Here is a 576,716-nt window from a genome sequence, read left to right as displayed (position 1 = left end):
GTCCATTAAGATTATGGCCAATACTATTTGTGTGAAGTGTATATGATGCTAAAGGAAATCATCACCAGTTAAAAAGGCTTTCTCTGGCTATCTTATTATTGCATTGAAGGTTTAAAAGACATTCACCTGCCCTTTATAAGGATTATACTTACAATGCCACTGTGCCATCCTTTTGCATTCAAGAAGGAGGGTATGTCGGATTTTGTTTTAATGTGATTATAGCATGCCATCACTATTGATGGCTTCAGACATCAGTGTTAGGTAGACCAACAGAATGAGAAACAATTTCCGTTGGCTGTCACCGAACACATTTTCCTTTCCATCCAGCAGTAAATGGAGATGTTTTCAGTGAAGATTTATTACACCTGCAGCTGTTTTACAGAGTACAAAGAATTATTTTAAGAAATTCACAAATATAATTGCAGAGTATAAGTGCTACTGCCTCTAAATGACATTACTTTGCATTGAGCAATTTCACTGTAATGCGTGTGCTTTGTTGCAACTGTTTTCTATTTCACTTAGTAAATAGTCAGTGTGATGCACTACAGTAATCCACCCGTGACCCTTTCGATGAGTGAGTAGGTGAAGGAGAAGCCTCCCTGCTACCATGCACCATGAAGATTTCGATGTGGCATTCCTCACAGAGAGGAGATCACTTGCCTGTCTGACCCCGCGCCCCATAGCCATCCCTCTCACACCTTCCATGCAGGGCTGGGAAATCTAGAGAGATGTGTGTTTGTGACATTCTTCGGTTCAGTTGGTACAGCTATTAAGTGAGGCCTTCGTACTGAGTAGCTAAATATATAAAAACAATACTTTACTTTCAGTCAGTTTGAGACATATCATGTTTACTGAGCTAGTATAGCGTTAATATGAACTGCTGCTGTGCAGAACAAAACATAAACATCAAAAGGTGACTGGGGCCCTAGAAAAAAAGGCAATTCATTCATCAAGGTAAATACTTTGCAAAGATCTTTCACTGTGAAGAATGCGGCTTGATAGCAGCAGCAATTACCAACAAACAGGATGAAAACCCTGCCTAAGTAATTATTATTTGAACTTTGCAGCTGGCTTTTCGCTATATTTGGACTAATGCAGTGGTTCCCAGACTGTGTGTGGTGCCCGTGGCTAGTTTAGATGGCGCACCAGGGAGCTGTGGCACACAGATTCGGAACCACTGATGTATAGTAATGAAAATTACTTTACGTTAAAAAATACATAGAAATTCACTGAAAGCAACAAAGTTTACAGGGATGTTGTAGTTAGGCAAAAGTATGAAAAAGTCTTTGAAATGCACTTAAAAACCAAAGGTTACATGGACAGTACAGTTAAGTTCTGAATTTATTTGCACAAATCATACCAAAATATATATATATATATATATATATATATATATATATATATATATATATATATATATATATATATATATATAATAATATCTCCTCTCCTGCAACATGGCTTTCTGAAAAACAATTGTGTGACTAGCGCCCAGGCAGGTCTTTAACAACAAGGAAACCCACTGTTAGGGTAAGTGTAAGATTTGAATGAGAGTACACACACATGGATGAACACAAATTTGTTATGTTGTGCACAATCGTTATTAGTCTCACCACACACCTTGATTACAGACATTATGGTTGTCTGGACCATACATTGTCCGTCTGGTATATGGTTGTGGTTCAAAATATGAAAACTAAATATTTTTTAAATTTATCCTGTCGACAATTGTATTATGAAACACACTTGGTTTTCGTTATGTGTCTGTAGGTTCCATAATGTATCCTAACAGGTCAGAAAAAATGTTTTGTCATTTGCATTTCTTACAGTATCACACAGAATGAGTAGATTTTAGGCAGGAAACCATCTCCATTATAGCTCTGAAGAAGGCTGGTGACTTGTATGGGCATGCGAAATGGCTTAAAGATGTAGGCAATATGTGTGGCTAGATGTTTCATTAGATCCCATCAGCAATCCATGTGACAACCTTTTTAATCAGATCTGGGGTACTACGCCAATAAAGGGAAATCCCTTTTGGGATATACTCAAATATATTTTTATATGGATCCCTGCAATTATCCAGTTAATTTTATCTGAATGCTTGGATACCAGTCATGTCCACCCGGTTGTTACCTACCTATCTCGGTGTGGATTGGTCACCTCTGATAAAGAATGCCACAAGAAGTAGGTGAGGTGACCTACCCACATCGATTGGATACCAGCAGTTGATGTAGGACTCCACTACGTGTTCCCTTCAATCACCCTTCCATACTTTGCATGATTCATTTTTATTTTTAATTTCTGCCAAATAGGGCTGTGATCCAATCCCAGGTGATAATTCTGAAGATGTAATATAGGATACTTTATTACTAATTGTTTAAATTAAATCCTGCTCTCCTGCGACAGGGACTTAGGGGCTTCAAAATAATACGGTCTTCCAACTTCATAACCTAAGTTCTTGATAGCCTTAACCCACAGGATATCACTTCCCTGGGCAAGAGAGATGCAGTCCTCCATTACTAATCTATTCAGTTGTGCTTCTGGTTTAGTCCACATCCTATGCCATAGGAGCAGGGACTGTACTCTAATCAGGTCTTCTATAAAAGGCGGCTCAAATTCGCTATGCCATATGGATGGCAGTCATACAACCTGAGCGGACCCACAGAAGTCTTTTCTGAATGGCATTTTCAAATAGACTAAGCTTTGCCACATTAGCATATCCCCCTAACCGAGCCCTATAAGACACTAAGCTACACTTGGAACCATAAATCATGCAGAGTTCAAACAAGGGCTTCATACCCAACTTGGGTGAAAAAAGGAGAAAAAGTCAGTAGAAGCCTTGACATATTGATAATTTCTCATAGTAAGCTGCTTTTCCTAGGTACCAGCCAATTTAATAAGCATTTGCAATGCAATGGGTGTCGCAATTGCTCGACTTAGAGCTATTAGCGTTGAAAAGTCCTAACCGGACTTTACTTGCCACATAAATTGAAAATAAAAAGTAAAACAGTTTCACATAAGCGAGCCAATTTAAAGCGCCATGGCATGAGCGTGAATCGCGAAGGAGAGGCATAAAAGGAAACAGAAGTTCGCTTGCATTCAAACCTATTGGCAGTTATACAATTATCCATGTAACAGGATCGATGTCGTGCAAAGCGCTCAACTACTGCCCAGCGAGATCGCGCTGCATAGGAAATGAAAAGAAAACGTAGTTCAGAAGCCATGCAGAAAACATGGAGCCTCGTATGTTTTCACTAGTTGGTCAGTGTGCTCAAGGACGTTAAACTCCGGAAAAGGCAAGAAGTATGCATGCCTTTCACTAATGAAATCAAGTGAATTTCAAAAAGCAAGCCAATGACCCAACGAAACTGATGGACATGCAGTGGGTGTGGTTAAAAGCCCACATAGAGATGACAGCAGACTAGAGCGCTTGCGCGCTCAACTCTAAAAATGTATGTGTATGTTTCAAATCAACACTTTGGCCCTCATTACAACCCTGGCGGTCGGTGTTAAAGCCGCAGTAATACCGCCAACAGGCCGGTGGAAAAAGAAAATGGGATTACGACCGTGGCGGAAACCGCCAACACAGACAGCCACTTTAACACTCCGACCGCCACGGCGGTACAAACAAACAGCGCAGCAGACACCGCCAACAGATAGGTGGGAGACAACACGGCTATCCGCCACCTTTTCCGTGGCGGAACCAATGCGAATAAAAGCACAGCGGAAACAGTACACAGAGGGGAAAACACTCACCTCACCTCTCCATACCCCACGAGGAACCAGGACGGCATGGAGCCCAAATTGCAGATACTGCTGGCGATGGTATTCCTGTTCCTCTATCAGGAGGTCCAACGACGGTGGGGACGACCAGAGTACTGCAAGTCAAAAATCAAAATCCAGAATATACAATTATGTACACCAACTACACAAGTCCGGATAGTGCACCAATCATTGTCCGTGGACCACTGGGCCCAAAATGCATGGGCGAGGCCCACACATGATACCTTACTCCAAACGGAGAGAGCACTGGAGGGGCATCACATAGAAAATATACAGGCACCTCAGGGGGAGGGGGGCACCTCAGCCTGATGAACGCACAACGCCACTGCTCCACGAGGGGGCTCCATGCCCATTGATGTATCCTGGGGAGTGCAAAGCCACAGTCTCTCAAGTCCTTTCAGTGGGTGGTTTGCCCACTGCTTTATCCTGGGGAGTGCAAAGCCACAGTCTCTCAAGTCTTTTCAGTGGGTGGTTTGCCCACTGCTTTTTCCTGGGGAGTGCAAATCCACAGTCTCTCAAGTATTTTCAGTGGGTGGTTTGCCCACTGCTTTATCCTGGGGAGTGCAAAGCTACAGTCTCGCAAGTGGATAACAGTCTCCACTGGCTCTGGAGGGGGCTTTGTGCCCAGAGTGCTTCATCCTGCCAAGGACTGAGGTAGTGGATGAGATACTCCACTGGTTCTGGAGGGGGCTTTGTGCCCAAAGTGCTAAATCCTGCCAAGGACTGAGGTAGTGGATGAGATACTCTATTGGTTCTGGAGGGGGCTTTGTGCCCAGGGTGCTTCATCCTGCCAAGGACTGTGTTAGTGGATGCCTTTCTCCACTGGTTCTGGAGGGTGGTTTGTGCCCCGAGTGCATCATCCTGCCAAGGACTGAGGTAGTGGGTGCCTTTCTCCACTGGTTCTGGAGGGGGCTTTGTGCCCAGAGTGCTCCACGTGCATTGTGGCTGGAACAATACACTCGCCTGGGTGTGTGTGCCACGAGATTGCTGAGGTACAGGTTGGATGATACGCCATGGAGGCAGAGACATACCCCACACTGCTGCGGCTTTGCATTCCATATGCAGGTGACAACTGTGATGACAGTGATGCTTCATGGAAGCTGCCCAGGGTCCTGGAACTCACCACCAGCCTCGGACGACTGACCACTGGGGTTGGTAGCCATGTCTGCGGTGGTGCCACTGTCTGAGGATGTCGCGGGCCGCTGGCGGTGCTTGCTGCGGTGTCCGTTATGGCGGTGCTGGCTGCGGGTCGTGGCGACGGTGCTGGCTGCGGGGTCTGTGGTGGCGGTGCTGGCGGCAGGGTCTGTGGCGGCGGCGGTGCTGGCTGCGGGGTCTGTGGCAGCGGTGCTGGCGGCGGGGTCTGTGGCGGCGGTGCTGGCGGCGGGGTCTGTGGCAGTGCAGGTGGCGGTGTTCTCCGCCGTACAGGTTGGCGTCGACGTGGACAGAAGGTGTGACACTGGTCCCTCAGTCGGTGCCACCATGCCCTCTCCTGACCTGCCCTTCAGTTTTTGGCCCTTCCCCACCTTTGATGGTGGCGCAGCTGTCTTGCCACTATCCCCTTTCGTTTTCTCTGACCCCTTGGTGGCAGGTGTTTTCGGCTTCTCCCTCTGGGATGTGGGCACCTTTTTCACTTTGGCAGGTGGCGGAATGTCCTTGCTCTCGCTCCGTGGCACACTGGCAGCCCTGATGGTTGGCGCACTCCATGACCCCGCAGTTGCTGGCACCACTGTGCCTGGGGATGTGGTGGCTGAGGTGCTGGGCTGGGACCTGGAAAGCCTGGCCCTAGGGGATGGACGTGGGGGGAGGTGTAGGGAAGAGGTCAATATTAGCCAGGAAAAGTTTTTTTGACACACTGGGACAGGTAGATGGAGGGGGTTTGGGAGTGGGGGAAGAGGTAGTGGTTGTAGGAGGTGTATGTCTGCTGAATTTGGGTGACGGTGCATGGCCAGGAGGGTGTTGTGAGGTGGATGGCTGTTGGGTGGGTGTGTGCCTGCGTTTGCATACTTTGGGAGGAGGGCTCACAGACACACTGGGAGAGGACACAGGGGATGTGTGAATGGTAGTGGCAGTGGTGAGTGCACGTGAGCGGTGTGTGGTGATGGGGATGCTGGTGATGGAGGTAGTAGCTGAGGATGTAGTGCATGCAGGTGTGAGTGGAGACGAGACTGGGAGGGAGGAGGGAGACGTGGAGGAGGGGGACACAGTGGAGGCAGTGGATGTTGGTATGTGTGCATGGGTATGATGCTTGTGTGAGTGCCTGTGGGATGTGTGGTGCTTATGTTTGCCTGAGCCACCCTTGTGTGTTGATGTGTGTGCATGCTGGTCTGATGGTGTGCTTGGGATAGGCAGAGGTACAGGGGATTGGTTCTCAGTGGAGGAAGTTGGAGGGGGGAGGCTGGACACAGGGACAATGACTGCCATCAGTGCTGAGGCCACAGCCTGAAATGCTCTCTGTTGGGCTGCCTGGCCAGAATGAATGCCCTCCAGGTATGCATTTGTTTGTTGCAAATGCCTCTCAACACCCTGGATGGCATTCAGAATGGTAGACTGCCCAACAGTGAGGGATCTCAGGAGGTCAATAGGCTCCTCACTGAGGGCATCAGGGCTGACTGGGGCAGGGCCTGAGTTGCCTGGGGCGAAGGAGATGCCCACCCACCTGGGTGAGCGGGCACGGGACACACGCTGAGGGGCTGCTGGGAGGGCGGTGGTGATAGGGGGGATGGCGGCTGTACCTGTTGATGCGGGGGGGCACAGTGGGACCCGCCACCGCAAGGGAGCTCCCATCAGAGGAGGAGTCGCTGTCACTGCTGTCAACTCCTGTCCCTGCCGTGGAGCTCCCCTCGCCCTCCGTCCCACTGGTGGCTTCAGAGTCCGTTGTTTCACCCTCCAGGGCCAAGTGGGATGCAGCTGCCTCCTGCTCCGGTGCCAATGCTCCTCTGCCTGATGATGCTATTGCACACAAGAACAGGGAGACCACAAAAAGGGGGGGGAGACAGAAGACAGACATGTTCAGTGCGTGCTACACCACTACCGTTGGCGAACGCTACAGACACAGCAGCCCTCTGCACTACGCCATGCACTTATAGTTCCTAGATTAATCACATGCCCATGGGGTACAAGGCCTAAGCCCGATTGCTGCACACATGGAAGTCACAGGAGCCTAACTAGATGTAGATAGCACTAACCACTAGTGGGGTTGGGGTGCCACAGAGTCTGCCTCACAAGGGACCTTGCCTACCGAGCTCACCCTGGCCTAGGGGAACCCACTGCCTACCTCCCCCACCCAGACACCTCGTAATGCGCCCAGAGTCAGCTGAATGAGAGTGTACTCACCCCCTTGTGGCTGCTGTGATGCCCTCAAGCGCCCATCCAACTCCGGATACACCACCGCCAGGATCCGGAACATCACAGGGGTCATGGTGCGACGGGCACCCCTCCCACGTTGAGAGGCCATCCCCAAAGCTCCAGCGGCGAAGGTCCTCCCATCTTTTACGGCAGTGCGTGCTCCATCTGTGGTGGACCCCCAGGGTCGAGACGTCCTTGGCGATGGCACGCCAAATAGCCTTCTTCTGGCGGGCGCTGACCTAGAGGAATAGTACGGAGTAATAGGAAAATCTTTACCCTTCCGGACCGTCATACTCATTGGAACCACGTTCCCACCCTTGCCCTGATGCACATACACTCACCGTCCGCACATGCAGGCCTCAGTCCCCCCCGCCATTTATCTTCCATCCACACCACTCCAAACAGGCATTGCCCAAGCAGCATGCTCACAGTGTACTCACCTGTTTGTCTGGAGGACCGTACAGTTGTGTGTACTGGGGGAGGACCCCATCCACTAGTTTCTCCAACTCCTCCGAAGTGAAGGTAGGGGCCCTTTCCCCAGACACATGAGCCATCGTCGCTTCCAGATTGAGGTCACAGCAGCACTTGCAGTGTAGGTCCTCTCCTGTTGAAGGTCAGGTATCAAGTGAGTGAACAGACAGAAAATGGCGGTAACGTCCGCGGTGGTGCGTATCGTCACTACCGGCGTACATTGTCATTGGCTCCTCGGACCCATAGGGTCCAATGTTAACCAATGCAGGATTGCACTGCAGTCTTTGACCGCCTACCGCAACGGTGTACAACGCCAGCGCAGTTACCTCATATCCCCTTGTCCCACCTTACAGGTCAGGCAGCCGCCATTTCAGGGGGCCACATGGCATTAATATTAATTGCGTCACACCAATGTAGGCCTTGAATACACACAGTAACAGGCACATTGCAGATTAATAAATGTGTGCAAATTAAATTTTTTGATACCTCAGTGTTGGCTGACTCTCTGCTCTCTGTTCTCGTTCATAGGGCACGTCTGCTGGGGCAGGTGATTCGATGGCGGCATCCTCCGGTGTACAGACCGCTGGTGGACCTGTCGACAATGGAAGAGAGACACGTAATAGTCGCCTACAGACTTGATCGTGCAACAATCCATGAACTGTGTGCCCAGTTGAAGCCAGACCTGATGTCAGCTATCTGCCATCCCACAGAAATCCCCCCTCTAGTGCAGGTCCTGTCAGTACTCCATTTCCTGGCAAGTGGTTCCTTTCAAACAACAGTGGCCATTGCATCAGGGATGTCCCAGCCAATGTTCTCTAACGTGTTGTCCAGAGTGTTGTCTGCCCTGCTGAAACACATGCACAGCTACATCGTGTTCCCTCAGGTGGAGGATTTCCCCACAGTGAAAGGTGACTTCTATGCCCTGGGACATACCCCCAATATCATAGGTGCCATTGATGGGACACATGTGCCCTTGGTACCCCCCCACAGGAGTGAACAGGTGTACAGAAACCGGAAGAGCTACCATTCTATGAATGTGCAGATGGTGTGTTTGGCCGACCAGTACATCACCCATGTGAATGCCAAATGTTCTGGCTCAGTGCATGACGCTTACATTCTGAGGAATAGCAGCATCCCTTATGTGATGGGGCAACTCCAGAGGCACCGTTTGTGGCTAATAGGTGAGGACAAGGAACCTATGCAGTGTGAATAGTTGTCTGGGTATGGGGTTGTCCCTACTGGGTGTGTGTCTAACAGTTGTCCCTCGACATTTGCCGGTGACTCTGGTTACCCCAACTTGTCATGGCTACTGACCCCAGTGAGAAATCCCAGGACAAGGGCAGAGGTATGCTACAATGAGGCACATGTGCGAACTAGGAGAGTGATTGAACGCACCTTCGGCCTCCTGAAGGCCAGGTTCCGGTGCCTCCATATGACAGGTGGTTCTCTCTACTACTCACCAAAGAAGGTGTGCCAGATCATCATGGCCTGATGTTTGCTGCACAACCTGGCTTTGCGACAGCAGGTGCCTTTTCTGCAAGAGGATGGTCCAGCTGGAGGTGTTTTGGCAGCTGTGGAGCCTGTGGACAGTGAAGAAGAGGAGGCAGAAGAAGAGGATATCGACAACAGAAACATCATAATCATGCAATACTTCCAGTGAGACACAGGTAAGAAGATGTCACTGCCTCCCATATCTCATACTATTGTTGGAGCTAGCATAAGTCTGTCATTTTCACTCAGTGTATGGACCCTGACTTGTCACTTTGCCTTTCCATTTCATAGATGTGGGTTCCACTTTGTGCCCTCTGCTATATTTCCTCCAGCCCTACAGCTGTGTTACATCGGTATGTGAACAAATAAATTGACATTGCTATATTCCATGGTCATTGCAATTACACGTTTGTGAAAGCACAGACTGACTCCAGATTGTTTTGTGATTGAAGTGTGTTTATTTCTGTGCAAATAAGTGGAGGGGGTTGTAAAATGGGCATGGGTGATGGTGGAGGAATGTCCATGGCAGAGTCCAGTCTATTTGTTTCACAGGTGCATTGTCCAAAGGGGCATAGGAAGTGGAGCAATGGCAGTTGAAGGATGGACAGGGTGACAAAGTGGGACAGAAGGGTGACATTCAGGGGGGTCTCATTTCCTGGCAGGGGTCTTGACAATGTTCTCTGTCTTGTTCCTGGATCTCAGGGACCGTTTGCGGGATGGTTCTCCACCTGCAGGGGGTGGGGTGCTGGTGTTGTGTTCCTGTGGCGGTGCCTCCTGTCCACTAGCGCCGGCGGAGGTGGAGGGCTGTTCATTGTCCAGGCTAGTGTTAGGGGCCCCTTGTTGTGCCACAGTGTCCCTCCTGGTGTTGACAAGGTCTTGCAGCACCCCTGCAATGGTGACCAGGGTGTTGTTTATGGACTTCAGCCGCTGGGTCTCCTGAAATTTGGCCAGTACCGTTGCATTCGTCTCCTGGGAATGACGGTAAGCTCCCATGATGTTGGAGAGGGCCTCCTGGAGAGTGGGTTCCCTGGGCCTGTCCTCCCCCTGTTGCACAGCAGTCCTCCCAGTTTCCCTGTTTTCCTGAGCCTGTCCCTGAACCGTGTGCCCACTGTCACTGCCCCCAGGTCCCTGATTTTCTTGGGTTGGTAGGTTTGCCTGGGTTCCCTGTAGTGGTGGACACACTGCTGCTTGACGTGTCCTGGAGACAGAGGGATGGGCCCGCTGGCTGGGTGCTGTGCTGGTGTTTCCAGAGGGCGGAGGGTCTGTGGTGGCTTGTGCCAGTGTCAGGGGAACCGACTGTCCAGAGGTCCCTGATGGGCTGGGCTGGTCATCTTGATCAAGTTGTGCAGAGCTGCTGTCATCACTGTGGGTCTCTTCTGTGGGGGGACTGGATGTGTCTGGTACCTCCTGTCCGGTGACGTTGGGTTGGGGTCCTGCAGGGGTGTAAAGGCATGATTATTGCATCTGTGTGTGCCACCATCATGTGCAATGGGTGAGTGACCCTGTACTCCAGTGCTTGCATCCTTGTCTTGGTCCTTGTGTGATATTTGGTTTGGGGTCTGTGTGGGTATCTGTATTGGATATGCTTTGGTGATGGGTGTCCATGCTTTGGTGTTACATGCAGGGCTTGGTGTTGGGATGGGTGGGTTGTGATAGTGGGGCATATGTGAGGTGTTGGAATAATGGGGGTGAGGGTGGGAGTATGTGATGGCATGCAGGTAGGGTGGGGGATATAATAGTGAAGCTTTGCCTTATCAGAGTCCAGCCTCCTACTACTCCTTCAAGGCCCTCAGGATGCAGTATTGCCAAGACCTGCTCCTCCCATGTTGTTAGTTGTGGGGGAGGAGGTGGGGGTCCACCGCCAGTCCTCTGTACAGCAATCTGGTGTCTGGAGACCACGGAACGCACCTTCCCCGTAGGTCGTTCCACCTCTTCCTGATGTCATCCCATGTTCTGAGGTGCTGTCCCACTGCGTTGACCCTGTCGATGATTCTGCGCCAGAGCTCCATCTTCCTTGCAATGGAGGTGTGCTGCACCTGTGATCCAAATAGCTGTGGTTCTACCCGGACGATTTCCTCCACCATGACCCTGAGCTCCTCTGCAGAGAACCTGGGGTGTCGTTGAGGTGCCATGATGTGGTGTGGGTGATGTGTGAGGTGGTGTGTGTTGTGATGTGTGAGGGGATGTGTTGTGTGTTGTTTGAGGTGCGTGGATGTTGTGTAAGTGATGGTGTTGTTTGTCTGTGGATGCTGGTGTTGTTTATGGTGGTGTCTCTCTCTGGCGTGGTATCAGAATTCTGGTAGTAAGGGTTTGTGGGTGATGTGGGTGTGTGTTTTATATTGGATTGGGTATGTGGGTGTGGTCTGTATATGTGTGTCAGGTGTGTGTATTTCGATTTGTCCAATGTGGTTGTGTTTTGTAAATGTGTGTACTGCCAATGGAATACCGCGGTTGAAAGACCACCGCGTGGATTCGTGGGTCGTGATAGTGTGGGTGTATTCCTGTTGGCGTGACGGTGTTGTGTTTGTTATCGCCAGTTTATCACTAACCTTTGGTGTGGCGGACTTGTGTGGGTGTCTGTATTATGGTGGATTCCGAGTTGTGGGTCGTAATAGCTGTAGCGGAATTCCCCGGGCGCAGCGGTATGTTGGCGGTCTTCTGCACAGCGGTAAGCGGCATTTACCGCCAGGGTTGTAATGAGGGCCTTTGTATACGTTGCGTCGATTTCTGACTTGGTAACAGAAAGAACTAATCAATAGTTCTCTATCCTCTGAAGGGACGAGAGTGCCTCATGCCTTTCTGCATTCTTCAGCAACAGGTAAGTATCTTCACATACTTCTCTCTCTGTTGTTTTACCTAAAAATGTATGTCCTCCAGGAGGAGAAGGTGGTATTTACTCCATATGACCACACTGCTGAGGCGGTAGATGCCTCAGCATAAAGAGCCCTATCGTCAGCCTTGGAGCCTCTGGAGAGGAAATTACTGCAACTGACAGCTAGCCAACCAGGACCTATCTCTTGGAGGGAAGAACAGCCTGGTCCTTCTGGGTCTACACACCCTTTGAGGCATCTTCCCCCCTCCCACCTCCACAGGGAAATCAAAGTATTCCAGGGCCACTAACCCCACTCAAGGTGTGTATGACCTCCTGAAAAATACTTTTTTGGTTAAAGACCATACTCTTCTGGACTCTTCGTGGGAACCTCTGCAACTGGGGACCCTTGTTCTAACCACAGGTGAACATACAGTACCATGGCCCAGACAACACTTCAGCAGATCCTAACCTGGCAGAAATGCTGGATACACATGATACTTACCACCCTCCCAGCGGACAAAGTTGCAGCTTATGTGGTGGCTCTCCTCCACAAACCTCTGGACAAGGAGGTGCGCAACAGCCTGCATGCAGAGTGCTCTCGACCCTCTCTGGAATGGAAAGGGTGGGAATGCTAATTGCAACATCTCTATGAAAAGAAGCAAATCCCTTCAAATCAAAGTTGATTCGAAATTGGAGACCTGGCTTTCATGGAATCTGTTGCTGTTACCATTAGGGACCTTTTTGGGAACCCCTGCATATAGGAACTTGGGACGTTTTATTTCTATATTCACCTCCCTAGATAAGGCCCAAGTGTCCATTAAGATAGAGTCTGCACCTAAGGTTTTCAGGGGCGCAGGAGAGGAAGGCGGTGCTTGGCCGGCTGCCCTATCAACACGCTCAACAAGGTCAGTACCCCAGGAGGGGATACTGGCAGAAGCCAGAGAAATTCGGATGGGGGTTCTTCTCTTCACCAGGTGCGGTAGATCTAGCTACACCAGCAGCATTTTTTTAGGCAATTCCACACCCAATCCATATGCCAGTAAGGCCACCCAACTCCCTTCAGACACTTGCGTGGGCAGACTGGCCCAATTTCTCCATTAATGGAAATGCATACCCTCCGATACATGGGTGCTACAGATGGTCACAGGGTTCTACATAGAATTCTCCGGTTCCACTTTCAGCTACAACTCCCTCATCCACTAGTGTTTTCAGAGGCATAGCCATTCTTTTACATCAGGACGTGGCAAACTTATAAGCAAAGCAGGCCATTGCAAGGCCCTACTTACATCTCAGGATTTCGCAGCGATCTCTTCCTGGTAGAAAAGAAGTACAAGGGTTTCAGATCAGTGATAAATCTGTGAGATTTCAACAAATGAGTTGCATAATCGCCACTTCAAAATGGAGGGCATCCATCTAATTTGCGATAGTCTTCGTCCAGGGGACTGGCTAGTTCGCTAAGACCGAAAGGACTCTTATGTCATTATCCCCATTTTCAAACCTCACTGTGGGTTCATTCCCTTCATTTGGAGGGAACAAGTCTGCAAATTTTAAACTCCACCCTTCGTCTTTTGTCTGCACTTTGGAGCTTTATGAAGGTCCTCAAACAGGCAATGAAACACCTCAGGATGCAGGGGATCCTTCTGATCATCTCTCTGGATGACGAACAAGTTACTTACCTTCGGTAACGCCTTTTCTGGTGGATTCAATAGCTACCTGTGAATTCCTCACATCATGAATTTTTCCCCCATGCGCCAGCATCCGACGGAAATTTTATTCTAGCTCTGCACGTCGACGAGGACGTCACAATTGCCCGACTTCCACACAACGCAGTCTGACGTCATCCAGGCAATAAGAGGTCCTTGCCGGAGTGCTGACGTCAGTTTTCAATTTTTTTTACGTGCCTTTGAGGTGAACCGGTGAATACCAACAATACATAATTGAAAAGAACTCCATAATACCATACACATAAGTACAAAACCATATTTATATATATACATTCATATATCACATATATATACAATGGCAACAGTATATACATATCAATAATATACAGATACACAACCAAGGAAAACTTGCTAAGACCATCCAGGCAACGGGGAGGTGGGTGGGACCGTGAGGAATCCACAGGTAGCTAGTGTATCCACCAGAAAAGGCATTACGGAAGGTAAGTAACTTGTTCTTCTGATGGATACAACTACCTGTGGATTCCTCACATCATGAATAGAGTCTCAAAGTAGTACCGCACTCGGAGGTGGGTGCCTGAATGGTCAAACCAAGAAATCCTGCAGCACGGACCGTGCAAATGGCCATCCCTCCTGACTTCAGAATCCGAACAATAATGCTTAGCAAATGTGTGGAGGGATGCCCAAGTTACGGCCTTACAGATGTCAACCACAGGAACACCTATAGCAAAGGCTGAAGAAGCCGACTTAGCCCTGGTGGAATGGGCTCTTATCCCAACAGGAGGTTCCTTCTTCACCAGAGAATAACACAATTTGATGCAAAGAATGACCCACCTGGATATTTTTCTCTTGTGGACCGCCTTGCCTTTCCTCTTCCCCACATAACCGACAAAGAGTTGATCTTCCAGTCTGAACTCTCTTGTCCTGTCGACGAAGAAGCTCAATGCTCTTCCCGGATCTAGTCGGTGTAGTCTCTCCTCCTCCTTTGACGGATGAGGCAGAGGATAGAAGGAGGAAAGTGTAATGGACTGTCCTACATGAAAGGGTGTAACAACCTTCGGTAAGAAAGCCGCCTTGGTCCTCAACACCACCTTGCCCTCATAAAATGTAGTGTACGGGGGCTTCACGCTAAGTGCCTGGAGCTCACTCACCCTCCTAGCAGATGTAATGGCAACTAGAAAAACAGTTTTTTAAACTAATAACCTCAAGGGACATGAATGCATTGGTTCGAACGGTGAACTAATCAGAAATGTCAGTAATAAGTTTAAGTCCCACTGAGGCATAATAAATGGAGTGGGAGGGAACCTGATAGTTAGACCCTTAATAAATCTCAAAACTAATGGGGACTTAAACAAGGAAGGTTGGTCAGGTAGACAAAGAAAGGCTGACAGTGCCGACAAGTATCCCTTAACAGTCGCGACTGCACAACCCCTCTGCGCCAAGGATAGCGCAAATGACAAAATGTCCAATAAGTGGGCACGTAAGGGATCAATTTGCTTCTCTCCACACCAAGTCACAAATTTAGCCCACCTGCTAGCATAGATACATTTGGTGGAGTGTCGCCTGGCCGATAAAATAACATCCACCACTTCTGGCAGGAGAGAAAAGGAACTCAGATTGCCCCGTTCAATCTCCAGGCATGAAGGTGCAGGCTCTGGAGGTGGGGGTGTAGAACCTGCCCCTGCGACTGCGAGAGGAGGTCTGCCCTGTAAGGGAGACGGAGCGGAGGGCACAGAGAGAGTTGGAGGAGAACTGAGTAGCACACCCTTCTTGGCCAATCCGGAGCTATCAAGATACGTTGGGCCCGGTCTTGGCGAATCTTCCTCAGTATCCGAAGGATCAAGGGTATGGGGGGAAATACGTAAAGCAACTGGCGGGACCAGGACCTCTGAAATGCATCTCCCAGCGTTCCTTGCACCGGATACTGCAGAACGACGGGCAGTGAGTGTTCTCTCGAGTGGCAAACAGGTCTATCTGTGGATACACCCACACCCGGAAGATGTAAAGGACCAGGTCTGGATGAAGACGCCATTTGTGATCGGTTGAGATGAGCCGACTGAAACTGTCCGCACGTACGTTCAAAACCCCGGCCAAATGGTTTGCCACTAAGCAGATCCGATGGTCTTGTGTCCAGGACCAGAGCCGAAGAGCTTCTCTGCAGAGAAGGTATAACCCCACTCCTCCCTGTTTGTTTATATACCATATTGTGGTAGTGTTGTCCATCAGGACATGGACAGACCGAACGAAGGGAAGGGAGGAAGGCACTGAGAGCCAGACATATCGCCCGCAATTCCAACATCTGTTCCACTGGAGACCAATGACCCTTGATCTCCAGGTCCCCGAGATGAGCTCCCCACCCTAGAGTGGAGGCATCCGTTATAACCGCGGCCACTGAAGGAGGTAGCAAAAACAGCCGACCTTGGGAAAGGTTGCTGCTCGCAGCCCACCATCGTAGATCCGCTGCAGCGTCCCTGGAGATCTTTATCGACTCCTCGAGATGCCTTCTGTGTAGAAACCACTGCCTGCGGAGGCACCACTGAAGAGCCCTCATGTGCCAGCCTGCATGAGTGACCAACAGAACACAAGAAGCGAACAGACCAAGCAGACAAAGGACCTTGAGGACTGGAACGACCGCTCCATTCTGAAACATTGGAATCAACGCCTGAATGTCCTGAATCCGCTGAGGCGGAGGAAAGGCCCGACTCAATGTTGTGTCCAGTACTGCCCCTATGAACAGGAGGCGTTGAGAGGGCTCTAGGTGAGATTTGGGCACGTTCACAGAAAAGCCCAGATCGAACAACATCTGGATTGTGATCTGCAGATGGTGCAGCACGATCTCCAGGGACTTGGCTTTGAGCAACCAATCGTCCAGGTAAGGGAATACTGCTATCCCCCTCCTCCTGAGCTCTGCTGCAACCACTGCCATCACCTTTGTGAAGACTCAAGGTGCTGAAGTAAGACCAAACGTAAGGACTGCAAACTGATAGTGTTGCGAACCCACCATAAACCAGAGATACTTCCCGTGTGACTTGAGTAAAGGGATATGAAAGTAAGCATCCTGCAAGTCGACAGACACCATCCAATCTCCTTCGTTCAACGCCAAAAGTACCTGCGCCAGGGTCGGCATTTTGAATTTCTCCTGTTTGAGGAACCAATTCAAAATCCTCAGGTCCAGAATTGGTCTCAAACGACCATCCTTCTTGGGGATCAAGAAATATCTGGAATAATAACCCTGACCCCTCTCCTGCTCTGGGACCAACTCCACTGCACCTTTTGACAAAAGGACTAGAACCTCCTGTTGTAGCAACAGGAGATGGTCTTCTGTATAGAAGGATGGGCGGGGAGGGATATGAGGAGGAAACTCCCGAAAGGGAAGGGCATAGCCTTTCCCCACAACATCGATGACCCAGGAGTCCGATGTTATTGACTCCCACGTATGGAGAAAACGCAATAACCACCCCCCTACAGGAGATGTATGTGAAGGGATTGATGGAGGACTAAGGCTGCTTTCCCTGCTGCACCCCCCCCCCGGAGGAAGAGGAAGAGGCAGTGTGCTGCTGGGTGGACCCTCTTGTACAAACCCTACCCTGTCCCCTTTATAATCTACAGGGGTTAGCAGCATTAGGTTGCTGTCCTGCTGACTGGAATCTCCCCCGAAAGGAAGAGCCACGTCCAAACTCCCTGAACCTCCTAAATGATCTTAAAGGGTTAGAGGTGGAAGCTTGCAAGCCCAAGGAACTTGCGGTAGCCCTACTCTCCTTGAACTGTTCCAAGGCAGAGTCAGCTTTTGTTCCGAAGAGTTTGTCCCCATCAAAAGGTAAGTCTAGGAGGGTAGATTGTACATCGGAAGAGAATCCCGACGACCTTAACCAGGCCTGTCTTCTGGTCGCTATGGGTGTGCCCCTCACCCTGGCCACTGAATCAGATATGTCTAGCCCTGACTGGATAACCTGAGTTTCCGCCGCCTGTGCATCAGCCAAAAGGCTCAGAACCTCCTGTGAAAACCCAGTCTGAGCTGTCTTGGCCTCCTCCATCAGGGCATAGATGTCGACTTTAGGGCCATACTACATGAAGAGAAAGTTTTCTTCGCTGACTGTTCCATTTTCTTGGATTCTCTGTCTGACGGGGCCCCAGGAAAGGACCCAGGAGCTGTACGCGAAGAACATGAGGCTTGCACCATCAAACTCTCCGGAGTCGGGTGTTTTGAAATAAATCCTGGGTCCCCAGGAGCCACTCGGTATCTTCTCGCTACAGATCTATTCACTGCTGCAGAAGACACAGGCTTTATCCACACCTCCAAGATTGGATCCATGAGCACCTCATTAAAGGGGAGAAGCGGTTCTGCCACAGCTGAAGCAGGGTGTAATACCTCAGAAAGGAGGATAGTCTTAACTTCAGCAGCAGGAAGGGGAAGGTCAAGAAAATCCGACGCCTTCCTCACCACTGAGTGAAACGATGCTGCCTCTTCTGTGTACTCCCCCGGAGAAGCCAAGTCCCATTCCGGGGAAGTGTCCAGACCACTGGCGGATTCCAAGCCCTGTAAGTCCCCTAGGGGCTCTCCGATCTCACCATCTTCCAGAAGCTGTCTCCTATAATTCTGCTCTACCAAGCAGTCGAAGAGCTTTTCTCCTGGAGCGCAGTCTGGCCTCAATTCTTGGAGTCGACAAGGCGTTTATTGACACCGAAGACCTTGGTTGGCGTCGATCATCGGATCCACCTGACGCTGGATCCATCAGCTTCGTGGGTTGATGGACCACCCTCTCAGGCATCGATTGAAGCTGAGGCGAAAACATCGGCGCTGGGGCAGCAGAAGTCGTCGCGTCACAGGCCTTATAAGTGATGCCACCGGTACTGGCGCCGAACCAGCACCTCCCACAGGCCAGAAAGGCATGAAGGGCGTCGGTCTGCACGGAGCCGGAACACCCAAGTCAAATGCCATAGGACCGGAAGGTCCAGCAGATCCACCGCTTGGGGCCACGTGGGCGAAGATATTAAACATCGCGTTTAAAAATGCGGCCGGATCCGTACCTGGCGCCGGGAATGCCGGGTACTCCTGTGGCGCCGGTGCTTGAGGCGGAACAGGCGCCGGCTCGGGTACCTCCAAATGCGCCGGTGAGACATCCGGACTCTGATGAGGTTCGACCTCATAAACAGATGGCACCGGAGAAGCAGGAGGTGTCGACGGCTGAGGTGTCAAAGTCGGGCTAACTTCCCAACCCGTACGGCGCCGAGCCGGCGGCGACTTCGAGCGGGACCAGTCCTTACTTGACCGATGTCGTGAACCATGCCGGCACCGGGAATCATGACGACGCCTCTTATGAGACTTCGAAGACTTAGAAGAAGATCTTTGATGATGATGTTTCTCCTTCTTCTTCCTCGACGTCGCCAAAAATAACTTCGCTTCCCGCTCTTTGAGTGCTTTTGGGTTCATCGGCTGATATGAACTGCACTCCTCGACATCATGATCGGAACTGAGACACCACAAGCAATCGTTATGTGGATCCATAACCGACATATGGCCACCACACTCCCTGCAGGGTTTAAACCCAGATTTTCATGGCTGAAACATTATTAACTAAGTATCACTACAAAGAGATACAGGTTCTCCCTGGAGCCTCGAAGAAATAACCGTCACTCGAAGGCACGGAAAAAAGGGAACTGACAGCATGCCTGCGAGGACCTCTTATTGCCTGGATGACGTCAGACAGCGTCACGTGGGATTCGGGCAATTGTGACGTCCTCCATATCAACTGACTGGAGCTTCTCACCGGATCCTTGACCAAATGCTGGACCAGAGAGAGGGCCCTATGCTGCACACTCATTGTGTCACCAGTGATTTAAACCATGTAGGAGACACTCGATCCCAAATGCTCATTGACATACAGAGAACTTCTGCCACTACTGCCTCACCAACCAGGTCTCAGTAGTGGAGGAATATCTTCCTGTGAACACCTACAAAATGGTAGATTGACACTCAAGATTCCTTCAAAATTTAAGCCGGTGGCGACTGGACCCACAATCCATAATCTAAACAAAATCTAGGGGCCCCTTCTAGGTTGATCTCTTTAAATTGCGTCTAAATCATCAGATGCACAGGTAATCAAGTCGGAGACCAGATCCTGAGGCGACAGATGCCTTCCTTCAGGGCTGGCAAACAGAGAAAGGTTATACTATCTCCCATTTATGATGATTATGAGAGCACCAGCACAAAGCAGGCAACAGCAAGCGGATATCATTCTCATCACACCAATTTACAGATCTCAAGTTTGGTTTCCAGTTCTTCTGGAACTTTCCTGGGTTTCTCCAATCCGACTACCTCATATTCTGAGAAATCCAGAAGGATTGCCATATCACCGGATCCTGATGGCCTGGAGGATTACTGGGGACAATGGAAAATCCAAGGCCTTTTGGAACATGCTCAGGAACTCATTTTTAAGGCGTGGGCAAACAACACTATCAAAAGGCATAGGTTAGGCTGGAAAAGATGGTTGGGTTGGTGTATGCAATAAACACCGATAACATGGGAGCAAACATTGTTTGTGTGCTGAATTTCGGCTCTGGCATTAGAAGGACTGGCTTACAGGTCATTAAATACCATATCAAAGGGACACCTTCCAATTGATGGGGTGAAACTAGGGAAGCATCTGCTGCTACAGAACCTTTTCAGAGGTATCAAGACTGTCTCTTCCCCCAAGAACCACAATATTCTCAATTCTGGGACACCAATAATGTCTTAAACCTGTTTCTATCTTAGCCACAAAACGAATATATGAACAGGAAGGAAATGTTTAGTAAACAAGCTATGTTGCTGTATTTGGTGTCTTGCTGGAAAGTATCAAGTGTAAGAGCACTGGATATATCTGGCAGAATGTACAACTCTGCTGGGGTTACCTTTACTATGTGCAGAAGTACAAAAACCCACACTAGAGTTATACCGTGCCCAGCTTTCAATGAATGTCTGAAAGTATGTGTTGTGCAATGTTTGAAGGTGTACAACTGTATGACTGATGGACTCAGGCCAATGTAAGAACATCAGTTGATGTCAATTCATAAACTATTAAAAGCAGTCTCTCTCCTAGTATTGCCAGAAGGGTGAGATGGGTCATGCAAAAGGCAGGAATACATATCAAACTCTTTGGAGCGCATTCCACACAAGGCTCTATGGCTTCTAAAGCTATCAGTGGCATGTCAAGCTACAAAAATTTGCAGGTTTGGAAATGCTGGAGAAGCAGCTCTTTAACAATGTATGTTGTTGGGCGCAATCATGGTGGTTCGTCTGAGCGCGCAATACATAATTTAAAGTAGTACACCAGTGAGAAATTATTTGTACTGGCTGAAAACTGCACGTCCCATGATGTCTTGTGTGTTTCAGGAGCACATCAGACAGGCGACCATGTTTGGATGAGCAGCGGTATAAAGCCGGCCCCAACCTGCTGCTCTCTGCTTGTTATAGCTCATGGGCAGGAGAGCAGCTGTTCGGATGGAGTCCTGAAGCCTTTGGAGCCGTTTGAAAGCAGTAAGGGTGGACTTCCACTGCGACAAACTAACAGCTGTTTCCAGCTCTGTGGTGGCGATTGTAGAAGATTTGCAACATTCATTGTTTTGGGCCCGAGAGATGCTTGAGAGAGGTAAGTCATCAGAAATAACTTCTGATAATTCTTCTGAGCCTCAGTGCAAGCTTGTTAAAGGAAGAAAGAGAGCAGCAATGCAAAAATGAGCTCTGCTCATATTGTGGGCGCAAAAGATGTAAAGGATAGTACTGTCAAATCTAAGGGGGAAATCCTTTCACTGAAAGTAGTGGTGGTAATGACAGAAAATGAAGTATATCCAGAAAATGAAACAGCTCAAGGGCAAAAGAAGAGAAACCCTTAAACACATACAATGTCCCTTCCTTGAGTGCCAATAATGACTCAAAATGGAACATTTGAAATTACTGATAAGGTTGCATATCCATGACAAGTGTATCACTTTAGAAGCCACAGTAGACTTTGGGGCCACTGGGAATATTGTAGATACAAAGCTATCAAAGAAGCTCCAGCTGTGTCTGGTAAGGTCAACTCTGAAATTGTGTTGGCAGTGGATGGAAAGCACTGTCATCAGGACCCATATGATATAATACCTATGAACTAGAACTCAAACAAGGGGAAAAACATCAGGAAATATTACCATTTAATGTTACTGATGCTCCTCAATATAGTGTGAAATTAGGGCTGCCCTGGGTGAAGAAACACAATACCACCATAGATTGGGTCATGAAAACCACTGAATCCACATCTGATTATTGTAACAAGACCTGTTTGCCTTCCACAGTAACTGCTGTCAAAGCTTTGGCAGTGTGTCAGCAAATCCCAACAGCAGCTGAGAATGACATTGAGCTTCTGTCACAATATGCAGAATACCAAGTCGTTTTAGTGATAAAAAAGCTGAACTACATCCCCCGCACCGGCCTTATGATTGTCAGATTGACCTAGTTCCAGGAGTGGTGGTAGCAATTTACGCTCGCTCTGAAAGTGAGAACGAACACGTGTCAGTCTTTGGACAAATACTTAGTGAATGGTTTTATTAGACCATCTAGATCCCCTGCTGCTTTACCTTTGTTCTTCATCTCAAAGGCCAATGGGAAACTCAGGCCTTGTATAGTTAACCGTGCTTCAAATAAGGCATCAGTGAAAAACAATTATCCCCTACTGTGATACCAGGCTACTGGATCAATCAAAGAAGACTGTAATATATACTAAATTGGACTTAAAGGGAGCATACAATTTGGAGTGAATGCGACAAGGGGATGATTGGAAGACGGCCTTACGTAACGCTATGGGTTGAGTACAGGGTAATGACCTTTGGACTGTGCAAAGCGCCTGCTGCCTTTTAGTCTTCCTTGATGATGTGTTGCGAGAATTCTTCGATTTGTTTGTAATACTTTACACAGATAATATTTTGATGTATTCATATACAACCTCTGAACATTACCATCATGTTTGTGCAGTTCTACAGGCACGGTGATCAGTAAATGTGAATTTAATGTGATCAAGGTTGAGTTTCTAGGAGTCATACTCTCCCCATCAAACAAGAAATGTCTGAACCCAAAGTTCAGGCTGTGAAGGATTGGCCGGTACCTCAAAATATACGCAAGGTGCAATGCTTATTAGGCTTTGCAAATTTATATCATCGATTTATCGGCCAGTTCTCAGAGGTAGTTACCATTTATTAAATTGCTGCAAAAGAATGTGCCATTTTCGTGGTCTTCTGAAGCTGAAGAGGCATTCCAACACTTGAAGGTCACTTTTATCACAGTGCCAATTTTGGCAGATTCCAATAAACCACTTGTAGTGGAAGCAGATGCGTTGAGTAATGCGATAGAGGCAGTATTGTCACAACAAAATGAACAGACTTATTGCATCCAAACATGTACATATCCTAAAAACTGAATGAAGCATTGACACATTATACAATAGCAGAGAAAGAATTGTTGGCAAGTCAAGATGCTTTTCGAGAATAGAGACACTATGGTGGTCATTACAACCCTGGTGGACGGTGTTAAAGCTGCGCTAATACCGCAAACAGGCCGGCGGACAAAAAAAAGGGAATTATGATGCTGGCGGAAACCGCCAAAGACAGCCACTTTAACACACCGCCCACCACGGCGGTACAGACAAGCAGCGTGTCGGTCACCACCAACAGACAGGCGGAAGTCAATGTACCGCCCATAGTATTACAACCCGCCAATCCGCCACCTTTTCCGGGGTGGATACACCGTGGATAAAAACACGGCGGAAACTGCTTTTGCAATGGGAAAACGCTCACCTGAACACATCCCACGAGGAAGGAGGACTCCATGGAGCCCGAACTCCAAATACTCCCAGTGCTTGTCTTTCTGCTCCTCTACGACCACCATCTACGTAGGCGCCGAAGACAATGGTGAGTACTGCACCTACGACATGGGGGAGGAGGGAGGCAAAAGTTAGGGGGACACCCACGAAACACTCCCACCCCCACCCCCACCCTCGCATATTACAACATACACACCAATGCATTTCCAAACCTCACAGTAACAACCCACAATCCCCCCGGAAGAATGCAAAGACAAAGCGAGATCCGTTCAAACACTGTAATGTTGCAATAAACAAGTTTAGCAAAAATATACAGATATATACGAAAATCTTTCAGAAATATATACAGTACGAGAAGTAGTGCAGATATGTACATATCAATGTCCGTGCACCACTAGTCCAAAAATGCATGGGTGAGGCCCACAAAAGATACCAGACGACAATCGGAGAGAACACTGCCGGGGCATCAGATAGAAATACTACAGGCACCTCAGGGGGAAGGGAAGGGGGGGCACCTCAGCCGGATGACTGCAAAGCCAGATCCACGACGGGGCTCCATGCCCACTGTGCCATCCTGGGGAGTGCAAAGCCACAGTCTCTCAAGTCTCTACAGTGGGTGGTCTGCCCACTGTGCCATCCTGGGGAGTGCAAAGCCACAGTCTCTCAAGTCGATAACAGTGGGTGGGTTGCCCACTGTGCCATCCTGGGGAGTGCAAAGCCACAGTCTCTCAAGTCTCTACAGTGGGTGGGTTGCACACTGTGCCATCCTGGGGAGTGCAAAGCCACAGTCTCTCAAGTCTCTACAGTGGGTGGCTTGCCCACTGTACCATCCTGGGGAGTGCAAAGGCTCAATTACGCAAGTAGATAACATCCGCCAGTGGCTCGTGAGGGGGACTGGTGCCCAGACTGGATTAGTCTCCCCGTGAAAGTGCCTGTCCCGTCACTGTCCCAGCTGCACATGGGATAAGGATGCTTGATGTGGCGGTCTATGCATTCTTACCCGGTGCATGCCCTGTTCAGCGGTCTTCACCATGGCAGTGCTTGCCCTGTTCAGCGGTCTTCACCATGGCGGTTCGGGACTGTTCAGCGGTGCTTTGCCATGGCAGTTCTGGACTGTTCAGCGGTCTTCACCATGGCGGTGCTTGCCCTGTTCAGCGGTCTTCACCATGGCGGTTCGGGACTGTTCAGCGGTGCTTTGCCATGGCAGTTCTGGACTGTTCAGCGGTCTTCACCATGGCGGTGCTTGCCCTGTTCAGCGGTCTTCACCATGGCGGTTCGGGACTGTTCAGCGGTGCTTTGCCATGGCAGTTCTGGACTGTTCAGCGGTCTTCACCATGGCGGTGCTTGCCCTGTTCAGCGGTCTTTACCATGGCGGTTCGGGACTGTTCAGCGGTGCTTTGCCATGGTAGTTCTGGACTGTTTAGCGGTCTTCACCATGGCGGTGCTTGCCCTGTTCAGCGGTCTTCACCATGGCGGTTCGGGACTGTTCAGCGGTGCTTTGCCATGGCAGTTCTGGATTGTTCAGCGGTCTTCACCATGGCGGTGCTTGCCCTGTTCAGCGGTCTTCACCATGGCGGTGCTTGCCCTGTTCAGCGGTGCTTTGCCATGGCGGTTCTGGTCCGGACATTGGTGTGTGGCATGACGTTCCCTAGACTGGGCATTGGTGTGTGGCATGATGTTCCCTAGACTGGGCATTGGTGTGTGGCATGACGTTCCCTCATAGCCCACCTGGGCTGTGGCAGCTGGGGCCCTCCTGGGTACTGACACCGGCGGTGGTCTCCTGACCAGTGACGATACTTGGGCCCTCCTGGGTACTGACTCCGGCGGTGGTCTCCTGACCAGTGACGATACTTGGGCCCTCCTGGGCTATGACTCTGGCGGTGGTCTCCTGACCAGTGACGATACTTGGGCCCTCCTGGGCTATGACTCCGGCGGTGGTCTCCTGACCAGTGACGAGCTATGACTTCGGCGGTGGTCTCCTGACCAGTGACGATACTGGCCCTCCTGGGCTATGACTCAGGCGGTGGTCTCCTGACCAGTGACGATACTTGGGCCCTCCTGGGCTATGACTCTGGCGGTGGTCTCCTGACCAGTGACGACAGTGCTGGCGGTTGGGTCTCGACCGCCGGGAATGATGGCGCCCTTCTCCGCCGTGATACTCACAACATGCTGGCCAGACTTCCTCTGGGCCTTCCCCACCTTTGGTGGAGTCACAGCTGACTCTCCAATCCCCTTGGAACCCATGTGAGTTGGTTTCCCACCAGGAGGCTTCACACGGTCCCGTCGTCCACTCTCCAATTTCAGAGCCTTTACAGGGGGTGGGCTGCCAGTGCCTTGGCTCCGGGTCACACTGCCTGCCCTGGTGGCCGGTGCACTCCACATACCTTGAACAGGCACCACTGGTATTGGAGGCTTTTTGGCTGAGGCGCTACGACGGGACTGATGAATTGGAGGGGGGGGTGGGGGCAAAAAGGTCAACTTTACAGAGGGACAGTTTCTGACGGACACTTGGGATGGGTAGTTGGAGGGGGTCTGGGAGTGGAGGAAGAGGAGGTGGTCGTAGGAGGTGTCACTTTAGGTGATTTGGGTGCAGGTACTGGAGGCTGTCGTGAGGTGGATGGATGTTGGGTGTGTGATTGCTGGCGTTTGTGTACTTTGGGAGGGGGCATCACAGACACACTGGGAGAGGACACAGGGGACGTGTAAATGGCAGTGGAGGTGGTGAGTGCACGTGAGCGGCTTGTGGTGCTCGGTGTCCTGGTGCGATTCCTGGTGCCTGTAGATGTGGTGCATGCAGGTGTGTGTGTAGACGAGACTGGGAGGGAGGAGGGAGAAGAGGAGGAGGGGGACACAGTGGAGGCAGTGGATGTTGCTGTGTCTGTATGTGTGTGATGCTTGCGTGAGTGCCTGTGGGTTGTGTGGTGCCTATGTTTGCTTGAGCTACTTGTGTGTGCTGACTTGTGTGCATGCTGATCTGTAGGTGTGCTTGGGATGGGCTGGGGTACAGGGGATTGGGTCTGGGTGGAGGAGGTTGGAGGGGGGAGGCTAGACACTGGGACAATGGCTGCCATCAGTGCTGCGGCCAGATATTGCAGGGTTCGCTGAAGGACAGCCTGACCAGAATGAATGCCCTCCAGGAATGCATTACCGTGTTGCAACTCTCGTTCTACACCCTGGATGGCATTCACAATGGTAGACTGTCCAACAGTGAGTGACCTGAGGAGGTCAATGGCCTCCTCACTGAGGGCAGCAGGGGTGACTGGGGCAGGGCCTGAGGTGCCTGGGGCGAAGGTGATGCCCACCCTCCTGGGTGAGCGGGCACGGGGCGAAGGCTAAGGGGCTGCTGGGAGGGCGGTGCTGGTAGGGGAGGTGGCGGCTGTAACTGTAGAAGTGGGTCACACAGATGGTGCAGCCACCATAAGGGAGCTCCCATCGTCGGACGAGTCTGTGTCGCTGGTTGGTGATCCGGTGGCCGACGTGAAGCTCCCCTCAACCTCCGTCCCACTGGTGCATTCTGAGTCCGTGGTGTGGCCCTCCATGGCCATGTGGGATGCAGCTCCCTCATGCTCCGGTGCCACTCTACCTCTGCCTGATGATGCTGATGAACAAAAGAACAGGGAGAGCAGAACAAGGGTGGGGGGAAGACAGAAGAAAGACAGGTTGAGTGCATGGCATACTGCGACCGTTGGCGGACAATACAGACACAGCAGCCCCCTACATTACGCCGTGCTCCTGCCCTCTGCATATGCAATTTCTGGGATATGGCCTACATGGCAATGGTGGACATCTGCACACGTGGATGCCACAGGGGCAACTATACCTCGACTTGGCACTCTACTGAGGTGGGGTAGAGTGCCACATGGGCTGCATTACAGAGGGGCCTAGGCTTCGTGTTTCTGCCTGGCCTAGGTACACCCACAGGCCTCCTCCCCCACCCAGACCCCTCTACTGCGCGCAAAGTCCGCAGAATGAGGTTGTACTCACCCCCTTGTGTCTGCTGTGATGCCCTCAAGCACCCATCCAACTCCGGGTAGGCCACTGCCAGGATCCGGAACATCAGGGGGGTCAGGGTGCGACGGGCACCCCTCCCACGTTGGGAGGCCATCCCCAGCTGAGCCTCCGCCGTCTTCTTGCTGCAGCGGCGAATGTCCTCCCATCTTTTCCGGCAGAGGGTGGCCCGTCTCTGGTGGGCCCCCAGGGTCCGGACCTCCTTGGCGATGGCACGCTAAATGTCCCTCTTCTGGTGGCCGCTGACCTGGGTCTGGGAGTGGAGGAAGAGGAGGTGGTCGTAGGAGGTGTCACTTTAGGTGATTTGGGTGCAGGTGCAGGTACTGGAGGCTGTCGTGAGGTGGATGGATGTTGGGTGTGTGATTGCCGGCGTTTGTGTACTTTGGGAGGGGGCATCACAGACACACTGGGAGAGGACACAGGGGACGTGTAAATGGCAGTGGAGGTGGTGAGTGCACGTGAGCGGCTTGTGGTGCTCGGTGTCCTGGTGCGATTCCTGGTGCCTGTAGATGTGGTGCATGCAGGTGTGTGTGTAGACGAGACTGGGAGGGAGGAGGGAGAAGAGGAGGAGGGGGACACAGTGGAGGCAGTGGATGTTGCTGTGTCTGTATGTGTGTGATGCTTGCGTGAGTGCCTGTGGGTTGTGTGGTGCCTATGTTTGCTTGAGCTACTTGTGTGTGCTGACTTGTGTGCATGCTGATCTGTAGGTGTGCTTGGGATGGGCTGGGGTACAGGTGATTGGGTCTGGGTGGAGGAGGTTGGAGGGGGGAGGCTAGACACAGGGACAATTGCTGCCATCAGTGCTGCGGCCAGATATTGCAGGGTTCGCTGAAGGACAGCCTGACCAGAATGAATGCCCTCCAGGAATGGATTACCATGTTGCAACTCTCGTTCTACACCCTGGATGGCATTCACAATGGTAGACTGTCCAACAGTGAGTGACCTGAGGAGGTCAATGGCCTCCTCACTGAGGGCAGCAGGGGTGACTGGGGCAGGGCCTGAGGCGAAGGTGATGCCCACCCTCCTGGGTGAGCGGGCACGGGGCGAAGGCTAAGGGGCTGCTGGGAGGGCGGTGCTGGTAGGGGAGGTGGCGGCTGTAACTGTAGAAGTGGGGCACACAGATGGTGCAGCCACCATAAGGGAGCTCCCATCGTCGGACGAATCCGTGTCGCTGGTTGGTGATCCGGTGGCCGACGTGAAGCTCCCCTCGACCTCCGTCCCACTGGTGCATTCTGAGTCCGTGGTGTGGCCCTCCATGGCCATGTGGGATGCAGCTCCCTCATGCTCCGGTGCCACTCTACCTCTGCCTGATGATGCTGATGAACAAAAGAACAGGGAGAGCAGAACAAGGGTGGGGGGAAGACAGAAGAAAGACAGGTTGAGTGCATGGCATACCGCGACCGTTGGCGGACAATACAGACACAGCAGCCCCCTGCATTACGCCGTGCTCCTGCCCTCTGCATATGCAATTTCTGGGATATGGCCTACATGGCAATGGTGAACATCTGCACACGTGGATGCCACGGGGGCAACTATACCTCGACTTGGCACTCTACTGAGGTGGGGTAGAGTGCCACATGGGCTGCATTACAGAGGGGCCTAGGCTTCGTGTTTCTGCCTGGCCTAGGTACACCCACAGGCCTCCTCCCCCACCCAGACCCCTCTACTGCGCGCCAAGTCCGCAGAATGAGGTTGTACTCACCCCCTTGTGTCTGCTGTGATGCCCTCAAGCGCCCATCCAACTCCGGGTAGGCCACCGCCAGGATCCGGAACATCAGGGGGGTCATGGTGCGACGGGCACCCCTCCCACGTTGGGAGGCCATCCCCAGCTGAGCCTCCGCCGTCTTCTTGCTGCAGCGGCGAATGTCCTCCCATCTTTTCCGGCAGAGGGTGGCCTGTCTCTGGTGGGCCCCCAGGGTCCGGACCTCCTTGGCAATGGCACGCCAAATGTCCCTCTTCTGGTGGGCGCTGTCCTACATGACATGCACAAGGGAAGCAGAGAAGTCATTACCAACTGCACCGTCGATATGAGTGGCCCCCCTCCCTACTCTAGCCATGTGGCCCATTCATTGACATGCATGATTGTTCCCTGAACTCTGCCCCCTTCCCTCTTCCATCCAGCCCTCTCCACCCAGGCCTAGCCCATACAACGTGCTCCTGTGTATTAACCTGTTGGTCTGGAGGACCGTAGAGTAGCGTGTACTGGGGGAGGACCCCGTCTACCAGTTTCTCCAACTCCTGAGCAGTGAAGGCAGGGGCCCTTTCCCCAGACGCAGCAGCCATTGTTGCTTCCAGACCGAGGTCACAGCAGCACTTGCAGTGTAGGTCCTTTCCTGTCGAAGGTCAGGTATCTAGTGATTGAACAGATAGAAAATGGCGGTGACATCCGCATCATCACCGCCGGCGCACCTGTTCATTGGCTCCTGGGACCCATAGGGTCCAGTGTTAACCAATGCTGCATTGCGCCACGGTCTACAACCGCCTACCGCCACGGTATGCAACGCCAGGGCTGTTACCCCACAATCCCATTGTCCCAGTTTAGAGGTCAGGCAGCCGCTATTTCAGGGGCCCACATGGCTTCATTTGATTCTGCGTCACACATAGCTTGGCCTACACTCAACACACATACAGGAAGGGTTTTTTGATTGGTGTAGTCTTGTGTGTAACTGTGGGTACATACCTGGATGAAAAATGACTGATTCGTCGCTGTTGTCCTTTGTAGGCACCGTCAGCTGGGACATGTGAGAAGATGGCGGAATCCTCCGGTGTACCGACCGCTGGTGGACCTGTTGACAATGGAAGAACGACATGTCATCATTACCTACAGGTTTGACCGTGACACAATCCAGGAATTATGTACCCAGTTAGAGCCAGACCTGATGTCACCAATCCGCCATCCCACTGGAATCCCCCCTGACGTGCAGGTGCTGTCAGTGCTCCATTTCCTTGCAAGTGGGTCATTTCAGACAACAGTGGCCATGGCATCAGGGATGTCCCAGCCTATGTTTTCCAACATTTTATCCAGAGTGTTGTCTGCCCTGCTGAAACACGTAAGGAGATACATCATTTTCACTGAGGTGGAAGATTTGCCTACAGTGAAAGGTGACTTCTATGCCCTTGGACATATCCCCAACGTCATCGGTGCCATTGACGGCACCCATGTAGCTCTGGTCCCTCCCCACAGGAGTGAACAGGTGTACAGGAACAGGAAGAGTTATCATTCCATGAATGTTCAGATGGTCTGTTTGGTAGACCAGTACATCTCGCAGGTAAATGCTATGTTCCCTGGCTCAGTGCATGACGCCTACATCCTGCAGAATAGCAGCATCCCTGATATGATAGGTAAACTCCAGAGGCACCATGTGTGGCTATTGGGGGACTCTGGTTACCCCAACCTGTCCTGGCTACTGACCCCAGGAGGAATCCCAGGACCAGGGCAGAGGAACGCTACAATGAGGCCCATGGGCGGACTAGGAGGGTGATCGAACGCACCTTCAGCCTCCTGAAGGCCAGGTTCAGGTGCCTCCATATGACAGGTGGTTCCCTATTCTACTCACCGAAGAAGGTGTGCGAGATCATCATCGCCTGCTCCATGTTTCATAATTTGGCTTTGCGACGCCGGATGCCTTTTCTGCAGGAGGATGGTCCAGATGACGGTGTTGTGGCAGCTGTGGAGCCTGTGGACAGTGATGAGGAGGAAGCTGAGGAAGAAGACAACGACAACAGGGAGTCAGTCATACAGCAATATTTCCAGTGACACACAGGTGAGAACATTTTCATTTTTTCCATTACATTAACTTTCACACGTCTACCTCTATCCTGTCTGTCGATATCAACCAGTATTTGGTAACTGAGTTGTTCCTTTCCATTACGTTTTCACAGGTGTGGTTACCAACGTGTGTTATCTGCTTGCATCCTTCAAGGACTTGTGATGTGTGACATAGGCATGTTGGCTTTACAATGGGGAACGCATTATGACTCTGTCATTGATAATACATATTTACAATCTCACAGACTGACTCAAGATTGTTTTTTGTTTCAAGGGTGTTTATTGAAGTGCTCAGATTTGGGAGGGGGTTGTAATATGAGGATGGGTGATGGTGGAGGAATGTCCATGGCAGAGTCCAGTCTATTAGTCTCACAGGTGCTTTGCCCATCTGGGCATAGGAAGTGGAGCAGGGGCAGTTCAAGTATGGACAGGGTAACAAAGTGGGTCAGTGGGGGGACAATCAGGGTGGTCTCATTTTCTGGCGGGGGTCTTGCCATCTTGCTCTGTCCTGTTCCTTGTTCTCAGGGACCGCTTGCGTGGTGGTTGTCCGTCTGCAGGGGTTGGGGTGCTGGTGTGGTGGTCCTGTGGCGGGGCGTCCTGTCCACTAGCGCCGGCGGAGGTGGTGGGCAGTTCATCGTCCTGGCTGGTGTCAGGGGCCCCTTGGAGTGCCACGGTGTCCCTCATGGTTTTTTGTATGTCCTTCAGCACCCCTATGATGGTGCCCAGGGCGGAGATGATGGTCCTAAGCTCCTCCCTGAACCCCAAATACTGGTCCTCCTGCAGGCGCTGGGTCTCTTGAAACTTGGCCAGGACCGTAGCCATCGTCTCCTGGGAGTGTTGGTATGCTCCCATGATGGAGGATAGGGCCTCGTGGAGAGTGGGTTCCCTTGGCCTGTCCGCCCCCTGTCACACAGCAGCCCTCCCAGTTCCCCTGTGTTCCTGTGCCTCCGTCCCCTGGACCGTGTGCCTACTACCACTGCCCCAGGTCCCTGTTGTTGTTGGGGTGGTGGGTTATCCTGGGTTCCCTGTAGTGGTGGACACACAGCTGATTGACCTGTCCTGGGTACGGAGGTTTGGGCCCGCTGGGTGGGTGCTGTGCTGGTGTTACCAGAGGGTGGAAGGTCTGTGGTGGGCTGTGCCTGTGCGAGGGGAACCGACTGTCCCAAGGCCCACGATGGTCCGGGCTGGTCATCAGGATCCAGTAGGGAAGAGCTGCTGTTGTCACTGTAGGCCTCTTCTGGGGGTGAAGTGGTGTTGCCTGGACCCTCTGGTGTGGTGACGGTCCTTCGGGTTCCTGCAGGGGCATAAGTGCATGATTATAGCATGTGTGTGTGTGATGTTGTGCAATGGGTGGGTGTCTGTGTACCCCAGTGGTAGCATTCCTGTGTGGGGGCTTGTGTGATGATGGTTAGGGGGTGTTCTGGGTATGTGCAGTGGGCATGCTTTAGTGAGGGGTGACCATGCTTAGTTGTGTCATGCAGGGCTTGGTGTTGGGATGGGCGGTTTGTGTTCTTAGTACATTAGTGAGGAGTTGGAGTGATAGGGGAGGGGGTGAGGGTGGGGGTGTGTGATAGCATGCAGGTAGGGTGGGGGATTAGATAGTTAAGATTTGACTTACCAGTGTCCCATCCTACACCGACTCTTCCGAGGCCCTCTGGATGCATGATGGTCAAGACTTGCTCCTCCCATGTTGTTAGTTGTGGTGGAGGAGGTAGGGGTCCGCCGCCAGTCCGCTGCACCGCGATGTTGTGCCTGGAGACCGTTGAACGCACCTTCCCCCATAGGTCGTTACACCTCTTCCTGATGTCCTCCCTGTTTCTTGGGTGTTGTCCACAGCGTTGACCCTGTCGACGATTCTGCGCCATAGCTCCATCTTCCTGGCTATGGAGGTGTGCTGTACCTGTGAGCCAAATAGCTGTGGCTCTACCCGGATGATTTCCTCCACCATGACCCCGAGCTCCTCCTCGGAGAAGCGGGGGTGTCTTTGGCGTGACATGGGGTGGTGTGTGTGATATGTGCGGCGGTGTGAGTGTTGTGTGTGGTGATGTGTAGTGGTGTGTGGTGTTTTGTGTGTGGATGTGGTGTGGGTGATGGTGTTGTGTGCCTCTGTATGGTGGTGTTGTCTTGGCTGTGCTGTCTCTCTGGCCTTCGTCCGTAAATTTTGGTCGTAGGGGTTTGTGGGTGATGTAGGTGTGTGTTTTATATTGTGTTGGGTGTGTGGGAGTGTTGTTTGTATGTGTGTCAGGTATGTGTATTTGTAATTGTCCAATGTGGCGGTGTTTTGGAGATGTGTGTGTATTTTGAGCGCGGCGGTGTGTACCGCCAATGGAATACCGCGGTTAAAAGACCGCCGCGTGGATTCGTGGGTCGTAATAGCATGGGCGTGTTTCTGTTGGCGTGGAGGTGGAGGTTTTGTTTTCGCCAGTTTAACACTGACCTTTGGTGTGGCGGATTTGTGTGGGTGTCTGTATTTCGGCAGATTCCGAGATGTGTGTCATAATAGCTGTGGCGGACTACCGCAGCAGCGGCGGTGTCTTGGCGGTCTTCTGCACGGCAGTAAGCGCCTTTTACCGCCAAGGTTGTAATGACCCTATGTTCAGAGAAAAACATATCATCACATTCTATTCTGATCATCGGATAATGTTCTTTGCAGAGTTTAATTTTATTCTTACCTACAGACCTGGAATTAAGAATAAAAAAACTGATGCCCTGACATATAAAGACACCAAATAGGTTTTAGCTGATGAGCATCCAAAATCCATCATTGAATCACAGTCATTTGTGCCATGCAAACCGAAGATTTCTTACAGACCATACAACAAGAGATACAAAGACCCAAATGGAAAAATTGACTTAGCAGTCATGTAGAAGATAAAAAAAAGATTGCCAATAAAAGCCTCTCGATTGTTAATACCCACAAGAGAATTACAAAAGAAGGTGCCACATTGGTGTCATTTGGCACTTTATACCGGACACAATGGAGTAAAAAATATGTTAAAGAAGACTGAAATACCATTCTGGTGGCCATCTGTGAAACAAGACATAGAACTCTTTGTTCGTAGGAGTTAAGTGTGTGCATGGGCTAAATCTGATCATATAAAACAACAAGGTTTATTGAAACCCTTGCAGACCCGTATCTTCCCTGGGAAATAATATCTCTTCACTTTGTGGTTGGTCTACCAAAGGATAAAAGTTGTTCGGTAATCCTCGTAGTAGTAGACACTTTAACAAAAAATGGGACACTTTATTGCTTGTGCACCATGTATTACTCAAAAACCTTGTTTGATTTCACAGATTACCTAAAATCATTGTGTAAGATCGTGGTTAGCAATCCAAAGCCTTATTTTGTAAAAGCTGGTGCTCGACTTTACAGATGTCCCCTGCTTTATCCACTAGTTTCCACCCATAGACAGATGGGCAAACTGAGCACCTACATCAAACTTTGAAACAATACTTGAAGTGTTATGTGGATATGGCAACTGAATCATGGGTGGAACTGTTGTGGTTAGAAAAAACTGCATTTAATAGTGCTTGGCATGAATCCATTAAGGTAATACCTTTTTATGGTAATAATGGTTTGCATCCACATTTTATCCCTTTGCAACACTCAGCAGCCGAAAACAAACTCCCAGCCGTACATGAACAAGTGACACATATCCAGAAAACCATGCAAAAAAGCAGTGTTCAATTACAGAATGCTAAACAAAAATATAACGCACAAGCAGACTAACATTGAAGAGTGATTCTGGTATATCACAGATGTGATAGAGTTTGGTTTTCTACCCACAACTCACACTTAAAAAAACATAGTATCTTTCACTAAAAGATTATTGTGCCTTATAAAGTTGTAAAACAAGTAAACCTAGTGACAAAGAAACTGGTGTTAACAAACAATTTAAGGATACATCCTGTTACCCACACATCTTTAGTGAAACCTGCTCTCATACCAGTGCCCAAGACCCCTATGCACATCTGGGTCAATGGAGAGAAAGAATACGAGGTAGCCACTATCCTATATTCAAAGTTCAGAGGAACTAACATATGGTATGTCATTGCTTGGAAAGGATACGGACTGGAAGAAAATTCTTGGGAGCAGGCTTCCCAGGTACATGCCCTGTGTTTATGTAGACAATTTCATGTGCAAAATCCTATGAAACCAGGACCCTGTCAGGGTCGTTCTTGAGTGGGCTGTACTGCCAACACACCTTCATCATATAGGAATGCTGCTAGTGTCCATATCAAACTACAAAGATTTGCAGAGTTAAATGAAAAATGCACTTTTTTGGGAGCGTCCATGGTGGTTTGCATATGAACGCAGTACATAATTTAAAGTAGTAAAACAGTTAGATATTTTTGTCCTGGCTAAAAACAGCATGTCCCATGATGCCTTGTGTCTTTCAGGAACTGCGTCAGACAGGCGGCCAGGTTAGGAAGGGCAGTGGTATAAAGCGGGCACCTCTCTTCTGCTCTCCGCTTGTTATTGCTCGTTGGTGGGACAGCAGCTGATTGGAGTCCTGAAGCCTTTATACCCATTTTCTGGCTGTAAAGGTTCCCTTGCACCACAAAAAACCAACAGTAGTGTCCAGCTCTGTGGAAGCGATTGTAGAAGAATGGTGGCATTCATGGTTTTGGTGTTGTGAGACACTTACCGAATCACAGTCAAAGCGCAATTCAAAGCGGGAAGCTCCGCTAGTAAAATTAAGTAATTGTTCAGACGTATGTATACGAAGTGCCTAAGTGGATAATCCAATCATTTTGGATTACAGTGGGAATCATTTGTGCAATAAATAAAGGTAAATTATTGAAGTATTATAGTTGCCGCTTAACAGGGGCTTCATTTCCCGCTTCTTAGAATTCCAGAACTGCCCTTGTGACGTATAAGCAACCCCTTGTTTTGGTAGGTAGAGTTCATCAATAGATGTAGAAGAAATCTACGACGAGCTATAACAATAAACCTATAGGAATAATGATCCTCAGGTACAAATCACTATAGATACGGATAACTATAACGTTGTATGTCGAAAACTATCAGTGACACATGGATGAACAGTATGGCTGAACATGGATTTAAAATAACAAATGAGAGTATTCTATCACCAAAATATAATTTTATTTAATGATTTTACAAAATGCTAAAATACATTGAGGTCAAAAACTAGATATAAGAAAACAAAGAACTAGGTACCTAACTCAGACAAGCCACACTCATACTAGACTAAAGACAAACGAAATGAAGAATACAAAGGTAAAAACTACACAAAATATACTGAGATTTACATGATAACAAAAGAGAGCTTAGAGAGGCAAAAATTACAAATCAATAAAAAAGAAGAATCTACTAATCTAAGGAAATACAAAAACAATTTATATTCTGATACAAACAGAATCTATGATTGGAAAAGAACGGTGATGAAGTTGTTCTGTCAGAGAGGTACAGTAGGGACAGAAGGCCTACGCACGTTTTGGTGTTCCTCAGTTGTAAAGGTCACCTTCATCAGGGCTGTTCCCAACGTTACAATCCAATGATAATCTAAATTTAGCAGCCGAGCATCCTGGTCATTTTTTATGATAAGTTCTGGATATACATGAATGGTGTAGTCATGATTTCTAATAAAGGAAAATATATATATATATATATATATATATATATATATATATATATATATATATATATATATATATATATATGAAGATATAATGCTAGTGTCCTGGAAATCACCAATTCTGATTTTTATAAAACAGAGAAAAAGTTTTTATTTGTTAAAAGTATTTATGGACCTTTAATGGGTCCTCACTTTATCATGTGATAGACCAATTGTAGATAAGTTATAGGCCAATCATACGGAAGAGAGACATGGTTCTCTATTAGGGAAAGTATAGTGACAATCAAAGTTGGCATTCAACTGTAGAGTTAGTAGAAAGATCAAAGATGAAAAATGAAGAGATTATTGAGATGATTAATTTGGTGTGAAAATAGAAAATCTAGTAATCAGTAAATTTATATATAGAAGTGCCTTATTCAGTGCTGCTTCTACTACCTTTCCCAAGTTTATAAACAGTGCACCCAGGTGTGTTGTGAAATTAGTTATAATAAATTAGTATTTTTATTATTTTTTATGGTACCTGTTGTATCCGTCTATACGATACGACTGACATAAAGCTGTTCCATTCTCACAATAAAACGTGAAGATGCCTTTTGTTGTCAATAGGGGTACACATACTGGTGGGAGGAAAACACTCTAGTCAATATTAAAAGACTTAGGTGCAGGGTGACAGTATAGCTATATAGTGTTATGACTGATGATAGATTAAGAGATTAGCCGATATATAAAGAGTTTTTTATATATAAAAACTAAAGATCACCTGAGAATCAGTTAGATGGAACAGACTTGCAGGTTCCGTTCTATGGTCTTTAAAGTATCCTCGAACTCGAGTTGGGCCCAATAGCAATTCCAAGGTATATGTTTTTAATAGGAAAGCTAGACAGGATAAAGGGAAATATCACTAATAGCTTTTAAAAAAGGAATCTCATTCTAATGTGGGAGGATCTATAAATATAAAGAATTATAAGGTGGTGTCTCAAGTCAAAAAGATATGCCTAGTATGCTTACCTGCGTGCAGGACTGCTTGGCATTCGATAATTACTGACGGCGGCCGCCGGTCGCGTTCAGTTTTATCCTCGCTCTAATGGATGGGCTCCAGGGAGCTCTAGACCGCACATAAAGAATGAGGCATGCCGATCCACGGCAGCCGCCATATTAGGTCAACTGGGGTAAACGGAGCCTTGCTGGAAGGAGAAAGCAGATGACAATTTAATTGTCGATAGAGCCTGACGCGGACCAACTAAATGGCATTAAGGTTGTAAATAATGTCCTGTAACTGGATAGACTGTGTTTAGCAGGGCATTTTAAATGACGTGATGGATTAGACAGCAAATACAGAGAAGTCCAATGGAGGTCAAATGGTCGCCATGTTGGAATGGACAGGATTACATATTACATACTAGATTAGGAAGTTTTTTTGCATGAAAAGAAGGCTTATAGGGCAGATGGTAATAACAGTAAGCCAAATTATATTTTATTCGATATTTCAGCACTTAAAAGTAAATATTAAGAAATATTGAGAATAATTTAAATATAGACTACCATTGATATCATCCAAGTGATTATTTTAGTGTCATCATGGTAAAATAGCTGAAAAAAGGAAGGTGTCTCATAAGGTGACTACAAAAGAATAATTAAATGAGGAAACACCATAACTCACTAAAAGTGAATAAAAAATATTTATTACATCGATTATATAATGGCGTTTTCTCAACGGATATATTAATTTAGCCCCTTTTCGCAACTATCCAAGGTAAAGATCCAAAAGACCTCCTGTTTCTTCCTGATTTTATTATCCTCAGTCTGTCCTGATTTCTTGATCTTTTCCAGAGTTCATCAATAGACCTTGGATGATAACATGAACAGAAGGTTATAAATAAGAAACTATTGTTCTAGTATTGCATTCTATGTTCTCCCTGTTGTAGACCATACCATTACAATACCAGAGAGAGTCATAAAGGATTAAAAGACCAGCATAAGCTTCCTTTTCAGGCATAACATACAGATATATAAAGGGAAGAGTGTTAGGACCGCTTAGACTAGTATTAAAGTTGTTCTTGTTTCTTCAAGGTCTCCCTCCTTGCTGTTCCCTTCCCAGATTCTCTCGCTTGCTCCTCTCAGCTGTCATTGCTGAAGTAGCATTCAGCAGTTGGGAGTATCGAAAGGTGGACCATTTGAGCATTGTGCCAATTCCGAGGAGTTTTGTCAGGGTGACAAAAGCCTTGTCAGTTGGTGCAAAGCTAGGACATCCTAACTGGTGCAGACTGGTCCTCAGATTCCAAATTTAAGAGAAATTACTTTAAACCCATTGTGGATATAGCTTCTCTAGTGGTAAGCTTTTAACATGCATAATTCTCGCCTCCAATCGTGACATAGAATAAAATACTTCCTAGCAAACTTAACAGAGAGTTTTAATTCTATTAAGGACATTGAGGCCAAGATTATCCCTCTGGTTAGAACTAAGGCATTCTAATTTCCCACCAGTATGCTTCAAACATTTGTCTACCAATGACTTGGAAAATAACTTTGCTAGTCAGTAAGTAAAAGGATATATCATCTATTATCACTGTAGTTCATTGTAACCTAATTAATTGGTGATGGAATATGTACCAGTGAACTCCTTGTTAAAACCATGATTTTATTTAACACAAACAGAACAGAAGACAGATTAATGCTGCACTTTTGAGATCCACAGGGGCTTTCATGGGAAGAAAGATGAGGGCAAGAAGCACACTTGTCAGAAGATAAAGGACTGTTGATTGGTTCTTCCTGTTAATTCTTTTTCCTTGTGTTTTGGGAAATGTAGTTTTGGTTACTTATTATCTAGCAAGAGCTAGAAAGCTTTTGGAGTGTGGGCCTTCAGGACCATATCATCCACATACAGGACAATGGGGATGGGTTGGTGACCAACCTGTGGCGTGTCCTTGCACCCCACCACCAAGATCCTCTTTAGGTTATTGGTATAGATAGCGAAGAGAAAAGGAGCAAGGACCTAGCCCTGCTCTACCGCCCCATCTATAGCGAATTCCTCTGTGCACTCCCCATCAATCCATATCTCACTCTGGCAACTGTACCAGAGAAGGTGTCCCTAACTATCTTAATTAGGTTTACATCTACCCCCTCCTCGTGTCCTTTAGCAGCCATAACCTACTATAGGAAACACAGTCAATTGCACTCATGTCCAAGAAGCCCTAGTAAATACTGGCCTTTTTTTATAGTTTTTGTATATTTCAGGGTCCACAGGACAAAGTTAAAACACTGTTCACAGTTACCCCCTCTGAAATTCAAAGTGGATGTTTGTCAAAATGTTCTTCGCCCCACTCTTCTAGTGTAACTAGGATAATCCTTTTCAACACCTGGACCAGTGGATCAAATAAGGATATCGGGTGGTAGAAACCTAGGTCACTACGACTGCCTTTCTTATAGATGAGTATAAATAAAGACTGAAACCAGGTATGTAGTTTCCCTGTTCTAGAAACTGCCTTCAGAACATTTGTTAATAGAGGCACCCGGAAATCAATATTAACCATAAAAATAACTGAAGGGATCCACTCCATTGGGTCCTGGAGCTTTGAGTTGGGGCCTTTACTAACTGTGGATATTACCTCTTGCAAAGTTGGCATAAACATTGCACCATCTTTGGTAGAAGAGGAGGGGATTATATGATACCCCCTCCTCAGAATTAGCCCTATTTCTAATTGCATATATACTGCTAAAATGATCAATCCCAACAAAGAGACACCAAGGCATACTCTGGGCTTTCTCTCTGTGCAACTACTACCCCACTCCCCACAGGGCAATACTAACTGTCCCTGCAGACTGCAGTAGGTGGCCTCCTGGGCACAAGGAGTCTCCATTCTTGTGCCCTGACAGCCAGCTCTTTTATTTGGGACTCCTTCCCTCTAGATCCCCACACTCTCTTTGCTGAAGTGGGATGTGTCTCTCTTCGCTGATCTACAGGTTATGGCCATCAGTTTTAGTTTTCTGGTGGGGGCCTGGCCCAGCTCTCTTGTGGTCCCTCTCCTTTGTCTTTTTAGACATACTGGTGCTGTCACACTTGTCAACTTCCCTTCAAAGCTCTCTAGGGTTAGTGACCTTACTGCCCTGCATATGCTGGTGCAACCCTGGCAAATAAGGCTTGAAAATATGCTACTTCATGATCAAGTTTAAAAGCATATGTTGTAACGCCACTGCATAATACCCAAAACTGAAGTGACTGTAATGAGGAAATCAAAAAAGTCTACCCAGGATGTCTTACAATCCTTTGTAGAGTCTCTAAATATTTGACGGTAGAGCTCTGGAATCAACCTAAACTTCCTCATCAGTTTCCCCTTCACATAAGTGTACTGACTGCATTCTGTCTCATCTAACTAAGAACTGCATTTGTACCCAAATTACGCAATCTTCCTATAAGCACCATAGACCCACTTTTTCTTTCTCTACATCAGCCACCTGAAGAGTCATCTACAAAAGTAAACCATGTTTATATTTAGGTGCTAAATATTTTTGAGACTGAGAATGCCTCACACAGTTCTTCATTGTTGCTGCAGCCACCATTGATCTTAGACCCTTGCTGAGCCTTTAAGTCCATCTGTCTAATTCCACCCTCATGCGCTAGGAGTGCCTGCTATTCTTCCAGTGGCCTTTTCTATTTCAAGGACTATCTGGGTGAACTGCAACTTTAACATCCACTCACCATCTCTTTCCTCTTTTTACAAATAGTGTCCCTTCAGTTCTACAGAAGTAAAATCATGAACTATCAGTTACTTACCTGGAACGGTGTTGGTGAGCAGGGTCTCTCTGCCAGGATTGTGAGTCCTGTCTCCTCTGTCTCTTGGACTCCTTTAGGCAACGGGTTCTGTTTTTCTACTTGCCCTAGATTGATGTTCGTTTGAGGGCCCCAAGTTGCTTTTATAGAACCTCCTGCTAATTCAAATGGACGATTCTGGACACCAAAATCGCATGTCCATTTTTATAAAACCACACAAGGTTGCCAGATATGCTTCCATCTCAGAATACAACAAGGTAAAAAACTATCAATCAAAAAAATAAAGAAAATGACTTCTTGGCAAATAAAATAAAAAAATAACATTTTGCAGAATTTTTTCTGAACCTAAGGCTGTAAGATACCACTAGAGCCAGGTCAGACCCTAGCGCGGACCACCAAAATGTAGAAGGCAGGGTTAATCCGAAGAGCAAATTTCCTTACCATATTGCAAAATGAGCTCTTGCTCATGCAGACAAGATGTCTAGGAGACTGCTTTTCCTACAACATAGTAGCACAGAATCAAGATGGAAGGCAACTTCAGAGTATGTCTGTGAAGCATTAACCTGTACAAACGCAGCACCTGGATCAAATATTCACTCAGTAAGGGTCATAGACCAATTTAGTCAAATCAAAAACTATTTGATGAGTAAAATAGGGCTATTATGACACAAAATGGATCAATCACTGCACAATTATAGCATTTGAAAGTACCAGTTTTATTCTACAAGGCTATTCCAATCTGCATGATCAACAGTCAACAAACGATCCTGTGCAGTGGCCAATGGAGGTTGCTTTCCACTCCAGCAGCACAGCACAACTCCCACCACATGGCCGTTTCATGACTTCAGTCAGGCCAGAGAAGCGAGAGTAAGTTGCCTTGTAGAAATATTCCTCTTGGGTCCTTTAAAGTCTGCCTAAACTAGTAGTTGGTACCCTCTCATCAGATGTCGATCAGTCATTGGTGTTGACACAAAAGTCCTTGCCTTCCTGTGGGGAATCCTCTCTCCAGACACCAGCTCTCAGTTAGTGTAAGCTGGCTTTGTCACTCACTTTCCAGGTGTTACAAAGAATCATCAAGTCCAGTACCAGACCTGTCAAAATTAGTCAACTGGTCTGCTTCAGAAGAAGTGTCTTTCAGATGCCCAGTTGTGTTCCTGAGGGCTAGCAGATCAGTCAATCCTAATCATCTTGCAGACAAAACACAGTTCTTTGTTGTGGTGGTCACACTGCCACCCACAGTTTAGCAGTCTCTCAGTTGCAAACCAAATCTTGCACCACATACCTTAGTAATATGGCTACCTTTCCATGTCTTTGTAGTTCCAGTTCTGTCCTGTTTCTTAGAAGTCTCACAGTGGTGGGTTCTAGCAGCTAACATGTCACACACACAACCTCCAACCACTTCCTTCTGATCAGGGGGTGTGTATTCCCATCTTTCAGGCGAGAGGCAGCACAAGGATGCCTGTGTGCAATTCAATGCTTAAGTCTGAAACACCATCAACTTTTACTCCACGATAAAAGAACTCTGGGAGAACACAACAAAAATAACATTGTAGGTACAAAAGGTAAACCCTCAATGTCTCTTCTTCCCTTTGCCACTAGTGGCCCTTTTGGTTGTAGGCCATGAAGCCTCTTCTTCTGTCTCTTCACCTCATCTCCTTGTGTGCTGTGCAACTTGTATGTTTGGCCTATTCAGTTTAATCATATTTCATGTCTCGTTACATATCTGTGCAGGAATTCTCTGCTCTATAGCATCTTCTTAAGGAATTTGAAGCACTCCTTGGATAGAAGTCACCTGGATCAAGCCCTTAGCCACATCAGGGTTGCAGAGTGCCATATCACTTTAGATGTGACAGTTTTGTGTGTTCGACCTCCTTGACATTTACATGTTTCTCCAGTGACCTCCAATGTGCTCTAATTCTAACCAGCATGTGGTGCTACCACCTTTTTTGTGTCATACTATCATCATGAAGCGAACCATATAATACAGTTACTCACCTCTCTCCAGGAGTCCATATTGTTTTGACACGGCTTGGAAAACTTGTTATATGTAAGATCCAAGACTGTCCACCTTTTTGGTCAATACCTGCATTACTTGTAATAGCTGGCGCTGTACATCTAACACAGACTCTTCAAGAGCAATAAACTCCCCTCTGTCATGGTTTGAGAAGCAAAGCAGTGAATCCTGTGAGTAGCCTCACCCATCTCATGTCCCTAGCCAGGCAGGAAGCTGAACTGTTACCGGAAGAAGCAAGCTAGGATAAATGAGGGATAGGGAAGAGAGAGAAAAAGAGAATTCTCTGGTAACAGTTAGGTCTTATGCGTCTCTCTCATGCAGTGCAATGCTTTAATTGAGTGGGACACGAACGAGTTACTTACCTTCGGTAACGACTTTTCTGGTGGATACATTAGCTACCTGTGGATTCCTCACCTAATGAATACTCCCATGGCGCCAGCATTCGACGGAAATCTTCTTCCTAGTCTCTGCACGTCGACGAGGACGTCACTCTAGCCCACGCAACGCCGTCTGAAGTCATACAGGCAATAAGAGGTCCTCAACGACGTGCCGACGTCAGTACCAAAATTTTTTACGTGCATGAGAACAACAACCCAATGCAATGAAAGAGCAAGGCAACATCCCATAACCTTGTAAAATACACAATATTGCAATGAATAGCTGTAAATTTAATATAACTCTTTTTTTTTTTTTTTTTAAGCGAACAAATATATGCAAATCATGTATATACACAAAGATATATACATATATATATATACAGATAAATATACACAAGTATCCATATATACATCTATTGCAACCTTGAAGACCAAGAGGAGCGCACTCAAGGATTACTTGGTAAGACCAGAAAGGCAACGGGGAGGCGGGTGGGACCGTGAGGAATCCACAGGTAGCTACTGTATCCACCAGAAAAGTCGTTACCGAAGGTAAGTAACTTGTTCTTCTGATGGATACAACTACCTGTGGATTCCTCACCTAATGAATAGAGTCCCAAAGCAGTACCACGCCCGGTGGCGGGTGCCTAAATGGTCAAACCAAGAAATCCTGCAGCACTGACCGTGCAAAATGGCCGTCCCTTCTGACCTCAGAGTCCAAACAGTAATGTTTCGCAAAAGTGTGAAGGGACGACCAAGTTGCGGCCTTGCAGATGTCGACCACAGGAACACCTCTGGCCAAGGCCGAAGTGGCCGACTTAGCTCTGGTGGAATGAGCTCTAATGCCCTCAGGAGGATCCTTCTTTGCCAAAGAGTAACAGATTTTAATGCAAAGAACAACCCACCTGGAGAGTGTTCTCTTGTGGACTGCCTTTCCTCTCCTCTTGCCCACGTACCCGATGAACAGCTGATCCTCCAGCCTGAAATCCTTTGTTCTATCAATAAAGAAGCTCAACGCCCTCTTTGGGTCCAGACGGTGCAGTCTTTCTTCCTCTTTAGAAGGATGAGGCGGAGGATAGAACGTGGACAAAGTAATTGTCTGAGCCAAATGGAACGGTGAAACAACCTTCAGGAGGAAAGCAGCCTTGGTCCTCAATACCACCTTATCCCCATAAAAAGTTGTATAAGGGGGCTTTACTGATAAGGCCTGCAACTCACTCACTCTCCTTGCAGATGTTATAGCTACCAGGAAAACTGTTTTTATAACCAAATACCTTAAGGGGCAAGAATGCATAAGCTCAAAAGGGGACCCCATAAGGAAAGTCAGGACCAAGGACAAATCCCATTGCGGCATAACGAATGGTTTTGGAGGATATTTATTTAGAAGACCTTTCAAGAATCTGATAACAATAGGGGATTTAAATAACGATGGTTGGTCTGGAAGACAAATGAAGGATGACAAGGCCGACAAATAACCCTTAATGGTAGCCACTGCACAACCTTTCTGCGCTAGAGACAGAGCAAAAGACAAAACGTCCGATAGATGAGCATGTAAGGGATCAATCTGCCTCTCTCCACACCACGCAACAAATTTAGACCACCTATTAGCGTAGATAGATTTAGTGGAGTGTCGCCTGGCCGCTAATATAACATCCACTACATCAGGCGGAAGAGAGAAGGAACTCAGGTTGCCCCGTTCAATCTCCAGGCATGTAGGTGCAGACTCTGGAGGTTGGGGTGTAAAACCTGCCCCTGCGACTGCGAGAGGAGGTCTGCCCTGAAAGGGAGACGGAGCGGAGGGCACATTGAGAGTTGGAGAAGGTCGGAGTACCACACCCTCCTTGGCCAATCCGGAGCTATTAAGATGACTAGCACCCGGTCTTGGCGAATCTTCCTCAATACTCGAGGAATCAAGGGTATGGGAGGAAACGCGCAAAGCAACTGGCCGCACCAGGTTATTTGAAACGCGTCCCCCGACGCTCCCTGCATCGGATACTGGAGGCTGCAGAATAACGGACAATGCGTGTTCTCCAGAGTGGCAAACAGATCTACCCGAGGAAACCCCCACATTTGGAAGATCAAACGGGCTTGATCTGGATGGAGACGCCACTCGTGGTCTGCCGAGAACTGGCGACTGAGACCGTCCGCACGTACATTCAAGACCCCGGCCAGATCATTTGCTACCAAGCAAATCTGATGGTCCTTTGCCCAGGACAATAGTCGAAGAGCTTCTCTGCAGAGAAGGTACGACCCTACTCCTCCCTGTTTGTTTATGTACCACATCGTGGTAGTATTGTCCGTCAGGACCTGTACCGACTGACCACGAAGGGAAGGGAGGAAGGCCTTGAGAGCCAGACGTACAGCCCGTAACTCTAACAGATTGATATGAAACATCTGTTCCTCTGGAGACCAAAGGCCTTTGATCTCCAGATCCCCCAGATGAGCTCCCCACCCTAGAGTGGAAGCATCCGTTATGACCGTGGCCACTGGTGGCGACTGCGCGAACTGCTTTCCTTGTAAAAGATTGTTGCTCGCAATCCACCACTTCAAGTCCACAGCAGCATCTCTGGAGATCTTGACAGCACCTTCTAGATCTCCTTTGTGTTGAGACCACTGCCTTCGGAGGCACCACTGAAGAGCCCTCATGTGCCAGCGAGCATGCGTGACCAACAGAATGCAGGAGGCAAACAGACCGAGCAGTCGAAGGACCTTGAGGACTGGAACTACCGCTACACTTCGAAACATTGGAACCAATTCCTGAATATCTTGAATCCGCTGAGGCGGAGGAAAGGCTCGACTCAATGTTGTATCCAGTACTGCCCCTATGAACAGGAGGCGTTGAGAGGGCTCCAGGTGAGATTTGGGCTTGTTCACCGAAAAGCCCAGGTAGAACAACAACTGAGTCGTTGACTGCAGATGATGCAACACAAGCTCCGGAGACTTGGCTTTGATCAACCAGTCGTCCAAGTAAGGGAATACTGCTATCCCCTTCCTTCTGAGCTCTGCCGCAACCACCGACATCACCTTCGTGAAGACTCGAGGTGCTGAAGTAAGACCAAACGGAAGGACCGCAAACTGATAGTGCTGCGATCCTACCACAAACCGGAGATACTTCCTGTGTGACTTGAGTATCGGGATATGAAAGTAAGCATCCTGCAAGTCGACAGACACCATCCAATCTTCCTTGTTCAACGCCAAAAGCACCTGAACTAGGGTCAGCATCTTGAACTTTTCCTGTTTGAGGAACCAATTCAAGATCCTCAGATCCAGGATTGGTCTCAACCGACCATCCTTCTTGGGAATCAGGAAATACCTTGAGTAACAACCTCGACCCCTTTCCTGCTCTGGGACCAACTCCACCGCGCCCTTTTAAAGGAGGACTTGTACCTCCTGTTCTAGCAACAAGAGGTGTTCTTCTGAACAATAAGATGGGCGAGGCGGGATGGGGGGCGGGAACTCCCAAAAGGGAAGGGTGTAGCCTTTTCCCACAATACTGAGAACCCAAGTGTCCTTTGTAATAGTCTTCCACTTGCAGAGAAAATGCTGTAATCTTCCCCCTACAGGAGAGGAGTGAGTGGGAAATGGTGGAAGCCTAAGGCTGCTTTCCCTGCTGCACCCCTCCAGAGGACGAGGAAGAGGCAGAGTGCTGCTGAGAGGCTCCTCTGGTGCGGGCCCTACCTCTCCCTCTAAAAGATCTATAGGGATGGGAAGAGGCAGGTTGCTGGAATCTCCCCCGAAAGGAAGAGGAGGAAGAGCCACGCCCAAATCCACGAAACCTCCTGAAAAATCTGGAAGAGGCAGAGGAAGAAGGAGCTTGGAGCCCTAACGATTTGGCTGTGGCCCTGCTCTCCTTAAATCGCTCCAAGGCCGAATCTGCCTTGGCCCCAAACAGTTTGTCCCCATCAAACGGGAGGTCCAATAGGGTTGACTGCACATCCGCAGAAAACCCCGAATTACGGAGCCAGGCCTGTCTCCTTGCCACCACAGCCGTGCCCATTGCCCTAGCCACCGAGTCGGTCGTGTCCAGCCCAGACTGAATAATCTGGGTCGCGGCAGCCTGGGCGTCCGAAACAACATCCAAAAGACCCTGGGGAAGCTCCGTAAATGATGACGAAATGTCATCCATAAGAGCATAGATGTATCTCCCCAGAATGCAAGTTGCGTTGGTGGCCTTCAACGCCAGACTGCAGGATGAAAAAAAAATCTTGGACTGCGCATCCAGCTTTTTCGAGTCCCTGTCTCCAGGCACCGTCGGGAAAGATCCAGGCGCTGATTTTGATGAACAGGAGGCTTGCACCACCAAGCTCTCCAGGGTAGGGTGTCTAGAAAGAAAGCCAGGGTCAGATGGCGCAGCTCGATACCTCCTGGCCACAGCCCTATGAACCGCTGAGGAAGATACTGGCCTCTTCCACACCTCTAGCACTGGATCAAGCAAAGCCTCATTAAACGGCAAGAGAGGCTCCGCTGCAGTAGAGGCCGGATGTAGCACCTCCGTTAGAAGATTCTGCTTCGCCTCTGCCACCGGCAAAGGCAGGTCCAGAAAGTTAGCTGCCTTCCATACTACAGCGTGAAAGGAAGCCGCCTCCTCCGTATATTCCCCTGGAGACGAAAGATCCCATTCAGGGGAAGTGTCCAGCCCACTGGCTGTATCCAGACCATGCAGCCCATCACCAGAGTCCTCCAGTTCTCCTTCCTCCAGGACTCGTTGGTACTCCTGCTCTTCCAATAGACGAAGAGCCTGTCTCCTCGAATGTAGCCTCTGCTCGATACGCGGAGTCGACATGGCCTCCGCCGAAGTCGAAGATCGGCGCCGATCCCCAGAAGCAACCGACGCCGCGTCCGGCGCCACAGGCAACTTCGACGCCAATGAAAGAGCAGGACGAAGAGAACTTGGAGCAGATGGACCCACCGGAGTTACAGGACGAAATCCCGACGTCGACAGGATGGAAATCTCCGGGGCCAATCCCTCTGAAGCCACCGGAGCGGCCACCGGCGCCGAGCCCACGTTCCCAAAAGGGAGAAAGGGCATAAAGGGTGCCGGCCGTAGAGGCGCAGGATCACCCAATGAAAAGGCCAAAGGACCAGCCGGAGCACCCCCTGGAGCCATCTGTTGGAAGATGGTATACATCGCATTTAGGAATGCGGTACTATCGGCTCCAGGGGTGGGAAAAGCCAGATACTGGGGTGCCTGTATCGAAGGCGACCCCGACGCTGGCCTCGACGTCTGCGACGCCGGAGACAACACAAGAGGCTGCATCACCTCAATCACCGACGCCTGCCCAGGTGAAGTCGGTGACGCCGGAGAGGGCAACGGCGTCGACGGATGCAGCGTGACCGTGGGACTGACCTCCCAAGTCCTCCGGCGCCGATCCGAAGGCGACCTGGAACGAGTCTCCTTGCTTGAATGGCGCCGTGAATCTCTACGGCGCCGGGAGTCTCGATGACGCCGATGCCTTGGCGAAGAAGGCTTCTTGTGATGCTTTTCTTTCTTCGACTTCGCCATAAACAACTTAGCCTCACGTTCCTTGAGGGCCTTCGGATTCATGTGCTGGCATGAATCGCAAGTTGAGACATCGTGGTCGGAGCTCAAACACCAAAGGCAGTCGGAGTGAGGATCTGTAACTGACATCTTGCCCCCACACTCTCGACAAGGCTTGAAACCCGACTTTCTCTGCAACATTATTACTGCGGAGAAGGACTACTCAGCAAAAAATACACTGTAACCACAAAAGTAACAGTTGCTCCCTCGAAGATAACCGTTTCGAATTCACGGAAAAAAGGGAACTGACGTCGGCATGTCGTCGAGGACCTCTTATTGCATGTATGACGTCAGACGGCGTCGCGTGGGCTAGAGTGACGTCCTCGTCGACGTGCAGAGACTAGGAAGAAGATTTCCGTCGAATGCTGGCGCCATGGGAGTATTCATTAGGTGAGGAATCCACAGGTAGTTGTATCCATCAGAAATATATATTTTTGTTCAAGAAAGTACAATATCGAACTAGAGTTTTTGGAAAAAAACATTGATAAGGCATTTGGAATACTGTTTACCAGTGTTTGAATGAAGCAGGCAGCTGAAGAACACCAGAAATACCAGAAACCTTTCCATTTTCTGCGGGAGACTAACAGCAACTGCAGGAGGAAGTACACAGAAAATGGTGCAAAGGCTCAAACTAGGTAAAGTAGGTAAATACCGAGGAAGAAAGGAGCTGATGGAACTGATGGGGAGAAACAGGACAAAGGTGCAGGAGTTCAATGTAACTGTTGTGAGAGAGGAACACCAATTAAACTATGCAACACGTTGCCAGGCATGGAACACATAGTGAGATGGCCTTTTGTGCTGCAGCTGCCCAAAGGACCCCAGAACTGCATAGCTTAACTCAGAAGTTAATTCTCACCATGCAGAAGGTAGCCGTCAAGTTTCTGTAATGGGACTTCTGAGTTTTTCCTCTCAATCACAAGGTTGTAAGGGAAAGTTTGTGAAAGTTAGAAGGCAAAGAGTGTGGACAAACAATTTGGTTCCCATGATCTCTTTGAGACATTGTACCCCTTCCAAACTATCAAGTACTAAAGATGTGACATGGATTCTGGAATAAAGAATTTTTTCTACCTCATACTCAGTGGAACCATCAATCACAGCAGGTGATAAAAGGGACTGTATCACAAAATATTCTGTGGTTTTAGCTCTAGAAATGTGAACTGTGTGGACATGCCAAGATTTAGGTAAGAGTAGATGTAGAGCTGAATTCTCTATACACTCTAATATCTTAACAGGACGAACAAATCTAGAAGCAAAAACTTTGTGCGAGAGGCTAAATTTATATTTTGTGGACAACCAAATCGAGTCACTTGTTGGTAAGAGGAGTCATTCCTATGTGTTTTGGAAAACTTCTTATGAACTGCTATGGCCCTGTAAAATTAACGTGCAGTCTAGTAATGTTGTAACAAATTTGCAACAGAGAGCATAATAGGTGGGGATACCCTGGAAGAAAACATGCAGAGATGAGTATCATATGATAAAACAGACTGGTGAGAACCCAAGTGAACTTTGCATAGAGCTACTGTAAGATAATTCTGCCAACACCAGTGATGAACTCCAATCCTCATGCCTATGTACATATACATGTATGTGTGTGTGGTAGCATGAACCTAGCCAAAAGGCAGCAGAGAGCTGTACATGGTCAAACACAAAGTCAACGAGTAGGATGAGAAAAAACTGGATTGAGGATGGTAAATGCATTGTAATGTAGTGTTCTTTAAAGGGGCGAGTCTTCAACTCTTTCCTAGATAGGAGCAGCATTGGGGCAGTCCTCATGGATACCGTGATGTTTCTCCATATCCTGGTTGCATAGGTGGGAAAAACCTGCTGTCTTATTTTTTCTTTTTTTACACTTAGTATTAAGCCTAATGATGTCCTGGTTGTGGGTGTGCCAAGATCCATGCGAGATCTGGAGCTTGTCTGCAGGATAAGCAGGGGTACTGGTCTTGAGAGCTTTGTAAATGATGAAGCTGGTTTTGAAGATAGTAAGGTCTATTCATTAGAACACATCTCACATACTGTTGATGCACAATATTTAGTATCTGTTCATCTGTTGCTTGTAAAGAACAGATGGATGGTTCCTACCTATTTTGTTAATTCCTTTCAGCAATGAGCTGTGAACTGGGCCCCATGGCCTATGACAATAGAGTTTTGCAAGCCATGTAATTTGAAGATCTAGTCTACAAATGCATGAGCTAGTTCCAATGCTGCAGGATGTTTTTTACTGCAATAATTTGGCTTACCTTTGTGAAGTAATCAATTACTACAATCATAGTAGTATAACCATGTGATCTAGGAAGTTGCCCAAAAAAATCCATGGAGATCTCTGTCCATGTCCGAGCAGTTGTGGACAAAGGTTGTTGTGCTCCATGGCATGGGGAGAGACTGCACATTGTTCTATATATCACTTAATGCAATGCTTCCCAGACTTTTTAGAGCCACAACCTACTTTTTAGCACCACAAACATTTGCAACCCACCTAGCTTTTATGGACATGAGGTGGACGATTTTTTCAATGTAACTAAACCATTGTGTGGTAATGCACTGACATTTACAGTCAGAACATTTTGCATTGAAAAGTTCACAACATTTTCACAGACATACTGTTTTGCTGATAAACCTATATTACACACAAATGATAATGTGTTGAAATCGGGTTTCAGTGAATATTTATTATTAGTGCATTACCAAGTAAAGTGTCTTGATTTGTTCTAATCCTATTAAAATATTTATTTCTATCACACTTCAGAAAACAACATGCTTCATTTTTGCTTTTCTAACTGCTGAATGTTTGTTGTATGTTATGAAATAATGACATCCCACAGCCTTTCCTTTCACACATCATGAACCCCAGCAAGACGGTCACATAATATTAACTTTACTTTTCTTTCCCGGGCTGCAAAGTGAGAGGATTTTGTAAATACCAGTCCTCATGTTAAACAAATAGGCAGCAGAAGACAGAGCCTGACTTCTGACCTCCGCATTTGAAGTGCAGCAAATGTACCACGATAAATATAGAATTTAAATGAATCTTTATCTATCACATGGACTTTTCACGACCAACCAAACATCTGCTTGCGACCCACAGTTTGTTAAACATTGCCTTAAAAGCATGTGACATTGGTGGCCTCTAAAAATGCCTCTATATTAATACCATCATCTTTCTAGTCCCATGCTTCCCTGGTCCTGGAGCGTCTTGGCACCAAAGTAGAGTGAGAATATATAAATGTTAATAGACTGATTTCAATTGTAGTATGTGCTGGTGATCTGTCTTTACAGTCAATGTATGTAGTGCTTCTTTGAGGTAGTGTATCCAGTGGTTGAATCCCTCTTTGATAGTAAGCAATACATGGGTGTATATTGTATAGTAATGGTTAGTTTGTGACAGGGTTTTTCAGACACCTTAGTCTCTGAATCTCTTCGCGACTTTACTGCACCAAAGGCAAAGGAGGTAGCAACTATACCAACAATTAAAGGAAGGTTACTGTTTAGCCGGCGGAGTACTGGCACTGTGGTAAAAGCTTTCTTTAGTGTCACAAATGTATCTTCTTGTGTCTTTCCCAATATAACTGGTCTGCTATTTTTAGTTAGCTTGGTAACGGACCTGATGATGATGGCAGAAACATTCTAGATAAAACGTTGGTAGAATCTGAAAATATTCTGTGAAATGTTGTCCTTTTCAGGAGATGGACAAGACCATTTTTGAACTGCATGCATGTGAACATATCCATACTAATACTTCTGTTAGTATTTGAAAACCCAAGATGGTGATCTGAGATACCTCAAAAAGGCATTTTTCAGCTTTTGAATATAATGCATCCTACTGCAGACAGATAAATACTTCTTGAACTTACTGTTGGTGTTATGTCTGTGGAATATTGTATTTGTAAACCGCACTTCACCAGCAAAGGTATCCTGGTGCTGGGCAGGTTGATTAACTGAAATGACAGGTCTTCAGTTTCTTGCAGACTTACCAGGATGTAATCCAAAATATACAATTAATAATATATGGGGGAGGTCACTGAAAATACCATTTACTAAGTGCCTAAATGTTGAAACAGGAAGCATTATGAAATACTCAAACTTTGCATCTTGTGCTGAAGCCCATCTTCCACTCATAACTCTCTCGGATTTGTACCCTGTTGTAGGCTCCTCCTAAAACCAATTTAGAAAATAAGTTGGATGTAATTATCTGATTAAACAACACATATGTGTAGGATAGAGAATGTTGACTGAATAATAATAGAGCTCAATTCTCTGTAATAATTACAAGGACTGAGCCTTATATTGCGGAGATTAGTGGTCTCATTTCTGATAGGTTATCTTCCGTCCCCCTGTTTTTCATAGCTTCCACTGTAATCCCACTCTCCCCTTAAGGAAGTGTTGATACCTGTGTGAGGCGCTGCATCAGAGAGTCTAGCTTTAGTAATAGGAACACTAACCCAAATCCTCACATTACCTCCCTCCATCTCAAATGCAAATCTTTGGCACCATTTTCAGTCTCTGCTGTGGTATTGTTCACAGTGGAGTGGCAGTGCTTGTCGTGATGCGATTGGTCCTACAGGTGTGACGCATAAGACAAAAGACTTGATTGATTACTTTGGGGGTCATTCTAACCCTGGCGGTCCGCGACCGACAGGGCTAAAATGACGGAAGCACCGCCAACAGGCTGGCGGTGCTTCCCTGCCCATTCCGACCGCGGCTGTAAAGCTGCGGTCGGAAAACCGGGTCCGGCGGTTTCCCGCCGGATTAGCCCCGGCTGGGCTAATCCTCCATGACGGATTCCGACCCCCTTCCCGCCAGCCTGTTTCTGGCGGTTTTCACCGCCAGAAACAGGATGGCGGGAACGGGTGTCCTGGGGCCCCTGTGGGCCCCTGCACTGCCCATGCCACTGGCATGGGCAGTGCAGGGGCCCCCTAACAGGGCCCCAGTATGCTTTTCACTGTCTGCTTAGCAGACAGTGAAAAGCGCGACGGGTGCAACTGCACCCGTCGCACACCTGCAACACCGCCGGCTCCATTCGGAGCCGGCTTCTGTGTTGCAGGCACTTTCCCGCTGGGCCGGCGGGTGCTCCCTTGGCGGGCGCCCGCCGGACCAGCGGGAAAGTCAGAATGGCCCCCGCGGTCTTTTGACCGTGAAGCGACCAATTGGCGGTTCCCGCCGCCAAACTCGGAATGAGCCCCTTTATGTCCTGTCAGCTTTGGTGGGTGGATTGGGGGGGTTGGGGAAGAGGATGGCAGTTGGTTTTTGTGACCTGGAATCAAAACTCTCTGTGCCTTGCTCGTTCACTTCCTCACCTCCTGCTTCATCTGTTCTGTGTGAGCACTATCAATACCCCACTCACCTGGAATCTGCAGGAGTGAAGATAGTCCTCCCAATACCTCCTAAGAGCAACCAAGTGTCCGTGGATTGTGCCCGAGAAAAAAAGGGGGTAAGATAGGAGAAATATGAAAGGGGAAGAGAAGACATAACACCTTGTCGAAACACCACATGAAGCACGTCCCTCAGTTTGTTGTTCCAGTCTCCCTGGGTCTGTTTTCTCCTATAAAATATAGAGGCACAATCAACGTTTTGGAAGACAATTAATAACAATACTTAGGTTTCTGGTTCTGACTTCCCCTCCAGCAACACTCACCAAAACCTAAGTGAAGTATCTCCATGAAGACAAATTCCCAATAACACGGGACTAATAGGTATTGATAGTATGGAGATCCAAAAGGAACAATGTCCAGAAGTTTGTGAAAAGAGTACAAAACAGAGTCAATAACTCCTCATAAGAGACTCACTCTCTGAGAATTGGGGAGAGCTTGTTAATTGAGTCCATTTGGTTGAGCCGCCGGCCAAGTGCACTAACCTGTCTCCAGGACGTAATACAAGTTCTGTTTGTTTGCGAATGTTAGAGAATCCAAAGAGATGCTTCAGGTGACCAGGAGAATCCAGGCCTGTGGCGCGAGAGGAGCTGCAGGAGGTACGGTTCCATATAGGCTGTAATTGCAAGTAACCAAGAGAATCCATGTGTGGGGACACAAGAGGAGCTGGCATGACAGAGAATGCATGGAGGTAAGGTTCCAGGTAGGTTGAATTTACCGGGACCAATGAGGGATGAAGGGCACCAGAAACAGGGAGGGGGGTCCCCTAAAGGATAGGACTGATGCAGTTTGCGTGAGACTTAACAGTTCTCCCTGCCACCCCCTTAAAGATCCACTCACCAGCTGAAGTTTGTCACAGTGGAAAGCATTGATTTTTCAAATCAGGGTAGGTGCATGTACTTGAACTGTTGGTTCCCTGGATCTGTCCTCAGGCAGGTAACCTACCCATTCCACAAATAAGAAAGTTTCACTTTTAACCTTTTAGAATTAAGGATTCAATGGACTTCATATTCTAAATTACATTTCACAACAATGGGTGGTGGAGGGGGTTCTGCACGAGAGACAGGGTAGAAAGGTTTCGATAGAGACATGTGGAAGACAGGATGTATGTGGATTTCTTGAGGCAGTCCCAATTTCATGGCTACAGAATCCATGATTTTCAAGATCTTGTACTGACCTATATAACGTGGTTGTAGTTTTCACAGCCCAGATAAGCGTAGGTTCTTTGTTGCTAACTAAACCTGATCACCAATTGCATATGATGGAGCAGGACACTGATGCCTGGCTTTTCATCTGTTTTTATATTATTCCAACTCAGAGTTTGCAATGGTCTAGATGTTTGCAAAGTTTTCATGATGGGCTTTTATAGCTGGAATTGATATTAGTTCTGCAGGCACTTCCAAAGGAAAAACCTTGGGATGGTAATCAAATGAAAAATAGAACAGAGAGACCTTTGTTGCTGAATGTGTATTATTGTTCTAGTCAAACTCTGCTAGAGGTAACGCCTGAACCAATCACTGGTACAAGAACTTAACAGACAGTGTAGATTTTGCTTCAGTTCCATTTGTCCATCAGTTTGTGGATGGTACACAGAAAACAACTGTGACCAATCTGTAAGGCAGAACAAATTTGTAGCCAGAACATGGAAACGAATTGTGCACCCCGGTCAGAAATAACAACTTTAGGTAAACTGTGCAACCCGATTAAGGAATAGTTCTGCCAATTTTTTTGCAGTAGGTACTTTTTTAAGGAGGAGGGGTAGGGGAGTGAGCCATTTTGTTTAACAAATCCACCACCACTAACATAGTGGTGAAACCATTTACCTGGGGAGGTCAGTGATAAAATCCATGTTGATAAGAGTGCCATGGGGAAGGTGGTAAGTCAAAAGCTTACAACAGTCCGGCTGGTGAGGAATGGGAGTTCAGCTAAAGGAGCAGAGTGACACCAATGTAATACCTTTTGTTGTAAGGCATGAGTTGGGATATACAACTTATCAGCATGGTACTAGAGATTCTCTTTTATGCTGTTGGAAAACTCCACCAGCCATTCCTGTTGCTCAAAAGCTTGGAAATGGGATGGTAGGTCAACAAGAGATGAATCTGATTAATCAGTTAAGTTATCACAGACCACAACTATCCATTCCTGAGGAATAATGAACCAGTGTTTCTGTGGTGGATGCATGGCCCCTTTATCTAGACAAGAGAGTGTATCTTCCTTCCCTTGTTTTCCCCCCAGGATGAACCATGAAATCATATTCACTAAACAAAAAGAACACATCTCATCTGATGTGGTGTGAGTGCACAAGCAGATCTAAAGAACTGTAAGATTTTGTGATCAGAGTAGATGGTCACAGTATGCCGGGATCCTAACAGCTAATGCCTCCATTCCAGAAAGGCCAACTTGATTGTCAATAGTTTTGGCTCTGCTATGGTATAGTTTTGTTCTGCTGGTAACTACCTTTTGGACTAGCAGGTAATTGGATGCATTCTACCTGTTGTCATGTCTCGCTGACACAAAACCCCACCTACAGTGACTGGGAAGCATCTGCCTCAACGAAATACAGTTGGGACGGGTCTCCATGTTTTAATGTGGGAGCTTTGGTAAACTGTGCTTTCAAGAAGAGGAATGTCTTTTTGGAATCTCTGAACCAGGCAAAGGCATGTTCTTTGCTTAGTAGTTTAGGTATTGGTATTACAATGTCTGAAAAAAGAGTAACGAATTGCCTATAAAACATGGCAAAACCGAGAAAAGATTGGACCTCCTTAATGGAAGAAGGACCTGGCCACTGCAGAATATCCTCATTTTTCTTAGCGTCTATGTGAATGCCAGATGGAGACAGAGTGAACCCAAGGAAATCCACTTGTGTCGTAAGAAAAACACTTTTATCCAGTTTAGCAAACAAGCTATTCTTACACAAGCACTGCAACAACTGTTTGACATGGATAACATGTTCTTCCTTGGTTTGTGAAAACATCAGGATATCATTGATGTAGAGGAAGATCAACAGACCACGAAAGTCCTTCAATACCTCATTAACACAAAACTGAAAGGCCGCCGGGCGTTACATTATCAGAATGCCATTATGCAATGTTCATACAGGCCATACCTTGTACAGAAGGCGGTTTTCAATTTGTCTCTTTCTCGAACCCTGAACAAGTGATAGGCCCCTCTGAGATCTAGTTTAGTATATATGGTAGAACTCTTTATCTGATCTTATTAGTATTGGAATGAGTGGTAACGGGGATCTATGTTTTACAGTGGCTTTGTTTAATATCCTATAATCGGTACATGCCCGTAATTCCCCATTCTTTCACTAGGCAAAACACAGAGGTGATGAGATAGCAGATGAGGAATGGCAGATAAACCCAGAGGCCAACAGTTTTCAATATAGTCCCTCTAGGGTCACAGTGCGGGAAAGCCAAGCAATTATGTTGCTGAAGCCAGGGGACCCCTAGGATAGCACTGAATATTGGTGTATCAATTAAATTAAAACAAATGTTTTCCGAATGCTCGTTGTCACAGGTCATGAAAATGTATTTAGAATAGTAAGTAATGTGGCCTGAGGACAACTCGGAACCATCTACTGTTCTAACAGGTTGAGGATGTTTTTTAGGAAGAAGGAAACACCCATTGCCCTAGACAGGGTTAGGTCAAGAAAAATTACCTGTTGCTCCAGAGTCCATTGAAATGGCATGCTTCTTCAAAGTTGATTAGAAATCACTAAGGTCACACTTATAGTGAAATGTTTAAGAATGTGCTCCACTGTATTGGCCGGACAGTGCGAGATCGTAGTATAACAAAAACTCGGGAGGGTCAATCCCCTTCGAGTATTTTATTTTTCCACTACAAAGCTGTGTGTGTCCTGAAGAGATGTGAGAGCCACAGCATTCCCAGGAACTTTACGTTTAATCAGACATTTCCTGGTAAAGTGCCCTCCTTTCCCACAATATAGACAGACACAGATTAAGCTCTTGTCTCCCCTCTTTTTCATCATTGGAGAGGGGTTCATGGATCCTCCAATCTGCATGGGCTTACAAGTATCTGAGGTCCCTTTGCAATATAGTAAGACAGAAAGCGTGTCTTTTCAGGGTTTTGCCCCCTTTCTTTTTCCCAATCTGTGGTCTAATTTAACTATTAGATCAATAAAAGTGGAACACTCATCTGAAGTGTTGGACCTGGCTTTTTGACAGGGTCATCCCCAAACTTTTTGCCTCCTTCCTCCTATTTTTTCTGACCTGTTGTTATTGGCTTTTGACCTCTGGGCACTTTACCACTGCTAACCATTGCTAAAGTGCATATGCTCTCTGTGTAAATTGTACTATTGATTGGTTTATCCATGATTGGCTATTTAATTTACCTGTAAGTCCTTAGTAGAGTGCACTATATGTGCCTAGGGCCTGTAGATTAAATGCTACTAGTGGGCCTGCAGCACTGGTTGTGCCACCCACTTCAGTAGCCCCTTAACCTTGTCTCAGACCTGCCATTGCAAGGCCTGTGTGTGCAGTTTCACTGCCACTTCGACTTGGCACTTAAAAGTACTTGCCAAGCCTAGAACTCCCCTTTTTCTACATATAAGTCACCCCTAATGTGTGCCCTAGGTAACCCCTAGAGCAGGGTGCTGTCTGGGTAAAAGGCACGACATGTACCTGTGTAGTTATATGTCCTGGTAGTGTAAAACTCCTCAATTCGTTTTTACACTACTGTGAGGCCTGCTCCCTTCATAGGCTAACATTGGTGCTGCCCTCATACATTGGTGAAGTGGCAGCTGCTGATCTGAAAGGAGTAGGAAGGTCATATTTAGTATGGCCAGAATGGTAATACAAAATCCTGCTGACTGGTGAAGTCGGATTTAATATTACTATTCTAGAAATGCCACTTTTAGAAAGTGAGCATTTCTTTGCACTTAAACCTTTCTGTGCCTTTCAATCCACGTCTGGCTAGGTTTAGTTGACAGCTCCTTGTGCATTCACTCAGACACACCCCAAACACAGGGTACTCAGCCTCACTTGCATACATCTGCATTTTGAATGGGTCTTCCTGGGCTGGGAGGGTGGAGGGCCTGCCCTCACACAAAGGACTGCCACACCCCCTACTGGGACCCTGGCAGACAGGATTGAACTGAAAGGGGACCTGGTGCATTTCTTAGCCACTCTTTGAAGTCACCCCCACTTCAAAGGCACAATTTAGTATAAAACAGGGCCTCTGCCCTACGTCATCAGACACTTGCTGGAGAAGAAACCTGAACCAGAACCTGCCAAGAAGAACTGCCTGGCTGCCTAAAGGACTCACCTGACTGCTTTCTAGAAAGGACTGCTGCCTTGCTGTTGCCCTGCTGCCTTGCTGAACTCTTGTTTGGCTGTAAAAGTGCTCTCCAAGGGCTTGGATAGAGCTTGCCTCCTGTTCCCTGGAGTCTCAGGACCAAAAAGACTTCTCTTTTTCACTTGGACTCTTCGTGCGCCGAAAATTTAGACGCACAGCTTGCTACGCGGGGAGAAAATCGCGCACACCTACGCTGACTGACGCGACACCTTCGGGACGACCGGAATTTCGCCGCACGGCCTCGCAAGGACAACGCACCCCGACTTCCAGAGAGGAAATTGAAGCGACGCCTGCCGTGAGACCGAGAATTCCATGCACAGCCTCCCGGAACGACGCGCAGCCGGAAAACAAGCCGAAGAATCCACGCACAGACCCTGGGACATCTGGTAATCCCGCGACCCACCGAAGAGACTGTCCCCGCGCCGGAAAACGACGCACGACTTCCCCGCGTGAAAAATAACGACGCAAGTCCGTGTGTGCAAGGGAGAAATCGACGCACACACCATTTTTCCACGTATCTCTTCTTCTGCAGCTCTTTGCAGAGATTTTCCACTTTAAACCAGGTACTTTGTGGTTGAAAGAGACTTTGGGGGTCATTCTGACTTTGGCGGGCGGCAGAGGCCGCCCGCCAAAGTAACCCCGTCGGAAGACCGCCCTGCGGTCAAAAGACCGCAGGCGTCATTACGACTTTCCGGCTGGGCCGGCGGGCGACCCCCAAAAGGTTGCCCGCCGGCCCAGCGGGAAAAACCCTGCAACAAGGAAGCCGGCTCCGAATGGAGCCGGCGGAGTTGCAGGGGTGCGACGGGTGCAGTTGCACCCGTCGCGATTTTCAAAAATCTTTATGGGGCCCTGTTAGAGGGCCCATGCACTGCCTATGCCAGTGGCATGGGCAGTGCAGGGGCCCTCAGGGGCCCCACGACACCCATTCCCGCCATCCTGTTTCTGGCGGTGTAAACCGCCAGAAACAGGCTGGCGGGAAGGGGGTCGGAATCCCCATGGCGGTGCTGGGCCAGGGGAAAACCGGCGGGAAACCGCCAGATCCCCTTTTCTGACCGCGGCTTTACCGCCGCGGTCAGAATGGCCCTGGAAGCACCGCCAGCCTGTTGGCGGTGCTTCCGTGTCCCTCCACCCTGGCGGTCCATGACCGCCAGGGTTGGAATGAGGGCCTTTGTTTGCTTTTTAAAGACTTAGGACACTTTATATCACTTTTCTGTGATATCTCTACAATTTCACATTGCATCTTCATTCGTTTTGACCTACAATTATCCTGATAAATATTATATATTTTTCTAAACACTGTGTAGTGTATTTTTGTGGTGCTATATTGTGTTATTGTATGATTTATTGCACAAATAATTTGCACATTGCCTTCTAAGTTAAGCCTGACTGCTCGTGCCAAGCTACCAGAGGGTGGGCACAGGATTATTTTGGATTGTGTGTGACTTACCCTGACTAGAGTGAGGGTTCTTGCTTGGACAGAGGGTAACCTGACTGCCAACCAAAAACCCTATTTCTAACCTGAAGGATCCACAAACTGGGAAAGGATGTCTTTTAGATTGTCACGTAACCCTGGATAGAAGAGTGACGTTCTTTTCTCTTCAGGCCAATGGGTCTCTGCAACGTTCTGTAAAAGCTGGTCACGAAGGACAACCGGGAGCTAGTACTATGTTTCAGGTTAAGTAATTCAGTATCACTTATCACAGCATAAAGGTATGTTTAGCAAACAAAATGTGCATCCTTTCCTTGAACAAGGTGAAAATATACAAGAAAGCGTCATCGCCCTCAACAAGCGGGATGGCCCAAGTGGTAGCTTTGCCTACTAGATACGACATAACAAAGGCCACTTTTGCACCTTCATCTGGGAAAGAAGTGTGTCGACATAAAAACTGTAAATGGACATGGATTCATAAAGACACTGTATTTAGTACTATTTTCATTTAAACTTTCAGGAACAGCTAGCAGCACAGGGCTTGGAGTAAAGACAGTGAAATTAACCAGCTGTGTGCCCAAGACCCCTGGGGTAGATTTGCCAACAGAGCAGACGAAGAAGTGACCTGGCTGTATATACAATATTTGCGTTTTAGGGACTGTTCCCACAGCTGTACCCCATGAATCCCCTTGGTTTTACTCAGTTACTTCTGATTTCAGGGGCTGGTTTTCTGTTTTTAATGTCTGGACCTCGGCTTGCATACTAGTCAATGCTCTAGCTAATTCTTCCATGGTTTGTGTACTTCCAAAACGGCCTGATACTAATACGTATTGACAGTATGGAGATCCAGAAGGAACAATGTCCAGAGGTTTGTGAAAAGGGTACAAAACAGAGTCAATAACTCCTTATAAGAGCCTCAGTCTCTGAAAAATGAGGAGAGATTGCTGCTTGATGGATATCTGGTGGAGCCCCAGGCTCAGTGCACTGACCTGTCTCCAGGACGTAATATACATTCTGTTTGTATATAGATGTCCAGGAAGATGCTGCAGGTGACCAGGAAAATACAGGCGCTGGGGCGATAGAGGAGCTGGACTGACAGAGAGACTGCAGGAGGTAAGTTTCCAGGTAGTTTGCATTTATGAGGCAAGAAGGGTGCAAGAAAAAGGGAGCAGGACCACCAAAGGATAGGATAGGATAGAGGAAGCGGGTCTTACAGGGACAGGATGCTGGGAATGGGGCTTACAGGGACAGGATACGTGGCACCAACGGGACTCAGGAAAGTTTGTGCGGCACTAAACTTCTGCAACAATCAAATCAATCAGTATTTGTAAAGCGCAGCTACTCACCTGTGAGGGTCTCAAGGTGCTGATAACACCTTAAAGCCATGCAGGGCTTCTGACTTGGATGAGGCTTTTCAACAGTGCTGCGTCCTAGTTCATTGCCGGGTCACACACGAGTACATCATGTTGCAATGACCTGAATGTGAACTCAGCACAATGAAGAGGAACTCCACACACAGATGTAAGGAGCCCAGGATAGGGCCCACACAGCCCCCCGTAAACAGCAGTGGCGGCAGAGGCCCAGGGAAAATCAGCGCTGCAATCATGGGCTGCACACTGCACTGATGCGGGACACACAAGCCCTAACATGTACATAATGTGTTGGTAACTGGGAGATTTTCGGATCTGATGCACCTGGTACTTTTAAGCTTACAAAACAGATTAACATGGATGTTCTACAGGACAGCAGATGAGATGACAGGGCAATCATTACCCTAGTTCATCACAGGAGATGTTTTTTTAATCCTGCCTAGGGGACCCAGAATGAAACAGAGACGGACGCTCCTAAGGTAGTTTTAGCTGTATAAACTGCACCTTGGATCCCTTTGAATGCTTGTTTTTAAATTACAAAAAAAAAGAACTCATTGATCCACTTCTAGCGTTGGTCTGTGCAGGGGTGCTGCAGACTGCCCGATGATAAAGCACTATTTGTGGGTGAGGGCAATTTGAAAACCTATTATGATTTCCCACAGAGGGTGCTATCCTTTTAACTTTACCTCCACATCCCTTTTTTGTGTTCTGTGCTACAGGACATGTATATTTGTTGTTTTACACTGCAACCTTTCAATTTATCGATGGGTATATTTTGTGTACACAGCATAGGGATACTTGCTAACTGCCATTATACATTGCAGCACTACAAGTCCCAGAATGCATTTCACTCAGATAGGTAAAACATGCTATGGATGTCTATCATACTGATTCCAACTACAGTGATATGAGTGTGCACTGTATATTGAAGCCCAGTGTGTGCATGATGGTACATATTTTTTAAAGGGGTCTTTGGAACATAGGGCCAGATGTACAAATGGTTTTAGTGTTCGCAACCCCTCTGATAAATCAGAGACTGGGAATATTAAAACCATTTTTTCAAACGGACTAACCCAATTTAACGATTCAGAAAAGTGTTAACATGCTTAAATGGGTTTAGGAATGCATACCAAATCAGTATTTGGAAGGGCTGTGTTTAGGGCGTCTCTTCAAAATATTGATTCCTTATGGTATGTATTAATGTTTTGTGACCAAAATCTGTTTGCAGGACATTCATATTTTACTAACATCTTAAAGGAGGTGGTAACCCATTTGGAAACAGGAAGGGGTCCCCAAGGGACTACTTCCCTTGTGTGAATGTTGAAAAAAAACTTTTTAGGAGAAGGAAGCGGTCCACGGGCCAACTGTGTAAAACTTTCCATTTCTTCATGTTTTGTACATTTCTTTTTTTTTAAACACAACCCATTTTGCTTTAAGGATAATGAGCTGCATTTGAAATTGATTGCTTTATTCAAAGCAATTACATGCACAGCAGTTTGCTGACCCCAGCAGGCCACCACCCTTGGGATGGCAATGAATCACAGGGAGTCGCAATTTGTGACCTACATTATTAATATTAATGAGATAGGTTGAATTGCAACCCACTATGATTTGGTATTTTGTGAACCGGCCTTTTAGTACATAAGTCTGTTAAACGTCAGTGCATAAACTGCGAACACTTTAAATGAATGCATTGTATGTACATCTAGCCCATAGTTACTAAGCTGGTTGTTTTTGCGGATATACAGATCTGTCAACGTGAACATCTCCAGTTACAGCCTAAGGCATAAGTGTTGCCTCAATGGTTTCCTCCTTTGGGGTGTCTGGCAGCTTGTTGGGTGGGCATCTTGAGTCCCAACTACTTACTTCTTCCTACTGGCTTGTTTCTCCTTAGTCCTTAGGCGAAGGACGGACCACCTCTATGGATCTTTTCAATGCAACTCAACTTCATTTATCTTCTCCTGGATTCTCTGCCCTATCCTCTTCTTTGATACTTCTGACACAACATGAACAATTAATAATTGTCTGTCACCCACTTCTCCACCAAAATCTCCAGTAACTGGTCAATAAACTTCTGCTTTCTTTTTCTTCCTCCCTCCACTGGTTCTAAGTCCTGGCTTGCCATTTCTGATATTTGCACAAGCATGATCAAAGACAGCTCCCCTCCTATGACTTCCTCTTCTCTGCAATTTGAAAGGTTTGGTATACTTCCTCATGTCATCAGTCGTTGCAACAGCGATGGTTGGAATGTGTGACACAAAATTAATAAATTGCCACGGACACCAAATTGCAAATTGGTAAATTCAAAACATGCATCCTATCAATTGTTATCTGGAAATTGTACTATTTTGTAGGTCTGAAATAGCGATACGGAAATTGTGATTCAGTATTTGTTGCAATTTCTGAATAATAAATTCAAAAGTAAGATCATTGGGCCCTTAGCTTTTTTGTTCACAGAGGATACGTTCAGATACATATGCCCTCAAGAACGTCGTAGATCTAATTTCTTACAACAGTCAAGTTCATTTACAGAAACACATCGCCTAATTAAACAACACATTTCTCTCTTGTAACATGAAAATAGCCATTGCATCAGCTTTAGTGTTCTACATATGAAACATTATGTAGATGGATTTTATGCCAAAACAAAGTTCCAACATACTCAGCAGTAGGCCTGAAACTTGGTATTTAATGTGCTTACTTTTTCTGTATAGTCCCAACCTAAAAAATAATGCAGTTTTGCAGTCCTGTATAGTGAAAGGAATGGTTACAGGAAAATCGATAAAAGTATTACCTCTAACACATCATATTTGCAGGTGGTTTTGAAGCAGTCCATTGTGATTGAAGCCAATGGTCTACTGGAACATATGTGGTTCCTGAATCTTAGAAAGCCTGATTTGAGAGACAGGCGCAATAAATAGGCAGGATTTCCCAAAATATCTGCATCTTACTTGAAGGATAAAGAACATGTTTTGCGTGGCTGATGTACGGTGTCTTGTCTTCAACGAGTGTTGTCCAGTTCAAAACATAAGAAAGCACACACCCTTGTACAGACTTGCAATTGTGACAAACATTTTAATTTGATCCGTTGAGTTATGAACCTCTGGATTGTCATGAAAGTGTGAGAAATGGCATTCCTTCGCTCTATGCCAAGGTTGAGCCAGAGGGTGAGATTTTGTACATCTTCACCTCAACCTTGTCTAGGAGGCACCATAGGTTCCACTACAGGTGTTGATTCTGCAGATAACCACTGACAGAACAATGGAGATTGTTTGAGGCAAGAGTATCTAATGTAGGAATCCACAAGGGACCTGCAAATGAGGAAACCATATTTAAAGACGTTTTTAGATGAAAAGCTTGATGTAATGCTATCTGTATTTAATCACCGACTCCATCTTGACCACAGACTTCGTTTTGTGCCTACGTTAGCCTAGCTTCAGATGACGTCACCTCTGTGGCGCAGGTATTTTCCCACAAAGCTTATTTTCTACACTGAACGTGTTTTTGCTTCTTCTCACCAGCACCGGGCTGCACCGTGCAGGAACACAGCATGGGGGATGTGGACGGTAGACATGATAGGAGAGTCTCAGCCTGGGAATGGTTTCCATGTTTTCATTATGGAAAAGGACTGCCCCTCTGTCTCTGGAATGTGCATTGGTGCAGGGCCACTTCCTTTGCATGTTTTTGACGCAGACCGAGTACAGCCAGCACTTGAATTTAATAACTTACGCGAAGGGAGCGGAAGGTTGCCAGAACCTTCCTCTTGGGGTTTGGTTAGGGTATATAAGGTGGGGAAGCGTGGCGCTGTTGCAGAAGGAACTCATTTTGTGGGTGGATGCATTGCCCAAAACAAAATCCCATTGAGGAAGCTTCTCCTGTCTCAGCTGTCTAGGTTCCACAGCTTGACGTTGGCACCAAGATGCTGTTGTTGGATTCGATCCCCATGGTGATGCATTTTTTTTCTTAATTATCTAGCTTTGCTGTGCATATACATATATGTATATACTCATCATTGATGCATTTTACTCTTTTAATGCCTGTCATTGTTTAAATGCAGTAATTATTCTAGCACTTACATGTGTACTACATTCAAGTTAAATGCTCATGTTGATATTTTTGTGTGCTTTCATTTGAAATCTGGCAAGTGCCTTAATAAATTCATTACTCAGCTAGGAATGCTGCATTTCTTGCCATTGTTTGACTCTCAGTTTGAAGCAAAGCAGAACAATTTGGCATAGTTGGTTACTGGATATGGAGTGAAAGATTTAAAACTGAAAATGTTTGGCAAAAAGTCAAAGCCAGTTTCTCAGGTTCCAAACGACATACCAGGGTGGGGAAAAAATCACCCTATGATGTTCTTGCAAATGAATGGTCTGAAGGGGATGCCTTGTCAATGCTGAACTAAAAATAGTATTACTTTGCTTGCACAAAGTGCCAGTAGAACGGGGACGTAATTTACCTATTTTAGAAATGCATGAAAAATGTGCTCAGTTATAACAAGAAAATCAGCAATTGCAGAGACAGCTAGTTGAAGCCAAAAATAACATAACCATGATGTCTTTTCAGAATAAGTTACTGCAGGTTAAGGTTGATACTTATCAGTCTGTCGCAGAGAAAGCAGTTGTTGGTGTAGCGCAATATAGGTACCGTAAACGTAGCAGTACAGTAAATCAAAAGGAAGTTCGTTTAGTTATTGCTAAAGCAAGGCTAGACTGGAACCCTGATGTTTGGGATGCCAATACTTGGGATTTCACCGATTTTTCCAATTCCAGCGATGAGTCAGTTAAAAAAGGTTGGGGGCTGCTTGAGCCAGACAAACAGAAAGTGCTTTGTGCACAGCCTATATTTAGATGGAAAATCCAGGACCCTCCACAAAAGCCAAGGGGGGTTGAGATGCACTCCTTAGAATACTATTCTCAGCAGGAGATAAATTAAATCATAGATAGGTTTTACCAAAAACCTGGGGAAGCATTGCTTATGTGGATGGCGTGGTTGTTTGGCATGGGAGTTTCTGGGTGGCACTGGATGAGGGAGATGCAAAGAAGATTTGTACTCTTAGCACTGACCCCATAATACAAGAACAGTTTAGGGGTTATGGGAATCAAGGAGCAACTAACTTGCTGCAATTGGCACTTGTGGGATGTAGTCAAAAATATCGTACTGAGTCAGTCTGGCCACCAAATGATGAGCCCTGGTACATGTTGAGAGATGCTATGCAAAGATTTTAAAGAAGAAAGGAGGAAAACTGCTGTTATCGTGGATGAGGCTCACAATTTGTTAGATGCTCCACTGATAGTTTCAGTACGACAAAAAATAATTTGGTTGGCTCCCCCAGCTTACAAGCAGGTGATAATGACTCGACCAATTAATCAGATAGGGTAGGCATTGAAAGATGTACCGGAGGAAGTTCATAAGTTAGGAGAACTTGGAGACTGGACGAAACGTGAGGGAGCCTCAAGGTCTGAGGGTTGCACAGACAATAACAGAATATCTAGGAGAGAGATGTTTATGGCGTTGTTGAAGGATGGTGTCAACAAATAGCAGATAGATGGGATAGATACTAAGCGTATGTGGGAGATGTACCATAAGCAAGGTCTGGACAGAAAGGAGGGCAGCAGAAAAGTAAATAAGCATGATAACACATGAGTGAATTAGGGAAAATCACAGATGCAGGAGGAAGGAAGAGAGAGAGACAAATGTTTCTGCACAGGGAAAGGAGGAGGAAGATTTGGACACCGACTAGTTAACTGCTGAAAACAGGGAAGGAGAGGATTCTTCTCGCAGATATGAGAGCATATATCCAGACCTGACTTTGGCAAAAGTTGACAGGTTTAAATCAGATTAGGAAACAAACCAAGCTCTGGTACAGGGATGGGCTTGTAAAGATAGCAGTTCTCATGATGATTTACAAATGTATTGGAAACATAGAAATGTTCAAATAAAATGTTCACAATGTGCTGGCCTAGGTGGACACCGGAGAGGAGGCCTCTTTAATTTACGGAAATCCCAAAATGTTTACAGGTCAGCACTATACCATTACAGGGGCGGGTGGAAAGCAAACCCCTACAATGCAGACTACTGTTCAAATTAAAACAGGGAGAACGCCTAAAAGAGTATACACTGTTTTGATTGTTCCCCTTTTAGAGTATATACTGGAAATTGACATTTTGAAGGGGATGACTCTATACTTGGATGATGGCTGTCATCAATTTGGGTCAAAGCAATACATTTCAGTGGCAACTGTGTGGGTCATCTAAAGATGCCGCCAGTGAAGGTGCCCCCAGCAACCAACGTGGTTCATTTGAAACAATACCGAATCACTGGAGGGCATGAGGAAATAAGTGAGACTATACAGGATTATATAGAGGCCGGTGTGGTGGTTCCAATCACCAGTGAGTAGAGCAATCCTTTGTGGCCTGTGCGCCGAGCAGATGGGTGATATAGAAGGACGATCGATTACTGTGAATTGAACAAATATACCTCCCCTTTGACTGCTGCAGTCCAACACCATCACTTTGATTGAAAGGATGCAAAAACATAAAGGGTGCTGGTATGCAACTATTTATATTGCTAATGCCTTCTTTTCTAAACCATTTGCCCCTGAGAGTCAGGAGCAATTTAGTTTCTCTCACGGCGGTAGACAATTCAAGACGTTATGGTGTCATCAGCTGGTGGCAGAACACCTGGATGAAATATCTGTCATTCCAGGGGTGCAATTGGCTCATTATATCAATGATGTGATGATTCAGCGAGACACAAGAACAGGTGCAGACACAGTTGGACAGGGTTGTGGACTTTTTGCAGAGCAAAGGGTGGATGATCAATCCAGATAAGACACAAGGACCCTCTCAGAATGTGAAGTTTCCAGGAGTCCAGTGGAATCAGGGACATAGGGAGGTATTGCTGCAGGCAAAACAAGAGATATTACAATTTGCCATACCCTGCAATAAGGAGACTCAGCGATTCATTGGATTGTTTGTTTTTTGGAGACAGCATATCACTCACTTAAGTCAGATTTTGGCCCCTTTGTACACAGTGACAAGAAAGAAGCATGAGTTTCAATGGGGAGAGCAGCAGCAGTGTGCATTTGAATTGGCAAAGGAGACGATTCAAAAGGCTTTAGACTTATGGTCAGTACAAGAAGGAGATATTGAGTCACATGTAAGCGTTCTGGGACAATTTGCAAATTGGAGCATGTGCAAAAACAGGGAAGAAAAGAGGGCGCTCCTGGTTTTCTGGACCAAAAAGCTACCAGATGCTGGGGAGTGATATACTCCAGTTGAGAAACATTTGCTCACAAGTTATTGGGCTCTAGTGGATACTGAGCAAATGACCCTAGGTCATAATGTGATTCTGAGACCTGAGATTCCAGTAATGCAGTGGGTGATGAGCTCACCTAAAACTCACCGGATAGGACATGCACAAGAAGCTAGTATAAGCAAATGGAAGTGGGACATACAGGACAGGACCCGAGAGGGACCAGCAGGGACAGCAGCCCTACATGAGCAGGTGGTACAGGTCCCCGTGCAGGGTGATGAGAGGGTGCAGGAGTTACCAGAGATAAAAGTGTCACCAGTGAGTTGGGGTGAGTCATTTGAATCCTTGTCCCGAGGACAGGAAGCATGTATGGTTCATCGATGGGTCAGCCAAGTATGTGGGGGCCAAAAGACATTGGAAGGCAGTGTCATATAATCAAGTCACCAAGAAGTTGCTTTCCACTACAGGAGAAGGGAAATTGTCAATATGCAGAATTGTATACTGTTTATCTGGCACTGAAACAAGAATTGCCTGGGACATGTCAGAGTTATACTGATTCTTGGCCTACCACTAATGGGTTAGCCACCTGGCTTCCCACATGACATGCACATATCTGGCAAGTACATTCCAAGGAGATGTGGTGCAAAGAATTGTTGCAAGAAATTTGGGAAATGCTAGAGCAAAGAAACTTTAATGTGTATCATGTAGATGCCCACTGTCCCACTGACTCAATAGAATGATGGTTTAATTCCCTTGCAGACGATAAAGCCAAAATCTCAGAGGCAGAAGCGGCAACACAGGATTCTGACTTGGTGGGACTGGCTAAGTGGGCGGACCAAAAATGTGGACACTTGGGAGAGAAGGCCACTAACATGTGGGCAAAGATTAGAGAAATGCACATTCCCCTAGATTTGATCAAAACATTCAACCTTCAATGTCCTATTTGTCTACACATAGCAGAGACCTGCCTCACAAACTGTCAGAGGTCAGTTGGGGAGAGGGAAGTTGCCGGGGCAGACAGATTACACTGGGCCACTACTGAATAGTTGCGGTGTCAATACGCCTGCACAGTGGTGGACACTTATTCTGGCTACTTGATTGCCATCCCTTACAAACGTGCCACTTAGTTTAAACTTTGGATTTGTTAATGTTGTATTATGCAGTCCCAACCCAAATCCAGAGTGACAACGAGTCACATTTTAAAGATAAATTGGTGCAAGATTATTGTTCGCAACACAGTAGTGAGAGTATTTATCATATTACATGTTAACCGAAGCTGCAGGCCTGATTGAGAGAATGAACGGCTTACTGAAAGCCCAATTGCGAACATTATCTTGATGGAACTTTGAGAAACTGGAGAAAGCATTTAAATGAAGCCTTCCAAATTTAGAATAAGAGACCCTTGACAAATACAGAGACTCCTCTAATGTGAATGTTGACCCCAGTGTTGCAGATACAACCCCAAGTAGCAAGAAACACCATCATGCATTGGGAAATAAAACCAGGAGCCTTAGCTCCTTATGGAGCTACACCAGAATCTGCAAGTCTTGATTGACATGCTTAGAATATGTACAGATTGAAACCAAGAAACATGGCACTTCTGGAAACAGGTGCTGGAATACAGATTCCCCCAGAGCATTTCGGATTGACGGGTCCTCAATTTGGGTTAGCACTCAAAGGTATTCAGGTCCGGGGGTGTGATCGATGCAAACTACCAAGGAGAACTTGAGGTCATGTTGTTGAACAGTGGAGACACTGACTTGATGATACAACCTGGAGACAGAATTGCTCAGATTGTCATTATTCCAGTGTATGGAGGAATAGGTAAAAAGGAAACCTTTTTACAGTGCGTGGGGAGGGAGGTTTTGGCTCAACTGGCAAAATTCCTGGTGCTAAAGTGAGTGTAGAATCTCCAAATCATCCTCCAGAACCAGCAGAAGTTATAGCAAAGGGCAGGGATAACATTTTACTAGTCATGAGACCAGGACAGGAAAAGTGGAAACATGTACCAGCTGATCAATGTTATTCGCAAGAATGATCATACTTGTCTCTTTTACAGATCATTCTGCAAGGTGTCTTTGTGCTGCTTGTACTACCTGGTCGATGTTCGGGTGTATTTGTGTGGGGCCAGAAGGGACAGAAAGCCCCCAGCTCCGAAGTGACTGACTGACCGCGCCAATCAACACCTTTACTGCATTTAAATGAGAACATCTGGATACATCTGGAGCATACCATGCTCAATAGATCAGATTTCTGCATCTGAAAATATGAAAAGTACTGTTGACTTTATTTCAACATGTTTGGGTGCCATACCGACTCCTGCCAACGTTTTGCTGCAAATCTTTAATGCTACCAACAAAGATGAAACCAGGGGAAGAAAGTGATGTATTAACTCACTTTACCTCCTACGAATATTGTAGGTTTTGCCAAGAAGTAATGAATGAAAAATGGAATAACATAACACACGATTACTTACATCATTACTGGAGATGTTTGTTACAAGTTAACTTGCGACACTTACAAAATCGGAAAATGTGCTCAAATGTGTCTTGAAGAAACAACGGGCTCACCTCAAGAAATCCTGTGTGAACGAGTACTGTGTCAGCACAAAAGTGATAAAATGTGTAAAAACATGAATAGCATGTCTTGCCACCACATTGTGACTGCTGCTAGTCACATCAAGCATGTCAAACTACCGGTGGGGTGATTGTTCTCTAATGGAAAGCCCAACTTATAAATATATTCCTGCCAATATAACTGGAGGACTGTGTCCTTTTATGCGGTTAGGACTTATGATGTTTCCATTTCACTCTGTGTCACATGAGCCACTCACAAGAGAAGCAATTCAATTAAGAGAAGACTGTGACTCTGAAATTCAGTTATGATCTAAGTCACAGTATGTAAGCTTAAGTATTTCTAGTTCCAGGATTAGCTCTTTATAATACTCAAGTTATTAACAAGTTAGCATGTTTAATGGTCAAGATTATCAATCATATTTCCATTGTTTTGTCTGAGTTATTGTTAGGCATACGAAGCACTAGAAAAGCTGCATTGCAAAACAAGGCAGCCATTGACTACTTACTCCTGAAGCAGTATCATGGCTGCTCAGAATTTGAGAATATGCGTTGCTTCAATTTGTCAGACGACCTAACCTCTATTCAGTCCCACATTGATGCTTTGCATGAAATGGTGAAGGGCGTAAAACAACATGTAGACAAAGAGTGGTGGGACTGGTTAGTTAGCTGGTTGCCCGATTTGGGGCAATTTCTCACTATTTAAGGTGGAGTACTCGTAGTGATTTGTATTATAATAATGCTATGATGCTGTATACAATGCATACTTAATCTGCTTGAACTTTTTAGACCAAAAAGGGTTACTTTTAGACCAGTAAGTTATGAGAGTCACTGGCCAAAGGGTGGAGTATAATGTTATCAGTATTTAACCACCAATGCCATCTTGATCACTGACTCCATGTTGTGCTTAGCTTAGCTTCAGATGCTGTCACATCGGTGGCACAGGTATTTTTCCACAAAGCTTGTACTCTACACTGAATGTGTTTTCACTTCTACTCACCAGCACTGGGATGCAACGTGCAGGAACATAACATGAGGGATGTGGACGGTAGACACGATAAGATAGTCTCAGCGTGGGAATGGTTTCAATGTTTTCATTATTGCAAAGCACTGCTCCTCTGTCTCTGGAATGCGCATTGGGCAGGGCCCGTTCCTTTGCGTGTTTTCGACGCATACCGACTACAGCCAACGCTTGAATTTCATAACTCATGCGAAGGGAGGGAGGGGCTTGCCAGAATCTTCCTCTTGGGTTTGTTTAAGGTATATAAGGCAGGGAAGCTTGGCACTGGGGCAGAAGGAAATAATTGTGGGTGTGGATGCATTTCCCAAAACAAAATCACATCTGGGAAGCTTCTCCTATCTTAGCTGTCCAGGGTTCCATAGCTCAATGTTGGAACCCGGGTGTTGTTGTTGGATTTGATCCCCATGGTGATGCATTTTTATTCTTAATTATCTAGCGTCGCTGAGCACATACATATATGTATATATTCACTGCACATATATTCATCATTGATTGCATTATACTTTTTATGCTTGTCATTGTTTTAACTGCTAAAAGCATTCTAGCACTTATACACGTTTTACTGCCTTCAAGTTAAATGCTCGTGTTTATGTTTTTGAGTGCTTTCATTTGAAATCTGGGAAGTGCCTTAATAAATTCATTACTCAAACTAGGAGTGCTGCATTCCTTGGCATTGTTTTCCTCTTAGTTTGAAGCAAAGCAGAACACTTGAATGAAAGAGGGTTCCAGAGATGTATATTTTGAAAAGTCTGTGGTGGGTAATCCTAAGAAAATGGCCTTTTAAATGGAAGTCTATCTGGGAGACCATCAATAGGATTACAGCGTATCAAGTGTTCACGCACAACCAGCGATACATAGAGGCTTGCACAGGTTATGCAATCTATGAATAGCTAATAATCTGCTTCATCTTTGGTTAGTTGTTCAATTTATGTCTGTACGTTTTACATGTTACAACTGTGTCAAAAATGTTGGACAGGGATATCATGTAGTAATTGAAGATCTGCCACTATCGTGCCACACTAGGGGCTCTATAAGCCCATGTGGTAGGTGTTAAGTAGACAGAAAAGAAACTAGCTTCACTTTGTGAAACGTATCAGACAGCAAACCTTTGGAAAATAGTTATTTGACAACATAGTACACTGAAAGTCAACCTAAGAGTATTTCATGAATGACTGTACTGAAAGCATAAAAAATCAAGATGGCTCCACATGCAGGCTTGGTCCTGATACCCAATGTGCTGAATAACTCTTCTCTGATGTCCTTTAGTGTAGCTACCATTGCCTGGCATAGTTGAAACCCACACTGGTACGCTTTTCTGTGTAAATGGTGGAAGGATTTATCGTTTAAACAAAAGCATGTCATAAGTTAGGCATTTACACAGCCAGTACATGCTGTGGAGCTGGTCTGGTCCTCTGTCACTTCTGGATGGGCTGTATATAACATTTTATACTGGATACCTGAATCACAGCATGCCCATGGGTTGCTCTCATCTCCCGCCTGTTAGACCATACTGCCCACTTGTTAGACATATTAATGTTTTGCTCTTGCTTTGCGTAACTAGTGCATTCCTAAGGACCACTCCCTGTCACCAGAGTAATGACTAGAAAGCATTTACACTGGTTGTGCTCCACATGCGCAGGCTTGTAGTTAACTCCTAATTGTTTCGGAATGGACTCTGTTATATTCGCACGCAAATGGAATTGTCATCGCACGTTCTGTGATGACAATTACATTCCGAAATGCGAGGGGGATTCGAGAGGAGGCGGTTGGGAGAGACGGCTGAGGGCAAAGACGCTGGTGGAAACCCTCGCAGCGTGTTTGTATCTTATCTCTTATCACAAATAAATCAAGTTAAAGACTCCCTACGTCAGTGTTCTTTCGTTACGATACAACAGACTCCAATATTGTGATCATGTAGGGTGGATAGCTGTACACTGGACTCCTGGGTATATCCTGTAGAGAAAGGTAGCACAATAATGTTCAAGTAAATTGTTTGTGAGAGAGCGTAGTCTAAATAACATATATTGAAATGTTTATATTAATGTTTAATGATGCTGCATAGAAAACGACAATAATTAGTGATTTGCTTAACGTGCATTTGAATTATGACTATGATATGTGGAGCTACTAATGTGAACTAATGACAATAATGAGTAAAATTGTTCGTGAGATGATTAATCAAACTTACATTAGCATTTACGATATTGCATTGAAAAACCTATAGGCCTTAAGTTAGCGTGAGTTGTGGATCTAGCTGCCTAGCTCTCATAATAAAAAGCATTTTTCTGTTTTCCAGTGTGCTGACTCGCAGAGGGCAAAGGGCCATGACCCTGCAAATGTTCCTTTTTTTCATTCCAGTGTATCAATGTGAATTCCGCTCTCATCCGTATGCTTGCTGCTGTAGTATAAGTTTATATACAAAATTGAAACAAATGTAGATTAATGTAATGTACAAGGACGTTTAACCATGGACAAAGGAAACTCATGACGCGAGAAGACGTGCCAAATGGTGAAGTAAACCCGGATGTGCCACCTTCGAAGGCGTCAATTATGAAGACCAATCAAAATGTTATGAATTATCGTGGGGTGACAAATGGAATTACCTAATGTATAATTTGATAGGTTAAAGATAGTGGGGTATAGTAAATGTCCAATAGAATTTTGGGGGAAGGTATTATGAAAAAGGGATAAAAACCCATGTCACAGAAGGGTCGTTAGAACTAGGTAGGGAATGCGATTGATTTCATCCAGAAACTCTGTCACTCTGTTTGGTGACTTTGAGACTTAATAAACTATCCTCACCCATAGACTGCCCCTTTTACACTTCTCCTCCTTATGAGGGAAGTGTCCCCGATCATTTAGACAAAGTTAGCCTGATGGTGATTTGACTGATGTCCTGAAGACGAAGACTGATCCTGTGTGCTGACCTAATCCTTGGAGGGTAATTATGACAATGCAATTTGTAATTTGTCTGTTTGCTTTTCCTTTCTAAGTACCAACTGCTCATTTTGAATAGAGGGCATAGTTAGATGTTTTCTAAATTGGTGTTCTAAATTATTTTGCATGAAGCCCAACATGCTGATGCTAATTAGTGGTTAGGATAGGAGATCACTCTGACTGACGCAAAATTGACAAATGACTGACGTTACGCTATGCTGAACTGAGACTTACGTAATATTCATTGTATTCTGATCTATGTTTACACCGTGCTATGTTCTTATGTTTGTGATTCTTGCATTAATGAAATCTTATCACAGTTGTCATATCGTGACTATGTTCTTATGCTTTTTGGTATTGAGATTAACTCTTTTGCTCATAGATTGTAATCAATAGGGAATAAAATTCTATCAAAAGGTGTGGTTATTCGTGGCTGAAAGGTCATGGTTGTGTCGACAATTTGATTAATGTCTTTATCCAAAGTGAAGTGCATTGTGGTGGTAAATATTGATGATATCATTGATATATTGCTTGACATATTAATCAGTTATCTCGTCCTACGGTGTCTCACCACTGGGTCACAATATTCATTGGCCTAAAAAACGAGTCTTATGTTGTATAAATTAACATAAAAGTACGCGTTAGCAGTTCTGGTAGCAGAGCGACGGTTTTGGCCCTTGGGGGCCCTAGGACGGAGAATCATTGTTTAATTTGTTTTTCTGTGGTAATGCAAATTGGAGGTATGATGGGTTTCTAAGTTCACCATGACTTTCCCGGGATCTCGGAGCCTGCCTAAGTGAGTTGGGGATGTTCTCGGCATCGTAATGTGTGGTTAGGGTTCTTGCGCTTGCTTAGCTTATGCCTTTTTGCAGGCGATTGTGAGATTTGTGTGTATTTAGGCCAAGTAAATGTTGTTTTAAGAGGAGTGGGCATACTCCGCAGAATGAGAGTAGGGAAGTCGGCGTACTTCATATGAGTGTGGTGCTTGGTGCTCAAAATTATCCACGTGGTTGGTTGTTTATGTACGGACCCGTCGTGGTCTAAGACTCCGGAGTATATTGACAAGTGTAGGAGACACTTGGGTTTATGTTGTAATCTGTGCGGTTTAATAGGTCAATTGGGCGTGGTTGACAAGTCGAGTTTGAGTCAGAATGTATGTGTGAAACCTTCGATGGAGATCTGGCAAGTTCTAAAGTGCACTGGGACGAGCCATTGACAAGTCGAGAGTAGAATTTGCGTGTCGAATTCTGCTTGCACATGCGGGAACTGACAAGGAGAAAGTAGCGGCCGAGGCTTTAAGTGAAATCTCTGTAAAGTTCTGAAGCGAATGTGTTACCCTTCCTTTAGTAAACCGGCAGATTTGTGTTGTCATTTAAGGTGCTTGCAATAACTTGCATTAGTTTGTATGCATTCAGTGAGGAGCGGACGAGCCGCAAGACTTTGTCAGCTGCAGTGTGTGTGAGTGTGACGCCAGTGGTGCCGCGCTGAGATAGGTCAGTTGTTGAGAGGGGTCGCGCACGGATTGGCTGCCGTCCGTGAGAGGCAATAGGTTGAGATAAGTGGATGAAGAGTGTCCTGGGAACTAAGTCACTTCTGATTAAAAATACAAAGCAAGGGAAAATCGCAACATGAATTTTGTTAAAGCATTTAAGAGTGCTCTGAAGGGAGACACATATATCGTAGCAACTGATGGGGAGCCTACACCACCCGAGGGTACTCCAGCTTATATGGTTATGGAAGAGAAGGGTGTTGCACCATGTTTATGGATGAAACAGTGGCGCAAATTAACAGAGAAGGAGGGATGTTTAGCGTTTCCGGAACATGGGACGTTTAATCCAAAGGTGTTGGAGAACTTAAGGTGGATGTTAAGTACACAGAAACCACCTCCGAGGCCAGCTCAATATGAGGCTTAAGCGATTTGGGATTTGATGGCTCTTAAACATAGACAAGAAAGGTTCCATAGAAGGCTGAGAAGGGCAGAAAAATCATATGCTGAGGCTAGATGGGATAATGAGAATAAAATGTGGAGAAGGGGAATTGTTGACGGACTAAAATTATTCCCAGCAATAACACAGGGAGAGGAAACACAGGGAAAGAAAGCCTCCTATAAGACAGATAAAGACTCAGGCAAATCTAAAGAAAATAAAAGACCTTGGGAAGAGGAAGATGATTCAGACGATGAGGAATTTATGGACAGATTATTACATGATTGCCCGCCACCTTATGCAGTGAGTGACAGTACTCCAAGCACTAGCAAGGATCCTGGAACCAGACGCAGGAGAAGGGAGTTGCTGATACGGTACAGACTAGTGATACGGCTTCGATACACAATGGTGTCAGTGTACCCACTGCACCAGATATACCGATACAGTTGCAACCTCCACCGCAGATACAGAGAATCTACCCAGACGTTCCAGTATTTGAGACTACTACAAATCTGATGGTGCCGCCAGACCCGATATACACAAAATCAAAATTAGTGCAGATTGAGTCAACTCCAAAACTATTGTCCAAACCGCAGCCACAGCTGATACCAGGGTACAACCCAGTAGCTGGTCCGCCATTAGTACCTGTCCCGGGTATTCTGGAACAGACTTATGGAGTTACTGCTCCACAGAGTCTGGGACTAGGTCAGACACCTGCTGCCATATCGTTGCCAATCACCGTTGGTCCACCAGTGCCATTGTATGCGCAGGGTAAAACTGGCGTATGTGATCAGGGAGTGATGACTCAAGATGTGTTAAGAGGAGGGTCAATGGGAACCCCCCAGATAATGGCCCCAGGAGAACAAACGGTTGAACAGCCGAGATCTTTAATGGACCTTAGTCCAGTGGGAGCACCCATCGAAGCAAGGCGTCAAGCAGGGTTAGGAGTTTTAACTCCACAGACAATGAGTACAAACACCTCACATTCCCCAATGATGCATGCAGGGAACATTTCACTACAGGGTTTTACAGTCCAACAGTTAAATGAATGGTTAGAAAAGACTTATACTTCACAAAAGGCTGCAGTGGTTACGGTTGAACCAGAAAAGGAAAAGCAAGACGAGTACCTGAACTTTGTAAGACTATGGGCAGAGGCTACTGAATTAGTGGAAGGTACAATGGGAGTAAACAGATTGGAGTCATATACAGAAGCAGAATTAAGATTCCAAGCCCTAAGATTACCAAAGAAGTAGGCAAGGTGCATCCGAGATTAGCGAACCTGGCAGATAAATACAATATTGATATTGGAAATACTAAACATCTGAAAAGAAGTTACAGATTGGATTTTGATTCTAAAGACTTTGAGCACTTGAGATCCGCGGGAATGAAGGCACATTTGAAAGAATTGTTGCAAAGTGCGCAAATCTGGGGTGCACTGGAAAAATGGGAAGGCAGGTGGGCAAAGAAAAGAGACAAAGAAAAGGGTGACAGTCCTGGGTCTGACCAAGCTAAGGTCTCCCCCGATGTGGAATCAGTAAAAATATTACCTATGAGAGAGACAGCTGGTGGTGTCTTAGTCCATGTACCGTGGTCCAGAGGAGACATCCTATCTTTTACTAATGATTATCCCAGATTAAGAGAAAAACCGATCGAGTGGTATCAGCAAACAGATAGGTTTGTGAAACTTGCAAAGTGTCTCTGGGAAGACTTGAATACTTTGTTTGAGATCATTGTTCCGCCTGATTTGTGGCTCGAGTTTAATAGAGGGGTAGATTAGCCAACAAAGGAGCCGGCAAGAGATAAAGTGACCGGAGCACCCTCTGAAGAGGTGATGAAGTATTATCATAAGGTGATTGAGTTTTTGAAGCAAAAGGTGTCGCCGAAGGTGACTGAATGGCAGAAAATCGACCGGAACTCTCAAGAAGTTAAGGAATCAATACATGCTTATTATGAGAGGTTGCTAAAGGAATTCAAACACTATAGTGGTACTGAGACAATTGAACCGAAGGACATGAATCATCTTGTGTTTAGGTTCGTCGAAGGACTGAGACCAGAAGTTAGCCAGATGATTAAGAATCATTTGATTTGTTGGCAAGCGAAACCGATTGATGAAGTGTTGCAGTATGCAAAACACTGTAGTGATGAGATTGAGCTAAAGCAGAAAAAGCTGAAAGAGAAAGTGATGGTGATGCAGATAAGGGTTGTACAGGCAGGAATACAGATGATACAGCAACAACCGCAAATGAATGGTGTGTTTCAGACACAGCCGAGAGGTCGAGGTCGAGGGTTTGTGAATCGCCGTCCAGACTTGAACACTGTTGTGGTTCAAAATGACGTACAAGGAGCGAAAAAGATGTCACCATGTCACGCGTGCGGGGGCGTGGGGCACTGGAAACTGGAGTGCCCGAATATGGTGCAGGATGGTGTTGTTCAGCAAAGTGCTAATGTCGGTACATTACAAAATATACGGGGCACGAAAATGAGACATCAGAACCCGAATTTTCAGAACAATTTGGTACAAATGCAAGGGGTACAGCCCATGCAGCAGATACAAATGCTGCGCTTCCAGTCAGTGCAAATGCAACCAGTACAACAGCAGATTCCTATGGTACCTAGACAGCAAATGCAATTACCAATGGCTCCGATGGTACAGCAACAGGCGATGCTTCCTCAACAGGTCACAGGTCAGGTAACGAGTCAAAATAATACAGTACAACAATTCCCATTACGAGGTGAAAATGGAATGAATGGGGAATGGTCAGACGATAGCTCAGACAGTGAAGAGTGCAGGCTTGCAGCACCTTTAGAAGTAAATCAAAGGGGTCGTCCATATGTGGAAGGAAAAGTGATGGGCTATAAGGTCTCATTTCTGGTTGATACCGGAGCTACACGCTCTACAGTCAGGAGTACAGAGGTTCCAAAATTGCCCCTTTCAGGGCATACCATAAGAGTGGTCGGAGTAGCAAACAGTACCTGACAAACCCGATTACAGATCCAGTGCAGGTTGAGATCTGCAACTTTCAGGGGCTACATAGGTTTGTAGTCTGTGATTCAAGTCCAGTATCCCTACTGGGAAGGGACTTACTGTGCAAGACAAAATGTTCAATTACATGCTCCAATGACGGAATCGAAGTGCAGACAAATAGTGATGATGAGGGAGATTAAGGACAATTCTCAGAAGAGGACACAGGGACGGCTAATGAGGATTACCCTTTGATTACTCTGTTCCCGATGCTTACCTTGATCGATTTACCTGTCGAGTTACAGGGGACAGTAACAGAGAAAGTATGGGACCTGACCGGAAAGGAAGTAGGACTAATAAAAGGGGTAGAACCAGTTAAAGTCCAGATAAAGCCAGATGCGGTGTTCCCTCAGGTGCCACAATATCATATGACACAAGACGTTCTCATTGAAGTGTCACAAATAATTGCAGGTTTTCTCAGACAGGGAGTCCTGAAAGAGGTTTTGAGCAGTCTGTGTAACTCTCCCATAATGGGTTTGAAGAAGCCCTGTGGGAAAGTTTGAATTGTGCAGGATTTGAGAAAAATAAACAAAATTGTGGTAAAATGTTGCCCTGTGGTGCCCAATCCCGCAGTAATAATGTTCCAGGTTCCCTGTGATGCCGAATGGTTTACTGTCGTAGATCTGTCACAAGCCTTCTTTTCGATACCTCTTCATGAGGATAGCCAATTTTTGTTCAGTTTCAAATTCCTGGATAAGGTGTACAGTTGGTGCAGAATTCCTCAAGGGTTTTCTGAGTCACCGTCCATCTTCAATCGGATACTGAAAAAGGATTTGGAGTCCCTGGTACTGCCTTTTAATTCGACCCTTGTACAGTACATTGACGATTTGTTGATTGCATCCAAAACTAGGGACAGTTGTAAATACAATACCATTGCTTTACTGAATCATTTGGGAAAAAACGGACACAAGGTATCACCCAAGAAGCTGCAATATTGTCAGAAAGAGGTGAAATACCTAGGGCATCTAATCGAAAAAGGGTCCAGGAGAATATCAAAGGAAAGAATAACAGCCATCTTGCAAATGAACCCTCCAACGACAAAAAGAGATGTCAGGATGTTCTTGGGAATGGTGGGCTACTGTCGCCAGTGGATACCCAACTTCTCGATCATCTCAAAACCTTTGATAAAACTGACAGGCAAAGAGATCAAGGATGAGCCATATACCATAGCTTTGTCTAAGGAAGAACTTGAGTCATTTATGGAGTTAAGAGAATGCATGTGCAGGGCACCAGCGTTAGGAATGCCTGATTATACGAAACCTTTTCTGTTGTTCTGTCATGAACGTGATGCTTGTTCTTTGTCTGTCTTAACACAGGTCCATGGAGATGCAAATCGCCCTGTAGCATATTTTAAAGCTACCTTGGACCCCGTTGCAGCAGCCTTACCGGGTTGTTTGCGCGCAGTTGCAGCAGTTGGTCAGAGCCTTATACAATGTGAAGGCATAGTCATGGGATACCCCCTTACAGTAATGGTTCCGCATTCAGTTGAAATGAGTCTGTTGACTCGAACTAAAACTCAGCACATGACAAATGCTCGTCTCACTAAGTATGAGACAATCATATTGGGGTCACCAAATGTCTCACTCAAGCGGTGTACTGTATTGAACCCGGCAACTTTACTTCCTGTTGAAAACACTGAAATCAACAATGAGGAAGAATTTGAACATGACTGTCTTGAGGTAAGTGAACTATGTACCAAACCTCGTACAGACATTCAGGACACACAGTTGAAGGAAAATGACTGTATCATGTTTGTTGATGGGTCCTGTCTAAGAGATTCTGTTGGAACACTGAGAGCTGGCTATGCGGTATGCACCATAGCTGGTATAATTGAAGCCTCCTGGCTCGAGAGAGTGTTTTCCGCTCAAGTGGCAGAATTAATTGCCCTTACTAAAGCATGCCACGCAGCTGTGAATCTAAGAGTCACTATCTATACTGACAGCAGATACGGATTCGGAATCGTACATGATTTTGGCCAACTTCGGTCACAGAGAGGTTTCATGACCTCTTCTGGTTCTCCCGTGAAAAATGGTGAACAAATAAAAGATTTGTTACATGCAATTCAGTTACCTCTTGAAATTGCCGTGGTGAAATGCAGTGCTCATATTAGATCACAAGACTTTGGGGGTCATTCCGACCCCGGCGGGCGGCGGCTTTACCGCCACGGTCAGAATTGCCCATGAAGCACCGCCAGCCTGTTGGCGGTGCTTCCGCGGCACTCTGCCCTGGCGGTTTTCAACCGCCAGGGTCAGAATGACCGCCTTTGTGTCCATGGGAAATGGTTATGCAGATCAAGTTGCAAGAATTTGCGCATTGAACTGTATATCGTTCAAGGAGCAATGAGAATTGTTACTGCAAACTGAAAATGACACGTTTGAATCTGGCATTACGGGTGGTTGACACGTTAGATGAGTTAAAAACATTACAGAGTCGTGCAAGCAAAGAGGAAAAACGCTCTTGGCAAAGAATGCAATGTGTACAAAGGGCTGATGATTTGTGGGTTTCAGAGGAAGGAAAACTAGTCTTGCCAAACAGTCTTCTATCTCAGTTTGCCCAACTATATCATGGACAGGCTCACCTTGGGAGGGATGCGATGATCAGGTCATTTAAAATCGACTGGTTTAATCCAAAATTCAGACATGCTGCCGAGGTCATTTGTCACAGGTGCATCATCTGTCAACAGATGAATGCCGGAAAAGGAACTGTGGCAACTTTGAGCCACAGTGGGAGAGCTGGCGGTCCATTCAGCAAAATGCAAATGGACTTCATTGAAATGCCTGCTTGTGGAGGATTGAAGTACGTGTTGGTAATTGTGTGTGTTTTCAGTCACTGGATTGAGGCATACCCCACACGTAGGAATGACAGTCTTACAGTTGCAAAATTACTACTTAGGGAACTGATACCAAGGTTCGGGTTTCCGGTCTCTATAGAGTCAGATAGGGGCAGACACTTTGACAATGAAGTGATTAAACTCCTGTGTGCCGCACTTGATATCGAACAAAAGCTGCATTGTAGCTACCGTCCCGAAGCATCAGGACTAGTAGAGCAAATGAACGGTACTTTGAAATCAAGAATGGCAAAAATTTGCGCAGCTACCAATATGAAATGGCCAGATGAATTGCCCTTAGTGCTGATGTCAATGAGAAACACCCCAGACAAGAAAACGGGACTATCCCCCCATGAAATCCTCATGGGTAGAGCTATGAGGTTGCCAGCAGTACCTGCAAATGCTCTAGTGAATATCACAGATGATATGGTGTTGGACTACTGCAAAGGTTTGGCTGATGTGATTCGCTCTTTCTCTCACCAGGTGGAAGCTAACACATTGCCACCGATTGGCGATCAAGGCCACTCTCTACAAGCTGGTGACTGGGTGGTTGTCAAGAAACACGTGAGAAAGTCGTGTCTGGAGCCACGTTGGAAAGGGCCATATCAAGTAATCTTGACAACTACTACTGCTGTAAAGTGTGCCGGAGTTCCAAACTGGATACATGCCAGTCACACAAAAAAGTTAACGTGTCCTGCTGAAGAGGAACTTGAAGTTTCCGGCACAACAGCTTCAGGAAGAGAAGTCTCAGGGCCAGAAAACAACCAAGAAGGAACTGAGACTGTCGGAGAACCCACTGAGAACAACCTCATCCCTCAAACAGTGAATGAGTTTGAGAGAATGGTGACGAAGTGCCTATCTCAGTAGAGGCAGCAGGGGAACAAAATCAAGGAGAGGTTCTCCCAGAAGTAGACAGATACGGGTTAGAACTTGAACCCGGTACAGACCCAGAAGAAGAGGGAGGAGAAGAAGAAGAAGAAGGAGAGATAGTAGAGAGAAATCGGAGCGTGCCAGAGTCTCCCGAGCCAGCTGCAGGTCCATCAAGTGAAAACACCATATCACAAGAGGAGGGTGCTGTCCAGCGTCCTGAAAAGACACATCAAAAGAAGACACATAAGGGTGATAACTGGCCAGAGAAACCACTCTTCAGGATAAGAGACACATCAAGTGAAACAATAACAGAGGAAAATGCTTCATCGTGAGTGGAAGACCTAAGTGAAGGAGAACAACAGGGTGAACGAAGGCTGAAAAGAAAGAGAGTCGCAAACAGAAGATATACAGGTCCTGAATGGGCGTATGCTACAACATCTGAGTGGCAACAAGAATTCTTAGCATTCTGTTTTGACCAAGAAGTACCAGGCCAGTACTACGGTACCTGAACTGATCCAAAGGAAAGACTTGGTTAAAATAAAAAAAATGAAAAATCTGAAAACTGAAAGAGAGACTTTATAAATTACCGAATGTGACATTAGAACCGGATTGACTTCGAGAAACTCGATTGTGACAAACTGCTAACCTGATTTGGACAAGAAGGGGGTCCTGGAAAGAGTGAAGACGCTGTAAATACACGCAGAGAGCAAAAGAATATTCTAAATCATCCTCAAGTCGATTGTTGATCAACTATCTGATTCTATACAGACATGGCTTATAATAGAGGTAGTAACAAGGGAAGTAAGGTGTGCGGTTGGCTAGGACTCATAATAGGTGTTGTGTGTGCAATAATAATTGTGAGAGTGATTGTGGGAATGCCATGGACAGAGAAAGAGACTATTAACGCTACTTCAAAACCTGAAACTACAACACTAACACCGTGGGAGAGATTTGAGCAGGATGCGAGACACTTGCAGGAGGGAACTAATTCAAAGGGGGAACTTTCTACTTATGTCTTCTATTGCTTACTAGATGAGTATGTGGAAACCATGGATGCGAAGGTTTGTTATGTGTGTACTAAGATTCCTTCATCTGTGCAGGAGGGAGTTACTTATCATAGCCTCCCTCTAACTTACGGGATTAGTTGCAGCTTGCTACTAACAAGGTTTTATAATCAAGAGCATGTGCAATACTTTTATTCAAATCTGGACGTTGTGTTTTCTTTTGTACCTGTGATCGAATTCTTAAATAAGTTAGCTAAGGAACATGATATAAAAATAGTTAGAGGATTCTTTGAGCCGACGCTTACATTTGGAACTGCTTATGCACATCGCAATAATTTCACTTGCTTGCTATCACCTGTAGAGAAAAGCTTCTTAGATCACACTGATGATAGACGCAAAGCATTGAAGGAAAGATTAGAAAAAGGGTTAGAAAAACGCACATATGCAAATGATTATGCTTACACTGCAATCAAAACACAAGGCAAACTAGCTATTTATGCATTGCATGTAGGTAGGCTTTGTATATATAGGCCAAAATCAGAGCAAGACAATTTGTTTGTGGGAACGAGTGAATGCAGACATGTGTTTTTGTTTCAGAGTAAATAGACATTTATGTTGAATGGACAGGATCCAGCGATCCCTGGGATCTATTACATCTGTGGACTTACTGCTTATTACCGTCTCCCTAGGGGATGGTACGGGACATGTTATTTGGGAATAGTTTTCCCAAAGATTTACCAAATTGATGACTTAAAACAAATACCTAAAATGTCTGAATTACAACATCCTAGACAAAAACGAGAATCAGTGGCTGCAGTCATTGGTGACATATTTGGGGCTATAATCCCTTCAGTGGGGGTTATCTTGAATTCTATGAAGATTCAAAAGTTGTCTACTATCGTGGATAACATGCTGACAAATTTCACAGGGGCTTGCTACAGAAAGAGCTAGGACTCTTCAAAATCGGCTTGCTTTAGACATTCTTTTAGCAAAGAGTGGAGGGGTCTGCAAAATGCTTAACGAGCGCCATTGTTGCTCGTTCATTCCAGAGAATAGCAAAAAGATTAGAGGTATGCTTACTAACTTAACTAGAGATAGTGCAGATTTGAAGGAACCTGGAGTATGGGAAAAATTTGGAAAAGGAATTTGCAGAGTTGGGAGCTGGTTTACCAATATTTGGAATGGGGTGCTTGCAAAAATACTAATGGGTCTATTAATTGTTCTGGCCTGTCTATTAGGACTGTGGTGGGCATGTAAAATTAATGACAGAATTAAGAAAAATTGGACTAAAAGAACCAGAAGAAATGAAGAAAGTGAAAGAGAGAAAATGTTCAATTAAATTTGGGAAAGTTCACATAAAGGGCAAGATGTTGAAATGCGCATTATGCGCAAGGTTAAAAATTAAAAGTGAAAGGTAAAATAGAAAGGTTTGTGTGATGACGAGCGTCATCAGAGGAGGGATTGAGAGAGCGTAGTCTAAATAACATATATTAGAATGAAATGTTTATATTAATGTTTAATGATGCTGCATAGAAAACGACAATAATTAATGATTTGCTTAACGTGCATTTGAATTATGACTATGATATGTGGAGCTACTAATGACAATAATGAGTAAAACTTTTCGTGAGATGATTAATCAAACTTACATTAGCATTTACGATATTGCATTGAAAAACCTATAGGCCTTAAGTTAACGCGAGTTGTGGATCTAGCTGCCTAGCTCTCATATTAAAAAGCATTTTTCTGTTTTCCAGTGTGCTGACTCGCAAAGGGCCATGACCCTGCAAATGTTCCTTTTCTTCATTCCAGTGTATCAATGTGAATTCCGTTCTCATCCGCATGCTTGCTGCTGTAGTATAAATTTATATACAAAATTGAAACAAATGTAGATTAATGTAACGTACAAGGACGTTTAACCATGGACAAAGGAAACTCATGACCCGAGAAGACGTGCCAAATGGTGAAGTAAACCCGGATGTGCCACCTTCAAAGGCGTCAATTATGAAGACCAATCAAAATGTTATGAATTATCATGGGGTGACAAATGGAATTACCTAATGTATAATTTGATAGGTTAAAGATAGTGGGGTATAGTAAATGTCCAAAAGAATTTTGGGGGAAGGTATTACGAAAAAGGGATAAAAACCCACGTCACAGAAGGGTCGTTAGAACTAGGTACGGAATGCGATTGATTTAATCCAGAAACTCTGTCACTCTGTTTGGTGACTTTGAGACTTAATAAACTATCCTCACCCATAGACTGCCCCTTTTACACTTCTCCTCCTTATGAGGGAAGTGTCCCCGATCCTTTAGACAAAGTTAGCATGATGGTGATTTGACTGATGTCGTGAAGACGAAGACTGATCCTGTGTGCTGACCTAATCCTTGGAGGGTAATTATGACAATGCAATTTGTAATTTGTCTGTTTGCTTTTCCTTTCTAAGTACCAACTGCTCATTTTGAATAGAGGCCATAGTTAGATGTTTCCTAAATTGGTGTTCTAAATTATTTTGCATGAAGCCTAACATGCTGATGCTAATTAGTGGTTAGGATAGGAGATCAGTCGGACTGACGCAAAATTGACAAATGACTGACGTTACGCTATGCTGAACTGAGATTTACGTAATATTCATTGTATTCTGATCTATGCTTACACTGTGCTATGTTCTTATGTTTGTGATTCTTGCATTAATGAAATCTTATCACAGTTGCCATATTGTGACTATGTTCTTATGCTTCTTGGTATTGAGATTAACTCTTTTGCTCATAGATTGTAATCAATAGGGAATAAAATTCATAAAATTCTATCAAAAGGTGTGGTTATTCATGGCTGAAAGGTCATGGTTGTGTCGACAATTTGATTAATGTCTTTATTCAAAGTGAAGTGCATTGTGGTGGTAAATATTGATGATATCATTGATATATTGCTTGACATATTAATCAGTTATCTCGTCCTACGGTGTCTCACCACTGGGTCACAAGATTCGTTGGCCTAAAAAACGAGTCCTAATGTGTATAAACGAACATAAAAGGACGCGTTAGCATATGCATTATATATTTTGCTCCTTTTTCCGCCATATTAATCCCAGGCACAGAGCCCCAAGACAAGATACTCACTTTCGACACCAAAATACTCCCCTGACTGCATTTCAGCGCTCATTTGAACAAGCACTCCACTGTAACGTATTTACGGTTATACCCTCCGAATAATCCGTTTCCAGTCAAACTCGCTTTAAATTCCCTTTCCGTAATCTCATGGACCTTGATATTCCTGTATTTTACATGGATAAAAAAGTGTAATCATGATTCATGACTAATATTTTACTTCAGGAAAAACATACGTTCTGCGTCATTCATGACTCAGCGTATTGCTTCACTTTCCACTTGGCTGAATGCTCTGACAGAGAAATTTTAGGAGTGATGTCAAACCTACTGGTCACAGAATACTGTGTCTTTACGTCAGCCCAGGTTCCCTTTCCTTCTCTATCCTTTGATGCCCATCGTTAATTAATATTGGCTTCTCATAAAGGCATGGAAACCGAGGAAACACGGCCACTGCAGAGTGTGATCCTGAAACAACACGTGATTCACGAACGCTTCATACTGCAGTGGAAAGCGTGAGCTCAGCGTGACGCTGCCATGAAAAATCCTAAAGGAAAATGTGTTAAGTGTTCAGGCCATTTTGAAAGGTGATTTTCTTCAATGTTAATAATAAAATAAAACCTTAACTAGTAATATATACGTGCAAAATTACTTATTCGACTATTTAGAAAAATGTTTAAGGCCCACAAACTACTCCTAACATACATAAGTCTCTTAAAAAATGTTACGTTTACTATTTTACCTATCACTATTCGATAGTAACAATAACCTTTTGCGGAAAAGTACAAAGGTTTGTTGGAGGTCGAAGCCAAACCACCATTTAGCGACAGCAACATTGGTGGAAAAGGTGTCCACGGCCATTACAGAGGTCCTACACTATCATAAAAATAACAGTTTAAAGATGGCCGTGTCGATTGTATTTACTAAAACTGCATGGACATAGAAGAAAGACTTTTGGTACCTTAAAAATCAGTCCTCTCTTAACACAATTCAACTACGTAGTCGCAAACATTGGCTTGCTCCACGTTATTCCTCACATTTTCTTACTCCCTTCGAAGCCAGGTGGGCCCGTCACATGCCTGCTGCTTTTACCGAGTCGACGAACTCCTATTCGCCCTTCATCTGCGTATGCTGCATAGCAGGTCCTCCTTCTCTGTCGTTGGCATCTGTCACATGATATCTATGATATAATGAGGCAGCATTGGTGAGAGAGAAGCACTGGGAGAGCCCGGGGCTACCAAAACACAAGGAGGGAGGGAGAGGATGGGAAATAGAAAGTACGCAACCTGCAGCCTGGAGCCCACACAGTCAGCCAGAGAAGGGCAGCAGCCGCCGCACCACCTTCCTACGCCTCCTCTTAAACCTCTAGCAGCACAGCAGCCCGCTAGATCCCAGGAGCAGAAGACATCACAGAGATCAGGATCACAGGCAATACACCTGCCGGCCGACCGCCTGTTTTAAAACCCCAAAGGGGGTGATAAAGAAGCCCTGAAAACAACATTCCTCATATTGAACTCTATAAATATGGGCGTGAGATATATAAGACCAAATTACATCTCGTCCATTTTTCTTTTTTAACTCGTGGACGCAAAACGACGTAAAGGAAAAAAGAAACTTAAATGGAAGGCAGACAATGTGGTATGTATTTTGTAATCTGTATATTTTTTTATTTTTACATAGTGCAAGATCTTTAAGAGGTACACTGCAGTTCATACTCCAAATATTGGTAAACTGTTATTGGCTAAGTATATAGTTTTCGGGCTAGAAAGTTTTCTGAAAAAATTACAAATACCATAAAGGATGGTTCTCGAATTAGATATTGCTTCGATACACGGATTAAGCAAGCACAGGAAAGCGGGTACAGTACGTCATGTTCTTTGAACCTCTGTATGTTAATTGTGTCAGTGTCGTAAATTCTGCCATGTGAAAGCTGTCCCATCCCCACACTAGTAAGAAGAGTGTGGGAATATTAAGCTTTACACGAGCCAATCTATTCCCATCACCCGGCTTTCTGCGCCCTATTTTTGGAGTAACGTCACGTAACCGCACCACCACTACATTCAGCAAAGAGCTGTTATAAAATCAAGGTGCCGCTGTTGTAGTCTTCTTACCAACAGTACAGCGCATCACATACCCTGCGTGGTAGTTGAGGTACCACTTGCAGTGTGTTGCAGTAATAACCTCTTTAGTCAAGGGCGCCCAAAGACCAGGCAAATGTGAATTCGACTCTTAACTAAATAATTGTTTGTGGTAGATTGTATTTATGGGCTGCTAAAAACGTGATCCATGTTGTAATTGCATTTTACAGTAGATGTTTGGGAGTTATTTTTCTGTTTTGTTCAGTACTTGACATTTCTAAAAAAAAAAAAAAAAAGACGATGTTTACCTAAATGGGAAGTCGGTACAAGGGGATGGATAATGCAAATTAAAATATTCAGTGTCGCTAGGAGGAAATGTTTTGGTTCCTTGCCACATGGCTCCGCTGACGGGATTGAGTTTTTTTTCCTTCTCTTTCCCAATGTCTGCATTCCAATTCATGTTGCGCAGATGAAATTCAAAGTTGAGGTAAACACGGGGAGGGGGAGCTCAGGATCTACTGTTTACATCCTCGGCTCTTCCTCCTCCTCCTGCAGCCTGACAGGAGCCTCAAATCCTAGCCCCATCCCCCTGAAGCAGGAAGGGGAGGGTTTGGCTCTCAAGGAGTATATATATAATAACCCTGACAACGTGTGTATCGGCGCTGTGCGCTGGCTAAATAAAGACGACTGATTTTTCTACTGCGTAGCAACACAGCGCATTAATCCAACTAGAGGCTGCGTGCGCATTTTCGTACCCCTCCTGTTTCTTTAGTAAGACGGTTAGCTTCATAAATAATAAGGACACAATTTAGGAAGGGCCAGCGTGTCATTTTCGGTCCTTATCCGCTATTTAAATAAGAGTAAATGACTCGGCATCAGTAATAGTGTTCTAGTAGTCGACGGTACACGTAGCATATTGGGCTTCTGTTACCAGCGTAGACAGGTAGCCACAGGGATTTTGATCCCAGGCATATTACACCCCTCAATGCTAGAATTCCCTACGATTAGAAGTGGGTCTTGAAGACGCATGGCACGATACATAAAGAAAGATGCTTACATTTAAGTAACAATTACAGCCTTTCTCCCATTTAAACAAAAACGTACTTGCCGATAAAATGGCATATAATTCATGTAAATTGTTTAGGGAGAATGTACTTTAATATTTAGCCATTAATGAACATACGTGCCAGGTCTCAGCTTACAAAGCAGCTCAGATAACCTGAAGCCCAAGGTGAGTATGTTGAATATGTATGTACGTAGAGGATTGATGAGGCATATGTTTTAGGCAAATTGTGGTGTATTCTGTATGTTGAACACTGAAAATATCTCAAATAAAAATAAAGAGGTCAATGACAGCTCAATAAAGAACCGGAGTTTTGTTCCTCATTATTGTGACTCATTTGTCCATTCTCGTTTTTGTGGATTTTTCTAAAGTAATCCATACTCTTCCTTTCGAGGGTCATGTGATACCATAACTCTTATATACAGCGTTTGATTCACATGGGTGAGATCAATGTCGCTTTCAAAAAGAAGTGAGGGTATTTGTCGAGGTAGATATTTGGAACCGTGGCGCACTTGGGATATAATAAATTAGTTTGGAGAAGGCGTTAAGATCATGGGGGCGGCTTTCTCGATATTGTATTGGGTCAGAAGCACTGTAGATTTCAGATGTGGTTGCATGACTGCACGTGTGCGCCTTTTGGAAAGGCAGCGGACCACTTTAAAGACGCGTCACTTGCACTTCTTTTCCCTCCATTAGAAACCAATAAATGCCAAATGTGCTAATCCGTTAGGGTGACCGGACAACCCAATTCAAAGACTAAGAAAAGGGAAAAATCCCTACCCTCGGCACTGTGACTGACATGAAACAATGGGACTTCCAGGGAAATGTGTCAGGAGCTGCTTAGCCAAAAAACCGAGCTCGTGTTTGAGAAATGAAACGTGGATTTTCCATTTGGGAAAAGGATGGACAGTTTCAGGACTGAGCATCAGGGTGGAAAATATATGCACTGACAGATAAAACCAAATATTCAGATTTGAACGCTCCTTAACTATAATCGTGTCAGGTAATATGACATTAAGTGGCACAGAGATAGTAGCCCTGTCTCTCTTGGATATAACGTGTTTATTAAACTAACTGATATTCTATGTAGCGAGCACTGCAAACCTACTTGCATCGATCTTAAAGAGATGGAGGTGGATGTCAGTAAGTAGTTCAATAGATTCCCATGCTGAACTACTTTAACAACGTTGACTGTTAACACGTATACCATTTGTTAGCTATTTTTCTTCCTTGGCAAAGCCGTTTGCACACACTTTGTTATGCAGAGCTGAAAATGTGATGTTTTCATTTGCATTCCCTTTCCGGCCCTTAATTAGGGATTGAGCTAGGGGAGGGAATGCAGTGAAAACTGAGTGGGTTGGAATTGTATTAAATTACTCGCCCCTAAAGGAAAGAAATTACATTTTGGATGTTCATCAGGGCAAGTATAATCGCTCTTACCCACTGGGCCATGTTAGCCTGGTATTCATCTGAGCAAATGCTACTCGTATGTCGACCTCTTGAAGTTAAAAGGCTAACATGGTCCTTTTTGGGATATGTACCTTCCCTGCAGTCACTGTACAGATCTCTATAGTGCGCGCTGGCGCGACTGTTTCTTACTGCCTTCAGAGCATTTCGAGAGTGCGTTGCGTGAAAATGAAGGCTTTCTTAGCTGCCTGTGGAGGAAAAAGTAGAGGCAGTTAAACTAAAAGAGATTTTTTGGGCATAATATGGGGAACGGTTCCCCCTAAAAGAGCAACGCGTTGGCAGCTATTCATGACGTTGCTGGGAAAGTCTCTGCCTCCCCAAGATGGGCTGGAATCTGCGGTTTGCTGGTGCCTGCGATGCTTACCAGCCCCCTGCAGGTGAGCAGCATCTTCGGCTTGTGTCGCAGCAAAAAAATCCCTTTGTGAGGGGAGCTGTGTGCAGGCAATTCATCATTTGCATCGGGGCCCATGCTCCTTCGAGGACTACTGGAGCTGTACGCTAGAGAAAATACATCTTAATTTCTTCCAGGTTCTTCTGTCTGATGACGGAAAAATGCTTTTATTCATATTGATGCAGCACTTGTACTTTTAAGCAGTTTTAAAAGTGAAGGTACAATACATTTGCTGCAAAAGTCTACGGGTTGTGTCAAAAATAAAGTGGCAAATGTAATCTTATTTCATCTGACAGATCTGGGTGCGTAACAGCAAGGAAACCAACGATATGGTCATAAGCTTAACCACAAAGAACCCAAGTGTTTAAGAGCCACATAGATTTCTACTTCCTAGCTTTCTATGACGATTGTGAGCGACTCATCCAAGATAAATAAAAGTGTTTATTTTTCATGTCTTGAGTTGCAGACTCTCCAGAAGGATTCCTCATCCATGTGCATCCAACGACTTAGGCCCTGCTTACCAGTGTTTTTGTATTTTCTGACATACAATTAAACCAGTTTGCAAAAGGGCCAGTATTGTGAAGTGGGTGGTAGTTACTGCTTCTGGTAATTATGGGATATGTTAAATATCAAAAGATCAAAACTGGCAGAAGAGGAGGGGGGGCACGCATATGGTACGAACTTTACGATGAAGATTTGCAAGAAGATCCCGAATGTTACTCCAAAAAAACTTGTAATGTGTGCTATTTATCGTACCCAATAAATAATGTACCCCCGGGTTTTATTTATGTGGTGCAATAAAAAGTAATTCGATTCAAACAAACTGTATAAGGGCCTTAGTTTCACATTCTTGCATGGAATTGGGCCATTGCCAGATTTGATGACATGTTCTAAAGCCAAGTCCTTTTATTCAGAACAGCTCAAAGAACACAGTGCCTAACCGATGATGCTGCCATGCTCTATTTACCTGTCAGATGTGTGAACCTTAGCAGTAGCCTCTGGGTACCTCTAAAGCAGTGGTCTTCAAACGTTTTAAGGCTGTGCCCCTCTCTGCCCCCAAAAGAAAAATCACCTACTCCCACCCCCCACAATCTTCCTGTTAAATTGGCAATTTTTAGATATGCAATTAAATACATGATTGCCAAACACACTATTCTGGTCAGCGTGGTGTTTTAAAGTATAAAAATATCTTTGCTTATCAGAAATGGGCGAGAGAGGTTTGAGGAACATTTGGAATCCTTCCCTATTTGATACCTACTCCCAGCCAGGATATAAATGACTAAATATATTAGTGATGACCCATTACAGAGTGGCTTACTAACACGGATCTTTTTCACTTATAACAAAGCACTGATATAAGCAGTATGCCTTACTTGGCTAGAGCCTTGCGCACCTCATGAGATCAAATAAGGCCTCCCGGTTGGAAGACTTATGCTGTAGAGCATAGAGATGCCCTTTTTCCTGCCGAAGCCGACAGTGCTTTCTCCTTATGACGTTTTCTGGATGAGAATGCAACGCATAAAAGTCTGTGAATGTTGCTGTCTTCAGTGTGAGTTCACTTAGGATTTCAGTAAAGGAATTCCAGAAACCAGGCAGGGACGAAAGAGAAGAAAATACTGGGGTGGGTGTGCTGAAAAGGGGCGTGTTTCAATGATTACGGCAGCCCAATCAGCTATAAAAACGAAACACAACAAATCACACCCCCTGTAGAGGACAACCAGTGCCATAGTGGATTTACGAGAAGGGCAGATAGGGGGAAGAACCTCTGGCCAGGAGCATGTGGTGCACATGGACAACACTGTCAAAGGAAAAATGCCCGAGGGCTGCTGTGAGGCCCCGAGCCAGGGCACCAATGGTTACTACCTTTCGTTATGGGTTTGCTTCCACCAAGTAAAATTAATACACATTTAGGACCTAATAAAAATGAAATAAAATTCGTATACAAGTCTTGAGCCATGTGCCATATTATCCGAATGGAGACAGTCGCCGATCACAAGCCTAAGGAAAGAAACGACGTAGGTTCAAGCAAGACTAATCTCGTTCCATATCTCAGTTGCTCCTACTATAACTTTAGCAATATCAATTGAACCCGGGCAGGAGGCATGAACATTGCAGACACAAATATAAAGCATTTAATAACATAGGGCCCTCGGAACCTACGTTTTGTAAGCTAAGGGCATGCCCGCTGAACAATTTGCATGATTTCTCTGTGCGAGGCCTGTTTTTATTATTTATTCAGACTTATACTGAAACCATTTGGCATTGGTCTTGTTCAGAAAGAAGTTAACTAGTAGCATAACACTATGCGAGGGGTGTTCCTCGCGCATTTTCGTTTAATGTTACATAACTTTAAATTTAGTTACAGTTCCTCTGCTCGTTCTTTGAAATGTTACATAATCGGTTTAGGGTCAGTAAAAGAAACTTACAGTTTGCAATAAGCGTGCAGCTAATTCGTGGTGTCTAAATCTGTTTGGTGAACCCACATTTCTTAAGGTTCCATCGGCATTTGTTATTGTTGAAGATAACTACATCGGTGTTTGGGGGAGAAAGGACGGTGGCGGCCTTTCTCGTCTATCGGCCCTAGCGAAGGGGAGGTGCCCGTGGGGAAAGCTGGTTTGCCTTTGACGCGCAGCGCTCGCACGGAATGTGTCGTGCTCTGCGGTGCTCAGGGACCCGCCTGCTGCCGGTGTGGCGCACTCTGCGCCCCAGCTGGCTCGAATAACAAAGTGCGTCACACCAGCTGGAGGGAAAGGGCGAGGAGCGCGGGAAACACCCCCTCCTGCTTTCAGAGGGAATGCGTCACAGGCGGCGGGCAAGAGGCCACGCCCAGACCTCGGACAGATCAAAAACAAAGTGCGTCACATCGGGTGCAGGGTGGAAAACGCCCCGTTTCCGCAGTAACTGAGGGAGGTGCAGAATGTGCCGCGTTTACCTCCTTGGTGGCAGGTTTAGAAGACATTTAGCGTTCATATCGCCACATAACACGGAGTGCGTCACAAGCGCCTTCCAGTAGAATCCGCGAGGCCGTCTCCGCTTCAGTTTACAGGACGAAAGGACGAAATGCGTCACGGCCTTCTGGAACGCATGGCGGCTTTTAGGGAACCGCCCCCTTCATGCACACAGGAAGAGGCGAGGCATTTAGGAAATTAGAAGTTGTTTAGATTTGTCGTGACCGTGGTAATGCTCCGTAATTTGGGTTTGTTATAGGATTGTTAGTTATTTTCATATTTATGTTAAAACACGAGGGATGTCATTTTTTTAAATGTTTTTTTTTAATAAAGATTCAAACATTATTATTTTTTTTTTTTTTTAGCAGACCTTTAAATGGGCATATTCTGTCCGGTACTGAGTGCTTACACTTTTTTAATTTGAAAGGAAGAGTACCTGCACTTTTCAGCACAGTTGCAATATATTCAATGAGAGAATACAATCACTTCTCAAGAGCAAGTAGGTGCTCTGAATAGAGAGGACCAGTACTTCTGTATTTCTATTTAAAACTCTGCCGCTGAGAAACACAGGAGGGAAGATTACCTGTGGGCTGTTTTTTTTTTTTAAGCTTACCAAGCGGCCTCTAGAAAGGCATCTACATGTGTTAAAACCATACCTCTTGTGTGATCCACATTACAGGTAGTCTCTGTGTTGGGAAATGTATGCAATTTTACTATCCATTCCTCAGAGATTTGAGACCGTAATTATTCAACAACCACTAAAATCTGATAGTGGTTTTGAGATTGTTTCTTTAAGTTTGTGGCTAATTGTAATATGTTTGGCCAAGGGGAATCCTACTGTGGATATTTGAGACTAAATTTATTAATTTGAGGGATTGTTTAATGTTGTGATTTAAAAAAAAAATTTATTCATGGTTTTTGTATGTTAACTAGGGAAGCTACTAGTCAGAGAGACATGTACACATTTAGGGATATTGTAGGGGCGCATCATGTCTAGTTGGTTTGTGTGTAAGGGAAGTGGATGATATAGTAACATGTCTGTGTATAGGCCAAGTAGGAATGCTGTAGAATGTGGAGTGTGAATGCTGTGAGATTATGATGACGTATGGAATGGTGGGAGCTACGGGCTGGGGGAAGCCTGGCTATTATTAAGAGCATGGAACCCTAACAGAGTTATCAGGATGTGGCTGTAGTCTAAGGATAAAACATGAAATAAACATCCCTCCTACTTAAATGGCACCAGTATCTTGCAAAGCCGCAACAACAGAGGTTTATGTACTGTGGTGTTTTCTTGCTCTTTGATCGTGGAGTACTGTTACATCGAATTCGGTATTTTTTTGTTAAACCACCAACAAAGCATGCAAAATTTTACAATGAGAGTAAAAATTACACATAAGACACAGTTAATAGAGTTTGGTGTTTGCTTTTGTATCAGAGTGAAATGAAGGGGTTGTCGCTAATGCTCACCAGTTTAGTTCCTGTATGCAACAATGTTAAGAATAGTTTTGAGTAACCTTGTAGGAAGCTGCATATGTGTGCCTGTGCGTTTCATCTTTGTACTTTTTTTCTCAATCCAGATCTTTCATTTTAGGTACATCTTGACTATAAGACAACGTTTGAATTGTTAGAACCACACACTTCTGAGAGTGCTGCCCTGATTACTCAAGATGGTGCTGTGAGAAGGGCTGATCTTTAGAATCCTCCTAATGATTCCTGTCAGCTGACAGGAGCTTGAGTTACAAGGCTCAAAAACATTGCTTTTGGTCTCTATTTTCCTCCTTCCTGATTCACAATGTAAGAAATTGGATTACTATTTGGGGTGGCTGATTATCCACCTCGGAGAATATTCACAACCAGTGTAAGTGTAGACTCTCAAAGTCACTAAATTTAACCTGCGCTCAACCTCTGGTAGCTGTGGTAGAGAACAGACATGCCTAATTCTGCGTTATGTGTAAAGTATTTATGCAGAACTAAAACAAAAATGCAGTAAGAATACAAAACAATAAAAAGGCCAAAATGAACTAGAGAAATATAGAGTAACATTTAATAAAGACAATGACACCAGAGTGATAACAATCTAATAAGGGGAAACCGGAAATATGATTTTTATAAATATTTCAGTAGAAATAATGTCAAAAAGCATGAAAACACCAATGTTTGTCATAGATCAGGACCACAATGAAATATGGGTCAAACACACCAACCAGGGTCATCCTGGTTAGAGATTTTACCTTCTGACTTAAGCCCTTTAAATTCCAATCCACTACAGTAGTACTCTTCTACCCCCCCCTCACCCCCTGCCCCCCCTTCTCAGGACCCAAGGGGAGGAACTCAGAGACTCTCACGGTGTCAGGCAGAGGCCAACAGCAGGGTCCATTCCAGGTCCACTTGCCACTGATCATCTGGGTACTTATAGAAAAAGACATCTTCCAGCTTGTTGTCTCCCTGTAGCCACACAGCCAACCAACTGTTGGAGTCCATTTCTTTGCCCTGTGTACAAGAGGGAACAGGTCCAGTCTTTCAGGGCTCCTCTCAGGTCACTGACAGCCTTGCACTAGCTGGGTGGTGGGGTGACTGTTGGACATGCCCTAACCAATGGGGTAAAAGTTTCCAGTGACTTCATCTCTCACTTTTTCAGTAGTTTTGTTTTGCCTTACTTCAAATATGCCATGTGCTGGAGCATTTTCAAAATGGCAAAATTCTGAGGCTGCACTAACCTTGGCTCTGAGGGCTGGGGGTGCACATGAGCGTACTATGGTGATCATAATGTCCTCCCACATCTAACACTAAAATCCAGTTTGAGGCAAGTACTGTGCCCATACCAAACCGAGAGACATGGCAGACCAGCCCGTTAACTGTTTTTTGGAGGCATTTCGTACCATTTTCACACCTATTCAAGGCTGAGCATAGGCTAAGAGTTGGCTGAGGCCTATACTCATTAGCCTTGTGGTAGTCCAGGAGAGTAAAAGATCATTTTATTTTCTAAATGTTAGTTTTCCTTAAAGGTTATTCATATTTATCTTCACTGTTAAATAGGATTTTTAATACATATTTTAAAATAGTGAATTCATTATTTTCCTAGCTGGTTCTTTTCCCAAGGTACAGTATTAGTATTTTAATGTGTTCTCTGTTTTTATGCTTAGGACAGCTAGGCCTGCTACAGGGACTATAGCTTTTAAATACCATGCACCCTACCTTGTAGACTATAAGGCTCACATAGGGGAAGACTTACTAATATTATAAGTCAACGTTTTTGCTATTAAAAGGGTCAATTTTGGCAGGCCTCAGTGCATGTTGTTTGCACTGTTACAATCCAGGCTGTGGTGATAGGCCTAAAGCCATGTTTGTACTACTACTATAGTAGGTGGTACAATTAATGCTGTAGGTCACTAGTAGCATTTAACTTCCAGGCCTTGGGTACACTTCACAGGGACAAGGGCCTTCTAGAAAAGTAAAGTATGATTATGCCACTTCAACCATGTTTAAAGGGGCAAGCACGGGCACTGCATAACTGGTTAGCAGGAGTAACATGCACAGAGTTCTAAGGCCAAGAAAACAATAGAGTCCAACAAAAGTCAAACAATCTGGATGAAACGCAGGTAAGGCAGATTTCTTACGTGCATGTTTTTGTGGGCATCATTTGTAAAATCTTATGCAATATACGATATATTATTGTTAGAAGGATTAGGCACATCAAGGAAATACCAATAAGAGAGGGAGAGTATGTGGAATGGGCCTATACAGAGGCAGATGTATTTTACCTATCAGGAAGGCTGTTTTTTTAATACCAAATGGGTTCCTCAGAGGTTTATCCTGCACAGGAGTATGGAATTATTTCCACTTCTGGATAAAGTCCTACCATAGTTGTGAAGAGGGTAGGGTGCACAGTGTTGTATGCTTCAATGTTAAAGCATTCACTTCAGCATGGCATTGCGATTTTTATAACATTCAGCTTTTCTCAGCTCCGATTAATTGCATTGTAGTCTTTCAGTTTCGGGCCACAGTGGTGGGCCTGAGAATCTCAAAGATTTATGGATGCTGAGATTGAAGTTAAGAGCATGAATTCCTTTTGCCCAGTAAACTTAGTGGTTTATTGTGCATGTCCCTGGGGAAAATACAGAGAAAATACCCAGAAACAGATTCTTCTGCTTCTTCTTTGCCTTCTTCACTGAAATAGTTAAGGAGACTTGAGAACGTCTTAAGCTCCCTTTATAACGAGCAACAGTTTAGAGTAATTCATTTCTCACACCATTGTATCAGGTAAAAGTATGGCGAGAAACCACTTGCTATGAAGCTTTCAACATCCCATATCTCGGGGATGCAAATCCTGGGAGAGGAAAGTAAGGAAAATCTGCGCACACGGAACAGCGAAGGAATTACGTTTGTGGGAGAAGTGTTTTCCGTGCTAACCAGAGTTAGTGTAGTTATGCGATAACCTCCAGCCTCAGCATAAAACATATCCACTGCCTTGTGATGCAGCTATTCCAATAAAAGAAACAAATGGATATGCCCCATAATTAGTGCATCTTTGATGTCAATTTCAAAATGAGGACATGGTTAAGGTGTACTGTAATTGATTTATGTCTGTTTCCCCCCCTAATCGATAAGAATAATGATGATCTAAGTGACAAGCCACATGGATTGTTTGACCTTGAGTCTAGTAGGCAGAGTAAATATATCCACATAAGTATTACTTTATCCTCCAGTGGCACACAATGGCTCAGAATTGCATGAGGGCACTCACTCTGCCTTTTACTTTACTGGTGAAAAGACCTGTGTTCCTACTCCGTTTAGTATCCTCCAGTGGCACACAATGGCTCAGAATTGCATGAGGGCACTCACACTCTGCCTTTTACTTTACTGGTGAAAAGACCTGTGCTCCTACTCAATTTAGTCAGGTCTCCAATTGTAGGACTCTGTATTCAGGCAGTCATATTGTTAGAGCCAGGGCTTGTTGTCTTTCTGATAGGACATGGGGATATTTTTCCTGGACTGTCATATTTACAAGGCTGCCCCATTCTTTAAATTTCCTGGGTTCTGCTTTGATGTTTTTAATATCTGCGATTTCGGACCATTCTGTCAAAGGGGACTCTCTGGTTAATCCAAGCACAGTTCTTACATTTCATAGATCGCAAATGTGCCGATGTTGGATAGGAGAGTGAGGGAGTATTGCTCAAAAGATATAGTATGTTAGACCTGTTTAAATTATCTCAGGGCCCTCTATTATTAAATTCTGGAGTGAAGATCAATGCTGCTATTTTGGATACCGACTACTGCTCAACATTGTCTCTGTACATATTGACACTTGAAGATATCAGTTTGCCATCTTACTCTATACTAGTGTCATTATGGTTGTGGTGTGGGCTGGAGTTCTATTTGTTTTGTGGTTGCTCCACTGCCCTGTCTCTGTGCGTATCGACATGTGAAGATAGCAGTTGCCCTCTTCCTCTATACTAGAATGGTTCCAGTGATGATGTGGAGTGGAGTCCTGTTTGTTTTGTGGCTACTCCACTGGTCTGGTTACATCTATCTGATGCATTTCCTTTAGCGCTCCGACCACTGACTCCCTAGCATCTTCCTTAGTGCTGAACTAGCTCCAGGGATGGTGTAGGCAAGAGTCCCATTCATTATGTAATTGTCCCAATAAACTGGGTGGATTAGACCAGTGCATTTCTTTTGGGGCTGCTAGTCATGTTCTCCTCGATCGTTCCGGTCTGTTACCCCTTGGATGGGCTGATTGTTTCGGACTGCGTTTACAAGTGTCCTGACTAACTCATATGGCTCTTTAAGAGTTTTCAAACATTGAATACTTGATTGTGGGGCAGTCTCGGTGTGATTTTGTCCTTATTCCGTTGAGCATAACATTTCTAACTGGAATGATTATTTTGGCAGGTCTGGTTGGATAATTTTTGCGTGTCTAGCATCAGGTAAAAAATTTGGTAGTTTGCCATTCCCTCCCAACCTAAGTTTGTTTACAACTGCGCTCAAGGCAGCTCTTCCTTAACCTCTTCGTTGCGGGCGTCGGCCACTGGCTGACGCCCACACACCCTCCCTGGTGCGGGTCACGACCAGTGGCCGACACCAGGCCGAGGATTTTTTTTCTTTTTTAAACCCCCCCCCGGGAGACACGGAAGCTTCCGTGTCTCCCCCCGCCCCCCCACCCGCCCCTTTGTGACGTCAGCGCGCCTCGCGGCGCGCTGACGTTGCAAAGGTGTTTTCCCCATCAAAGCAGGAAGCAGCCTTGCGGCCGCTTCCTGCTTTGATGGGGAAAACGGCCTTTCCCACGTTCGGGAAGGCCTCGTAAGAAAGGGGAATCTTCAGGTTTCCTGGTCCCCCGATCGCAGCACAGCTGCGATCGGGGGGCCAGGAAACACTTTGAAAAGGCCTCGTAAGAAAGGGGAGACTCTCCCCTTTCTTATGAGGCCTTCTCAAACTGTTTCTGGCCCCCGATCACAGCTGTGTAGGAAACCATACAACAACTAAAAAAAAATAGATCTATATTTATATATCTATGTAGATAGATATATCTATGTACATGTATATATCTATAGATATATCATGTACATAGATATATATTTATATATAGAGGTAGATCTATATATACCAAAGAGATTTATAAAGTGTGCTACTCACCTGTGAGGGTCTCAAGGCGCTTGGGGGGGGGGCGGGGGGAGGGAAAGGGGCTGGCAGGTTCACTGTTCGAAAAGCCAGGTTTTGAGGCCCTTCCTGAAAAGAAGTAGGTTTTGGGTCTTGCGAAGGTGGGTTGTGAGGGCGTTCCAGGTTTTGGGTGCAAGGTAGGAGAAGGATCTGCCCCCGGTGGTGGTGTGTTTGATGCGGGGGACAGAGGCGAGAGAGAGGTCAGCTGAGCGGACGTTTCGTGTGGGGGTGTGGAAGGTGACTCTCGAGGTAGGCAGGGCCTGTGTTGTGGAGTGATTTGTGTGCGAGGATGAGGATCTTGAAGGTGATCCTTTTGTCAATGGGGAGCCAGTGGAGGGATTTGAGGTGTGGAGAGATGTGTTCGTGTCGGCGGAGGTCGAGGATGAGTCGTGCTGCTGAGTTCTAGATGCGTGTAGTTTGCGCTTGAGTTTTAGAGTGGTGCCGGCGTAGAGGGCGTTTCCGTAATCAAGCCTGCTGCTGATGTGTGCGTGAGTGACAGTTTTTCTGGTCTCTGTGGGGATCCATTTGAATGTTTTTCAGTATACGGAGTGTGTTGAAGCATGAGGAGGTGAGAGCGTTGATTTGTTGGGTCATCGAGAGGGAGGAGTCTAGGATGATGCTGAGGTTGCGTGCGTGGTTGGCGGGGGTGGGTGCAGGGCCTAGCGTGGTGGGCCACCATGAGGGGTCCCAGGTGTTTTTGTGTGGGCCAAAGAGAATTATTTCGGTTTTGCTTGAGTTGAGTTTCAGGTGATTGGCTGTCATATATATATCACTTTTGTCAATATGTGTGTGGTTTCCCTGGGGGGAAAAGGGTCCGACTTGTCTAGTGGCAGTTTTAGTGCCATAAAGAAGCGCAGAAGGTTTATATGCCTACTGCAAAGAGCAAATCTGTATTTTATGTAAATAGCTGAGTACATTAGCAAAGTCTATGGAGAGATGAAGGGCACTTTTGCTGGGTGGTAATGAGGGAATCCGAGGAGGAGGGAGTGGGAGCACCAATAATGATTGTTGGACTGGGCGCAGGAGGTGCTAAAGACTGTGACGAATGGTATGTGACAAGGTGTTTTTTGAGTGTCTTGAAAGTACGTGCTGATTGAGGGAAGAAGCGCAGGTAAGGTGGCCTCTACTGTTGCACGTATCTCACACACCATCGATTTTGTGACTGTCTACGTAGGCTAGTGTTTTAGAGCAACAGTTTAGCCAATAGCAGAGATGGCATCTTGATGGATGACTGCTGCCTGCACTCGGGTTATAGAGGACCGCTCTGACATAGGATCAGAGACTGAGACATCAGATACTGAGACAGCATCTGAAGGATAGGACAATGGCGCAGACTCTGGGAGTGATTTTTCAGTCAGAGGAGTCCCATTCGATAACTCCTCTTCCAGTACATTATGAGGGAGGTGATGAGGACAGTCCTGCTGTCCCTTCGCAAGCTGTTTGTGCAACTGGGTAATAGTGGGTTAGGCCAACCCAGAGAGCAGGTGAATGCGGCGGCAAGCAGAGAGAGAGTGCTCTCTTGGGAGCTCCCCAATTTAGTTCAGCCCCAAATTCCACCACCCAAATCATATTGTGGAGACATCAAAATTATCCATGGCAAAACAAACTGGTTTTGTAAGGCAGGCACCTGTGTGTTTGGTCCTGGATTCGGCGGCCATATAGAGAAACACACTAAACCCAAACATTTCTGGAAACTAGACATTCGGGGGAGTCCACAGAGGTGTGACTTGTGTGGCTTCCCCAAAGTTTTCTTACCCAGAATACCCTGCAAAGCTGAAATGTTGAAAAAAAACTCAATTCTTCTCGCATTTCTGTCACACAAACTACAGGAATATGCTGGGATCCACAATATTCCTACCACCCAGTGACTCCTCACCTGTCCTGATAAAAACACTACCCCACTTGAGTGCCTACACCTAGTGTCTGTGTCAGGAATGGATCACCCCAGGGTCAACAGCTGCCTCACGTAAGGACCAACATTGACCGTTGTGTGATCTATTCCTGTCGCAGGCACCAGGCCTAACCACACAAGTGAGGTATCATTTTTATCGGGAGGCTTGGGGGAACGCTGGGTGGAAGGAAATTTGTGGCTCCTCTCAGATTCCAGAACTTTCTGTCACCGAAATGTGAGGAAAACTTGTTTTTTTAGCCACTTTTTGAGGTTTGCAAAGGATTCTGGGTAACAGAACCTGGTCCGAGCCCCGCAAGTCACCCCTCCTTGGATTCCCCTAGGTCTCTAGTTTTCAGAAATGCACAGGTTTGGTAGGTTTCCCTAGGTGCCGGCTGAGCTAGAGGCCAAAATCTACAGGTAGGCACTTTGCAAAAAACAGCTCTGTTTTCTGTGATGTGTCCACGTTGTGTTTTGGGGCATTTCCTGTCGCGGGCGCTAGGCCTACCCACACAAGTGAGGTATCATTTTTATCGGGAGACTTGGGGGGACGCTGGGTGGAAGGAAATTTGAGGCTCCTCTCAGATTCCAGAACTTTCTGTCACCGAAATGTGAGGAAAACTTGTTTTTTTAGCCACTTTTTGAGGTTTGCAAAGGATTCTGGGTAACAGAACCTGGTCAGAGCCCCGCGAGTCACCCCATCTTGGATTCCCCTAGGTCTCTAGTTTTCAAAAATGTACAGGTTTGGTAGGTTTCCCTAGGTGCCGGCTGAGCTAGAGGCCAAAATCTACAGGTAGGCACTTTGCAAAAAACAGCTCTGTTTTCTGTGATGTGTCCACGTTGTGTTTTGGGGCATTTCCTGTCGCGGGCGCTAGGCCTACCCACACAAGTGAGGTATCATTTTTATCGGGAGACTTGGGGGGACGCTGGGTGGAAGGAAATTTGAGGCTCCTCTCAGATTCCAGAACTTTCTGTCACCGAAATGTGAGGAAAACTTGTTTTTTTAGCCACTTTTTGAGGTTTGCAAAGGATTCTGGGTAACAGAACCTGGTCAGAGCCCCGCGAGTCACCCCATCTTGGATTCCCCTAGGTCTCTAGTTTTCAAAAATGTACAGGTTTGGTAGGTTTCCCTATGTGCCGGCTGAGCTAGAGGCCATAATCTACAGGTAGGCACTTTGCAAAAAAACAGCTCTGTATTTTGTGAAAAAATGGGATGTGTCCACGTTGTGTTTTGGGGCATTTCCTGTCGCGGGCGCTAGGCCTACCCACACAAGTGAGGTATCATTTTTATCGGGAGACTTGGGGGAACATAGAATAGCAAAACAAGTGTTATTGCCCCTTATCTTTCTCTACATTTTTTCCTTCCAAATATAAGAGAGTGTGTAAAAAAGACGTCTATTTGAGAAATGCCCTGCAATTCACATGCTAGTATGGGCACCTCGGAATTCAAAGATGTGCAAATAACCACTGCTCCTCAAAACCATATCTTGATCCCATTTTGGAAATGCAAAGGTTTTCTTGATACCTCTTTTTCACTCCTCCTATTTCAGCAAATGAATTGCTGTATACCCAGTATAGAATGAAAACCAACTGCAGGGTGCACCTCATTTATTGGCTCTGGGTACCTAGGGTTCTTGATGAACCTATAAGCCCTTTATATCCCCGCAACCAGAAGAGTCCAGCAGACAAAACGGTATATTGCTTTCAGAAATCTGACATCGCAGGAAAAAGTTACAGAGTAAAACATAAAGAAAAATGGCTGTTGTTTTCAGCTCAATTTCAATATTTTTTTATTTCAGCTGTTATTTTCTGTAGGAAAACCTTGTAGGATCTACACAAATGACCCCTTGCTGAATTCAGAATTTTGTCTAGTTTTCAGAAATGTTTAGCTTTCCGGGATCCAGCATTGGTTTCACACCCATTCCTGTCACTAACTGGAAGGAGGTTGAAAGCACCAAAAATAGTAAAAATGGGGTATGTCCCAGTAAAATGCCAAATTTGTGTTGGAAAATGTGGTTTTCTGATTCAAGTCTGCCCGTTCCTGAAAGGTGGGAAGATAGTGATTTCAGCACCAGAAACCCTTTGTTGATGGCATTTTCAGGGAAAAAACCACAAGCCTTCTTCGGCGGCCCTTTTTTCCCATTTTTTTGGAAAAAACTAAATTTTCACTGTATTTTGGCTATTTTCTTGGTCTCCTCCAGGGTAAACCACAAACTCTGGGTACCATTAGAATCCCTAGGATGTTGGAAAAAAAGGACGCAAATTTGGCGTGGTTAGCTTATGTGGACAAAAAGTTATGAAGCCCTAAGCGCGAACTACCCCAAATAGCCAAAAAAGGGCTCAGCACTGGGGGGGAAAAGGCCCAGCAGCTAAGGGGTTAAAGCGATCACATGATTTTAACTTTAGAAAAGTGTAGCTTAATTCTGTGTTGTCTTTTAACCCTAGAGATGCTGTTGCTTATGTCACAGAATAAGGTTCGTATGCATGTTCACACTTCAATTTTGGATGTGCTTCGATGTCACTTATTCTTACTGAGATTTCACATTTCATTTTTAAATTTTCGTTAGTGCTCTAACTCTAGTGATGCTGCATCTTTCGACCTAGAACAAGGATTTAATGTATTCATGCATGCATTTTAATTTTGACTGTCTTCAACAGCGCTCCCTTTTTATAGATTCTTTTTTTTGTAGCTTGTTTTATTTTGAATGTTCTTTTAGGCATTGTAAATATTTTAAGTAATCATACAATAAAGTACTATACATACATACTGTGATCCCAGCAACATCAAACCCTCTGGCCAGGCTTAGCTGACAGGTGCTGCCAAATCATTCTTGCCTGATATTGATGATAACCTCTGCCAGTGAACTTGGTTCAAAGGTCAATGTACGGATCATGAAAATCATGAGGAGGTAAATAAGGAAGGGTCAAAGTCAGCCACTGAACTGGAAGGAGATGGTATGAGTGCTTTTGCAACACAAATGCTTCACTTAACAGTCTCCAAAATAACAACATCGTCTCCCCAAGACCAGGAGTTGGTGTAAGGACTATATAATTGGAAGACTGGGCAGGTCAGGTGGGATATTGGGCAGAGGTCATTCTCTTGAATCTCTCAGCATCAGGGTGGTGGGAAAGAGGGTGGACAATAACCAGGCAGCCCAGTAAAGTTGAGTGTATTATTATTATTATTATTTTTTTTTTTTTTAAGACTGGGAATATCTCACTACACCAGGATGGTCTGACAGCTGTGCATAGATTTGTCTACTCCAGGTCACTTCTCTCAGTGCCCAGCAACTAAAACTCTGCTTCCGCTATTAGAAACGTCAAGCATGGCAATAAGTGTGCTCCCCATTGTTTTGCTCCTCCATGCTTTATTCTACTTTACCATGATAGTATACCTTCTAAGGTCAAGGAAGTGCAGTCATAAATTATCTTAATTTTCATTTGCTGGCTGGGCGTGAATTGCTTTTACCTCTTGAAAACTTCAACCATTGCATTATTTTAGCCAATTACCTAGAGTCATTCCCTGGGCAAGATGGTGACCGTACGCAGGAACCCGATGCGTATTAGTGCTCTTACCCTCACTGGTCTTATGAAGCCCTGTATGAATAACCCAGTCAGACTATCCTGAAAACACTTCAGGTCTCACAAGGTGCATGCTTGTTTGCATGTTTCTTTTTTACGCTCCTATTTTCCGTTAAGGTCGTGTTTTTAACTATGAAACATCTTTCCTTGCTGGCCATTCAAAGGAAAACAGAAGAGTTATGGACCTATTTTACAGGTAGCCCTTACTGTTACTTTAACTGGATTTCTTGAGACTTTGCATGAATTCTGCATTCCAATCCAGAGTATACCTCAAGAGGTGATCTTGACTAAATCTATTTACCCATACAAGCGTTGGAAGAGGGATTATCCTGTGTTATGGACATCAAAAGAGCAGTTGTTGTTTGTTCATAAAGGGGTAGATTTTTTCAAAGTTCAACAATCTTTTAGGACTTTTGGAGCATGTGAAAAAACGAAGGAAGACCTGTAAACATACATAAAGAGGAGAAAGGTATCAGATTGGCGGAAATTGTAAGCTGACAACATGAGAATCATCCAGTATGGTTGTTTGGTTTTATTGTTTCTAGTTTTAAGACTGGGAGGAGTTACCATTTGAGGCTGGAGTCCGGTAGACTTCCGCCCACTATCCTCTGTTCAAACAAAGACTCCCCTGTATCCACAAAGGTTTCATTGTCATCAAACAAAATGTGTTAGAAGAGGTATGGAGAGGTAATGCATGTATTACTTAATGGTAATCTTCACTAATCAGTCATACTCGCAAAGTCCTTACACCCTGCAGTCTCTCCCAAGAGATGAGGCCTTTGGGTCAGTTTGACCTTGTCGTGATTGGAATATTTTGGTTGTGCAGCCACTTTCATAGAAACACTCCTGTATGAGTGGGGCTGCAGTCCCAGATGCCCAAGTTGAAGAATCCCAAATTTCTGTCTCAGTGGGAGATCTATTACCTACTTAAGGAACAGAGAGAGAAAGTGTAGGGATTCGAGTAATAGTGATAACCAGGCAGTAGGTAGCGATGAGTGAAATGTTTCAATTCTATTAAGCCTCTCAAAATCACCTAGCGACACATTTTAGTAATCATTTTCAGCTTGCCTGTGCCATTACAGACAAGGATCAGCCACATGCAAATTAGCATTGTCCCTGCTACATCAGGGATTGTGCTGACTGAACTGCTAGGCCAAGCCTCCTCTGAATAGGACCATCAGCAACCCTTAAAGTAATGCCGACTTCTCCACCCACCCTTGGAGGACAACAGTTTCTCTGTGCCCTGGGTGGGGACCTGTCTGGGACTTATCCCCAGTCTACCGACCCCAAGTGAGCAGAAAGCCTAGTTGATGCCTGGGATAGGAATAAATAAACGAAAAAGAGTGAGGCCCTGGCATTGGAATATTTTACTGAAAGGCCTCTGTGGGAGCTTTGCTGTATTTTTTAACTAAACCTGCTGGTGTGCACATTCAATATAGTATCTCACAATGAGAGCATACTAAATTTACTTGGTTAGGTGCCCCCTGTAATATTTCTTTCGGGGACATGTTGTACACCAAGGTTATTCTGTGAGGCTATCTTAATGAGGGGATCCAGTTTGTAATTTCGCCCAGTATTTGCCATTTTCATTAGTTTCAAACTATCGGTTTGAAATTGGTGTAGTGTGTGTCTCTTTTCTCTCGATCATGGTTTTCTAGCTCACAACATTGCACTGAGTCAGCCTTGGACTACTTCAGAGTCAGAGTTTACATTATGAACTATTTGAGAAATGTACAAGGAAAGGATTTCACATTGAGGACTCTGTGGTAACTGCACAAGGAAACAAGCATTTTTCAATGCAACGGGTCTCGCATTTGTTTGAGTTAGAGCTATTAGTGTTGTAAAGCACAAAAAAATGCAGCGCGATTGCACTATGTAAAATGCAGCACGATCGCTCTGCGTGGAAAATAAACAGATAAAGTAGTCCAGACTTCAGGCTAAAAACATCGAGCCTCGTATGTTTTTGGTACTTTACAAGTGCTGTGTAGGTGGGTGAAACACCGGAAAAGGCATGACGTATGCATGCCTTTCACAAGTGAAAGCACGCGGATTTTAAAAGGCAAGCCCATGAACCAATGTAAGTGACTGACGTGGCATGGGCGTGGTTTCAAGCCTAAAGAGAGATCACAGAATGGACGGAGCACTTCGTGTTCGCCCATAAAATGCACCCATTTTGAACTACTTATTAAACAACATGGGGAGATGCTATATATATATATATATATATATATATATATATATATATATGCAAAAAAAGAGAATAGAGAACTCTGGGTAGTTCCCAAGTTTAGGTGGAGAGCAGCTCTAGTAAGGAGCACCCTGCAACACCAGCGACACTCTAGATTTGCTCACCTCAAATGTCTGTTTATCTAGCAAAGTTTTTAAGCATTGGATCAGCACAGTGCTATCCACGCCGAGCTAGATAGTGACAAAGTCTTTTGCCATTTGTACAGCAAAGTCTTTAAACATAGGTTTGACACAGTGTCAACCTTGCCGAGCTGTAAAATGACAAAAGCCATTTACTATTCCAGGCACAGTATTACAGCTTTGGACTGGTAAAATACCATCCAAGCCAACCTGGAATGAGTAAAAGCAACCCCTGACACGTGTTTCGCTCTCATTAGAGCTCATCAGAGAGGTTTAGCTTTGTCCAGACACAAGGGAGCACCCAGTATAAGTCAAAACAAATCCCTTTCAGGGTTAGAGTGCCGCATAAATTATGCAAAAAAAGAGAATAGAGAACTCTGGGTAGTTCCCAAGTTTAGGTGGAGAGCAGCTCTAGTAAGGAGCACCCTGCAACACCAGCGACACTCTAGATTTGCTCACCTCAAATGTCTGTTTATCTAGCAAAGTTTTTAAGCATTGGATCAGCACAGTGCTATCCACGCCGAGCTAGATAGTGACAAAGTCTTTTGCCATTTGTACAGCAAAGTCTTTAAGCATAGGTTTGACACAGTGTCAACCTTGCCGAGCTGTAAAATGACAAAAGCCATTTACTATTCCAGGCACAGTATTACAGCTTTGGACTGGTAAAATACCATCCAAGCCAACCTGGAATGAGTAAAAGCAACCCCTGACACGTGTTTCGTTCTCATTAGAGCTCATCAGAGAGGTTTAGCTTTGTCCAGACACAAGGGAGCACCCAGTATAAGTCAAAACAAATCCCTTTCAGGGTTAGAGTGCCGCATAAATTATGCAAAAAAAGAGAATAGAGAACTCTGGGTAGTTCCCAAGTTTAGGTGGAGAGCAGCTCTAGTAAGGAGCACCCTGCAACACCAGCGACACTCTAGATTTGCTCACCTCAAATGTCTGTTTATCTAGCAAAGTTTTCTTTTTTTGCATAATTTATGCGGCACTCTAACCCTGAAAGGGATTTGTTTTGATATATATATATATATATATATATATAACACCAAGATCTGACACATCCCTAGTTCAGGTGGAGCTAAAGAGGTCTCGGTTTCATTCTTTACTTTTGTAAATTTTAGTATATAGTTCAGGAATGTAAGTATTTTTTCTTTTTAAAAGTAAAATCACTAGAATTCGATTTATTAAGAATTCCTAGGCACTTTGTGGAGTTCTTTAACATTTATTAAATAACTTCAGTTGCTTTTAATTAGTTCTGTTGGTTTTACTTTGAATTTGTTTTAAGTACACTGGTGGTATTCAATTCCTGGTATAACAAAAAGGCACTAACTGACTTTAATCGTAAACACTGGGATTGTATTGCTTAAGCTGCATGTTTAATGACCAGTAACCTTTTCAAGTTGAATGCAAAAAAAAAAATGGATGTGTTGGTTCTAGATAATCCTCCTTAGACCTGGACCTCAGTTTGGTAGTGATTGTATCTTGGCTTATCTGAAGCCCCTGCTAGTATGATCAAAATATTGGTGTTACTATCAACCATGCTGTTATCTTCTACCGGCATAGTAAGAAGTTGTTTGCCGGTACGTGTTATTTCCATTTGAGGAGCTTAAGGAAAATTATTGCTTTCCTCTGTGTTGAAGGTCAAAGGTTGGTGATCCAGGCAGCTATCTCAACCCGTTTGGATTATAGGAATGTAGTCTTGCTTGGCTTGCCTTTATCTTATTTGTCACCTTCTGATTCTGCAAAATGCAGCTACCATATGTATCTGCTATGTAATGTACATCAATGCGCTCTGTTAAATCCCAGATTGACGTCCTCCAGAGGTTACTAGTGGATAGTGATCCTGTTTCATACTTTGACTGGTGCATAAGGCAATGACTGTCTGGCACTAGTTCTGAGTATCTTTGCTTTTGGCTTCTGCTTCATGTGCCTTCTCTCATGCTTTGTTCCTCTTCTCATGCACACTTGGGTGTCAATATTCCATTGCACAAACCTAGGTAGATACTCATTCTTTGTTCTTGCTCCTGTACCTAGTACACCAGAGGTAAAAGGCTCTGCCCTTAAGAGCGAGCGTGCCTGTGAGAGTGCAAGATGTGCAGCACAAAGACAGAGCAATTGGCATTGCTAATGCTGGCTAAAGTTGCTCCTACAAAGTTTCAATGTTTCATTGTAACATTTTAGCTTCATGCAATTTGAGTTTCTGGTTGGGTAATGTTTCCTTTTGGATACCTTCACAAAAAAGTATAGTAAAATGCATGGCACATCTGAAAAGTTTATTTCAAGTCATCATTACTAAAACCGCCACATCAGTGAATTATTATTTTTTAAATGTAAAACTTTAATGGAAAGCATACGTTAGCCAGGTTTAGGTGGCAGCATATTTGTTTTCCTTATTTTTGTGCCGTATGCTTGCAATAAAACTTTTTTCTTTAAAAGTTTAACCATTGTACGTACTATCATCCGAAGGTCAGACTTTGCCTGTGCGTGTTCCTCTTTAAAATGCAGGTATTTGAGAAAAGATAGGTAATTGACAAATATGGTACATACCCCATTAAAATGTCATGTTACGGATGCCTTTTTTGCAGTGAAAAAACCATGGGAGGAATATAGGGAAATTGTTGCAGTACATTATGACAACTACATTGAAAATGTTCAAGCTAAGCGAAAGAGAAGTGCCTTTCCTCATATTCAGACAGGCATAGGAATTGTGGAACGTGGACTTATTCAGGTGGAGCTGGATCTTTAGCTGGTAGCACATTGGGTGCTGTCACTTTAAGACCGTTAGTTAAGCTCCGGAAAAACAACACTTGAAGTCTGCATATTTCACATACACCTGGCTTGTTAACCAAGAAGATGCCCCTTGTTTATGTATGTCAGACTTTAAAAATATTGTTGAAACCATTTTAACTAGACAACCAAGTCCTACTACAACTTTATTGATATGGACTCGATGACTGAAAAAAGATCATCAGTTAACCCTCTAAGGCCCTAATTATGACATAGGTGTAGCTGTAATTACCTCATGCCAGGGTAAATAGTGCATGAATTTGCCTACTCATCTGCTCATGAGTTCAAATTCACGCCTGTGGGTCACGCGTGCTATTTACTGCATTTGGTGTTTACCTATGTTATTTACCACATGCAAAAAATAACATGTGGTAAATAACCCATAAACATGAGTCCTCTTTAGATGCACATGATAATCAGGCTTGACATGGGCACCATTTAGAACATATTTTCATCATTATGAATACCCTGGAGCCCAACATAGGGATCAGCTAACATATCCCCTTCCTGAAAATGCTAGCAGTGCTAGAATTCTTTGCAGCAGGCACCACACAATGTACAGTACGATGGGTGCATTTATCAGACAGCCAGGAGCAACACATTCTGTTAAGTGATGGATACGCCGCAGAGAGTGCACAATCATTGGTGCACAATATTTCTTAGTCAACCGTTAGCAACATACTCGGTTACGTGATAGGTGTGCCGCAGAGAGTGGGTGGGAAGGGGAGATGTCGCAAAAAGGTCCCCTTACATACCCAGATACAGTGCCAGCAAAGCAAACATCTGTGGTACAACAACTGACCTGACATCCTAGGGTCAATTGACTGCCCTCGATACACCTGGTGGCCTCGCATAGACATGAACAAGTGTTCTGCAAGTGTAACACACTATTAATGTGCAAGTGCTGTGTGATGTGGACCTGTGTATCCCGAACTACGATGTTAGATGCCCTGCATCAATCCATAATGCTGTCTCCTGCGGAGAAGCAACATTAGTCACATCACATTCATCGTACTCGTCAGACAAATCATCAGTCATCATCAAGTTTATAACCGCTTATGATTGGACTACAACTTGAGATTGGACTACCACAATCTCAGTATGTGTTAGTATTAACTTTTGGAGTGTATCTAGCCCCTCTGGTAGTACATACAAGGATTAATGTGAATATGTGAAACAAATTACATTTTTCACTCTACACACTGATGATGATTCTCAACCGAATCAACTTTTTAACAACCACATGTATCTCCATTATAGTTCTTATGTTTCTTACCTTGGATTCCTCCGACTTCGAGACCTTATTCATTTCAGACAGTCTAAATATTTTTAAGATGATCAACGTTTTTCTTTCCACGGCTTGAGGTGGAGAACTACCACCAGTTGCAATCCTTTGGTACTGGTGTTTGACAACTTGCTTAGAGGCCTGGTATATCATGGTTGGGATTTTTTTTTTTTTTTTTAACTGCTCTCAAAATCATCTGGGTATGCTAATACAGTATTGATTTTCTCTGTTATCTCCTTCCACATGCATGTTCTTGTTTGTTTTGATGACATATTCAGCATGAAATGGCAAATTAGTTAGTCATGATGTCCTATCACCTCCTTAGCCAGGACCACCAGTTAATGATCTGTAAACCTGTACTTCCTTTCCCTCCTGGTGTCCATGAAGGAAGATTCGGGCAAGTTTCTGCATGTGATGACAGAGTAATATCTGAGAATGGCGTGTTTCAAGGTGCTTTCTCCACCTAAAATAAATGCCAGCACACCCCTAGACAGGAAGGGCTTGGTGTACTTTGTTCTTCTCTATCTTGCACCAGCTGTTTCTGCTTCAAATCAATTCATATTCTCACTCCCGGAAGTTCCAGTTCCTGGAAATTGGCACTTAGGATTTACTGTGTATGTGCTATTGAATGACGTTAATAGTACACATTAAGAGTTTAACAAATGTGATAAACACTGATTCCGTGGTACATGGTAAAAACCCATGCTCAGGGTTATGTAACACACATATTATTCACAGAACCCAGCGGATACTGTATTTACTCACCTGTTTAAGATTTTTGTGGTTTTTACCACCAGATTCTTAATTGAGACCTAAAGGTCATCTGTTGACTTCTATGTTTAAAGCTTTCCACTTCTCTTCCGTGTTAGGGACCGAGGATAGCTCATTCGTTGTTGTCATTTCAAGGTGATATTCTAAATTTTGCATATGCAGGGGCTAAAAAATGCATGTTCAAAGAAAATGAGGTATTGCTAAATAGTCAAGAAGGCCATGTATACAGGTTTTTTTTTTTCTAAATTCAGTAAGCTCTGCTGCTGTGTAAACCGTTTTCCTTGCAGAACCAAAACTTCTACAATAATCCTTTGGAGAATTTCATAATCGTTATTAACCTTTACAACATTCTAACAGCGGAATGGAATTCTGTCAGTAAGAATATGTACATTGATAAGTTTGGTGCACATTACCCAGAAAGTCCACATTAAGAGGCAATTGTATAGATTACCTTGTCTTTGGTTTGCAGTTTTAATCCATAAGAACTATAATGGTTGCCTTTCTTTCAGATAAAGGCTGCCATTTGTTTATGGATACCACCTGATTAGTGTTTGATGTGCATTGACAACAGACAGAACCATCAAACAAATATGTAAAACCTTTTTGATGTCCTGTGCCATATTTTCCTGTCAGCGTTCCTGGTGCTCTGGGAAGGCTGGAATAGAGGAATCATCTCGTGCTTTGGGGTACGGAAACACAATTGACACAGTGGCATACTCTGGCCTTCAAGTCCCACTCGGAAGCCCACTCGGGAGTGGCAAGTCTGGAATAATAGACTGACAAATACCTATCTGAGAAGCGCCAGCCCCCCTCCCAATGAGGGTTTTTTGCTGTGTTGTGGAAGGGATCGAAACTCATCAGAACCTGGAGGGTTGTGCTTTCTGTTATCTGTAAGGAGTGCAACTATCTTTCTTCGAAGTCAGTAAGTAATTTTACAGGATGGTCATGTGTTGTGAATGTGTAGCAGAGGGGCTGCATACTTCTTTCGGTGGAGTGCAAGGGAGCCACAAAAGCATTTGCATAGATCCGGTAAGAGCATAGTTCTTTGCCTTCAGTGTTTGCGTTCGTTATAGTGCCATTTATTTTTATTTATTTTGTTTATATCATTTATAATGCAGCAATGTGTTGCTACTACCACTTCAGAGTGGAGGATTATGGTATGGGAAGATTAAACCTTGTGAGCATGGGGATGTGTAGAGGCCCGGACCCGAATGTGGAGGTAGTCCCATACAAAGTTCTCATGGATCAAATTTCTTCTGTCAGAGTTTCGAAAATGTGTGAATTCCAAATGGGAATTAAAGGTGCGAAACGCTTCCTTGAGGAGTTTTGTTTTAACCACTTATTGTAAGGTCACATTGTCAATACATTTTGTCAGGAAAAAATGTGAAATCATTTCTCTTGTGAATAAAAGAATGATGCTAAGTTCACATTTCCATTTGAGATTTGAAATGCAAAGAACTAATGTAATTGGGGCGCTGCTAAATGCAATGCAGTGATTTATTTTTATTTTCAAATTGCATATGTGTTTTTTGGAGCTTTGGTATTGGATGCTCTTAATTGAAATGTTATTTTGAAAGCGCACTTTTTGACATTGGGAAATAGCATCTCTCCAATTTGGTCCGTGATGTTATTTTGTGACAGGTATAATTCAGGCGTCTGTGGTGCAGAGGGACTCCAACCCTTCAGGGTCTAACGTCTATGGATATGGGGGATGTGGGAGTCTTGGACCCTCATCACCTTCTGCAGTGTATGGGGACATCACTTTGTATTATCCCACCGTTTTATAACATAATATCCATAAAGATGTTCTGATGGATGATGTGCTAGTTTTTGTTGAAGGTAGAGGAGCTGGAATGTGAACAGTTATATGAAGCTGCCCTTTGTATATTTTGCTTTGGGCAACTAGGTCTCCTTGCTGCCTTCATGCTTTGTAAAAAAATAAAATAATAAAAAAAAAAAAAAGTCCTGTCCCAGGGACTTTCTTGTTAATTTCTCTCTCACCCTTTGACTCCCTGTTACATTCTGCGAGCTCTCTGGTGAGCATCAGTGTGATGCATTGACATTCTCTGGAAATGTCGTGTGAAATTCTGGAGAGGAATGTAAGAGAAAAGATCTTGGCAGCTTGCTGACTGACAATTCCCTCCCTCTGTCTGATGAAGTTTACACAAGAATCTTCTTCTGCTACTCACCCTGTTCTGCAGGAGTCCTTTCAGTGGCGATGAGGAACACGAACGCTGTTCTCAGGAAGAAGAGTGTCTATCCTTGAGGTCCGCAGCACCGGATGGATACTTAGATGGTTGCTGCTGATGGGATACGAGGTTGATCATGAAGAGTCAGTATTGGTGTAAGTGTCCAGGACAGCGGCAGATACTGTTAGTCGGACATTTGAGGAGAAGCAGACTTGTTTAATTGCAAATATAAGGCCAGGGCACACATTTGTAGGCTACTGCCGTCGGGTGTGCTCACACACACGCTTACAGCAAGACCAGTCCCGTGAGCTGCAGTGGCAATTGAGCGTTAGCTAGCAACCCCTCTGTGCAAACACTGCATCTGTGTTTCCTGCTGAACGTGTTACATTGGTTCCCTTTCGACCGCAGACGTGTAATTTTTCTGTAGTTCAGCTGCGATCTGTGTCGCCTGTAAGCAGCGACTCATTTTTCAAACTCTGCATCTGCGGGGATGTTAAATAGTGTGTATACAAAGCATAGTTGTAAAGTGTACCTTTCCTAAAAGCATTCTTTCTGGGAAGATTTGATATACAACGCTTTTAGAACTCCTTAAATAAAATAACTCTTTTGGAAATTTAAACTGTAGGGCTCTCTTCTGCATGTTTTAGAAATCTGGAATTTTCTACTAATACGTTCACTTGCGGTGCCGTGACTTGGATGGGATGGGTGAACCAACAGCATTTTTTTTAATTCACTAGGGGAGCCTATCATTGGATGGGAGCATTGGAAGGTAGGATTTCAGGCTTATGTGGAAGTAGTGGGGGGAGACATTTTTACAGCTTCTTGTAGGTTGGCTATGTTTAAGCGTTGTTTGGGTGCCGAAGGGTGGCACAGATTGAAACCTCTTGCATTTGTGGAGGATGATGTTGAGTTGGACTGGGATGCATAAGACACAGTGTTGATGGAAAAAAAGATAAAAGCTTATAGAATAAGGAAGAATGAGGTGGTAGAACAGATTAAGTTTTTAAAAAGAACTCAACTCCCAGGTGAATCTGTGGACAATTTTGTACCAGCATTACCGATGTTAGCATTCACATGCTATTACAAGGGCTTTTCTTTTTTGGATGACATCCTAAGAAATAAGCTGGTACAAAAGGTGTATGATAAAAGAATTAAGAACAACTTTCAAATACAAAGAGGTTAACACCTCAGAAGGCAATATACATTGCTAAAAGGGAAGGGGAGGGATACTGAAGAAGGGCTAAAGGAGATGGTGGCTTGTGACACAAGAAGAGTGGAAAGCATACAAGGGGTCATATACAAAAGGACTGTGGAAAACAAGTGAACAATGCTTTCTCCAAGGAAGAACAGTTTGCCGAATGGGGAAAAATATTTTTTGTAACAATTGTGATTTGAAGAGGCATGTTGCTACAGACTCTAGCTGCCCAGCCATTGGTCAGATGGGCAAGAAATGTATACTGAGGGGACATTTTGCAAGGCTTTTTTAAGGGAATGACTGACGTGGGCAATGGGTCAAGGTCTAGGGGGTGAGTCAACAATTTAGATGAGGGTAAATCGGATAATATGCCTGAAGCATTTCAGTTGCAGCTTGTTTAGGTTGGCAGTTCTAGAGATAAGGATTACCCTTTCTGTACCATCAGAATTTATGGAGTTGAAGTGCTTGTGATGGCAGATTTGAGTGCTCGTTAAGCATTTATTGAGGAAGAGTACCTTGGTAAGTGTCCTAATCAGGAATTGAGTGTCCTAGACATTAAGTTCATGGCGGATGGTTATAAGCCAGTTGATTTGGTGGGTTATTTTGAGGGTTCATAGGATCTCCAGGGAGTCGAAACCAATTTCAGTGTCTTCCTGTGTGGACACAGCAAAGGGACCTATTAATAAGGTTAGCTCTCAACCACCCAGATCGGGTTCTGGGAGTACAGACAGATGTGAATGCAATTGACAGCAACATGTGGGAAGAGACATTTCTGAGTGTTTTAAAAAGGGATTGGGTTTTCTTAAAGGGTTTGTGCACAGAAGTCTCTTAAAGGAAGGTGCATGTCCTAAGGCGCATAAACCAGGCAATGGGCCCTTGGTTATGAGAGAACCTTTGTGGAGGGAACTGCAGAGATTGTGTGAGGAGGACATTATTGAAGAGATTGAAGCCTCCTAATGGTTGACTCCAGCTGTTTTGGCAAGAAAAGCAAACAGGGATCTACGGTTATGTGTGGATCTTTAAGCTCTTAAGGCCATTTGGATGGATCGTCATCCTCTGCCAAGCACTAGTGGTTCGCTGTAGATGATCAAGATGGTAAAGTCGTTCTCTACTTTGGGTGTAAAGCAATCTGATAAGTGGACAACAAATCCAAACTCTTGGCGGCTTATTACATGGGAATGAGCTCATCTGTTCAGACTCATGCTGTTTGGGCTGGGATCTGCTTTGGTGGTGTTTCAGAGGGCTATGCTCCAGTGCAAAAGGGATTGAAAACATGTTTCCAGGACGATCTACTGGTATTCGGGGAAAGTGAGGAGAAATACAATAGGATATTGCGTTCTGTGCTGGAAACTCTACAACAGTATGGGCTGACCATCAGGTTGCACAAATGTAAAATTGGTGTGAGAGGAGTTGAGTACTTATAACACTAGACGCCTAAGCTAAAGTTGGTGATAAACTATTGAAGATGCTCCATCGCCACAGAACAAAGATCAGTTGCATTCATTCTTGGAATTAGCAGAATATTATTCCCGGTGTTCAGATGTTTGAAGATTGGATCAAATACATGCAAAAGTTAATGGTAAAAAATGTCCAGTTTAAATGACGTGAAGAGTGTGAAAATGAGTTTGTGAAATTAAAAAAACACATAGCATTGACCCCAGTTTTGAGTCCTTTTGGCATACACAACAAGAGCATAGTTTGCACAGATGCCAGCAGTGTGGGGTTGGGGTGGTCTTAATGCAGTACAGGGATGACAAGTAGGTAACAATAGCTCCTGCTTCATGACCTTTGAGAGGGGCAGAGCTGACATATTCCACGATTGAGAGAGAGGGTTTGGCATTTTGATGGGGGTGTGAATCACTTTAGGGAGTTTGTATGGGGAACTGACGTGATGCACTGACTTTTGGCCTCTAGTGGATGTTTTTGCCAATATAGGTACCTGCCAGCCCTCTTCGCGGAATATGAGATGAGTCTTGAAAATGCTGGAATTCAGTTACAGAATGAAATATGTCCCGGGCAAGAAAAATATGAAGACTGATTGCCAGGCGAGGCTGCCGGTAAATATGACGGGTGACGTTGGTGATGGTGAAGAAGAGTGGCTTCTGGTGAGTCAGGCCTAGAAAAAATATAAAAATATTACTAGACCTGCAGGTTGAGTAACTTGAATACTGTACTCGACCTAACTGAAATGTACTTGACCCATACACTGGTCTCATTGTGTGATCCTAGGCAAATATTTTATTTTACAGAGCCACCTTTTTCATAATTCTTACATGAGTGCACCTTCAACAGTGTGAGTTCAGCATGTCTGTTGTACAAAAAAACAATTGTTTGATTAAATAGACTAAACGTTTGTTCCATGTAGAATAAGAATGTAGCTCACATTGGATACACATGATCCCTGATTAGCCTCTTAGTTAACTAATAGCATTGCCATAGGGCAGAAGCAGGAGTGTTTCTCAGTTCATGCTTAAATGTGGTAGTGCACTCTCATTTCACATTTGCAGAAGGGATTCCCTTACCTGATAATTTTAGGTCCGAGATCAGGGGAAAACTGAAATGTCAATACCAAACAAACATCATCCCACATGACCTGTATTTCCTCTACTGCAGTATTTATATACTGACCGGTGACTAATAACGAACAAAATTTAAGTATATGCAGAGAGAAAATACTTTTTCCTTTCAGATTTATTATTTCAATATTTTTTTCAATAACTTGTATCTAAAAACATTAATCAAATAATTATTTATATATATATAATTCTTAGCACATTATTTCATAGCTTGAACTCCCTTATCATAAAAATATCCAATATATCATGAAATGACTAAATACAGTATATCATAACATGATTGAATACAGTGTGAATCTCTACCCCTCTTTTTTTTTTTTTTTTTAAACATTGCAACTCTCGAACGCGTCAGATCATGCACACACACTCACACCTTTCCAATCCCAGCCACAACTTGCATACAACTATATACAGCTGGAATAGATCTTCCTCACAACCATTCTAGTGTTGCAGACTTGGAACACACATTAAAAACATCAGCACATTTTGGGTGATTAAAGAGAGATTCAAAGCCACCTTCTTCAGGACCAAACTTTTTGCTGAAATCTGCTCAGTAAAGCCGATTGGGGTTTACTCTTAAGAAGTTACTTTCAAATAAATATATATTTTTTCCACTGTGAGCCAGTGTTGTTAGTGCCACATAGTTTCTTCTGCCTAAATCATACATATTCATGCAGTGGTTACTAGTGGAGAGGGTTTAGATGGTGATCTGGTCCAATGAAAGTGTGCAGTATGCATGAACAGTTTTACTATAACCATCACCATGCAAGATGAACACCATGGTAGACTACATCAAAATGCCCTTCCGTGGAATCCCCAAGTGGTGATACAAGAGAAAGAGAAGACTTAAAACCTATACCCCTCGCTTAGATGTACCAAGCAGTGTTAAGTTAAAATGGCCTGTACCAATTAATATATGAAAAGCAGACCTTTAGAGTCTGCTCTCCGGGGTCAGTTGCTTCAAGGTTCTTGTAGCTCGATACTGTTAGTTTTCTCATAAAGGACTGTCATTTATCAGCAGTAAATTTCCCATTGAAATGGCCAAAATGTTCACACCAACTTGCAGCTTTACTGATAAAACAATATATAGTGCATTAACAAAAATTTGTGAAATTTTGGTTTCACAAAACCTATTTATCATTTGCACATCACCAAGTAAAGTGTTCTAATTTGTTTTCATCATTTTAACCTGTTCTGTGCCTTGGACGAGATGATCTCGTCCAAGGCTACAGTTCCCCTGTGCCTTGGACGAGATCATCTCGTCCATGGCACAGGGGAACTTGGGGGAGTGCTAGCGCCCCCCCCCCCAAGGCGGGGATGGAAGGGGAAGACCTTCCCCTTCCACCCCCGAACTCCCCCCCTGTGACATCAGCGCACGAGTTCGTGCTGATTAGTCACAGGGGCCTCCCCCATCGCGCTGGAAGCAGAGCTTCCAGCGCGATTGAAAGAGAAATGCTAAGCATTTCTCTTTCAATCACATGGGGGAGGCCTGGAGGGGCTTCAAAGGGAAGGAAAATGTATTTCCTTCCCTTTGAAGTCTCTCCGAGGGTTTCAAAAGCCGGATTGCTTGCAATCCGGCTTTTGAAACCCCACTAGACACCAGGGATTATTTTTATATTTTTTTGTGATATTGTCATAAGGGAGCGACCCCTTGGGCAAGGGTCGCTCCCAGGGGGGGCATTTTTTCGGGAAGGCCTTTTCTGCCCCCCCCCCCTGGGGGCAGAAACCTCTAGGCACCAGGGATAATTTAATTTTTTTAATGTGTTTTTGTAAAAAAAAAATTTTTTTTTAGGTGGGGAGCGCCCCTTAGGCAAGGGTCGCTCCCCTTGGGGGAAAATTATATTTAGGCCATTTCTGCCCCCCTTGCCCAAGGGGGGCAGAAACCACTAGACACCAGGGAGTTGTTTCTTTGCGTGAATTTCACGCAAGGGGAGCGACCCCTTAGGCAAGGGTCACTCCGGGGGGGGGGAGCAATTTATTTTAGGCCATTTCTGCCCCGGGGGGGGGGGGCAGAAACCTCTAGGCGCCAGGGGAATTTTTTTTTTTGTGTGTTTTTTTTTTTTTTTTTAGAGATGGGGAGCGACCCATCAGGCAAGGGTCGCTCCCCTAGGGGGCAAATTGTATTTAGGCCATTTCTGCCCCCCTTGGGGGCAGATTGGCCGATTTTAGGTCAATCTGCCCCCAAGGGAGCAGAAACCACTAGGCACCTGGGATTTGTTTTTTGGCGCCAATGTCACGCAGGGGGAGCGACCCCGTAGGCAAGGGTCGCTCCCGGGGGTGGGGGCTGGGGGGCAAATTTATTTTAGGCCATTTCTGCCCCCCCCTAGGGGCAGATCGGCCTATTATTAGGCCGATCTTCCCCCAGGGGGGGGGGCAGAAACCTCTAGGCGCCAGGGGAAATATTTTTTTTTTTTTTTTTTTAGAGATGGGGAGCGACCTATCAGGCAAGGGTCGCTCCCCTGGGGGGCAAATTGCTAGGCCTACCCACACAAGTGAGGTATCATTTTTATCGGGAGACTTGGGGGAACGCTGGGTGGAAGGAAATTTGTGGCTCCTCTCAGATTCCAGAACTTTCTGCCACAGAAATGTGAGGAACATGTGTTTTTTTAGCCAAATTTTGAGGTTTGCAAAGGATTCTGGGTAACAGAACCTGGTCCGAGCCCCGCAAGTCACCCCTCCTTGGATTCCCCTAGGTCTCTAGTTTTCAGAACTGCACAGGTTTGGTATGTTTCCCTAGGTGCCGGCTGAGCTAGAGGCCAAAATCTACAGGTAGTCACTTCGCAAAAAACACCTCTGTTTTCTTTCAAAAATGTGGATGTGTCCACGTTGGGCTTTGGGGCGTTTCCTGTCGCGGGCGCTAGGCCTACCCACACAAGTGAGGTATCATTTTTATCGGGAGACTTGGGGGAACATAGATTAGCAAAACAAGTGTTATTGCCCCTTGTCTTTCTCTACATTTTTTCCTTCCAAACATAGGAGAGTGTGTAAAAAAGATATCTATTTGAGAAATGCCCTGTAATTCACATGCTAGTATGGTCACCCCGGAATTCAGAGATGTGCAAATAACCACTGCTCCTCAACACCTTATCTTGTGCCCTTTTTGGAAATACAAAGGTTTTCTTGATAGCAATTTTTTACTCTTTATATTTTAGCAAATTAATTGCTGTATACCCGGTATAGAATGAAAACGCACTGCAGGGTGCAGCTCATTTATTGGCTGTGCGTTCCTTGGGTTCTTGATGAACCTACAAGCCCTATATATCCCCGCAACCAGAGGAGTCCAGCAGACGTAACGGTATATTGCTTTCGATAATCTGACATTGCAGGGAAAAGTTACAGAGTAAAACGTAGAGAAAAATTGATGTTTTCTTCACCTCAATTTCAATATTTTTCTTTTTCAGTTGTTATTTTCTGTAGGAAACCCTTGTAGGATCTACACAAATGACCCCTTGCTGAATTCAGAATTTTGTCTACTTTTCAGAAATGTTTAGGTTTCTGGGATCCAGGATTGGTTTCATGCCCATTTCTGTCACTGACTGGAAGGAGGCTGAAAGCACAAAAAATTGCAAAAATGGGGTATGTCCCAGTAAAATGCCAAAATTGTGTTGAAAATTGGGTTTTCTGATTCAAGTCTGCCTGTTCCTGAAAGCTGGGAAGCTGCTGAGTTTAGCACCGCGAACCCTCTGTTGATGCCATTTTCAGGGGAAAAACCACAAGCCTTCTTCTGCAGCCACTTTTTCCATTTGTTTTGAAAAAAACGAAATTTTCACTGTATTTTGGCCAATTTCTTGGCCTCCTTCAGGGGAACCCACAAAGTCTGGGTACCTCTAGAATCCCTAGGATGTTGGAAAAAAAGGATGCAAATTTGGCTTGGTCAGCTTATGTGGACAAAAAGTTATGAGGGCCTAAGCGCGAACTGCCCCAAATAGGCAAAAAAAGGCCTGCCACAGGAGGGGGAAAAGGCCTGGCAGCGAAGGGGTTAATATATTTTATTCTTCATTCAAAGGTTCAAAAGATGGACTTTCACAACTACTGAAATATATTTTGGAATGTATGTACAGCTGACTTATTAGCTGTTTAAATGTTGTGTGTTAGGAACATTTGACATCCTACAACCTTTCTTTTCACACTCTTTATACAGCAGGTCAGACAGTTCACTTTACAAAATGCTGGAACTCTGTAGTCAGATAGGTAAACTGACTTCTGACCTCTTTCTCTGAAAACAGAGCAAATGTGACAAGATACAAACAAGATTTAAAGTCATATTTATTGCCCATTCGTTTTCTGAGTGAATAGTACAACTGTTCTTTGTCAACTCATCAGAACTATCAAGTAGGTTCTAAATATAGTTCAACCTGATAAAATCTGACTAGACATAGTGAGTGGGCAAGTAGATTTCTCAAGTCCTGCTAATGTATGTGCACTCACAAGGAAACGAATATTACATGATGAGTGGTTCAGCCAGTGAAAGAGGGCGGCACATTGCGGGAAGTCAAGAAATAAATGGCAAATGGTTGACTTAGTAAAGGGAAGGCCTCTCATGGTGCGTTATCTTTCCATTCTGTAAGTGCAGAGTTTTTTGTAGTGGATAAGGTGATGTTAAGAGGAGAGCTTTTGGTTGTACCAGAAGTGTTGAGGTTGGTGCATGAGGTGCACACAGGCACAAGTGCCACTAAGCATAGGGTGAGGATGGACTATTGGTGGCCAGGTTTAGACAGAGATGTGGAAAGAGCGATTAGAGAATTTGTGTCATGTGCTTGGAGCGACAAATCACAAAAGATGTTGGAGTATCCTCCGGTAGAAAGTGATAAGATGGGTGCTCAGTGGAGAAAAATTGGTGTGGAGAGGTCTGCTCCCTGTATGGTTTTAGACTCTCATACCAAAAGTGTTGTTGTAGGTAGTGACTATATTTCTCCAGTATTGTGGTATCTTTCATAGATTCACATGCTTGAATCATTCTCCGTCGTCTGAGTGGGAGTCCCACGGTACATAGAAAGCAATAAAGAAATAAAGAAAAAACTTCTTTTTTTTTTTCTGTAGTCAATAGGAAAAAACAAATTCAGTTTTGTAACTATCAGCCTCATTAGAAAAGGCCCAAACTTCAGCCAATCAGGCGAGACCACCCCTTTAGAATCCTCAGCACAGAGGCTCAGTCTCTCAGATTTTCTACCGCACGTCGTGTGTAAGGGAGTCTCCCTGAGCTCTGCTCAGTTTACTTTCTCTTCAAGAGATATTCTTCAACTTTGACTTTTGTTCTTACTGTAGTACTTCTTCCATCATGTCTACAGCAAGAAAAGGTTTGTTTAGACCTTGTGGGACCTGTGGAAGGTTAAGGCTTCATTGTGAGGACCCTCACAAGGAATGCATATACTGTCTACATCCAGAGCATAAGGTCAAAGACTGTAAAATCTGCAGGACCTTTACCAACAAGACTCTGAGAGACAGAGAAGCCAGGCTCTTACTTTGGCTTCAGAAAAGAAAAGCCAGAGAAGCTCTTTCTGAGGAGGAGGACAGCGACACATCAGTGGCCTCAAAGAAGAGGAAAAGGTCTGTGGAGAGCTTCTCCCCCAAGAGCAGTAAGTCAGCCAAGACGCTGCATGCATTTAAGGACAAATCTGAGGAACAAGCTTCAACATCCAGGGAACTTGGTGGTAAGGTTTGTTCAGAGCCATCGACACCTGCTTCCTCCTCAAAGAAGCTCAAGAGATCTTCGAGTTCCCTGCCACCGTCGACGTCCAGGATATCCACACCGTCGATGAGCGCATCGTCGACAGCAGGTCTTCCTTCATCGACGACAACAGCGACGGCCACGTTTACGGCTCCGTCGTCGCCAATGATTGTTACCTCGTCTCCACTGTCCTCTACGACTATAACGTCGGTGAGCTTAAAATACGGTCCATCACCTGCTCACACCTTGAAGATTGCTAAGAAACCGTTGACGGGTAAGAAGATGAAATCTCTATTGTCGACGCACTCATCGACTGGTAAATTCCGGGGCTCTTCGTCGACGATCCCACCGACGGAAGCAGCGACGGCGACACACCCGCCGTCGACGACAGCCCCGTCGACGGAAACTTTGTCGACATTGGCACCGTCGACGGCAGCTTCGTCGACGCTCGCATCGCCGATAACGGCTCCACTGACGACGGCTCCGTCGACGCCTACACCGTCAACGAGAACACCATCGACGAACGCACCGTCGACGATGACTCCGTCGACGGCTCAATTTCCTGATCCTTTACCCAAGCATTTTGGAGCATCTCCTTACCTGCCTCCGAGAATTCTACCAATAAAAACAAGTCTTCTCTCCTACTTCCATCCCATACGTCACCTCGTAAAGTCACACCAGTACCTCCGCATCATCTCTTTGCTGACGAGGAGGAGGAGGATGATGTATATTCCGATGATGTTTTTTTCCCGGTGGCACGTAGCCCCTCAGAACTACGGATTAAATGTCAGGAGGAGGATGAAGAAGAAAGTGACCAGCTTTATTTAGATCAGCAGAGGCAGAGTCACCTGCAACCTCAAGAGCAGCAGGAGCAGATGGTTCAGATGCCTGTCTCTTTGATAGCTAACCTACAGCAAATGATGCAGGACTATTATTCTAGATTTCCTCCATCTGGCTCCTCTACCCCGGTGCAACCTCCGCATACACCAATATCCGCCCCTGCTCGACCATCTGAATCTATGGGACCAATCCCAGGTCCTTCATCTAGACAGGATGTTGATCCACCTTCGTCTGAGGATGAGCAGGAAGAAGGTGAAATTCAGGACAATGACTCAATCATTCCAGAATGGGATGAATATCCAATTCAAACACCATCTCCTTCTACGCCTCCACCAGTAGACTCTCCACCGCAGGATATTGGTGGTTTTCATAGTGTGATGGAAAGAGCTGCAAAAAGATTTCAGCTGCCAATAACATCAAAGCAGTCAGACTGTTTTCTATATGACTTCAAGGAGGATACTAGGAAGTCAGTAAGAGCTATACCCATTGTTGACTTCATTTGGGAAGAGGGCCTTAAGGTCATGCAGACTCCATCCTCCATACCAGCAGTATAACCGAGACTTGAGAGAAAATATAAAGCACCGGACAATTCTCCAGCATGTTTGGTTAGTCACCCTAAACCAGACTCCGTCATATCACAGGCAGCTCAGAGAAGGTCCAGAAATCCATCTGCATCTTTGACTGCCCCCCGCCCCCCCCCCCCAGATCAAGAAGGACGTCGGTTGGATTCGATTGGGAAAAAGTTCTCAACAATGGCGGCCACTACAGTTAGAGCAGCAAATTCCCTAGCAATCCTAGGTAGGTACGACGGCCAGATGTGGTCTGATATGTCACAGTTTATAGATATGTTACCTGAAGATAGTAGAGCAGAAGCGCGCAAGATTTTGCAGGAGGGTGAGATTATCTCGGCTGAGATAATAGACTGCGCCATAGACATCTCGTCTACAGGTTTCCGCCAGCTAGCCGGAGCGGCCGTACTCAGGCGTCAAGGGTGGCTGAAAGCTACATCGTTCAGACCAGAGGTACAATTAAAGATACTAGACATGCCATATGATGGTGAACTTTTATTCGGCAAGCATGTAGATGATGCGTTGTAATCTATTAAAACAGACACTGAGACAGCCAGATCCCTGGCAACATTACAATACAAGAGACAGCCCTTTCGGGGAGCGAGAGGGAGAGGAACCTTCTCTTATAGAGGCGGCGCACATCAGTACCGTCAATACTCCTCTTACCAGGGACAGTTTTGTTCCACCTTTGGCCAGCAACAACCACATTCCTTTAGACAACAGTCATCCACACATTTCAGACAGCAAGCGAGAGGAAAGTCGACTTACAAAGCCAAAGAGACAGCAAGAAAGCACTGACCTTCATCAGATGCCTGCATCCAACCCCTATATCAACACTCTAATAGGGGGCAGAATTTCCAAGTTCCTCCACCAGTGGTCCAAAATTACTTCAGACAAATGGGTGCTCGATATTGTCAACCGAGGACACACACTAGAATTCAATCAGCCTCCCCCTCATGTACCACCAAGAGGTCCCCGCCGGCCCATCTCAGCGAACTTCTGGCACAGATTGCTATCTTAATGGGGAAGGGAGCAATAGAGATCGTACCAAAGTACCAGAGGGGAACAGGTTTTTACTCCAGTTTCTTCCTTTATACGGAAAAAGACAGGAGACTGGAGACCTATTTTAGATCTTCGTTCTCTCAACAAATACCTCAAGAAGCAATCTTTTCGCATGATCTCCCTTCAAGACGTCCTACGCCTACTCAACCGGGGGGATTTTATGACATCCTTAGATCTCCAGGATGCATATTTCCATATCCCCATCCACCCCAGTCATCGGAAATTCTTACGATTCAGGGTTGCAGGCACTCATTACCAGTTCAGAGTGTTGCCCTTTGGCCTCAGATCGGCCCCAAGAGTATTCACCAAGGTTTTGGCACCAGTTGCAGCCCACCTCAGGCAACTAGGGATACAGGTGTTCCCGTATTTAGATGACTGGCTAATAAAAGCACGAACAGCGTCAAAAGCTGCCAGGGACACGAAGACATGTCTGTCTCTCTTCGGGACACTAGGCTTGACAGTCAATTACCCCAAGTCTCATCTAGATCCTTCCCAGAACATCCCCTTTCTAGGAGCCGTCTTGGACACAGTCCAAGCAAGAGCCTTTGCTTCGCACGACAGACGAAAGACTTCAAGATCTAGCAACACGTCTCAGCAAAAGAAGGTCCACTTCTGTTCGGACTTACAAGTCTTTTCTGGGGATGCTTTCGTCTTGCATTCCATTGATAGAAAACTGTCGTCTGCACATGAGAACACTTCAACAGCAATTAGACAATCAATGGAAACAAATAGAAGGATCTTTCGACGATGTAGTTCGGATAACCCCATCAGCAAAACAAGCTCTCAAATGGTGGAAGGATACCCCCCTCATCTCGGAAGGTCTCTCATTCCTGAAGGACAAGCCAGTGCATATTATAACAACAGATGCATCCTTAGAGGGATGGGGCGCACATTTGCAGGATCTATCAGTGAGAGGGAAATGGTCCACTCAGGAGTCGACTCTTCACATAAACGTATTGGAGTTAAGAGCCGCTTCCTTGGCACTCAAGTCCTTCCTCATCAACATCAGGGGTTCTTCAGTCTTGATAAGAACAGACAATACCACAGTCCTGCATTACCTCAACAAACGAGGGGGCACAAGATCGCAGGCATTGTCCCTAGAAACACAGAAACTGTGGCATTGGGTGATTCAACATCAGCTATCCATCAGAGCAGAACATCTCCCGGGGATCACCAACACCTGGGCAGATGCCTTAAGCAGGACTCGAACCAGCTGCCACGAGTGGGAACTCAATCAGTCAGTTCTCGACCGCCTCTTTCGTCGTCGTTGGGGCAAGCCCAGTCTGGATCTGTTCGCAACCAGAGACAACAAGAAATGCCAACACTTCGCAAGCTGGCGACCGCAGAAGGGATCAAAGGGGAATGCGTTTTTGATCAGATGGTCAGGGATTTATGCATACGCTTTTCCCCCGCTTCCACTCATCCCGAGACTTCTGCAGAAAATGAAGAGGGAGCCATGCAGACTTCTATTAATTGCTCCCAAATGGCCACGCATGTTTTGGTTCACAGAACTTCTATTACTCTCGGAGCAGCCTCACATACGACTGAGAACACTGCCGGACTTGTTAACAACGAATCAGGGGCAGGTCCGTCATCCCAAGCCGACATCTCTTCGATTATCAGCCTGGCTCCTGAATTCTATGAATTTGACGGCCTAGATATCCCTTCAGATTGCAGGGAGGTACTTGCCTGTGCCAGGGCTCAGTCTACAAACAGGACATATAAGTTCAAGTGGAAAAGGTTTTGCATATGGTGTTCAACTTCCAACGTTCATCCTCTAAAGTCCTCTCCAGAACAGATTCTACCATATCTGTTGCATTTAGCTAAATCAGGCCTTTCCCATTCGTCTATAAGGGTTCACCTTGCTGCTATATCCCGTTTCCGACGAACATCTCATTCACCATCTTTATGGTCATCCAGGATAATAAAGCAGTTTCTTAAGGGCTTGTTCAGGATGTTTCCGCCGATTCACTGTCCTCCACCTCCGTGGCATTTGAATATTGTGCTCTCCCAATTAATGAAGCATCCGTTTGAACCCATTCATAAGGCAGACCTCAAATACATTACTTTGAAAACAGCCCTCCTTCTGTCCCTCACCTCAGCGAAGAGGGTTAGTGATATCCAGGCTTTCACAGTCTCACCACCTTTTCTCCAATTCAAATCAGAGGTGGTCATTTTAAGAACTAATCCAAAATTTATCCCCAAGGTTCCATCGACTTTTCATCTAAATGAGCCGGTGGTTTTGAGAATTTTTTTTCCAAATCCGCAAACTCCAGCGGAGCGCATTACATTCTCTAGACATTAAACGATGTTTAAAATTTTATATACAAAGGACTAGCAGTTTCCGTAAATCTGAGCAACTGTTTATTAGTTATGGACGGATCAATAAAGGCAAGGCAGTTACTAAACAGACCATAGCGCGCTGGATCTCTTCTGCCATACAACTCTGCCACCAGTTAGCAGGGAAACCGTTGTCATCCAATGTCAGAGCACACTCCACTAGAGCGGTATCCACTTCGGCAGCTCTATTCGCAGGAGTCCCTCTGAGCCAGATCTACAGAGCGGCAACGTGGACGCGTGCCCATACCTTCACCCAGCACTACTGCCTGGAAGCTACTGACAGAATGGATGCCGTGGTAGGACAAGCAGTGTTACGTAATTTATTTGCATAAGGTGAGCCAATAATCTCTTTACCCTCCATCCTCTATGTATTTCCAGGCTAATATTTTTGTGTGTGTGTGTGTGTGTGTGTGTGTGTGTGTGTGTGTGTGTGTATATATATATATATATATATATATATATATATAATAATCTTTTGCAAGGTTGATTAGCATAATTTCACTACCTATGTGAGTCCACATAGAAAGAATTGTGAACAGACATACTACTGATGTTCAGAACTCAACCATCTTTCTTACTGCTGACTATTCTGATTCAAGCATGTGAATCTATGAAAGATACCACAATACTGGAGAAGAAAATAAGTTACTTACCTGTAACTGTGGTTCTCCAGTATTGGTATCTTTCATAGATTCACATGCGACCCACCCACCTCCCCATAGGGGCTCACCTCTTTAATTTTCATATAATCACTAGTGCGGAGAAATCTGAGAGACTGAGCCTCTGTGCTGAGGATTCTAAAGGGGTGGTCTCGCCTGATTGGCTGAAGTTTGGGCCTTTTCTAATGAGGCTGATAGTTACAAAACTGAATGTGTTTTTTCCTATTGACTACAGTAAAAAAAAAAAAAAAAAAAAAAGTTTTTTTTCTTTATTGCTTTCTATGTACCGTGGGACTCCCACTTCGACGACGGAGAATGATTCAAGCATGTGAATCTATGAAAGATACCAATAATGGAGAACCACAGTTACAGGTAAGTAACTTATTTTCTTCTAGGTGTCCAGAAGTTAAATGTACTGATTGTGTAACCATGCAAGAGATAATCAAATTTCTGGAGTTATTGTGGCAAAGGGAGGGATTATCTGAAAGCATTGTGACTGACAACAGTGTACAGTTTGTATCTCAAGGGATGAAGGCGTTTTTAAAAGCAACTGATGTGGAGAAAATAAGATCGTCTATATTACCCTCGAAGTAATGGTCACATTGAGAGATAGAATAGAACGCTCAAGGGGGGCTTGCAATTGGGGTTGAGCCAAGGTAAACATGGAGAAGTGCTAAATTGGTGTGGGCATATCGTCATGCACCCAACAGCATAAGTGGGAAAGTACCCTTTGAAGTCATGCGTGGAAGAAAGGCATTGGAAAGAAAGAAGAGTGGTAGAGATGACTCTGGGTGTTAGCAGGCATCATGGAGAAATTTGTGGCAGGAGAGTGGGTGCGTGTACTTGAGGAATGGAAAGAGAACAGAGCCAGATTTTTGCAACTATTGCAGGTAAAGGAAGTGTATTTCTACACAATGTTGTTGAGTGTTAGGAATATGTGGTATTACAAAAAAATTGTGAAAGTCTCTTACGTGTTTGTTGAAGGATTTGGTTTACAGGAACAATGGTATGCAGGATTCAAGGGAGAATTAGTGTGAGTTAAGGAAGGCGGGCACCTGTTTGACTTTGTGATTACGTGGTGGGTTAATACTTAATATTTAGCTAATGTAGTACCCTATTTTATTATTGGTTACAGTATTATCATTATTTTGATTTTGTTATGTTTCTATAAGAAGGGAGATGTTATATCCTGGAAGTTCTCTGAAGAGTGTCATTGTGGCGCGTTGACGTTCTCTAGGAATGTCCTGTGAATGTTTGGAAAGGGATGTAGAAGAGAAGATGGTTGGCAGCGTGTTGCCTGGCACCGCCATCCCTGTCTCTGATGAATTTTACATAATAAAGAATCTTCCACTACTCGCTCTGTCCTGTGTGAGGAGTCTTTAAACTCTTTCCCCCCCCCCCCTTTTTTTTTTTTTTTTTTTTTTTTTTTTTTTTTTTTTAACGTGCAGCCTTTTCAATCCCCCACCCCCGTCAGTTCCTCGTTTTCATCCATTTGCTTTTCCTTATGCTTGTTTCTTTGCCTGGGAGTACGGCCATTTTGTGCACTATTTGATCAAGCTCTAGTTGACGCTTATGAACTCTGCTTGACCTACTTTTGTTGCCCTTGGTTATTGTTTTGTTTGTTTTGATATTATCTCTAGTCTCTGCAATGTATGACTCATTGCTATTTAAAAGTACAGATGGTTAGACTTGTTTTGCTGCAGTTACTGCATCACTTTTCTGCGCAAGTACTTTCAACGTGCAGAAGCTTTGTGCACTATTAAAATTGTTCCACTGATGCATGAATTTTGTTGTAACAAGTTAACCCAAACATTTTCCAAAATTGAAGTACAATAATAAAATATTGTCATTAAAAACCGTCCACCCAGCGCATTATTGCTTTAAGGCATTCATGGCCTCGGCAGCTTTGTTGTGCTTCTCCTCTCACTGCCGCACTTCCCGGCATTGCGTGTTTCCTGGTATATGTGGAACCGCTGTTCGCAGAAAACTGCATCACGATATTTTTAAGAAGTCTCAAAAGACATGTTTGGATACCCTAGAAAGTATCACATATGCTGTTTGCACACCGTTTACTTGAACATTAATTAATTTGTAAATAATACAATGTTTGGCAAATAGGCAAGGTAAACCAAATTTAAACATGAATACTAAGGACTTAAACTTGTTTCTTTGAGTTAATTACCTGATTTACTGTTAAAAAAATATAATGAATCCTGTTCTTGAACCGCAGATTTATAAGACAGTTGAAATGATTGTGCGTGCGAATGGCAAAATATCGATGCACAATATATTTTTAGCATCACATATGTTTAGTTTTATGGAAGAGGGTGGTATTTGTTATTTACATTTTTTTCTAAATCGGGAGCCCTGTCCTACTCTTCTCCCTAAACTGATTTTGTTTCCTTTTTTCCTAATTAAATGTTGCATCCCTTACATTCTGTCTTGATGTTGTTTTCAAGCACACTACAGCCTCCTTTGTTACTCACTTTCTATTCGTGGACATTAATCCAGGACACAAGTCTGAAGATGGAGACCCTCCAGACCCCTGATTTTTTAGGTCGAGCATTGCAGCGCGCAAGCGCTGCTTTTCCAACGTGTTGGTATGTATCTGGGCTTTTACCAACGCCCACCTCACGCCCATCACTACCACTCGTGGTAAATGGTTTACCTTTGCCCCTCCTTGGGAAGGTTTTGTTACGGCCTTGGCCATCTGCCCTGTTACATGGCTAACTGTACTTTTGCCGATTAGTTTTATTGCGAGCGAACTTTTTTTTATTTTTGTGTGTCTCTTCACGCATATGCTCATGTCGGCCATGGCACTGTTAATCGGCTCCCTTACGTGAAACTGTTTAACTTTAAAATGTCAATTTATGTGGCAAGAAAAGTCGGGTTAGGAGTTTACAACGCTAATAGCTCTAACTCGAGCAGATGCGAGACCCACTGCATTGCAAATGCTTGTATTGGAGAGGTGACATTGTCCCCCCTACGGGCTAAAGGAGCCTGGGAGCATTAGCACTGCAGCTACTTGCATTAAAAACATTTTAAACATGTAAAGGGGCGTCATGTGGTTTGCAACGCACCTTCCTACTGGTAGCACCCCCTTTATGTGATAGCGATCCAGTGGGACAGGGGAATATTTTAATCTCCCATTTGATAAGTATCGGAGAGCTTCACAACATTAACCCTTTTACTCCTAATAAACACTTCTTGATTACCGTCTAAATGCAGTCTAAAGGCGTATATCAAGTTCCAAACGTGTCTTTAATAATCGTGCCTCTTTATCCCATTTCTGAGCACCATTACCAATTGCTACATGGAAAACTTACACGAGATTTATAAAAAAAACAAAAAAAGAAAAAAACAGAAATGTTCTTTTCATGTTCCTTTGAGTTTTTTTTTTTTTTTTAACATGCTGGTTCAATTACGTATGACTTCACTGTCACGTCATTGTGAATTAAATATATGTTATCACCACTCAATGCGTGTTCTCAGTCCTCAGGTCTTTGATCGTACCTGATAACTTTGTGATCTATGATTTAAAATGCTGTCCTCAACTGTATTCATAACCCTGTTGAATATGGCTGTCTCTCAAATCTCACCCCGCCTTCACTCCAGTCTCTTCACATTTCAATTTATACTTTCCAAGTCAGACAGTATACCATCCTAAGTGGCCATTGTCTGTACTTTCTTAAGCCCTAAACAACCCAAAATGTCCATTTGCTTCAGGATATGACCTCTAGAGCGAGACAAAATAGCAATCCTTCTGATTCAACACATTGTATTCACACAATTTCCGCATGACGTCACATACGAAACAGGGTAATTAGATTACATTACTGAACCCTCTACTTTTATAACCCTCAGTAACCTTTCTTCATCTTGCTCTGGGATTATGTGGCCTAATGCTTGACTTTTTGGTGCTTTTCTTTTTTAGCATATTAGCGTTCGTTTATTTATTTAACAGTTTATAAAGTGCTTAGGCACTGAAAAGTATTTGGGCGCTTTGTACTATAAAGATGAAACTGTGTATTATGTCGAAATCGTAGAACGTGAGGTGTTGGGATGGAAATATCCTGTGCATGAGATGCAGGCATGTTTGCCCAGCCCCGCGTGCCCAACTGCATGTGTATCTGGTATTCCGACTTTTTTTTGGCCTCAGTGTCATGCTAATCCAACAGTGTGTGCAGATGCCTATGCCTGTCACTTATTATGCAAGCTCATAAACTCGTCCTGAGTCATTGAATGGCACACCAAGTGTGCCTCTTGGTGGACAAACGACACCTGTCGCTGTCCTGAGTTTAGCACATAAAGTAGTGGTGGCAGCATACCATGTTTATTGAAATTAATAGTGTGACCAGACCCTTATATCTGTGTTGATGAGTGTGTCACCTATAGACCGCTCTCGTGTAAATTTATGCAATTAGGTATGTACCCAGAACCTTGCGCTGCCATACTGTATGTATGCTAAATGCGTGCATGTGTGTAACGTGCAGTAGAAGGGCTCTGTTTGTGAGTGAGCCTGAGTACTGGAGGAGGTGGGATCCACTTTGGATGCCTCTAACTTGACATGATAGAGGATGAGGACAGCTTCCCCAGACAGTGGACGTGTGCAATCTGCATTCCTGCAATCTATTCTACTTAACTGATTAGTGAAGGTTCATTCTTCAACATTAGTGTTACTTCGTTGCTAATTATTTGATTGATTTAACCATATCAAAAATTCCGTTGGCCACATCATCGCTTGTAAAACAAAGCACATTTTAATATTCACGAACGTCAGCATGCCGAATGTACAAAGTTTATTACTTAACTGGGTGCATTTCTACCCTGCTTCTGTTGCAAACCTCCATATCTGAGCACTAGTGCTATGGCTTTAATTTCTAATGGATACTACTCACCTCGCAGATTCTTTTTCTTTGAAATATTGCAGTTGCAGTCTAGAAGGTGGTTGTTTTACACACTCGTAGGTCGCTCATATTCCAAGAGTTTGTCTGTTCTACAGTGCAAATTAATGTAATGAGACCACACAGCATATCTTTTAAATCCAATAGTTCCTTTTTTCAAGTGTCCCATCGTGTTTACTCTAGATTGTGCAACTAAATAGTGTCAAAAGATAGCAATGATCTCACTAGTTTAACATTAATCTGACATCTTCATGTCTTCTTGTAGGGTATATTTTAGGCTTTGTCACCAAGAGTAAACTTTTTGAAGCTTTGAATTGCAGAAGGGCAATGCCTATAATGAACACTCATGTTGGCTGCATTTGTTTTTTAGTTGTCAGTCTGAAATTGGATGCTTACCTTTGCATCATCACAAAGGTCCATTAGAGAGAAGGTTAATTGAGCTTAGGGGTGTTTGCCATTCATTAGCCAGAGGACCCATGAATGTTAGGAACAGGCTAACTTTCATGAATCAAATGAGCTGGATTCCCGTTAGAGTCCTATGTCAGGACCAACATCATAGAAGCATTAGAACAATAGGTCCTGGTCGCCTTAGAGAGGAAAAGGGGAAAAAAGCTCTTCTTCTCCTGGTGAACCCTGTCCTGCAGTCATTTGGTGAAACGCTTTGGGAGTTAGTTTCAAGCCCAGTCCCCAGTGCAAGGGGCGGTGGATACATTTCTGGTGTGTATGGCACCCATGATTTCAAACTTTGAGCCTTCAAAAAAATCCTGGATGACTCAACTGCTAGAACAGGTGGCCTCAGTGACTCTCACTGTGCCTGTTCAACTGCACATAACCACGCATGCCTGCTGTTAACAAGCTCACGAGGAGTCTTTCTGTGCCTCTGAAGTGAGACACTGTGCCAGCACTTTGGACCTGCAGCACAGGAGAGCCAGTCTGGAGTGCAAGCCATTCCCGGTGCCCATCTTGCCACCGTCTTTGGTTCCAGTTATTGTTGGTTTTGAAAGTTCTGCGCTTTTTTTTGTTTGGTGAAGTTACTCTTCCGCCTCTGCAGGTGAATTGTCCTCTAATCACTGCATGTAATATTTGTACGTCACCCATACAGCAGACCTTGCAGCCCTAAGGCAGGGTGCATTATATTACTTGTGTGGGTAGATCTGTAAAAGCAGATAATCCCCTGCTATGTCTTTGTCAGTTCTTAAACCTAGTAAGTGGCCAGTGAAGCCATTTTAATGCATGTGCTTCACAATGGTCAATACATGATGGAGCAGAGGTGCTGCTTCCCTGCGTCTGCAGGTACCATAGAAAGATCTGTGAGGACCAGGACTACCAAAAACCTGATGCTGAACATCACCACTGCACCCAAGCTGTCTAGCCCAGACTGAAGTGGGCCATTGATGTCAGCATGTTCCAGAGGCCTTCCAGAGTAGAAGCCACCACTGTGGACTTCCTGATGGCATCTGCAGCTTGTTTCTGCAGACCCCCCTTCAACCACGAGTAACTTCAGCACTGAACCCGGTGTCAAAAGACACCACTGCACCCGAGCCCCACAGCCAGAGGAGGAGTGGAGCAATGGTGTCCCTACGTCTCTGAGGATCTCAAGGGTCTGGCCCTAGACTGGCTTTTCAGTCCCAGCTTGGAGCCACTTTGTGACCGGACTGTTCTCTATACAAGTGAATGGGACACCCAAATCTAGAACACACCTCTGCACCCGGGCGTCCCAGAGCACCCTGAGGTGAACTGTTGGTGTTTCCTTGGACTTTGCTTCATACTCACCTAAAATCCAGAAGAACAGTCCTGTAAGTCGTTGGTGAGTGCCCATATCCAGTATCTGTTTCATTCCCATACAATAACACTAGTGCACCCAGTCCCTAAAAAGCACCTCAGCTCCTGGACGGCTCAGTGCCTTCTGAAGTGAAGGTTGGTGCTGCTTTGTACCTTGCCCCATACTTACATTAACTCCAGAGCAGTGCCGTAGGTTGTCGCCAAGTACCTGAATGCAGTACATGTTTTACCCCCATAGGTAAGTAATTGTATGCAATATATATCCCCCCCAACCCCCCACATAGGATAATATTACCGCTCCAAAAATTGTGGTCCGCTTTGGAAAATTGTAAAAATTCATAACTTAAAAAGGTCTCGCCTGATTCCCATGATCTTGGTAGCAACATTTATATAAAAAGTATGTATTTTTTTATTTTTTATAAATTGGTGTTGTATTTCTTTATTTGTGTGTTTCACTGTCTGTGTGTGCAGTATGTGCTTAGCACTACCCTCTGATATGCTTAACGGCTTGACCACGCTACCACAAAAGCATTTGGGATGTCATTTGTGCCTCTGTGTTACCTCTGGGATTTGCTTGAACTCTATATGGTGGACCAAAATGAGGTACACTGTGCAAAGTGCAGGCTTCCTACAGTGAGTCTTAGTGCCTGAGGATGATGGGTAACCTGGTACTCAGGATGATATGATGCATAAGTTAAAACTGAAGGTGAAATTGAATCAGTGGGCATTGAGAATTCAGTGATCTATGCTGTTAAAGATGCTTATAGGTCTCTTGCTAGTGAAGCAGAACTTTTTTTTAGCAACCTTTGGATGCAAGATTCCTGTCAATTGAAGGGACAAGACCTCAACCTATTCACACTGAATCGGGTGGTCACTGATGCCTCCATGATACGGCCACTTTGACTTTCAAACATGTTTTGAGTACAAAGCAACTAAAAGAACATCAATATAGTGTGGTGCACTTGAGGGCAGATATGACCCCGCCCAAAACAGCTGCCATCAGTAGTCTGATCGCATGTGAGGAAGTGTAGTCCTTTATGTTTAGCAGAGAAGCAGTGGTGCTCTGTCTGAGTTCAGTTCATAGAATAACTCATGTTCATGCATCTTATTTGTAAGAAGGCAATTTTCTTATGGACGTTTTCAAGTAGTTCTCACTAGAACACAGTTCACTACTTGCACTCCACCTAACATTCTGTTTCCATGGGTGGTTCCTTGAGACGATGTTATGCATCTCCAACAGAAATGCAATCTTATGTGTGTCTCCCCCTTTTCCAGCCATGCCACTATCTGAACAGGTTCATGAAGTTTCCGATGACATATACCCTGGACGCTCCAAACTGACAATATTGTGCACAGGTTTCTGGCTTTGCAGCAGGGAGAGCACTGACAACCCTGCCTTTCTTTACATCAGTAATGTTGAAAGAAAGGGTAGTCTGTTGCATTAGCACAAAAATAACTTCTGATTTGACATGTCTCTCTGTATGGGTTCATAGATGTTGGACATGGCCTCTCTGGTGAGTTGCTTGATGCTAGAGTAGATGCCAAGAGAATAGCAAATCCGAGAGGAAAAATCATGCAAAGGCCAACTTTTGAGGTTGTTTCATAGCTACTTTAAAGAAGGCCATAGTAGAAGTATCACAAGAAGAATAGACTTTTGTGTTTTCTGATGATTTTTTTTAATCCACAATAAGGGAAAGAGTAGATGCCAAAAGGCTCCTATTTAAGTGTAGACTGTCGAGATTTTGTAGATGCTTATGTAGATGTTGTGATCTGGATTCTATGCAGGACCGGAGGTGAGGATTATGCCTTACTTTTTTCTTTTTTTTATTACGTTCCAGCAGCTTCAACTTTAACAATCTTGAACTAATTTTCCCATCAGTCCTATGGAAAGAACTACGGAATGAACAACCAATCAACATGCACAGTCCTTCATAATCTGGGTCGTTTCACATGTAATATGCTCCTTCTCTTCTGCTTTGTATCAGCTAAGTACACATTTTTTCCTCTCACGATAACGCAGACTTTTGTGTGTTATTAATATTGCTAACGGGCTCCTACCGGCCCAGTGCTTGCTGCGGGATTAAGTTTCGTGGCAAAACGAAAGTCTTGGGCCGCAAGAGCGCGGTGCGGCGGTTTTGCGCTAGTGGCGCACAATCGCATTGGCGCTCATAATTTTTGGTAGTCTGAAGAATGCCATCCCACAGCTAAGCACTTATCCCCAAGCCACCTAGAAGCCTGATGCCCGCTGATAGCGGGTCTGTATAGTAAAGGTACAGTGTGTCGTTGGTCGGCAGCTTGATGCCCCCTGAACGCAGCAGTACCTTAAGCGCTTTTCGCGCTTCAAAGCTGCTTCTGGGCCCAGACCAGGTACGTACTGTTTCTGTATACAATTTTGAGCTATAGGGTGAATGGGCCCCAGGGCTGTGACCTGCCTAGCGCCTTGCGCTGGATAATACCACTACCTGGCCTATCTCCATATCGCCTTAGGCACCCCAAAAGGTTTTCTCTGCTTCCTGGCCTCTATTTGATCTCTGATCTCCAATCCCAGACAGCCAGGTTGTAGTTTTAGATAGGGGCTTCACCCCTTGTGGTGTATCACCTGTCATCACTGACACTACTAACCCCGCCACAATGGCGGATGAGTACCCTGAGGAGGAGTCCCTTTAAATACTCCCCATTGATTATGAATGATTTCAGGCGGTCTATGCCTCTATACACTAGGCAGTAGTAGTGGCAATAGAGCCATTGCTGCAACATCTTATTGAACTCACTTGTGCCTGCCCCATGCCCCTGGGTGGTTTAGCTGACTGTTCACACCAGTTGAACCTCCCCTTGTGGCGCCTGCTGCAGGAGCATAAGGGAGAAAAATCCCTGGGGTATTTGAAGCTCTGAAAAAGGCTTTTATCCCTAAGCCTGAACCCTCAGGTTAAGATTAAAACAAGGGTCCGCTGAAGTCACCCTGGTAGCCAAACCATGAGGATGGCGATTCGCTAGATGAGACGGGCTCATCCCGCCCTTGGCGTCCCTTTCCAGGTTTGGTGGATCCTAAACCCCAGGAGTCCATTTCCGACATGCTGGAGCTTAATGATCTGATCCATCCACATTCCTCCGAATGGTCCCCCGTAGATAAGGTGGCTCAGTATGTGGGTAGCTGCCTCAGGAAACCTACGGACAGGGAGGTCAGGGTGTGTTTGAAAGCAGAATGCCCTCATACCTCCCTTCCTGGGAAAGTGGCCCTTACACTTAAATTAGATCCCCGAATGGCCACTTTCCTGTAGAAATACATTAAAGATCCCAAGAAGGGGATTGATGGGTCCTAGTGTTCATGCCAGGACAAACTCCTGGATGTGAATGGTCCTCTCAGGATCAGGGGAGGCCAAGCCATGGGAATTCCCATCTCCCTGGAGACTCTCTCTATATTCTTAAGCAATGTCAACTGTGCCCTCTCGGTGGAATGGTGACTCATTCCTCTGCAAGGTTGACCTGAAACTCTGAGACCTGGCGTCCACAGAAGTGGGCCCGGCAGCGCAGGGAGGTCTTTTTGGGGAACCCTTCATAAAGGAGCTGGGCAAGTTTGTGGCTACATTCACTTCACTTGACAACACACAAACCTTAGACAAAAAGATGTTCAACCCAAAATTTGTAATCTGGGCTGGCCCAGGCAGAGGGCGCTTGGCCGGCCGTTTCTATGTCCAATGCCATCCCAGAGGTTCTAAACGCCTGCAAGATCACCCTAGTCATGGTGAGTTCTTCAACACACGAAGACCCTATAGGGAATGTAACTCCAGAGGCTCTTCCAGAGCACGATTTCAAACCAGGCAGGTAAGACTTTGCGATTCTTCCCAAATAAAGGTGGGAGGCAGGCTGGCATTGTTCAGACACAATTGGGAAAGCATCATGTCAGATGCTTGGGTCTTCCCATCGAATTCTACAGCATTCGAGTACAGCTGGCTCCACCACGCTCGCTGATCCTTGCAGAAGACCAAGTCGCCTTAATAGATCAAGAGCTTGAGGACCTTCTGCAAAAGGATGCCATATCAGTGCAGACCGTCACCCCTGGGGTTTACTGAGCAATCTCTTTCTAGTAGAGAAATGGGATAGTGGTCAGCGTCTGGTAATCAATCACAGGAAGTTCACAGGACGAGGTTAGCTCGTCTACCGTCACTTCAAGATGGATTGCATCTATCTTTTGCGCGACCTTCTACGACCCAACGATTGGATGGTCTGGTTGGACCTTCAGGATGCCTATCTCTCGGTGCCGATCTTTCCCCCGCATCGCAGATTTCCCCCAATCAGATGGAGATGCCAGGTGTAGGAATCCAAGATTCTACCCTTCAGGCTGTCAGCTGCCCCCTGGTGTTTCCCCCAAGATTCTCAAAGAGGTCATGGAACATCTTCGAGCGCAGGGTTTTCGCCTTATAGTGTATCTGGATGACATTCTGATCATGGATCAATGTCCTCTTCATCTGTCGGATCAACTCCACGTGACAGTCAATCTGTTGGAGAGTTTAGGATGTCTCTGCTCTCCCCAGCTTGACCAACTAATTTTCTTGGCTTTGTTATAGATTCAGTGGAGAAATCCTGAGTCTTACTTCATGCAAAATCCCAAAAATAGTCGGGGAGCTCAGGAGGACTCTGTCCCAACAGCTCAAGGTCACTGCGACAGATAGCCAGAGTGATGGGATTGCTGTCCTCATCTATTCAGGCAATTTTTCGGTGTCCCTTCATTATAGGGTCTAGCAACGCCTCACAGCCTCCCTTTTTGTGCAGAGGCCTACAGTACTCTGAGAAGATTGCTCTCTTGGATGACGTGGTAGACAAGATGAGGTGGTGGTTGACACACATGGAGGCCTGGAATGGCAAAGCCATCTTTGGGTCCGATCCCGACCTTGTGATTGAGTCTGGTTCCTCAAAATCTGGCTGGGCGACACGCTGCGCCAACTCCTATACAGGCAGAAAATGGTCAGCAGAAGAACGTCTGCATATCAACTGGCTAGAACTCATGGCGGTTTCTTTCGTGATAGTGTTGGACGAAAGACAGGGTCCTTTGCAGTGTCCTGTTGAAGATGGACAATCGCACTGCGCCCTGGTATATCAACAAATTGGGGGGTGCCAGTTCGAAAGTTCTGGTGGACTTTGCCAAAGACCTTTGGGGAATTGTCTGGCCACAGACATCTCAGTTACAGTGAAGTATCTACCCGGTACATCCAGCTCTAGCTGACTGGTATCTTTGGCATCTGAACCTGTTAATTTTCAGACACCTATAGACTCTGTGTGCCCCTTTCTCGGTCAATCTGTTTGCGTCCAGGCTGAACCATCCGCTTCCCCGCTACTTCAGCTGCAGGCCATATCCTTTGGCAGTAGCGATGAATGAGTTCCTTCAAGTCTGGTCGAAGAAACAGGGGAATGGGTTTCCTCCCTTTGGAATGAACACAAGGCTATCGGCGCACGTCCATTGACAAAAGGCCCGTGTGGTGCGGTCACACCTTGTTGGAAGTCGCAAGTCTGGTTTCCAGTTCTTCTGGAACTTTCTTGGAACTCTCCAATCCTTGTACCCTGTGTTCCCGATCTCCTGAAAGATCACATGGACAACTGTCACCTACTGGTACTACAGGGTTGGATGCCACACATAGCCTGGCAGATTTCAGACAATGCTGGAGACTCCTAGGGTTATCGGCTGAAGCTGAGCGAATGTTGACAGCTACATGGGTGGATGGTACCAACAATCCGTATGGACTAGATGGGTGCGTTGGTGTGCAAAACAACTAGTATTCCATGGGTTGCGAAGTGGTCCCCATACTGAATTTTTTGGCTGCTTTAGCGTCTTAAGGTTTGGCCTATGGAGCAATCGACTCTTACAGGTCCGCTATATCGACTGGTCCTTTCCAGTTTGGGGGGGGCTCTCATGTAGATCAACAACCCTTGGTATGTAAAGTGATGAGAGCGATATGCTTTGCTCTTTCTCCAGAACCTAGATATTTAGCTCTTTAGAGAGTCAGTAAGGTCCTCTACCTTTTTCGTACTTGGCAGCAAAATGAATTTCTGTCGCGTAAAGTTGTCTGCAAAATTGCCCTTTGATCGAGCTTGATGTCATGTTGGGTGTCGTATGTGAGGGTTCTGGACCTCTCGGGCATGTCATTCACCCCAGACGGTGTGACCTTCCATATCTTCAGACAAACTAAAACAAATTCCAGAGTGGTTTCATATCCGGCTTTTCACAAGTTTCCAAAATTGTGTGTGGTCCGTTGCCTCAAAGTCTATGAGGGATGACTGAAGAATTCCGCTTGCCGGGTGAACAGCAACTGTTAATTTCCTTAAGGAAACCTTCTAAAGCAGTCTTATCCCCTGCCATTGTCAGATGGATCCGCTTGGTAATGCGGGAAGTGGATATCGATAACTCAATCTTTGGTGCTCACTCAGTCTGAGGAGCACTGGCTTCTAAAGCTTTTTGCCTGGGGGCTAAGCTGGAGGATATAATTAATGCAGCGGATTGGTCTTCCAATTCCATGTTTAAGTGGTTTTATTTCAAGCCACTGCTTGACCTAGCATCTTTGGTCATGAACAAGCTTTGAAAAGGCATAATCCTTGCCTCCAGTCCTGACATAGAATGTAAAATTTCCTAGTAAGTATGAAGGAAGTGTTCATTTCTATTAAGGACACGGAGGTGAGTATTATTCCTACCCAAGGCTTTAGAAAGACCTTTTCTCCCTACCCAACTGTGCAGTGCTCAACTTGGATGGGGGAGCTTTATTTAATGGAAAGGGCACGTAAGGTATAAGTATTTCATTGTTTTGAATTCTGTTTTAATGTTAGTATTGTCTTGCCCTCAGATGGATACCTGGGATGGTGATGAGTAGTTTAATTAACTTGCTTCTATCTATTAATTTGGTGCCTCAAGAGATGTTGGATGTTTATATATTAATGGAGATAGGTTGTTACCAGATTTTTTCTTTCTTTAATTTTACTAGGTTCAGAGGGATGCAAACCTGAATGAGAGAGGAAAGGGATGGAAGCTCTTGTCGCTTTCCAGAAAGAGGATATTACATGGGGAAGAACGCGGATTGTGAAGAACTGTGAATGTTGATAGGTTGTTAATTTCGTAGTTCTTTCCCTAGAGCTGATGGAAACGTTAGCTCAATATCATTAAAGTTGAAGCTGCTGGAACGTAATAAAGAGACATCAAGGCATAATCCTCGCCTCAGTGTCCCTAATAGAAGTAAAACTTTCCTTCATGTTTACTAGAAAAGTTTACATTCACTTTCTTCTTTGTTGCCTATCTGAAGTGCTTGTTTTGGCTTTTCAACTTGCTGAAGGTTTGCTCTTGTCAGTGGTAAAGGTCACTTAGAGAAAATCTGATGGTGTTTCTCTTTTTTGAGATCATCGGAGAATCCTAATTTCTGGAGGGTTTAGTGAGCAGGGTCCCTCCTTGCAGTGCATTACTTACAGTGGAATATCATCTTGGTGTTAGTGTAGTTGATTGCTTTACTTTGGAGTCTGTGCATAGTTGCAAAGTCAAGACCTTAATATGAACATTACCTTCTGGTGCCAGGCAACACGTTTCACTAAGTGTGCCTTACCCTTTCTGTTCTTTCAAAAATCATAATGGATTGATAGTTAAACCACTGGTGTGGAATTCAAAAAGGCCGACACCCAGGACATATTTTTGGGGGTCAAGGCAATAGGTTTTCAGGTTTAATTTTGTCCTTTGGACAAGTAGGCCCAACCCCCTGCAGCACAAACCCTTTAGGTGCTAATTTACAGTACCATATTATGGAGCAGGGAAGGGAATTGTCTGCATTGAGGTAATATTAGTGTTCATATGTTAATGGGGTTCAAACTTGTATTTATGGTTCATTAATACAAAACCTTTACTTTTAGGGTGAGCAATCTAAATCAATGTTGTAAGCTCTGACTGAACTACTGACAGTGGTTCCAGTAAAAGAAAATGTGTACACGTTTGCAATGTTTAACAATATGGTGCTATGTATAATAATAATGCTCCCAGAATGCTCCCAGAATGCTCTCTAATTGAATGCAAATATTCGCAGAAGCTTGAAAGCAAGATTGACGATTCTGTGCTTTCAAAATAAATTGTTCAGGAAAAAATGCAACTAGGAAAAAAAAATGTTTTTCTATACTGCTTTGAACTCTTAGGTACAATTTATTTGAAGCATTATTTAGTAAAATGTGTTATTTCATGCTGGTATTTCCAAACATATTCATAATGGAAAGTGATTGTAAGCAAATTCAACAAGATTATGGGAAATATGAAAATAAACAAGCATTGGCAAAGCCAACAGGTTTGACATTGGTGGTCAGTCTTATAGTTGTGTCCATGCATGTCTTGTTTTGAAATGGCTTTTGTAAAACTTTATTGTTATGGGAGCTGCTGGGCCCTCACCAGTGTAACTATTTTTATGGTCTCAAAAAGCACACATTGCCACAGTAGTTCCTGGCACTGAACAAAACGACTTTGTGTGCCAATATGCTTCTTGTGAAAGAGCAGATTGCGATCTTTTACAATGAAGCCAGTCGATAGACTGATAGGGTGAAAGAGAGCATTTTAATCAAACAAAAGGTCTTGGTTAACGCCAGACCCAACTAAGGGCAAATTCTTAAATAAAGTCACACAGTGCCTCCATGGCAGATTCACATATGTCATGAATCAACCCTGGAAGAATGCTTACCTTTTGACCCTTTTCCATGAGTAAGACCAGGAAATTGTACTCCTAGAAAATATTTGTGAACTGTATATTAACACAAACAAATATACATATGTAGATTTGGTCCAAACATTTTTTTCCCAACCCTGGAAGAATTTTTACTTTTTACCATTGTCTGGAGTAAATTTCCAACTTTTCTTGGCATGAGAAATGATCTGAGAAGAGCTGGAGAAAACCCTTAAAACAGGCAGGTTAGTAGGTTTGCACAGACTCTAAAGAGCATTCAAACCCTGGAACTATTGCTTACCTCTACCTCCAGCCCCAGCGTATGGATCTGTGGAAAAGTGGCAAAATAAAGAAACTGCTAGTATTCAAGCCCTACTATAGTATTATCCGTGGCATAATCAGAAATGCTATTATCAGCGCCCTTATATAATGAGCTTGCTACACTACATTGCACCAAATGGACAAGTGTTTTTTTTTGTTGTTTTTTTTTGTTTACAGGACAAGTAGATATTTTATTAAATTCTATACCCCTGTTAAACTATGATTCCTCATGAAAGGGCGAGATAATACTATCTTATCCAGTTTCTTTACTTGTCAGCTTTCATTCAGGCCAGTGCATCCTTTTTTGCATTATTTCTCTGTGGTCTTTTTTTTTTTTTTTTTAAAGTAATACCTTGAAATGTTACTCTGCGCCCTATCTGACACAGTTACCCCAACTTTTGATTCTAGCCCAAATCCTAATCTAACCATCCATAAACCTTGCTTGGAATCCCTACACAAGCTCCCCTCTGAATCTCAAACCTCATCCTTGTTACCATGATTTTATATAATCCTAACCCTTTGCTGACTGTAGCCCTAAGCATGGAGCTTGATCATACAATAACACTAATCTGACTACAGGTAAACCCCAACCGTGGCCCTTACTGTGAGCCCTACCCCGCTTCCCTCACCCTCACCCTTACCCTTTTGAAACTCTTAACCCTGACCCTTGAGCTAAGTCTTACAGTTTTCCTAGCTGTACATGTGAATTGAACCACCCTTAAACCTAACTTTAACCACATGCTGTTTCTTATCAGCCTAATGTTTATCATATCCATTTTTGATAGTATTTTTCTAATTCTTTTTGTTAAACGTGATGTTTCATTTTTCTCTGAAATGTACGGGGGTAAAATGTCAGGATACCATTAATGTGTGTAATTAGGAAGCACACCAATGCACAATAAACTGTGGTGGATTAAGTACTGCATCTGGGTGGTAGTGGCATTCCTAACAGGAGGATTCAGAGTTCAGAAACTCTTTAAGCTATTTGTACAGTAAGAAGTCCCAACAAGAGTTCACATCCAAGTCAATAGTTGAGAATGTCCCACGTGATGATGAATGAAGTGAAGTGGTGTAAATGGGGAGCATTGCTTTAACAGATAAAGATCTGTTCTAAGAGAACTTTCAAGTGACAGTTGTAAACCACACAATCCAACCACTGCAGCTGCAACCCTTAACTCCATTTGCCCTAAGCAGGCTTTCATGATACTGGGAACAAATCATTGTGTACCCCCTCTCTAATTTATAGGAATACTATTTTAGTTTCTAATTATACATTCCAGTGTTTATTTATTCTTTTGGTTGGAATTGTCTTTCTTAAACTCATTTGTCTGGAGAATATTTGCCTGATATTATATACTATTAGCTGTAAATCTTAATTGTGAGTGCATTTTGACTTTCAGCACATTGCGGTGCAAGGCTTTATAGTTAACTGGTGCTGGTTGTGAAACACTGGGTATTTTCAATGCCTGTCTTTTAGCTGCCGCAGAATACGAGTTGTTAGGTTCTAATTTCAGTGCGCTTCAGTGGTCTTGGTGAAATGATTTTTTATTTATTTTTTATTTTATTTTATTTTGTTGTTCCAAGGTAGCAATCTATAAAATAATATTACTTATTACAAATTGTGTCCATGAATATCTGAAATTTCACTTACCACGTGCACTTAACAGTCAACATTTTTCTTCTGAATCTGGAGAATGTTCTTAACTTCCCTTCTGAAAGACACAATAACGAGTGTATTATATTGGGTAGTCTTTCAATTTATATCTCTTGAAGGGCTTCCATTTGCAAATTGCAGTCTTCTAGGTTTGGTGACTGATAGCTATGTTGTCTCTATTTCTTGACTGTGAGATGTTGGCCTCTAGTATAACTAATCCGATATCAAGAATTAACCTTTAGAGTGTCTTACAACAGTTAGCACATTTGTTTCTGGTTGTTTACTCCTGCATGCCTGAATATAGGAGGGTTGCTAAGATTTAATTGACAGGCGGTTTTGAGCTGTTTTTTGCATGGCCTGGTCATGTGAGAATCCAGTTCATTTCAACTGCTTAGTTTGGTTTGTGGTGTAGATTCTCCAGTGCTGGAAGATATTATGTAGATAGATTATGGGCCTGATTACGAGTCTGGCAGTCACTAGACCGCCAGACTCACGGTGGTGGTCAGGACCGCTGCTGCTGTGGCAGTCTGACTGCTGTCTCCGCTGGGATCGGTTATCCCGTTGTGTTGACGCCGGGTGCAGGTCGCAGTCAGCTAGGGCAGCGCTGCATGCATGATTACAACCTGGTTCTCATCCAGCCTTTTCATTGTGGTTTTACTGCCATGAAAAGGATGGTGGAGAACAGGTACAGGGGGCCATGGGGGGGGGGGGGGCGCTTGCTCAGCCCATGCACATGACATAGGTAGTCCAGGGGTTCCCCTGCCCAATACCTCTGCAGTGCTCACTATCTGCTGTGTACAATTTCATCTTTAAACCCATTATTTTTAATAAATGGATGTACTGTGTATGTTCCACAGCTGTAATGGCCCACCAAATATGTAAATCCCCATGGGTCAGTTATATTTATATATATATATATATATATATATGTATATATATATATATATATATATATATATATATATAAAATATGGGTCAAGGGTTCTTGCTTTTTTGTGTCACGTAATGGCCAAAGTAATCTCTCCTTTTGGGGTTGCAATAAGGTTGCATTCTTCATACTTAGTTGATGCAGCTCCTGTGACTGTTGCCGAGATTAAGCCATGCCCTCAGATTGACCTATGGCTTCCAGTTGGATTGAAAGCATCAGTGTTGCAACCCTCAGTGGCTAGGCAAGGTAATTGTTCCTTATTTATTCATTTTAGTTACCTTTGTGACCCACTCCAGTACCAACAATGCCAGATTGCATAGTGCAGACACATGATTGAAGGTGAAGATGAAGGAAAATACAGATGATGAAGAAATTGGAGTATTAGATGAACAAGGTGGGAACCCACCTCAAATATTAATCAAAATTCTTGTCAGGGTAAACCACAGACGCTACTAGATAATCTGTGGCTAACCCTCTGGTAGCTTTGCTTTGCACAAAAAAAGTTAGGCTTAACTTTTAATGTATGTATGCAGTATTTAAACATTAATAAAAAGAAAATACATAAACGAAAAATACCAAACCAGTTTAGGAAACTAGTGTTCATTTTAATAAATGCAATGACACCAGAAACAAAAATCCAATAAATTGAACCAGAGATGATTTTTTACAGTTTGAATTAAAAATAGTGTCAAAGAGCCAACCATGGTTATCTGGTTGTGCTAGACCAGACCAGGTTAGAGACAGAAATGAAGGCCAGCAGAGATTGAGTGCTGGTCGGATACAGGGTCTAGGTTCATTCTGGTGGAAAGCTTACTTTCAGACTTAAAAAGTTTTATGGCGAAAAGTGATCATAAACGGGTTGTTGGTGGGACTAGCTGCAAGCTGGATCCAAAATTAGTGCTCGATGACAGTCCGTAAAGGAAGAGCATGGTACCGTTGTGGTCATCGATGAAGGAGGGAAAGCTCAGAGCGGGCAAAGTCTGTGCCGAGGAAGGCCTTGATGACGACAGGCTGCCTGATCTGCACAAGTCCAGATAAAGCCCTTGGAAACTTTTGTGGAAGACAGATATCCTATAGTGGGGCAAACCAGCAAGTTGAATCACACCGGTGATTCAACGTTGACTGCTTTAGCTCGACAGCTGTCCTGGTCTCCTGCTGATTCTCTGGAGGAAAAATTAGTGAAAAGTTTCTAAGTCCCGGCTTTTGAAGGATGGGCAGGAGGAGTACACTCTATACCGGTGCTGTAGAATTTTCATTCACTCCAGGAATTTATGCTCATCGAGGCGGATAGATCCTTTGACCCTGCTACAGGATGTGGTAGAACCACTAACACAATTGCAATAAAAACTAATTAAATTACACACCATGATCAATGTGGCCACGGAAGGAAAACTCGAGTTGAAATAAAGTTAAGGGGTTTATTACAAACTCAAATTTAGCTTCATGTAGACCATTCGCAAAACCAAATTATAAAGATATATAATCACCAATGGTTGCCCAAGGAGACAAAATACATTCAAACAAATTAACATCAATAGAACTAAGCATTCAAGAAGAACTTTACTTGTTATCAACAAAGATATCTGTGATGCATAAAATAAAGTGCTGCTCAGAATTAGCAATCATCAGTCAAATTAGTGTAGCAGAGTCATAGGTTTAACTGGGCACCGGGAAAACCCTACTGCAGGCCAAATCAGGGAAATACCTGTGCAGGGCCAAACTTGTGTGCACAGAAGACAAAAAGTACACACATAATTGAGAGAAAAGGGAAATCTTAGGCAAAAGGAGGTTAAGGTGGGCAAAGGGTAAGAAAAAAGGGAAAGTGTCAGCATAAAGTGTTAGCATATCAGAAGCTCGATCAAGAGTCTTCTGAAAGAGATAAGGACATTTTCTAAGCCTCAAAGGGACATCTCAAAGGGGCAAGCACAGAGAGGAAGATACCTCGACAAGGGGCTCAGCATATGTGATTCTTCATCAGCATAGGTCCGGGAACTCAAGAGATCCAACAATCCACTGCTAAATTAAAGGTCAGAATTTTTGTTATTTGCTTCCAAAAGCAGTTCATGTTACGTTGAAGGAGCACCATCCAAAAAAAATCAATCACACGACTCCAGGTTGCTATATCAAGTTCCCTTCCCAGGTCTGTTCATGGGATCATCTTCCATCTGTGCGACTCCACAGAAGTTTGAAACTATAGTATATAGTGGCATTACATGTTCCACAATGTTCTACTCTTAAGGATGATCAATACATTCTCTCTGTCTAGACAATAGGGATATTACCAAAATGTAATCTTCTCATGAGAACAAAGTCTAAAAGAAAGCTCAAGTGATGAAAATAATTCGGCATTTCCTACACAGTCACAAATTACAAAACTGCAGGCCTCATTTGAGCTTACGCAAGTGAATTATAGCAATATATTTAATTAATGTTTCAATACCCACATTTAATATGCAAACTTATGAATACAATGTTAATAATCCTTCAATATTATGCATGTTAGTCATTTTAAATGAAAAAAGAACTTTGTCAAAGCGTTTCTTTAAGTATGATCGGGTAATACATTTCTTTAATTTTTTTTCACACATTTTTAATTCATTAATCATTAGAAATGTATTGTTTTGATGTATTCTGTTAGTCTAAGACATAAATGACATCTAAATTTAATCAAGTTAACATGTGATTTAATTCAATTACCATCTGTGTTGAACTCTACAGTGTAAATGAATACACATTTACATTGCATGTCAGTGCAACTTCTACATTTAAATTGCTAGTGCTCTGATTAACTAAGGCATAAATTGTGACATTCTAATGACTTTTGTGACATGAGGGACAACACTAAAAATTTGACTACATCAGCATCCTCCCTCCCCCCCTTTGATGGCAAAAGGCCATCGCAAAGTACTCACCTTCTCATTTTAATGAGACAGCTCAAAACTTCAGAGGGTTATTCTGTTAATCTCTTCTGTAATCCGCCAAATGCTTAAGGCTACAATAATATATATATATATCTACAAACCATCTTAACAATGGCTGAAAAACCACTACCAATAGCTTCCTGTCCACCTATTGCTGTTAATCCTTTCAAATCCTTTTTCAGGTCAGTCATGTTTGCAATGTACTTCCTTATTTCTTTACTATTGTCAGGTATATATGTGCAGCATTGTTGCTCATGTAACATTTTGCAAACTCCGCTTTGTTTTGCAAGAAGAATGTCTAATGCAAGACGATTTTCCAAAACCATTGATGTTGCATAGCTACCATTTCCGTGTCCACTAACAATATGGCACCTGTGGTGTCTGTAGATAGCTTATCTACAATTGTGAATTGCAATTAAAGTGGCCCAGACAAAGTTTATATAGGAACTAATCATCCAAATGTGTTGCTCCAATAGGATCTTTTATTCTCTTTAATATAACCGACAACAGCCAACGCGTTTCATTCACCACCTGTTAACTTCCTCAGGGCATCACTATTTTTGTTTGTGCAGAAGCATTTGTCTAAGTGTGTGGAAAGGAAGCAGTGCTGCAGCGTGACTTATTATGGCTGTTATTTGATTCAAGCTGGAATTCATATACTTTGACTGAAGGAATAATACAAGGGAATATTTGAAGTTGAGAACTTGCAGGTTGTGTAATGGGAAACTTCAACCTTCTGCACAAACAAAAATAGTGATGCCCTGAGGAAGTTCACAAGTGGTGAACGAAACGTGCTGGCTGTTGTCTGGATGATTACTTCCTATATGAACTTTGTCGGTGCCCCTCCAATTGCAGTTCACAAATATTGGACCGTTATTGGTTGCACTCTGGGAGCAGTGAGTGCCTGGTGTGGGAGCATGACATATTGTAATATTTGGGACAACGGGGAGGTGCGGTTTGAGCATTTGACTCACTTCTCTGGTTGGACAGCTTATATATGATTGACAACTTCCTAATCTTAATATAATTCAAGATAACACTTGCTGATGGAATCCTGGCACCAACAATATCTCCTGTAATCTCTGAAGCATTAGCTCCTCTTCTGACTCTGGAATTGGATTTCGCATCCCAGACTGGATCATTAAAATGATCCACATGATACATCTTTGAAAAAACTACTCCTAGAGAACATGTATCATACTAGCCTTTCGGCAGCTTGTAATAGGCATTTTTCTCGACATATAAAATAAACAATTGGTTTGGCAGCATACTGTTCATTCAACATAAAAGTCCAAACACTTATAAAACAAAAATAGATGTCTACTTTCACTGTTTCCTACAAAGTGTATGCCAGTCTTTGATCTAGATCTATATAATTTCCCTACATGTTGCCAATCTAAGGCCAGGAATCCTTGCTTTCCAGCCACTGAGTGTATTGCATCTTTTTGCCAAGTCTGTACAACTACTCCTTTTTCTATTTTGGATTTCATTGCTCTTCTTCTCTCCTCAACTTGTCCATTGAACTCTTTTGCTGATGGGCTAAGTATACAGGTCATATTATTATGTGTATATACTGTTCCGAATGTCAATGTAGGTTCAAAGAAACCTCCTACCGTATCAATATTTTTTAAATTTGGCAATACTGCTCATGGGTTCCATGATGGGAACAATTGAAAACACCAAATCATAATTTGAATAGAAATATTGATAACACTCCTGCTGATACAACAGTGTTAATATCAAACTACAGGAAATTCCATAAGTTAAGGGTAAACTATAAGTGATTGCTTCAGTTACTTATGAAGGCAACTGTGTACACATGTAACAGTCTTTAACTTCCATTGTATCTATGTATTCATACAAAGGCTTATAATACACATTGGCTGATAGAATCTGTCAGTGTGTAAGAATTTCTCATCTTTGTACTGGGGATCTTGTTCTGGTGCACTTGTGGATGTAACTTTCTCTGAATCACCTTCTAGGGGCAAACTTAATCCAATGAACATCAACATAATTACTATCACCACTACTGAACCTATACATACATATTTACACTTGCTACATCTATTGCAGTTCGACTCAATGCAAATTCAGACCAGAAGTCTGAATTCAAAAGTGACTTTAATGTATCACTGTTTTTTTTATTTGTGAGCAAAGCAAATAATCAAAAATAGTCTCTTCAAAAATGCAAAATATTCACAAAAATCCTTGATCTTCTCTAAAGTTCATCAGGATTTTTTTCTCTACTAGCAAATGTTCAAAAAGCTTCTATTGAAAGTTCAACTGTCTCTAATAAAAGCGCAGCTCGTAATCACTGATAATCACTTCCAAAGTGTAATGTGTCTATTCATCAAGTGGCAGTGAGATTTTGAAGTTCAGCCCCATCGAAATTTCAAGAATTTTGAACTGTATTCGAATTGTTAGCTCTAAAGATGACAAACGCCTGCTCCCAGTCATTAGCAGCAAAATGTCCATTCAGGTGTTGTGTATCTTCGACTTGGCACTCTTTTTTTTTTTTTTTTTCCCTCTTTGATCTTCTGTTTACTTGACCTTCAGCATCACTGCCAGTTTGACTAGACTCTTCAGTCTCCTCAGCAATTGTTGGATGTACTAGAACAACTGGTACTAAATGCTTTTTTAGGCCAATTGTACCTGGCTACAACTCTTTTATCTAGCACAACTGATCCTTTGGCAGCATCCGAGCTTGCATGAGTCAGCTGATTCTGGCTCAACCCTTCTGTACCATCCACTGTTGTCGACTCGCTCAGAACCCTATCAGACAGAGTTGATACTGCTGCAGCCACTTGTCCGGTCTCCACAGCTTGGCTACCCTGATCCCTCTCATTCACTATAACTGCCGCCCTCCCCCCCCCTTCCCCCCCCCCCCTCTTTCTGGAACAGGTGCTGTATCATCAAGGGGACCCGGAACTTTGAACTTTGCGAGTATGCCTCACATGTACCCACATGTGTTCAGGAGGCCAGCACACTTTGCTACTGTAGTGGTTACGAGAACCACTTGGTGAGGGCCTTTTCCATAGCGGTTCCAACCATGTCTTCCTTACATGCTTCTTTATTATAACACAGTCGCCCGGACATAGGTCATGATACAGTTCCTGCTGTGCCTTCTCCAACCTGATGAGACAAAGAATGAACCACGTCAGTCAGTCCGTTATAATAATCCAGTACCAAGACATCTGTAATCTTCACAAGCACATTTGCAGGCACTGCTGGCAATCTCATGGCTCTACCTATAATTATTTCATGAGGGGGATTACCCTGCTTTCTTGTCAGGTGTACTGCACATACTCATCAAAACAAGAAGCAATGTGTCTAGCCATTTCAAAGTGGTGGATGCAAGTTTTTTTTGCCAGTCTGGACTTCAGGGTTCCATTAATCTGTTCTACAAGTCCTGAAGCCTCAGGTCTGTAGCTGCAATGAAATCTCTGCTCAACCTGTAATGCAGCACACAATTTGAAGACCTCACTATTGAAATGAGTTCCGCTGTCTGAGTCCAGTGAAGTCGGAAAGCAGAAGCGAGGTATCAACTCTGCTACTTTGCTACTGAGAGACTATCATTTCTTTTGGTTGGGGAGGCCTCAACCCAGTGTGAAGAAATACAAACAGCAACTAAGATGTACTTCAATCCATTGCACACGGGTAACTATGAAATCAAGTTGCATTCTGTTGAACCGTCCTCTAGATCTACCTATATGACCCTGGGCAACAACTGTACGTTTCCCTACATTTATCTGCTGGCATGCAACACATCTGTGGACACGGCTTCTCCAATCAGTCTGAATCTGGGGTTAAACCATGTCTGTCTGAAAGTTCTGATCATTGCATACTCGCCTATATGTGCCTGTCTATGATAATGCCTAGCCATAAGGAACAATAACCTATTTGGCAAAACTGCTTTTCCATCACTTGAAACCCAAACATCCTCCACATCCTGCTCTAATCCATCTCTGCTGTTCTTCCTCTGTCACTTCTTCCTGCAAACTTGTAACTTATTCCAACTTATCATTAGCAGTTGAAAATAACTTTTGACTTGTCTCATTACTGTGTTCATTGCTCCACTGCCCATTAAGGGAGGTGCAGCTAAGTGCACAGTATCTTTCCACTTCTTCAGCATATGTATGTACAAAGGTCACATAGTCAGCAATTTTAGCAGGCAACTGTAATGCAGTGAGTAGATTCTAAATCTTATCACCGTTTCAGATTGGGATCCAGAAGAGGTCATAAAACCTCTCTGGGACCACAACTGTCTGAAATTATGAACAACACCAAACTCATACTGACTGTCTGTGAAAATTGTTACTTTATGCTGTTCAGAAACACAGCAAGCTTTGGTAAGGCAACCAGTTTGGCTACTTGGGCCGAAAAGACTTCTTAAAGCTGGGACGCTTCTACCACACCCTAGTCTGTGCAAACTGCATAACCTGCTCTCTGAGTACCATCTTTATCTCTTAAACCTGAGCCATCAACATTTTCATGTAAGGGGACATTTTTAATGTTAGGTCTTGGTTTGGTCCACAATTCAATCACATCGAGACAGTTCTGCTCTACCTCATCCTCGTGGTCATTGACATTTTCAACTGGATTGGGCAAAAGTGAAGCTGAATTCAAGGTATTACAATATTAATACTAGACATTGTAAGAGGCCAGTATGACCTGCTCATAGTGTGTCAAGCATGCACTTGTCAAGTATTGTGTCTTTGTGCAGGTTAACAAAATTTCCACTGAATAGGGATTAAAAATGTTCAGGCGATGGCTCACAAGAATGCCCTTGCACTGTCCGATGCTGACACTAAGAGCAGCAATAGCCTTCAAACAACCAGGCAGCGCTGATGCTACAGGATCAAATGTAATCGAAAATAACTCACAGGCTTGTTTGCAGTTCTTTCAATACACCTTGTTCAACCAGACTGAGTAGGGGTGTAATTCCTGCAATTTTCTCGGTGCCTTATTATATGGTGTTGCCCTTTGATACAATGCATTTGGAGCCTCTATTTTTAAATACGCTCAACTCCTTTGAGTCTTGTTTTTTTTCTCCTGTAAAATCCAAAACCTCTAGTGTCACTGTTTCTTGTAATTCTTTGGGCAAATCATTATGTCAGCATTGGGTACAATGCAACACACTGGTACTGCTCCACAATTTTACAGCTGAAAGAACAGATGGTTGACAGAATGCTGAACAATGCAAACATTCACCCCAGTCACAAAGATCTGGGTTTACCCCGTCGTTTTTTTGCCCACCATGCCACCCCAGTTGGGACTCACCCGTATACAGTGTTTGCACTGTTCAACATTCAATCCATCATCTGTTCTTTTTGCCTTTGTTAACCCTAAGTGCGGTCTGTGCTCACTGTGCCACTGGATTCAAGCTAGCCTGGCTGATCAGGGGTGTTACTTCGAAACCGGTCCCAGGATGCTGGTTTCCGGTCCAGAGGAACCTGGTCTGGCAGTTTGAACTGGACTGTTCCCATGGGGAGCAGGGTCAAGACTGATTTGCATATGGCTGGGTCCAAACTGGAGTGGAATGTTGAGCAAAAAAACAGTGGATTAAACCGAACTCTTTGTGACCGGAGGTGAATGTTTGCACTGTTCAGCAGTCCGCCCATCATCTGATCTTTTTTTGCCTAGAATTTTATAGGGCACATCTTCTTCATTTGTCTGAATCGCTATTCCTTGGGGTGTTCAGCTAATTGAACAATTCTGCTTACACAAAAGATCACATCCTAACAAGCTTTTGCAGTACTTAATTTGCAAACCACAAATAGGTGCTCATCCTAAAATGAACCTAATTTTACAGGGATGTACTGTGTTAAAAGGTTTGTCTACTGCTTATTTGCAACTCCTACAGCCTGAATTATTTTTCCTGAAAGGGGCAGATTGGGAACTTCCTTTGTTCTGACAGCTCTAGTATCAACCGAGAATGACACATCATGTTCCTTAACATTGGCATTTAAATAGGGACATCGTTGATCTACTTCTAAGGATGCGGCTAACATGCACTCACTCTGGTCTGTCAGGGGAAACTGTGATGCTATGTGATTCATATTTGCATTTGTGATCTGTTGGGGCATGACCATTTGCGGTTGAGCCATCAGAACTTGTGATACTTGTATCTGCTGTCCTGGGGACACCTTCACATTTTGTACTCGGGACTTTTGAACTCTCTGAATTTGAACATGATTATTGCCTTGTGTCTGAGCAACTCCAACATTCTGTTCTTGATTATTCACATTATTAGAGGGACATTCCCTCCGCCAATGTCATAGATTTTTGCAAGGATTAGTTCTCTGCAGTGTCTGAACATCAACAACGTTTCCACTCTGATCTACATGAACTCCACATTCTCTACCTCTGAGATGAACAACATATGTCAATTGCTATGGCATACCTTGCATTCCACTAGTATTCACCATCATCTGTGGATTCTAGATAACGTTCTGTACAGCTTTCAATTGCATTATCATTACCTTTTTCCTTAAGCTTCTTCTGCTTCAGTTATAGTTCATCACTGCAGTACTTTGCACACCGCAAGATCTCATCAGTCGTCTTGTTCTGCCAACAAATCAGGTGCTGCTGAATCATCTCACTTCAATACCCACACAAATCTGAACACAAAATGACCTATATCTTTAGCTTCTATAGTCTCTGTACCACTATGATCTTTGAAAGTCTCTAACATTTTCATAGTATGCATGGATCGATTTTTGACTCTTGAGATGTTCCGTCAATTTTCTGCCAATGAGTGTCTGTCGGAGACACTGAATTACAAAAATTCAATTACCCTGCAATACTTCTTTCATCACCTGTAGAGACAGCACACCTGTAATTGAATCTCTTTGAGGTTCACGATCGGGCCAATCAACATGCACTCTGCTCACAGTCTGCAAATCATGTGGAATGACAATATCAAACAACGTATTCACATCTTCCCACATGCATTTTGAAAGTTTCACAAATCTCTGTCTGCTTGTACCTTCCCACTGGCTTCTCCCTCAATCTTGGGTAATCATTTGTGAAAGACAATATATCACTCCTACTCCAAGGCACATGAGCATTACCTCCACCTGGTATTTCTCTCATGGGCATCATTTTCACATTGTCTTCGACTTGATTTACTCCTGCCAGAGGCAGATTTGCCTTTACTTTCTTCTGATCTCATGTCTTCCCAATTATCTAAAGCTCCCAATATTTGAATGTACTTAGTAAATTCTTTAGTGTGCAATTTCGTTCCCATAAATCTTATGTTAGCTATTTCGTCTGATAGAGACTTCTAGTTGCAGATTCTTTACCTTTTGAATTTCCCCAGGCATCACACTGGATCCCGATAATGTTTCTTCGAGCAGTACCCCTGCGCGCCGTTATGTGGCGTCGGCTGACTCCGCGGTTGTCGATTGCGTTGTGGTCGCCGTGGGGTGTCGATGGCATTGTGGTCGCTGTGATAACGTTGCAGTCGTACATAGGCGCCACCCCGGCGCGCTGACAGTTCTTTTCTTTCCGCACCAGCCTACCCACGGATCTGGTGAAGAGCTACCCAGTCATTTTTCGAGACATTTTGTCAAATTCGTTTTTGACAAGTTTTGATGTGTCAAGGGATGAACTGTAAGACCGGATTTAAGCCCTGCGACTCCTGTCACTGTGTGCCTCTGGTGTTTGGAGCACGACCATGACCCAAAGTCGCGCTCCAAGTGTCGAACCGTGAACCCGAAAGCTTTTAGGGAGCGGTCCCTGAAGCTCATGGCGGCCCGACACTCAGACTGGTTGCGGAGTCACCGCCATTCTTCTTCCTCCAAGTCATCTGAACATTCCGGTAGGAAGAAGAAGGTGAAACGTTCTTCGACTTCGCCCCGTCGCTCACACGTGACGCGGGAAGAGCATCGATGCTCTAGGCCTCTGTCTCTTGACCCTCAGTCTAGGTCCTCTCCATGCCTCCCCGAATGTCCATGAGCCGGGGCTACCCCTGTCCAACTAAAGGGGTTCTATGAGTCCATGCGCTTCATATTTGGGCATCCCGACCCATCCTCAACACCGTTGGGCCCATGTGAGTCTGGGAGGGTCCCCTCTGGTTCAAAGTTGGCGACTCCGGTCCTGACTCCGAAGGGCACCTTAGGATCCGCTTCAGGACCCGTCCCGACACCGGGTCAGACATCGACGCTCCTGGCGCCGATTGGGCCCACAATCAACGTCGACCCTATACTCATTCCCAACGCCCTGGACCTGGAATGACGTCGCTCGATGCTGATTCTGTTTTCCATGGGCTCTGCTGTGCCCAGGGTTGAGCCTGAACCCTATTACGATGGGTATGGATACCTGGATAGTGTAGAGGGGTCGCTGAACCCTTTAGAAGACCAACCTAACCTGAACTGGACTGGGTATAGGATTTGGGTGATGTCAGTGGCTTGGACACCTCCTCTGACTCTGGCATGTTCTCTCCCCGTGCTGCGGCTACGGAGGAGGGAGCGTCTTATTCTATAGTGGTGAGAAGGGCGGCTAAGATTTTGAACTTCGAGCTTCCTTCTGTGGAGATCAAGCCTAACCTCCAGACCGAAGTGCTTCAGCCTGGGGCCCTCCAACTCGGAACCCCTTCTTCCCTTCAGCGAAGCTCTAATGGACATCCTACTGGGGACCTGGTACAAACCCAGCACAGGGGCTCTTGTGAATAGGACAATTGCCTGCTGCCATCGGGCTGTGCCAGATGACCCAAATTTCCTTACCCAACACGCTACGCCCGAGAGCCGATATTCCCATACTTTCTGGGATAGGATTGCGCAAGTGTTGCCCCAAGTTCCAGAAGAGACCCAGATCGTTCTCTCCCAAGACCTGACAGATGGGAGGGACGCAACCAAATTCATGAGATCCATTGTGATCTGGATACAACCGACTCACTTGGCAGATTGGTGGCACTGAGACACCACGCTTGGTTGAGGAAGTCTGGCTTTTCAGGGAATGTCCAGCAATCTTTGGACATGCCCTTTGATGGCACTCGTCTCTTCGGAGGCGAGGTGGACTTAGCGCTTGAGGGCTTTAAGGATTCCTGGGCTGTGGCTCGGTCCCTTGGCCTCACAGCTTCTCCTCACCCCCTCCCCCCCCTACTCCCCCCCCCCCCCCCCCCCCCCCCCCAAATTTCACCTCTCAGTTCTTTCGTCGTTAGGAAAGGGACACCCAACTGCGTCCTTTTCCACCGGGCCACCTGCACAGCCCCTGTGCAGACGTGGGATCCACTGACCTCAATGGACCTCAAGGATCAGGGAGTCAGCAGGCCGCCCAGTCCACCCCACCCCACCCCCGCCTCTGCCTCAAAACCTTCTTATAGTCCGTTGGGACATCCGGGACCAGTTGGAGGCAAAATTCGCCATCATCTGCCCCACTAGGAATCCATTACCAGGAACAGGTGGGTTCTACAGATTGTCCAAAGGGGCTACACCCTCCCCTTCAAGACTATTTCTCCAGCCATATCACCATCATTCAATCAGCTGTCAGAGGATCATTTGGCACTTCTCTGCGAGGAAGTCAAGGCTCTCCTGCCCAAGGAAGCCATAGAGAGGGCCCCTGCACCAGATGTAGGTTGTGGTTGCTATTCCTACTACTTTCTGGTGCCCAAAAAGGACAAGGGTCTTCGCCCTATCCTAGAGCTCTGGTTCCTCAATCTGTCCCTCAATCTCTTCCTCAAGAAGTTAACCCTGGCTCAGGTCCTTTCTTCCCTGGACACTGGAGACTGGAAGGTTGCGTTGGACTTGCAGGACACCTATTTCCATATTACTGTCCTGCCCGCCCACAGATGTTACCTATGATTCATGGTAGGTCACGAGCACTTTCGGTTCACCGTGCTCCCCTTTGGCTTTACCAGTGCCCCTTGGGTGTTCACAAAAGTGATATTAGTGGTTGCAGCTCATCTGTGCAGGTTAAGGGTCCCAGTCTTCCCCCTACATCGACGACTGGCTGTTGAAGGCAGACACGCCCAAGAAAGTCATCTCCCATCTCAAGACTACGGCGAATCTCCTGCATTCGCTAGGGTTCACTATCAACTTGCCGAAGTCACACCGGACTCCCTTTCAGAAGCTCCCTTTCATCGGAGCTGTTCTGGACACAGTGCAGTTTAGGGCTTATGCTCCCAGAAAGCGAGTCCAGGATATTTGGGCTATCATCTGGTCTGGATTTCAGTGAAGATGACTCTGAGGCTGATGGGCCTCATGGCCTCCTGCATCTTGCTGGTTCAACATGCCAGATGGCATATGCGGGCTCTACAGTGGGACCTGAAGTTCCAGATGGCGCAGCATAAAGGGAATCTCTCTGACATGGTTCAAATCTCAGAGGCAATTGCGAAAGACCTGCAGTGGTGGTTGTATAAACCAGATTGGGTCAATGGCAGATCCCTCTCCCTTCCCCAACCAGATCTCACAGTATTCACAGATGCATCACTCCTGGGATGTGAGAGGCGGAGATCATCAACCTTTTGGAGCTCCGGGCGATCCGAATTGTATTGAAAGCATTCCTTTCCTCTCACAAAGGGAAAGTGGTGCAGGTGTTTACCGACAACACCACCGCCATGTGGTATTGCAACAAGCAGGGTGGAATGGGTTCGTGGACCCTTTGTCAAGAGGCTCTTAGCTTTTGGACATGGCTGGAACACCAGGGCATTTCCCTGGTGGTTCAACATCTGGCGGGCTCTCTGACCGCCAGAGCAGATGATCTCAGCCGTCGATGCGTAGTCGATCACAAATGGCGTCTCCATCCGGAGGTGGCGCAAGGTCTTTTTCAGCAGTGGGAGAGCCTTGGTTAGATCTGTTTGCCTCTGCAGAGCGCGCAATGTCAGCCGTTTTGCACATTGAAGTTTCCAAAGAAGCACTCGCTCTGCGACGCTTTTAGTCACGAGTGGAACTCAGGCCTACTTTCCGCCTTTCCGCCGATACCACTTCTGCCCAGAGTTCTGAAAAAGATCAGGCAGGACCGGGCCCAAGTAATCTTGGTAGCTCCAGACTGGGCATGAAGAGTCTGGTATCCCGAGCTCTTGAGCATGGCCATCGATCCTCCGATCAGACTGCCCTTTTGGGAGGCTCTTCTGTCGCAGCAGCAGGGTACGGCTATCCACCCGAACCTGTCCAGCCTCTGCCTCCTTGAGTGGAGATTCAGTGGCGCCAGTTGATGGCTTTTGACCTTCCACCCGAAGTCTGTAATGTCATCTTGGCAGCCAGGTGTCCCACCACCAAAACGGTGTACGTCTGTCGGAAGAAATTTGTGGCATGGTGTATGAACAAATCTGTGGAGCCCCCTCTCTGCACCTTTCTCAGAAGTTCTTCTCTCTCTATTCTCTCTCTTGCCCAGCAGGGCTCTACCCTGGGCACCCTCAAGGGATATTTGTCTGCCCTCTCTGTCTTCTTAAGGCTACCAGACAAACCTTCTCTTTTCAAATCTCCCGTTGTTTGGAGGTTACTTAAAGGCCTCACTCATATGTTTCCTCACATCACATTCATCATGCCCCAGTGGGATTTGAACTTGGTCCTCACTTACCTCACGTGCGCCCCTTTCAAGCCACTCCACAACTGTCCTTTACGGCTCTTAACCATTAAAACAGCTTTCTTGATTGCCATCACCTCTGCTTGCAGAGTAAATGAGCTTTCAGGCTTTCTTCGAAGCCACTATTCCTAGCAGTGCATCCTGACAAAGTGGTGCTTCGTACCAGGACTTGATTTCTTCCCAAAGTGGTAACACCTTTTCACGTAGGCCAATTTATCACCTTGCCTACTTTGTACGCACCCCCGCACCCTGCTCATGCGGAGGAGAGACTTTACCGTCTGGACCCAAAAAGAGCATTGGCGTTCTATCTAGATCGTGCTAAATATTTCCGGGTGGACGATCAACTCTTTGTGGGATATGTGGTTGCGAAGAAAGGGAATGCGGTGCAGAACAGGACCATCTCACGATGGGTAGTCCTCTGCATCAAGATGTGCTACTCTTTGGCGAAAAAGCAACCTCCTAAGGGTTTGCACGCTCATTCTACCAAAGCAACTGCTACTACCACACCGTTAGCATGCAGAGTTCCAGTACTGAATATCTGTCAGGCCGCAACGTGAGCGTCCTTACATACGTTCACCAAGCATTATTGCCTGGACAGTCAGGTCTGCAAGGACGCCTATTTTGGACGTTCAGTCCTGCAGGATTTTTTGGTGTGTTCACAGCCCACCACTGGGCATGGTATTGCTCCGGCATCTATTCAAAGGTAAGGAATCTGCAACTAGAAGTCTCTATCAGATGTACAAGTGACTTACCTTCGGTAACAATAAATCTGGTAGAGACATATTCTAGTTGAAGATTCCTTACTGACCCGCCCATCCTCCCTGCATTTAAACTGATTTCTAGGGATGGGTACTTCCCTCTAAAGGGCCCTCGTTTTGGCGCACCATTATCAGTGTTTTTCATGGCTCTGTGCTACTGGCGTGGAAAGTCGTGGAAAGAAGCTGACAGCGTGCCGGGGTGGCGCCTATATACGACCGCGACGTCATCACAGCGACCACAATGCCATTGACGCCTGCAGAGTCGACCAACGGCACCTAAAAGTGCGCAGAGGTACTGCTCGAAGAAAACATTTCTGGATCCAGTCTGATGCTTGGGGAAATTCAAAGGTAAGGAATCTGCAACTAGAATATGTCTCGGCCAGATATATTGTTACCGAAGATAAGTAACTTGTACTTTAGTGCTAACGTTCAATCTATAACTTGTTTTCAGGGGTTTTGATTTTTCTAAATGCACATCATATTTTTCAGCTAATCTCTCATATTTCTCTCCTGCACGTTTAGTAATGTTTTTGTACATGAACCGCAGATTGTCTTCTGTGTAAGTTTCCTATGGGGCTGTGTCCAATGTGTCAAAAATCATTTAATTTTATTCTCATTTTAATCTGGACACATGTACTGACCTGTCTCTCTCAGTGGTCTCTTCTGTTCTTGTGTTGCTATTCGTTGCACCTGTTGCACCTTGTGGGCTCAAATTAATTAACCAATCTTTTAACTGTTGTGCTGTGAATTCTTGTAAGCTTATATTATTTATCTGTGATACTTCTGCTTTTTCCTGTCCCATATTCTGCTGAATTGGGGCATGAAAATGTGATATGGTTTCTGACTTATTAAAAGTTACCCTTCCTTGTGGTGTGCTGCAATGTACGTTTTGAATCTGATTAGGTCTGAGCATGAATGGAAGTGGATTTCCCCAAGGAAAATCCACAAAGTCGCCTCCGCAAGGAACTCCGCTTTAAGAAGATCCAGCAAACCTGCTAGGTGATTCACCCCAAACGCTGCACACTCTAGAGATTGCTAAGAATAGGAAGTCATTTGTGCAGTAGCAGAGACCTTGCAGACCCCACAACCTTCAAAAACGCTCCAAACAAATATCTCTGCCTCAGAGAAGCACAAAAGGTCCCCCTACTCCGCCGCATCAAGCAAAGCACCCAACCACCTGAAGAAACTCTTCAAGATCGTCAGAGTTCTCCTGCCCAGCAGCCACCGAAAACACAATCCAGCCCACTCAGACCATTTGCAATTCACTAACCGACTACTTCCACAACAAAATCACAGCCATTGATTGAAACTTTCACCCCCAACCCAATAGCATTGAACATCCAATGACTCCATCTTGTGACTCTCCCAGCCACCTGATCGGCGACTGGAAGCCACTATCCATCCAGAAAACAGCAGCCCTCATACGTTTGACCCACTCCGGCTCACCCAACGACTCATACCACCATTACAGCTTCAACCTGGGCCAAAAGGAAATCAGCAGCATCCTCACTCCCATCCTCAACACCTCTATCGGGACTGCCACCCTCCCCGAAGCACGGAAGCTAGCAGGGGTCAAGCCGCTCCTGAAGAAACTGTCTGCCAACCCCAGCGAACTCAAAATTTACCGACCCATTTCCCTGCTCCCCTTACCAGCTAGGGTTCTGGAAAAAGCCATCAACAAACATCTTTCCGAACACCTGGAAAGTCTCAATTTACTAGATTCCTCCCAATGTGGCTTCCATTCTATCTACAACACCGAGACCACATTTATTGCCGCAACGGACCTTCCTTGACCACTGAGAGAAGGCGGCCTTGATTCTTCTTGAATTCTTTGCCACGTTTGACATCATCTTCCACTACACCCTCGCCTCCAGGCTCCACCACATCGGGATCTGAAGTTACACCCTCAAGTAAATCCATGTCTTCCTCACAGGCCTCACCCAGAAAGTACGCCTCCCACCTTTCACCTTAAACCTAAGAGCACCATATGCGGCGTTCCCCCAAAGATCCTCACTCTGCCCCACCCTTTTCAACATCTACGTGACACTGTTGGCTGAGATTGTTTGCTTCCACGGACTCAACTTCATCTCATACGCTGCTGACACCCAACTCGTACTCTTCCTCTCCAAAGACCACGCCACCCCAGAGACAACTTCAGTAATGCCAACGGACAAGGCAGGTGATTTATCTTTGGAAGCAACTCCTCCCCTTGGGACGACTCCTGATGGCCATCCTTACTCGAACAGCCCCAGACCCTGACTGACCACGCTCGCAATCTCGACATCATCATCAACAGCAAACTCACCTTCAAACAAAAAACAAACACAGTGGCCTCTTCCAGTTTCTACAACCTCCGCATGCTGCAGAAGATCTTGAGATGGATCCCCATCAAAACCAGAAAGACGGTCACCCAAGCCATCATCACCAGCAGACTAGACTACAGAAACGCCCTTTAAGTTGGACTCCCCACCCAAGCTCCCCACTACCTCCAGACCATCCAAAACACACCAGTGAGACTCGTCCTGGTCCTCCCCCGGCGGTCCTGCATCACCCCCCACCTCAGGTCTCCAATGGCTGCCTGTACACAACGAGATAGGAACTCAAACACTTCAAATCTGGACGGGCTCATATTTTCCTAGTGTAGCTTTTGCAATTACACAACAAGTGAAATTTAACCAGCAATTTCCACTCCAGTGGATACAGATCTTCTAAGTGCACTCAAGATTGACTTAATACCAACCAGTAACTCACACTCACTCATGGAAAGACTATTGGCACTGTCATCGTCTCATGACAAGTACCTCACTGCAGACAATAAATTAACCAAGTGTCTTCTACACTTGTGTGTTATCCCGGGATGTTAGGCCACAACAGGCTTGTCAGCAGCAACAACAACAGCAACAACAGCTGACGCTTTTGAGGAAAAAACACCACAATCACTTTCAGTATGATGACTCTGCAAAGCACTTCACAATATCACTCTTCAAGGCAAAGCAATGCAAGTGCAAATCCGTACTAATACTAATACTCTGTCACTTGTAGGCACAACTCTGGAACTTCATCAGTCTTTGGAATGGATCATGGGACAGAATTCAGGGTGGGCCGCTACTGGACTGTGAAATCACACAGGCCAGTCCTATCTCCCCAACACTATACAAAAGTATGCCCCCCCCCCCCCTCTTGTGGTACTTACCATACTCTGCTACCAGAACTGCTGTAGCATTTTCATCCTTCACAGGAATCGGTGCTCATCGAGGCCGATTGATCTTTTGACCCTGCTACAAGGAGTGGTAGAACCATTAACACAATTACAATACAATACAATTAAATTACACACCATGACCAGTGTGGCCATGGAAGTAAAACTCCAGTCAAAATAAAGTTAAGGGGTTTATTACAAACTCAAGCTTGAAGTCATGTAGACAAGTTGCAAATACAAGTTATAAAGATACATAAACACCAATGATTGCCCAGGATGATAAAATAAATCCACAACAAATTAACATCAATAGAACTAGGCATTCAAGAAGATCTTTACATGTTATCAACAAAGATATTTTTGATACAGAAAACAAATGCCGCTCAGAATTGGCAATCATCAGTCAAATTAGTTTAGCAGAGTCATAAGTTTAATTGGGCTTAGGGAAAACCCTACGGCAGGCCAAATCCAAGAAAGGCATGTGCGAGGCCAAACACTTGCAAACAAAAGACAAAAAGCAATGAAAGGGACAAAAATAATTTTTAAAAAGGAAGTCTTGCGCAAAAGTAGATTAAGTAAGGTGGACAAAAGATAAGTAAAAAGGGAAATAGTCAGCATACCAGAATCTCGATCAAGAATCTTCTGAAAGGGATAAGGACATTTTCTAAGTCTCAAAGGGGCAAGCACAGAGATGAAGATACCTCTCCAAGGGGCTCAGTTTACGGGATTCTTCATCAGCATAGGTTCAGGAATGCAAAAGATCTGACTAAAGTACAGCAATCCACTGCTAAATGAAAGTTCAAGAAACAGTTTGATTCACTTAAAAAAGCAGTCCACATTACATTGAAGGGGCATCATCCAATAAAAATCGATCACACAACTCCAGGTTGCAACATCATGTTCCATTCCCAGGTCTGTTCATAGGAACATCTTCCATCTGTGCGACTCCACGTAAGTTTCAAACAATTATATTCAATTGCAGTCCATGTTACACAATGTTCTACTCTCAAGGATGATAAGATACGTTCTCTATATGTCTAAACAATAGAGCCTATTACCAAAATCTAGTCTTCTGATGAGAACGGAGTCTGAAAGAAAGCTCAAGTGATGAAAATGAATCTGCATTTCCTGCACAGTTACGAATTACAAAACTAAAGGCCTTCCTTGAGCTAACCCAAGTAATTATAGCAATACATTTAATGAATATGTTTTAATAACCACACTTCATATGCAAACATTAATTACATGTTAAAAATGCTTCAGTATTATGAATGTTACAATAATTTTAAACAAAAAAACTGTCAATGTGTTTCATTAAGTATGATAGTGTAATACATTTCTTTTTTTTAAAGCATTTTTAATTCATTAATCATTAGAAATTAAATATTGTTTCAATATATTCTCTTAGTCTAAGGCCCAAATTACATTATATCATCTTAATGTAGTTCACATGTGATTTAATTCAAATACCACCTATGGTCAAATTCCACAGTGTAAATGAATGCACATTTAAAGTGTGTCGGTGCAGCTTCTACATTGAAATTACTAATGCTTTGATTAACAGAAGGCATACATTGGCACAGTCTGATGACTTTTGTGACATGAGGGACAACACTTAAATTTAGACTACTTCATCATCCAACTGAAGGGCAACATTTGGGGGTTGGGATTCACTCCAGCACAGGCTAGCAGTAATGTCCATGAGGCAGGTCCATTTGAAAATGATCTGCTTAGCAGTTGTAGAGAGACTGGGTTCTGGAAGCTTGTTGTGTCACTGTAGCTTACACAGGAGCTCAACCAACTAACCCTTGGAGTCATTTCTGGTAGTTATTTTGTTTAAGGCAAGCAGATCCAGTCTTCCTTCAGGATCTCCAAACAGCAGGTTAGTCCTATTTCTGATCTTCAAATGTCCAGAAGTGTTCCCAGTAGAGGTCAACCCTCAAACTAGTTCTGATCAGTTCCTATACTCAACTGGGTTTGATGCCAATCTAACTAGAGAGAGAAAAGGCCAGGCAGGCCTAGATATGAACAGCTTCTGCCAGTAACCAGATAGACTTCCCATGTTATCTTTTAAAGTTCAAGAAGGGGCTGGGCACAGTCCCCAGCCCATCCTTCTCACACAAGGCCCCTTTGTCCATTGTCTAGGAAAAATACATGTAACACTACAGGGGAGTCCATCAGAGCTCAGGTGACACTGAACACTGGCAGTAAAGCCTGTAAGGTTTAGGTAAGAACATGGCAACTTTATAAAACAGTAATTTCCAAAACAATAATATAAAATCTGCCTTTACTATTAAGTTGGATTTTAAATTACTATTAAAATGAGTCCTTAAATCATTTTTCTAGATATTTCCTAACTGAAGTTAAGCATTACGACCAGTTATAATGTAACCCAGTGTTTTTCTTTTGGAGAGGTAACCTTGCCACAACTTAAGAGGTTTTTCACGTCCAGGGCATGTAAAACTTTAACTATACATGTCCCACGTTTTAGACACCATACACCCTGCCCTTTAGGCCTTTGGGCGGGGGGGGTTATAAGAAGCAAAAAGGAAGAGTTATGCCTTGCAATAGGTTTATTTTGCCAGGTTTCACAGGCCTGAGTCATGTGTTACAGTTCTAGCCTAGTAAATGGCGCAAAGGATATTGCATCCCACTTGTGTAACTTATTGTACGGGCCTCTGTACATGGAGTAACATATACTAGGGGCGAAGAAGTAAATTAATTTTGCCAGTCAAGTATGTGCCATTGTTAACTTGCTTAAAAGGGAGAGGACATCCAGTTTAGCACTAGCTAGCAGGACTGAAGTGTGCAGAGTCCTATCGGCAACATAAAAACAGATTCAGCAACAGAAAGCAAAAATCTGGGGTGACTCTGTCGAAAGGGCCACTGTTAAACAGAGGTGCAGCAGATCCTCCCTGAATTGGGGCAGAGAAAAGAACCTTCAAATACTTGTAGAATTCAGAAACCAAACTGGAATCGGGTGCAGAAATCTATGACAAACATGATTGCAAATGGATGACTAGCATGGCATAGACTTTAAACGCTTTGTTACACACTCCTAATAAAAGCCTTTACATAACCAAACCAGTAGTGACAACAGAGAAATTCTACTGGTTTCTTTATTGGATTGGTAAAGCTGCACGTCAAACTAAAGACGTGACCGCTATCTTAGATTAGGAGCACTATGAAAACTCTCCAAGCCCAGCAAGGGTAATTCAATATTATATACTCCTTTTGATGTAACTGATTCCCATATCCTGCGCTGCCACAGTACAGCCAATGTAAGTGGGAGCACTGAACTCCCCCACCTCCTCATACGCAGGTCTGGCCTCACCACGATCTATCATTGCTGTCTGACACTTCTGCCTTACAGAGTGAGCGATACTAAGCCCTAGCATTGCTAGGGAGTGAGGACAGCTACTTGGCACAGAGGCTGGCATCACCCCTGGAGAAACCAGCCTCGCTGTTAACAAACTAATAGTTAAAAAAAAGTTGTATGGCCAAAATATGGGGTGGGGAGAGATGTTTCTAAAGTCAACACACGCTATAGGTCTTTCTAATTCATTGTTTCATTTCATGCTTTTTTTTTTTTTTTTTTTTTTTTTTTTAAACAAATGGTGCTTACACGTAATGATGGAGTGTATAGAAATTCCTCTTAAAAAGTCATAACTGTATTCAAACCAGGCTTGTTTTCTTGCCTGTCATGCAAGTGCTTTTCGGTACTCTCAATCTGTTACCTCTCATATAACTGTATCCAAATGTTAAAATTAGAAACCTTTCCTTACACAGCCAAATTTACAGGGACCACGGGCAGGTTATCCCACATATTGGGGTGGTGGCTGTTTCTATAATAGAGAAATATATTTCACTGCGCTAGCTTTGAATATATTATTTCTGTTTTACACCTCTACTTGCAGATTCTTCGCTTGTACAATAATCTGAGGCATCGGAATGGATCCAGAAATGTAAAAACTCTTGCCACCAGTAGGGGGCTCTAGCTTCGTATTGATACTGCAATGTGACTTCACCGTAGCCATATTGCACCCACACCAGTGCATCAACATTAGTTCTCTTTTTATCACTCTGATGGAGATCTGGAGCTCTCTCTCTCTCGCTCTCTCTTGCAAATTTTTCCTCACACAAACTCTTCCAAGCAGTGCTTCCTAAACAATATGACTTCAAGCCTTGTAGGGATTGTGATGGACTAATGTCATTTACCGACCCTCAGACCATATGCTTATGGTATCTTGGGCTGTGACCATGATTCCCGTTCCTGATTCTCTTCCCCGGGCATGAACCCTAAAGTCATCAAGGAGTGCAAAGCTAAATTGTTTATAGCAGAAGTTGTCATCGTTCCAGACCATGGTCAAGATCTCCTTCCTCGCATTAATCTGAGACAAAACCAAGAAGCACAGGAAATGTAAGAAAAGTAGTAGTGGCAAGTCGAATTCTCTCTCCCACCCCACAGATGACCTTGGTGTCCAACAGGAATTTCATCCTTGGATCTGGATGTGGGGGTTGCTGTGAAACCTTCTAATCCTGCGTCTGCATGTTCCAAGCCTGTGCCAAAGCTGGACCTGAACTCCGAGTTAACTCTACTGATGCCATTGGCTCCGTCAATCCCAGATATCCCTGGTGTCCCATTCCTCCTTACAGGAGTTTCGATGTCGGGTACTGACTGAGCAGCGTTCCTTAACGTGTCTTGCACCTAGGCATTTCTGCCCTGCTCCTGGTGACCCTTCAAACCTTGATCCATCATCTGAAGGCTTAGGCCCTAATTATGAACATGGCGGTAAACACCGCGGCGGTGGCGGTAACAACTGCCAACAGTCGTGCTGTCTGGACCGCCAAATAATGAACCACCTTAAACACAGGCAGCCTGAAAACCACTCACCGCCAGCAGAGGAGTGCCAACATCTATGGCAGAGCCCATCCACAGTCTGACGGAAAGGCCCTACCCGCCCATCAAATAATGAAGCACCAGACCGCCGTCAGTTCCGGGGCGGGAACCACCGCCAGGCAAAGCCAGGTGGAAACAAACCAAATAAAAGGAAACACTCACCGGAGGCACACACAACACGCCGAAGCAGAAATGGGTTGCAGATTATGCCAGCCCTGCTCCTTGCCATATACCTCCACGACCGAGACCGACCACGGTAAGTACCGCAACCTACTAAACAAGGGAAGAAAGGACAGTCATATACCCACCCACTCCACCCGCCCCGCAACGCACCTACAACCCTTCACAGTAGCATAAGCCATACACCCCACAGCAAGAGGTACTTACCCGACACAAGGCAAATCCAACCTGCCCAAAGTACACACATGTGCCCCACACCACCAACCAAAGAAACAATGAACCACGGATCCTGAGTGTGCCATAAACAACACTGGCCACACATGAATTTTTATTTAGCTCAATGAGCAATATAAGTGCAACATAAGGCAGGCCAATGACCAGTCCAGTGTACGTAGTCCGATGGGCCAAATTGGCCCCAGCTTCACTCCCACAAGTGCAAAGGTACTCCACCTCATAGGGGCAACAATGGGGCATCCGGGCAGCTCAGGGGCAGAGGGTGGTGGGGGTGGGGACTTACAACTGGGAGTGGGGGCTTATCCTTATGTTTGGATAGAGGAGGGGGCTAGGATCTGGAACTTGAGGCAGGTGGAGCGGACTGGGGTGCGGCAGATGTTCCAGGGCCAGCATGTGGTCTCTTGATCACAGGGGAGGTAGCACGGGAATGGGAAGTGCGCACAGGGGCGGGCTGAGACGTGGGAGGAGTGGACAGGGCAGGGAGGTGGGCACGTTTAGGGAAGAGACAGGGTGGGCCAATGGGTTCGAATAGGTCTACACAGGATAGGAAAGGTTTTTAGGGGCAATTGGGGTGGATCTGGTGGAAGGTGTTGAGGTGGAGGTAGAGGGAGTGGTCGTGACAGGTAGAGGTATGCGCTACTTGGGTGCAGGTGACTGGACAGTATGCTGAGGTGTGGTGGATGTGTGATGGGTGGGTGTTTTGGTGCATTTGAGTGTCTTGGGAGGGGGGTGGACACAGTGGGACAAGACAGGCTGGCAGTGTAAATGTATGTTGTCTGGGTGTCTGCAAGTCTGGTGAGTGTGCTGCATGTGTCAACTAAAGTCATTGTGGTGAGTGCAGGTATGGTGTCTGAGGTGCATGAATGGATGTCTGATTGTGGTGACTGCAAGAATAGGGTCAGCAACATTGATTGAGGGTACAGTGTCTGTGGGTGTGCATGTAGAGGGGACAGACAGACAGTACTTACAATTGGCTGGCTTCCATGTCACTCTCCTTTCCTTGCTTGTGATGGTTCACCAGCTATTGTGCCTTCCTTCACTCTCCAGGCCTCCCATCTTAGTTCTGCTGGTGTAGCATGGAGCCTGGACCTAGGACAGCTCCCTGCCTGCCGCCAGTGTCCATGCACTGGCTGCAAGCTGCTACCGGTACTTTTTTTGTTTTAACTTTTAAACATGCAGTTTCAAAGTCTCCAGTCCATTTCCTGCCCTTCCCTCCCTCTTCCCCGGCTACTACCTCATGTTGCAAACCCCTCCTCCTTCCCGGGCCTCTTTCATGTCACTTTGATTTTGTTTTGTGTTTTTTGCACTTATGATATCTTATTTAAAAGTAATCAAATGTGCCCGAGAGGCTACATCTCACAATGCAGGAGGGGTAATTACCAAAGTGATTGTGGCCTCCCCTTCACTTTCCACAAGTTAGGTCGCAAGATGGGGTAAGTGCTTGTGTTCAAGCAGTGAAGCCTTCTGGGTGCTGCACGGAACATGCTTAAACATTACTGCAGTACAGCAACACAAACCAAACAAAATCTGTGAACTACCTGACGGAATTATATAACCTGATGGAAATGACTTTGGAAAGAATCTTTTACAAGTTTAACCCGTTGGGTGCTTGGAACGTAACTGTTACGTCCTGGACAGCACCGCTCGGGTGCCCAGGATGTAAAAGTTATGTCCTGCACCAGGCCCACCCCCCCTTGGGCCTAAGGGCAGGGATGGAAGGGCAATCGCATCCCCTTCCACCCTCGGCCCCCTGCCCCCACTCCCTCCTCACCCCCCCCAGTGATGTCTGATGACATCAGCGTGATCATGCACTGACCTCATCATAGCTTCCAGCGCAACTGAGGAGAAACAGATTAGTTTCTCTTTGGTACAGGGGCAGAGGAGGTCAGGGAGGAATGAAAAGGAGAGGAAAGGCTTTTCCATCCCTTTTCATGTCTCTCTGAGCATTCCTGCAGCCCGATCACATAATGATCGAGCTGCAGGAATATCACGATTTTATGTTTTTTGGTTTCATTCATAAGGGGAGCGACCACTTAGGCAAGGGTTGCTCCCCAGGTGGCAGTTTTTTTTTTATTAGGCCTTTTCTGCCCCCTCTGGCATCCCATATTAATTAGTCCGATCTGCCCCCATGTGGGGCAGAAGCCACTAGACACCAGGGATTTATTTTTATTTTTTTGTTTACAATGATAAAGGGAGCAGCCGCTTAGGCAAGGGTCGCTCCCCAGGGGGCAGTTTTTTTTATTAGGCCTTTTCTGCCCCCCTTTGGGGGCTGATCGGCCTGTATCAATTAGGCGGCCACGAGACACCAGGGATTTTTTGTTGCGCCAATTTCATGCACGGGGAGCGACCTCCTAGGCAAGAGTTGCTCTCCTGTTGGGCAAATTTATTTTAGGTCATGTCTGCCCCCCCCCCCCCCTTGGGGGGCAGATCGGCTTATTTTTCTTAGGCCAATCTGCACCCAAGGAGGACAGAAAGCCCACCAGACACCAGGGAAGATTTTATTTTAAAATAAGAGGGTGGGGGTATGGCCACCCCCAATAAATGCGGACAAAGTTGTTCTGCCCACCAGTGGGCAGATGCGGCAGTTACTTCAGATCTACTCCTCAGACGGGCAAAAACCCTACTAGATGACAGGGAATTTTAAAAAAAAATAAAAAATTGTGGGGTGGAGGCTACCAACCAGTATAGGCATGGTTATTTCCCTACTACAACTGAAGGTGGTGAGTCATTCAGTTTTCCCCGCGCACACTAAAAAATCTTATCCCAATGGCACACAAGAGGACATTTGATTATGTTAGATTTTGGTTTTACTTTTGGGCCATGAGAGCTTGGCTAACTCTCGAAATCGTCCCACTTGGAATGGTGAGGAATGCACTTTTTGGACTTTGGGTCGCTGCCATGTAGAAAAATCTATGAGACCTAGACACATCTGAAAACTCAACATCTGGGTGAGTCCAGGGTGGTATGCTTCACATACATCTGACACCATTTTCTTACCCACAATGCCCTGTAAACCTCCAACTTTGCTTGAAATCAGACATTTTCCACACATTTTTGTGATGGCACCTTTCGGAATCTGCAGGAATCCACAAAATTCCTACCACCCAGCATTGTCGCATCTATACCAATAAAAATTCTGCCCCACTTGTCGGCCTAGAAACCATTTTTTCCACACTGCCCTTTTGGACCTGCTTTGGTTCTCCCTCAAGTTCGAAATGTTTTTGGCTCTTTGCTGTCACATGCACTTGGCTCACCTACACAAGTGAGGTTTCATTTTTATAGGGAGACTGAGGGGAACGTTGAGTGGTAGGAAATGTGTGCCGTTGCGGTGATCCCACACAGAAATGTGGGGAAAATGTTTTGGTTTTTTGCTAGATAAATTTGAGGTTTGCTGAGGATTCTGGATAAGAAAACACTGGGGAATCCACGCAAGTCACACCTCCCTGGATTCCCTTGGGTGTCTAGTTTTCAGAAATGCCTGGGTTTGGTAGGTTTCCCTAGATGGCTGCTGAGCCCAGGACCAAAATCGCGGGTGCCCCTTGCCACGCAAAAACAGGTAGTTTTGCATTTTATAATTTTGATGTGTCCAGATAGTGTTTTGGGGCATTTCCTGACACGGGCACTAGGCCTACCCACACAAGTGAGTTACCATGTGTATCGGGAGACTTGGAGGAATGCAGGGTGAAAGGAAGTTTGTGGCTCCTATCAGATTCCTGAACTTTCTGTCACCGAAATATGAGGAAAAAAATGTTTTTTTTTTGGCCACATTTTGAGGTGTGCAAAGGATTCTGGATAACAGAACGTGGTGAGAGTGCCACAAGGTACCCCATCCTGAGTTCCCCTACGTGTCTAGTTTTGAAAAATGAACAGATTTGGTAGGTTTTCCTAGGTGCCGGCTGAGCTAGAGACCTAATCCACAGCTAAGCACTTTTCAAAAACACGTCCGTTGTCATTGTAAAAATTTGATGTGTCCATGTTGCGTTTTGGGGCGTTAACTGTTGCGGGCACTAGGCCTACCAACACAAGTGAGGAACCATGTTTATTGGGAGACTTGGGGGAATGCTGGGTGGAAGGAAATGTGTCTCCTCTCAGATTCCAGAACTTTCTATCACCGAAATGTGAGGAAAAAGTTTTTTTTTTGTGTGGAATTTTGAGGTTTTTAAAGGATTCTGGGTAACCCTATTCTGAATTCCCCTAGGTGTCTAGTTTTCAATACTGTATAGGTTTGTTAGGTTTCCCTAGGTGCCGGCTGAGCTAGAGGCCAAAATCCACAGCTAGGCACTCTGCAAAAAACAGGTCAGATTTCAATGTAAAAATATGATGTGTCCCTGTTGCGTTTCCTGTCACTGGCATTAGGCCTTCGGAAGTCTTGGGGGAACACAGAATAGAAGAACATGTGTTATTGCCCCTGTCTTTCTCTACTTTTTTTCCTTCCAAATCTAAGACAGTGTGTAAAAAAGACATCTACTTGAGAAATGCCCTGTAATTCACAAGCTAGTATAGGGACTCCGGAATGCAGAGATGTGCAAAAAACCACTGCTTCTCAAAACCTTATCTTGTGTCTATTCTGGAAATACAAAGGTTTCCTTGATACCTATTTTTCACTCTTTATATTTCACCAAATTAATTGCTGTATACCTCGGAATACAATAAACCCCCATTGCAAGGTGCAGCTCATTTGTTGGCTCTGGGTACCCAGGGTTCTTGAGGAACCTACAAGCCCTTTAGATCCCTGCAATCAGAAAAGTCCAGCTTACGTAATCGGATATTGCTTTTCAAAATCTGCCATAGCTGGAAAAGAAAAAGTTTTATAGAAGAAAACATGGACAGAAATGGCTCTATTCTTGCCTTAATTTCAGTATTTTTTTATTTTTTATTTAGCTGTTATTTTCTGTAGGAAAACCTTGAAGGATCTACACAAATGACCCCTTGCTGAATTCAGAATGTTGTCTACTTTTCAGAAATGTTTAGCTGTCCGGGATCCAGCATTGGTTTCACACCGTTTCTGACACTAACTTTGAGGCTGGAAGCACAAAAAATAGTTAAAGTGGGGTATGTCCCAGTAAAATGCCAAAATTGTCTTGAAAAATGTGGTTTTCTGATTCAAGTCTGCCCGTTTCTGAAAGCTGGGAAGATGGTGATTTTAGCATTGCAAACCCTTGGTTGATGCCATTTTTGGGTAAAAAAAACACAAGCTTTCTTCTGCAGCCCTTTTTCCCTTATTTTTTTTTTAACAAAATTTTAGCTGTATTTTGGCTAATTTCTTGGTCTCCTCCAGAGGAACCCACAAACTCTGCGTGCCTCTAGAATCCCTAGGATGTTGGGGAACAAAATGTTCGCAAATTTGGCGTGGGTAGCTTATGTGGACAAAAAGTTATGAGGGCCTAAGCACAAACTGCCCCAAATAGCCAACAAAAGGCCTGGCACCTGAGGGGGAAAAGGCCTGGTAGCAAAGGGGGTAAATGTGCTGTCTCCAGATAAGATGACACCATGTAATTGACGGAGCCCTGCTATTCGGGGAGCGATTTGCATTTGCCAAACCATGGTCAAATAGTTGCTGAAACCAGCTATTGAACAATTTGAGCACTTGACCACATGGAGTCCAAATTCATTATTCACGTTGAATTGTATTCAACAAGGTGAACCCGTCAATCATAACGAGTTCTCACAGAGTCACGGTATATTCCCATAAAATGTGTCAGCCGTGGAAAAGGCACATTTTCACCTTATGAACTCTCTTAATTTCTGAAACCCCATATGCATTTTTTTAAGCAGTGTAAAGCGCTGAGTATGATGCTTGACACGGCCCTAACTCGAGGGGAATGTGCAAGTGGCACCATTTTATGAAATGGTAGTCGCCCTCTGCAGTTTTATATTTGTTTTATCGACCACGCTTATTAGAAATAAATTGCAAACTGATATTTTTTGTGCGATCTGTGGTGACCATTATTCGTTTGTTTGGTTAAAAAAAAAACTAGGACATAGGAATAGTTGATCATATCCCTCGCCTTTGTTAGAATGCACTAAATACCAGTTTGCCTAAATTAATAGTGTAGGACACGTGCAGGATCTTTTGACTGCATTTCCTTTTAAATTGTTTATATAGTGCTTCGTGTTACTTTGTAGCACTCCATGTACGTCTTTCTTTTCTAAGTGCTGAAAGTAACGTGTGTTACTATTACATTATTTAATGGTGTTCATTTATAAATTCGAACGGAAGGAAGGCTTAATAGGCCCTGTCCGCATTTGAGCTAGTGACTGGAAAGCCGCAGCAGATGTCAGCAGCAGCTTTCAACTTACTTAGACACCACCCGGACATAAAGTGCATTTTATCCATATGTAAAATAAGAAAAAACAATTAGGAAGTCGTGTTAGACTTAATCAAGTAAGTTGCAGATTTTATAACATGTCAAATGCAATCTAGGGGCAGCAATTCGCATTTTTCAGAAGCAGCACCCTTTATATTCCTCACGCAGTTGATGTTGTTTCTGACACCTGAGTACTGGGGGTGGGGGGTGAAGATAAAATCCATTAATGTTAGAGTTTATGCATGCAAATAAACTAAGAAAGGATGGGACACACATGCAGAAAAAAAGTAAATGCCTTCATTTGTCTTCTGTCTGAAGACTTCCGAACATTTAATTAATTTACAATTTATGATTGTTTGCCAAATATACTAAAATATGCAATACGCGTGAGGTATTGTCTTTTCGGCTGGGGACACGGAGGTGACAGAGGATGTGCGTTTCTGCTAGATTAAACACCAACCGCCATGTATTTATTATGAAACAGTGCAGATAAACAATTGTTTTAAAACGTAATAATGGCAACATCTATTTGCATTTTTCACATTTTATCACCCAGGTAATTTACAGTGGCATGTCTTGATGAGATTTAACACTTCAAAGCAATTTTATAAAGTATACAACTTTTGAGGCGTCAGATATTGAAAAGTCAAAAAGATGGAAGAACTTACTTGATGATCCTCAATTCAAAAGTGTAATGCTTTGATATGGCCAGGTTTCAGAGCACCTTAGGAAAACTGCTTTCTGCAGATTTTAAGTTAATATAAGCGTGTTCACTTGAACTGTACATGTGGCATTAACCCATAACTGAACTAAAGTCAAGAAAAAAAAGCGCTATGACGTGGCCAGCGTTGGCCACGTCATTACGCTTTTTCCTTTACTTTTTACCTTTACTTTTAGCCATGTTGCACAGCAGCCTGCGTTGCTGTGCAGCATGGCTTAAAGTAAAGAAAAAAATTCTATGACATGCATAACACTGACAAAGCTAATAGATGTTGCCTAGGGGAAACCTATTTACTTTACCAATGCTTGTTTTTTTAAAAAATGCGTTATGTTTTTCCCTAATGCAAAATGGAACCCGCTTCAAAACACAAAATTGATTGTTTGTTTATTTTTTTAAGATCAGGCAGTAGTCCACCGGACTACTGCCTGATTTTAAAAGCTATCCATTTTAGCATTCTCAAAGGGAGCGGAGTTCCATGGGGACCCCTTCGCATTTGCGAAAAGGTTATCACCTATTTTGAGGTGTCCGCAAAATATTTGTTTTGCGACCAAAAATCGGTCCCATCCCGTTACATCCCATTCAGATTCAGTGTTTGGACAGGATGTTGCGTCCTAAACACACCCCTTCCAAATACCAAATCGCTATGCATTTGCAGTTTCAAATTTGCAATTCTGTAACGTGTTACCGAATCGCAATTTGGAATTCATTCGTACATAGCATTCATACAGAATTGTTATTTTGCATTTGCAGGTGGGCCAATTCACAGAATCTGTCCATTTGCAACACCAAAATAGTTTTATACATCTGGCCTCTAGCTGCCTCTATTCATTTTGCATGTGTCAAGAGGGACTTGGATCGGGTTGCTAGAGCTACCTGAATTCTGAGCATCATTTGTGTATAGTTTTAGTAATCTATAAATGTACTTTGAGAATACCTCTCTGATTTGTGTTAATAAGAACCACATAGTTTGTATTATGTTTCATGTATGACTGTTTCTCTCGGTCTCCTTTCGGAAGGATTGTAGGGAAGACTAGTTAGTCGAATAACTGCAAAGAGACCACATGTCAGGTGTAATACTTTCAGCCCATTGTTGTATATTAGCAGACAGTATTTCCAATGCAGCGACCTAGGAGGAGCACATTTATAATGCAAAACTTCAAGTCCCAGAGCGCAGAGTGCATCTGGTTCAAAAGCCTTGGACTTGGCTCTCAACAATGATATAGCATAACTTAGCAGCACTGCAGTCACCTGTCAGGATCATCCATTAGAAGGTCGTAAAACTTGGAATTCTGTGTATCACATGTTGAGCTTGACATCGGCAGGCTGGCATGGATGCGCGAGTCAAATAGTTTAAAGGGCCAGTCCAGTTGAGTAAAAAGTTTGTAAAATGATGCACTTTCTTCTCAAAGGAGGGCTGGTGCTAATTTAGTGTTGTTCCATACTGGTCACTGAATTATTAGTAGTCCTGGTCGCAGTCGCATGACAGGATCTCAGCTGAAAAGCCATCTGAGCTGGGGAAGAATCAATCATATCTTGCATCTGACATGGCAGTAGATTTAGCCTCCTTTCCCCAAGCACCCTCATAGATATGTTTGACTCACCATGAAGTTGTGACAAATAAGCAGAAAAAGGGTATCTGTATCACACCTGTTCGCCTTAAGGATTCTCTTGGCCTTGTTGGCAGGTAACAGCTGTTGATTGTTGCCCAAATTAATGGCACGCACGTCTATCAACCTTAGGAGGATGAAAAGCTGAATAGACCTGCTGGAATATGAAGCTGTGACCTTGAGGGCAATAACAGATCACTACAGTGGATGGTCAAGTTTAGTAAGCCACTGCCCCAGTTTAATGCATTAATTTAAACCAACTTAAAAAAAAAACCTCGTACATAAAATAGAATATTAAAATATAGATGTAACTCCTACAGATCTTGTGGGTTCAGTGACTCGACCTTTGGGTCTAGTGATACTGGATTCATTTTTCATACCTTTATTGGTTAACCGTGGAGTGCTCACGTTCATTTTGGTCCCTACTAATAGCTTATGGTTTTCTTTTAGAGGTTTTGTTTTATTGATGGTAACATTTGTGATTGTTAATGTTTATTTGACAATTTAAATGACCCCAAACCTGTGTGTAATGATAACAAAGGAGGTAATGCCTTGCCCCTGTGCCTAGAGAAAGCAAACATAATGGCTTTGGTGATTCTAACTGATCTGGTGAATGTGCACACTCAATACAATACTTGCAATATAAATTGGAAAACAATGTGTAGAAGTTGGAGTGTGTCATTTAATATCCTTCTGGTCTCCTCTTTTTTTTTTTATAGTACCCTGTTAGTTTCCAAAAATCTTTTGTTGGGGATTTGTATTGTTTCTTCCCCTTCACGTGCTAAGCTTGAAAACCTGGTACATTTTGTTTTCAGAGTCTCCTTAATAGGTTATGACATTTTCATGGGAATGGATTACGCGTGAATTGGAAAGTGATTTAAAAAGGGTACGAAATTCATAGCTGTTCCAATTCACATTTGGAGCTTGATCAACTGTGATTAATGTTGACACCTACAAATATTAATTTACCAATTTATATAGAGAGGCACATTTAACCTCAAACTTAAGCACTTTGAGAAACCATTTGTTTTCTGTACAGATTTTGAATTCTACACCTTTTAATGTTTGTATACTTGAAATTAGTTGTCTTATAACTATCAGATTAATTATTTTATTTTTGTACCCGTGCTCTTAGTTGTTGTCTAGAAATTAATACATTAATATATTGCTATGCAGCATGATTTTTATGTTTTGGTAATTATACAAATATTAACATAATGTGTGACTGTGATGTGGTCATTTGTGCAGTTGTAACTATCAACTACCTAATCTCCTTAATTCCCTATGCGTTGAGCAGTTCAAAACATTTTTGCCTGTTAGGTGCCGCAGGCAGTTTCCCATCCATATGTGTGATGTGTCTTTCGGTTCAACATAAATCTAATATTATCTTCATTCTCTCCCACAGCTGCGTCAATTGGTTATAAATGAATTCCCATTTCCACTACAGGCGGAGCGCTTATCGGCACCTGGATTAAGTGACTGTGTATAGTCAGTAGAAACCCCTCAACCTGGCTCCTTTAGCACATTGAATAGTTATCTGACTTGTGTAAATAGGTAGTAGGGCTTGGGAAGTGTGGCCAAAAACATATATTTTATTTTATTCTTAATAGAGTCCACCCACAAATTACGCTTAAAAATTATATATGTTAGCCACCCAAGCACATTATTGTTGGCGTTTAGGGCTATTCCACTTAAGCTTTCATAATCGTTTTACCTAAATGTTGTGTATTTGTAAACCACCCTATCACCTTTGAGGGTATCCTGTCACTGAGCAGGTGTGTGTGCCTCGCCCTGCTTAGCATAGGTTTTTAAGTGAAAAGCCAGGTCTTCAGTAGAAAGCAAGACTAATTGAGGAGTTTCTGATGTAGATTGGGAGGATCATTCCATGATTTAGGAGTGATACAAGAGAACGATGTCCAACTCAAATATGCATCTTTTTTCCCACTTCTGAGGAGCTTCTAAAGACAGCCAAAGTTTGTCGCTTATTTTGTCAGGCTCTGAGAAAATTGCCAAATATTGTTTTTTAAAGAAAAAATTCCAGTGCAAGAAAATGTTTTTGTTTTTTAAGAATCGCAAAGTGGTTTGTTATGCTAACGTCACCATCTACATAGTTTTCTGAAAACGGCACAGAGGAAAAAAAGTCACAAATAGTTTTTCATTTTTAGGTCTTGGTTTGACAAAGCAGCTGTCTGAACAGAGCTGTTGTTTCAAATGCACATGCAGTGGGCATTGGTTCTGTTCCTTTCAGTCGCTAGCTTTTTTTTTTTTTTTTTTTTTTTTTTTCTACCACCTTCTTTCAGCATTTGGCTTGAGACTTTGTTAATGACATCTTGGCCCATCCCAGAGGAGTATTCTTCTCTTAGTTAGTGCTGTTGTCTGTTTCAGTGTATCCTTCTGCCTCCAATGGAGGGAGTGCATCAGAATCAATGTGACTAATTTACATTTTCACCACCTTTCCTTCTATCTGCTTCTCATTGCTAGGGTATACACAAATGCACACTTGTACTTGCATGTCTGTACAAGCATTAGCACATTAAACTGAACCCTATTGGCTTTTCCAATCCTTGTTGTCAGTGAATCCAGTTTATTACACTTTCTGCCTGTATTCACTTTAGGGAAGAAATAAGTGTGAAATTCATGGGTAAATCCAGAAATCTATACATGTGTGAACACAAAACACATTTCTGAATTCCGTACGGGGTAATTTATGTAGATTGTTTACGGGTTTTCCAAAGGTACTAATTTTGAATTCACAAAATACTGAAAGTAAAATGACAGAAAAAGAGGAAATGCCAGCTATGTTCATGCTAGTACCTTTTTGTACTAATGTAAGATTTTGTTACATCCCCCATTTGCTACCAATTGCAGATTTATATAGCTGTTGTGGTTTATCTGGATACCTGTGATACAGAGAGTCATCAACAGAGAAGTGGTTTAAAAATATTGTTTTGCATGGATCATGCATTTTGTGACCATTAAACCTAACCAAGGACAACTGCCATGTTGAGGTGTAGACATAAACCTGATTTTGGGGATGGGTGTTATTTTTGCAGTTGTCATACCCATAATGCCACGCTTTGCTAAAAGTGTTTTTTTGTGCTCACTTAAAAGAGAAAGCAAAACAAATGGAAAAAGCAATTGATTATAGCTATGGTGCAACCATTCTGGCTTCTCACAATTATCTCAATAAAATGGTATCCTGGAAGTAGACAAGTTTAATCATATTTCACATCAGAGGTCCAAACGCCACAGAAACGAAGAGACTATGAAATGAGAAAAAGGAGACAATTTGTGAAGGGGGCGGCTTCAGTGTTTAGGCCTAGGTAGTGCCCACTCTAGGGGAACCCAAACAAATGTAAACTATTTAAAATCCTGAGACCCAGGGAAATCTACACAGGAGTTTTTGTTTTTTTGTTTTCACCCCGAATGCCACACAAACTGATAAGTGTGTTTAAAACACAAAATCACACATTAATGCACCAAGAAACAGAAGTATTTACAATTACCTTGTTTCTCACACTTCACCTTATAAAAGCACTACCCCATATGTGTGGGAGAGGGCCTATTGTAATGAACAGGAATACCCCAAACTGTGGACATGCCATGACTAATAATTAAAGAAATACTAAGAACAATCCCATGACAAATGGCTGCAGTCTTCGGGCATGTGCTGATCAGGCACCCTGGAAACCCTACTAGTCTCTGATATTTCTGTAAACTAGTGGCTAAGAGGAATGTAGGAAGGATGAGATTATGTGGATTCCATAACTTTTTCTTCCCCAGAATGTCCTGCAAACGTCAAACTCTAAGTTAAAATAAAACTATTCAATGCAATGGCCCAGGTGTATGACTGTAATAATAGAGTTTTGTAGGAGATGACCAGCCCATAGTCATTTCAGAAAGCTAGAGATCCAGGTGTGGGGATCTGTGGAGGTTTGATACGCCTGAATTGCATCTCTTGGTCTTACACACTGTCCTGCAAAAGTCAAAGGATGTCTAAAACATATTTTCACATGTTTATATAGCAGAAACACTGGATTTGCTGACAATGACAAAAGCCCACAAAATTTAAAATCAAATAGTGGATCAAATGTCTGCACGTTGCAGGCATTTGATCTTCATGCAATTTAAAGGGGTTACAAAGTTTGCGCAAGCTGTTAATTTTATCATAGGCTGCCTCGTTTTTTCCAACAGTTCATATAGAAGAAATTAAAGGAGTGGATAAAGAATCGTCTTTATCCAGTGATTAAGTGGTCCACAAATCTAATGGAAAATAGTGAGTTACTGAGTTGTAAACAAAGTAGGTTATAAAACAGCTCGTATGTTGAACAAGTTCCCCATTGTGGTTGGGAAACTTTATATGGAAGAAAGGCATCTGCATTCATTTGATGAACTGTGGTATTCACTGTGAAGATTTGTCAGTTGTCTGTTGTAAAGCACAGACTCCCAATTTTGTACGGGCTTTGACCTAATGGCTTGTTGAAATGATTGCTACAGTTGTAGCAACAGGCTTTTGTAAAAGGTAAAAGCACATCAGCTGAATTTATACTAGCATGCTGAACTAAACCTCTTTGTACCATTAGAGTAACCTTGTTTTTTCTCAAATGAAAAGAACTTGGGATGAAGATAGTGTCTTCTGGTTTGTTGGGGGTAAGCTGAGCTTTTGTGCGTTGATGTGGTTGTTGGAAAGGGAGAATTGGATCCGTGCATTGGGTAGAGGGGTCAAATGTCTTTTCATGTTCTGAATAATTGATTTAAATTAATAGTGTCGTTTTGCATCATTTTGTACCTTTAATTTCTACATGTCTTTACCATTTCAAAGCAATGAGCTTTTATTTGTCAGATGGTCGGATTGTAATACCCAACTATAAGAGGAAGGAAATTAACTTTATTGTACTATTGGTTAACAAGTAGAGCAGGCATTTCTACGATTCTGAGAAGTTTAAAAATATATGTTGATTGTCTGTATGGAAGAGTAAAAGTCAGACATAGACTCACTCTCTTGAAAAAAATAATGAATGGAATGATTAAATGAATCTCCTCCACAGGTACTTGATCTTTGTCATATTTCAGTTTATCAGTTTGCTTCAATTGACACTACAGACGGGAACTAGTCTAAAGGAAATGAGTCACTGTCCATCCTGAAAGGGAAGTCTAAGCCAACTGCTAACCACATCCTTTCCCTGTTATAATGCTGGCAAATAGAGACGAAAAAGCCAGATTTGTCTTATATACAAAAATATCTTGAGAAAAAAAAGTCATGGGGACTCAATGTTTCTGCCCCTGGAATTCAGGAGAACTAGGTAGTTGTTAGAGTGAGGGTGCAGGCTGGCTAAAGAGACATAATAGTAGGTATGAAGTACTGCACAGTAGCTAAAAGGCAGTTAAATCTGACCAGACTCTACAATAATACAAGGCATAGGTTTTGGGGAGGAAAATAGCACTAACTAGCTCCTCACTAAGTAAGCATTAAAACAAATTAATGATGGTCAAAGGGTCTGGATATTAGTGAATATGTTCATGGAAGCCTTCCTGGTTAACGCATAATTTACCTTTGTGCACCACTAGAACTCAAGATCAGAAATTAGTTGTGTAGATAAACTTGGAGAGCGGTAATGCAAGAACTTATATATCTGCTAACATGGTAGTATGATCACCATATAGGCATGTGCTCCTTGAAGATCTTGAAAGAAATGTACTTCTGAAAAGACCAAAGTACAGAACAAGCCAAGGACTTTAGTCAAATAGAGTTTACATGTTAAAGAATCTTGTGTGCATTCTACCAAGAGATTACAGAAGGACAGATGCGTGGACACTAAAATTTAGATCAGGAAATGAAACAACAGCTACTAAAAGAGATAAAACAAAAATGTAGAAAGCTGCAACGCACCTGGCTCACAACAAACAAGCAAGACAAACTTCACTTACAGAAACTTGATAGAATATACAAGTCATCAATCAAAAAAGCAAAAAAAAAAAAAAAAATGCTACTCAAACAGAATTCAAAATGCTAAATGTGCAAATAAAGAAGTTAAAAATTCCTACTGAATTTCGTAAACCTAAATGCACAGAAGTTACTCATCACACTACTCTAATTCACTGGCAAACCAACCAAACACAACCAAAGCAGATGCATTGGACTCTTATTTAAAACAAAGGAAAACCACCAGCACCAATCCACTTCCAACAAATCCCCTTTAACAGTAGGCCAGCCCAGCCTCTGCATTCCTACAAACAAATTTCACAAAGTGAATTTATGGATCTGGTCAAGGCTAGCAGGCTAGCCAGCTGCCCTCTGACCTTTGTCCACCACAAATTTTGAAGAATATTCTTCTAACTGCCTCTACTGCCACGCCAGTAAGAAGAATCATTAATGATTCTTCAACTACAGGAATCTTTCCTGAAGACCTAAAAAAAAAAGCGTACATATGCTAGTTATTAAAGAAAACAAACCTAGACGCGCATGGCACTAACACCTACAAACTGATTACAAATCGGCCTTTCCTAGCCAAACTGATAGAAAGACTAGCATTCACTCAGACGTCACAGTTCATTGAATAGAACTCCATACTTTCAGATTACCAGACAGAATTCCACCTGGCAAGAGGCATCAAATCTGCCCTCATCTCTGTCTGGGATGACTTTAAAAACACAGTAGACTGGAACGTGGTCGCTTCACTACTTTTCTTGGACCTCTCCGTTGCCGTCGACACAGTTGACCATGACACTCTAATACAGAGACTCTACCAAGCCAGCATAGAGGGCACTGCTCTTGACTGGATCACATCCTACTTTCAAAACAGATTAGGGGCCTCATTACGACTTTGGCGATCTGACAGTAAGACCAATGCGGTGTCAGCTGTCAAAAGACCGCCATGTTGGTGGTCATCCCACCGCTGTATTAAGAGTCACACTGTGAAGTCTGCCAAAATTCCGAAACCGCCAGGACACTGGAGAATGGTAAAGAGGCGGTCCCAACACTAGCACCGCCAGCCAGACAAACATACTCCCATCAGATTATGATCTACAAATCACGACAGTGGTTCTACTATGGCGGAAAACCATTGGCAGTGCGAACCACAGCGGTCTGAACTCACATCACACATAACACCACACCACATTGGATAGTTTGAGTACCCCACATGCAACATACATCCACATACCTGATACACCTACCGACTGCACTACATAACTCACCCCTACACAACCCACAATCCTTTGCAAACAGACCGCCACCACAGAGAAGGAATAACAATCCCAGATCAAGCAAAAAAATAATTTTGGCCCCTATACACATTTCACCATGCATACATCCCACACCTGCACAACATACACAACACACAAGTTATTATCACACACAATGCCAGTCACTCACTCAATACAGCACCTGCACCTCATCACTAACGGCTCTCTCCTCCTTTTTTTGTTAAACTACCTCATTGTCTACCATCTCCCCACAAAAACACCCATGTTCCACAGATGACGAGTTGAGGGTGATGGTGGATGAAATTATCAGGATAGAGCCACACCTTCTCGGAGCACAGATCCAGCAAACATCAATAGCCAGGAAAATTTAGTTGTGCAAAGAATAGTTGACAGGGTCAGTTCTGTAGGCAGCAACCCTCACACAAGGGACAACATCATGAAGAGGTGGAATGACCTCCGGGGGAAGGTTCATTCCATGGCATCCAGGCACCAGCTGGTGGTACTCAAGACTGGCATTGGGCCCTCACCTCCACCCTTACAGTTCACATCATGGGAGGAGAAGGTCTTGGACACCCTGCATCCTGAGGGCCTGGCCTGACAGGAATACCTGGGGGAGTGGAGTCTGGTAAGTCCCCACAACATTCATGTAATCAAAAACTTTTGTCTTGCATGCTCTCTCACCACCTTTCCCCACCTCAATTACCACATCACCCACCACCCCTCTGTGCCAAATGTACAAATACCAGTCTCTGGCATGCCACATGTCTACTAAACTCACCTGGCTCCACAGTCCTTTGAAATAGCATGTGAAGTACTGGGAACTGATATGACTACAATTCCCAGAATGCACTATTCCACCATAAAGAAACAAGTACAGTGCACTCATTTTGAGTTGTCTTGCATGTGAAACTAGCAAGTAATGTAACCCATCATGAATGTTCTACTATTAAACAGTTTATGGCAATGACAGCTACAGCCGAGTGCTCTATCAAACTACCTTTAAAGAAAGTTTCCTAAGATTGACATTGATTTGCCTGGGGTGGAGAAGTAGATGCTAAACTGGATGCACTTGCAGTAAATCCAGATGGAGGCCAATGTCAACTGCTAACTCCTATATTGTGTGCCAACTCTGACACCATTGTGCATGGTTCACTTTTCATTTGGATATATGTTGGCATACACTTACTAGGCAACACGTGAAATCACTAATTTCATTAGTCAGACAACATAAGAGGGTTTCAGCAGTCATTGAACTACCTACATAGTCAAACAGATTTTAGCGAGATGTATGGAATTTTAGAATCTGAGTCTCACTTTGTACTAACTAAGATTTGGTAGCAGCTGTCATTGTCATTCCAGGGGAGCATGTAAAGCAGGGTGTGCATCTCACACAACATCACTACTACTCAAACATAAACATAACTTTATCTATCAACTGTGTGTTCCACTTCTCCCTCAGGTCACCTTGCCAATGTCACCATGGAGAGGATAACAGACTGCCACAACCCCTCTGGATGAAGGCCCAGTGAGGACAACACCCCTGGATGTTTGGATACTGATGACGAAGCTGGCCCATCAGGGACACTTGGTCAGTCAACAGCTGTCAGCCACACCCTGCCCACATTGACTCCTCCCAGCCCTGTTGCTTCAGCATCTCAGGCAACCATTCATCCCCAAACCTGTGTCCCAAGGACTGTTACTTCTATTGTGTGCCCCCAGTACCGGTACCGGAGACTCCTCCTGTCACAGCTGACTATGATGGACCTGCCACCACTGGGAGTGGGCACACTATGCCAGGGGCACAGGCATGTTTGGGTAGGGTACGTGGGAGGGATGGTGTGGACCATAGGATGGGGACTCAAAGGGACAATATTGACCAGGAAACCATCTCCCAAGCCTTGGGTGCTTACCAAAATACCGAAGGCATGATGGGCCAGGTACTCACCATAATGGGGGGGAGAGGGAGTGGGAATCCAACAGCTACAGAGGGGCAACTACCAGGAAGCCATGCAGCAGTGGCAGGCACAAAATGCCACCCGACCTCCATTGCTGGGATGCTGAGGGACATCAACACTACCCTGTGTAGGTTTGCCACACAAAATCAGGCCTCTTCCACTATTAATGAGTCATCCGCTCCTTCAACATCTGCAGCTGCTAGTGTAATGGAGGCCCTGGCTCATTCATGTGGAAGCACATGCCTCGGACACCTCCACCCCATCTTCTGTAGAAGAGGAACCCTGCCCCCGCAAACATTGACGTCGACGGAGGAGCGGATGTCAAGACCAAACCGCTGCCAGGAAGTGAACCTCTCTTGATTGTTCCCCTTTGTGTGCCACAGATGCACCCTGTTGACTGTTCTGATACCCAACTCCATTTTCATATGGTGCAAGGACACTGGACTTGAGTTTCCACATGGTGTACAGGGATGTGGAATTCCTATCGCCTGGAGCCTAGGACATATTGTTTTGGGTCAAGGACAACAAGTTTTCCTGTTTATTTTGTCCATAGGACAAGTAGGCCCAACCACCTGCAATACAAACCCTTTGGGTGCCAGCTTACAGAGAAGGGAACTGTCTGCAGTTGAGGTAATATGTGTCCATGTGTTAGTGCTGTTTGAACTTGTATTTATGGTTCATTAATGAAAAGCCTTCATTATTAGGGTGAGCGCTTTAAATAAACGTTTTATGGTCACACTGCACTACTGACAGTGTTTAAAGTAAAAAAAAAAAAAAAAAGTGTAGCTGCTTGTTTAAAATGAAAGTTTAACAATATGAAGCTAAGTAAAATGCTCCCAGAATGCTCTCTGATTAGATGCAAATCTTTGAAGAAACTTGTGCACAAGAGTGAGGAGTCTTTGCTTTCAAAATATAATGATCAGAAAAAAATGCAAGTAGGAAAAAAGGTTTTTCTACTATGAAATTTTAGGTGCTATTTCTTTGAAGCGTCATGCTAGTATTTCCCAAAAATATTTCTAATGGAAAATCAGTGTAACCATTTTCAACAAGATTATGGGAAGCATGAAAATAAACAAGCACTGGCAAAGCCACTAAATGCAACATTTTTTGTTACTCTTTTGGTTTTGTCAATGCATGGTTTGTTATGATATGGTTTTGTAACCATTTATTGTTGAGAGCTGCCAGGCCCTCTCTATTGTAACAAACATTGGCAAAAAGCAAAAACAATTTTTTTTGTTTTTGTTTTGGTCTGTCTCAGAAAGCACACATTGCCACCTGTGGTGTAACAAAGGCCCTGCAGCCCCCCTCCAGGGGGCCTACTCAGCCCAGCCCCTGTGCTGAGGGAGTCTGGAGGAAGGGGTCCCTCCATGTTCTTTGCAGGGGGGGGGGGCACGTCCAGTTTTACTATGCCACTGATTGCCACAGTAGTTCCTGGCACGGAACAAAACGACTTTGAGTGCCAATATGCTCCTTATAGAAGAGCAGCATGCGATCACTCACAGTGAAGCCAGCCAATAGAGAAATAAAAGTTTAATAAAAACAAAATGTCTTGGGGATCCGATTCTTAAAGAAAGTCAAAAAAGTGTACCCATGGTATGTCTTTGAATTAGTGGCTTTCAGGAATTCACTAGAACTTATAGAAGTAGATCAGGAAATCGTATACCTACAAAATATTTATGAACTGTACTTTAGCACAAGCAAGTAAGCATGTGTAGATTTGCTCATGTGAAAATCTATTTAGCAGTTACAAGTTCACTTTCCCTCCAACCACTTTTTTCTCAACCCTAGAAGAACTTCTACTTTTTCCATTGTCAGGAGTAAATTTCCAGCCTCTCTCATTATGGGAAAAGATTAAAGAAGAGCTGGTGAAAATCCTTAAAACATGCAAATTAGTATGTTTGCAGACTCAATGGCATTCCAGCCCTGGAACTATTGCTTAGTGCTTCCTCCAGCCCCGGTATGTAGATCTGTGGAAAGGTGGCAAAATAAGGAAATTCCTATATTAGGGATTGAAATTGCAAGTATTCAAGCCCTATTATAGTAGAAGCACTTGCTTAATCAGAGAGGCTATTATGAAGCTCTTACATAATTAGATTGCTCCCATAATTTGTTGCGCACTACATGGCACCAAAAGGACAAGTAGAGTTTTTTTTTACAGGACAAGTAGATTTAAGAATTAACCAGTCCCGTGGACAAGTAGATATTTATTAAATTCCACACCCCGGATGTAGCAGCTACACTGATGATTTAATGACTGAACCATTCACTGTTTACTTTATTTCAGTTTCATTTCAGACATATTGTTTTGCACTCCCCATTAAATACATGAACACAGGTACTGTGTGTCATGTATCAACCGTGTACAACTGCCATGTATGACAAATCTTGTCCCAGTATGTCCCTCTGTATTGTACAACCTTTGTTATGGACATCACATGTGTGCTCTATAACCAGGAGACTCATTACATTGGGATTGTACCATAGACATAACCCAAATCAGCTGTATTGTTCATCTCCACACATTTATTAGTAGATTGGCAATTAGTAGATAGAGTAGTACTCTTGGTGATGTCTGAATGTCAGCTTAGGTGTCATACTCTAATAACCCAAAGGATACAGATGTTAGGGGCATGCCAGTCTTTCTACAAGCCAGGAGGCAAAGAGATTGGTCCTTTGTATCACCAGGTGTAGACCCTTATCAATTAGCCACACCTTATCTTCCTAATAATCATACCGCATGATACAGACACAGATCAGTACTGATGTCCCCAGTCTTCGAACCATTCACTTAACATGGTCAGGTACCTGTAGGCTTGCCGCACACCTATGCCAGTCCTCAGAGACATGCACATTGGTTTGCAAAGTATTAACACACTGACAGCTATGAACAAGGTAGGTCACATACAACAGAATGCATTATGATGGTAGATGCTCTGGTTCAACTTTATCACGTGTCAAACTCATATGGACATACACATGGCACCATTTGACCACCTCCAGTACCAAACAGGTATTCTTGTAGGAAAAACACACTTCCATCCCAGTGTCCTGACAGTCTGGCTATATAAGTTACACTTCACATACTCATGATAGTCAGTACTTGGTTTCATCCATGACCACTTCTCATGACTGGCTGCAAATCCCATCTGCCTCTGACACTGTCTGTGATTTGCTATTGAGGATGAGCCAAACCGAAACCTAGCAGATCTGTGAATGTCAAAGATAAGGGAAAGGACATAATTGTAAACCTACATCTATTCTGACAAGTGATTTGTACAAGTGTGACTTTGCTTGTGCGGAAACAACTCATGACACTGTATACCACACTGTTCAGTACGCTATAACAACTAACAATCAGCATGCATACCTGAGTCACTGGCATTAGAACAACCTAAATCCTCACAAATGATGGTAAATATGAGGTGACATGCCAGGCATCAATTATAGACTACAAAATCGAATCTCACTTTTAGGAACACATCACATACCTTCAGTTAGTTGAAGTACTTGATTTATGAGATCTGCCCTGATGTCTCCAGTTTCATCTTCACCAGGCTCATCCTCACTAGCCAATGCTGCATTTTCACTCTCTGGTTCTGCTGGCTCCCCCTCATCTGAATAGTATAGGACGTCTCAGGGCAGTGTTGTGGAGCATGCAGCAGGCAACAATAATTTGACATACCTATTTGGGTGAGTAGAGGAGGGCTCCTCCAGATTCGTCTAGGCTGCCAAATCTTGCCGTCAGGAGCCCAAAGATCCGCTCCATGACACGCCTTGTCCTTCCGTGGGCCTCATTGAAGTGGACTTTCCATGGCGTGGCTAGGTACCACACTTGTGTCAATAATCAAGACCGGTTTGGATGACCAGAATCACCTGTAAGGAATAGGTATAACAACACAAACATATATCTTGAACATGCACATTTTTGATAGCATGATAAAAACTTTGCAGACACACATGTCATATGTGACTTACCAACCAGCCAGGCCCTCTCTGTGTAGAGTCGTGTCATCAGCAGTGGGATATTGTTGTTCCGCATGATGAAGGCATCATGGACTGATCCTGGATACTTTGCACATAATGTACTGGTCTGCCAAACACACCACTTGGACGATGATAGAATGGTCGTTTTTTTCTGTTTCTATATACCTGTTCATTGGCACTGGGGGTGGTGACTGCAGGTATGGTGGATGTGCTGCATGTAGGTGTCAGTCACTGTGATGTCTGCGGGTGTTGTGACTAGGGTGGATGGGGGTTCACAGCTGGCAAAGCACCGTCTGTAGGAAGCTGTGGGAGGACCTGAGACGCTAGGCCCAGATGACCAAAAAGGTCCGGCTGGGGATGTCCTCCCAATGAAGGTGGAATCAACCCTTAACAGGGATGTGGAATTCCTATCGCCCGACGCCCGGGACATCTTGTTTGGGGTCAAGGGCAACAAGTTTTTATGTTTACTTTGTCCTTGGGACAAGTAGGCCCAACCCCCTGCAGCACAAACCCTTTGGCTGTCTGTTTACAGAGAGTTGAACTCTCTGCAGTTGAGGTAATGTGTTTCCAAAAGATAATGCTGTTCGAACTTGTATTTATGGTTCATTATTTGAAAGCCTTCATTATTAGGGTGCGTGCTGTAAATAAATGTTTTAAGGTCACACTTCACTACTGACGTTGGTTCCAGTACAAAAAAAAAAAACGTGTACACACATGTTTGAAAAGTTTAGGCTAAGAGGCTAAGTATAATGCTCCCAGAATGCTCTCTGATTATATGCAAATGAAGTGTCATTTAGGAAAATGTGTTGATGCATGCTAGTATTTCCCAAAAATATTTCTAATGGAAAATCAGTGTAACCATTTTCAACACGATTATGGGAAGCATGAAAATAAACAAACACTGACAAAGCCAACTAATCTGACATATTTTTATAAGTCTTTTAGTTTCATCAATGCGTGTCTTGTTTTGACATGGCTTTTGTAACACTTTATTGTTGTGGGAGCTACCAGGCCCTCAACATTGTAACAAACATTGGCAAAACCCCCCCAAAAAGTTTTTGAACTCTTAAAGCACACGTTGCCTCCAGCGGCATAACAAAGGCCCCGCAGCCGCCCTCCAGGGGGCCCGTCAGCACAGCACCTGCCCTGAGTGAGTCTGGAGAGGGGGCTCCTCCATGTTCTTTGCAAAGGGGCACCCTCCAGTTTCGTTACGTCACTGATTGCCACTGTAGTTCCTGACACTGAACAAAACTACTTTGTGTGGCAATATGCTCCTTGTGGAAGAGCAGAATGCGATCACTCACAGTAAAGCCAGCCGAAAGAGAGAGAAATAGAAGTTTAATAAAAACAAAATGTCTTTGTTAACACCAGACCTAATTAGGGACCAAGACCCACACGTAGGTAGCTTTTTGCATGTCGCAAACAGCGACTTTCGCTGTTTGCGACGTGCAAAAAGCACACTGCAATGCACAAACCCAGTTTTGCGATTCAGTAACCTGGTTACTGAATCACAAAACGGGTTTGCGACTCGCAATTAGTAAGGGGTGTTCCCTTCCTAATTGCAACTCGCAGTGCAATGTAGGTTTGTTTTGTGACCGCGGGCGCAAACCAATCGCAGTTTGCACCCATTTCAAATGGGTGCTAACACTTTCGCAAAAGGGAAGGGATCCCCATGGGACCCCTTTCCCATTGTGAATGTCACTGTAAACATTTTTTCAGAGCAAGCAGTGGTCCTGTGGACCACTACTTTCTCTGAAAAAATGAAACGAAAACGTTTCATTTTTCGTTCTTGTTATGCATCTCGTTTTCCTTTAAGGAAAACGGGCTGCATTACAAAAAAAACTGCTTTATTGAAAAGCAGTCACAGACATGGTGGTCTGCTGTCTCCAGCAGGCCACCATTCGTGAGGGGGTCGCAAATTGCGACCCACCTCATGATTATTCATGATGTGGGCATTTGCGAAGCCCTTGCGAATCACAGATGGTGTCAAGGACACCATCCTACATTCGGATTTGCGACTCGCAATTTGCAGGTCACAAATCTGAACCTACCTACTTGTGGCCCCAAATTCTTAAAGAAAGTCACAAAAGTGCACCCATGGTATATGTCGTACCCCTATAAAATATTTGTGAACTGTATTTTAGCGTGGGTAAATACGATGTGTAGATTTGCTCATGTGAAAATCTATTGAGCATTTGCAAGTTCATTTTCCCTCCAGCCACTTTCTTCCCAACCCTGGAAGAAGTTCTAATTCTGCCATTGTCAGGAGTAAATGTCCAACCTTTCTTATTATGGGAAAATATTAGAGAGAAGCTGGTAAAAATCTTTATAACATGCAGGTTAGTAGGTTTGCAGACTCAAAGGCATTCCAGCCCTGGAACTATTGCTTACTGCTTCCTCCAGCCCCAGTATGCAGATCTGCAGAAAGGTGGCAAAATAAGGAAATTGCTACAGTAGGGATTGAAACTCCAAGTATTCAAGCCCTACTATGGTAGTAGCCCTGGCATAATCAGAGAGGCTATTAATTGCTGCCATAATTTGTTGCCACACTACATGGTACCAAAGGGACAAGTAGATCTTTTTACAGGACAAGTAGATTTGAGAAGCAACCTGTCCCTTGGACAAGTAGATATTTTAATAAATTCCACACCCCTGCTTAATATCCTGCATTTTGGCGGAGGCCTACCCTGAGGTGGATGGGCGTTTGAGGGTAGCACAGCAACCACAAGGAGGTAAGTACTGATTTCACACACATACATCCCTTTGCCAGTTCAGTGTATAATGTGTAAGTATTTAGGCTGTGACAATGTGGTAAGTGCCAAAGGCAAAGGATCAACTAGGAACACCTAGGTTTATAGTTATAGCATTGATATACAGGAGTGGGCATTATATTGTGTATACGGCCATAAAGCTCACGTGTTAATCATATTAACATATTAACCGTGTTAACCATATTGTATTAAAGCATGGGCTTGTTGCACATGTAACTTTGTCATATGTGTACTGCTATACTGCTGTATATGTAACATGCTTGGGTCATCCTTCCCACCTCCTGATCCATACTACAAATATTGTGTTGGTAAGTTGTCCAGGTCTTTGGTCTCTGTCCATTCCTTGGACACTGGCCCTAGCTCTGTGTGCAATATGAGGATTGACAGGTGAGAAACAGGCCACTTATTCATGAGTTGTGAACTAGATGTTAATTTCATGTGAGGGTGTGATCTCAATCTGAAAATTCACTTGCATACTTGCTACACTTACTTAGAGGAGTAAGGAGGTGTCCCCATTAAGTGTGGACTGTACATTGACAATTTTGGTGTTTAATCAGGGTAGACATCCTACATGAAGAAAAGCATTGTGGTAATACTGCATTCCTAGTGCAAGACATATAATTGACATGCGAGTTCAGACAATTTTTACCATGTACAAGATATTGTGAAGGTAAGTGGCTAGCCCGCTATTCCCTTTGCCAGTGTATTGCGGGCATGTTACAGGACATCTCCTATAAAGGTACAATATTCACTTTTTTTGCCACCATCATGGGTACATTGGTAAAATCTGCATTTTTAAAGATTTGTGATCCAGGTTTTGCATACATATGTTTGCTATTCTTATTCTGTTTTGAAGGATTTTAGTATGTCTAAGCTCAGTTTACACTTACCTCATTGTGTTACATGTGTTATAGTTGACATTTACATGTTGGTGGAATGGTATTTGCTATCAGTCAATCAGCTGGTCTCTAGCTGTATGTCTCAATCATGGTTACTTAAGAAGTTGTTTACGTTAGTGTAACTTTACTCCAAAGAGGTAAAGTGCTGATAGTGATACCGGTATATTGATATTGTTAAGTTGAGGGTGATACTCATCATGATTAGTAGCACTGTTTGTGGCCTTCATGCTCATGACAGGTGCTCATGAAGGTGTTGGCATGCTTCCTGAGGTTGTCTCTGGGTAAATCCTGTGTGCTAAGTAGGCCCCTATTGCTATGCAAGACTTTGTTTTCTATGTGAAATTGAGTAAGATGACTAGGTCCACAAGCAGGTATGAACCTTTGCAAGTACACAATTGATACATGTGTAATAGAAATGTATTAGAAATCTATTATACTCCAAATATGAATATGAATATGCCAAATGGAGTAGGTACATCTGTGGTCTTCGCCATTGTGAATGTTAGACACAGTTACATGTTATGCGATGTTATAGAACATGACATCTGGTAATGGACTGAGCAAGTGTAGATTTGGAGTATGCCTGAATTTGAAATCATAGTTAACACTAACTTCCATTGATGGGTTGTTACAAAGTGATGCCCTGAATAGGGAAACACTTTTTTATGTTGACCAGTCATCTTGTGCAAGAATAGTTTGTGTAATAGCTATGCTGGTAGGATGGTGATGTAGTGGTCAGATAGTTTGCTTATGTTGTGTGCGATATTGTTGTCACATAGGGTTTTCGAAAGTATGTTGTTGTGACATGATGTTGGCTCAAAATGGTTCCTCCCTGGGAGTGTTTTACACATTAACGTGATGTTACTGTTGTGTATGGTGTAATGTATGTGTATGTAAGGAATGTGATGACCCTACCTCTCACTCTGTTTCTCAGCATTGGCAGGCAAAGGAGACGAGGCACAGCTGAGAGGGGAAGCTGTTGGCCACGGGCATGAAATCATGATACCACAGACACGGTGGGACCCAGTGGCCCGGAGGCCTGGGGAATGCCAGGGGGGAGACAGGATCCAGTTCTTCATCTTCAGAATCCTCCTCTAGTGGACACTCCCTGGCGGTGAGGGACTCGTCTGGGACACCCCAGCACCATCTAAGTCCGCCACCCCCGCCCTCCCCCCCCTACTACCACCGCTCTCTCTGTAGCTCCCCACCCAGTTGGCTGTGCCTTCTCACCCAATAGAGTGGGCACCTCTGCTACTGCCCCTGTCAGCCCTGCTGCCCTCAGTGAGGAGGCTTTTGGCTTAGTGAGGTCCATCTCTGTGGGTCAGTCGACCATCGTGAATGCCATCTCAGATCCAACAGAGTAATGTGTTCCTGGAGGGCATCTGTGGTGCACTGGTCTACAGAGATCCTCTCAGGCTCTGGCTTCCACACTGACTGCAGCTAGTCACCCTTTGTCTACCCCCCCCCCCCCACCTTCCTCTTCCCAATCTCAGCACCCTCTTCCTCGACCCAGCCAAAGCAAACAGACAGACAGGCATGCATCCACCTCAACATCCAAGGGTAGCTCAGGCAAACATAAGCACCACAAGACACACCACCGGCATGCACACAAGCAACTTTCAGATGCACACATAGCAACAGTCATAACCTGCCCTGACACCCCCACTACCGCCTGACAACACACCAACATTCACAGATCCAGCCCCTATACCAATCCTACCCACAAAACACACCACTGCATACCCTCAGACATCCACTCCAGTCCTCCACCCTAGTCACCACACCCGCAGACACAACAATCACTGACATACCTGCAGTCACCACTCCAACAGACACTCACTCGCCCACCCACCACGGCCTTCCCCAGCACCTGCACCCCCCTCATCCCAAGACACACAATCGCCCTAACTCACCCACCCAACAGACACCCACCACACACAAACATACCTTGCACATACATGCAGCCAAGACATCCACACCAGCACCTCAGACAACCACTCCCTCCACACCCAAACTTTTGCTATGACTGCCCCGTGTGTCTAAAAAAGCTTTCCTTTCTGAGAATGTCCCTTTCCCTACTCCACTCACTCCCTGATACCCCTAGACATTGTGTCCCTCCCCAAGTGTGGCCCTTCCACCTCCAAGACCTCCCCTGCCCCCCCTGCAAGTACCCATGCCCCTCCCCCTGCCAAGAAGGCCACCCCTCCCAAAAACCCCAACCCTCCCCTAAACCTAAACCCAAGCCAAACCACCCCCCCCCCCCATGCCAGATCACAAAGGCTCCCCTCCAAAACCTAAACCCAAACCCCGTACCCCTCTTGTGGTGGTTACATGGCAGCCAGGAGTCAAGTTCAAGAGACATCATCTGTACTGTGTGTATGAACACTGTTATGTTTTGGACTGGCCTATGACCTTTGTGTTGCACATCTCTTAATTTTTATATTATATTAGAACCAACCTATTGTTGGTTTACTGGCTACATCTTTGTCATGCATTTCTTTCCCTAGTATAGAATTATTCCTGGATGACATTAGTTGTGTGTTTGTACTTGTGTGTGTGGTGGCGCTTGTGCTACCTGTGTTGTTTAGCCAGTAAGGTTCTGTGCAATGATTTTGTCTGACAGTGCTAAGGTGTGTGTTGTGTGATGGACATTTGTGTGTTCGAGACATTTTGTTGTTTTGGTATTGAGTGGTGTTTGCGTTGACGTGTTTCTTGGTGTGATGTGTGGCTTGTGTGCTTTGACTGTGCATGTTGTATGCATAGTATGTTGGCTATGATATTCTATGTAAGTCAATCGGTAAGTGGTATGGTTGTGTAATTGTGGGTGTTTGTTCTCTGTTGGTGGTATGTTGTGATGTATGTGCGGTGTCTCCCTGGGTAGTGTCCGATGTGAGTCCCTACCAATAGATTGGAGATGATGCGGTTGTGTTGTGGTGTTGTGCCAAACCTCATTTTACTAGTATGATCTCTCTAATCCAGTTCTAGAGACTCTCCCCTCCCCCATCTCTCCTTTTATTCATCCCAAACGTCACTTTACTTCTATGATCTCCCAGATAACACTTTCTAGACTCTTCCTTCTTCTGTCCCTCCATTATACTTTTCAATCCAGCTATGACAACAATATCTTTTATTACAGGGTTCTCCCATATTGTATGATAGCATGTCCCACTGTCTGACATTCTTAATGGAAGGATCTTGTTCTCCTGAAGAGATGCACTCACTGATGTGATGACTTTCTGGGTAACGACCAGTGGCTTTTGGAAGGAATAGCACCCCATTTCCAAATGCCATCCTTTTCAGAAGCGTTCATGCTCTTACTGCCCCCACATGAACCATTGTGAGACTTTGCGCATGCAAAAAACAGTGTAAAGGTGTGGTGAGATGAAATGTCAGTGTGAAAAGAATGCTTAGGAGTGCCTTCAAGAAAATGTGGATTCAAGACAACCTCTAATATTCCTTGTCATGAAGCAGTCACTCGGGGGTCAGTTCTGGCCAATACTTGAAGCTGAACCAGGCACAAACCAAAGTGACCCTCACTGCTCTGATTTTCTTACAAGTTACTGCTACTGCTGTAGGTATTCTTGGAACTGAAATTAATAGCAAAATATACTATCTCGGAGCATTTCCATTGCCTGTCTTCCTTCATCTGCCAGGGGAAGCAATTACAAAATACCTAGTAAAAAAACTAGCTTCACAAATTTCTTTTCTGTTGTGAAGAGTAGTTGCTTGTACTCTAGTGACTTGCTGTACTATAGTGAGTGACAAACCAAACTGCGCTTCTTTGTCTACTAACACCATTTTGACAACTACATTGCATAAGGGTGGCTGACAAACTTCTATTTTAAACGAAGAGACTCCTTAAGTAGAATAAACCATACATGTCTTATCTCCTAAAGTAAGCAAGGATGCTTCTGAACTTCCAGGTGTTCAGATGTCCCATCTTCTAACCACGCCTCTCCTTCACAAGCTACAGCAATTTCACATTCCTCTCAGGAATAGACAGACGTTCACCCCAATGATAGAAGCTTCTTAATCTGCATGCCTTCTAATCACACAATATGTTTTCATTAAGGGACCATTGACACCTCTACAGGAATTTAATTGGTGTTCCCTTGATTTGGAGACCCTACACACTTCTTTTTCCTTGCAAACCATTGCATTGTTTAAAATAAAAACTGCACCTTCAAGTAGACCTTACACTTAAATAGTCTTGTTAAGGAGGGACAGCAGATTGATATTCAATAGCAGCCCATGGATGCTTCTACTGCTCCGGACAATTGGGCACTTAAACCTCCTCCTATAGACTGAAAGTGACATGGTAGCTCATGCTGACAATCCAGGCCATATTACAAGATATTGGGTTTTTTGTTAAGGGAGAGATTGGTGTACATCAACTCATCAGTACCTGCTCTTGAATAGGTGATAATGCAGCATCAATCACCAATAAACTGTGGTAACAAGACAACAAACCACATATTGCTTATCTCTCAGGCACACAGGTCCTACTCTATTACTGCACCTCCCTTTTCCCACTCTTACACTTTTGGTCATTCCTATGTATAGTGGTTTCTCTCACTTCAGCTAAACCCCTTAATACCACCTAGACTATTATGTGTTCTGCTGTATAAATGTAAACTTGCTTTTTCCTTGTTAAACATGAACCCAAACTCGTGAAGAGCATACAGACCTCTTCAGATGTTTTACACAAGTGCAGTGCTGCTAAAGTCTTAAATATTCCTAGTCCTCATAATGTCAACAATTTACTTAATAGGGCCCATTGTTCATTCGTCCATCATTTTACTTTCAAACAGTTACACCCATTAATGTCAGGGAGTCCTTAATGAATACGTATTGACTCATTTTAACCCTCTCCAGTAGTTCACAGCATCCCTCCAATCTCAGTTTGAGCAGCATATTGTCCCGATTCCACTGTGTCTCGCAAAGTACAACACTTTTCACAAACCTTGTGCTACCTTGAACTGCAAAGTAAATTCAGGAGTCCTCTAGTGCAACACTCAAACCACTACTTACAAGGAAATAGAGTAGTACAGAAAGCATGTGGGGTTAGATCAGCATCACAGATGGCAGTGTTATTCCACCACCTGCAGTCCACTTCCATCTTGACCCGTTAGTGCCCTTCTGATCTTCCCTACTGAAGAACTACTTTGAATTCTTGTCATACACTATTTAAGGCCTGATCAATGCCCGAAAAGACAGTGCTACTCTACATCTCCACAGCTTTCAATCTGCCCCTCCTTCTGGACCAGTCAATGCCCTTGTGATCTTTACTGCTAGCTGCTGCTTTAATTCCTGACCACTAAATGCACTGATCAGTGCCCTGGCAAGCTGTATGACCTCATGTCCCTACATCTTGCAGTCCACCCCTCCTTTGGAAACAATCGGTGCCTTTCAGATTTTTACCTTTTCGGGAGCACTCCTAAGGAAGTTCCACCAACTGGGCGTCCACAGCTTAGGGCAGATTCAAGACAAGGCTGTCTGTTTGCAGTTTAGACATGTTAGGGTCTAGAAGGATCTAGGGTCAGTCTCTGCTGCTCTCACCCCGACCTAAGCCCCCACTACAGCTTCTAAGGGTGACTCTCCTGAAGCGCCTTTCACGACCCAGCCATCTTATATTAATGCATAATCCCAACCCACCCTGATGCAAAGCAACTTTCACCTCAGCCACATTCCATTCATCACCCGTTACAACACACATAATACATGCTGTACTTCATACTCCTGAATATCCATTCTGAAGTCATCCATGCAGCAGGCAGAACTACAGATAACCTATATGCCATCTTGATTGCATAGATCTGGCTTGTTCTATCTTCCACTAAACACACTTAATGTTCTGGTGACATAACACCACAATATATAGCAAAGTGACTGACTTAACAGAGCAAGGGTGTATATTCGCAGTGATCTACTGCATCATTTGGCCTTGCACCCTCTAAAAACAACCTGCACACAACGCCTTTGAAATCCTAATCTGCCGCTTTCTATGATCATCCACTAACAGTCTCACATTCTTCCTCTTTAATTGAACTCCTGCCAGTGACCCAGTATTCTTTTTAGAAGCATCCAATTCCATAACAACAATAAGAAACAACTGCCAAAACATCTTTCCTGGCATGGAACACACCACCTAAGACCTTGAAGAACACTCCTGTTCGATCTGCTCACCAGCACTGATATCGCCCATCATTTTATCATGCTGCCAGCACATATTTAGGGGAACATCTTAGGCCTCAACTGCACCTCTCTTCCAAAGATTACATGCAACGTCCCACAGCTTATGGATTGAATAGATCATGGCCCCATGACTTTCAAACAGATAAACAATTGACCTAATTGGTCAAGCCCATCAGAAATAATAAAATCCTTGAAAAATGCTGAACTGATGCAGTAAACTTGAGCCTGATTGCACTGGCAACCACATCTGTTCCCAGGCTGATGTTAATACAATTCTGAAACGTGTTTACAAAACGTTTCCTGATGATGGCAGCCACTCATATCCTACTCAGACCACAACCCGTAAAGACCCATTACAACTTAGTACAACCAGGAGCTCATTGATTGCAATCTCATAATCAGATATCAGGAAAAGAAATGGAATAAAACAGTCACAAGAAAGCCTGTTGACTCATCTCTGAGGCCAAAGCCACCTTCTTAAAAACAAATCATCAGTAGACCATGAAACAGAAGAAAACTGTTCTTCGTGGCAATAAAACACTGTGCAAACCCCACTCCTATCCCACCTATCACCTACTTCAAGAAGAATAACAACAAGAAAATTGACAAAATACAATATCATGTCATTAACACAACAACATTGGGCATGACTACCACATTTGCCACTTGCAATGCACCCACGTCCTCTAAATTCAATATGTTCTGTACCATTTACTTGGTGCCACTTCTATCTTTTCACCACTCTTCTCAAGCAGGCAATATCAGCCCATCTTCATTTGTGAAGCAGGACACTGGACCAGCCTAGTTACCCCACATCAATGTTGTTAGTGTTTCAGTGAGCTAAGGCATCTTCATGGAGACCTGTACAATTGTTTGGGATCTACCTCTCTTGTCACACAGCTAAGACAGTTGTTACTTCCTAGCTTGAGGAGATGCTCAAAACCAACATGCTTATTCATAATTACCCATCCAAATTCACATCACAGTGCAGTACAGAGACTACCACCATCCACTGATCTAAAACGGGAGTCTCCAACCTTTTCCATATTATAAAGGGGTGAGGGATTTTTGCTAAATCAGCTGTCCTCAGCAAACACGCTGGAACTCTTATCAATTACAGACCTCAACCACCCGCATCTCTTATCACACACATCAAGGGGTTGAAAGTGCAAACCCCCTCCCACCCATGTGCGGGACCCATGCTCTAGGAGAAAAGCAACTGCGGTAACAAGGCAATTGTACAGTTTTAATGCTATGTAAGGGACAGACTGAGCTGACATAAGTGGCTGGGCTTGATGTCCCTCATACGGTTTAGGCTAGTTCACCCTTGAGCAGCCCTACACAGTGTAAGCTGGAGCAGTGAAAAAGTGATTTTGAGAAGCTAATGTTTCTTTTTAAGGGAAGTTGGGATTGATGCATTCCAGTACTAAAGTTGTCATGCTAAACCCAGCTTTGGCAATGCGTTTATTTAAGTCTTGCCTGTTGCTGGCCTTTTGTAGACCGCATCAAAACTTATGGTGAGCTGTGAACCTGCCCACTGTTTACTATTGGATTTCTTGAAACTCTTTATTTACTTTACTGGCTTTCCTTCCTCTTCTTGTGTTTGTCCATCTCCGGACAATAGCATCTTTACTATCCTTTTAATTGGATCTCTTGTATCCTTTCTATGACCACATTCAGGAAAATACTTTTTACTTTTGCTTTTAGCACTCCAAGAGATTGCATGTATTTTTTTTACGTTTGCTCTCCATACTTTCCAGCGATCCATGTTGCTCCCTCTTCCCCACACTTCAGTTCACCCATTGTTTTCCCCAACTCAACTTTTTTTATTTCTTTGAATTTCCATCCCCTCTGTTGCTCTGCAGCCCATTTCCTGTTGTCCTGCCCTAGCTAGGTAGTTATAGTTAGGAACATGATTCCATAGAAAAAGCTGTTTTTGACTTGCCTATATCTTTGGCATGGTTTGACGACTCCAAAAAAAGGTATGTCTGTGATTCTTGTTGCACAAGGAGAGTTTCAGGCTGATCCTACAAGTGGGGTTAAGAAAGGGGGGGCGTCAAAGTTGTGTTTCCCATTTAGTTCCACATAGGACCTTTAGACACGACTACAGCCTGAACAACTGGATGGAATTATACCAAATTTGGTAAAAATCTAGCTTTTGGTACGCAGGTTACACTTTCACTTATTTGGATTAAATACATTTAGCAGTTTTTGAGACATTAAAGGAGTTCCAAATTTGTATATCTCTGGCTTCGAGGACTCTGCGAATACTGATGAGCTTGTGCAGGGAAATGCACAGCTCTGTTTGGTTGCCAACACTTCAAAGGAAGTGTTGGCAGCCATTTTGTGACTCGTCTTCAGCTGAGACCCACAAAAATATGTAAACAAAAAAAAGAAAAGGGGCCAGGATAGAGACACCTTGACCCCTTAGCTCTGGTGGTTGAGGTCTTAAAGGGAGCGCCCTCTACCCCCCCATAGCAAGAGCTAAAAAGCATTTTTTTTTTAATTCACTGCACTTCATGGCGGATGCGTGAATCAGGGAAAAAGTTAAACAATGGTGGGCTCCTGGGCTTCTTTTCTGAAGAGCTCCCTGGTGGGCCAGATCCCAGGGGCATTGATTTATATATGCGGGGGTCACGTCAGGCCACCACCTCAGCCCTGGGGACAGCCACCACCCTGGGGCAAATTTAAAAACAAATAGGGGGTCTATTTCGGACACCTCGCCCCCCCTCACCCCCCCAGCTCCGGTGACAACCACCTCCCCGGGGCATTGATTACTTTGTGTGTTTGTGGGAGGGGGAAGGAGGGAGGGAGCTGCGTGGCCCCTGCCATCCCAGGGACTGCCACATCCCTGGGGCATTCATTACATTATGTGCAGGGGCGCCGTGCGGCTCCCCCCGCAGGCCTGGGGACCTCCACCTCCCCAGGGCAGATTTTAAAAAGAGATTGGCGGTCTGTTTTTACACCCCCTGCAGCCCTAGGGGCCACCACCTCCTGGGCTATGTATGTTGGAGGGGAGGGCCACGTTGCCTCCCTGAAGGAGCTAATGATGGCCCTCGGGACTGCCATGCCCCAGAATCTGCTCCTGCTGTGTCCCGGGATGGGCGGCCCCCATCCCCCCCAAAAAATTTAATGTTTGAGCTGAGCCCCGGAGGATGGGGTTCATGGGGCTGGAATCAGCCTGAGGAGGGGGCTGTGCGCATCATCCCCGCCCCTCCCCCGAAAAAAATAATTAGGCCTCGCCCCGGGGAATGGGGTGCCCCAAGGCCAAGATTGGCCCGGTGAGGGGTGCAGCATGGCTGACTCCTTCCCCCCCCCCCCAAAATAAATAAATTTTTAGGGTGGGCCCCAGGGGTTGGGATCTCCAGGGCTTAGACCGGCCTGGGGTAGGGAGGGGAGTGGGGGCTATGCTCTCCCCCCACAAAAAAAATGTAAAGGCCAGGCCTCGGGGTATGTTGTCCATGGGGCCAAGATCGTTCTGGGGAGGGGGCTGTGCCGCCCTCATTCCCACCTCCCTCAAAATAAATTAAATATTTAGGCCAGACCCTGGGGGAGTGAGTTATAGTTACCTTAGGGCACAAGTTATAGTTACTTGAAATTAGTCCAACTAGAACTGTTGAATTTCTATAGTTTTGTATCAGTAAATTCAGAACCTAACTATAAGGTCCCTGTAACCTTTGGCTTCTTTCAGTGACTATATTGTTCAATGGCATGTGTAGCTGCAGATACACATGCTATGCATAGGTCCTGCCATCTAGTGTTGGGCTCGAAGTGTTACAAGTTGTTTTTCTTTGAAGAAGTCTTTTCGAGTCATGGGGTCGGGTGACTCCTCCTCTTTGGCTCCATTGCACATGGGCATCGACTCCATCTTAGATTCTTTTCTTTCCGCCATCGGGTTTGGACATGTTTCTTTTCGCTCTGGTAGTTCGGAAGAGTCCTAAAAACTCTTAATTTGTCGGTATTGTTTCGATTGCGTATCATCTCTCATCGACACTTCGGTACCAGCGGGCCAACCGCGTGGAAGCCTCATGGACTGGACCCCATTTCGCTTTTGTCTTCTGTGCCACGCCAAGTTCCCATATACAGACCAACATCTCATCTGTAACCTTTGTCTATCTCCAGACCATCGAGAGGATACTTGCGAGGCCTGCAGATCCTTCCGCTCGCAGAAGACTCTATGAGACAAAAGAGCGTGAAGGTTGGAAATAGCGTCGAAGCACCGAACGTCTCGATGTGGAGGAAGAGGAGATTATGCACACCGCAGTCTCCGTCCGAGGGTCCGATTCCGAGCAGGAGTCCGAGGAGGACAGACCAGTCACGGCAGGACAGCACTTGAGTACGCCTGCCCCTGTCCAATCCAAGCCCAAACACAAGGCCTCAGGAACGCCACTGCCAGAAGGCCATGGCTCCACCCGCAAAAAGACTTACGGTGACCAAGCAACAACTTCGGCACCGAGAAAGGCCAAGCCACCGAAACCTTCGGACTCGAGCTGAAGCACAGGTTCAGAAACAGGCAAACACCGACCCATCGAGTCGAAGCCTTGAAAATCCCTTACGGAGCCGAGGCCAACATCCACTCCCGGCCTTCCGATCCCGAGAAAATCAGCTTTGGAGCCGAAAAGACCCATCTACACAGAGGAGCATGGACTTTCAAAACAACTTATAGAAAGCCATAGATTTTCAGAGGAACTCACACAAATGGAGGAAATTGATGAAAGGCAGGCCAGAATTCATATTCATAAAGACACTGGCAAGATTCTAACTGCACCTCCTCTGAAGTCTAAGAGGAAGCTAGCCTTTCCAGGACAATTGGACACTGATCAGCCACCAGCTAAAGTGTCAAGGCCTAAGCAAAAAACTCTGCCTCCACAATTTTCACCTCATCAGTCTTCTCATCCTCCTCATCTGACTGTCTCTCCACCTACTACTCCTACACCTGCACAGTCTCCAGTACACTCTGCAGATTCACAAAATGACAATGTCGACCCATGGGATCTCTACGATCCAGATCCCATTTCCGATAATAGCCCTGACTGCTATCCTTCCAAGCCATCACCACCAGAAGATAGCACTGCATACACTCCGGTTCTGGCTAGGGCAGCATCATACCATAGCGTAGCCATGAACACTGAGCCTTTTGAGGATGATTTTCTCTTTAATACATTATCCTCCACTCACGCTACTTACCGGGCCCTTCCCATGCTTCCAGGCATGTTGAAACACGCACATCAAATTTTTCAAGAGCCAGTCAAAGCCGGGATCATCACTCCCAGAGTGGAGAAAAAATATAAACCACCTCCCTCTGACCTTGCATTCATTACCCAACAACTACCTCCTGATTCTGTAGTTGTCAGTGCGGCAAGGAAAAGGGCCAACTCCCAGTCATATGGTGATGCACCACCACCAGACAAGGAGAGCAGGAAATGTGATGCCTGCTGGCAAAAGAGTAGCATTGCAAGCGGCTAATCAATGGAGAATAGCCAACTCCCAAGCACTACTAGCTAGGTATGATAGGGCCCACTGGGACGAGATGAAAGACATCATCCAGCATCTCCCCAAAGATCAACAAAAGAGGGCACAGCAAATAGTCGAGGAAGGGCAGGCTATTACTAACAACTAGATTAGGTCAGCTGTAGACTCAGCAGACACAGCAGCTAGGACAATCAATACTGCTGTTACCATTCGGAGACACGCATGGCTTCGGTCGTCAGGGTTTAAACCAGAAATCCAGCAGGCTGTACTTAACATGCCATTCAATGAGAAACAGCTTTTTGGCCCTGAAGTTGATACAGCCATTGAAAAATTGAAGAAAGACTCAGACACCGCTAAAGCCATGGTTGCTCTGTATACTACACAATACAGAGGTTCATTTCGAAAGCCTCAATACAGGGCTGGTTTTAGAGCACTAACATCTGAGGCATCCACCTCACAATCCAAACCATCTTACCAGCCTCAGTACCAACGAGGTGAGTTTAGAGGAACTTAGAAAGGCCAATTCCCTAGAGGTAGGGGAAAATATCAGCCAACAAAGCAAACCTCACACACAAAACAGTGACTCGCTCCACATCTTCCCTCATCACACTTCATCTGTGGGAGGAAGACTTCAAACGTTCCGCAAAAATTGGTTACCCATTACAACAGACAATTGGGTATTAGCCATTATCCGCAATGGTTACCTCATAAAATTGTCACAATTCCTACAGATATACCTCCAAAACCACACAAACTCTCCTCCCAACACATCTCCATGTTGCAAGAAGAAGTACAGTCACTATTACTCAAACAAGCCATGGAGCTTGTACCACAACATCAAATAGGAACAGGGGTTTACTCCCTCTACTTCCTTATTCCCAAAAAAGATGGAACCTTGAGACCATTACTAGATCTCAGAACTATCAATCTTTACATCCTATCAGAACACTTTCACATGGTAACACTCCAGGATGTAGTCCCACTGCAACAACATTTCATGGCAACATTAGACCTCAAGGATGCGTATTTTCACATACCCATCCATCCAGCGCACAGAAAATATCTCAGGTTTGTAATACAAGGACAACATTACCAGTTCAAAGTGTTACCCTTCGGGATAACAGCTCCCAGAATATTTACAAAATGCCTAGCGGTTGTTGCAGCCTACCTAAGAAGGCAACACATCCATGTCTTTCCATATCTCAACGACTGGCAAAAAAAATCCAACAGTCATACAGTGTCAAAACCATATACATTATGTAATACAAACCCTACAAACTCTAGGGTTCTCTATAAACTACCAAAAATCCCACTTGCAAATGGCACAAATTCAACAGTATTTAGGAGCCACACTAAATACGCAAACAGCACTTGCAAGCCCAAGTCCACAAAGGATGCAAACATTCCACGATGTATTGGCACAAATTCAGTCAAACCAACAGCACAAGTCAAATTTGTCATGAAACTGTTGGGCATGATTGCATCATGCATCGACATTGTCCCAAATGCAAGATTAAACATGCAGCCCTTACAACAGTGCCTTGCAAAACAATGGTCACAAGCACACGGTTAACTTCAAGATCTAGTGTTGATAGACCGCCAAACACGCATATCGCTTTGGTGGTGGAATTCCACAAATTTAAACAAAGGGCAGCCATTTCAAATCCCTGTGCCTCAAACCACACTTCCAAAAGATGCATCAATGTTGGATGGGGAGCACACCTCAACAATCACAACATTCAAGGACAATGGGACAACAAACACAAACAACTTCACATAAATCACCTAGAATTGCTAGCCGTATCCCTAGCACTCAAAGCCTTTCAACCTCTTCTCGTTCACAAACACATTCTCATCAAAACAGACAACATGACTACAATGTATTAGCTAAAGAAACAAGGAGGGACCCACTCATCGCAACTGCCCCTTCTAGCACAAAAGATTTGGCATTGGGCAATACACAACAACATTCACGTTGTAGCACAATACATTCCAGGGATACATAACCAATTAGCAGATGTTCTCAGCCGAGATCATCAACAAACACATGCATGGGAAATTCATCCCCAAGTGCTTCAAACATACTTTCATCACTGGGGAACACCAGACATAGACCTATTCGCCACCAGCGAAAACGTAAAATGCCAAAACTTCGCATCTAGGTTCCCACACCCTCTATCCAAGGGCAATGCTCTATGGATCAACTGGTCAGGGATATTTGCTTACGCTTTTCCGCCTCTCCCGCTCATTCCATTTCTAGTCAACAAACTGCGTCAAAACAAACTCAAACTCATACTTATAGCACCAAGGTGGGCACATCAACCATGGTACACCACACTGTTAGATCTGTCAGTAGTACCACACATCAAACTGCCCAACAGACCAGATCTGTTAACCCAAAACAGACAACTGATCAGGCATCCAGATCCAGCAATACTCAATCTAGCGATTTGGCTCCTGAAGTCTTAGAGTTTGGATATCTACATCTTCCAACAGAATGTATGGAAGTAAATAAACAAGCTAGAAAATCCACTACCAGGCAGTGTTATACAAACAAATGGAAAAGGTTTGTGTTTTACTGTCAATCCAAACAGACTGCCCCTCTTTCAGCATCAATACAAGACATTGTAGGTTACTTGCTTCATCTCCAAAAAGCAAATTTAGCCTTTTCGTCCATCAAAATACATTTCACTGCTATTTCAGCGTATTTGCAAAATATACAACGCACCTCTCTATTTAGAGTCCCTGTTATCAAAGCCTTCATGGAAGGACTAAAACATATCATACCACCAAGAACACCCCCAGTGCCTTCATGGAATCTAAATATTGTACTCACACGACTCATGGGTCCACCATTTGAGCCTATACCTTCATGTCAAATTCAATACCTAACATGGAAAGTAGCATTCCTAGTTGCAATTACTTAATTAAGGAGAGTTAGTGAAATACAAGCTTTCACTATTGAGCAAAACTTCATACAAGTACACAAACATAAAGTAGTACTTTGGACAAACCCAAAACTTCTACCTGGGGTGATATCACCGTTTCATACCATCAAACAGTGGAACTCCCAGTCTTCTTCCCACAGCCAGACTCTGTAGCAGAAAGAGCGCTACATACATTAGACATTAAAAGAGCTATAATGTATTACATTGATAGAACTAAATCATTTAGGAAAACCAAACAGTTATTTGTGGTGTTCCAAAAACCACATACTGGTAATCCTATCTAAAAACAAGGACTAGCTAGATGGATAGTAAAATGCATCCAAACGTGTTACCTAAAAGCCAAAAGGCAGCTATTAGTAACACCAAAAGCACATTCCACCAGGAAAAAAGCAGCAACAATGGCATTTTTAGGAAATATACCAATGACAGAAATCTGTAAAGCAGCCAATTGGTCAACACCCCATAAATTTACCAAGCATTACTGTGTAGATGTGTTAGCAACACAACAAGCCACAGTAGGACAGGCTGAACACTATTTCAAACAACTTCAACTCTTACACGCTGACCACCGCTTATGGGAGGAAAACTGCTTTGTAGTCTATGCATAGCATGTGTATCTTCAGCTACACAATCCATTGAATGGAAAATGTCACTTACCCAGTGTACATCTGTTCGTGGCATGTTCTGCTGCAGATTCACATGCGCCCTCCCGCCTCCCTGGGAGCCTGTATCCATTTAAGTTAAAACATTCATTTGTACATATGTGTATATATATCTCTATTCCATTTGCATTGACATCTCTTTTCTTTACACTCTATCACCCCTACCTTACCCTCTGCGGGAAAACAATCTAAGATGGAGTCGATGCTCATGCGCAATGGAGCCGAAGAGGAGGAGTCACTCGATCCTGTGACTCAGACTTCTTCGAAGAAAAACAACTTGTAACACTCCGAGCCCAACACTAGATGGCAGGACCTATGCATAGCATGTGAATCTGCAGCAGAACATGCCACAAACAGATTTACACTGGGTAAGTGTCATTTTCCATATTCCATATATATATATATATATATATATATATATATATATATATATATATATATATATATATAATGTGTATGTGTACATACACTTAATATACAATTATTACTTGGTTAACCCCAATTCCTCCCTCCCCCCCCCCCACACAACCAGCTGCCATTTACTGCCAGGCTGCTCTGTTTTTACAAAGTGCTTGTTTTAATTTATAGATTAAGCAAATCAGCGCCCAAGCGCTGCTTTTCCGACGTGTTGGTGCCTATCTGGCCTTTTAACGATGCTCACCACATGCCCATCATTATCACTCGTTCATAGACTTGCCTTTCAAAAATCCTTTGTTTTTGTTTGTAAATGCTTTGTTTGTCCCTCTTTGGGATGGTTTTGTTACCACCTTGGCCCTCGACCATGTTACATGGATAATTGCACTTTTGCTGATAACTTTGAGTGTGAGCAAACTCCATTTTCCTTTTGTGTCTCTCCTTCGCGCTCACACTCATGGCGGTGGTGGTGCTTTGAATAGGCTCACTTATACAAACTGTTATACTTTTTATTTTCAGTGTTTGTGGCAAGAAAAGTCCAGTTATGAATTTACAACGCTAATAGCAAGACTCATTACATTGCAAATGCTTGTTCTTATTATTATTTCCCATTCGAGGAATCTGCATCACCCAACAGGGACATACAAAACAAAATGATGTCCAGTGTTGTAGTATGCACCCACATGCATCGTCACACTGGGTTGCCATTATGTCATGACACGTACAAGCGCTTTCATGTGAACACCCCTTCATGATTTTTTTTTTTCTAGAAACCTGTGTTGTATCACAAAAGCAGTTATTTTTGCCGATACTCAACAGCATCATCAAACAATGGTCTTTCCCAATGCTTGTTTATAAAACATGCTAATAAGGAGCACTGTGAGCACGTGCAGTTAAGTGACCCTAATGCAGCAGTTAAGAGGACCTCAAAGCCCTTTATGCAGCCCAGCCCGTCCTATATAATGGAGCTTCGGTTTGTAATGTGAGGCTTGTAAATTAAAATAGGTGGGAGAAGCAATAGGGGTAGGAACTGTAAGGCACTCCATCAATCAGTCAATCAGTTTTTGTAAAGCACGGCTACTCACACGTGAGGGTCTCAAGGCGCTGGGGGCGGGGGAAGGGGCCTCATTCAAAGAGCCACATATTGAGGTTCTTCCTGAAGATGGTGAGTGACGGGCTTTGTCTGAGGTGCAGGGGGAGATTGTTCCAGCTCTTTGCCAGAGGACGATCCTTCACCTATATTGCAGCAGTGGTTTTGTGGATGCGAGGGATGATGACCAGGCTATCTGGGCGGAGCGGAGGGATCTTAAGGGGTGTGGAAGGAGACGCAGTGGTTTAGGTAGGCTGGTCCTGCGTTGTGTATGGCCTTGTACATGTGGGTGAGTAACTTGAAGGTGATTTTTTTTTTTCTCGACCGGTGGCCAGTGGAGGGACCTAGAGGTGTTGGAGATATGTGTTCTCGCCATGGGAGGTCCAGAATGAGTCTGGCGGCGGCGTTCTGGATGAGCTGTAGTTTTTTTTAAATGTTTGTAGTTGAGGTGCCGGCGTACAGGACATTGCCGTAGTCGCGCTTGCTTGTGACTAAGGCGTGGGTGACTGTCCTACGACAGCCTGCTGGGATCCATCTGAAGATCTTCCGAAGTTTGCGGAGTGTGTGCCAGCAGGAGGAAGCGACTGAGTTTACCTGGCGGGTCATGGATAGGTAGGGGCCAAGGATGATGCCTAGGTTGCAGGTGTGCTCAGTCTGTGCAGGGGGGTGCTGCGGGATGTTGGCCACTAGGAGTCGTCCCAAGCTGAGGTGGCATTTTTGAAGATGACGAGCTCAGTCTTGTCAGAGTTGAGCTTCAGGTAGCTTTCTCCGATCCAGGTGGCGACGGCTTCCATTTCTGAGTGGAAGTTAGTTTTGGCATTGTCCGGGTCTTCGGTGAGGGAAATTAGTTGTCTCATCGGCAAATGACACGATGTTCATACCGAGGTTTCTGATGATGGCTGTAAGAGGGGCCATGCATACGTTGAAGAGTGTGGGGCTCAGTGAGGATCCATGGGGGACTCCACAGTTGACTCTTGAGGGTCTGGATGTGTAGGGCAGGAGTCTAACCCTCTGCGTCCTCCCGTAGAGGAAGGAGTGGATCCATTCCATATGTTGATTGTTTTTTCCAGTACTTTGGCGGGGTAGGGTAGCAGCGAGCTGGGCCGGAAATGTTCTAGTTCTGATGGGTCAGCCGAAGGTTTCTTCAGAAGAGGGCATATTTTGGTGTGTTTCCAGTCCTCAGGAAAGGTGCCAGTGTGGATGAAGCACTTGATTGTGTTCCGGAGCTTGGGGGCGATGGATGCGCAGGCTCTGAAGTATATGTGGAGCGGGCAGGGGTCCATGGGGGCTCCGGAGTGGGTGATGTTCATGATGCTGACTGTTTCCTCTGTGGAGAGTGTGGACCAGCTGTGGGTGGTCTGGGTGGGTTCTGGGGGAAGGGGGAAGGCTCGTTCACATGTTCTGGTGCCAGGATTTTCCGGGAGGAAGCCGTCATAGGTGTCCTCAATCTAGCAGTGGAAAAAGGTGGCGAGTTTGACGCAGAGGTCCTGTGACTGGGGGATCCTGGTGGCTTCGGAGGGAGGGGGGGGATCTGTGAACTCATTGGTGACTGAGAAGAGTTCCTTAAAGTTGTGTGCAGAGGAGTTGATGTACTCCCGGAGTGCGACCTTCCTAGCGTTCTTGATTTTCCGAAGTAGCGGCTCTGAATGAAGCAAGGTCCTCGCTAGTTTGGCAGTTCCTAAATTTTTTCCCTCTAAGCGTCTGCTGGTACGCTTTGATTCTTGGTGTTCTGTGGTGAACCAACTGGCTTTCTTAGGTACGTGTTTGGCCGATGTCAGCCAGAGGGGGTCTAGGTTGTCGGCACATTCGGTGACCCATGCGTTGAGATTGCGTGCTGCTGTGTTGGTGTCATCGGAGAGAGGAAGGAGTGATTTGGCAAGCGATGAGGTTAGTTGTTCTGGCACTACCAGACTCATATACATAAAAATAGGCTTAGTAAAGTTACTGACATTTTAAATGTATGTAACTTGTGATACCTTCCAGTGAAGATGGTAGAAAGTATTTCTTGTTCATTGTAATTTCTTTCATATCTCTAGTCAGTTCTGGGAAATTTCCTCGAATATCGGCACTCCTAACATGATGTCAGCTTTGACTCTGAATTTCCTGCTATGGCGGTAAGGGAGCAGGATGTGAAACTCCCTCCTGTCTTTTAAATTCTTAACTGTTCCAAGACCCAGCGCAAATTAGTCTAGAGAGTTGAGGATTTGGCTGATTTGTGAATATTCAGTAGCCGAAAGGGTGATGTCACTGCAATAATGGCACAGAACATGTGGTGCAGTGTCATACACATCTTGTTTGACATTTAATGTAATTATTGAGGAAGCATGTTAATTTACCAGAGATTTGGGTCCAGTGGCTGGCCTGATAACATCCTGTTCATTAAAAAAATATACATTTCTACTCATGGTGAATTACTACTTGCATCATGTGAAACGAGCCAAAGACATTGGTGGTCATTACGACCCTGGCGGATTACTTCCGCCAGGGCCGCGGGACGCGGTGGCACCGCCGACAGGCCGGCGGTGCCCCGCGGGGCATTCTGACCGCGGCGGCTTAGCCGCGGTCAGAGAAGGGAAACCGGCGGTCTCCCGCCGGTTTCCCGCTGCCCCCAAGGAATCCTCGCGCCGGCTTGGGGATTCCGACTCCCCCTCCCGCCATCCAGTTCCTGGCGGTTCTCCCGCCGGGAACCGGATGGCGGGAGGGGGAGTCGCGGGGCCCCTGGGGGCCCCTGCAGTGCCCATGGGCACTGCAGGGGCCCCCGTGCCCGTGCCTGCAACGTGCCAACGGCATGGGCACTGCAGGGGCCCCCGTAAGAGGGCCCCAAAATGTATTTCACTGTCTGCATAGCAGACAGTGAAATACGCGACGGGTGCAGTAGCACCCGTCGCACCTTCCCACTCCGCCGGCTCGATTACGAGCCGGCTTCATGGTGGGAAGGTCGTTTTCCCCTGGGCTGGCGGGCGGCCTTTCGGCGGCCGCCCGCCAGCCCAGGGGAAAACTTGGAATACCCTCCGCGGTCTCTGGACCGCGGAGCGGTATTCCTGACGCGCAACATTGACGGGCGGCCTCCGCCGCCCGTCAATGTTGGAATGAGGGCCCTTGTGTCAGGACTCTATTGCTACTGTTACTTTAGACGCTTTTCCTTACAAACCCTTCACAAATACTGTGTCAAGAAAACTTATGTGTATTGTAGATTTGTATTTACTTTTTGATTATATTCATCTGTAATAATATAACACCACATCCATAAACATGCTTGCTCTTGTCAAATTAAGCTGGCAATTTGAAACCATAAACAAGCTGCAGTAAATGATTTAAAAAACTGCTAAAATCGGTATAAGTTAGTCACCATACAGCTCGTAGAAACCATTCTAAAAGTACGAAAAACTGACTCTTTAAAAAAAAAAAAAAAAAGCTCGAGCAGTGTTCCTTTGCACCATTCATATACCAGACAGAGACAGCAAAAGTCTCTGTCCCTTGGTAGAAGCAAGAAAACTATCTGATACCGAACAACTCAACCAGTTACAAGAGGAGAAATGGCACCGGTCTAAACAGCAAGAAGACACAGAAATTCTGAAAAAGCTCTAGTCTACCAGCAGCCTGGTTCATGCAACTAAGACCACCCACTACATCACCTCAATGAGCAAATGTGTTGAACAAAAGCAAAGATTTCTTCAAAACAATGAAATAGTGCATGAAAATCAGACTAGCTGGTCTCCCAGCAAACTTCATGGAAAAATAAACTGCAGTAAAGGAGGGCTTTCAAATTAGGATTGTTAGAATCAGACAAAAACATTGTCCACATTCCCAGCTGCAACCCACCCAGCATCATTACCCCAATGACTCCTTCCAGCGCATTCTGGTAGACTGCCTTCCACACCCTCTCACTTAGATGATCCACCCACTCTCCTCCAATCTTTAAATGCCACACCCTACAGAGATAACAATGTCCTTGTGTTGGACCTGGCCCTTTTACAGGGTCATTCCCCAGACTTCTTGCTTTTTGCCTCCTTATTTTTCTGACCTTTGTTGGCTGACGTTTTGACTCTGAGCACTTTTATACTGCTACCCAGTGCTAAAGTGCATGTGCTCTCTCTTACAAATTTGGTATGATTGGATTATACCTGATTGGCATATTTGATTTACCTATAAGTCCCTTATAAAGTGGTATCCCTATACCCAGGGCCTGTAAGTTAAATGCTACTAGTGGGCCTGCAGTGCTGCTTGTGCCACCCACTGAAGGTGCCTGTCAAACCTATCTAAGGCCTGCTAGCGCAGAGCCTGTGTGCGCAGTTTTCTGCCACAGGGACCTGGCATCTAAATTTACTTGCGAGGCCCAGAACTCCCCTTTTACTACATATAAGTCACCCCTAAGGAACGCCCTAGCTAGCCCTTTGGGCAGGGTGCCATGTATGTAGAAGGCAAGACATGTGCCATGTTGCTTGGCCTGTCCTGGTAGTGACAAACAGCCTAACTTGGTGTCTCACTGCTGTGAGTGCTGCCCTCATATAGGATTGCATTGGAAATGCCCTGCCTTATATGTAAGGGGTGTCGTCTGATTTATGAGGGCTAGCGTAGGCATGTTTGGTATGGTTGTGATAGTGGTGAGAAATGCTGCTTACTGGTGTAGGTGTATTTTTTATTACTATCACAGAAATGCCACTTCTAGAAAGTGCGCATTTATCTGTGCTCATAACTTTGGTGTTTTGCAGCTTGTCTCCAATCCACGTCTGGGCAGACTGACTGTTGGGGCTTTGTGCATACTTCTCAGCCTGAACACAGGGAGGGTGGAGGTGACACGGAGGTGCATCTACATATTGTAAAGCCTTCCTGGGCTGAGAGAAGGGAAGAGGCGGGGCACACCTGCATTTGTAAAGACTGTGCCCTGGCCTCACACAATAGGGTCGTTAACCCCCCACTGATGTTTGGAGCCTGTACTGAAAGGAGAGAGGGGGCACTCCCAGAATCAGTTGTAACTGGCTGGAACCTCCTCTCCCTACCATTGTAAAACACTGTAAGAACTGATTATAAGTACAGGGGAATTTTCCCCACAATTTGAACATTCTTGGAACTTGAAACTGGATACAGAACGCTGATGAATGGACTCACCAGGAAACCACCTTGGACTGCTGCTGCTGTGCTGATCTGTGACCCCCCCCCCTGGTCACTAGAGGAAATTGCCACCACCTGCAACCCTTGTGCTGGCATGTAGCCGGGCACACCACCCCTGTGCCCCTTTGTCTCCTGGTTGTTCCCAGGGGCAGGGTGCTGTGCCCCTGACCCCTGCACCGATCTCTCTAGGCTCTCACTAAAGCGCTGTAGAGAGCGCTCTCTTGAAATTGCTGGAAACGATCACCGCTGCAGCCCAGGCTCCAAGTTTGGCTTTAGCGCTGTAAAAAGCTCTGTGCTCTGCTTCCCGAGATCACCGCTGCAACCTGGGCTTTTTATTTTCCATCAGCACCGTGTCTGCGCTGTTTCTAGTGCCCCCAGGGTTCATCACAAAGGAATCGGAGCAAGCGTGCTCCTCTGGGCGCCTCTGAGGCACCTCCCGCTTCTGGGAGCGCCCCCCCGGGGCACCAGCCACCTTCAATTCTACAGGAAGCCTCCCGGTGGCTCGGGAGAGGCTTCCCTCTGTCGCGCACCACATCGGGTGCGGGCGAGTGTTTCCTCGGGCCCCCGGAGGAGTCCGAGTTTCATTCCACAAGTGAGGCAGGACTCTGGGAAGGCGCAGGGAGCGCCCCCCCCTTCCTCGGCCACTGCGCCAGGAGCAGGACGCTCCTTTCCTTTTGCGGGGGCATTTATTTTTGTCAAAATCAGGAAGGGAGACCTCGACGGAGGTCCCTTCCCGCTTTGGCCCCCAGAATTGTTTAGTGGGCCGTGCCCGGCCCGTCCCCACGGACAGGGTGTGCGGAGGCCGAGACAGGCCCCCACCCAGAATGGAGGCCCCCAGAGGGGCCCGTTCATGATGAAAGGGTGCCAACCGCCCCTCTTCCCTCCAAGACATTGCATGGCCCCCGTTTTGCGAGCTGGAGCGCCGGGGGGCCCTCTACACTCACCTTTAGACACTGGAAGTGCCCAAATCAACTGGAAACAGGTACTCTGTAGGAAATCTAAGCCCTAGGAGCCTAATACAGACTTATAAATGTTTTAGGTTTCCTCCCTGTTTACTGTTGCTACATGTGTGCGCAGATGTTCCTTTTAGGGGCAGGTCTAGCTGATATGTATTTATATGACTTGTGATATATTCTCTAATGGTTCTTTATTTAGGAATTGTTCATGACAAGTGCATATACCTTTTACTATAATTCCTGACTACTGCTTATGTTGCAGAATCCGGAATACTTACGTGTTCTAATGTGACAACTGCATATTCCTGCAGAGTATTAGTAACTTGTGCAACCTTCTGACAACTGCTAAGGTAGCACGGTATTATTCTCGTGTAATGTTGGTCTAAGTATGTTTTGTGCAATACAGATTATTTTTACATAGCACAGTGTTGTGTTTACTTTGTGGTGTACATTTTGCGTCACGTGTGTTGTGTGTTGTGCAAACGCTTTACACATTGCCTCCGGTTTAAGCCTGACTGCTCGTGCCAAGCTACCAAGGGGGTGAGCAGGGGTTATCTTGGACGTGTAACTCCCTAGCCCTGACTAGAGTGGTAGGTTCTGCCTGGCTGAGGTGCATACCCTAGTTAACCAGAAACTCAATTTCTAACAACGAGCATACATAATAAAAGAAATCGGAGTAATATGCTCGCCCTTTTTCTTAACATAATCATTGTGTCATACTGCCTCTAGATGGGCAAATACTTCCTCTACAGAAGAAACCCAACCTGGACCTTCATGGCCTACCTAACTACAGCCCACTCCACTATTCCATTTGAAAGATCAGGGATGTTCCAGCTACTCAAGAAAATGTCCATAGGGCTACCAGTTTGGTTTGAGACCAGTACAGTCACTGATTAGCTGAACCCAGCACCTCCATATCAAAATGCATCCCTGTGATCTGAAGCATACCATAGGGCTTAAACCTCTCTCTCTGGTAATATTCAACCTCTGAATTGGTATCCTTAGACTGACAAGGACATCAGGATTCATTAGTATGCAGATGATACACAACTCTACCTGAAAATGTTATCTAAAAAACAAGTTGATCATCTAAAGAACTTGACCTACCACCAGCCAAGCCTAAATATGGCTTACCTGAAACTCAATCCATCAAAAATCACATTCATCCTCCTTATACTAGACTAAACCCAGCAAATTCAAAACAGGCTCATCAATTAATCTAGATGACTTTGCACTCTATATGGCCGGTGATTTCAAATCACTTTTGTTTCCACATGGACATGTCCCTTAGATTCAAGCCCCCATCACTCAGAAGATAAAAACTGCAGGACATCAGCTAATACTGCTTTGTAACGTAAAGCCATTCCTTCTTGAAGTAGGCTACAGAGCATCCGTGGAGCTCTGGTTCTCTTGCACCATGAGGGAGTGTACACCATGCGCACAAGAATGCAGAATTGCCAGTTTATGGATCTCCAGACATAAAGTAGGATCACACGAGTTCTCTGAACTCTAGTGACTCACTGTACCAGCCTATACTTTCAAAGCATGCAGATAGCTTTCTCTACATTAACCCCCCTAACCTGGCCTCCAAGAATGGTATCTTCGGAAGTAACCAAACCACCTGGAGAAGCATCATTGAAAGATTTTTGTGCAATGCCCAATAATCTGGAACAAGATCCCAAGCGGGACCTCACAGGCACGTCCTCTTTCTCCGGTCCAAACAAATGATTTTTTTTCACACAGTATCTTGATGCATCCTAATACTTCCCAACTGATCACCCCTTTTCACTATCAAACCCTCGAGTCCTTTTTAATTTCTTATGACCACCTATCTTATAACCCCCACCCAACATACCCCCTTTATCAGCAGTGCTCTGTTGCTTTGTAGCAAGGTTTGTGGTCTGTATGTCACATGCAAACGTCTGCATAAGTTATAAACTCTTCTAATCACTACTTTCTTATTCAGTCCTAGAGAACTTCTGAATGCCAGCTCCAAGTTGCACTAAATGACCAAGTGTTTCAAGCAAGCAGCAGCCCCACCTTCTCAGTTGGTACTTTGGAAGATTCTCCTATAAAGAAACAAATTATTCCATCTTTCCTTCCACATCTTTTCATTTCCTGTCCTGTCAGTTCTAATAGATTTGCAGCCTCATTCTATGACCAGGATCTTACATTGTGGGGGAACTAAAACCTACAGCGATTCCATAATATCACTGAGTACAATTTCTCAGGCTAACTAGATCTCACAGGTTCAGACACTGCTGCTACTTCTTAGTTTATGTGCTCAGGTGGGAGATATACCAGCAAGGTTACACCACTTTTACTCCCTCTATCCTCAAACAGCAGTTTCATCTGTAACGTCATAAAAATCTTACTCTCTGTAGATGAAGAAATGTCTCTACATGACGTAGCAGCAAGCACATTCTGCAACCATAGAAACAGCATCATCAAGTGTCTATTAACATCAAATGTTTGAAATGAAAAGCAATACTTCTGTCCACAAACTTAATTTTGACATTTTCTGAAAATGTATACATTTGTAGTCAATACCTGTTCTCTATCTAGTAAATCCTTAGGATTGACCCTCAAATACTAACTTATTATTTTTTCAAAATTACATTGAATTCTGCCTCGTATGGACAGAATATTCCTTACTTGCTTATGTATCCTAATCACTTGGCAGAGGTGCCCATCTTGGCTGGTGGTAGTCAGCAAATTTTGGAGATGTTTACTTTATGGTAGGATTCTCTTCAGAGTCTGTCGCTTCAATATGCCAGGGGTAGCATAATGCCTAGGAATAAGGAGTCCCATAACATGAGAAAGAGAGCCACCTTACGGTGGGGCTAACAAAATGGTTGGAAGCCAGAATGCAGAAAAACAACGTAAATGTCCTGACTTAAATTGGGTTTACTAAACTATCTCAGTCGGTGTATATTTTCCATTAGTATCCCCATTAGAACTATATTTTTGTAAATAATGTTTAGGACACAGTAGTTATCAGGCGATGTTTTAACAACCTTATTCTTGTAACATTCCCCCAAAATGCCTAGAATGGCAACAATATACCATGGGAGGTTTCCTTATATCGGAGCCTGCATAATGCATAGAATCCCCACAGTATATCAAATATCGCCAAAACCATCAAAATGCCTAAAATCCCTTCATATTCTGAGCAGGTCACTGTATGTCAGAGCCAAGATAATCTTTGAAGTGCTCACTTACAATAGGCAAACGAAAGCCACCTTACACCTGGAATCCTAACTACTAGTTACTGAGGTTGGTAATCACAAGACAAAGATACCTATACACATGCAAGTAAGGTCCTAGACTTGTGCACACATACAAGCAGACAGTGTAATCTTAAGGATTTCAGGGGCCCTGTGCAAGACATATTTTGGGGTCCCCTGTCCAGAACGACTTTGAATTGTATTACCTGCATACTGCCAAACTGTACTTAATTATATGTTAAACTTTCAAAAACAGGATCACCCAAAAGCAGTTAAAATATATCTTGCTCAGGGGCCTAGAAACCTTAAGATTACACAGTATAGCGAGAAAGAGAGTCAAATGTAACGGGGGAAAAGAGAGAGCGAGATGTTTGCTTAGAGGAATATAATAGACAGAGGCCAAATTGAACGTTCAACTTCTCGGGGGCCTGGGCAGTTGCCCACTTTGTCCATTCCTTAAAACGTGTCTGGTCTTCAAATAGTCATACAGGCATGCGCACACACGTTAAACCCTCCTTCTGCAGGATTTACCTATCTTGTAGGTACTGCCTCAACCTTCACTGTCCTCTCCATTCGAACGAGTGTTGTACTTTACCTCTGTTATTGGCTGGATGCACCAGTAGTAGCGAGGGGCCTAGTCCCTTCTGGGAAGTTGCTGTGACACATCCCGCCCGAGGCTGGGAGCGGAATAACAGATTTTACACCTTCAGCACGCCCAACTCTTACACGTGCAGTTTGAGTGATAGTGCAGGGTCCTTGAACACATTTGGCACTCACTGGAAGCTGCAGTTGAATTCGCCACTGTGTGGGAGCTCGTATCCTACTATGACTCAACTTTTACGTGAGCGACCCGCAGTGGGTAACCATGCACCTGCATGGCTGATAAGAGCACTCAACATCACTTAAATACACTTGCCTATAGATTCCAGTTTTTGGCAGCTAACTCTTTCATCGAACCAAGTTTTGTCATTGCATACCTGGAGTGCAGACTGTTTTTTCTGTTCATGTGCCCTGTTTTGAATCCTGGCGAAAAGGTTTTGTAGTAAATTGATAGTCCATTTATGCGAACGTCACATGCGTATGTTATCACAATATACGGGCATGGACAGACTAAATCTCTAGATAGCAATGTACCACACAGTGAATTAGACGAAAACAACTACCCGTGACAGACATTTTAAGACGTGAGTAAATACATCTAATTGTCTAGCCCAAGATTTATCTTCCAGGTTATTTGTGAACATTATCTTGCTACACACAATTATTTATTTTATTATTACTAATATCTGGATTGGTATATCGTGCTGCTAAGGTTTCGGGAACTTTTTCAGCATAATCAGTAAGAATATGAAGAATTTCTGGAGGCGGCTTTTATGTTTTTGTAATAATTACCAATTCCATCTTTCGAACGATATTAGTGTTAATTGATACATATGAAAATGCTTTTATTAGTTATGCGGGGCAATAAAAATGCACGGGGGCCTTAGCAGTCGAGGGACACATAAAACAGAGTGTCCTTGGATTCCCTGTTTTGAGCAGATACGAATAGATTTACGCAGCAGGGGGCAGTGCATGGATCTGTTCCGTGTCATGAGTATGCCAGCTCTCGACAACGATCTTTATTGTACCTTTTTTTTTTACATTTAAGCGCATAAAATGTAATTTAAACACATTATGGATATCTCTCTGATCGGATATAGAATGATACGAGCCTCCACCGTCCTGTGTGGTACTGTAGTACCCCGCTTTGGAATACTCCAGTCATGCCAGAGGAAATAATGACATTTTTTGGGTGTGTGTGTAAATTATTATGCTAATTGCATTAGTCCGTGTAGTGTTTACAGGATGTTTGACCGAAGAGGTTCTATACATGCTAAAAATAGACGTTATCACAAAAGTTGACAATTTTACTTACTCGTTGCATGTGCATTGTAAACATTGCATGCAGCAAGCACACCTGGGAAGCAAAACAGGCAACCAGCTTCCTGTGTATACGAGCACAGTTCACATGCACTTTACGAAATGTGTGCTGGATTTATAGTCGGGGAAGTAATGTATATGAACACCCAAACAAGTGTGAATTATGGATTGTCTTAGTAGGTCTTCTTACCTGCGTATTCTGAGGTTAGCTATGGTCATTACCATCTGGAGGGCACCTATTATCATTCTGAATTATTTGTTGTGAGTCCTACAATAAATATCATATCATGCTCTTTGAAGCAAAGTATACCTTGACAACCAGCAGACGCATGTGAGAAACTCATCAAAGTGTGACTAAGCAGCTTTCCAGAAAACTGTTCTAGAAATAGCTCGCGATAAAAGCCACAAGAAAACAAAACATATTCATCGATGCTTGATCGAACAGTTTGATTTTTTTAATCGTCGGGTCACAAACAATTAAATCTAACGAGATGTCTGCCCATGTCGAAGATTGGATATTAGGCAAATATTCTATAGTGTATGACTAACACATGTCTTGCGAATTAATCATTTTGCCTCCAGTGCTCGCCTACGTGTTCAAAGTTTTTTGTTGTTGTTTTTTTTAACACAGTTTTTATACAATTCCTGTGTTGAAGTGATATGTATTTACTATCATTGTTAATATGCGAGTAATTTAAACATACGCAAGTCGATCTGTGTCTGTTCACATGTGAAGTCGTTTTTGCTGGTTATTCTTTTGTTCTGTAAAATTGTATATTATGTTAATTGAAAAGATTATTTTTTTGGCAGGCACTTGACATCAGCTTCCTTTTGAAGTCTTGTGGCGATGCACTTCAAAATGTTACCACAAGGAGGAACCCCAGACCACACATGCAAAGCAGAGCTAATATTACCCGCTTCTGGGGATTTCGGCTTAGTCGATACCCCTAGCTATGCAAAACGAAACCAGGATGTTAACACTGAGCAGTTCTGAAAACGGTGACACAGACAAGTGAGTACTACATTGGGACATTTTTATGATTCACTTGATTTTATGTTCTCGGCAGTGCAGACTTGTTTTGTTGTGCGTGTATTCCAAAGTTTAATTAAATGGAGGCCTTGCAGGTGTCTGACCCGTAGTTGGCCGCCAGATCACCATATAAGAAAGATACTGCTAAGCGCATGTATGTTTCAGTTCTGTTTCTTTCTTTCTGTGGAATGCATTTCTTAATGTTAAAGATGAATAAATTATGCTTAGGCGGTAACCTCTGGAGGTGGGATTGTCGATTAAGTTCATTGGTAGGATAAAAAGTTATATATATATATTTTTATTCAACTCCTATTTTTTTATATCTGTGATATGTAGGTAATATTTTAGTCCGGCCAGTAAACGGTTTGTTGACATTGCTTAGGAGAACACATCTCATTGATAATTACCTACACTTGATGCTTCGCTTGTGAGTTCAGTCTCATATTAAGAATAAGCATTTTATCTGTTCTGAGTCTCTACATTTTCATAAAATGGCGAGTGTGCTTTCTGTTGAATGCCGTTTGTTTTAGGGTTTTTGAAGTGGTGGGTTTGATGGCACAGACCTTTGCTAAGGCACCGTGCAGCCTTCAAGTCAGAAACTGTTAGTAAGTTTATGAGCTTGTATATTAGCACTGGTTATACTGTTTTACACCTGTGACAACGTTATAGGTTTCAGTAGGTACGTTGGTGTTCTCAAATCTGAGACCACTGATCACTTGATGAGCATGTCTCTATTGATCCATGAGCAGGTTCGGACTGGCAGTGCCTGCCGGTTTTTTACTGTTGATTTCTCTGATATTGCCACAAACATAGCCTGCAGCAAACACAAATGCATGCATCCTCCCATCCCTTACAAAATAATTACAGCATGTCTTTACACGTTCAAAACCACCCCGATTAGCAAATATGGGGCACTTTTTTAAAGGTATTTGGTTCGCTAACGGGGGCCACTTTTAGGGCCAGATGTAGCAAACTTCCAAATTGCGACTTGCAATTTGCGAGTCCCAGCGACTCGCAAATTGCAACTCGCAATTTGGAATGCAGAAAGGTGTCTCAGACACCTTCTGCGAGTCGCTATGGGGTCGCAAAGACCCACCTCATTAATATTAATGAGGTGGGTCGCAATTTGCGACCCCATTGCGATTCAGGGCACTCACGGGGATGGTGGCCTGCTGGAGACAGCAGACCACCATGTCAGTGACTGCTTTTAAATAAAGCAGTCTTTTTTTTTCTTCAAAGTGTAGCCCGTTTTCCTTAAAGGAAAACGAGCTGCACTTTGAAAGAAAAACGAAACCTTTAGTTTCGGTATTTTTCAGGGCAGGTAGTGGTCCCTTGGACCACTGCCTGCTCTGAAAAATTATTTTTTGTTCCAGACACAAAGGGGAAGGGGTCCCATGGGGATCCGTTCCCGTTTGCGCCTGGGTTACCATCCACTTCAAGTGGATGGTAACTGCGCTTTCATTTGCGACCGCAATTGCGGTCGCAAATGAAAATACATAGCATTGCGAGTCGCAAATTTGAAGGGAACCCCCTTCCTATTTGCGAGTTGGAAATGCATTTTGCGAGTCGGTTCCAACTCGCAAAATGCATTTCTACATAGCAATGAGGCTTTAGCGACTCGCAAAATGCGATTTTCACCGTTTTGCGACTCGCTAAACCCTTGCTACATCTGGCCCTTATTTCGGTTCCGGTTCGCTAGTTTATTTGTTTTACCCAATCCGACTCTGCCCATGAGAAATGCCCTGCGTCATGGATGACTAATTGGTTGACTGTGAAACAACCGTACTGGTTGGATACGAATTAGGACATACAATGCAAGTCTCTGTGTTTCACAGGGTACCAATGGGGTCACACTTCATTTGCTCTTCTTTATAATGTTTAAAGCCAGCAGCAAAATCACTCCTTCCTCAGAGTGATGTTGTAAGGGCTAAATTAAAAAGTGGTGAATCTTCAGATTTGGAGAAGATGCTCCTTTTCTAAGAACCTCTTCTTCCCTCCTCTCTACAGGTCAACCAGCGGAGCTAGTTACAATGACATTGCCAGCCTATCCTTGATTCCTCCCCACGGGTCCTCCCAAAGGTAGTGGGGCTTGGAGACTGGTAAGGCAAAGTGATAAGGGCCTGTTAACATTCCTTCCTGGCAGATTCAGGGCCAGTGCTCTATACTTGCCCTCACCCCTTGGGCGTGGGCTGAAATCCCTTTGAATGCACTAAACTAACTCATGGTAGACGGGGTCGGTAAGGTTCAGGGGGTTTCTCATTCTTCCCAGCAGAGTATATTATATTGTGAACATTAGCTTTAATAGGGCTCAGTAGCACATTCCGTAAGCAACAAGAATGTAAGGAGTTAGATTAACGACCCATTGTAACGGCGTCTGCTTTGTATTAGATACCACAAATCCTTAAAAGAGGAGAATGCCTGTTTATAAATGTTTTCACAAATTACATGTTCATTACACCCGGGCTATAGCTTTGGCTGTGTTTGTCTGTGTAGCCGTCTGTTTTTGGCTATGCAAGCAAGGCAAAACTTTCCCAGCCTCCCAATTAAGCCCACTACTATAAGATCGGGGGAGTTGGGGAAGGGCGGTTCACGCCATGCTGCCTGACATGGTTCCAGTTATTACCGCATTTACTCCCTCTTATTACTAATTTAGTGCAAAGAGATGCCATTTTACAAACCTTCCTTAACAAGAGCGATGCTCTGAGGAAGAAAATGCATACCAGTTTAAACAAAGCCTATACTTATTTAACAGTTTTACATAGCAAACTTTCCGCAAGATTATCTCAAGGTGTGTTACAGGGAATAATAAGAAATACATATATAAGCGGTGTTCTCCATGTACTTTGCAGTGGGTCCCCTCAAGCTTCATTACACCACTGCTATCAACAGGGCTAACATTAAAGCCATTAGGCCTGCTGGTATAGCGTTTCCAGAGTCTCTTGTGGATATTGCAAGAGTTTAGGCAGCAGTTCTGAGCTGGTTGTAGTGGATTAGGTGTTCTATTCTGTTTAGCAGAATGCACTAAATTCTTTACATGGTGAGACCTATTGAGTGAGGAGTCAAGAGTGAATCCTAGGGATTTGCCGCTTGCATTCTGTGCTAAAACAAATCTGAATTTAGCTTTGTGTTGTGATTTGTGAGAGAGAAGCTCTTTTTAGGGTCGAGACTGCGTTGCATGCGCTCGCGCATGCGTATCGCAGCGAGACACTTTAGTTACTAGAAAAGGGCTCGGAGCCCTGTCAACGTCATGTCAGTGTCCTTCATTGGTTCATGGGCTTGCCTAGTAAAATCTGCTTGCTTTCATTAGTCCAAGGCACGCACACGTCATGCCTTTGCCAGTGGCTAGCCCTCCTCGAGCGCAGCGACCAAGTACAGAAAACATGCGAGGCTCGCTGTTTTCTGTCTGATCGTAGACTACTTTTTTCTCTATTTTCCACACGAATTCGCTTGGCAGAAGTCGAGCGCTTTACACATTTAATTTCACTTTTCTGGGTTACCTACATAAGGGCACTTTTGCCGATAGATGAAAAGTCAGGTTAGGAGTTTACAACGCGATCAGCTCTAACATGAGCAAACGCGAGACCCGTTGCATTGCAAATGCTTGTTTGAGGTTGAGTTCAGTTTTAAGTGTTCATCCAGTTGTGTATTGCCTTTAGACCATTGCATAGAGTGTGGATGTCTTTAACATATGATATCTTTACATACAGCTGTGTGTAATAATAGTACTGATGTATTTTTAAGCCTGAGTTCTTTAGTAGCATGTCTTGTAGGTCCACATATAGGTTGAAAATATCAGTAATAGTGTGGATCGTATAAGCATGCAGCATTCTGCCTTCCCTGGTTAACATGTCTATCATCCCAGTTTTATTATTTGCTTTGACTTTAAGGAATGATATGAAAACGTTTAGCACAGTGTCTCTGAAACCCACTGTTCTTTTTAGGGTGTTAAGAAGTAAATCATAGTCCTCTGTTTCAAATGCAGCCAACAAGTCTAGTAATACTAAAATACATATTTCTTCATCATCCAGGATGTGATAAATGTCCTTTGTTACATTTAGTGTTGCTGTTTCGATGCAATAGCCCTCTCTGAAGCCTGATTGGGAAGTAGACAGTAGAACAATTGAAAATATATATTTGTTTAATTGGATGCATGTGCATTACTCAGTGGTTTCTCCCAGCCAAGGGAGGTTGGTGATGGGTCAATCATTCTCCATTACTTCAGGATCAGAGTAAGGTTTTTGTAGAATGGGAAACAATTGGCCTATTTGTAGCTCGTGATGATGTATTTATTTTGGCCAGCAGGTATGGAGCGAACAGTTGAAAGTTGTTTCGTTATTTTTTCAGGGATGATGAGTCTGAAATAGGGAGTGGGCTTCATTTGGCTGAATAGTATTTTGAGGGCATTTGGCCTAATTTTCTAGAAAGTGCTTTGACGTTGGTGTGGATATCAGATAATGTGCCAGTTCAATGTTGAAGTCATTTTTTAATTTTAAGTATTTTATTGGAGAAAAATGATGAGAATTTGTAGCATTTATTTTTATCGATGGGGTGGATGATTGAATAGTGGGGGGGAGGGGGTATTTTCTTTTATGCTATTGACTAGAGCTTTGGGTGTATTCTGAGACTGGATTATTTGTTGCTGGATGAATTATGTTTTTGCCTGTTTGATTTCTTGCTTGTAAAGATTTTAGGGGTTATTACAACTTTGGAGGAGTTGTTAATCCGTCCCAAAAGTGACGGTAATGTGAGGGATATACCACCAGCCGTATTACGAGTTCCATAGGATATAATGGACTCGTAATACGGCTGGTGGTATATCCGTCACTTTACCGTCACTTTTGGGACGGATTAACACCACCTCCAAAGTTGTAATAACCCCCTGTGTGTTTTGTTTAGTTTGGATTTTGTCCTGTCTGATTTTTACATTCTGCCTTTGTCTTTCAGTGGCTCTGATTTCGCTCTTGATTTTGTGAAGCTCGTTGGTGAACCGGGGTGTGTTTGGAAACATTTAATTTTTTTGGGGCCTACTTAAAATATTTCCAAAATCTTGGCTGACTTTGGGATATTGAGTATTCATGGCCTCCATTTTAGAGTTCAGGTCCATCTAGTAAAGTTTGGAGCTAGAGAGCTTTTTAAGCAATGAGTCTGTAAATTGTTTCTGATCACAGCTTCATTTCAGAAGCCATATTCTAGTTGTGGTTGATTAATTCTTGCTTGGGATGTGGAGTACAAACGGGAAGTAGTCTGACACTTCTACTTCTGAAGACAGGAGACACTTGATTCCATTTAATGAGCTGAAGGTTGGGTCTAATGTTTTTTCTTTTTTATGTTGGTAGAGAAGGAGGGTACATTGCGTTAAATTATGAAATTTTAGCATGTTGTTAACTTCTTTGAACCTTTTTTTGAGTTCACATTACTCCAGTCTATGTTGAAGGCTCCCATGTAAATGTTGTAGGGTGACAACATCTGATTGATCGAAATATATTCTGCAAAACGCTCAGGAAGGTATTATGTGGCTTTTTATGGGGTCTGTAGATTGTATGGATGTAAATGGTTTGTGATAGGTTACTCAGTAGGACAATGTTCATGTTCTCAAAGTACAAATATGCAGTAGAGTTCAGTAAGGAACAGCCAAACTGTTCCTTAAAGAATATTGTCACTGCACCTTTAGTTTTCCATTACCTATCTTATAATTTTGTAGCCAGGTGGGACTAGTCAGTCCAGAATTTGAGTGTGAACTCATTTAGCCAGGTTTTATTAATTCAAATAGATCTGCTTCTTATTGTTCCATAAGGGAGTGGTGCACATTTACGAGCCTGACATTGTGTAAGGTGTATTTTATGTGAGGACTGTGGGCAATGTCTTGGTGGATTGTCTTATTGAGGTTCATTTTCACTAAATTCTCTGTTTGCTTGTCTTAAGAGGTAGGTCTTGTGTTGAGGGTGCTTCCTAATGATGGTTATCGGTTTGGGCATGGTGGCAGGATGGGAGTTGTCCAAATTATTCAGTTAGTTACTGGTAGAAGCTAATCTTCCACTTAATATTCATATTATAAGGATGTACACAGGATCAGTGCAACAGTACCAGCCAAAGTCCAAAGAAATCCAGACATGCAAATCCGCTCCAGCTAGACTTGCCTGGCTGGTGGATTTTCAACAGGTTCCCACTGGTTCAAGTGTTGCTAAGTTTTTTTTTTTCTCATCTCAGTACCTAGTTTATGCTCTCCCGTTCTGTCAGCAGTTTTTGCACCGTCTCATTCATTTGGTTACAAGATCCTTTTTTCTTGTTCATAACTCTTCCTGGGAGCTCAGGGCCCAAACTTCTTAATGGGGATATGCATACTAGCCCTCTTAGAGACTGGGAGGATGGCTCCTGTCTGGTCACTCGGTTTAGTGGCTTGCCCTGAAGCCACTTGTCCTTACTGGCTCCTGTACTTTTTCAGGTATTTGGCTCAATTTTAGGGCAGGTATATGAAGCCACCTACCCCCCCCCCCAACTCTTTTTATCATAAGGCTATTTCAGGTCAAGGTGTTCCAACATTTGTTGTCTTCTGGTTGCAGTTACTCAATGAGTGTCTTTGCGGCACATGTGACCATGGCTCCAGGATGTATTGTACCAGCTAGGGAAGTTACCCTATCATCTAGGAGTGCATGCTTGAGGTCCACAAACAGCAATCTTCTTCATTAGTGTGGTGGACGACAGTTACCCATTTGTGTACCCATAAACTCCATACATCTCTTAGGTGGATTTTCAGTTCTCTGTATTTTTTGAGGTGAGGGACCCTGGGAAATGTTCTGCTATTTTCCAGGAAGTTTTCAGTCTTTTCCTGTCTTTCTCAGCTTGGGGAACATATGAGAATTCATGCCCGATTTAGATCTCTGCGGAGGAGTTACTCTGTCGCAACAGTGACAGATATCCCATCCGCCGAAATCTAAGAACCATTGTTTTTTTATGGCATTTACATTTCGGCGAATGGGATATCCATCACTGTTGCAACAGAGTAACCCTTTCGCTTAGATCTAAATCAGGCCTTTAGCTTTCACCTGTCTGTTCTTTAGGGTCATGGCCCTGTTTGTCTCCTGCATTGAAACCCTGTGAGATCCATTCTCCACAACTGAGGACATCTGCCAGGGATTGCTTCTTTGCTTCTTGACCTTAGTTTAGCCATTTGTTTTTGCCTCCATCTCAAAGGTTCTTAAAAACTTTGATCCTTTCATAAGAGCTTCTTTAGCTGCTCTCTTAAGTCCCATGGCAAAAGTTTTATCTCTTCAAAAAGATGTGCATAAAGATCTAAACTCATGATACAGAAGATCTCCATACAGTTTCCCCTAGTAAGTAAACGGACACCGTAAGTAGTTTTTGTTGGGCACTGCTGTTGGCCTTTTGGACTCTGTTGTGGCTTTACCTATTTTCAACACAACCCACGTCAAGGGTTTCTGTGAGCTTACTGTTTGTGTTTTTCCCTTTTGTTGTTCTCCAAATGACTGCATTTCTCTTCATGCACAGAAGGAGCTTGGTCTGCTTCACCTTCCATAACTGATCCCGCTACCTGTGGCTGCTTGTCTCTCTTTGCCTGCTCATCTCTGAGTCTTTTTCGAGATAAACAGAATGTGCTTTCTGTATTCATCAGGGGCAATGAAGAGGCTCCCTGTAATGTTCCTTTCGATCCCTTCTAGTGGATCTCTAGTTGGAGTATCCTCTTTTTTGGCTAGTTTGGTACTTTCTCCAGATATAAGATTGTTACCAATGAGGTCCTATATCCGTTTATCATTCCTACTCATTCCAGCCTTTGCCATACTTGATAATGAGTTTGTAGAAACTCTGTTGTGTCTACCTTTTGTATTCTGTCAATAGGATTTATCTTGGTGTGGGGTGGTTCACATCGTGCCCCCGGTCTGCTTGAAATGAGATGCTTTGTAAAACTCTCATGAGTCTGAAGGAAAATGTTGCAAGTTGCTCACAAAATCACTCAGTTCTGGTAGGACCAACCTCATAGCCACTTTCAGATTTATGTACCCGTTCTAACCTCCTTCCCCTACCCATCTGCCATTTTTTTCCAAGTGCCACCCGCCATGCTTTTGTCTGAGCATAGAGACTGTGGTATTGGCAGAAAGTGGTCTTGGCAGGGGGTGGAACCTAGAAAAATTGAGGCTTGGACTTGGGCTTTTTTTTAACATTTTTACTGCTGCTTAAAATTATTTGTTGTGCAGCGTGCTGGCCTTGACATACCTTTAATATGGAAGAAAGGAGCAAAGGGATTTTTGGACTGCTAGTGTTAGTCACTACAGTGAGTAATCTGTAACTTTCTGACTAAATTAATTTATAAATGAGCATCCTCTAAATGAAGAAATGTTTTGGATAACTAAAATTGTGATGTGGCTCTGATTACAGGTGCAGCCTTTCCCTAACTTGATGATCTGCTTCCATTTACGCGTAATGGCAGCACATGTTTCAATGCTGCTTCATGTCATAGTTACTTAAGACACAGTTAACCATGAAAAGCCCAACGGGAATCCTACCTACCTATTCAAATTCTTATCTACCCCCCCTCCTATTTTGGTGAAGAGGGGCACCAGGCATGGATTTCCCATCTCCCCCGCCTGTTAGTGCCTGCCACGTTTATTTGTGTTAATTTACCTGAAACTAAATGTTTAATGTAAAATAAAAGTGTAAAAATATTTGGGGCTTGTTCGACCGATTTCATATCTACTGAGCTTGATGGCCCAGCAAGCATTTTTAAATAATACAACATAAAATATGTTTGAAGTATACATCACAGCTGGCTAAAATACGAGGATTTACATATCTCTTTTCTGTTCTTTTTTTAATGTTTACGTTTGTTGACATACATTAAAATAGGCAACGTTTAAGGCAGAGTTACTGGAACACTTTCTGGTTTACCAATAGTTACTAAGTGGAGCCACCTTGGGATGCATCAGAGCCCCAAAACATAGGGAAGTGCACTATTTCCTAATACATTTGAAAGTGATTTCTCTAGAATAGTTACAGGTACATTTATTTCTCCAGAACTGGATCTTTCATAGATTCACATGCTTGAATCATTCCCCGTCGTCAAAGTGGGAGTCCCACGTAACTTAAAGCAGTATACATATATCATTATCATAGACTATAATGGCAATGAAAAGGTCATTTTAATAGCCTATCCATGTCCTTTTATAAAGAAGGACCAAACTTGAACTATAATCAATTAGGCGACATCATCCTCTAGAACACTCCCAACAGAGGCGGAGTCCCTCAGATTTTCTACTGCACGTTGTGTGAAGGGAGTCTCCCTGTGCTCCGGTCGGTTGTTCAGCTTTTACTTCTTTTTGGATCAACCAAAATTATATTTCCTGTTTCATTTCTCTAACCCTAGAAAAGACTACATAAATATGTCTAACCTTTTCCTCAAAAACTCTCACGTTCTGAGAGATGAGGCTATTATTGGTATTACAGAACCTTAAATCTGTCACTAATAACGATGACAGAGAGGATTCCTTCACCTCACAGGAGAGCGCCAGGCTCCCCAGAAGGCACGCAGAAAAGCCATAAAAAGACTTACCATGGGACTTCATAAGGCTCTTCTTTCAGAGACAAAAAATGGAAAAAAGACCCTCAGCTCCCTCTTCAATTCTGACAATATATTAGAGAGATCCTCCTAACCTTACAATGGGGCGTCTAAAAACCACCTGTAAAATCATCATTAACAAGAATTACCCTGACATAGTTGATGACCATGTCGATTATTATTACCTCGTCCATGATGGCCTCGTCTATGAAAGGCCTTGTCTATGATGGCCTCATCTACAGTGGCCTCATCTACGATGGTCATCTGTTGATGGCCTCATCTGTGACGGTCTATGACAGTCCTCTACAGTGATCGTCTATGACAGTCATCTACAGTGGTCGTCTATGACGGTCATCTACCGTGATCGTCTATCACGGTCATCTACAGTGGTCTGTGATGGCCTCATCTACGAAGGGCCTCATCTACGTCTGCCTTATCTACGATGGTCATCTTCTATGGCCTCATCTCTGACTGATTTCTACGGCTGTCATTTGCAGTGGTCGTCTACGACGGTCATCTGGTCGTCTATGACGGTCATCTGCAGTGGTCATCTATAACGGCCATCTGCACTGGTCGTCGACGACTGTCATCTACACTGGTCGTCGACGACGGTCATCTACAGTGCTCTTCGATTTTACAATCGTGGAAAATCCTGTCATTCATAATTCCGCCTAACCAGTAAGGAAACGTTCTCATATAGGTCCAGACTACTGTATGGTTTGCAATACGGGGCAGGTATAGCCACCAGAAGTGGGCAGACATGGCCACATAAATAAGATGTTTGCCGGAAGAAGAAAAAACATGCTGCTGTAGGGGGATGAAATGTCATCATATGTCAGCATAGATTGTGCTATAGATAAAGCTTTGATAGGATTCACACAACTGGCAGGGTCAGTGGTCCCAAGATGCTATGGTTTAAGGCCACAACTTTTAAAATTTGAGGTACAAATATATCTAATATTTTTATAGTACCATGCCGACGCTCTGTTTGCCAAGCACGTTGACGACTCCTTGCAAGCAATTAAGGCTGAGTTTTGACGCTGCACAATCTTTTGGGGCATTACAATTTCAAATGAAACAATCTTTAGAGGGACCCAAAAAAGACATTGATAAGTATCTGACTTAGCAACCCTTTCAGTAGCCGTCAGGCTAGCTTACCTACAGTGACAACGTTCTGGTGCTGATTACACCATCCAGTGGGAAAAACAGTTTAAAAAATGTTGTAATCTATGGCAGAAAATAGCATTGGACAAATAAGTCCCGGATCGCGTCACAAATAGACCATCATACACCTCCAGAAACAATCCCTTTTGTGGTCTCCTTCAGCACAGTATTTATATTTTTTGCATTCCCATCCACTCATTAGAGTTCTTCCATTTGGCTTCAGATCAGCTTTCTCAGGAAGGGTTTCCACAACTTCGACAACTCGTTGCTAAAAGCACCAACGGCATTTCAAGCATCCAAGGCCACATAGGCTTGCCTAAAGTTGTTTCGCAAGCCGTCTCCTTGTGAATTATCATATATAATCAACTCCTTTCTCAAAGAAGAAACTGTCTGTTCAATTCGCTTTTGGGAGTCAGGTCCTCAGCGATTAATATGTTCCCTCTTGTACACCTGAAAATGAATGCCTTGCAGGACCAGCTACAAAAACAAAAGATTCAATCAAACAAATCATTGGAGGGCCTGGTGAATTTTCACATAGGTATGATGGAAGCTCAAGTCTGGTAGTCTCAGACTACAAATGCTTCCCTGGAAAGCTGAGGGAGACCTCTACAGAACCTGTAATTGGAGGAAAGTAGTCTCTGCTCCAGAAGAGCATTCATATCACTCAACTTGGTCTCAAAGCCATCTGTTCGGTCTCCAAACTTTCCTACCAGTGTAGCAGAGCCTTCAGTGTTAGTTCGCAAGGCTAATACCACCAGCATGCAATACGTGAGTAAACAAAGCAGCACAAGATCTTTGGCGCTGAAGACCAGAAGATCTGGAGTCGGCTAATGACACACAGGATAACTCTTCAAGCCGAACATATTCCCAGGACTAGAAAAAGGGGAATTTGATCATTCAGCTCTAAGTATGATCTTCTCGTTCTGGGCAAACTGGCTCTACACCCCTTTGCAACAAACAAAACCTGCAAATGCCAGTTCCATGCAAGTTGGCATCCACGTCCAGGATCTGGGAGGAATGCCTTGCGACAGATGTCCAGGATCTATACCTAGCTTTTTCCCCAATACCTTTTAATACCAAAGATTCTCACCAAGAGGAAAGCAAAGCAGTGTTTTCTTTTTCTGATGGCCCCCAGGTGGGTATGTTTGACTGAGCTTCTCCTGCTATCAGAATACAATCACATTTACCTGCCAACATTCTGTAAACCTTAGACGATAAACTAAGGCCAGGCCCTTCATCCTGACCTGACTTCTCTCCTCTAGGCACACAGCTCCCAAATTCCATCAATTCAAAGATCTGTGTTCCTCAGGACTGCAGGTGTATTCTCTCAAAGTCAAGGAGGAGGCCATGATAAAGACATGTAAATGTTAATGGAAAGGTTTCTGCCTGTGGTGCCAGAAAATCAAACCTACATCGTCTGCTAGCATAATCTGGCAAATAAATATCCTATCTCCTCTCACTAGCCCAGTCACAGTTGGTACATGCGTCCATTAAGGTATGGCTTACAGCAAAATCAAGATGTAGCTGTTTATCACATTTTCTCTTTCTATTCTTGCAGAATCATCAAACAGTTCATAAAAGATTTATTCAGTGCTTTCCTACAGAAAGGGCTGCTTCCTCAGACTGGCACCTGAACATACTTCTATTTCAACTCGTGAAGAGTTCATTTGAACCCATTCACAGAGCACAACTCATATTTCTCACATGGAAGGTCGCCTTGGTACTTGCGCTCACCACGAAAAGTAGGGTAGAGGAGATGCAGGCTCTCTCAACTCAAGAGCCTTCTTGTGTCTCACAGGCAATTTAGTAGTTCTCTGAACCAATCCACAGATTTACTCCAGTATTGGAACTTTCATAGATTCACATGCTTGAATCATTCCCCGCGGTACCTTAGAAAAGACAATGTCCCCAAAGACATAATAGCAATAACATAGAACTATCCTTTTCAGTAATCTATCCAAGTCCTTATGTAAAAAAGGACCAAACTTGAGCCTCAGCCAATCAGATTGCCCCACCCCCTAGAACCCTCTTGAGAGAAGCTCAAGATTTTCTACAGCACGTCGTGTTAGGAAGTCTCCTCTGAGCTCTGCTCATTTTATTCCTGTTGGAGAAGATTTTGTCACTACATCTGAATTTTTACTTTATTATTGAGTGTTACTGATTCACACTCACACTTTCTGGAGCCTGGCTTTACCAACACAATGTCTGACAGAGAGAGGAAAAGTCTCTTCAGAGCCTGCAGTACTTGTGGGAAGAAAAGGCTCCACTCTGAGGAGCCTCATAGAGATTGTATATATTGCCTCTATCCTGAACATTCTGCTGCTGATTACAAGGTATGTCGTACCTTTTCCTCAAAAACGTTATAGGATAGAGAGGGAAGACTGCTTATATGGCTCCAGAAGCTTAAATCAAGGAAGAACCCTGTCTCCGACTCTGACAGTGAGGAGTCTTACTGGTCTTCTAAGAAATCCCAAAAGAGGCAAAGATCTCCTCACTCTGAAAAGGGTTCAGGACCACCCTAAAAAACTTTAAAAAAGACCTCACAGGGGTCTGGGGAAGGCCAGTCTCTCATCATCACCTCATGAAGGGAAATCTTCCTCCGTCTAAGCATCGGCCTTCAACTTCAAAGGAGGTGTCTAAACCTTCTTCAGAGCCTTCTACACCTCCACCAAAGGTTCTTACTACGTTCAAAAAGCCTTCTTCAGCTCCTGACGACAACTCCACCGTCGACAAAGTCATCGTCATCAACACTGTCGTCGGCGAGAACATATACGGCGGCTGCAGCGACCACGACAACGTCGACTGTGGCTTCCTGTACGACGTCTACATAGACAGTAACAAATTCTAGGCCATCGACGTTGAAGATGAAGATGTAATCGTCGACGATGATTCTGACGACGACACCGTCAACAACGAGCATTCTGATGACGACGCCATCAGCGGCGGCACCGTCGACGGGGACCGGAGGTGGACCTTGGCAGTTGGAGACAACTTCGACCTCGTCAACGGCACCATCATTGACATCGTTGTTGAGGTGAAAAATACAGGCCTTGACCGAGAGAGGGGATATAATTCCGAGAGCCACATCCCCAAGTAAGGTCACACCTTTAATTCCAACTCATCTTTGGAGGAGGATTCTGATGATGATGGGCCGTTTGGGGCAGCCCATAGTCCTTCCCAGCTTTGTTAAATGTCATGAGGATGAAGAAGAATATTATCAACAGTATTATTCTCCTCAAAGAGACCAACCAACTGTGCCAGAGGATAAGGTCTGTATCCCGAGTGCCCTTATCTCTGATTTGCAGCTTATGTTATCAAATTGCAAGAAGAGGCTTCCGTTGGCATCACAGTCTGAGAACATACAAACGGCACCTCCTCCCTCGGTACTTGCCACTCCAGTGCCACAGCCTATGTTGTCTCCTAGATTGGCGAGGAATACCCCGTAGATGACTTTCATGCAGGTTACTGATTCCTCAGATGAGAGGGAAGAAGGCGAGCTGCAGAGGATGCGCATTCGGATTGGGAAAATTATATATTGCTGACCCCTTCATCTCCATCGCCTATCCCGGTGGATTCCCCCCAGGAGACTTTGGGGGCTTCCATAATCTGCTTGAAAGAGCAGCAAAGAGATTTGCGCTACCCATGCCATCTAAGCAGGCAGATTGATTTTTATACGACTTGAAGGAGCCTTTTCAAAAGAGTATCCGCTCCTTACCCATAGTGGGCTACATCTCGGAGGAAGGTCTAAAGGTGTAATGAAGACTCCAGCTACTGTGACAGCAGTCTTACCAAGGTAAGATAAAAAAATATAAAGCTCCAGAAGACGCACCAGCTTGTCTCATTGGTCACCCGAAGCCAGACTCTGTCATAACCCAGGCAGCACAGAGGCGTTCAAAAACTCCATTGAAGCCAATTTCAGCACCTCCAGGCAAGGAAGGCAGAAGGCTGGACAACATTGGGAAGCGTTTCTCCTCTTTGTCGGGGCTTATAGTGAGAGCAGCGAACTCGGTGGCAATCTTGGGCAGATACAACAGGCAGCTATGGGGTGATGTTGCTCCATATCTGGAACGCCTTACGGAAGATTCTAAGGTGGAAGTAAAGAAGTTCCTCTTGGAGGGTGAGCGCACCTCGGCTGAGGTTATAGATTACGCAATGGATATTGCAACCACTGTTTTTTGACAGTTAGCTGGTGGGGCGTTGCTGCGATGTCCGGGCTGGCTTAGAGCGACTTCTTTTCGTCCGGAAGTTCAAAATAAAGTATTTGACCTCCCGTTCGATGCATAGGCTCTTTTCGGCTAACACATGGATAAAGCCTTGCAAGTCGTCAAAACTGATACAGACACCACCAGGTCCTTAGGAACCCTTCAATTCGAGAAGCTGCCTTTTCGTGTCTCCAGGGGTCGAGGAGTCTCATCATACAGAAGGAGTTACCAAAGCCTGCGTTACCCTCCAATACTACGCAGCAGTTCTGACCGCAGCATTCTCAAAGGCAACCACCTAAGGCGTCCTATTCCAGACCTCCACCAGGGGCAGAGCGTGTCAGAGCAAGGAGGTGGTTAGACGCCAATGACAGCTTTCAGGCTCCGGCTACACCCCTACCACTAATTCACAAGATAGGGGGAAGGATATCACACTTTTTTCAGAAGTGGCAAGGAATAACGTCGGACCAGTGGGCATTAAAGATTGTTCAATTTGGCCACATTTTAGAGTTCATTCAACTCCCACCTTCATGCCCTCCTCATTCCTTCTTTCAAAAGCATCTAAAACAACTCCGGCTGGAGGTCGTGACAATGCTCAAGAAGGGAGCTATAGAGAGTTCCTTCTTCAGAACTGGGCAGAGGTTTTTACTCCCGTTTCTTTCTAGTACCCAAAAACTGGGAGTCATGACATCCCATCTTCGATCTCAGGGAATTAAACAAATACCTCAAACGTCAAATCTTTCGTATGGTCACGTTGCAGAACATTCTTCTCCGCATGAATCACGAAGATTTTATGATGACCCTGGATCTACAGGATGCTTACTTTCATATCCCGATTTTACCTGCCCACAGAAAATATCTGTGCTTCACAGTAGACGGCAGCCATTTCCAATTCAGAGTTCTTCCATTTGGCCTGAAATCTGCCCCTAGAATCATTACAAAGTGTCTAGGTCCGGTAGCGGCTTGGCTAAGAAAGAAAAAAATTCACATTTTTCCCTATTTAGACGATTGGCTAATAAAAGCAGGATCGTATTAGGAAGCTCACGACTCAACAAGAGCTTGCATGGGATTATTAGACGAACTGGGTCTCACTCTGATTTGGGACAAATCAAAGATATTGCCAACAAGGGTGATGACCTTTTCAGGGGCGACAATAGACACAATCAGGGACAAGGCTTTCCCTTCGGTGGAGAGACAAGCAATGCTCATATCTCTAACAAACAGAGTTCAAGGAAGAAAGTCTCTTTCTGTACGCACCTACAAATCGCTTCTGGGGATGATGTCTTCTTGCATTGAACTAGTCCCTTTTTGTTGCCTCAGAATGCGCCCCCTGCAAGGGGATCTGGACCTTCAATGGATTCAGAAAGAGGGCTCATTCAACGACTCAATCACAGTAACTCCTCGAATGATCGAAGCACTCCATTGGTGGTCGGACCAGCTAAACATCACAGTAGGTCTTCCTTTTCTTCCTCCTCGACCTCTGTTGGTCATTACCACGGATGCCTCTCTGGAAGGATGGGGAGCGTATCTTCAAGATCTACAGATCAGAGGAAAATGGAGCAACTCTTTCCGTAAATATCACATCAATTTCCTGGAGTTGAGTGGTTTTCCTGGTCCTGCAGGCTTTACTTCCCAGGATAAAGCACTCAGCTGATCTCATAAGAACAGACAATACGACAACAATGTATTATTTGATCAAGCAGGGGGGAACTAAATAATTTCTCCTATCAAGAATCTCAAACTATTTGGAACTGGGCATTCGGAATGGAATCCGTTTACGAGCGGAACATCTGCCAGAAAGGCAGATTGAGACAGCAGACACCCTCAGCAGACTGACGTCCTCCTGTCACAAATGGGAGCTGGGCCAGGAGGTGCTCGACCAAGTTTTCAGGAGGTGGGGGAAGCCCAAACTGGATCTCTTTGCAACTCTGCAGAACACCAAATGCCGCTTTTATGCAAGTTGGGTTCACCATCCGAGCTCGTGGGGGAATGCATTTTTCGATGACATGGTACGGAATATTTGCCTACGCTTTTCCACCCATTCCCCTGATCTCAAGAGTACTTACACAGATCAAAAGAAAACATTGCAGACTGAATCTGATAGCTCCGTATTGGCCTCGCCAACATTGGTTTTCGGAACTCCTCCTGCTCTCAGAGACAGACCACATTCTGCTGAAAGTCTCACCACAACTCTTGACAAGGAACGAGGGTCAGGTTTTGCATCCGGACCCCATATCACTAAAGTTATCAGCTTGGCTCCTGAACACAATGAGTTTCCCCATTTAAACAGTCACCCGAATGTCTGGACATACTTTTGAAAGCCAGAGAGGATAGCACCAACAAATCATACTCTCTAAAGTGGAAAAGGTTTTTTTTGTAGTGTCAGAAGGAGCAGATTGATCCACTACTGTCGCCACCAGAACAAATATTGCCCTATCTCCTCTATCTAGCATCAACGGGGTTGGCTCATGCATCTATCAGGGTGCAATTGGCGGCCATATCTCGCTTCAGATTTTCGCTGACATCGTCATCTCTCTGGTCTTTTAGATTGGTAAAATAATTTCTTTAAAGGGCTCTTTCGAGTTTTTCTGCCAGTAATACCTCCTCCACCTTCTTGGCAGCTCAACACGGTTCTATATCAGGTTATGAGACATCCATTTGAACCCATTCACAAAGCGGATTTGAAGCGCTTATTGTGGAAAGTAGCTCTTCTGCTAGCCCTTACTTCTAGACGTATCCGTGAAATCCAGGCTCTGACCGTTCAAGAACCTTTCCTTCAATTTAAGCATGATAGAATGATACTTCGTACAAACCCAAAATTTGTTCCAAAAGTGCCATCAGACTTCCATATTAACAACCCTTTGATATTGAAATCTTTCTTTCTGAACCAGTCGTCTCCGGCAGAAAGAGCTCTTCATTCGTTGGACATAAAAAGGAATCTTAAATTTTATTTGGAGAGAACCAGACCTTTTCGCAAGACTACACAGTTATTTGTCGCTTATAGTGCCCCGCGGAGGGGACAGGCCTTTTCCAAGCAGAGTATAGCCAGGTGGATAGTAGCTGCTTTAAAGTTTTGGCACCAAGCAGCTGGTAAGCCTTTACATTCTTCGGTAAAGGCACACTCCACGAGATTGGTCTCCGCGTCGATGGCACTGTTTGCAGGTGTGCCCCTACAAGACATTTGCAGAGCAGCCACCTGGAGAAGTACTCACACGTTTACAAAGCACTACTGTCTAGATGCCATGCCTAAAGGAGATGTAGCGGTTGGGCAAGCGGCCCTGCGACATCTGTTCCAGTAACGGTGAGCTAATTTTACCTCCCTCCACCCTTCTTTTCTGGGACGCACATTGCATGGTTTAATGTTTGTGTTTTGCATTTACATGTAGTTATGATCAGACATAAATAGGTATGCTAATAAGTTACAGTATCTTTACAGGTTATAATTCTATCACGTCTTTGCAGTTAAGTCAGCGATCTGTCACTAATTCAAACGATATATTGTCAATGCAATGTGCTCTAAATACTGCTTTATAGTTTGATTCAAGTATGTGAATCTATGAAAGTTCCAATACTGGAGTAAGGTAATAAGTTATTTACCTGTAACTATAGTTCTCCAGCATTGGAATCTTTCATAGATTCACATGCGACCTACCCACCTCCCGGGGGAAGCTCACATTCATTATTTTCTCGATCCACTTTTAAGATACGCACTAGTGCTTAGAAAATCTGAGTTACTGGAGCTTCTCTCAGTAGGGTTCTAGAGGGTGGGGCAATCTGATTGGCAGGAAATAAGTTATTTACCTGTAACTATAGTTCTCCAGCATTGGAATCTTTCATAGATTCACATGCGACCCACCCACCTCCCGGGGGAAGCTCACATTCATTATTTTCTCGATCCACTTTTAAGATACGCACTAGTGCTTAGAAAATCTGAGGTACTGGAGCTTCTCTCAGGAGGGTTCTAGAGGGTGGGACAATCTGATTGGCAGAGGCTCACGTTTGGCCTTTTTTACACAAGAACTTGGAAAGATTACTGAAAAGGAGAGTTCTATGTTATTGCTGTTATGTCTTTAGGGACATTGTCTTTTCTAAGGTACCGGGGACTCCAATCTCGACGACTGGGAATGATTCAAGCATGTGAATCTATGAAAGATTCCAATACTGGAGAACTATAGTTACAGGTAAGTAACTTATTTCCTTATTCCCATAGGTCCTTCAGATTTTGCCTCAATGAACCTATAATATTTCAGACTTTTCTCCTGAATTAAACATCACCAGCTGAGATGTCTATTCATACACTAGGTATCAAGTGATATCTAAAACTATTACTTAAATTGCACTAAACAACTTGTGAACTGACCAACTGTTAGATTCAGATAGTTACAGTCAAAGGGGGGGGCTCCAGTCACAATGGCAACCATTGCTGCATGAATTTCAGCTGCAATCCAGTTCTGCATTCAATTGGGACAGTTCCACTTCAACTGCTTTGTTTGTATAAGTACCTCTGGAGAAGATATGTTGTGATGCGACTTGAAAAAGTGTGCATATAATTCATGCAGCATTATTACCTGAAATCGGCACAGCGCAGTCATACAGCGGTTGGATTGGTCTTACTATACCACTTTTTTCATTAAAGGGAGCCTCTCTTTGGTTCCATATGCTTATGTATTCATGCAGATTTTAATGTATGATGTGTACATAGGGATATATATATATATATGTTCGATGGCATGTGTAGCTGCAGATACACATGCTGTGCACATCCCGCCATCTGGTGTTGGGCTCGGAGTGTTACAAGTTGTTTTTCTTCGAAGAAGTCTTTTCGAGTCACGAGACCGAGGGACTCCTCCCATTTCGACTCCATTGCGCATGGGCGTCGACTCCATCTTAGATTGTTTTTTTTCTGCCATCGGGTTCGGACGTGTTCCTTTTCGCTCCGTGTTTCGGGTCGGAAAGTTAGTTAGAATCTCGGAAAAAAACGTCGGTATTGTTTGCGTTCGGTATCGGGTTAGTTACAACAGATCGACACCGAATTTAGAAGAGTTCCGGTGGCCCTTTGGGGTTTTTTCGATCCCCCGGCGGGGCCTGGTCGGCCCGGCCACATGTGAATTCAAGTCTGATGGAACGGACCCCATTCCGCTTCTGTCCAAAATGCCATAACAAGTATCCATATACGGATCAGCATCTGGTCTGTAACTTGTGCTTGTCCCCAGAGCACAAGGAAGATACTTGTGAGGCCTGTCGAGCGTTTCGGTCCAGAAAGACGTTAAGAGACCGAAGAGCCAGAAGACTGCAGATGGCGTCGACGCCGACAGAACAAGAGCGTTTCGAGGAAGAAGAGGAAGCTTTCTCTATCCAAGAGTCGGACTCGGAAGAGCTCGAGGCTGAAGAAACGCCGAAAACCGTGAGTAAGACGTCGAAACATAAGACTCGCGAGAAGTCAACAAAAGCCCAGGGGACGCCACCGCCAACAGGCCATGGCTTAACCCAAACAAGCGGTGACCGAGCCAAGGCACCGAAAAAGGGCACGCTGGTGTCGAAGTCATCCGACTCCGGTCGAGATACCGCCACACAGCAATCTCGGACCCGAGACATCGGCTCTGAGAAATTTCGGCACTGTCACAGCGGCACCGAAAAAATTCGGCATCGAGACACCACCACGCCGAAAATTACGAAGGTTTCTTCGGAGCCTAAAATGACCTCCGAAAAAGTTTCGGTTCCGAAACATCCAGCCTCGGAGCCGAAAACAGGTTCCTATACAGAGGAACAAGGATTGGCCTCCCAAATGAAAAAACATAGATTTGGAGAGTAACTTCAAGCTGTAGAGCCAGACTATACTCAAAGGAGGCTCCACATTCATCAAGACACAGGGAAGATAACCACTCTTCCTCCAATTAAAATAAAAAGAAAACTTGCCTTTCACGAAAAGGAGAAGGAGCCACAGGCAAAGGTGGCAAAGAAAACAACTCCACCACCTTCTCCACCACCATCAGTGCACACATCACCAGTAGCAACTCCTCCACTGATGCACTCCCCGACTCATACTGCCATGAGTCAAGATGATCCCGATGCATGGGACCTTTACGATGCTCCAGTATCGGACAACAGCCCAGACTCGTACCCTACCAGACCGTCCCCTCCTGAGGACAGTACATCTTACACACAGGTGATCGCAAGGGCAGCTGCTTTCCATAACGTCACCTTCCATTCAGAACCAATTGAGGATGACTTCTTGTTTAACATGCTAACCTCCACTCATAGCCAGTACCAAAGACTACCTATGCTCCCAGGAATGCTAAAACATTCAAAAAAATCTTTCAAGATCCTGTTAAAGGCCGAGCCATAACTCCAAGAGTGGAGAAAAAATAAAAGCCAACGCCAACAGATCCTGTTTATATTACAACGCAGTTAACTCCAGACTCAGTAGTTGTCGGGGCAGCTCGTAAGAGAGCAAACTCTCATATCTCGGGAGACGCACCACCTCCAGACAAAGAGAGTCGCAAATTTGATGCTGCGGGCAAAAGGGTTGCAGCACAAGCAGCAAACCAATGGCGCATTGCCAATTCACAGGCGCTTTTGGCAAGATATGACAGAGCTCACTGGGATGAGATGCAACATTTGATAGAACACTTACCCAAGGAGTTCCAAAAAAGAGCACAACAAGTGGTGGAAGAAGGACAAAGTATCTCTAATAATCAGATACGGTCTTCAATGGATGCAGCAGATACGGCTGCAAGGACAGTAAATACTGCAATAACAATAAGAAGGCACGCATGGCTCCGCACGTCCGGTTTCAAGCCAGAAATTCAACAAGCTGTGTTAAATATGCCATTTAATGAACAGCAGTTGTTTGGGCCTGAAGTCGACACTGCTATTGAGAAACTCAAGAAGGACACTGATACGGCAAAAGCCATGGGCGCACTCTACTCCCCGCAGAGCAGAGGCACCTTTCGCAAAACACCTTTTAGGGGAGGGTTTCGAGGGCAACCTACAGAAACCACAACATCACAAACAAGGCCCACTTACCAAAGCCAATATCAGCGGGGAAGTTTTCGGGGGCAATATAGAGGGGGACAATTCCAAAGAGGTAGAGGAAAATTCCAAAGCCCCAAAAGTCCTCAAAATAAGCAGTGACTCACAAGTCACCCATCCCCATCACATAACACCTGTGGGGGGAAGATTAAGCCAATTTTACAAACATTGGGAGGAGATAACAACAGATACTTGGGTACTAGCAATTATCCAGTATGGTTATTGCATAGAATTTCGAGAATTCCCTCCAACAGTCCCACCGAAAACACACAGTATGTCGAAACAACATATAAATCTTCTAGGATTAGAAGTTCAAGCATTGCTCCAAAAAGGGGCAATAGAATTAGTACCAAAACAAGAACTAAACACAGGAGTTTACTCACTGTACTTTCTAATACCCAAAAAAGACAAAACTCTAAGACCTATACTAGATCTCAGAATATTAAATACATACATCAAATCAGACCACTTTCACATGGTTACATTACAAGAAGTAATCCCACTGCTCAAACAACAAGACTACATGACAACACTGGATCTAAAGGATGCATATTTCCATATACCAATACATCCTTCACACAGAAAGTACCTAAGGTTTGTATTCCAAGGGATACATTACCAATTCAAAGTGTTGCCATTCGGAATAACAACTGCGCCAAGAGTTTTTACAAAATGTCTAGCAGTAGTAGCTGCACATATCAGAAGGCAGCAAATGCATGTGTTCCCGTACCTAGACGATTGGTTAATCAAAACCAACACGCAAAAACAGTGTTCACGACACACAAATTACGTTATAGAAACCCTACACAAACTAGGTTTCTCAATCAATTACTCAAAGTCACACCTTTTGCCGTGTCAAACACAGCAATACCTAGGAGCAACAATCAACACAGTAAAAGGGATTGCCACTCCAAGTCCACAAAGAGTCCAAACATTCCAAAATGTAATACAAACCATGTATCCAAACCAGAAGATACAGGTCAAATCAGTCATGAAACTCCTAGGCATGATGTCCTCATGCATAGCCATTGTCCCAAACGCAAGGTTGCACATGCGGCCCTTACAACAGTGCCTAGCATCACAGTGGTCACAAGCACAGGGTCAACTTCTAGATCTGGTGTTGATAGACCGCCAAACATACATCTCGCTTCAATGGTGGAACAGTATAAATTGAAACCAAGGGCGGCCTTTTCAAGACCCAGTGCCACAATGCGTAATAACAGATGCATCCATGACAGGGTGGGGAGCACACCTCAATCAGCACAGCATCCAAGGACAATGGGACATTCAGCAAAAACAGTTTCATATAAACCACTTAGAACTGTTAGCGGTGTTTCTAGCTCTGAAAGCATTTCAACCCATAATAACCCACAAATACACTCAACATGACAACAATGTATTACCTAAACAAACAGGGAGGAACACACTCAACACAGTTGTGTCTCCTAACACAAAAAATATGGCATTGGGCGATTCACAACCACATTCGCCTAATAGCACAATTTATTCCAGGGATTCAGAATCAGTTAGCAGACAATCTCTCTCTGGATCACCAACAGATCCACGAATGGGAAATTCACCCCCAAATACTGAACACTTACTTCAAAATGTGGGGAACGCCACAAATAGATCTATTTGCAACAAAAGAAAACTCAAAATGCCAAAACTTCGCATCCAGGTACCCACAACATCAGTCTCAGGGCAATGCACTATGGATGAACTGGTCAGGGATATTTGCGTACGCTTTTCCCCCTCTCCCACTTCTTCCATATCTAGTAAACAAGTTGAGTCAAAACAAACTCAAACTCCTACTAATAGCACCAACATGGGCAAGACAACCTTGGTACACAACACTACTAGACCTTTCAGTAGTACCTCATATCAAACTGCCAAACAGACCAGATCTGTTAACACAACACAAACAACAGATCAGACATCCAAATCCAGCATCGCTGAATCTAGCAATTTGGCTCCTGAAATCCTAGAATTCGGGCATTTAGACCTCACACAGGAATGTATGGAGGTCATAAAACAGGCTAGAAAACCTACCACTAGACACTGTTATGCAAATAAGTGGAAAAGATTTGTTTATTACTGCCATAATTATCAAATTCAACCTTTACACGCATCTGCAAAAGAGATAGTAGGATACTTACTACATTTGCAGAAATCTAAACTAGCTTTCTCTTCCAATAAAATACAACTTACGGCAATTTCAGCTTACCTGCAAATTACGCACTCAACTTCATTATTTAGGATACCAGTCATAAAAGCGTTTATGGAAGTCCTAAAGAGAATTATACCACCAAGAACACCACCAGTTCCTTCATGGAACCTCAACATTGTCTTAACACGACTCATGGGTCCACCTTTTGAGCCCATGCACTCTTGTGAAATGCAATACTTAACGTGGAAAGTTGCATTTTTAATTGCCATCACATCTCTAAGAAGAGTGAGTGAGATTCAAGCATTTACCATTCAAGAACCATTTATTCAAATACACAAAAATAAAGTTGTTCTACGGACCAATCCCAAATTTTTACCAAAAGTAATCTCACCATTCCACATGAATCAAACGGTAGAATTACCAGTGTTCTTCCCACAACCAGATTCTGTAGCTGAAAGAGCACTACATACATTAGACATCAAAAGAGCACTAATGTACTACATTGACAGGACAAAACTATTTCGAAAGACAAAACAACTATTTATCGCCTTTCAAAAACCTCATACAGGAAATCCTATTTCAAAACAAGGCATTGCTAGATGGATAGTTAAGTGCATTAAAACCTGCTATCTTAAAGCTAAAAGAGAACTGCCTATTATACCAAAGGCACACTCGACCAGAAAGAAAGGTGCTACCATGGCCTTTCTGGGAAATATTCCAATGAACGAAATACGTAAGGCAGCAACATGGTCTACGCCTCATACATTTACCAAGCACTACTGTGTAGATGTGTTAACTGCACAACAGGCAACAGTAGGTCAAGCTGTACTAAGAACATTATTTCAAACAACTGCACAACAGGCAACAGTAGGTCAAGCTGTACTAAGAACATTATTTCAAACTACTTCAACTCCTACAGGCTGAACCACCGCTTTTTGGGGAGATAACTGCTTATTAGTCTATGCACAGCATGTGTATCTGCAGCTGCACATGCCATTGAACGGAAAATGTCACTTACCCAGTGTACATCTGTTCGTGGCATTAGTCGCTGCAGATTCACATGCGCCCACCCGCCTCCCCGGGAGCCTGTAGCCGTTTAGAAGTAGATCTTAAACATTTGTACATTTGTAAATATATTACTTGAAACTTCATTATGTACATACGCATTCACTCCATTGCATGGGCACTATTACTAGCATACACAACTCCTACCTCAACCTCTGCGGGGAAAACAATCTAAGATGGAGTCGACGCCCATGCGCAATGGAGTCGAAATGGGAGGAGTCCCTCGGTCTCGTGACTCGAAAAGACTTCTTCGAAGAAAAACAACTTGTAACACTCCGAGCCCAACACCAGATGGCGGGATGTGCACAGCATGTGAATCTGCAGCGACTAATGCCACGAACAGATGTACACTGGGTAAGTGACATTTTCCATATCTATCTATCTATCTATCTATCTATCTATCTATCTATCTATCTATCTATCTATCTATCTATCTATCTATCTAAAACAGCTTCCTCTGCAGACAAAGGTATTTTTGTTCACTATGACATGTAGTGTGCCTCCAAACTACCTGCCCCATGGGGGCAGTACTCTCACTAGACGCAGAGGGGAAAAAAAAGTAGAAAATGGGATGACGTGAGGGCCGCCTTGTCCTTACATTGGGCAGATCTCACTTAACAGTTGGGGACTGGGGACACACCAGACCACCAGGAAAAAACATTGAGGCAAAGAATGGAACCCTGCCCTCGGATCCAATATTTCTGCCCCTGGGGCCAAACCCCTCCTTAACCTCTCCCTCCCTCCCCTTTTACCTTGGGGGTGACACCCCTGCCCTCCTTATCAAGTGAGGCAATCCGACGGCACGACTTGCTGCCCATTACTATCCTCTCTGCCTCAACTTAGCAACTACATACTAACCCCACTCCCCCTCCCTCCTCCGTCACCGGTGCCCGGAATGACGGATGGACAGCTCAGTATACCCTCAGCTCACCGGAGCCTCAACAAGATCCACGTATATCAAGGAAGTAGAGCTCTCTGACACCCGGGCGCCAAGGTTGTTCCTCTTCTGCTGTGTTGCAAAGTTATGTTTCCTAGTGCTTCTATGTCTTTCTCGGGTATTATTACTCCTTCTCCCTCTGCCTTTTTTCTTCTTCTTTTCCCTCTCTCTTTGCCATCTACCCCACCCCCACTCTCCGTTCTCTATGGTTTAACAGCTTCTGTCTACATGAGTTACTTATGTATGGTTTGCAGTACAATGTACTCTGTGTCCGTGCTGTTATATTTCTTACAGAATACAAAAATTACAACAACAAAAAAATGCAGAGCTTTCATTCATACACATGATTATTCCTTATGCTTTACCTTCTGAATTCAAATATGGTGAAAACACAGTAGGAAATCATGATCAACCACACCTTGCTTTAAAGCTGTGGGTATTGCATGCTTATGAACAACTAACAAAACCAAAAAAATGCCCCCATCCGGACAAGTATAATAAATGCCAGAGGAAAAAACAAATTAAAAGAGAAATGCAGCCCACATTTCCTACATTTCTTTCCAAAGCTAGTAGTAGCCTAATTAGTTTTGCCACAAGGCTGGTTAAAAATAATGAACAAACATAGATTGCATACAATTTTTTTTATTTTATTTGAGTTGTTATAATTTAAGATGTGTATGTATTACCTACTTTTTAGTTAGTCATAGCTAGGACCTACTTACAATAGGTAAAACTTTTTTTTTTTTGCCTATAACTTTGGTGCCGTTTGCCGAATCTTCACAAAAAGTTAAAAATTACTTTACCCCTCACTTCAGCCGCTGTCTTGAAAGTTTCAGGTGATTCGTTAAGCCAGGGCAGAGAAAAAGGAGGGTGTCCCAAAACATGTTTTCCCCATGCAATTTCCCACAGTTATTTTGAGGGTGACTACAGACCTAACTGCAGAAATCTAGATCTTGGTCCAGAAAGGGTACATTTTGTAATTAGGTGTAATTCTGTTCATAGTTTTCAAAGTTATAAAAGAAAAAAGATTTGTAAATATCTAGGGACGCTGAGGATCCACAAATCTGAAAGGCCTTACAGTGAGATATGTTTGTCTGCCAGCACTTCAACCACAAAGTGTTGGCAGCCATCTTGGGACTCAGGCCTCAGCCCGAGTCTCCAAAAAATGCAAAAAAAATAGGAAGCAAGGTAGGGGTACTCTATTCACCTATGCCTGGGGTATCTTAGCATGGCAAACCTTTTGTTGATTTTTGTAATAAATAAAACATACACTTTCCTGCCTATTCCTAATAATTATGTGAGGTCCATAACCTGTTCTGTGACTGGAAAGACCACAGTAAGTGTTCCCTCAAATGGGACCTTGTGTTAATGCCCATTTCATGAGTGCATCTCATTGTGCATCTCTTGGTGGTAGCAGCATACCAGGGTTACTCCAGTACTGGAACTTTCATAGATTCACATGCTTGAATCATTCCCCGTCGTCGAGATGGGAGTCCCGGTACAATTTTCATAAGTAATGTTAAAACATATTGAAGAGAAAAAGGCCCTAGGCCTCTTCAATTTCATAGTCTATCAGAGTCATTTTGTGAAAAGGACCAAACCTGATCCTCCACCAATCAGGCGACAGCACCCTTCAGAACCTCCTGAGAGAAGCTCTAGCACCTCAGATTTTCTACCGCACGTCGTGCTAGGGAGTCTCCTCAGAGCTCTGCTCTGTTTTCACACCTTTATTCAGCTCTTTTTCTCTCAGAGAAACTCATTTATTTGGATTTGTCAGATATTTTTTAACTATGTCTGACAAGGAAAAGAAAAGTCTCTTTAGAGACTGCAAGACTTGTGGGAAGAAAAAACTTCATTCTGAAGATCCTCATCAAGACTGCATTTACTGCCTGTACCCAGATCATTCAGCTAAAAACTGTAAGATTTGCCGTACTTTTTCTTCTAAGACCTTAAAGGATAGAGAAGGCAGATTATTAATATGGCTGCAGAAACTGAAGCATAGGAAGGATCCAGTTTCTGATTCTGAGAGTGAGGAATCATCAACATCCAAGAGATCAACTAAAAGGGCAAGATCACGCTCTAGATCTCCCTCACAAATCTCAAGGAAAGCCCTCAAAAAGACTGCTTCAGGGTCTTATAAGGGTCGCAGCCCATCTTCTTCCCCAACTAAACTCTCAAGTAAAGAGGGGAAAAGACATGCTTCCAGTTCTGAAAGGCACAGGAAATCCTCATCTGTTCCACCATCTGTGCCTTTCAAGAAGCCATCCTCTGTGACTGGAAAGAAGGCCTCGTCGACGGATTCCCCGTCGACGGCACCGTCGGTGGGCGCATTGCCGACGACAACAGCTACTTCAGGTTTTCCATCATCAACGTCTCCGTCGGCGACATCGTCGACGAGAACAAGTACACCACGTCGACGAGAACTGCAACGACGACATCAGTGTCGACGACCGTCTACACCTCGTCATCGTCGACAGCGCTGATGTCAGTGTCAGCCCTACCGTCGTCGACGGTAGACTCGTCGGCGAAGATTTCTGCTATTAAAATAACGGTGCGTCCAGCGTCGACGGCACCGTCCACAACAAAGTCAACCTACACGTCGTCGACGACACCGTCGACGGTATCCTCCCTGGTACCAGTACATCTTTTGGAGGGAGATGAAGATTCAGATGAAGATGGGCCTTTTGGAACAGCCCACAGCCCCTCTGAATTGAATGTAAAATACCAGGAAGAGGAGGAATATGAGGAAGCTTATGATCCCCAGGCTTGCTCGGAGCATCAGCAGGGAACGTATATTCCTTCTGACCTGCTTACTGGCCTTAGAGCGATGTTAGTGGATTACAACAGAAGGTTTCCTCCATAAGGAGAACAGCCTCCTCCATCGCCCATTTCTGGTCTTTCTACTCCACATCAAAGACCAACGTCTTTGCATCTCACAGATGTGGCCACCCCGGACATGACAATTCCCCAAGACACTGACATTTCAGAAGGAGATCAGGAGGAAGGAGAGCTCATAGATACTCAGAGTGGGACGAGTATATTATTCCTGCTCCATCTTCTCCTTCGCATTCGAAGGTGGAGTCCCCACCTGAAGACATTGGAGGTTTTCACAATCTCCTAGAGAGGGCAGCCAAACGTTTTGCTTTACCGCTACCTACGAAGCAAACAGATTGTTTCCTTTATGATTTTAAAGAGCCCTTCCAGAAGTCTGTGCGCTCTATCCCGATGGTGAACTACCTGTGGGAAGAAGGCCTTAAAGTCATGACTAATCCGGCAACAGTCATAGCAGTTTTACCACGTCTGGATAAGAAATACAAAGCTCCTGATGATGCACCAACATGCTTGACAGGACATCCTCCTCCAGATTCAGTAGTAGCTCAGGCGGCTCAAAGAAGATCAAAAAATCCTTCTGCTCTGATTTCCACTCCCCCAGATAAGGAGGGTAGAAGGCTAGATAACATAGGGAAAAGATTTTCGTCTATGGCCAGCCTAGTGCTTAGAGCTGCCAACTCCTTGGCTATTTTGTCTCGATACGACAGACAGCTTTGGGCGGATATTGCACCGTTTATTAATCAACTGCCAGAAGACGTAAAATCAGAGGCAAATAAGACTGTACAAGAGGGTCAACGCACGTCTGCAGAGCTTATAGACTGTGCAATGGATATAGCGACCACTGCTTTCAGACAGCTTGCAGGTGCTGCTGTATTAAGAAGACAGGTCTGGCTCAAAGCCACCTCATTTCGCCCAGAAGTCCAGAATAAGATCCTAGACTTACCCTTTGATGGCCAAGCGCTATTTGGGAAACATGTGGACGAAGCCCTACAGTCAATTAAAACGGCACAGACATGGCAAGGTCATTAGGGACCCTGCAATATCGAAGATCGTCCTTTCGTCCTAGGGGGCGTGGCCAGCCCTCTTACAGAGGGGGATATCAACAACAGAGATACTCTTCCTATCCATCATCTTCACAACAATATCGGCCATACTACTCCCAAAGGCAACCGACTCAACCAGCCTATACTAGACCGGCAGGCCGTGGACGTTCAACCCGCCCCGCCAAAGATTCAGCTCGTAGAACCTGATGTTTTCGAGGCGCCAGCTACGCTCAGTCCTCCTCCTATCACCCTGGGCGGGAGAATTTCCTTATTTCTCAGTCAATGGCAAACCATTACATCAGACAAGTGGGTCCTACAATTAGTGGAACGGGGCCATACTCTAGAATTTGTCCAGATACCTCCCTCCAGCCCTCCCCGCAGGACTCCTTCAAGATATCCTCAACAACTCAAAGAAGAGGTCTACAAGCTCCTTCTCAAGGGAGCTATAGAGAAGGTGCCTCGGGCTCAACGAGGAACAGGATTTTATTCCAGGTTCTTCATCATTCGAAAAAAGTGGAAAGATTGGAGGCTGATCCTCGATTTAAGGCAACTAAATGTATACCTAAAAAAGCAGTCGTTTCGAATGATCAGCCTGCAAGACGTCCTTCTGCGTCTCAATCAAAGAGATTTTATGTCATCACTAGACCTCAAAGACGCATACTTCCACATACCAATCCACCCTGCCCACAGAATGTATTTGAGATTTACCGTAGCCGGGAGCCATTATCAATATCGCGTCCTTCCCTTCGGGCTCAAATCAGCCCCAAGAATATTTACCAAATGCCTAGCACCAGTTGCAGCCTTTCTCAGGAGAAGAAAGCACCAGGTCTTTCCATACTTAGACGACTGGTTAATAAAGGCAAAGACTTACGCAGGAGCACACAAGTCAACAAGAAAGTGCGTTTCCTTACTGACCAATCTCGGATTCACAATCAACTGGGAGAAGTCCAACCCTCTACCAGTACGCAGTATTACTTTTCTGGGAGCAAAACTGAACACGGAATCCGGCATGGCATGTCCCACGTTAGAGAGACAACAAAGATTACTAACCCTAGGGAGTTTCATACACAAAAGACGAAAGGTTACAGTCCGTCTCTTCAAATCACTATTGGGCATGATGTCTTCATGCATACCTCTGATCCCTCTGTCTGCTAAAGATGCGCCCCTTGCAGGAGCAGCTAAACCGTCAATGGCTCCAAGTATCAGGCACTTTCGAAGACCAGCTACAAATAACTCCGATAATGATCAAAACTCTCAAGTGGTGGTCTCAAAAGCATCATCTGTCAATCGGTCTCTCGTTTCTTCAACAGCCAGCCCCGTGGACCATAACAACAGATGCCTCACTGGAAGGCTGGGGCACAGTATTACAGGACCTGAAAATAAGTGGCAAATGGCCAACTCATCTGGCATCAATGCATATCAATTGGCTAGAACTCAGGGCAGTGCACCTCGCCTTACAACCGTTTCTCCCAAGAATCTCTGGATCGCGAGTGGTGATAAGAACGGACAACACCACTACGATGCACTATCTCAACAAACAAGGAGGTACAAGATCTCTCACCCTCTCCAGGGAAGCCCAAGCGATCTGGAACTGGGCCTCGCAGCAAGGCATCACACTATCGGCGGTACACTTGCCGGGAATAAACAACAAGGCAGCAGATGCACTCAGCAGACAGAAATCGGACTGTCACGAGTGGGAACTAGACCAGACAGTACTGACCCAGATTTGTTCCCAGTGGGGAACACCAACAGTGGATCTGTTTGCGAAGAAGGACAACGCCAAATGCCAGTTCTTCGCAAGTTGGCATCACCAAAAGGGATCTTGGGGGAATGTGTTTTCGATAGTCTGGTCAGACATCTTTGCTTACGCCTTTCCTCCCATTCCGTTTATCCTAAGGGTCCTCACGAAGATGAAAACAGAACCGTGCACTCTCATACTAATAGCCCTGTACTGGCCGCGCCAACATTGGTTCACAGAGCTCCTCATTCTGTGAGTCAAACCTCATATTCCACTGGAGCAGTTACCTCATTTACTAACAATGGACAATGGACAACGGCCAAGTTCGGCACCCCGATCCGCACTCAATGCGGTTATCAGCATGGCTCCTCACCACAGAGAATTTGCGCATTTGAACATCCTGCAGGACTGCAGAGATATTTTGTCAAAGGCCAGAGTGGATAGCACTAACAAGGCGTGCCGGTGTAAATGGAAAAGATTCTGTGCCTGGTGTCATCAGCGTCAAATCGACCCTCTACTTTCACCACCAGAAGAGATATTGCTGTATCTCTTACAGTTAGCTCAATCTGGCCTAGCACACTCGTCCATTAAAGTTCATGTAGCAGCCATAGCTGCATACAGACGTTCAGATGAGACACCCTCGCTCTTCTCTTCTCGGCTGATTAAGAGATTTCTGAAGGGGCTGTTCAGGGTTTACCCTCCTTTCAGACCGCCACCTCCTTCGTGGAATTTGAATATTGTTTTGGCACAACTGATGAAGCATCCATTTGAACCGATCCACCGTGCTTCCCTCAAATACTTGTCGTGGAAGGTTGCCTTATTGATAGCTCTTACATCAGCTAGGCGGGTCAGTGAGGTGCAAGCGCTGTCCATCCAAGAGCCATTCCTGCAGCTTAAACAAGATAGACTACTAATGCGCACTAACCCGCATTTTATTCCAAAGGTTCCGGCAGACTTTCACATGAACGAACCTTTGGTCTTCAAGTCTTTTTTCCCCTCATCCATCTACTCCAGCGGAGAGGGCATTACACTCTTTAGACGTGAAAAGATGCGTAAAATTTTATTTGGACAGGACTAAAGCTTTTCGGCGCTCTAATCAGCTATTGTGGCGTACAGTGCTCCTAGGAAGGGGTACCCGCTATCAAAGCAGAGTATTTCTAGATGGATCACCTCTGCTATTCGCTTCTGCCATCAGGCAGCGGGCAAACCTTTGCAGTCATCTTTGCATGCTCACTCGACGAGAAAAGTCTCATCGTCAGCGGCACTGTTTGCCGGAGTGCCACTACAAGACACATGTAGGGCAGCAACATGGAAGAGCTGTCATACCTTCACTAAGCACTATTGCTTGGAGTCCCTCTCGCACGGAGAGGTAGCAGTGGGCCAGGTGGTTCTCAGGAATCTCTTCAGGTGAAGGTGAGCCATTTCTCCTACATCCCTCCATCCTAGAACAGGTATGCACATTTAAAAAAAAAAAAGATAAGCGAACGCTATCATAATCCCATAAGTAAGCGGGTTTTCAGACATTGATGATGTTACAGTAGTGTCTTATGATGTTTTATTACTGGTTTGTTATTCAAATTTCATCATGTATCTTCACAGGTATATCTCTATAGATATTAGAGATAAGGAGATACATATATATATATATATATATATATATATATATATATATATATATATGTGTATATATATAGAGAGAGACATATGTCAGTACACTCATATACTTCATCAATTTATGCATGATGATAAGAAGGGTTTGTGGTTTAAGATAATTTGTTTATTAAAGATGTTGTCATTTTACAATGTGCATAGTTATTGCTTTCTACTCTGATTCAAGCATTGGAATCTTTCATAGATTCACATGCGACCCACCTGCCTCCCCGGAGAAGCTCACTTCACCTCTTTCTTTCTATTTATACATATATTCAACATAATATAAGCACTTGTGCTTCGAAAATCTGAGGTGCTAGAGCTTCTCTCAGGAGGTTCTGAAGGGTGCTGTCGCCTGATTGATGGAGGATCAGGTTTGGTCCTTTTCACAAAATGACTCTGATAGACTATGAAATTGAAGAGGCCTAGGGCCTTTTTCTCTTCAATATGTTTTAACATTATTATGAAAATTGTACCGGGACTCCCATCTCGACGACGGGGAATGATTCAAGCATGTGAATCTATGAAAGATTCCAATACTGGAGAACTATAGTTACAGGTAAGTAACTTATTTTCTTAGTGAGTACATTGCATTACTAGACTTTTTTCTCTGAGACGAGGTGAGCATACAGGCTCCTCTTGTGTTAAGTTCCACTGTAATATGAAACACAGAATATTGTACTGACATTTTTTGTGTATGTTAATTGTTTCTCTGTGCAGGGAGTGTGTAGCACATGTATGGTAGTAGGTCTCTCTGTGTTGTGAAAGTGTGGTTATTAGGACTCGTGGGATCCATTTGAATCCCCCTGGTTTAGCAGGGCACAAGATGGAAACTATATATATTTTCCCCAGACAGTGGAAGTGTATGGAATACATTCCAATGGTTGATGGGTGAAGATCCAGACACGGAAGTGAGGAGGATGAAAACAGGGCTTCCTTTAGAAATTAAAAAAGGACTTTGTTTTCAAAGCGCTGCTGATTAGTTCCTTCCTAAGCACTGACATTTGGTAGATGGTAAGGGTGAGGCATGGGTCTAGAGTTTGTTTTTTCAAGGTGAGGACGTTTTTTAGGCCAGATGTGCACTTTTGTGGTCTGTGATTGCTGCTTCAGAAAGGCTGATGGCTATTAGGTACAGAGATCTTTCACTTGATTGTGCCCTTGTTTTAGATACCCCTGCTTTAAGCCAGTCTTATTGCTACCTGCTCTGAGAGTCATCACCTTGCACAAAGGCTGAGTTTGAGGAACAGCCAGAAGATGACATTTAAAACAGAACCACCCCAATCCTCTTCTGAAGTTTTAAACAGTGGATGCATATTCACTGTCTGAAAAATGTGTATAAAAGTGGATCCAAACCATCTTACTGTGTTCCAGTTCCATGCTCTTCATAACCAAGGAAGGGAGTGCTTCACAATGTATTTGAAGGACTACTGTGTGACCCTGGTTGGTGTCTGCATGACAGGCAGTTCTCAGAGTAAGGGGGTATCACTTGAAATTTATACTTGAGTGCTAGAGAAGCTGGGGTCTGCGTAGTGCCTGAAAGGCTGCCTGCTTATTGGGGAGAGGTAAGGACCATGATAGAAGGTCCAGGAGGAGCGAGAAGCCTACCATATTACTGACATGAAGAGCATCCTGTGAGAGCTGACTGCAGCTTGAGGGAAGCCAGAAGTGAACTTGTGATGTGTGGGGATGCCCCAGTTTTCTATGTAGTTCCCATGTGAACAACACCAACACTTTGCAAGAAGCAGTAGCTCTTTGTCATCTTGCAACCTGCTATGTGTCAGAGAAATGTTGCTACTGCTGCTGATGTCATAGAAGAGGAGCCGCATTGCAGCTGAAGAAGACTATGGATCGGCCTGGATGGCTGCAGCTGCCAAAAAGACCTCATCACTGACCATTCAGCCTTGCGGCCACACTGCCATGCCTTAATGCCTGTCTGCACCTGCCTGCATCCGGAATGGATGTCCAAAACTGCAAAGGACATTGTGCTATTGCGTTTGACCTGCCACACTAAATCCATCCAGCCTTTATCGTTCCAAAGAGAAGATGCTAGTGAGGCTCTCACAGTGAGAATCTGCTGCTGAGAAGGGTGGGGATGCAGGATGCATACTCCACACCACTAGATCATCAAAAGGGATCTAGCAGGAAAAGAAAAACTTAGCCTGCAATTGGAACAAAAGACTTGGGGCCAGATGTGTGAAATTCCTATTTTGCATTTCCTAAATAGGGAATCCTAAGAAATCGCTATTTAGGAAATGCAAAATAGAATGTACAAAAATGGAGATTTCAGAATAGCGATTCCTACAGACTACGAATTCGCTATTTAAGAAATGCTACACCATTTCTTCCTGTGGGCCTAAAGGCCCATAGGTGCGAATGGTTTTGCATTTCCAAATTTGCGATTTCCTACTAGGAAATAGCAAATTAGGAATTGCATACCCAAGGGTGCCTAGGGGCCTACGTTCCACCCCCACCTCCCCACAGTCCTCCAATCCCCTCCGATGCACCCCAAAAGAAGTGGTGCACACATAAAGCACACACATGCCCTAGGGTCATTTGCACCCACATGTCACTTTAAAAAATGCATTTTGAATGCGTTTTTTAAACCTGCACATGGTTACTATTGACTTGGAGTCTATGGCAATAGCTTTCCTTAAATGCCCATTTCGCATTTAAGATGCTTTGTACATGTGATTAGGAAATCGCAAAGAGGAAATCCCGATTTGCGAATTCCAATTTGGGAATCATAAAAATTAAATTTCTACTGTTTAGAAATCACTTTTTGTGATTCCCTGTTGGCCTTTGTACATCTGAAAAGGCAATTTAGCATTTCTTAACCCTTCGTGTGCGTCAGATGACTGGGAGCCGTCCACGCATATGACACTGAAAATTCCTCCAATGCGCGCACCAGAGGGATTCCCTGCTAAAAATGACGATCAGTGCATATGGCGGGCTGATGTAATTTCACAGAAAACGAAAGTGAAATAAGCCGATTGGCTCATTTCACTTTCACTACCTCACAGCCTCCCGAGCATCAAGTTAGACTGGAGAGGTATCATTGGAAAGGGGAGAATCTCCCCTTTCAAATAGTACCCCTCACAATGCCCCCATCCACCCCCAAAATAGGCACAGTGTTTCTGCCCCTACTAGGGGGCAGATAGGTGTTATTACCACCAATCTGCCTCCCTGGGGGCAGGAAGGCCACTAGACACCATGGGAAAAAAATTGAGGGGAGAGAGCTGCCCACCACCATAGGCATGGTTTTGCCCCCAACCCAAACTGAAAAGGGTAACAGTCTTTCTGCTCCCCACCCCTTTCCCAACTGCAGACTAAAGTATGTCACTCCAATGGCAGCCAGGAGGACATTTATTTAACTCTTTTGGGTGTTGATTTTACATATGTATATGCATTTACATATGGATTGGAGCACAGGAACAGCAAGTCTTTAGCAATCAGGAACATTGAAATGGCAACAGTTTGGTAATGTTGGGCTAATATAACTGAACTGTTAAAATCATAAGTAGCTAAACATAATAGCGGCAAAGGACTGAGCAGAACTGAACTGGGCAGAAATTGAACAGAATTTGACTCCACAGAAAGCTAGACATGAACTGACTTACATCACCTAAAACTTTGATAAATTATAGTCCCAAAAATCATTAGCTAAGCTGCAATTGGACATGGCTATGAGGTGTTAAAGGACGCAACCAATTGGATGTCATTCCATATCCATTTGTATCTTTCTTCATTCCTTCTTCAAGATAGGTTCATGTCCACGCTCCTTTCCATTCGGCAGTTTCCTCAAAAATATAACTTTGTAAAAATAGCAGCACAGAACACATTTAGCTAACATTACTTCCTTCCAGAACTAAAGCCCATTGTTAAAACTTGCAATATTTATCACAAGGAAGTACAGAGTGAACAGCACTGAGAAAGCAGTAGCTTTCCACTGTGAGTCTAATAAACAATGTTGAATAAACAATGTTTTCAAAAGCATTTCAGTAAAATCAGCATAAAATTTCAACATTGTGCTTCTGGAAAAATACTATAACATAGGCCTTTTTACTAATGCGAGTACATGAAGAATAACACATTTATAATAATTTCAAACCATTAGCTTTGTTCATTATTATTAATCACCTTTTCTCAATGCATGTAGTTGTAATTCATCAAAATACATTTTCATAGACATTTATTACTTCACATAGAGCTTGTGGTGGCTGACACCATGTCGACCACATTTTAAACATGCTTCTTATGATTTTTTTCTTACACACGTTTCTCTATTTAGGCCTTTTAGTACACGTTAATCATTTAATTTTAGTTACTAATTTTTATTAATAATGTTGGCTCTCCAACAGCGTCCACATTGCGGTTTGGGCCATTTCCTGTTGCAAGCATTAGGCCTACCCACACAAGTGAGGTACCATTTTATTTGGGGGAATGCTGGGTTGAAGGACATTTGTGGCTCCCCTAAAATTCCAGAACTTTTGATCATAGAAATGTGAGGTAAATGTGTTTTTCGACATATTTTTAGGTTTGCAAGGGATTCTGGGTAACAGAACTTGGTGGGAGCCACACAAGTCACCACATCCCGGATTCCCCTGGGTGTCTAGTTTTAAAAAATGTATAGGTTTGCTAGGTTTCCCTGAGAGCTGACTGATCTAGAACCGAAAAATCCACAACTAGGCACATTACAAAAACAGGGTCATTTTTGGGTGGGAAAATGTGATGTGTCCATGTTGGATTTTTGGCTGTTTTATGACGCAAGCACTTGGCCTACCCACACAAGTGAGGTACCATTTTTATTGGAAGACTTGGGGTAATGCTGAGTGGAAGGAACTTTGTGACTCCCCTCAGATGGCAGAACTGTCTATCACAGGAATGTGAGCTATATGTGTCTTTTAGACAATTTTGAGGTTTTCAAGGATTTCTGATTAATAGAACCTGTTGTGAGCCACACAAGTCACCCCATTCTGGATTCCCCTAGGTGTCTCTGTTTCAAATATGTACAGGTTTGCTAGGTTTTCCTAGGTGCTGGCTAAGCTAAAGCCCAAAATCCACAGCTAGGCACATTGCAAAAAAAAGTCAGTTTTTAGTGGAAAAATGTGCTGTGTCCATGTTGTGTTGTGGGTCATTTCCTGTTGTGTACACTAGGCCTACCCACACAAGTGATGTACTATTTTCATTGGGAGAGGTAGAGGAACACAGAATAATGGAACAAGTGTTATTACCAATTGTCTTTCTCTGTATTTGTGCTATCCAAATGTAAGCCAGTGTGTAGGAAAGAAGTCATTTTGAGAAATGCCCTCTAATTCACATGCTACTATGGCTATCCCCAAATTCAGAAATCTGCAAATAACCCCTGCTTCTAAACTCCATATCATGTGCCCATTTCGGAAATGCACAGGTTTCCTTGATACCTATTTTACACTCTTTGTATTTTACCAAATGAATTACTGTATATCCGGTACACAATGAAAAACCATTGCAAGGTGCAGCTCAGTTATTGTCTCTGGATACATAGAGTTCGCGGTGAACCTACAAGCCCTATATATCCCTGCAACCAGCAGACGCAATGGTATATTGCGTTAGAAAGTCTGCCATAGTTAAAAGAAGGTACAGTTGGAAACGTAGACACAAATGAGTGGGTTTTTTTTCAACTCAATTTCAATAGACTTTTATTTCAACTGTTAATTTCTATAGAAAAACCTTGAAGGATCTACAAAAATGACCCTTTGCTGAATTCAGAATTTTGTCAACGTTTCCAAAATGTATGGCTTTCCGGCTTTCACCATTGTTTTCACACCCATTTCTACAACTAACTGGACGGAGGGTGAAAGTACAGAAAATGGCAAAAATTGGCTACATCCCAGTAAAATGCCAAAACTGTATTGAAAAAATTGGTTTTCTGATTCAAGTCTGTCTGTTCCTGACAGCTGAGAAGATGGCGATTTCAGCACCGTAAACCCTTTGTTGATGCCATTTGCAAGCAAAAAACACAGGTGCTTTCTTCTGCAGCACTTTTCCCCCCCATTTTTCCCTAAAAATAAAATGTAGCTGTATTTAGGCTAATTCTTCAGTCCCTTTATGGGGAATCAACAAACCCTAGGTTCCTTTTAGAATCACTAGGATGTTGGGGGAAAAAAGTGCACAAATGTGGCATGGATACCTTATGTGAACAAAAAGTTATGGGTGCCTAAGCACAAACTACCTTAAATAACCAAAAAAAAGCTTACCACTGGGGGTGAAAAGACCTAGCAGCGAAAGGGTTAACAGACCAAAATTGCTATTCGGTCCGTTAAGAAATGCTAAATCTTTCCATACATCTGGCTCTTAAATTCTCGCAGCAGAATCTAGTGTTAGGACTTAAAACGTTTAGTCCCAGTAAACATATTTAGTGATAACTTTTGAACTGAGTAGTGTATTTACCCACTGTGGTAAACAGACATGATTTGCCTCTGTGCCTAATTAATGCCTATGCTAGCATGATCCTGGGGTACAGTGGAAATTAAAGACGTCCCCAAAAGGGATAAGGGTAGTGAAAGGATTGTAGCGTCTTACTGAAGATCGCAATTTTGTAACTGAGAACACAATCTTGTAATTTTGATTCAGATTGAATTGTATAGTATTTTGTTTTGCAGTCAGATTTAACTAATTTATTTATAGAAAAAAGATAAGCCATGAGCTGGACAATACACAATTGTGTCTGTTAGTTGACTTAGGGCCAGAGGTAGCAAAGTTTTTGCACGTCGCAAACAGCTGTTTGCCATGCACCATTCTCCCCATTCTCGCAAACAGCTGTTTGCGACGTGCAAAAACCACATCGCGCTGCCCAATGCCCGTTTTGCAAGTCGGTAACCGACTCTCAAAATGGGACTGCTAGTCTCAATTAGGAAGGGGTGTAATAGAGGTAAGCCCTAGAGTAAGCCCTAGAGAAGAATGGGGAAATGGTGCATGGCAAATGCTGATTTCTTCAGTTAGATTTCCTAAACTACTTCCCAAGTCCCTATTGGTCAAGGGATCGCATGTTCACACCTTATCCAATACAACTAAAACTTCAAATCTATACTTTTTGCTAGTACTCGGTTCACATGTCGCTGATTGGCTTCCACTGTAATGTCCTCATCGTCAGGCTCATCAGGTAACAATATTGTTGCAGCTTATACTCCATTCAGTGTCTCTATTGTTCTCCTCCTGAGAAAGTCAGTCTTACACACATTACAGTCACATTGTTACATTTAGCAAGAACATCTTCTAGCAAGCAGTTCTCATGAGAAAAGACGTTTTAACTACGAGCACATTTGGACAGCACAATGGAAAATCACAGTTTAATTCTCTAAGCAAACATTTCATTAACCAGTTTAGAAATACAGCTTGACATGAGGCCATGCAACTAGGCCAAGACCTCCGCTAAGTTAAGACCTTCAATTAATAAAGCGAAGACATAATGCATAATCCTTAGTACGATGTACTATTACATTAATTGAACATAAACTCTATTTCATATTAATAAGCCATCAATAAGTATACTTCGTGAACATTGACTGCCACTGATTGTGATCACATTTTCAAATGAGTGCATTATTTTCTCTAGGTTAATACATTTCCTAAGCAAATCTGTTACTCAGAATACATGAATATTCATTAATATTTTTAGTAAAAACACCTGCTTTAGCAGTAGTCGGTGCCTGTCATATACACCCCAACCCCACTCCCCAAACAGGCTCACTTGGACTCTAGCTTTATTTACTTTGCACTGTTATTTCTTTTTTTATGGGATTTATTCATAGTTGGCAATCAAATAAACACTGATTTCTAAGATCTGTTTTTGCAGTTCCCAACTTCGGTACAACGTGATTAAATGAGAGCAACTTGTTTGTGAGTTCCTAAATAGATGTGAGTGGTTTAGACTTTAGGGGGCTGCTGCAAAGTATTTCCAGAGTGGTGTCATTATTTTAAGAAAGTCACTCCTATTTTCTTGAATATTTTCTCTGTTCTATACACATGTTAAGAATATTTTTTTAGAGCTAGCATCGTCGGATGAGTTACTTATTCATCTAGTTATTTAGTGGGTAGTTTAGGATAAACTAAATGATAAATACAGTTTACTTTCGTGAAATAAAAGGTCCTACTTTCCAAATTTAGAAATGCATTTTCACACAATGTACTTTATTTGAATTATAAAAGAGTTTATAAGTATTATATTGCCCAAATTAGATATTCGTTTATCAAACAGTGGAGGTACACATTTTTTAGATGTTTCTCTATTTCTGTTGCTATGTATAAATGCACTCACTACATTTTAAGTGTTCAGAGCGCCTGTGCATATATTATTAAAGAAAACCTTGTGCTTTTTTTCATTGATACCTGTTTCAGTAAACAGAACATCACAAAGCTTTAAAAGCATCTAGCTGACAAAAGAAACCTTTTGTGACTGTTATTGAATGGAACACTTCCTTCCTGAGTTGGTTGCCATTATTTTATGAGCGTTCAGAGCAGGCAGGTTACATTTGATAACACGAATATTCTTGCAGTGCTTCTGGGATACGGCACTGCGATGTAGTTTTTTTTTTCCTTATTTTTTTCGCCCTTTGTTCTGAAAGAGTTGATGAACAGATGTGGGCGATGACCGTTCTCTCCATCAGCCTTTGTTAATCATAAATAAATAACAGAACTGCAATGGTGCTGATTATTATGATACACGTTTTGAAAGGTCTACATTTATTTATTAATTCTGAGACATGAGCGAGGGAGTTGCTGTAGAAAGTGAAGAACCAAAGTAACCGGTAATTGCAGATACAATAAAGATATTAAACTGTGGTTTTAGGACCATCAGATTAAGTGGAACATCCAAGTTCCTTTGCTCAGCTACTACCTTGATGATGAGAGGGAATTATCTCTTCTGTCTGATATCATGAACATGTTTAAATTCACTTGTTAAAAAGAAGATGTTAATGCGGTCTGCTTTCCTCATTCAAAATCTATAAAATACTTCTTAGTCGTATCAAGGCAATATGACAATTTACTTCCAGATAGATATTCACTAAAAAACACAGTTAAAAACTGTCCCCCCATGCCCTGCGCACGGCTAAAGACTGGGGCTGGAAATGAAGTACATCATACAAAAATGAAATTAGTTGAAAAAGCACAGTTGAAATCTAGTTATGATATGTATGGCTCACGTTTACAACCATTGAAATGTACCACTTATGATTACTTTGCAATACAACGCACACAAATACATGCCATAACTTTTACTGCCACCATGTTATTTTTTTCTGTGCTTTTGGCAAATTGTTTTGAGCATTGAGGATGGCACAAGTTCTTATGTGTAGTGACCCTGCACCCAGCCCTCTAAGGGCTGACAACCACCTTTGGCAGTGTACAGTGGGAATGGAACAACTTGCTGCGGGCACCCCACCTCTGAATCGTCTTCCTCCCTCTGTGCACATCCTTACATGCTGTCTTTCTTTTTTTGTTTACCTCGTATGACACTCGTGAGTCACATGTAACTTATGATTCTCTCGTAGGGGATTTCCATGTATAGTCATAAGCGTAGAATAATTCCCTGCCCGTCTGCGGGGACCCCAGAGCACTTTTTCCAATATAACTTAAGTGTCCCTTATCGCCTTACTTCAGAAAGGCCGGCCAAGACACTTAAGAATGTTCCCATGTAACCTATAGGAAGGGCTACAGTGTTCAAGCTTCTTCATTCAGATTGTCCTTGAAGTAAAATCATTAAAATGCTTGACAAATGAAAGCCATTTTTCAGACAAATTTCTTTCAAAAATGTATTTTATTTCACAAAAAACAAAACCCCTAAGAAGGAGTGCAGAGCAGTGTAGCCCATAGGCTGGCATTAGTAATGAAGAAAAAGGATACTGTGCCTTTAAGAACAGCCAGCCCTCCAGTATCCCATCATGCCTAGAGAGAGGCTGTTACCTCAGTTCTTTTTTCCGGCACCTGCTGACAGGACCCTGGAGCATTGAGCTCGACCTTTTTAGGTTTTTTCCTTCAAAATGATAGCGAAACTTTTGAGAAAAAAGGCTTCATTCGACGTCTTTTATCTTTCTCTACTAGATTTTAAAGTTTTCTGACAGAAGTTTAAGGCTTTTTTACTCAAAATGCCTTCCTTATTTGACAAATGCCCAAAATGTGGTAGAAAGAAGGTCAAAACAGACCCTCATGAGGTGTGTATTATTTGTTTACCTTCATCTCATATTCCTGCCTCCTGCAACATCTGCAAGACATTCTCCAGGCGCACTTTACGTGACAGAGATAAGATTCGCCTTCAAGGGAGAGCAGAGAGAAGACACCAATGAACCAGTGGGACCTCTGAGCGAGGGGAAGGTCAGTCTTCCACCAGGGGTCATATCTCAGCCTCCAGTGGTCGTGGAAGGTCTGAGAGACGCTCTTCTGGGTGAAAACATCGGTCTCGGTCGACGTCGAGAGGAGGTACGGCGCCGACATGTTAGCCGTCGAAGTCTGGCTCGACGTTGTATAGAAGTCACCAGTCGACATCAAGGCACCGTACGACGTCGAAGACCCAAGGCGCACGACGTCAAGAGGCTGATCGGCATCGTCGACGTCGAGAGGTCGACGTAGACGTCATGGGTGGACACCCCGCACAGCATTGATGTCGAGACGAAGAGGGGGGTCAACGTCGAGGAGCCACAAGAGGCAAAGAATTTATTCATCATCCGAACGCTCTTCCTCAGTAGTGCTGCTTCCTTCGTCACCTTCTTCTCGTCCTTCTCTACATGTTTCTCCTCCTCCGGATCTACCAGCAACGTCACCCCAGCCAACGGGTCAAGAGTTGCCACAACCAACACCGCTTCCGGTGCCTCAAGTACCGGCTAATATACCATCCCGACCGCGCTCTACATCGCGCCACCGTTCAGCACGTGGCCATGACCATGGCCATGACTCATCCCGATCAAGATCGCACCGCAGATCTAGGCGCAGATCAAGTTCAAGGGAGCATGAGAGGGAGTCTTGGTCTTCCACCAGAGACTGCTCCCCTACGTTATCAGACTCTCCTCCTCCTCGGTCCTCACCGGTGGATGATATTAATACTTTCCATGAGGTACTGGTCCGAGGTGCGTCGAAACTAAATATACTGATGGTCGCCCCTACGCCATCTACGTCCATCATCTTCGAAACCCTACAACAGCGTACAGCTGCCAGACCGTTACTACCCCTAGTGCCTGGCCTCTTGGAGCCCGCTATGGAGGTTTTCCTAACACCGGCTATTGCAAGACCTGCACCGTCTAGACTGCAGAAAAAGTACTGCCCTCCGGAGCAAGATCCGGTCTTTTTGCGCTCTGATCTGCCACCGGACTCCGTAGTTATTTTGGCGGCTCGCAAAGCTCACGCAACATCTCCATCTTCCACCTCTCCTCTTGATAAGGAGAGTAAACGATTGGACTCGACAGGCGGTAAAGTCTGCGGCTCGGCTGCGACGCAATGAAAACTGCAAGCGCCACAACCCTTTTGGGCAGGTACGACAGAGCTTTGTGGGATTCCATCTTGCAGTTCGCAGAGCATCTCCCAAGAGATCACAGAGAGGACTTTTTAGAAATAGCTAAAGAAGGTGCTATGGTCTCCAACCAAATCATAAGCGCGGCAGCAGACGCATCGCTGCTTTCAGCGCATTCTTACTGTCATGGTGTGACGCTGAGAAGACATTCATGGCTGCGGCTCACGTCATTGAAACCGGATGCGCAGCAAAGAATTATGAATCTGCCATTTTCAGGATCCACATTATTCGGTTCACACGCAGATGATGAGATGGCAAGGATGAAAGCTGAGGTGGACACATTAAAAGCAGTAGGATTGGACAAACCTAAAGGGCAACGTAGGTCCTTCCGTCCTTTTCATCGCTGCTATACCGCGCAGAAGGTTCAAGCCCCTCAATGGGCCCCTTGAGGCCTCACCAGCAATACCAGCGACCCTACCAACACCAGCGTAAGGCACAGAGTGGACGATCGGCCCATCAGTCCACTCAGACCACCCCACAGCCTACCACCTCAAAGCCCTGAGAATTTCCTCCCCCCAACTTCATTAACCACTCCGGTGGGGGTAAATTGACAAAAGACTGGAAAAGTCCCACTTGAAATAGTCTTTGTTTAAGGACCTAATGCCATAGGCTTGAGAAGATTCAGGTAAACAAAATTTCAGAAGGCGTCGGCGTTGATCCAATATTTACTCATTTATTTTGTATAGAGGGAACAAAATATTTCCAAAATAGGATACATCAATAAATGGATCCATAGAGAAGACAACAGGGTCAGCCAACACGTGTTTCGCCACACTTGGCGTGTGAGCCGGGGCTTTCTCAAGGCTGCAAAGAAAGGGAAACAGAATCCAACTAAGGATTATACAATGTAAGCAAGAAAAGTTATTGAAAAAAGACAACACCGAAAGGCGAAGGTTTCTAGAGTGCATGCAAAGGTGATCGGGTGCTAATTAATCCCAGATGAGAAGATACAAGTGAGCATAATTAAAGGTGAGTGAGATCCATAATATAAGAATCCTTATTAGTTATTGTGACTAATACGAAAAAAATTATATGAATGTGTAAATCGGTAAGTAAGCTTTTGAGATACAAGACGAGCGTAGTAGGCATAAATGAAAAGTTAAAGACAAAAAGTAAATGAACCGTAAGTGAAGGGTGAATGGTTCAAACTATGTACTACGTTATAATGCCAGTCATTAAAATGAAGTAATTAAAGTGGGGAAGGGAGAGTGAAGAAAGGGAGAGTGAATAACTGTGCAAGATAAGAATTAAGATAATGATTACAGGAGCTGGGATGCCGGGGGGTGTAATATGGAATCAAGCGTACCTTTAGAAAGAAGTTCAGCAACATCAGTCACTTGTTGTATACATAATTAGATATTTTCAATAATCTGCAATAAATACATATAACAGACATATTAAGTTTGCCATAGATATGAATCCAGAGAAGAGCATTAATACACAAAAACATTATAATACAAATATTAAGTGACCGTTACTCTATAATAGGATGCTAATAATGATGGAGAAAACAATGTATCTTGCTAATGCGGTGAAAACATAACTAAAGAGACAATATGGGACTTGAGAAAATAATATGAGACTTTAGAGCAGGGAAAAGAGTCGAGGACGGGGCTTCCGGTTATATTATTAAGTTACACCCCGTACTTATGGTAGAGTAACTACGACGAAATTTGTCGGCAAGCAAAGGTGCAGAATATTAATATTGGTGGTGGTTCTAAAATGCTATCTGGCAGGCTCACCTGGATAAAGCATCGGGATACGAGAAAACGCGTCCGTCTCCTGTAGAGAAACGGGACTGATGCGAGAACGCCAGCATAGTATTTATAAACTATGCCGAACATGAGAAAATCAGAGAGTCCTACCTCGATGATGTTAGCGAGGTGAGGAAAGAGAGAAGGGACTACCCTGGCCGCAGATGGGAGGCACCATCTTGGGCCAAATCTAAGAAAGCCGCCATCTTTAAGTGAGGAAACACAATATCGAAGAAGTAAATTAAAAGAAATTAGAAGAGAAATAAATGAAGGCTAGAATGGAGAAAAGAAATAATGAAAATATAAGAAAAAAGATTGAATTATTAATTTTTAAAAAATAAAGTGAAAGGACAAGAATAAATACAGAGTGAAGAAAGGGTGAAGAGAATACAAATAAGGGAAAAAAGAGAAAAAAGGGAAACAATGGAGAAAAGGAGAAGAAATGGAAGTCTTACGGAATAACGTATGATGATTGTGGAGCATTAAAAAAGTGAAGAGAAAAGGGTACTAACCAGTGATGAAGAGAGAAAGGTTTATAGACATAACTTCCTGATTACAGAACACCAACCGTAGTTCAATATAATTGTACGAATGACCAAAGTAAAAATTATTTTAAGTCACAATTAAAGAATTACTATAGAGAATTTGAGTAAAAATAACTGTGAAAACTAGGAGCACACAAACCAGAGAAGCATAAGGATAGACGATAATATATGAAAACCATCATATGAATACTAGAAAGATACCAATATGATCAAAACAAACAAATGGAGTGAGTGCTGTTAGCAGGTGCAGATTACATTAACCAGAAATGCCACTCATGGTCTTTATTAAGTCCATTGTTGACTGTGTTGTACTTGATTATGAAACGACTTTCTTCCTGACGTAAACGTACTAGTACGTAACCACCTCTTGGGGAAGATGTAATTCGTCGGAGTCCACTGAAGGTAAAAGTACGTTGGTGGGAGTGGAATTCCATAAAGTGTTCAACTAATGGTGCTTTTGTATCTAACTTCTGTATGTTCCGATAATGTTCTTGAATCCTTATTTTTAAAGAACGGTTGGTACTGCCTATATAGGCTTGATTACACGGGCACCATATGGCGTAGACAACATGGGAGCTATCACAATTGATGAAGTCATGAATATGATGAGTTTGGTTGTTAATGGTGACTAATTTAGATTTAGAAAGACCCAGCTTACAGACAGAACATTTGCTGTAGGTGTAGAATCCTTTTGGTTTAGACGGAAGAAAGGTGGAAACTGACTTCTCTTGGAAAAACGATGAGCATAATTTGCTGCGAAGGTTAGGAGCCCGTCTGAAGCCGATTTGGGGGTGATCAGTAATGTATTGATTAACGGAAGGATTGTTCAACAGTAAATACCAGTATTTCCTCAATGATTTCCGAATACGGTGATGACCATTATGATACACTGTGATGAACCGGATAACCAGATTTCTACTAGTCTGTTGAGATTTATTGAGCAACTGATTGCGATCCATGTCTCATTTTTTCTTCATGTTGTTAAGTGAAATGCGATTGTAGCCCCTAATTGCAAGTCTCTCAGTCATTTGAGTAGACATAGCATCATAGTCAGAGAGATTAGTGCAGTTGAGTCTTGCTCTCCTAAATTCACCTTTAGGAATATTAGGAATATTGCTAGAAGTATGACAGCTGGTGGCATGAAGGATTGAGTTAGCTGCTGTTGTTTTCCGGAAGAACTTTGTCTGAAGTTTATTGTCTTCTATAAATATCAAGAGATCAAGATACTCAATTGAGGAGTTGGAGATTTGATAAGTGATCTCGATATCCCAAATGTTGGGTGTTAATGTCTGAATAAATTGGTGAAGAAGGGCCCTCTGACCATGCCAAGTTAGCAAGATGTCGTCGATATAACGACCCCAAAAAATTATATGTTGGGTAAATTGCTCCGATCGGTCGCTCCAAAGCCAGGAATTTTCCACTGCTCCCATAAGGATACAAGCGTAAGACGGAGCAAATTTTGCCCCCATCGCTGTCCCTTGGAGTTGTAAATAAAAATGACCGTCGAAAAGAAAATAGTTATTTTCGAGACAGAATTTAAGCATATCCAATATCATGGAATTCCGTGCCATGTGTTTAACAGATTTCGTGGAGAGACATTTGCTCACCGCTGTTAAGTCATCACTATGTTCAATAGAGGTACAGAGGCTAACAACATCGATAGTGACAAGACATTAATCCTGTTGCCACTCAATGTTCTGTAACTTTTGTAAAATATCTTTAGTATCTCTGGCATAGGAGGGGAGATTGATCATAAATGGCTGAAGCTCCTTATCAATTAGAGATCCCAACTTGGAACAAATAGAATTCCCTCCTGAGATTATAGGTCTGCCCTTTGGTGGATGGCCTTTTTTGTGAATTTTAGGTAGAAGATATAGTGTAGGAATAGTAGGAAATTGAAGAAAAAGGGCTGATTTTTCTTGGCTTGAGAGGATGTGGCGTGAATGCCAGAGCTCCAAGAGATCAAACACTCCGGTGGGGGGAAGCGTCACCAATTGCCTGGTAGAGTGGCAAAAAAATACAACAGACACTTGGGTCTTAGACATTGTACAGAATGGATATTGTCTCAGGTTTTCTGCACCACCGCCGGCTATCCCGCCAAAACCCTCTATTGCACACCTCGATCTCCTAAAGGCGGAAGTTTCCATCCTCCTCAAAAAGAGAGCAGTAGAATGGGTTACCCTCAGCCAACGGGGGAAGGGTATTTACTCAAAATACTTTCTCATCCCAAAGAAGGACAAGCACGAATTCAGGCCCATTCTAGACCTCAGAATTGCCAACAAATGGATCCGAAAGGAAAAGTTCAGGATGCTATCCTTACACCAGATATATCCTCAGATTCAGCAAGGAGACTGGCTTTGCTCAGTGGATCTACACGATGCGTATTTCCACATCCCCATTGCGAAGACACATCGGAAATTCCTGAGGTTTGTGGTAGGTCCAGATCACTTCCAATACACAGGCCTACCATTCGGTCTCAAGTCTGCACCCAGAACCTTTTCCAAGTGCATGGAGGTGTTGGCAGCTCACCTCCGGAGAAAGCAAATTTTCATATAAGCGTATCTCGACGACTGGTTAATCAAAGCGTCCACTTATGCAGAAGCAAAACTGCACTTCCAGATGACCTGCGACCTCCTGTACCAACTAGGTCTTCATATCAACTTTCACAAGTCAACGACAGTACCTGTCCAGAGGCTACTTTAATTAGGAGCTACCATAGACACACTGCAGGCAAAAGTGTGTCCTTCAGAGGAACAACGCTTATCTATTCTCCGGAAGTGTCGGGCTCTCTGATCAATGCGTCACCCAACATTGCGAACAGTCTCCTCACTTCTCGGATCCATGGCATCCTGCATTTATCTGACACCCAACGCTCGCCTCCACATGCCTCCGCTTCAGGAATGCCTGGAGGACCAGTGGAATCAGTTGTCGGGAACTGGGAGGATCGAATTCGCCTATCCACCCATGCAATTAGATCTCTGACTTGGTGGTGCTCTCCAACCAATCTACTGAAGGGGATGCCATTCCGGGCACAGCCTCCAACGCAGACTATTGTGACAGATGCCTCTCTCCTCTGATGGGGAGCTCACATGGATTACCTTCAAATACAAGGTCGATGGACACACAAGGAATCACTATGCCACATCAATCTCCTACAGCTACGAGCGGTACACCTAGCTCTCAAGGCATTTCTACCCTCAATCGCAGCCGACAACGTGCTGGTGCAGAAAGACAATATCACCACTATGTTCTTTCTGAACAAGCAGGGGGGGCACCAGATCCAGAATCTTGTCTCAGGAATCCCAGGCAATATGGCACTGGCTCCTGGCCAGGAAATTGAACATAGTGGCAACCCATCTTCCATGGGTTCAGAACATGCAAGCGGATGTCCTCAGCAGAGTTCTAGAAGAGAATCACGAGTGGGTGCTCAACGGAGACGTCACTCGAGACATTTTCCGTTTGTGGGGCACACCTTCTATCGACCTATTCGCCACAGAAGAAAACAGGAAGTGCTGCGACTTCGCCACCAGGTTTTACCACCCAGATTCGCTGGGGAATACTCTGTGGATAGACTGGTCCAACAAATTTCTGTACGCCTTACCGCCAATTCTGCTGATCCCAGCAGTTCTACTAAAACTCTCGATGACATCAGCCACAATGATCCTCATTGCACCAGAGTGGCAGAGACAGTGGTGGTTCCCGGATCTCCTTCAGAGAACTCCAGCCCCATGTCAGACTACCCTGCAGACCGGTCCTCCTGACGAAGTTCGGCGGACAAATGAGGCATCCCAATCTCTCCTCATTGAATTTGGCAGCATGGCTCCTGAGCTAGTCCAGTATGGTCACCTAAACCTGCCACAGGATTGTATGGACATTTTAAAAGAGGCGAAGAGGCCGTCTGCTCTTTCAGCGTACTCCTTCAAGTGGAAAAGATTCTGCATCTGGTGTTCTTCTAAGGGGGAAGATGTCATTCTCCCTTATTTGTTACAGTTGGCACGGTCGGGCCTGCAACTTTCTTCAATAAAAGTTCATTTGGCAGCCTTAACTGCTTATAGGAAGACTCCTTCGCAAACCTCCTTTCTTCAGAATTCCAGTACTAAAAGATCTTTTAGAGGGGTTAAATAAGGTCTTTCCTCCAGTTAGACGCCCTTCACCACCATGGGAACTTAATGTGGTCCTTTCACGTCTAATGCAACACCCATTCGAACCCATACACAAGGCATCCCTCGAACACCTCACTTAGAACTTTGGAAGACGGCCTTTCTAGTAGCGATCACTTCAACACGAAGGGTCAGCGAAATCCAGGCCCTCTGTGCACACGAGCCCTACACAATATTTCATTCTTCTAAAGTAGTCCTACGAACACATCCTAAGGTCATGTCCGATTTCCACGTTAACCAGTCGATTTCTCTACCCACGTTCTTTCCAAACCCTTCCACTCCAGCTGAGAGGGCTCTCCATTCTCTAGATGATAAGAGAGTATTGACATTTTATCTAGATAAGACCACTCCTTTACGGAGAACTTCACAACTATTGGTTAGTTATGGATCTGTCCGTTCTGGTTTAGCCACCTCCAAGCAATCAGTAGCAAGATGGATAGTCTCCTGTATTTTGTTGTGCTACCAATTAGCTAAGAAAACCTTACAGGGTAAACCTAAAGCACATTCCACCAGAGGCACCACTGCTCTATTGCGGAATGTTCCATTAGCAGGAATTTGTAAAGCTGCGACTTGGAGATCGGTTCACACCTTTACTAAACATTATTGCCTAGACTCTGATGCTAGAGCAGATGCTCAAGTAAGACAGGCTTCTCTTAGAAACCTTTTTGCTTGAGAAGATATTCACTGATTACTCAATCTGCTCCTCCACAGGTTATGGGATGGGCTTGGTATTCTATTCTACGCTTATGACTATACATAGAAATCCCTTATGAGAGAAGGTATAGTTTCTTACCTGTAACTCCAGTTCTCTCGTAGGGGTATTTCCATGATAGTCATAAGCAACCCTCCCACCTCCACGGGGGAGCAGTTAGATTACTTTATTGCGTTTATATTTATTGTCAGCCAATAACTACCTGCAAAAAGAACTGAGGTAACAGCCTCTCTCTAGGCATGAAGGGATACTGGAGGGCTGGCTGTTCTTAAAGGCACATTATCCTTTTTCTTCATTACTTATGGCAGCCTATGGGCTACACTGCTCTGCACTCCTTCTTAGGGGTTTTGTTTTTTGTGAAATAAAATAAGTTTTTTAAATAAATTTGTCTGAAAAATGGCTTTCATTTGTCAAGCATTTTAATGCTTTTACTTCAAGGACAATGTGAATGAAGAAGCTTGAATACTGTAGCCCTTCCTATAGGCTGCATGGGACCATTCTTAAGTGTCTTGGCAGGCCTTTCTGAAGTAAGGCGATCAGGGACACTTAAGAAGTTATATTGGAAAAAGTGCTTCGGGGTCCCCGCAGAAGGGCGGGGAATTATTCTACGCTTATGACTATCATGGAAATACCCCTATGAGAGAACTGGAGTTACAGGTAAGAAACTATACCTTTTTCACAAAATGGCAGTAGAATCCATTACCTAAAATGGCCCCTGACATGATTGTGATCTCATTTGGACATGCAAGTCAAACACTATTTTCCAGCTTCGTTTTCTTTCAAAGTACTCCTGATCTCCATGCCTGTGAGTTCCCTCACCTGAATTGGTGACCTCTGACAGTACCCTCTCATTGCTGTGAATTTTTTTTCCAGAGTGCGAAACTCGCAAGTCTGAACCAACTTCTGATATTCAACCTGATCGGCAAAACATTTTCAGATGCCTTCTCCAGTCAAGCTTCTCCCAAACTTCAAATAGTTATTGAGTCATGAGTTAAAACACAGAGATATAAAAAAAAGTAGTAACCTTTTAAAGCTAGCTCAGTAACTTTTTCAAATGCTAATATCTCAAAAACTATTAAAAGGATTTTCACCAAACCAAAAAAAAACCTGCATCCTGATCAAAGTTCTAATTTTTTTTTTGCCAAGATTATTGTAAATACATTCATCCTTTGGAACTGTCAGCCCGATCAAGACATGCTACCAGAGCTAAAACGGAAGAAAATTTGTTTTTTTTACTCCCCCCCCCCCCCCCCCCCCTCACCCCTCTTTAAAATTATTCACCTACACAGATCTTCACGAAATGTGGAATCCTGAAGCATACCTCACTTGTGAAAATATGTCCAAGGGGGCACAAGTTATAGGCAAGTCAAAAAATGCCTTTTCATGGAAAGAATCATAACTTCACTGTGGTAACTTGCACAGTGTTATGTATTCAAAATTCTTTTTTTTTTTTAAAGTTAAAGTAACGTTATAGTTAGATGAAATGCTTAGTAGCAAAATAACATTTTAAACTCTGAAAACCATAAAAAAAATCACCAATTATAGTTATCTAAAGTAACTGCAATTCATGCCCCAAGGTCCCTATAACTTGCACCTCTGCCATGCGCAGTTTTCTCATCAATGCAAATTGATTTTTCATTGCAAATGTTAGTGATATCATCAAAGAATATCATAGAATGTCATAGAGGTCATGAGTGATGTAATATGTGGGGTAATTAGCAGTACAGTGCATTACATTGTTAGGTTACATTTCGCCTAACTATAATGCTACTTTAACCTTTGATTTTTTTTTTTTTTTTGTGTATTTCGAGGACTTTTTTTTAAAGGTAAAAGAATATTTTATTACCATACATACAGCCAACCCCCTAAAGGCTGTACATGACAGGGCTTGGCCCAACTTTGCCTCACCCCTTATCACCAAAACCCCCTCCCCCACAGGCAAACTCCCCACCTCAGCAGCCATACCCCCCTCCACAACCAACACCCTGTACATAAGGCAGATCTATCATCTTTCTCCAAAAAGTACCAATAATATTTTGCATGTATATTTCAATGATGCACAAAATATTTATTATTATTATTATTAATTACTGAACTATTTTTAAATTAGACCACGTCTGTGATTCTTTTTACATATTTTGTATTCTTACATTTGGAGGTGAAAATAAATAGTCAGGGATATATATTTTTTTTCTTTAAGAAAAATAAAACATGTATGAGTCTACCTTTTAACATTTTACACCTGCAAAAAATGTAATCATAAAAATAACCACATAAAGACCTTGTATTTTATGTGATACATCTACAGTCTCTACATAAAATGCAACCATACAACCAGCCCAGAGGTAGCACTGCAGACCTAGCTGTAGAGCAAAAGCTCCAGCCTAAGAAATGCTTTTAATAAATAGGGGAAGTTCTCCTGGGGTAATGATTTTAATGACCCAGGAGACCTATGTTTTTTGTGTTTTTTTGGAGGGCTGCAGAACTTCCTGCAGCCCCCTCCACAACATAAAACAATGTTGGTGATGTCCCTGCACGTTTTAGGGACATCACCAAAAGAAAAATATATGTAAATAGCCCTCCCAGGGCATAATGGGGCGCTCCTTGAAGGAGCAGTAACTAATAAATGAGCAGCTGTGGCCGCTTATTTATTATTCACATTTTAATTTCTGAAAGTTATTTTTTTCTGGGGGTTTCTGTCGCACCTGAAATACCCACAGTTTTTTTATAGGGGCTGCCGGGAGGGGAGGGCGGCTCTCTGCAAGCGGCCCAGCGGGGCTGGCCCTGAGCCGGCTTTTTTTTCATCAGTGATGTAATCAGATATGTCGCTTGAGCTTTGATCCGTAATGTCCTAAATTATGGCAGAGCGGCACGTTATAGTTAAATTTGCCATCTCTAACTGGTAAATTTCTGTGATTATTTGGCATTCAAAACGGTAATTTTGTCACAGACATTCACCAAACTATGTCACTTTTACCGTCTGCTTTTTCAGTGGAAAACATTATTTATATATATATATATATATATATATATATATATATATATATATATATATATGTATGTATGTGTGTTCGGTGGCATGTGTTGCTGCAGATACACATGCTGTGCATTATCCTGCCATCTAGTGTTGGGCTTGGAGTGTTACAAGTTGTTTTTCTTCGAAGAAGTCTTTTCGAGTCACAAGACCGAGGGACTCCTCCCTTTCGGCTCCATTGCGCATGGGCTTCGACTCCATCTTAGATTGTTTTCTTTCCGCCATCGGGTTCGGACGTGTTTCGAATTGGGAAAGTTAGCTAAATATCGAAAATTCGACTGTATTGTATTGTTCTCGCTCGGTACCGGTTTAGTGTTAGCGTATCGTCACCGACCGTAGAAGCGCTCCGGCGGCCCTTCAGGGCTTCCACTCTTCAGCGGGGCCTGGTTGGCCCGACTGCATCCATCGACTAAACTAATGGACCGGACCCCTTTCCGCTTCAGTCCGAAGTGCCACTCGAAGTATCCCTATACAGACCAACACTTGGTCTGTAATCTGTGTTCCTCACCAGAACACAGGGAGGATACTTGTGAGGCCTGTCGGCCGTTTCGATCAAAAAAGACCCTACGGGATCGAAGAGCGAGAAGACTTCAAATGGCGTCGACACCGAGAGAACAATTCGACGTTGAAGAGGAGGAAAGAATTTCCATCCAGGGGACGGACTCTGACGAATCCGAAAGCGAACGGCCCACGACGGTGCAGAAAACAGTGAGTAAAAATGCCCCGTCCAAAACTCACACAAAGATCGTAAAGGCCAAGGGGATGCCACTGCCAGCAAGCCATGGCTTAACCCATCGAAAAGAAGGTGACCAAACATAGGCACCGAAAAAGGCCAAAGAATTGCCGAAGACATCCGACTCCGGTCGAGATTCAGGCACCCAATGATCTCGGCACCGAGAGTTCGACTCACCCAAGGTGAGAAAGATAATGTCGGAACCAAAAAAGACTTTCTCGGAAGAAACTGTACCGAAAAAAGCGGCTTCTGAGCTGAAACGAAGCTCTTACACAGAAGAGCAAGGACTTTCCAGCCAAATGCAAAAACACAGATTTGAGCAGGAAATAAGTATGGGGGAACCAGACCATACGCAAAGGAGGTTGCATATCCAGAAAGAGACTGGGAAAAATACAAACTATTCCTCCAATCAAAACCAAAAGAAAGCTGGCATTTCAAGAGTCAGAAATGCAGCCAAAGGTGAGTGGCCAGGGATAAAATCCCACCACCGAGGTTTTCGCCACAACCTTCCCCGCTACACTCAACCACAGCTGTCCCCGGTAACAACACCTCCAATGCAGTCACCTACGCATACAGGGATGACACAGGATGATCCGGATGCATGGGACTTATATGGTGCTCCGATATCAGACAACAGCCCAGATTGTCACCACCAGAGGACAGTACTGCATATACGCAGGTACTATCAAGGGCAGCTATGTTCCACAATCTAGCAATGCATTCAGAGCCAATAGAGGATGATTTCCTGTTCAACACCTTGGCATCCACCCACACTTCCTACCAAAGTCTGCCAATGCTCCCGGGCATGCTCAAGCACGCAAAACAGGTATTCCAGGAGCCAGTGAAAGGAAGGGCTATCACGCCTAGGGTAGAGAAAAAATACAAGCCTCCCCCAACGGACCCTGTGTTTATAACACAGCAACTTACACCAGACTCGGTGGTTGTAGGAGCAGCAAGAAAGAGGGCAAACTCTCAAACATCAGGAGACGCTCCACAGCCTGACAAGGAGAGTAGGAAGTTTGATGCAGCGGGCAAACGAGTGGCAGCACAGGCAGCCAATTAATGGCAGATCGCAAACTCGCAAGCCCTACTGGCTCGCTACGACCGGGAACACTGGGACGAGATGCAACATATTATTCAGCACTTGCCCAAAGAACACCAGAAACGTGCCCAACAGGTTGTGGAAGAAGGACAAGCAATATCCAACAACCAAATAAGGTCCGCATTAGACTCGGCAGACACAGCAGCACAAACAGTCAACACTGCGGTAACCATTTGCAGGCATGCATGGTTACGAAGCTCAGGATTCAAGCCAGAAATCCAACAAGCTGTGTTAAACATGCCTTTTAACCAAGAACAATTGTTTGGGCCGGAAGTGGACACAGCAATTGGAAAATTAATGAAGGACACGGACACGGCCAAAGCCATGGGCGCGCTCTACTCCCCACAAAGCAGAGGCACATTTAGAAAGCCACAATTTAGAGGGGGGTTGGTACACAAACACCAGAGCCTTACACCTCACAAACCAGACCCACCTATCAGGGACAATACCAGAGAGGAGGGTTTCGAGGCTCATATATGGGTGGACAATTCCCAAGAGCAAGGGGAAAATTCCAAACACCTAGGACAAGTCAAACCAAACAGTGACTTCAATGTCACAAACCCCCAACACTTCACACCAGTGGGGGGGGGAGACTTACTGCATACTACCAAAACTGGACACACATAACTACGGACGCATGGGTCCTAGCCATTATCCAACATGGTTATTGCATAGAATTCATAAATTTCCCGCCAGATGTGCCCCCAAGGGCACACAATATGTCCAAACAACACTTAGACCTGTTACAACTAGAAGTCCAAGCATTGTTACAAAAACAAGCAATCAGGTTAGTACCCAACCATCAGAAAGGAACAGGTGTCTAATCACTATATTTCCTAATTCCAAAGAAAGACAAAACGTTAAGACCCATATTAGACCTCAGAACGCTGAATCTCTTCATCAAGTCGGATCACTTCCACATGGTAACACTTCAAGACGTGGTTCCCTTACTAAAAAAAGAGGACTACATGTTAACGTTAGATCTCAAGGATGCATACTTTCACATTCCCATACATCCTTCTCACAGAAAATACTTAAGGTTTGTAATACACGGCGTGCCCTATCAATTTAAAGTGTTACCGTTCGGGATAACAACAGCCCCAAGGGTATTCACAAAATGCCTTGCAGTAGTAGCCGCTCACATAAGGAGACAGCACATGCACGTATTCCCATACTTAGACGACTGGTTAATAAAAAACAGCACTCCAAACAGTGTCTTCTTCACACGCAATACGTTAAAGAAACTCTACACAAACTAGGATTTTCTATAAATTACCAAAAATCACATCTGCAGCCATCCCAAATACAACAATACTTGGGAGCAACACTCAACACACATAAAGCGATTGCCACTCCAAGTCCACAAAGGGTACAAGCGTTCCAAAATATAACATTAAACATACAGCCAAACCAACACTACCAAGTAAGGTTTGTAATGAAACTTCTAGGCATGATATCTTCATGCTTAGCCATTGTCCCAAACGCGAGATTACACATGCGGCCCTTACAACAGTGCCTAGCAAAACAATGGACACAAGCACAGAGTCAACTCCAAGATCTAGTGTTGGTAGACCGCCAGACACACTTCTCGCTTCAATGGTGGAACCCTATAAATTTAAACCAAGGGCGGCCATTCCAAGACCCAGTGCCTCAAGACGTGATCACAACAGATGCTTCCATGATGGGGTGGGGAGCACACCTCAACCAGCACAGCATACAGGGACAATGGGACAATCAACAAAAACAACTGCACATAAATCATTTAGAACTGTTGACAGTGTTTCTAGCATTACAAGCATTTCAACCACTGATAGCCCACAAACGCATTCTTGTCAAAACCGACAACATGACGACAGTGTATTACCTCAACAAACAAGGAGGGACACATTCGTCACAACTGTGTCTCTTAGCACAGAAAATTTGGCATTGGGCAATTCACAATCACATTCGCCTAATAGCACAATACATCCTAGGCATTCAGAACCAGTTGGCCGACAATCTCAGTCGAGATCACCAACAAACACATGAATAGGAAATGCATTCCCAGATCCTACAAAATTACTTTCTACGCTGGGGAACAACAAACATAGACCTATTCGCAACAAAAAACGCAAAATGCCCAAACTTCGCGTCCAGGTACCTACACCCTCAGTCCAAGGGCAATGCGTTATGGATCAGTTGGTCAGGGATATTTGCTTACGCTTTTCCCCCTCTCCCACTTATTCCTTATCTGGTAAACAAACTAAGTCACAACAAACTCAAACTAATACTTATAGCACCAACCTGGGCTCGCCAACCGTGGTACACAACACTGCTAGATTTATCAGTAGTACCTCACATCAAATTACCAAACAGGCCAGATCTGTTAACGCAACACAAACAACAGATCAGACACCCGAATCCAGCATCGCTCAATCTAGCAATCTGGCTCCTGAAATCTTAGAATTTGGACATTTAGACCTTACACAAGAATGTATGGAGGTCATTAAACAAGCTAGAAAACCCACTACAAGACATTGTTACTCAAACAAATGGAAAAGATTTGTTTACTACTGCCACACTAATCAAATTCATCCAGTACAAGCTTCCGCAAAGGACATTGTAGGCTACTTATTACACTTACAAAAGTCTAAACTAGCATTCTCTTCAATTAAAATACATCTCACGGCAATATCTCCCTATCTGCAAATTACACATTCAGCATTGCTTTTTAGAATCCTAGTCATCAAAGCATTTATGGAGGGACTAAAAAGAATCATACCCCCAAGAACACCACCACCAGTACCTTCGTGGAACCTTAATATTGTATTAACACGACTCATGGGACCACCATTCGAACCCATGCACTCTTGTGAGATGCAATACTTAGCTATTAGAAAGGCCACTTTCCAAGTTATCACATCACTGAGAAGAGTAAGTGAGATATAAGCATTTACTATACAAGAACCCTTTATACAAATACAAAAACATAAAGTGGTTCTCCGTACAAATCCCAAATTCTTACCAAAAGTCATATCGCCGTTCCACCTAAACCAAACAGTGGAACTCCCAGTCTTCTTTCCACAACCAGACTCAGTAGCCGAAAGAGCCTTACATACATTAGACATAAAGAGAGCACTAATGTATAACATTGACAGGACACAACAATTTCGTAAGACAAAACAATTGTTTGTAGCCTTCCAAAAACCTCATGCAGGTAATCCTATATCCAAACAAGGCATTGCCAGATGGATAGTTAAATGTATTCAAACTTGCTATATCAAAGCAAAAAGAGATCTACCTATTACACCAAAAGCGCATTCCACTAGGGAAAAAGGCGCCACATTGGCTTTTCTGGGTAATATACTTATGACTGAAATTTGTAAGGCAGCCACCTGGTCTACACCTCATACATTTACGAAGCATTACTGTGTAGATGTGTTAACAACACAACAAGCCACAGTAGGACAGGCTGTATTAAGAACAAATTCAACTACTACAGGCTAAGCCACCACTTTTTAGGGGAGGTTACTGCTTATTAGTCTATGCACAGCATGTGTATCTGCAGCTACACATGCTACTGAACGGAAAATGTCACTTACCCAGTGTACATCTGTTCGTGGCATGAGACACTGCAGATTCTCATGCTCCCTCCCACCTCCCCGGGAGCCTGTAGCCGTTGTTAGTTGAATAAGATTTGTAAGTTTGTAAATAATTATTATTTTAATACACATTATGTACATACACACCTACTACATTGCATGGGCGAATCTAGTATACTCTCAACTCCTACCTCACCCTCAGTGGGGAAAACAATCGAAGATGGAGTAGACGCCCATGCGCAATGGAGCCGAAAGGGAGGAGTCCCTCGGACTCATGACTCGAAGACATCTTCGAAGAAAAACAACTTGTAACACTCCGAGACCAACACTAGATGGCAGGATAATGCACAGCATGTGAATCTGCAGCGTCTCATGCCACGAACAGATGTACACTGGTTAAGTGACATTTTCCATATATATATATATAGATATATCTATATATATATATATCTATATCTCAAAATAAAACCCTTTCAGGGTAAGAGTGACACATAAATTATGCAAAAGAAGAGGGAACTCTGAGTAGTTCTTAAGTTTAGATGGAGAGCAGCTCTAGTAAGGAGCACCCTACAACACCAGTGACACTCTAGGTTTGCTCACCTCAAATGGCTATTTATCTAGCAAGGTTTATAAGCCCAGGATTAGCACAGTGCTAGCCATGCTGAGTTAGATAGGGGCAAAGTCTTTTAGATCCATAGGATACATGGGAGGGTCCCTTAGGAACTCCTCATATGCAAAAAAGTACCTTTTTTCCGGGTGATCCGTGGGTCCTCGAATCCTCCTCAGATCCTCCTCGAATCAAGGGGAAAAGCAAGGCCCTGATTGGTTGGCCGCATGACAGTAACATTAATGTGTGCAATGCAAAAATCATAGAAATTCACTGGAAAAAAACAAAGGTTACAGGGACGTAGTAGTTAGGTTGACACTTTACCCATACAAAACTATAGAAATTCAGCAGTTATAGTTACACTTATCTGAAAAAACTATAACTCATTCCGCAAAGTAACTTTGGACAACAAGTTATAGTTCTGTAACATAAGTAGAAGTATAACTATTACTACTGAATTTCTATAGTTTTGTATGGGTAAAAGGTCAACTTAATTATTATGTCCCTGTAAGCTTTGTTTTTTTCCAGTGAATATAGGGGCTGGGGAATTCATATTCGCCCGACACCCGAGACATGTTTATTTGTGTCTGGGGCAAGAAGATTTAATGTCTATTGTGACCGTCTGACAACTAGAGATTAAAACTAAGTAAACCAGAGCAAAGCTGAAACACTTGAAGGCTTGGCATGGGAAATGTGCAAGGTGGAGATCCTTTCAATAATCCCCTCAGGCCCTTGCCCTCACTTTATTTTTCACTCACTGCATGAGTTTGACAATCTGGGCCTTAATAGGGCAGGATCTTTGATTCACAGTGCATTCCAGTGCTCGAGTGTCTGACAGGAGCTCAAGTGTGTTCACGAAATAAATAAGATGGAAACGCGTCAGTTCAAAAAATATCTCCTTTAGAAACACATTTTGGTTCCTTTTAGAGAACTGATAATGTGTGCATATGAGTGCAGGGTTGTAAACTTGCAAGAAGCTGACTAAAACCTATAATGCTGAGTCGGGCCAACAGAGTTGAACTGTAAGAGTGTTTTGACCTGTCATTTTAAAATTGTGATACCTTCTGCTCTGCTGTGGTCCTGTAACTGTTTAAACTGATGTAAGCTGCCAGGGGTTCACCTCGTTTGTCAGTCTTTCTGTGAAAAACAGGCTGTACAGAATAAAGGATCCGTAAAACATTCTGGCATTTTTGCAACTGTGATCAAACAGCCCAAGCTCAACCCTCTGGGGAGCGATGTGGAACCCCCTCTCCCCCACCCACCTAGTGCCACAAAGTACATTGTGAATGTGAGTACTATCTTTAGCTACCTCACCTAGCTGCAGCTATCTAGGAGGGCATGTGTATAAGTATATACATACTGACAGTTATGTTTGTACTCAGTTCTGTATTTGCCCAAATTGTACTGGTACAGACAGAGCTGATGTCATTATGACAATAGTTGGCACCTGTTACAGTGACATCAGTTGTGCTTAGAATTATCAGGCATGCCTCCAGTAGCCCACCATTGCAAACAGATAACGCTTTCTATGCTTCATTTAGTATGCTGATTGTCCCACACTATGTGGTATCTACACAGTTTCAAGTTCTCTCTTTAGTCCTACGCTGTGGTGTGTGTACAGTCCAAAGCTGTCAATGCTGTACAGCACCTTGAAGCCTTATTCACTGTACCATCCCCTCACAACAGCAGTGAAGATGACAGAGAGGATTGGGGTTCTGTCTGCTTGGGCCAGGCTCTGCTTCCTGTCAAGAGATCAGCGTTAGCAGAATATATTCCAAATTAAAGGAATTAAGTTATGAGAGTTAAAAATGCAGTCTTTTCAAAATTTAAAGCATCCAAGTTCAGAATCTTCAATTATGTTTATTAATGCCATCTATTCTGTGCTTGGTGTGCTTGTGAATTTTAGAACATGACACGTAAAAGAAAAGAAAGCCTTAAATAGCCACACAGACTAAGATTGCCCAACATGGGCCAAGGAGAACCAAACCCATACTAGATTTTTAGGGTTATCACACAAAATAAACATATATTCAATTAATCTCATTGGAACTTATTTGGATAGTCAGTGGGAATTTTGAAAGTCTGACCATAGATTCTGGCCTTCTCTCATGTACCTATGCTGGACATCTCTCCCTCATAATACAAAACGTCCTTGAAACCCTTCCTCTTCTGCAAAACACATTTGTATTTCTTATACATTTGTAGAATTCCCCTTCTTAGAATAGAAAATTAGTAGCTTCTAGCCTTTTTGGAAATCTGTGGATTTCTTCGCAGACACTATCTCATCTCCATTCAGGCCCAATTTAGGTACATGTTATGTAAATCTTTTCTGTTAGTGTTTGTCTAGTGCATAATTAACTTTGCCCCTGCTGCCAAGCAGATCAAAGGCACCAGCCTGTCTGTAAGCTTTGTGATTTTTCTAGTAACACAGTAATCTCTACTTTGGTATAAAACAGTATCCGCAACTGGCCAGAGCAGATTAATACATTGGGAATAGGAAGGAGAGTTGTTCCCTGCAACACTGCACGTGTTCTTCAGGAACTGTTCAGTGGTGTCTAATGGGCTGTCTTTGCTTACATGATATATGAGGGGGAAGAAGTGAATCAGAGAAGATGTATTGCTCAACCCAGCTTTAGAAGCAAATTTGTTTTATTTTTAGAGATGCTAAAGAGGTGGAATGCAAACTACAGAAAATCCCATCCCACCCCACCCCACTGTCAAGGGGCCAACTATCAGTCAGCTGAGTACTGGCCCCAAAACCTTTGGTACAGCCTGATCCTTCCCTCATTAACTGTATTGAGTTACTGACCAGCCCACTACTAGCATGGATGGACTGTGACTGCCCCTTCCTCTCTTTCTTATATCTTCATCCACATTCTGGCAGACCTGCCCACCCTTGTAACAACAATTTGAGCACCTGCATCAGGCCATCCCCTGATCCAGGCAGCAGCCTCTACTGTTTGGAAAGTGCTTAGGAAGTTAGTTTTCTTGAGGGATATTACCTGTGCAGGTAATTGCTGCTCAAAGTATGCATAGTGTGTGTCTGCTCGGCAGGTGAGTCTCTGCAGTGTGTGCAAGCATGTCTATGTGGAGGATGTATCTCTGTCTTTGGATTGACTCTCTCTGTGGCAAACTCCAGGGAATGTGTTGTCCGTCTACAGGCATCTCTTTGAAGGATATATATGTATGTCTTTGTAGGGGAAATACATCTGTAATGGGTGTGTGTCTAAACAGAGGTTTTGTGCCTGTACAAGAGGGTTGGGGGGTTGTGCCTGTCCATAGTAAGTGCATGGAGCTTTCTATAGTAGTGTGTTTATGCCTGCTTAGGAGAGTTGGCAAGGGGGTCTTTCCAGGGGTGTGTGCCTGCATGGGGTTGTGTGGCTGTGCTGTAAGTGATCTATCAGTCAATGTGGGGGGGTGGGGGGTGTGCATCTGTAGTACAGTTATGTCTAAGTGCAATGGTGTTGTTTCCATGTGCAGTGGGTGTGTTTGTGTGTCCCAGTTGGGTTGTGTGTATGTTCAGTGATGAATCAGTAAGGCAAGACGAAAGGGAAAGAACCAACTAAGATGGAATCTGGCCTGTCGTCCTGTGACAGATAGCTCCTCCACTACTGCACAGAATTTCTGATCCATTTCTTTGTTACTGCAACACCGATATTGACTTCAGAGTATCATTCTACCTGAATATTATGTACCAAATATTGAGGGCTGAAATATTCGGAAGGTAATTGGTAAGTAAAGGTTTACTATTCTTAACTCCAGGCTCTATATTTTGGTCCCCAGATTTTTGGCAACATGATGTTTCTGTAGTTGATATTTTCACATAACCAGTACATCCAAACTAATGTACCTCAAGTCAGTTATTAAAGACAATTTATTATTGCGTTTCTGTAATTAAGGAGACTATCACTTTTTTAACTATTAAATAAACTTTTACATTTATGCAAATCATTGACAACTGTGGTCAGTTTTAATAATGTTTCTGTGTCAGCCCACATAATTTATTTGGTAATAGTTTGGACAAGTTGAATGTCTTACAGGAAATGTAGATTTTTTCATTTTGTCTCATGGACAAGTAGATTATTTAAAAATGTCCACACCCCTGGCCCCCTATACACACACACATCACACTGTGGGGATTGCCACTGTGTGGGTATAGTTAGGCCAGAGTTTCTAAAAGAACAGCAGTTTTGTTTTGGTGATAACTTTAGATACATTTTGACAAATCTTCAAGGACTTTCGAGCACAAGTTCACCCTGCTCAACTCCTTCTTGAGAAGTTCTGCACTGATCTGTCAAGCCGGGGGGAGGACCCAAAATGTTTCCCATGTTAGTGCCCAACTTCTGTTGCAGACACAGAAAAAACACAGTTGAATTGACTTACACCAAAGTTGGCAAAATGTCAGCACTTTACTCAGAAAGAGTGTTTTTGTGATTTGGTATAATCTGTTCAGCCATTTTGGAGAAATAAATGTTTAAAAAGGGGCTTGGGTTGGGCATGAAGAGGTTACAAAGTTAGATATGTCTGGAATGTATGTGTCCAGATTGTGCTCTTATTTGCCTCTTTAAAGGGGATCAATCCAGATTGTCTCGCCACAACTTAAACAATGTATTGTGGCAGCCATTACAGCTCTCATGGACATGGTCCGTGCTTCCTGAAAATTAAATAATTAAATAAAAAAAATGAACATACGAAAATGAAATAAAAATGCTTTGCTGTTTGTCGCTGGTGGAAGCCTGACCTATTCTTCTTACACCTCCCACCAACCAGTGCGGCAGGAGGGCTGCTCTGCTAACTCACATGCCTGTAGGTGCTTATAGTCACTGTTCTACTCCTGCTGTGCGCAACGCTTTGCTGTTTGGAGCTGGGTCGGAGTCTGACCTATTCTGCCTACACCTCCCACCAACCAGTGCGGTCGGAGGGCTGCCCTGCTGACTCGCACCCCTGGAGGTGCTTATAATTATTGTGCTATACCCACTGTGTGGGACGCAACCAGGCCCGTCATTGACCGAAAGAGCCTGGGCCGCCTCTCTTCGATTTAACGGCTGAGGAGGTCTAGCCTCTTTTGTCTGGAGCCATCTGGTGAGTTTACGCTCTTTCAGATCTTTGGGTGGCTTTTGAGTAATTAGCTTACCGCCATGGATTGTATTGTATTAGTTAAAGGTACCTTTTTATTTCCAAAACTTGTTATAGCATGGGCAAAGGTAAATGTCTGCCTACGGAACACTGATCTGCCGCTTCTCTGAAGCCTACCACAATTGACATGCTGTTGCAAAAAACGATTGGGGTTGTAGAAACGGAAATTGAGCTCATGGAAAGGCACCTATCTTTGTCGTGACCATCCTAGTTCTCCAGCGGTAGATCAACTGCCATCTCCCGAAAGTCATGAATGCTTTAATTGTGGCCCCAGGACTGGGCCTCACCACTCATATACCGCCAGGGAGGATGATTATGGGTTCATCCCAAAACGCCCCTAGATTAATAACTAAGAGTGGGATCTCCAGTAAATGAAATCAATTGGAAGCCAATAAAGTGCAAGCTGAAGACAGTTTGGGGGTAGAGGAGGTTGTGTGGTGTTGTCGTCCCAGGGATGGTAGGCCTATGGAACTTTTTAGTATGGAAAAAACTACTGGACCATCACCATCGAGGGCGGCCTCTGGGGGTCGATATCCAGACCATGACGAGGAGTGTGCTGGTGGCAGAGCTAAAGCCTCTGGTGGCACGTCTGGAAAGACTGGAACTGGCATGTAGGGAAATATCAAGTCAGGCCCATGTGGCAATTAAGATGGTCTCGTTGGTGGGAACCAATGGAAGATAGCCAGTGGACTCAGTTAAGGGTCACCAATATGGACTCCAATTTAAATTCAGTGATAACCCTCCCTTGCAGTTGGAATGTGTTAGATCAAAGGAAATTGAGAAATGGTAACCCTTGGTCTTTTGGGCTGTCCAGGGATGGGCTGCCCAGGGATGGGCTGCCCTTGAGCCAGCTTGGGGGGGGGGGTGGGGGGGGGAGGAAGGAAGAGGATGTTCAATAGGTGGGGATTGGGGGGGGTGTTCAATGGGTGAGGAAGCGGGGTTAGGTCGAAGACAGGGGTGACAGAGGAAGTTGCTGGGGGGGGGGGGGCTGATAGTGTGAACTGCCCAGTCATTAATCTGCCCCCTGCTTCGTGCCCCTATGCGGTGGTTCTTTTACAGGGTTCTCAAGTTGAGGGTGGACCAAAGAGAGACACATGAAGAATAAAAAAAAACAATGTATGCATTGACTAACACATAATAGGAACTCACATCGTTCACTGGTGGACAATAATATTTTTACCAGACGAGTAAGTTGGATTGGTTCATGTTTAAAAGATTGGCCAGGGACTGTGTGATTGTAAATTTCAGGAATCCCCGTATGGCCCAGAGCCTTCTGCAGTATGAGCCCCCAGACCAGATTGGGGTGGTGGAATAGCTATATTACCATTGGGTTATTTCTACAAACCACCTCACGCTACACCAACTGGAAAGCAGACTTCATTTTTCAAACTGTACAGCTCATAGTGGTAGTGCTTCTCAATGTGAGCCCAATGCATATATGGCCACCGCAGTGTCCCTAGAAGAGGTGGATTGACTTAGTGGTAATAGTCCATCTCTAGACCAAGGAGTTTTCCGACTTCCATTTATTCAAGGAAGCATTAATCCTGATGAAATGGTTAGTAAGGTGAGCAACTGCTTCTATTCTAGTGGCACGGTAACTGTAGGCACAGTAAAGAGGGACTATATGGGGCCACCAATAGTCTCTATGGCATACGTCTCTAGGCTTGGGTAACCCATAAAACCTCCCATTCTTACCTGCCCCCTCAGGGAGGGCTCAAGCAGTTAAGTTTGAATGGGGATACTTTACAGTGCTTGTTGACTGGGGATGCTCTTAGGCCCGAGTAGCTCATGATGTTTCTCACTGCTGTTGGCCAATTGAGGGAAGGAGGTGGGGGAAGGGGTGTGTTTGGGGATACCATCCAGCGTGAGATAATTGGGGTTGAGAGGGCTGCAGTTGTAGAGCTTTCCATGCGGCATCCAAGACCCCCAAGCTCTGTTAAAGGCTCTCTTGGAATGTGGCTGGTTTACAAATTAAATTGGAGAACCCTGATTGGGTATCTTTTATAACACAGTATATCTCCCAATGTAAGAGTCGAGGATTAGCAGGGATGTCCATCATCCAGGGTGTGCCATTTACTCCAAGGCAGCAACCAGGGGAGAAGGGCGGCCCTCTGGGGGATTGTCGACTTGTGTAGTCTCTTATTTGGGGTAATCAGTTTCGGTTGTGGAAACATTTAACAGTGACATGTTATGCCTCTCACTTTCGTCCTTGAGTAATATTGAGTTATATGTGGTCAATGTTTACTCCAGTGCTGTAGTCTCTGGCTAAGAATTCCTGGTTATGGAGTGGCTGTCAGATTTTCTGTCTCAGCTTTCCAGTGGTGCATTCAAATTGACTAGAAGAGATTTCAGTTGTCATTTTGAATCCATCAGTATTGGGGTAGACGTTCTAGTGACAGCGGAGGACAGTCTGTGGCATATCCTAACATCCAGTTCACAACCAGCGAGGAAATGCACTCTGTTGGTCCTTCAGATGAATATGCTTGTATTAAATCATTATGTCCGCGCTTGTAATGGTCAAACTATGTCTGAATGAAAAGGGTTCCATACTGTTAATCGGCCAGGCAGGACCTCATTGATTGATTATATTCTTATTGATATCAGGCTTTGGGCATATGTTAGGGACATGGAAATTATTGCGAGGCATGACAGTGACCATAAGGCACTATTGCTTCACCTGAGGATCTCACGCTCTAGGGGGAAGGGCAAAGGAACCCCTATCATAGATGTCATACTCATGCTGGCCTCCAATAGGCGTGAGATTAAGTGGAACAACATTTTGCAGTCCCCTGAATCTTTTAATCGGCTTTTTACCACTATTGGTTTAGCCTTTGACAAGGTGGGTGAGATTTTAGGGCCAGGGTGTCCCCCAACTAGTGAGCTTGCATGGGGAATGTGCATGTGGAGTTAATGGGTGAGCTAAAAAATTTGTTTTTGTGGAACATCAAGTGGTAAGAAAAAGCCAGGCTTGTGGTTTAAGAAGCAGTGCGGGCGGGCCATATTGGATCTCTACAAGTCCATCAAATTAAAAGACCCCGGGCTGGTACAAGTGACCAGAAGCCAGTAAAAGAGTACCCTAGCTGCCGCAAAGAGAGAGTGGGAGACTGAAAGATGGGAATCCCTGCACCTAGCTGTGAGGAACAAGGACATTCATATGTTTTGGCGACTTGTTGCTGCAGGGAAGCAGGAGACCAACGGCTCAATTGAAAGTAATGTCTCGGCTGAACAATGGTTAGACCACTTTCCGTCCCTTTATGATTTTCCACCTGCCATTGGTGGAGGGAGGTGGGGGACCTTGAAAAATCAGAGGCATATGCTATGATTACAATCAAGGATATGCTTTATGCAATCACTAAAGTGGCTCCAGGCAAGGCACCCGGCTTAGATAGAATTCCAGGGGACTTGTGTAGTTTAGCACCTGATGTCTAAGCGCCATATCTTGGGGTTCTATTTAATGCTATTTTGGAGGGGATGCCTGTGACAGCTGCGTGGGCTGGAGCAGAAATAATACCCATCTATTAAAAGGCCTCATCCCTTCTTCCAGCTAAGTACAGACCAATTAGATTATTAGACACAATGCAAAAGGTGTTTGCGCATGTGATCTTAGGGAGACTCCAGGCAAGTTGTCTTCTCTATGGACCAGTTCTTTTGCTTCCAGCTAATATAATGGAAAACTGAAGTGCTGGGAGGCATTAGCTTTTTATGCAATACTGGTGGACCTCCGGGCTGCATTCGACCTGGTCCCCAGAGATTCCCTAGAGCAGGTACTGTTAAAAATAGGGGTCCCTACCTACTTGTGTTAGATCCTACAGAGACTCCCATGAGGGGAGTTTCGCTCAGGTCCGATTCAGCAAACTAGAAGATCTTACCGAACCCTTCTTGTTCTGGAAAGGAGTTAGTTAGGGTTGTGTGCTGGCCCCAACTCTATTTTCATAATATATTAATGGGTTGATTGATTTGAATACGGTTTTGAACAATGCCCCTAGACTAGCCCACCTTAAGGTTCCTGTGTTAATGTTCACAGACGATACCCTTTTATTGTCAAGATCTCTAATGGGCTTACAAAGTACTTTATATTGCTTTGTCTTCTGTGTGGTGAGGGGGCTGGAAATTAATGTGAGTAAGACTAAGTGCATGGTATTTCATCCTTCTCCATCCACTAGGTCAGGTCTCCCAAACTCAACGGGGTACCCTTGGAGCAAGTCAAGGTGTTTGATTACCTGAGAATCACACTATCAAAGCCAATGGACTGGCTACCGCGTATGAACAAACAAAAGCTAAGAATGGCCCAATTTACTGGTGGTCTAGGAAGAGCCTTTAAAGACTCGTCCTTTAAGCCAGTCAGCCCGGTATGCGAGCTATAAGAGGTCACAGGCTCTGGGGGCAGTGATGTATGGGGCAGAGCTATGGGGGCATATGAGGGCTAGCGGTATTTCGAAAGTGGAGAATGCATTTTTAAGACATCTATTAAACTTCTCCTCGAGTACTCCACTTTTGCCTTTAAAGATTCAACCTGGGTGTTCAGCCCATAGCTGAGGAACCAGGACCGAGGCCACTTCTCTTTTGGAGAAGAGTTAGGGCATACCCTGAGCTAGTCTCCTATAGCAGTGGTTCCGAACCTTTTGACTTCTGTGGACCCCCACTGTATCATTACTGGAACCTGGGGACTCCCAGTGAATCATTATCGGAATCCAAAAACCCCCAATGAGTACCATTACTGGAAACCGGGAACCCGGTCTAAACATTGTTGATGATTTGAAACACAAAACAACACACAAAAAATACAAAAACAAGCATTTATCAGACACATACACAAATGATAACACTTTATTTAATTTGAAAAATATATATATAAAAAAACAATAATTTTAATATGAAGGTTGGAGCTTTTCTAAATTCAGTTGAAGCCACACATTGTCCGTATTATAATCTGTTTGATGCACCTGCACTGTTCCCTTGAATCAATATGAGGATACCAATTTAATTTTTACCCTCCAATTTAAAATTCCTTGACATTTACAGTATGTTTTAAAATTTGCAATTGCACATTTAGCCACTTTATTTATATACACTTTATTAATCTGGTAGTATTAATTAATTTTCTAAGCAGTTGTGTACCCCCTGAGGAGGCTTTACGGACACACAGGGATCCACCGACCACAGGTTGGGAATCATTGTCCTATAGGAAGGGTCTGAGGAGATCATGAGTTCGCCAAGGCACTTGCAAATTGCCTTGGTTTCAATACACTAAGGATACCGTAAGTCAAATAGGAAGGGCCAGTTTGTGGGGGAACCTTGAGGCGGCCTGTCTTGTGTCATCCAAGAGTGACATGGCTGGGTCTTACAGAAATGTTAAATTGTCTACACATTTGGCTAACTGTATGCACAGCTCCATGGTTTTTAACACTTTTTAGATCAAGTGCAACCAGTGTTTGAAAGGAAATTGTGCTTGCAGTTTAGGCACAGGGCCCTGCCTCTAAGTACGTCTACAAGTGGGGGGGCAGGATGTGTGATGTATTGAGTGTGACATGTCCAGTATGTGGCAAGACCGATGAAACGGGGACACGCTTTTTATTCTTCTGTAAAGCCTACAAACGTGCTAGATCGACATGGTTGGTCCCCCTATGCAGAAATCTAGGTACTGTCCAACACCAAAGTAGCCTTAAGAATTTTGAAAACATACACCAGCCAGTTGTTTTTTCTGTGTCCAAGTATTTGTTCATTCCTTGAAGTATTCACAAGAGATGTGTGTAGTGTTCTTAGGGTGGTTGGAGGGGGGACTCATTTTATTTCTTTTATCTTGTATTATGTGTTTAGATTTTTTAATTATTTGTATACATTTGTGTCATTGACTTGTGTTTTATGATTTTATCTTTCTTGGTGTACTTTTTTGGTTTTGAGCCTCCAATTTATAATGATGATGATTATGATAAAAAAAATATAAGGGGGCCATGTGAGCACACCTTGACCCCAGGTGGCATGTGAGAGGGTTCCAAATGGACCCCCACTCCCATCAATTTTATCACAACATGGACAACATGTTGTGACTCCCATAACAGGACTCAGGGACATGGCCCCCAATGAAACGCATATAGTGAAAACCTCTTTTTGAGGGCCACAAAAAACACATAGAAACAAAGGTAGCCGTTTTGAGTCCAATATAAATCATTTGTTAGTGGTGGTATACTCAGTCTAAGAATTCTTGTGCGTTCTCAGGTGAAAATACTGACCCTCAGCTGGGATTTGATGAACCATGTTTGAAGTTGTGGAAGGTGCTTCAGAAGCTAAAATGAGAGCACATTTTCTATAGATTCACACTCTTCCTCAGCCATGTGAGAATAATGTCTGACATTACGAATAATAATAATAGTGTTCTACTGCAGTTTGCCACAGTTCTCCGGAACAACTATAACATTAACATTCTGCATTTATGGCAAAAGAGTGGCACACCTGAAGCCATCTTGATGGAATGAAAGCTGTAAAAACTAAAGCATGCCCTTTAGAAATAAATAAAATGAGGGGGTTGTCACAGGAATTAGAAACCTAAAATGAGGACACATTTTCTATAAATTCTCAAACATCTTTCATATCCATGTCCATGTCACTAAAATGTTCTGACATGCAGACTGAATTTGCAATACAGCTGGGTAGAGAACATGTAAAGTGCCGGCCAGCTAAACAGACATGCACAATTTATAGTGCACACACACCCAGTCCCGTCCTGTCTCTTCTCCAGGGATAAATAAAATGATCATAACGAAGTGTTATTATCATTTTAGTTTTCCTTTCCTCACAATTCAGTGGGGCGACGCTCCTCCGCCTTAGTGGAGGAGCAGCCCCTAGTGAGCTCCCTAGTAATCACATGCAGCATCACTACAGAGTTGTAATGAACGACCAGAGCATAAACATTTTGTATTCCAGACAAATGAGGCAATCCAAAATGCCATTATCTTGGACTGTGAGCAGTGGAATTTAAAATCTTTCCGGAAAAGCAGGATGAAGTGAATGAGCATTGAGATGTTAATGCAGGCATGAACCAGGTGTTTACAAATGTGAGGGAGTATAGGCTTTTACTAATTTGAGGCCTAATGTATTTTAAAGGGCCTAAAAATAGTTGGATAGAGATGTGTGCATACGTACAGCACATCCTTTCCACATCTGTTTACTCAGCCTACCTGTCTTCTCAGTCACAGTTGCTTACAGGCTCCCAAATTTAAGAAAAAGAAACATTTTGGCAGAATGTGTATGCACTGCTAATTCTCTCACATATTACATCATTGATAACATCAATGCACCATCTGAAATGACATAATTGATTACAAAAGTGCATTCCAGGGTTGCAAGTTATAGTTATTTTATGGCACAAATTATAGTTACTGGATATAATTATAGCCTGGTGAATTTCAGTGGTTTGTTAATTTAAACAATATGTTTTAACAGACATTTTCACCTAACGATACCATCCTTTTAACCTTTGTATTTTTTCAGTGGATTTTATTTAATTTTTTTACTATAAAGTAAGATATTATTACATTTTCTAACTATAACATGACTTTAGCTTTTTTTTAATTTAATGTAAAGTTAGATGTCCATCACCAGGTACGCCATGGAGTAAGCGCAGGACCTGGGTGGGCCTCGGGCAGTCCCTACGCCCAGCCTCCTGCTGACGCCCACCCCTAGGTAGGCTGCACACAGCCTTTGGCGATGTGTGCCTATGGGTTGGGCACAGTGTCTGACGTGTGGCAAGGCCCAACACCCATCCCACTGCCAGGCATCAATAATGAATTTGGCAGCGGGTTGAAATAACAACTGCACCTAACCCCTATCACCTGTTAGAGTATGCAAGTTGAAGAAAACATAAAACAAATTATTATACTTCCATGTGTGCACTAATCACAGCACCTGCTGCCAAGGTGCTATCCCAAAAGGAAACTATAGGTAATAAATATTTTGATAGTGCCCCACTTTTGGATATATCACAGAAAGTCCAGTTACTCAATGTCGTCTCATTGTTATCTTCATTTTATTCCACTTTTCTTGCAACAATGTCATAAAAAACATCAGCCAACGTGTTTCGTCCTAAACAAAGGACTTCTTTAGGGCTCTGATGTAATAGAAATAATGTCCTCATTACATTAAAGAACCACCATGCATATCATATGTGCTCAGTAAGAAAAGAAACATCTAAACAATAACCAATCTAATAACAAAACATACAGACAAGGGACCCCCATGCCCAATGTACTCCGTTTAAAAGCATATTAAATATATAAAAGACATATGTTGTTAAATTTGCACATATTAAAAACATACATACATATACAATATACAACCAGAAGACTGACAAAAACAATCAACAAGAACCAAAATGGACAAAAAAATTAATTATATATATATATATCAACATTTCCATAAAGCTAAACACATTAGCGCACCGTGCAGTGCTTACTGAAAATCATTACCACCTACTAAGATGTTATCTGTAATGAAAATGATGTGTATTTCTTCCCCTCAACAGTGTGTCAATGGTACTGATTACCCAAGGCTACCCACGCCCCAAAGCACAAACATAACTATATGCTAATGCAGTGGAGCACTAGTAACTTCATTGGTGCTGCATTCCCATATATAATGATCAAAATGAATATATCAAAACACTAATACCTTTTTTTTATATAACTTTTTGTATCAATTTCTACCATGGTTGTTCAAGTTGCCCATGCCCACACCATGTTGCCTGCATAAGGCGCACTACCTAACACAGAAAGAAAAAAAACAGATCACGCCGGGAATACCACCATTATTAGCAACATATATTTTTCAAAAGCTAAAAAAGTGTGCACTGGCTGCCATCATAAGTCAAAATAAGAATAACTATAATCATCAAATGGAAGTATGTCATATTGAATAGCCTCATCTACTGACACCCAGTCAGCACATCACTTTATAATTCAAATTTGCTGTATTATATTGGCAAATATACCTTATAGGCAAAGTTTAGATGAAAGGAGCACAAGAACATTACCTTATAATCAAAAAAAGGTGCAATTGTGCTTTCACCAAAATATTAGTCATTGATCATTTAAAAAAAAGCAGATGCAATCTAAAAGATAAGGGGATTATTACCACAGTCAAAAGAGTTCAACAACCAAACAATGAATAGTTTTGATTGCTTTCAACGGTTTAAATATAGCCCCCATATCGGCCGTAGACCGCTGTGAGCAACGCTTACCTTCTCCTATCTCAAACACTGTGCATCTCATCACCGCAAAGATGACCGTCATCGAAACGAACAATCCAAACCGAGCAGTAATCGGTGCTCGTTTTTAAAGGCAATCACCTTTTTACCCATAGTGCCATGGCAAGTGCATGTTTCAATGCCAACCGGTCGGCATACGGACCGATAAGAAGGTAAGGTGAGCATGGCAGCCATCTTATAGTGATACCAGCGTTCATCTGTGGCGAATAGCACGAACCAACTCTATTTTTATAAAGAATAAACAAGTACAACAAAAAGGCTATACTAAACAGTGAAAAGTATGAAGGTTGACTCATACCATTAAAGCCTGAATATTGGATCAAGTAAACCCAAAAAGATCGTTCTCATAAGTTATAAACGAAAATAATACAGATACTAGTGCTCATTTTTAAAGGCAACCGCCTTTTACTCATAACGCCATGGCGAGTACACGTTTACATGCCGACCGGTCGGCATGCAGACCGATAAGCAGGTTAGATGAGCATGGCGACCATTTTATAATGGTACCAGTGTTCATCCGTGACAAATTGCACGGACCAACTCTATTTTTATAAGGACTAGACAAATGCAATGAGAAGGCTTTACCAAACAATAAGAAGTATGACGTTTAACTCATACCCTTAAAGCCTGAATACCAAACCAAGTGAACACCAAAAGATCGTTCTCGTAAGTTATAGACGAAAATAATACAGATACTAGTGAACACAATAAGAAATATTTTATATATTGATAAAAGACATTCTCTGCCAATAGTGACATACCACATATGAGTTCTCGCCATCCACGGTGGGCATAATTGCCAGCGCATTAGATGGGCAAACCACAGCAGCCATTTTATAATCATCTAAGAATATATTTCTACTTAAAATCAATTACTGCACAAAATATATAACAAAAATCCGCCATTTCTGTCATATAACTTATCAACTCACTGAACCAGCCACTGGGTGGCCCGTAAAAGAGGATATGAAACACAACATGAATTTAGGGAAAATTCCAAAGTCAATAAACACATATTAACCATTAAATGGGCACTTGCGTACTCCACTCAATGTATGTGACAAAAGTCACAGATCGAATAGTCATCCTATTCCAAATATTGGTATTTAAAAGTGGCTCATTCAGCTCCCAGAACAACCATTAGGGATGGACATCAAAAAGTTACAAAATCTCAGGTCATCACCTGTACATAATAATCACCTAGAGAAAATAGTGAAATTCTTTCAGTGTTATGGCCCATATCAACAGCCCGTAAGAGACATATCCATGCCGCCTCTTTACGCCGTAGGGCCAGTTCTCTATTCCCTCCACTCCCACCTGGTTGGGTAATGCTTGATCAACCCCATGAAACCAAACTTCACTATCATTAGGGTGTTGTTCTATCATGTGAAGCGCCAAGGAATATCTCATATCCTTGTTCTTTATTGCACTGATGTGTTCCTGTATCCGGAGCTTAAGGGGCCTCATTGTACTGCCAGTGTAGATTTTATTGCAACTACAGCCTATAATATAAATGGAGTATTTAGTTTTACAGTTCATAAAGTGCCTGATTTCGTAACTTTTGCCAGTAGTATAGCAAAGGTTCCTGATCTTATCCACACCCAGACTGCAAATACTACGTTCGTGGCATATAAAGAATCTTTTTGGACCTGTAGGTAACCATGTATGTGTTCTGTTCGTTGTAATGTAACGTGGACATAAACGGTCCCTAAGGGTCCGGTCCCTATGATAGGTCACCTTTGGCTTGCTAGACATAAACTTGCTAATACTAGGAACCTCTTGCAACAGATGCCAGTGCCTCTGAAGGATCTTATAGATATCATTACTCAACGTAGAAAATTGAGTGACAAACGCTAAACGACTAGGCCTTTCTTTTCTTTTGTTGTTATTAATTTTAAGTGTTGTACTTCTCATTACTATACCAGCCCGTTTTTCCGCATTTGTCAAGACATCTTCCTTGTATCCCAGATTTCGAAATCTCTGTTTGGCTTTAATAACATAGCAGTAAATGTGTTACCGGTGCTACAATTGCGCCTTATGGGAACCATTTCCCCAAATGGAATGTTGTTAATAACAGATTTTGGATGGGCACTTCTAGCATGGAGAACACTATTGCATGCTGTAGACTTCTGAACAAAGTACTCTGTATCGTGTTGTTTTCAACATAAAATTCAGTATCCAGGAATTCTATCCATTCCTTACTGTATTGTAGACTTAATTGAACATTATATGGGTTATCATTGAGGAAGACATGATAAGCCAATAACTGTTCCACAGACCCTTTCCACAAAAGGATAATATCATCTATATACCTTCCCCCCAAAAAAAAACAAGTCAGTCCATTGACAGGCATGTCTGCCCCAGGCATACTCCCTCTCATACCAGCCCATGAAAAGGCAGGCATAAGAAGGAGCAAACCTGGAACCCATTGCGGTCCCATATAACTGGTGATACCACTGGCCATCATGTAGAAATACATTTTTTGACAAAATGTCAACCATTTCCATTATCATGTTATTATGTTCCCAGTGGTCTGCAGTTCTGGTACGTAGAAAAAATTCAGTAGCTTGGCAGAGCAGTAGGCTTAACCTCAGAGTGTTGGGTGTAAAGTATTTGTGCCAACACACAGAGTAACTTAATGAAAACACTCCAAAATGACACAACACAGGTTTAGAAGAATAGGAAATATTTATCCAAACAAAACAAGACCAAAACGACAAACATCCGACATGCACAAGTCAAGTTATGAATTTTTAAAGATTTCATAAAAAAATAGTGCTTAGAAACACAAAATGCTTCGATGAGGTATTAATGTAGCGTTCCAGCGAAGATCACGGAGTCGGTTGCAGGCGGCGTCACCAGATTCAGCAGCGTTGTCGGTCCGGAGTTGTCCGAAGTCGATTTCCTTGGATTTTCACCAGCTTTTCCTTTCAAGGGCCCAGGGACTGCATAGGGCACCACTTGTCAGGGCAGGAGTCTCAGCAGAGAGTACGGGTGCTGGTAAGGGAAGTCTTTGATGGCCCTAAGACTTCAGAACAGGGGCAAGCTCAGTCCAAGCTTTTGGAGAGTCCTTCTCAAGCAGGAATATACCACAAAGTACAGTCTTCGTCCCCTTGCACAGGCAGAAGCAGCAACTGCAGGATAGCTCCACAAAGCACAGTCACGGGCAGGGCAGCACTTCTCTTCAGCTCTTCTCCAGGAAGAGGTTCCTGTTGTTTCCAGAAGTGTTCTAAAGTCTGTGGTTTTGGGTGCCCTTCTTATACCCAATTTTTCCTTTGAAGTAGGCCTACTTCAAAGTAAAGTCTCTTTTGAATGTGGAATCCTGCCTTGCCCAGGGCAGGCCCCAGACACTCACCAGGGGGTCGGAGACTGCATTGTGTGAGGTCAGGCACAGCCCTTTCAGGTGTAATTGACCACTCTGACCCTCCCACCTAACACAGATGGCTCATCAGGAAATGCAGACTACACCCCAGCTGCCTTTGTGTCACTGTCTAGCGTGAGGTGCAACCAGCCCAACTGTCAAACTGGCCTAGACAGGGAATCCACAAACAGGCAGAGTCACAGAAATGGTATAAGCAAGAAAATGCTCACTTTCTAAAAGTGCCATTTTCAAACACACAATCCTAAAATCAACTTTACTAAAAGATGCATTTTTAAATTGTGAGCTCAGAGACCCCAAACTCCACATGACCATCCGCTCCCAAAGGGAATCTACACTTTAATCAGATTTAAAGGTAGCCCCTATGTTAACCTATTAGAGGGACAGGCCTTGCAACAGTGAAAAAAACAATTTTGCAATATTGCACTGCCAGGACATATAAAAACACATTACTATGTCCTAGTTTAACCATACACTGCACCCTGCCCTTGAGGCTACATAGGGCCTACCTTAAGGGTGTCTGACATGTCCTGGCAGCTCCTAGGGACATACTAGTAAATCAAATATGCCAATCATGGATAACCCAATCAACAATACAATTTACACATAGAGCACATTACATTACAGCCCTGAAGGAGTCCTTTGTTTAGGACGAAACGTGTTGGCTGATATTTTTTATGAAATTGTTGCATGAAAAGCAGAATAAAATGAAGATAACAATGAGACGACATTGAGAAACTAGACTTTCTTTGATATAGTCAGAAGTGGTGCACTATCAACATATTCCCTTCCAGGCATCCACCACCTCACTGCGCACAGTGCCCTTCTGTTGTGTATGCCATGGGGTTGGGCGCAGGCCCTACACCCAACCCTCCCTCAGGCAGGACCAACCCCCTGCACGCATGGCCTCCATGTGTGCGAGGTTGAGCGAATATCCTGGCCTGTGGCCAGGCCCTGCACCCATTCTCCTACGGGTGCTCAACACCCCCAACCACGCACAGCCAACTATGTAATGTAACAATAATGAGGGTGTCATTTTAAGTAAGACAGACCTACTGGCTTTGTTAAAGGGTTAGAACATCAAAATAAAAAAGCAGGCTTATTGGTTTTTCCAAAGGGTCAGCATAGCAACGTATATAAAGCAGATCTACTGGCTGTATCAAAAAGTCACTAATAACAATAATTTAATGTATATTTCTTAAATTCACATATTGCAGTTTTTAATAATAGTGATTGTCACGATATTTTCTTTAAATCATTTTAAATATCTGAATTAAAAAAACTAATATTTTTCAGGCCACAAAGCCAGCTACAGAGCCAACCACAAGGAATCCCAGCACTCGAACTGAAGAGCATAAAGCCCCAGCTCAGAGTTATTAAAAAAATGTTTGGTAAGCTATCCTGCTGTCATGGATTCAATGACCCAGGAGACTGTGTTTTTTGGCAATGTTGCGGGGGGATTGCTGTGCTCCCTGCAGCCCTCCACAACATTCAGCAAATGCTTGGTGGGGCCCATGCTCCTTCTATGGGGACTAACATTATCAAAGAACTTAAATTTAAAAGTCATTGCAGGGCATAATGGAGCAGTTACTGCTGGAGCACTGACTAATAAAGTATTATTCTTTATTTTTCTTTTTTGGTCCCACCCGGGGCACCCACACTTCAATTTTGGGCCAAAGGGAAACCTCGGGGCCCTTCGGCCCTTGCTGCCACTCCGGCCTGACCCATAGTGGGTACCAGCGGGTGCTGGACGTTATTTTTCATTGAGTGCCCAATGCCCACCCAGGACACCCACAACATAACCATTTATTGGGGGCTACAAGGGAAGTCCGAAAGCCCCTTCTGCCCCAGCGGAAGCCAGCTTCATTACTTTATTTCTGTGCTCCTATTTGGAGCATAGTTCAATCAATCAATTAATTTGTTGTGCGCGCTCCTCACCCAGAAGGGTCTCAAGGGGGAGTGGGGTTGCTACTGCTCGAAGAGCCAGGTCTTGAGGCGCTTCCTGAAGGTCAGGAGGTCCTGGGTCTTACGTAGGTTGGAGGGGAGGGAGTTCCAGGTTTTGGCGGCGAGGTGGGAAAAGGATCTGCCGCCGGTTATGGCACGGTGACTGCGAGGGACTGTTGCGAGAGCGAGGTTGGCGGAGCGGAGTAGGCGTGTCGGGTTGTGGAAGTTAAGTTGATCGTTGAGGCCGGTCCGGTGTCGTGGAGAGCTTTGTGATCGTGGATTAGGATTTTGAAGACAATCCTTTTGTTAATGGGTAGCCAGTGGAAGGCTCCGAGGTGGGCAGATATGTATTCGTGGCGAGGGAGGTTGAGGATAAGATGTGCTGAGGCGTTCTGGATGCGCTGGAGTTTTTTCTGGAGCTTGGCCGTTGTTCCCACGTAGAGGGCGTTGCCGTAGTCCAGTCTGCTGCTAACAAGGGTGTGGGTGACCGTTCTTCTGGTTTTCACAGGAATCCACCTAAAGGTCTTGCGGAGCATACGAAGGGTGTTGAAGCATGAGGACGAGATGGCGTTGACTTGCTGGGTCATGGAGAGTAAAGAGTCTAGTATGAAGCCGAAATTACGTGCATGAGTGGTGGGCGTTGGGGGCGACCCCAGGGTGGCCGGCCACCAGGAGTCGTCTCATGCTGACCTGTTGGGGCTGAAGATGATGATCTCGTTTTTTTCTGAGTTCAGCTTGAGGTAGCTTGGCTGTCATCCAGTTGGCGATGGCGAGAATTCTGGTGTGGAGGTTGTTCTTGGCGGTTGCGGGAGGATGAGCTGAGTGTCATCTGCGTAGGAAATTATGTTGAGGCCGTGGGATCGGACTATGTTGCCAATCAGAGCCATGTAGATATTGAAGAGGGTGAGGCTGAGTGAGGATCCCTGGGGGACTCCGCAGATGGTCTTGGTGGCCTTTGACCGGAACAGGGGGAGGCAAACTCTTTGTGTCCAGGGCTCTGTGGCGAATTCCAGCATCGTAGAGTCATGTGTAGAAGGGTTTGGTGAAATACTGTGTCGAAGGCTGCAGAGAGGTCGAGGAGGATGAGGGCAACGGTTTCAACTTTGTCAAGCCTGGTCCTGATGTCGTCAGTGCAGGCGATGAGGGTGGTCTCGGTGCTGTGATTTTTGCGGAATCCAGACTGGGAGACGTCAAGTAGGCTGTTGTCCTCCAGGAAGCAGGAAAGTTGGTTGTTGACGATCTGCTCTATGACCTTCGCAGGGGAGTAGGGAGATAGGTCGGTAGTTTTTTAGGTCTTTGGGCTTTTTGAGCAAGGTGTTGACTTCGGGAACATGGGGGTCTCAAAGGAGCTGTTGATGATGGTCTGGAGCTGAGGAGCGATGATTTGGCTGGCCTTATTGAAGACGTGGGTAATTCCAGGGGTCTGCCGGAGAGCTGGAGTGGACGTTGCTCATGGTTTTGGTGGTCTCCTCATCGTTGGTGGGGGTCCAGGCGCTCAATACGTTAGTGCAGCAGGGTGCGATGGGGTCCACCATGTCAGTGGTGGTGGTGAGGAACGGCGTTGCGAAGCTTACATGTATGTCTGTGATCTTGCAGTGGAAGAAGATGGAGAGGGAGTCGTAGAGGTCTTGTGGGGAGTGTCGGTGGAGCAGGACTTGTTGGTGAGTTCCTTGATGACGTTGAATAGCTCCTTGCTCTTGTGTGTGTTGTTGTCTATCTGTTCTTTGTGGAAAGATATTTTGGTGGTCCGGATGTGTTGGTGGTGTTTGCGCATGGCTGATGTGAGGGGGGTGAAGTTGCTCTCTGATTGTTCTTGGCGCCAGGTTTTCTCAGCTTTCCGGCATTCTCGTTTGGAGGCCTCAAGGTCTGTGGTGAACCAGGGAGCTTTCTTGTTGACGCGGGTGTTGCTGGTTTTCTTGAGTGGAGCGAGGGTGTTGGCGCAGTATCCAAGCCATTGTTTGAGGTTCAGGGCGGCAGTGTTGGGGTCGTTGGTTTTGGGTGGTAGGGATTGGGCAAGGTTGGAGATCAGCTGTTCCTTGGAGATCTTGTTCCACTTGCGGTGAGGGATTGGATGCTGTTGGTGGTGGACGGTGGGCTTCAGGAAGGAAAAATTAACGCAGCGGTGGTCGGTCCAATGGAGTTTGGTGGTGTGAGTGAAGGTGATGTGGCTGCTGGAGGAGAAGATGGCTTTGAGCGTGTGCCCGGCTGAGTGGGTGGGCGAGGTGACCAGTTGCTTGATGCCGAGGTTGGTGAGGTTGTCCAGTAGGGCAGCGGAGTTGCAGTCGCTGGTGTTTTCCAGGTGGAAATTTAAGTTGCCGAGGAGCAGGTAGTCTGAGGAGGCGAGGGCGTGGGTGCTGATCATGTCGGCGATGGCGTCGCAGAATTGGGGGCGGGGCCTGGTGGTCTGTAGACGAGGGTTCCTCTCAGGGTGGTGTTGGCTTTGGTGTGTATCTGAAAGTGCAAGTGTTCTGCGGAATCACTTGTTGGTTTTGGTGGAGATCCTGATGGAGTCTCTGTGGACTATGGCGATTCCTCCTCCTAGATTGTTGATACGGTCTCTTCGGATGACCTTGAAGCCCTCAGGAATGGCTATGGCGATGTCTGGTTCTGATGAGGGGTTCATCCATGTTTCAGTGAGGAAGGCGCTTTCAGGGGAGGCTGACGTGAGTAGGTACCAGAGCTCGATTGCGTACTTGTGGACGGAGCGGGCGTTGAGGAGGATGCAGCTGAGATGGTTGGGGTGTCAGGCATTGTTGTGGTGCTTGGTGGCTTGATTGCAGGAGAAACGGCACGAGCGGCAGGCAGCGGGTCCGTGGGTGTGCCTAGGGGCAGCCTGGGCGCAGGCGGTGGGCCGGCCGGGGTTGAGTGCGTGGAGCTCTGCGGTGGTGTAGTGGCATCTGGAGGCGTGGGAGGTGAGCAGGGCAGGGGGGACAGGCGCTGGGCGAGGTCCCTGTGCGTACGGGCACAGACGGGCTTGCCTCTGGCACGCCTGCGCAGCGGCCGCCATTAAGAAGGGGAGGTGGGAGGGAGGAGCAGCCGGGTGGCGGATGTGGGCGTGAGGGGGGCAGGGCCGCAGGTGACGCAGCAGCAGGAACTGGGAAACCGGGCAGAACCAGCAAGCAGAAACGGGCAGAAAAAAGGCAGAGACAGCCAAAAAAGACAAAAGCAGAAAAACTGCACACAGGCACAGAAAACAGAAGCAAGACAGACACACAAGATAGCAAGACCAACGCACGATACTTACGTCTACCACTAGACACCAGGGATGAGGCGCAGGCGGGTGCCTGCGGGTGGTGGAGGGCCTCGAACTTGCGGCTGCAGTGATGGCGGGGTTAGGAGCACGAGGGCAGTCTAGTGGAGCTTCTCCACATGCAGAGTGGTTCCTGGCCTTAAGTCAGGTCAGGGGTCACATAGTTGTGTTCCCTGCTTGTAAGAGTGACCCAGGGAATGTAAATGTGTATTCTCTGTCCACATTATCTTGGGTAGGGAACAGCAGTGTCCTGGGGGGGTAGGGATGGTGGGGTGGGAAAGGTGAGGGCGGTAATGGGGTCTGTCGGACACTGTTGCCTCAGGCCCTGGGTGATGGGGTTCCTGAGGCCATAAAATGGTTCGGAAAGGGGGCTCCACATCCCATCCCCAATTTAAGAAAAAAAACTGCCTCCCCTGGGGAATGGTTTGAGGAGGGAAGCCCCTTAATTAGAGGAAATCGCCCCTGGGATGAAGTCCCCAGGGCCTAAAAATGGCTTGGAGTGGGACTGCACGCCTCTCTCCCTCAGAATGTAAACAAGCCCCCAAGAGATGTGATCCCCAGTCCTAAAAAAGGGTTGGGAAGAGGGCTGTGCACCCTGCCTCCATTAAAAGTAAAGCAGCTCAGGGAGATGGGGACCCTAAGGCCTAAGAAAGGCTCAGAGAGGGAGCCATGCACCCAACCCCCCCCCCCCCCCCCCCAAACAAAACAAAATCTTCACCACCACCCCCTCCCCCCGCCACAGGTCCCAGCCCACTCGATGAGGCATGGAGCACTAAAAAGAAAATGGCAGTTCTACTAAAAAAAAATATAATTAATACAGTTTTTGGCCCCAGGGAACAACCCCGACCAACAGAGGACTGAGTCCTCAAGTCCTAAAGTGGCTGCCCCCACATCTTTGTTGAAGTGGTGGCAGCTGGTCTGATATTATCATGAGATGGGTGAGCTACATAGATCCTTCCCAGTGTGATATACATAAATTCTGAACCTTAATTTTTCAAACTACTGAATGGATTTACACCAAATCACAAAAAGCTTGCATTCTGGACCAAATTTGGTGTAATTTTGTTCAGGCCTTTTTGTGGTATCGTTGTTTTGAGATAAGAATTGCATGGGTAAAACATGTTTTGCAGACCCCCTATCCGTCTGCTCCGCGTGATGAATCCCTTGAAACTATTCAGGAAGGAACTGAGGTTAATTATTATTATTTATTTTTTTTGGTGGGTGTGGGGGGATCATTTTTAAGATTAATCAAATAGTGCCAACGTTATTAGCAAACCAATAAAAATCAATTTCCAATGTAAACGTGACCCTAACTACAAATACCCAGTGATGGTGTATGTATGTATATATACATACATATGTGTTTTCACTTAAAAAAACGAAGGTTACAGACATATTACAGTTAGGATTTGAATTTACTTGCACAAAACCATAGAAATTCAGTCACTTTAGTTATGGTTAGCTCAAGTAACTATAGCTCGTGCCCTAAGGTAACTATAACTCGCCCCCCGCCATGCACAGTTTTCTCCTAGCTTGATGCTACCAGAGATGTCATGAGTGATGTACTGTGTGGGGTAATTAGCAGTGCATGGCGAGTGCATGAGTTATAGTTACCTTGGGGCACGAGTTAAAGTTACTTGAGCTAACTATAACTGCTGAATTTCTATGGTTTTGTGCAAGTTAATTTAGATCCTAACTACAACGTACCTGTAACGTTTGATTTTTTTTTTTTTTTTTTTTTTAATTGAATGTAAAAAAAATTTTAAACGTAAAGTAATTTTAATTTCTATAAGTTAATCCAACCACGGCTGGGTTGGCCGCTGCGTGGCCTGGTCTTCTGCTAGGCCTTGCAGTCAACATGCTTATAACTACCAAACCCCGTGCCATGCACAGGCTTTGGTCGTGTGCATCGGGGATGTTGGCCGCAAGGTCTGGCCCGCAGCCACCCCCGTCCCACAAGTGGGTCTGTCATTGGGTACATCTGTCTCTGAGGTGGGTCTGTGACTGGGTGCATGATGGTCTAGTGGGTCTGTGAGTGGGTGCGTGAGTAGGTTTGTGAGTGTGTACATGAGTCTCTGAATGCGTCTTTAAGTGAGTTCATGAGTTTCTGAGTGAGTGCATGAGTCGCTGAGTGGGTTTGTGAGTGGATCCTTCAGCGGGTCTGTGAGTGTCGGCATAAATGTCTGAGAGCGTCTGTGAGTGGGTATGTGAATGTCTGAGTAGGTCTGTGAGTGGGTGCATGAGTGTCTAAGTGTGTCTCTGAGTTAGTGTGTTAATGTCTCTCTGTGTGTGTGTCAGAAACTGGGCCACAAAAGAACCTCACCTGCTATTTTATTCTACAAGAGTCCATAGTTTTGCACGCGATATCTACCCAAGTGGAGTTTTTTCTGCCTTCTTGGGTAAATGTCCAATACGCATGCTACACTACAGCTGCACAATGGAGTACAAAGAAATGTCTCCGGTGACAAGGTGTACATTTGGCAATATGATTGTTCCTGGTGCGTCTTTATCTACAAATATGTGATAACATGAATCCTCCTACAGAGAAGCCAATGAGACTACAAAGACGTAAATCTCCACAAAACCAGGTCCTTCCTATTATCTATATGACGTAAATGATTCTTGGTTTTGTGGTCATTTCCTCAAACCCCTCGGATTCAAAAATATGCCACCAAAATGAGTGGCAAATGTACTGGGGGCCCTTTAGTAAGATGTCAGTCATTCTGGTAAATGGCTGGAAGACCTTTGCATACCACTAAGGTGGACAGAGAAGGGCCAAGTAGGTGGAGTTGCCAGGTGATTTACACATTTGCATAGTCATAGCAATTTAAAGGGAGAACCATGGATCTGCTCTCCAATAGATCAGTGATGCATTTACCACCATTAAGGATTTCAGATTGTTTTTCAATATGGAATCGTAGAGTAAACACACTTAACCAACTCCATCTTTCGGGCCTTCATTCAATAGGGGAGGGGAGGCCGTGCCCCACCCCCCACCCCCCTCCCCCACCCTGGGCCAATTTCAGCCTCAGAGACCCCATCCCCTGGGCATGCCCTGGAGAAGGGAGGTCGTGCGGGCCTCCTCCACTGGCCGATTTGGGCCCGGGGAACCCATCCTCCGGGGCCCAGCCAAGTCTGATGGGTGCCCTGCAGGGCACCCAGTGTGCAATGAAACTGCAGGGGATCCTCAAGGCCCCCACTGTCCAAGCCGGCCGCCCGCATCCTGCAGGAGCCAGCATTGCTATTGCACACAGGGAACTGCTAAACATAAAGCTCCTTGTGTGCAAGAGCAATCATTTCATCTGCAGGGAAAGAGATGAAACCTCTGCTTCCAGAGGACGGGAGCACTTTGACAGCTCCCGGCTGCTAAAAGGGGAGATTTAAAATTTGCTTGGTGGGAGCTGACCACTCCCACCAAGCAAAGCGAACAGCAAAAACAAACAGCTATGTCCCGGAGGTGGGAACCCCGGGACATACCAGGAACCATCCCTGAGGGATGGTGGTCCCCAGGGCCATGAATGGCTCCACGAGGGGGGCACCACGGCCCTCCTCCAATGTTTCATGGAGCCCCGGGGAGGTGGTGGTCCCCGAGGCTGGGGGTCCGCAACGGACACCCTTCATTATTTTATTATTTTTATTTCAGCCCCCGGGAAGGTGGTGGTCCTTGGGGCTGCAGAGGGTTTGTGAGGGCCACCCCCCATTAAGTTCAGATTTAGCCCTGGGAGGTGGTGGTCCCTGGGCAGGGGGGGGGGGCTATGCTGCCCCCATACTTATTTTAATGTGCCCCAGGGAGGTGGCAGTCCCCCAGGCTTTAAAAAGCCCTAGGAGGTGGGCCCTGTGTGCTTCCCTCCTTTTTTCACCCCTCCCCCAATGCCCTTGGGAACTGGCCCACCCGAGGGCAAAGAAAAAGGGAAAACGCAGGAGACTGCTTTAAAAAAAAAAAAAAAAATCTGAAAAATCTGCTCATCCATCCACTGGTTATTCTGCAATTTAAGGAACAAAATGCTTTTTAGTCCTGGCAGGGTCACCAGCCTCAGCAGGGTGACCCTACCCTGGTGCCTTTTTTAAAAAAATAAAAAAATTCAGCCGAGTCCCAAGATGGTTGTCAGCACTACCTGGTTGAATTGTTGCCAGGCAAACAGATCTCAACAAGAGATCAGAAGGGCTTGTGGAACCTTTGCGCCCCGTACATACAAATTAGATTTTTCTTTAATATCTGAAGAATAACTGAACGGATTTACACAAAATAACAAAAAGGGCGCTTTCTGGATCAACAACTAACTTTCTGCCAAATTTGGTATAAATCGTCTAGCAGTTCAGGCTGTAGTCATGTTCAAAAACCCTATGGGAATTAACATGGGGAAAACACGTTTTGAGACCTCCAACAACGCCCCCGCCCTTTTTTTTCCTCAGTCTCAGTTTGACATATCACCATGAAACTTTCCAGTCGGCAGCTGAAGTGAGCGTCAGATTTTTGGGAGAATTTCATGAAGATTCATCAACAGGCGCCAAAGATATATAGGTAAGTCAAAAACACTTTTTCCAAAGAAAGTAGGTCCTAACTATAACTACCCAGTGGCAACCATCACCATGTATTTATTTTTTTCCTCACTGAGAATACAAATGTTAAAGTGACTTTATAGTAAGATCTTAGAATACTTATAAAAACATTAGATATTCACAGCAAAATACAATGGTTAAAGTGGCGTTATAGGTTTTGAAATAAGATAAAAACAATTACAGTTTACTCAGCTAATTATAACTTGCGTAACCGCTCTGCACTGCTTATGATCTCACATATTACTTAACTCCTGACACGTTACATGACCTGCGGATTCCTCACAGATCTCACCTCCCTCCCCCTTTGATGGGTGGTTATATAGATTAAATTTTAAAAAGGTCCCAATTAGCTTTACACATTGCGCTATATCTGACTAATGTCACTCCCATCTGTTCGCCTCTAATGCATGAAAACAATGGAAGGAAACTTGCCTTGTTGCACTGGAGTGGGTGCTTACATTACGTCGCTTGTGTCACTTCTGGCGCTGACAGAGTCTGGACACCCCTGTTGGTGTCAGAGAGGTTTGAAGATTCTGAATCCAGTCGGGTGCCTGGGTTCTTTCAGCAGATGAAGAATCAGCAGATAGAGTATCCATCAGAAAGATTTCTACCACAGGTAAGTAACTTTTTTTTATCTTGACTAGTACTGTTGAGTCTAGCCCGTATGTAAATAGATACGTATTTAAGGTAAACCATAAAGTAATTGTGATTGCCATGAATACATTTTGCATGATTTTGTCACAAAATTCAGCTCCCAAAACATTTGAGTAAAATAAATTAGTCGCCCTTTCAGAGTCAGTGCCCAGTAAACCGAACATATTTCTGACACATGCAAATGCTGAGCACAATCCAGTAGGAAAAAGAAAGAAATGCGGCAGGCAAACACATACAGTGTTGTGCTGTATCTCTTTAGTTGCAATTCATCATCTGATGTCCATATATATTTTCCTGTCAGTGAGATGTTTCTGCATTTTTTGTAGAAGAATAACTTTTGGTGCCATTTCTGAGTAAATGCCCATTTTGTATCAGCTGCTGTTCACAAGCTTTTCACTTGAAGATTGGTGTTATCTCCTTGCATTGTCCATCTGCTGCTGTAAGCTATTCCGTGAGATAGGAACAAGAAACAAATGAAACAGGAAAATTTGCAGCAGTAACTCGAATAGTTCACAGGCTTCTTCACAATCAGTCACTCACTTATCATTTGACTAGCATAATGTATAAGCATGTTTCCTTTTCCAGCAAGCAACAATGTGAGAAATGTGCCACTGAGCCCACAAATGCAGAACATCTATGTGTAGTGTCACAGTGCTGAAAATGTGTAGATGCTTACCAAGCCACTTGGTATTCCTTTCAAAACAGTTGAATAGCAGTAATGTGAAGTGTATTGAAATATTACTCCTAGTATTTCAAAGTATATATATATAATTCCTTTAATTACAAAACAAGCAGAAATAGACACACAGCTCTCTAAACCATTGCTATCTCTGTTAAGTACTGAATTTGAAACGTATCTAGTAATAGAAGACGATATTACTACTCATTCTATGCAGAAAGAACTGCCATAGTGACATAATCAAAGGCAAAAATATAATATGCGTAATGCAACTGAATTAGTACACTACATAGCGGATACTAGGCTAGTGTTTGACTCAGTGGACTGACAATTTTTATAAAGCATGACAAAATTAGAATAGGATAAAGTAATCAAAATTAGTGGTGGGTGTTACATTGTAATCACACAACAAATCCTTTTGTTAAAGTCACCAACTGTTATGGTAGGCTTCCTTTCCTCCCTTATTTATTTCACATGATCTTCATTTGGCCTTTGGGTGGAGGGCATTCTAATTGCTTTATAAGCTGAGCTGATGGTCACCGAGATTCAAATTGTGAGACTCATCCCCCCTGGGGCAAAAAATTAAAGAAGGCCTCGGAGATTGAGGGACTAGCAGGGTTTTAGGAGGAGCATCCCTGGATAGCCAGTTTGAGTATGTTTTTTGTTTGATAGGCACTTTCAGTATGTCAATGTTAGAAAAGGGGTCATTGGTTGGCAGTCAGATTACCCCTTGTCCAAGCAAGGACCCTCACTCTAGTCAGGGTAAAGGAGAATCACTCTGTTAACTCCCACTCATCCCGTTGGTAGCTTGGCACCAGCTTGCAGGCTGAACTTCGGAAGCAATGTGTTAAGAATTTGTACGAACACACACAGTAATCCAGTGAAAAAAACCTACAAAATGGACACCACACCTACTTAGAAAAATAGGTAATATTTATCTAAATCAAACAAGACCATAACAACAAAAATCCAACATACACATGTCAAGATATGAATTTTAAAAGGAAAAAGAGTCTTAATCCATAGATAATCGTGAGAATGCTGTTACACAAAGTACCTGGTTAGCGTAAAAAATAAAGCTGCACAGACGGGCATGCATCAAAAAAAGGCCAGCAATGTGTCAGTTTATCACTCTCCAGCGACAACGTACGTCGTTCCTTCTCCGGTCCATTCAGCGTGCGTCATTTCCTCCCTCCCACACGAGAGCAATGTGTCAATTCCCCGGCTGGCATCTCGGGTCCGGGCAGGCTTTGCGTTGATTTTTTCACCCCCAGCGATGTTGCGTTCAAAATCTGGTCACACAGTGTCTGGCTTGCGTCATTATCAGCAGCTGCTAGCGGCTGTTGCGCGTCATTTCTCCAGGTGCTATGCATTGATCTCCCAGCCACTGTGCAGGTGGAGCGTCAATTTTAGCCTTGAAGCTGACGGCACGTCATTTATCAGCCACCTTGTGAATGATGTCAGACGTTTACCCGCACATCGGTCTGTGCATAGATTTCTGCTTTTTCACCAGCTTCACCTTTCAAGGGCCCAGAGACAGGTTAGGGCATCACTTGGCAGGGCAGGAGTCTCAGCAGAGAGTGCAGGCCCTGGCAGAGAGAAGTCTTTGATGTCCCTGAGACTTGAACAACAGGAGGCAAGCTCAGTTCAAGCCCCTGGAGATTCTTCACCAGTGGGAAGTCACACAAGTCAGTCTGTCCTCTTTCAGGCAGAAGCAGCTACTGCAGGCCAACCCAGAAAAGCACAGTCACAGGCAAAGGGGCAGTACTCCTCCTCCAACTCTCCAGATCTTCTCCTTGGCAGAGGTTCCTCTTGGTTCCAGAAGTAATCTGATTTTCAGGAGTTTTGGGTCCAAAACTATACCCTTTTCTGCCTTTGAAGTAGGCTTACCTAAAAGGAAAGTCTCTGTTGTTCACAAGATACTGCCTTGCCCAGGCCAGGCCCCAGACACACACCAGGGTGTTGGAGACTGCATTGTGAGAGGAGGGCAGGCACAGCCAATTCAGGTGTAAGTGACCACTGCTCCCTCCACACAGATGGCCCATCAGGATATGCAGGCTACACCCCAGCTCTCTTTGTCTCACTGTCTAGAAAGGATTCACAAACAGCCCAACTGTCAAACTGACCCAGACAGGCAATCCACAAACAAGCAGAGTCACAGAATGGTTTAACCAAGAAAATGCGTACTTTCTAAAAGTGGCATTTTCAAACTAACAACCTAAAAACCAATTTCACTAAAAGATGTATTTCTCTAGTGCACTTGACTAGGGACTTACTAGTAAATCAAATATGGCAATCATGGATATGCCAATTTACACATAGAATTTATACAGGAAACACTTACACTTTAGCACTGGTCAGCAGTGGTACAGTGTCCAGAGCAAACAAAACAGCAAAAACAGAGTCCAGCTCACAGAAACAACCTGGGAAGCAGAGGCAAAAGTTAGGGGAGACCACGCCAAGGATGCCAAGTCTAACAGCAAATGGAATTAAAAATACATGTATGTTTGTGTTATTATCGTCACATTTCTGACATAAGTTGAAAATTAATTAAAATATTTTAATCTCCAATACAAATAAATCGTTCCCAAACGTGGATGACAATACTAGATTTAGGCAAGGAAAGACTATGAAATGACCAGTTACCTGGTGTGATTAACATTTATAGTATATGCGCTAGTAAAAGTTATTAACAACATTGTTAAACTGACCCTACAACATTTAGACCCTTGTGAATGGTCCACTAGCCTGCCATGGCGGAAGAGTGTCTGCTTAATTTAGGGATGCATGTAGTGCTTAATTTGAGCCAGTGGTTGAAGGGAGGCCCACTGCACTTATTTTTGGGGACTGACACATCATTTTCCTCAGGCTTTGAACCAGAATGAGAAAGAGAGAAAACAAAAAAAGAGAAAAGAATGAGGAGAAGAACGATGAAAAAATGGTGACAAAGAATGTAGGAATGAAATAACACCTGCAGAAACATAAAAGGCCAAGGCGTCTTTTGGTGGATTTTAGAGGTGGCCTTGGTATTCAGCACCCCCAACATTCGATAGCGCCAGCCGCTGTAGTCTGAGCAAAGGTTTGAGGCCCCGCACTTACTCTTTTACAAATCAGGCACTGGCTACATATTTGGTGTGGGATTTCTGTACTGTGAAGGAAGCCATACTAGATCCCTTCGCATCACCGAAGCCTTGCAGAGTGGGCACAATGTTTAAAGTACCCATTAGCCAGCAGAAGCTCTGCCAGTTCAAGCACAGCTCTTCACCCAAATCAAAATGGAGCGGGGGATCTACAACCTTGGTGTGACAAGATCAACATTGATTTACAGCAGTGCTTTTATTCACCTAAACTCTAAATGAAGCTCTATCTGTGTTTCTTGATTTTTGGTTGCAAATTGCCCAGATGATTTGTGGCTCTGATGAGAGGTGGGAGAGAACGAGTGAGATCACTTGTTAGAATTACAGTAAACGCAATAACCTTTGAGTTTAACCTGCTATGTATGATTAGCATCTTGACAAAGCAAAAAATTGAATTTCACCTGGAGCTATGCAATGGCTTTGTGAAACACATTTCCATAAAATAAATCTTGATGGTAATCCTTTAACGAGCCAGTGGTTGTCCTGATACACTAAAAATACTCCACTCTCAAGGGCTGGAGCACACTCTTAGCATATGCCTTTGCTACCATATTTTTTGTGATATGTAAAATAAGAACTATGGATGATAGAATAAGAAAGTCACCTAACACAAGTAATAGCAATACTTTGTACCTTCATCGCTTTTACCTTTGCCCAGGCTCATTCTCAAGCTCTGATTTTTATCCCTTCTAGTCAGAAAATTCTTTAAAGTTTAAATCTTTTCATTGGGTTTATCGCATAAAGAAAGCTAATACTTTTTGAGAATACTGTGATAACAAAGTCTGTAAAACTTACAAAATAATGGCTAGTGATACTATGGTGCACCATACACTTCCTAACAAATGTCTACTGTGCTTGTGTTTAAAAATTATAAGTAACTAAGGGCCAGAGGTAGCAAAGGGTTTTTCCCATTCTGTGTCAATGGGAAAATGTGTTCGTACATATGGCCCTAGAATCTCAGACGAATACCTTTCTTGAATAGATGCCCAATCTGGCACATTCAAAAAGTACATGAATTAGAGTCATAATTAGGTTTAGCAGATATTGCCCTTCTAAATAGTTATGTTAGTCAGTGAACATAGAAGCACCAAATCACCTCGCATATTTTCAACTGGTCATTCAGTTGATAAATCCCACGTTTGTGCAATGTCATTAATTCATGCAGTGCCTTTGTTATCATGGCTTCTGTCCATTCTTCAATGGCGGAGGGGATAGGGGTGGGGGGTTGGGGGGTGGGGGGGGAGTGCTGGGCCGTGGAGGGGTGTTTGACTTCCTTTGTCTCCGAATGCAGATTCCTGCTACTGCTACGTGATATTGTTTTTTTTATGATCGTCCTGTACATCAATGTCCTGTGTGTCATGAAATAATGCTAGTTCTAATGAATGTGCACCACTCCTATATTGACTCTCCAACAGTTCAAATGTTGTAGTAATTCTGCTCTTTGTAACTTGCATGGCAACTAGTGCCAGTTAAGGATGATTTTAACATAAGTAACTTTAAGTTGTACTTCATTCACCAAGACCTTTGTCGTGAGAGAGAATTATTTTTCGTGGAATTAAGGGTAAAGTCAGCAAGAAAGTGGGGCAAACAGAGACCATAATCGCAAAGGAGAATTTAAGTGATCAGATATTATTGATTCACATATGCTTTGACCTGGGTTAAACTAACCACTAGAATGAATTTACCTTGCAAACTGCGGGTTATATGCTGTTACTAGCTAATTACATGAGAATATTGCGTTAGTGCTTAGTTTGAGGCAGATTTTATGCCATCCTCAGAACCACAAAGCATGTTTGTAGATTGTGTAGATGTGGATTACATGTTTTGCACACTCCTGCCATCTACTGTTAGTTGTTATCTTTGCAAGTTGTTTTTCTTTGGAGTATAAATTTCATTTCAAGGTGATTCATAATCCCTCCCTGAAACCAACAATCCATTAGGATAAAAGCGCCATCTCACATTGTTTTCTGTCATGTGATTCGTATATGCTTTCGGAGCTCAGGGACTGCCGAGCTACAAAAATCCTGACGCTAGAATTGAGTGCAATCAACCGAGATGGCACAATTAAGGAACGTTCTGAATTGACACAGATTAAAGGCTTTCTTTCAGCGCGCGCCGGGATGTTAGAGAATGACTCATGAGGGGTCTGTTGTGGAGAACACACTCTTCCAGTTTTGCCCCAAGTGCAGCAGTACAGTAACTTTCTAGGAACAGACCATCATAGAGTTTGTAACTTCCGTTTACACAGAGACCATGAGGAATCGAGCTTCTTAGCCTCCCACACTTTTAAAAGAATAAAATAATGTTTGGTATTAAAGGAAACTTTTGTGGGTGCATTATAGAATGCAGCGCCAGGTCCAACAGAGCCAGGCACTGCCTCAGTTCCAAAGATATCAAAGGAATTTACAATGTTTGGGAAGGTCCATCTGGTATTTTGGTGGGTCAAAGAGATCGGAGAGCTGAAACGTTGTCCTACAAGGGTTTCGATTATGACGGAGAGCAGTCTTTAGGGCTCGAAGTGAAAGGTGCTCTGAGGACACATAGTACGCTGAAGATTTCCAAACCTTTGACACCATCCGTGGATTGTCTCTCCAGGACTCGACCTCAACAAGAGCCTTGAATCCAACGAGCACTGACTTTGAGAGACCCTGCTTCGAGCCCTAAGACTGTTTTGAGAATGTGCCATAGCTGGCATCAGCCGCTATTGTTGAACCCGCTCACCAGCGACAGCCTATATATTTATCTGATAGAGACTTCTAGTTGCAGATTCCTTATCTTAGAATTTCCCCCAGGCATCGGAGTGGATCTGGAGATTTTTCTTCGAGCAGTATCCTTGCGCGCTGTCAGGTGGCGTTGTGGTTGCTGTGATGATGTCACGTTCATACATAGGCACCACCCTGGCGCACTGACGTCAGTTATTTTCTTTTCAGGACCGCCTACGCCCAAACCCGGAGAAGGGCTACCCTCAGTCATTTTTTGACTGACTTTTCTAACTTTTTTAAAAGAAGTTTTTGACCTATGTGGGACATTTGGGTCACAAGAAGAAGAAGCTGACTTCACCCTGTCGCTCTGACAATGCGATGCAGGAGGAGCATCGACGCTCTAGGCCTCCGTCCTCGGAACCTGCTTCTGGGTTTGCTGTGCGCCACCCAGAGTTTCTGTGAGCCGGAGGTACCCCTGCCCAACTGAGAGAGTTTTACGAGGCCGTGTGCCTCATTTTTGGGCAGACCGACCCTCCTGTGACTTCTTCAGACCCAGGGTCAGAGGAGGCCCCGCCTGGTCCTGCACCGGCATCTTCGGCCTCGGCTCTGGAGGGCACTCCAGGGGTCAATTACAGATCCGTACCGGTTGTGCCATCACAACCTTCCCCAGTGCCGGTAAAGATGTTGACACTTCCGATACCAGTCCGGCACATGATCGATGTAGATCCCGGACTCATTCCCGACTTTGCTGTTGAGCCGGAACGATGTTGCTCGATGCCGGTGTTCCATCTTTGACAGGGACTATGTTCCCCCAGATTGGATCCTGACCCTTACGCCTATGGGTACGGGTACAGTGAGAGACTGGAGGGGTCTCTGGACCCTTTAGAATTCCAGCTCAAAGATCCTGAAATGGTCTGGACTGAGGAATCGGGCAAAACCAGTGGTCTTGACGCCTCCCCTGATGCTTGCCTGCTTTCTCCTCCTACCATCGCCTCACAGCTGCTCCTCTCCTCCCTCAGTCTGCTTTTTTGCCCCTTTCGTGGCAATGGAAGTGGCACTCAACCAAATCCATTGTGCCTGTAGATCAAGGAACCAGCGGTCGACCCAGGCCGTACTCCTGCCACGGCTGCAGCCTCCAAACCTTTCTAGTCTGTCATTCCATCATGGACCAGTCGGAGGCAGGATTCACCATCACCTGCCTCACTGGGAATCCATCACAACGGCAGGCAGGTAGGAAGGACTATCCCTTCAGCCTTGCTGCCATCCCACAATAGCATGATGGAGGGTCACTTGGCACTTCTCCGCTAGGCTCTCTTGGCCAAGGTTGCCATAGAGAGGGTTCCTGTGCCAGAAGAAGGCTGTGGTTGTTTTTCCTGCTACTTTCTGTTTCCCAAGATGGGCAAGGTCCTCCGCCCTATCATAGAACTCCAGTCCATCAATCCCTTACTCAGAAAGGAGAAGTTCAGAATGCTCATTCTCGCTCAGGTCCTATCTGCCCTGGACCCTGCACACTGGATGGTAGCGTTGAGCTTGCAGGACACCTACTTTCCCATTCCCATCCTGCCTGCCCACAGACTTTACTTGCGGTTTGTGGTAGGTCACAAGCACTTTCAGTTTACTGTGCTCCCTTCTGGCCTCACCAGCGCTCCTCATGTGTTCACGAAAGTGGTGGCGGTGGTCGCAGCTTATCTGCGCAGGCTAGGGGTTTCAGTTTTCCCCTACGTTGATGACTGGCTGTTAAAGGCAGGCTTGCCCAGGTTGTCATCTCCCACCTCCAGACTATGGCACACCTCCTGCATTCGGTGGGGTTCACTAGAAATGTGACAGTCTCACACTTGACTCTCTCTCAGACCCTCCCTTTCAGCTGAGCTGGTCTGGGCACAGTGCAGTTTCGGGCCTATGCTCCTGAGTGTCGAGTCCAGGATAATTAGGCTATGACACTGATGTTTCAGCCTCTGTCCTGGGTTTCAATGAGAATGACTTTGAGGCTACTCAGCCTCCTGGCTTCCTGCATCCTGCTACACATGCCAGATGGCATATGTGGGCTCTGCAGCGGGACCTGAAGTTCCAGTGGGCGCAGCATCAGGGGAATCTCTCAGACATGATCCAGATCTCAGAGGGAATGGTGCAAGATCTGCAGTGGTGGCTTTCGAACTACAGTTAGGACAACTGTAGATCCCTCTTCTTTCTCCAACAAGAAATTACAGTAGAGACAGATGCATCAATCCTGGGATGGGGCGAGTACATTGGAGAGGTGGAGATCAGAGGGGTCTGGTCTCTGGCAGAGTCCGGGGTCCACATCAGTCTTCTGGAGCTCAGGGCTATCAGGCTTGCATTGAAAGCATTTCTTCCCTCTCTCATAGGGGAAGTGATGCAGGTGTTCACTGACTACGCCACTGCCATTTGGTACTGTAACAAGCAGGGTGGATTAGGGTTGTGGACCCTTTGTCAGGAGGCTCTGCGTCTCTGGACATGGCTGAAACGTTAGGGCATATCCCTGGTGGTTCGACATCTGGCGGGCTCTCTGAATGCCAGAGCGGACAGACTCCGCCGTCAATGCATGGTCGATCATGAATGGCATCTCCATCCGTAGGTGGCCCAAGTTCTCTTTCAGCAATGGGGAGAGTTTTGGTTAGATCTGTTTGCTTCCGCAGAGAACGCGCAATGTCAGTTGTTTTGTGCTCTGGAGTTTCCAAGATGTGCTCGCTTTTCATCACGAGTGGAACTCAGGCCTCCTATATGCCTTTCCACTAATACCACCTCTGCCCACAGTTCTCAAGAAGATCAAGAACGACCGGGCCCAGGTATTCCTTGTGGCTCCGGACTGGGCACGAAGTGTATGGTTTCCCGAGCTTCTAAGCATTGCCATCGAGCCTCCAGTTAGCCTGCCTCTTCAGGAGGATCTTCTGTCGCAGCAGCAGGGGACGGTTCTTCAGCCTTACCTGTCCAGTCTCTGCCTTCTTGTGTGGAGATTGAGTGACGGCAGTTGACAGCATTTGACCTTCCGTCCAAGTCTGTAACATTATCTTGGCAGCCAGACGTCCCTCCACCAAAATAGTATACGCCTGTTGTTGGAACAGTGTACCAACTAGTCTGTTGATCCCCTCTCTGCACCTCTGTCTGAAGTTCTTTTGTTTGAACTCTTTCTTAACCAGCAGGGCTCTGTTTTCGGCACTCTTAAAGGTTATCTGTCTGTCACCTCTACTTTACTCAGACCACCAGACCAACCCTCCTTATTTTATTGTCCCATTGTTGGGAGATTCCTCAAGGTTCTTACCCACATGTTTCCACCTAGCCCGTTCATAATGCCCCAGTGGGATTTGAACTTGGTACTCACTTACTTACCTCATGTGTGCTCCCTTTGAGCCCCTTTATAATTGTCCTCTTCTGCTTCTCGCTTCAAAGACAGCCTTTCTTGTAGCCGTCACCTCTGCTCGTAGAGGGTGAATTGCAAGCTCTTTCTTCGAAGCGACCCTTTATCTCTGTCCATCCTGACATAGTGGTGCTTTGTACCAGGGCCTCTTTCCTCCCTAAAGTGGCCACGCCCTTTCATGTAGGCCATTCATCACCTTGCCTACTTTTTATGCATCCCCACATCTTTCTCTTGAAGAGGAAAGACTCCACAATCTGGATCCAAAAAGAGCATTGGCGTTCTACCTCAATTGCACCAAAGACTTCCAGATGGATGATCAACTCTTTGTTGGTTGTGTGGGTGTGAAGAAAGATCAGACGGTGCAGAAAAGGATCATCTCTAAATGGGCTGTTCTCTGCATTAAAATGTGCACCTCTTTGGCTAAGAAACAACCCCCTGAGGGTTTGCATGCTCACTCTACCAGAGCAGCTGCCGCAACCACTGTGTTAGCACTCAGATTTTCAGTCCTGGACATCTGCCAGGCAGTAACATGGGTGTCCCTGCACACGTTCACTTAACACTACTGCCTGGACAGTCAGGTCCGCAGGGACTGCTACTTCAGCTGTTCGATCCTGCAGGACTTCTTAGTATGATCTTGGTTTGCAGACCAACCTCCGGGGACAGTTTTGCTTAGGTATCTATTCTAAGATAAGGAATCTGCAACTAGAAGTCTCTATCAGATGAACAAGTTAGTTACCTTCGGTAACAAATTAGACGGTAGAGACATTATCTGTCACCACACCACTCAAACCAATTCAGAAGAAGAGATAGAGTTCGGTCCCCAAGACCAATCTTACAAGCCTGTTCCGTCTCAGGATAGTGATGATCTCGGGCTTGGTTATAGTGTGGACCCTCAAGAAGATTCACCGTTTGAACTCTACCATGCATTCATCCCTTGAAAGAATTCTACGACATAACAAGGAAACTCTCCGGCAGATACAGCAAGACCTGATAAGGACAAAGATTTGGAGACAATAAAGGGTATCGAAAGCCAACAAGGAACATGGGTGGAGCACTTTAAAGAACTTCTGAACTAGCCCATGCTGCATTGTCCACCAGACATACAGCCAATTGCCAAAGACGTTCTAAACGACTGCAGCAGACAAACCAAGGGAGAAAAACGGCAAGCCATCAAACTTCTGAGAAATGGTAAGGCTGTAAGACCTGGTAACATTCCTGCAGAGACACTGACGGCAGACATTGAAACACCAATAGACATGCTCTACCCCATGTTTGGAAGCATCTGAGAAGAGGAAAAGGTGCCATCACATTGGAAGGAGGGATATCTCATCAAGATCCCCAAAAAGGTGACCTGTGTAAATGCCACTACTTTAGAGGTGTAACTCTTCTGTCAACACCACGCAAAGTGTAGAACAAAGTCATCCTGAAGAGAATGAAGGAACAAGTCGACGCTCAATTGCAAGTCCATCAGGCTGGCTTCCGCGGAGATAGATCCTGCACAGACCAGATTGCAACACTGCCCATCATCATTGAGCAGTCAGTGGAATCAGACTTCCCCCTTTATGTCAACTTCATCGACTATGAGAAGGCATTCAACAGTGTAGACAGAGATACCCTTTGGAAACTCTCTTGCCACTGCGGTGTGCCAAACAAACTTGTAAAAATGATCAACAATTCTTAGGAGGGAATGACTTGCAAGGTAGTCCATGGAGGATGACTCACAGAAGCCTTTGAAGTGAGGCCCGAAGTGCGCCAGGGTTGTTTTTTCTCACCTTTTTTCTTTCTTGCTGGCCATAGATTGGATCCTGAAGACATCCACTGCAAGGAGAAGAAATGAGATCCAGTGGACACCTTGGACGCAGCTCGATGACCTGGAATTTGCAGATGTCCTGGAACTACTCTCCCATACCAATCTGCAAATGCAAGAGAAGACTGACATTGTGGCAGCCACACCAGCACAACTTGGCCTCAACATCAAAGGGGAAAAAACCAAGATCCCAAAGACTAACACAGTAAGCACAACTGCAGTCACTTTTGCAGGCGATGCACTGTAAGAGGTTGAGGCCTTTACCCACCTGGGCAGTGTCATGGACAAGCAGGGCGGCATAGATGCCAACGTCAAGGCAAGAATCAATGAAACAAGGGCTGCCTTCATTCACCTAACAAAGATCTGGAGCTCCAAGGAACTAATGCTCCAAACTTTTTAACACCAACATAAATAGACCCTTCTGCATGTAGCAGAAATGCAGAGGGCAAAAGTGACCACCACCAACAGAGTTCAGACCTTCATCAACACCTGTCTGAGGAAAATCCTCCAAATCTGCTGGCCAAACACCATGAGCAACAAAGACCTATGGTAGCAGACTCCCTGCTCATGAACAAATCATGAAAAGATGCTGGGGCTGGATAGGCCACATCCTCTGTATGCCTGCATCAAACACCACCAGGAAAGCCCTCACCTGGCACCCTCAGGGGAAAAGGAAAAGAAGGCCAAGAAGCACCTAGCGTTGATGCCTCAAGGCTGACTGCAAGGAGATGGGTTACACCTGGAGTCAGATTGAAAGAAAACTGCAGGACAAAGATGGCTGGAGAGTCCTTGTTGATGGCCTATACACTAGGAGGGGTAGAGTAGACACAAGTAACTAAGTAATGCAGTCATCCCTAGTGCAGCGGACCACCACAAAGTACTTTTACAGTTATTTAGTAGGATGATTTTATGGAGACGACCTAGTTAAAGGGTAGAATGGCCAGTCCAGTTTCTCCTCATGTTAACAGGCATGACCAAGTTCAGCAGGCCTTGTTTTTGAGCAAATATGCAATAGGGAGTGCAGAAGTTGCAGTAACCCCAGAGCGCCCCTGTTTTCAGCAGCAGTCCACCTTTCAGGAGGGAGAGGCTTATAGGTAACAGCAGACAAAAGGTTGTAGGTGGCCAGGGAAACGATGCCTCGGCTTCCAAGCAGTGACTTACTTACCTTTCACCCATCACACAACACCTGTAGGGGGAGGGTCAAGTTTTTCCTTCCACAGTTGGGGTAAATTACCTCACTGAAGCAGATCCTGTCAGTTGTCTAATAAAGTTACTGCTTGGAACTGCACACCACGTCATCAAATATCCTACCTCACTGGCATGGAACCATTGAAGAACACCAAAACTGCAACAAGAAAAGGTGCCAGTACTTGCAGTCAAGGTTGCTTCTGAATCTGTTACTCTGCATCAAACGGATTAAGGCGTATATTCCCTGGACTTCCTCAGACGGGACACTAAGGCTTATATTAACCTCAGGCCACAGCACTTACATAGTGTCAGAGCACTTCTAGATAGCCACCTTGCTGGACGTCATTCTGTTGCTCTGCATAGGAAATCACATGACCACCCACAGTCTTAAAAACACATACTTCCACATGCCCCTTTTTTCTGGCTTATCAGCGCATTCTCAGATTTGTGGTCAGTGGCAAACCAACCAGTTCAAAGAGCTATAATTCGGGTCACAACTGTCCGAAGACATTCTTGGTGGTTGCAGCACATTTGTGCTGCAGCACCATTCGTGACTTTACAAACCTGAGGAATTGACTGATAAAGAAGCAGCAACTGTCAGCAATGGCTAACGCACACTCCACATGTTGTTTTTCACTCACAGTAGGCTTTAAGCCGAATATTTAAAAAAAGACATCTGCCCTCAACAGCTGCAACCCTTTTGGGGGCCGTACTGAACAAGGTGATGGCCAAAGCCTCTCCCAACCAAGAGAAGATTGGCATTTTAGAGGCTGCTTTCTTCTTACAAAATGTTGAGGCCTCTGATTGTAAAAATGATTATTAAATGTTTGGGGATCATGGTGTGCATAGTAAATCTGAGTGCTCAAATTCACATGTGACAGTGACAATAACATTTGTCCAGGCAATGGTCATTAGCAACGGGTCAGTGGGAAGATTTAGTACTGGTAGAGCTCAGAGTTCAGCACAGGCTCAAATGGTTTCACAACAAAAACTTGTTGCTTGACAGGTCATTAATGGACCCTTAGCCATAGGGCACCATTACCACAGACACCTCTCTGGAAGAGGGAGGACTCACCTGGACAACCTGATGGCTTATGGAACATTATATACAGCAGCAACAAAGCTGCACATCAGTTTCTTTGAATCACTGCAATCCATGTGGCACTCAGAGTTTCACTTGCTCATTTGCAAAAAGGTAGTAGTTAAGTGACTGATATCTTATATCGAAAGGTAGGGGGGAATGCACTTCCCCAGCTGTCAGCATTGACAAAATCAGTATGGTACTGGGCTATTCATCAGGATAAACCTACAAATACTCAAGTGGGAAATTAATCAGAACTTCAACCGTACCTTCAGAAGCAGAGAACACCCACACCTGATCTGTTTGCCACTGTGAAAATACAAATTGCCCAACCTTTGCCTCCTGGTGCACACATCCACACTCCATGGACAGTGTTCTATGGATGATCCTGCCAGGGATAGTTTCCTATTGTGAGGAAGGAGGCAAATGAGAACATCGCTTACCTGCCCTAGGCAGTCCACGGCAGGACAGTCCCTCCGTACGCTCGCTGTCAGCAGCAGTCCTAGAAAGAGAAAACAGACATCAGGATGGGAAAAGAGACATAGAAAATAAACGAACACTATTGGGGGCAGGGCAAGAAAAGGACAGCTAAATGAGGTCTCAGCCTGTAAGCAAAGAAGAGTTGAGGAGAAGGGAATGTTGGGAAAGCCAACGAGGAGCAGACAGAGCACCGAAGAGAAGATGCCATGGAGAGAAACTGAACGCAGAGGTAAAAGAGGAGGGCTAGAATGCGAAGAGCCAAGAGAAGTAGACAAGGTTACAAAGAAGGAGAACGTATGTCGTGAGGATTGGTGGTCCCCTTCAATGGAGGCTATTTAGTGCTCCACAGTCCAGGAGGGCTGTGACTATTGAGGTGATCGCAAGCATCTGTTAAATGAAGTAGGGAGAAGAGAACACACCTTGGGTGACATGTCCCAATGCAAAAAAAAAAGATGCAGTCCAAGATTAGCTATGCTGAAGAGTGCTAGCTAAGGTACTAAAAAAGCACTGTTGTAATTGCTGTTTTCCGTTAGTTGTTTTCTTGTTTGGCAATCTGGCACTTGACAGCAGGTGTAATTAAAGAGACAACATGGCCATTATTCCCTTTTTTCTCCAAACACTTTGGTGATGGGATAGAAGTGGAATAAAAACAGTGTTCATTGATGGAGGATCTGTCCTTGTGCTTTCAAGGGAAGAAGTAGATCCCACTATAAACCCCTATATATTTTTTTACCTTCGGTCGTTTACTTACCTGGATTCAACCTCTTTCTCTGAGCTGCACCAATGGGGTTACCTGAAAGAGACACCTGTAAGGAGAAAGAAGAACCGCAAGAACGGTGTAATTTGGTTTTATTTATTTTCCCCACCTAAATATTGGCTTGGTAAATAAACAGCCATTTTGAAACAACTGCTTAAAAATTCTCCCAGGCCTTATTTCTGAACCACACTCCCACACCAATGCTTTCCCTCCACTACCTATGATGCCAAAAGTATTGAGTAAGGTGAGACAAATGACCATGACACTTATTCACATGCATAAAAAGCTGATGGGAAGAATGCTTGCAATTTCTCTAATCACTGGCATCTGCTTGGGGTAGCATCCCAACCCATAATTCTTTTGCCCATAATGCTATGTTAGATTAAACGTAGCCATAAGTAAATCAGCGTCGGTCACACACGAGCCACTCAAACCCAGTTTCATCCTTACGAGGCGTCTTTAGTCAGGTACAGCTTACAAAATCAAAGTTTTGGAATGCTACCCAGAGTGATTGCCAGTGGTTAGACAAATCGCAAGCATTTCCCCATCACTTTTTGTGTTCGATGTGTTGCTCTAAGCATCCAAGAGTATGCCCAGATGGGGGTCACATACTCACTCTGCAACTGGACCCACACTGCACATTCCTAAAAGGCCTGCACCCTACTGAAGAGGTCCAGATAGACCGAAAGCTGTCTTGGATCGATTTTGTTCCAGTTCAGAGACCTGGTTTGGCAATTTGGGCTGGACTGTCACAATTTGAGCACTGCCAAGGCTGATTTGCACATGGCTGCTTCTAATCTGAGGCAGCATGGTGGGCTTATAAATAATGGACTTGAATGCTATTCTGAGCAATTACCAGTGGTTAGACAAATTTCAAGCATTCCCTTGTTTATATGATTTTATTTCAATCACTGCAGCATAGGCAAGACAACCATCATACTTAGTACTGGTGGAAATGTCAATTCACTGACACATGGGATATTACCCGAGAGCATAAATTCTAACTTCGCATCAGAGGCAACCCAGACATCCAGATCTCAAAGACATGAACCTTGCATTTTGGCAACTGAGTTCTTATTTGGTTACCTCCAGCTCTTTCTAAGAAATGTACTCTTACTTTGTGAGAAGTTCAAAGACCTACCAGACAAGCTTGTTATGCCGCAAAATTTAAACCATTGTTCATTACTGTAGCAGTAGACATACTCAACCTCTTCGGGCCTCAGTTCAAGACATCGGGGGTGATTCTAATTCTGGCGGGCGGCGGAGGCCGCCCGCCAGAATTCCGCCCCCATAATACCGCTCCGCGGTCAGAAGACCGCGGAGGGTATTATGAGTTTTTCCCTGGGCTGGCGGGCGGTCTCCAAAAGACCGCCCGCCAGCCCAGGGAAAAACTCCCTTCCCACGAGGATGCCGGCTCGTAATCGAGCCGGCGGAGTGGGAAGGTGCGACGGGTGCAGTAGCACCCGTCGCGTATTTCAGTGTCTGCAAGGCAGACACTGAAATACCTTGCGGCCCTCTTACGGGGGCCCCTGCCGTGCCCATGCCATTGGCATGGGCACGGCAGGGGCCCCCAGGGGCCCCGCGACCCCCCCTACCGCCATCCTGTTCATGGCGGCTTTCCCGCCATGAACAGGATGGCGGTAGGGGGGGTCAGAATCCCCCATGGCGGCGCAGCAAGCTGCGCCGCCATGGGGGATTCTGAGGGCAGCGGTAAACCGGCGGGAGACCGCCGGTTTACCCTTTCTGACCGCGGCCAAAGCGCCGCGGTCAGAATGCCCTGCGGGGCACCGCCGGCCTGTCGGCGGTGCTCCCGCCGACCCTCGCCCCGGCGGTCAAAGACCGCCGGGGTTAGAATCAGCCCCATCATCTGCTACGTTTTACACTAAGAGAAATCAGGGCTCTTATATACACCTGCTAGGTTCCATTTACCAGTAGCTGTTAAATGCTAAACAGATAACATCCATCTATATTTAAGGTACTAGTTGTTAAAGAATTTATGGCGAGCCTTTAAATTGTTCTTCCAAGAACACTACCTTTTCATGTTTGGGACCTTAAATGTTGTTCTCTTGCAACTCATGCGGCTTCCGTTTGAGTTCTTGCATTCTTGTCAGATGCAATATCTTTCATGGAGTGTGGCCTGTCTAGTGGCAATTTACTTCCTTACTTAAAATGATCAAATCATAAGCCTTAATGTGGAGGACCCTTTTGTTCATGTTCATAAGATCGGGTTTTCCTTTGGACTAACCTACTTTTTTCTATCGACAGTTATCTCCTCATTCCATATCAATCACGTGATTTAATGTTTTCTATCCACAGCTTCAGTCAGTTGCAGGAGGAACATCCCATACAATAGTTATAAAAAGAACACTAATCTTTTTCATTGACCGTACTAAACCAGTTTACTAAACAATGATTTGATGCAATTGTAAAATCCTGCTGTGGGAACCCAATCTCCAATTTGGGCCCAGCAAGACTGATAGTAATGTGCATTCAGGCATGTTATGTTAAAGCGTACTGTACATTTTACAGTGTGATAAGAGCACATTCCACTTGCAAAACTTGCGACTATGACCTTCCTTGGATATGTACTGGTTGCAGACATCTGCAAGGTAGCTACATGGTCCACATCTCACAATTCACGAAGCATTACTGTTTCAGCATTACTGCCCGACAGGAGGCACAAGTAGGGCAAACAGTACTTAAAACATTGTTCTGGAGATCTGCTTGCAAACCACCGCTTTGGAGGAAAAGCACTGTTTTTAAGTCTACATAAAGCATGCGATCCATACCTACACTTGCTGAAAACTGAAAATGTTAATTACCTATCAAGGTATGCTGTTTGTAGTTTGTAGTGCTAATGTATTGAGTTATGCCTTCTCGCATATAGGATGGGATGCCCTCCTTTTTAGATCTGCGGGAATCCCAGGAGTTCATGGCACACTAAATATCACGACAGCGGTGTGCGGTATTACTTCCCAATTACTACCTATGTACCTCGCAGTGGGCGATAATATAGTAATGTCCCTCCTCCATGTCCCCATCCCCCTTCTGGTTGTAGAGCTCAGAATATTTTTGATTTTCCTCTGCACAAATTTATCTAGTTGAATTTGTGCAGGAAAAAACACTGGGTGTGGTGGTCCCACACATGCTTGAATCCTGATTTAGGCACAGACTCCTGTCCTGACTCCAGACCTGAATCGCTTTCATAATGACTCGTAATGAGGCCCATAATGTTTTGTGTGTAGAATGTTGTTTTAAAATGTGTCACTGCAAGCGACATGAATCCCTTTTGTCCATAACATTGACATTAAATCTCAATGATGAGAAATCTATTTCGGTTTATGACTCCGTCATTATAACAGTTGCAAAATTAATTTATTTTAGCTGGCAAATATTACAGAAATGAATCAGACCTTGCCTGTGTTTAATTTATAGTAGCAAAGCAGAGTGTATGAGGTTCAAGACAATAGATGTTGTAGCTACCAAAGCTGGAAAATAATATGACCGCTGCATTTGACAATTGGGACTGGTAATGAGTATCATGAAATTCTGAACAAAAATGTTCAAATCCATTGATGGGTGACTGCTTTCGTTTACTGAATCGTTTGTGTCTCTTTAAATTTCAAGGACCTTATTCTTGCTTATGGTGACTCATCCCATGAACTATAAGCAATATGATGGCTCCAAAGCGGAGGAGGAAGAGGAGATTGAGCCATCCACCATGCAACAGTTACCAAGGCAACTTCATGTGGATTATTAAAGTCAAAAGCTTGCTTGCTAAGGTTCAAAGAGGATAATAGTCACAGCCGTGGAAATGAGAGTGAGCTGAATTTACCCATAACATAAAAGGTAATAATGTAAAATTAATGTTCACATGTTGCTTATATTTCAGCAGATGTGATGTATATAAATATCAAAATATGTTTTTTTAATAAATGTCATATCTCAAAGTACTGAATTTGCTTTTCATTTTGGATTATGCATTAGAATTGGCTGCCTTTTTAATTGGGAGATTAAGGGGCCGATTGCGAATTTGGCGGTCATACTGCCAGCCCGCCGCACCAGTGGTCGAGAAAAGGCCGCCAAGCCGGTGGCATCTCGACCGCAACACTACAAGGTTCCAGCAGTGCTGGCGGTGTGTGGGCGCCACAGTCATGGCAGCAGCACCCTTCAATTACAGAAAAGAGTCAGAAGCTAGTGCCGGCCATATTGCGGTGCCTCTAGCTAGTCGGGCACTCTGTGTCCTTGCATTACGTTTTGCAAGTGACACTGTGCGTGCACCCGGCCCACTGGCTTTGGAGGGCAATACATGAGCAGCTGTCACATTTCATAAGGGCACAGACGTCCCTATACCCATTACTTTGGCTCATTACCTGCTTTTCCGCCGACTGTCACATGGCAGTGTCCCCGCCAGGAAAATGATGGCAGAAAGGCAGGTCCTGGTTGGGCCGGAGGGAAGGTTTGCGGGACTGTCAATGACCTGCCTCAGCCTCTCCCGCAGGAGTCTTGGCAGTGGCGGCGATCCAGCTGCGGTCTTATGGACATGTTCCTGCTGTAATCATAATCAGGCGTTCAGACCACTGAGGCAGCAAGACCGCCTAAAAAGCGACAGCGGTTCCATTCCTCTAAAGTCATAATTGAGCCTTAAATAACCAAGTTTCGTTTTGATGTTACATTTCAGAACTAGAAGCACCTCATAATATACCATTTTATTTATTTTTGTTTATGGGTTTTGTTTATCACTACAAGTCACATAGGCCATATCAGAGCACTGATAGCACCATTCCTTCTTTCTCATGGTTTATCTGAACATTTATATAGGAAATGCTTCAGTGATGCATCCAGTCTTGGTATTCAGTGTTTTGCTCTGATATGGTGCTTAGAGCAATTATTATATCCTAGCAGCTAGGGAAAAAACAGCCTTCGTAAATAGCTCCTCATTTCATGTTATTTTCCCTAAAGAGGATGATAAAATGAACTAGTATTCTTTTCATATGCAATGTCTTTCCCTCTTGCTTAATCATTTTCAGATGTCCTTCTGTTATCTGCCCACCTTTTGTATCTCAAACAGTACCCCCCCCCCACACCCCCGACGTCCATTATCTACAGTTCCTCTCTCATTTTACTTGTGCTCCACTGATATCCCCTTCCATTCGGTTTGGATATTTTTACACCTTCACTCTCCTTTGCAGTTTTTCGTTCTCTGTTTTTTATTTCAAGTTCTTAGATATCGCTTGGTGCTTCTCCTACTCTACTTTCACTGTTCTATTTCTCATCTGGCACTCTGTCTACAAATGATTGGATGTCAGAATATATTATATCCAGAACTATAGTCTAATATAAAAATTGTGTCCTAAATATCATTTACCAAAATATTGTCCATGAGTTTTTGAAGGCGATATTTTAGGACACAATACTTACTTACACCAGTTGTTATTTTGACTATATTCTATTGCCCTGCCACACAAACATTACTTCGCATTCTCCCTTATTGACTCGTACATCAGTGCCCTGTTAACCCTCACTGTATGCAAATTCCAATTTGAACTCTCCTCTACACAAAGTCTGATGCACCTTGAAGTTAAAGAATTAATCAGGTTTGACCCAAGTTTCCATTTGTACTTTTGAAATATAGTTGATTTCCACATTTGTTCCTGAAAAGTTCATTTTGGATCAATAATTTGTCTATCTCTCTCGTACGCACTCCATTTCGCTTAAGGACTCCCTCCCTTGCATTGTTTCTAGTCAATCACTCCAAAAACCGCTTATTACAACTTGTACATTTTTATGCTAGCTATCACGTGCTGGACATGCAGAGTATTCAGATAATTTGCCTAGCTGTAATTTACAAACGCTTTTGCAAAGTTCGATCAGAACAAATGGCAGCATTCTGATCGATATTTCCAGCCATAGATTTTTCATCTTTAGAATGTTTCCAGGCTCCAGAATGGAACCGCAGACTTTATCAGCAATACTACCCACCTGCTGGCATGCAGCTTCGTATAGATTTTCAGTGACTTGATCCCACCCTGTAAGAGATTACCCAGATACTCCTATAAGTGCCATCCTTGCACACTGACATCATCTTCTTTCTTTTGATGCCTTTTTATGCAGAGCCGGAGACCCACTCCTAACTTTGTCAGTTTTCCGACTCCGTATATTTATCCCAGACAGTCAGGGAAGATGTCTCCACTGAATACAACAAGCCATACCCTGACTGTCAAAAATAAATTGGGGGGCGGGACCCACACAGTGTGTGCCTATGATACTTGGGCACCTGTGCCGACTCAAAGCAATGAAGTAAGAGCTTCCTCATGGCACCTGACAGAAATCGGAGAGTGAGAGACCCTTTTTCACGTTGCCGAACGAAAGAAGAGGTTGACGTTTGAAACAGAGCTCCCACTCCAAGTCACAGGGCCATTCCCAATTGCATTCCAAAGTTCGGTCCCATGCAATCATGAATTAAGTCTTCCGGTAGGTTAAAGTAAAAAAATGCACCATAAGTGCAAGAAAGTGGTAGTTGTCCCCGTCCCACCACTCAAAGTCTGATGGGAAGTCGCAAGTTACTTAATAGTTCATGGTCCCAAATTTTGTCCCAGTGTGTCCCAAATTTCCCATGCTGCTGTTAACCCTGCAGCAAATAGCGGCCATTAAGGAGACCTGCTGTAAGTTTCTAGGCCCTTCTGGCTCTCTATGGGCACCTCTTAGCCCCACTGATTCCCACTTTGACTTCTACCAGCAGGCCCACCACTGACTGCACCCTCTGGTGGTGTGTACTATGAGATAACCAAGGTGCAATAGACCTATAGCTTTGACCTCTCCATCAGTGCATATCAAAGGATAGAGTTCCTCTTCTGCTCACACTGTGATGTGATCCGGGGCACAACTAATATCCCTCACAACACTTATGATGATTAGGATGTGGACAGCTTGCTCCCCCTTACTATACAAGTGAAGGGCCGTACTTAAACTTGCAAAATGCCAGTGCGCTAGATAACTCACCATAGACTGAGATGGACTCCTCACCTGGTACAGCAATGGAATAAAGTGCCTGTTTCGCTGTAGTAGTCCGAAGAGCAGCGTAACTGCTAGGCTTGCAGTCCACTACTTTGGAAATAGGCTGTCCTGCTTTTCAGTGTTTATTTCTTATGAATTTCAGTAGTGTTTTCTTTGTGTTTTCCAAAAGTTTTGAAAACCGCGTTTATTCAGCTGCCTAATCCCCAGAATAGACAAAAACTGCTTTTCAAGTGTTTACAAAACATGTTTTTAAGTGATTGTTATTAAGCACAAATTTTAGTTTGAAGAAGTAATGCAGGGTATGTATGTGGTGACTGTGTCCAATGGACTTACATTAGTCTATTGTAAGCATAGAAAGTGTGTATTGTAGTCTCATTCACACTCCCATCACATTTCCCTCTCTCACATCTCATTAACTCTCACTCCGTCAGCACTTTAGCTGACTTAAAGGACAATTAATTGATTAAAAGAGTAAAAGTGCTATGTTCAACTGTTTTAATAGACAAATTCCTGGACACAGTTGTGGGTCAGTCGAAAAATTGAATTGACCCTGGGTATTTTTAATGCACATGTGAATTTGTTCTAGTATGCCGCCTCGAATTATTAAACTTGCTGTTGCTTGTCTAAACAAACAGATAGTCTAAACAAACTGATAAACCCACTCGTCAATCAGTCGTTCAAATCTGGTATTTTTCCTGGTAGTTGGAAAAAAGTATCAGCGCTTCCACTACTGAAAAAGGCCAACGTGGTTCCGGGCTGCTTAAGCAGTTTATAGACCGATTTCCCTTTTCCCATTTTTTTAAAAAAATGCTGGAGAAGTTGGGTTAATACCCAGCTGTTAAAATTCCTGGAAAAGAATGAGATTCTGCACCACTCACAATCTGGCTTTCAAAAGGGTTATAGCAAAGAAGTTGCTCCTTTGGAATTGCAGGGTTAGTTAAATCTTATTTGGATAATGGGGAAAAAGCTGTGGCCATCCTCTTGTATCTCTCTGCCATTTTTGACATGGTCTCTCATGAGATCCTTCTAGATAGGCTAACCGAGACAGGGTTTAAGTGGTAGTGCAAAATGTTGAATAAAATCATTATCACCTGAGAGGGAGCAAGCAGTCCATCTTCCACCTTTTACTTGTGACTTCAAAGAACTGAGATATAGAGTTCCTCAGGGTTCTGGCTGAGCCCTACGTTATTACTATATATAGCACCTCTGGGGAAGTCTGTGAAGCAATGTGGTTTTAACCTTGTATCTAATGCTGATAATACACTGTACAAAATGTTCAGAGATTCCCGACTACGGTTGAAAACTGGATGAAAGGCAGCTTTCTGAAGTTAAATTCAGATAAATCTGAAATTTTACGTTTTGGACAGCCGTTCTCCCTTGATGTTTGAACTCCGTGGCTACTTCCTACATGGGAAGCTAGAAAGTTGGGTATAAAATTTGATAGTGAGCCTTCTTTTAAACCTCAAATAAGAGTTATCATAGCCAGTTGTTTTGCTTTACTGAAATCTTTAAAAAAAACTTTGAAGTTTCTCCCTGAGAATATACGTGAAACTCTGGTGCATGCCCTGGCCACTGTTAGGCTGAACCATGGGAACATACTGTATTAGTGTTAGTTCAAAATGGAGTTGCTCATCTGATTCTTAATTGCCTAAAGAGGTAATCCTCTAGGCAGAATCTTAAGAAGCTGCATTGGCTCCCTATTCAGCAAATAATTATTTACAAGACTCTGTTTATCACCTTTAGAACTTTACATCAAAAAGGCTGCAAACAATTTAGGAAATAAACCCCGAGCAGGCCCCTCCGCTCCTCCAGTAAACGTCGGGTTCAAATACTGGAAATTGTTAGGAAAAGACTTGGCAGATGACCGTTCTTGTACTTGGCAGCAAAGACATGAAATCACATTGAAGATGTCTGTTTAGAGGTTTCTAAGGAATGCTACTTTAGTTAGCTAACTGGTTAGTGGTGGGACACTTCCTTGGAAGCAGCTGTGCACTCTCGAAGTGGCTTCCATACATTCATTCATTAATTCATGTATCAAATGGTTTAAACCTATTCTCCGTGAGTAAATGTGATAATACATATTGGCCAAGAGTCTCATGAGTCAGCCATTCATCCAATCAGTCAAAACATTATACACTGTTCAAAAATGATTTTAGTATTCCCAGATTTCTTACAGTGCATAAGAGTACGGCAGATCTTGAAAATGCTTACAAACCGTGCACCTTTAATGCAGGAACACAAAACTGGAGGAAACAAAAGGAAGACAAACCAATAGTGTAGTCACATCCCTACACAACAAAACTCAAGCAGAATAACCTTGGAACAGTCTTTCTTACCTTGTATGACAGTTACATTGTGTTGGCCCCAAAAGCAAGAAATAAAAATGACTCGTTCTTGCCCACTTTCCCTTTTTCGAATGGCATTTTAGTTGCAGTTGTTTATTAGTGTTTTTATGTTTAAACTAATAAAGGCTGTTTCCTTTTCAGTGGGATTTAATCAGTTATAGGTTTAAACCTAAAACAGGATAACCTATCAGAACCAAAGCCAATATATTGACTGAAAGTATTTGCCTAGGTCCAACTAAATCTGAACCTCTATTATTTAAGGAGGCCCTTAGTGACACTATAATGGCCACCTGGTTTAAGCTGTGCTAAGCCATTCTGATCAGCCAACCTATGGCTAGACAGTACAGATTAGCCTCTAGTGACTCAGAATTTTTTTATGAAACACCCAGCATCTGAAAGCCTTCTGGGGGGGGCGCCCTGAAGTAAAGTCAGTCCAAATGCTTTTCCTTCAAACTCCCCTGTATATGAGTTTTTTTTCTCGGCTTGCTTGGATTTATGATCTTTAAATGTGGTGTTCCTTTTGGGCAGGTGCATCCATACCTTGTGGGACATGGTAAGCAAGATCTCACCGGCCGTTACAGAGGACCTCAGAAACTCACTGGCCTAAATGATCAAGGATGGACAGGACTCAACAAAGTTAGCGTTGTATGCAGGCCTCGGCACAGACGACTGCGTAGACTGTGCTTTTGGCACAAGCATAGTGCTTAGAAGGTAAGTCTGGATACCATCAAGCAGGTTTTCATGGTATATCCAGGCATCTCTCATGAACGTACTCTTCTATGGGTCTAGACTGGAGGGAACTAACACTGTTCTCAAGTGAATCAAAGATAGTAGTGCCACAGATTGAAATTTAGGGATATTGTCCACGGCTAGATATTTCCACCAGAAATTTAGGGATATTGTCCACAGCTAGATAATTCCACCAGCAAAATAGAACTTTTAGGGGTTATTTGAGATGCCTAGCTTACCAGCAGTTTTAACCTTTCTAGCCGGGACAACAGCATACTCAGCCCTTTTGGGACAGAGGGTGTCGTGGTGGTTAACTCCAGTGGGGACAGCTCTTCCTCCCCTGCTTTAGCAGTTCCCCTGCTACTCTTATTTGCCCTTTCAGGCCCATGATCAGCCAATGTAACTGGAAATCAGTCGTGTCGGACTGATGGATTTTACAGATTGTTCAAAGGGGCTACACCCTGCCTTTCATTTCATCCTCATCCCTTATGCCATCCACCCCAAAGCGATTTTCAGCAGACCACACCTTTGTCTTGATGCAAGAGGTCAATCTCCTGCTGGCCAAAGGTGCAGTTGAAAGGGTGCAGACTCGAGTGGTTCTCTATAACCTACTTCCTCATGCCAAAGGAGGACTGTGGCCTTAAGCCTGTAATGGACCGCGGCTAATTGAATGACTTTATGAAGGACAAATTCTAAATGCTCTCTCTGTCAAAGATCCCCCCCCCCCCTCCTCCAGATCAAGGGGACTCGATGGTCTCCCTGGACTTGCAAGAGCTATATTTTCTGATACCTGTCCTTCCTGTGGTCCCACAGACACTCCCTGCATTTCTGCCATGGTGCTCTTTGGCCTTACTTCACCCCCAGGAGTTCAAGAAAAGATTGTGCATGGTTGTAACTCATCTTCGAAGGTCAAGGATACTTGTGTTCTGGTACCTCAACGATTTGCTGCTTAAGGCGGGCTCACCAAAGACACACTACCTCTGGACAGCATCTGTGCACTCGTTCTCCTTTGGGTTTTTCTTCAAAGCACCAAAGTCTCACCTGAATCTTCAAGGCGGATTCCCTTTATCAGAAGCCATCCAGGACACAGTAGTGTTCAAAGCCCTTCCAAATATGCAGCAAGTCCAGGAAATTCAAAATGTCAACCTGATGTTTGTGGCTCACTTAGGGTCTCATTGATGATGGTTCCGAGGCTTTTTGGGCTGAAAGCCTTGTGCATCCTTTTTGGTCTGTTGCTTCTCCAGCTCTGTCCAGATCTGAAAAGAGATGGGATGGAACCTCATGTAGTGGCAGAAGAGTGCCAACCTGGCAATTGGCAGGCTTCAGCCACCAGATATCACAGTTGTGCAAGATGAATTGTTACTGTTTTGGAGAGGACATCTAGGGGAGGTGGGGATCAAGTGCCCCTCTTCTTCAGTGGAAGTCCAGCTTCACAAGAACCTTTTGGTGCGTCTGTTGATCTGCCAGGCCCTGAAAACCTTCCTGCAACCATCAAGGAATGCGTGTTACTGATCTTAACAGACAGCAGAAGAGTGTGGTACTTCAACAAGTATGCAGAACATTTTGGTAGGCAGTGAGGCATGCCCATGCAAGAGGCATTCTGTTTGTGATGGAGTAAGGGTCTCCTGTGCACGTTTCTACCACCACCTCTAATGCCTGGTGTTTTGAGAAACATAATGGACAGGTCCAAACCATCTTAATAGCACCAAACTGGGAAGGGGGGTGTTGTATCTAGGGCACCTGAACATTTGCACTCTGCATCCCATGTGTGGAGATAGAGCAGCAACTGTTGATTTAATTGGGCTTACCTCTTGAAGTGGTGGATATTATTCTTGCAGTCAGGCACCTGTCCACAAAATTAATCTACGCTGGGCTATGGACAAAGTGGCCTGGTGTGGAGTCCATCACCTCAAACCTCTGCGGCCCAAGCTAAATCCTGCTACAGTTTGCAGATCATGCCCCGGTCACGAGGTCATTTCCGCAACCGCTCTTCTTCCCTCTGTAAGTCCTCATGCAGCTCAAAGTCTAAGTACAAACGGAAGCATAAATAAACAAAGCTGGAAAATATTGGTGACCTGGGCTTGACAAAGAAACAGAAAATGTAGTGAGAGATTCTTGGTTGTGTGCCAACAGTGATAAAACCAAAGTGGTGAGAGTAGCACCTTTATCTCCCACGGAAGTGCCTGAGGAACCTTGATCCAAACTTGGATTGGATATAGTGGGGCCTTTCAATTTGCTAAACCCGAATGAAAGACATGTATTGGTTCTGGTGGACTATAAGTCTAAGTGGGTGTACGCTTGTTGTGTTGGATCAATTACTACTAAGACTGTGATAGAGTTCTTGAAGGATGTGTTTGTTTTGGAGGGCATTCCCAAAGTGACTTTTTACAGATAATGGGGTGCAATTTGTTTCTGATGAAATGAAAACATTTTTGATGGATTTGTCGATTGAACATCAGCGTACAGCACTTTATGCTTCACAAGCCAATGGTCTTGTTGAAAAAATTAATGGTCTTATAAGATATTGTGCTTAGTTAGCCATGAAAAATAGAGGAGAGTTCAGAACTATTTTGAGAGATAAGCTGTGGGCCCATCGAACTGCTCCAAATATTTTGACAAAGGGATCTCCATTTCAGTGTTTGAGAGGACGAGTGGCAGGGTCTAAGTTGCTCCCCAAGTGGTTAGGATGCCATGGTAGTGTCGAGAGTGTGGATGGACGCAGAGTCGGTGTACATCAGTGGAGGTATAAAGAACAATTTGATAAACATGGTGCAGTGGTTTGGAACTGGAAAGTAGGAGAGTTGGTGTTTGTAAAGAAACCTAGGTGGTCATGCAAAGGGGAGTCTAAATTTATAGGACCATTTCGCATTAAGGAACTTAGGAAGAATGTAGTGATCCTAGAGAATGGAGACGTTTGGAGCATGTCTAAACTGGCTAGGTGTGATTGGAATACTAAATTGGTGGAAGCCAAATTGTGTGCTGATGAGCTGGGAGACAGTGGAGTAATCTTATAGCATCATAATTCTGCTTTGTCACCCAGGGAAGTTCGCACTCGAAGGAGGCCAGAGTATCTAAAAGACTGTGTGTGATCATGGTTTTCCACATTGTGTTGTACTTTTATATTTTACACAAAGTATGTGAGTAGTGTTTTCAGTCTATTGTATTGTTGTAATTTAGTGCCCTTAGTATTAATTTTTGTTAAGTATTCGTTTGGAGGGAGGATGTGTTGTGGTGTGACTTTAACTATGATATACCTAATGGATTCTTGGGTACACCACAGAGAATGTCTGCAACAAGGGGAGGTGGAAGAAAGAAGCAGGAGGAGCAGGGGCAGGCTCTGTTGTGGCGGCTATTTCAGACAAACGTGAAGTTTTTATAAAAATGCCTGGAACATGAACTGGGCATTGCGCTGTTTCTTAACACAGGACTCTGCCCCATACGCAAAATCCCTGAATTGATCCTGATGTGTATGACTTTCCAAGGCCATCGTCGATCCCTGTAGGAGATTGAGGCCTTCAAACTGGCCATGCTGCAAACTTTGAGTGTGCTTCCAGCTCCCTTGGGGCCTGACAGAACCACATTTGACTCCATTCGGGTAAAAGCCATAGGATCCCTCCCTGGCGCAAATCGGTCCTCTGTGGGCCCATTAGTGGGACCACACTGACAGACTTCAACCAGCTCTGATGGTCCTGACACAGCCAGCATCGGTGGATGATCCAGTGCTGATGGCTATGTCTTATCCCAAACTGAGATCTGCTCTAGCTTGACCGATGTTGCACTATGAGATGTCAAAAGCGCAGTCTGTTGTCATGACAGTAACCCTGTGCCTCTGCCACGTCATAGCTATCAGCAGAGGCTCCATTCACTTTTATAGCTTTGAATCTGACCCTGTGCCAGATCAAAGTACACCTGAGTATATTGATGATGACGATGGGGAGGAGGATGGGTTGCTGGCTTCCCCTCCTTACACTGATGATGCCTTATACCTTGATTTACAAAACACTAATGGGCTTGATACCTTCCTAGGGACAGAATTTGACTTGCCACATTGGCCAACAGAAGAAGGTCCCTAGTTTGCAGTGATGGTTGGACGATAGCCGAAATACTAGAGTTACAGCTGCCCTCCATTAAGACTAAGATGAATGTTTTCATCGAAATCCTACAGCCTGGGCCTGCAACATCTGAGCCCTCGCTCCCACTTAATGATGCCATCACAGATACTCAGATTTTTACTTGTTTAAAACCATGTTCTTACCGACCTATGAACAGGCAGATGACCAAGTGTCATAGACTGACACCTGGTGACTTTCATTTTCTCACTTAGCAACCCACTCCAGAGAGCCTTATTGCATAGGGCCCGACCAGTAAGGTGAACTTTAACTCATTTCTAAACAGTCCTACGGATGCAGAATGAAAAAAGATTGACCACACTTGCAAGCATGTTTTACTCAGACAGCTTGACACTGCGATCCGTAGACTCAGTCTGTCCTGGGCGGCCGACACATACATTCATCTTTGAGATCTTGCCAGCCGTCTTGAAGTATCTTAAGGCATTTCTGGCTCATGATACATGTTGGGCAAAACACCACTAAGTATGCCATCAGTGCCAGTCTGGACACCACAGATGGTGTTGGCAGGGAAGTTGGTACCATTGTTGTCCATTCGCTTGGTTCTCTGGTTAGTTACAGATTTCGCTAATGGATATGTTCTTTGATGGGTCTGGCGTTTTTGGAACTATTTAATGATAGCAGAGATGCATCTCTTTCTTTGGGTATGTTGACTCCTGTCAGACAACTCTGCACCTATTCTCGATATTCAGGGCAATTCCAGGTCACTCCCAGGCAGCCTTCCCTGCCAGTGATGCAGCAGTTAGCCCAGTACTTTTGGGGTGTGAATATGGATCTGGCAGGCAAATAGTGGGCCAGCAGTAGCACAATTTTTTCAATTCCTCTTCTCCTGCTACAGGGGACAATAAGCTGCTTTAGTTTGCCTTTGACAGCGCATGGTCAACCTGTAGTGGACAGAATTCAACAGTTCATTAAAGGTTGGTGATCCATTAGATCTGGCAGATGGGACTTGCAAATTGATAAAACAGGTTACTCCTACCTTTTCTTTCCTCCTCACCCAAGGAATCGGCAAACATCTACCAATCTTGCTACGCTGTTGCTTGCCAATGGTGCTGTAGAGAGAATACCAGACTGAGAATGCTGGGTGGTGTTACTCACTATTTCCTCATCTTGAAAAAGGAAGTTGCATCAGGCCTATCTTGCACTTCTGACATCTGAACGCCATCTTGTGGAAAGACAAATTGAAAATACCTGCATTGGCTCCGATGGAGTTCAGGGCTTTCCTCCACGGTAACAAGCCCAGGATATTCAGGCTATGATCGCAATGGTTTAGGCTCAATCCAGTTGAGGGTGTCTCTCACCCATTTTGGCCTGTTAGCTTTCTGAATGCTCCTTGTTACCCTTGCTTGGTGGCACTTGCGAGCCTACAGTGAAATCTGAACTCCAAGTAGACCTGAATCACTACCGTCTTTCCGACACCATCCAGGTCTCGGATGAAACTGGTAAACCTCTGCAGTGGTGGCTGGTCGAACGCACATCGTCCTGCTAGAATCCACTCTCCCCTTCTCATCCAGAGATAACAGTGGTGATGGATGCATCTTTGCTAGGTTTTGTGGGATGAGAGGGGTCACCTAGAGCAGGTGGAGATTAGAGGTCTCTGATCTCAATGGAGGACTGGCTCCACAGCAAGCTGCTGAGATACAGGCCATTTGCCTGGCCTTGGAGGCCTTCTGGTCATACATCAAAGGTACACTGGTGCAGGTTATCAGGGACAACACTGCTCATATGTGGTACTGCAACAAGAAGGGTGGATTTGGGGTCCTGGGTCCGCTGTCGGGAGGCTTTGCACCTCAACTGTTGGCTAGAGTGCTAGTGCATATTTTTGGTATCAACTATCTGTTCTCCAAACACATCTTTCTGGTGGTTTCTCTGCAAATTCCTCACTGTCCCCCTGCCTTCCCATTCAGTGTAGTAGCTTCGTTTTAAAATCTAAAATATCGCTCTGTCCACTGCATGAAATATTGTGGCCTCACCAAAAACAGAGGGGCTTGAAGCCCACCCATTGCTTACTGTTGGTTGGCTTGCCTGTCACCTTTATTGGTCTCCTTATTATTTGTGTCCCATTCGTTTTTATTGGCTGACTTCTGTGCTTCTACTGCTTGCTTTTCAAACACTAGTGCTTGTGTTTTTTAGCTGTCTCCTACATGTATGTTTCTCATCCTGCACTCAGCGTTGCTGTCTGTTGTTTGTATGCTTCTTCCTGCCTCCCTTCATTTTGCACTCACCCTTGTGTACTTCCCTCTGTTGCTTTCTTGTCCATGTGCTTCTCCGTCTGCTCCATATTGTTCTTTTGCCCGTTGTTTTTACCCGGCCCACCCGCCGTGTTGCTTTCTGCCATTTGCACCCTCATCTCCTGTTCCTTGCTTCACCTCACCACTCCCACCATCTGTTTAGCTCCCACCCCCGACCCTCCCAAATCACCCGCGCCCTTCTTCACTTTAGCCCATCTCTTCACCTGCCAAACCCTGTCCACTGCATTGCTTCTGCCCCAACCACGTGGCTTCATCTGAGTTGCTGTACAGCAAGGCTAAAAATATTGACTAAGCCAATAGTTAAAAAGGTGCCACCTAATGATTTTGCTAATGCTCGTTAGGTCTAACCTGTGGATAGTTCTTAGCTCTTTTATGGAAGCAAATTATTGTGAATTGTACACAACATAAAATGGGCTTTTGGCCATTCCTTTGCTCGTGAAACAATGGCTTTCTTGTATGTCTCATGTTTCCTGCTTTTTATTCAGTGGCTTTCTTCCTTATTCTTATTTTGACCTATCCTAAAACATAGCCATTTTAGTGGCAATGCAAACAAGCATTGGCAACGCCAATAGCTGGGCAGTGACCTTTAAAATGCGAGTCCTTTTGGCTTGCCCATTTGCTTTTATAACATTTCGCTAAGAGAATTCACCTCATATGGTCTTTGCTTGCTTTGCATTTGAAAGTAGCATGTTGGTACAGAGTCGGAGGTACTCTGTGAAGTTTTAAAACGTAATGTTTTGAAAACGTTTACTTTTCCCATTACATTACTTGCTCAACAATTGCTTTTATGTTGCACACAAAGGCCTGATTCTGGGATTCTTAAACTCTATTTCCCTTCCTATGTCTAACTTACCTACCATATTAAGGTCATTGAACGTTAACACTTTTAATACCTTCATAAAGTGTTCTGCAAAACACGTAAGTTCTGTGCTTTCTGCTAGGTGTAATTTTGCTACTAGAGCCCGGGCATTCTTCAGACTACTGTCGTATCTGTGTAGAACAGACATATCTATGAGACACCTGTACAAATGGAATATGCCGACTGGCTGTTGCCGCAACGTAATCAAGAACGTTTTCTAAGGCAGAAAATAGATCAGCCATCTTCATCCCTATTGCTGCCCCCGTTTCTATTGAAAATGTCACAGAGCAGAACCGGAATGGGAAATGGAATAACGTGTCACTGTATGGCAGCTCATTTTTACGGATAATTACTGTTTTGTGGCTTTTCTGTTGTTGTCGCTGAGTAATCACTCTTAAGATATCCCTTTTAAGAAACATATTCCATTTAAAAAGGCCCCCTGTCATGATTGGTAGGGAGATGTGATCGTGAGCATTTGTACTGCAATTTTTTGTTCATATGCCAATAGTAAAAATAGGCCTCTCAAAATGATAGGTTATTTTGAGGCCTATGCTCTTGATTGTAGCATAGAGATTTCAGTGTCAATGTGTGGTTCGCATAATAGGGCTATGATTGTAACAGTGAGAGGTGGTTCTTGAGAAATTGCAGGCTTTTGAAGCAATTTGGGGGTATGACTTTTTTTTTTTTTAAAAGGTGTTCTTGGCTTGTTATGGGAAACATGGAGGAAAGTTGCCAGTGTACGATCCTTCTTGATTTTGCTGGATACAAAAATCCAAGAGGGTGCCTTTCACTTGGGGTAGGGGAAGGAGGGTTGGTCTTTAGGTTCTGCCTGCAGGTTTGAGTATTGATATTAAACTGTGTTTGTTTGAATCTGACGAGGTACTCATGGCCACGGCTGAAAATCCCCCTGCACTCCTCTTTTGCTTACTAATATATATGAATGTTTAGCATTCTGCGAGCTAAAGAATTAACTAATGTTCTAGGTATTCGAAGTAGTTCTCTAAAACCTTTATTCATACTATATGACGACTTTAATGTAAGGCACCGTCCTGCCACTCTGATCTGACATTTTACTAACATGATGGATGACCTTTCACCCTCCGTATTCCACTGTTTGTAGGCCTGGGAGTGGCATTTCTGCAATTGATAATGCTTCAGTCATAGCTGTCAAAAGGAGCACACTTGGCAATGTTTAAGATAATGTTAACCCAAAGGTCCTGAGCCTTTGTGGATGAAATAATCATATTTATGTCTATAGCGCATAAAAGATCTGAAAATAAGGCCAATGGAGGGGTTGCTTCTCCCTATCTGTTTGACAAGTTTATTATTGCTGATCTTACTTTTAATACACAAGTAAACTCTATTATCGTTTGCCACAATGGTGAAGTAAAAGTACTCTAAATCCCAAGGCTTGTTCCATACAGCTCTCTTCCTGTGTGGGATAACGTTGCAGTGTCCCCATCTGGAATCTAAGCCTTTCATTGTAGTGGACCCCACCAGTGCAATGATGCCTGAAAGCTGGAAGTATTTGAATACCTGACTAAAAATTATATTTTACAATCTAGATGGGACATCACCACAGGGATGTGGAATTCCTGTAGCCCAACCCCAGTTTTCCTGTTTTTGTCCTAGGGATAAGTAGGATCCACCTACTGCAGCACAAACCATTTGGCTGCCAGTTTACAGGGAAGGGAACTGTCTGAGATTGAAGTAAAATTTGTGCCCATATGTTAATGCTGTTCTAACTTGTGTTAATGGTTCATTGATGCAAACCCTTTATTGTTAGGGTGAGCACTTTAAATAAATGTTGGAAGGTCACACTGCTCCACTGACAGTTGTTCCAGTAAACAAATGTGTGTACACAGGTTTAAAATGCTTAACAATATGAGGCTAGCTATAATGCTCCCAGAATGCTCTATAATTAGATGCAAACGTTTGCAGAAGCTTGTAAGCAAGGTTGATGATTTTTTGCTTTCAAAATAAAATGTAAAAAAAACTGCAAGTAGGAAAACAAAGTTTTGCTAAATTACTGTGAAACTTTAGGTACTACATCTTTGAAGCATCATTTAGCACACTCTGTTGATGCATGCTAGTATTTCCCAAAAATATTCAGAATGGAAAATCAGTGTAATAATTTTCAACAAGATTATGGGAAACAGGAAAATAAAGAAGTACTGGCAAAGCCAACCGATCCGGCATTGGAGGTGATTCTTTTGGTTTTATCAATGCATGTCTTGTTTTGCCATGGCTTTTGTAACACTTTATTGTTGTGGTAGCTGCCACGCCCTCACCATTGTAACAAAAATTGGCAAAAAGGAAAAAACATTTTTGGTCTCAAAAAGCGCACATTGCCACAGTAGTTCCTGGCTCTGAACAAAACATCTTTGTGTGCCAATATGCTACTTGTGGAAGAGCAGAATGCTATCACTCACAGTAAAGCCAACCGATAGATATAGATAGAGACATAGAATTTTAATAAAAACAAAATGTCATGGTTAATACCAGACCTAATTGGGGACCCAATTATTAAATAAAGTCACAAAATTGCACCCCATGAATTCACAAGTATTTACAGAAGTAGATCAGGAAGTCATACTCCTGAAAAATATCTGTGAACTGTATAGAAGCAAGAGCACAAATGCATGTGTAGATAACACCCTAAGTAATTGCAGTGGTGCTTATGTGTAATTAATAACAACAAAATAGTTGTTTAGCAGTGAGCCTCACTGACTCTTGGAAAAAGTTTTGGTGCCTTTATCATGGCAAGTTTGTACTACTAACCTGATCTGCAAAACGGTTGAGATGCCCACCAGAACTCTATTGAGTGGTATTCGTGTTGGAAATACTTGGAACATTTGTAGCTAATATTCTATTGCATAGATTGGAAATTGAGTAGATTAGAGTTTTATCGAGGTAGGATTTTGGCATGTGTACTTCATGACAAACTGTTCCAGTTCACATGTGTAAGTGTATGCCTCAAACATCTGTCTTTATTGATCTGGCTAAAATATTTAACAAGATTGTAGAAGTTTCACTGGACACAAATGACAGATCTGGACAGGCTCTGCCTCTGTTGCTTTATCAATTCTCATCTCTTATCGTGCAAATTATCCACTTAAATAATAGATAGTGATGATTGGAACCCGGTTCTGTGTTGTTTAATCTCCTTTGCACAAGATATTACCACTAAAGTGGTACTGTATGCTGAGAGTTTGCCACTTTTGTCCCTGACTCCTAAAAGCCTCCCACATCAATTGTTGTGATTTGGAGAGTACACACACTGGCTAAATACTTGACAATAAATATCTTCGGTCATTGTGCTGGGCCCTTTAAGTTAGACTGTGAACTGCCAACAAATCTAGGTAATCAGGACACACCAATATCTGAGTAATACAGTCACTCCTCGGTTGTTCTCAACCAAGTAGAATCAAAGGTGCATGGCACTGACACACAATAAATCCTGTCAGCGCTTTGATATCTCTAATGTGGCCTCTCAGTTATAACACTTAAATGGGATTGCAGGCAAAAAACGCCTCCTACTGTAAAGTATTTCCATTGCAGCAATATGAAAGGAACTGACCTCGAGACTAAAGTTGCAGGCTTTGGTTTTTCTAGCCTTTTCTTTCTACCCATCATAATCTCTAGCTTTAATATTACTATAAGGGATTGACAAAGGGCACGTTCATTTTCACGGGCTGACAATTGAATGTATTCAGACATGTGCTAAACTCGACTTTGGGATCAGAAAAGGCTATTATAGAACTCGTTGAGTCAGATGTTTTCTCTTCTGTTTTTAAAGTCAGATCATAAATCTTTGGTATGACCGAGACAAGGAAAAGAAACGCTAGACTTCATTCGGCTCCATGAAGGTACACCCACCATATATGCAGGGACACCTCGTTGGGTCCTGAACCAGGTTGTTACAGTCTGAAAACCTGGGGAAATAGAGGGTGGTTTGCGAGGTGCATGGATGTTGGGTAAGTAGTGGGGAAGCAATACTGGCTTCATGTAAACTGAGATAGCGGCGATTTTCTTTACAACACATGACTCCATATTGCATCACTGAGAGTGCATGGTGTAGCGAACCAGTTGGCGTGCACACACCAGGTTGTGTGGTGGCAGTAGACCCACACGTTGTGTCGTGTGTGTCAGCAGGCCGGCGTTTGCCGAGAATGATTCCTGCCCGATGGCCCAATTTTCCAAATCTAAAGAACATCATTTTAGTATTCACGCAATGTACAGAGAACTCGTATTCATGATAGAAAATCTGTTTTCAGAGAGTGCAAGAAAAATAATCCCTTTATGCCTCTGTAACTTCTGGGTGAACCTCGTCTCCGTTGTCACGTCTTGATATAACATTTATTATATTTGGTTTAATTATGAGCTCCAAAGTACTTTCACTTCCTGTGTTTGAATGTTTTTTTTCCAGTCATGACTTTGGTTTTGTCTGAATTAGCTCTCTTGTCCGGAACACGGGTTTCATTTTCATCTGCAGCTCCAACGTAGTTGTCATACAATAAGTATTATATGGTTGCATTACCAATAAAGAACCCCTTAAATAAGTGTGCTTGTAGTTAACATACCTTTTAAGAATTTATGTAGTTCTGTTTTTAATGGAGGCTATGTAACCCTTGTGTCTAGCTACTATGAAATATTTGGGGTGCCCATAAATACGAAATAAGTCAAAAGTGCTTACAATACTGTGGATGGAGTTGTGGTTCTTCGTGGTAGCGGGAAGAGTGAGTGCCCCGAAGGGAAGTTCACATTTATACATCTGTTTTGGGTCTCCACACGTGATATTGACGAATATACCCGATGGCAAATATCTTAAGTTTTTAGAGTAACTGTTGCTGAAATAGAACTTTGGCACTAAACTAAAGCAGCTTCGTAATACTTCACATTCTTGGATGTGTTCCCCTTCTCTACAATTAATCCTGCTGTGACCAAAATCCTTTTGTTCCCCAGATCTCATCTTCCTGCATGAACACATTGGTCCCACTCAATTACGTCCGTATTTTACCTTGATCTCTCAACTTCTGCTTGGCATTATGTTTGATCTTTTTCTTCTCTAAACATGCAATGATGTTGCACCTGCTGGTTCAGCTTTATGATACACACTCACTAATCACCCTTTGATACTAAAACCCTTACACTCGTCCTTGTATATTCTCCACTTGAATACTCCCCTTCTCTCTTTCTGGGCCTTATTGGGTATTCTTCTGCGCTTCTAAAATCTTACCTTTTTGAAAAGAAAAGGCATTGAAAGCGGTTGCACACTAAGAGTTTTAAGCCTCACGCAATTGTCTGCGTCCAAGTTCCTACAGCAACTGATAGAGCTAGAATCCTGCAGCACAGTACCCACAATACATTCCAGAATTGTAAACTACACAATGTTGAGGACAGAACCTCACCCACTCTTTCCTCATAACACAAAAGAATGAAAATGAACAAAAACAAACTAGATTAAGGAAAATACAAAAGGTTCGAGACAACTTAAGAAATTATACATACCGTATTTTCCGGCGTATAAGACGACTGGGCGTATAAGACGACCCCATACTTTTCATGTTAAAATATAGGGTTTGGGCTATACTCGCTGTATAAGACTACCCCTCTTCCAACGCACACCAAATAAAAATTTTAAAACATCAGATTTGATTTTAACATGGTAATTTTAATTCAAATGCTTATGACATGCAGGTACTTAGTAGGAAAACTGTCACTTATAAACAGAAGGCTATTTGTCATCAAACATGTAAACATAAAACAGTGCAAGTGGAATAGCCTGGAGCACATGCAGGAATACGTGCCTGTCCAGACATCTGCCAGCGAGGATTGCGGCACACGGTAAGGACAGCTCAACTCACGGTTGACCAATCAGCTCTGTGTCCACAAGTAGCTGAATCTTGTGGGATGCGGAACCCATCATACGCTTGGAATCGATTTCCAAATGCAAGGCACGGTGGCTCAGCTACAGGGCGCCTGTCCCTGAAGTTTCAGCACACCGTATACCGGCGTATAAGACGACCCCCGACTTTTGAGGAGATTTTCAGGGGTTAAAAAGTCATCTTATACGCCGGAAAATACGGTACATGCTAGTAAAACCATAATCATTAATGTGCAAATGCACACATGACAACTAATGATGCAACTGTGACCTGGCAGAGGCCTGAAGATGAGGACTCTGCTTCATGACGTAATCCTTTTAGAGCACAGGTAAAGAACTCGACCGGTCTTTATCTCCTGGTTCCACCTCCCTATGCACAACCACCACAAGATCACCTCCTTCAACACAGAATTTGTCACACATGTATGCACAATCGAAATCATGCTTTTCTTCCCATATATACCATTCTCCAACACAACCACATATTCTTTCACATCTCTACAGTCCAGAAAACTGCAAACGCCCCTTTGACACCTGAACTGTTTTTTAAATTTTTGCCAAACCTCCAGTCTTTATTAGCAATTTCAATCATGGTATGCTGGACTGTCCATACTTCTCTTGCACTACCTTCCGCAGAAAAGTGACCCTACCAACCTTTGTTCTATCTCGTCCTTATTGCCCTTTTGTATTAAGATGAAAGTCGAAACACCAGCACTAATATGCAGCATAATTCTTATCGCAAAATAGTTGTTTAGCATGTTTTGCATGACTGATTTCCATCAAAGACAATTTATCAATGCTACTTGCAAGTGATCTTTAATCTAATCATGCTGGTGAGCCACTCCTCTAATCCAATGCTACAGGGATAGTAGAAGGATGCTTTGTTATGGCGGATACCATTTGAGTTCAGAAAAGACTGCATCCAAGAAGACACTACTTTTGTCCCGTTATCGATCACAGTCTCTTCTGGAGAGCCTTCTCTTTCAAAACCTCTAACAGCGCTTGTACTAACCCTTTCTACAAATTTCGTTTCTGGCCATTTAAGCATGTAATATAGAATGTTCGGGGTCATACTTGGGTGTGCTTCTTAAAATACCAGATGGACCAGAAATATCCACAGCTAGCTTGCTCACAGGAGATGTTGGTCCCGTCATTGAAATGATGGGGGAATATACAGCTACTTCAAATTTGTCACTTAACAAACATGCACAACCCTCCCCTCCCTCACATGGTGTTCAATTGCTCTATCCATCCCTGAATGCCAGAAATCTTCTCTTATTCTCTGTTTCATGGCTGGGTGAACTTCATGTGTAAGCTCCAAAACGCTGTAGCGAAGGCCCTTCTTACAACCCCACCCAACAGACAGCCAAAAGACTGAAAAATCTCAAAACAACATCAACAGTTATCAACTCTTCAGCAACATGACCAAATGAACCTAAATCACTCTGCACTCGTTTTACACAAGGCAAACCCTTGGATACATAAGTCTAGAAGAGAATGAGTTCATAAAAAGGAAAACAAGTAGGAACAGGTGTTTATTGAGACCCGCAGAAAGGCGATAGAGTTGCCTGTAAAATCCATCCGTGGATGAATACCAGAACGGCCAGGAATGCTGAACGTTTACTAAAGCAAAAAAGGCTCAAAGTTTACAAGTCATGACAGCGAGCACAAGGACCTATGGGGAGGAAACACGAAACAGAAGATGCACAAGGGAATACACGAAGCAAAAAACATAGTACAATACAGACTGGGGACAATATAAGGAACCCCAAGCCCAAGGCATGTGAAAAATGGTATCCTAACAGAAAATGTAACTGGAAAAAGGAACAAAACATATTACACCTAATCTTTCAAATACCCAGGTCTCATAGAATCACAAACAATACCCAATAACTTCTGGCAACAGGATTTCCAATTCTACTTCACTTCTCCATTCTCCTTCAGATAACTCACTTCTCATAACTTAATTCACATTACGCAAAACACATACCATTTGAACATCGTTAATGTCATTGTCACTCACTACAATGTCAATTTCTATGGCACCTAGAAAGAGAGCCTGCAGCAACATTCCTTGCCCTGCCACATACTCCAGCTTATATTGTAATTCCTATAACTTTTACAGCCACTTTAGCAGTGCAAGTAGTAGCTTTCCCATTGCCACTGGTGTACAGCATCTCAGCAGAGGTCTTGTAGTCTGTGTGTAAAATAAAATCCCACATGAAGTTCTTGAAATGTTAAACACCCCACCACAATCCCAGGCACCTCTTTCTCCATGGTCAATTATGTGGGCTCAGCTCCACACAAAGCCCTTGAAGCAATTGCAATTTTATCTCTTTGTTACAATCACTTCACCTTTGCAGAAGCATGTCCCAGAAATCATGATTGCTAGCATCACTCATAATGATGCATACATCATTGGTATCAAATGGTTTATTCGGCTGAGCTGCAACCAAATCTTGCTAGATTTGACACAATGCTACATAACACTTCGGGCATACTTTTAATCTTTTGTTTAGAAACCCTGCCACAGTGCTGTTAAAAATTACTCCTGCCACCACCTTAAACAAATTATTCATTTGTCATTGAAACACCAAAGAAGCTGAGGCTAAACGGAATAGCATGCAAACATATCAGTGCATTCCCCACTGAGTTCCAAACTGTGTAAGGTGTTGTGAATCTTCATGCAATTCATCTGATGGTAAACTGCAGACATGTCAAATATGTTAAAGAACACAGCACCTTAGAGTGTGGCCAGCATTACGTTAATGTTAGGCACAGTCTGGTGAACCCGTCCCTATGTTACGACTGAAATCATGTAAATCCACACACAACCTCAACATTTTACCTACCTTCAATGCCAATATAGCAGGAGCCAACCATTCTGGGCCTTTAGTAGGTTCAGATATGCCTAGGGCACACAATTTTTCTAATTCTGATATCAGTTCTGGCCTAGAATATAGAGGAACTGTAAGAAAATGGATTATTAGTTGAGAAGGATGTGACTCCATCCCAGGAAATCTGTCTGTAATTGAATCTTTACTGGGAGCCAAGTACCCTAGTCTAGCACCTGGCTCTATCAGGTTAGCAGAGCAGACCAGTCCAAGGTCTATTCAGGAGAGGTGGTGTGGCACGAAACAACAACACTCAATAAATTACTGTCCAGTCAGTGCTCTTTCAGTTAAAAAGAAAAATCACTTTCATTACACACACATTACTAAAAACTACACATTAAGTTGCAAATATATGCATTCTTGTTGATGGAAGTACCTTTGGTGATACTGTCGTATCACCTTACAACCCACCGGGTCTTCAACCCTGTAATCACAATACCCCGTTCCCCTACCTGTACCAAATGCAGCATCATGGTATAGAGGTTGTCATTATACATAAGACAGACTTTGCCAGGCTGTCACCACCTTAATAAAAATAGGCCACAAAATGTAGTCTTAAGACCAGCCACGAGGGTGATACCTGCACACTAGAGCCCGAGAGCAGAAGCTCCAGCTGAGATAGTGCGTGAAGTAAAGAGAATCCCTATCCCAGTGGTATGTCTGTTGCTCCCTTGGAGACTTAGGGGAATTGTTTTGGGGCTGGAGGGGAGGGAGAGGGGTGCTGTGCTCCTTGAGGTCCCCAAACACTTATCCAAAACAGTCGGGAGTGCCCCTGTGCAATTTGGGGCACTTCAGAAGTAAACTGAGATGCAAATAAGCCCCCTCGCAGTGCATCATGGGGTGCCTCTTGCCTGTTTCCATGAATATTAAATGGGTGGCTCTAGCCCTGGATCAGGTAAAACAGCTTCTTGCAGCCATTCTCCTTTTGTTTTTGGGGTGTTCCAGTCACACCTGGCAAATCTATACGCCACCTTTCATGTTGGACTGTGGAGGGCAGCCTCAGGCCCCTGCAACTCCAGCCTGCTCCCTCGTGCCTAGCCAGCTCCAGAGGCCAACGTGGGAGCCAGACACTCTTCCTTTTCCCACCTACACAGTACACATGTGGGGTGCAGGCTGTGGGGCACACTGCATCACTGGGGCATTGGCCACACCTGGAGCAGTAGAATGGGAGCACAGTGGCACTTGCAGCATATTTTTATTTTTCTTCTGCAAGATTCATTGTCAGGGGTTACCTTTGACACTGAATCTTGCATTTGGCCTCAGGAGATGGGGTCCCCATGTACAAAAAAGGCTTGGGCACACTCATCTGCTTCCCATAATAAAATAAATAAAGAATAGTGCACCGATTCCCGGGCCCTTGCCCACCCTGGTGGTTATTTAGAAACTTGCAGTGGAGCGTTGTGTTTGTTTAATTCTTCAAGGGCAAAGACTGATCTCTGGTTCCATATGGCCAATTTTGGTTATTTGATTTGTTTTGCTCCTGGGGGCCAGTCACCGGGAGCATTTTCGCCAGGCCTTCTGCCCTATAATGCCTCTTACCCTAACTGCACAGCAGTGGCCTTATCGCAAAAAGAGGATACTTGTGGTTAGCATACTCAGTCCAGTTACTTTGAATTTACCAGGAGTAAGACTTGTGTAAAGAGACTCACTCACAGCTAAAGTCCATAAACAGGGTGGTCGAAACAGAAATATCCTGGGGGATTAAATGGGTGGAAGCCATATTCAGCAGAACCCTTACACACTTTATGCACAAGAGGAACAGCACTGTCTTTCAGAACAATGCAAACTTTGAATCCTTTCAGCTTACCAACTTTTAGAAAATACTTTTGGACGTGCACACATTTATTGTCACCCACATGTTTCACATCAAATAGTTTGTGTCTGGTTACCAGTTGGCCCAGATGATTGTGGTCTAGGATCATATTGACATCACCTTGCTCATTCCAACAAAACAAATTGGACCTATTTTTCACCACATTTACCACAACCTCTTTTACATTATCTTCAAACTTCCATTCGGGCTCAGACTTCTCCAACTTCCACCTGTTTTCCACCACAAGCAAAGGTTTTGATTCCCCACTTAGGCCACGGTCACAACTCTTGTCAAGGTGAACACGAGTCACTAAATTAACTCTAAACCTAAACGCTAAGGTAGCCTTCCACAATGGCAATCAGGCTTAACGTTGAGACAAAGTGTGACGTATTTATGCAGCACACAGACTGTAATAAAGTGAAAATACAACACAAGGAAAAACCCAAAACAATTTAGAATAGAGTATATTTGAATAAATAAAATGATACTAGATCAACAAAATGACAATCAGTAGAGCTAGAGAGATGCAGTTTCAACGTTTTGAGTGCAAATAGTGCCTAAAAGCTCAAAGTACCACTCGTGGTCATCTGGTTGCACTAGACTAGGGCAAACACCCAAATTCTGGCCGACCATGATGAGGCGTGGGTCCAGATACAGGGACCAGGTTAGTCCGGCTGAAAAGTAACCTAAGTCTGGCAGAAAGAGTTCCGTTCATGGTGAAGGTAGCCATGGTGAGGAATCTCAGCAGCGCGGAGGGTCACCGCTGTATCACAAAGAGCAGGTCGTCCATTGTAGACAGTTGTTGCTGTAGCTTCGCATTGGTAGTCATCACAGGCTGCCGTTGCTGTAGAGCGAAGCAGGTCTTGCATTTCCAGCCTGAAATGGCCCCTTTTTCCACATTTGAAACATTATCTATTTTGTGCTGCGCAAACCTTAGCATTTCAAACATGTGACTTACTGCCACAGCGGAAACATGCAATTTCACTTCTCTCCTGCACTCTGTTGAATGTTGAACTTTGACATCACACTTGTAACTTCTCAATAATGGATTTGACTTTGTGTTTATCCCCAGATTGGTTTGTTTCACTTCTTTACTTTCTGTACCTGCATTGATTTCTTTCATAAACACTTCGGAAGATTTAATACTCATAACTGTGCTTAATAAAGTATACTGACCATAACCTTTCCTCCAAGGATGCAGTTATTAACTAATTGTACCTATAATGGTATGAGACAAGAAAGTAAAATTCTCAAAAGAAATTCCAGATGTTGCCATTAGATAGGTCCACCTTTCAATTTTTTTTAACAACCTATCACCCTGTTGTAACGGGCAACGGTGTATAGTCATATGTTCTATACTTCCAATCACGCTATCAATTGCAGTATCTTAAAATTGCTGCCATGCAAATGCAGCAGTGCTTACTTTTAGCAGGTGGTGGTGCTTGTTTATTTTCTTCATCCGAGTTATGACGATGGCTGTCCCAAAATTCAAAGATGGCCCACTGCTGCACTGCAGTTATTTACTGTGGTCAGTGGAGCTTGCACATTAACATTGTCTGTGAGGCAGGCTTCTCTCACTAATACAACAAGGGCGTAGAACGCATGGGTTTGAGTTCTACTGCGGCTCTTCGAAATCTCAAATATCGTACTTTGTCCATGCGATGGATTGAGCAGGTAGTAGGCAGTAGTTTTTGGACTATGTTCCTGAGAGGCAGATGCAGGTCACAGGATGCAGAATGGAACAGGTTCCAAGACAACGCAGACTCTTTGTAGACATCGTAGTAGGTGGACAAACAGTCATTCCTCACCAATGAAAAGAAGAAGCACAAACAGTGGTTACAACGTAAGTTTATCTAACCTCACACAACCGTCACAGTCCTAGTCCCGGGAGCAACTGCCAGCACTAGAATCGTGCCATACAGTACCCTGAAATCATTTCATAATTGTAACCCACGCAGTGTTGAACCTCATGCTTTTCCTCTGACATAGGCTGATCTGTTAGATTGTAAAGCTTCCATTCTTTTCTCACATCTGCCCTCCATCTACTCTCTATTTGAGTAGTTCTTAACTTGGTGTCCACACCTACTCAGTGGGTCTGTGATAGTTTGGAAACTTGAATATTATTAGCAGATTAATAGAGTATATTGCAGTGTAGGCAGAGGGCAGAGGGCAGAAGCAGCGGGAAATAGGCACAGGTTGGTGGTAAAGTTGCAGTGTGAGTTAACTTGATTCATGAACATATTTTTCGGAGGAAAAATGAAATTGTTAGATTTCATTCTTTCCATATATTAAATTCTCTTGACGTCCACACTTACGTTCCACTAAGCATGAAGAGCAATTTCTTTTGTGTTTCTTTGCACTGTGCCACTACAGACAGGGTCCAACAATATGCAAATCAGTCTTCAAACTAATCTTTCACCAAGCGTTTAGCCCGAACTGCTAGTAGTCTGTACCCTCATGACATTAAATTCTCAAACCTTGATTCATTGTCTTGCAAGGCTCACATCTACATTCTTCTACAATAGCTCTTATGTTTGAGAAAATCTTCTAATGCCCCTTATGAGACGGAGCCCCTACTGACTTCATTAGAAACTTCATGTGTGCTTTTCTATTGGATTTTGTAATTCTCGACCCATATGTCCTCAACTACTGCATTTTCGGTTACATTTATCAACTACATTTCAGGAGCAATTTATGAGGCCAGTTTTTCTTGCTCTGCTACTAACGTGCCCATTTCAAGCTTCCTACAGTCCATAAAACCCACTTTAGGCTATTCAGTGATGCTGCTTGCCCCTGCCCTGGTCAACCATGGGCTTCTAAGGTAACACATACCTAACACCTAGAGGTGATGCTGAGCATGGAATCTAATCTCTCCAGAATTTATCTGAATACTTAGGAAAACAAAGAAATGGCTCTGAATGAGACTGAAAGATTTAACTGGTGAAATGTAAAGAAATCTTTCTGAAGCTGAATATATTGGCCTGGACCATATGGTGGAGGGGGAAAGGGGCTAATACGAATCCATTCACCCTGACCAGCGCTGGGGTTGCCATATACAGTTTTGATATATGACACAAAAGAGGCCAAAATTAGAAAAAGGATAATCCACTTAGGGTCTCAAAGTCAATTTACAGCAGTGCGCTAGGGCCCTGAAGTTTAGGTGAATGTCTCATGCTCTGGTTTAGCATGAAATCACATTTGTTGGGATGCATAAGAGTGGGTATAACCCTAACCAACTTCTTGGCGATCATGTCCAAAATCACAGTTTAAGGTGAACACTACAATACCCTAATAATGACTAAGTCAAATGCCTGTTCTTTACTACAAATTCGAAAAGAGAGCTGATCAGCACCCTCTAAAAGTACTATGCTTCCATCAATAAAGATAACATCTATTGCACAAGAAAGTGAACATGTCCATATCTTCAATCCATACGCACTTTATTTTATTCTCATGAAGATCATTAATAGTGCGACATCTTAAAATTGCTTGTAGCTATTAACCCTCATTTCATCTAAAAACCTGTAATTTGTACTCATGGTTTCAAGGCTAGTACCTTTCCAGTTTCACTATCTAATGACAATATTGCTGTGCTACTTATTGAGCTGCTCTTATCCACTTACTTTCTCTGAGAGTTTTTATCTTATTTCACACTGATGTCAAACTTTATAGCAAAAGGGAAAATGTGTCCTGCTTGATAGTCATGGTCATTACTGTTCCCCTGGGAAGGCAGATGGGGTGAATTACCAGAGAAAGGTTTTAAAAAAAATATAGACGGGTGGGTGCCCGCCAACATGGTCCATCCATGCTCCCACCCCAACTAAATTGGCCATCAGTCTTTCTGCTTCCCCCCCCCCCCCCCAACTCTCCTGGGGACAGATGGATGTAATTACCCCTGATCTGCCCAACCTCCTCCTTCTGAACCCCCCATCTCCCAATCCCCTGGTGTGGAAGAAAGCCCACCAAAACCCAGGGAAAGTTTTATTTTTAAGAAATATAGGAACTGGGGCTGCCCACCATTGGCATTGCCGTACCTTCAACCCCAGAACAGAAAGTCTTTCTGCCCTCCTGGGAGGGGCAGATAGGGGTAATTAACCCCAGTCTGCCCGTCCTCCCCGGGGTAGGGGGCAGAAAGCCCTCTAGAAACCAGGATTTGTTTTTAAAGAAACATAGGGAGGGGCCTGCCTACTATGGCCATTCTCCCAAATCAGAGTAGACAGTCTTTCTGCCACATCCCCCACATGGGGGTAATTAACCCCAATCTGCCACTCCCAGATGGACAGAAATCTCACTTGGGACTACATTCAGGCAATATTATTGCCCCCCTTGGGCATATGTCCTTACTCCCCACCCACTCTGGGCCCAATAGACCTTTTGCTCCTCTTGATTAGTGGCAGGGTATTAACCCCCAATCTGCACCCCTGCCCCCCCCCAAAACCAAAAAAAGGGATACGGCAGTCTACCCTGGAATTGAGCCATACATCTGCCCCAATGGTGTTTTTCTGTTCACTGGGGCAGATAGGAGGCTTGTCCATATTGAGGAGGGTGACCCCAGACTTGCCCCCGGGTGGGGTGGGGGGCAGGATAGAAAGTCCACTTGACACCAGGGATGTTGCCTTTGGAGCAAAACAAAGTGCAGTAGCTGTTGCACTCTGGCCACATTCCCAACCCAAAAGGGACAAACCAGTCTCCAACCTCCCCCACCCAGGAAGCCCACTGTGTGTCAGGAATATATATTTTTTAAAATATTATGTGGTGGGTTTCGCCTATCCTAACACCTGGCCCTACCCTCACCCCTAAAGCCTCACCAGCTTTTCTGCTCCAAGGCAGACTAAAGCATCCCATCACTAAGGCAAGCAAAAAGACATTTGATTCTTTTGGGTGTTATTTTTACATTTGGGCCAGGAGAGTGTGGTTGACTTCCAGAATGGTGAATGGCTGCACTTTTTGGGCTTGGATAGGCTGCCACATGGAAAACCCTACCAGACCTGACAGTTCTAGTGGTTGAGCTGAGTGCCCGCAGCAGGAACAGATCAAACGGGGGTCAGTGGAAGTCCCCTTGCAAGGGCTTACATTGACCTTGGTTTGATCAGTTTCTGTCACACACTAGGCCCAGCCACACAGGTGGCACAGCCTGTTTATTTGCACAATTGGAGCACCTCAGGGTGGTGGGAATTTTGTGGATTCCTACGGTTTCCAGAAGTTTCTATCACAAAAACATAAGTAAAATGTGTGATTTCAGGCAAAGTTTGACATTTTCAGGGAATTGTAGGTAAGACATCCTCATGCGATCCACCCAAGACACACCACCCTGGAATCCCGAGGTTGTCTAGTTTAAAAAAATGTCTGTGGTTCATAGGTTTGCATAATTGTCGCACCAGCTCAGCCCCACATACTGCAGCTACCCCTAGTGCTTATATATTAATGTAAAGCTGTACGGCCTTTGGTGTTGTGGTTTAGTGGGCCAGCCAGACAAGTTGGGTACCATTCTTATCAAAGGACAAGTGGGGACTCAGGATGGGAGGGCATTTGTGGCTCCCTGCAGATTCCAGAATTTTCCGCCACAGAAATGTGAGGACATTTTGGGTTTTTTACCAAAGTTTGAAATTTGCAAGGGCTTCTAGGTAAAGTTACGCATGTCATGCACCCATCATGGACTACCCTAGTTGTCTAGTTTTTAAAAACGTGTAAGTTCCCTAGGTTTTAATAGGTGCTGACTGAGCTATGGCCCAAAATTCACAGCTACACACTGCAAAATAATTGGTCAGTTTTGAGTGGAGAAATGTGATGTATCCATGTTACGTTTTGGGATGCTTCCTGTTGGGGGCACTAGGCCTACCCACACAAGTGAGGTACCTTTTTTATTGGGAATCTCAGAGGAATGCTGAGTGGAAGGAAGTTTGTGTGTCTCCGTGGATTCCAGAACTTTCCATCACGGAAATGTGAGGACACTTATTTTTTTAGTCAGGGGTTTAGGTTTACAAGGATCCTGGGTTACAAAAAATCCTGGATTACCCTAGATGTCTAGTTCTCAAAAATGTATAAGTTTGCTAGGTTTCCCTAGGTGCCAGCTGAGCGAGGGCCCAAAAGCTACAGCTACCCACACTGGAAAAAAAAGGGTCAATTTTCAGTGAAAAAACGTGATCTATCCAGGTAGTGTTTTGGGGTTTCCTGTCTCCTACCTAAGGTAAATACCATTTTTATCAGAAGACATACGGGAGCATAGAACATGTAGGGAGCATAGAATAAGTAGAACATTTTACCACTTGGATTTCACTGCATTTGTGCCTTAAAGATGTGAGCCCGTGTTTAAGAAAGAAGACATTAAGAAAAATACCCTCTAAATCGTATGCTAGTATGGGTAACCACAAATTCAGAGCTGGACAAATAATCACTGCTTCTAAACTCCACATCTGGTGCCCATTTCAGAAATACATAGGTTTCTTTGATAACCAATTTTCACTCTGCATATCTGTTAGACTTTTCATCCTTGGCGTGGTCTCCCTTAACTTTTTGCCTCTGTTCCCCAGGTTGTTGATGTGTGCTGGACTCTGATTTTGCTGTTTTTGTTACTCTGGGCACTTTACCACTGCTAACCAGTGCTAAAGTGCAAGTGCTCCTGTTTAAATTGTATGTAAGTGGTTCATCCATGATTGGCATATTTGAATTACTAGTAAGTCCCTAGTAATGTGCACTAGAGGTGCCAGGGCCTGTAAATCAAATGCTACTAGTGGGCCTGCAGCACTGGTTGTGCCACCCACATAAGTAGCTCTGTAATCATGTCTCAGACCTGCCCCTGCAGTGTCTGTATGTGTATTTTTACACTGTAAATTCGACTTGGCAAGTGTACCCACTTGCCAGGCCTAAACCTTCCCTTTCCTTACATGTAAGGCACCCCTAAGGTAGGCCCTAGGTAGCCCCAAGGGCAGGGTGCAGTGTATGGATAAGGTAGGACATATAGTAATGTGGTTTATATGTCCTGACAGTGAAATACTGCCAATTTCGTTTTCACTGTTGCAAGGTCTGTCTCTCTCTCATAGGACAATATGGGGGCTACCTTTAAATATGATTAAAGTGTAGATTCCCCTAGAGAATAGATGGACAGGTGGAGTTTGGGATCCCTGAACTCACAATTTAAAAATGCATCTTTTAGTAAAGTTGATTTTGAGATTGTGCGTTTGAAAATGCCACTTTTAGAAAGTGAGCATTTTCCTGCTTAAACCATTCTGTGACTCTGCCTTGTTTGTGGATTCCCTGTCTGGGTCAGTTTGACAGTTGGGTTGTTTTTCACCTCACACCAGACAGTGACACAAAGGGAGCTGGGGTGTGATCTGCATTTCCTGATTAGCCATCTCTGCTAGGAGGGAGGGGTGGAGTGGTCACTCTCATCTGAAAGGACTGTGCCTGCCTCTGACAATGCTGTCTCCAGCCCCCTGGTGTGTGTCTGAGGCCTTGCCTGGGCAAGGCAGGATTTCACAAGAAGGTGTGAGTCCCCTTTGAAGAAAGGTGACTTCAAAGACTAAAATGGGTATAAGAAGGGCACCCAAACTTACAAACTTTAGAAACACTTCTGGAATCAAGGGGAACCTCTGCCTGGAGAAGAGCTGATCGCTGAGGAACAAGTGCTGCCCTGCCTGTGACTGTGCTTTGTGGAGCTTTCCTGCAGTGCTGCTTCTGCCAGAGTAAGAGGGCAAAGACTGGACTTTGTGTGCCTTCCATCTTGAAGAAGAAATCTCCAAGGGCTTGATGTAGAGCTTGCCTCCTGTTGTTGAAGTCTCAGGGATAGCAAAGACTTCTTCCTGCCAGCACCTGGAGTCTCTGGAGAGACCCCTACTCTGCTCTGTGGTGCCCTTCCAGTTCCTGGGACCCTGAAAGGAGAGGCTGGCAGCCTAAGGACAAAAATACACGCACCGAGCACCGTGCGGAGAAAAGATCGACGCGAATCCGATCGCGGCTGAGAAAACGACGCGACGCCGGTTCCGCAGCTGAGAAACGACGCCGCAGGAAACGCGACCGAAAAACCGACGCCCGGAGCAGGAGAAACGACGCGCAGCATCGCTGACGGAGGCTGAGAGATCGCACCCTGCGCCGCGGGACTTTCGGATCGTCGTGTGGCTGGCTTTTTCAACGCGCACCGCCGTGCCGAGTTGTTTTCGACGCACACAGCCGTGCAGGGTTACTTTCGACGCACACCGCCCGTGCGGGGTTATTTTTGACGCAAACCAGGTACATTTACACGCTAGCAGCGCTAGTGTGTTGTTACAACTACCTAAAGACTCTTTTTATTTTAAACCTTTAAAAAATCATAACTTGACTTGTGTATGTTGGATTTTTGTCGTTTTGGTCTTGTTTTGTCTAGATAAATATTTCCTATTTTTCTAAACTGGTGTTGTGTCATTTTGTAGTGTTTTCATTAAGTTACTGTGTGTGTTGGTACAAATACTTTACGCCCAGCACTCTGAGGTTAAGCCTACTGCTCTGCCAAGCTACCAAGGGGGTAAGCAGGGGTTAGCTGAGGGTGATTCTCTTTTATCCTAACTAGAGTGAGGGTCCTTGCTTGAACAGGGGGTAACCTGACTGTCAACCAAAGACCCCATTTCTAACAATATCTCATCATATGAATTGGTCTGTACTCTGCCCAGAATGAAAAACCATTGTACGATGCATCTCAGATGTGGGCTCTGGGTACCTTGAGTTCTTGGAAAGCCTACAAACAGGCCCTATATACCCCCAAAGCCAGAAGGGTCTAGCGGGTATTATGGTATATAACTTTAGTTATAGACCATTGTGACACAAAGTTACAGATGAAAATGTTGTCACAAATGGCTGTTTTTTCCTACTCATTTTTTATATTTATTTCAACCGTTTGTTTCTTTGGGAAAACCTTGAGGGATCAACACATTTGACCCCTGCCTGAATTCAGAACTTTGTCTACATTTCAGAAATCTATATCTATATCTTTCCTGGACCACCCATGGATTTCGCACTGGTTTCCACTAAAAACTGTGTTGAGCACACAAAAATAGGAAAATGGGCTACCTCTTTGAAAAATGCAAAGCTGTATGTGAAAGCAAAATAGGTTTTTTTGATTCAGCTCCTCTGCATGTTCATAAAAGCTGGAAAATGGTGATTTTAGCACAGCACACTGTTCGTTGGTGCCATTTTTAGGGAAAAAAACTGCCACCTTTATCCTGAGCACTTTTGTTCTATTCCACCCCCCCCCCCCCCCCCCCCCCCCCAAAAAGACACTTTTATTTCAGAGCACTTTTTTTCTATTTTCCCCCAAAACTCAAAATTTAGCTATATTTTCCCTGTTTTCTTGGTCCCCTCCAGGGGAATCCACAAATCCTGGGCACCTTCAGAATCCCCAGAAGGTTGGAAATAAGGATGCAGTTTTGGCATGGATACCTCATTTGGAAAAAAGTTACGGGGCTCTAAGCGCGAACTACCCCAAATAGCCAATAAAGGACGCTGCATACGAAGGAGGGGAGGCCCTGCAGTTAAGAGGAAAAAATACGGTATCTTGAAAGTAGTATGTATTTTGGTGAGTGACAGCCGATTTGTGAATTTTCCACCCTGTTATTTGACTTTGATGTTGGGACACTTACCTCGTTTTGCTTGTTTTTATCTCCAACTTGTAGCACGGGCTGCACGTCTTGAATTTAGTCACAAAATATTCTAAAGCCACTGCCTGTAATGTAATTAAGCATTTGCAGATTTTGTTGGGAGGAAGAAAACTATGCAGGTCAAGAAACATGTTGGAGGTAGAAATAGCAATGAAGTAAGCCGGTAAGATCCATATATACCCAGCCTCCAATGCATTATACCACAATCAGGAAAGCTTGCATATCATTTATTTGCAGACTGCAAGTAATTTATTTGTAACTGATTAAAGAAAGGCTCTGCTCCATCACTCCTGTTAAACTCGTGAATTGCCTTTCTGGCAGGGCTGAGTCTCACATTACTAAAGTAAATCTGTGAAAGATGATTTAAAACCATGAACAAGCATACGTGAATACCCTGGTTTAAATAAGCTTCCGTTTTATTTCCTTGTTTCTATTTTTATAGTGAGGTTGATAATGAAAAATGTATTTCTTACACAACATCTTTACAAAATAACACTGGGGCATTCATGTGTACAGGATGCATTTATTCTAGCAGTTATTAACTGAAGAGACGAAACCGAAATTTTGCAGAGTAAGAAGATTGAGATACTTTTTGTGCCAAAATGTAACCCACTGTGAAACTTTGCAAAAGTTTCTTTGATGGAGTTTGTTTTCCAGATAGTCACTGGTATTGTATTGCACAGAGGCCTCTGGGCATGTTCGTTCTTCTGTCGCCCTATAATATGTACAAAAATGTACTTGTATTACCATCTTCAGTTTCAGCTAATTTAAGTGTCCGCCGGGGCGTACATATATATTTATAAAATACATCATGGACAGCTGTGTTATATAGGCCTAAATTGCTAACGAGGAGTTGAAGTGACATTTACACACCAAGAAACCGAAGGCAGAGTGGTTTGTAAATGTCACCTGAACCTCAAGTTGGCAATATAAGGCCATATTATATGTTACTCGTTATATACTATTGATACTGCATGATGTATTTATTGATTTCAGCACTCCTTACAAAGATTTATAGCATTTTACCGTCATCCGTTTAGTGTTCATTATCTTCCTTAGAACGCAGATGTCTGTCAGTGTTTTGATAAATGTGTGTTTTTGTAGGCGATAATATGCTAATATTGACATTTTGTTTTATGCAATAATGTGTATTATGATTCATAATTGAAATGCAAAGTGCACTGTAGGGAAATGAAAAACATGCATTATAAAACCTATATTTTTTGTAGTACATTGACTCTAGAGTAGGTTTAGCATGCCATATACAAATAAAGAAAATATATTGCAGTGTAGGATATTCTAAATTTTTCCTGATAGGTTTCTGCATTTACAATATCTATTTCCACACACTGGAGAGGATTCATTGGTAGATGGTTGCATTAAGGATAAGGCTGGACCTGCAAGGGTCAGCTTGTAAGGGATGTTGATTAATGGCTTAAGACTGCCATATGAAAGCATTTTTATTCTTGCCAACTCTATAAGAAATGTGACATGCTGTTTTTATCTTTTTCATTTGTCTGTTAAGCTAAAAAAAAAACAACAAAAAACCCACTGAAATTCACTTGTTATAGGTAGCTCAAGAAACTACAATTAGCGCCCCCTTCCATGCGCAGCGTTTTCATCATTGATGTCATTTCAGTTGTCATCAGTGATGTTGTCAATGATGTTATATAACATGTTATGAATGTTGTAAAATGTGAGGTCATAAGCAGTGCATGACAATGAGCAAGTTATAGTTTCTTGAGTTAAATGTAACTGGTGAATTTCAGTGCTTTTTTAGTTTAAGGCTTAATGTTTTGACTAACATTTTCACCTAACTACGTCACTGTAGCCTTTGAATTTTTCAGTGAATTTCTCATGTTTTTTTCATGCAAAATAAGATATCATTTGTATACTTAACTATACCGAACGATAAAGTCACATTAACATTTGGCGGTCTTCTGACGATAAGATGGCGGTAAAGACCGCCACATCACAAGTTGTGGGTTTGGCAGAAGCCAAACCTACACAACGCCGCCTGGTCCTCTGATGCTGTCACACCAACGCTGCCGGCAGTAAGCACCTCCAGCCCGACGGCAGGCCTCTGCCTGCCGGCTGGATTACAAGGCTGCAGACCACCAGGTTTTCTGTGGCAGTCACCCTGCCACAAACACCCTGGTGGTAACGCACCCGGCGGCAGGAATCCCCATTCCTGACGCCGGCACACACATGCACACATGTCCCCACACATCCATGCACCCCCCTCACCCATCCACACTCTTAAAAACCTCCCCACCTACTTTTAAACACCCCCTCAACCATACACATCCATCCAAACACCCACACTTGCGCACTCACACTGATATACACACACCCCCACTCACACATTCGCACCCCCTCCCCTAACATTCACAGCTCCCTCCCCCCCTGCACTGCATTCATACACTCACCCATTCTCCCTGTTCACTCACAAAAGACACATGCACCCCCCACTGACTCGCAGACTTGCACACATTCACCCACATTCGCACACATACACACCACACACTTGCATCCAACACCCTCCTCCCCTTTTCGGACGATCACTTACCTTCTCTGTCGAGGAGGTCGTCCGGGAGGGGATGGGTCCTGGCGGTTTTACACCGCCAGTCCCACCATGCCAGCAAGACTCCACCAAGCCGTATTACGGCTCGTAATACGGCGGGCAGAGTCTTGCTGCTGTGGCGGTGCTGGCGATGCAAGTGCCTTTTCGGAGTCTGACTTCCGGGAAGTTCTCCAATGACTCCAAATATGGCAGTCAGCAGAACCCCAGCACTGGCGGTCTGTTGGCTGCAGCGGCTTTGGCGGTCTTTCAAACAGACAGTCAAAGTCATAATGAGGGCGTAGGTCTTTCAAATTCCAGGGATGTTTTTTTTTTTTTTTTTTTTCAGGACATAGGGACCGAGTCCTGTAATGGCAGCTGCAACATTTGTCTTCTTCTTGTAGCCGTCCAAACAGATTGCAAGCTCCTGCGTGACTTGCAGAACGCTATAGTTCCCCCAGGGGCAAGGTTACTGATGGGGGGGGGGGGGAGGAATTCAAATTTTGAACCTTATTTTCTCAGAATCTTCTAAACTGATTTACACCAAATCACAAAAAAAGGGCATTTTCTAAGTAAAGATACAACTTTCTTCCAAATATGATGCAATTCTGTTCAGCCATTTTGGTGTTTAAAAAACAAAAATCCCCCCACACCCTCTACCCAACCCCCTCATCTTTGTCAAATCATCTCACATCTTTCCAGGAAGGAGATTATTATTATTTTTTTTTTTTTGGGTAAAGTTCTTATGGTAGTTGGAGCCTAATTATACGCACAAAGTGGTGAAATATATGTGGGTGTGTGTGTGTGTGTGTGTGTTTGTGTGTGTGTATATGTATGTGTGTATATATATATATATATATATATATATATATATATATATATATATATATATATATATATGCACTGAAAAAAAACTAAGGTTACAGGGAAGTTAAATTTAGGCTCCTTTTTTAAACGGACAAAACCATAGAAATTCACCTGTTGGAATTATCTAAAGTAAATATAACTTGCAGCCTTGCAATGCACTACTAATTACCCCACAAATTACGGCACTCATGACATCTCTGATAACATCATTGATAATATCATTGTAATACTTGCAGTAAAAATTGACAAAAAAAACTGTGCATGGCTTGCATTTAGCTTAATTTCTTCCAATAGCATAAGGTAATGACCATTTTACTAGGAAAAAATATAGTGCCACTGAAAAAAAAGTTTCCTCACAATATGGCAGAAGGCACTTGACTTAACTAGTGATTGCTCGTACCTATGTATACTAGGTTGTCTTTACAAGATATTTATTGAAAGTTACGATGTTGATTCATCAGCATATGCCAGCATTGGCATGTTTACTTCTCCTATTGAAATCAAACACAATTTAGTTGCTAAAATGCATTTGTACATTTTTATGTTGAAGCCACCCCCCCCTCAACTTAGAGAAGGACATTTTAAATATGTTTATCTTACTCAAGTGAGACATTTAGTAACAATGTGAGTTGTTGCAGCTTTGTGACAGACTTGTTAAGAAGTGCCTTCTGACTTTTTAGGGACATCAAGGACAGTTTCGAAGGGCTGCAGTTTTATAAAAGATGTCACACTGTTGTTTCTGACTCAAAAGGATATGTACTAATTACTTGAGTTAATACTAGCTATGTGAAAGGATAGATTGATTGGCTCTGCAAGTTGTTTTTGTCTTATGTTTGGGATCGTACGAGAATCTCTTTACCTAGCTAGAATTGTACACCTTCGTTGCTGTCTTTAACCCTTGACTGCATCAGCTGATGATACATCTGTTTCCTTGCAGTTGTGATGTTGGCCAATGTTGACTGACCAGTTTTCTTGGGTTTGTGGTTTAATGCTAATTAGGACTTGGCTACAGACAGCTTTAGCTATCTGTTGGATACCTATTGTTTCCAATACATTACATAGACAAAGTGCACTTTGGGTCAGGCCCTTTCTCATGACTGAATAGCTTTGTTTTCTACTGCAATTCCCTGCTCCTGATTTAACTCCCTATTCTTGTATTAGTCCCAGTAAGAAGTATATCGGTTTCACATTGTTTTGATTGAATGTTGTTCCTTCCACTGTTGATGTGAGACCTTGCTTTGCAGTTCATATTTTTCTCCCTCTCTCCCCACCTTCTACCCCTCTTCTCCATTCATATTTTTACCCCCCCCCCCAATTTAACACTGCCCACCCAGCGTCTTCTTGCAGCTAGTGCCCTCTTGCTAATTTTTCACTGTTTGCCGCACTATTGTGGGCAGCCATCTCAAAATGGTTTTATAGCTGTTCCAAGATTGCTACTTACACGTGTGGCAGACGAATGGCTTTTATTTTATATTTTTACGAAAATTCCACGCATAGATAGCTGCTGCATAGTTCAGCTCATTCAAGGTGACTATTTTTTAACAGGATCAAAATGTAGTCAGATTACTGCAGTGGATGTACGCTCACTCAAACTAGAGTTTCTTGTTTTCAAATGTGCCCTAATAGCAGTAGAGGTTTTGGTGACTGCTCAGAAGGCGAGTATACCATTCTAATTACAGTCCTAGAGTATTTATGGAAAGTTTTGACATTTTTATGTATTTATGAATGTTTTAATGAAAGTCAAAAAACCCAAATAGTTTTAAAAAGGCTGCACACCTGTTGCAGTCTGCGCATTGGGGACAGCTGTCTAGGATTTAAAAAATCATCTTGCAAAGCAAATAGGTTTCACAGGCAAGACCTATTGACATTGCTGATGCTTTTTATATATGTTTTTTATATTTGGTGAAGGCAGGTCCTCAAAAAGAAAGTTTTACGAACACCTTGAGAAAACAAGCATTGAGAAAAGAAAAGGCTGACTGGCAAAGTCAGGCCTACTGCTTTTGCCCTTGCTTGTTTTTCTATTGCTGCTTATTCTTTGCTTCTTCACGTTGATAATTTTGGATGGCTTGTGATAGTAGCTAGCTGCTCCTTGTTTCTCATTTTGTTACTTTTCTTTTCTGTTACCTCACGGTAGGATAGATCATTTGATAGTTTTATATCTTTGTTGACTTAAGCTTTTTCAGGGACCTCCTATGTAAGTTCGATATGTTATAGAAACTGCGCTTTATAGAGACCTCTGTGGAGCACTGCAGTTAATAGCTTATTAAATCTATGTCTGTCCTGAACAAGCTTCAATAATACTGAAACAAGAGTGCAGTTTCCAGCTGCACTGTATTATCATAAGGTATATGGACCGCTAGTATATGTGCACTGCTTGGAAGGCGTAACGTGGTGGCTTGTTCTTTTGGGTACTGAGTTTGGAATGTCTTTGATGTTGGGCATGGAGGTGGGTATGTTAGGGCTTGCTCTCAAAAAGATTAGTTGATGAATACTGTTGGTACTACCCAGCAGTGCATTCTGAGTGTAAAGTTAAATATAAAGATTAAATTGCACAATGTCGGCATAAAAGTAGATCAAAGCAAACAATTAATTCGTTAAACAGCTTCATTTCATGAGAGAGTGCAGAATAATGAAGAATGGAAATTTGGCTTGAGGTTTTGATTCACCAAATGTTTGGCAGTCCTTTTTCACTTCAATAATTGTTATACTACCACATAATTAACCAGGTTTTTGATTGATTTCCTAATTGTATTCTTCACCGATATTTCTATGACTAATGGCATTCATCTTACATTTAGGAAGATCTCAAATGAGAACTGTATGTGTTTCATTTAGTCCATATTTAGTGCAGTCCTACATAATTCCACCATGTCTAATTGTTAGTTGGTAAAAAGATGAAGCTTTTCAAGATGTGCTTGTGATAAGACCTTCTGCGAGCTCTTGAGACCCTTTCACTTGTAGGAGGTGGTGTATAAAGTAGGAGGTGTTTATAAAACCTTGCTTTATGTTCACTCCAGTGGACCACCACGAACTCAGTCATTTTGTGATGATCAAGGAATGAACAAACACCTCGTTAAGCATTAAAATCGGACTGGACAGCAACCAAAACAGAATTTAACCCACATAGAACCTTACAGAAATTGTTACTACATGCACATTCCAGGTTCGGCAATCCTCGAGAATATAATGATAAAAGAGAAAAAATCCCAATTATAACACCTTTGATCTGACGAGAACATTTTGGTCACTTATTTAGGTGTGATTTTTTGTGTTGAAAGTTTCCTAAATGAATTTGATCATTGTAGTCTTGAGGAAGTGTTACATGATTATTTTGTACACAGTGGAGGTTGTGCCTTATGTACTTAGCAGCAGCTAAACTTTAAGTTTTTATTAATAAATAAAAAAAGAATAGAGGAAAACAAAATGTAATGTGTAAAGATTATCTTGGGTGTCAGTTGTTCAGTGAACAAAAATGTCATAATGAGCTCCCAAAAATAAATGTTCTGTCAAAACGTTTATTTCAGTTAATTAAACCGATAAACAATAATACAGCCAATCCAATACTTTATCAGTGACAACTTCATAAAGTGTAACTCGTAAATCTAGTTAAAAAGTTACATAAAGTGCTTGAAATATCTAAGGTGCATAATATAATTGCTGTTCTTGAAGGGCAGTTGTTTCATGAGGACGTGTGTAAACAGTGCATAAGACTTCAATTATTAAGTGATTGAAACAATATAAAATTGATGAAATTCGCCAGACAACATAGCACGGGAGGAAATCCTTCCGATTTGTTCATTCCCATGCTAGGAGGCTTTCTGCCATTGCTATGTATTTAATTAATCAGGAAACAACATGGGGATACTCTCCCCGCAAACAGTAAATAATGCCTCGGTGGCATGTACGAATGCCATAATGTATAAAAATGGTACGTGGAAGGAGTCAACGTTCCGCAGTTAAACATGGATAGAAAATGCACCAATGATTCCAAAGAATAACAAACTTGCAGGGCAGGCCCCTGCCCATGTAGGCAGGAAATCAAGGTATAGGAAGTGTCCCAAACGAAGTTGCAATAGTCTAATTTTTTAATAAGCTTTGAAAGATTCAGCCTAATACCTCTGCATTTGGTAACCTCTATACGAATTTATTACAAGCCATTCGTGACTTTTATTGACTTTACTTTCATCCATGGCGAAGGAAATGTCTTTTATCACTATCATCTTTTTGAACAGAGCGTGTGATACTGCTGCTGCTTTCATAGGTCCTCATCTTCTTCCAGTTGTAGACTGGCATTCAAGGCATTATTCTTTTTAGGTTGAGCAAGCTTAACTTCCCTCCAATAAATGACTTCGGTTTTGTCGTACTTTTTGCCATTCTTAATGTGCTTGCATATTTGAGAAAAGCTGCTTTCTGCTCCAGTTGTTGTTCATTTGGGCACAATTAAAGCTTGATCTGTGCTGCGGGTGAATTTTGGGCAAGTTAAATAGAGAGGGTGATTTTACTTTGAGTCTTGTCTAAAAAGGTGCTGAATTTATACGGGAATCCCTCAGTGCTATATGCCGGGATGGGAATAAATGTAGCTTTAATTACTTTTACAGATGGCCACAAGTGAAGGATTCTTACTTAATTTCAAAAAGCGATTGGATAGCAAGGATTAAGAATGTTATTGTTGGGTTTAGAGTGCTAAGATGTTGCAGACGCCCTCTTCGATCATCTAGCCAAACCCCTCCAAGTACTTGTATTTATTGTTTTTGGCTAGGTATACCACTCTAATTGCTTTGTTGTTTTCTTTCCAGATATAACTGTTTGTTTTTTTAGGTTTATTGTCATTTCATTCACTTAACAGTAGTTGTTGAGAGTATCTGTTAATCCTTTAATGCCAAACAATTGTACAGAGATTCTGCAGAAGTTATGGAAAACCAGCTTTCTGATTTTACGTTACAGGACCAAACACAGAACATCATTATGATGAGAATAGCTGCAGGTAATCCTGAAAAAGTGCAACCCATTGACATATGTAAATACACACAATGTTTAGCATTGACCTATATTAATATACACATGCAATCAATAGAGTTACCTGTGGATAGCACATTTACACTTTTTAATATAGTACAGAAGTGTTAATGAAGAACTGGCAGCAGGTGACAAACCTGGAAGGAATAGAAGAGCTGAAAGAAAGAAAAGACAAAAAGGGTAGTTATAGAAAGAGAAGAGAACAGGAAAAGAGAAGGAGAAGGAAATTGAGGATATTTACTATAGCACAGCCGCAGTCAGTCGGAATTAGGACCCATAGGCATAGAGTTAGGGAGAGAGAGAGGGACTGGCAACTAATTGCAAGAAAGTGGGTTATTAGTTGAGCGTGGTCATTAACCACCTCAGCTAATAATCACAATATTTGTCAGGGTGAACCCTGAAAGTCATTAAATCAACCTGATGTGAACCCCCTGGTAGCTATGACACAGAGCAGACAGAATTAACTTAGAGACAATGTGTAAAGTATTTGAGTAGTACTAAAACAGAGATAGTTGAGATGCAAAGCAATAAAAATCCAAAGCTCCCTAAACAACTTAGAAACATAGAGTAACATTTAATAAGGAACATTACACTGAAATGGTAAAAATCCATTAAGAGTGAACCAGAGATATGTGTTTTTTTAATGCTTCAGTAGAAATAGTACCAAGAAACACATGGTGCCAGTGATAGTCAGTGGCTCCGGTAGAAGAGGACCTAGATGTAATTTGACGCATACCTCGATGGAGCACCTATCCGATATACTAACTAGGTTCATCCTAGTCAAAGTGCTTAACTTCTGACTTATTACTTTAAGTCCCAGTTTACCACAGGGTTACACTTCTACAGTCACTTAATACCTCAGGGTAGGCACTTAACTCACAGGCCTCAGGGTAGGCACTTAACTCACGGGCCACAGCAGGGTCCATACCATGTCAGCTGGACAGTTGCAGGAAAATGCCTCTAGTAGCTTGTGAACCTTGGAGTCCCCTTCTTTGTCCTCGGTAAAAGAGGGCGAGTAGATCCAGTTTTTTAGGATTGTCTCAGGTTTCCGACCGCAGGTTCATTCCTCTTCTGATCTTTCACAGATCCAAGAGTGTTCTGGAGTGGGTGCCTAGAGTTGCCACATGTATACCTGGCACAAGATAGTGGGTAGGAATGACCCCTGGTTATTACCTAACCAGTGTCGTAAAGGTTACCGGGGCTAACCCTACCCACTTTGTGCAATCTCAAGATGGCCTAAGTCTTCAGCTACACTAAATATGGGATATGTGGGCTGGAGGTATGAGTATGGGGAGTGCTAATCTGGTGTCATCCAGCACCAAAATATGGGTTTGATACAGTCCCTTTACCTCAACACACACAGACAAAATTCTAGTAATAGCAAAGCTGAACTTTCAGCAAAAATACATCGAATAAATGCAATGGGCCTCATTATGACCCAGTCGGACCACTGACAGTGTGGCGGTCCAACCGCCACATTACGACCATGCCAGTTGCGCCACGGTTGGACCGCCACAGGTCCTAATCCGCCAGCAGGACTGCCCTGGGGATCACAAGTCCCTTCACCTCCGGTGATTACATGGCGGTAGCACTGCCATGTAAAGGCTGGCAGAGACAGAGTGCAGGGAGCCTCAGGGGGGCTGCACTGCCCATGCAGTTGGCATGGGCAGTGTAGGAGGCCCCCCTGGCCAGCCTTGTTGCAATTTTCACTGTCTGCTTTGCAAAACATTGCCACGGGTGCTGGTGCACCCTACGCACAACAGCATTGCCGGAGCCGGAGACAATGCTGTTGGGCATTTCCCGCTGGGCCAGCTGGAAACTCTTAGTGGGGCCTGTGGGAAGGCAGCCGCACTGGGCTTTTCCGTCCGCTGAAGTCCTAATTACCCCCAAAGTGTTTTGCCATTCAGTTTCTTTCAGTTGCGCCCCAAATGTTCCATGAAAAACCTCAGCAGACATGTCAAGCAGGATGTTCAAGTAAGAAATGTTCATTCCAGCAGGAGTTGACATTCTGGTGTCAAGGAGGATGCTCACAGCCCCACCCCAGTGTTCACTCTAAACATGCAGTGTGGCAGCTCTCTCTCCAACTCGGGTTGACTAGAAGGAGAAAAGGGAAGGCAGGCCTAGGTGTGATCTACATCTGCCTTTGACAGAGAAGACCCCTTTGAAGTGCACCAAGGGTCTGATGAAGGGTAAGGCAACTCTTCCCAATACCCAAGGCCCATAATCCCTGCCCTGGGAGCAGTTCACACCTTGCCACATGGGAGCAATCAAGCTGCCAGGTGACAGTTGAATCCTTACAGAAAGGTCTCAAGAGGCATTTGGCGGGCAGAAAGTAACTTTTCTGAAGTACCTTTTCTGTGATTGTTAGAAACAATTCAACTTTACTATTAAATTGGATTTTGTTTACCTATTAAAAAGAGTCCTTGAGATATTTTTCTTGCCATTTTCTATGTGAGATAACATATAATAAACAATGTTATATCTCAATACTTCCTTATAGCGTGGCCAACCCTGCTACAGTGAAAATAGCTTTGAGGTGCTAGTCACTGTAAGGACATGCTTACCATGTACCTTTACATTTACTACTTTGAAATATCATGCACCCTGCCTTTATGGATAATAAGGCCTAATTAGGGTGACATACATATTTAATAGAAAGGCTTCAGCCTGTCAAAAGTAGTTACTTGGCAAGTCTAATTTACATTTAAAACATGGACAAACAGGCTTCTGCCTGCAGGCCTACAGGCATGTTTACATTGTCACCGGAGTGGATGGCACAATGGGTAATGCTTTCCATTTGTGACATTTAACTTACAGGACCTGGGTACACCTGAATACCTTATAGGTAAGTGAAATATGCCAGTCTGGAGTATACCATTTTTACCATGTTGAAAAAGGAGTAACAGGCACTTAACCACTGGCTAGGGGAACCATGCACAGAGTTCTATAGCCAGCAAAACAATGGTTCAGCAAAAAGGCCAAAAATTGAGGGTGACCCTGTAGAAAGGACAATTTTCCAACACATATCACCAATGATTTTGTTCACAATATTCTTGGCCTGTCTGGGGTTCTGACCTTTGCAAGTACTAATGTACATTGTTCCGTAATATAATACCCCTCATAAAACTGGAGGAAGATATCCAGATCTGTTAGCATTTTTAGGTGTGGCCTAGAGACTGCTTTGGCTTTTGTAGACTCATGTTTTTAAAAACTTACATTGTTATACATGTACACATAGTAAGGGGCTTTTTAGTCTTCCTTTGCCATTTATTAATTTTCTTATAGATCAAAAAGTGGATCAGCCCTTGGTAGTATACACTTGAGAAGAAGTATGCTCTTTGTTCTCATTGACTGTAATCAGATTGGCAGTTGTATTTCCTGTTTCTGTGTGATTAGTTCTTTGAAGTGGCTTTTCTCCTGCACTTAAAAAAAACGCTAAGAATGCAATCTAGTGAATGTCTTCTTGTGTGTTACTATAGGAACTACTTTTTTTTGTAATCAACATTGTTATCTTGTTATTTTTCTCGTGGGTGCGTTTCTATTTGTTGTAATTAAGGCATTATTGTAAGTTATGTTGTGCATTCGTTTTTGATGAGTAACATTGTGTTTTCAGTACACTTGTAAAGTTGTTGCATTTGTAAAGCTCTACCCACCAAGAACTGTGTAATAGTCCCTTTGTGTTTTTTTTTTCACTTCTTTTGGAGGGGATTCCCATTATAGTCATAAGCCCTGAATAGCCCCGCCCACGTGTGGGGACTCTTGACCACTTTTCACAATATATCTTCTCAAGTGTAGATGTTTCTTTCTGCAGGAAGGCTTGCAGAGTCACTTAAGAAAGAAGAAAATATTCAGCTAAGAATGCAATCTAGTGAATGTCTTCTTGTGTGTTACTATAGGAACTACTTTTTTTTGTAATCAACATTGTTATCTTGTTATTTTTCTCGTGGGTGCGTTTCTATTTGTTGTAATTAAGGCATTATTGTAAGTTATGTTGTGCATTCGTTTTTGATGAGTAACATTGTGTTTTCAGTACACTTGTAAAGTTGTTGCATTTGTAAAGCTCTACCCACCAAGAACTGTGTAATAGTCCCTTTGTGGTTTTTTTTTCACTTCTTTTGGAGGGGATTCCCATTATAGTCATAAGCCCTGAATAGCCCCGCCCACGTGTGGGGACTCTTGACCACTTTTCACAATATATCTTCTCAAGTGTAGATGTTTCTTTCTTCAGGAAGGCTTGCAGAGTCACTTAAGAAAGAAAAAAATATTCAGCTTATAGGACTAGGCTACAATTGCCCAATTCTTCATCTTGTACTTAAAAAAGGGGCAAAGAGAATTATATTTGTGTATAATTTCATGATGTTTTAATACAACAGCATAAATCTCTTTCACAATCCCTTTTTTGATAGAGTATGACAGTGTAGCCCCATAGGCTGTCATTATGAGTTAAAAATAGAGGCTATACCTTTAAGAACACAGAGACGACCAGTATCCCATCATGCCGAGCAGGTGGCCGTTATTTTAATTCTTTTTTCCAGCTCCTGCTGCAAGGACCCTAGAGCATTGAGCTCAGTCAGTTTGGGCTTTTTGTCCTCAAAAAGTGAAACTAAAACTTGTGAACAACTATTTAATTTGACAGTTTTTATCTATCCCTGATTTTTTTTTCTGTCATTTTCTGACAGAAAATGTAGGTATTTTCAATGAGAAATGTCTTCTCTCTTTGACAAATGCCCAGCGCGTGGGAGAAAAAAGGCTAAAACAGACCCTCATGAGGTGTGTATTATTTGCCTTCAGTCATGTTCCTGAATCATGCTGTTTCTGCAGGAACTTTTCAAAGCGCACCATGAAAGACAGAGCAAAGATTCACCTCCATGCTGCAGAAGACAACAGACACAGTCTGAAGGTGGTATCTCAGGACGCGGAGAGGGATAGTCCTCTTCCAGGGCTCAGTCGTCTGACTCTCGAGGGAGTGGCAGGAAGAAAATTGCAGAAAAATGCCATTAGTCCCGGTCAGCGTTGAGAGCGTCGACAACAAGGAGAGGTACAGCGCCTACCTATTAGCCATCTATCCATGGTTTGACATCCAGGAAGCGCTGCAGATCAGTGTCGAGGCAAGGAGTATCGACGTTGATAACAACACTATTGACCGACAGACCTCGTTCAACGTCGAGGAGCCCATCAACCACGAGGCCATCAAGACAGTCACTGCCGAGATCCAGATCGACATAGAGGCACCGTCGAAGATCGCTGTCAAAGGCACACTCCGATGTTGAGCGGCAATGGTCGATTGCTTCGAGAACGGACAACGTTGAGAACTCTTTTGACGTCGTCTAGGCTACAGGAGACAAGAAAGAAGAGAATCTGTATCTACTCCTCCCCAGATTCAGAGTACTCCTGAACATACTCTCCTTCTTGAGGAAATCCAACCATGTTCTCCACCACCAGCACCATCTTCTCCTCTGCCTCCTCCACCTTCTCAGACTCCTCCATCACCCCCTCAGTCACTCTTAAGACCCAGATCTCAGTCCAGATCGCGCCATCATTCTATGCGCCATCGTCACAGCCAAAGGCACTCTTCTGCCTCTTCCAGGCGCTCCTGCCATCATCATCATCATCCTCATTCTCCACGAAACTGTCGGTCAAGACATCATATGAACATGTCTTCCACTTTTACTGGATGATACACTGCAATGCTTTCAGACTCTCCACCTCCACACATATCACCGGTGGATGATGTCAAACATTTCAAGAGGTCCTGGTGAAGGGAGTGGCGAAACTTAACATTCCTATGTCGACTCCAACACCAACAACATCAGTCATTTTTGAGACTCTACAACACAGGTCAGCATCAAGGCCTTCGCTGTCTCTAGTGCCAGGTCCCCTTAAACCTGTTATGAACCTCTTCCCGACACCAGCCTCAGTTAAGTCCGCTCCATCCAGGCTTCATAAGAAATATTGCCCTCCTGAGCAGAACCGACATCAGACTCAGTGATTGTAGTAGCAGCAAAGAAGCAACATGCCACTACTCTCACTTCTACAGTGCCTCCCAATAAGGAGAATCAGAAGTTAAACTCTGTGGGTTGTAAATTGTGCAATATGGCAACAGCAACCATTATAGCAGTCAGCGCCACTGCTCTTCTAGGCAGATACGACAGGGTACTGGGGGAATCCATGCACCAGTTTGCAGAACATCTCCCTAGAGAGAAGAGGGAACTTCATGGAAATTCTAAATGAAGTATTAATGGTATCTAATCAAGTTGTTAGTGCTGCAGCAGACTCTTCTCTACTAGCGGCACATGATTACTGCCATGGCGTCGCTCTCTGAAGACACTCTTGGGTTCACCTTACATCCCTCAAGCCAGAATCACAACAGAGAATTTTAAATCTCCCATTCGCCGGTACTATTCTATTCGGTAGCCACACCAATGATAAGATGGCACAAATGAAAGCAGAAAGGGAGACTCTGAAAGCAATTGACTTAGAGATCCAGAGAGGAAAGAAAATCTTTTGATCCCTATCAATGCTGTTTCTATTCAGAGGATTCAAACCTCACCCCCCAGTGGTATCAAGGACACCAACAAGGTGCTGAATAGCACTCCAACTACCTTACCAAACATGCCAGAGGAAGCAGACTAGAGGTAGATCCGCCCAGGAGCCTACTCAAGGAGGCAAGCAACCGTCCGAATCAAAACCCAGAATTATTGCTTTCCTCTCTTCTGTTACCCACTCCGTTGGGGGGGGAAGCATTTCTCACTATGTGGCAGAGTGGCAAAACATAACAAAAGATTCCTGGGTTTTTAATATTGTACAGAATGGATATTCTCTCAGGTTCACAAGTACTCCACTGTCCACCCCTCTGAAACTGTCCAGCTTCCAACTTCCGTTGTTAAGGTCAGAAGTCAACATCCTCCTTTAAAAGCAGGCAGTGGAACCAGTTCCTCACCAACAGCAAGGGACAGGTATTTATTTCAGAGAAAATCTGCTGAAAAAGAGACAAGAACAACTTCAGACCCATAGTTGACCTCAAAACAGTCAACAAGTTGATATTGGTGAGAAAAGTTCCGGATTCTGTCATTACACCAAATCTATCCCCAATTCGACTGGGGGGGTTTTCTCTGTTCCACTGATCTTCAAAACGCTTACTTTCATATTCCAATCACCAGAAAAGATTGAAAGTTCTTGAGCTTCATAGTGGGGCAAGATCAATATCGGTACCAAGTAGTTCCATTTGGTCTCAAGTCAGCACCCAGAAAATTCTTAAAGTGCATGGCACTGGTGGCTGCCCATCTCTCGAAGCACAAAATATTTGTCTACCCATACCTAGACAATTGGCTAATCAATGCATCAACATGTCAGGAAGCTCAGCTGCACTACAACTGTACTTGCAGTCTCCTTCAAAGTTAGGCCTTTATGTCAACCATGCCAAGTCAACGTCTGTCCCTGTTCAAACCTTACATTATCTGGGAGCCTCCATTGACACAATATAGACAAGAATATGCCCTTCAGATGAGAGACGCTTATAGATCCTTCAGAAGTTTCACTCTCTCGTGATAGCTTCCTGTCCAACGATGAGAACAGTATCCTCTCTCCTTTGCTCAATGGCCTCCTGCATCTTCCTCACACTGAATGCCTGTCTCCACCTGTGACCCCTGCAAGAATCTCTAGAGGACCAGTGGGACCAACTGACAGACAAACGGGAAGACAGGTCATGCGAAGTGGTCTCTGAAATGCTGGTGTTGTCCAACAAATCTACTTTGAGGAATGCCGTTTCATCAGGAGGTTCCTCCTCAAACAATAGTGGTGGATTCCTCACTGCTGGGATGGGGAGCCCACATGGATCACCTCCAAATCTAGGGCAAGTGGTCAGAGAAAGAGACAACATATATCAATCTCTTAGAGTTTCACATGGTTCCTCTAGCGCTGAAAACGTTTCACTCGCCATTTAGATCCCACTCCCTGCTTGTTCAGACGGACAATACAGCCACCATGTACTACGTCAACAAGCAGGGAGCGATGAGGTCCAGGCCCCTGGCACATGAGGCCCAAGCAGTCTGGAAATGGCTCATAGCCAGGGACCCAACGGTCACTGCAACTCGCCTTTCAGGTGTGCAAAATGGTCAGACAGACCCTCTCAGCAGGTTTCCACAAGAAAAACACGAGTGGGCCTTACTGGACGAAGTTGTACAAAACATCTTTAAACTTTGGGTCGGGCTCCCCAACCATTGACTTGTTTGCCACTGCAGAAAACAAAAAACGCCAAAGCTTTGCTTCAAGTTACTTCCAGCCATGGACACTACAGAATGCCCTATGGATAAGCTGATCTGGAAGATTTATTTGAGCATTTCCCCTGATTCCATCGGTCCTCATCAAGCTGTCCCACTCAAGCCAATATGATCCTAATAGCTCTGGAGTGGCTACGTCAGTAGTGGTTCATGGACCTCCTTTGCTGGTCCGTCCGTCCACACCTCATGCTGCCATGCAGATCAGAGCTGCTAACGAAGTTGGGAGGCCAGATGGTCCACCCTAATCTCCCCCACGTCTTGCCAGGCAGATAACATTCTTCCATATTTACTCCATCTGGCTTGCAATTCTCTTCTATAAAAGGTTCACCTGGCAGCCGTTACTGCCTACAGAAAATGTCTTTCACAAACCCCTTTTTTCAAAATCCCTGTCATAAAGGATTTTCTAGAAGTATTGGAGGTTTTCCCTTCCATGAGGCGTCCTTCACATCCCTGGGAGCTTAATATTGTACTCTCTCGTCTTAAGCAGGATCCTTTTGAGCCTATTGACAAAGCCTCCCTGTAACACCTTTCTTGGAATGCAGCTTTCCTTGTAGCAATAACTTCAGCTCACAGAGTTAGCGAGATCAAAGCGTTTTGTTCTCACAAACCATACACAGTCTTCCACTGTAACAAAGTGGTTATGAGAACTCGCCTGAAATTCCTTATTTTGGATTTCCATGTTAATCAGACCATATAATTTCCGGCATTCTTTCAGAATCCCTCTACTCCAGCTGAAAGAACTCTTTATTCCCTGGATGTGAGGAGAGTTTTGAAATTGTATCTCAATAAGACAGGAGACATCCGCAGATCGAACCAATTGTTTATCAACTATGGCCCGGTCTGTACGGGTTTAGGCACTTCCAAACAATCCATCTCCCGATGGATAGTTTCCTGCATCCTTTTGTGCTATCAAAAAGCTAACAAGACAGTATCAGCTAGGACTAAAGCAGCTACAGCTCCATTAGTGAGTAATATCCAGATACCAGTTATTTGCAAAGCAGCTACATGGAGATCTGTCTGTTCATATACCAAGCATTGCTGCCTGGCCTCTGATGCTAGAGCAGACACTCAAGTAGGACAGGCCTCCCTCAGAAATCTATTCACTTAAAACTCTGTCTTAGTTCTCTCTCTGTCTTCTCCACCGCTTTAAGTAGGGATGGACTTGCTACTCTATTCAGCGCTTATGACTGTAAATGGAAATCCCCCATGAGAGAAGTAATAGTTTCTTACCTGTAACTCCATTTCCCTCGTAGGGGAATGTCCATTATAGTCATAAGCAACCCTATACCCCCCCGTGGAGTGGACAGAAGTAATCAGTGGAACTATACATCACGCACCGCCTCAAAAAGGACTGAAGCAACTACCACATGCTCAGCATGATGGGATACTGGTGGTCCCTGGGTTCTTAAAGGCATAGCCTCTTTAAGTCGTAAAATGACAGCCTACGGGGCTATACTGTCCTGCTCTTTTTCATCTCTATGCTCTATCAAAAAAGGGTTTGTGAAAGATTTATGCTGTTGTAATAAAACATCATGAAATGATATACATATTTAATTCTCCTTGCCCATTTGTTAAGTACAAGGTGAAGAATTGGGCCAATGTAGCCTAATCGTATAGGCTTCATATTTATTTTCTTAAGTTACTATGAAGGCCTTCCTGAATCAAGGCAAGCATCTACACTTAAAAAGATAGGTTGTGAAAAAGTGCCCCGGCATCCCCGCATGTGGGCAGGTCTATTCAGTGCTTATGACTATAATGGAAATTCCACTATGTGAGAACTTGAGTTACAGGTAAGAAACTAATCCTCACTAAGCACAGTTTTAGAAGGTAGAGTGTTAGGGTTTCTGATTGGCTAGGGTATGCACCTAAGCCAGGCAGAACCCACCACTCCAGTCAGGGCGTGGGAGTTACAAACCCAAGATAACCCCTGCTCACCCCCTTGGTAGCTTGGCACAAGCAGTCCGGCTAATCCCAAGGCCAATATTTAAAGCAATTGCACAACACACACAACACACGTGACACAATAAATACACCACACAGAAAACACAACACCCAGGTATACAGAAATAAACTGTATTGCATAAAACATCATTAAACCAAACACAACGTGTATCAGTAATACCCTGCTACACAAGCAGTTGTCAGAACATCACACAGGTTGCAGGTGCTCTGCAAAAATAGGCAGTAGTTAGGTAAACATATAGGTTACTGGTATTCTCCAACACAAGCAGTATTCGGGTTGTCAATATTACCAAAAGCGCACATGGTAATAAACACCTTATCATGAATACCCAGACATCATCATGAATGTACATAGGAGAGAAACCTTTCCCAATGGCATAAGTCATAAAACCATATCACCAGCACGGGGGCACATAAAATGAAACATTCCCATCTGGCACATGTCAGGAAAAATGCCCATGCCAGAATAACCATTTCAGGAATACCAAGACCAAGTGGGTCATTATGCCACTGGCGGTCACCAGACTGTCACATTATGACAGTGGCGGAGCCACCACGGTCCCCCCACCGACATTGTTAGGCTGCCTGCTGCCTGGCAGTCCCGGCGGTTGTAATCCACCTGGGCGGAGCTGCCCTGGGATTACGAGTCCCCATCTGCCTGCCTGTCCATGGCGGTTTACACCACCATGGAAAGGCTGGCGTAATGGGTGACTTTGGGGGGGGGGGGAGGGGGCATGGGCAGTGCAGAGCTCCCCATGCAAAGCCCCATCGTGCATTCCACTGCCCGAATTGCGGGCAGTGGAATGCGCGACTGGTGCTGCTGCACCGCCACATTGCCGCCAGGTCCATTAGGAGCTGGCTGCAATGTTAAGGCCCTGTTCCCCACTGGGCCGGCGGGTGGAAACAGTGTTTTTTCACCCGCCGGCCCAGCGGGGAACTGAAATTAGGGCCGGCGGGGTTCAGGCCGCAAGTGTGGCCTGATGGCAGAAAGTCGTTGGCCGGCATCGGAACAGCTCCCACTCACGGGCGACCCACTCCGGGACTCTCTCCGTCCCAGCTCCAGCTTTATCTCTTTTGAGGCCCACTGGGTTTGGCCACCACACTCCTCTGGTCCTGTGGGCAGTGATGGCTTGATGGAGACCCAGTGGGAAGAACTCTCGAGGCCGCAGCAGTGAAAGCACCAAAGCAGGTGCCGACATGTACCCCGTGGACACCGTCTGATAAGTGCTCTACTTGTGCTCCATGAGAGGCTGCCGACAGGCTCTTCTCTGCTTTCTCTGCATCAGGGGGGGAGAGGGGGCACAACTGCGGTGCCACAAGGAAGGTTCTGGTGCCTAGGAGGACAAGTGAAGCGCAGGGAAGAAAAATACTGCGCTCTCCTCGCGCTGAGATGGAAAAAAAAAGAAGCTAGTGGAGCACCACAGGGCTGCTGGACCCAGCAATCAGGCCAGCACAAGGGAACAGAGTAAACAGTGGCAGTCCTTCTCTGTGACCTAGCAGGTCACAGTGCATCACAACGGCAGAGGGGAGGAAAGACCCCCTGTACATATACTAATTTTCCGCAGCCTCCACAAAAGGGGAAGAATGGGTTCCAACTAGTACTTGCCAGTTCCAGGAGTTTCCCCTTTCTCTTGTAGGGGATTTCCATGATAGTCATAAGCATTGAATAGTTCTGCACGCCTGCGGGGACCCCGGAGCACTGTTCTGTAGTGTATTCTTAAGTGTAGATATTTGCCCTTTGAAAAAAGGCCTGTTAAGTCACTTAAGAATATCAATGTGCAGCCTATGTGAAAAGGCTACAAAGGCCAAATTGTTCATTCTTTTGGTTGTTAAGAAAGGAAGCTGTAGTACAGATATACGTTTAAGAACGTATTTATTCTATAAATGTAGTAAAAAACATGTTCTCTAACTTTATTTACAACTTCAAATGAGGATGAAAAACAATGCAGGGCAGTGTAGCCCATAGGCTGCCATTATACAGAATGTAAATAGAGCTGTGCCTTTAAGAAAAGAAAGTCTTCCTGTATCCCATCATGCACAGCAAAAGGCAGTTGCCTCAGTTCTTTTTTCCGGCTCCTTCTGACAGGACCCTGAAGCATTGAGCTCTACCTTTCACAGCTTTTTTTTTACTAAAACTTAACTAAATCCTTTGGATTTCACTTTCACTCGACGTTTTTCATCTAGAGTGAACATTTCCTAGCTTTTCCTGTCAAATTCTGACAGAAACTTGTTTTTTTGCCACCAGAATGCCTTCTCTTTTTGATAAGTGCCCTAGCTGTGGCAGGAAAAAGGCCAAAACAGACCCACATCAAGTCTGTATTATTTGCCTACCGTCAAGTCATAAACCTGATGCCTATGACATTTGTAAAACCTTCTCCAGGAGAACTCTTCGTGACAGGGAGAAAATCCGTCTTCAGGCAAAAGAGGACAGGAGACGAAGAGTACAATCGGCTACAGAGCGAGGAGAAGGTCAGTCTTCTACCAGGGCTCTCACTGTGTCCTCTGGAGCAGCTGCCAGATCTGCTCACAAACATCATAGGTCCCCGACGACGTCGAGAGCATCGACGTCGAGACCAGGAACAGCACAGACATGCTTGCCGTCGAGGACCGGCTCACCGTCGAGAAAGAGACATCGTTTGACGTCGACAGCCTTATCGCCGTCAAGACGGCGTAGACACTCGACGTCGAAGTTCCCGGTCCATGTCACCGTTGACGCAAAGGGGAAGATCGACATCGGTGGACAGTACTCGTCGTCTGAGACGATCGCCGTCATCCCATCGACGTCGATGGAGATAGCCGTCGAGGAGCTCTCAACAGCGAGAGGAGTCAACGCCGAGAGGTACTCGTCGGCGTCGTACTTCGACGTCGAGAAGCGTGTCGCCGTCGAGGAGGCACTCAAAGAGACCAAGGAGGGTATATACCACCTCAGAATCCTCGGCCTCTCTCATTCTTTTACCACCTTCGCCTCAACCTTCTCCTCAACCATTGCCTCTACCACAGACACCTCTGGCACCTACAGCTCCTCCGCCGGTACCTCTTTCAGAGTCCCCTCCAGTTACTCCTGCAGAATACACAAGATATTCTCGGCATTCTTCGAGACGCTCTTCCTCATCTCGACATCATCATCAGCATGACTCAGTTTGCAGGTCTCCTCGTTCCCACCATAGACATTCCTCCTCATCCACAAGGGATTACTCTCCAACTTTATCTGACTCCCCGTCTCCGAGAGTTTCTCCCATAGACGATATAAACACCTTTCAAGAGGTCCTAATTCGCAGTGCTACTAAGTTGAACATCCCTATGGCAGTACCCTATCCAACATCCTCTGTCATTTTTGAGACACTGCACCAGCGTTCTGCTTCTAGGCCATTACTACCGCTGGTCCCAGGACTACTTGAACCGGCAATGGACATAGTTTTAACACCGTCCACAGCTAAAACTGCTCCTTCCAGGCTTATAAAGAAACATCGTCCTCCGGAGCAGGACCCTTTGTTTCTGAGGGCGGATCCAGTGCCCGATTCGGTGGTGATCGTGGCTGCTAAGAAATTACATTCTACGTCTCCGTCGTCTTCTTCGCCACCGGACAAGGAGAGTAGAAAAATTGACGCCGCAAAGTTTGCTCCACCTCAGCCATCACTATGAAAGCGGCTAGTGCTACTGCCCTGTTAGGCAGGTATGATCGTGCCCTTTGGGACTCTGTGCTGCAATTTGCGGAACACCTCCCTAAGGAGAAAAAGGAGGATTTTTTGGAGATCGTAAGTGAAGGTGCCATGGTCTCCAATCAAGTGATAAGCGCGGCTGCAGACTCCTCTGTGTTATCCGCACATAATTATTCTCATGGAATTTCTTTGAGAAGACATGCCTGGCTACGCCTTACTTCACTTAAGCCGGAGGCGCAACAGAGGATAAAAAATGTGCCCTTCTCAGGTTCCACTTTGTTTGGTTCTCATGCTGATTACGAAATGTCGAGGATGAAAACGGAACCGGACACACTAAAAGCGGTGGGCATCGAGAGACCAAGAGAGCAACGGAAAACATTCCGTCCCTACCATCGTAGACTCTTTACTCAAAGATTTCAAACACCACAGTGGATGCCTTCAAGATCCCAGCAACAACAACATCAGAGAACCTTTTCGACCCAACGAAAGCAAACAAGGGGTCGCTCTACACCACAAACTGCCCAGACAGCTCGTCAGGCATCAGCGTCTAAGCCCTGAATCGTCGCTTCCCCCTCCTCCGTTACCGACTCCTGTAAGGGGAAGTATCTCAAGTCATCTGGAAGAGTGGCAACACATAACGTCAGACGCCTGGGTGTTGAATATTGTGCTTAATGGCTATTGTCTCAGGTTCATAAGCCCCCCGCCTTCTAGTCCACCCAAACCGGTGAATCACCATCTCGACGCTCTCAAAGCGGAAGTAACAACCCTATTACAAAAGAAGGCGATAGAACCTGTCCCTATCAACCAGCAGGGAAAGGGAATCTATTCGAGGTACTTTCTGGTACCGAAGAAAGACAAACACGAGTTCCGTCCCATTCTAGATTTAAGGGTAGCCAACAAATGGATTCGCAGAGAGAAATTCAGGATGCTATCCTTACACCAAATCTACCCCCAACTTCGTCAAGGCGATTGGCTCTGTGCAATAGATCTCCGCAACGCTTACTTTCACATTCCTGTGATCAAAAAGCATCGGTAGTTTTTGAGATTCCTCGTTGGAAAAAGTCATTACCAATTTACAGTGCTACCTTTCGGCCTCAAATCAGCACCGAGAACGTTTTCCAAATGCATGGCGGTGGTGGCAGCCCATTTAAGGAAACATCGGATATTCGTCTACCCCTATCTAGACGATTGGCTCATAAAAGCATCCACATACCTAGAGGCTCAACAGCATTTCAACTGGACTCACCAGCTACTCCAGAGACTGGGCCTTCAGGTCAACCTCTCCAAATCCACAGCAACACCTGTTCAGAGGTTGCATTACTTAGGCGCCATCATAGACACCACTCAAGGAAAGGTGTTTCCTTCGGAGGAACGACGATTATCAATCCTCCAAGTGCCAGAAATCGAGAAAATGCCTCAGACCACTGCAAGAGCGATATCCTCTCTTCTGGGCTCGATGGTGTCTTGCATCTACCTCATTCCCAATGCTCGCCTCCATATGAGACCCTTACAGGAATGTCTAGACGATCAATGGTGTCAACTAGTGGACGATTGGGAGAACAGCATCCTGCTTTCCCCCCATGCCATTCGATCTCTCAAGTGGTGGTGTTCTCCGAACAGTCTTCTGAAGGGGATGCCATTCCACCAACAGCCTCCATCTCAAACCATAGTCACGGATGCATCGCTGCTCGGATGGGGAGCTCGTATGGATCACCTCCAAATACAAGGCACGTGGTCACAGAGAGAGCAACTGTATCACATCAATCTTTTAGAACTTCACGCAGTCCATCTTGCACTCAAGGCCTTCCTCCCCGCACTGAAGGCGAAAACTCTGCTTCTCCAGACAGACAACATGGCCACCATGTATTACTTAAACAAACAAGGGGGTACCAGATCCAGGAATCTGTCGACAGAAGCCCAAACAATTTGGCACTGGCTTCTAGGCAGGAATCTATCGCTAGTGGCAACTCACCTTCCGGGCATACAGAATGTCCAAGCGGATGCCCTCAGCCGAGCAATGGATGAAAACCACGAGTGGGTTTTGCACGACGACGACGTCCGCTCCATTTTTTCCATGTGGGGGTACCCCTTCTATAGACCTATTCGCAACCCCAGAAAACAAAAAATGCCAAAGCTTAGCCTCCAGATACTACCATCCAGGAACATTGGGGAATGCCCTGTGGATAAACTGGTCAGGAGCATTTCTTTACGCCTTTCCACCGCTTCCCCTGATACCAACAGTCCTCCTCAAACTGTCCAACTCTCACACCAAGATGATTCTCATTGCTCCAGAATGGCCACGCCAGTGGTGGTTTCCAGACCTCCTTCACCGGTCACTCAAACCACACATCAGATTATCTTACCGTCCTGACCTTCTCACGAAATTTCGAGGCCAGATAACACATCCCAACCTCTCATCGTTGAATTTGGCAGCATGGCTCCTGAGTTAGTACAATATGGTCACCTGAATCTACCTCAGGACTGCATGGAGATTCTAAGGGAGGCAAAGCGCCCTTCCACAAGAACAGCCTGTGCCTTCAAATGGAAACGGTTCTGCATGTGGTGCTTGGACAAGAACGTCGACCCAATAACATGCGGAGAAGAAGCTATTCTTCCATATTTGTTAAACCTGGCGAAGTCTGGTTTACAGTTGTCATCAATAAAAGTTCACCTGGTAGCTCTAACGGCATATAGGAAGAGTCCTTCCCAATCCTCTTTCTTTAAAATTCCAGTCATAAAAGATTTCCTAGAAGGTTTGAAAAAGGTCTTTCCTCCCATTAGACGTCCATCTCCTCCGTGGGAGCTGAATATTGTCCTCTCACGTCTGATGCTGCATCCTTTTGAACCAATACACAAAGCATCACTCCAGCATCTTACATGGAAAACTGCTTTTCTGGTTGCAGTCACTTCAGCTCGCAGGGTCAGTGAGATCCAGGCCCTTTGTGCTCAAGAACCTTATACGGTTTTTCATTACTCAAAAGTAGTATTGAGAACCCATCCAAAATTTCTACCTAAAGTCATTTCAGACTTTCACGTAAACCAGACCATCTCATTACAGACTTTCTTCCAAAATCCGTCTACTCCTGCTGAGAGAACCCTACATTCTCTCGATGTTAAAAGGGTTTTAAAATTATACTTGGATAGAACAAAATCTTTGCGCAAATCACAGCAGCTGTTTATTAACTATGGCCCAGTTAGAACAGGTTTAGCCACCTCCAAACAATCCTTATCCAGGTTGATTGTTTCTTGTATCGTATTCTGTTATCAGTCAGCAAATAAATCCCTCGATGGCAGACCAAAAGCCCATTCTACTAGGGGGAAGGCAGCAGCTGTTGCTTTGATGAGAAACATTCCTTTGGCAGAAATATGCAAAGCGGCTACCTGGAAATCTGTCCACACCTTTACTAAGCATTACTGCCTTGATTCAGATGCTAGGACAGATGCTCAGGTTGGACAGGCCTCTCTTAAGAATCTATTTGCGTAATTTATTGTTCCGGTATTGTTCTGTCTACTACACCGCGGTTATTGGGATGGGCTTGCTAATCTATTCAGTGCTTATGACTATACATGGAAATCCCCTACGAGAGAAGGAATGGTTTCTTACCTGTAACTCCAGTTTTCTCGTAGGGGTATTTCCATGATAGTCATAAGCAACCCTCCCTCCTCCCCGGTGGAGTTAACATAAGGATAGCCACAATAATAATAACAATATTGTTAATTAAAGGGATATTCAGGTTTCTTCATGTCATATTACAAGCCTACAAAAAGAACTGAGGCAACTGCCTTTTGCTGTGCATGATGGGATACAGGGAGACTTTATTTTCTTAAAGGCACAGCTCTATTTACATTCTGTATAATGGCAGCCTATGGGCTACACTGCCCTGCAGTGTTTTTCATCCTCATTTGAAGTTGTAAATAAAGTTAGAGAACATGTTTTTTACTACATTTATAGAATAAATACGTTCTTAAAGGTATATCTGTACTACAGCTTCCTTTCTTACCAACCAAAAGAATGAACAATTTGGCCTTTGTAGCCTTTTCACATAGGCTGCACATTGATATTCTTAAGTGACTTAACAGGCCTTTTTTCAAGAAAGGCAAATATCTACACTTAAGAATACACTACAGAACAGTGCTCCGGGGTCCCTGCAGGCGTGCTGAACTATTCAGTGCTTATGACTATCATGGAAATACCCCTACGAGAGAACTGGAGTTACAGGTAAGAAACCATTCCTTCTCCTCCAGCACTGACTCCAGACATCCGTGAGGGGCAGACGAGTCCTTTGTGTGAGGTCAGGGCACAGCCTTTACAAATGCCGATGTGCCCCGCCTCTCTCTCTCCCAGCCCAGGAAGACCATTCAATATGCAGATGCACCCTTGTAACACCTTCACCCTCCCTGTGAACAGGCTATCTGAAAGGTATGCACAAAGCCCAGCTGTCACTGTGCTACAGATGTGACTTGGAGGTAAACTGCAAAACACCAGAGTCATAAGCACAGAGAAAAACCCACTTTCTAAAAGTGGCATTTCAATAATGATAATAAAAAATCCACCTACACAAGAGGGCCACATTTCTCACTACCGTTACAACCATACCAAAGAAGCCTACTCTACATCTCATAGATTAGACAATACCGCTTAGCCATTTGTTAGGGCATTTCCAATGCAATCCTATGAGAGAGACAGTACTGACAGTAGTGAGAAACTATATAGGCTGTTCATCACTACCAGGACAGGCCACACAACCAGGCACATGCCCTGCCTTTTACTTACACAGCACCCTTCCCATAGGGCTAGCTAAGGCCTACCTTAGGGGTGCCTTATATGTAGTAAAAGGGGAGTCCCAGGCCTGGCAAGTAAATTTAGATGCCAGCTCCCTGTGGCAGTAAACTGCATATGCAGGCCCTGTGGTAGCAGGCCTGAGACAGGTTTTAAAGGTTACTTCTGTAGGTGGGGAAAGCTGCGCTGCAGGTTCACTAGTAGCATTTATTTACAGGCCCTGGGTATAGGGATACCACTGTACAAGGGACTTACAGGTAAATTAAATGTGCCATTCAGATGTAAGCCAATCATATCAAGTTTAGAGGGGAGAGCACATGCACTTTAGCACTGATCAGCAGTGGTAAAGTGCTCAGAGTCCTAACTTCAACAAAAAGGGGGTCAGACAAAATAGGAGGAGGAAGGCAAAAGGTTTGGGGATGACCCTGTAAAAAAGGTCAAGTCCCACATAGAGCAATCTAAGGGCCAGATGTATCATGTTATCCAATAGCGATTACCTAATTGCGATTTTTTGCGAATCGCAATTGATTAATCGCTATTGGAATGTCTGAAACTCCAGAAGTTTCATACTGTGATTCGCAAGGGCTCGCAAATGGACCTACCTCATCAATATTCATGAGGTAGGTCCAAATTTGCAAGCTTTTGCGAATGGCTACAATCACAGGGATGGTGGCCTGCTGGGCTCAGCAGACCACCATGTCTGTGATTGCCTTTCAATAAAGCAATCTTTTATTTTTTAAATGCAGCCCGTTTTCCTTAAAGGAAAACTGGATGCGTTTGAAAATGAAAAACAAAAAGTTTTCTTTTCATTTTTTAAGAGTAGGCAGTAGTCCCACTGACCACTGTCTGCCCTTAAAAAAACGTTTTTGCATGCATTCACAAAGGGGAATGGGTCTTTGAGAATGGGTTACCACCTACTTAAAGTAGGTGGTAACTGCGATTGTCTTGCGACTGCATTCACGGTCACAAAACAATCATACATACCTCTGCGATTCGGTACTTGAAGTAGGTGGTAACTGCGATTATCTTGCGACCGCATTCACGGTCACAAAACAATCATACATACCTCTTCGATTCGGTATTAGGAAGGGACGCCCTTGACACGCCCCTTCCTAATACCGAATCAGAATGTAGTCGCAAATACAATTTGCGATTCGGTAACAAGTTCCTGAATCGGAAATTGGACTTCTTGTTACATACCAAAATGCATTTTTGCGATTGCAAAAATGTTTGATACATCTGGCCCTAAATTTTGAAGGAGGGTGCCATTTGTTTTAAGCTTTTCTGTGGGTTCATTTTAACCCCTAGAAAAGCCGATTTCAGGTATACTATCGATTGTTTGTTAAAAATATTTTACACATCAGACTGTACGTTCTCCCAGAACAGTTGTGAATAATGTGTAACAGTGCCAACAGAAGTCTGTATCTAATAGACTGTATTTGAACGTGACCTTGTCTTCTTCTGTCCTTAGCCATTTCTTATTTTTAGAGTGAAGGTGGCCATTCACTCTATGGAGTCCACCACTGTTAAACTGTTCATTTTCTATTAGTGGTCAAACGACCTCCCATAAAGTCCTCACTCACCCAAACCCCTTCCTGTCATTTTGTTTGTGCCCTGTATACTCCTAGGTCTATGGGGGGTTGCAGTGACACTTCTCTGAAGAATGTTTGCTGAATCAGGAAGGTATTTCTTTATTACTAATGTAATTCTTCCGATGCGGGGTCGCAGGAGTATGATTTGATTTATTCCCACCTGGTAGCTCAGTCAAATGGCACTGCACACGTTTAACTGCCTTTGGAAATTTCATCTGCTCTGGTGCCACTTTCCAAGTTTTGATTTGAAGCATGGTGGTATGCAGCGGTGCTACCATCCTCACTGGACCACTTAATATTGTTATTTAGTGGCTGCGCAGGTGCCTTTCACTTCATCCACAAGACTCAGGCCTTACTTATTATTATTTTATTAGCTGCTGCTCGGGCATCGCTTGTTCCTGAGTGCAGTGACCCCATGAATACTGCTGTCTTTATTTATGTAGTAGCTGCAGGGGTGTAGCTTCCTTTGTTTAAGACCTGCAGGGGTGCTGCTTCCTTTGTTTATTGCAGCAGCTGCTTGGGTACCACTTTGTTTGTTTTAGCTGCTGAAGGGGCATCACGCGCCTCCTCTGATGTGAGGAGTTTCTTTTCTGCACCGTGTGTGTAGAATTCAAGTTGAGTGTGTCTGCATTTGGCACTACATCATTATATATAATATATATATATGTTCGATGGCCTGTGTAGCTGCAGATACATGTGCTGTGCATACTTCTGCCATCTAGTGTTGGGCTCGGAGTGTTACAAGTTGTTTTTCTTCGAAGAAGTGTTTTCGAGTCACAGGATCAAGTGACTCCTCCTCTTCGGCTCCATTGTGCATGGGCATCGACTCCATGTTAGATTGTTTTCTTTCCGCCGTCGGGTTCGGACAGGTTTCCTTTCGCTCCGATAGTTCGGTTTGGAAAACCTTGAAAACGCTTAATTTCTCGTCTGTATCGTTTTGATCGCGTTACACCTTCTATCGACACTTCGGTACCGTCGGAACAAACATCTCTACTTGCCCTTCGCGGTGCGCGCGTCCAATGCGGGCCCAACGTGGGCCTGGTCGGGCCGACCGGGTGGAAGCCTCATGGATCGGACTCCATTCCGATTCTGTCCTCTGTGCCACGCTAAATTCCCTTATACAGACCAACATCTCGTCTGTAATCTTTGGCTTTCCCCAGATCATCCGGAAGAAAATTGCGAGGCCTGCAGATCCTTCCGGTCAAAAAATACACTTTGGGACAGAAGAGCACGAAGGCTCGAAATGGCGTCAAAAAGCTCCAAACATCTCGATGTCGAAGAGGAAGAGATCATGCAGACCGCAGCCTCCGTTCAAGGATCTGACTCTGACCAGTATTCCGGGGAGGACAGACCAGTCACGGCAGGACAGCATGTGAGCACGCCTGCCCCTGTACCATCTAAACCGAAGCATAAGGCCTTGGTGACACCACTGCCGGAAGGTCATGGCTCGACCCGAAAGAAGACACCCGGTGACCAAACCCCCAGTTCGGCACCGAAAAAGGCCACTCCTCCGAAGCCATTGGAATCGAGCCGAAGCTCTGTCTCCGATTCGAGCAAACAACGCTTTTCCGAGTCGAAATTTCAAAAATCCCTTTCGGAGCCGAGACCATCCACAACGCCATCTTTTTCAATACCGAAAAATTCAGCTTCGTAGACGAAAAGAGCAGGGTACTCTGAGGAGCATGGACTTTCAAAGACACTTAAAGAAAGCCATAAAACAACTGAGGAGGACTCCCAAATACAGCCAATACTGGAAGTAATGGATGAAAGGTAAGCCAGGATTCATATCCATAAAGAAACTGGCAGAATTTTAACAGCACTTCCTCTAAAACCTAAGAGGAAATTAGCCTTTCAGGAGGAATTGGACACTACACAACCTCCAGCTAAAGTGCCAAAAACAAAGGAGAGACCTCCACCTCCTCAATTTTCTTCTCCTCCTCATTCTTCTCCTCACTCTCCATACCTGCATATGTCTCCTACTACCAGTCCTACACCAATGCAGTCACCATCACATTCATTTGACTCGCAGCAAGACAATGTGGACCCAGGAAATCTTTATGATCCAGACCCCATTCCCATCAATGACCCTGATTGCTATCCCTCTAAGCCTTCACCACCTGAGGATAGCACAGGCTACAATCAAATGCTAGCTAGGGCGGCAGCATACCGTAGTGTCACCATGCACACTGAACCGTTGGAGGATGATTTTTTATTTAATACACTCTCCTCCACGCATACAATATACCAGTCGCTCTCTATGCTCCCCGGCATGCTAAAACATGCTAATCAAATATTTACCGAGCCTGTAAAAGCAAGAATAATAACCCCTAGAGTAGAAAAAAATACAAGCCACCTGCTTCTGATCCTGTCTATATAACTCAGCAACGCCCTCCAGACTCAGTAGTTGTAAGCGCTGCCAGGAAGAGGGCAAACTCAGTCGTCGGGTGATGCACCCTCACCAGATAAAGAGAGTAGAAAATTTGATGCTGCAGGGAAGAGGGTGGCATCTCAGGCAGCCAACCAATGGAGAATAGCCAACTCACAGGCGTTGTTGGCTAGATATGACAGGGCCCATTGGGACGAGATGAAAGCATCTCCCCAAGGAACAGCAAAAGAGGGCACAACAGATAGTGGAGGAAGGGCAAGCCATCACCAACAATCAGATTAGGTCTGCCCTAGACTCAGCAGACACAGCGGCCAGGAGCATCAACACTGCTGTAACAATCAGGAGGCATGCATGGCTCAGGTCCTCGGGTTCAAACCCGAAATCCAACAGGCGGTGTTTAATATGCCATTCAACCAAAAACAGCTTTTCGGCCCAGAAGTCGACACTGCAATTGAAAAAATGCGTAAGGATTCAGACACCACAAAAGCGATGAGTGCACTAAACACCGCACAATACAGGGGATCCTTTCGCAAACCCCAGTTTAGAGGTGGATTTAGGGCTCATACTGCTGAGGCATCCACATCGCAGCCAAACCCAGCCTACCAACCTCAATACCAACGAGGTGGTTTTAAGAGCACATATAGAGGCCAGTACCCCAGAGGTAGAGGGGAAGACTTCAAACATGCGTATTTTCATATACCCATCCATCCAGCGCACAGAAAATATCTCAAGTTTGTCATTCAAGGAAAGCACTATCAGTTCAAGGTGTTACCCTTTGGAATAACAACAGCTCCAAGGGTATTCACAAAGTGCCTAGCGGTAGTGGCAGCCTACCTAAGAAGACAACATATACATGTTTTTCCATATATAGATGATTGGCTGATTAAGTCAAATAGTCATACACAGTGTCAAAACCATGCGCATTACGCAATACAAACCCTGCACACGCTACGGTTCTCAATAAATTACCAAAAGTCGAAACCACAGCCTGCGCAAATACAACAGTATTTAGGGGAAATACTAAATACTCAAAAAGTGCTAGCAAGTCCAAATACGCAGAGAATACAAGCATTACAGAATATAATTGCACAGATACAGACAGGTCAACAGTACACTTTCAAATTTGTCATGAAAATGTTAGGAATGATGGCATCATATATTGCAGTTGTTCCACATGCAAGACTAAACATGCGGCCCTTGCAACTGTGCCTTGCACAACAATGGTCACAAGCACAGGGTCAACTTCAAGATCTAGTGTTGAGAGACCGCCAAACATACATGTCCCTTCAGTGGTGGAATTCCACAAATCTAAACAAAGGGCGGCCATTTCAAGACCCTGTGCCGCAGACCATAATTACAACAGATGCATCAATGACTGGCTGGGGAGCTCACCTCAACAATCACAGCATCCAAGGACAATGGGATGCCCGACACAAACAGCTACACATAAATCACTTAGAATTGTTAGCTGTCTTCCTAGCACTCAAAGCTTTTCAGCCTCTTCTCATTCACAAGAATGTCCTGATCAAAACAGACAACATGACCACCATGTATTACCTCAACAAACAGGGAGGGACACATTTGTCCCAAGTCTCCCTCCTAACTCAAAACATTTGGACATGGGCAGTACACAACCAAATTCACCTGGTAGCACAATACATTCCAGGGATACACAACCAATTGGCAGATGTTCTTAGCAGAAATCATCAACAAACACACGAGTGGGAGATTCACCCTCCAGTACTTCAAAAATACTTTCAACAATGGGGAACTCCAGACATAGATCTGTTCGCAACCAGCGAAATCGCAAAATGCCAAAACTTCACATCCAGATACCCACATCCCCTATCTAAGGGCAATGCTATATGGATCAATTGGTCAGGGATATTTTCTTACACTTTTCCCCCCTCCCACTCATTCCGTTTCTAGTCAACAAATTGCATCAAAACACACTCAATATGATACTCATAGCACCAACGTGGGCATGTCAACCTTGGTACACAACACTATTAAACCTGTCAGTAGTACCATACTCCAAACTCCCAAATAGACCAGACCTGTTAACACAAAACAAAGGGCAGATCAGGCACCCAAATCCCAACACACTCAATCTGGCGATTTGGCTCTTGAGGTCATAGAATTTGGGTATTTACAACTACCATCAGAATGTATGGAAGTAATTAAGCAAGCAAGAAAACCCACTACTAGACAGTGCTATGCTAACAAATGGAAAAGATTTGTATATTACTGTCAATCTAAACAAATTGCCCCTCTTGCAGCATCAATTAAAGATATTGTATGCTATTTACTTCATTTACAAAAATCAAATTTGGCATTCTCTTCTAATAAAAATACATCTTACTGCAATTTCTGCATACTTGCAAAATGTGCAGCACAGCTCTTTATTTAAAGTTCCTGTTATCAAAGCTTTCATGGAAGGCTTAAAACGCATTGTTCCACCCAGAACAACTCCAGTTCCTTCATGGAATTTAAACATAGTGCTTACGTGACTCATGGGCCCACCATTTGAACCTATGCACTCATGTCAAATACAATTCTTAACATGGAAAGTTGCCTTCCTAGTTGCAATTACATAATTGCGAAGAGTTAGCGAAATTCAAGCTTTCACTGTTGAGGAACCGTTCATACAAGTACACAAACATAAAGTCGTACTACGAACTAATCCTAAATTTCTTCCTAAAGTAGTTTCACCTTTTCATATCAGTCAAACGGTGGAACTACCAGTCTTCTTCCCACAGCCAGATTCTGTGGCAGAAAGAGCTCTACATACATTAGACATTAAAAGAGCACTAATGTACTATATAGATAGAACAAAACCATTCAGAAAAACTAAACAGCTATTTGTAGCTTTTCAAAAACTCCATACTGGTAACCCCATTTCAAAACCAGGGTTAGCAAGATGGATAGTAAGATGCATTCAAACATGTTACGTTAAAGCCAAGAGACAACTCTTAGTTACTCCTAAAGCACATTCCACAAGAAAGAAAGGTGCTACAATGTCCTTCTTAGGAAACATACCAATGGCTGAAATATGTAAGGCAGCTACTTGTCAACACCACATACATTTACTAAACACTATTGTGTAGATGTTTTAGCAGCACAGCAAGCCACAGTAGGTCAAGCTGTACTAAGAACATTATTTCAAACAACTTCAACTCCTACAGGCTAACCACCGCTTTTATGGGAGGACTAACTGCTTTGTGGTCTATGCACAGCATGTGTATCTGCAGCTACACATGCCATTGAATGGAAAATGTCACTTACCCAGAGTACATCTGTTTGTGGCATGTTCCACTGCAGATTCACATGCACCCTCCCACCTCACCGGCAGCCTGTAGTCGTTTAAGTTAACAACACTTGTACATATGTAGATATGTATATATATTTAACATTCCATTAGCATGGACATCTCTTTTCTTTATACTCTATCACTCCTACCTTACCCTCTGCGGGAAAACAATCTAACATGGAGTCGATGCCCATGCGCAATGGGGCCGAAGAGGAGGAGTCACTCGATCCCGTGACTCGAAAACACTTCTTCGAAGAAAAACAACTTGTAACACTCCGAGCCCAACACTAGATGGCAGGACCTATGCATAGCATGTGAATCTGCAGCAGAACATGCCACGAACAGATGTACACTAGGTAAGTGACATTTTTCATATATATATAATATGTTATACTCAATAAGAGGCGGTGCAGAGCAGCTACGTTAAACACTGATTAGCTTCTCTTACCTGCTTGACCCCAGCATATCCTGTCAGCCTGTCATGGTGGAGTTCTTACAGAGCTTCCCTCCCTACCCCCACTCTTTCCTTTTAAGAGATAGGCAGATGGTCTTTCTAGTGCCAATGTTTTTTTAAATATTTTTTGTTACTGCAGTAAGGGGGATAATAAGTAGTATCCTAGTCTTCATGGGAGAGGGCATTTTTACTTAAGTGCTCTATTTTAAGAGGCTATTTATCTGAGTATGATACTGTCGGGCAGATACGTGGTCTACTACCCAAGACCTATAGGTCATATAAAAAGAGCTGTCTTTCCCTGTTCAACCAGTCTGTTCTAGACTTGTGTTTTCATAAATCTCTGAATAAATCTCCAGATAAATTCCTTCATTGAGTTCCTGATGGAGCACATCAACATCATTCTCCTTCTGTGACATAAAAGAATCTCCAGGAGATGGCAAAATGTATTTTGGAACCTGTAAGAGACATAGCATAAAGGGTCCCCTTTCTCATGCATCTCTTCTTTGGCTGGTTCTTACTGGCTGGTCTCCTCCCCCCTCATCGACCTCTTTTTGGACCTCACCCTACTATGACGTAGAGGGAGTGGGATTTCCAGCTGACTCCTCCACTAGGGAGAAATATGTGCTTAAGGAAGCTGGAAATACCATACTGCTCTTCAAACCTCCAAATACCAGTTGAGGAGGACCAGCCTAACACAAGCAGGGAGTGGTTTAGATAGTTTCATAAGACTAAGGGGGTGATTTTAACCTTGGCGGACGGCGGAGGCCGTCCGCCAAGGTACCGCCGTGAAATGACCGCACCGCGGTCAAAAGACCGCGGCGGCCATTTAAACATTTCCTCTGGGCCGGCGGGCGCTCCCCGAAAGAGCGCCCGCCGGCCCAGAGGAAATGCCCCTGCAACGAGGACGCCGGCTCAGAATTGAGCCGGCGTAGTTGCAGGGGTGCGACGGGTGCAGTTGCACCCGTCGCGTATTTCAGTGTCTGCAAGGCAGACACTGAAATACTTTGCGGGCCCTCTTACGGGGGCCCCTGCCGTGCCCATGCCATTGGCATGGGCACGGCAGGGGCCCCCAGGGGCCCCGCGGCACCCCCTACCGCCATCCTGTTCATGGCGGGTTTCCCGCCATGAACAGGATGGCGGTAGGGGCTGTCAGAATCCTCATGGCGGCGGAGCGCGCTCCGCCGCCATGAAGGATTCCCCCGAGCAACGGTAAGTCGGCGGGAGCCCGCCGACTTGCCGCTTCTGACCGCGGCTGAACCGCCGCGGTCAGAATGCTCGTGGGAGCACCGCCAGCCTGTTGGCGGTGCTCCCGTGGTCGGTGGCCCTGGCGGCCACCGGCCGCCAGGGTCAGAATGACCCCCTAAGTTTTCTGAGATCCCATTTATCCAAAACATTTTGAAGTGTGAATGGAAAGATCCGGATAGGATTTCACTGCCTAGATTCATAGGCTGGCTATATCAGTTGACGAAGAGAGAAGCTTAATTGCTCCAGTCTGTTATGATGGACCCTGTTCTAATAAACTTGATTGGAAAGCCTCCTCTGCTGACAGAAGAAGAGATATTGGCAGACCAAGTGAATAAAAAGGTGGAGGCTGCCTTGCAGAGACAACTTGCAGTCCTCAGTCTTGCTTTCAGATCAGAAATCTATGCAGTGTAAAATCCTTAGTGAAGGATTTTTGTGCATTGTCCTCTTATGTCCAGGAAGGTGAGGATTTACACAACTGCTGGGCTGAATGGAAATTAAATCCAAGTTCCTTTCGGACGTCGGGTTTGATAACCTAAAGACTTCTACTGTGGCTTCTGCTAGATCTGTGGTCCGGGGTGCCACTTACTCCTTAGAGTCTGGAAAGTCGAGGCAGCTCAGAGAAACTGCCTGCTAAGAATACCTTTATCCGCTAGTATGCTTTTTAGCTAAGAGTTGGCTGGAGGTCAGCACTGTGGACTTCCTTGTGTCCATCAGTTCTTACCTTCTGGAGTGCGTGACATTTGGCCATGGACAGGTGTATCGCAAGCCCAAGAGGGATGGCCCAGCCGGCCGCGGATGGGGGCAGACTGGCCCATTCTTGGCCGGTCCTCGCCAAGGCAGTGCACAATAGCATCCTGTACTGCTGGTCTCTGCTGTGCGCTTTATATCGCTGTAGTCTGGCAGATTGGCGGGAGGTACAGGGGTGATAAAAGGGCCACCTCCTTGGCCCCTTTGGCAGCTGGGAGAGATAGTCCCTGAAGAGAAGTATCCCACGCCCGGTATCCTTGCTGTGAGCTTTATAGCGATGTAGTCTGTGGCAGATTGGCAGCAGGTGCAGCAGTGATGAAAGGACCGCCTCCTTTGCCCCTTCGGCATCTGGGACAGGTAGAGACGGAAGACGGTATGAACAATATTTGTTATCATTGGTGGATGCTTCCATTTTGGTTCTGGTGACATTAATGAAGAAGCATCACTTTTTAGACTTAAGATAATTAACCAATAACGTACTATCTTTATTACCTGAAAATATTTTGAATAATGTACATGTGTGCATGCATCTGTACTTGCAGTCTTGTATTCAAATGTCAGTATTTTACTCTTTTTCAAAATTGGTAATTATCTGTAATACAGGAGGTTTCAAGCAGTTTTATGCCTCTTTTAATTTCTCTTTGTTTACGTCAAGCAAAAGACGAATAGTTACCTTCATGCATCATATAAAACCACAGGATTAAGGTAATCAAGTAGATTTTCAGAAAGAAAAGAATTATAGATCTCGATTTATTGTATCAACAATACTTTTACCATCTATTGAGTCAGAATTTTATGCCAATCTTTTCCTATGGTCGGTGGTCCACCTGTATGAAAGGAAAGCCTAACATGCTTGAATCGGGATGCATATTGGCTTTTGGGAGGCTGTGTCAACCTGATTAATGTGAGATGATCTGAGAAGGGCATAATCTATTTTGGAATTAGATTGACGTGAGAAAGAATAAAAAAGTAAACGGGCATCCAATGTCCGTAGCGGAAACCAGCGCTAGGGTGTTGCACAGCTTTGTGGCTATGAGTGTATTTTTGGAATATATTGATGTAAGGGATGAAGGAGGACTAATATGAGGCATTGGTTGTCTAGCTAATGTTTGGTCCATTGCCAAGTTCAAGTCACCTACAACTACGAGCTAAGAGTCGGCAGGAATCAGTTTGTGTTCTTTATTGTGCCAGAGGTTTGGGAGTCTGCTGTCAGACCGCTAATAATTTTCATAACCCAAATATCTTACATACCCTCTTGCAAGTGGGAAAGGCTCAATCTAACTTCACTATTGCTTTCTGAGTGGCTAAGTTGTAATTGACGATGGCCCAACCAGTATACAGTTTATTTATTTTTCTATGGTGTTTTCTAATCCTATTAGTGTGCTATCCCCTTTAGGTCTCCTGAGGTAGTCCAGGATATTGCATCTCTGTAGAGTGGTTGAGGCCCTTAGGATCTAGGGCCATATGTAGTAAAGCATTTTTCCATAGACACAGAATGGGTAAAATCCTTTGGTACATCTGGCCCCTAGTGATGTCTTTTTCTAATTAACCTGATTAACAAGATTTATGGCACAACCCATATATAATGGCCAATCAAATGTAATACCTTACGTCATTCTTAGTGGCATTAGTAACGCTGTAGTAGTTCTAATAAAATACAAAAAAGATAATGCTAAAAAGCAGATCTGCAATATGCTAAGCCAACAATAACCCAGGTATTAACCTCAGAACATTGAAATCTCAAGTGAGAAAACTCGCTAACTTAATACTTTAAAAGTACCTATATAAATGATTCCTTATACCATTTTAAATTTCAAGCGCAATCAAATTCCATCTTCGACCTATCGGACAGAAATATTCTTTTGCAGTAAGTGTGTTTAACTGACAGTAAACAAATCAACCAGTACTCCTGGAATTACAGAAAGAGTTAACAAGCATTTGGAATGCAATAGGTATCACATTTTCTTGAGTTAGATCTATTGACATTGTAAATTCATAACTTGACTTTTCTTGCCACATAAATTGGTCAACCCTGCCTCATAATTGTCTTTTCCTCCCATATAATTCTAGCGGCCAAGCATTTAGCTAAGCACTTCCATTTACCTTCTTCCTCTATCTTAAAACCTATGCAATTATCATATAAACCTTTATCAGAAATATATTTTTGGCATTAGAGTGTAATGCTCAAAGCACCATAACAAAAATATAATTTGGGACAAAATGGAGGGTAAAAGGAAAGAGAAAGCCTGGAGTAAAGATGGAGAGGACAAGTGGCATAGTAACATTGTCATTGGCCCTGGGGTAAGAAAGGAAAATGGTTGACTGCAATTTTGGTAGGAAAATACAACAGTAATTGGAGTTGAGTGAGGTCTGTAGGTCTCTGGGCCCCAGTTCCACTGCACCTGTTGCTCCATTGATAACTAGGCCTCATGAGAGAAGGCAGATAGTGCAGAAAAAGCGAAGTGAAAGGAATACAACAGACAAAAGGAAGAAAGGAAGGGGGGTCACAAAGAAATAAAAGAAAAAAGGGAAAGGAAGAACAAGAATTTGAAAACACAACTAAGAGAAGAAATAGAGCAAACGTGTGAGACAAAAGAAAAGAGGGAAGCAAGCTAGCGAACGAAAGCTAAAGAGGAAAAAATAATAAATGAAGTGTAAAAAGAAAGAGAAAAACGAACCTTAGAGAAAAAAAGAGAGATGGTGAGAGAAACAAGCAGCGAAAGAACCAGGGCATGAATGTACTGACACATTTCCCCCAGACACAGAGTGGGAAAACCACTTTGACACTTTGGGTCCCAACAAGTAACTTGTGGCTTCCACACACAGATGGGAAAAAGAGATTTATAGTAGAACGTGAATTGACAAATAAAGATAAGAAAAACACCAGAGGAAGGAACAGAGATCTAAAAACAAGTAAAGTTAAAAAATGCATACAAAGTCAAAGTAAGGGGCAAATAATAAAGACAAAGACAAAATGGAGGGAAGAGAAAGGAAATAGTGAAATAACGAACACCTTATGAAGAAAAAAGAGAGGAACGAAACAACGAAAGAAATAATCAAGGTTTTGCAAGTTTGAAAGAGGAGGTAGCAAGAGGAAGAGGGACATGAAAAAATGGGAGAGCAGTAGAAAGAAACAGTTGAAAGAAAGAGCAAAACTGCTAATGTGTGGATTTTAGGAGCTGGAAAGAGAAATGTGGAGGAGAAAGAAAACATTGAGAGTAACCTCTCAAATAAAGATGGCAGCTAAGAATAGATTTAATTGGCTCCCCCACATCCTCAGACAGAAGTCAGTGTGTGGAACAGCAGGGACACTGTAGAACAGCAGGAGGTGCATTAGCAGAGTTGTATGTGATCCCCAATACAGCAATATTGAGGTGTTTCAGATAAGGATTGGGGATAAAGGCAGTGGGTGAGGAATGAGAAACTGAGCTCTGTGTATTTGCTGGTATTGAACTAATAGGGTGGTACAGGTTAGGGTTGAGGTGCACCGACAGAGATGTATGTGGGCTGTATTACTGGAATATTAACAGGCACATAAGGTCAGAGGTGAGGTATGTTAATGGAGCTACATGTGGAACCTAGTACTGGTGTGCCAGTCTTGCTGAGTGTTAGCCTGGAGGTGCCCTGGTGAAGCTGTGAGTGGGTCTTAGTATGGGAGTGGCATTGCCTCTGAACCACAGAAGCAAGGAGTCCTAAAGGGCATGTGTGTGAGCCTTAGTACTGAGAAGAAAAGTGCACTGAATGTTAGAATTGATGGATTCTGGTGTCCCTGTGGTGGTTCCAATCAACAGTGGCGTTGGATGTTAGACTTGAGGTGCACAGGTTAAGCTGTGTTTTGCTTGTTTGGGTCCTGTATTGGCTTGGCAGTGGGACTGAATATTAGAATTGAGCTGCTGTTATGGAACTGTATGTGAGCGGGGTCCCAGTATAGGAAAGGGACTAACCTCGCCATGGTAGAACAGAGGTGCACTGATGGAGCTGCGTCCAAAGTTCCAGTACTGGAACAGCAGAGTACACTGACTGTAAGGACTGAGGTGCTCTGGCAGATGGCGTTTGTGGGGTTCTGGTATGGGCACGGTTGAGGGGTTTGGAGTGTGTGAACTGGGGTGCACTGTGCATCTGCGCCTGAGGTCCCAGTACTGGAACAGCTGAGTGTACTGACTGCAAGAACAGAGGTGCTGTGGCAGACAGCATGTGGGGTTCTGGCACTGGCACAGCTGAAGGCTTTGAGTGTGTGAACTGATTTGCACCGATGGAGCTGCGAGTAGGATCCCAGTATGGAGCAGAAATGGGCACTTGCTCAAGGGATTGCAGAGCCCTTGAAAAGCTGGGTGAGGGGTTCCTGCTCTTGAACAGCAGTGGGCACTGAGTACTTGGTAGGTGGTGCTTTGGCTGAGCTGCATGTGGGTAGCAGGGCTGAAAGAGCAGGGACGCTATACAAAGGTTTCCTAGGTAATATCATGTTACATTTGGGGGTGTGGCCTCTGGATGGGGGAATGGTCCTGTATGCTTGTTGGGACAATAGTGGAGGTAGCTGGTTAATTTACAATGCCACATAATTACTTGATTAGGAAAAGTCAGGCACATCTGACTAAGAAAGCAGGAAATTCCAAGCAGTCACAGTTTTTTTCCAAAGTTCATGAAAACAGTTTTGTGGTGTGCAGATAACACTACTAATTTTGTTGCAGACCCTGATGTAAGAAACCCTGGGCAATTACAAGCCATCCTCCCTTGCTCCCAGCACCAGGGACCACAGGCGGGCAGACCAGATGTGACCAACATAACAGCCTGATTTATAGTCTTGTTTACAGCTAAGCTCAGAAACTGAGGTGCTCTGGCCGACAGCGTGTGTGAGGTTCCCGGCATGACTGAGGGCTTGGAGTGTGTGAACTGCGGTGCACTGATGGAGCTGCGCCCGAAGTCTCAGAACTGGAGCAGTAGAGTGTACAGACTGCAAGAACTGAGATGCTCTGGCAGACAGCGTGTGTGGGGTTCCTGGCACTGGCACATCTGAGGGCTTGAAGTGTGTGAACTGCAGTGCACCAATGGAGCTGTGCCCGAGGTCCCAGTACTGGAGCAGCAGAGTGTATTGACCTCAAGAACTGAGGTGCTCTGGCACAGTGTGTGTGGGGTTCCTGGCACTGGCACGGCTGAGGGCTTAGAGTGTGTGACCTGCAGTGCACCAATGAAGTTCTGCGTGGGATTCCAGTGTGGCGCAGAAGAGGGCACCGTCTATAAGAATTGGGGAGCCCTGTTATAGCTGGGTGCCTAGGCTATAAGCAGTTACAAGCGATCCTCTGCCCTTGCTCTCAGCACACAGCAGATACACTTGGTAAAGAAAATCCAGGCGTTCCCGTTTTGAATATGCTACAGTTTTCACACCTATGCAAATAAATTTGATGTAGAGGTTTGGGCAAAGCTGCCCCAACTTTGTCTTGCAGTTATTATCCTCAAAAGTTATTTTTTTTTAAACAGTTTTATTTTCTGATATGAAATCAGTAGTGAATGTTGTAAGACAACAACATTATTTGTATCGGATGCAAAGGAAGACCTCTTTAAGAAATGACTAAAGCCTTGGGCCCAATGAGGTAAAATTACCCCTCTTCAACATATTCTTATAAATAAGATTTTTCAAATCCCCCTCCCCTCCAAACTCCACTGTGCAAAACACAAATCCAATTAGATAGTGGTCCCTTCGGGGAGAGACACTTCAGGGGACACATCTGTGACGAGTCCAAAGGCATGCACCGTTCAATAAACTGAGAAGTAGTATCCCTATGTTCTGCATTCTGGCATTTAATAAATGTGAAAATCCGAGTCCACATCATTTCCAAGCACTCCATCTTGCCATAAACTGCTGCAGTTAATTGTTCCCTAAGTTCCATTCTTTATTCCACCCAGTAGAGAGAGTGCGCTTTTCAGGATCTTTCCAGTTCTGTGTGATTGTCAGTCCTGCTGTTAGAAGTAGTTGGTAAACAAGTTAACCAGTCATAGAGTTGAGGGAGTAGAGACCATCATCATCAACAGTTCTCAAGAGCAATCAGCTGAGATTTCTCTAATGCCATACCAGTACTATCATGGATTTGTGTCAATATTGCTTTGCAGAATTGTTGCGTCCCCTCCAGTATTTACCATCGTCCCCTTGTACATGTAATAAACGATTAGGAGTTTGGTATCGATGCACACGTAATTTATAGGCCGTTTCTTTGTACTGAGTGCAAATTGATGATTTGACAACTCTGTGCAGACTGAAATCCATTGGCCCTCTGCTAAGTCAATAGCTACGTCCTCTATCCATTTTTTTAACATAATTGATGGAGTCTATAGCAGGGCATTGGTCCTAGTGTTCTCTAAATAGACAAAATAGCTTTGTTCAGTTCCCCCCGTCGAAGAAATTCTTTGAGTTTGGATGTTTTGCAACCCCCTCCTTTTTGTATGGCTGGTTGACAGGCCTAGTGTAGTATTTGGATTATTCTAAATAAGTCTCTCCTATTACGTTGGAAATCAGTGGCACATTCATTTCAAGTTTTGGCTTGCCATCAAGGTAAAGGTCTGCTACAGTTAGATTAGGGACCGCAGTCCATCTTGAGAATGAAAGCATAGCTGGCAAAAAAAACTGGGTTCCCTATCACAGGTGCATAGGGAGATAGGTATGCTACCGTAGCTTTATGTCGCACCAGTAGTTTAGTGTTAGTAGTGTGCCCTGATATAAGAGGCCTAACATTTCGTAAGAGCAAAGTGGGAGCCAGGGACGATCTTTCAGTGGGATTTTATACACGTCTTGTTTCATCTGTATCCATGGTTCATGATCGAAGAGACTCGTGTTAGGGCTGGGGCTAAAAGTTAACTTTCACACAGTTTATTCTGCCAGTTCAGGAGGTGTCCAAACAGCCCTAATGATAAAGGTATTTGTAGAGAATGTCAAGCAGTGGGTAAATATTGCAGTCATAAAGGAGGTTCAGGTCTGAGGGAAAAACAATACCCAGATATTTACTTCTTTCTCTTATGCTTGTCCTACCCCTATACCCTCCAATTTTGTTTATAGTTTATCCTGACACCTGAAAAGTGTGGAATTCATCCTGCAAAACCTTCAATGACCTAGCAGGGTCAGTTAAGAAACAGGGCCCATCACCCACAAATAATGCACTTTTGAGTTGTGTGTCACCAAGAGATAAGCCTTTTATAGTATGATTAACCTGTATCTTTTGCACTAAGAGTTCAATACTCAAAGTGAATAATGAGAATGACAAGGAGTAGCCCTGACACATTTTTTTTTAGATAACTCTATGTGGTATGAGAGAGGGCTTTTTGTCTTTAACCAGGCTCAGGGCGCAACAAAATTAGCTAGCAGAAAACATTACAATTGTAGACCAAATTTGACCTCGTAAGTACTTTTTTCAGATATGACCATTTAATTGTCAAAGGCATTCTCTGCATCTAGCGAGAGAAAGAGCTTCTGATTTTGGTCCAGAGAGGCCTTTTCTTTAGCAGACCAGCCAGGTGCTTGTTGTCACCCGTTTTCCGGTTTCTGAAGGGTGAGATTATAGTAGGCCATAGGTCAATAATGCGGTTTCTGCGTTTATTAGGGAAAACTTTTACATCGCAGTTAAGGAGTGCTATTGGCCAGTAGGAGTTGCATCAGTCTGGTGTTTTGGGGGGTTTAAGGATCAGCTGTAAAGTAGATTCCCTCAAAGTCCTGCTTCCAAAAAGGAGTTAAAAACGTTTGTTGGTTTAGGGACTAGACGTTTCTGAAGGCTTTATAAAATGTGCTATAAAACCATTAGGACTCTGTGCTTTTTTTATTGGGCAGGAACTTTATAGTTTGTGTAACTTCTTCTGAGATCAGGTCTTTAAGCTATTCACGTATAGTAAATAGGAAATACTGCAAGAGAAAGTTATTTAAGTATTTCTCTTAGTGAGTGGGATCGGTCACTTCCTTCTCATAGATATCTGGTAACATTGAAAGGAGGTATTTGAAACCTCGTAGTCAGTGGTCATTCGATTACCTTGGGCTTTAAGAATGCTATAAATATATTTCTTATTATGGGTATGCTGAATTTTATAGGTTAATAAACTGTCTGGTTTGTTAGTTTTTGTAATAAAGTTCCTTAGTTTCTAGGAGTTTGTGTGCAGCTTCTTTTATTAAAAGTGCCTTAAGTTCATTCTTGGCTTTGTGGAGAACTTGATAGGTCTTTTGAGATGATGATGTCTTATTATTAGTCTCAAGTTGGAGACTTCTGTCTCCAGATCAAGGAGCCAAGCCTTCCTCAGGTGCACGAAATTGGTGGTTTGAGCAATAAGTTCACCACTCATCATTGCGTTTGCCACATCCCATATTGTAGCCCATGTAACGTCATCCGTAACATTCTTTTTTTTTTTAATTTGCTAATGTTGGCACGCAGGACAGGGTCCGAAATGCTCTGTTAATCATTTTCTAGTGGTGGCACAAAGGACTGGGTCTCAAAATGCAATTTTGTTAAATCTCCGTGGTAGTATGAAGAGGCCTTGACTGATAGTCTAATGTGATTGTCACTGGAGTGTGGTCTGTAAGTATTTCTGTTTCTAATGTGGAGTAAATGATTTAAAAAATAGGGATGTAGAAATCAACCAATAGTCGGTTACAGGAATGGGATCTGAGGACATTTGAAAAAAAGTACAGTCCTTGTCTTGGAGCTGTGAGTGCCGCCATATATCTAATTAGGCTAAGTCTCGGTGCCCTTGAGTAAGGGCTAGCGGAGTTTGGGTTGCGTTCCAATCGGTGGTAGTTCTGTCTAGACCTGTATCTAGAGTAGCATTAAATCCCCTCTGATCATTATGTGATTGTTAGTGAAATGTGCTAGTGTTGAAAATAACTGTGCAAAAAAACCTTTTTATTATCATAGGGACCATACACATGACAGTGAACTGGGGCTGTTTATAAAGAGTGCCTCCCAAGACCACCAGCCACCCCTCTTTATCTTTCTGAATTGCTTCTACCGCTAATGGAATATTTTTCTTCATCAAAATTGCTATCCCACCCCGCCCCGCCCCTTTTTGTTGGTGCTTTAGAGTGGCATTAACAGAGACAGAAGTGTGACCTTAATCTGTGTACTTCTCTTGTCAAAAGGTGAGTCTCATAGAGGAGCATTGAGTCAGCTCACTTGATGGAGAGCCACCCTTGTTTTTTTAATCTTACAAGGGAAGTTCAGACCTTGTACATTATTGGACCATAGGTTAAGTAACTGATCAATATTTATTTCCAATAAATAATGGATCACAATCCTATTATTTACCTCTGTCATTTGTATTATAGATTAAATTGTTGGTTGGCTCTATGTTTTGGTCACTAAACCCAATATTGAACACTGGCTTAACACCAGCATTAATATGCTTGTGGCCATAGCACTGCATATATTTGAAGAGTGCCAATGTCCTAGTGAGACAATGTTGAAGAAACTGGACAGAAAAGCCTCACTCACAGGATCATGGCAAGCTTCATCGTATGCAGTTCCATCTCAACTTGGGAAGATATTGCCACCAAGGTACTGTCAACTTCAAGATGAAGGATATCAGAAAAATTGTCTTTCTGGATAAGGATGGGATCCTGATAATGCTATAATGAGCATTTCTTTATTTAGTGGGTACACCAGGCAGCACAATCACAAGAATCACAGAGGATGCACTCAGATGGATGTCATTGTTTCTCATAGGGCTCACCCAGGGAGTCCGCCTCCCTCCCTTCACCTCGCAAGCCAAGCACACTATCTGCGGCGTCCCCCCAAGGCTCACCCCTCAGCCCACCCCTCTTCAACTTCTACATGACACCACTTGCAGACATTCTCAGATCCCACAACATCAGCATCATCTCCTATGCCGATGATACAGAGCTCATCCTGTCGCTCTCAGCCGACCCCCACCTTGACGAAGACCAACTTCCACAACTGTGTGAAGAACGTATTTGCCTGGATGAAGGACAACTGCCTGAAGCTCAACTCAGACAAAACTGAAGTTCTGATCTTGCGCAAACACACGGCCCTCTTGAATGACTGCTGGAACTCAGACCCTCCCCCACGCTATTGACCACGCCTGCAATCTCGGCATCGTCCTCGACAGCAAACTCTTCATGAAACGCTAGATCAGTGCCATCTCCTCAGCCCGCTTCCACATGCACATCATGGTCCGCAAAGTTTACAAGTGGCTCTCCATCTGCACCAGGAAGATGGTGACACAGGCTCTCATCCCCAGCCGACTGGACTACGGCAATGCATTCTATACAGGCACCACCACCGAACTCAAGCAGAGACCCAGACGATCAAGAACATAGCTGCCAGATTGATCCTCAAACTGCCTAAGACAACCCACATCACCCAGCACCTGAAGGACCTCCACTGGCTCCCTGTTCAGAAGAGATGCCATTTCACACTCCTGACGCGTGCCTGCAAAGCCCTCCTCGCCTAAAGACCCGCCTACTTGAACCATCACCTACATTTCCACAGACCTCCCATGAACCTCAGCTCTGCACACCATACCCTGACACAGATACCACACATACGCCACTCCCGCTCTGGAGGACGCTCCTCCCTATCTCACTGCCGAAGCCTGGCATGCCTTCCACTTCCTTACCACTCCCTTGCTGACCCACTTCAGGAAAGGGCTCACAACCTGGCTTTTCGACTGATACCTGCATCAAGCTCCTGGATACCCTCTCGGGTGACAATCCAGGCTCTGCAAGTACAACCTGATTGTACTCCGTGCAGCATTGTCCTATTGTGTAGGGAAATTTTTCCTTAACAAGTTTAGTTTGGCAGTGATGAAAATAGAATCCATAGCCTAGTTAGACCTGGTCCACACTCAATCTTTACTCCTTGACAATAACATATGGCTAGAAATTGCATATAAATAAAGGCACTAGTCAGAGACAGGAGACTCCACCATATGTCTTTCCACATAGCCTATAAAAGAATTCTGACACAGACAACAAGAAGACACTGACGTTTCAATAAACAAGACATTATCTATGCTTCTTGAATCCCACGAAATAATAGGTAAGTCTCACCTGGTGAATTAGAAAAGCTAAGCAGGTGACCGTGGTCTCCACCCCACAAACGTATAATGTTTTTCAGGCAACAATGTTTTATAATTACTGTTTTTTTTTAGTTTTTTTTTAAAAATAAATTAAAAGCGGCCCATCTCCGTTTTGACCAGTGGAGCCTGAAACCCTAAGGTATAGAGTAGGTGGACTGCACCACGTTAGATATGTCCCATTTGCAACATGTGTATAGTGTGGTTTGTTTGTTACATGTAAATGCTCAAAAGCACTTATCAGCGAGACAAAGTAATCATTTGTGGAGAAGTGTGGCTGTGGAGAAGTGTGGCTCAAGTGGAGAAGTGTGGCTCAAGTGGAGAAGTGTGGCTCAATGGTTAGAGCGGCAGACCCTGAAGCAGAGATCTGGCTCAAGACCAGGGTTCAAGTCCCGCTTCGGCAGGTCTTGGGCTCAATTCCCCTTGACCAGATAATTCTCGCCTCGGTGCCTAATCTAATTCATGGGTCCCACTCTGCAACTCTGGGCAATAGCTTGCTTAATCTCCACAACGGCCCCAACAGCGCTTCGATGCCTGGCTTCACCCTGGGGGTGCTCAGGAGTGGGCGCCTCACAGGGAAAAAGCCAGGAGGGGTTCCATAGCGGTATGAGTACAGCGCTTTGAGACCCTAACGGGTGAGTAGTGCGCTATACAAGTGCTAATTTACATTTTAATTTACTAATTTTTACATTTGTGTTTGAAATGACAAAAAGGTACAGGAAATTAAAATATCAATTTTCTCCACAGGCTGACTCCATGGCACTGTACTGATTAGAGAAGCAAGACTCATTCTTATCTACCCACGGTCTTAAGAAGGGAATTGAGATACTGGGTATGCTAGTTACCTGGCGAAAAGGCTCAAGATCCCGGGCTATAAAATGGGCTGAAACGTGTTGGTAGGAAGGGTGCCCGAGACATGATATCTACAGGCACATCCCGCTATTGTTTATAATCCTTCCTGGTTTACCCACTAAAGAGATACTCTTTGAGTTACATTGAGGTAGTTTTACATCATTAGATTGATCCTGTACTTATTGAGCCTGTGAATGAGGCTTTTCAATCAGATTTTTTTCAACATTGTCCTGCTAGTACATTGGCATTCGTTTAATAGATATAGTGCTTGGCTACAACCATATTCTAGTGTGTATTGATATTGTTTGAATGACGTATAGTAGCATTTGAATGAATCTTTTATTGTGATAGTGGTGGAAATTATTTAGGTCATTTGAATCGACGCTTGTCTTTTTTTTTTCAGGAAAAGCAATACTTGTCCCATCTTTAGGTAATCTAGGGTATTTCCTTGAGTTAACAATACATTTACCAATTTCGTCAAGATGGGTGCAACAAGATGATTGATATCTTTTATGATTGTAGAGGGGATTGAATTATTGAAGTGTGATATTGGTGTCATAGATGATATGATTTTGTGGAATTCATTTTCATTGAGGGTTCTGAATTTGTTCCATGTTGCTTCATTGTTGGTTGTAATGGTAAGTATAAGTTGTGTAGATTGTTGTAGCTTTTTTTGTAGTGAGTAGTGTGTGTAGATGCTCAGATCAGTATACATTTCACTGTTGATTGCAATTGATTTTTCAATTCTCGTTTCCGCAAAGAAAGTCAAGAAGGCTTCACATTTCTCTGCAGAGGTGTTAGTGATCATGATGGGAATGTAGGCCCCTGATTGCTGGCTGACAAATGTTTCCCTAGTCAGATATTTTGGAATTCCATTTGACTTTTTGTATGTATTTCTTTGCTCCCTTGGCTGATTTAGATGTAAAGAGGAAGCTTTTTGTTTGCCGAGTTTCTCAGCAAGTCTGAGTTTCACCCTCTCTTTGTTTAAGTTTTGGTTGAACAATAGTGAGATAATTTGTTTTTTGTCCTTTAAGGGGAAGAGGTGCTACCCTTTCCATGGTGTCTTCTGTCGTTTTTTTTTTATTGTAGTGCTTAGTTACCTCTTGTTTGTTCTGTAGATTCTTTCTACGGCAGAGTGAGGTTAGGTCAACCCTGTTGGTGGACCTGGTGCCTCTAACCCAACATTTAGGTTTGCTCCATTGTCTAGAACTTTCTGCTCATGTGTTGTGATGTGGAATACGATTTGATGATGATCTGACACGTCATTTGGGTTGATAGAGTTGCTGCCAACAGCTCTGTTGTTCAATGTAATTATATTAAAGTGTGACACATTTGGTGCGGGACGGCCCTCTGCACACTTGTACAAGGTTACGATTGGTGAGGAAGTTGTTTTTTTAGAGTGTACACATGCAGGTCTTTGTTTTTGTTCTGGTGGAGGTTGAAATGTATGAAGATGCCATTAGGGTGTAGTAGGAAGTGTACTGTAATAGTTTCCATTATGTTTTTCAATGAACAATTGGTTGTCCCCTGTGTTGTAGTAAAGGAGATGAAATCTAGAGAATTGCCAGCTGTGTGAATTTCGACTCCCATGTGGAGGACAGGTTGTCTGCTGGCAGTGGATTAAACTGCTGAGTTTTGGTCATGGAGGTGTCTGACTGATGTGCCTGTGGGCTACTGCTTTATGAGCTCTATTTGTGTGTGCGCCTAACCTACTTTCACTTGGGTTGGGTCTTTCCTGTGATGAGGGTATGACTCTGATGGGAGAGTATTAGATTCTTCTTGTTAGGGTGGCGAGAAATGTGGGGCTCCGATCTGCTACCTTTGATTGGCCTTTTTTTCAGGAGATTTGAACTTGCGAATAGGGAGAGGCAGAGCCAAGTGTACTGCCAACCTGTTGTGGTTTGGAGGGGGTGGGGGGTGCATGAGGCTGAGTAATTGTGAGGTATTGAGTAGGGGACCTGCCTCGATGGCTTTGAGGTGATTCTTCGTGCTTTGTGTTGCTAAGTCTGGCAGAGGTGTATGGTCTAGTGCCTGTCTGATTGTCATATCTGATTTGTGTTGGCTCCATGTTCTGGGATGTTCAAGGTTTGGGTCCCTAATCCCCTGGGGCATAAGGAGGTACACATAAGGGTTAGGTGTACAGGTGTTAGTTTCCTTGATGGTTCGTGGGGAGTGGTGTCGGTGTAATGTGTGGGCTCTGGTTGGGTTGTGGTGGTTCTGGTGAAGTGCTGCGAGTGTTCAATTGTTGTTCTGATGTGATGTCGGCTTTTATTTTGTGAAAGAGTTGGTCAGAGGTCCCTGGATCCTAGTCAGGTTTTTGCACTCAAATACTGCCCTTTTTGTAGATAGATATTACCCCCTCAGCATTAAAAAGTGTGATTCAGCTAGATATCTAGAGACCATGTGGTATTTTTGGTGCTACCCAGAGTGCATTTATTGTCGTACTCTGCAGTGCTTAATTTGCGCCGGTGGTTTCCGGTGCAGGGCACCAGCACTTATTTTTCTGCCTCAAGCATTTTCTACGAGCGAAAGACACATACTGGAAAGGGAGGAAGAAAAAAACGAAAAAGCTTCACAAAGGGAGGGAGCAGAAAGCTGCAAGAGTGAGCTGAAGGGGCAGGGAGTGTCCGAGATGGTTTTAGGAGTACACTGCCTGAGTATTACAAGCTCGCACATTTAATGGCAGCAGCCGCTTGTTTCCGAGGAGAGCTTTGGGCACCGGCACGTTTGTATTTACAAATAAAGCGCTGGTCCTCTGTTGGGCCGTGAGAACCATAAGGTCATATTTTATTACCTACTTTTTCCGGAATGGAGGGCTTCCGATCATTTGTGTCTAGGGTTTGCATTGTTTTGTGAAGGGGTACAGCACTCTTTCCACACCCTTGTGTGGTTTCCAATGTGATTAGTGGTGAATGCCATTCGTTATATTCACACTTTATATTTCTGATTAGGCAAGACTGCTCCTCTGACCATATTTCAAATTGTGTGTTCAAGAAACTGCGATATGCCCATAAAACTGAACGTGTTCGGAACTTGCTGTATATAGGTAAGCCTCGGTCGTGCGTTAAGCATATATGTTGTTTGTGAGATTGATATTCTTCACACCTTATAGTCTGTGCTCTTCAGCATCCTAGTGGTTTATGGGTATGGACAGGTATATGTTGTTATAATGATCTTTTAGGTAAACTATTTGGGGGGGGAGGGGCTGCAAGCGGATTCTAGTGTAGTTTTTCTATTTCCATTTCGTTTACTGTATGAACTGCGATAGCTGGTATCAGAGTGATCCAATGAATGTAGTTGTACTAATATTGGCCAGCATGTTATACTCCTATCACACCTATCTCTCTCTCCACAACTGTTACGATGTGAAAAACGTCTTAGTCTTGTTTTAATCTGCTATAGACAGTACACACGTATCTGAAGGAAAAAGTAGTCCTCTTTCACTTCCAACTGGTTGAGCTGGCTGGATGCCCTTGTGGCAGCAGACTGTTTTTGGTTTCCACTGCCCTTCCGATGGATTCGTCCCTGAAGAGAAAAAAATAAAATAAAGTAAAAACATTCTGTTTTCTTCGAAACGTTGAGTAGAATAAATATAATTAATAAGTAGATATAAACTTTTGAGACCAACGCGATTGAACCATTGCAAGAAAAAATCTACCATAAATAGGCCATAGGCACTTTAAAAAACTTTCTGTCGAGCAAACCAGCAAAGAAAATATTGAAGGGGAACCTATAGGCAGCACAATCCACAATTGTAAGGGTCAGATACCCACATTAGGCCGGAAAGGAAACACCAGAATAGCAGGAAAATTGTAAGTAAGGTCCAGCAAATGGAAGTAGAGTCTGGCATAAACTATGTTAAATGGCAAGTTGGCTCACAAAGCTCATGATTCAAATAAATATCGGTAATGGCAAGCCCCTTGGTTGAAGTTTACTCAGGCGCCTTGATTGGAGTTTACTTAGGCTCATATACAGTGCTCCTGCTCTCTAGGGCTACACCTTAGAACATCTGCAATGTGCTTGTCGTCCTGTATCCACAGAACAGAACCAAACCAGCCATTACCAAGTCGAAAATCTGACAGCCGCGGAACCCCTTGTCTTATGTGTTGGCATGGATAGAAACATGCCTAATGGATTATTGTTTTGGTTACAATCATTTTAGCTTGACTTCTGTAGCATTTCCATTTTCAGAAATATGTATCAGTACTCAAAGCATGTTTGTCTGTGATCCTTTATGGAGGCAAGAGCGACGTGGGCTTTTCTGTAAATAAAATATAAAATGGGAGATTGCATGTTTGCTGTCCAAGCCTTGAGGCAGTGAACCAAGCTTCCTCACTGAGGTAGTCGAAACGTTTCAATCAATTAATTTGAACTTGTTTGATTGCAGTTAGTGGTCTTCTTTTCTTTTATTGGTCAGTGTGCTGAGATTCATTTTAGTCTGCTGTCTGTGTGGTCTAAATTAATTAAAAATAAATGAAAGCAACAATAGTCTTTCAGCCTTCCACTAGTAGGATGACCTACCTTTCGTTCCCTGTCTGCTTTCACGCTTTCCTTTCTGTAGTAGACTTACTTTCTGTTTTTTAAGCTGGGTCCTCAATGTTCAGAAACAGTATTGTGGTTTTCATCTTACAGTTCTCTTTCTTCACTATCCTTCTTAGTTGGCATTATCTGAATTTCTACCACCACATATCATTTAGATAGAATTGCAATGTTCCTTCACTCAGAGGTAGTACACTCAGAAATAGAGTGGAGGTTTTACTTGGGGGTCTAACTAGTTTAGAGATAATTACCAGGCGTACTGTATCTCAGTTAATGGTTGTTAGAAATGGGGTTTTTGATTGGCTGTCAGGTTACCCCCTGTCCAAGCAAAAGCCCTCACTCTAGTCAGGGTAAATCACACACAATCCAAGATTATCCTGTGCCCACCCTCTGGTAGCTTGGCACGAGCAGTCAGGCTTAACTTAGAAGGCAATGTGTAAAGTATTTGTGCAATAAATCATACAATACCACCATATAGCACCACAAAAATACACCACACAGTGTTTAGAAAAATATAGAATATTTTATCAGGATAATTGTAGGTCAAAAAGAATAAAGTTGCAATGGGAAATTGTAGAGATATCACTGAAAAGTGATACAAAGGGGGTTATTCTAACTTTGGAGGAGTGTTAATCCGTCCCAAAAGTGATGGTAAAGTGACGGATATACCACCAGCCGTATTACGAGTTCCATAGGATATAATGGACTCGTAATACGGCTGGTGGTAAATCCGTCACTTTTCCGTCACTTTTGGGACGGATTAACACCTCCTCCAAAGTTAGAATAACCCCCAAAGTGTCTTAAGTCTTTAGAATATAAACAAAGTCTCTTTCAAGCACAAGTACCTGGTTTAGCGTGGAAAAGTCTCCTCAGAGGGCCACAAGAGAAGAGGTGCGTGGAAAAAGGGTGTGTGCGTCGATTTCTCCCCAGCACACCCGGACTTGCGTCGTTATTTTCCACGCGGGGAAGTCGGGCGTCGTTTTCCGGCGCGCGGACAGTCTCTTTCTGTGGATCGCGGGGATTACCAGATGTCCCGGGTCTGTGCGTGGATTTTCCTGCTTGTTCTCCGGCTGCGCGTCGGTCTGCGGGGCTGTGCGTCGAAATTACGATCTCACGGCAGGCGTCGCGTTGATTTCTCCTCTAGACTTCGATCTGCGGGGCTGCGCGTTGAAATTACGATCTCACGGCAGGCGTCTCGTCGATTTCTCCTCTAGAGGTCGGGCGACGTTGTCCTTGCGAGGCCGTGCGTCGGATCTTCGATCGTCCCAAGAGCGTCGCGTCGATCAGCGTCGGTGTGCGGCGTTTTTCTCGCTGCGAAACAAGCTGTGCGTCGACATTTTCGGCGCACGGAGCGTCCAAGTAAAAGAGAGAAGTCTTTTTGGTCCTGAGACTTCAGTGAACAGGAGGCAAGCTCTATCCAAGCCCTTGGAGAGCACTTTCACAGCCAGACAAGAGTTCAGCAAGGCAGCAGGGCAACAGCAAGGCAGCAGTCCTTTGTAGAAAGCAGGCAGGTGAGTCCTTTGAGCAGCCAGGCAGTTCTTCTTGGCAGGATGTAGTTTCTGGTTCAGGTTTCGTCTCCAGCAAGTGTCTGATGAGGTAGGGCAGAGGCCCTGTTTTATACCCAAATGTGCCTTTGAAGTGGGGGAGACTTCAAAGAGTGGCTAAGAAGTGCACCAGGTCCCCTTTCAGTTCAATCCTGTCTGCCAGGGTCCCAGTAGGGGGGGTGGCAGTCCTTTGTGTGAGGGCAGGCCCTCCACCCTCCCAGCCCAGGAAGACCCATTCAAAATGCAGATGTATGCAAGTGAGGCTGAGTACCCTGTGTTTGGGGTGTGTCTGAGTGAATGCACAAGGCGCTGTCAACCAAGCCCAGCCAGACGTGGATTGTAAGGCACAGAAGGATTTAAGTGCAAAGAAATGCTCACTTTCTAAAAGTGGCATTTCTAGAATAGTAATATTAAATCCGACTTCACCAGTCAGTAGGATTTTGTATTACCATTCTGGCCATACTAAATATGACCTTCCTGCTCCTTTCAGATCAGCAGCTGCCACTTCACCAGTGTATGAGAGCAGCCCCAATGTTAGCCTATGAAGGGAGCAGGCCTCACAGTAGTGTGAAAACGAATTTAGGAGTTTTACACTACCAGGACATATAACTACACAGGTACATGTCCTGCCTTTTACCTACACAGCACCCTGCCTTAGGGGTTACCTAGGGCACACCTTAAGGGTGACTTATATGTAGAAAAAGGGGAGTTCTAGGCTTGGCAAGAACTTTTAAATGCCAAGTCGATGTGGCAGTGAAACTGCACACACAGGCCTTGCAATGGCAGGCCTGAGACAAGGAAAAGGGGCTACTTAAGTGGGTGGCACAACCAGTGCTGCTGGCCCACTAGTAGCATTTAATTTACCAGCCCTATGCACATAAAGTGCACCTTACTAGGGACTTATAGGTAAATTAATAGTCCAATCAGGTATGATTCCAGGTTACCATGTTTTAGGGGAGAGAGCATATGCACTTTAGCCCTGGTTAGCAGGGGTAAAGTGCGCAGAGTCTATAAACCAGCAAAAACAGTGTCCAAAAAGTGGAGGGAGGCAGGCAAAAAGTTAGGGGTGACTACCCTAAGGCTGTCGGGTCTAACATGTGTCCCCCCCCCCAGCTGAAAGTGGGGAGAGCTACCCGACCTCCTGGGAGCTCTCATCGCTAAGGTGGAAGTACCTGGAGAGACCATCAGCATTGGCGTGGTCAACCCCTGGGCGATGTTCCACCGTAAAGTCCATCCCCTGTAGGGAAATGGACCACCTCAAGAGTTTTGGATTCTCACCCCTCATCTGCATGAGCAATCTGAGGGGCCTGTGGTCTGTCTGAACCCGGAAGTGAGTCCCAAACAGGTAGGGTCTTAGCTTCTTCAGTGCCCAGACCACAGCAAAAGCTTCTCTCTCAATAGCACTCCACCTCTGTTCCCTTGGTAATAGCCTTCTGCTAATAAAGACTACCGGTTGATCTCTGCCCTCCTCATTCAGCTGTGCTAGGACTGCCCCTATGCCATGCTCTGAAGCGTCTGTCTGCACAATAAATTCCTGGGAGTAGTCAGGGGCCATGAGCACGGGGGCCGTGCACATGGCTTCCTTCAGGGCGTCAAAGGCTTTCTGACAAGCCTCTGTCCAATTCACCAACCTAGGTTGTTTCTTGGAAGTGAGTTCTGTCAAGGGTTTTACAATGGTACCATAGCCCTTGACAAATCTGCGGTAGTATCCTGTGAGGCCTAGAAAGGCTCTCACCTCAGTCTGCGTTCGCGGTGGTTGCCAGGCCTTGATAGTTTCAATCTTGGCCTGGAGTGGGTGCACCTTGCCACCACCCACTAGGTGTCCCAAGTAAACCACGGAACCCTGCCCAATCTGGCACTTACTAGCCTTGATGGTCAGGCCTGCCTGTTGCAGGGCCTGAAGCACCTCCTTGAGGTGAAGCAGGTGTTCCTCCCAGCTGGAACTGTAGACAGCTATGTCATCCAGGTAGGCTGCACAGAAGGCATCCTTGCCAGCTAGGACCCCGTTAACCAACCGTTGGAAGGTAGCGGGGGCATTTTTCAACCCAAACGGCATCACCCGGAACTGGTAATGGCCATCAGGGGTTGAAAATGCGGATCTTTCCTTAGCCCCCTCAGTCAGGGCGATCTGCCAGTACCCTGAAGCAAGATCAAACGTACTCAGGAACTTGGCAGCGCCTAGCCTGTCCACGAGCTCATCAGCTCGGGGGATGGGGTGAGCATCAGTCCGTGTGACTGAGTTGAGACCCCGGGAATCCACACAGAACCGGAGTTCTGGCTTCGCACCTGGGGCAGTAGCCTTAGGGACCAACACCACTGGGCTGGCCCAGGGACTACTGGATTTCTCGATAACCCCTAGAGTCAACATCTTGGAGACCTCTTCCTTGATGCTGACCTTCACCTTATCCGACAACCTGTAAATTTTGTTCTTCACAGGGAGACTGTCACCAGTGTCAATATCATGAACACAGAGGTGGGTCAGTCCAGGAGTAAGGGAGAACAGGGGGGAGAACTGCTCCAACAGCTCATAGCAGTCTCCTTTCTGGTTTAGAGTCAGGGAGTCAGACAGAATGACCCCGCTTACTGACCCATCACCTTCTTGGGCAGAGAGGAGGTCGGGGAGAGGTTCACTCTCCTCTTCCATTCCTTCATCTGTGACCAGAAGCATGTTGATCTCCGACCTCTCAAAATGAGCTTTTAGTCGGTTCACATGGAGCACCCTTAGGGGATTTCTAGGGGTTTGGAGGTCCACTAGGTAAGTGGCCTCCCCCTTCCGCTCCTTTATTTCAAATGGGCCAGACCAGCGGTCCTGGAGAGCTCTGGGCTCTACTGGCTCCATTACCCACACTTTGTCTCCAGGTTGAAACTCTACCAGGGTGGCCTTCTGGTCATACCAGTGTTTCATTACCTATTGACTGGCCTCAAGGTTACTTTGGGTCTCTTTCCAGAAGCGGGTCATCTGGTTGCGGAGGGCCAACATGTAGCTGACCACATCCTGAGGGGGTGTCTTTGGAGCTTTCTCCAATCCCTCCTTGACAATGCTTAAGGGTCCCCTGACAGGGTACCCGTAGAGAAGCTCAAAGGGACTGAACCCTACCCCCCTCTGGGGGACCTCTCTGTAGGCAAAGAGAAGGCATGGTAAGAGGACGTCCCACCTACGCCTCATGGCCTCAGGGAGGCCACCAATCATGCCTTTCAGGGTCTTGTTGAATCTCTCCACAAGACCATTAGACTGGGGGTGATAGGGTGTGGTGAACTTGTAGGTTACACCACACGCATCCCATAGAGACTTCATGTATGCAGACATGAAGTTAGTGCCTCTGTCAGACACTATCTCCTTGGGGAACCCCACACGGGTAAATATCCCCATCAGAGTTCTGGTCACCACCGGTGCGGTTACGGTCCTCAGAGGGATTGCCTCTGGGTAACGGGTGGCATGGTCCACCAAAACCAGGATGAACCTGTTGCCTAAGGCAGTTTTGGGGTCCAAGGGACCAACAATGTCGATGCCCACCCTTTCAAAGGGGGTGCCAACGACAGGAAGTGGAATCAGGGGTGTTTTAACCCTTTTTCCTGCTTTACCACTGGCCTGGCAGGTAGGACAAGATCTGCAGAACTTATCTGAGTGTGTCCTCATTTTGGGCCAATAAAAGTGGGTGACAAGCCTGTTAAAGGTCTTGCCCTGCCCCAAATGTCCTGCCAGGGGAATGTCGTGAGCCAGACCCAGTAGGAAGGTTCGGTAACATTGGGGGACCACCAGCATACGTGCTGCCCCAAAGGCCGGAACCTTAGGCTCACTGTAGAGGAGATCATTCTCCCAATATAGGTGGTGATTGCCAGAGGCGTCACCTGCTGCCTGGTTTGAGGCTTGTTTCCTCAAACCTTCCAGAGTGGGACATTCTTTCTGCGCTTTGCAGAATTCCTCCCTGGTGGGTCCACCCTCAACTTGCCAGCCAGCAAGCTCAGGTAAGTCACCTAGGGTGGCAATGTCTTCCCCAGTTGGCTCGGCAGCCTCCTCCTCAGGAGCCCCGTCAGCCACTGCGGGAACTTCTGGGGCCGGTTTCCCGCGCCCCTGGTCCCTCCTCCTGGCAGCTCTCTGGGCCATCGTTCCAGGCTCCAGATGCCCTTGACTTCCCTCTCGGTCAGCCATGGACCGTGTGGTCATGCAGACCCACTCAGGTAACCCTAACATCTCCAGGTGAGACCTGAGCTCCACTTCTTTCCAAGCAGTGTGCTCAAGATCATTGCCTAACAGACAATCTACAGGCATGGCAGGACTCACAGCTACTTTCAGAGTACCAGAGACCCCCCCACTCAAAGGGAACCAGAGCCACCGGTAGGTGACTCTCGCGATTGTCAGCGACTATGACCTGGTGGAATGTATTAGGGACTATCTGCTCTGTTGACACCAGCTGACTCTTGATAGTAGTCATACTGGCTCCTGTGTCACGCAGAGCCTCCACCTTCTGCCCATCAATGGTGACCCACTGCCGGTACTTGGAAGTATTTTTGGGCATGTGGGCCTTGGGCACCATTTCTCCTTCTCCCAGGGACACTAGGGAAATCTCTACCTGCTCCCCAAAGCTACTTGGGTCCATCTCCCCCCCGAGCGCTACACTAGTCAACCCAGGTGCCTGTCCGGTAGTGGACGGTGCCCTCTTGGGGCACTGTGGATCACCTTTGTAGTGACCATACTGGTAACACTCCATGCATTTGGGGCTAGATCTCCCTGACTTGTCATATGTCCCTGGCTTTTTCCCAAATTTGGAAAAGGAAGGGTTGCCACCCCCCCCCGGGAATTCTTTTGGGGGCCTTTGGAGAGTTCCTTATCTGCAAGTTTATCTCCCCCCTCTTTCTTCTGTTGGGAACCCTGACCACCTTTGTGGGAGTCCCCTCCAGGTACCTTCTTGGACACTGGTGCTAACCCAGAGGTCCGCCTCCTCAGCAAGCTTCCTGGGATCAGTCAGCTTACTATCCACTAGGTGCTGGCGCAACTCTGTATAAGTAGTATTAAGCATATGCTCTCTCAGAATCAAGTCATATAAACCTTTATAATCTGATACTTTGTTGCCCCGGACCCATCCATTCAGTGCCTTACTGGAGAAATCAAAGAAATCTACCCATGTTTGTGTGGTTTGTTTGGTGCTGTCCCTGAACCTCTGACGGTATCCCTCAGGGGTCAGCCCAAACTTGGTAAGTAAAGTGGCTTTCTGAAGTGGGTATGTGTTTTGATCAGGTTGATCCAATGTGAGAAGTGTGTCCCTCCACAATGGCTGCACATAACCCCACATAGCTACCCCCCATTGCCCTTCAGGAACCCCATGAGCCCTTAGTGCAACTTCATAAGCAGCTAACCATTTATCTATGTCATCTCCCACCACAAAACTGGGCACCACATTTTTGGGTATACGAACCTTCTTTTCTCCAGCAGGTCCTGTCTGTATGCTGCCACCATTATTGCTGGATTCAGACTGTCTTGCCTTGATCTCCAGCTCCTTGAGACTTAGTTCATGAGCCAACAATAGTTTCTTTTCAGCCAAAGCTCTTTCAGCTTCCACCTGTTTGGCTGCTCTTTCAGCTTCCGCTTGTTTGGCTGCCCTTTCAGCTTCTGCTTGAATCTGTTTGGCTGTTCTTTCAGCTTCACTTTGTTTGGCTTCTCTCTCTGCCCTCCTCTTCTCCTGTTGAGCCTCAATTTTCAGTTTTGCCATTTGCAATTGGAATTCCCTTTCCTCTCTCCTTTCCTCTGCGGTCAGGCTTTGCATAGAGACACTGCTCCCTGGTCTGGAAGGGGGCACAATTGCAGTGGTAACACCATCCACTGATAGTGAAAATTCCTCTGATGGGCCATGTTCTGGCTCCTCTTCCTCATCATCCTCTAAATGGGCTTCTGCCCAGGCCCTCAGCGCCACTTGAAAGTCCTCCTTTCTGGAAGCCCCTTGGGTGGGTACCCTCAATGCCCTGCAGAATCCTCTTAGTTGTTTGACCGTATATGCATCCAACTGGACTAGGTCAAAGTCCCCTGTCTGAGACCCAGTCAGAGACATGTTGAGTGAGGATTTAGTTTTTGAAAATTGTCAGGAAAAAAATCGGGTTTTCAAAAAGAGATAAAAACCAAGTTGACCTTCAACTGTGGGTAGGTAGTGAAATACTTAGCTACTGTATGTCACTGCACAAATACAAGTCCTATCCTCACCGCTGATCACCAATGTTAGAAATGGGGTTTTTGGTTGGCAGTCAGGTTACCCCCTGTCCAAGCAAAAGCCCTCACTCTAGTCAGGGTAAGTCACACACAATCCAAGATTATCCTGTGCCCACCCTCTGGTAGCTTGGCACGAGCAGTCAGGCTTAACTTAGAAGGCAATGTGTAAAGTATTTGTGCAATAAATCATACAATACCACCATATAGCACCAAAAAAATACACCACACAGTGTTTAGAAAAATATAGAATATTTTATCAGGATAATTGTAGGTCAAAAAGAATAAAGTTGCAATGGGAAATTGTAGAGATATCACTGAAAAGTGATACAAAGTGTCTTAAGTCTTTAGAATATAAACAAAGTCTCTTTCAAGCACAATTACCTGGTTTAGCGTGGAAAAGTCTCCTCAGAGGGCCACAAGAGAAGAGGTGCGTGGAAAAAGGGTGTGTGCGTCGATTTCTCCCCAGCACACCCGGACTTGCGTAGTTATTTTCCACGCGGGGAAGTCGGGCGTCGTTTTCCGGCGCGCGGACAGTCTCTTTCTGTGGATCGCGGGGATTACCAGATGTCCCGGGTCTGTGCGTGGATTTTCCTGCTTGTTCTCCGGCTGCGCGTCGGTCCGCGGGGCTGTGCGTCTAAATTACGATCTCACGGCAGGCGTCGCGTCGATTTCTCCTGTAGACTTCGATCTGCGGGGCTGCGCGTTGAAATTACGATCTCACGGCAGGCGTTGCGTCGATTTCTCCTCTAGAGGTCGGGCGGCGTTGTCCTTGCGAGGCCGTGCGTCGGATCTTCGATCGTCCCAAGAGCGTTGCGTCGATCAGCGTCAGTGTGCGGCGTTTTTCTCGCCACGAAACAAGCTGTGCGTCGAAATTTTCGGCGCACGGAGCGTCCAAGTAAAAGAGAGAAGTCTTTTTGGTCCTGAGACTTCAGTGAACAGGAGGCAAGCTCTATCCAAGCCCTTGGAGAGCACTTTCACAGCCAGACAAGAGTTCAGCAAGGCAGCAGGGCAACAGCAAGGCAGCAGTCCTTTGTAGAAAGCAGGCAGGTGAGTCCTTTGAGCAGCCAGGCAGTTCTTCTTGGCAGGATGTAGTTTCTGGTTCAGGTTTCTTCTCCAGCAAGTGTCTGATGAGGTAGGGCAGAGGCCCTGTTTTATACCCAAATGTGCCTTTGAAGTGGGGGAGACTTCAAAGAGTGGCTAAGAAGTGCACCAGGTCCCATTTCAGTTCAATCCTGTCTGCCAGGGTCCCAGTAAGGGGTGTGGCAGTCCTTTGTGTGAGGGCAGGCCCTCCACCCTCCCAGCCCAGGAAGACCCATTCAAAATGCAGATGTATGCAAGTGAGGCTGAGTACCCTGTGTTTGGGGTGTGTCTGAGTGAATGCACAAGGCGCTGTCAACCAAGCCCAGCCAGATGTGGATTGTAAGGCACAGAAGGATTTAAGTGCAAAGAAATGCTCACTTTCTAAAAGTGGCATTTCTAGAATAGTAATATTAAATCCGACTTCACCAGTCAGTAGGATTTTGTATTACCATTCTGGCCATACTAAATATGACCTTCCTGCTCCTTTCAGATCAGCAGCTGCCACTTCACCAGTGTATGAGGGCAGCCCCAATGTTAGCCTATGAAGGGAGCAGGCCTCACAGTAGTGTGAAAACGAATTTAGGAGTTTTACACTACCAGGACATATAACTACACAGGTACATGTCCTGCCTTTTACCTACACAGCACCCTGCCTTAGGGGTTGCCTAGGGCACACCTTAAGGGTGACTTATATGTAGAAAAAGGGGAGTTCTAGGCTTGGCAAGAACTTTTAAATGCCAAGTCGATGTGGCAGTGAAACTGCACACACAGGCCTTGCAATGGCAGGCCTGAGACAAGGAAAAGGGGCTACTTAAGTGGGTGGCACAACCAGTGCTGCTGGCCCACTAGTAGCATTTAATTTACCAGCCCTATGCACATAAAGTGCACCTTACTAGGGACTTATAAGTAAATTAATAGTCCAATCAGGTATGATTCCAGGTTACCATGTTTTAGGGGAGAGAGCATATGCACTTTAGCCCTGGTTAGCAGGGGTAAAGTGCTCAGAGTCTATAAACCAGCAAAAACAGTGTCCAAAAAGTGGAGGGAGGCAGGCAAAAAGTTAGGGGTGACTACCCTAAGGCTGTCAGGTCTAACAATGGTCCTAACAGAAATGAGCATATGAAGTATTTCAGAACCATCTCTCCTCTTTCTCTGATGTCTTGCTGATGTTTGCTAAATCAGTTTCGTTTTTCGTTACCAGCATAATTATTTTTAATTATCTACATTTTTATACATCCTGCTGTAAGTAAACGTAATGCACGAAAGTATTACTAGTTCTACTGGTTGCTTGTAATGTGTCATCTAGCCCTAAGGGTGCTTCGGGGCACGTAGGGAAGAAGAAGTTAGGAAGGACAAGGAGAAATTAAAGAAGGCAATAGAGGGAAAGATTGTGGAGCTTTGTGATTGGAATGATCTTACCCGTAGTGCAATCATGTTACCTTGCTAGAGCGAGAACAGAATAATCATACCAAAAAGACAGTACAGAAGCAGACACTATAGTTGTTGGATGTCAAAATAATAAACCCAGAATGAAGATGTTCTCATAGTTATTAAGCTTGCCCATATCTGTCTTGTTTCAGAAAAGTCAATGTTATTTCTGCTCAGCTTTCCCCTTAGGTCTCCTTTTTTTCTCCTGTGTGACATCAACACCACTCTGCAGCCATCATCTATTTTTCCCTGCTTTTTGTCTTTACTTTAGGTTCTTTTGCATGGTACGTTCACAACGCTATCTTCTTTTCCACCCTTTGTAGATGGCATATTTCTTCTCTCCAGATTGTTGCAAACCTGCCTTTGCACCTAGTCAAGGTCCACTCCAGAACACCCACGTTACTACTGCCAGTTATGAACCTGTCCTCATGTCCCATTTCAAGCTACTTAGAGTCCTTCTGAGTTTATTTAAGTTACTTAGACAAGTTTGTCAAAATTCAACCTTTCCATTTGGCAACATCTTTATGTTCCAATTGAACATTTTTTGTGATAGGAATATATTTATACTACATATAAAGTCAATGATTGTGTCTTGACGGAAGCAGTTGTACTGAAGAATGAATGAAATGAACGTCAGAGACATTTAGAGGATGGGTTTGAGAGAGCAGAAAAGGTAGAGGTGAGTGTGATGTGTCCATTGCAAATGGGCTGCCACAAAGGGTATTTGAGACAGGTTAGCAAGAGATGATTGACGTGATGCAAGATGTTCGGCTTGACATGTTTTGAAGGGTAGGAGTTGAGAGCTCATGTGTGTTCAGATTTCCGGGAGGGCATGCAGTTCTAAAAATAAATAAAAATACTTCATTACTTCATAAGATTAAACAATCAACTGTGCTCTCAAGATTGCACACCCTATTTTCTCGCTTGGAAAACCCTAGTTAAAATAGCTGTTATCCCAGTGGAAAAAACAACACCAGATTGGACGCATGTTTGTTTCCTGGATGACTATGCATATTTCAAGCCAGCCCTGCCCTTTCTACATGCGCAGTACTTTTGTAAACTCTAGAAGGGTGAGGAACGGCTCTCTGGAAAATTTTCAGTTTACGCACAAGAGCTTTAATCTACAGACCTCCTTAACTTCATCTAACATGGCGACTCCTAATTTTATCATGAAATTCATGATTTCTCTTTTGTAAACGGGAGGGCGTGCTTTTTGGATGTCGCATGCTTTTTAGTTGAATACATTGTTGGGCCATTTTAGAATGCTATTTTGAAGACTAGTTTAAACAAGAATTTACAATGCAGTGGGTATTGCATCTGCTCGAGTTAGAGCTATTAACGTTGTAAACTCCTACCCCGACTTTTATTGCCACATAAATTTAAAATTAAAGGTTAAACAGTTTCACATAAGGGAGCCGATTCACAGTGCCACTGCCGCCATGAGCATCAGCGTGAAGAGACACACAAAAAGAAAAGAAGTTCGCTCGCAGTAAAACTGATCGGCAAAAGTGCAATTAGCCATGTATCAGGGCCGATGGCCAAGGCGGTAACAAAACCTCCCAAAAGAGGGACAAAGGTGAACCGTTTACCAATGTCATCAAAGGATTTTTTGAAGGGCAAGCCCACGAACGAGTGGTAGTGATGGGCGTGAGGTGTGTGTTGTTAACAGCTCAGATACATACCAACACGTCAGAAAAGCAGCGCTTGCGCGCTGCAACGCTCAACCTAAAAATGTTGTGGGTATCGTTGATGGGCATTTGTTTGCATGTTTAAATAGGGTGGATGATGGGAATGTTTTTCAGACGGGTCAGAAAATAATTTTTACTTTGCATCAATATTATATGGTATTGTGGCGCGCACCAGTTTTGTTTTAACTTCCTGCCCTAGGATGGTCATAAACTTTGTTCTTTCACTTTGTGTCAGGTATTTACTTGCCCTTTGCTTCCATGCTTCTTTTTTTATTTAACAGATGTCAAAGACCTCAAGTTTTAGATCATTTTGGTGCCATTGCTTTTCAAAAATAAAGCATGGTGGATACTGTTGCAGCAAGCTGCTTGATCTTAGCCTTTGTTCCATCCTTCTCGTAAGAACAAAGACCTGTTGCATGTGTAAAAAAAAAAACGTTTTTTGGATTTATTACCATGGTTCTTTGGTAAAAGGTTTTCTCCTTGCAGAGATGAATACGTGTTAAATGGGGCTTTTTGTGTTATTTGACCACTTTTGGTTAACCATCTGTATGGTCTGATATTGTATCTGATGTTATACCGATAAAGGAAATGATCTAATTATAAAAACTCAAATGTAAAATACCTAATGCATTACAAAGAAGGTAATTTAATGTTAGTGCATGCCTGGATTGTGCTTCTCTTACCTCACACCAGGCAAAGGATAGCATCATTTTAAGAAGTGCCAGTCCTTGCAGAAGGCAACACTAGGACATCATCTCATAGGTTGCTAGATTGCCATTAAAAAAATCAAGGAAGTCCGTTGCAAGGAGTAGAGGGTCGCTAATCAGGTCATCGGCTAGCGTGTGAAAAATCCTTGCAACGGTTATGTTTGCAATCGGCACAATGTGGGCCCTATTTCCTTCCAACATGCAATTTTAGCCTAATATTTACAGACAACTGCAATTTTGTAGTTGTTTGCTTGCTTTGAACACACATTTAGATTTTTGACAGCTGTTGCTTGCCAACTTCCAATTTATTTGCCTTTGTGTCCAAATTTTACAAAAACAAGTATCTAAAACTATGTTTTATGCTATGTTTCCATTTAGTGATTTCTTGTTCACAGTACAACTTATTTATTTTTCTCGATCATTGACTTGATGTCAGTGTATCACCAACTTATGCTTTCTGAAGAGTCACATAATGTTACAACTTCTGTCATATTAGGTTACCTTTTGGGGTGGCATTAGCTGCCAATGTGTTTCAACAACTGATGACTGAGTACCTTATTTAAAAGGATGGCAGGTGTGCAAACCTTTCAAGATTGTATATGACAAAACCATTGTAGAACACAATTCTATTTTAAATCAGGTACCGCAAATACTATAAAGTATAGAGGTAAGACGGTTAACAAAGAAAAGTGTACATTTTTTTCAAAGAAGATTTGATTGTATGGGCCAGACAATATCTTCTGAGGGTATAGCACGAAAGTTTTATATGGTTAAAGCTACCAGAGAAGCTCCCCCACTGAAGGACAAAAATACTTTGAGATCGTTTTTGGCATTAAGTGAGTACTGCACACACTTTGTGGAGGGTTATGCTTTCCTTATTGAGCCCCATAGGAAGTTATTATGCAAGAGAGCTTTTTGTAGACAGTGGAACAAAATAGTGCATCTGATGAGTTAAAACATGAGTTTGAGTGTGTTGGCTCTTAAACCATAGAACTGCAATGTTAGAAATGTGGTCACTGTGGATGCGAGTGCCAATCGGCTTAAGGGCTATAGCTATTCAAATTAATAATCACAAGGAACACTCGGTTACTTTAATCTGACGTGTAATGAGATGTTTTGAGGTACACTGCAGTAATGTTGAGAAATAGGGGTTGCCCTGTGTGTGGGCTGTTAGAAGACTGAAATTATGTTTAAGGGGGAAAAAGTATTGACCTTGTCACTGGTCATAAAATTTTGTTGTTCATGATGGATGGGTGTGGCCATGGCACTGATAAAACATCAGCAAGATTGGAGAGATTAGTTTCTGAGTTGCTGAAATACAACTTTACCGTAAAGTATATTGCAGGTGGCAAAAATACGAGAGCTGATTGATTATAAAGAATGTAATGGGACAGTGTTTGTGATGATCATTTGGATAGGAAACCAGAATGTGTTGTGGCGTGATTGATGCCATTCAAGTTGGTAATAGTGGTGTTTCCGAAAAACAAAGCATGGATGCATATGCAAAGGTTTCACAGTTGTAGCAAGTTATAAAATAGGATGACCACCAATTAGAAATCTTGATAAGTGATTGAGAAGTTTTTGTAAATTTTAGAAAGAATTGTCCATTGTGGGAGGTTTATTGGTAAGACGAGGTTTGTTTATACCTCCAATTGAGTTAAGGAACAATATGATTAAATTTGCTCATGAAGGTCATTCCAGCTCTGTAGCCATTAACATTTTTCTAAGAATTCCTTATTGATGGTCATGTCTTGATTCTTGTTTGTTGATCGATGTGTGAAGCGCATTAAATCTGACAGCATTGGAAGACCTCCAATGAACACATGTATTGTGTTGATGTTCCCAGTGGTCCTTGGATCAAATTCACTGTTGATATTTCAGTTCCATAAAATGTATTTAGAGAAAATCTTCTTAAACATTATTACTGCAAATTAATTAACTGAGTTGATTTCCAACCTAAATATGTATATGGTAGTAGAGTTTTTGGTAGACATATTTGCCAGCAGGGGAATTCCAGTTAGTTTCTGAAAAAATGACATTTTGTATGAGTATGCTATCAGGGAAGAAAAAACTCCACTATGTAATTCCTCTTCTAATGGTTTAGTGGAGAGTGTGAACAGGTTAATTAAGAAAGGAGTGCATAATACAATGTGTTAGAAATGGGGTCTTTGGTTGACAGTCAGGTTACCCCCTGTTCAAGCAAGGACCCTCACTCTAGTCAGGGTAAAAGAGAATCACCCTCAGCTAACCCCTGCTTACCCCCTTGGTAGCTTGGCAGAGCAGTAGGCTTAACCTCAGAGTGCTAGGTGTAAAGTATTTGTACTAACACACACAGTAACTTAATGAAAACACTACAAAATGACACAACACCGGTTTAGAAAAATAGGAAATATTTATCTAAACAGAACAAGACCAAAACGACAAAAATCCGACATACACAAGTCAAGTTATGAATTTTTAAAGATTAAACTCAAAAATAGCACTTAGAAACAAAAATGCTTCGATGAGATGTTAACACGGCGTCGTGACGGAGTCGTTCCCAACAAGCCGACACCAGCGGCGCCGGACACGGAGTGGTGTAGACCCCCAAGTACAGTACCTTTGGTGAAGAGTGAAAACAAGCCGATGCGCGAAGTCGGGAATCGCGGCGTCTGTGCAAAACGTTGAATCCGTGCACTTCGAGCGGCGTCGGTCACGACGTGGTGCAGCGACTTCCACGGAGTCGCGGACTTCAGCGGGGCTGCTGCGGCGTCGGGCCTGCGAAGAGTGTCGCGTTCCAGCGAAGGTCACGGCGTCAGGTGCAGGCGGCGTTACCGGATTCAGCAGCAGCGTCGGTCCGAAGTCGATTTCCTTGGATTCCACCAGCTTTCCTTTCAAGGGCCCAGGGACTGGATAGGGCACCACTTGTCAGAGCAGGAGTCTCTCCAGAGACTCCAGGTGCTGGCAGAGAGAAGTCTTTGCTGTCCCTGAGACTTCAAACAACAGGAAGCAAGCTCTAACTCAAGCCCTTGGAGATTTCTTCACAAGATGGAAGGCACACAAAGTCCAGTCTTTGCCCTCTTACTCTGGCAGAAGCAGCACTGCAGGAAAGCTCCACAAAGCACAGTCACAGGCAGGGCAGCACTTCTTCCTCAGCTATCAGCTCTTCTCCAGGCAGAGGTTCCTCTTGGTTCCAGAAGTGTTTCTAAAGTCTGTAGATTTGGGTGCCCTTCTTATACCCATTTTAGTCTTTGAAGTCACCTTTCTTCAAGGGGACTCACACCTACTTGTGAAATCCTGCCTTGCCCAGGCAAGGCATCAGACACACAGCAGGGGGTTGGAGCCGGTATTGTCAGAGGCAGGCACAGTCCTTTCAGATGAGTGACCACTCCACCCCTCCCTCCTAGCAGAGATGGCTAATCAGGAAATGCAGGTTACACCCCAGCCCCCCTTTGTGTCACTGTCTAGTGCGAGGTGAAAAACAACCCAACTGTCAAACTGACCCAGACAGGGAATCCACAAACCAGGCAGAGTCACAGAATGGTTTAAGCAAGAAAATGCTCACTTTCTAAAAGTGGCATTTTCAAACGCACAATATTAAAATCAACTTTACTAAAATATGTATTTTTTAATTGTGAGTTCAGGGACCCCAAACTCCATATGTCCATCTACTCTCTAGGGGAATCTACACTTTAATCATATTTAAAGGTAGCCCCCATGTTATCCTATGAGAGAGACAGGCCTTGCAACAGTGAAAAACGAAATTGGCAGTATTTCACTGTCAGGACATATAAACCACATTACTATATGTCCTACCTTATCCATACACGGCACCCTGCCCTTGGGGCTACCTAGGGCCTACCTTAGGGGTGCCTTACATGTAAGAAAAGGGAAGGTTTAGGCCTGGCAAGTGGGTACACTTGCCAAGTCGAATTTATAGTGTAAAAATACACTTACAGACACTGCAGTGGCAGGTCTGAGACATGATTACAGGGTTACTTGTGTGGGTGGCACAACCAGTGCTGCAGGCCCACTAGTAACATTTGATTTACAGGCCCTGGGCACCTCTAGTGCACTTTACTAGGGACTTAACAGTAAAACAAATATGACAATCATGGAGAACCAATTACGTACACATTTTAAACAGGAGCACTTGCACTTTAGCACTGGTTAACAGTGGTAAAGTGCCCAGAGTAACAAAAACAGTAAAATCAGAGTCCAGCACACATCAACAACCTGGGGAACAGAGGCAAAAAGTTGAGGGAGACCACGCCAAGGATGAAAAGTCTAACACAATGTAATTAGTGCTTATTCCACTTATTTTAGATCTTGTGCCCCGCTTTTAAGCATACCCATGTCCCTGCTTAACTGTGATGAACAAGGCCTATTTAGCTGTTCAGGTACACCTCCGAAATCCACATTCTATCCAGGAATTTAAAAAAAAAATGTTTAAATGCTTTATGACTTGCATTTGTTCTCACCCCCAACCAGTAGGATCATAGGCTGGAGAGAAGTTCTTGCTGAGTGCTCTAATATTGATAGCCTGCTTTTATATAGTGATGAGCACCACAATGCAGGTATTTACAACTATTGGAAATGACAGGTCTAAATTCAACCCAGTGTAATGACTCAGCTTTAAGTAGACTCAGACAATTGGAATTCTGAGTTGGCCTTGCCAGAATTTTAACGTGTCAGCTGTAAATCACTTTGGATCTTACAACCATCCTTGATATCACTATCATGTTAGGGTTGAATCCAGACTATAGACTTGACTTCTTTTTTTTACAGAAGTCCGATTCAAATTATTATTTTTTTAGCTGTATTTCATCTATTCTGGGTTTGTTTCAGTTTCTACCTCAACTCTATTTCCTATGTTAAGAGTGCATGAAAGCACTCTATTACATCATGTTACATTGTAGCGCAGTTGCGCATGAACCCTTGATGTGGCGGGAATGCACAAACAAAAAAGATGCACTTCATATAAAAAAAGATGTGGTCAAAAAAAGTTGTGGAGGCAGGATGAAGGTGCAAATGCAGCACTTATAAAGTGAGTGGTATCATCCTTCGTCAAGTGGGGGGGGGGTGCCTTAAAAAGAATTGAAAAACTGCCCCAACAAATACTTAATTTGTATGTATAACTTTTACAGCCTGTTACAATTTGGGGAAACACTCGGCCAAGTGAGTTGCTGACAAGATGCTTCCTTGACCATGAATCAGAAACTTGAACCAGATTAAGCTAGTACAACACAACATAGTAGCAAACATTCTGCATGCTGCTACTGTGCGAACACGTGTAAATGGTGACTGCATTCGTGGATAATTATTTAAGAAGGAAAAAAACTCATGGAGAATAGTATGTGGCTCCATGCACAAGAACATGTTTTGCTGATAATTGATAATGCTCCTCCTTTGACAAGTTTCACCTACTGGACCCACTGAATATCCCAAATAGGAATTAAGGAGAAGGTTAGAATAATTTTTGCTTTCTCACCTTGCACAACAGGACATGATTAAAGAATGAAAAGAGTTGTGAGAAATGTCTGGAGTGCCCTGAACAAAAACTATTACCATGCAGGTGTTGTATTAATGCAGAAACGTGTTGACTTCTTGCCATAGGCACTGTAGTCATAATAAGCAATGCATATCCACATTGTTTATAATCTTGTGGTAGTTAGAGAACAAAATAAAACTGATTCGTGCCCATTGTTAGCAAGAGACCCCTTGATGCCTAACTTGAGATATTCCCCATAATTGTTACTCATGCAAAAAAAGTAAAGAGCTCATGGAGAACACGCCCAGCAACAACGGTTGCTTGCAGGGGTCACCTATGTGATGACACATGCTGCCTAGTGTGAGTGAGCTGTCTGCTTCCTGTTAAAATAAGAACCAGTGTTGAGGATTCTCATTCTTCTTTCTATTAGGATTAAAGAAATTCTCAGTTGTCTGCACAGAGGGAATATTTTATTGTCCTGCTTAACATTGAATACAGAAGTAATGCCCTAAGCTTGATGTATACTTTTTACCAGGTTTCTGAAATTCATTGTCACCCTATGAGGGAGTGCCATCAGGCAGCATCAGCAGCTTTTGAAATGCCTGTCACGTCCAGACAATCTATAAGCTAGTTAAGTGACCTACTTCACAGGCAGTGTAAGCCAGTATGACTCCAGATGCTAGCTTAAAGGGAGCAGTTCCACAATTTGGCGCAGCCTCTGCTTTTGTGACCTTTTTAGGTCATAAGATGTCACTTGGGAGACATTTTGTTTACTTACAGGGGGTATAAAGCCTGTCCATTTCTTGCCATTGGTTAGCTTAATCTCCACTCTCATTTCCTTGCTTCTCTTTAAAAAAAAAAAAAGAGCTATGTCGCGGTCAGCTGACTGCTTCATAGCAATTTTTGTTCCTGACTTTAAGCCATGCTGCACATGCTGCTGCTTGACAACATAACTAAAAGACAAAAACGAAGCCAATAGCTCTCTAGTAGGCAAGACCTATTGGCTTTACCAATGCTAAATATTTTAAGCTTGGCAGGAGTCTCAGCTTTTATCACATCTCAGTATCTTGAATTTGTATTTGTTTTGCGCTAGTTGTGAATGGGAGAGCAGACAATTAGTCACTGAGCCAAAGGTGCATTCAGGTAATTTTGCCACACCTAGTTCCAAGGCTCTCTCATTTTATCACTGCCTAGCGCCATCTGTGGCTCACTAACCAGACATTTTACACTGGCACCCATGCACGCAAGTATAAGGTTGCAGTGCATTTATATGGTTGTCCCATTTTCACCCATTCCTGGTCACCCAGTGGAGATCTGTTTTTCCTTGTATATAGCTGGACAGCCCCAGTGTACTAAGAGAAAATCTATAAGGTATCCTTTTTTTGCACACGCACGAATTTGCCAGATTCTAGCAACTTTGTGTGAATCAACATTGTGTAACCAGCGTGACTCATAAGCCAACCATGTAATAAAAGTGGATTCAAATCACGCTGCACCCTTGATGACTCACTGTTAAACCGGAGTGCCCCCGCCTAACACCCCCCCACCCCAACACACACACACACACACACACACACATTGAAAGTGCATTCATTATGACTAACTTGCTGCAGGTTTTCCTGCAAGCAACACTAAAAAACGCATGTACATGAGCAGAACATTCTGGGCGGAGCACTGCGTGTACGTTTCGTTTTGAAGAATCCGGTTACTAAACTGTGAAGACTGGTTTTGGAATCCCATTCATAAAGGGAATGTGCCACTCCTGAGCCTGCATCTGTTTTAGGTGACTGGCGGGGAACCTGAGTATATAACGCTGTGATTATCAGAGGGCTCCAACTTAATACAAAGTACTAGGTAAGTAAGGGCGTATTATAGTGGTTCATATGTACATTTCTGAAAGGTAAATCGGGAGCGATTGCTATGTTCACCAATACTGCTAATCTGATTTTGTGACAAAACTTAAACACGTTTCTTTTGCTCGTCCTTTTTAACCAGTTTAATTAACAGCAACTGACCATTTCTTTTGAGATATGCTGAGTTTAATTGCTATCGTGCGCTTACATTTTTCTTGAAAGGTTTACATTTTGAAATGCTAATCCTGTAAACCTTGGCCAATAAATCAGTACAATTCACGGGGAAACGATATATATTAAATAGTATTTTTGTGTTTACACGTGTCCCTGCAGGAACACATGAAGTCTTGTTTAGCGATGGTATAGTTGTATCATTAAAATGAGTTTTGTTTGAAAGCGTCACAGTAAGGCACATATCTTTAGAATTACATTGTATATATATATATATATATATATATATATATATATATATATATATATATATATATATATGTGATTTTTCAGTGCTTAGAATTGGTCCAGATACTGTTTTTTTAAAGCTTTTGTAAAAAGAATGAGCTCACCTAGGTGCCACCTAAATGCAGAACTTGGAAGGTCATACCAAATGCCTTAGTCGGCTGTAACAGAGATTGACATTTCTTCTTGCTTTCCTCATATCCAGTGAGAATCCTTGTGCTGTGAACTCCTAATATAAAAGTTATCCGTAATTTGGAAGCGTAGGACCCTGCCATGTGCGAATGGCACCCCTGAATGTCACATTGATTGAAAAAGTGTCTGTCGCAGCTGGGAGGTGACATGACATTGGCATTTACTTTAAGGACAGCCAGTTTTTAAATTGTGAATTAGTACCGTCCGTCTGCATCCACATAAATAACACTGCTATGTGGCAGTATTGTTTAAACTTTAAATGAGTCACAGTGCTGTAGGCAATTCCTGTACTTGAAGGCAGCCGATTATAGCGTGATTAAGCATACTCATATGTTAAACGTGATGAAACTACAGTGGTTTATGGACTTAAATCATTGTTATCATGTTAGTGAGTCTGCAGAAGAAGGCCCTTGCACAGTCACTACCATCAGACTTTCAGCTGGACATGCTAGTGCACCATCTGGTAAAATATATGTACAGGTGTTCTCATCTCCCAAAACGTTCATAGGATCTTTATTGCTCCATACGACATATGTAAAATTACTTTTGTCTTAAGTAACACAGCTGGGAATCCCCTCTGCTACTAGAGGGTTCCGGGGGGAATATATATATATATAACACACGTGTATGTGTTTGTGTGTGTGTGCGCAACCCCTACGAGTCATGCACACAATTTTGTGACATTTCATCATGTAGAATACAGTGTACTGCTTACTGAGTACAGCATATTTGAATTAGCCAATTCATAATTGCTGTATTCCATATCAAGATTTAATGTATTGCAGCAGGTACTTCAAAGAATCCATAAGGCAAAAGGAATTATGATTGAAAATTAGTTCACTTTGGTCCTGTTTTCACCAGTATTGAAGAAACTAGAAATAAAGTTTGGTAACATTATCAGCATATCTTAATTGTATTTTGAGCGCGTTGTTACTTCTAAGCTAGCAGATAGTTTTGAGTTCCTAGGCTACTCTTGCCTGTCTTGCTCTGTCAACCTTGGACGGCTTCCCTTGTTTTTTCCACCTATAATCCTAGCTCTGATAGTTTCATTAATTGGACCCACTGCCTATTAGGCTATCAAATATTCAGTTGAAAATTCTCCATGGTTTTTCTCGCTGCTTTTTGAATTCATCTGTGGGTTCCCTTGAACTTGCAACGTAAAATAATTCGGGATTTACATTATGTGGATTGTCTTTCGATCAAGGGATTTGGCTCGGGTTAGCCTCGTGTTTACTACGAATTACATGTTTAGGGCTGTCTTGTTGTTTTTTATTGTCATGTTTAAAAATGTCATTACTATTTGTATATGTTGTACTATTTATCGTAACGTAATAGACTTCAGAACAGTTCTTATACACAAAGACAAAAACGTTTCATACATCTGCAAAACATTTCGAGGTGCCTAGATTGCACTTCGTCCTAAAGTTTAAGTTAAATCAATAAAATATATATTTTTTAAACTAAATATGAAAGCAACACTTAAAGAAAATAAACTCTCCCTAATGGTAGTCTATTTTAAATTAACTCCTGATTCTTTATAGTTGCATTATCAGCACTTTCCATTCTGGTTATATGTGTCAAAGAGGCTAGTATTAATCAGCAGAGGATCTAGTTAATCGGAATCTGTTCTTTACTTGTTACAGGTTCCTGTTAACACCAGCTCCGATTTACTCAAATCGGGCCTAGCAGGACATTAAAGAACACAAAAATCAAGAAAGAATATTACGCTCCTCATTAAAAAATACTTTATTTAAACAAATGTTTAAAGTTAAGTCTGCATATCCCTAAGCACAAAAAGACCAACGTTGGCAAGGTCAGTAGCTCTGCCCATGGCAAGCTGGTGGGATGGATGCACAGTATTCACGCTGCAGTCTTCGTTTTCTATCAGTTTAGATATTAATTTCAAACAAAACGTATGATGCAGTAACAACAATGTAAAATTTAGAACCATTTTTAAATTTGTTAATTTTATGAAACCTGAAAACGTTTAAACGCATATGAGCAGTACAACATTCACTTAATTTGTTGGAGAGCTAGAGTACCCTCAGTGCCTCTAAAGCAGTTGTATCAGCTCTGAAACGGCTTTAACGCAGGAGAAATTAACATAAAATGCCTTCTATCTTGAACCACACTGCATTTTAATTCAGATATAGTTTTTGCTGTAACAAATAGAGTTTAATTTGAATGACAATAGGATATATTGTTTCTAAAACACCTTCCTTTGGACACAGCTCTTAAAGCTTTGTTCAGATAAATCCTTGTTTAGGCTTTTAAGTATAACTTCCTCACACTTGGCTCCCGGTTCTTCAGCCCTATTTATGGCAGGGTTTTAAATGCATTTTTTAAACTGTACTCTGTACATGAGTGGGGTGCAATAATATCCTTTGGGCGCTCGAGAAAATTTGTAGCATTGTTTTGTTACAGCCAGATTAGCTTTCATCTTGATCTCAACTAAGACCAAATGAAGAACAATCCTCTTGGTGCACTCTTTGTTAGAATTTTCCCAATTGACTGATTCACTTTTTTTTATTATGCGTGTTGTCCAAAAGGTTTGTTCCATGTAGGAGGATGCAGGGAATTTAGGCCACAAAGGCTCGGTTCTGTGGCTGCACCAATCTCGTCTCTGCGCTCAAAAAGAATCAATGTAAACAATTTTTTTCCTCTGGTGCTTCAGCTGTAGTGATCAGTGAATCTCAATAATGGTGATTAGACCACTCGAAGACAAGTTAACACAGTCAACCTATGAATTTTGTATATTGCTCAAATTCCAGGTATACTAATGAGGGTTCCAGCGCCCACTAACATCATTGTTGTAAATTTACCACAATTTATTATCATACCATTTGAATTTGAATATTTGTGCAAACAATTTACATTTTTTGGAGACCTACTGGGATTAAATCAATCAGGACAACATTGTTTACAAACAGTTGCAATGACAAGTTTTTAGTGTCGAATCTAGGGTGAAACAGACGATTGCCATTTAATGCTTCCAGCAGATCTTAGTAGTTGTGTGGTTACTTTGTTTTGTTGCAAGCACATGCCTAAAAATAAAAAGAAAACATATAGCACCCTAACCATGCCAACCGTATGCTTGCAATAAAAAGGATAAATTAAAACAACAAAAAAGAAAAATTGAACTATTACATTTACTTTTAGTATACCAGTACAGGTGCCTCTTTGCATGCAAATGTACTTACAGCACGTATGGACAACCCTTTTAATTTTCATGCACATCACAGGAAAATATGATTCTTATTGGCACAAAGAAAGTGTACTATTGGTTTTCATTTGCTGTAACCTTAAGACCTTGTATAAACACTTACGGACAATACAAAAAAGAAAAAGAACGTAAAAAAGCACTGGTCCATCAGGCATGGCATAGGAGTACACTTTTTAGGTCGAGCATAGCAGGCCGCAAGCGCTGCTCTTATCGACATGTTGTAATCTGTTCCGTGGGCTTTAACCATGCCCATCTCACGCCCATCACTTGTATTGGTTCCTGTGCATGCCTTGGTAAGTGCTTTACATTTGTACCGCCTTAAGTCTGGTTTCTTACAGCCTCTTTCATGGATTATTGCACGATCATCCATGTACCTTAGTGAGGCACACTATTTTTCTCTTGTGCCGCGCTGCGTGGCTTTGTTGTTTCTGCCTCATTTTTGGGCATCTTGCTGTTTCTTTGCGATGTCTGCGGGATCTTCTTTTTTCAGTTAACTTTTTTGTAGTTTTATGTAGCGCAAACTCGACACAAAGGTATTCGAGTGCTTTATTTTTTTATTTTTATTTGCAGTTTTATACAGCGAGAACTCAATAGAAAGGTATTACAGCGCTTTGCATGAGCACCAGTTACATTACACAAGAACACATTCATTTTTGGTAGCAAGGGGAGATTAAGTGATTTGCCCAGAATTGATTTGCCCAGAATGTTGAGCTGGCGCTGAGTCTCGAACCATGTTCCCCTGTTCCAAAGCCGGCAGCTCTGGCCCATGCACCACATCCTCTCCCCTAAGGTTCTTTGTCTGGTGCATGTTGGAGCAGTTTGGGAATAACTCTGTTTTTTTTTGTTTTTACATAGTGCTTGGTAGGTGCCATTCTTAACAAAATCACTATAATTCATTATTCAAGAAGTGAAAAAGCTATATCAGGATTGTAATCTGTGACATTCTCGTTCTGTCAAGACCTCTGCAGTGGATGTATTAAACAACTGACTTGAGTAGAGCTTAACACTAGGCAATAGCACATGCCCTTCATAACCTCCAAAGAGTCACCAACCAAGCACATTGGCTAGTTCTAGGCATGAAGATAGCAAAAGCTGTTGTCTCCAAAAATGGTGGAAAAGGGAGTCGTGATTCCAGACCCAAGCACTTCACGGCCTCAAGCTTGATAGCAAAAAACATCTAGCCTCTGGATGCAAATTGGGCCTCTTCAAATATAGCTCAGTTAGTAGAGGCAGTCATTTTCCTAACCCTATGGTGTAAAGAAGCTAAATTAAGGGTGACACAGTGAGAGGAGCAGCGTATCATAGGGCTCAAAAGTGGAACAAACTCCATCACTTACTCCTCTCAGAATTCACTGGTGTCATGGCTTTGACAGTCCCCACACAACTACTGCGACCTTGCAGATGCCACTTCTGGATGCGCTGTCTAAAACAGCATTCGAATAGCACTGCTTCCTGTTTGAAGAGACCCCACCTCGAATACCCCCCATAGTCGCTGTTACAGGCACAGAGCGCTTCCCCCATCACCCTCTGGACTCCTGTGTATAATATCACAGCCAGTCTGTAGGAATGAGGTAAAAACACTCCCAAAATGGCGGCCTTGTTGTGTCCTCTCTCCTGCAGTGACATCATACATCCATTACACTCCAAATCAAAACACATAGGTAAAAGACATTGTCGTTTACAACACCAATAGCTCTAATACTCACAAAGACTATACCAATTGCATTGCAAATGCTTGTTTGTGTATATAGATGTGCATATGTGATGAGCAAATTGTGTCACTCGCAACGCAAGAGAGCCAGTGGCTGAAGTGGGCTGAGTCTTTACCACATGCTGTACTCTGTAATTTGTGGAAGTAAAATGTGAAAGACAGTTGAACAGACTAATGGATGAAGAGTGCGGGCCCAGAGCCTCTCCGTTTATGTATATATGTATATTTTTGTGTTTGTGTGTACGAATTTGTTTGATTTCATAAGATTGCCAAGGCAGCTAATAATTAATCTAGGCCAGTCCTAATTAAACCAGTCCTGATTATACAAAATTGAAGTTTTCTGCATCTTCCCGTTGTGGGCATACAATGGATAAGGGGAAGGTGCGCTTTGGACTGTAAGTAGTTGTGCCACTGTGTATGTTACTTTTACAATTTTATGCTTTCGCGATTCAACTTAAATTTTCTAAAATTTATGGAGTCTCTTATATAGAGGTCTTGTGCATCCTTCGCGAGACACTTTTCCAATCATGAGTTGACATTCTGGGAGCAGGCTGGTATTTCTACCCTCAGTTGATCTGTTTGAAGCTGACTAATTGCAAGGCTTTCTAACTTTGCATGCACAGCTCGACCTCCATGGGGGCCAGTTCCTCACTTATACAACTCTCCTTCAGCCCCTACGAGTCACTGTGATGATGGGGGATTCCAAGCCTATTCCTCATCAGGTAATCCACACCATCCCTACAATGAGAGGAGAGCTCAAGCAGATAACTTGGCTTTCCAGTACCCTGATTGCTCGGTCTAAAACTCCCTTCTATTTGCTCAGGGAGACCTGGGAGGAAGATTCACCAGGGTTCTTCATGAGAAACAGTGGACGAGGGCTTTGGAATATCCCTGAAAGATATCCGTAAATGCCCAAATTAAATTAATCCTATTCTATTTTTTACATAGAGCTTATTTTTTCCTCAAACGTCTACGCAGAATTTCCCCGGGGCTCGGATGGATGTCACTATTGCGACTTGCCAGCATCTGATCTCAATCATATGCTTGCGACTGGGCGGAAGTGTTGCAAAATATATTGTTGATCATTAACTTGCCGAGAGTGGATACCTGAGAAACAGCAGCTTTACGACCTAGACCGGATTACTGTGACTCACATTATCACAATGAATTGGGAAATTCCCCATCATCCTTCCAGCACGGATTGGCGCCATTCCTTGAACTCCAATGCCAATTTGAAGTCTGTGGCACTCCACATGGAAAAGGTTAGGGGCGTGCAACGGTGTCCGATAGCTCACACATGAAATGGCCTTCATGCCAAATTCATGGGGGTCCAGCCCAAAGGCGCCATGTCCCCTTGAATTTGCCCTTCACCGGGGGCGTTTTCTGTCCCTGTGCGTGGGTATTCTTCTCCACACCACCCATGTCCTACTCCAGGTTGAAACTAGTTCCTGCTAGGTAGACTTCTCATTACCCCCATCATGTAATATAGATTAATAAGCATATCCCCTCATTCTTCTGGGTTTCTTGCCTCAGATATTCCTTACCCAGCCTCACCACCGGGTCCATACTTCCACTTAACTGATAACTCCCATAATAAAATAGGCATTTCTTGGGTTCACCAGGTTCCCATACCCTTTGCCCTCCTGATTAGCCCCACTCCGTTTGCCACATTTTTTTCTAAATTTTAAGTTCTGCCCAAGATTGATACATTGTTTTTGCTTGTGTTTTCTTGTTCCTATTTGTTCAATCATGTACCATCTACTGTTCTTGTTATTACAACTTTGTTGTGTATGTATTTTATTGTATAAGACCAATACAAATGTTTACAAAAAAAGCAACCCTCAACACCACTGCTTTTTAAGTATGGTTTGGCAGTGCAGTTGTTGCTAGACATAATGTGATCAACCTAAAGTAGAGCTTTCAGGATTATTACAGAGAGGGACTTTGGCTCCACCCACATGTTGGTATCCAATAGTACATGTATTGATTGGGCAGATTGAACTTCCACAAACAAAAAGGCCTACTGTCCACTCAGCTGTGAGTATTTTTCTTATTTATCCAGCTGCCTAAACCTAAAGCAGTATGTCTGCTGGAGCTTGAACTTTTCAATGTCACTCACATGGCATATCTGATAGAGACTTCTAGTTGCAGATTCCTTACCTTATAATTTCCCCCAGGCGCCAGACTGGATCCGGAGATTTTTGTTCGAGCAGTACCCTTGCACGTGGTCAGGTGGCGTCGGTCGACTCAGTGTCCGTTGTTAGCGTTGTGGCTCCTGTGATGACGTTGGGGTCGTATATAAGTGCCACCCCAGTACGCTGACGCCAGTTCTTTTCTTTCTGCACCACCCTACAAGCAGATCTGGAGAAGAGCTGCCCTCAGTCACTTGTTGACTGACTTTTCAACCTTTTTGTTGAATTTTTGACTCTCTTTGTGTGTCGAGATGTCTTCCTGTAAGACCGGTTTCAAGCCGCGTGACTTCTGTCACCGCATGATGCAGAGGACAGATCCGCATCTCGTGTGCTTGTGGTGCCTGGAGCGTGACCACAACCCTAAGTCGAGCTCCGTGTTCCGGGCCATAAACCTGAAGGCTTAGAGGGAGCAGTCCCTAAAACTCGTGGCGGCCCAGCGCTCAACTTCGCATTGCTCCTGGTCTCGATCGAGAAGGTCACAAGACCTCTCACAAAGCCACCACCACTCATCCTCGTCCTACTCCAAGTCCTTGGGACATTCGGGTCGCAAGAGGAGTAAGTCAAAGAGAAACAAATGTTCTTTGACTTCACCCCATTGTTCGGATGAAGCAACATGGAAGGAGCGTCAACGCTCTAGGCCTCCATCCTCGGAGCCTGCTTCTGGATCGGCTCAGTGCCTCCCTGAATTTCCAGGAGCCTCAGTGAGTTTTACAAGGCCGTCAGCCTCATTTTTGGGCAGACCCGACCATCCTGTGACACCTCCAGGCCCAGTAGGGTCAGAGGGGCCCCCTCTGGTTCCGAGCTGGTGGCTTTGGCATCAGCTCCAAAGGGCACCTCAGGATCCGTTATCGGATCTGTACCGATGCCGGTCGTTCCATCGCAACCTTCCCCGGAACCTGTAAAGACGTTGAGGCTTCCAATGCCGGTCGGGCCCACAATCGATGTCGACCCCATACTTATTCCCAATGCGTCCCAGAGCCAAACCGACATCGCTCAACACCGATTCCGTCTTCGACAGAGCCTTCATTCCCCAGGTTGGTTCCTGAACCTTATGCTTACGGGTATGAGTACGGTGAGAGTGTGGAGGGGTCGCTGGACCCTGTAGAATTCCAGCTAGAAGATCCTGAAATGGACTGGGCTCAGGGATTGGGGTAAGCCAGTGGTCTAGTTACCTCTCATGGTGCTGGCATGCTTTCTCCCCCTACTGAGGCCACGGAGGAGGGACCCTCCTATTCTGTGGTGGTGAGAAGAGCAGCTGAGGTCTTGGGTCTTGAGTTGCCTTCTGTGACTGTCGGGACTCACGACCTGGCAAAGGTGCTTCAGCCTGAGGCTTCTACATCAGAACCCCTTTTACCCTTTAATGAAGCCCGCACTGATGTCCTGCTAGGGACATGGTCTAAACCCAGCACAGGGGCTCCTGTCAACAGGACAATTGCCCGGCGCCATAGGCCTGTGCCTAATAACCGTCCGTGAACACTGTATGCCTTTTTTGGCCTCCATTCCCATACTTTATGGGAAATGGTCACGCAGGTGTTGCCACCGATCCCAGAGGAGGCGCAGGCCATTCTCTCACAAGCCATTGCAGACGATTAGTTGTGGACTGGACATGACCGACTCATTAGGCAGTTCGATTGCATCAACTGTGGCCTTGAGGCGCCATGCTTGGTTGAGGATGTCTGGCTTTTCGGGGCATGTCCAGCAATCGCTCATGGACATGCCTTTCGGCACCTGCCTCTTCAGAGACGAAGCGGACTCAGCGCTCGTGCGCTTTAAAGAGCCCCAGGCTATGGCTTAGTCCCTTGCAGCTGCTCCTTGCCCATCCTCAGTCAGCTTTTTGTCCCATTCGTGGCTACGGAAGGAGCACCCAACCGCCTCTGTTTTCCTCTAGCCACCATACAGCACATGCTGCCCAGTCTCTGCGTGGCCGCAGACGCTGGGTCCCACATGCCCATGGATCAGGGAGCCAGCAGTTGGCTCATTCCACCACGCCGCCGCCTCCAAACCTTCCTAGTCCATCGCTCCATCCTGGACCAGTTGGAGGCAGGATTCGCCAACACCTGCCTCACTGGGAATCCATCACGATGGACAGGTGGGTTTTGCAAATTGTCTGAAGGGGCTACCCACTACTACCCCTCAGGCCATACGATCAGATGACGGAGGATCACTTGGTACTTCTCTGCGAGGAAGTTACATCTCTCTTGGCCAAAGAAGCCATTAAGAGGGTCCCTGTGCCAGAAGTAGGTCATGGTTGTTATTCCGACTACTTTCTGGTGCCCAAGAAGGACATGGGTCTTCGCCCTATCCTAGACCGCCCGTCCATCAATGCCTTTCTCAGAAAGAAAAAATTCAAAATGCTCACTACAACTCAGGTCCTATCTGCCCTGGAGTCTGGATGGTAGCGTTGGGCTTGCAGGACGCACATTCCCCACCTGCCTGCCCACAGATGTTACTTGTAGTTCGCAGTAGGTCACAAGCATTTTTGTGCTCCCTTTTGGCCTTAACAGTGCCACTCGGGTATTCACAAAAGAGATGGCGGTGGTTGCAGCTCATCTGCGCAAGCTAAGAGGTTTTAATCTTCCCCTACCTCGACGACTGGCTGTTGACGGCGGGCTTCACCCAGGCTACTGTCTCCCACCTCCAGACTACGGTGAACCTCCTGCATTCACTGGGGTTTCCCCAAAAATGTGCTAAAGTCACACCTGACTCCCTCTAAGATGCTCCCTTTCATCGGATGTGTTCTGGACACAGTGCAGTTTGAGCCTTTCCTTCTGAGCGGCTAATCCAGGACATTCAGGCTATGATACCGATGTTTCAGCCTCTGTCCCGGAATTCGGTAAGAATGACTCTGAGGCTGCTGAACCTCATGGTTTCCTGCATCCTGCTAATCACAAATGTCAGATGGCATATGCAGGCTCTGCATTGGGACCTGAAGTTCTAGTGGGTGCAGTATCATGGTAATCTCTCGCTGACATGGTCCAGATATCGGAGGGAACTGCACAAGATCTGCAGTTGTGGCTTTTGAACCGCGATTGGGCCAAAGGCAAATCCCTCTCCCTTCATCAACCAGATCTGACAGTAGTGACAGATGCATCACTCCTGGGATTAGGTGGCCCCACGGGGAGGCAGAGATCAGTCTTTTGGAGCTCAGGGTGGTCAAGCTTGCATTGAAAGCATTCCTTCCCTCAAGGGGGGTGGGGGAAGAGGTGCAGGTGTTTACCAACAACACCACCGCCATGTGGTACTGCAACAAGCAGGGCGGGGTGGGGTCATGGACCCTTTGTCGGGAGGCTCTGTGCCTCTGGACATGGGTGGAACGTCAGGGCATATCTCTGGTGATTCAACATCTGGCAGGCTCTCTGAACACCAGAGCAGACAAACTCAGCTGTCGATACATGTTCGATAACGAATGGCTTCTCCACCTGGAGGTGTTGCACGGTCTTTTTCAGCAATGGGAAGAAGCTTGGGTAGATTTGTTTGCCTCCGCAAAGAACGCACCATGTCAGCTGTTTTGTGCACTGGAGTTTCCAAGGCGGCATTCTCTCGCAACGCTTTCGTCGTGAGTGGAACTCAGGTCTCCTATATGTCTTTCTGCCAATACCACTTCTGCTCAGAGTTCTTAAGAAGATCAAGAACGACCTGGCCCAAGTAATCCTTGTGGCACTGGACTGGGCACAAAGAGTATGATATCCTGAGCTTCTGAGCATGGCCATCGATCCTCCACTCAAACTGCCTCTTTGGGGGATCTACTGTTGCAGCAGCAGGGGATAATTCTTCACTTGAACCTGTCCATTCTCCGCCTTCTTGCACGGAGATTGTGCGGTGACAGTTGACCGCTTTCGACCTTCTGCCTGAAGTCTATAATGTTATCTTGGCAGCCAGGCATCCCTCCACCAAAACAGTATACGTCTGTTGTTGGAACAAATTTGTGGCATGATGTACCAACAAGTCTGTTGATCCCCTTTCCGCACCTCTGTCTGAGGTTCTTTTGTTTGTACTCTCTCTTGCCGAACAGGGCTCTGCTTTGGGCACCCTTAAGAGTTAACGGTCTGCCGTCTTTGCTTTTCTAAGACTTCCAGATCAACCCTCCGTGTTTAAATATCCCAGTGTTGGGAGGTTTCTCAAGGGTCTTACCCACATGTTTCCAACTGCACCGTTCATAATGCCCCAGTGGGATCTGAACCTGGTACTCACCTACCTTATATGTACTCCCTTTGAGCCACTTCATAATAGTCCTTTGCGACTTCTCACTTTAACCCCTTCGCTGCCAGGCCTTTTCACCCTCCTTTGCTAAGCCTTTTTTTTGGCTATTTGGGGTAGTTTGTGCTTAGGCCCCTGTTAACCTTTTGTCCATATAAGCGGTCCAGGCCAAATTTGCGTCCTTTTTTCACAACATTCTGGGGCTTCTAAAGTACCCAGAGTTTGTGGGTTTCCCCGGTGGAGAACGAGAAATTAGCCAAAATACAGCTACAGTTTGGGTTTTTTGGGAAAAATGGGAAAGAGGTCCCTGCAAATGGCATCAATAAAGAGTTTGCGATGCTAAAATCATCATCTTCCCAGCTTTCAGGAACAGGCAGACTTGAATCAGAAAACCATATTTTTCAACACAGTTTTGGCATTTTACTGAGACATATCCCATTTTTGCTATTTTTTGTGCTTCTAGCTTCCTTCCAGTTAGTGACAGAAATGAATGTGAAACCAATGGTGAATCATGGGCAGCTAAACATTTCTGAAAAGTAGACACAATTCTGAAATCAGCAAAGGGTCTTTTGTGTAGATCCTTCAAGGTCTTCCTATAGTTGAAATAAAAAAAATATTGAAATTGAGTTGGAAAAAAACAACCATTTCTGTCTACTTTTTCTTCTATAATGTTTTCCAGCTATGACAGATTTTTTTAAAGCAATATATTGTTAGGTCTGCTGAACCCTTCTGGTTGTGGGGCTATATAGAGCTTTGTAGGTTCCTCAAGAACACAAGGTACCCAGAGCCTCAAAATTAGCAGCACGTTGTAATGGGTTTTCATTGTATACAGAGTACACAGCAGTCCATTTGGTAAAATATAAAGAGTGAAAAATAGGTATTAAGGAAACCTATATATTTAAAAAATGGGCACAAGATATGGAATTTAAAAGCACTGGTTATTTGCATAACCACTGGGGGTACCCATACTAGCATATGAATTACAGGGCATTTCTCAAAGGATTTCTTTCTTATACACTGTCTTACATTTGGAATGCACAAATGTAGAGAAAGTCAATTGGCAATAACACTTGTTCTTTTATTCTGTGTTCCTCCAAGTCTCCCGATAAGTGACACCTCACTTGTGTGGGTAGGCCTAGTACCCACGTCAGGAAGCACCCGAAAACACAACGTTAATACATCACATTTTTACACGTAAAACTGATGTGTTTTTTTCAAAGTGCCTAGCTTTGGTTTTTGGGCTTTAGCTCAGCCGGCCCTTAAAACCTAGCAAAACTGTACATTTTTTAAAATTGGACATCTAGGGGAATCTGGGATGGGGTGACTTGTGAGGATCTCACCAGGTTATATCACCCAGAATCCTTTGCAAATCTCACAATTTGGCCAAAACCCTCACATTTGGATGATGGAAGCTTCTGGAATCTGAGGGGAGTCACAAACTTCCTTCCTCCAGCATTCCCCCAAGTCTCCCAATTAAAATAGTACCTCACTGTGTGGATAGGCCTAGAGCCCGCAGCAGGAAATCCCACAGAATGCAACGTGGGCACGTCACATTTTTACACTGAAAATGGAAGCGTTTTTTGCAAAGTGCCTAGCTGTGGATTTTGAGCTGTAGCTCAGCCGGCACTTAGGGAAACCTAGCAAATCTGTAAATCCAGACTGGGATGACTTGTGGGGCTCTTGCTAGGTTCTGTCACCTAGAATCCTTTACAAACCTCAATATTTGGCTACAAAAATGGCCTAAAGGTATTGCCCCCAAAGGGGAATGACCCTTCTCCCAGGGGTCGCTCCCCAACAATGCATAAAATCAAAATAAAAAAATCCCTGGTGTCCAGTGGGCATTCCTGCTGCATGAAAGAGGTACGATTGTGCAGCAGGAATGCTCAAAGAGACATCGGAGGAAAGGAAAAACCCTTTCCTTTCCTCCGATGCCTCTCTGTCTAAACAAAAAAAACTTCCCCCAAGAGAGAAACCCACCTTCTCTTCTCTCGCCATGCTAAAAACAAATGGGATCCAGCGTGGTGGCGACCTCTAACGATGTCAGCGCGCGGTGCCCACTGACGTCATTAGATAGTGCAGTGGTTTGGGGGTGGCAGTGAAAGCACTTCCGCTGCCATCCCTGCTTGGGAGGTGTGGGCAGAGGCGGCCCCTGGGGGAGCGCTAGCTCTTCACCCATGGGTCAGTTCCAGGACTTAATAGTTATGTCTTTGGGACAGCAGCGCAGTAGCCGGGGAGGTAACCATTACATCCAGGGCATGGAAGGAGTTAAATACTCTTTTCTTATTGCCATCACCTCTGCATGCAGAGTGAGTGAGCTGCAAGCTCTTTCTTCGAAACCCCCCTTTCTGACAAAGTGGTGCTTCATACCAGGGCTTCTTTCCTTCCTAAAGTGGTAATTCCCTTGCATGTAGGCCAATCTATTACTTTGCCTACTTTTTATGCAATCCCACATCTTTTTCATGAAGAGGCGAGATTCCACTGTCTGGATCCAAAAGGAGCGTTGACGTTCTACCTAAGTTGTACCAAAACTTCCGGGTTGACGATCAACTCTTTGTTGGTTTTGTGGGTGCGAAGAAAGGATGGGCGGTGCAGAAGATGAGCATCTTTTGATGGGTTGTTCTCTGCATCAAAATATGCTATGCTTTGGCTAAGAAGCAACCACCTAAGGGTTTGTGTACTCACTGCACAAGAGCAACTGCTGCAACCACTGCATTAGCACGCGGAGTTCCAGTCCTGGACATCTGCCAGACAGCAACGTGGGCGTCCCTGCACACATTCACGAAGCACTACTGCCTGGACAATCAGGTCTGTAGGGATGGCTATTTTGGCCATTCAGTCCTACAGGACTTCCTAGTATGATCTTGGTTCGCAGACCCACCTCCGGGGATGGTATTGCTTGGGTATCTATTCTAAGGTAAGGAATCTGCAACTAGAAGTCTCTATCAGATGCACAAGTTACTGACCTTTGGTAACAATTTATCTGGTACAGACATATTCTAGTTGCAGATTCCTTATCAAACGTCCCATCATCCCCACTCTGCGAACTGATTTGTAGGGACCAGTACTTCCCTTTCAGGGCCCTAGTTCTGGTGCACCACTGTCAGTGTTCTTCATGGCTCTGTTCTTCTGGCGTGTAAAGTTGTGAAGAGAAACTGACATCAGTGCTCCGGGATTATGCCTATATACACCTGCGACGTCATCACAGTGACCATGACGCCAATAACGGACGCAGAGTTGATCAACGTCACCTGACGACATGCAAGGGTACTACTGCTCAAAGAAAAATCTCATGATCCAGTCTGACGCCTAGGGGAAAGTCTAAGGTAAGGAATCTGCAACTAGAATATGTCTCTACCGGATAATTTGTTAGGTACGCAACTTCTTCTTTAATACTCTTAAAGTGTGTTGAAAAACTAGGTAATACACAGTGTTTGTTTTTTTTTCTCTGTCAGCAGCACAGAAGGGAGGAGGGGGGTCAAGAGGAATGTTTTGGAGTCCCAACACTCTCCCCTTCCATTGTTAACCTTAAAAATCAGAATGCAATTTTTTGTTTGAGATCAGTATAGGATGCCCAGGGCTACACTAATCAACATGATTTTTCGGTCTAGGTTGACGGTGCAGATGTCACTTACCTCATGTGATCAACATAAAAGCTTTCTGTGTACGACTGAGAGAGGAGGTTAAGCTGCAACCCCTCATTTTGGTCCCCCCCGAGTACAGGATTTGATTGGGCCAAATGTGTGTGAGCTGATTTTGGGTATGGTGGCTAGCCACTGATAGTGATCATGGCTACAATCCTAATATGTTTATAACAAAATGCTATGATAAAGGCACTAAGCCTTATATATTTAATGTGAAAATCATATGTTAAAATCAACAGGTATGGCTTGTTTATAACTCTGTATTAAAACCTGCTGATAGGTATTTTGTTATGTGGAATCTCACAGATTACCTTAGTAGGCACGGATTTTGGTGATGGTTACCCTGTGTGGCAAACCATGTAATGTATATAGACGATTTGCTCTGGGAGAATCCTTGTTAAGCCTTCTTAGGAGCGATAGTATTTTGCTTTGCCAACTGTAAGTTTGTATACCTTTCTAATTGTACGACTGTGTGCCTGATGGTTGTGTTATGGCAAGATTAATGCTCAATGCTGTACGCCTGAGTTGGTTATGGTGACAAGCCAATGATAAAAGCTTTAGGCTTTGTTGGCAGGGTAATGTTACGTCAAATGTCACAGGTCTGGTCTGCTTATTATAGGCAGTAGATCAGGCTTGTTTATTGTGAATAGCATATGCTAAAGCCAGTAGGCCTGTAACTGTGAATTGTCATCACATTTTATTACGGGATGTGAAAAGGTATTAGGGTACATGTAACCTCACAGATAATCTTAGTAGGCAATGGTTTTGGTGTTAGTGAGCCAGACAAATAAACCATGGTGATAGATGATCTGCCCTATGGTAATCCTTATTGGGCTCTATTACTTTATTTTGTACATATTTGTACTTTTATTATTGTATACCTGATAGGTGCCTTGTGGCAAGATTTATGACCAACACAGTAGGTCTGAATTGGTAATGGTGACAAGCCATTGATAAAGGGTATAGGCCTAATTGTTTACAATGAATAATTATGATAAAAGCAGTAGACCTGACCTATTGATTATGAAAATCGGATGGTAAAGTCAATATGCACTTAAGGGTAGATCGAATACCTCTGCTTTAAAGCCTAACAATGGGTATTTTGTTATATGGAATCTCGCAGTTTACCACAATAGGCAAGGATTTTGGTGCTGGCTAACCCCGCTGACAAGCCATAAGTACAGGTGGTTTCTAACAGGAGCCTGCTAAAGAATGCATAGTGTGTCATTGTTTTCCATTAAAAAATGGCCAACATGTTGGTTCTAAATGTGGCAGCCATGCTGGAACTTTAAAACAATGATCGGCTATTTACAACACCTATGCAAGAAGGTCATCCACTACCGAGAGCTGTGAGCTGATGTAGGTGTAGCAGTCTACCGTGGACCGTCTTCAACTATATTGGACCACTCAAGCTTTGTGCTTTCCCCGATGGGGCCCAACCACTAATATGAGAAGGGTTCCTGCTACATATGATTTCCCCAAATATGGGTGACACTTTTTTAAGGATTAGGTAGGTGTATTGGTCCTGAAGAATCGCGCCAGACCATTTAGACTGCTAAGCGAGAAACATGTTGACCACGATTTAAGAGTAGTGCAGGGGATCCTGTACTTACTGTCACTATATTCCAAGACCGGGGACTTAGTGATAACCTGAGATGTTTTGGGGGAGTTTAGACCTTATTTTATTTTCTCCCCACACCCTTGTTTTTAATCATGACAGAGGTTGGATATCGTAACTAAATTATGTTTTACCTCTAGCTATTTTTAACAGTATAATTTTTTTTCCTCTCATACCAGTCCTGTACTAGTATATTTTGACCGGCTGGTTACCACCTTTTTAAAGATCTCCGGCAAAGAGCCCCCTTGTGGGGCCCGTCAAGCATTGCACTGCCGGCCTGACGAGGAGCACAGCCCTATGATAAAGCATGGCACGGGATGGTGAGTGAGGGTTCTTGCTTCTAAAAATTTGAATTTTCAGGAACCTGTGAATTAGTAGCACACACTCTGGTAATGGATCTGTATATCTTATGTCAGTTTCATTATTGAAATGGTATGACCAGGATTTAGACAACAGCATGTTTTCTGTTTTTTCTACTTGTAGTCTTTTAAGTTATCTGGCGTAAGTTGTAGTTTGTTCGTTTTTTTGTTATCTGAGGGTGAATGCAGGAATGAGTCAGTCGACGAAGAAATGGATGCATGAGTGCAAAGATGAGTCACAAAGTGCATGTATGATGACTTAACGAGTACCTAAACCCATCAATGACCGATACTTGTTTCAACATTATACTTGTTTTAACATTATCCACATTTCACAAATGCACTCATGCTCCCCCCCTCGCAGACTAAAACTTCCACTGGAAGGGACTGGGAAAATATTTTTAAGAAACACGTGGGCACTAATTGCAGGCCCTTGCATTTCAAAGAAGCACACACGTGAAATGGTGGTGTCGTTTCTTTTGCTCTTTACCTTTTACTCCGGTTTTGCATTCCGTGCTGACATTGTTATGAGGGTGACTGATGACCGTCCAGAAAGGCGGCCCTTTCTTGAATGTTTGAGGAAGTATGCTATGCCAGGGGCTCGGTGAGCACCTGTTAGTCACTAGTGACTCACAGGAACTTGGAGAGATATAAACAAGTGGGAGCTCGACCTCTGGCACATGCTAACTGCATTCCAGCGGTTTCAAGATCTTCAAAGCCTTGCAAGATAATGTACCCATACGCTGAGCTGTATATCTAACTGAAACAAAAAGCCCTTTCAGACCTTCAGTGGCAGAAGAATATTTCTCAGGCATTTCCTGGAGGCGAGTATTCTTTTGTTGTTGGCGTGATTCAGCTTCACGAAAAATATGACTAACTGTAATTCATCACTTTTGATTACAAATACTATATTCGTGACTTCCAAATCTCTGGATTAGTGCCCCCTGCTCTGTGTAATTAGTCAATAGCTCTAAAAACATTAACCACACATATAGACTACAACTATGGGCTTCACAGAGAAAAATGCTGCCCTCAAGCAGGTGTGGTGTCAAATTCTCAGTGTCTCCAATTTCCATTCTTGATAAAAGTGTATGGCTTTCGACGGTTTGGGAGTCTTGGGGTGCCCGACTTGCAATGCCTAAGATAAGTTCTGTGTTACAAACAAGTCATTTGTATTTGTTGTGGGGATCTTAACCTCTGACGATTTATGCATGTGTTGTTTCTAGTGTTAATGCACCATTGCTTAGTTACCACATGGTTGTTCTCATATCAGTGATGGGAGGGATATGGCTCTAAGATGAAAAGAGACACTACTGCTTTTGACTGAGTCCTTAATGTTGATTTTCCACACAATTGTAATTGGAGGAAAGTTTGTCATGGCAACCGTTTTTAGAAGAACTTGATACCACTGTGGTGATGCTGCAAAGTGCTTTAAATATCAGGCGGCACTGTTATCCATTTCAATGCTACTCAATTTTTTAACCTCAAAGAATGAAAGGATAATTTGTCCCTATTCGGAATTCAGTATAAATGTGGGTTTGCAGGTCTTTATACTCCCACTAACTCCCTATGCACCGTCCACTCCCTCACTCCTCCACACTCGAAATAGCAACTGGTGCTTAACTCCCTAAATCATCATGTCATCTAGATAGTAATTCAAATTACCAGCCTCTCTTTGGACCATTAGGTGCATGGGTGTGTTTACCAAAGGACCATGACTCCTTATTGCGCTCTACTGAGGTATACAGCTTTACATTGTATGATTATAGGCACCATTCCTCATTCTGAGACGGATGACATTTTATATGTTTTTGGGTGTGGTTGTATGTGGAGGAATATACTATATTGGAGTGGTAAACACTTAAACAATTAGAAGGCTCAGGACCATATGGCATGCATGAGATGTGTCAAGTTTATACTACCTTTCAACCTTTGAGTCTTCAAGGTGCCTGTGATTCAGTGGTTTTGGAGGGTGAGTTCATTGAAATCGGTTTTATTTATTTGTGTTTTTTGGAGGGTGCGGAAAATGTGCAGGGTAGGTGAACCCATCGACATCTATGGGAGGCATACCTCCTGTTCAGAGGGTCAAAAGAGGGTGAAACCCTCCAACTGAGGGTGACTTAAGGGTTATTTTTAGGGAATTGTATGATTGGGGCTTGACTTTGTGCCTTCGAGATAGCAAATGCTTATCCAACTATATGGCTTGATGCCATGTTCTGTGCTTCATAGTGTCAGGAGTTGTCAAAAGTGTATTGGTGGTGTGTGGTGGTGGGCGAGTATGGATTGATCTGAATATGATGTTGATGTGGTAACTAGTTAGCAAACTGCATGGCGGGGAGTCGTGTTGTGCATGTGTTGTTTCTAGGAGTTGTATCTAAAGTGTACTCTTGTTGTGATGCAGGTGCAAGGCCCAGGAAGATCTGCTGGATGAATGGCCACCTCGAGGAGAGAACTATGCCATTGCCCTGCCGTGGGTATGTCTGCATGCCAGATCTCTAATAGCTTCAGAGGATTGTGGGGGTATGAAGGGGTGAGGAGTAGGAGAGCAAAATGAGGGCTGCAAGTGGAGAGGTGAGACTATAGGGTTGAAAGGGAAAGCAACATAGAGTAGCTGGGCAAGCTGTGCTTCATTACGAGGTTAACTCGTGGGAATGAGTGAGAATGAGTGAGGAAAGTAATATAGTACACAACTGAATGATTTTGACTTACCGAGTGATGAGAGATAGAACCACTCCCACCACATTCCCAGTTGCTCATCTTTCTCTCTTACACATACACTCACTTCCACACACACATGCAACAGGGAATTTGTAATTGAAAAGGAAAGCATCATCTTTTGACCGAGTCTTGTCTTTAAATAGGAAATAAAGTTGCATGCACTACATTGAGCTTGGTTTCTCTAGAATGTTGATTTGCCTACATTTTATTTTCTCAAAAGTGCCCAAGTGATGTGCTGGTCCAGGGCCTATTGATGCTGGTAAATGTTTGTGAAATTTTACGTTGTGCTGCTGGTCTGTATTTAGCAAGACTCTGGCTCGTCAAAGTAAAGAGATTCTAGTACCACTATAATAGGTCGTAAAATGTATTAAAAGGTGAGGTAGGGCTAGACTAGTAGTGTTTTCTGCAGTGCTTTTCATAACCCCTAATCTTAATCAATGCTTCAAAATGATATTCATAGAGACTGCAAATCAAGCCTGGTTAGTGCCTCTTTATTGGTATATGCTGCTTCACTGGGGAACGCCATGCCTGTGTGTAATTTTCCCCAACTCACATTCTGGAGAAATTTAAAAATGTCTTTAGCCTGCCTTTAAGAGATCCCTTCTTATACACAAGGTAGTTATGCATGCAATCTATTTTATGAGAACTGAACACGTTCCCTGTGGTGTCAGTACACGCAGCGCTCAGCTGCAAGGCCGCTTACACACTTGTTACCTCCTTCTCCCTACTGCACAGGTTTCCCTAGACTCAGCATCAGACAAATTCACCTTCCTGGATCATCCATCTTTCCGTCTGTGGAGTCGGAATTATTGTATCAACAGATCCTGAGATTTATTCCGTGCAGGCACCTCAAGATCATGGTCGGTTCCAGTCTCTTGCAAGAATTATAAAGCTCACCTTTTCCGCAAGAGATGTTCTTGCACTCAGCAGCAGTTTTAAGACTAACTCCATGCACAATATAAACCTCCCTTCAGTAGTTTAACCAAAACCCTCCCATAGTCTGACATTTACACAGGACCAAAAACACTGAATCAAGCAGAGGAACATTGATCTCATACTCTTCTTCATAATTCAAACATCCAATACTCTAGAATCAAGATAGTGGTAATACATATAAGCACCTCCCAAGCAAGACATTCAGCTCTTCTCATATACGTAACTCTCATTTTATACTTTATTTAAGCCTGCATGCATGCTCTGACTTGAAGCTGATCGGATAACTGCCCTTTGAGGCCACACAACTCATACTTGCTTTCTATGCAAATGATAAATAACAAGGAAGCAGGAAGAACATTTTCTTGGTAGAATGGAGTTATTTGGTTGTTAGCTGCTTGAATCTTCATTCTCCTCCATTTTAAATTGTAATCCATTACTAATATTTAGGCTCCTTTGTGGGGATATGAAAGAGGGATCAGGATTCCCGTTTTTAGGTTGAGCCTAGGCAGCACACATGTGCTGTCATTCAACGTGCTGTAATCTATTCTGTGGGCTTTCACCAAGCCCATCACTTTTATCCATTCCTTGGTCTGCCTTTCAAATTTCCTTTGGTTTGTTAGGTAAATGCTTTAGGTTTGTCCCGCCTTGAGGCTTTTTTGTTTCCACCTTGGAGACTGACCCCGTTACATGAAATATTGCACGATCGGCCATATACCTTAGTGTCGGTGCACTACCTTTTTTCTTTTGCCTCTCTGCTTTGCCCTTGTGGCAGTAGGTTGTTTCTTCCTCTGGCATCTTGCTGTTTCTTTGAGTGTCTGCACCCGACAAAGGCTGCAAGCAGGAGGGGGATTCTTTTTTATTTCTTTATATAGAGAGAACTTGACCGGAAGATTGTAGCTCTTTACATGAGCACCAGTTAAATTTGAAGCTCCATTCTTAAATTCTTCCCAAGTTTAGCAGTTAAAAAATATTAAAACTGGTGCCTTTTTAAATAGAAAAAACACAGGGAAAATCCTCAACGAGGCTCTCCCTGCACAGTACAAGAGCAGATAATACAATATTCACTGCCCTAGGGAAAATCGGTCCATATTGCTTTGTGCGGCATTCCTTTTACAACACGTTTGCCCATAACAGCCTGTGGTGGTTTTAGGACAATGGGACCACCACCAAAACGTTCAGCACAACGTGGTCTTTCTGTCTGGCTCATCTTCAGGGTCCCCACACTAGGGTGGTGGGACTCCAAAACAATAATCTCTCCCACCATTCAACATCTTTCTAAGCTTTCTCATGGCTGGAGCTTTTGTTTTACAGCTGGTAGTAGCTTGTGTTTTAAGGATTGTTTGTAATAATATTCTAGCATGCCTGCTAGGCCTTAAAATGTGTATTGTAGTATGCCCTCTAGGGGCTGAATATATGGTTACACTTCAAGAGCTCTCTGCTCTTTTCTATTCATGCAGCTATGCCCTCTGGGGGCTGACTATATGGTTACTTGACCATGTTTCTTCCAAATGCTATTTTTATTGTGATGCCCTCTAGTTTGCCCTCTCTGCTTCGCACTTGTGGCGATTTGTTGTTTCTTCACATGGCGTGTCACCTCTGGCATCTCGCTGTTTCTTTGCGTTGTCTGCATCTGACAAAGGCTGCAAGCTGGAGGGGGATTCTTTTTTATTTATTTACATAGCACAAACTCGACCAGAAGAATGGAGCACTTTACATGAACACAGATTAAATTTGCAGCCCCATTCCTAAATTCTTCCCAAGTTTATCAGGTGAAAAATATACAAACTGTTACCTTTTAAATACTAAACACACAAGGGAAACCCTCAGTGTCTCTCCCTACACAGCAGGAGAGCCGATACTACAATATTCACTGTACTCTGAAAACGAGTCCCATAATGCTTTGCTGGACATTCCTTTTACAACACATTTTTGCCCATACCTCAGCCTCTGGTGGTCCTAGGACAATGGGACCACCACCAAAATGTTCAGCACAACATGCTCTTTCTGTCCAGTCCCCACACTAGATTGGTGGGGGGGGGCAAAAACATAACCTCTGCTACCATTCAATGTCTTTTTTAAGCTCTGGCATGGCTGGAGCTTTTGCTTTACAGTTGAGAGTAGTTGGTGTTCTAAGGGATTGTTTGTAATAATATTCTTGCAAGCATGCTGGGCCTGAAAATGTGTAATGCACTATGCCTTCTAGAGACTGAATATATATTTACACAGCAATGCTCCCTGCGCTTCTCATTTCATGTGGTTATGCCCTCTAGGGGCTGACTATATGGATACAAGACAATGGGCCAGATGTACCAAAAAAGCAATTTGCGACTTGCAAATTGCGAGTCCCTGCGACTCGCAATTTGCAAGTCGCAAATTTCTATGCAGTACGGTGTCTCAGACACCGACTGCAACTCGCAATGGGGTCGCAAAGACCCACCTCATGAATATTCATGAGGTGGGTCGCAAATTGCGGCCCCATTGCGAGTATAGGCACTCGCTAACATGGAGGCCTGCTGTCGTCAGCAGACCTCCATGTTAGCGACCTGCTTGTCAATAAAGCAGTTTTTTTTTTTTTTAAATGTAGCCCGTTTTCCCTAAGGGAAAACGAGCTGCATTTAAAAAAAATCCAAAACCTTTAGTTTCGGGTTTTTTCAGGGCAGGGAGTGGTCCATTGGACCACTCCCTGCCCTGAAAAAATATTTTGGGGTCCAGTCCCAAACTGGAAGGGGTCCCATGGGGACCCCTTCCAATTTGCGATTGGGTTACCATCCACTTGAAGTGGATGGTAACTGCGATGCCATTTGCGACCGCATATGCGGTCGCAAATGGTATTGCATCCCAATGCGACTCGCAAATAGGAAGGGAACACCCCTTCCTATTTGCGAGTCTGAAATGCATTTTGCGAGTCGGTAACGACTCGCAAAATGCATTTCTGCATTGGGATACGCGTTTTGCGACTCGCAAATGGCAGATTTTGCCGTTTGCGAGTCGCAAAATGTTTCGTACATCTGGCCCCATGTTTCTTCCAAATGATATTTTGTTGTGGTGCCCTCTGGAGGATTTTCTGACCATTACAGTCTAATGCCAAGTGTATGAAGAAATGCACAAACACAGTTAATTTCTGATAAAGGTTTAATGTGCTGCATGGCTAAATACTTATAAGGTCCAAAAGGCGAGACATATTGCCTATGCCAGTGCTTGAGTGTTATGTAAATATCTGATGTGGAAATTGTAACTGTAATAATTTTTTCATTTGCAGACTTATAGTTTTTTAAAAAAAATATTTTTTTAATTAACCTTTCGTTGTAAGTAGTTGCCTTCTTTTCCCACAAAATTATTTTTGCTGCCGAAGATCTGTCTCAGGTGTAATCTGCCTTTCATGCAAACATTCCTCATTTCACATTAAGTGGTGCTGTGTAGTTGAAGATGGACATAAATGAGACCGTTTGGAGTTCCTCTTGCCCAATAACGTCATGCAAACATTGCACTAAAAGTGTTTTGTAGTATTGCTTCCTCACTGAGTCAGCGGTGTATATAACTTCTTTATGACTAATTTAGGAAACATTTCCTAGAATATATGGAAATTTTGAACAGCCTCTTTCTGACATTTCAACAAGCAGAATGAAGCAATGCCAGAACTATCATAACCAAGTCCTTCTCCATTATTTCCCTATGTGGCACTGGGTGGACTTCCAAGCAAGCACCTCCTTATATACGCTGCATGCTACATCTTTGAAATGGGCACAGTTTGGGGGCTCCAAGAGTGCCCAGAAGATGGTATTTATTTCTTCCTTATTATTTTGTGTTTTGACAGTGGTCTCCTACTCGCCTTCTGGCCCACATATGTCCAAGTTACATAAACCAGTCAGCTGTTGAGACTACTCTCAAATGAAATGGGGGCTCAGTTTCTGGATGTAAAAGTACAACACCATTAATGCAGTCGTGATCTCCTTTGGGTAATATAAGACGTGCCATTTTTTGCCTGAACACCTTTCTCTGCTTCAAAGAGCAATCAATAAGTCTAGAGAAATCTTGGAAATTATGGATCATCTGAGAACTGTATGCTTGAGTGCCCAGCTTACCTTGCTGCACTTTTAGAGATAAGCATGGCAGTAGTCCAGAACCAGGTGTAGTCGACCTCTTCAATCAAGTGCATTGTACGTATTTACTTAAATCATTAAGTGCTAGGCAACAAAATGTGCTGCTGCATATGTAGCAGAAGTGCTCTTTTAAAATACAACAGATGTTGGAATCTTTCTTGGGGACGGGGGGGGTATGACTAAGGAAACTGAACAAAAACACATTGTAAGAAAGCAAAATAGAGCTAGGCGGTAACTGTAGAATGAGAAAGGCATGAAGCAAAACACCTAGAAAATCTAGTTATTGAGAGTTCATTAAGTTACATAGATACTAATTTGAAAAAGAACATTTTGGAAAAACCTGAATAAAAGAATCTGACCAGTGCAAGAAATTTCTATGGAATGGGTAGGTTCCGAGTCAAAAAGCCAACATTAATAATTTCAGAAGCTTAACTCCATGGCATAAGTGAATTAGTGAGTGACTACAACACAAATTAATGGATTCAGATTAATGCATAATTGATAAAAGCAAGTAAAAGCTGACAGCCACTCTGTCTGCCCATTCCCTTTCTAAAAACACCTACTTCGTGCTTGAGTTTCCTTCTTCTTTCTTACACTTGCTACATACTTTTAATTAATGGATGTGTTTCATTGGTTGCAGTTTAATCAAATTTATTTAATGGCAATGTGTGGTGGGCAGACAGCATATAGCACCTTTAGGGACAGGCAGACACCCAAAAGGGTAACCTCAAACAGTGGTGGGGGTGTAAAAATGGCTTCTCTTCCTAACTTAATAAATGTTTAAATATGTGGAAGGACCGATGATAGATGCTGTGAGAAAGTAGCCTCTTTCTAGCCTTGTTACCCCCACTTTTGGCCTGTTTATGAGTGTATGTCAGGGTGTTTTCACTGTCTCACTGGGATCCTGCTAGCCAGGGCCCATTGCTCATAGTGAAAACCCTATGTTTTCAGTATGTTTGTTATGTGTCACTGGGACCCTGCTAGTCAGGACCCCAGTGCTCATAAGTTTGTAACCTATATGTATGTGTTCCCTGTGTGGTGCCTAACTGTCTCACTGAGGCTCTGCTAACCAGAACGTCAGTGGTTATGCTCTCTCATTTCTTTCCAAATTGTCACTAACAGGCTAGTGACCAATTTCACCAATTTACATTGGCATACTGGAACACCCTTATAATTCCCTAGTATATGGTACTGAGTTACCCAGGGTATTGGGGTTCCAGGAGATCCCTATGGGCTGCAGCATTTCTTGTGCCACCCATAGGGAGCTCTGACAATTCTTACACAGGCCTGCCATTGCAGCCTGAGTGAAATTACGTCTACGTTATTTCACAGCCATTTACCACTGCACTTAAGTAACTTATAAGTCACCTACATGTCTAACCTTTACCTGGTAAAGGTTGGGTGCTAAGTTACTTAGTGTGTGGGCACCCTGGCACTAGCCAAGGTGCTCCCACATTGTTCAGGGCGAATTCCCCGGACGTTGTGAGTGCGGGGACACCATTACACGTGTGCACTATACATATGTCACTACATATGTATAGCGTCACAATGGTAACTCCGAACATGGCCATGTAACATGTCTAAGATCATGGAATTGTCACCCCAATGCCATTCTGGCATTGGGGAGACCATTCCATGATCCCCGAGTCTCTAGCACAGACCCGGGCACTGCCAAACTGCCTTTCCCGGGGTTTCACTGCAGCTGCTGCTGCTGCTGCCAACCCCTCAGACAGGTTTCTGCCCTCCTGGGGTCCAGCCAGGCTTGGCCCAGGAAGGCAGAACAAAGGACTTCCTCAGAGAGAGGGTGTTACACCCTCTCCCTTTGGAAAAAAGGTGTTAGGGCTGGGGAGGAGTAGCCTCCCCCAGCCTCTGGAAATGCTTTCATGGGCACAGATGGTGCCCATTTCTGCATAAGCCAGTCTACACCGGTTCAGGGATCCCCCAGCCCTGCTCTGGCGCGAAACTGGACAAAGGAAAGGGGAGTGACCACTCCCCTGACCTGCACCTCCCCTGGGAGGTGCCCAGAGCTCCTCCAGTGTGCTCCAGACCTCTGCCATCTTGGAAACAGAGGTGCTGCTGGCACATTGGACTGCTCTGAGTGGCCAGTGCCAGCAGGTGACGTCAGAGACTCCTTCTGCTAGGCTCCTTCAGGTGTTGCTAGCCTATCCTCTCTCCTAAGTAGCCAAACCTCCTTTTCTGGCTATTTAGGGTCTCTGCTTTGGGGAATTCTTTAGATAACGAATGCAAGAGCTCATCAGAGTTCCTCTGCATCTCTCTCTTCACCTTCTGCCAAGGAATCGACTGCTGACCGCGCTGGAAGCCTGCAAAACTGCAACAAAGTAGTAAAGACGACTACTGCGACCTTGTAACGCTGATCCTGCCGCCTTCTCGACTGTTTTCCTGGTGGTGCATGCTGTGGGGGTAGTCTGCCTCCTCTCTGCACTAGAAGCTCTGAAGAAATCTCCCGTGGGTCGACGGAATCTTCCCCCTGCAACCGCAGGCACCAAAGAACTGCATCACCGGTCTTCTGGGTCTCCTCTCAGCACGACGAGCGAGGTCCCTTGAACTCAGCAACTCTGTCCAAGTGACTCCCACAGTCCAGTGACTCTTCAGTCCAAGTTTGGTGGAGGTAAGTCCTTGCCTCCCCACGCTAGACTGCATTGCTGGGAACCGCGTGTTTTGCAGCTACTCCGGCTCCTGTGCACTCTTCCAGGATTTCCTTTGTGCACAGCCAAGCCTGGGTCCCCGGCACTCTAACCTGCAGTGCACGACCTCCTGAGTTGTCCTCCGGCGTCGTGGGACCCTCCTTTGTGACTTCGGGTGAGCTCCGGTTCACTCCACTTCGTAGTGCCTGTTCCGGCACTTCTGCGGGTGCTGCTTGCTTCTGAGTGGCTCCTTGTCTTGCTGGACGCCCCCTCTATCTCCTCACGCAATTGGCGACATCCTGGTCCCTCCTGGGCCACAACAGCACCCAAAAACCCTAACCGCGACCCTTGCAGCTAGCAAGGCTTGTTTGCGGTCTTTCTGCACGGAAACACCTCTGCACGACTCTTCACGACGTGGGACATCCATCCTCCGAAGGGGAAGTTTTTAGCCCTTGTCGTTCTTGCAGAATCCACAGCTTCTACCATCCGGTGGCAGCTTCTTTGCACCCACAGCTGGCATTTCCTGGGCATCTGCCCACTCCCGACTTGATCGTGACTCCTGGACTTGGTCCCCTTGTTCCACAGGTACTCTCGTCAGGAAATCCATCGTTGTTGCATTGCTGGTGTTGGTCTTCCTTGCAGAATTCCCCTATCACTACTTCTGTGCTCTTTGGGGGAACTTAGGTGCAATTTGCACCCACTTTTCAGGGTCTTGGGGTGGGCTATTTTTCTAACCCTCACTGTTTTCTTACAGTCCCAGCGACCCTCTACAAGGTCACATAGGTTTGGGGTCCATTCGTGGTTCGCATTCCACTTCTAGAGTATATGGTTTGTGTTGCCCCTATCCCTATGTGCCCCCATTGCATTCTATTGTGACTATACATTGTTTGCACTGTTTTCTATTGCTATTACTGCATATTTTGGTATTGTGTACATATATCTTGTGTATATTTGCTATCCTCATACTGAGGGTACTCACTGAGATACTTTGGCATATTGTCATAAGAAATAAAGTACCTTTATTTTTAGTATATCTGTGTATTATGTTTTCTTATGATATTGTGCTTATGACACTAGTGGTACTGTAGGAGCTTCACTCGTCTCCTAGTTCAGCCTAAGCTGCTCTGCTAAGCTACCTTTTCTATCAGCCTAAGCTGCTAGACACCCCTCTACACTAATAAGAGATACCTGGACCTGGTGCAAGGTGTAAGATCCTCTTGGTACCCACTACAAGCCAGGCCAGCCTCCTACAGATGCGTGATCTCTCCTCCATCTTTTTATACATATCAGCATCAGAACCTGACCTTGTTCTTTCAGCAAGATGGAATATCATTTTCATGGCCATGAAAGTCTAAGACAGTTGTCGTGGTTTGCCCAATAAGAGGCTTAATTCTGGTCCTGTTTGTCCCACTAATAAACCTTTATTTCACGGGTTACGGGGAGCAAATTAATTTATTCAACCAATCTCTTAATCTGTGTCCTAGTCCTTTGAGGGTGGGGACTTGTCTTCGAACTGGTCTGACCTTCACCAATTTCCCCTCGGTATAAGGAACAAAAAAAAGGCCAGATAAGTAGTGATTCTAACTCTTGAACTAACCAGTCCCATACACCACGTGCAGTGACGTGCGACTTTCTCAGTACATGATTCCTTGTGCCAAAATCGTGGAAATGAACATAATTGAAATGATAAAAATAAGAAGCCAATTCCTGCACATAAAGTCAGTCTGGGAATGTTTATTCGACTTGCGTGAGTGTTACACCATCTCATCACACGTGTGCGGTACACAACTGGGTTTGTTTCAAGTGCCACATGCAAACAAAAAAACACACCCTTCCCTCCACTTCAGCATCCTCCCCTTCCCCTTTTACAAAGTGTTCGCTCTCGTTTTTGTCTTTACTCTACACTCCTGGGAGAGCCGCGCTTCTCTGGAAGCGTGGCTGTCAGTCTTGTCTGACTGGGAGCGTTTTCTTCCTCAGGTGCCAGCCTTCCCACTCCAGCAGGGCTCTTTGGTGCAGTTGTGTTTGCTGCGGCTGTGGGGTCTGTTTCAGTCCTGAGTCTCCACAGGTGATGTCTCCCGTCCTTGAACACGGTCGTTGCTTCTAACCTTGGTTGTGTCCAGGGGTCTCCTTACTCCAGATAGCTGGCTTCCTTCCATCATATCCTCTGTGATTTTTCATCCCTGTTGCTCTCAACGTCTGCGGATAGCCATGCATCCTGCCTAAAGGATAGCCGGTTTTAAAGGGACCAAGTCTGTAGTCTGTTATTGTTATTCTTGGGCAAAATAGGATGGTTTTGCAAGTTCAACAGCTAGGGGGGGAAAGGTAGGACTCCAGGAAGAACCTTTCCCCCCGTGACAGAAAGTAAATGTTATATAAACATAGAAAGGCTTTGGAACCACTACCTCCTCAGCCTTAACTGTCTGCGCCACATATAGTCGTACAAAAAAGAAACAAACATTGGGAAAGACTATAGGTCCCCCGAATGCACAAGCTGTTGCCTTTGCCAATGTGTTTTATCCATGTTGTACACCAGCGTGGCTGCGTTTCAGCATGGCTAAAAACTTGTGGGGTAGAGGACAGTGGAGTTGCGTACTGTAGTAAGTGGAGTGTTGTAGAGTGGCATGTCTTAGAGTGGATGTTGTGGAGAGGAGTGATGTAGAGTAGATTGGAGCAGAGTGGAGGGGCGTTGAGTGAAGGAGCGTAGAATAGAAGGGCGAAAGTGGAGCAGCGAGTCATAGTGCTATGGTAAAGAGTGGATTAGAGTGTCAGAGAAGAGGGGCGTGGAGTGGCATAGAGTGGAATTAAATATAGTGTTGTGGTGTAGAGTGGAGGGTCATATCATGGAGGGGCACAGAGTGAAGTGTCGTAGAGTGGCGTGGAGTAGAGTGTCCTACGTTGGAGTGATGTAGGGGCGTATAGTGGCATAGCATAGAATGGAGTAAAGTGTTGTAGAGTGGAGTGATGGAGTGCTGTAGAGTGGAGTAGCATAGAGTACAGTGGAGTAATGTGTCATATAGTGGAGTGGCAGAGAGTGTCGTGGAGTAGCATAGAATGCCGTGAAGGGTCATAGAGTGGAGTAGAGTGGCCTAGAGTGAAGTTGAGTAGAGTGTTGTGGAGTGTTGGACTGTGGAGGGGTATGGAGTGCAAAGGCGTAGAGTGGCATAGAATGGAGTGACATAGAGCAGAGGAGCATAGAGTGGAGTAAAGTGGAGAGCCTTAGAATGGAGTAAAAGTGGCATAGAGTGTCGTATAGAGGCAAAGAGTGATGTACAGGGTCATGAAGTGACAGAGTGTTGTGGAGTAAAGAGCAATGGAGTGTAGTGGAGGGGCATAGCGCTGAGGAGCATAGAGTGTCGTTGAGTGGCATAGAATGAGGTTTAGTGGTGTAGAATGGCATAGAGTAGCATACAGTGCAGTGACAGAGTGGAGGGGCATAGAGTGTAGTAGAGTAAAGTGGTAGAGTTAAGTGGCACAAAGTGGTGTGAAGTTTTGTGTCTTTGAGTTGAGCGGCGCAGAGTAGCATAGAGTGTCAAAGAGGAGTGACTTAGAGGAGATGGGTGTAGAGTGGCGTAGCATAGAGTAGAGTAAAGTAGCAGAGTGAAGTAAAGTGTCAGAGTAGAGTGGCGTAGGCTTGAGTGGCAAGGCATAGAATGGAGTGGAGTGACATAGACAGTTGTGGAGAGTCGTAAAGTGGAGTGGCATAGGGTGAAGTGGCATGGCATGGAGTGGAGTAGCAAGAGGAGAGTACAGTCTCATAGCATTTTGTGTATTTAGTGGCGTATACATGGTGTGGTGGCACACTGCCAATACAGACAAAACATTTTCAATTGGAATGACCATACCATTTGTACAGACATAACATTTTACTGATTAAACTATACAGCACATAAACATTAATGTAATTACATTGTTTTGATCTTTTTAAAATATTTGTTTCCACCACAGTTAAGAATTACAATAAAATGTGTTTCATTTGTGCTTTCTTAATTCTGATATATTCTTAAATAGTTGCACAGTTAATTTACAGACATTTACATTTTGTTGTGCGGCAAAAAAAATAAACATCCTCCAGTCTCTCCTTTCACACGGGTACCCAGCAGGAATGTCAGGATTGTCTTGCTTTGAAGTCAGCAAAAGAAGAGTGAACACTAAGCTCCCTTGGATGGCGGAGGCTGACCGTAGACCTCTTTGAATGTACAACAATGTTACAAGATAAGACCAAGATTTAAAGGCCTGTTTACAGAAAGCGAGCCGTAGAAGAATACAGTAAATAGGCTATGCTTCACAGGAGAGATTAATTCAAGCTGGACAGCCTAAAACAAATAAAGCCAGCAATAGAAAGCAAATAAGAATGAGTTACAAAAAAAGTCAGTGGTAAGCAGTGGGCAGAATGCATTCCCAGGTAAGCTTTCAGAATGTTCCCACGATGATATTAGCAAACCAGACAGCTGTCTAGTAAGCTTTGACCACAAAACATTACATTACATTACATTGAATAGCATCAAAACAGACGCCCAGTGGACGTAAAAGTGGAACATCCCCACCCTCCCCCCCACACATGCTTTTTTTTATCAAACAAGTCCTAACATAAGAGGAAAGGAAACATATTATAAAGGGACTCTGATGGGAAGCGTGCCGCTAGGAGTAATGAAGATAAGATAACTGATCAAGAAATCTTATAGACACCCTTATTCCCTCTGCTTTTCCTTCTTCCCTCTCATCCACAGGTCAACCTTCCCTCCCCTCCACTCTTGACAGTTCTACCAGCCATTCTACTCTGTTAATCTTCAAGTCGATGTACTCGTAACAAGTGGCAGGCATTTACTCTCTGTAGCCCAAAAACACATTAACTCCTATTCACTAAAGAAAAAGTCAAAACAGAGATTCCCAGGTTTGTGTATTGTAATTCTTTGTATCTTTAAATGCCCCTAACTACAAATTGTTCATAACCATGCCATGAAAAGAGCACATGTGACTCCTTTGTTGTGAAAGTTTAATTGGATCTCCATTACTGACTGGATTGTCTTCAAAACAGTTTTGCTTATACCCAGCTGTTCCTTGAAAACCATTCCTAGGTACGCACAATGCTAAATCTGCCTGCAAGATCTCCTAGCTCATGCACTGATGTTCTACTGGTAAACACCTACTTTTAATTTTCAAGAAGAACGTCTGGAAGGACAATAATTCAGTGATCACATTCCATAGATTTGGAGCGTAACCAGGATCTGCCTTGAAATTTCCACCCTACTCAAAACCTCACTCGTTTCTGCCACCTTCCCAGAAGACTGGAAACATATAGAAAACAAACCCCTGCCGAAGAAAGCTTTAGCGGACCCAACAAACTCAGCAACTACAGACAAACCTCCTTATTCCTTTCCTGGCAAAAGATATTAAAGCCATCAACCAACAACTCACCATCTACCTAGAACACAATCACCTCCTGGACTACTCCCACTATGCATTCTGCAACAACCACAGCACTAAGATAGCCCTTTTCCTGGCCACAGACAACATACGGGCCCTCCTCGACAAAGCCACCTTTACCTTCCTCTATATCTCAGCAGCCTTTGGCACCATCTCCCACCACATGCCCATCGCCAAACTTGGCACCATAGGCATCCAAGAAGCTTCCCTCAGATGGATCGCTTCCTTCCTCACCAACAGAACACAAGTCCACGTTCCACCCTTCACCTTCGAACCCAAACCAATCATTTGTGGAGCCCCTCAAGGCTCATCACTCAGCTCCACCCTGTTCAACATCTACATATCAACATTTGGCAACATAGTCAGATCCCATGGACTCAACATTATATCCTATACCAACGACATGCAGTTCATCCTCTCCCTCTCTAAAAACCCCACTGCCGCCAGAACCAACTTCCAACAAAGCATTGTTGCCAATTGGATGAGGAATAACTGCCTCAATTTCAATACAGCCAAGGCAGAAGTTGTGCTCTTCAGCAGTGACAACTTCCCCTGGGATGTCTCCTGGTGGCCCACAGAACTGGGGCCCACTCCAATCCCAACTGAGCACGCCAGGAATATCTACATCATCCTGGATAACAAACTCACCACAAGGTCCTAAGTTAACTGAGTATCATCCTCCTGCTGCTTCATCCTGTTAGCAAGCCTGCATGTTAACCCAAGCCTGCTTCCCCAAAACGCAAGGCACACCATCACTCAAGCCCTCATCACAAGTCGATTAGATTACGTAAACATCCTCTATATGAGACTTGAGGCCCAGCTATTTCAAAGACGACAGACCATCCAGAACGCCGCAGCAAGGCCCCTCCTGTATTACACTCGTTGCAACCACTCCTCAAAAAAACTCCACTGACAGAAGAGATGCTAGTTCAAGCTCCTCACCCATGCATTCAAGGCCATGCACGACTCCAGACCTGCTTGCATCAACCACCGCCAGAGATTCCACAATCCCTCCGGACACCTCTGCACCTCCTCCCTCGCGCTGGCCCATACACCCTACACCCCCCTCATACCCCCAACCGCATGCAATGCTTTAGAGCAGGAGGGTGCTCTCTCTCCTGTCTGGCAGCCAAAGCCAGGAACGGCCTCCCCCTACACCTCTGGGCCTCCCCTACTCTACAGGATTTCTGTAGAATGCTGAAAACCTGGCTCTTCGACTGGAACCCTGGACTCTGCTGGCACTTGGATTCCCTCACGGGTGACAAGTCATGCTGTACAAGTTGCCTGAATGTTTATCCACTATTAATTGAATAAAGGGTGATTTCTGTCTATTTCCAAATCAAGGACGAACCCCAAGATAGCGTGTTTCATAAAAGTGCTCAGTTGGCAATAACCCATGATTTTTCTGTCGCCCTTTCCCCCCCCTCTGTTTGTTTTCTTCTACATCTTAGGTCATCCATTTATGCAGTACAAGTTAGCATTGTTCAAATTATATGTACAGCTATTAGGCTATCAAAAGATCTTGCCCGCTGTATTTCATTACAGTATGTTAAATGTGTCTTTGATTCTATTGTTTTACATCTGATATAGTTAACCCTTGTAAAGAACTCTTAACGTAGCAACATAACATTTGGTATTGCTACATGGTGTACATATCTGCTTGCTTCTGCCAGCACAAGTATGCAATGGTTTTATTGGATTCAAATCCTCCAGGTCACCTTGAAAACATACATACATTTTCCATCATTTCCAGTATTGTTTCTAATTGCCGGGTGGACAAGTCCAAAAGAAACTACTTTCTACATCACATACCTCACATTGCTCATCACACCCAAATTCATCTGTTCTAGAACTGCACACAAAGGTTTCTATCCACAAAGAATATACCTTTTTCACTAATACTCTTCCTATCAAAATTGCATTAAGCACTGGACACAGAGTGTGGGTTGACAGTTGCCCTGTACCAGGTGTTGTCCACCACAAACTCCTTACAAGCTCCACTTATGGGTGCAACAGCACTCCATCATTTTGTCTCAAACCAGCGCTTTGTGCTCACAATTTTTGAGGGTGTGTTTCAGGTAGCATGGCAAGTCAGTTATCACTTCTGCGAACTTTTCAATTGGTTTCCAATTGGGCTGTTTTCTTTGTGATTCCCTAACCCTCCCCAGACTTTCCAGTGGATGAAGAAGGTTAGGAAGTGCCATTGGCGGCTCGTTAGACAACAGTTGATAAACGTGAACTTTTTCCAGTCACAAGAGCATCTATCTTATTAGTCATGTATTTTTTGGTGAACTCCCTTCATTTAGTTTTGTGTGACTCACAGTCACGCCTCATCACTGCCCTTTTTGCATTGCTCTTCAAATATGGTACAGGCTGTTTGCCTCCGCTTCACACGAACCATAGTCAGTGCTGCAGAAGTAGTTTTGAAGATGAGAAAAATGTTATTGGTTTGATGGAGTATAGCAAATCATTTATGCATTTCGATCCTTTCTCAGTTTATACTAATCTTGTGATCATTTTGAAGTTTTCATATGAAAACAATATAAATTGTTTAAAGCAAACGAAAGGGAAAGGATCTTCAAAAATTAGTTACCCAGCCTGCATTATCACAGGAAATTATATCATAATTTAAAAAGCTGGTCAGTAAGTCCATGACATGTCTAATATTTCTTACATTCATTTGCTCAACAACCTAGAGAAATCTGGCTGATTTATCATTCCTCCTCCAAGAAAGTTTTTCTGTTGGAATTCATGAGGGACTATTTTACATCTGAAAAACACATACTGTTTGTCATGTTCAGTTCTTTTTGTAATACATGCATCCTGAATAGAAAGCAATCACTATTTATGGTCTGGTTTGACAGTGCAACCGTCACCAGACAATTATGTGAGGATCACTAGATTAGGGCTTTGGCCCCACCCATATGTTGGGAGTCAGGAGTACATTCTCTGATTGGGCAGAGGTTATATTTCCAAAAAAATAGTTCTTGGCTCCACAGCAGATATGATCATTTGGCTTATTTACTCAGTTGCCTGCGCTTGTACTTTCAGGGGCACATTCAAGACACTGTAGTGCTATTACAGTGTCTTAGATAATTAGATAATGTATGGTGTTTTCTTTTTCCCAGAAGTAGTACACATAGGAATAGGGTAGCCATTAATGTACATGTATGTTTAGGCTTTGCTTGTACATGCAGCTGTTACCTGACCTTTTACCCTTAACCAATATTAATCTACAGTTCTTTGCTTCCACATAAATACATATCCATTCCCATGCTATTTATAGTAATGCTTCACGGATTTACCCTACAGCATTCCTTTAAATACAGGCCTAATTGCTTAGCAAATGCTTATTGCTATATTTCTCCAGCATTGACAAAGCCAGTTTCATTCTGTTTGCATGAAAACCACGCAAACAGCATTTGTGAATGTGTGTTCACAGGCGTTAGCACATCAAAGCCAGGTCTAATGCTTTTATCAATGCCTGTTTCTTTGTTGTAATCATGCCTATTTTGTAGCATTACATTTTGTCCTTAGCATTATTAGAATTTCCTGAAGAGAAAGTCAGATGCACCCTTGGCTGGTTGGTCCTGTGAAGGCCCAGGAAGAATCGCTACAGCTGATTTTGTAAATCATAGGTATCAGGTGGGGTAGTATGGGGTAGCGCCTGATTTCCATGGTACCTCAGGTGCTGACTTGACTAGTCTCTTGGTTTATAAAAGCAGATGGGAACAAAAAAGTAAGGATGTGCCAGAAATTAGAACATTATGTCTTACCTTTGCTGGTACAACTGTACAGTTGTCTTTTTCCACGAAATACTGAGTTGGGTTTCTAGAACTGAGGTCCTAGGCTCTTAAGTCAGCGCTCATACCATTATTTGCTTGATAATGTTATTGCTATGTACCTCCACTTTACTGTTTTGTTTGGGAAACATTGAGCAACTCCATCAAGAGAATAGAGTCTCCGCACTGGTTTAGGTGAAGTTGCATGGTGACTTATTGAATCCATTTTCACAAATAGATTCAACTTCACGGACCAGTGCCTCAGTCTGCGGAAATGTCAAAACTGGATGCTCAGATGGCTTTCTTCAGTACAGTAAAATATGAGTAGCCCTGAGCAAATGCATGTCTAGGTTTCACATCTTGAACATTTCTTTGTATGGCAAAGCTCTGTCACTCACTGATTGCTCCATTCTTATGGTGTTCGTGTAAAACGCTATAGCATAGATGATGGGATCCACCTCCATCACTTGTGGTGCATGCACACACTTTGGTTTCCCTCTAATATATATGGGCTTATGGTCTAGTAAACCCTTTAAGTACATTGGTCTCTAGGATCTGGATACTGGTCTAACCTTTCCCAGACATCCTCAGACCCCACTCAAAACTTTGTTTATGTCTTGCTTTAACAATCAGATATCCCGCAGTCACTCTTAATGGAGACCTTCATGTCACTGATAATGCAACTGGGCCTCGGTCCCACCACAGTCAAACATTTGCATGTGCCTCGTGTGAATCCAAGAAGAACCGAGGTAACCCTTTAGTCGATAGGTGGATACCTTCACTTGTTTTTGTATTCTACACTCTCCTTCAAGTATTTTTCAGATGTAGTGCAAACATCGAATCATACATCATCTCATAAATTGTCTTAAATTGTTTTTGCCATACACAGCAGTACATGCACAGTAGCTCTCTGAAGCATTCTTTGTTGTCCATGGATTGCCATTGAAGTTGTCAAAACATAAACATAAGGGACCGCAGATCACATTCATTCCTGAATTGCCACTCAGGGCCACAACTCTCAACCACTACATATATAAAATTGACCTTCTAGCAGGGGCATTACACATAGATGTTACATTGAATCTCTTTTCATTTGTTAATTTTTTTATACGAATGTCAGTGTATACAGTATTTATAAGAAAGGTACAAAGATTCCATTCAATTTGAAGATGCCCATGCACTTGGGCCTTGCTTTGTGCCGGACTATTTGGAAGTAAAGATAATGGCTGTGGGAGAGGGATGGTGAAATACAGGCTTAAAGGTTGATATGCTTTTTTCATTTTTTTTTTTTTTTTTTTTTAATTGTGTCTGGCTATTTGGGAGTAAAGATTATGGCGGTGAATAAGGATTGGTGAGCTACAATCTTGAGTGTTGAAAAGCTTTTTCGGTTGTTTCTTGAATGAGAGATGTTTTCCAACATGAGGTGAGAATTTGAGAAGCTGCCCGCCTCTACAGGAGTGAGTAATTTTGTCATTGGGGATCCTTAAGAGCATTAAGATGTTATTGTGACTGCGGTGAGTTGGGCTACAACGGGATACTGGTTTACTCGTGTGGATTTCTCTGTGTTTGATGCACAAGATTTGAATTATATTCAGATTATGTGTTGTCAGTCTACACAGTGGAGTGTGATTATGATGTGGTTTTAGTGATTTCGTACAGTAGGCCAACTTCTATTTTAAGTCAGTTGATACAGTGTTTCCAGCAATGACTGAAGGTACTTTACTGAAAGCGTGGCAATTTCTGTTTTCTTTAATACTGTATGGTAATACTTTACAGAAAGACTAGTCATGCACCAGAAGAATGTTTTCCAGGATGGGAATTCTAAAATGTGAAATGTTAAGGGGTCTTTTTGCCAAAACTTGGAATTCATTTTCATGAATTGATGTATTCACAAAACTCATGAAGCTCATACCACATTATAAATTCTGTTGTCTCAAAGCACTGAATTCGGTTTTGAGTGGCAGTGGCTATCTAATGGCAGCTCAAATTGGCCTAATGCGATCTGTATCCGGTAAGATGAAGAGTTTTACTGGAGATATTAAGAGGGAGAAGGACCTAATGTGAATGGAGTGGTGCAGAAAAGTGTTTTTTTAAATGTTTGTGAACACATATGCTAGTATGCCTGACTCTATTTTTATCTTTGGAGAAAGGTGAGTAAGAAGTAAGAGTGGTCTCTATTGGGGGTATAGCCAGAGGTGTGCTGACCTGCATGTTGGCTGAGTATGTGAGAGTCTGGCAGAGAATTTTGAACTTAACTGTAGCTATTAAAACGAGAGAGACAGTGTAGTCTGTGTGAGCTGTCCCAGGAATACACCCATTGATGTTGTGGTTCAAATAGTCTGGTGCAACCCTAAACACAGTGGAAGAATTTGCAAAGGTGCCTGCATGCAGACTGATAGGCAACAAAAAGATCTTGAGGTAGGTATCTACTGTGTAAATATTGCATTCTCAAAGACATCCTGTAAGCCAGCCTGACAGCTGGATCATGTGTCACCAGAAAATGGTTCACCAGCTTAGCCCATGCAGTAAGTAAAGACTACCGCAATATGGACACTATCTTTGGGGAAAGTCCGATGGGACACCGTTTCCCTACTTTGGGTCTGATGGAAGAAAAACTTTTACCACAACCTCTGTCTGTGGTTTTATATACATCCTGTCTGACCACATCCCAGACTCTTGACCTTATCATTTAATGCAGTGGTGTGTTATCAGTGAGAGAAGGCATGTGACCTGCTTGTGGATCTTACATTAATGACTAATGGATCCCAGAAGATTTTTTCATTTTGATGGATTCTTTTGGAGCTAGAGCCATATATTGATGGGTCACGTGGTTGCGTTGATTTCTGATTTCATGTTTACTGTTAGAAATGGGGTTTCTGGTTGGCTAGGGTATGCTCCTTGGCCAGGCAGAACCCACCACTGTAGTTTGGGAAAGAGAGCTACACACCCACGATAACCCCTGCTCACCCCTTTGGTAGCTTGGCACGAGCAGTCAGGCTTATCCCAGAGGCAATGTGTAAAGCGATTGCGCAAGACACACAACACATGACACATTAAATACACCTCAAAGGAAATGCTACACCAAGTTATAAAAAAATAAACTGTATTGCACAAAACATCATTAGACCAAACACAACATGTATCAGCAATACCCTGCTACACAAGCGGTTGTCAGAACATCACACAGACTACTTGACTACTGCTTGCTTTCACAGAGTATTAGTAAACATACAGGTTATTGGTATTCAGCGACAACAGCAGTGGTCAGGTTGTCATTATCACCAAAAATGCACATGTCCGAATAAACATAATATCAGAGATGTGATGACCTCATCATAAATGCACCTAAAATGAGCCTTTCCAATCAGGCACATGTCACTATAAACATGTTGTCATGAATGGAAAGACATCATCATGAAAGTAAATACAGAGAACCTTCCTATATTGCACATGTCCAAACAAAAACATTACTGTACATATTTCACTGCCATGGAGCAAGGGCACCAAAAGCACTGTTATACTGATTACATTAGTTGTGGTTTCCTTGAGAATAGGCCCAATACGTAGAGTGCAGGCACACAGGCACTCTTAGTATGGCTTTTACAGTCATTCCTGAGAAGAACCTTTGCGGTGTCTTTTCCACTGCGGTGATGTTTTATCCCCGGAAAACAATGCCCGAGCCCAAAGTAAGGGAAGTTGAGGGGGAATCACACAGCACACAGGGAAACGTCACAGGGAGGATCTTCCCTTGGACCACCAGGCATACAGGTTCCTAGCAGGAGCAGCTGACTGCGTTTGCGCGGTGCAGCTGTGTAGGATTAAGGCAGTCTGGAGCCGGTCCCAATGATGAGACTCCTACCTCCTGTTCCAAGCGAGTGCGTGCTGCTGGGAAGGGCCTCACTGTCAGAACTTCGTGCACTGAGGCGGCGAGCCAGGATAGGGGAGATCCTCCCTGCTGTAATGGTCGACAGCCCGCACAGTCCTTCCTGACTTCAGTGCATTGGGCTCCCTCAGTCTGCCACGAGATCTCCTCTCCACGCCAGGCCGTGCTGTCAGCCTACGGAGCACTTTGATGGGGCTGCGTGAAGTATGGTTTGCATCCTGAGAGCAGATTATTTTCTAGTGAGATCGCCGTAGTCAATTAAAGAACGGTTGCCAATCAGGAACTGCTGCCGCAGTGTGAATGTTGCCTTGGACGTGCACAATGCACTTCGGTAACAAAGGTAAAATTGCTCCTCTACGCTGGGGAGACAACCAAAAGCATCCACCATGTGCTGATGAAGGAAAAATGTAGGTGAAAGTGCAGCGCTCTCCACGTGCTGGTAGGCGAAGCCCGGGGTGATCTACAAGGAAGTCAAGAATGAAGAGCGGTTACCACGCGCTCATTTCTGCCCAAGCAATGCCACAAAACTACAACGCTCCCTAATCACTACAGTTTCAGGACCAGGAGAATTGAATGAACAAGGGGAATCCCACGCTGTCCGATGGGGGAACACTTGCGGGAACACAAGGCAGGCTGTCCAGATGAGTCATTTGTGCAGTCCAGCTGCCCCTTTAACAGAGGTTCGGTCTCAGTTCCAAAAGTGCTCTCTCCCCCTGAGGGGGCAAGCCCCTTCTACTTATACTAATTTTACACAGCTTCCACAGAAGAGGGAGAGGGGTGCCAACCTGCGCTAACTGGTTCCAGGAATGTCCCCTTTCTCCCCAGCACTGACTCCAGACATCAGTAGGGGGTAAATGAGCCCTTTGTGTGAGGCCAGGGCACAGCCTGTACAGATGCATGTGTGCCAGCCTCTACCTATCCCAGCCCAGGAAGATTATTCAATATACAGATGTACTCTTGTTACACCTCCACCCTCCCTTCGTTCAGGCTGTCTGAAAAGTATGTACAAAGCCCAGCTGTCACACTGCCCGAAACGTGGCTTGGAGTCAAGCTGCAAAACACCAGAGTCATAAGCTCAGAAAAATGCTCACTTTAATAAAGTGGCATTTCTATAATGGTAATAAAAAATTCCACATACCAAACATGCCTAATCCACCCCTCATAGATCAGACTATACCACTTGGACATATGTCAGGGCATTCAAATGCAATCCTATGAGAAGAGCAGTGCTCACAGTAGTAGAAACTAAAAAGGCTGTTTTTCACTACTAGGACATGTAGTACATAAAGATATCCTACTTTTTGAATTGCATCCTGCCCACCCTAGGGGTGACTTAGGTGTATTAAAAAGAGAGTTTAGGCCTTGGCCAGTAGTTTGACTTTCCAAGTCAATGTGGCAGAACACTACGCACCCGGGCCCTGTGATGGCAGGCCTGAGACAGGTTTGAAAGGCTACTTCTGTGGGTGGCGCAAGCTGCGCTGCAGGCCCACTAGTAGCATTGAATTTACAGGCCCTGGGTATAAGGGATACAGCTGTACAAAGAACGTACAGATACATTAAATGTGCCAATCAGTTGTAAGCCAATCATACCAAGTTTAGAATGGAGAGCACATGCACTTTAACACTGATCAGCAGTGGTAACGTGCCCAGATTCCAAGAGTCAACAATACGAGGTCAGAAAAATAGGAGGAGGAAGTCAAAAGGTTTGGGGTTGACCTTGCAGAAAGGGCCAGGTCCAACATTTACCATACTGAGGATCATCTTTTTGCCATGTACAATTCATTGATGCCCATTACACGTATTCACCTCTTAGAAAATGCCCCATGTCCTTTTAGAAATCTACTTTTTCAAAAACAGAAGCCTCTGCTCACGATTGTTTAACTTTTTTGTTGGTAAACAATTTAAATTGTAACTATTCATAATACTGTCTTACAGAACAGGTAATACACCTTATGTAATGTTACACCAATACAATACCTTTGTGTATTTTATATTTAGTCACATTTCATTGCCTACTCTTAAGCTGATCAGTCAGATATACCTGCTGCAGAGGTACATGGCTTTGACTTTAACATGTTTGTATCTTAGACGGCATGTTCATCCTTTCTTCTTTCTTAGAAAAAGTACTTCAGGCCTTTGGTTATATTTTGATATTTGCAAAATCTTATACCAAATATGGTTAGTATCCAAGATTTATTGAACCCCCTAGTTTGAGCACAATTTATTTTCTATGTTTCGGTTCCATACTCATGGGAACTGACTATTGCAAATTTGCTAAGGTTTGCAAACTGTTCATAAGCAGTAATAAACCTACGTCACTGCATTGCATGCATGCATGCCTGTCTGTTTGTTCAGCTGTACCCACCACATCATGCACTTATCCTGTCCTCTCATTCAGTCTTCTACAATACGTTTTATTCCAAAGCTTTTTTATTGTCTGATTGCATGCATTCTCCCCTAATTTAGATTCTTTGTAATTTTTCAGCCCAGCAAGTGAAACTGTTTCATTGCACAACTTATTTCGAATACTTCTTTGCAGTAGTTGTCATAGCCGCTCTACTGCGTCATCTGCCCATCGGGCCCTGCCAAGGATCCTTCATCTACCCCTTCTTTAATTACTCATTGCATTCGACTTCCTGATTTTGTCGCGAGTCCCTCCCTGACTGGATCTTTAAATCTGTTCCATCTTACTGGGAGCCTGTGGCGGGGGTAGGAGTCACCAATACTTCCACCTGTTGAAAAGCCCTTCCACTGCCTAGGTAAAAGGAGATCATAATGCGCAAACATAGCAGAAGGGGCTGCCCCATTGCGCATTTCCTTGGAATGGAAATCCAGTCACTTGAGAAACCTATTCATGTGTGTAAGTACAAAACCCTTCTGTCTAGGAAAATCTGGCTTTGGTCTTGGTCAAACCTTTAGCCGCTAACAGGATGCACTAGTCAAAGGAAACACTGACTCCTCTTACTCTTTCTACATTGGTAATGGCGTAACGTGTGGTATAAAATACCCACTCAATGGAAAAGGCTTTGCGAGATCAAAAGACGAATTGTATATTTGCTCCCAGTGATAAGATTTGATGGATACATCAGCCACATTCTAAACTTGTAATGGCACCAATTCTTTGAAATTTTTCTCTTGTCCAATATATAGTTGTGCCATACCATTTAATAGGAAAAGTCTATGTATTTTATCTTTTTGTATGGTCATACAACAAAACAATATGGGCTGATTTGGGCTAAATTGTTGAGTCCCGTATCTATTTCCTTGTATCTCATGAACATCTGCCTTAGGGCAGCTATTGTTCCTTTTTTGCCTGGTAGATATTCTTCTACACTTCGCACTCCTCATAGCAACCCAGTTTATATTCTCAAATCCTGTCAAAACTTTGAATTAATTCAAAAGATTTGGAAACCAGATGCTCATTTATTTTAGTCATTCAAATAACGCATGCCATCAACAAAATACTTTCTTCAAGAAGTAGCACGAGAGTCTTTCTGGTGGATTCATTTTTTTTCACTTAATGGCTTTCTAGTTCCTCGTGCCTGCTTGAAAAGTGGAAGGTCATGATTCACCTCTAGTTTTAGTGCGATCAAAGCCCAGATTCTTGGTAGCTACAAATATTAAAGATGGACTTTCAGGAAAGAAATGTAATGGATTTTTGACACCTTTGGGTACAGTTAAGTACCATCTTCCTGGTGATGCAACATTTGTCAGTGCCGGATGCATGGTATCTAAACTCTATATTAATACAGATTACCAAGTTAAACCAAAGGGAGTTCGATGCACCTCAGACGGTAGATCAACCTATAAAAGGTAATTTATAAAATACTGAGTCAAGACCCTTCGAATCCACGCCGTCTGTCTAGATAGTGTTGAGGACTGCCTTGGCTCTGTGGTGATTAGTTCTGCTGAGAGATTTAGCAGCTTCAGTGATCAGGCACCTTGGCATCCAGAGTTTCATGTATCATGCAGGGTTTTAATTTGGGTGCAAACTAGAGTAATACATGTCGAGAATCATCATGTGGCGTTATGCATTTGCGTTTTTTTTCTCTGCAGATTTCAAGGCAGTGTTCTTGTATGCGAAAACAGGCGTGGGTTGAAGTTTATTTAGGAGCTATTCCCACATGCAGCTTGAACAATGAAATCATTGTGGTGAAAAAGGAAAGTTTAATTCATGTCCATGCTCCTTCTTGTGATCTCCGTTAGTGTACTTTGCACTGTGTACAACGATGCTGAGTTCCTGCTGCCTGGATAACAAAAATCCAGAACTAACTGCCTTTTGGATGCATGACTTACACCATTCTCCTCTGCTACTGCTAAAAGAATCATCAGTTTTTATCTTCTCTGTTTTACATTGGTGTGTCAGACAGGATGGAGCATGCTTTCATTACCACCAGACAAAATGGTGGGCTTTATGTAAACGCTGTAGAGTGATGTATCAGTAAGGGTCAAAACAGAGCTGGAGCCACAGGAGAATCGCTGGTATTGTGGAAGAGGGGTATATGGGCCTGACAAGACCTTCTCTGTCATATCAAGCTTCGTTTCTATTAATCTGCAACTGTAAAAAAAAATTGAGTGTTTTTATTTTAGTTCGATTTTTTGGTTTACTGGTTTCAAGCTTAAATATGTCATTTTTCCCTGATAAATCCCTACTGTCTGCCCTGCCTAAAAGGTTTGTTTTGGACGATAAACTTGAGTGAAAGTAGGTTGTTGCATTGATGCTTTGTGCTTGGCTTTTGTTTACATAGTCACGGTCTTCAAGCTCTTCATATTACTACCTCAGAAAACACGTAGAAGACTTCACAGTTTTCCATATAAAGGGTAATAGATTAACGTGGCACCTCGTGGATAGTTGTTGCACCTTAGCAGACGTGCATCTAACCCCATCTCTCCTACATTAAACTTTTCCGAACCAGCATTCTCAAGTGGTAGGCCAGACTTTTTAAAAAAATGTTACCTAAAAATGTTACCTTCAAACAGTGCATGGTCAGTACGCTGCATACGTTTTTCTCTGTCCGGCTCCCCCTTACTATCTGGACTCACTTCTGTCCCTCATCTCATTCTGGTGAAGACTCGAACTTGCTTCCGGGTTTCTTATCTGTATGTTTTTTTCTTCCTGAGTCTCAGCGCCTCAGCACTGTCTCGGGGTTGCTCCTTTTGTTTTCATAACGACACCTCTTGCGCGAATCAAGCCAAACGCAAAATTTGCATAGTATAAAAACCCTTGCCAATAAATCAAGTTTTCAGGAAGCAAATTCTGGCTTCTTGAGAAGGGTGGTAACTCCTTTATCACTGCGTATCTTCAGACTCGCCTTGTCTGTTGTGGAGAGGGATAAGTGGCAAGGGACTGTCAACGTTTATTAACACTGGACACGGAATGCTAGCCACCTTCAAGAGCTTTTGCATCTTGGTATCAAATAATTGTTTTCAGAGAACCCACCTTCAACGAATACTCTCAGGATGGAGGGGAAAAAGTAGGGGTTTAAGAGCAGTTCTGAAAGTATTGCCTGCAATCCAGATTACTGCGTGATCCTTTTGGTGGTGTGATCCCGTTTTTTGTGCTCTTTGGTGTATCAAATGCATGTTCTCATGTTTATAGTGGTCAGGTGCCCTTAATCTTCGTCTGAATTCTACTTTACCAAGGTTCTGGCCTTGGCTACAGTGTGCATGTCAGTGGAGCATTTGTCAGGGGCCCTAATTGATTGATAGGATTTTCCATAGCACGAACATTCCTTTTATGGCCTCTCTAAAATTCCTTCTCGACACCTTCTTCAGACTTGTTTTGAGTATATGGACAAAATAATCATTGCACTGTCCGCTAGTTTGCCATTTATAAGCCTAGTGATTGATACTTTGTTGGTCCTGGGACTTCACTATCCAGGGAGAGTGCTGCTTCTCAAAAACCTGACTGAACATGTTTCTGTAAAAAGAAAGGTATTGGTTTGATAATTCCAAAGATACCTAGAATGTTTTCTCCATTCACCAAGCTTTGTTACGTATGTCCAAATCTAATTTATCTCTAGGTAGGAGCTGAGACTGGGAAACGACCATTGATTTATGCAAGCCTCCTACCACCATCTTCATAATAATGCTCTATATATTGCTTAATGCCACATTCTTTGCCATTTTAAGGGGGGATGTATATAACAGGTGCTAGCCTTCCCCGATTTAATGGTATTCCATGTATTGCTCTTACAACAGTTATCTGTATGGCAATTTGAACTTGTGAGCAGCAGATCAGAGGTCAACAGTGTAACTGAATGAACAATCTGGCCTTTAATTTCAGATTTCTTAATGAGCGCTTGACATTGTTGTTCTAAGTGGATATTCAACATCTTGGTAGTCCCCTCTCGAAACCGTTTTCCAAATATCTACAGTGCACTTCGTGGAAATGAGTTTCCCTGCTGGCTGATTGGGTAGTAAAAGAATGCCAGAATGCTGAACTAATGACAGCTATAACTTTGGGACTAGTGATCAAATTGCCTTTTGATCAAAAGTTTGATGTCCTGTTGTAGATTTGTAGTGTTAAAGGGGAGCTCCAACGTCATGTCATAAGAACACTAGGGCCCTGCTGTGTGGAATTCACTCACGCCCACAACCAGGATGTGAGACACCAATTCCAGAACCACCTGAGATACCCACTTGTTGAGGAGTCATAAAAGGGAGGAAGCCATTTTATTGGTAGATCAGATACTTGGGACAAAGCAATGCACTGCTGTCCAGGACCACAGAAATTCTTCTGTGTGCTCTGATGCATCAATTTCTATAAACTGAATCCCTGTGCTATGCCTGCTCCAAAAGGCATAAGGGCATGTTTGAGGAGAACAGTAAGTGGTGAATTATGTGTAACTGATGTGGTTCGGCACTGCCGTTTGTAGGTCCCACTCTGCTATTTGTAAAATTGCTGCAATAGATTTCTCCTAGTGGCACTAGGAAGCTCATGTGTCTGAACTAAAAAGGGCCCAAACATAGCTCAGCAGTCTGTGCCTCATGTTTACTAAACAGTTTTTTGTATATTTGGACTGTGCATTTCACCAAAGGTTCTGCACCCTTGCATCCACCCACGTGTCCAAACTGATTGGACTACAGCTTGCAGAAAAAAAATGTCTTAGAAAACCAAGAGAATGACATCCCTACGTTTCAATCAGTAGGGTAGGATTAGGAATGTTATTTTCCATGTCTGTGTCAGTGTTAAGAACTCTAGTACACTAAAACGAGACATGACAATAAAATGGAGTAGTGGAGGAGCACAAAGAGGCATGGTAGGGACAGAAATGGACTTAAATAGTGCACGACCAACCCAGGGTGCTTTATTCTCTTCTCACTTACCTATCCATCTGTCAAGATCCCATAAACGTTTGCTAATTGGGTAGAACATCAGTAGATTGGGATGAATGAGGCCTGAAATGGTGACTGCATTGACCACAATAATATGGCCTAATTTGGCACAATTGAATTAAATACATAATTTAAAGTACTCTCTGCCTTACGATGTTGCATGCTGTAGTGGAGTGCTTTGTGGGGTGATCAGAACTTCCAGTTTATCAGGCTGTACAAGTTTTCAGTTCTATCCCAGAGTCCACAGAGAATGTCTGGATGACACGTTGTCTCAAGTTTTAGCTCGAGGCAGTATCGGTAATCAGTGGTGCTCTGGTCCAGGTTTTTTCTTTGAATTATGGGATTTGTAGTTCTGACTTTATAAATGAATAAGCAAGAATTTATGAGCCCCAAAACTCAAACTATCTGGACTGCAGCAGCTCATCATTCAATGAATCCAGCAAAGCTGGCAAGGCTGTTTGGCCAAAGAGGGCAGGGGCTAGAGCCCTGGCAAAGCCAGGCAAGAGTCTCCTTTGGTTTAAATCTGAGATGTGGGCCGGTTCAAGGTTGGCGACCAAGGAAGAGAGAGTTGAAGTGTGCCCTGAAGCCAGGATGACTCTATTGTATCCAGAATGACTGTCACCTCACCTGCCTGAGGATTGTTACTGCTATTCTGTCAGCTTGCTATGTCGCAAGTGAGCTCCTCTGTGCCCCTGCCAGGACAGCCACCATCATCTAGATGTTCCATACCGTATTCTTTCTTACCTATGAGTGTGGCCAACTCTGGGCCCACCACGTGGCAGCAACAAGTAGATTATTAAGCACGAGTGTGTGGGGGTTGTGTTGCAGGGAGTTGTGGTAGCCGGTTTGTTTTTAAATGTTCCGTTCTGTACTGTTCGCTAGGATGGGTCTCAGTCATAGTCGAGAGGGGAGTGTCCCTTTCATCCTGCATGGCAAGCCAAGGCTGTTAAGCAGTTTATTTATGTGGCTTTGAGTAAATCTGCCCTTGAGACAGACTCGGGCTGAATAAGTCACTTCAGGGGTGTGAGGGTCTTGCCAGGAAAGTACTTCTCTTGCTGTAGCAGACACCATCAGGTATTGGCCACAGCCTCTCGCTGGATTGGATGTCGTCTTGGCTGCAGCCCACCCTACTGCATGCTGAGCCTTGCAGTTGCCGACGGCGAGTGGGCGTTGTGAAGAACTTCAGATATTGTATTAATTTAAAATTAAACTATACCTTGCTAATGCCGTTGTTACTGGTACTCACCGTGATCCTCTGACACGGATGCAACAGAGACAAATGGAGACGTTGCCTGCGCATCTCCCTATGTACCGTATGAAGGCGACATTCTGAAGCCTTCTTAACCACTCGTTTTATCAAGCATACACTGACAGTTACGAGGGTGTTTATTTCTTTCCTGAAGAAGACCCGGTTAGAAGTATAGTATGTAACACATAGTTGTACAGGTCAAAACATTGGCAATCTATAATAAACGCCTGAAATATAAGACTGAATTAGAACTAAAAAGATGAGTGCTGTACTCACCCAAATCAAGTTTATCTCTATACTTTTGTTGCCAGGCCATACCTAACGCAATTGACTAATTTGAATTGTGTTCTCTAGGCACACTTTCACATTGCACGACTACTGCGCCTATTGTCACTAAAATATGGAGCACCTTGTTTGAGCTATATTGTGTATAAAGTGTTATGGACTAAGGGCAATTTAGATTTCACCTACCGAGGTATACAAACATATGTGTGTGTAATTTCTTAATGTGATCAGTACACTTGTGTGAGGACTATTACCGTCAGTTGTGTAAAATATATAATTATTGGATCTGTCTGAACAATTGTAGCTTATGTATTTTGACAAAATGGCAACGCAAGAAGCATCGTAGGTAGAATAGATAAAGGGGAGCTGTAACGGTGCATGCTCTGAGTAGTGTTTAGTGACAGTCACAGGCTCTGAACTGTCAGGCCAGTTACTCCTTGGTGTGCTTGCAGTTACTGAGCAGGATGTATTAATAGGGTTGCATGTCGGAAACCGTAGTGAAATTGCATTATGGTGGTATAGGGCATGACCGAGCTACAATGGCAAACCTATCACTATGTGTGCTCCAATACTGAAGAGATGCTGCAGTGCTGGAGCGCGAAGTATTGGCTTTGGCAATGTGCTTTTGCCACGTTTTTCCAGTGTGGCAGCTGTTCAACATGGCTAAGAGTTAGTGACGTGGAGTATCGTACAGCTGAGTCGGGCAGTAGAGTGTCACAGAGTGGATTTGTTGGAGCAGAGTGTCGTATAGTATAGGGAGTAGTGTCATAGAGTTGAGTAGAAGGGAGTAACATTCAGTGGTTCAGTGGCAGAGTGCCCTAGGGTGTAGTGGCATGGAGTGGAGTGACGTAAAATGGAGTTGCAGGGGTGGAATGGGTTGGAGTGGATTTAGGTAGTGGGGTGGGGGTGGATTGGAGTTGGGTGGACCGGACTGGAGTAGAGTGGGATGGATTGAGTGAAATGTGGTGGATTGGGGTGAGTGGACTGGATCAGATGGAGTGGAGTGAGGTGGTTTGAAATGGGGTGAGGTGGGTTGTTTTGGGTGGATTGGAGTGGAATAGATTGGAGTTGGACTGGAGTAGAGTGGGGTGAACTGCGTTGATGTCGGATGGATTGGATCAGGGTCGATTGGAGTGGAGTGATTTAAGGTGGCTTGGAGGGGCTGGATTCAGGTGGACTAGATTTGACTAGAGTGGGGTGGATTAAGGTGGAGTGGGGTGGATTTGGTTGCTGTGGACAGGATTAGAGTGGGCTGGATTGGACTAGAAAGGGGTGTAATGGATTTGAGTGGATGGATTGGGTTGGATTGGACTGCAGTGTAGTGGGTTGGATTGAATTGGATTTGGGTGGGTTGGATCGAATGAGTTGAACTGAAGCAGGTGGGTGAATTGTAGTGGGGTGGGTTGAATTTGTGTGGGGTTGATTAGATTGGAGTGGGTGGATTGGAGTGGGTTGAGCTGGGTTGGATTGGTGTGGGGTGGGGTGGATTAGGATGTAGTGGGGCAGATTGGATTTTTTGGATTAGAGTGTGGCAGAATGTTTTGGATTGAATTGGGATAGATTGGAGTGGTTCAGATTGTTTTGAATTGGAGTGAGGGTGGAGTGTGGTGGTTTTGCGTGGTGTGGATTGGATTGGTGGGTGGATTGGAGTGGGGTGAGCGGATTGAGGTGTGGATTCGATGAGAGTGAGATGGGCTGGATTGGAAAGGGGTTATTGGGGTGGGGCAAATTGTTTTGGTTTGAAGTGGGGCAAATTTGAGTTTTTCTGATTGTTTTGGACTGGAGTGGGGTGTTTTGTGGTGAATTGGAGTGGTGTAGATTGGGGTGGTGTGAGGTGGATTTGATTGGGCTGGACTGGATTTGGGCGAATTGCGATGGAGTGGGTGGATTGGATTGGCATGAGGTGGATCGGAGTGGAGTGAGGCAGATTGTTTTGGCTTGGCGTGGGGCAGATTGTTTTGGATTAGAGTGGGGCAAACTGGGGTGGGCATTTTGGAGTGGGGCCAGTTTTTTGGGATTGGAGTGGGGCAGGGAGCGGGAAAGATAGTTTTGGATTTGAGTGGGTCAGATTGTTTTAAATTGGAATGGGCAGATTGGCATGGAGAAGTTTGGAGTGAGCAGATTGCTTTGGATTTGGAATGGGGCAGACTGGAGAGGGCAGATCAGACTGGGGACAATGATTTTGGATTGGAGTGGAGCAGATTGTTTTGAATTGAGGGGCAGAGTGGGTGGGTTGAGAAGATTAGAGTGGGGTGGATTGGATTGAGTTGGGTGGATTGGTGTTGGGGTGAGGTGGGTGCATTGACCTGGATTGGAGTGGGGCAGATTGGATTGGAATATGGTGGATTGGGGTGCGCTGCACAAATGTGTTAAAGCATAATTTCGGAAATTACACATAAGAAAGAAACAATGTTGCTTTGCAGTATTTAGAACAAGATAATCAAATTACACGCAAGAAAGAAACAAAGTTGCTTTGCAATATTTAGAACAATATAATCCTCATCTTTTGAGAACAGCGCCCACGAGCAAAAACAAAACATGAGTGCAAAGTGAGAAAGAAGACTTGGCCAAATAATAGAAAGTTAACTATAGAAAATAAAACTTTGCAATTTTTTCTGTCCTGCTGAGCATGTTTTTGCCAGTCACACACCTTCAGTTTTTAGGGCACTAGAAGTTAAAAAGAACAAAATAATACCTCAGTCACATCGGGAGCAGCGGATGGACACTAAGTTGAATATCAATCAGTGATTGGTCCCTGCTCCACAGAGAGGAACAGAAATTATGCCAGGCCTGCACTGACAAATTACAAAGCTGTAAAAATGAGTGCCACACATGCCAGCAAATAGTAAACAGGCAGATTCCAAGCCCTTGTTGTTTGCAACAGTGTCTCACAAGCAAGACGCATGTGCTAGCGCATACTCTTGCAGGTTCAACCTTAAAAAGAAAAAGCATTGGGATTTGAGTAACTACTGCGGAACTTCTCTTGTTGAGAATTGTGCTCTCCTCTGTCCCCTATAATTTCAACCTCTGTTTCATTGTGAAAGAGACCGAATGAGCTCCAAGCCCTTCTTCTAGTGTGCAGCAATGCTTTAAACACATCCAAAAATAGTTATAGACAATTTTGAGGAATTAGTCAATGAAAGTGGAGCCCAGGCCCTGCCTGACTAACTTCCGCCCACGGAGCTGAGTGGTGATTCACAGGCAGACCTCGACATTCCGTTGAAACATCTTGAACCGTGTGCGGTGGGCTGAAGGAGCGCTACCAGTGCGAGGATTAGATGCTCACGAGGCCTGGAATTCCTGGCTGCCCCAGAGAGGCCTTTCCCCCGTGAATCACCCTTCTGCGGTCAGGTGAATCAGGGGTCTGTCGTTGGTGGTCACTAAGGCACGTGGCCCCGCAGCCCACCGCGGTAATTCAGAGCGAAACTCGACTCCGTAAATGAAAGCAGCCTGCCCAATTCTTGATGAATGATTCATTTCCATAGAGCAATACACTGCCCATCTCGGAGTGGCAGTTATGAAACCCCTCCCTCCGGCGCCTCACGTGATTTGATTTTCGGTCGTCTCTGGTTGGTGACTAATAAATAGTAGCGCAGCCTGCGAGTCCAAGTCATATTGAAACTTTTCTACAAGTTAAATTTTAAATGAGGCTGAAAAAAATCAACCTGCTCTTTTGCTTGTTTGTTGGAGGGAGAAGCTTTCTGGGCAGGCGAAGTTGTCGCTTCTTGGAAAAGCTCTCCCTTGTCAGCCAGCAGCTTATGATTTCCTGCAATTTATCATAGTTCCAAGTATGTCTCATGTTTTGTGCCTGTGTGTAGGTGGCACGCCAGTTAGCGTCTTGCGAAACTGGCTGCTGATCTTTTTTCATAAGGCGAGCTTTTGTAGCCAAGGATTAGTAGTAGGACGGAGGTCTTTGGGCGAGGATGATTTCGAGGTGACAGGGAACATTAGAAAGGAAGTGGTGTTACCTGCATCATGTTTACAGACAATTTTACTTCGCAGAGAAGGTGCCGATGATTGGGCAATGCTCTGGCTATATACATAGCTGCCAGTTTCAGGACTTGAAGACCACGAGAAGCATCTTGTGCGAGCGTTACTTTTATTCAGCTTGTGATTGAGCTGCCGTCCTATATTTTTTTTGTGGCAGTGGAGGTGCGATTTGGTCTGCGACTCTGCCCGTCAAGACGGAAGGAAAAGAAAAAAAAACATTTGTGTGGTATAGCCTCATGTCTCCCGTCTCTACGCGCCGTACAGCATCCAAGGAAGGAAAGAGGTAGAAGCCCCTAGTGTGGGGCGCTGGATAAAATGGTGGTAATGGGCTGCACCCTGAGCGCTGCCTGGACTCCTGAGAGTATGAATTTGGGTTGGGCGATGATTAGGACTCTAGGATTGCAAGGCGGGAGCTCACGGCACGTGGCCGAGTTAGGTTTGAATCCCGCCCTTTTTTTAAGAATCTGTAAAGGTGCTTAGCCTAGTAACTCATTTTCGAAGGATTATGGAAAGGACTGAGAAGCAGATGACAAGAGACCCGGAGAAGGGGGACAAGAACACTGTGGTACCCAGACGCCTCACACAACCCCCCAAAAACACGATTTGCTGTTCTAAAATCAAACTTGGAGGAAACGAGCATTTTTTGTGTGATGTGGCTTGGAGTTTTTGGTCTTAATACATCATACTAATGGGTAAGTTCAAGCCATCTGTTTCCTGCGCTAGCATTTAGTAGTACTATATTTACATATAAATATCTTGGTTCAGCCTCAGGACTGTGTTCCTTGCATCATTAGTGATCAAAACAACGTGTTCTTGACAAGTCATAGGTCGTAGTCTGTGGTCTGGCGAATGGTTTGATATATTTGGCATTTTTAATTCTCAGTTCCTTCTGCAAAAGTTTTGTAGTTCGTAATTTCTTTCTGGGGAAGAGTTTCTGGGTGTTATAAACCTATGTAACACAATTTACATCTTTAAAATGTACACTTTCTTGCATTAGGCTGTTAAAGACTGTTAAAACTGCTAGTGCTAAAATAATGATATATAAATGCTCAGACATTGCCTCCCTATAGCTATGAAAATGGAAAGGTATAGGGGTTGCAAAAGCCAGCTATAGTGCAAATATCCTTCCGGTGACATGATATTTATTTGTAGAATATTTTATATTCATCGTCTAGTTTCCACTGCCCATAGGAATATATTTGTGTCGGGTTCCAAACCCAAGGATAAGATTGCACGGTCCTGTAAACCGTGCGGGAGAGAGACATTTGGGCTACACTGTGCATTCTATTGACAACATTGCATTTATGTTTTTTAGACTCAAGCCCGCCCACGTTTCATACTTTATAGCAAATTAATGTGTAGAGCAACATGGTCAGTGATGTAGTAAAATGTGCAGAAGTCTGCCATTGCAGAGATCTCTGTGGAACCTGATAGTTACAGGTGCAAATCTCGGCAGCCCGACTCAGCCCTTCTGCTTGCTAAGACATAATTTGCAGTAAAACGCTGAATGTGAAGATATTAGTATTGGTTTTATTATTCAATAAACTATGTAGATAGCTCAAATGAAAGGAAGTGTACAGGGTATTGGTGTTAATTTGTGTCCTCGCTTTTCTAACTGGTGTTAGTATTGACATTGTTCCCGGACCATTACAAACTAATGTGTGCATGATGGACATTGTATCCAATAAATTATACAGTTTCCCGTATATTTATTTATACATGTACACTTAAAGTATACGGTCGGAGAGAGGCCAAAAACGTTGATTAAATGAAATACACAGAGGATTGGATTGTTTAAAAAAAAATATATATATATATAGTCCGCAATTGATTTTACCTATTAGCACATTAATAACCACATACACAACATGTTTAATATCTGCCATCGTGCACGTTTTAAATACTCCTAATTTCCATTTCAGCCTAGTGGTGAATTGACTGTTTGCTTATTGTCACGAGGTGCATTAAGGGCCAAAGCCAGGACAGCTGTTCTTAGGTTCAGACTCGTTGGGTTTATAGCAAGAATGTGGTTGCTCTTTTAGTTGCCTTGTTCATGCTGTAGGTATTTCAGCAAATGCCAGTGATGGAGCAGTTCAACTCTGAGCCTTAAGTTCATATTTTGGACGCTTATGGGTAAAACATCTGTATCACTGTGTTTCTCTGGAATCATTTGCTGGTTGTATATTATGGTAGATTCTTTTAGTTTTGTTGTTGTTTTAAGCTTGAACTATTTAATGCCTGTGTGGTGTGGACTTATTAGCCCCTTGAAAATGAGCACTACTGCACAGTGCAGAATAGGCAGGTTATGACTTGCAATAAGTTGTAGAGAGAGCAAAGTGTGATTCGTGCAGCAAACACGGAAGCAAAGAAAGCAACCCATTCAGTAACTTCATTATTGGTGGTTTTCTTGTAAGTGTAGGTGGCGAGCTCAAATCAATGTAGCTGACTGTTGTTGCTACGTGGGTGTAATTAGCCTTTGAAAGTAAAAGGCGTGTGCAATGTTACATAAAAGACCAGGAAAGGTACAGTACGTTTCTTTTTGGGCTCCCATATTTACTGCCCCTTGTTTAATTGATTAGGGCTGTTTATGGCTATAACCAGAGAGCTAGTCTAACCTAGTTTGTACCCGACTACCACCTTCTGTAACCGGTGCTACATCTTTTTAGGCGTTTTAGCGCAGGTGTTCAATTTTTGAACGTACCACCTCGTTTGGGCAGAGAACTGTGTTAGAAGCCCATTTCAGAGCTGACTTCGACTTTTACCTGTATTTGGTATTTCTTCATTGCTGTAACAAGGGCCTGCGGTGGTTTGAAGGATATTGCAATGCGTTGTAGGTGTATTTTTCATCTTCCATTGCTTTTATTGTTCCCTGGAACTATTGTATTCTTACTCCAGATCGCAAATGCGTGAGCTGCTATGACTGGGAATCAAATAGCACTGAGGGCCGGTTGAAGTGGCTGAGAGTTGAAGGGCCAGAAAAAAGGAATGCAAAAAATAAAGAGTATTTACAAAACTAGCTCCGGTTTTAATGTGCTAATACATGCAAACTGCATGTGTGTATGTCTGTGGTTTCATGCAATGCGTGTTTCCTTTTAAGCAGCTGGATTGTGACACTTATATGTAAACATATAAGTGCACATGTATGTGTGACTCGTACTTAACTCCTGGAACAAAAAATAACATGAGCGGGAGAGAGAAATACTCATCTGGGTGGAGTCAAAGCCCGCTTTATGCATATTTTAAAGGACTGGTAACAATAAGTCTAAACAGCATCTGTGCTCCCAAGCCAGATCTGAAAGGTCATCAGTACCTTGCAAAGCTTGCGTGATTAATGTGTGCCTGTTATCCATTGGGAGAGAGTTTCACAGATAGTCAACTGTTTCTTCTGTACCTGGACACTACCATCACTAAAATGCTTAGCCTTTGGAACCACAAGAAACTTGCACTTGTCTTTGTAGTGTCCCCAAAGGCTTTAACTTGTAGACATTTGAGGCCCAGCCCTAATTACTTAATTGTGATGCACAAATTATGCAAAAGCCATTGGGGATCTACTTGCACAAACTATTTTAAAACAAAGATCATGAAATGGGTGCCCTCTTTTGATCGACTACTTTAAATGTCAAGGTTATTTTCTGTGAGTATTAGATCTTCAGATGTTCCCCCTAGCACGCATTAACATATTTTCTCATGCTACACCCTTGTGCCCATTTTCTTTCTTGTCTTCAGTTCAACAGATAAGACACAGGCTATCTAAGGTGGCATTCTCAATATAATAGACCAATGCAAACCTATAGTAATTACACTCAGGCTACTTTTGCTAAGCATGTCACTACATACCGTTTCTGAAGGATCTGAGACATAAAATGTACCATCATTGTATTTCATTTAAAGGACATAATGTTTGCCTTGTGATCTTAGAGGGTCCTCATGTTCACAGCCTTGTGCAGTCACAAAATTAGGTGTGTCAGACTTGCAAAAAAATAAAATCTATCTCTCTTCCTGTTATGTCCTCTGAGAAATGTTTCCCCTTAAAAAAGCCATTCACATCAGATCTTGGACACCCCCAGAAGTATAGCTGTCATGGTAATAGCTACCGTAGCACCTGGTACCTCAAGAACGCTTCCTTTTCCAGAGTTTTAGGGGCTTTTTGTGGTTCTCCAGTTTAATTGTACTTTTAATTTATATCGTGTGTTTTTGAAGCACAAATACACCCTTGAGATGCAATGGAGGACTCTACATAGGCTGTGGAGGGTGTACCATAGAATTGGGATACTTTTCAATTGGATAGATTAGTTCAACTTTGAGAGATAAGATAATGGCAGTGGGAAGGGGAGTCCAGGGGATACTGCAGAAGGATATTCACTTTTGGCACATTGATTGACTTAAAGTAAGCACATGCAACAAGGGTAGACTCGAGGAAAGAGTTGCTGCCTCTCAGTGTTGTCGCTCCAACTCGTCATTTCACTCTAAAGAGGTCTAGGTTGTCTCTGGCAACCATTACATGCATGAGATAACACAACACAGATATGTTCATTGTAGTATGAGCCAGCACAACACCGTTTTGATGGGGTGATTTACTTTTCTTCCTCTGAGGGGATTTTCACTATTGTGGCATTTCAACTCTTTTTACTTGTGTTCATGAGCAAAACGGTTGCACTTCTTACTATCAGTCCATCTTCTTTGCCCACAAAGTGGCAGTTTTATTGGCTGTACAGTCAAGCAGGAGGACCAGTTAACCCCCGGCCTTTTTTTTTTTTTTTTACATATTAGCATCTGAATGATGTGCTGTTTTAATCTAAATAAATAGGTACACCACACGCTATGCAGTTAGATGTCTGTCAGGCCCCTTTCAGAGGGCCATGTATCAAGCAGGTGTTACTGGGCCTAACACCGTGGAGGTTGAGACCTCTTACTCCTGATGTCCTGGGGCCCAGTGTACTCTGGATTCTTATTAACTGGACCAGGTACCCCTTCTGCACTTGGCTGTCAGGGTTAGGGTGGTCGGCGCAGTCCAACGCTCCCTCTGGGGAGAGGGGGATGTGGAAATGGCGAAGTGAACACAGACTTGCAACAAAAAATGCCCGCAGCAGCAATAAATCACTTTTATGAAAAAAAGAGAAGTATTTTATTTTTACTGCTACCCAGACAAAGGATAAATACGACATTCACAGATAACTACCCAGTACCCCCTAAGGTCGCAACTCTAGTGTTTCTATAGCGATTCCCTGACCCACTCCCTCGTGGTAGCGATAGTGGTTATTCCTATTGCACCATTGATAACATCCAGGGTATGCCCTACTAGCTGCCTAAGTCTCAAGAGTCCACTTTGACTCACAGTTTAAAACAACAGTGTTCTAACGCTACAGCGCTACTAGTTGAAAGTTCCTCCGGCACCAATAGGCCGGAAACCAGCCTTACCCGCACCAACAGGTGTGAAGTGTTCAAAGTTCCTGAGTGCACCCTGTCTGTGGGTGCTTGCAGCAGCTGCAGTCAAGTTCAGGTAAGACTGCTACACATAGCCCAGGTGGCTGCACTCAGCGGGTGCAGAGTCTTTTGCTTATGCTCCTGAAGTGACCTCAGGCTTACTGCGGGGTATGTGTTTGTTCAGCTCCTGATGAGGGTGGCTACGGTGATACTGTCTTAGGTTGCTCGCCTTGGTGACTTTGCTCTGGTGCTCCTCAAGTATCCTCAGCTGGGTAGAACAAGTTGCAATCCTCTGTGCTTCCGGTGACCCCCTCTGCATACTGGATCACCGCAACTCAGTGTGCGGGCTCTGGCCTGATCAGCACAGTGATACTCTCGATGGTGGACCCTCCTGGCATATAGGGTCTTTTCTGTGGCACAAGGCTATGGGCCCTTTCCGCATAGCAGTTTTCCTCCAGCTTACCCTTCTGGCATACAGGGTCATTGCCTTGTTACCACGCAGGGCTCCAGCCCTGTTGCGCAGCACCACAGACAGCTTAATTCTAGGAATATTGGGGGTCACCTACTTAGTCCTGCACACAGGCAACAACCCGATCAGCGCAACAGCCGTTTCCTCACACTAGGAGTCCATTCAACAGTGCTTCTTGGCTTGACGAGCAGGCAGCCATGCACTGGTGATCCAGGCCTAGGCCAGGTGGTCCTGACTTCCCTTGGTGATGTCCCTTCACCCAGCAGGGAGACTAGCAGGACTTGGCCCCCAGTCCTGATCACAGGCAGAAGACTTGCAGAGCTTCCCCTCCACACCAACCCGTCTGGCTACTTGGCAGATGACAGTTTGTTGGGTCTCAGCCTCTCCTTCTTCTAGTCCAGTTCCAGGCACCAAATATCATTTAGGATCTTAGGGGGTCATTCTGACCTTGGCGGACGGCGGAGGCCGTCCGCCAAGGTACCGCCGTCAGAACACCGCACCGCGGTCGAAAGACCGCGGCGGTGATTCTGACATTTGCCCTGTGCTGGCGGGCGGCCGCCAAAAGACCGCCCACCAGCACAGGGCAAATCAACCTTCCCACTAGGATGCCGGCTCAGAATTGAGCCGGCGGAGTGGGAAGGTGCGACGGGTGCAGTTGCACCCGTCGCGTATTTCAGTGTCTGCTGGGCAGACACTGAAATACTTTTTGGGGCCCTCTTACGGGGGCCCCTGCCGTGCCCATGCCATTGGCATGGGCACGGCAGGGGCCCCCAGGGGCCCCGCGGCACCCCCTACCGCCATCCTGTTCATGGCGGGAGAGCCGCCATGAACAGGATGGCGGTAGGGGGTGTCAGAATCCCCATGGCGGCGGAGTGCGCTCCGCCGCCATGGAGGATTCAGACGGGCAGCGGAAAGTCGGCGGTACACCGCCGACTTTCCGTTTCTGGCCGCGGCTGAACCGCCGCGGTCAGAATGCCCAGCGGTGCACCGCCAGCCTGTTGGCGGTGCTACCGCCGACCTCCGCCATGGCGGTAATTACCGCCATGGTCAGAATGACCCCCTTAGTCTTTGAAGTTTCATTTTGGGCGTTCTGCTTCTTGGGTCCCTCTTCCTCTTGAGGAGCAGTCTGTCACAGCAAGAGTGTCTCCCAAGCTAATAGATCCACAACACAGGCCATGGGAGTGACTATACCTGGATGTCAGCACAGTAATATGTGCACCAAAAGATTAGCCCACAGTCCACATGCCTACTCTTTATGATTCCATTATCAACCCCATCTCTTTCCAGAGATGTGTGCAGGCCCCTTCCTTGTGATCTCTCACTGAATCAATGAGCACCCTTTAAAGTGTACAGAGTGAGCCTGGTGTTCCCCTCCCTAATGTTTGTCCCACCCAACAATCCACAAATCTATCTAAGGGTATCTCTCTATCTCATCTCCATGTTTCACCATGCAGCCCTTGGTCTCCCAAAGGGAACAGAGGGCCATGCCTGTATTGTACCATTCACAGTCATACATACACCCAGTGCATGTATACAGCATACATGCACTGCACAGTACTGTATCCTCCATAAACGGTACCAGTCACTGGCAGACATACATCCAGCACATGCATTTAACATGCATGCACTGCCCAGCACTGTATCCTTCATGTATTGTACTACTCACAAGTACACATACATCCGGCATACCTGCACGCACTGCACTACATCCTTCGGGTACTGTACCACTCATAGGCTCAGGTAAACCTAGGACATGCCTACACCATGCACACACTGCTCAATACTGCAGAATCCCTGCATTGCACCCTTCCCAGGCACACATAAACCCAACACAGATACACCACTTCTGCGCTGCAGAGCACCTCACTTCACACCAATCTGATGAAGGCCAAGGGAGAGTTAGGCACACAGCAGCAGAACTTGAAAAGTGAGGGAGCCTGTAGGCCTCACTCCATTGACACAGGTTAAAAAGGGTCTGTTCACTTCTACTGATCACTAAATGATATGCTGCCACCACCGCACTCATGCTACTTAATTCCTGGTGAAGGCAGTAGCCTTCCACCGTTATGAGGCAAGCACTTTGGGCTCCCCTCTTGGCTGAACAGGACCGCAATCTCTGAGACACGCCTATGTCATGGTGCACATGCATGATCCGTGTTTGCCTATGACAACAAACATCAGCATTGAGGACCCAGACATTAGTACAGTTGGGCACTCAAGGCACGAGTGCACGTCTCTGTAGAGGACTTTTCAGTTCAAACAAACTCCCTCTCTTCCTTGGCCCCTGCTGCTTGTACAGCAAAATAAGATCCCTCCCCGCTATCTTCATGTCAGACGCTCTCTTAAATTTTACCATGTCCGCACCAATTCATTTATTACAGTTCCTCATGCCTGTTAATCACTTTTAGGTGAAATGCCCATGTCTGACATGCATCTGGATCGGTAGTTCCAGTGGCCTTCTATTGGCATGATATTTATTGACGTCACCAGTCAGTGCAACATCTTTGGTTTTCCTCAGGTCTATCCAAGTCACTGAAATCTGCAGGATTGCATCGTTCCAAATACCTGCTCAGGCCGCACATTTCTCCTAAATTTTTCTAAGCATGGCAGTTTGTTCCTAGTAGTTACAAAGGCAAGTCGGCAACAAGTGTAAGGACAAGTTATCCTGGCAGGTTTTCTGGTACTCTTAGTCTTTAGACACTATCCCCAGGCCTTAGAATGTTCACATGTTCGTTGAAGGTCTCCTTTACATGGGTAGTGCAATTCGTTTCTTCCATTAAATGCAGAACACGGTTAGAAGGAGTTGCCAAATTCTTAGCTTGGTCCGGTTAGCGTTGCTGCAGTGATGAATTGTATTGCCATGTGAAACAGAGCATGATAAAGCTTGCAAATTTGAACCTGCTTCTCTACCTGTATGGGCAGGTGATTCTGGAGGAAAAGCTGCCAGCCTCATTACAGTTTAAAGGAATCTGATTAACGTAACAACGCTGTGTAAGTGCTGTGGAATGAGATTAGCAAAAACTGGATCATGAGGTGTATTACTCATCACACAAAGTTATTTTCCATATTCATCCGTGTATTTACTTGTTTTCATTCCTTAAATAATAGCCTTGTGAGCCCAGCCAAGAACTGTCATACCCTTTTATTGAAATAGTGATTTGATTACCTTGCTCGCTTTCATCTGAAAAATGAAATTTGCTAAGAAACCTGATTTAACTACATTCCATTAACCCACATCACAAAAGTGTATTTCCTATACAGACATACATACCATGGAATGTTTTAACCAGGGAGAGTGCATAAAGCGAAGATGTTTTGGGTGGGATCATACCTTGAAGGTAGGGATGTACACTGGCAAGCATAGAACCAGATTTTATAGTTTCCAGTTGCACAGGGCCTAGGGTAAAGTCCAGGAATTTGCCTCTGTACATTTGATTTGTGACAGGCCCAGCACTGCAGAGAAGTGACTGATTGTAAGGCAAATTTGAGTGTGCCAGAAGAATGGGGAAAAATTGATATCAGTGTACCTTATTGATGAACCTAGAGACCAAGAACCTTAGGATTTCACTGAAGCTTAATGTGCTGATTCGCTTGATACCACAGACTGTCCTCATAAATTAATCTACCTACTGATTGATCACCTGGGGTGATGCTGGCCACTGCACTTTAGATAAGCATTCGCAATGCAATAGGTGTCACATTTTCTTGAGTTAGAGCTATTGGCATTCTAAATTCATAACTGGACTTTTCTTGCCACATAAATTGGTCAACCGTGCCTCATAAGTTTGTCTTTTCCTGCTATATAATTCCAGTGGCCCAGCAATTAACGAAAGCACTTCATTTACCTTCTTTCTCTATCTTAAAACATATACAATTACCATATAAACCTTTATCAGAAATAAACTTTTGTCCTTAGAGTGTAATGCTCAAAACACCGTAGCAAAGTATAATTTGAGACGGATTGGAGGGTGAAAGAAAAGAGGGAGTCGGAAGTAAAGATGAAGAGGACAAATGGTGTAGTAACGGTGTCATGGGCCCTGGAGTAAGAAAGGAAAATGGTTGACTGCAATTTTGGTGGGAAAATACATCAGCAATTAGAGTTGAGTGGGATCCATAGGTCTCTGGGCCCCAGTGCCACTGCACCTGTTCCTCCATTGATAACTAGGCCTCAGGAGAGAAATCGGATCGGGTAGAAAAAGAGAAGCAAAATGAATACAGCAGACAAAAGGCAGAAAGAGAAGGGGTCACAAAGAAATAAAAGAAAGAAGGAAAAGAAAGAGCAAGAAAATAAATGAAAACCCAACTAAGCGAAGAAATAGAGCAGAATTGTGAGACAAAAGAAAAAGGGGAAGGAAGCTAGCGAACAAAAGATAAAGAGGAAAAAATAAAGAAAGAAGTGTGAAAAGAAAGAGAAGAATGAACATTAGAGAGAGAAAAAAGAGAGATGGGGAGAGAAACAAGCAATGAAAGAACAAGGGCACGTATGTACTGACGCCTTTCCCACAGACACAGAATGGGAAAACCACGTTGACACTTCGGGTCCAGACAAGTAACTTGTGGCTTCCACATACAGATGGGAAAAAGAGGGATTTATAGTAAAACGTGAATTGACAGATAAAGTTAAGAAATACACCAGAGAAAGGAAGAAAGAAAGATCTTTTAAAAAACAGTGAAAGAATGCATACCACGTCAAACAAAAGACCAAATAGAAAAGACAAAAAAAGAATGATGGGAAGAAGAAAAAAATAGTGAAAGAAGGAATGCTTGATGAAGAAAAAAGAGAGAAACAAAACAAGAAAAGAAGTAATCAAGTTTTTTTGAGTTTGAAAGAGGAGATAGCAAGAGGGAAATAAAAAAAGGGGGGGTGAGGAGTAGAAATAAACAGTTGAAAGAGCAAAACTGTTAATGTGGATTTTAAGAGCTGGAAAGAGAAATGTGGGGGAGAAAGAAAACTTTGAGAGTAAACAGAGTAAAGGAAAGAACGGAGTGAGATAGGTGAAAAAGACTTTCCCAAATAAAGATGTCAACTAAGAATAGATTTAATTGGCTCCCCCACGTCCTCAAACAGTCAGAATGTGGAACAGCAGGGGGCACTGCAGAACAGCAGGAGGTGCATTAGCGGAGTAGTTTGTGAACCACAATACAGCAATATTGGGGCTCTTCAGATCAGGATTGGGAGTATAGACAGAGCTGTGTCCTGACTAAGTAGTGAAATAACAGGCAGCGGGTGAGGAATGAGAAACAGAACGCTGTGTAATTCCTGGTATTGGAATAAAGGGGCGCTGCAGGTTAGGGTTGAGGTGCACTGACAGAGTTGTATGTGTTACTGGAATAGTAACAGGCACACAAGGTTAAACGTGAGGTATATAAACGGAGCTGTGTGTGTAAACTAGTATTGGCGTTCCAGTGTTGCCGTTAGCCTGGAGGTGCCCTGGTGAGGCTGCGCGTGGGGCCCAGTAAAGGAGTGGCATTGCCTCTGAACCACAGAAGCGAGGAGTCCTGAAGGGCGTGCATGTGAGCCTTAGTGCTGAGAAGAAGTGTGCGCTGAATGTTAGAATTGATGGATTCTTGCGGAGCTGTGCTGGTTCCCATCAACAGTGGCGTTGGATGTTAGACTTGAGGTGCACTGGCTGAGCTGTGTTTTGCTCTTTTGAGTCCAGTATTGGCTTGGCAGTGGGACTGAATCTTAGAATTTAGCTGCTGTAATGGAACTGTATGTGAGTGGGGTCTCAGTATAGGAAAGGAAGTGACCTCGCCGGGGTAGACCCCAGGTGCCCTGATGGGAGCTGCACCTGAGGTCCCATTACTGGAGCAGCAGAGTGTACTGACAACAAGAACTGAGGTGCTCTGGCAGACAGCGTGTGTGGGGGATCCTGGCGCGGCTGAGGGCTTTGAATGTGTGACCTGCGGTGCACTGATGGAGCTGTCATGAGGTCCCTGTACTGGAGCAGCAGCAGAGTGTACTGAGTGCAAGAACTGAGGTGGTCTGGCAGACCGTGTGTGTGGGGTCTCTGGCACTGGCATGGCTGAGAGTTTGGAGTGTGTTCCCTGCTGTGCACTGATGGAGCTGTGCCTGTGGTGCTAGTACTGGAGCAGCAGAGTGTACCAAGTGCAAAAACTGAGGTGCTCTGGCAGACAGCGTGTGTGGGGTTCCTGGCACTGCTGAGAGCTTGGAGTGTGTGAACTGTGGTGCACTGAAGGAGCTGCGCCCAAGGTCCCAGTACTGGAGCAGCAGTGTACTGATTGCAAGAACTGAAGTGCTCTGGCAGACAGCATGTGTGGGGTTCCAGGCACTGGCACAGCTGAGGGCTTGGAGTGTGAACTGAGGTGCACTGATGGAGCTGTGAGTGGGATCCCAGTATGGAGCAGAAGTGGGCGCTGTCTTTAAGGATTGGGGAGCCCTGGTAATGCTGGGTGCCTAGGCTATAAGCAATTACAAGCGATCCTCTGCCCTTGCTCTCAGCACACAGGCAGGCACACTTGGTAAAGAAAATCAAAGCCAAGGAAGGGCAGAAGCCAGGCACCTGAGAGAGGGTGCAAAGAGCCCACAAAGACCAAATGTGACCAAGATAACAGCCTGATTTATAGAATTGTTTACAGCTAAGCTTAGAGAAATAATGGTCTGCAAATGAAAAGGGAAGCTTCGCTGGACAGGAACAGGAAATAAAGTTAAAAAAAAAAAAGTCCCCTATAGACCAGATAAACAGGACAAAGCATAATTATACAGTAGTTGGTCCCTGCTCCCACACAGAAGAAGGAGGGACAAAGAGGCATGACTGACCACTAGCAAGCAAGGATTTTTAAATGACACTGAAACTAACAAATGAAATAGCTGGAAGCCCACAGAAGAAGTATACTTAAAAGTTTACAAGAGGTCATACACATACACTTGAGCTAAAAACGCAGGTTTATTTTGAAGGAAAAAAAAGTTAAATGTCTCCCGTGTTGTAGGACAATTAAATTCTCTCCTGTCCATGACTTAAACACACGACGCTGCACATATTTCTGCTTACATAATTTACTGTACTGTAGCATTTTAGGAAGAATGAAAGAGAAGTTCTGTACAACTTCAAGTATGTACGGTCATAGCTGTCTTTTACTTTTAAACAGCATTGGGATCAGGCATTGACAGGTAGGCCCATCAAAACATGCAGACTACGGCGCACAGAATTTGTGCAGGGGCCCATTTTGGGTTTATTTCAATTTATCAGCTATTGCTCTTGGTAGTCCTATGTGTGAATCAGGAGAGTGAGCTACTGTATCACCTAATTAATGAATAGAGTAGCTCACTGCTGAAATTTCTACCCATTGACAAATACATTCATAAAACCTTTTCTCCACCGAGTAGAAAACTTGTCAGTGTAGGTGTGCCCATTTGGGTTTCTTTCACATATTCAGTTATCACCATTGGGGAAAAAAGGTGATTTGTACTATGCGACTGATGACAAGCACTGCTGAGTAGTGAAGAGGTGGTCTGAAATGAGGGATAATCTCTGCCAGCCAGTTAAAGGATGTGTTAAATCAGATGGAGAAGGTGTCAAAAATAGTCTATTTTTACAATGCAGTCTTCACCAACACTTAGGTTGACACGTTCATACCCACCATAAGCAAAATAACACACACAAATTAAGGTGTTCAGGCGAAGTACTGGAAGAAGTTAAAGAACAATGATTTTAAAAAAAGAACCCTGAAAAAAGATTGTAAAGCACGTTCATGGTCCTCGGAAGATGAGCTCTTATATAATCCTTCACAAAAATAAGATGGCCAGGTGAAACTCGGTCTTTGAATAGTAGATAACGTGCAACTGAATGATGCAGACGTGAAAAATGTTACAAGGACTTTAAAACCGGTAAATGTCCCCAGTGAACTACAAATTTAGGAGGTGATGTTTCCAAGTAGGTTACAATGACTGCAAAAGCTTACAGCAATACAGATATTAGAAAAAAGTTTCACACACTATTGAGACTAAAGTTCAGCCCACGAGGGCAGCAGGGAGTTAGTGACGGACAATCGCTGCCTTTCCATTGACCCAGTCCCTACCTTTGCCTTCACACACTCCTTGTTTATACATTCATTCATGCGATGCACTTAAAAGTAATGGAGTAAAGACTTAACATACCTCCAAGCATCATCTATTTACTTATCATCCACTCTACAACATATTGCCACACGCTGTTTCTTTGGCTGATGAAGTTATGATTTGAATCCGGGGCATATAACATATTACTGAAAATGTGCCATTATGAATTAAGATTAATTTTAGAGACCGCGGACCGAATTCTCCATTTGGGCTGAATAAAAATGAAATATTGCACTACTTTTACAGCCCGTATCTCAACTTTAACATTCCCAAAACATTTGTCAATTGGAATAACCTAGTACAAAGCCTTCCACCGAATATGAAAACATAAATTAGTGAATGAAAATGGCAGACCTACTGATTAGCACCCAGAGTAGGGTGTTGGGTGCTGAGCGTCCAATCTGAATGCTTCGTTTACAAGTAATAACTACAGGTATAGTCCCACTCATTCTAATGCTGCCGGCTTCTAGGCCCTTCAGTGGGTTGATATGATTGACAGTGAATACTGGCAACTTTGCGGTTTGCACAGTTTGGGCTCTATTGTGAGGAGCACAGATCATAGAAAAGTCACGGACACTGCTTGTGATCTCCACATTTTGCTTCTCGCAGGAGAGATGGAAGCCCAAATGCTTCAGAGTAGCAGGTAAATAGACAGAGCAATTTGTGTTTTCTGTGGTTTGGGCTGAAAACAGAGCTTAATTTGAGTCAGTGGTTTCCAGTGCTTGGCTTCGGCACTTAATTCTCAACACTGGCACCAATGAAAGTCTACCACATGGTAGCACAGGATGTATATCTTTGAGATGAGCACAACAACATTGTTAATAATTCAGTATACATCAAAAATGAATCATACCTGCCACCCACGCCATGCGTTTAGCTTTGGGTGGCCTGGGATAGTCTGAACTTTCACAATTCTAGGAGGGTAATGGTTAGTAGTTGTGTTGGTTCTTACTGCCATTGGCAGCACTGGGACAGACAATGGTGGGGCAAGCTGCAGTGGCCTCTTGAGAGGGGGGCCTAAAACTTATTTTACTTATTTGTTTTTACAAATTAACTACTGGCCTAAATTTCCCTTCAGAGATACAAGAGGCGAAGCCAGCACATTGGGGGGCGATAACAGATTTTCTTCGACCTGCTCAGTGTGAGAGAGTTAGAGCTGCTCAGCCCGACACAGAAGTCATTTCTTGCTGCCGGCTATGGCGTACTGCACTCTCCCCCGTAAAGGCTAAAAGCCTTGTTGCCATTATCAGTAGTTGCTGTAAAATATCCAACATCTCTCTATGGGCCATTGAATGGAACAAGTACTTAATAGCTGTTATTGCCCACAGACGAAGGCAATAACAGTTATAGATAAAAGGTGTCAAGATTGTAAACGTCTTTGAAAGACCGATCTCAGACGGGTGGAATGTGAAATAAGTTTATTAACATTGTTGAGTGTGTTACAATTAAAAATAATGTGTATTGTATCAAAGAGCAAAAAGATGAACAGCAAAGCGTGACAAAACAAAAAAACTAAACACGATAGTGGAAGATTTAAAAATGACTAACTTAGCTCTCTCAAAATGAATTGCTTCAAGGAATTGTTTTGTAGGAAAATTCAGTTTTTATCCTAAAACCGGATTGATAGGTCTACGTGCAGAGCTTTGGAGATTGTTATTAACTATTCACAGTCCCTGGACAACAATTCATCTAATTCCAGTTTAAACATATTTTTATAGTGGACAAATTAAAGAACTTTGTAAAACGAAACAATGAAGCAGTATTACCATTGATTGATTAAGATTTAAATACAAATTAAAATGCAATTGTAGATTTTTAGAACAGATCCTACCTACAATTAAACATTCTAATACACCCAGAAAGTGAGGCCTTTTTAAAATGTACATAAATGATAGGTTTCAGAGTACTGTTCTACAAACTAAGTTCTTCATTTTGGTTACACTTGCACTGCACTACTAAAAGAAAAAAATAGAAACAGTCGAGAGAGAAATTACCAATGCAGAAACATAAGAATTTGAAGAAAACAACAGGACCTGGGCTAAACATAGCACAAAACTTCCCAATTTTGTCAGAAATGTACATTGTTCTGACACTAATTGTTAACGGTTTTATCTAGAATCAGTCAAGGAGGTGGATTAATTCTATTACATGGTTTATTACTGTCTGCAGACCTGGAAAATATCATATATAGGCAGTAAGATCCGACCTCTCAAACTTGTGAGTGTAACTGATCAAGAGCGGTGTTACTGATAGAGAGGATTGTGCTATACTTAGTTCAGTATTTTGTATGTACTCATTCAGGACTGTGCTGGTCTTCAGTTAAAATGACGAGAACCTTACATTTAATTACTGATGCGATATGTGTAGTTATGTGTGTGATGTACATGACTGATGCCAGGCCTGGAAGTTGCGATATAGCAATGAATTTAGCAGACTGCTAACCCAAGATGATGCAGGCTTCAACTAGGGCCCTCCAGTTGGCTTTGAGGCACTGTCCTATATCAGTTATCTGCACTCTTAGATTGGAATGTTCTTCCTTGAAGTTATGACTGTTATTCTTTGAAGTGATGAATATTTTATATTCTCTAGTGAAAGAAAGGTTAATCACAAACTTCACATCACAGCTGTTTTAAATGGAGGGATCAAGGATCACTCCTTATTTTTAATAATTATTTTATAGTTCTAGCATCTGACATAGACTAAAGCCACATTATCGAGGCTATCTCTCCTATCACTCGTCAACTTCATGCTCGTCTTTGACCCTGCATAGTGCTCCGCTGCTTTCAGGTTAAGTTCGCCCTATAGTAGAAATACTATACACCTACAAAATTAGGGGTGTGTAAAAATTACGTAATCGCTTTTTGTGTAATTGCACAAAATTTTGGAAAAATAACATAAAATTCCGTGAACTGCAACTCTGGCATTTATTGGTGTTGTCTGCCCTTGCGCATCATCTGCTCCTGTTCTATTTGTTCATGTTGGTCCAGTGGTAGGGATTTTCATGGAATGGACAGAAAATTATGAAACATGAATTAATGGCATAATTCCAGGTACATTGCATTAACAAGCCAAAAATTCCTGAAGATTACGCAGGCATAACGAAAATGTTGTCCTGTTGTTATCAAGATATCTGACATGTTGAGTCTGCTCTTAAACTCTAACATCAAATAGGAAAGTATGAGATGGCAGGTCCTTTAAATTCTAGGTATTTCTGTAATTGGCAATTCATTTTCCAGAGAGAGATGAGCTAAATTTTGCAGTTAAAAAAAGTGTATTGAAACTTAATGCAAATAGATCTGGTGCAGCTTCTTCTTAGAGGGCTATGGTTTTTACAGCAAATTACGCAGGAAATGTTTCAGCCTTCAGTTTCCCTTTGAAGCCGTTGAGTATCTTTTTTTTAAAATTAGTTTCCAACCTTGAAATATCTTTTTTTCATATTGTTCTGTTCAGGTCATGTATAAATCTGTGTGCACACTGGAATTGTGCTAAAGTTGATAATTTATGTCTTAGCCTTCTTTGAACTTTCATATGTTACGGTGCAAGTTTGTATAAATCGTTATTAGTTTTTTTTTTTTTTTTAATGAGTTGCAGTCACTGATATGCTTTGTGTTCAACAGAGATTATCCCCCCACATTGCTCTATCCCACTATCAATTCACTGTTTTTACGACTTGCGACGAACATAGCATTTCAGTCCTTTTCTAGGTATCCAAACTGTGCAGAATGTTGACAGTTAAATGTTGAAAGCAAAAACATGGGTGGGTACAATGGCCTTATAGACCTTTGGTTAGCATCATTCTGTTTCTATCTCAGGGGTGTTCCCTGGATTGCTGTAATTAGCCCTGCTGATGTCCAGCTCATCTGATTGTCTTTCTGTTATGGAACCAGGAGAATAAATTGGAAAATGTTACTGTAAATTATATTGCTTTTTTCTTGAATAATAAGCATCCTGTATTCTAAGCTGATTTTCTGAGGAATGATTTGGTTGTCTTCCTAATCGCAGTTCATTTTATTTACTTGCTTCCTTCCTCAAGGTTAGTGCTTTTAAGTAATGTACACATTGAACACTTGATTGGTGGTGGTGGGGGGGGGGGGTTCCTCATTTTCAGTTAGCATAGTTGGTTGATGATTTTCATGTCAAATAGTAGAACATCAGATTCTTCAACATTGTTTGCCCATTACATAATATTTATCCTTGCTGTTTTTGTGACTTCGGATCTTTTTTTCTTGCTTCTGTGTTGGGACTATTGGCAAAGTTCCTCACTGACACTAGAAAAGACGTCCTACCAGTTTTAGATGGGTTGACACTGCTGTATTATCTTCCAGCTCCTTTGCCAGAGAGGCAGAGTGGATACATTTTTAAATGTGGTCTTGTACGCCACTGCCTTTGATGTGATGATATTTGTTACATTTTGTTTACAAGTCCTACCTCATCAAGGTACTAGGTTCGGACTTCGGACTTTTGGGGCATAGTTCATCATTCCGACTCCCTCTTAATTCTACACAATTGGCAGGATAAGAAACTGGTTCTCAAGTCTGTTACTACTGGCTCTGTGTTGCTGGCACCACATGTGCTTATGTACATAAACATGAACTCGCCAGTTTTCTTTCCCAAATCAGTTTTACATCCACCTATTAATTATGACTTGGAAAAACTCTACAGAATAACAGAATAAGCGTAATTGTTGCTGTATAAGTCATTTGTGTTTTTTTTTATCACTGCTCCACATTCATAGCTCCTTCACAGTTGATTCCCTTAGTCTAATTATTTAAAAATGGAAAATATATCTTCAGCTGTTCATCCTCTGCTACAAAGCATGCATGCTATCGTGTTACAGACATGTTTAGTAGGCATCACATAAAAAGGATATTTTAAACTGTGCTCACAATAATCTGCTGGCCACGTCTTTTTTCATTACAAAATAAAGTAAATATTTATGACATTAAGTTTTGCTGCAACATGGTTTATCAATATGAGAAATAGCAGAATCCATGAGAAGTGTACATTTTCTTGCGCTTTTACAAATTGCATATAGTTGGTGTGACATAAAAAATGTGTATGGTGAAAACAAACCGATTTAGACTGCTTTTTACTCTGTCAGCCAGTAAATACCCTGTAGCCTAGACGGAGTAACCACACTCTTATTTTAGAGATGTCCACCTCCCCACCCTACGGACATTTCTTACATTGGCAGGAACCACAGTTACAGTGATTCCTGTCAACGCAGTGAAAGTGTGCTGTGTGGCTCCTCAACACGAAGGTGCCGTATAGCACACTTTAATTATCTTTTTTGTTTTCAAAAACAAATCATAAAGCATAATTTTCTTTTGAAAGTAAAAGAAGCATCGATCCCCTGATCATTGGAGTTTTCTTCCATGGCGTGGTCTTTTTTTAAAATGTTTTTACTTTCACTTACCACCACGTTTTGAGTGGTAATGTGGGAAAGTAAAAACTGGTCATTTGTCTGTCCACTTAAAATAGGGCGAATGAACAAATCGCTATCCTTTCGGCAGGTCTTATTCTGTCGGACCGTCAGAAGAGTATGTCAGTAGCAGAAACAGAGTAGTTTCAGTTGCTGACATTCTTAAGTTCCACCAGAATATAAATGAGGCAGTAAGAACTTCAGTTTGGCATAGAGGATACTTCTTCCCCGTTACCACAGAGTACCCTCTCCGCCAAAGTTAAAACAAGGCCGATAGTACTTAAATAATGCTTATGAAGTTGGAATGTGGCAGGCACAAGTGCCTTTTCACATGATCTTAGGACTTTTATCAAGTTAATACATCAGTTGCAGTGTAGTAAGGACCCTCACTTCTTTCGTACTGATAGCAAAAGATGTGATAGGGTTTGTGCACAGATGTTATGTGTTAGAAATAGGGTCTCTAGTTGGCAGTGGTTTGCACTATGTCTAAGTAGGGCCCCTCGTTCTAGTCAGGGTAACAGAATCACACAGCTAAGTTAACCCCTGCTCACACCCTTGGTAGCTTGGCTCAAGCATTTAAGCTTATTTCAGAGGCAATGTGTAAAGTATTTGTACACACACAGTAACACAGTGAAAACACCACAAAAGTACTCCACACCAATTTAGAAAAATAGCCAATATTTATCAGAGTAAAACAAGACTAAGGGGGTCATTCCTACCCTGGCGGTCCGAGACCGCCAGGGTAGGGGACTGCGGATGCAACGCCAACAGGCTGGCGGTGCATCCAGGCCCATTCTGACCGCGGCGGTAAAGCCGCGGTCAGAAAAGGGGAACCGGCGGTTTCCTGCCGGTTTTCCCCTGGCCTGCAGAATCCCCCATGGCGGCGCTGCAGGCAGCGCCGCCATGGGGATTCTGACCCCCTTCCTGCCAGCCTGGTTCTGGCGGTTTTGACCGCCAGAACCAGGCTGGCGGGAACGGGTGTCGTGGGCCCCCTAACAGGGCCCCACATTGATTTCCAGTGTCTGCATAGCAGACACTGGAAATCGCGACGGGTGCAACTGCACCCGTCGCACAAAAGCAACTCCGCCGGCTCCATTCGGAGCCGGCTTCATCGTTGCTGTGGGTTTCCCGCTGGGCGGGCAGGCGGCCTTTTGGCGGTCGCCCGCCCAGCGGGAAAGCCAGAATGACCGCCGCAGTCTTTTGACCGCGGTACGGTCTTCTGGCGGTTCCCGCTTGGCGGGCGGCGAGCGCCGCCCGCCAAACTAGGAATCACCACCTAAATGTCAAAAATCCAGCATACACAAGTAAAGATACAAATTTTCAAAGATTAAATGTAATATAGCACTTAGAAACACAATAGCTCCAGCTAGGGCTCTCAAGATGGCTTGACGGAGTCACTTCTGACAGTCCAGTGCTACCTGCGAGGGAGTGCGGCCCACCACGGAGTCGTGTAGACCCCAATTACAGTACCATGGAAAACAATGAGAAAACAAAGACGTTGCACGTAGTCAGGCAGGTGAGGCGTCGCTGAAGCTGGTGCGGTGTTGGTTCCTTACTGCCACCAAGGAGATGAGGTGTCGGTTCCTTACTGCTAGGCAGGGAAGGTGAGGCGTTGGTTCCTTACGGTTACAGAGGAGGTGATGCAATGTTGGCGGTGAGGCGTCAGTTCCTAACAACAAGGTGGGGTTGGTGAATCCAGCAGTTTAAGACACAAAGCATCGACTTTGCGGTGTTGCAGTCACATCACGGGGTCACAGTGCTGTAGCAGAGTCGGGTGCCACAGACGTCAGTGAGATGGCACTCTGGACTCCTGCTGTGGCGGGACTTAGCAGGCAGTACGGCAGCAGTGGGCCTGGGTTGTAGGTCGGTGTTATTGAACTCAGCAGGGACCACAGCTCTGGTGCAGGCAGCGGTGTGGGGTCAGAGAGCGGCACGAATTCCGAAGTTGTTCTGGAAGTCAATGCACTAGTTACTTCCTTGTTGCACCAGAACTCACTCCCAAGGGCCCAGGAACTAGATTTGGCACCACTTGGCAAGTCAGGACTCTCAACAAGAGAGCCCAGGCACTGGCAGGTGAAGTCTTTGATGTCCCTGAGAATTTATAATAGGAGGCAAGCTCAGTCCAAGCAGTAGGAGAACTTTTGGAAGCAGAATGTAGAAAGAAAAGTTCAGTCCTTTCTCTCCCAGGACAGAAGCAGCAAATAGCAGGCCAGCACAGCAAAGCAACGGGCAGTGTGGCAGTCCCTCCTACAGCATCTGACTCTTCTTTCTGGCAGAATTGTCTCAGTCCAGAGGGATGCTCACTGTGTGGTGGAAGAGGTCCAGTACTTATACCCATCCCTGTTTTTGAATGAGACAGACTCCAAAGAGAAGTCTTTGTAGTGCACAAGTGTAGGAGGCTGACCTGGCTTGTAGTGGGTACCAGAGGTACTTACACCTTGTGCCAGGTCCAGTTATCCCTTATTAGTGTAGAAGAGGTGTTTCTAGCAGCTTAGGCTGATAGAAGATAGCTATGGCAAAGCAGCTTAGGCTGAACTAGGAGACATGTAAAGCTCCTACTATACCACTGGTGTCATATGCACAATATCATAAGAAAACACAATACATAGATATACTAAAAATAAAGGTACTTTATTTTTATGACAATATGCCAAAAGTATCTCAGTGAGTACCCTCAGTATGAGGATGAGGAATATACACAAGATATATGTACACAAACCAAAATTATGCAGATAATAGCAAAAGGAAGTAATGCACGCAATGTAAAGTTACAGTTGATTGCAATAGGAGCACATAGGAATAGGGGCAACACAAACCATATACTCCAAAAGTGGAATGCGAACCACGAATGGACCCCAAACCTATGTGAGCTTGTAGAGGGTCACTGGGACTGTAAGAAAACAGTGAGGGTTAGAAAAATAGCCCACCCCAAGACCCTGAAAGGTAGGTGTAAAGTGCATCTATTACCCCCAGAGAGCACAGAAGTCGTGATAGGGGGATTCTGCAAGGAGAACAAACACCAGCAATGCAACAACAGTGGATTTCTGGACCTGAGTACCTGTAAGACAAGGGGACCAAGTCCAAGAGTCGTGACAGTATCGAGAGTGGGCAGGAGCCCAGGAAATGCCAGCTGAGGGTGCAAGGAAGCTGCCACCGGGTGGAAGAAGTTTGGTGTTCTGCAAGAACGAAGAGGACTAGGTACTGCCCCTTTGGAGGATGGATGTCCCACGTCGTGAAGAAGCTTGCAGAGGTGTTCCCACGCAGAAAGACCGCAAACAAGCCTTGCTAGCTGCAAGGGTCGCGGTTAGGGTTTTTGGATGCTGCTGTGGCCCTGGAGGGACCAGGATGTCGCCACTTGGATGAGGAGGCAGAGGGGGTGCCCAGCAAGTCAGGTAGCCCTCACAGAAGCAGGCAGCACCCGCAGAAGTACATGAACAGGCACTTAGAAGAAAAGTGAACTGGAGTCCACCCAAAGTCACAAAAGGGAGTCCCACAACGCTGGTGGACAACTCTGAAGGTTTTGCACTGCAGGAAGGAGTGTCTGGGACCCAGGCTTGGCTGTGCACGAAGGAAATCCTGGAAGAGTGCACCGGAGCCGGAGCAGCTGCAAATCACACGGTACCCAGCAATGCAGTCTAGCGTGGGGAGGCAAGGTCTTACCTCCACCAAACTTGGACTGAAGAGTCACTGGACTGTGGGAGTCACTTGGACAGAGTTGCTGAGTTCCAGGGACCACGCTCGTGCTGAGAGGGGACCCAGAGGACCAGTGATGCAGTCTTTTGGTGCCTGCGGTTGCAGGGGGAAGATTCCGTCGACCTACAGGATATTTCTTCAGAGCTCCTGGTGCAGAGAGGAGGCAGGCTACCCCCAGAGCATGCACCACCTGGAAACAGTTGAGAAAGCCGGCAGGATGAAGTGATTCAAGGTTGCTAGTAGTCGTCTTGCTACTTCGTTGCGGTTTTGCTGGCGTCCTGAGCAGTCAGCGGTCGATCCTTTGGCAGAAGGTGAAGAGGGAGATGCAGAGGAACTCTGGTGAGCTCTTGCATTCGTTATCTGGTGAGATCCCCAAAGCAGAGACCCTAAATAGCCAGAAAAGGAGGTTTGGCTACCTAGGAAGGAGGATTGGCTACCAAGAGAGGTAAGAGCCTATCAGAAGGAGCCTCTGACGTCACCTGCTGGCACTGGCCACTCAGAGCAGTCCAGTGTGCCACAAACACCTCTGTTTCCAAGATGGCAGAGGTCTGGGACACACTGGAGGAGCTCTGGGCACCTCCCCTGGGAGGTGAAGATCAGGGGAGTGGTCACCCCCCTTTCCTTTGTCCAGTTTCGTGCCAGAGCAGGGCTGGGGGGATCCCTGAACCGGTGTAGACTGGCTTATGCAGAGATGGGCACCATCTGTGCCCATCAAAGCATTTCCAGAGGCTACTCCTCCCCAGCCTTTACACCTATTTTCAAAGGGAGAGGGTGTTACACCCTCTCTCAGAGGAAGTCCTTTGTTCTGCCTTCCTGGGCCAGGGCTGCCTGGACCCCAGGAGGTCAGAAACCTGTCTGAGGGGTTGGCAGCAGCAGCTGCAGTGGAGACCCCAGAAAGGCAGTTTGGCAGTACCCGGGTTCTGTGCTAGAGACCCGTGGGATCATGGAATTGTCCCCCAATGCCAGAATGGCATTGGGGGTGACAATTCCATGATCTTAGACATGTTACATGGCCATGTTTGGAGTTACCATCGTGATGCTGTACATAGGTAGTGACCTATGTACAGTGCATGCGTGTAATGGTGTCCCCGCACTCACAAAGTCCGGGGAATTTGTCCTGAACGATGTGGGGGCACCTTGGCTAGTGCCAGGATGCCCACACACTAAGTAACTTTGCACCCAACCTTCACCAGGTGAAGGTTAGACATATAGGTGACTTATAAGTTACTTATGTACAGTGGTAAATGGCTGTGAAGTAACGTGGATGTTATTTCACTCAGGCTGCACTGTCTGGCCTGTGTAAGAATTGTCAGAGCTCCCTATGGGTGGCAAAAGAAATGCTGCAGCCCATAGGGATCTCCTGGAACCCCAATACCCTGGGTATCTCAGTACCATATACTAGGGAATTATATGGGTGTACCAGTATGCCAATGTGAATTGGTAAATTTAGTCACTAGCCTGTTAGTGACAAATTTGGAAAGCAGAGAGAGCATAACCACTGAGGTTCTGGTTAGCAGAGCCTCAATGAGACAGTTAGGCATCACACAGGGAACACATACAGGGCACATACTTATGAGCACTGGGGCCCTGCCTAGCAGGGTCCCAGTGACACATAGACTAAAACAACATATATACAGTGAAATATGGGGGTAACATGCCAGGCAAGATGGTACTTTCCTACACAACCCCCCCAAACGAAGGACAATAAGACTAGCCATGACCTGATGAGTCTTCATTTTCTAAGTGGAAATATCTGAAGAGTCCATCTGCATTGGAGTGGGTACTCCCAGGTCTATGTTCCACTGTATAGTCCATTCCCTGTAGGGATATGGACCACCTCAACAATTTAGGATTTTCACCTTTCATTTGTATTAGCCAAAGTAGAGGTTTGTGGTCTGTCTGAACAATGAAGTGAGTGCCAAACAGGTATGGCCTCAACTTCTTCAGTGCCCAGACCACAGCAAAGGCCTCCCTCTCTATGGCAGACCAACGCTTTTCTCTAGGGGTCAACCTTCTGCTGATAAAAGCAAATAGTTGATCCTGGCCCTCAGAATTCAGTTGTGATAAGACTGCCACTACCCCAAATTCAGATGCATCAGTTTGAACAATGAATTTCTTGGAGTAACATGGGCTTTTAAGGACAGGTGCAGAGCACATGGCCTGTTTGAGCTCCTCAAAAGCTTTCTGACAGCTAGCTGTCCACAATACCTTTTTAGCCATCTTCTTACTTGTGAGATCATTAAGTGGGTCTGCTATGGAGCCATAGTGTTTAATGAATCTCCTGTAATACACAGTGAGGCCTAGGAAGGCTCTCACCTGGGTCTGTGTTGTAGGGGGAACCCAATCCATGATTGTTTGGATTTTCCCCTGAAGTGGTGCAATCTGTTCTCCACCTACCAGGTGTCCCAGATAAACCACCTTTCCCTGCCCTATCTAGCACTTTGAGCCCTTGATAGTGAGGCCTGCCTTTTGCAGGGCCTCCAAAACTTTCCAAAGGTGGACCAGGTGCTCATCCCAGGTGGAGCTAGAGACAGCTATATCATCTAGATATGCTGCACTAAAAGCCTCCATCCCTTGCAGGACTGTTATCACCAACCTCTGAAAAGTGGCAGGTGCTTTTTTCAAACCAAAGGGCATCACTGTAAATTGGTAGTGCCCTCCTATAGTTGAGAATGCAGTTTTAGGTTTAGCATCCTCAGCCAATTTGATCTGCCAATACCCTGCAGTCCAATCAAAGGTGCTTAGATACTTGGCAGATGCCAGTGTATCTATGAGCTCATCTGCCCTGGGTATAGGGTGAGCATCAGTTTTTGTTACCTGATTGAGACCTCTGTAGTCTACACAAAACCTCATCTCCCTTTTTCCATCTTTTGAGTGAGGCTTTGGTACAAGCACCACAGGACTCGCCCATGGGCTTTCAGAAGGTTCAACCACTCCTAGATCAAGCATTTTCTGAACCTCTTGTTTTATGCAGTCCCTGACATGGTCAGGCTGCCTATAGATTTTACTTTTGACAGGCATGCTGTCTCCAGTATCAATTGTGTGTTCACACCAAGATGTGGTGCCTGGCACAGTTGAAAAGAGTTCAGAAAACTGTCCAAGGAGATTTATGCAGTTGTCTTTCTGTTCTGCAGTCAGACAGTCTGCCAAAACTACTCCTTCCACTAAAGCATCCTCTTCAGTGGAGGAGAAGAGATCAGGGAGAGGGTCACTCTCTTCTTCCTGTCCCTCATCTGTTGTCATGAGCAGGGTGAGATCATCCCTGTCATAGTAGGGTTTTAGGCGGTTGACATGAATCACCCCAAGAGGACTCCTGGCAGTGCCCAGGTCTACCAGATAGGTAACCTCACCCTTTTTCTCAACAATTAGATGGGGTCCACTCCATTTGTCCTGGAGTGCTCTTGGGGCCACAGGCTCCAATACCCACACCTTCTGTCCTGGTTGGTACTGAATCAGAACAGCCTTCTGGTCATGCCATTGCTTCTGGAGCTCTTGGCTGGCCTGAAGGTTTTTACTGGCCTTTTTCATGTACTCGGCCATTCTGGATCTTAGGCCAAGTACATAGTCCACTATGTCCTGTTTGGGAGCTTTTAAAGGTTGTTCCCAACCCTCCTTCACAAGTGTTAGTGGACCTCTTACAGGGTGTCCAAATAGGAGTTAAAAGGGGCTGAAGCCCACTCCTTTCTGGGCTACCTCCCTGTAAGCAAAAAGGAGGCAAGGTAACAGGACATCCCATCTCCTCCTGAGTTTTTCAGGGAGTCCCATTATCATTCCTTTGAGAGTTTTATTAAACCTCTCTACCAGTCCATTAGTCTGTGGATGATAAGGAGTGGTGAATTAGTATGTTTCACCACATTCCTTCCACATAGCTTTCAAGTATTGAGACATAAAGTTGCTACCCCTGTCTGATACAACCTCTTATGGAAAACCCACCCTGGAAAAGATTCCCAGGAGGACTTTTGCCACTGCAGGTGCTTTAGTGGTCCTTAGAGGAATTGCTTCAGGATATCTTGTGGCATGGTCCATAACCACCAAGATAAACCTATTGCCTGAGGCAGTAGGAGGGTCAAGGGGGCCAACTATGTCAACCCCTACCCTTTCAAAGGGGACCCCAACCACAGGTAGTGGAATAAGGGGAGCCTTTGGTGTGCCACCAGTCTTGCAACTGGCTTGGCAGGTCACACAAGACTTACAAAAATCTTTTGTGTCCTCTGACATCCAAGGCCGGTGAAACAGGGGGACAAGCCTTTCCCATGTTTTGATCTGGCCCAAATGCCCAGCCAAAGGAATGTCATGTGCCAGAGTTAGGAGGAACTCTCTGTACTGCAGGGGAATGACCAATCTCCTGGCTGCTCTAGATTTTGGGTCCCTTGCTTCTGTGTACAAGAGGTTGTCCTCCCAGTAAACTCTATGTGAGTCACTGACACCCCATTTTGCTGCTTGACAGCTTGCTCTCTGAGACCCTCTAATGTGGGACAGGTTTGCTGTGCCATACTCGGCTCTTCCCTGGCAGCCCCCCGTCCACCCAAAAGCTCAGCAGTGTCTGCTGTCAGCTCAACTGGTGAAGGTTCTGCACAGGGAGGAAATTCTTCTTCCTCAGAAGGAGAATCATCTGTAGAGGGAGTGATAGTGGGTAGGGATTTACCCTTGCTACCCCTAGCTTTAGGGAGCACTTGGTCCATTGTTCCAGGATCCAAGTTACCCTGTCCTTTTTGCTTTGAGCCCTTGTCAAAGCAAAAATATGCCCAGGAATGCCTAGCATTGCTGCATGAGCCTCCAACTCCACTTCTACCCAAGCTGATGTCTCTAAATTGTTCCCTAGTAGAAGGTTTACAGGTAAATGTGAGGCAACCACAACTTTCTTTGGACCAGTAACCCCCATTCCCCCCCCCTTCCCTCCCAGTTGAGATTCACCACAGCCATGGGGTGGCTAAGAGAGTTGGAGCGTCTGTCACTTGGTACTGCTGACCAAGTAGGTGTTGTTCAGGGTGTATCAGTTTCTCTATTACCATGGTAACACTGGCACCTGTGTCCCTGTAGGCCTGAACCTCAACACCATTTATTAGGGGAAGTTGCTTGACTTCCCCATATTAAGGGGACAAGCAACCAATGTGGCCAAATCAATGGCACCTTCAGAGACTAACAAAGCCTCTGTGGTCTCCCTAACAAGACCAACCCCAACTAAATTACCAAAAGTGAGCCCAGCTACTCCCTTGGATTGGCTATTAGTAGGTTTGCTCCCACCACCACTGCTATTACTAGGGGCACTAGAATTTGCAGTAGGGCTTGTGGTAGTGGGAGGTTTGGTGTTTTTCTTTGGACAACTGGCATCAGTTGTCCAATGGCCTTTGACTTTACACAAATAACACCAAGGCTTTTTAACTTGATTTGAAAAGGATTTAGTTCCACCACCCCCAACAGAGGATTTTTGTGGGCCTGATGAAGACTCATTTTTATTTTTGTCCCCACCCTTGTCAGAAGACTTGCCATCCTTCTTCTTGCCATCCTTGTCACCCCCTGTATGAACTTTTCTGTTCACTCTTGTTCTGACCCATTTGTCTGCCTTCTTTCCCAATTCTTGGGGAGAGGTCAGATCTGAGTCCACTAGATATTGGTGTAACAAGTCAGACACACAGTTATTCAGAATATGCTCTCTCCGGATACGATTATACAGGCTTTCATAGTCAGAAACTTTACTGCCATGTAACCACCCCTCCAAGGCCTTCACTGAACAGTCAACAAAGTCTATCCAGTCTTGTGAGGACTCTTTTCTGGTGTCTCTGAACTTAATCCTGTATTGTTCAGTGGTTAAGCCAAATCCATCCAAGAGTGCATCCTTCAAAACTGCATAATTGTTAGCATCACTTTCTCTAACAGTAAGGAGCCTATTCCTACCCTTTCAATTGAAAGATAGCCACAATATAGCAGCCCACTGCCTTTGAGGGACCCCTGTACCATACGGGCCCTCTCAAGTGCAGCAAACCACTTGTTGATGTCATCCCCCTCCTTGTAAGGGGGGACTATCTTGTGCAGATTCCTGGAATCATGCTCTCTAACAGGATTACTATCAGAAATACTGCTATTGTTGCCACCATGGGGTCCAAATCCCAATCTCTGTCTCTCCTTCTCCAGGTCTAGGGATTCCCTGTCTAGAGCCAGCTGTTGCTGTTTAAGCTTCAGTCTGGTCTCTTCCACTCTCAACTTTTTGAGTTCCCTTTGTAACATGTTGTCTTCAGGGTGGGTGGGTTGGGAATGCTTGGACACAGAGGATAAAGTGGAAACCGAGGGAGATCTGTCCCTAACTGACTGCACTCTAACAACCTGGCCTCCAGGAATAAAAACATCTCTACTATGATGGGAGCTCCTATTACTACCAGCATTGCTAGGTGGTCTGGTAAGGGGCAGATTTGGAACAGAACCCTCCCCACCTCCCTCAAGGTTATCCCCTGAGTCAGAATGGGAGCCATCTATTAACTTCTCATATGAAGTGCCTGCTTGGGACTCATCATTCACAATAAGCATGTTATATAGAAACTCTATTGTGGGGTTCTTTCCTATCACTAAACCTCAATCTAAGCAGAGACTCCGTAGGCTATTGTAATTTAAATTGTCATAGGTAGTATTGACCATTTTAAGAGCAGACTCTACATCAGACATAAGAGAAGGTTTAGAGACAGTGAGAAGAGAGAAAAAGTTTCAGAACGTTTTAAAGAACAGAGAAAAAAACCTTTTCAAACTTTTAGAAACTTTTTAGAAGTTTTAGAGTACTTTTCAGCACTTAGTAGAAAGTGTAAGAGGAGAAAAGCAAAACTTTTTGGTTAGGTGTACATACACTGAACTTGTTTTGTATATTATTCTCTTATGAAAAGTACACAATGACAAAGTGGTAAATAGTTACAAGTACTTATCCCACTGCTGCACAACCAATGTAGGAGGCTGGCCTGGCTTGTAGTGGGTACCAGAGGTACTTACACCTTGTGCCAGGTCCAGTTATCCCTTATTAGTGTAGAAGAGGTGTTTCTAGCAGCTTAGGCTGATAGAAGATAGCTATGGCAAAGCAGCTTAGGCTGAACTAGGAGACATGTAAAGCTCCTACTATACCACTGGTGTCATATGCACAATATCATAAGAAAACACAATACATAGATATACTAAAAATAAAGGTACTTTATTTTTATGACAATATGCCAAAAGTATCTCAGTGAGTACCCTCAGTATGAGGATGAGGAATATACACAAGATATATGTACACAAACCAAAATTATGCAGATAATAGCAAAAAGAAGTAATGCAAGCAATGTAAAGTTACAGTAGATTGCAATAGGAGCACATAGGAATAGGGGCAACACAAACCATATACTCCAAAAGTGGAATGCGAACCACAAATGGACCCCAAACCTATGTGAGCTTGTAGAGGGTCGCTGGGACTGTAAGAAAACCGTGAGGGTTAGAAAAATAGCCCACCCCAAGACCCTGAAAGGTAGGTGTAAAGTGCATCTACTACCCCCAGAGAGCACAGAAGTCGTGATAGGGGATTCTGCAAGGAGAACAAACACCAGCAATGCAACAACAGTGGATTTCCGAACCAGAGTACCTGTAAGACAAGGGGACCAAATCCAAGAGTCGCGACAGTGTTGCGAGTGGGCAGGAGCCCAGGAAATGCCAGCTGGGGGTGCAAGGAAGCTGCCACCCGGTGGAAGAAGCTTGGTGTTCTGCAAGAACGAAGAGGACTAGGAACTTCCCCTTTGGAGGATGGATGTCCCACGTCGTGAAGAAGCTTGCAGAGGTGTTCCCACGCAGAAAGACCGCAAACAAGCCTTGGTCGCTGCAAGGGTCGCTGTTAGGGTTTTTGTATGCTGCTTTGGCCCAGGAGGGACCAGGATGTCGCCACTTGGATGAGGAGACAGAGGGGGCGTCCAGCAAGTCAGGGAGCCCTCACAGAAGCAGGCAGCACCCGCAGAAGTACCTAAACAGGCACTTAGAAGAAAAGTGAACCGGAGTCCACCCAAAGTCACAAAAGGGAGTCCCACGATGCCGGAGGACAACTCAGAAGGTTGTGCACTGCAGGAAGGAGTGTCGGGGACCCAGGCTTGGCTGTGCACAAAGGAAATCCTGGAAGAGTGCACAGGAGCCGGAGCAGTTGCATATCACGCGGTACTCAGCAATGCAGTCTAGCGTGGGGAGGCAAGGACTTACCTCCACCAAACTTGGACTGAAGAGTCACTGGACTGTGGGAGTCACTTGGACAGAGTTGCTGAGTTCCAGGGACCACGCTCGTCGTGCTGAGAGGGGACCCAGAGGACCAGTAATGCTGTCTTTTTTGGTGCCTGCGGTTGCAGGGGGGGTGGAGATTCCGTCGACCCACAGGAGATTTCTTCAGAGCTCCTGGTGCAGAGAGGAGGCAGGCTACCCCCAGAGCATGCACCACCTGGAAACAGTCGAGAAAGCCGGCAGGATGAAGCGATACAAGGTTGCTAGTAGTCGTCTTGCTACTTTGTTGCGGTTTTGCAGGCGTCCTGAGCAGTCAGCGGTCGATCCTTTGGCAGAAGGTGAAGAGGGAGATGCAGAGGAACTCTGGTGAGCTCTTGCATTCGTTATCTGGTGAGATCCCAAAAGCAGAGACCCTAAATAGCCAGAAAAGGAGGTTTGGCTACCAAGAGAGGTAAGAGCCTATCCGAAGGAGCCTCTGACGTCACCTGCTGGCACTGGCCACTCAGAGCAGTCCAGTGTGCCACAAACACCTCTGTTTCCAAGATGGCAGAGGTCTGGGACACACTGGAGGAGCTCTGGGCACCTCCCCTGGGAGGTGCAGGTCAGGGAAGGGGTCACTCCCCTTTCCTTTGTCCAGTTTCGCGCCAGAGCAGGGCTGGAGGATCCCTGAACTGGTGTAGACTGGCTTATGCAGAGATGGGCACCATCTGTGCCCATCAAAGCATTTCCAGAGGCTGGGGAAGGCTACTCCTCCCCAGCCTTCACACCTATTTCCAAAGGGAGAGGGTGTTACACCCTCTCTCAGAGGAAGTCCTTTGTTCTGCCTTCCTGGGCCAGGGCTGCCTGGACCCAAGAGGTCAGAAACCTGTCTGAGGGGTTGGCAGCAGCAGCAGCTGCAGTGGAGACCCCGGAAAGGCAGTTTGGCTGTACCCGGGTTCTGTGCTAGAGACCCGGGGGATCATGGAATTGTCCCCCAATGCCAGAATGGCATTGGGGTGACAATTCCATGATCTTAGACATGTTACAAGGCCATGTTTGGAGTTACCATTGTGACGCTGTACATAGGTACTGACCTATGTACAGTGCACGCGTGTAATGGTGTCCCTGCACTCACAAAGTCCGGGGAATTTGCCCTGAACGATGTGGGGGCACCTTGGCTAGTGCCAGGGTGCCCACACACTAAGTAACTTTGCACCCAACCTTCACCAGGTGAAGGTTAGACATATAGGTGACTTATAAGTTACTTAAGTGCAGTGGTAAATGGCTGTGAAATAACGTGGACGTTATTTCACTCCTGCTGCACCGGCAGGCCTGTTTAAGAATTGTCAGAGCTCCCTATGGGTGGCAAAAGAAATGCTGCAGCCCATAGGGATCTCCTGGAACCCCAATACCCTGGGTACCTCAGTACCATCTACTAGGGAATTATATGGGTGTACCAGTATGCTAATGTGAATTGGTAAATTTAGTCACTAGCCTGTTAGTGACAAATTTGGAAAGCAGAGAGAGCATAACCACTGAGGATCTGGTTAGCAGAGCCTCAGTGAGACAGTTAGGCATCACACAGGGAACACATACAGGGCACATACTTATGAGCACTGGGGCCCTACCTAGCAGGGTCCCAGTGACACATAGACTAAAACAACATATATACAGTGAAATATGGGGGTAACATGCCAGGCAAGATGGTACTTTCCTACAACAAGACCCTGCAGTGGCAGGTCTGAGACATGTTTACAGGACTATTCATGTGGGTGGCACAATCAGTGCTAAAGGCCCAATAATGTCATTTGATTTATAGGCCCTGGCCACACATAGGGCACTTTAGTGGGGACTTAGTAGTAAATCATATATGCCAATCATGGATAACCCAATCACCAATACAGTTTAGACAGTGAGCACTTGATTGTTCGCACTAGTCAGCAGTGGTAAGTTTCCCAGATTCCTAAAGCCAACAAAACAGATCTGAAAGTAACATAGGAGGAAAAGGGCAAAAATGATGGGGATAACCCTGCAAAAAGGGCCATTTCCAACATTATGTATGTGTCGTTAATGCAGCATAATATCAGTATAAATTGTTTTTGCAAGTGCCTTTACTTCACTGTTCCATCCACTTCCTACTTTATAAATATTTCCAGCAACTAGAGGATTGGGTAACATGTTTAGAACAAGAAGTGCCCGATGCAGTATTAGCTGTTTCATAATCCAGGCTTCCCTGGATGTTTTGAGTACAACAAGGTACTGGAAAAAAAGGCAGCTGGAAAAATATTTAGTTTTGCCAGAATGTAGTGGTGTTAAATGACATGCCCATCCCTCCTCCTTCCTGTTTAGCCTCAGTCTCCAGTGAACATCATCTTGGCACCACAGGCGTTTTCTTCAGAAACGTTGTCATGTCTCGAGTTTTTTGGCGGGAATGCACAGGACAAACAGCATAGGTACTGCATATGACTCCACCTCCATCCAGATCGCTTACATAATAAGTTGTACAAAATCATAATATCATGTAAATATTTAATATTGCAAAATGAGCTTATAATTCTCAATTGTCAAATACAGAGATAATGAGATTTAATGTTAAAGTTCTATTTTTATCATTTCAGGTATTTGCGAAGTCCTCACGTTTTATACGCAGCTGAAAAACAAGGTGACTGAGGTTGAAGTATTAATGTAATCAACTGTGCATTCTACCTGCAAAAATGAATTTAACAGCTCTGAGGAATATGAAGACGCAGGTCAGTTGTCATTATTTCATGCCACAGTTACTCGTAGATTCCCTACTCCCCCTGTTTCTTCGTTTAGTTGAGAGGAAGTATTTACACTTAAAAGTCCGAATAGTGGCATGACAGGGCTCCGGGTCACCGACCAGGACACGTGTCATGTTGTGGGTTTTTCTTTTGCAGACTGTAGTACTCTTTTACTTGTTCTTGAGCCCAATTATTGCATTTGAAAGCAACCTAAACTACAACTCCAAGAATGCAATAGTAGATCAAGCAAAAGCCTAATTAAAAAAGACAGCTGCTGTTTCTGATTCTGATAACACTGACTATTGGCCATCGACCACATTGTTACCTTTGAGAAAGGACGGGTGTTATGCTAACAGGCGACATCTACTTGAGTGAATTTACACACTAGGCTAATAAAGTTTTTTTTCACTAATTGAACCCCCCCCCCCCCCAGTTTGAGTAATGAACCACAATGACAATCAAGTGACTATGGGGGTACACATTCTCGTGGCCTCCTGCATCTTGTTAGTGCTTTGCTTTCATCTCCTTTCGAGATATGGTCAGCTTTGGCAGCAGTATAAGAAGTAATATCTCAGTCTAAGCTCCCAGTGGTATTGCATAAGCACTGCTTTGCCCAGGAACGACAAGCTGCTACAAACAGTATTATCACTCCTTCTGGCAAGGACGTATTGCCAGTGCTTCAGGTATTAAACGGGAAGGCTCAATCAAGTTACAGTTGTTTTGAGATGAGAAGAAAATAATTGATTTTAGCTGAGCTGAGTTCTCTATACCCGATTCTAAAGGCACACAACAACAATCTCTATAAGTAGTGCCGGATAGTGGGTCTCTATTGCAGGAGTGAAGTGCAAGAGGACAGATTAGTTGAGCAGCCAGAACCAAATCCTAATTGAAGCCTTGAGTGGTAAGAACACTGTTTAACATCTAGGGTATTACTATGCCACACCTGTTTGCAAATTAGGCAAAGCAGAAGATACATATTTTTATCTTTAAGAAGTACAGGGCCATGCTGTTTTGTTGTGTCAGTCAGGTCATGCATGTTATTCTTTTCTGGCATAGCTTTGTATATGCAATGTGCCAAATAACCTTTCCAGAAGCGCCATACCTAGTGGTTCCCTTTTGGGCTACCCAGATCTTGAAGTAAGACCTGCTCTTATAATGGTACCCATCTTGTCCATTTGAAGAGAAACAACCTAAATCCAGCTTAGAGCCACAGGGTTTTGACACCCCTTCCCTTGCTCTAATCAAATGCTTACTTTATGTAGAGCTTGATCAAGAAAAATGTTATCACTTGGCGGAGTTAATGGATTTGGTAAGTGTTACATACTCCGAATGTGTACAGAATTAGGTGAAGGTTTGCAGTTTAGTGCAAGCTTTTGGGCCTGGTTGCTTTGTGTTTGCTAAGTAAATTTGGTTACTCTGAAATTGTAAAAGCGTAACTTGCTTCAAAAGTATTTTTTCAAATCTCACACAACCCAAGTGGAATGGGAACATGTTAAAACTCAAAAGCAAGAGAGGTTTGAATGTTTTTAATTTTTTTAATTAGGACTTCAAGATTAGCTCAGTATTGATGTTCACACAGCAGCACGTCAGTATGTCATCAGTTACTACAAAAGTATGTCATTTTGTCACTTGCATTGTAAAACATGATGTGCGAGGAATACCGATCAATGGTGAAATCATGGTTTGCTCGAGACAGCATTGATGGCATGGAGATCTGCACAGGTCAGAATTTTCAACGCATCTTCTGTAAACACATGGACACTCATTTTTGATTTGAAGTGCTGATTGTTGAAGTTTTTTGCAGAGCCTATTAGCCATTTGTCTAAGATAATCTGACTTGGTTGATGTAGCTATTGATAGTAGAGTCTGACTGCATGGAGAGTACCTCTTGGGAGAGACGTATGCGCAGTAACAATGATTTGCTCCTTAGAGGGTTAGGTAAGATGATCAGAGCAGTCCACTTTATTTCCACAGTGACACTTGTATGTTTTTTCAACTGATTCTGGGTTCACATGACTGGAGGCTTGTATCCAAATATGAGGATATTTTTTTGTATCAAGTTACTATCCTTAGTAGATATTGGTTAATACAACACATTTCAGGTGTAAAGGGAATCTTTTTACTGTAATCTGAGTTGTTGTTTGAGGGTGCAATACTCTTGAGATGACAGTAACTGCCTAGTCATTACTAAAATGTGTTTTTGCACCCCCCTTAGTATCATTGACTCTCCTGTGTTCAGGATTACAACACTAGTGAGTGATCACACTATTGCGCAAGCAGTATACCTTCCGAATGCTGAGTCACACTATCAACAACTCTGTTTACTCTGATGTTTTGAACTTTCCACTTTTACTATGGTATCCCGTCACCGATCTGCTGTTTCGAGCTTGCTTATGAGTATTTATGCAAACATGTATATGCAAAAGATGGGCGTGGTGCCCAATCAGTTTTTCTAAAATTTAATTGCTAAAGGTTGAGCTCCCTTGATTTTATAGCTGCCTGGTCCCGTGCATCTGAATAGGCTTCAATTATTCCTGTTCTGATGATGTAGATTCTGCATTAAATAAGGGACAAACGCCTTTCCTGATAATAGAATGGATACTCCTACACCTGCGCCCCTAGAGTAACTTCATTAACAATAAAGGAAAACTGACCTGTAAAATTGAAATGTCTTGTTAAATATAGTAACAGTAACGGTGACCCACAACTCTAAGTTAAGCAATATATCTTAGGTCTTATCATTGCCATTAAGGTTAACTAGTTCTTGGAACAACAGGTCAGTGAAGGAATTTGTGTGTACGTGTATGTTCTATTTTCATACCACTACAAATCTGCTTATTCTACTTGTAAACAATCACCATGCTTTCTGAAATTGCTTGGCTAATACTTGATCACTTATTGAAAAGCTTTTTTCTTTCTCTCTGTTCTTTGTAGGAACATCGTGTATTATTTCATGTGTTAGTCCGTGTATAATTTTGTGTTATGTGTCATTTAATTTTAAAATTGTGTTCCAGCACTTATTTCCATAAAACTGTATTTAAATGGCTTGTAAATTTGGGGTCTTTTACATTTAACACCTACACGACTATGATTGTTCTTGGTTCTATTATTGCATTGTTGATCCTCATTGATTATCGGAAACCTTAAATAAAGTGATCTGTCACCACAGGTTCTACGTTAATTGCCTTTTTCAACCCTAACTTCACCCTGGGTAATGGTTTTCCATCCCAGTACCATATACACAGTCATACATCTTTATACCTTTATCCGTTCCACATCAGGGATGATCCTGCATATCAGCTAATACAACAACACTGTAATCCTACATATATTTAGGCATCTAGAGATATTATTGTTCTCTGCCCATAGCAGGAAATCTTTTATTTGTTCTAATCCATTGGCAATTATGTAATTATAATGGATGTATTGTGTATTTATAATTAGTACATAAGTCGTAGTCACTCCAAAAAGAATGTTCACCCTCAACTTCTAGGCCACAATACTGTTTGTGGTCCCGTTTGGAGGATCCAATAGGTACCGAAAGCAATTACAAAAACCTTTTGGTTTTATTAGGCCTCATTGTTCATTTGCAGAGGTACACTCCTACTACTTGAGGCCACTTGCAAAGACAGCACAAAAAAGATGGGTGTGAATTCTGTTAAATTTATTGTTCTATCTTTAACTACATTACAATATAAACCTGCTTGCATTAGAGATTTTGGTTTATAAGAAGGCGGAAAGTTTTTACTTTACCACAAAATTTCGGATTGTCAGCCTTTAGTGGTAACTATAAAAGGGAATTCATAAGCTGGATAGCATAAGAGAGCCGTCAGGTTCCACTGAAGACTACTTGTCAGAATGTTGCCTCCTGTGATGGCCATTTTTTGCCAGATGATGAATTAATTGTAGAGCTTCTTGTGAAGTGCAGAATACACCATTTTTACATAACTGAGCTGATCATTGTTTCTTCTCTTTCAGGGATGAGAACTTTCCTAAGCCACGTACATTGCAATGAGCCACATGTCATCCTCTTGCCATGAGGCATTTTGCATTGCAAACTAGGGGCCTGATTCAGATGTTGAAGGTAACGGTTCCTCCATCAGTTTTCTGACAAAAAACCTGCATGCCGCGTTGGCAGTCTGCCTTCCGTATGTAGATGTTGACGCTTCTATAGACTTTAACCCACCTGATTCCCACCAACTCTGCCAAGGAATCCCATCTGCTGTCATGGCACCATAAGAAAGAGTGACTGACGGCGAGACTCCAGCCACACTTCCCGCCAAGTGAATTTGGATGTGCCATACCGCCAAGTAAAAAATAGCAGTCAGACCTCCACTTCTTTCTGACTTTGCGGATTGTGGGAAAAAGGCGGTGAAAACTCATCTTTTCTGGCTGGATACGACTGGACAGGACCCTCAATTGCTGCTGCCAGAGGACCTCGAAGAAAACACAAACACCCCTGTCACTGGACACAAAGGTAGGCAACCTGCATTGGCTGTGTACAGGGAGGGGGGTGGGGAGGTCACTGCTCATTGGCACAGGACCACTGCAAACATATAAATGTTACAGTATTTTTTTTTTAAATTACCGTGACATGCATATGTTGGGGACACGGGTGGGGATACACTGGTACATAACACATATTGAACACATACACAATCGTCATCAGTATTCATTGCTAAGTGAATGCTGGCACCACAATGACAGTACATTCACACTTGTCAAGTGTGCTGATGTGTGCAAATTGCTAGGGGACATGTACCTTTCATGTTGTGCTTGAGTTGTGTGTGTGAGGCAGAATATGTATGTGTGTGCAATGCAATGCCACCCTGGGCCGCCCCCGACACCCACCACCCACGCACGCAATCTCGGTTTCATACTAGACTCTTCTCTCTTCATAGCCCAGCAAGTCAACGCCATCTCGTCCTCATGCTTCAACACCCTTCGTATGCTCCGCAAGACCTTCAGGTAGATTCCAGTAGAAACCAGAAGTACGGTCACCCAGGCCCTCGTCAGCAGCAGACTGGACTACGGCAACGCCCTCTACGCAGGAACTACGGCCAAGCTCCAGAGAAAACACCAGCGCATCCAGAATGCCTCAGCACGTCTCATCCTCAACCTCCCTCGCCACAAACACATCTCCGCCCATCCACGGCACAGGACTGGCCTACCTCAACGATCGACTTAACTTCCACATCCCGACACGCCAGCTCTGCTCCGCCGCCCTCGCCCTCACAACAGTCCCTCGCATTCATTGCACCACATCCGGCGGCAGGTCCTTCCCCCACCTCGCCGCCAAAACCTGGAACTCCCTCCCCACCAACCTACGCAGGACCTCCTGTCCTTCAGAAAGCGCCTCAAGACCTGGCTCTTCAAGCAGTAGACCCCCCACCCCCTCACCAAAGCGCCTTGCGACCCTACCGGGTGAGTAGCGCACTCAACAAATTGATTGATTGGCTTGGTGATGCGACAGGAGCTGTAGTGGGTGATGTGATTGTGTCAGTATGTGTGCCCAGTTGCACATGGCGCAGATGGCTTTGTGTTGCTGTGTACAGAACTCAGTTGCATGTTGTGTGGCGGTCGCTGTTGTGTTATGTGTGGTTGTGCTTGTGTGTGCATGTGTTTGTGTAGATGAGTGTTGTGGTTGAGTTGTGTGTGGGTGTGGTGTCACTAGGGTGTATTTTGTGTGTTGGATCTAAGGGTATGTGAATTTGCGGCATGTGGGTGTTGTGGTGTCATGGCAATGGATAATGGTGTGTATGTCGTGTGTTTTGGCGTGTGTGATGCAGGAGGACACATATGTGAAAGGTAGTGTGTGTGTGTGTGTGTGTGTGACCTATTCCATTGTCCTTGTCAGATGTCCATTGGGTCCAGCGATGTCCTCTCTCTGTCAGCAAACCGCCGCCAGTACACCGCCTGTCCAAATGTAACATCTAAATGCAGCAAGCGGGAACCCACAAGCCTTATAGCCGGGAACATCACTCTGTTGTGCGGTCAGCGGTTCAGCCGCAATACATCTAAATATGACAGGTGGGAGACCACCGAAGTGACAGTCTTTTCGGCCCGACGCGGCTTGACGGTAGCACCGTCAAGATCTAAATCAGGCCCTAAGTTACTTCAAACCCTCATTCCTGGTTCACTGGGCAGCACACAAACTAGCAATGACTATGCCCATTTTCCTGCCCACCTGGATGAATAACTACTTGGTACGTTGAAAAGTACTGTCTTTGGAAATGTGTTACAGATTTAAATCGGCTAGATGCAGAGTTCTGTTTTATGCATCTTTGTGGAGAGAATAACCTATGAACGTACCCATTTGTGGATTCCAGTAAATACAGTCATTCTTAAAGGTAACCCAGCAATCCTGATCACATCAAAACATTGTTTCTAGATATAGAACCTGCTGAGACATTTAGAACTGAAATGCAAATCTGTGTTTCCTGAAGACAAGAAACAGGTTGTTTACAAATTATGTTATATATTTACTGGATCCTGCTTCTCAGCAGAAGAATATACTGTAGAATAAAATGTGAAATACTTATACTACAACAGTGCAGTGCTGCACATGTCTTCAAACATAAATCGTTAACAGCTTGAAGGTGTCTTCGCAGAAATCCACAAAGAAATAGTTTCAGTTCAGACAGAGAGAAGAACATATGTAGATCCTCCCATCAGCTACCAATTTCAATCATATGTCCATTAATATTTTGTTTCGGATTACTCTTTAAAGGTTTAATGGTGTTATTGCCAGTTAGCCACTTCTTGACGTTACTTTGTTTTAGGCTGTAACCTGGCAGAGATCCTACTAAATAAGACATCCTCTATTCAATTTTTTCAAAACATGTTTTTCCTTTGATAAAAAGATATGAACACATAGATCACCCTATTGATGCATGTTCTGTTCTCCATTTTTTGTATCATGTTAGAAATGTTGTTTTTGTAAAGTGTTTGATAGCAGTGCAGTGGAAAGAGGACGCTTGGTGCTGCAGATGGTGATGGAGGATATAAGAGAGGTCACTCCAATCCAAATCAGCGATCCTTTGCTGCTTGCTACTGATTTAGCATGAGCAGTGGAAAGAAGAACTAAACAGTGCGCAGCCATTGTTGCATGTTATCTTCTCTTACCCCGCCCCTTGCATCACTGGGCTTACCAGCTTAGAACAATAGAGTGGCAGTGGGGCATCAGAGATGCTAAGCTTGAGTAGCCTTGCAATAGCGTGTCCAGGATAGCTTTAGGAGAGCACAGGGGCACTTCCGATACATATGAAATATCCTTTCAAGGAATTTCTTTGATATTTTGTTTAATATGAGAGGTGTCAGAATGATTTGAAATGTTGTCTAAAAATATAATAAACCACAAAGAAAAGGTGCTAGAATGGGAATGAATGTCCCTGCATCATGTACAATCATCGCCCCTGCCCTGCATGCCTGAACTTCGTACCTGTGATCCAGGTTTTTAAAAAATTGTTGTTCATGCCACACATTAACCCTTTGTGTGCCCATTGACCTAGGACTATTCTATTGACAGTGACATGTCTTGGAGCTAGTTCTGAACCAGGAAGGGTACACCAAGCTCACCCGCAGTGTGACTGGGGGCTACCATCTCTTTTGCATGTTTCATGTGTGAAGTGCGGTGGTGGCAGCGTACCGTGGCTGGTGAATTATAGTCACTGGCTTTTCCCTGTGAAACATGAATGTGTCAGGGACCACGACACAGCCAAGGATTTGTGTTGCACTGACCGCCAACTCCCCAAAGGCGAGGAAACATCTCCTGGAGTCTGACCTGAAGGAGGAATTACTGGATGCCAAGATATCCTATATCACACTATAAGTTCTAGAATTAATTTGTGGGACTATTTCATTCTGACACTCCGAGAAAAAAAAATCTAAATTAGCAGGTGTTCACCACATATTTTGGACAAGCCAGCTCACCCATTGATTGTCGTGGCAAGCTTCAGATTGGTGACCAGCCAACACCAAGGTAAGTGAGTACTATCACAGTGGACTCGGCTGCTAGTCGAGTTTTCCTAAAAAGCCCCACAATTGTATTCTAGCACTCATAGTGTGAAATATGTTAGATGAAAGTTGTGCATGGATCCTTCTCTCCACCAGGAGGCGCAGAGTAATGCAACGCAGCGGTTTGTGCTATGTTACATTACTCAAGACTTATCAACCCATGTAAAGTGGCTCTGCATGGCTTCATAAATCTCATTTTTCAATTGTGTCACTCTTGCACCATGTTTTGTGGTGCAAGAGTGATGCACATAAATACCTAATATCCTTGGGGCTCTTATATGACAGTGGCTCAGAGGGGCACTTTTGTGAGTTCGTCAGTGTTCTACTTATGCACTATGTAAAATACCAAAATATAAATTTAAGACCACCTTGCCCTTCAGTGGGCTTTGTTGCATGGTGTAGTAAGCAAAATCAACATCTTTTGGTCAAATGTCACTGCCAATCTCATTTTCTCATGCCTTATAACCCATAAGCCTCCTTTCACCACCTTACAAATTTCCCTTCAAAGCATCCCTCCTGTGGAACGTGCAGCGCTATCCCTTTGTTTTAGATCTGCCTCCATTCTGAGCAATCTGAAGATTGTCCTCAAAAGCATCAACTTTAGTACGGCAGCTCCACTGATCCCTCTGCCACACACAGCCCATGTCATGTGGATAAAAAAAACACCATAGTTACTCTTAAAAAGAATGTATGCTGCTTATGTATTATAACATTAGAACTATTTATTGCATGTACAGAGAATAAAGAATTTACAATCGTCATAAAATGAAGATCTCAAAATGCACTGCAGGCATTTTAACTTAGCCTTTCAATGCACTTCATAACACTGGCCCAATACACCTCAACAATTGCATCTGCTTTTACAAACCTTTCAGGCACCCTGCTCATCCGGACTCCTACCTGCACACAACCCACGCATACGGAAAACCAGATCCAGCGATCGCTTCTAAAGTGTTGAACGACATGTGCTACACATAAGAGCCCCCTCCTCACTTCTAGAATTCTACAAAAACCTGAAAAATTTGCTTTGTGAATAGATCCTGGGTGTGACTTGTCTCATATCTGCTTAGCACCAGGATACCCTCCCGGTTGATAGTGTGCTCTACAGGTCTGCATAATATAACATTGTTCTATCATTAATGTAATTTCCGAAGGTTATACGTAATTACAGCCCACACAAATCATTTATTGTGCTGTCAAATAATACAGTCTTCAGTCTTAGTGATCCATTTTCAAGATGATATAGAACTAATAGACCATCTGACTTAGCTTGCATTAGAGCAAATCTACTGATACCTGATTTCATGAAACAGTGTCTTTGTGACATTGACTATAGAGCAAACTTTGCAGAAGAATTTCTATCAGTTAACATGGCAAGCATGATTTAACTTTTACATTTTCATAGATCACTCAAAAACTACATTCTCTGAAAATGTAACTTCACAGAAATTAAGGCATTGGAATAGACCAAGAATTGCCTCCAGGTCACATGGATAAGTTATTACGGATAAGATTTGTTCAGAACCAGCTCGAATAGAGCCCAGCAGAAGTTGCTGCACAGCAGAAGTTTGCCTGTTAAACAGTCCTGTCAACATGTTCCTTGCTAGGTCTCATAGCCTCTTTCACATGTCCAAATGTGTAGCCGAACTGTGGTGGTTCAAATATGATCAACTGCTCTAAATATAGACATCTTTCCAAGGTTTTCTTATGAGAACTAATTTAAGGAATTATTTAAGACCTCTCATCACCATGATCACATTACAGCCCTGTTATCAGAAATAACGCAGTTTCTTAAATTCTGTAAAAAAAAAAAGAATTAGTGTAAATTTTCTAAAAAGCATTTGACAGAAAAATTGTATATAACCATCATTTGAAAGATAATTTAGATTGGGTTTGTAATAGATTATCAGTTCATTGAATAATCTGCAGTATATGACTAATAGTTTGTTGTGGCATTTCATTTCTTCCATGGTTTTCATTGTTTGAGTTTTTACTGATCGGTTTATTTTTTGTTTCTGAGATTAGAAGGTTATGCATGATACTAGTCTTATCTCGCCTTTGTAACAACATTTTGTACGCTCTAGGAAAGATGCATTCAAAAGTATCTGGAAATAATGTAAAATTTGTTGTGTAATGTGCTTTAAAAAATAAAATAATACATTCTTTGTATTTTAATTTAGTACTTGTGAGATGTGCCAGATGAAGCACCCTGGAACTGCGAGAATCACATGGAACATGTAGGTGCCATCATGCCAAGTTGCCTCATCTTGGTTGTTACAAATTGGGGAATCGAACGTTATGCCTGTTAACCTGAGACTCATCTCTGACCATCCAAAATAGATTATGAAGTAAGGGTAGGAATAAGGAATGCAGGGCGTGGTAAAGCAGTTACCCCATTTTTCTTTTTCCTGTCTCTGAAGTGAAGAATATATTTAACATTTTAAAACATATAGAACAGTCCTCAGTAAACAGATACCATAGATATTCCTAGAGAAAAACAGAAAAATGGGAAGAAATGGGAGCAAAAACAACAGCCAACAATCAGCAAGCAAATTCTAGGAGCTGTCAAAGCGGTATTAGTGTTTTCATAGGGAAAGCTCTAAATCTACTGGCCATCAATAATCTGAATCTGTTCAAATTATCTTTCAGTACTAAGTGGGAAAGCCCTCTTCACATCCCCACCAGAAGCGTGAAAGAAGTATGGATTTTGTGGTACATCAGTTCCCAATCCTCCCGGTCTGCTCCGCACACAAAACCCCATAAATCATGAAAAAATAAGTATTTAAACATCACAATTGCACCAGCAGGAGCTAGACAGGAAAAACTAATGCTCAAGCATGTTTGATTGGTGGTTCTCTAAAATAGTGTGCAATGTATTGGTTGAAATTATTGTAAACATGCTTTTCTTTCAGCAACACCTGAAATTTAAGCTGTGTACTTTAGGATCCGTTATGCAGATAGTTTTAGAGGGTATAGTATAAACATGTAATTATTGATAATTTTGTATTATGAACATGCATCTCCCAGGTCACTACTTTGTCCCCACTAGGCCCAAAAAGCATTCTTTCCAGCTGTCCCGTCTTGTATTTGTCATGACCTTCGCAGTTGATGTTTTATTGTGCCAGTTTTAGTTGCCTTTTATTACTGCACTTCCACACAGAAGTCCGAGATAACATCCTCCTCCCATAACTTGGACTCAGATTTACGGACCTGCTAGACCCGAACTGTTCAATTAGGAACATCTGGTTGCTAGACTAATGCTGGCGATAAACCCACACACCATGAATCAGCGCTGACGTGGGCAAGCCTGTGCAGGGAGGAAGTAGTGATCTTTATTACTAATGGTGCAGCACGGCCAGAGAGCAGCTCGTGGGTGGGGAACCAAAGACACACGAACCACAACTATTCTCAAAACATTGCTGAACTTCCGAAGAACATGTATTAAGAGCTCTTCTATAATGTTGTATTTTTTGGATCACAGTAAATTAATCGGAGGAGAGGAATTACTAACAGGAAAATAAAAGGTTAAACTTGTCCTGGAAGCTGGTTTCACGTGGTGACTTAGATGTTAGTAGCCTATTCTAGCACCATATGAAATCAGTGTTCTTGGAATAAGGATGACTGCATTCTGAAAACTTTGAAATATGAAGATCTTCACGTCCATGGAACTGGTTCTTAGTGTGAAAGAAGAACTTTTGACGTGCTGTGGCAGCTCATCAAACCATAACAAACGTGCATAAAGTTTTACGTGCGATGTAAAATCAAGTTCATAAGTGCAGTGTGTTTCACATGCTATGTTAAGTTTTTGTGTAACGCTGGCTGTTGGCTTATCTTATTGCCTTGCGCTAAATCAGTATGACATCATTGAAATCAGCTTATCTAAACGACAAGAAACCCAGATTTTAAATGTGAAAGCTATATATGTCCATAATTTTCCATTAAAGGTCAACCCCAGCTTTGATAACTAGTTTAGTGCACGTTATGCAGCCCGCCACTCTAAAATGTAAGTCTAGTGGCCAATACAGTTTAGGATAAGTCGAAGACTCTGTGGCTTTCTTGCATAATATTGATAACTATTTGGTGCATTGTGTATATTTCTGTGTGTCTAAAACCACACCATCCACGTGCCGCAGACTCATCCTGACTCTTTCTTCTTTTGCTTTGCGTTTTACCTTCATGTAATGTAGATGATACCTTGACAAGTAACTCAGTTAAGTTGTTTTGTTGTTTAATGCAGGAGCAGTTTCCTTTGTATATGTTGGTCCATTTTGATTGCGTTTATAAGATGTTCTCAATACACGGGCAGGGTATACAATCCTGTAACTGCCTGACTCATTTATATTGAAAATGTTAACAGTATTAACAGATGGGTGAAAACGAAATTGTCTAGACTGCGAATTGAACCTGTGACCTGCAAGTTACAAACCCATCCCACCACCTAAAGTAAACTACCCCAGTGACTCTGATTTTTATGTGGGGCGGAGAGTATGTTTTTAAACTTGGAGATTTGTTTTTCTTTCCACATTTTCTGCAAAGTTTAAGATGGAGTACACATGTGAATCACTACTGTGTTGTATGCAGATGACAAAGATAAACAGGAAGGGTGATATTTGTTTTTGCTGACCAGTTATGTAATGCTTTCAGTATCAAATGTGGCTATACACTTCGGAAAAGGGGGCTTTAACTATGATTGTGGGTGCAAATAAAATCACTACTCTCCTTATACAGCTCAGCAACTCTGTAATTCACAAGTGTGTATATGTACACAGTTACATTTTAGACTTGTTTCTCCTCTTTATCGTAAGGGTCATAAGGAAGTTTGTAAAAATAGTGTTTCAAATATGCCCATATAGTACAAGTAAAGACTTAATTAAACCGGTACACAAACATCAAGAGACACGACTGTAAGGAGCACATCATTTAGGAGTTGCTTGATCAGAAAAAAACATAAGACACAAAGGCTTTCCATAAAGAATTAAACACAATAGGAATACATTTTTTCAATTTGTATAACGCATGCTTTAAACATCATAATGTGGGACAGATTATAGTGCAAATGAACCTAAATTTGTAAGTAGATAAGACACTCCTTATAGGAAATCATCCAGCTTGAGTTAAAAAAAAAAAAAAGCACCTGAAAAAACACCCCACCTGGAATCTGATACAGAGATACATAGATGTGATAAAGAGGGAGCAAAATAACGTGTTTTGAAAAGTATATTGCAGTAGATGGGGAGAAGGTTTGCACTTTTATATAGTGTTGGATAGTATGCAAAGATTAAAGTTCCAAGCTCCGATCATGTAACTTGGGACAATGAAAAGGAAATGGCCTTAAAGGAGAATTTTTTGAGTTGTGTGGACAGATCTATTGTTTTTAAAATTGGGAAGTAGTTATTCTTGGTGTTCGGTTAATAGGTGTTTCTTCACGGGCCACCTAAAGATGGAGATAGAACCCATCTAATTTGTGTGGGTTTTGATTTACTAAGATTGGCAGCATGGCCTGAAAAATCTCTAGCATATTTATGGATTTTTTTCTTGAATGGAGTGTCTGCTGGTGAGCTAAAAACAGGGGCAATTAAGTGAATACCCATACGGGTCAAACAAGTTTATTTTGCCCATAGTGGAGGAAGAAAGGGTATCTTTCTTCGCATGCAAACCGTGTTAGTGATGAGATCTTGTCTAGATCTCTGTTGGCACTGGCTGAAGGTTAAGTGAAGTGCTGCATGAAGTATTAATCCTAAAGGGTGCTCTCAGGTGTTGGGCTTTCAATTACGAAACGATTTCCATACTCAATACATGATTGTACTAAATATTGGACTGCAGTTTTGAGGTCCTATGGTGCAGTGAGTAATTTACTTCGCAATTCTCTGAGATTCAAATTTTAGGCCTTTGCCTAGTAGAATGCCTGGATACTTGACCGCTTCAGTTGTTCTAGGTTTGATGTTGTTTGCTTCCAGGGCAATATGCCACTTATGATCTAGGTTTATTTCTACATGATTCAAAATGAAGGCACAAGTGTCTATTTGAAATGTGACAGGATTGTCCAGTTTTGTTATTTCTATGTTCCGAAGGTCTGTAGACCAAATCAACTCTTACTGGTTGTTTTATTTTATTTTTATTTTGGGTGGATTCATGCCTCTGTTCTTCAGAGGCACTGGAAGATGATGTGTGAAGAAGGGTCGGGTGTCTGATGTTGTCTGGGGCGTGGCATTACAATGTGCACAAATCCCTGTCTTGGGAATTTAGGGTTGAGTGCATAGATTAGAATCTCCCAGATAATTAGTATTGTAATTTAGGATATTTTCTGGAAAATGGGTCAAAGTTATGCTGCTGTCTTAATGATGTGGTTGATTAGCAACTGAGAAGATTAGTAGGATCTAAGCCATTTCAGTGAAGTCTGATTTTTTTGGGGTGGTGTTCAAATGATGTGATACACAATAGGGACAGTTTCCTCCAATTTGGTGTCTGAGCATTTTCCTCATCTTTGGCATGTGCTGGTGAAGTGGTGCTCAGAACTAAAGAGTCTGTAAATGTGCTAGTGATGCTTTTGATCATAACTGAAGTTCCTGAGAGCCGTGGTTTGATTGGATCTGATTAGATTGGGATGCAGCTTGCATAAGATGCGTAATGTTGGAGCAAGTTGTAGAGTTTTGTTATTGAATTTTCAAAGTATGGAAAAATCGAGGATGGTTAAGTATTTTCTTGAATCATTACTTTTCCATATTTGAATGTGATGACGAGATCAAGAATCTTGCCATCCGTTAGGGGGATTGTGAGTTTGTTCCTGTATGGTTTTTTGGTGGTTTTTTTTAGCCCATCATTAGGTGTTAACTGTATATAAGAGCAGGTCAGTTTTTGTTTTTTTCTTTGGCTCGGTTGAAGGATTTGTCAGTTGACAGGAACTCAGGATATTCTTCGAGAGTGTTTTATTTACCATTTCTGATCTCAGTATTTGAAATATGAGCTCAGAAGATGATTTTTGTAAGTGGATTGATTTAAATGACTTGTTTTATCTTGGACCAATTGTTTCCCTGGCGAGAGGGTGGTATGTAGTGTCATAAAAGTGTTCCAAAAGCTTATTATGAAGGACTCAGCAAGAAGATACGGGTCTTACAAAAACTAGTGTGTCCACAACTGAAGGGGGCCTGGACACTTCGAGTATAATGCCATTGGGTGACTAGGGATCTTTTTCAGGGCTTCCAAACAGGCCAAAATATAACATTAAAAAACTCAGTTGGAGTGTCTTTACCTGAATCATAGTCTGTGTTATAATCTGTAATACAACTTAGTCACTCTGAAACTAAAGACGTGCCCTATCACAGCCGGGTTCCATCATAGTATAGCTGTCGGGGAGCTATTAAAATAAGGGTATGTTCTATCAGCATAGGTTAATTAGATCCCATTCCATATAACATAGTCATTATCAAACGTGTTAGTGCTTTGAGATGCCTAAGCTAGACTTTGTTCTAACAAATACCTCCAGGTGCCAAGGCAGTAGATATTAGAGACTCCCACACTTACTGATAATGAAGTTGAGTTAGGAGGCAGAGTAGATCTGGAATAATGTTCTTGAGACTTACCTGTCAAGTGTTGGTCATCGTTGAACACAAGACCTTTATAAGGTTTAAGATTCTAGTGGTTCTCTCATAGGGGGCTTCCATTTACAATCATAAGCACTTAATAGTCCCGTCCACCTGCCGGGGCCCCTGAGCACTTCTTCATAATATATCCTCTTAAGTGGAGATGTTCGTCTTACTTCAGGAAGGCCTGCAGAGTCACTTACGAGAGAAAGTTATTGTGCAGCCTATAGGGATAGGCTACAATGGCCCAAATCTTCATATTTCATTCAACAAAGGGGCCAAGAGATTATATATGTATATACTTTGATGGTGGTATAGTAGAAACCAGCATAAATGTCTCTCACAAACCCTTTTTTGTATTAACAGAGAGATAGAGCAACCCAGGACATTGTAGCCCCATAAGGTGCCATCATATAAGTGAAAATAGAGTCTGTGCCTTTAAGAAGCCAGAGGCCACCAGTATCCCATCATGCTAAGCAGGTGAGAGTTGCTTCAGTTCTTTTTTCTGGCTCCTGCTGACAGGTCCCTGGAGCATGAGCTTGGCCAAAATTTGGCTTTTTTTGACATCTGTTTTATTCTACGTTTTTGGTCTTTACCAAGCATTTTCTGTCTTTTCCTGACAGAACTTAAGATTTTTTTTCTCTGCAGATATAATCTCTTTTTGATAAATGTCCATCCTGTGGAAGGAAGAAGGCCAAGACAGACCCTCATGAGGTGTGCATACTCTGTCTACCAGACAAACATGTTCCTGTATTGTGTCAACATTGCAGGACCTTCTTCAAATACACCCTCAAAGACAGAGAAAAGATTCACCTCCATGGAACAGAGCAAAGGAGAAGACAACAGGCGCATCCTGTAGGAGGGACCTCAGAGTGAAGAGAGGCTCATACCTCTACCAGAGCTCTTTCATCTGTATCTGGTGATCGTCCCAGACAAAAAACTGCTGAAAACCGGCAAAGGTTCCAATTGATGTCGAGGACATTGATTTAGAGGAGAGGTACGGCCCCTACGTGTTCGCCGTCCATCCATGACTCGTTGTTGAGGAAATGCCGTTGTTCACAGTGAAGACATGGGGCACTGATGTCGAGAGCAACAAGTCCTCTATCGACTTTGAGGAGTCTGACGCCACTGCGACACTCGCCGTCAACTCTGGAGGTTCAGATCGTTTCAGACGTCGATGCATCAACGTTTATCACCATCGACAAGCAGGTCGACTTCGAGGCAGAGAGAAGGGTTCAGGAGCTTTACAACCTCCTCAAGACTCCAGAAGGCAAGATGGAAGAGAAGGCACATCTGTACTTCTCCAGACTCGGAGTATTTGAGAACATACTCCCCTGCAAGAGCGGCACATGGCTCTCCGATGCCAGTACCATCTCCTCAACCTACTCTGCATCCTCCAACACCTCAAACAGTGCCTCCAGCACCAGTAGTTCTGAGGTCTACAACTTGTTCTAGATCATGTCATCATTCCAGACATCACCACAATTCAAGACGCTCATCTCCTTCAACTAGGCGTTCACGTCATTGCCACCATTCCAGGAGATCTTGTTCAAGGCACACCCTTGACTTGACACCTCTTCCTCCGATACCGGATGTTACTCTCCGACATTGTCATACTACCCACCGCCACGTATATCACCTGTGGATGACATTACTACATTTCAAGATGTCCTGGTAAGAGGAGCTCCAAAACTAAGTATCCTGATGTCAACTCCAACACTGACTTCAGTCATCTTTGAGACATTACAACACAGGTCAGCATCCAGATCTCTGTTGCTTTTAGTACCAGGCTTGGAATTGTTTTTAATGCCAGCCTTGGTCAAGCCAGCCCCTTCCAGGCTTCAGAAGAAGTAATGCCCTCCAGAACAGGATCCGGCTTTCCTTCGAACAGATCCAACACCGGACTCGATCATAGTAGTGGCAGCCAAAAAGCATCATGCCACACTACTCCTACTTCCACAGTTCCTCCCAATAAAGAAAGCTGAAAAATGGACTCAGTTGTGCGAAAAGTCTTCACTACAGCGGCAACCTCTATGAAGGCAGCAACCACAACGGCCCTCTTAAGCAGGTATGCCAGTGTGTTACGGGACTCCATGCAATAATTTTTGGACCATCTCCCAAGAGATAAGAGGATTTCAAGGAAATCCTTAATGAGGCTTTGCTCATATCAGACCAGATAATTCATGCCACATGTGTGGCACATCTTCCATCAACCTGCTTACCACTGCAGAAAATAAAAAGTGCTGAAGCTTCGCCTCAACGTACTACCAACCAGGGACGCTGGAGAATGCCCTATGGATCAACTGATCCAGCAGATTCCTTTCCACTGATTCTCCTAATACCAGCAGTTCTCAACAAACTGTCCTATTTCAGAAACAAGATGATTTTAATAGCTCGGAGTGGCCATGTCAGTGGTGGTTCACTGACTTCTTTCACCTGTCCATCTGTCCACATCTCAGACTGCCATACAGGACAGACCTCATGATGAAGTTTTGAGGCCAGATATTACACCCCAGTCTCTCTTCCTGCATGGCTCCTGAGATAGTACAGTATAGACACTCGAATCTGCCAAAGGAATGCATGGCTATCCTCAAAGAGGCTAAGTGGCCTTTCACCCATACCGCGTATGCCTTCAAATGGAAAGGATTCTGCATTCAGTGTTCCTCCAAGAACGTGGACCCCACTTCTTCCCAGGAGTATGTAATTCTGCCATATTTCCCCCATCTGGCAAAATCTGACTTGCAATTCTCATCTATAAAGGTTCACCTGGCAACCCTTACTGCCTACAGAAAACATCCTTCACAAACCTCTTGTTCCAAAACTCCAGTCATCAAGGATTTTCTAGAAGGTTTTCCCCTCCCATTAGACATCCGTCACCTACCTGGAAGCTTAATATTGTACTCTTGTCTAATGCATGATCCTTTTGAGCCTATTCACAAAGCATCCGCCAACACCTTTCCTGGAAAACAGCTTTCCTTGTAGCAATAACATGGGCTGACAGGGTTAGCGAAATCCAGGCACGCTGTTCTCACGGATCATATACAGTCTTCCACTCCAACAAAGTGGTTAAGAGAGCTCATCCAAAGTTACTCCCTAAGGGTATGTTGTATTTTCATATTAATCAGACCATATCACTTCCAACATTTTTGCAGAATCCCTCTACTCCAGCAGAAAGATCTCTCCATTCCCTGGATGTAAGAAGAATTTTAAAAATCTACCTAGATAAGACACAAGACATTCGTAGGTCGAACCAACTGTTTATCAACTATGGTCTGTTCTGTATGGGTTTGACCTATTCTAAACAGTCCTTTTCCCAATGGATTGATTCTTGTATCCTCTTACGTTATAAAAAGCCTAATAAAACACTATCAGCTAAGCCTAAAGCACACCGCACTAGGGTTAAACGGCTACAACTGCTTTATTAAGAAATATCCCTGTCCCAGAGATTTGCAAAGCAGCCACCTGGAGATCTGTCACACATTACCAAGCACTACTGCTTAGATTCAGATGCCAAAGCAGACGCTCAGGTAGGACAGACCTCCCTTAGGAATCTGTTTGTTAAAATTGCATTATTTTGTCCTCTCCACCGACTCAGGCAGGGATGGGCTTGCTACTCTATTCAGTGCTAATGACTATAAATGGAAATCCCCTACGAGAGAAGGAATAGTTTCTTACCTGTAGCTCCAGTTCTCTCGTAGGGGAATTTCCATTAACTCATAAGCAACCCTCCCTCCTCCTCTGTGGATTGTACAAACTTCACCAATTCTCTAAAGTATCGTCACACACACATCACCTTAAAAAAGAACTGAAGCAACTGTCACTTGCTCAGCATGATGGAATACTGGTGGTCTCTTGCTTCTTAAAGGCACAGACTGAATTTTCACTCATATAGTGGCAGCCTATTGGGCTACACTGTCCTGGGTTGCTTCATCTCTCTGTTAATCTAAAACGAGTTTGTGAAAGACTTTTATGCTGTTCTTTACTAAAACACCATCAAATTATATACGTATATAATCTCTTGGCCCCTTTTTTAATTAACCGCTTAGGTGCGGGCGTCGGCCACTGGCCGACGCCCACACACCCTCCCTGGTGCGGGTCACGACCAGTGGCCGACACCAGGAAGGGCATTAATAAATCCTCGGGTGCGTCGCACCCGAGGATTTTTTTTTTATTTTTTTTTCCCCCCCCGGGAGACACGGAAGCTACCGTGTCTCCCCCCGCCCCCCACCCGCCCCTTTGTGACGTCAGCGCGCCGCGAGGCGCGCTGACGTTGCAAAGGTGTTTTCCCCATGAAAGCAGGAAGCAGCCTTGCGGCCGCTTCCTGCTTTCAGGGGGAAAACGGCCTTTTTCACGTTCGGGAAGGCCTCGTAAGAAAGGGGAGAGTCTCCCCTTTCTTACGAGGCCTTCCTGAAAGTGTTTCCTGGCCCCCGATCGCAGCACAGCTGTGCTGCGATCGGGGGAGCCAGGAAACCTGAAAGTGTTTCCTAGCCCCCGATCGCAGCACAGCTGCGATCGGGGGCCAGGAAACACTTTCAGGAAGGCCTCGTAAGAAAGGGGAGACACTCCCCTTTCTTACGAGGCCTTCCTGAAAGTGTTTCCTGGCCCCCGGTCGCAGCTGTGCTGCGATCGGGGGCTAGGAAACACTTTCAGGTTTCCTGGCTCCCCCGATCGCAGCACAGCTGCGATCGGGGGGGTCAGGAAACATTTTGAAAAGGCCTTGTAAGAAAGGGGAGACTCTCCCCTTTCTTACGAGGCCTTCTGAAACTGTTTCTGGCCCCCGATCGCAGCTGTGCTGCGATCGGGGGCCAGAAACAGTTTCAGAAGGCCTCGTAAGAAAGGGGAGAGTCTCCCCTTTCTTATGAGGCCTTCTGAAACGGTTTCCTGGCCCCCGATCGCAGCACAGCTGCGATCGGGGGCCAGGAAACCCCACTAGACACCAGGGATTTCACTTTTGGGGGGCAGCCCCCCCCCGGAAAACGGGCCGCCCCCCCCCCCCCCGGATAATTTTCCGAAAAAAATAAAAAGGTAGGTGCCCCCTGGGGAGGGGGGGGGGCGCGATCGCGCCCCCCCCAGGGGATTTAAAAAAAAAAAAAAAAAAAAAAAAAACAATGAAATGACAGGGGGTCGCCCGTGGCAATTTTTTTTTTAGATGTTGTAGGGTTTCCCTGGGGGCCATTTTGGCCCCCAAGGAAACCATACAACAACTAAAAAAAAATATATGTATATATCTATATATATATATCTATGTAGATAGATATATCTAGGTACATGGATATATCTATAGATATATCTATGTAGATATATATTTATATATATATATATATATTGGTAGATCTGTATCAAAGAGATTTATAAAGCGCGCTACTCACCTGTGAGGGTCTCAAGGCGCTGGGGGGGGGACGGGGGGGAGGGAAAGGGGCTAGGAGGTTCACTGTTCAAAAAGCCAGGTTTTGAGGCCCTTCCTGAAAAGAAGTAGGTTTTGGGTCTTGCGAATGTGGGTTGTGAGTGCGTTCCATGTTTTGGGTGCAATGTAGGAGAAGGATCTGCCCCCGGTGGTGGTGTGTTTGATGCGGGGGTCAGAGGCGAGAGAGAGGTCAGCTGAACGGACGTTTCGTGTGGGGGTGTGGAAGGTGACTCTCGTTGAGGTAGGCAGGGCCTGTGTTGTGGAGTGATTTGTGTGTGAGGATGAGGATCTTGAAGGTGATCCTTTTGTCAATGGGGAGCCAGTGGAGGGATTTGAGGTGTGGAGAGATGTGTTCGTGTCGGTGGAGGTCGAGGATGAGTCGTGCTGCTGAGTTCTGGATGCGTGTAGTTTGCACTTGAGTTTTAGAGTGGTGCCGGCGTAGAGGGCGTTTCTGTAATCAAGCCTGCTGCTGATGAGTGCGTGAGTGACAGTTTTTCTGGTCTCTGTGGGGATCCATTTTAATGTTTTTCAGTATACGGAGTTTGTTGAAGCATGAGGAGGTAAGAGCGTTGATTTGTTGGGTCATAGAGAGGGAGGAGTCTAGGATGATGCTGAGGTTGCGTGCGTAGTTGGCGGGGGTGGGTGCAGGGCCTTGCGTGGTGGGCCACCATGGGGGGTCCCAGGTTTTTTTGGTGAGGGCCAAAGAGGATTATTTCGGTTTTGCTTGAGTTGAGTTTCAGGTGGTTGGCTGTCATATATACATCACTTTTGTCAATATGTGTGTGGTTTCCCTGGGGGGAAAAGGGTCCGACTTGTCTAGTGGCAGTTTTAGTGCCATAAAGAAGCGCAGAAGGTTTATATGCCTACTGCAAAGAGCACATCTGTATTTTATGTAAATAGCTGAGTACATTAGTAAAGTCTATGGAGAGATGAAGGGCACTTTTGCTGGGTGGTAATGAGGGAATCCGAGGAGGAGGGAGTGGGAGCACCAATAATGATTGTTGGACTGGGCGCAGGAGGTGCTAAAGACTGTGACGAATGGTATGTGACAAGGTGTTTTTTGAGTGTCTTGAAAGTACGTGCTGATTGAGGGAAGAAGCGCAGGTAAGGTGGCCTCTACTGTTGCACGTATCTCACACACACCATCGATTTTGTGACTGTCTACGTAGGCTAGTGTTTTAGAGCAACAGTTTAGCCAATAGCAGAGATGGCATCTTGATGGATGACTGCTGCCTGCACTCGGGTTATAGAGGACCGCTCTGACATAGGATCAGAGACTGAGACATCAGATACTGAGACAGCATCTGAGGGATAGGACAATGGCGCAGACTCTGGGAGTGATTTTTCAGTCAGAGGAGTCCCATTCGAAAACTCCTCTTCCAGTACATTATGAGGGAGGTGATGAGGACAGTCCTGCTGTCCCTTCGCAAGCTGTTCGTGCAACTGGGTAATAGTGGGTTAGGCCAACCCAGAGAGCAGGTGAATGCGGCGGCAAGCAGAGAGAGAGTGCTCTCTTGGGAGCTCACCAATTTAGTTCAGCCCCAAATTCCACCACCCAAATCATATTGTGGAGACATCAAAATTGTCTATGGCAAAACAAACTGGTTTTGTAAGGCAGGCACCTGTGTTTTTGGTCCTGGATTCGGCGGCCATATAGAGAAACACACTAAACCCAAACATTTCTGGAAACTAGACATTCGGGGGAGTCCACAGAGGTGTGACTTGTGTGGATTCCCCAAAGTTTTCTTACCCAGAATACCCTGCAAAGCTGAAATGTTGAGAAAAAACTCTATTTTTCTCGCATTTCTGTCACACAAACTACAGGAATATGCTGGGATCCACAACATTCCTACCACCCAGTGACTCCTCACCTGTCCTGATAAAAACACTACCCCACTTGAGTGCCTACACCTAGTGCCTGTGTCAGGAATGGATCACCCCAGGGTCAACAGCTGCCTCACGTAAGGACCAACATTGACCGTTGTGTGATCTATTCCTGTCGCAGGCACCAGGCCTAACCACACAAGTGAGGTATCATATTTATCGGGAGACTTGGGGGAACGCTGGGTGGAAGGAAATTTGTGGCTCCCCTCAGATTCCAGAACTTTCTGTCACCGAAATGTGTGGAAAACATGGTATTTTAGCCACATTTTGAGGTTTGCAAAGGATTCTGGGTAACAACCTGGTCCGAGCCCCACAAGTCACCTCATCTTGGATTCCCCTGGGTTTCTAGTTTACAAAAATGTGCTGGTTTGCTAGGTTTCCCCAGGTGCCGGCTGAGCTAGAGGCCAAAATCCACAGGTAGGCACTGTTTTCTATGAAAAAATGTGATGTGTCCACGTTCTGTTTTGGGGCATTTCCTGTCGCGGGCGCTAGGCCTACCCACACAAGTGAGGTATCATTTTTATCGGGAGACTTAGGGGAACGCCGGGTGGAAGGAAATTTGTGGCTCCTCTCAGATTCCAGAACTTTCTGTCACCGAAATGTGAGGAAAACTTGTTTTTTTAGCCACTTTTTGAGGTTTGCAAAGGATTCTGGGTAACAGAACCTGGTCCGAGCCCCGCGAGTCACCCCTCCTTGAATTGCCCTAGGTCTCTAGTTTTCAGAAATGCACAGGTTTGGTAGGTTTCCCTAGGTGCCGGCTGAGCTACAGGCCAAAATCTACAGGTAGGCACTTCTCAAAAAACACCTCTGTTTTCTTCCAAAAATTTTGATGTGTCCACGTTGCGCTTTGGGGCGTTTCCTGTCGCGGGCGCTAGGCCTACCCACACAAGTGAGGTATCATTTTTATCAGGAGACTTGGGGGAACGCCGGGTGGAAGGAAATTTGTGGCTCCTCTCAGATTCCAGAACTTTCTGTCACCGAAATCTGAGGAAAACTTGTTTTTTTAGCCACTTTTTGAGGTTTGCAAAGGATTCTGGGTAACAGAACCTGGTCCGAGCCCCGCGAGTCACCCCTCCTTGGATTGCCCTAGGTCTCTAGTTTTCAGAAATGCACAGGTTTGGTAGGTTTCCCTAGGTGCCGGCTGAGCTAGAGGCCAAAATCTACAGGTAGGCACTTCTCAAAAAACACCTCTGTTTTCTTCCAAAAATTTTGATGTGTCCACGTTGCGCTTTGGGGCGTTTCCTGTCGCGGGCGCTAGGCCTACCCACACAAGTGAGGTATCATTTTTATCGGGAGACTTGGGGGAACGCCGGGTGGAAGGAAATTTGTGGCTCCTCTCAGATTCCAGAACTTTCTGTCACCGAAATATGAGGAAAACTTGTTTTTTTTAGCCACTTTTTGAGGTTTGCAAAGGATTCTGGGTAACAGAACCTGGTCCGAGCCCCGCAAGTCACCCCTCCTTGGATTCCCCTAGGTCTCTAGTTTTCAGAAATGCACAGGTTTGGTAGGTTTCCCTATGTGCCGGCTGAGCTAGAGGCCAAAATCTACAGGTAGGCACTTTGGAAAAAACAGCTGTGTTTTCTATAAAAAAAATAGGATGTGTCCATGTTGTGTTTTGGGGCATTTCCTGTCGCGGGCACTAGGCCTACCCACACAAGTGAGGTATCATTTTTATCGGGAGACTTGGGGGAACACAGAATAGCAAAACAAGTGTTATTGCCCCTTATCTTTCTCTACATTTTTTCCTTCCAAATATAAGAGAGTGTGTAAAAAAGACGTCTATTTGAGAAATGCCCTGCAATTCACATGCTAGTATGGGCACCTCGGAATTCAGTGATGTGCAAATAACCACTGCTCCTCAAAACCTTATCTTGATCCCATTTTGGAAATGCAAAGGTTTTCTTGATACCTCTTTTTCAGTCTTCATATTTCAGCAAATGAATTGCTGTATACCCAGTATAGAATGAAAACCAACTGCAGGGTGCAGCTTATTTATTGGCTCTGGGTACCTAGGGTTCTTGATGAACCTACAAGCCCTTTATATCCCCGCAACCAGAAGAGTCCAGCAGACAAAACGGTATATTGCTTTCAGAAATCTGACATCGCAGGAAAAAGTTACAGAGTAAAACATAAAGAAAAATGGCTGTTGTTTTCAGCTCAATTTCAATATTTTTTTATTTCAGCTGTTATTTTCTGTAGGAAAACCTTGTAGGATCTACACAAATGACCCCTTGCTGAATTCAGAATTTTGTCTAGTTTTCAGAAATGTTTAGCATTCCGGGATCCAGCATTGGTTTCACACCCATTCCTGTCACTAACTGGAAGGAGGCTGAAAGCACCAAATATAGTAGAAATGGGGTATGTCCCAGTAAAATGCCAAATTTGTGTTGAAAAATTCGGTTTTCTGATTCAAGTCTGCCCGTTCCTGAAAGGTGGGAAGATAGTGATTTCAGCACCAGAAACCCTTGGTTGATGGCATTTTCAGGGAAAAAACCACAAGCCTTCTTCGGCAGCCCTTTTTTCCCATTTTTTTGGAAAAAACAAAATTTTCACTGTATTTTGGCTATTTTCTTGGTCTCCTCCAGGGTAAACCACAAACTCTGGGTACCATTAGAATCCCTAGGATGTTTGAAAAAAAGGACGCAAATTTGGCGTGGTTAGCTTATGTGGACAAAAAGTTATGAAGCCCTAAGCGCGAACTACCCCAAATAGCCAAAAAAGGGCTCAGCACTGGGGGGGAAAAGGCCCAGCAGCTAAGGGGTTAAAGATGAAGGTTTAGGCCCACTGTAGCCTATCCCTTATAGGGTGCACACTAATTTTCTCTCCTAAGTGACTCTGCAGGCCTTCCCGAAGAAAGGCTAACATCTCCACTTAAGAGGATATATTATGAAGAAGTGCTCCGGGATCCTGCACATGGGCGGTACTATTCAGTGCTTATGACTTTAATGGAAATTCCTTTACTAGAGAACTGGAGTTACAGGTAATAAACTATTACTTATTGGTTCACAGGTAGCAGTGTTGATGACCTTTGGCAGTTAGGCCCATTGGGAATGCTTACACCACCTCCTTACTTCTACCCTTTCATCCACCAAGTACATAAGCAGCCCATTTGTGTGCCCAAGCCCTCACTACCCAAAATGGAAAAGCAAAGGTGTTTGGTTTAATATCATATTTACATGGTACTGTATGTAACATGTTGCTCCATTTTCTCAGCAATTGTTTTTCAGTTGTCAGCTTGTGGTCTTAACAATTCCTTTTCAGATACATCCACATGACACCAGTGGCCTGAATGGAACAGTGCAGACAACAACCCTTTAAAAGATGACCGATTTCTTTTGGTGTCCAGAGTACACATGATGTTCTAGCACCATTTGAAATCGGTTATAGTGGTTAGGGTTTCGCATCGTTGCAATGTCATCACCAAGCTGCAAAAATATCTAGAGGGTAGTCAGACAAATAAAGTTTACCTTGAGGATAAATCAGAGCTAGTATTGAATTTACGAGCATTTTCAGCTGAAATATTTACAGTGGAAGTTTCTAATGCTAGTCTGTCTGATTCTTTAACAATTGGATGATAAGTACATTTTTAATTTGAATGAACTGTATACATACATGTTGTTTCTCATTCGCCACTAGTGTTGCTACTAATACCAACTATGATAAACAGTACTGCATACCTGAACACGACAGTGCATTTTTTCTGTGATGCAGCTCAATTAATCTGACCCCCGTCTTCAGACATAATACACCAAACAGCCATCAATCCACAGCCCCATTAGTGCGATAAGTAGAATACTGTTCAAATCTGTATCTCTCATACTTATCTTAACACCACTATTTCTAACCGCTGCCCCACTGTACATGTTGGAGTGCCTCTTAGAGCTACAAGAACGTAATTTAACTTCTGAGATCAACTCCTCCTATGCATTTTTCATGTATGCATGCATTGAGACTTCAGCTTGTTGACATGCTCTGCATGCAACTGAATGGACAAGGTATGCACACTCTGGCACGCTGCTTATTAGAAAAGGCTACAGTTGTGTGAGGTTACACTACTGGTAGGGGTGAGCTATACAGATGACGAGTAACAATGTACAGTAATAGTGACCATTCTGTACTATGCAAAGTTTTCAGTAATCCTGCTTGTTGATTGTTTTCACAAATTCAATATGAAGAAAAAGTGATCCTTCATATGTCCTCCATTACTACTGCCAGGAGACATCAGAAAACATCTGGAGGGAGTTCTGTGATCTGCATGTTATTTCAACACCTGCAATTGATTGCAAAATAGGATTCACAATATTTGTCTAAACTATTTTGGAAGACTCACAATTATTGTATTTTTGGAAGTGGTGTAGAGGATAGGCGAGTGATAAGCAGATCTTGTGAAATGGATAGATTTCTGGAAGTGATTAAAAGCTCCTGAAGGGAGTGGGCATGGTGAGGAAGGCCAGCAAAGACTTAGCGAAGGCGCCAAAGGAAACAAAAAGAAGGCAAGTAGGTTCAGAATGGGAACCAACTGTATTTCAGTAGAAAATAACCCTGATACAGTTCTAAAAAAACCAAAAAGCGCTTTTCAGTGGTATGTTTCCTGAAAAGTTTGTACTGCCATTTTGATAACACTGCGAGTTAAGAGAACATAACTCGCAAGGCATTTGTGTTCAGCTGTATTAACAAAAACAGTATTGTTTATGCTTTCTTATTTGGCATAGGGTAATGTTCTGCAATGCCCTAGACGTTTAATCCTGAGAACAGGTGTTCGTCACTTCTTGGGCCAATATCTTGGGCCAATATCTTTTGTGATTGTATGACATAATAGAGTATTTCAATAACGTGCCAAATAAAAGTCTTTGTGTCTTCCATTATCGCTTTATTTATTCAGCATTTTTCTATATTTTCTTTTTAAATAACAAAACTTAAATATGGTGAAAATGACTGGCAATCCCCATTGACAATGTCACTAAAGTAGGTGAGCTTCTAACGGCTCTGCTTAAAAACCTAGTTGCTTTTCTACCTCCATTACTTCGTTTAGTAGAGCTTCTCGTACATGACTTATTAGTTTGTTAATTTTCAGCAATAAAACAACCCCCACCTGAAAATTACCTAGTTGGACAAATTGTGGGCAGACGAATGCTTGCACTTTTATGATGGAATTCTGTGAATTAATAGTTTGACTAATAGTGTCTGTTATTTTAGAATTCACCTTATTTCTAGTTATAATCTGTTAATTCCTACTGTCTATGCCCATAAATGAGTAGATTTACCTTATCGCACAATATTGCCAGTATAATGGTGTTAGTAAACATTGCTGACCAATTCAAATGTTTGTTGTAATTGAAAAGAAAGGAGAATACCATGTTCTGCAGACATCAAAAATAGGTTTCTTTAAAAAAGAAAATGAAAAAAAAACAGCCTGTTACCATGAAAGCTAGCTACCCACTATATACAACCTTGGCTTGCAAAGCTACACGATTCTGTGCTTTTTGAATAAATATGTATTATCTGCAATTGAATAACAACTAAATCCTTTGTGTTTTTGTCTCTTGAAGCATGCAACACTGGCGTGGATTGGTCATTAGAAGACTATATTGAAAATATCAACAATGCATATATGCCTCCACCTATTCCCGTATTCTGTATGCCCCTAAATCCCCTAAATTGTCTTTTTGATTTGCTTTACCTTACCTCTAACATTGTCCCATAACAAAGAAACGAAAATGCTTTATTGATTTCCAAGTATTTTTGTATGTAAAACCTATATTTAAAAACCAAGTAATTAATTTTCTTTTCCAGTTATGATTTGTCACATGATTCAGCGTCTACCTCGGATTATGCTGGTTTTATAAACAAATCGGTTGCAAACTCATAAGGATTTATTTTCACAAACAGTTGTGCATGCAATACAGTTTTACACTGTATAAATTCCCTTTCTACCTTTCAGTGTTGATCTCTGTATTCCGGCGCCCTTCGAACTTTAGAGTGAACCGCCTTAGGAGTTCAAACACGGATCAAAGGATATGAGGCTGTAGCCTGAAAGAGGTCTGCCACACACACAAGTCTGTGATCACCAACAGCATTTTTGAAATGTGCATAGCAACATTTGTTTTCATAAAGAAACCTAAACATACTTGACATTTTGTAAATAAAAGGTAATAATATAAATCTATTTGCATAAATTCGTGGATGATCCATATACCACATGCATTCCACCATAGGCATTTTTTGGCTCAAACTCATACAATATATATTTTATTTCACGTGTTGCGTTTAGTCTAATAAAAATAACAATTATTATAATTTTCTTTTTAACTTGTGATTTATTGAAAGGCACAACTGAATATCAGTTTGTCCTGCATACATTATTGAATGTTTTACGTGATACTTCTGAGTAAACAATGTGACATTTTGCCAAACCTAGGATTTTTATGTTTGAAAAACACCGCAGTACCTAAACTTTGAGGAGGATTTGCCAGTATTTTGCTTAATGTGTCTGCTGATAGGATATACGTGCTTTGTTTACAAATGGCACACAAATCTACGTTTCAGTTATATGTAAAACTGGATTGAGGTAATTTGTTGTACAAAGTCTTTATTCTTATATGTTAACACCATAACTTTGCTAAAAAAATTACAGAAAAAGAAGGACCGCAGTGTGGAACTATAAACATTTCCTGCCCTCCTGTTATTTGGTTGTTGTCATAGTCATTTCGTGTGTTATTGTGTTTTAATGTTTAAATCGACCATGTAGAAATTTTAAATGCGTAAAACAAAGTTTCCGTCGGCGTTCTTAGTAGAAGCAGTAGTTTCTTCAAGAGGCCTGTCGGAATATAAAAGAACACATCATGTTCATGTCCTATTATATCACTTTAATGTCTTCTTTTTGATGTGCTCGCAGTGAGACAAGGGAAAAAACTACTTGCATTCTGCCTGACATGTTCTTTTTAAATTATTATTTCCAGTAGCAGCATAATTTGAATGCTTGGTACATCATGCACTAATCTCAGAGAGACTGGTTTTTACAACATAACTGGCAGAGCAGGAATAGAAGCTGTGTACTTTTTATTGTATGGAACAGGTTTATGAGTTATCTTTTCCATTGCTACAAACATCATCCAGTAGGGGCACATAACTTGGACCTACATTGTTATATAATTCCGGTGCCCAGGCGAATACTCCCATCTACACACTGAGACCAGCACTGTCAGATGTCGACCAAATGAAGACCATGTTAGAAATTGGGTTTTTGGTTGACACAGGCCTGCACACGGATCAAGAAGGTACTACAGTCCTTGTCAAGGTAGGTCACAAACACACCCTAAATTAACAAGTGCTGATCCTCTAGTAGCTTGGCACAGAGCAGTCAGGCTTAACTTAACAAGAAATGTGTAAAGTATTTGTGTAACACTTCAAACAGTAGAACAGTGAAAACACTACACAAAAATAATCCACACCAGGTTAGAAAAATGGGGCCAGATTTAAGTGAAAAACTAAATTTGGCAGCGTCGCGCACCATCATTTCCAAAACGCAGGGATGCACTGTATTTACAATAATATGGTGCACCCCTGTGTTTCTCCCTGCGCTGGCACAAAATTTGCTGCTGCGTGCCAACACAACAACCCTTGCACCAAAGTGCAAGGATGGCTGCGCTGAGGGGAAGATTGTTTTTTTGCAGGAAGGGACACCTTCCTCTACAAAAACAATCTTCAATGGCGATTTGCTCCTTCTATGTGTGCTGGAAAATGCAGCACACACACAAAGAGCAAAAAACAAGGAGAAGTGAAAGCATTTCTCCTTCTTGTGCCACTCAAATGCCACCCATGGGGTGCTGTTAGATTTTGGCGCTGCCTCAGGTTTACAAAAACGCGTAAATTTGGGGCAGCATCAAAATGTAATGGATGTTGCAGTGGCACGCAGAGAGCCTCTGCCATGCAAAGTGCTGTGTGTGAAGGGGCCATATTTAGAAGGTGGCGGTAAGCCACAAACAGTGGCTTAACGCCACCTTCAAAATACGGTGCAGTGCATAGCACCAACAGAGCGTCACTAAAAGTGACGCTGCCTTGGCGCAAGGGGCTCTTAAATATGCCCCATTGAGCTTAATTTAATGAAAAAATCAAGACCAAAACAAAAATCCAATAAGCAGAACAGGAGATATGAATTTTTGAAGATTAAAATGCAAGATAGTGTTTAAAAGCATAAAGCGCCAACTAAGGATATCTGGTTGTACTAGATCAGGTTAAATCCAAAAGTTGATGCGGACCACAATGGAGTGCGGGTTGGATACAGTCCCAGATAAGTCCCACTGAAGTTTTACCTCCTCAAAAATTGGGTCAAGAGTCCCATTTATAGGGAAGAAGTTCACCGGTAGCAAGGAGAGCATTGCTGGTGGTGGTTTGTGGGCATGGAGAGTTGGCTAGCGTTGTGGATGGGCAAGCTGGAGCCTTTCAGTCATGAGCTGTGATACTTCCTGTGTGGAGAGACAAACTTCCAGTGGCTTGTGCTAATTCTTCAGCATACAGGGCAGTTATAGTACCTGAACCTGTTCACAGTGGCAAAGAGCCCAAAAGCTTTATTTCAGGAGCCACAAATCACTTACAAGGGTCCGGGACCTGAGAGTTGCCTCTTGGGGGTCAGGAGGTGGTTGAAGACTGGTCCAGGATCCGTGGGGAGCTTCTTATGTTCCTTGGTCTCACATCAGGATGCTAGCAGACTAGCCCTTGGAGTCACCCTGGGGTCCTGGGTTCAAGATGGCGGTTGCAGATCCAGCTCTCCTTTCCCAGGCTAGAGGCAGCAGGTTAGCACAGCAGGTCATCAGTTCCTTGTAGAACAGCAGTCCAGCAGAGTGGCATTCCTTGTAGCAGCACAGTAGCTCTTCTTGGCAAAGTATACACAGGTCCAGAAGTGTACTGTGTTGTTGGAGTCAGAGGTCCAGTACCTTTGGCCTTTGAAGTGCACAGAGGTCCTGCTCTTCCTGCCCTGGCTCCAGGCTCACTACAGGGGTTATGCAGCCCTTTGTGTGACACAGCCTATTCAGAGATAAGTTTGAGGCTTTACCCTGCTCCTTCCTCTCACCCTGGCCAGGATGGCCCATCAGGATGTGAATGGCCCATCAGGTCACACCTAAGCTTCCATTGTGTGTGGCTGTCTAGGAGGAAAACACAAAGCCCAGCTACCACGCCACCCCAAACATGTGATCAGAGACAGGCAGCCGGCACCAAATGGCTAAAGTAGAAAAATGCCAGCTTTCTAAAAGTGGCATTTTCAGAATTTCAATTTAAAATTCGACCGCTATAAGTTGTGATTTTAAAATGTGATTCCAGTGACCCCAAACTCGCACAAAACGGATCTCTTCCAGATTGTGAAATTACTCTTATAAAATGTAATAAGACAATCCAAATGTTATCATGTGAGATGTGCCTTGCTGTAGTGAAAAACAACTTTGATAGTTTTTCACTACATGGGCATGTAAAAGGTAAGTAAATTTACATATCCTGCCTTTTACATACATTGCATCCTGCCCTCTAGGTTGTCCAGAGGGGTGACTTGTATGTGTAAAATGGGAAGATTTGGACTTGGCAACAGAGTTATTTTGCAAAGTCAACATAGCAGTATAAACGGCACACATAGGCTCTGCAATGGCAGGCCTGTGTCATGGTTAGAGGGCTACTTGAGTGGGTGGCTCAATCATTGCTGGAGGCCCACAAGTGGCATTTCATTTACAGGCCCTTGGCACATATTGTGCACTGCACTAGGGACTTATATGTGAATTAATTAACTATTCCAATAAGCTAATATCACCATGTTTATGGGAGAGAGCACACAGATGTAAGCACTGGTTAGCAGTGGTAAAATGCACAGAGTCCTTATGCCAGCAAAGGTGGTGTCAGAAAAGTGGAAGAGGAAGGCACAAATGTAGGGGTAAGACCACCCTAAGGCTGTCAGTTCTGCATTAAGCATTTAGAACCATTACGTTAAAATCACATGCAGCTCTTTCTGAAATAGTATCAAGTTCCTTTATTAAATATGGGAATTATTAATAAAGAATATTTGCTGTTTTTTTAAGATGGAACTATTTCAGAGTGTGCAGAATAAGTGTACCCTTAATTCGCAAAGTGAAACAGTTACTGAGTTACACCTGCTGTAAAAGAGATGTCAGTCTTTAAGGGAAAAGGGCAACATTTAAAATATATTAATAGGGTGACTTATAAAATTAATTACCAGTGTTGTTAGTAATCGTTAGTTCGAATGGTGGGGAAGAGTAGATTTGCAGGCTGTGCAGCTTGAACAATGGCATCAAAGAGATTCGCAGGGAATGTACACCTCTACTGTTGCAAAAGAATGGGCAAATCACAATGAATGTAAACAAAATTAAAATTTTAAATGTACTGTGAATGGGCTGTCTTTACGGACTTTGAAGATTGAATAATTAAATACACACAACTAGAAATAAAGTGGCTTCCTGCCCTTCCTCTTGATATTTGTTTGCCCTCATCATTGCTGTTAAATCACAAGTTAATAAGTATTGTGTTCCTATTTATATGCAGGTGCCCTTTTGGAAAAGGTGAACTGTTCATGGGTTCATATTTGCACATGATGCACACTATGCTAGTCACACATGTTGTATGTAAAGTGACCTATATGAGTTCAAATACTCCAATGCAAAATTACAGGTACCTTTAGGTCCTGTCTGCTAATGACAAAATACTTTTATAAAGAAGATATGAACAATGCACAAAGAAGTAACATTTCATTTTACAGAGTAAAGCAGACATATACCAGAATGTTGGCAATCCCTGACCACATGAGGCGTGGTGGAAGTCACCCCCACTACTCTGGAGGGTTTGCTAATCCATCTCCACTTATTTCAGTGATTACAATTAGTATAATTTAAGCCAGTTTTAATGTGCAATTGAGTGTCAGTTCCCTGCCATATCTTAATTATCAGTCTCCTTCAAGCAATGGCGCCTTGGTAACCAAGTTCTTTCTGCGGGATCTTGAATTAGTTCTTAAGATGATCCCTGCAAATAAATCAGGGTCCCGCTCAATTCCTGTCCCTGCTTTATCTTTATCTTATGGATTGATATAAGCCTTTCTCTTACTTTCCTCTGTAATCTATCTCTCTCCTCAGCCTTGGTTTTGGCCTCCTGGAAGCACGCCTGTTTTATTTCACAAATAAAAAGCTCTCTGCTGATCCCAACACCTTAACAAATTACTGCCGTATTTCTTTTTTGCCCTACTCTTCCAAGTTCTTGAAAAGCCTATCAACTCAGAGGTTTCTAATTATTTAGAATTATAGTGTCTGCTTGATCCCATCCCAGTCGAGTCTCCAGACATACCGGAACATGGAAACTACTCTTTTAGTCTCCCCAAAAGATTTTCGCTGGATCGTTAATCACAGCATATCTGTTGCTTTGATCCTCCTTGTTCTATCAGCAAAATTTGATACAGTGTCCCAGTCTGTACTTAAAGAGCACCTTTAGAATATAGCTATCTGTATTGGCTTAAATTGGCCACAGTTTTTCTTATCAAACAGAACCCATAAGTCCATTTCTTTCCTACTTGCCAGTCTTCCCACTCAAAATTTACTTGGGCGTCTTAAGGGATCATCCCTCAGCCCAACCCTATTTAATGCTTACATGACCCCTTGGCAGGGGTTGTCATATGCTACACATTTGACATATTATGTTATGCTGACAATGTGCACATAATTATCTCCATTTCTAACAACTTCCTTGAGTACAACACTTTTTCATGCTAATACGGCAGACATTGCTAGCTGGGTGTCTACAAACTGCTTATTTAAGGCTTTATAGGAATAAGATTGAGGTTACTTTACTTGGCAAGCTAGTGGTCAGTCTGTGCTGTGGTGGCCTGAGAACATGGGAATCACCCACTTCCCACCATTTCAGTCAACAATCTAGGATTGTTCTAGATCCTAATCTTTCCATGACCACCCAAGTGCACCATGTTTCAGCCACCTGTTTTGCTAATCTAAAAATGCTGCATTACATTTTTTGCTGGCTTCCCTTAGCCATCCAGAAATATGTGATCCAAGTGCTTGTTACGGCATGGCGTAAGTATGAGAAGGCACTCTACTTAGGAATCTCCGAACATCTATCTCACTGCCTGTAGGTAATCCAAACCAAAGTTTCTGCGCTGGTCCTTAACCTTCCTGCATGTGCCTCTATAGCAAAATTTCTCTCCAGTCTTATTTAGTGGCATGGGATGGAGTAGGTTAGATTGGGATAGAGTGGATTGGGGTATATTGGAGTGTGGTACACTGGAGTTGCAAGGGGTAGATTAGAGTGGGGGTGGAGCAGATTAGATTGGAGTGGAGTTGAATGAAGTTAAGAGGGGTAGATTGAAGGGTGAATTGGAGGGGAGTAGATTAGGATTTGCGAGTGGTAGATTGCAAGGGGGTGGATTGGATTGAGGTTGATTGGGTGGAATGGAGTATAGTGGGGTGGAGTAAATTCAGGTAGAGTGGGTGTGGACTGGGGTAGATTAGAGTGGAGTGGGTTAGAATTAGGTGTGGTAGATTGGAGTGGAGTCTGGTAGATTAGGTTGGGTGGGGTGGTTTGGAGTGGGGTAGATTAGAATGGAGTGGTGAAGAATGGTAGATTTGAGTGGAGTGGGGTAGGTTGGGGTAGACTGGAGTGGAGTGGAATAGATTGAAGGGAGTGGGGTAGATTGCAAGGGGGTGGGGTAGATTGCAAGGGGGTGCAGTGGGTTGGAGTGGATTTGAGTGGGGTAGATTGAAGAGGAATGGGATAGATTGTGATGGAGTGGGTTAGATTGTAGTAAAATGGAGTGGGTTAGGGTAGAGTGAAGTGGGACGATTGCAGTAGAGTCGAACAGATTGGAATGGAGTGGGATAGATTGAGGAGGAGTGGGTTAGATTGGACTTTAGTCAGGTAGATTGGGGTGGAGTGGGGTAGGTTGAAGTAGATTTGGATAGATTGGGGTTGAGTGGGTTGATTAGGGTAGAGTGGAGTGGGGTAGACTGGAGTGAAATATATTTGAGTGGGGTAGATTGGAGTATGATAGGTGAGGGTACATTGGTGTGGGGTGGATTGGTGTAAATTGGGTTGATGTGGGATAGATTAGGGTGGAGTGGGGTAGATGGTAGGATAGGTTGGAGTTACTTGGAGTGGGGTAGATGTGTACAGTGGAGTAGGTTGGGTGTATTGCAGTGGGGTAAACTAGAGTGGAATAGGGTAGCGGGGTGGATTTTGGTAGACGGGTAGTGTAGACAAGTGAAGTGGATTGGGGTAGACTAGTTAAGTGGAGTGGGGTCGATTGGTCTTTAGCAGATTGGAATGGAGTGGGGTAGATTGGAGTGAAGTCAGGTAGTGGGGTAGAATGGAGTAGATTTGGACAGATTGGAGTGGAGTGGGTTTAGATTGTGGTAGAGTGGGGTAGACTAGAGTGGAACAGGTAGAGTTGGTTAGATTGAAGTGGGGTAGACGGGTGGAATAGATTGTAGTGGGGTATAATGGTGTTGAATAGGTTAGGGTACATTGCAGTGGGATGGATTTGTGTAGAGTGGGGTAGATTGGAGTACATTGGAGTGTGGTGGAGTGGGGTAGATTAGGTGTAACGGCGTAGATTGGGGTAGAGGGGAGCGTGGTAGGTTGGAGTGGGGTGGAGTAGGTTGGGTGGGTTGCAGTGGGAGAAATTGGAGTGGAATAGGGTAGATTTGGGTATACTGGAGTGGGGTAGAGTGGAGTGAACTGTGGTGGATTGTAGTGAAGTGCAGTGGGGTAGATTGTGGTGATTTAAGTGGAGTGGGGTAGGTTAAACTTAAATAGATTGGGGTGAAGTGGGGTAGATTGGAGTGGAGGGGCGGAGAGTGGAAGGTTGTAATGTAGAATGGAGAGGCATGTCGTAGAGTGGAGTGCCAGAGAATGGCGTGGCATGTCGTAGAGTGGAGTGTTGTAGAATCAAGTGGCTTTAGAGTGGGGGGAATGGGATAGAGTGAAGTATGGTAGATTGATATGGAGTGATGTAGATTGGATCGGAGTGGGTAGACTAAAGTAGATCAAGGTAGATTGTGGCATAGTGGAATGAGGTAGATTGGAGAGGAGGGTAGAGTGGGTTAGATTGAGTCGAGTGGAGTAGGATAGATTGGGTGGAGTGGCGTAGACTGGAGTGTGGTAGATTGGGGAAGGTTGGAGTGAAATGGAGTAGAGTAGCTTTGAGGAAGTGGGATGGATTGGGATAGAGTGAAGTAGATTGTGTTGATTGCATTGGGTAAACTGGTGTGGAGTGGGATAGATTGTGGTAGAGTGGAATGAGGTGCAGTGGAGTGGGGTAGATTTGGGTAGACGAGCATGGTAAACTTGTGTAGAGCTGGGTAGATTGGAGAGAAGTGGGGTAGGTGGTAGTGAATTGCAGTGAGTAAGATTGGAGTGGAGTGGGGTAGATTGGACTTAACTAGATTGAGGTTTCGTGGAGTGTAGGGGCATAGAGTGGAAGGGTGTGAAGTGGAGTGACGTGTCATAGAGGGTCTTAGAGTGAAGAGGAGTGGTATGTTGCAGAGTGGAGGGTATTGTGGCAGAGTGGAATAGATTGGAGTGAAATGGGTAGCGTCCAGTGGATTAGAGCAGATTGCAGTATAGTGGAGGGGGGTAGATTGGAGTGTAGAGGGTAGAGTGAGTTAGATTGAGTGTAGTCAGGTAGACTGGAGTGGGGTAGATTGGGGTGGGGTGGAGTAGAGTAGAGTGTGGACAATTGGGGTAGATTAGAGTAGGGAAGATTGAGTGGAGCGGGGTAGATTGAGTGGAGTGCAATGGGCTAGATTGGAATGGAGTATATTTAGGTGGGGTAGATTGGGGTAGAGTGGAGTGAAGTGGTTGAGTGGTGTAGATTGGAGTTGGGTTGGTGGGGTTCATTGGAGTGGAGTGGGGTAGAGTGGAGTAGATTGGGTGGATGGCAGTGCGGTAGATTGAAATGGAATGGGTAGAGTGGAATGGGGTAGATTTTTGCATAGACTGGAGTGGGTTAAACTGGAGTAGATTAAGTAGTAGAGTAAGGTAGATTGCAGTGAAGTGGGGTAGATTTGACTGAAGTAGATTGGGGTAGTGTGGAGTGGAGGGGGTAGAGTGTGGTGGAGTGTCATAAGAGTGTCTTAGAGGGGAGAGGATTGGAGTAGCATGTTGTAGAGCGGGGTGGCTTAGAATGAAGTGGCGTGGCATAGAGTGGAGTAGAGTGTTGTAAAGTGGAGAGATGTAGAGTGAAGTGACATCTTGAGTATACATGGGGCAGATTTAAGAGCCCCTTGCGCTACTTTAGTGCAGCCTTAGTGTAATTTCTTTGACGCTCAGGCAGCTCTAAGGTGGCCCTTTCCCCGCACCATGTTTACAAAGTGGCACAATGCATGCACCATAATGCGCCATGGCCTCCATCACAGGGGTGCTGCAGGACATGACAACAGTCCTGCGTGAGCTCTCCACCCACATGCACGCCCCTTCCACAAGCCACAAGACAACCCCAGCCATCCACATCTGATGCTGGTAGCAGACTGGTGGCCCTGCCAGGGTACTTACAGGACACCAGCACCCCTTCCTCCGTAGCACATGAACCCCTTCGCAAATGTGGCCCTCGAGCCAGACACCCCTCAGAGACTGTAGCCAAGACCAAACCCACCGCCAGAAAGTGATCCTCTCCTGAACTTTCTCCCTTGTGTGCCACTGACTCACCTTGTTGACTTTCTACTGTCATTGCTCCATTTTCCAATGGCCCCATGGACTCTGAACCTGTGCCACCAATAGCTGTGAGCACCAAACTGACAATTTTGTCCACCATCTGTCCACTCCCTAGCATTTCCCCATCCCTCGTTTTGATTCACCTAATAAACACTGTGCAATCACACCCAATGTATTTGTGCTTTATTCACTATGTATTCATGTGATGAACAACTTTATCAATGTCATATGTTGAAACAGTACCTGAAATTGGTTAGCCTGATAGTTTGCAGGTATGTATAATTCCAAATCTGTGATATGGCTTCCTAAAACTTGCACCAGGAATATCCAAATCCTCCATGTGCAAGGCTTGGCAAACGGGAATCCCACCATAGAAAGACCTGTGAGGGACAGATATGTAGCACACATTGAGGTACAGTTTGTTACATGACACATGTACCTGCTTTGTATCCAAAGTTGTACATCAGTGCCAGAGTACTGTCACTTCCTGACTGACCAGTATTACCATAGGTCAACTGCACTACACACCAGAAACTCCAAAATGCAGCTTTGCACATTGGTACAACTGGAGGGCCATCCACATCAGCTGAGGACCCTAGGTCGGTGTGCAAGTACTGAGATGTTAAGTGACAAATACTGACCGCAAAACTGGCCCACACCCTCTGTCCACACAGCATGTCCAAACACTCCATACATGTGAAGACAGGAAAACATGACTTCTGTGTGTGAACTACCTTTGGGAGTCCTCAAACAATTGAAGCAGTAAGGGGTATGTGACAGTATTCACATTGCACCACACACACTGCTGTGTCTCTAGCACTGGTAGTACAATCTGTCAATCGAACACACATCTAAGTAGGCAATGTTGTGGGATACAGTAGGCAAAAAGTACCTTGACCTCATTGGACGTACAGCTGAACGAGGTGAGTTCTGTAGTCCACATCATCCTCCTCCCCTTCTTCATCACTGTCTTCTGTCCCCTCAGCTTCCACCAGTGGATCAGGTCATTCCTCCTCTTCCAGTAGAGGTACACGCCTTCTTAATACCAAACTGTGCAGCATACAACAAGCCACGGTGATCTGGCATATTTTGTTTGGGGAGTAGCAAAGGGATCTGCCTGACATGCAGGCACTGGAATCTTGCCTTCAGTAGGCCGAAGGTCCTCTCAATGACTCTTCTTGTCCTGCCATGTGTCTTATTGTAGCGATTGTCACCTCCTGTCCTGGGATACCCTCACTGGTGTCAACAGCCAGGACAGGTTAGGATAGCCAGAACCACCTGGGAAGAGTGGGTACACATAGCACATATCACCGTTGTTTAGAGGGTAACGAGTAGAAAAGGCAAGTTGCTAGCTACAGCACTGTCATGTCTCACTCACCCACAAGCTAGGCTTTCTCTCTTTGTACTTGGGCCATCAGGTGTGGGACACTGCTGTTCCTCGAAATGGAAGAGTCATGCACAGATCCAGGGAATTTTGCAATCACTTGGGAGATGTACTTGTCTGCAAGACACACCACCTGTACATTAATGGAGTGATAACTTTTCCTATTCCTGTTCACTTGTTCATTTACCCTAGGAGCAATGAAGGGAAGATGGGTGCCATCTATAGCCCGAATCACATGAGGAATGTGTTCAATGGCATAGAAAGCAGATTTCACAGTGGGCAAGTCACCAGTTTGGGGAAATTTGATGTAGCTGTGGAGGTATTTTAGCAAGGCAGTCCCGACATCCCTTAAGATGTTGCTGATCATTGGCTGTGACACACCAGCTGCCAAGCCCCCTGTTGCCTGAAATGACCCAGTGGCCAGAGAATGTAGCACAGATAGTACCTGCACAGTAGGGGGAACAACCTAGGGATTACAAAGAGCTGGCTTTAGATCTAGCTGCAGTTGTGCACACAGTTCACATATAGTAATCCGGGTCAGACGGTAGGTCAGTAAAATGTGTTGTTCCTCCATGGTTGCCAGGTCAACTAGGAGCCGGTACACCGGTGCATTCCTCAGTCTCCACATGGGTCGGTACCTAGGGAGTGCCAACAAAAATATGTCACTATGACCACGCATTACAAATGATGTTGACGCACACACAATTGCACTAACGTAGCCTTCCACTCATGGAAGAGTTTTATACAGCTTACATTGTGACAATCGACGAGTGTTCACAGTGGGATCCAACCTACATATGCATCCAACTAGTGGCACACAAGACATATGGCTTGCATAGCTGTGTATGACTTATGTACTCAACAATTACAATCAAATATGACAGCAAGGACGGCGCATAGAGACTGAACTCTTAATACATTTTGCACTTCAAATGGTAGTCTCCTGTCTCACAAGCAGAGGACAGATGGAAGTGGCATGTCTCCGCTGGCGTTAGTCGTCATGCCGTTAGGTGGTCTGTACCGCCGTGCAATTTCTCATTAGTTAACATTGGTGTCTAAGAGAACAGCAGACAATAATGATCGCCGATGGTGCGAACCACTGCGGTCGTCACCACCATTTTGATTTTCCTTTGCCACTTGACTCCTGCACTCAACCTGTGTGCTGCTGTGTCCTGCATCTGGTTGCGAAGATGGCACGTGCAACAGGGGAGAGGGCCCCAGCCTTCACTCAGGGGGAGCTGACCAAGCTTGTAGACGGGGTCTTACCCCTGTATGCCAAGTTGTATGGGTGACCAGAGGAGCAGGTGAGTGGATCCACAGTGTCCTTGCAGTGAGTACGATTGCTGTGGGTGTGTGTGTGTTAGACCTGACAGCCTTAGGGTGGTCACCCCTAACTTTTTGCCTGCCTCCCTCCACTTTTTAGACACTATTTTTGTTGGTTTTTAGACTCTGCACACTTTACCACTGCTAACCAGTGCAGAAGTGCATATGCTGTCTCCCATTAAACATGGTAACATGGGATCATACCCAATTGGACTATTTAATTTACTTATAAGTCCCTAGTAAAGTGCACTATAGGTGCCCAGGGCCTGTAGATTAAATACTACTAGTGGGCTGCAGCACTGATTGTGATACCCACTTAAGTAGCCCCTTAACCTTGTCTCCGGCCTGCCATTGCAAGGCCTGTGTGTGCAGTTTCAACTGCCAATTCGACTTGGCATTTAAAAGTGCTTGCTAAGTCTAAAAACTCCCCTTTTTCTACATATAAGACACCCCTAAGGGATGCCCTAGGTAACCTATAGGGCAGGGTGCTGTGTAGGCAAAAGGCAGGACATGTACCTGTGTAGTTTACATGTCCTGGTAGTATAAAACTCCTAAATTCGTTTTTACACTGCTGTGAGGCCTGCCCCCTTCATAGACTAACATTGGGGCTGCCCTCATACAGTGTTTGAGTGGTAGCTGCTGATCTGAAAGGGGTAGGAAGGTAATATTTAGTATGGCCAGAATGGTAATAGAAAATCCTGCTGACTGGTGAAATTTGATTTAATATTACTATTTTAGAAATGCCACATTTTGAAAGTGAGCATTTCTCTGCACGTAAATCTTTCTGTGCCTTACAATCCACGTCTGGCTGGGTTTAGTTGACAGCTCCTTGTGCATTCACTCAGACACACCCCAAACACAGGATACTCCGCCTCACTTGCATACATCTGCATTTTGAATGGGTCTTCCTGGGCTGGGAGGGTGGAGGGCCTGACACATGACAATGGAGAGTAGCCTACCCTCACACAAAGGACTGCCACACCCGCTACTGGGACCCTGGCAGACAGTCTTGAACTGAAAGGGGAACTTGTCCAGAACCTGCATTTTGCCAAGAAGAACTGCCTGGCTGCCCAAAGGACTCACCTGACTGCTTTCTGTGAAGGACTCCTGCCTTGCTGTTGCCCTGCTGTCTTGCTGCCCTCATGCTGTGCTGCAGACGTGCTCTCTAAGGGCTTGGATTGAGCTTGCCTTCTGTTCCCTAAAGTCTCAGGACCAGAAAAGACTTAATCTCTGCAAGAAATTTCTCGTTCGCCGAAAAACGACGCACAGCCTGCACCACAGTGAAAAATCACCGAACGCCGAATCCGGAACGATGCTGCCCGACTCCTCAAGAGGAAGATCGATGCAGCGCCTGCGACTCAACCGGAACTTCGACGCACGGCCCACTGGATCGACGCACAGCCGACCCGGAACGACGCAGCCCGACTTCCAGAGAGGAATCAACGCTGCGTCTGCCGTGCGGGAGAAATTTCCCCACATCGCCCACTGGAATCAACGCAGCGCTTGTGACTGTGACTTTGACGTAAGCCCGGGATTTTCCACGCATTGACCCCAGGCGTCCAAAAACCCCGCAACCCGAAGAGGATCTGAGTCCGCACACCGGAAATCGACGCACGGCTTCCCCGCGTGGAAAATATTGACGCAAGTCCGTGTGCGAAGGGGCAAAACCAGCGCACACCTACCTGTTTTCCACGCATCTCCTCCTCTGCGGCCCCTT

At 44.1% G+C, this 576,716-nt stretch overlaps 1 long non-coding RNA gene across 15 annotated transcripts; it reads left to right on the top strand.

Annotated features, from left to right (window-relative positions):
• The first annotated feature begins 90,597 nt into the window (after positions 1–90,597).
• LOC138288080 (uncharacterized) lies at positions 90,598–563,272 on the top strand. 15 transcript variants are annotated; one of them, XR_011202326.1, is made up of 11 exons: positions 90,598–91,152; positions 117,308–117,720; positions 119,000–119,142; positions 122,118–122,287; positions 230,130–230,331; positions 338,525–338,746; positions 372,154–372,364; positions 533,560–533,691; positions 537,682–538,180; positions 543,900–543,956; positions 562,137–563,272. It is a non-coding gene; the product is annotated as an uncharacterized lncRNA (long non-coding RNA). The 15 variants fall into 15 exon arrangements; XR_011202330.1 differs by lacking the exon at positions 117,308–117,720 and having other exon boundaries at positions 90,605–91,152; XR_011202329.1 differs by lacking the exons at positions 119,000–119,142; positions 122,118–122,287 and having other exon boundaries at positions 90,604–91,152.
• The last annotated feature ends 13,444 nt before the right edge of the window (positions 563,273–576,716 follow it).

The sequence above is a fragment of the Pleurodeles waltl genome, chromosome 4_1 (genome assembly GCF_031143425.1).
Source record: "Pleurodeles waltl isolate 20211129_DDA chromosome 4_1, aPleWal1.hap1.20221129, whole genome shotgun sequence".
NCBI classification, from domain to species: Eukaryota; Metazoa; Chordata; class Amphibia; order Caudata; family Salamandridae; genus Pleurodeles; species Pleurodeles waltl.
This window is presented reverse-complemented; position numbering and strand designations above follow the sequence as displayed.